Raw genomic sequence first — 569,226 nt, forward strand, 5'->3', positions numbered from 1 at the left:
CAATTTACATTCCCACCAACAGCGTAGGAGGGTGCAGGTGACTATTTTTGAAAGCTTCTTCTGGCCACTCAGTGGGGAATGGATCCAGCACTGGCACCAGAGCAGACAGGGAGACCATTTAGGAGGCTGTCCTGGTGACCAGGTGGGATGACGGCTTGGAACAGGGTGGAGGTGGGGAGAACACCCAAAATTATGCCATGTGCGGAATCAGCATCCATTCTATGTGAAGTCCAAGGCTGACCGTATTTAGCTCTGGCCTCCATGACTGTCCTGGTTGATTTCTCAGGGACCCAGCAGCCTGGTCTCTCCTCCACAGGCCTCTGACACAGCCCTGCCGCCCCCTTTCCTGTCTCCTTATCCCTCAGATCAGTCTGGGGACATTCCCAGCACTCAAGTCTGGGGGCATTTTCCCAGCTCCAGCCAGCTGTCTCATAACCCCTGGCCTTGAAACAGAAGTGGAGGAGGGACGGCAGTGCTGCCTGTCTGTACCACGTGGAAAACAGCTCAGATGTCTCGGACATGCCCCTTAGTGGCCGGCCAGGGTGCAGGCTGCACACTCTAGTCTTAAACCTAAGACAAGTCACTCGATCTCTGAAGTCTTGGCTTCTTCATCTGTGAAAGAGGGATGTTCTCCGCCTCCTAGGAAATCATGTCAAGAGCACAGCATGGACCAGTGGTGGACCAGCAGTGGGACTGGCACAGAGGTTCTGGGGGTCCAGGAGGGCAGCTCCTGTTCAGGGTGTGGGCTCGTCCCCCGACCCCACCCCAAAGTCTTCTCTGACCATAGGTGACCAGGCACTCAAGGGTGCTTCCAGGGAGGCTCTTGCAGGCCCAGCTCCACCGGCCTGGAGGGGCCAGGCTGCTTGGTCCAGCCACATGCTCTCCAGGTCCTGGGCAGGCTGGGGGCGCCCTGCAGAAGGGGACTCCCATCAGAGTTGGACCAGGCACAGGTGGGAGAGTAACGCAGCAGGGCAGAGACCTAGTCACTGGGAAGCCCACCTTCTGATGGGCAAACTTAGGCCCCGCTGCGTGGGCAGCCGTCATCCCACATGGGGAGCATCGTATCCGACCCCATCTGGAGGTGCCCAGCCCTGCTGCCCCTTTAAGTGAAGGGATGCCTCAGAGAGCTGGGTGGGGGAGCTCAGAGCCTGCTTCGAAGAACTGAGCTGCATTTTGCTGCAGCATCTGGCTTGCAGGCCCCGGTGCTCCCTGGTGAGGCCTCTCCATCTCCCCTCTCTCTCTGTCTCGCACGCATACACACTCCCATCTCCCTCCTCTCCATCCTTTTATCTCGGCCTCACACTCATAGTATTTGGGTCTGTGAAGTCACGGCTTCCTTCCCGTGACTGCCATTTATAGCTGGCAGTAATGAAAGGCGCCCATTTTTTTAAAAAATAAATTTATTTATTTTATTTTATTTATTTTATTTTTGGTTGCGTTGGGTCTTTGTTGCTGCACGCGGGCTTTCCTCTGGTTGCGGCAAGCGGGGGCTACTCTTCGTCGTGGTGTGCAGGCTTCTCATTGTGGTGGCTTCTCTTGTTGTGGAGCATGGGCTCTAGGCACGTGGGCTTCAGTAGTTGTGGCACACGGGCTCAGTAGTTGTGGCTCGCGGGCTCTAGAGCTCAGGCTCAGTAGTTGTGGTGCACGGGCTTAGTTGTTCCGTGACATGTGGGATCTTCCCCGACCAGGGCTCGAACCCGTGTCTCCTGCACTGGCAGGCGGATTCTTAACCACTGCGCCACCAGGGAAGCCCAAGGCGCCCGTTTTACATTCGCTGGGCCCCAGCAGCACTACAGAGACACGGGTCCCTTTGTTGCAAATAATTAATTTGGTTCCATATTGCGTAACATCCTAAAAAGCTTTCCAGGGCAAGCTCCCACCGGCTGGACACTGTGATCTCATCAGTATTGCATGACATCGGGCACTACTGTTATGCGGTTTCATTAAAAATTTAATTTGTGGTTTAAATCTGCAGTGTTCCCTTTAAAAGGATATAATGGGAGGGAGAGGCTTCGTGTTGGGGGTGAGCAGATCTTGGGGGGAGGGGGGATCCCAAGCCCCAGGAGAGGGAGAGGGCCTTCCAAGGGCTGGAGCAGCGGACGCCTCTCTGATTGGCCGCCGGCCACAGCTGCTGCTGCTGTTGCTGGAGGGGGGGTGACTGGACCATTCATAGAAATTATTTCTCCAAAGCCTGTACTGTTTCCCTTTCTATATCAGCCATGGGGAAAGGGCAGCTCCCCGGAATCCAGACGCTGGCGGAGGGCTGGGGTGGCGGTGGGGGAGGCTTTCACCAGAGACCCTAGGCCCCTCCAGACCAGAGTTGCCACCCCACCCCGAACTCCTGGCTGTGTGGCCTCTTGCAGGTTACCTGCCCTCTCTGAACTCTGGTCACCCCCACTGCCCCATAAAGTCAGTGCCATGACTCCCTGAGAATGAGTGAAGGGCCTCCCAGATCTGAGGCAGCACAGCCTGTGTCACTGTTACCCCCATGTGGCTATGGCGGAGGTGGCCCCTAGTGACAGGGTGGCAGTCCACAGGACCCCTGCTGGGGATCACAAGTGTCTGAAAGGCCACCATAAGTCTTATTTCTTTACCTGGACCTCACTCCCTCCCGGAGCGGACTTGGGTGATGCCACCAGCCCTGCAGCTTGTAGACTGGGATTTCGTTTCCAATGAGGGACCTTCACTGGGGGGTGGGGGGTTGGTTTTGCTCTTTCCAGGGAGGGAGGAGGAGGCCCGTGAGAGCTCTGATTCTGGTGGGGGAGGAGAGAGAAGTGAAGTGAGGAGTGGGAGCAAGCACAGATGGGCCAGAAGAGACACTTGGGCAACCTCCTAACGCTGCCTGGGCGCCTCTGCCTGAGGGCGCTTCAGACCCGCAGGCCCTGGCGAGGCCACCGACTGTCTCAGAAGGCAGGGATTTGTGCATCCGGGGCTATCTTCTGACATTGTTCCAGAGTGATTAAGTTAAGCCTCCTGGGGCCAGCTGGAGAGAGAGGACAAATTGCTTTGTAAATTTGATTTGCTGCCGTAGCATTTACAGCGTGCCTGGGGCATATCCACAGTGGCAGGTGCATTGGTGCCCTTCCCTCCCTCACACGGGGGTCTCACCGGCCATGTATACACCGGTCACACGCCATGCGTCCAGAACATGACTTGGGCACCACTCACTTCAGTGCACATGTTTGTGTCCACTCGTGGTGGGCTCATGGTGAATCCTCAGTGTCTCAAATGCCCACACAAGGCAATGGCCACCCACAACTGCAGCCTGCTGGGAGACTTGTCCCAAAGACCCCTGGAGAGGTCCATTTCTGTGGGCAATAGCCACGGGTACCACAGGGGCTAGAGCTGGGATCTAAACATCTGAGACTTGAAGGTTCCCTAAGAAGAGGGGCAGAGCCAGTGCTGGACCAGGGTCTCTGGACCCCGGTGGGGCCTTTGCAACACTTGGGCTGCCTTTCTGCATTCCTGGGGAAATAGGACAAGGCAAACATTGTGGTCTTCAAAGAATCTGTGAGCTTGGATGATGGTATGATGAGACCCATGGACCACACAGTTGGGCTGCTGAGGGCCATCCAGGGAAGGAGGACATGCTGGGGCCAGGGGTCCATCCAGACAGAAAAGCATGGCTGGCATCACCACCCAGATAGAGAAGGACTGATGGTTCCTTTCTGGCAGGTCTGCCGTGCATTAGAAAGCACACACTTGGTAATGGAGCATCTTGGCCTGGCTGTAGCCCAGGAAACAGGACTCAGGCCCTTGGGCGCCGCTGGTTTCTTTGCCTGCTTCCCAGGCACTCTGGGAGCACTCGCCAGTAGTGTCTAGAGCATCCTCTAGACACTCCTGGGCAGTGGGAAAATGGTCAGGGATCCTGGCAGTGAGAGGCAGCTTCAGCATCATGCCTGGGCCAGAGCCGGCTCCTCCGCTCAGCTGCTGTGTGACCTCGAACAGGTGACTTCACCTCTCTGAGCTGTGTCAAGTGTTAAACTAGACAAGACCCATAAAACTCTGAGAACGGTGTTGGTCTACAGAAATAAATTAGTAAAGCTTAGTAAATGCTGATTATGATTTTTTTCTTCTTTCCCTCCCTCAAGATGCTCAGGTACTAGTAACACAGGGGAGTGAAGGAGGGGCTGAGCCAGGGGTCCCGGGGTTAGGGAGCTCCTGCCAAGCCACAGACAAGGAAGGAACGTGGGCCTCTGAGAAACATCTCAGGCTGGGCCCTTGCACAACAGCACCCTCCCCACGTTTTAAATTTTTTAATTTAAATTTAAAAATGTTTTAAATTGTGCTAATATATACATAATATAAAATTTACCATTTTAACCATTTTTAAGTATACAGTTCAGTGGTATTAAGTACCTTCACATTGTTATGCAATCATCTCCAGAACTTTCATCCTCCCAAACTGAAACTCTGTCCCCATGAGACTCTAACTCCCCATCCCTCCTCCCATCATGCCCAGGCACCCATCATTCCACTTTCTGTCTTCATGAATTTGACTCCTTTAGGGACCTCATATAAGTGAAATCATGCATATTTGTCCGGTTGTGACTGGCTTATTTCACTTAGCATAATGTCCTCAAAGTCCATCCATGTTGTAGCAGGTGTCAGAACTTCCTTCCTTTTCAAGGCTGAATACTATTCCATTGTACGGATGGACCACATTTGGTTTATCCACTCACCTGATGATGGACACTTGGGTTGTTTCCACCTTTTGGTGATTGTGGGCGATGCTACTATAAAGATGGGCATACAAATATCTCTCCTAGACCCTGCCTCCACTGATTTTAAATATATACCCAGAAGTGGGAATTTCTGGATCATATGGTCCCCACCCCTCATTACAAATGCAGGAACTGAGGCTACACAGAGGAGCTCAGAGGCTTGACCAGGGACCCAGTGTCCCCACCTCCCAACCCCTGGCCTCCAGCTCCTCTGTGGCCTATTCCCAGGCCTTCGGGAAGGTTCTCTGGAAGAGGTGAGCTGTGATGGACGCACTGAAGCTGTGATGCTGTCATCATGGGGAGGGGGGCACTGGGCCAGGATGGCAAGTGGACACTCACCAGCCAGGCTTGACTCAGCGCTGGGAAGGCAGCTGTGAAGAGCCAGACGAGGTCTCCCAAGGGGAGAGACAGACCAGGAGCAAGTTCAAAGGCAGCAGTAGGGGCACGGGACCGCAGGCTCCGGTCCCCTCTGCATCTGGGCCTGTCACCCGAGGCACGAGTGGGTGCTATCTGCCCCTGGCGGCCACCTCAGCGTCTGCTGGACCTTTGGGGTTCCCCCATCCCCCACATGGGAGGCCCAGATGGCTCTCCGTGGCTTGGATGAGGGGGCTCGGCAGGAAGGGGCTTCTGCTGCCATGCCCTCTGTCCCCAGGGCCTGCTCAGCTCTCTGCAGGGTCAGCAGAGCCACCTGGTCTTGGTGGAGATGCCGGGCTCTGCCCTCCCCAGGGCCAGTCCAGCCCCAGAGTGCAGTCGGCCTGGAGAGGCCAGGGACCTGCCCCCAAGGTCTCTTCAATTTCCTGATAAGAACTGAAGGGCTCCTCGCTTCCCAGGGAACCCCCATGCTGACAGATGGCTCTGGTGACCGTCCTCGGTGTGTTGTCCGAGTGCTTCCATCTCCCGGTACAGGTGGAACCACACTGTCCCCTGTGGCTAGAGGCCTCCTGCAGTCAGTGAATCAAGCCTGAGCGTCACTTCAGCCCAGGGCCTTTCAGAACCCCACACTGCAACACTTTCTTGTCCCTGTGGCACAGCAACTGGGTCCCCGAGTGACCGAGGTGAAAGGAGGCCTCGACTGACCTGTGGGGGACATACCTTGGGAGGGGAAGAAAGGACACCCGTCATTTGTAGTAACTGATGTCTCGGGATGCTTGTGACTGTGGTATGACCTAGCGGCTGCCTAGTCCGGCTGTCCTGACTGATGAGGTGGCCGAGGGGTCAGCCCAGCTTCCCAGGTCCTGCCCATGCTTCGTTCTCCTGGCTTCTGTTTTCCTTTGAGGAAACCGATACCGTCCAACAAGTTTCTTTTCTGCTTAACTTGACCCCAGTTAGGCTTTGCTCTTTGCAACTGGGGAGCCTGGCCTGGTGGAGGAAGCTGTTTCAGCTGTTACCAAGCAGCTCATCACTGCATGTGGGCGAGGCAGCTGGGAGGAATGCAGGGGGCCTGGGTTTCAGACACAAATGAGGGTCATTGGAGGAAGAGGTGGCGTGGTTGTGTGTGTGTTGGGAAGAGCGCTAAAGGAACTTTCCCACCTCTGAAGGCCATGCGGCTGAACAGTTAGAAGCACAGCTTTGCCTACACGCCCCCCACCCCCCACCTCCCCCCACAAGCCTGGGTTTGGATCCTAGTGCACCGATGACCGGCTGTGGGTCCTTGCTCAAATTCACCTCTCTGAATGCCAATAAGCACATCTGCAATATGGTGATAACAAGACATGGGATTGTTGGGAAGACGGCAGGAGAGGAAGTATATGAAGCACCTGACACAGTGTCTGGACATAACATATTCCCAATTCACCATCATAGTACCGTACATCAAGGCCAAGGGTGGTGTGCAGTAGCCGCGACCTGCAGAGTCAGGCTGCGCCACCTCCTTGCCATCTGCGAGCCCTCGGCCCCAGCTGCCCACTTGCACCCCTCCCTCCACGAGGGAGCCCAGCCGTCCTCTCCAGCCCACCCTCCGGGACAGAGCTGAGTGCCAGCTGTGGGCTCTCAGTGTCTGCAGCCTCCAGGATTCCTGTGTTTGGGATGCCAGCTTCTTTTACTGTTGTTAAAGTGTTTTGCTGCTGGGAAGCCTCGAGCATCTCCACGGAGGGACATAAATAGAGGCAATAACCTGGCCATTAGGAAGTTTCGCCTGGTGTGTCCACCCTGGAGCGCCCTGGCATGCTGCAAGGCAGCCCTCGCCAGCGAGCGCAGGGACGGGTGAGAAGCCTCTCGTGCTCTCCGTTTCTGGGTCAGGTACCTCTTATTCTCTGGGGTGCAAACAGAGTGGGGGTGGGCATAGGCAATGTGCTCCCCGTCAGGGTGGCGTGGGAGGGATGTGGGGCGGGCCACCCCCAGGATGGAGCATAGTAAGCGCGGTGAGGCAGGACAGAGGGTGACATCTCTGAGTGCTGCTCTCCACGGCCCTCCTTCCTCCCCCAGCTGGACGTGGAGCCTGCAGGTGGGGCGTATCGCTCAGAACCCAGAGCTGAGGCTTGGGGCTGGCAGTGCAACCTGGCGGCTGTGGGTGTGGGCTTTGGCACCAGGCCAACGTTGGTGCAAGTCCTCGTCCCTGTGCAACGTCTGTGCCACTGGGCAGGTCCCACCAACTCGATAAACCTTGGTCTCCCGTGTATAGAATAGAGACGGTGATGGTCTCCACTCCCGGGAGCTGAGCCCAGAGCCACCAGCACCCGTAGAGGGGGTTGGCACACGTGCAGCCTTCAGCTCTGTCCTGCCCTGGATTGTCCCATGCAGGATGTTTGGGCTGAGGCCCGGCTGCTCGTGGGGTCTTCTCCATCTCCCACCCTAACACAGAGGAGGCGCCGGGCCTGCCTGCTGGCAGGGAGGGGGTCTGACCTCATCTCAGGTCAAAGATGGGACAGTATTGGCTGGTGGCAAAGCTCCCCATGAGGGAGCCCCGCTGCTCCATAGTGGCGGGGGTGGGTGGGTGGGTGGGATGCTTGGGGGCCTGGAATCAAGCTGGATTAATTGAACCTGACAGGCTTAGGCCTGAGAGGGCTCAGAGGGTCCCCAGGCTGCTCCTCTGTTTTGATCTGACCACCGAGGGCTTCTACCCCCACCCAACCCCAGGCCTCTGTCTTCTTTTCTTTAAGAATTGTGACGGCACATTTTCATTTATTAATTTTATGCTTAATAACACTTTTTTAAAAACCCCAAAACTAGATGCCCGTGAGAAACAATTCACACTGTGTGGATAGCTGTCAAGGCCCCTCAGATGTGACCATGTGGCCCCAAACCCTATGACAGTTCCCTGGGTGTTTCCTGGGGCTGCTGAGCCTGGGAGCGGGGGCGGGGAGATTGGGGGCTGCAAAGCTGAAAGGGAGCAGGAGGTGGGACACAGGGGGAAGAGTGGCAGAGGAGAGGACATCGCTTAGGGTGCCCCGGGGCCATCCCAGGATGCAGGCTGGAGAGCAAGGCCAGCCTGAGGTGGGTGACATTCTGGCATCTGTGGGTTCACTCCAGCTGTGAGCTCCCCAGGAGTGAGAGCAGAAGAGGGCAGAGGGCAGGGGGCAGAGGGGGGAGGAACAGCACACAGGGACAGCTGAGGAGGTCCGCAGAAGGGGGCGAGTGTCTCCCCTAAGCCCCCAGGGCAGCAGTAGGACAAAGCTCTGTGTCCTCCTCCCCTCCCCTCCCCACGTGCTCTCCACTGAGGAGTCAGGGCCCTGGGTGGCCGCAGCGGCCTGTCTAGGGATCTGTGCGCTGGGCCAAGGTAGGCCAAGTCAGCCGAGGGCCGGAGCCGCTTTGACCTGGCAACCTTCGAGGCGCCCCCTCCCTCCCCCAACATTCCGTTCACAGCAGGCGTGGTAATTGGGTTTTACACGGGGCCCTCTGGCACTGACCTAGTTGTCCCGGTTCCCGCCTTCCTCTGTCCCTGTGTGTTCGCCCCTGATGTTCTTTAAACCCCAGGCATTGTGCCTTCATATGTCCTGATTTCATCCTCCACTCTGATTCTGCTGGGCAAGGTCAGGCTGGTGCCGGAGCCTGGAGCAGGCGTTCGGGGTGCCTGGCAGAGCATGTGCTTCTCAAGGGCGCCCTGCTCTGGGCCCACCTCTGGGAATGAGACAAGTGAGGCCCCGGGTCTGCACCCTGGACAGCTGAGCAGCAGGTGATGGCCTGAGTGTGAGCCCGTTAGGGGCCTCCTCCCTGATGCTGGGTCCCCATGTGTGTGCGGAGGGATGGAAGTGTTTCTGGGGACCAACTCCTCATCTGGAAGTGGCAGCAATAATGCAAAGTGCACGGGCTCAACTGAAATAACATGTGGGGGGCACAAGGCCTGGCACCGGATGAGAATGTCCATCTGTCTGTCCGTCTCCCTCCCTCTCTCATCACTTCACCTGCAGAATGGAGGCCTGGACATCCCGGTGAGAGCCCTGTGCCCGCAGGGACCGTGTGTCCACTACCGGACACTGACCATCTGCGCTGGTGCTGGAGCAGCGCAGATGGGAACATCTTCTGCCGATTAGAACATCTCTGGGGGGGTGTGTGTTCTTGGGTTCCCCATTCACAGGTGAGAGCACCTGAGGCTATGAATGACAAAGGGACTGTGCCCAGGGCTCAGAGCTGCTCCCACTGGACTCAGGATTCAAGCTCCGTGACCAACCCCTGTGCCTCTGCTCTTCACCCCTGCTCCGGCCTGAGCAGATGTTTGGCAGCTCTGGGGCTATCTGGCGGGGTAGAGGGTGAGGAAAACTTGTCCTGAAGTGGGTCACCACCCTGGCGCCTTCACCAGCCCCGTGGGTGGCCGAGCATGTCCTGGTCTGGATTCTGACAGGTTGCAGCTTGTTTTTTTGAGACTTGTCAGCATGGGGCTGCCAGGGAAACAGGTGCCCGTCTCTAACAGGGATGTCTAGCCGGCTGTGCTCTGAAGGGGCATGTTCCTTGATTCCGACAGGGCTTGGGGCCAGTCCCTGTAAGAGGGAGCCTCGAAAGTGTCGGCTGGGGGGCACAGATGGCTTTGGGTTTAAACAGGGCCAGAGCTTTCACCAGCTCCTGCAAACAGTTCCCTGAATGTGGAGGTTTGGCTGAAATCAGGCGGGCGACATCAGCTGCTCCCCACACCCCCGCCCGGAATCCCCCCACTGCCCCCTCCCCAAGACATCCCCCCAATTTCAGAATCACCTCTGCTTGGTCTCCCAGCTCCTGTAAGCCGCCAAGCATGAAGCCTGCCCTCCGAGGCTGTATGAATAATAGAACTGAAATCATCCCTAGTTAAAAATAGATACTCTTCTTAATAAATATTTTACGTACTGTCTTTAGAATATACAGATCCCCTGTCTGAAGAGTTAAAGAAAACCCTGTTATCGAACCCAAAGACTGTAGGAAAGGCTCAGCCTAACGTCCCCGCAGCCACAGCTCCTGACTGGGATCCACCCCCTTTTTCAGTGACGTTCACTGAACACAACCCACACCAGTACTGACAGAGCTCCCAGCCAGGAGCAGCCTGGGAATTCTTGGGCGTGTTAGTCACCTATGAATTTGATGGAGGCAAATCAGTTATCCAATGCCCCTTGGCTAAGTGAGGCTTGGAGTTCAGAAAAGCCAAAAGCAAGTTCTCATGTTCCCGCTGTACAGAAGGACTTCCCTCTGGGAGCGGAAGCTGGGGGCGTCTGGGGGCAGTCTCGGGGAGGGAGAGAAAATTCTGGGTGGGGAGGCGGAAGTGGTTGGAGTTTAAAGTGCTGGCCCATTTCGGAAAACTTTGCAAATGCAGTATAACCTTGAAGGTCTGCGTTAATTAGGACACGGCATGATCTAGATACAGCAAATGAATCTGAATAATTTGCAGAAACAGCTCCCAATCTTGACCGCCTCCTCCCCGCTATGATCTTCCCATGGAAGACAGGGCAGGCAGGAAATGCTGGGGTCTGCCCAGCATGCAGACCACTTCAAAGTAACCCCCAATCTGCAGGTCCCAAGAGAATGGCTGAGAGTCCTTACTCAACAGGGCAGGAAACTGGATATTGAAGGGGCAGAGTATGCTGAAGCTAGGACAGATGAAACAAATGGGGTTTGGGGCCGATGTCTCAGCATTGGTCTCTCTGCCTGGACTGGCAACTCCATACCCCATCCGGTTTCCTTGGACTGAGCGCAGAGACCCTTCCCTGTGAGGCCCACCTGCCCTGAGGACGGGCCACTCTCTCCCTTGTGCCCAGCTTACTTTGAGGAGATTTTGGTTTCGCACCCAGCACCCTGATGAATGGGTGGATGGATGGATGAATAGATGGATGGATGGATGGATGGTGGATGGATGGGTGGTGGATGGTTGGATGGCTGGATGTATTGATGGGTATGTGGATAGATGGATGGGTGGATGGATGGATGGATAGATGGGTGGGTGGATGGATGGAAGATGAGTGGATGGATGCATGGGTAGGTGGATGGGTATATGGATGGATGGATAAATGGGTGAGGGGATGGATGAATGTGTGGATGGGTGGATGGATGGAAGGGTGGATGTATAGATGGATGGGTGGATGCATGGATGAGTGGATAGATGGGTGGGTGGATGGATGGAGGATGAGTGGATGGATGCATGGAGGGGTGGATGGATGGATAAATGGGTGAGGGGATGGATGAATGTGTGGATGGGTGGATGGATGGGGAGTATGTGTGCATGGATGGATGCGTGGATAGAAAAAGCCACCTTGTATCAGACTCCAAAGGGGAATTGATCACAGAATAAAAATGGGAGCCCAGTCACTCCATTACTCCAGGGTTGATCATATACGTGGTAATGTGCTTTAATCCTTCTCTCCTGCTGCCCTCTATCCTTTGCTTTCCAGTTCCTGCATTACTGGCTGGAAAGGCAGGGCTTGGGGAGCAGGGAGAAGGGGTAGGGGAGACCAGAATTGCAGAGGACAGATAGTGAGAGTTCAAGGACCCGATGCGGGACTCTCCCACGTGGCCCACCTGGAGACCTTGAGAAGCCAGGCTGCCCCTGCACTGTCAGTAAGCCAGGGCACTTTAGGACGTTATTATGTTTCCCAACGTTCCTCGAACAAAGCCGGTGCTGGAACGTTGGGCAATCAGAACTCAGCACCTACTCGGGCTCTCGCTGGGCGAGGCTTTGTGGGGGATACAGAAGAAGCTAAAAAAAAAAAGACATCCAATTATTTCAATAGAAAGCATTTTTAAAAAATCCATGCCACCGTACCTACACTTGTTTTACGTTTTTTATTTTGGAAGGTACAGGGGAAGAAAATCATGAAATATTTTCATTTCTCTGTGATTAAGCAAACACTTAAAATATTAAACTATTGCTTAATAATTGATTAAAACTAACCTCATTGGGAGCCAATCACCCATTTGGCAGGATCTCTTTAAACTTTTAAGGGCTTTTAGCTCCCCCTGGCCGCCTAGCCTTTCTCTTGTCTGATTCATTGAGGTTTCAGCAGACAGTTTGCCTCTTGTTGATTGATGATGTCACGATGCCTCTGTTGAGCTGTGGGATGGCTGACCCAGGCTGGATTCAGAAAAAGTAAAGTCCTAGCAACACTGTGTCTGAAGAGGTAGTGAGGGGAGGAGGGAAGGAAGTCAGAATGTCTGCAAATAACGGTACTGCGGTTTCTAAGATGCAGAAGGGGAATCAGAGGTAAAGCTGTGTGGCCTTCAGAGCCACTTAAGTTGTCTGTGACTTGAGTTTTCCCGCTGAATGACAATTATGCCGGCCTCTCTGTTTTTCAAGGAGGATACTAAAAGCATTGAACCGAATGGTTCAGAACGTGGGCTCAGGCGTCACACTGCCCTGGTCCAACCCTTCCCCAGAGGTTACTTCATGTGTGACCTTGGACGAGTTTCTTAACCTCTCTGTGCCTCAGTTTCCTCATCTATAGAATGGGGGTAAGCGTAGAAATGCCCTCCTGAGCACATTAGGTAAGATATTCTCAGCATTAGCCAGGCTGGGAAAGGGCTCCGCTGTGGTCGCTGGGCTGATTTTAAATCAAGTACTTTGAATTCTGTAAGAGAAAGGGCCATTATATGAACAGCCAAAGTCCCCCAAACTAAGCACAGTCTTCAAGAGATATGTGCACACCCATGTTCATGGCAGTATTATTCACAACAGCCAAAAGGTGGAAGCAATCCAATTGTCCATCAGTGGATGAATGGATAAGCAAAATGTGGTCCATCCACACAACAGAAAATTATTCAGTCTTAAAAATGAAGGAAATTCTAACATATGCTACAATGCAGATGAACCTTGAAGGCATTGTGCTAAGTGAAATAAGCTAGACAAAAGAATACAATACTCTGTGATTCTACTTATATGAGGTTCCTGGGGTATCCAAGTTCATAGAGATGCAGTAGAATGGTGGGTGCCAGGGGATGGGGGAGGGGAAGTGGGCATTTAGTGTTAAATGGGGACAGAGTTTCAGTTTGGGAAGATGAAGAGGTTCTGGAGATGGATGGTGGTGACGGTTGCACAACAACGTGAATGTGCTTAATGCTACTGAACTGTACACTTAAAATGGTTAATACGGTCAATTTTATGTTATCTGTATTTTACCACAACGAAAAGTAATAACTAAAAACATCACTAAGCACACCTGCCTCCTGTCCTGAGTGTGTCACCCCTGATTGGGGCCAGACTCATTTGCTGTCTGTGGATGGTGCTCAGACGTGCATGGACGGGGCAGGGCTCTTTCGTGACAGCTCAGCAGGGGCTGAAGAGCCCCCTCCCAACCTGCCGGGTTATCCGCAGACCAGCTGAAAGAAGCTTCTCAAGGGTCCACAGCTGGATGAGCCAACCTCACCCTTCTATGCCATTGGTGGGAGTGGAAACTGATCTGGCCTCTTCAGGAGGGGATCCTTGGGAAGGTGTATGGGAAACCTTAAAGACATGCCCAGGCCAGAGCCTCTGAGGAGTGGAGTTGTGGTTTGAACCCTGCCTGGTCCTAACTTAGCCTGTGCTCATTCTCCTTGATCCAGCCAGGCTCGGTAGCGTCATCTCTCAGTGGTGGAATGCGGTACAGGAGGATAGAGATGGGGACTGGACCCAACCCTTGCGAATCCCCCATCACCAGAGAACACAGGCAACAGTGATGACAAGGCTTTCCAAGATGCTGTTAACGGTAATATGATTCCTGCTGCCTTCCTAGAGCTGAGGGCTTAGATTTTTTTTTTTTTTTTTTTTGATGCAGACCATTTGTAAAGTCTTCGTTGAATTTGTTACAGTACTGCTTCTCTTTTATGTTTTGTTTCTTATTTTTTGGCCACGAGGCATATGGGATCTTAGCTCCCCAACCAGGGATCGAACCCACACCCCCTGCACTGGAAGGCGAAGTCTTAACTACTGGACCACCAGGGAAGTCCCTAGAGCTGAGGGCTTAGAAAGTACTTTCACATGGTTGATTTTCTTCATTTCCTACAGCCTGCCTGCCCCATCCCTCGCTACAGACTTGTCTATTATTTATTTATTTATTCATTTTGGCCACGCAGCACGGCTTGAAGGATCTTAGTTCCCTGACCAGGGATTGAACCCGGGCCCAGGGCAGTGAAAGCGCTGAGTCCTAACCACTGGACCACCAGGGAACTCCCAAGACTTCTCCATTTAAAATGGCCAACGTAAGGTCCGCCTTCTCAGGGGGCTGTGGGGCAGGCCTGTGGGAGACCAGGGGTGGGGGAATCTGTGGGTGGGGGGCGGGGGAGGACACCCAGCGCTGAGAGTCACACACAGACTCAGCAGCAGCTGAAAGGGCCACAACCGTACAAAGCTGGGATCCAAGTTCAGGCTTCCTCATTTTCTTTCCTCCTTTTATCACGCGTGCGCTCTCTTGAAAAATCAAATTAAAAAAGAAAAAAAAGTCAAACAGTTCAGAGAGGTTTATAAAGAACCCTCTTCCTATTCCTCCTTTCTCAGCCCTGAAGGCAAGCACTTTTAACTGTTTCATTTTTAATTATATGGTGGTCGCCTCCGAGAGCCTAAATAATATGCTCATAATGCCATTTCTTGATTTATCTGCTTTAGAGATTATCTGCTGTGCTGGGTGAGGCTTCCTCATTGACAGCGCCTGGCCCCGTCCCCGCCTCCGTGCGGTTCCCCCTCTGCGGCTTCCTGACTTTGGATTCTGTGTTCGGTTCTGTCTCAGGTATGGGCTTCTGCAGTCTCTCTGTCCTCCTGGGGAGAAGGGGGATGTGGGCCTGCCTTCCTGGGACACCCCTGCTTCCGCTCAAGTTTTGCGCTGCCCTGGTTGGTGGTCTTTCATTCCAGTCCGAGGCACTCTCATGTCTCAGGCTTTGGCCCCAGAGTGACGCTCTACATTCGAAAGCACATGCACGTGAACACTACATGGCGAGCAGGGCAGGGCCTGGCTCCTGGCCCTTAAGGTTCTGAGGCTCCAGGCCCCTTGCAGGACTGCTCACCTGGGCTCTGTCACCCCACCAGGGGTTCAGAATCACTCCTTGTTTTCATTTGCATACGTTGGACCAGGCCTTTCTTATAGGCACTCCATTTTCTCCTGCATCTTGATTGCTTATTCCTTCCTTTTCGCAGAGAAGAAGCCCCTGCCCTGACCCTATCTCATCCCTGTTACCCTCTATGTATGGCTTGGACTGCATCCATCCTCCTCAAAGCTCAGACCAGGGGCTCCACACTTGGACCAGAACTTCCTGGCGCAGACTTTTGTTATTCCTGGATTTGTCATCACTTTTCTTTTTTGCCGCTGCATCTTGGATTTACTCCAGTCATTGTGTCACTTTGGTACCTTGGGCTTTCTTGTTCATGCTGAGGCTTTTGTTTCAGGGAAGTGGGCTGTCTGTTCACGTGTGAGACTAGCGAGGCTGGCGTGGAGCAGGCATGGGTGGGATTTGAGGACTGGCAGGCTGTGCTGCAGGGCAGCTGCCGAGAGCCCCCGGAGGCCAGCATTATGTTGGTTACTAGGGGAAACCAACACCCAGAGACCTCAGTGCCTATGTTCCAGATGAGGAAGCTGAGACCCAGGGGGCAAGTGGCTTGTCCAAGGTCACATGGCAAATTGGTGGCCAGAACCCAGGTTCTCTGAGTCAAGAATCCAGGTCCCTCCACTGGACTGCTTTGGTTGGAGCCACCCTGGAGAACTGGGCTTCCTAAACACATGGACCAGTCCGTAAAACTCTCACAAGGGGGCTCGTGACCTAGGTCACAGACACCTCTGCTCCTCAGTGCTCACCTTCCTTCCTTGGCTTTCCCCTGCTCCATCCACAGCTGCCCTTCCCAGCAAGGTCATGCTCTGAGGTTTCAGAACAAAAACAACCTCCAGGACTATTTGACTAGAAAATACAGGCCAGAAATCCACTGTGGGACCTTCACACTGAAGAGATTTTGTTGATTTTCCTGCCTTGAACAATCCAGTCTTACAATTAACTAGAGATCCGAGCCTCCACGTGTGTGGGAGAAGGGCTATGGGCTGGAGCCATTTGCAAAGGGGCTGCTGGTCTTTGGGGGCCTGTGGGCAGGCTCACAGGCCAGCTTTGAGGGGACTCGGCCTCATTTCATGACCTGGAACTTTTGTCTCCTCTACACGTCAGGCACTTTCCCACAGGCAGCCCCATGGGTTCCCCTTTTAATGTCGAATCACAGAACTTTAGTGCAGAGTGGACTTCTGTCCTGTCCCTTCACTGTAGAGGCAGGGAATAGGGGGTCCACGTGGGACTGGGCCAGGCCACTCAGTGGCTTTCTGGGGGGGCACTGTTGGTGTTTGGGGCAGGCTGTATTAGTCAGGGTCCTGCAGAGAAACAGAATCAATAGGATATATATACAGAGAGGGGGAGTGGGGAGTGGGGGGGGGGAGGAGGAGAGAGAAAGAGGGATTATTTTAAGGAATTGGCTCCTGAGATTGTGGGGCTGGACCGTCTGAAGTCTGCAGGGCAGGCTGGCAGGCTGGACATTCCAGCAGGAGTTGATGTAGCAGCTGTGAGCCCAAAGGCAGTCTGGAGACAAAATTCCTTCCTCTTCTGGGAAACTTATCTTAAGATAAGGCCTTCAACTGATTTGATGAGGCCCACCCACATTAGGGAGGGTCATCTATTGAGTTAAATGTTAATCTCATCTGAAAAGTACCTTCACAGCAACATCTAGATGGTGTTTGACCACACAACTGGGCACCATGGCCCAGCCAAGCTGATACAGAAAATTTAACGATTGCAACGATTCTGTGTGTGCAGTTGTGGGACATTTGGCATCCCTGGTCCCTGCCCACTCAGCACCATAGTGTCCCCAGACTTGTGACAACCAAAGACAAGTCCCCTCTCTACTTCTGAATGAGCCCCGGGTCAGGGGTGAGGGGGGTCTCCTATGAGAACCTCTTAGGGAAGGTGGTGAGAGAGCCGAAATTTCCCTGGGACCCTTAGCCAGTGCCTCAGGCACCAGGCTCCATGAGCATCTAGCTTTTCTGCTCAGCTGGGGGTTAATGTCTTGAGCCTAGGGGATGCCTCCTCGCCTGTGTCCTCCAGAGCACAGGGTGGGTCCTGAGCTCACAGTGGGCCTCCTGCAACGTCCCACTCCCCCCCGTGTCCGATTCTCCGACCATCAGTCCAGGGCCCCCAACTGTGGCTGCCTCTGATGAATGGCCACAATAGCGGCCTTCGAAACCAGCCCAGAAATCAGATACTTCTGTAATAATTAGAGATCATTTGGGGTCCAGCTCCCGGGGACATTATGTGGTTAAAACAGAGCTGTTTCATTTCATCCCCAAGTGTGAGACTGTGATATTAGGAATTCTAATGTGACCGAGTCCCTGCTGACCCCCGGCTCCTGTCCTTTAGGAAGCCTGATGTCTGCAACTCAGACGCAGTGTGGATAATGGGGGGGCCTGCTGCTTAACCCTTGATATTTACCAACTTTGGTCAGTTCATCAATCCGCAGTCCCAAATTTGCTAAAGTAAATGCTATGCCCTTTTCATAGAGCTGTCATGCATAAAAACTGCCACTGTGTTCCCTCGTTCCTACCCCCCCAGTGAGCCCTGCAGCAGGTGGCTGCCAGCACACTGGGGGTGCTCTGAGGACAAGCCCGTGACAGTCTCATCCCCTTTCTTTCCCAGTCCAGCTTGCCTTGGTCCGGAGCCCTAAATAAGTCCAGGGATGGTTCTGTACCCTTGTGTACACCCAGGAGAAGCGAACGCTTGACCCTCCAGCCCTGGCAGTTGGGGTCCAGCTGGATGACACCTGGAGTGGGGAGGAGGAGGAGACGGGGTCATTGGCGCAGGGATTTCAGCCCCTCCTGCGTGGCTGGATGCTCCTGTCCCCCCTCTGACCTGGACCGCCCTCACCACCTCCTGCCCCATCCAAAGGAGAGGGGAGGCCAGCGAGACAGGGAAAGAAGACAGAGGGTTTGGGACCACAGTGGCAAGTGACCCCCAAGTCACAGAGACCATAATAAGCTGCTATGAATGGAGCATTTTTATATGTCAGCCCCTGCATCGGGCTCTTTGTGTAGACTGTCTCACGTACCTCCCCTGCATATGCCCGTTCCCCCCTCACGATCACACAAGCCCCACGTCCATATAAGGCTTAAATGGGTAAAAAGCCACTTCAAATGTCTATCTCTAAATTCAGAGTCATACAAGGATACAGTTCACACAGGTATTTCACCCTAGTATTTATGCATTGTTTTCTTTTTGTAAAATCATGTCTTTTTTCATGATATGATTTGGTTATCACTGTAGTAGGTATTTGAGTGCCTATTAGTTACTCATTTTTACTGATGGGGGGATTATAGGTCTAAGACGTAGTACCGACAAGCTCACAGTCTTGTAGGAGGTACAGGTGTAATAATATAATGTAATGTGCAGCTCTAAGGTGAGATGGCTTGTAGCCCAAGTCTCTACTGTTCTGAATCCTGCCTCTGAACAAAGAAAGTGCTGTTTACCCTAAGAGGATTCCCTAAGTCACTGATTGAATCAGTGAGTTCTCCTAGAAGCATTTATTAGGCTGAAGAAAACATTTTCTTTTGAACAATACATCCTCTCGTTGGTATAATTCTATAGGGGTGGCCAAAGGACTTTATCATCTAATTTTTATCATCTAATTTTTTCCTCACAATCACCTTACGGGATGGGTAGTAAAAGAACTACCCTCACCCCATTTTACAAATGAGGGAAGTTGCAAGGCTACTGAGGTAGATTCTGGGCAAGAACTTCTGCTCCTTGGCCAGAGATTCATTTATTCATCTACTCATCCATCCATCCATCCACCCACCCATCCACCATCCATCCATCCATCCACCCATCCATCCATCCATCTATCCACCCACCACCCAGCCACCCACCTATCCATTGCCAGGCCCAGGGCTAAGTGCTGGAGGACAGAGGTGGCTCCGGCTCTCAAAGAACTCCCAGTCTGGAAGGTTGTTTGGATCCTGTAGGTTACGATGGTGGCTTATGTTCGCCTCGACATTTCAAGATTAGTTTCTTCCCTCACAAACAATCTGGGGACGAGCAAAGGCATCTGGTAGCAAACTCCTTCAGCTTGGGTTGGGTGGTTGGTACACCTGCAAGTGATAGACACAGGGAAGAGCACTGACATCCCGCAAACTCCTGAAGGTCCCTATTCGAAGTGCTGAGTAGTAGTATTTTGGTGCCTAAGCCTCCGGGCAATCATGGGAGAGGATTTCTGGTTTCCCTCTGGATGCTAAGAGGTAGCAAATCTCCCTTTGATGGATTAATGGATCTAAATGTCATGAGGGCTCCTGATTTACAGCCTACATTCTCATCTGCCCTCCGTAGGCTGGCAGAACCTTAGAGAAAAGTTCTTGGGCAGCAGGGTCAAGTGAAGGATGTTCTTTTAAAGCAAGAGGAGAACGTTGTGACAACACAGGAATGATGTCATGAAGGAAGACCCCTGACATGTTCAGCAACCAGGAGGAGGATCAGCAACTGGGACCCCACCTGCTCAAGTTCCAACTTTCAGCCAGACACCAGCCACAAGGAGCCCTCCCTTCCGCTGAGGGTGTGAAATAAGCATGCCCCATGCAGATTTGCCACCGCGGGGGGGCTGCTGCTTCTGTGGGATCAGAGGAGCATCAGAAGGACACTCTCTCTGCCCCAGTATCTTCCTACTGGCCCGCCCCTATGCCTGGATGGTCCCTGTTAGCAGTCAGTTCATTTGAGTTAAAGCAACGAGGGTGCTAGAGATTCCTGCAGAAACCAAGGAAACCAAGGAGGAGGGGGTGGCAGCGGCAGCAGTGCCCTCCCCATGCCCACCCCATGATGGTTCCACTTCCCAGACGGCCTTGTTCTCTGACAGCCAGGTAGGAGCCGGGCCTCAAGGAGCTGGTACATAGGACAGGTCATTTTTTAAAATTGTGGTAAGATATTTATAACATAAAATTTTCCATTTTAACCATTTTTAAGTGTACAGTCAGTGGCATTGAGCACATTCATGTTGTGCAACCAACACCACCATCCGTCGCCAGAACTTTGTCATCATCCCAAATTAGAACTCTGTGCCCATTACACAATAGATCCCCATTCCCGCTCCCCAGCCCCTGGAAGCCACCATCCTCCTTTCTGTCTCTGTGAATTTGACTCCTCTAGGGACCTCATATAAGTGGAATCATACAGTATTTGTCCTGTTGTGAGTGGCTGATTTCACTGAGCATAATGTCCTCAAGGTTCATCCACGTTGCAGCCTGTGTCAGAATTTCCTTCCTTTTATGGCTAAATAATATTCCATTGAATGGATGGATCACACATTGTTTATCCATTCATCTATTGATGGACACTTGGGTTGCTTCTACTTTTGGGTGGTTGTGAGTGATGCCGACATGAACCTGGGGGTACAAGCATCTGTTCAGGACAGAGTACTTGTGATGGGAGCCAGAGGGCAAGGGGTGGAGGGAAGGGTCACCAGAGCTGCCGGGCTGCAGTGGGGGCTCTGCCTTCTCCAAAGTGACCTGCCTCTGGCTTGATCATCGCTCACCCTGTGAAGTTCCTCAGTTGTGTGGACACCCTGAGTGCCAAGACCAATCTTCTCCATAAGTGGTGTCTCCCCCAGCATCCCAAGGAGGGAGGGAGATGCAGGGGAGACTCAAGAGCTATCACAACCTAGCTGACAGGCAGCCGAATCCAGGACTGACTACCCTTGTTCTGGATTGTTTCAGTGGCCAAGCCCACACACTGCCTGGTGGAGAGGGGCAAAGCTGGCACAGCAGAAATGTCACTGTCCAATGACAATGATATCGACAAGGCAATGCCATCCTTGTCAAGGTGAGCTTTCTTCATCAGAACCAGTCAGTGAGTTCCTCATAAAAGTGATGGCGAGACCTCAGAGGCCTGCCCCCGGCAGCGTGGTATTGCAGTGTCTGTATTGGTCAGCTATTGGCCCAATAACGATGCATAACAAGCCAGCCCAACTCATGGCTTCACACGGCAGCACTGACTCTCCTGGGTTTGGGGGTGGCTGGGGGCTGCCTCACCCGGCATCTTGGCTCTCTCGCTCTCCTCGGGTGGGTGGCCTCACTAGGGTGGCTTCTTGTTCTGGAGAAAGAGGCGAACAAGGGGGAGAGTCTACCCCCCAGCACATTCACAGCCCCTGCTTTTGCTGCTCCGCTAGCGTCTCACTGGCCAAATCAAGTCTCAAGGCCAAGCCTGAAGTCTGGGGTCAGGGAAGCACGTTCTGCCTCTGTGGGAAGAGCTGCAGGTCACTTGACAGAGGATGGGGACACAGAGAGGGGTGAAGAATGGGGGAAAATCTGCCACCTCTCCAGAACGTTCCAACAAAAGCTGGATGGCCACCGCTCTTGGGTTCCCCTCTGGCCCTGGAAGGTAGGTTTATTTGTTTCCACTGTAAGGTGCTCTGATTGATTCCAATCCCCGAATCCTGTGACTCTTAATCAATGCCTGATGAATCATACACATGCAAACAAAATTCATTCTCTGCCAAGATAATCCTGAGGGCCTCCAGTGTCTCTCCTTTATTCCCAAAGCCCGTGCAAATGCATCTTTTTTGTTCCAGGCTTACTGGGAAGTAAAAGATTTTGTCTGCGGGCTGATGGGTATTAGCAGAGCTATATGGGGCTTGAGTGGAAATGCGGAATTTGTGTGGATCTGCCCGAGCTGTGTTGGCAGGGTCTGGGAGGAAGAAGTGGCATGCTGAAATTCTGCCCAAGTTGTGGCTGTCATCTGCCTTGACTGCCAGACTCGCTCTTTTTGGGGTGTGTGTGTGTATGTGTGTGTGGCTATGGATCATGCTGTAAAGTTTCCTTGCTCTTGGCTGTTTCCAAGAAGGGCCTGGATTACTGAAGAAAATCCAGCTTATGTGTCCAAGGGCAAAGCAGGCTGTTTATCTTTGACTCGTACATGCTTCTCACATCTCCTGAGGTTTGTCTCTAAGTAGGATTTATGTCTCCCCATATGGAAGGTAAAAAACAAGAGGCCAGCATTGAGTTTGCAAGAGGCGATGCAGCCAGCACATGGCTTGCCATATGCTTAATGTGGATTTAAGAAAAGAGAGGGGTTTTAAAAAAATTATTAAAAATGGCAATTTTGAAAATCTGCCCTAACGTTATTAAGCGATCTTGACATGGAATGTGTGTGGCTGGAACCTTCTGATGGGATTTGGAAGCTGGGCTGCAGCGGGGGGCTGGGGACACATTCCTGAGGTGCCCTTGCCCCTTTGTGGAGCTCAAGTACATGAAGGGGAGACTCAAGTCTTCAGAGATGACTGTGCACAGAGCTGTGGTTCTCAACCAGGGGTACATTTGGCAAATTCAAGAGCCATTTTGGGTTGTCACAATTGAGAGGAGGGAAGTGCTTCTAGCATCTAGTTGTTAGAAGCTGGGATGCTGCTAAACGTCCTACGGTGCACAGAACACCCCACAACAGAGCATCATGTGACACCTGCTACATCATGGATGGACCTTGAGGACATTATGCTCAGTGAAATAAGCCAGACACAGAAGAACAAATACTGTCTGATTCCACTTATATGATGTCCCTAGAGCAGTCAAATCCATAGAGACAGAAAGTAGGAGGGTGGGTGCCAGGAGCTGAGAGGAGGCGGGAATGGGGAGTCAGTGTTTAACGGGGACAGAGTTTCAGTTTGGGAAGTTAAAAAAGTTCTGGAGATGATGGTGGTGAGGTTGTATAACAATGTGAATGTACTTAATGCCCCTAAACTACACACTTACAAATGGTTAAAAGTGTTATATGTATTTACCACAATGTTTAAAAAATGCTAAACCATAAACAAAAACAAAACAGAATCATTTGCCCAAAATGTCAGTAGTGCTGAGGCTGAGGAAGGCTGGCCTGAGTGGTGTGGGGACAGGCTGGTGCTGACTTGCCTGAGTAGCTGTGACAGTGCGGGGGTAAATGCAGCCATTTCACACGTGTCACCCAATGTCACAACTTACAGAACAGCAGTTGCCCAAAGTCCCTCCCTCTGTCTCCCCTATACCCACAGTACCTGCCCCAAATTACAGCAAGGCGGCCCCACATCCCCCAGGAGCCTCAAATGAGCTCACAAACCAGGTGGTCACCCAGAGGATTGTCATCCCTTCTGGTCATCCTGCTGTGGTTTGATATCACCTGCCTCTGCTCTCAGCCTCGAGGGAGAGCCTATGACTGTGCCCGTGTGTTCCTGGACACACCCAAGCTGCTTTTTGGGGAATGACCCCCTCAACACTATGCCACAATGTGTCACCAGGGCCCCCAAGCAGCCCTGCTTATGCCCAGAGTCCCCAAGTTCCCCCCAGTCCCAGCTCCTGCAGCTGGTACCCTGCCCCATGTAACTGTTTGGGCCCAGCTCCACTCCAGACAGCTAGGAGCACGTACGTGCCAGCGCTCTATCACCTCCTCTGATCCCTGAGTCAAACTCTTCCCACCTTCCTTAGTTTCCATCAGCATCTGGGGAGCAGGGACCCAGGGTGGGAGCACCTCACAGCCCGGTCGACTCTCGGTCTGTGTGCCCGGCTCTACCACTCTCTTCCACAGGCCCGCGCACAGGGTGGTGTCAGGGTCAAGGTGAAGGGTTCCAAAGTCCGACTTGTCTTTTTGGAAAGTAAATTGGCTCACAAGAAATTTGGCCTTCTCACTGGATCTCATTACCTTTGTGATCTAACCAAGTGCTTGGGGGGAAATTGCATGATGACTGTGGCTACGGTGAAAGGCTAAAGGGAAATGGGAATTACAGACCCGTAGACCCGAGATGGGGGGTTCTGACTTTGATTATGTTGTCAACCTTGGACCATATTAAGTCAGTGATGCAGCCTGTGGTTCTAGGAATGAGTTTCTGAGTTGGCCTAGGGCCCTCCTCGCATCTCTCATCATAAAAATCTTTTTCATCCAGTGGAAATCAGCTTGACAGTTACACATTTGTTTTTCCCCCATTTCAAGCTCACTCTCTCAACCCTATGCTCTGATGAGAGCTGGGCTCTCAGAAGCCCCTGGAAAGCCCTCCTCAGGCTTACTTGGGAGTGGGTGGTGCCCACGGGAGCAGAGAAGGGAGACCATCCCTCTGGGGATGCTGTGAAGGGGGCGGTCGTGCTGCAGTGAGAACCGTGGCCCCCCTGTCCCAGCTGCCCCACCTACCTCTTTGGGGAACAGGGATTGAAAGATGCATAAAAATTCAAACCGTACTCGAAATAAATGAAAGGAAAATATATATTTCAGGAGGAGATAACCATAGCAATCACTTTCACTCAAAGGTAATAAAAATATGTATCGTAAACATGAACTCGGAGGTTGGAGGCTGCACGCTCCGCCACCGGAGAGAGCACATTCCGAGGAAAGGCAGAGACTTTCAGAGTCACTCTTGACAGATCCCCCTGATTAAAAACCAGAGAGGGGAAAATACGGGAGGAAGATGGAGAGTTATGAGGGGAAAATAACGACCAAAACTATGACAAAAATTGAGAATACAAATTATATTTACAAATTTCCCCCTGGCTGACATTCTGCCTGGAATGTGATCACATGTCATAAGGTGGCTGGTATGAATAATTCACAGGGGCCGGGGTTATTCTGGACCGAGCACAGAGTGTTCTGACGTGTGGTGGCACCGACGGCCTCGTGGATGTCTTACTCCGAGCGTCTGCTGCCACGTTCATCCCCTGCAACCATCAGCCCGAACCGCCCCTGTGACAAGCAAACCAGACAAGCCTCTTCCAGCCTCAGCAGCTGGGCTGTCTGCAGAAAGCCATCCAGGCTCCTTGCTGGAAACATTAATTTCAGATGGAGAAATGGAAATTTCTGTCCTCTCTGCCTTTTTTGCTTTCTGTAAGAAGAGAGCTATGATCTCGGCTAGTTAAATGTTCCTCCATCCCTGCCTGGGTGGTGTCCTGTGATGGCCACTCCCAGCTCAGCAAACGCCCTCCAGTTCCCAGGTCTGCCCTGAGGGCTCTACACACACTGGCCCAGTTCCTGTCTGTCCTCAGCCCTTGGTCCTGACTGCCCACCATCCTTCAGTCGTAATGGATGACCAACCTGAGTCCTGAGTACCTTGTGCACTTTCTGTGTCTTTCCTTACCAAAACGCAAACGAGATGCCATTGTTCACTTATCGAATTTGCAGAAATCAAGATAATAAAACTCAGGAAGAAAACCAAAATACTCTTACTTGGTTTGGGGAGGATGATACCGGTACTCTGCTGGTCCATAGGCAAATTGGAATGAGCTTTTTGGAAGCAATGTGAGAATGTCTCGAGAACCTTTAAAAAGTTCATTCTCTTTGTTTTTCTTATGGGTTGAATTGTGTCCCCCAGAGACATACATCCAGGTCCTGAGCCTGTGAGTGTGACCTTATTTAGAAATAGGGTCTTTGCAGATGTCAGTTAAGATGATTTACAGGAGGCCCTTAATCCGATATGACTGGAGTTCTTGTAAGAAGAGGAGAGACACAGAGACACAAGGGGAAGGCACTATGTAGTGATAGAAGCAGAGGCTGGAGTTATGCGGGGCAAGCAGAGAGACACCAAGGATTGCGGGTTACACCAGAGGCTAACCGGCATGGGACGGATTTTCTCCTGGAGCCTTCAGAGGGAGCTCCACCTATTCACACCTTGATTTCAGACTTCTGGCCTCTAGAACTGTGAGATGATAAATTTCTGCTGCTTTAAGCCCTCCAGTTTGTAGTACTTTGTTATATCAGCCCTGGGAAACAAATATAGCCTTTTTGGACTAATTTTTAGGAAGAAATCTTATAGCTCCTTTTTTTTTTTTTTTTTTGCCACACTGCTCGGCATGCGGAATCTTAGTTCCCTAACCAGGGATCAAACCCATGCCCCCTGCAGTGGAAGCGCAGATTCCCAACCACTGGACCTGCAGGGAAGTCCCTATAGCTCCTTATTTACCAAATGTATTGCATTTCCTCCCAGGCACATACACCACATTTCCCAGTCTCCCTTGCAGTTAGTTGTGGCACATGACCAAGTTTGGCCAGTGGAATGCGGCCAGAAGTGACGTAAGCCACAGGCCTGGCCAATAGAAACCTGGATTCCCTTCTGAGCTGCTCCCTCTGGCTGGGAGCAGACACCTAGCTAAGGACCCCAAGTCCTGGGGGGCGGTGGGACCCACAAGATGGAATGAGATCATCCCAAACACCTGTATTGAGCTCACCTGTTGTGTGGGTGAACAATGGCCTCCTGCTGAGACTTTGGAGGGGGTGTCCAGAACTTAGCCTAGCTTGACTAATACAAGGAATTAATCAGAGATAGATAAAAGCCAAGATTCAGGGGCCAAGATGTTCCTATGCCCCATTTTACTCACTTGGGGGTTCAAAATAAAGTCACTTATAAAGTCACTTTTCTTTTCATAATCAGGTCAGCATGGCCCCAAGTCTTTGTCCTTTGACTCCTTGGGCGGCCATTCTTCTTGGAGTGGCATTGGGCGTTTCTCACATACTCCCCAGGTCTGCCCCTCCCCACTGCTTCCTGCCTCCAAGGGGTCAGCTGTAGTGTAGGCAGATAAGGTAGGGGGTTCCGGGAGGAAGAGAACCAGGCATTCATCGCTTTCTTGACACAAGAGAAGCCATTTCAGGTCTAAACCATTTTGTGATCTGAGCCTGGCCACAGTGCTTGCCCTTGCACAAGAATAGGCCTCAGTAGTTAATGATTTTAAGGGAACAAAAGAAGGTAAGAACAAACAGCTATTACCAGACCAGGGAAATAACCATATTGGAAACAATAAATCAATTGTAAGGGTAAAGATTAGCCTGGAGTACATTCCTGAGCTGTTTTGCAGGATCCAAGCCCCCTCCAGTGCTCGACCACCAGATTAACTAGAGCCTACGGAATGATGATGTTGACTTTGCTGACCCTCGTGACTTCCATCAACTAAAGCTCGGACTCTGTTGACCTTTGCCCCAATTCTATGCTGAGTTCTCCTCTGCTTCAGCCCCTTCATGAATATGCATGTACCCTTAGCTTAAAACTTCCCCAGTTTTGCTGCTCGGGGAGACACTGCTTTGGGAAAGATCCCCAGTGTTCTCCTTACTTGTTGCAAGAAATAAATCCTTCCTTCTCCTGCTCTTGTGCGTTGTGTGTTTTGGCTCGATACCCACCAAGAGGCAAACCCAGTTTTCGGGTAACTGTAGCTGCTATGGCCCTAAAGTGTGGTCAGTGTGCCTGTGCCTTGTGTTCATCGGAGCAGGGCAGCCCGGCTCATCTGAGTCATTCAACCAATACTTCTGGTGTGTCTGCCACCCTACCAGGCTCTGTGATCCCTGCGGGGCAGAATCAGAAGATGTGGTCCCTGTCTTCACGGAGTTTCTACCTAGGTGGGGAAAGGGACATCAAAATAAACACTGGTTTGGACTTCCCTGGTGGCGCAGTGGTTAAGAATCTGCCTGCCAATGCAGGGGACACGGCTTCCAGCCCTTGTCCGGGAAGCTCCCACATGCCGCGGAGCAACTAAGCCCGTGTGCCACAACTACTGAGCCCACGTGCCACAACTACTGAAGCCCGCGCGCCTAGAGCCTGTGCTCCACAGCAAGAGAAGCCACTGCAATGAGAAGCCCGCACACCACAATGAAGAGTAGCCCTTGCTCGCCGCAACTAGAGAAAGCCCGTGCACAGCAACGAAGACCCAATGCAGCCATAAATTAATAATTAATTAATTAATTTAAAAATAAATAAATAAAAAATAAACACTGGTTTGATTAGAACTACTCTGTATGCTGTGAGTAGAAAGTATAGGGTCCCATGAGAGAGGGTAAAGGTAGGGTGATTGTAGTTTATCATCCAAACCAGGACATTTTGGGAATGTAAGAGGGTACTGTTAATAATATGTCCAGGCAGAAGGTACAGCTGGGGCTGCCCCAGGAAACCAGGACATCCAGTTACCCAGAGAGGCTTAATCCAGCCCACCACGAGTCTTCTCTGGCCAGCTTGCTCCCAGCTTTGAACCAGCCCTCACCCGGACCTATGCGTAGATGGCACAGCCTGGACATGTCACCACAACAGCATGTTTCCCCAAGACTGGACCTAATCACGTTTTTCAGGAAACCATGTCACTGCCTCCATGCTGGCACTGGCAGGCTGGAAACAAGCCCCTGGGTGCGCTTAACACAGTGGTTAAGAACTCAGACCTCGAGGCCATGGGTCCCCCACTTCCCAGCACTGGGAGCACCTGGGGGTTCCAAGCTGCTGCCGGCTACCACCCCTGACATTCTAATGGTGAAGGTGCAGCCTGGGCATCAGGTCTTTAAAGCCCCGCGGGTGATTCTGATGTAGCAAAATTTGGGAAACTGCTGGTTTGAATCCTGGTTCCACCACTCGTTAGCTGTGTAGCTTTGGCAAGTTCCTTAATCTGTCTGTGCCTTAGCTTCCTTATCTGTAAAATGGGGACAATAGGAGTGTTGTAGGCATTGAGTTAATACATGTGAAGTGCTTATAACAGGGTCTGGTCCATAGGAAGTATGCTATGTTAGCCATCATTATTACAATAATTATTTTAATTAGTACTAAATCGAACACTTAAGAACCTTCCAGAGGCTCCACAAGCAGGCTTAAGGTCCCTCAGGATGTTTTTGGAAATGAACTGCAGGGTGTTTGCCTTATGTCTTTGTAACCAAAGGTCTAGCCTGTTGAATTTCATTAAACCAAGTGAAAGTTCTGACTTAAGGCAGCAGCCCCAAGGGTTAGCCCACAATAAAAAAAAAAAAAAATTTTTTTAAATTAAAATCCTTCTCTATGGGTCTCCCCTCCACATTTTTCAGTTACTGTCTGTGCCAGGGATACATGGCAGTGGTTAATGATGTTGATTTGCAGAATGCTAGGAAGTGTAGACTCGGGAAAATGCTTCTGCTATGTGAAAAAGGCACAAAATGAAAGGTTTTGTTAAACAGTGTTTATACAAAATTGAATGATTCTCTTTTGCAAAACCTTACAAATAAGTATGTCCATTTATAATAAATATTTATAACATATACTGGAAGGCTATACAAAGAAATATTAAGAGCAGTTATGTGTGTGCAATAGAATTAAAAGTGTTTCTTCTTTACTTTCAAAATAATGTTTCAGAATAATGTTATTTTTTAATGTAAAAAGCAAATATAATTTTAAATATATATAAGCCAGAAAGAAAAGGCAAGAAGGAAATACATAAAATGGAAACAGTAGTTACTCTAGGCTGTGGACTGATGGGTAATTTTTTTTTGACATTGACATTGACATTTTCCAATTTCCTCCAGCAAATATCTATTACTTTTATTTTTTAAATTTAAGAAAAATTGTCAAAGTACTATGTGATACTGTTTAAAGTGTCAAATATTATCTCTGGGATTATAATGCAGGGAAGGTGGTGGTCCCTGCCCCCTGCCCCACATCACCCCACGCCTGGAGCAGATGGTCTACACATTGGGCTGTTTCTTCTAACATTCAGTTCAGCATTTCTACATAGTGTGTTTCTTTCTTTACTTTTTAAAAATCAGTTTACAGTCTGATCCACTGACATCTCCCATGAAAAACGAGACATCCCACTCTGACCTCTCCCTCCCACCCCAAGTGTAAGGTTTTCATTTGGAAAAAAACAATTTAAATTATTTGAAAAAAAGAAATCCACTTTTGAGGCTCAGGCACACGTGCTGTGTTTTCCAAGAAGCCTCTTTAATCTTCCTACATGGAATTGGTTCTTATAGCAGTTTGTTAATAAAAACAGCCTTTATTGAATGCTTATTGTGTGCCTGGCACTAGCTGATTTGACACTTATAACATCGCTACGAAACAGAAACTATTAGTTTCCCAATTTTGCACATGAAATTGGGGCTGGGGTGTGTTCAGCACCTTTCCCTTGGGTCCCAGGACACAGAAACGCCAGAGTGGGGATTTGAACTTTGGTAGGTGTGACTCCCAAGGGCCCAAGGAGGTTCTCATGGCTCCCAGGTCCTGGCCTTAGACGTGCTGGTTGGACTCTCGCCCAGCCCTGGCCAGCAGGGAGATCTTGAGAAAGCTGTTCAATTGCTCTCTGTCTCAAGTTCCTTACTGGTAAAGTGGATCTAATACAGGAGGCTTACAGGGGGTTATTAGGAGGATTAAAGGAGTTAATTCTCATGAAAAGGGCTTGGCTCACCACAAACACTATCAGGATTACAATATTTTAGTTACTGGCACATTCTCTAATGCCCCCTATTAAAGGCAGAGGCAACGGTTGGGTTAGCCTTGGCTCCCCCAGGACCTCGTGCTCACTGAGAACCTGAGAATCATTGATGAGATGTGAATATTACATAAAATAACAAATGGGGAATTTAAAAAGAGACAGTGGTGATATTATTTGTATTTTCATAAAGGCAGAATCTTATTGTAGGCAATACTATTAAAATAAAAGGTTATAAAATTCCATTTGCATATTTTTTTATTGGATAACAATTTTTCTCAGTATAGTCTCTGTCATAAAAGCTTTCCTTTTTTCCTCTTTTTTCTTTTTAGGCACTCTTTCTGCCCTGGGCATAGACCACACCCCAGTGATTCTACCTCCAGGTTCTAGGGGAGGAAGACGGGGCTCACATGAATGAACTTGTGACTGGGAAAGGTACTGGCTTTCGTCCCTTCTCTACAAGGGCTGTGGACAGTGGTGTCTGGTTCAGTGAAGGCTTGGAGCGGGGAGCACCAGGCCTCCAGACTGACGGGTCAGGGCTCCTGTGCTGCAAGCTGGGCCCAATGGTGACTGGGCCTGAGACACATTTCCTTCCAACTCCATCACTCCTCACCTTGCTCCAAATTCTAGGGTCCCCAGATAGCTCTTCACCACCCTATGCAAAATAGCCCCCAGAGTGGGAAGGAAAGGGCCGGGGGTGAAGGATCCACTTCTGTCCCCTTCCTTGTGTGTTTCCTTCTCGGCTGGCTCTTTAAGGCTGAGGCTATGCAAAAATTCTCAATTCTGAAAGAAGAAATGTGGATAGTGGGTGAAGTTTATTCAATAAGAGGAATCTTTTACCATAGTCCCCATGCTACTCAGGGGTCACTTCCTTTTTAAAATGGAATAACATTGTTGTTTGTTTGTGCTTCCCAAAACCTTACTTGCTCAGTGTAAAAATTTGTACATAAAATAGAAAGATATGCAATAGGAGGTGAAAAGCACATACACAAACACTGCCATATTTTTAGACGGTGGAATGGGCAGAGAGGGAGGTGGGCTTGTTTGGGTTCTCAAAGCCAGCGTCTCCAACTGCGGGTGCTGTTACTTCCCTTTCTCTCTTCTCACTTCGCTGTCAACAAAACATCTGACCTGGAGAGGGGGGAGTGGCTTGGATTCTGCTGAAAACAGGGTAATGATGCTCAGACAATGGCAAAGTACTTTATTTTTGTTTCTTTTAAGCTAAGCATAGATTTCTCTGGAAAGGGTGGGAGCTGGCTGGTCTCCCTGCATGGAAAATAATAGCTCAGTGAAGCACCGGTTTTCTTGAGTTGCTTGACCTCCAGGCTTGCTCCTGATTCTTGATGACAAAACACATTCAGTGCCCTTGATTGATTTAGCGGAGAAACTGCAATATTGGAGGATGGAACGCAGCCTGTCCTGCCTGCAAATGGAACGCCTCGGCTGTGATGGTCTTGTGTTTTGAGAGAAGATTAGCCAACAGCTGAGCTTGAAGGCTGTGAAAACCCAGCCTCCTTGGTTCTTCCTGGGCAACATGTTATGTTCCCAAGGCATCTATTCAGACCCTTTCCCTGCCCCAGTTGTTATCCCAAATTTACCCCTGAGATTTTGGGCTGGAAGGGGTCTTCTGCTGGACCTTCATATTGTAAGACAAGGTCCCCCCTCTCTGTACAGGAAGATCAAATGTTATTCTGTTGTTTCACATCAGAGCTGGGCCTAAAAGCCCCTTCTCTCTCCCAGTTCCACATTGGCAGCCTGATGTTTACCCCCAGCAGGATTTCATTAACATTCTCTCCCCTTCCATAGCTTGAACCAGATCAGGTTTTACGCATTTTTTGAGATTTGTAGAACTTGTTTTCATGATTAAAGTATCTTATTTAGAGGCTTTGTGGCAAGGCAGGAGATGTCCTTGCTTGTGAAGAATTGGAGATATTGGGAATCAGAACGGCAGGCCCAAGTGGCTGGCCGATCACACGCCGTGGTAATGAGATCACCCAGGTGAGAAAAGTTAGCCCTTGAATTTCCAGCCTGTTATTAGTCATCGACGCTCACTGCCTTCTGGAAACCTAGAGCCATGCTTCCAAATGCTTATCTGGGACTTGAATAGAGCCGCTCATGGCACACTGGGAAGAGGTTTCTTTTAAAAGTCATGATGCTGTGAAATGATTCAAGCCCCTTCTTGAAACTTCAGGTTGGCAGCTGGGCTTTCATCTGCCCATTTCTGGTTTTTACATGAATCACAGAATTTTGACCCCGAAGTGTCTTTAGAGGTTCACCTTCTTTAAGTTTCTGTTGTCTCAGATGTGGAGACTGAGGACAGAGGGGGGCAGAGGCTCTGGCAATTCTGCAGGAATTGGTGGTGGGCTGGGGACAGAATGTTTGCATCCAACCCTCAGTCCAGGACATGGACCCTAAAGGCCTCTTGGTTCTGGGGTCACATTTGTAAAACAGTAGAGGGCGTGTTTTGTTATGTAGTTTGGGGGAGAGGGTGTCTTGTTCTGATGTATTAGATGGAAGATTGGATAATTGCTTCATAGTATTCATTTGTTCAGTACAAATAGTTATTGAGGGCCCACCATGGGGCTGGAACAGAATGATTGGGGGAGAATATTGCCTAATATCCTCAATATCCTCAACGAGAATATTGTCCAGTATCCCCACATCTGACTGATTTTAAGTTATCATCAGGGTTACCTGATTAAAAAATAGAGATCCTGAATCCCTGTCCTCCCTCTCCCCGTGATTCAGTAGGTATGGGTGAATCTTTATTTTAAAATAGTTTCCCAGGTGATTCTGACAACCTGCCAGTTTTGGGTTCCACGGGCTCCGTTACTACCTTCGCTTAGAATGTCAGACAGGGTGAGTAGATTTCCCCAGGTGACATACTTCATAGGTGAGGAAACTGAATCTCACACAGATTAAGTGGGTTTTCCCATGTCACAGGGCTAGTTAGGAATGAATGGGTTTAATGCTGCTGCTTTTCTGTAACTGCTGCTTCCTGCAAGAGTGCCTGGGGACCCTGGCCTTCACTGTTGTGTGCTGCAGGGTGACAGGGCAGAGCCGGAGTTATGCTGCTGCCCTCAGGTGAGAGTGGGGTCTTCTCAGGACCCTGCAGTCCTGAAGCCTCTGCTGGTCACTGTGGGGGATATTTTGTCAACACAGAGAGCAAGGAAAAGGCAGATTTTAGCCTCTATTTCTGTTCTGGTGAATTTGCCCTGAGTTTAATGGGAGGATTGGGCTCATCAGGATGTAATAACTGAATAAATGTTTAGAACGGTAATGATTTAATCCAAGAATTTTAATTAAATGCCTGTGACATGCTAGGTGAGAATGATCTGGGATTGCACTATTCACTCGGCTGTTGAAAGGAACACAAATGCCATCAGGATTTTTATATGGGCTGCCACATTGTGTCAAAGCCCTAGGAAACCACACTGAGAAAAAGGGTCTCTTCCAGAGCCCACCCTGAGGTTTTAGATTAGTAAAGCACACAGGGCTGCTAGATCTCGCTCCAGCTTTAGACGCATCATTGCTGGAATTGTATTGGGCACTCACTATATACCAGATACCTACACGGGTTAATTTTATCCTTCAAGGTGGGTATTATATTAACCCAGTTTTATAGTTGAGGAAAGTGAGGCTGAACTAGTTAAGGGATTGACCAAGGTCACAGACATGGAAAGTGATACAGCTGAGATGCAGATACAGGTGGGCCTGACCTCAAAACCTAAATGCAGAGGGGAAGACGAGCCTCTTTGCCTTCTGCCCGGCTCTATCTAACGGTTACATCTGTGTCTCACTAGACACTATGTTTATTGAAGGCAGGCGCCGCATGCTGCTTGGGGTTTATAATCCCTCCGCATGGGACACAGTTATCCACAAACTGTAAATACACAATGTTTATGGAATACAGCAATAAAGTAACGCAGGAGGCGTGACACGCATAGAAATCTGTAGCGTTTAGTTGTTTGCACATGAAGCTCTATCAAAATAAGAATAAACTGCACAGAAAATAAGATGGATTAAGCAAAAAATTATAATTGTCGAAATTAATTTTTTCATTTAGTGTTCCTTGAAAATAAAAAAGAAAATCTGATTGATACTGTGGAGGATACTACACCCCTACCCCCTCAATACTATCTTCTTTTGTAATGTTATCAATTGTTCTTTCTGAAGCTTTTGCTGCTTTTTCAAAATCTGGACAAGGGGTCGAATCCTTTAATTTCAGAAGCATGTAGGTCCATTTGTAATAATAAAAAGCTTTTTTCCAAATAACACAGTTTCATTTATAGGACTGACTTTGATATGACGCATCTATTATACTAACTGCCATAAACTCTAGAAAGCTTAATTGTGGTAACGATGGTAACGAGGAGGCAGGGACGCCTCTCGCTGCCTCCTGCGAAGCATGGCCAGAACGCTCTGAGGAAGTTTGGCTTGTTCGCCACGCCGTAGATCGCGCTGCATGCTGGGTCTTGGCAATATGGCGTCCTCCTTGATGTGCTGATGAGAGGAGTTTCACTGTAGCTTCAAGCCAGAGGGCAAAACTCCCCAAACCCAATAAGCCCACGTTACGCGTTTTCTCCGCGGCTCCGTGTCGCCCGTTTCTCAGGACTCGTTCTCAGGCAGGAGAGAGCCACGGGGCCGGAGTCCAGGACCGGCCAGGCCGCGCGGACCCGGGGCTGAGGAGCCGGCTGCGGGCAAGCACGATGGGCCCGTCCTGGCTCTGGTTGCAGCAGCTCCGGCGAGTGCGAGATCCGCAGGGCTGAAAGTGGCTGTAGGAGACCCGAGGCGCTCTGAACCTCTTCCCCTCGGCCGAAGACCTCAGCCCAGTCGGCAAACCGGCACCAAGAGCGGGCGGCCTGCCTGTCCTCGGATCGGCTGAGGCGTTGGAGGCCGAGAGCAGGGTCATCGTGAGGCCTGGAGTCTCGCACGCCTTTGACAGCTCCGCTCGCAGCCCCTCCGGGAACGGACAGCCTCAGAAGCAGCCGGTGGCTTGGGATCTGGGGGCGTGTGTGTCTGTGAGGAGCTCCTTGGGTTCCCTCATTTCCCACCGCTCTTCCCACCCCTTCTGACTTCTCGCGCAGAGTTAGAGAGAAGGATCTCAGACTTCTTGCCTCAGCGAGGGTCTCCGCACACTCTCCATCCATTTCCTTTTCTACTTCCCCCTTCTCTGTTTCTTATTTCACCAATTCTAGTACACACTAGTTTTTAAGGCTGGAGGTTCTCGAGCGCTTGCTGCCCAGGACTCCCCCACCCCCTCCCCCGGTGATGGAATCCGAGATGCTGCAGTCGCCCCTCCTGGGTCTCGGGGAGGAAGATGAGGCCGATCTTACTGACTGGAACCTGCCTTTGGCTTTCATGAAAAAGAGGCACTGTGAGAAAATTGAAGGCTCCAAATCTTTAGCTCAGAGCTGGAGGATGAAGGATCGGGTAAGTGGATTGAGCCTGCGTCCCTTAGACCTTGATAACTTTTTCAAGAAAGTTCAGGGCCAGAAATATGTCCTTGGGAGAGCAGCGATATTTTTTCTCAGCCACATGTTGCAAGTCAACCAAAAAGCACAAACCATTTCAGACTCCATTTTTTAATTGTAAATGGAAAAAGCTGTTTTGGTTAGTAGTTATTCACTGGATAGTGTTAATTAGATTCAAAGTAAGTTCTAATTCAGACAATGGAAGTTAAGCAAGTTAGAAAATACAGCATTGCAACTATTTACATGCTCTCTGATATACTTTGTACTGTTAAACTTTGTATTGTTAACACTTAGAGGAAAGACAACTTGGGATATAATATTTGTCCCAACGCGGTTAGTCTACTTAGTGGCTAGTTTACTTTTTTTGTCCAAGCTAGGTGGAGTGCAGAAGTCTAATATAGTATGCTAGGAAACAAGATTACTGGCAAATGTTCAGCTAGTAACAAATTAATGCAAAGTTATTTTAAAGTTACAGTGAACTTCATCATAGACTTCTAAACAGTTTGTCTTGAATCAAGACTTTCGTACTTTTATGTGGTGTCGCGATACTGTTAGGTGGAGACAATTTCTCTAATAATAGAGTATGATGGGTTGGAACTTGGGTCTGGTAGGGGGTCCTCATGGTGTTGGAGTGTGGATAGTGACTTAAGAAGCTAGTAGGAAAGAAAACAGTCAATTTTGTTAAACCTGTCCTTAATCAACCACCATCTATTTCCTGGCCTCCAGAGCAAAAGGGTGGGATCGTCTCACCCATACACGCTTATAATTTGTTTTTGGGTTTTTTTTGTGCTTTGTTTTCTCCTTCAAAACTGTCTTTATTGATTTGAACATTTTAGCCTAAGAGGGGTAGTTGGTGTTGTAATGCAGTGTGCTTGCTCTGGGTTTATGGATATGTTTATATAAGATTGTTGTTTTTAGTGTATGATGTTGAACATATATAGGATTACCCTTGTGGTAGTTCTAGCTAGTCAGTCACTAGTAACTGGTGCTTCAGTTGTTATTAGGAAAATTTGTTTCATCCAAAAGTAGTTTAGAGACTAAAAAGAGATGGTCATTGGAAGAGATTGTATAAAGTTTGTCTTACGGACATCTTTAGTACTAATTATATGGTTTAAAGCTTTCGTGGTTCCTATGCATATATGAAAAGACTTATTTTAAAACTAACTGTAATCTTTTTTTTTTTTTCCCTTCTATTTGGAGGGCTTTCTTTTCTTTTTTCTTTTGAAGTGCGGTTCCCTTTGCTACTCTAAACCCATGCTTAAACTGTTCAAAACTGATTGATGGATTTATTTTTGACCTTTTAATTAAAACAATTTGTGAATGATTAACATTCCCTGGTAAGCTCTTCATAGGTTATTAAGAGGAAGAAAAGTTCTGGGAGTCGGAGTAATTACTGAGATTTTGACTTAGAAAGATCCAGGGGAGAAAGTTTGCTGTGTCCGACCTTTGCAAGTTGTTTAATGAAGAAGAAGATCAGCAGCTAACATTTTTAGTTAAGTTTGTGAGAGCTTGGCCTCTGTACATCCTTGTAGTCTCTTTCCCCTGGTTAGACCCTGAGGGGACCTTTTCAGCACACTATGCTAGGGTAAAGGGTACAGATCCAAATGATGCTGAGAGTTGGAAGGTAGCATAAATGAATGAAACAGGCCAGATAGAAGGAGAATAATGGCACACGTTCATAGATAAATGGCAGCTGAGGTTTGACTCGTGCCTGACTTTCTGGAGGCTGAGATCAGTGAGGCGCTGAAGAGCACAGGCTGCAGCTCAAGGGGCAGCTGGTCCTGGCCAGGTGTCCCTCTCTCTCTCTTTTCTTTGAGAAGCCAGAAAACTTTTTTTTTTTTTTTAATGTGAAGTTTTCCAATTTTAAAATATTGGAACTAATTCGAATATTACAAAACACGAAGCAGTCCATTTGTGGGGTTGGCTCTGGCCTGTGGGTTACCCATATGTGACTTCAAGATTCTAGGAATCTTGAGCACATGGGCATGATGCCAGACTGTGTCCCTGTGCTGGAGGTGATCTCCAGCAGTCTGATGATGCAGCATCATTGTAAAGCAACAGGTGTGGACCCGGTTGTCCTGTACCAGGACCTGTGTAGACTACTTCTTCCAGGGGGCAATTGACTGCCCTAAATGCAGACTCAGTCATTGCTTTTTCCTGTGATCCGTATGCAAGTCCACATACTTTTTTTTTAAAATAAATTTTATTTGTTTTTGGCTGTGTTGGGTCTTTGTTGCTGCATGCGGCTTTCTCTAGTTGCGGTGAGGGGGGGCTACTCTTCGTTGCGGTGCGCAGGCTTCTCATTGTGGTGGCTTCTCTTGTTGTGGAGCACGGACTGTAGGCTCGCAGGCTTCAGTGGTTGTGGCACATGGGCTCAGTAGTTGTGGCTCATGGGCTCTAGAGCGCAGGTTCAGTAGTTGTGGCGCATGGGCTTAGTTGCTTCGCGGCATGTGGGATCTTTCCCGACCAGGGCTCGAACCTGTGTCGCCTGCATTGGCAGGCAGATTCTTAACCACTGTGCCACCAGGGAAGTCCCAAGTCCACACACTTTTATTGTATATGTATCAGTAGTTACTTACTGTTGTCCTATTTAGTGGAGTTGTTAAGGGTTCCTAAAATTGACAACTTTACCAAAGTTGAGTGATGACTCCAAGTTTTCTGCCTCTCGGCATTTGGCATCCTCACAGAACTACAGCACGTGCCCACTCTCGGTTGGGAGTCCCACAGTCTTGGTATTGAACCATTCCTGGTTTTCAGATGCCACTATTGTTGCATTTTAATTACTAAGTTACTGTAAGTTTAATACTCTTATTATCAAATTATCAAGTTTGTTGTTTGGTTGTGTGTAGTAAATATGTATATGCCTCACTGGCATTTTTGACTTGTGATTTTCAGATAACTAGACATGTGAATTACAGTTCGAAGTGAATCATTCATAGACCTATGGCTAAAACAGATTTGTATATAACTCCGCCATTTATGTTTTACTGTGATACTTTATAGTTATCACAGAGTTCATTTTCCGCAAAGTGGGCATGTGGAGATAATTGGTCTCAGATGGATCTTTACCTTACGTATGTGGGATGGAATCAGGGAAGCCTGAGAGCTATTGCTCTGAAAGAAAACCATTGACAGAGACACTATACCTGCATGTGTGTAGGAGATGTAGCTATAAAATGATGAAGCCATTTCCCAAACCAGTCTTTAGACTTAGTCACCTTGCTTTGTAGCCATATTTGAATGAACCACGGAGGAAGCCAAGTAGATACATTAAACTGATATATGGACAGTCAAATGTTTAGGTTGTCTTTGGAGCAAGGGGAAATAGTAATACTTTATAACCCTTCTTTACTCCTGTTTCCTCACTTTGCATCCTCTCAATCTACTCCTTTTAGGCTGTCTTCCATGCCACTCAGACTGCCCTCCACAAGGTCATCATTTGTTGCTAAATCTAAATGTCACTTCTCTGTCCTTATCTTTTTGACTTCTCAGCAGCATTCCAGGGTGGACCACTCGCTCATTCACACAGCTTTTTCCTCACTTGCTTCTGTGTCTTCCTGAAACTCCAGGTCTTCCTCTGAGGTCACTAACTGCTCCTCCTCAGACTCCTTTGCTGGTTGACAGCTGAGCGTAGAGTGTTCCAGAACTTGATCTTGGAGCCCTTTCTCTTTTCTCTGTACACCCCTTGCTAGCTGATCTCATCTAGTCTCATGGTTTTATGTGCCGTCTACATGCTGTGACTCTTGTCTCAGGTACCTAATTGCCTGCTTTGCCTTGGTTTTCTCCATCACAACACACTGTCGTCACCACCCACTCAGTTGTTCAAACTGTAAATCTAGAATTTATCTGTAATTATTTCTTCTTCCTCTGCTCATTGTACTGTCTGTCATCAGCAGAACCTGTCAACTTTGCCTCCAAATTGTATCTTATATTGGACCACCTCATTTTGTCTCCACCGATGTGAGCCCAGTGCAGGCAACTACCATCTTTCATCTGGATAGCTAGAATCATGTCCTGACTGGCCTCCCTATGTCTGCTCTTGTCCTACAATCGATTCTTCACGTAGTGGTCAGAGGGAGCTTGTTAAAGTGTAAATCAGATTCCATTACTTACCAGGCCACTTGGAGTAGAATACAAACTCCACCCTGGTTCACAAAGCTTCTTGATCTGACCCCACCTGCCTTTTCTGCTTCTTGGATGGAAAGGCCTGGAATGCTCTTCCATCTGACCTTTGCACACTTGGCTCCTTCTTGTAGTTTGCACCCAGTGTCTAGGTCACTTCCTTTCCTGATCACCCCATCTTAAGCAGCTCCCCAGTCGCTCATGATCACTCTTTATGTCTCTGATATTTTTCTTTATACCCTGACCCCCAGAAGTGAGCTTTTTAATCATAAAACAAGAACCTTGTTTCTGCTGGCATAGAGGACAGTGCTTGGCACACAATAGGGATTCAATAAAAATGTACTGATGAAAAAATGAATCGTTCACCAAGGGCTTCCACATAGATTATGTCTTTCAAGGCTCAATAGCAGAGATCGTTATCTATGTGTGATTGATGAGGAAACTGGGGCTTGATTAAAAGGCTTGCCTGAAGGGACATAGTTACAGGGCTCCAACAGAGGAAGCAGAATCTGAGAAACACAGCCCAGGTAAAAACAAACAGGCAAAACTGTATCACAGTGTCTCCACTGGAAAAATCCTGCTGAGAGGCCATGGAGGCTGAAACAAAATGTATGGGGAAGATGAGGCGGGTGGTGGTCAACCACCAACAGAACAATGCTGATGGTGCAGCCTAGCTGTTCTCACCGTGTGCTCGGTGCTCGCTCGGGTCCCCGAGGCGACACTGTTTTCATAATAATAGAAGATGTTAGTTATTGGCCTTTTCCCCATGTTGACAGTTGCGCTGATTGTGGGTGGGTGAAACTGCTGGTGCCTGAGCTTGAATCAAGATGGTGGCGTCTGACTGTGCTGGTGGTTATTGTTTTCTTCATTGCCATATGCTCTCAGTAAAAAAAAAAATCCCAGTTTCACTTCAGAATGCCCTTGATAAAGCATTAAAATTATTAGTTTTCTTAAATCTTGGCTCTTTGGTACACGCCTTTTTTATCCTTTGCACGAGGCATGGTTGTCTGAGGAAGAGCACCTGCGGTTGCCGGCTGCGCCAGTTGCTACCCTTCCTGAAACACAAGCTGCACCTGGAGGAGGCTGGCAGGCCGGCCCTGAACGGTCAGGCTTGGGTTCTGGTGGACATTTTCTGGAAAACGAACCAAGTGAGCTTCACTTCAAGGAAAACAACTGACAGTATTTGTTGCCAGTGATAAAATTTGAGCTTTCAAGTGAAAATTAGAGTTTTGGAAAACCTGTATCTGCCACTGTGAGCTTCCCAGCTTCCCAGTACTTAAAGATGTTTCTGATGAGATGATGGTGATATTAATGAATATGATCTTTCTTGTATTGTAGAATGAAATGTGTCCACGTTTGGAACATCTGCATAATTCAGTGAACCAATATTTCCAAATGACCGATTCATGATATTATAAAATCATCCATGGGTAAAAGATCCAAAGTTAGGCCAATGGATTTTAACATAATAGGGTGTGAAGAGTCATTGCTTTGGTTTTGGATAGATTAAATTTTCTATTTTCTATTCTATTCAGATAGATTACAGCAAACCTTTAAGAAACTACCACTTACTGAGTTTTGATGTAATATCATAGAAGAATATTTCCAATTATTTTGCTATTCTGTTACTCCTGCCCTTTGCAAACTATGTGTCTTTTTCAGTCCATATTTTTCACACATACTTCAGCCAAAACGACATATCACAACAGATTGAAAGCAGAATGTGAGAGTTCAGCTGTCTTCTATTAAGGCAGACATTGGGAGATTTGCAAAAAACAGTGTCACTTGTCTAACACTTTTTTGAAAATAGTTATTTTTCATAGAAATCTTTATTGAAAATGTAATAAGTTTATAATTTTTAAGTGAATTAATAAGGAAATATATATATATATATATAATATATATATATATATATATAATATATATATATATATTTGGTTTTAACATCTAATATGGAAAATATTGATAAATGTAACATATAAAAAGCTCTTTGGGAGTCTTCAGTAATCTTTTAAGAGTGGTTAGGTGTCCTGTTATCAAATGTTTGAGACTTGTTAGTGTAGTTAAAAGAAAGTGGACATGACAGAAATCTCTGGCATTCCTATACACCAACAACGAAAAATCAGAAAGAGAAATTAAGGAAGCAATCCCATTTACCATTGTAACAAAAAGAATAAAATACCTTGGAATAAACCTGCCTAAGGAGTCGAAAGACTTGTACTCAGAAAACTATAAAACACTGATGAAAGAAATCAAAGACGACATAAACAGATGGAGAAGTATACCATGTTCTTGGATTGGAAGAATCAGTATTGTGAAAATGACTATACTACCCAAAGCGGTCTACAGATTAAATGCAATCCCTATCAAACTACCAATGGCATTCTTCACAGAATTAGAACAAAAAATTTTACAATTCGTATGGAAACACAAAAGACCCCGAATAGCCAAAGCAATCTTGAGAAAGAAAAACGGAGTTGGAGGAATCAGGCTCCTCGACTTCAAACTATACTACAAAGATACAGTAATCAAGACAGTATGGTACTGGCACAGAAACAAATATAGATCAGTGGTACAGGATAGAATGCCCAGAGATAAACCCATGCACATACGATCACCTAATTTACGACAAAGGAGGCAAGAACATACAATGGAGAAAAGACAGCCTCTTCGATAAGTGGTGCTGGGAAAACTGGACAGCTGCATGTAAAAGAATGAAATTAGAACACTCTCTAACACCATACACAAAAATAAACTCCAAATGGATTAAAGACCTAAATGTAAGACCAGACACTATAAAACCCTTAGAGGAAAACATAGGAAAAACACTCTTTGACATAAACCACAGCAAGATCTTTTTTGACCCACCTCCAAAAATAGACAAATGGGACTTCATTAAACTTAAAAGCTTTTGCACAGCAAAGGAAACCATAAACAAGACAGAAAGACAACCCTTAGAATGGGAGAAAATATTTGCAAATGAAACGACAAAGGATTAATCTCCAAAATATACAAACAGCTCATGGAGCTCAATATCAAAAAAACAAACAATCCAATTAAAAAATGGGTGGAAGACCTAAATAGACATTTCACCAAGGAAGACATATGGATGGCCAAGAGGCACATGAAAAGGTGCTCAATATCACTAATTATTAGAGAAATGCAAATCAAAACTACAATGAGGTATCACCTCATGCTGGTCAGAATGGCTATTATCAGAAAAATCTAGAAACAATAAATGCTGGAAAGGGTGTGGTGAAAAGGGAATCCTCCTGCACTGTTGGTGGGAATGTAAATTGATACAACCTCTATGGAGAACAGTATGGAGGTTCCTTAAAAAACTAAAAATAGAACTACCATATGACCCAGCAATCCCACTACTGGGCATATACCCTGAGAAAACCATAATTCAAAAAGAGACATGCACCCACAATGTTCATTACAGCACTATTTAAAATAGCCAGGACATGGAACCAACCTAAATGTCCATCGACAGATGAATGGATAAAGAAGTTGTGGCACATATATACAATGGAATATTCCTCAGCCATAAAAAGAAATGAAATTGAGGTATTTGTAGTGAGGTGGATGGGCCTAGAGTCTGTCATACAGAGTGAAGTAAGTCAGAAAGAGAAAAACAAATACCGTATTCTAACGCATATATATGGAATCTAAAAAAAAAAAAAAATGGTACTGATGAACCTAGTTGCAGGGCAGGAATAAAGATGTAGACATAGAGAATGGACTTGAGAGCACGGGGTGGGAAGGGGAAACTGGGGCGAAGTGAGAGTAGCATCGACATATATACACTACCGAATGTAAAATAGTTAGCCAGTGGGAAGCAGCAGCATAGCACAGGGAGATCAGCTCTGTGCTTTGCGATGACCTAGAGGGGTGGGATAGGGAGGATGGGAGGGAGGCTCAAGAGGGAGGGGATATGGGGACATATGTATGTATGTGGCTGATTCTGTTGTACACTTTGGTGTACAACAGAAACTAACACAGTATTGTGAAGCAGTTACACTCCAATAAAGATCTATTAAAAAAATAGAGAGAGAAACAAGTGTAAAAAAAAAAAAGTGGGCATCAGACTTAAACTAGGAAGAAGGCTTGAGGTATCAGATGGTTGGCCAAAAATACCAAGCTTGACCAGAAATCAAGTGACAGACCTAAAAGGGATCTGTTACACTCTTTCCATCCTCTGAGCTTGTGCTTGTGGAGAGCCTTTGTGATTGTGAAGGCATTTGCCTTATATGTAGCCCTTTAGGCACCGTTAGGGCCTCCTGTTGCCCCTGTTGCGTGTCCTGTAGGAAGACACACTGCCACTCACCCAGGACGGCCTTGTTCTGTGAGGGGAGGAGAATGGATCCAGTGGGGCGAGGGGAGGTAGCCAGAGGTCTTCACTTCAGCTCAGTGGAGGTGTATTGCTTACTGACAGTGTGCCGTGTCATCAAATTATAGTACACTGTGTGTTTATAGGGGAGGAGACCATGGTTATCAGCGAAAGCCTTTAGTTTATAGTAAATAAGTGAATCCTTTGCATTGAACAACATTTATGAAACATAAATCAGTCAAGTCGACCCAGCTTTAAACTCACAGCAACTAATGACTGTTGATGTAGTTGGTGATGGCAGCTGCTTCAGGATTTAAGCAGGGGAGTGTCAGACATAGATTTGTGTTTTGAAAGGTCTTTTTGACTGTGGGTGGAGTGGAGGGTTTGAAGAGGGGTGACACTGGAGGTGGTATCACCAGCTGGGGAAGGGAGTGTGATAATCCAGGTGAGAACCACCAGGGCTGGAGGAGACAGTGGTGGGAGGGGTGGAGGACAGGGCAGGGCCTCTGCTGATGTCCAGAAGGTGGAATCGAGAAGGTAGAATCAAGGGAGTCTGGTTTGGCTGTGGGGGTAAAAGGGGGTGGGGTTTATAACACCCTCTCACTTTGCATTTGAAGTATATGAACTTTCCTTTGGCATTTGTCATGTGAGCCTCAGGAGCCACAAAGGGACATCTACATAGATTTTTTTTTAACCTGCTTTAAAAAATGTGCCGTGTTCCATTTTTTTTTTAATTAATTAATTAATTTATTTATGGCTGTGTTGGGTCTTTGTTTCTGTGCGAGGGCTTTCTCTAGTTGTGGCAAGTGGGGGCCACTCTTCATCGCGGTGCGCGGGCCTCTCACTATCGCGGCTTCTCTTGTTGCGGAGCACAGGCTCCAGACGCGCAGGCTCAGTAATTGTGGCTCACGGGCCTAGTTGCTCCGTGGCATGTGGGATCTTCCCAGACCAGGGCTCGAACCCGTGTCCCCTGCATTGGCAGGCAGATTCTCAACCACTGCACCGACTGGAAGCCCCCGTGTTCCATTTTGAACAACCTGCTGTGGAAGAGTCCTGAAATGGATGAGAACATTTCTACCTCATTATCACCTTGTGGAATTGTAAAGCTAGAGTTCTAACAAGATCCATGTGGCTTACATATAGAGGGTGTCCTCTAGGTTTCTGACTCTGTCCTCTTTTTGTTCAGAATCCATTAAAGTGCTTGGGGCATCCACCATGCTTGTCTCCGTGGAGCTCAAGGTGGATACTGTTTCCTTTTTGTAAGTGTAGTTAAATACATAGAAAAGGCCATTCCAGTAAATATATGGCATGATAAGTTAATGCTTTAATCATGCTCTTGAACCTTATACTTGCCCTGTACATCCAACTCTGCAGAGAGGGTTGTGCCTTTACAGCAGAAGGGGAGACAGCTGAGGAGAGACAGCCAGAGACATGTGTTAATTTTACCCACCGTCGGTGTGCTTTCTAGGTGGGTCTTCTGTTCTTGACTACTACTATTTTGTATTTTTTAGTTTTGATGTAATTTCAGACTTACAGAAAAATTGCAAGAATAGTGTAATGAATTCCCATATACCCTTACCCAGATTCACCTGTTTTTACATCTTGCCTCATTTACTTTTCTCTATTTATAAATGTGAATATGTAATTCTTTCCCCTGAACTATTGAAGAGTAAGTTGGAGACTGTGCTCCTTTATGCCTTACTGTGTGTATCTCCTAAGAACAAGGACATCCTCTTACATAAACACAGGACAGTTGTAAACGTCAGGACATTTGCCATTGATATAATACTATTTTTTTTTTTTTTTTTTTTTTTTGCCACACAGCTTGCGGGATCTTAGTTCCCCGACCAGGGATTGAACCTGAGGCTACAGCAGTGAAAGTGCCAAGTCCTAATCATTGGATCGCCAGGGAACTCCCGATATAATACTATTATTAATCCACAGTTCACATTAAAATGTTGTGGTTTGGCCCCTTTATGAGCCATTTTTGCCCCTCCCCCCATCCAGGTTCACTTACTGCCGTAGAAGTCTCATCTCTGTAGCCTCCTTTAATCTAAAGGAGTTTCTCAGGCTTTCTTAGAATTTCTTGAACTTGACAATTTTTTTATTGTCATAAAATATACATAATATGAAGTTTATCATTTAAACCATTTTTAAGGCTACAGTTATTAAGTACATTCATAGTGTTGTGCAGCCATCACCACCGTCCATTTCCAGAACTTTTTTGTCTGCCCAAACTGAAACTCTGTCCTCATTAAACACTAACTCTCCCTCCCCCTCCCCCAACCCCTGGTAACCACCATCCTACTTTCTGTTCTGAATTCATTGACCTTGACATTTCAAAAGAATACAGGCAGTTATTTCGTGGAACGTCCTCAAGTTGGTTTTGCCTGATACTTCCTTGTACTCAGATGCAGGTTATGCATTTTGGGTGAGGATGCTACTGAAGTGACTTGCTTTTTCCAGAGCATCGCATCATGTTGCTTGGTCCCAACTTTGTTGCTGTTCATTTGGCCCGTCCCTGTCATTATTTATTTTCTAGCTTAGCAAGGCCTCATCACATTGTTGTCAGTGCCCTTTGACATACCAGGCTTTGAACATTTCTTAGCTTTTTGGCACTGTAAGATGTTCCAGGCTTATCTTGTATTTTCCCTGCCTCAGCCCTGGAATCAGCCTTTTCTCCAATGATCCCCAGTACCTTTTGGTGGAGAATGGAATTTAGAAGCAAGACCTGGCACTAAGTGTGCCCATTGCTGCTGGTGTGCCACTGTTTGCAGGCCCCCTCAGCAGAGAGGTAGGGTGGAGACATCCGTGTTTGTCTGTATTTATTGCTTATTTACTGCTGTGCATTGTACCGTGATGCACAGAGGTGATTACCACAAGGCCCGTCTCCTCTGTTCCCCTTTTCAGGTTTGTCACTTCCTTCCCAGCAGTGAAAACCTGGCTCCTTTGTCCTCACGGATTCATTTGCTGGCTGGAGTACACAGAGGGGAGTTTCTGAACTGCTAACCCATAGCACTTGAGGAAGCACACTTATTAACTAAGAGGTTAATATTCACTTACATTATTGTTTGAGGCAAACTTTACATACAGTGAAATGCACAAATCCTAACTATTAGTGTACGCTATCTAAAAGCAAGTTGCAGGGCTTCTTAGTGTTTTGTGGGGAAATAATTGTTCTTATGAGCGCTTTGTACTATTTACCTACATGGCACTGAGCCTGGGATTGTGTGGGATCTCAGGAGGTATAAGACGTGGGTGTGGCCCTTGAGGAATTTTATCTTATTAGAGAAAATGGCATCCTTATACAAAGTTAAGTAAAAGCCCAATGCAGTAATTATGTATCTGCACTTGAGTAATAAGGTAGTGATTTAAGGAATTCTGCTTTCTGGACATTTCGGCGGCGTCTGTTTGCCCAAGCTGTGTGCAATAGGGGGTCCCTAATGGGGGAGATGAAAATGTGTGCAGGTCAAAGGTGGGGGTGTAGCAAGGGGAAAGAGTGGTGAAGTCGCAAAAACTGATTTAAAGAATTCAGTAATTCAGCTAATATTTATTGAGGGCCTCTATGTGCCAGGCACCATGCTAAGTGTTGGCGATTCATTGGTGCATAACTCCTGCTTTTAAGGAGTTTACCAGTTTACTGGGGGAGATGGGTTGGGGTGGTGGTGGCTGTGTGCAGAGTGGTGAGAAGGCCTCCTGGAAGGCAGGCACACTGAGCCAGTACCTGAAAGAGACTAGAAATGATCTGGGCAAAGAAGGAAGAGTGTGGGAGGGAGGGCAGAGGAGCCAGGTGTGCAGAGGTGGGGAGGGGAGAGAGCCGGTCTTTGAACAGTGCTTCCCTCTTTCCTCCCCAGGGCCATGCTCCAGCCACGGCCGTAGCCCCACCTGCTTTATCCTCTGTTGGCATGTCCACCCCGTGACACCGGGTTATGCATTTGTTTTGCCTCCCTGACTAGGACAGGGACTTTGTCTTGTTCGTGCCACATCTCCAGCTCCTCACATAATGACTGGCTGGTGGTAGGTGCTCAGTGAGTATTTGTTGCGCAAATAAATGGAGCAGAGACTGTTCGGAGAGAAGTGCCGGGAGACCCATGATGGTGGAGAGGCAAGCAGGGCAGGTCCTGACAAGCTTTGTGAGGCCCTAGGAATTTGGGTTTTGTCTTAAGGACAATTAAATAAGGTTTTAAAGCAGGGTAGTGGAGTGATCAGGATTGCATTTTAAAAAGATTCTTCTGGCTATAGAGTCAGGCGGGGAGGGCGGGTTAGTTTGTGTGTGTGTGTTTATGTGTATGTGTTGTGTAGGTGTGTGAGTGCGTATGTATATGTTTGTGTGTGTGTGTGTGTGTGTGAATGTGTGTTAGGGATGGGGAGTGGGTCGGGAGCGTCCTGAGGAGGGGGAGGTGGGAGCGAGGAAGAGCTGGCCATAGCTCCAGCTAGGAAGGTGCCAGTGAGACGTGGGTGGCCCCAAGCGCTCCCTGGAACAAGGATTGATTGCACTTGGCCATTCATTGGCTGCAGGAGGCGACAGAATGCCTTGCTGGTTCCGGTTGGATGTAAGAGGGAGAGGAATGAGCCATTACCAGCATTTGGGAGGGAAAGAACATGTATCTGGCTGTGGAAATGGGAAAAAGTTTTCCTTAAAGAATGTTTTGGTGGAAAATGTTGAAAGTGTTGCTTCAGTGGTTCCCAGCCTCCTGTCCCCTTGGCATCTGGTCTTCATCCCTCCCCGCTGCACCCCTTGTCCCCATGCCTGAAGGTATTGGTGATGAGCTGGGCACAGTGAATACCGTTCAGTTTGGTGTTTCCTTGCGTGACTTCTTTTACCCTTAAAAGTTGATCTGACAAGCAGTTTAAAGGTGTATCAAAATAAAACCACGGTCAAAATGTTAAATCAAGCTTTTCCTCTTTCTGCGTTCCCTCCAAGCCCTGGCCTAGGTCCGGACTTAGTTTCTACAGAGGTGAAACCACTGCAGGGACACAAGGTGCCTCCTGTCTGCTGTAGTGGACGTCCTGAGTGTGCTGGCTCGGCACTGTCGTCTCCCTGAGTCTCTGGCCACAGGACCTCAAGGGCAGACTGTGTTTCTTCCCGTCTGTTGCCAGCCTGGCCTGGTAGGTGGCACAGCCCAGATCAGACCCCTGGTCTGGCTTCAGGGCCTGGCTCCAGAGAATTGCTTCTCAGTCTTTTCCTTTATACATACAGCTCTTCTCCTGAAAGTGAGTTTTTACTTGACCAGCAGGCATGAATATTTTCCCTGAAGAGTTTTTTTAAAAAAAATATTTATTTATTTATTTATTTATTTATTTGGCTGCACCAGGTCTTAGTTGTGGCACGTGGGATCTTCATTGCGGCATGTGGGCTCTTAGTTGCGGCATGCGGGCTCTTAGTTGCGGCATGCATGTGGGATCTAGTTCCCTGACCAGGGATCGAACCTGGGCCCCCTGTATTAGGAGTGTGGAATCTTAACCACTGGACCACCAAGGAAGTCCCAGTTTTTGTTGTTTAGATAAAACTTTATGCTGAAAATGGTCTTAATACTTGAAAAATATTTTAACATTTTTTTATTGGAGTAACTGAGTTCCTTGAAAACTTGCTGTTTTCCTTCAGATTATAAAAATAACACGTCATTGTAGAATATTTAGAAAATATGGAAAAACACAACAGTGAAAATAAAAATTATATAAAATCCTGTATGCCACTGTTAATATTTTGGTGTATTTTCCACTTCTCTGTCTTCCCTTTCCCCCTTCCCCACAACCAGGAGTATACTGTATGTGTCGTTAAAGGATTATTTTGAATTATCTATTTTTGACAGTCTTACCCTTGTAAGATCTGAAGCATAACAATAAAATAAGCACTCGGAAGACACCCATCACACTCAGGAACTAGATCATCATCAAGACTGTCACAGGCACTAGCTCTTAACGTCTTTATGCCTCTGGGAAAATAGTAGCACTACTAGCTTAGTTTTAAGTCGTGCTTACCGTGTGTCTGGCTTGTCCAGGCTTCCTACATTGACAATCCCTTTAATTTCCAAACAGCCCTGGGAGCAGGTACTGTTACACCCACTTTGTGATTGAGGAAACTGAGGCAAGAAAGGTTAGATGATTTTTCAAAGGTCACGTGGCTAGTGAGCCGCAGAGCCTGGACTTGGACCCTGGCCATCTGGCCCTGGCATCTGTGCCCTCATTGTGCTGAGTTATCCCCCTCTCTGAGAACATGAGCGTTAATGGTTGAACCTGGGAGACCATGATTTGCTGGCTTCTCAGGAAGACCTGCTCACTCGCTGTTTACTGACCCCTGAGCCAGTGCCTCTGCTGTACCAGCTCCTCTGTGGGAATGAGGAAGGAGTGGACCTGGTCCAGAACCCTGGGAAGCACTGTGAAATCAGACCAGCTTAGTGGATCAGATAGCGTCTTGAAACATCTAACTAGTGGCTCAAGGCTGTGTTAATACCAGTGAGAAGTAGTGATGTGGCCAATGGCTGGTGAGGGATTCCAGGAGAGGGGTCTGGCTGAGGAAGGCTTCTGGAGGAGGGAGGGAGGACCTGAGCTGGGCACAGAGAAAGGAAGGATTGCACTGGCTGGAATGGAGAGGAAAAGACCGTCTAGGGTGGGGTATACATGGCCTCCAGTTTAGGTGAAAAGACACAGTGGGACACAGTGCTGGCGGGCGGGGAGTGGAACCACAGTGTGACCCTTTGGGTGCCCAGCAGAAAGGCTTGGCCCTTCTCCTTCAGTTATGGATGTGCGGGGAGATGATGATGGCAGCATCCTACCAAGGTTAACTGGGCGTTCTCTAGATGGACACAGGTGGGCAGAACACCTAATCGTCTGAAGGTTGTCAGTGAGCAAGAGTTGGTCCAGTTAGGACCAGCTTCTGCTCTGAGGGCACGGATCCCCGGGAGGTTTGGTGGTGAGGACTAGTGCTCAGGTGAGATACTGCAGAAGCGTGGGCCTCAGGGGGCTCACACACCTGGTGTTAAAGGTAGGTGGGTGTCAGGGAAACTCTGGAAGCACGAAAACATTTGAAGGACAGAGTAGAATTTTGGCAAGTGGAGTTGAGAGAATAGCATGCAGTTGGGAGGGAAGGGTTTGCCCAGAGTGAGAGGAAGCCTCAGGTTCCAGAGGCAGGAGGTGGTCTGCTCCACATCTTTAAAGGCCTGAATGGTAGCGTGAGGAAATGACATTTATTTGGAAAGCAACAAAATCTTTGAAGGTGTTTGAGTAGGGGTTGGGGTGTAAAGTGGCGTAGTAACATTCTGAGAGACATGAGGAGAGAATCATGGGATTTGGTGAATAATTGGGAGAAAGAAAAACTGTGTGGTGGTTTTTTGTGAGGGAGGGGAAAAGGACTTTCTCTCTCTTTTTTTGTCCATAGTTTTAGAATTTTATTAAAATTGAGAAGATAGAGCTCCTGTATACTTTGTACCCAGTTTCCCCTGTTGTTAACATCTTGCATTAGGATTGTACACTTGTCATAACCAATGAGTCAATATTGATACATTATTATCAACCAAAGTCTATCCATACTTTATTTGGATTTCCTCAGTTTTTACCTATTATCTTTTTCCTGCTCCAGGATCCCATCCAGGATGCCACATTACATTTAGTTGTTACGTATCCTCAGGCTCCTCTTGGCTTGTGACAGTCTCTCAGACTTTCTTAGTTTTGGATGACCTTGATAATTTTGAGCAGTGCTGGTCAGGGATTTTATAGAGTGTCCCTCTGTTGAAATCTGTTTAATGTTTTTCTTACGATAAAACTGGGATTATAGGTTTTGGGGAGGAATATCACAGAGGGGAAGTGCCCTTCGTATCACATCACATCAAAGGTCCATGCTCTCAACACGACTCATCACTGTTGATGTGACTTTGATTACCTGGCTGAGGTCCTGTTTATCAGATGTCTCCACTTGATATCCCCTCCCCCCATCTTGTTCTCTTTGGAAGGAATTTACTGTGCCCAGCCCACACTTAAGGAGAGGGGGGTTGTGCTCCATCTCCCTAAGGTCAGAGTATCTGCATATATTAATTGGAATTTTTCTGTATGGGAGATTTATCTGTTCTTCCGCATTTATTTGTTCAATCATTTACTTATATCACTGTGGACTCATGGATATTTATTTTGTCCTTTGTGTTATAATTCACTACTACTTTATTTTGTTGCTCCATCTTTGGCCAGTGGGAACGCTTTCAGTTGGCTCCTGTGCTACTTTGACAAAGCCCCACCATTGTGGACTTTTTTTTTAAAGCACCTGTTTACTTTCTGGCTGTTTACTTTCTGGAGCACAGGATGCTCCGGGATCATCGTGTACATTTCCTGCCTCGGTTCTCAAATCAGGTGTTTCTCCAAGGACCTCTGGTTCCTGTTATTGGAGAATGGTGTTAGAGACCAAGATCAGGGTGCCGGGTGTGCTCACTGCTACCGGGGTGTCACTACTTTTAGGTCCTTTCAGGTGACAGAGCAAGGAGATATATGTGCATATACTGACCCCTGTGTATATATACACATCTGTAAACATTTCTATATGTAACCATCTCTGTATTAAGCTAAACATGCATTTGTAGTGATGTCTTCAGGTCTAATCTGTTTTGTTTTTTCTGTTTTTTGTTGTTGTTGTAAATCTGGAACCAAGAGGTTAGTAACCTAAGGTGAAGTCAGAGATAGGTGTGCTTCTGGAGGAAAGCTAATGAGTATGTGTGTACCAGGGAGTGTCTGTGACGTAGCGCAGACTTCTTAAATATTTGTTGCATGACGGAGCCAGGGCCCTTGGTGACTTTTGTGAGTGATGTCTTGGTTGAATAGAAAATTTTGTGGAAGCTGAATTTCTGGGAACAGAAATTTCATCAAGGTGGTGAGGGGAGAGTGAGGCAGTGGTCACAGAGCAGGGGTTTGGGAGGAGAGAAGTGGCTGGCATTGGGGGCAACAGCAAACAAATGTTTGCAAGGCAGAGGAGCCATCAGAGGGAGAGATGGAAGGTGGTGGAAAGAGGCCCAGGGAGGGGAGGCAGTGTGGGCAGAAGCTATACTGTTCCTACTTTATTGCTTTACAGTTTGTGAACATTTTTTCACATGGATTTAGTCTACTTAATCCTGACAACACCCCTAGCAGGCACCCGTTGTTACCTGAGTGAACTGAGGCCACTTAGAGGGGGCATCCAACCCCATGGAATTCATGGGCTGCTGAGGAGCCGAGCCAGGAGTCCAGGCCTCAGTCTGATGACTGAGGAGCCGGGCTGCCACCTTGTTTCTCATCCCATTTGCAGAGCAGCTTTGGGCGAGATTTCTCATTGGCTTAAAGTCCCTCCTTATGGAGACTCAAAAATCTTTTTTTTTTTATTTTAATTTTTATTCATTCATTTGTTTATTTATTGGCTGCGTTGGGTCTTCGTTGCTGCGCCTGGGCTTTCTCTAGTTGCAGCGAGTGGGGGCTGCTCTTCGTTGCGGTGCGTGGGCTTCAGTAGTTGTGGCACGTGGGCTCAGTAGTTGTGGCTCGCGGGCTGTAGAGCTCAGGCTCAGTAGTTGTGGCGCCCGGGCTTAGTTGCTCCGCGGCATGTGGGATCTTCCTGGACCAGGGCTTGAACCCGTGTCGCCTGCGTTGGCAGGCGGATTCTTAACCACTGCACCACCAGGGAAGTCCCAAGACTCAGAAACTCTTGATGGACTTTTTCTAAAAATTGAACAGGCAGCTGAGGTTTTATCTGAGAGAATGGACTTTGTTGTCAGACTGACCTTGGTCCAAGCTGGTTTCTTTTCTAGCTGTCTGTTCTTGGTCTAGATCTTAGTGTTTTGCTTTGTAAAGTGGGTCTAAGGCTACCTACCTCGTGGTGGTGTGTTGCAAAGATTAAATGTGATCATATTTATGAAGCAGGAAGACTGTGTGACACATAGCTGAGCCCAGTGTTTCGAGGGGCAGCCTGTGTGGCTGTGTGTTTCTGCCCATGTGCTCCTTACTGCACAGCTGCTAAGGAGCTCCACCCCTCCTCTGTGGTGGCTCAGATGTTGCACGTAATTGACTATTTGGAAGAAAAAGAACAGATTTGTCCCTGTCGAGACAGCGAGCTGTGCCTGCAGTTTTCATCAGTTGATAAGGGGCACAAGTTGTTCAGGTGACCACCATCCTAAGAGGAGCTCCAAACTGGGCAGGCTTAGCTTTCTTTTTTTAAAAACCCTTTGCACCGACCCTTACCCCTCTCCGGAGTAAGATGGGAGCTCTCCTAAGATCCATGCTCTACCTGAATGTGTTTATGTGAGGTTCTGGTAAATGTTATAGTTTATCAAAAACTAGACTTTATGGCACACTTCCCATAAATCAGTGTTTGTGAACACTACAGAAAATGAATTGATTCTTGCAGGCCACCATGGCAAGTATTAGGGCTTCAATAATAGCTCACACATTGTTTCCTGACATCAAATTCATTTCATTCAGCATGAGTATTCTCGTAAAAACAGTTCTGAATCTACCAAATCAGACTGGGAAGGTGAGGTCATTACTGTTCCCTTCTTTCTAGTAAAGGTGCTCTGAAGATGAAATGCTTTATTTCCGTATTATGTGGTCTGTGAGGCAAACTGCTGGGTTTAACAGGCACTACTGTGGGAAATTCTCTGAACAGGTGCTTGCTGCAAAGCCCTTCTTTGTTGCTGGTACTGTCCCTGACTACTACTCTGTTGCCTTCCCGTGGGTGGGCTCACTGGCCTAGCGCTCTCCTGGGTTCCAGGAGAAATGAGCCAAATAGGAGGTACTTCAGCTTTCCCGGGGCCTCTCTGGGAGTAGCAGTGTGGGGGCTGACCCAGAAGTTGGGGGCCTGGCTCTGACCGCTGGGCTTTGGAGCTGTGGCTGGGCCGCATTTCCTGTGACCTGTATTTGGTTCTTTGTCTCCAGATGCTGATTCACTCCTCCTAAGTTCAGTGACTCCCTGCTCTCACATAGCCTCAGAACTTGTTACTAAGTTCCAGAGCTTGAGTTCCCTATATGGGTTCTGGTTTGCTTCATATTTTTCTGAGTTTTGGTTTTGGGCACCTGATGGGCTCTCCCTTCCTGGATTTGCCTGGGTCCTGCAACCCAGTATATGGAGTGGTGCCCCTGAGCTGTGTTGGGCTCCACATGCTGTGTCTCCCTCAGATGCCCTCCAGGACCCCAGGTGCCAGAAGTATGCCTGAAGTGGGCTTGGAGATTGACTCATTCCCTTGGCTACTACCCCTGCCCCAATCCCTAACATTCACCTGGTCCTACTGGGGTGGGGGGTGTTGACCACGAGCCCTTCGCTCTGCACTTGCTTATCGCAAGCTGTACCAGGACATGCTTGTTTATGGATCATTTACTAGTGCCATATCAATGTCTTATGTTACTGTGTTTAACTTTGAGACGGTGGATCCTAATATATGATCTGTTTTGTTGCCTTATTAAAATTAATGATAGTTTTCACTTAAATAAATATATTTTCACTTAAATGCATATATTTGAGAAATAGTTGCCAGATTGTCCCTGACAGTATTCTTTTCTCTGAGAAGAATTTCATGCTAAGTAGATGATGGTTGATTCTATAGATTATTTTTTTCTTCATTTTAAATGGCATAACTTTATGGAATTGTCTTTATAGAATTGTGAGCCTGTTTTAAATTTAGGAATAATAAATCCAAACAAATGTAGAAAACTGGCATTTTAAGATTATCCCAGTTTTCTACAAGAATATTCATTACAGCATTCATTCATTCATTCATTTAGTCTGTATCTATTGAGTGCCTGCAAATAACCTAATATCCATCAATAGAGAACTGATTAACTTTTGGTGCATCATATAATAGACTTCCATGCAGCTACTAAACACAGAAGTAATTCTGTGTGTGCTGTTATGGGAAAGTTTCTAAGATATATTATTAAATTAAAAAACAAACCACGGGCTTCCCTGGTGGCGCAGTGGTTAGGAGTCTGCCTGCCGGTGCAGGGGACACGGGTTCGAGCCCTGGTCTGGGAGGATCCCACATGCCACGGAGCAACTGGGCCCGTGAGCCACAACTGCTGAGCCTGCGCGTCTGGAGCTTGTGCTCCGCGACGGGAGAGGCCGCGACGGTGGGAGGCCCGCGCACCGCGATGAGGAGTGGTCCCCGCTCTCCGCAACTGGAGAAAGCCCTCGCACAGAAACGAAGACCCAACACAGCCAAAAAAATAAATAAATAAATTAATTAATTAATTAAACATACATGTAAAAAAAAAAAAACCACACACATTAAAAAAAACTACAACTAAGGCACAGAGCAGACTGTCTGGTATGATCCTATTTTTGTGTTTTTAAAAAGCTATATATACATATAAAAATAAGTGCTTATCTATGTAAAAAATATATGGAAAGTTACACATTTAAGGACAGGGATAGGAGGTAGGCATCAGTAGAATTATACTTATAAAAATTTATATTTTCCTGTATTTAATTATTATATCCTTTTGCATGGTTATTTTAATGTTAGTGAAAAACATGATTACCCTTATGATATGTCCTCTGTGGGCCTATTAACGATACCTTTGTTTTATTTTCTGAGGTGGTGGTTCTAAGGTTTGCAGTATTACATCCTTAACTTATCACATTGTACCTCAAATAACAGTACACCTCTTCACATGTGAGGTAAGAACCTGACAGCCTGGTGCTTCTGTCCCCCGTCCTTTTGCTGTTCGAGTCATACATTTTACTTCTGCATGTTATAAACCCCAGACTACGTTGTTATTATTTTTTTAAAAAGTCAATTATCTTTTAAAGAAATTTGAAAAACGAGAACATCCTTTATATTTACCCACATAGTTCAGTTCCCAGCCTTCATTGCTCTGTGTAGCTCTGAGTTTGAATCTGGAATCATTTTTCTCCGTCTGAAGAATGTTATTACTTGGGTCCCCTGGCGATACATTTTCTCAACTTTCGTTTGTGTGGGAGTGTCTTTATTTCATCATCATTTTTTTATTCCAAAATTTTATTTATTTTATTTTTTGCTGTGTTGGGTCTTTGTTGCTGCACGCGGGCTTTCTCTAGTTGCGGCGAGCGGGGGCTGCTCTTCGTTGCAGTGTGCGGGCTTCTCATTGCGGTGGCTTCTCTCGTTGCAGAGCACAGGCTCTAGGTGCGTGGGCTTCAGTAGTTGTGGCACACGGGCTCAGTAGTTGTGGTTCACAGGCTCTAGAGCGCAGGCTCAGTAGTTGTGGCGCACGGGCTTAGTTGCTCCATGGCATGTGGGATCTTCCCAGACCAGGGCTTGAACCCGTGTCCCCTGCATTGGCAGGCAGATTCTTAACCACTGTGCCACCAAGGAAGCCCTCATCATCATTTCTGAAGGATGTTTTCACTGGATGTAAAATTCTAGGTTGACTTTTCTTCTTCAGCACTTTGAAGATGCCCTGTTGTGGTCAGGCCTGCATTGCTCCTGATGAAAAGTGTGCTCTAGTCTTGTTTTTGTTCCCCAGGATGTAATGTGTCTTTTTTTCCTCCTGCTACTTTTAAGATTTTTCTCTTTATCATTGGAATTTAGCAGTTTGATTGTGATGTGCATTGGTGTCCTTTTCTTTGTGAGTAGCCTGCTTGTGGTCTACTGAGATTCTTGGATCTGTAGGATTATGGTTTTCAGCAAATTTTTGGAAAATATACTGCCATATATTTTCAATTTTTCTCACTCTGCTCCCTTTCAATCTTCCAGAGCTCCAATTACATTAATCTTAGATGTTTCATATTGTTCCATGAGGCTCTCTCCCCACTCCTACCTTTTTCCCCCCTCTGTGTTTTAATTTGGATCATTTCTATTGCAATGTCTTCAAGTTCTCTCATTTCTATTGCACTGTCTTCAAGTTCTCTCAGTCTATTCTTTTGCAGTGTCAAATATGTTGTTAAGCCCACCCAGTGTAGTTTTTCTTTTTTTTTTTTTTTTTTGGCCACACCACACGGCCTGCGGGATCTTAGTTCCCTGACCGGGGATCGAACTTGCATTGGAAGCATGGAGCCCTAACTACTGGACCACCAGAGAATTCCCACCACCCAATGTAGTTTTCATTTTGATATTATGTTTTTATTTTCTAGAAATTCTACTTGGGTCTTTTTTATAGTTTATTTTTCTCTCTTCTTTGTGTTCATGTTTTCCTTTAAATCCTTGAACAAATCTGTAATGCCATTTTAAAGCTCTTGTCTGTTATTTCCATCATCACTGTCATTTCTGGGTCTTTTTCTCTGGATTGATTTTCTTTTGCTTATGGATCACATTTTCCTGCTTTTACTTATATCTAGTAATTTTTGATTGGATACCAGACACACTGAGTGTTATGTTGTTGAGAATCTGGATGTTATTGTTTTCATTAAAACAGTGTTCAGTTTTGTTCTGGAAGGAAGTTAGTGTACTAGTGTATCAGCTTCTTTCTTTCAAGGTTGTTTTCTAGCTTTGTTAAAGCAGGTTTGGATCAGGGGTTGGCAGACTATGACCCACTGCTTGTTTTTGTAAGTAAAGTCTTTTGGAACACAGCAATGTCTTTTATGTATTGTCTGGGTTGCTTTTGTGCTACACTGGCAAAGTTGAGTAGTTCAACAGGGACTGTGTGACCCAGATATTTACCATCTGGCTCTTTATGGAAAAAAGTGGGTGACCCCTTCTAGAAAAGCCTTTGCTCTGAGTCTAGTCTTGCCCTATGCCTAAGGTGGGGCCGCCTTTCTGGGTGAATATTCTGAGTGGTCAGTGGGGTCTCTTCATTCTGAGTTGTTGGAACTTGGATGTTTCCCACCCTCTCTCAGTAGTTCTTTGCTTGGCCTCCTGGAGTCTCGCCAACTACATGCTCAGCCAGGGACACGAGGGACCCCATGTAGATTTCTGGCACACCCTTTCTGTGTAGTGCTTTTTCCTCTTTGGTCCTTGGGCCCACCAGTTCCACCTGCTGTAGCCTCCATGAACTCTGGTCTCTGTTTTCTCAGCTCAGTGATCCTACCTTTCTCTGCTCAGGGCCCTGTCTCTCCGTGCAGAAAGCTCAGTGATCATGGGGCTCACTTCATTTGCTTTCTTTCTTTCAGCAATCGTGTTCCGATACTGCATGTAGTTTAATGTCTGAAAAAGTGTTTTATATGTTTTGTTTAGCTTTCTAGTTGTGCACGGCGAGAGGACTAGTCTGATACTGGTTACTCCATCTTTACTGGAAGGGGAGGTCTCCCTAAGTAGGATTCGGAAGAGCCAGGGAGGACAGGAGGTTTTGGAGAGATTAATGATGCATGACTAGATCACCTTTTATTCAGTGGAGTAGTTGATAGCTGATTCTTTACAATTAATAGTTATGTGTTGTAGTTCTTTTACTGAACCTTATTTTTTGCCAGTGGAATTTTACTTTCCAACTTCAACGTGGCATTAAAATTTAAGATTACATTGTATCAAGTTGATAGTACAGATTAACTGTTGGGAAGAGTTGCACTTGCAGTGATCCCTAGACAGGTAATTTACAAGTCTGGATTTAGAGTCCTCCTTTCTCTGATAACATCCTTTGCATTTCATTTGGGCTTTATAAAGCCAGGTGGGTCAGAGTTTGAAACTGAAATAACTGTTAAACATGTAAGAGGATTTAAAAATAAAATCCTTTCCTGTTTTGGTGTTACAGATCTAAATTGGGCGCTTTGTCATGCAGTCTTAGAGTACCGGATTTGACCTGCTACCTTAAGGGTTTAGTTAATTGTACAGAAATCCTCTTTGGTGTTAATAATCATTACAGCCCTAGAAGCAATTGTCAAATTGCTCTTTTCATTTAACTATGGGGTTAAGTGGGTCTAGTCTTATTTGATTTGGTTTACTTTCTTTTTAAAAAAATTATGAGGCAAAAAATGCATAAAACATCTATTTATAGTTTAACTCATATTTAGAAAAAGAACACCTATGTACACCCTACCCAGGTCAGGAAATAGACCCTTTCAGCACCCTGGAAGCACCCTTGATGTGTCCTACCCTCATCACAATTACTTCCTCCCTCCAAGAGGCAAATATTTTTCTTACTTTTTTGGGTGATACTTATTTCTTCACTTTTCTTAATGGTTTTCCTACCTATGCATGCATATCTAAAAAACTGTGCTTATTTTGCCACTTTGAAGGTTATATGATTGATATACTGCATGTATGTTTCTTTGCATTGCTTCTTTTCTCAGTATTACATTTGTAAGATTCACCCAGGTTGTTGAATATGTGTGTAATTAATTCATTTTTACTTCTGTATAGTATCTCATTACAGGTATATGTCACAATTTACTTATCTATCCTACTCCTGAAAGATGTTGAAATGAGCATTCTTTTGTATTCTGGTACACATAGCAGGCATAGGGCACAGGTACAGCATAATTATATATTCTTTTTTTTTTTTAAAGCCTGTTCTGGTCTTTTGCCCATGTTTTAGTTGAGTTGCCTTTTTCTTACTGATTTTAGGAGCTTTTACATATTTTGGATATTTACTGTAAGTGCCTTTCCACTTTGAAGCTTGTCTTTCTGCTTTCTTTGTGAGGGGTCTTTTGACATCTCAGTTTTAATGTCATCAGATTTGTTATTTTTTCTTTTTCATCTTCGTGCTCTTTTCCATCTTGGTTAAGAACTTCTTTCCTACTCTTGCCTGGTAGCATGAAGGTGATCCCCAGTCCTGTCTGGAAAGCTCCCTCCCGGTTTGGGTCTTTTATGCACTTTGTGTGTGTGGTCTATGGAAGGGGTCCAATTTTCTTTTTTTCTTTCCCCCATGTAGATATCTAGTTGTCTTAGTGGATTTTGCTGGAAAGCTCATCCTTCCCTCAGCTGCAGGGCTCTGTCTTTTGTCCAGAGGCCATGTCAGTGTGGGTCTGTCGGGGGCTTCCTGCTCTTTCCCCATGGTCACTGTTGCACCACTCCTCTCTCTTAATTACGAGCTTTATGGAAATCGACTGAGAGGAGTCCTCACAGTTGTCTTCTTTGAGAAACATCTGGCTCTTCTTGTTCTTCTGCTCTTCATGTGAGGTTAAGAATTAGCTTGCAAGTTCAAAGAAAGAAAATTTGTTGGGTATGTGATTGGGATTGCATTGAGCCTGTATTTCAATTTGGGGAGATTTAACATCTTTACAAAATTGAGTGTTCCAGTCCATAAACACAGCATGTCTTCATTTAAAGGTAGGTCTGAGAATTTCCCTAAATAAAGCTATATACCTCCCCTGTAGAGGTGTTGCCATTCTTTTTTTTTTTTTTTCTCTTTCTTTTTTTGGCCGCACCTTGTGGCTTGTGGGATCTTAGTTCCCCAATCAGAGATCAAACCTGCGCCCTCAGCAATGAAAGCGCAGAGTCTTAACCACTGGACCGCCGGGGAATACCCTGTTGCCTGTCTTTTATTCAGTTTCTTTTAGGTACTTCATATTATCTTGATGCTTTCCTAAATAGCATCTTTTAAAAATCTAATTTTTTTTTTTGTTCGTGTACTAGAAAGTAATTTATTTTTATATGTAGCGCTCACAGCATCTTCGATTTCATCAGGAGCCCTGGCAGCCCATGTGCACAGCTTCCTGCCTCCGCCGCTGCGCTGCATGTGTAAAGCTGCTGGGGATGAGATGGGTGTGGGGGGGGGGGGTGTGTGGACACAGAGAAACCATGCCTTGGCTTCTTACCGGTTTAATACTGTTCTAATCACAGGGCCACTTGACAGCTTTTGTTTCAGGTGCTGTCATCCCACAGATCAGACAGCGGCTCGGGGCACCAGCCTTCCCCATTTTCCTTACCTGGTGCATCTCCAGGGAGTTGGTGCTGTGAGACGTCAGCCCCACTCAGGCACCTTCCTGCATGGCTCTGGGGACAGGTTCAGGCTTCGTGGTGACTCGAGCCAAGGAGAGTGATCCCTCAACACTTGAATGATCTGTTCCATGAATGCTTGATAGGACCTGCCAGTGAAGCCGTGCAATCCTAAACGTTCCTTTGTAAAAAGAGTTTTTAAAATATGATTTAGGCTTTTGAAATGGTATTTTTTCCCCCCAATTTTGTTTATTTATTTTCCTTCCAGTTTTATTGAGATATAACTGGCATACAGCATTGTATAAGTTTAAGTTGCACAGCAGGATGATTTGACTTACATGTATCATGAAATGATTATCACAGTAAGTTTAGTAAACATCCATCATCTCATATAGATAAAAAAATTAAAGAAATAGAAAAGAATTTTTCCCTTGTGATGAGAACTCTTAAGGTTTGCTCTCTTAACAACGTTCCTGTATAACATACAGCTGTGTTAATTATATTCATCATGTTGTACATTACATCCCTAGCACTTATTTATCTTATAACTGGAAGTTTGTACCTTTCAGTATTTTTTTTAAAAGTCAGTTTTAGTAATTTGTATTTTTAGAGAATTTTGTCCATTTTTTCTGGGTTTCAAATTTAGGAGCATAAAGTCGTTCATCATATTCTCTTGTGATCTTTTTAAAGTCTATAGAACTGTAGTAATGTTCCCTTTCTATTCCTGACATTGAGTATTTGTGTGTCCACTCTTTTTTCTCAGTTCTGGCCAGAGGATTGTCTATTTTTTAGTCTTTCAAATAACCAGCTCTTGGCTTTGTTGATACTCTATACCATTAATATTTTATTAATTTATTTAAAAATCTTATTTCCTTTTTCTACTTTCCTTGGATTCATTTTATTTCCTTTCCCCCTATTCTTGAGGGGGAAATTCCTGAGATGGGTACTTAGCTTATTAATTTCCAGTCATTTGTCTTTTCGAATATAGGCATTTTATAAATATTTAAATTATAAACTATAATATGTAAATTAAATACTTGGCTGCATTCAACAAGTTTTGATGTGTAGTATTTTTGTTATTCAGTTCAAAGTTTCTAAATTTCATTTTGACTTCATTATGAGTTATTTAAAAGTGTGCTTTGTAATTTTTAAAAATAGAGGAATTTTCCTAGGATTGTTTTTTGATTTCTTGCTTAATTACAGTTTGATCAGAGAACATGTATGTGATTTCAGCAAGTAGTAACAGATGCACTGGGCATCCTTAGGGGAGCCACTTACATGATTGTCTTATGTGAGTGGCACCCCCTAGTGTTGTGGATCATGTGACTTGCACAACTCTGCGGATACGTGTGTGTGTGTGTGTGTGTGTGTGTGCACGCGCGCGCGCGTGCGTACACTCCAAATTTCAGTCTTTTGAAATTTGTTGAGCTTTGCCTTTTGGACCTGTATAGGGTCAAGTTTGGTAAATGTTCCCCGTGTGCTTGACCACAGTGTGTATCTGTAATAGCTGGGTGCCATATGTGAGCATTAAATCAGATATTTTATTTGTCATGTACAGATCATTTATGTCTTTACTGATTTTTTGATTTCTATCAGTAACTGAGAGAAGTGTATTAAAACCTCTCACCATGATTGTAAATATGTCAGATCCTCCTTATAGTTCTGTTTGTGCTTTGTTTATATTCTGAGGCTATATTATTATGTCATACAAATTTAAAACTGTATCTTCCTGGTGAATGGGAGTCTGAATTGCTATGAAGTCATTCTCTTTATCCCTAATAATGCTTTTTTGCTTTAAAGTATGTTTCCTTAATATAGTTACACCAGTTTTTTCTTGCTTAGTATTTGCACTGTTTATTTTTCTATCCTTTTATATACGTCAACCTTTCTTTTCAACCTTATGTTTTTCATATGTCTCTTGTAAACAGCTTGTAGTTAGAGTTAAAGAAAAAACGTCTAGTCTGATGATTTTTGTCTTTTAATTGGAGCATTTAGTCTATTTACATTTATTTGGGCTTAAATCTGCAATCTTATTTTGTGTTTTCTATTTGTCCTGCCTGTATTCTTCTTTTTTTTCCCCCATGCCTTCTTATGGATTGAAAATATTTATTATTCAATTTCTTCCCCTTTGCTGTTTTTGAAGTAACATAACTGTTTTTCTCTTGTTGTAATAGTTCCCTAGCAATCACAGTAGGAATACTCAAAAAAAGCATAAAGTTAATCAGGACCTTTATTTTTTTTCCTGGACAACATAAGACTGGAAAAATCCACCTAACCTTTTATTTCTTATATGTTAGTATTGTGTATTTTATTTCTGTTTCTTTTTTCTTTTTTTAGCACAAGTAATTATTCTTGCTTTATACTGCCAACATTCTTTTAGATTAATGCACATTTATGACTTTTTGCTCTCATTCCTTTTGGATCTCAGACCTTCCATATGGGATCGCTTTATTTATTTATTTATTTATTTATTTATTTATTTATTTATTTATTTGGTTGTGCCAGGTCTTAGTTGCGGCAGGCGGGCTCCTTAGTTGCGGCTCGCCGGTTCCTTAGTTGTGGCATGTGAACTCTTAGTTGTGGCACGCATGTGGGATCTAGTTCCCTGACCGGGGATTGAACTCGGGCCCCCTGCATTGGAAATGCGGAGTCTTAGCCACTGCACCAACAGGGAAGTCCCATGGAATCACTTTTATTTTGACTGAAAGATTTTAGAATTTCCCCTCATGAGGGTCTGCTGATGTCACATTCTCTTTGTTAATCTGAAAATGTCTTTATTAAGTCCTGATTCTTAAAGGACACTTTTACCAGGTGTGGAATCCTGGACTGGCACTTTCTCTCAGCACCTGAAGAAGTCATTCCACCACCTCCTGCTTCTATTGTGGCTTAGAAGCTGCCAGGCAGTTGCTGGAGTTCTTCCCACACGCTATTTGTGAAACTCTAATTAGATTTATGTTCACTCTCTTTTCCATATTTCTCTTCCATATCTTCCTTTCTGTCCTTTTGAGCTGCACTGTGGACAGTTTCTTCTTTTTTATCACGTTCACGCAGTCTCTCTTTAGCTATGTCTAAGCTGCCATTTGTCATTCACTGAATTTTTCACATTCTGCATTCTGCTTAATTCTTTCAATCCACTGAGTTCTTAATATTGTTTTTTGCGTTTTTAATTTTTTAGAACTTTATTTGGTTTATTAGCAGGTCACTTAAAATTTTTTCTCGTTCCCTGCAACTATTTTCAATTTGCCTTTTAGTTCATTTGACTCTAAGCATAGCATTTTGTCACTGTCTAGTATTCCAATCTGAGGATCTTTGGGTCTTCTATTTGCTGCTTACGTTGATCATTGCCCCGTTACTGTGTTTATTTGTGTGCTTTGTTGTTTTTTATTGTGTACTGCTTTCCTTCGGGAAGTTATCTGTGGGCATTGGGCAGGCCCAGGGTGAAGGCACTTTCCTCCAGGGTGGGTTCTTGTTTGTTTTGCCAGGCAGTTGGTCCTAGTCTGGGACTGCTTTTTGTGGTCTTGGCCTGAGGTTCCCTGGGCCATCTAGAACTGAGAACCCAGCTTGCAAAGTGCACGAAGGACACAGAAGACCACATGTTGTATGATTCAATGAAAAATGTCCAGACTAGGCTGGGGTCAGGGGTGGGGGGTGAAGAATGACTTCAGATGGGCACGACAGTTTCTTTTTGGAGTGATGGAAATGTTCTAAAATGAGATGGTGGCGGAACTCTAAATATTCTAAACCCCTCATTTGTACAAAAAACAGGCGAATTTTATGATATATAACATATTACTCATAAAGCTGTTTTGAAAATGCATGATGGTCCCATGTGGCTGTTAAGTCCTCAGGGCCATGTTTTGTTCCTCTTTCTCCTTTTCTGCTCTTTGTCACTGCCATGCTCCCCAGGGTAGTGGTTGTGGGCAGAGGCGAGGTGGTGCCCCGTTGGCACAGCCCACTGGGGTCCCTGCTTACGTGGGGGCCTTGCCTCCTAGGTTCCTGCTCTGGGCTGCCTGGGCACTGTGACTTCCCCTGCTCACCTGCAAATCCCTTCTGATCTGCTGCTGCCTCCGGGTCCCTGCTCTCCCTCAGATTTTCACCTTGTAGTTTCTTGCTAGCTTCACAGCTCCTCAGTGCTTTTAAGGAGACTGCAAATCAAAAGAAAGCAAAACATTTGGCCCAGGTTGCCCCCTCCTTGCCTATACTGCCCCTGCCTCTCACCTTGCAGGGCTGGAAGACCTTGCCCTTGTCACTGGATGTGGAAGTCCTCCCCTGTTCACTTGTTTCCCACACTCCTATTAAACATTTCCCGTGCTTTTAGGCCCCTTTTCTACCATTTATTAATGAAACAAGTGATATAAAATAGCTCTTCAATCTCATAAAATAGTTCCTCGATTTCAGTGGGTTTTGAAAGTGGGGTGATGGCTGGCCCTGAGGATCAGAGGTAATCTCTCTGATTGTAAACATCTGCATTTTATTTTTACCAGAATAATTTAAAAAATTGAGTTGATTGGGGGTGGGATGGAGTGGGGGAGGGTTTGAAATAAGGTGATCACATTAGTATGCTAGAATTTTTTAATAAGGAAAATAACTGTTGTAGTAATTATTATTATGGATTACATAATTCCCATTCTTTTTGTTTCTTAGAGTTTTTGTTTAGATGTGTTAAGCTTTGGTTTTTGTGAATTGCCCATAGCTTTTCACCGTTCTTGGTAAGGACAGGAAAAGAATTGATATAGCTGAGCAAAGACACCAGATGTATGAAGAGCGAGAGGGAGAGAGCTCTACAGAGGCATTGACAATAAAACATATCAAATAGTGCTTCCGTTAAATTAAAAACACAAAAGGCTGTATTTACAGAGTTAGTGAATTAAAATGAGGTTAATAAAATGTTTGAGCTCAAAATTTACAGTTTGTTAACTTGCATATAAATAATCATAATTTAAAAAATGGTATTCCTTTTTTGTGTTGCAGTCTTTTCTTATTCCAGGCTTTCTACTTATTCCCACAAATTTATATCCCTGTGTGACAAAGGGATGTGGGGTTCAGAGTTACCTGGCTGTTGATATACACACACACATACACACCCTTTGAAACTGCAAAGCATATAAAAATTTGATCACACAAGATAGTGTGCTTGCTTCCCAATCCTGGTAGACCTGTAGCATCTTCCAAGTGTATTTCAAATGCTAACGTCTTCCTGAATCCTTGTCTCCACCTCTTCCTTTTGTTTGTTTATTTATTTATTTATTCATTTATTTATTTATTTTGGCTGCGTTGGGTCTTTGTTGTTGTATGCAGGCTTTCTCTAGTGCCGAGCCGGGGCTCCTCTTCGTTATGGTGCACAGGCTTCTCATTGCTGTGGCTTCTCTTGTTGTGGAGCACGGGCTCTAGGCGCACGGGCTTCAGTAGTTGTGGTGCGCAGGCTCTAGAGTGCAGGCTCAGTAGTTGTGGCGCATGGGCTTAGTTGCTCCGCGGCATGTGGGATCTTCCCGGACCAGGGCTCGAACCCATGTCCCCTGCACTGGCAGGCAGATTCTTTTTGCTTTTATTTTTATTTATTTATTTTTGGCTGTGTTGGGTCTTCATTGCTGCATGTGGGCTTTCTCTAGTTGTGGCGAGTGGGGGCTAGTCTTCATTGTGGTGTGCAGGCTTCTCATTGCAGTGGCTTCTCTTGTTGCAGAGCACGGGCTCTAGGTGTGCAGGCTTCAGTAGTTGTGGCACACGGGCTCAGTAGTTGTGGCTCGTGGGCTCTAGAGTGCAGGCTCAGTAGTTGTGGCTCATGGGCTCTAGAGCGCAGGCCCAGTAGTTGTGGCGCACAGGCTTAGTTGCTCCGCGGCATGTGGGATCTTCCCGGACCAGGGCTTGAACCCGTGTCCGCTGCATTGACAGGCGGATTCTTAACCACTGCACCACCAGGGAAGTCCGGCAGGCAGTTTCTTAACCTTGTGCCATCAGGGAAGTCCTCACCTCTTCCTTTTTAAATCCCATAGCATTTTGTACATTTTTGTGCCTTGGAACATAAATTACTTTCATTTTATAGTTTACTGTTATATTCTTTTTACCTTTTAATAAAATTTATATAAGAAAGCAATATGATAGAAGATTTGAAGAGTCGAAGAAAGTAGTAATAATAATGAAATAATACTAAGAGCTACTTGAATATTGGTTTCCTTTCCTGTCATTTTTCAGGTGCCTATGTGATCACACTGATTTCATCATGATACAGTTTTATGTTTTATTTTTTGTACTTATCTCATCATATGCAGTTTTCCCAGATTGCTAAATGTTCTTTTCACTAATTTTTGATGGCTCCTTGTTAGTCCACACTTTAGTCTCCTGTTGTTGGCTATTGAGGTTTCATCTTGTATGGTTCCCTTCCCCCATGTTAAGAATTATTTCATTAGTGTGGATTCTGGAAGTCAGAGAGCTGGGAAAGAACACTTGGCGGGAGGATGTGAAAGAGACCGCAGCCCCTGAATTCACGCCTCCACCTTCCTGTGCTGCTCCCTTTGCTTAGAGGTTCTGCTGTGCTTACCCCTTCTACCTGAAATGTCATCTCTCTGTTCCCGACTGTTCTCATTAATACATTTTTCTTTCACTTTTTTTTTTCCCAGAGATGGGGACACCTTATTTAGCTAGAACCCCTAGATTCATGACAAGGTGTCCCTGTCAGAGCATACAGTGAAAAAGTATTCATACTTACATTTTTGGATGAAAAAAATGTTTTATTCATGGAATAATAGCGAACCCATGCTGCTATGCAATACCACTTGTTAAAATAGTCACCTTGCAGTGTGCAGCTAGGAGTGTGGATGAATGGTCTTTAATGCTTGGCCTGTGGGCGGAATGAAATAAAAAGTGAGGTTGATGTTGGCCCAGAAGTTTTTGGCCTTGTTACTGTGTATTCTTTTACATGGGTTTTACCATAGGAATTCTTGCCAGCTCTTAGTGGGAATATTTGGCAAATATTCTGAAGTGTGGGTATTTTTGTGCCCTTTCTTCCTACTCCTTGCTCTGTCCCTAAGTAAGGGAGGTGGCATTGTATGAAGTCATGGTGGTCCGGGGTGAGGGCCAGCTTCACATCTTGCATTTACTACGTAACTGGCTGCCTGGCCTGAGCCTCAGGTTTTTGTCTATGAAACGGGCATAATGTCAGCCTTGTAAGATTGCCGTGAAGTTCGTTTATTTTAGAATGGGGGATAGGGCACGTAAGCTGATGGGCATGTTGTAAAGTGAAGAAAGCAAACTAGCAAAATGTGTACAGTGTCATGTAAGTTGTGCTTCAGCTGCATGCATGCGTGTCTGTGTGTGAGTGTGTGCATGGCAGTGGGAGCCTGGAAGCACACCCGAGGTTCTTGGAGGAGGAGGAGGGGGCTTCTTCGGCCTTCTCTTCCCTTCTGCACATCTCTGTATCATTTCAGTTTATTACTGATGAGATTTGAGATATTTTTTCCAATTGAAGCACATTTTATGTCAATATAATCACTACCAAAAGCTCTTCATTTGATCACTAAACGAAATGTATTTTTCTGTAATATGCAGTATATTTACACCGTTGATTTTACTGTAACCCGTGCTTGGAAAGATGAGTTGAAAGGTGAAAATAACTTTTCCTAGTTGGAAAAAAAAAGATTTTGATCTACCTTTAATGACATAGGAAAACATTCACAACATGACAAAGTGAGAAAAACATTGGATCTAAAACACTGCCTGTGTTGTGTGGTACAGAGGGAAAAAGAGTAAAACACAACTGTATGAATGGTGGTTATTTCTGGGTTTTCTGTGGTAATCATAATTATTATAAAATGATTGTAAAGTTGTAAGTACAGTGATCAGAACTGGTTGCCACACTCATGGTGTTGGCTGATGGGTGAGAGGAGAGGGAGGTGGCCATCCTCACCTTCATCTGGGGAGTTGACATTTGCTGTCCACTGCCTGCCTCGGAGGTCTCATCCTGCTGTTAACCCATGGTGTGCTTTCTATCAAAACATTCCTTAGGCATCATTTCACACCTGTCCCGCCCCTACCCATACACTTGGTTTCTTCTGGGTGCAGAACCTAGGATTTAATGTTAAGTTTTATCTCATTAGAGTTGGTTGCTTGGCCAGATCTTTTGTGGATTCTGATCCTTTTACCCAGCTTACTTAAAATCCTCTCCAGCTATACCATTCAAGAATGGATAAGGGGAGACTTCCCTGGTGGTCCAGTGGTTAAGAATCTGCCTTCCAATGCAGGGGATGCAGGTTCAATCCCTGGTCAGGGAACTAATATCCCACATGCTGCGGGGCAACTAAGCCCACGTGCCACAACTAGAGAGCCCACGCGCTCTGGAGCCTGCGCACCACAACTACTGAGCCTGCACACTCTGGAACCCGCGTGCCACAACTAGAGAGAAGCCTGCATGCTGCAACAAAGAGCCCGCGCACCACAAAGAAAGATCCTGCGTGCCACAACTAAGACCTGACTCAGCCAAAAATAAATAAATAAATAAATAAAATTTTTTTTTTTAAAAAAAGAATGGATAAGGGTACATTCTAAACCTCTTATCAAGTAATAGATAAAAATGCAGCCTTATGATCATCTCAGTAGATGCAGAAAAAGCTTTTGACAAAATTCAACACCCATTTATGATAAAAACTCTCCAGAAAGTGGGCATAGAGGGAACCTACCTCAACATAATAAAGGCCATATACAACAAACCCACAGCAAACATCATTCTCAATGGTGAAAAACTGAAAGCATTTCCTCTAAGATCAGGAACGAGACAAGGATGTCCACTCTCACCACTATTATTCAACATAGTTTTGGAAGTCCTAGCCACGGCAATCAGAGGAGAAAAAGAAATAAAAGGAATACAGATTGGAAAAGAAGAAGTAAAACTGTCACTGTGTGCAGATGACATGATACTATACATAGAGAATCCTAAAAAATGCCACCAGAAAACTACTAGAGCTAATCAATGAATTTGGTAAAGTTGCAGGATACAAAATTAGTGCACAGAAATCTCTTGCATTCCTATACACTAATGATGAAAAATCTGAAAGAGAAATTATGGAAACACTCCCATTTACCATTGCAACAAAAGACCTGTATGCAGAAAACTATAAGACACTGATGAAAGAAATTAAAGATGATACCAACAGATGGAGAGATGTACCATGTTCTTGGATTGGAAGAATCAATATTGTGAAAATGACTATACTACCCAAAGCAATCTACAGATTCAATGCAATCCCTATCAAATTACCAATGGCATTTTTTACGGAGCTAGAACAACTCATCTTAAAATTTGTATGGAGACACAAAAGACCCCGAATAGCGAAAGCAGCCTTGAGGGAAAAAAACGGAGCTGGAGGAATCAGACTCCCAGACTTCAGACGATACTACAAAGCTACAGTAATCAAGACGATATGGTACTGGCACAAAAACAGAAACATAGATCAATGGAACAAGATAGAAAGCCCAGAGATAAACCCACACACCTATGGTCAACTAATCTATGACGAAGGAGGCAAGGATATACAGTGGAGAAAATACAGTCTCTTCAATAAGTGGTGCTGGGAAAACTGGACAGCTACATGTAAAAGAATGAAATTAGAACACTCCCTAACACCATACAGAAAAATAAACTCAAAATGGATTCGAGACCTAAATGTAAGACCGGACACTATAAAACTCTTAGAGGAAAACATAGGAAGAACACTCTTTGACATAAATCACAGCAAGATCTTTTTTGATCCACCTCCTAGAGTAATGGAAATAAAAACAGAAATAAACAAATGGGACCTAATGAAACTTCAAAGCTTTTGCACAGCAAAGGAAACCATAAACAAGACGAAAAGACAACCCTCCGAATGGGAGAAAATATTTGCAAACGAATCAACGGACAAAGGATTAATCTCCAAAATATATAAACAGCTCATGCAGCTCAATATTAAAGAAACAAACAACCCAATCCAAAAATGGGCAGAAGACCTAAATAGACATTTCTCCAAAGAAGACATACAGATGGCCAAGAAGCACATGAAAAGCTGCTCAACATCACTAATTATTAGAGAAATGCAAATCAAAACTACAATGAGGTATATCACCTCACACCAGTTAGAATGGGCATCATCAGAAAATCTACAAACAACAAATGCTGGAGAGGGTATGGAGAAAAGGGAACCCTCTTGAACCATTGGTGGGAATGTAAATTGATACAGCCACTATGGAGAACAGTATGGAGGTTCCTTAAAAACTAAAAATAGAATTACCATACGATCCAGCAATCCCATTACTGGGCATATACCCAGAGAAAACCATAATTCAAAAAGACACATACACCCCAGTGTTCATTGCAGCACTATTTACAGTAGCCAGGTCATGGAAGCAACCTAAATACCCATCAACAGACGAATGGATAAGGAAGTTGTGGTACATATATACAATGGAATATTACTCAGCCATAAAAAGGAACGAAATTGAGTCATTTGTTGAGATGTGGATGGATCTAGAGACTGTCATACGGAGTGAAGTAAGTCAGAAAGAGAAAAACAAATATTGTATATTAACGCATGTATGTGGGACCTAGAAAAATGGTACAGATGAACCAGTTTTCAGGGCAGAAGTTGAGACACAGATGTAGAGAACAAACATATGGACACCAAGGGGGGAAACTGCGATGGTGTGCTGAATTGGGCGATTGGAATTGACATGTATACACTGATGTGTATAAAATTGATGACTGATAAGAACCTGCAGTATAAAAAAACAAACAAACAAAAAAAGCAACTAATACTAAACTTTCTTTGGGTTATTTGTATGGAAATATGTTAATATAAATTTTCAGACATTACATGAATTTTCTAAAAAAAAAAAAAGAAAAAAAGAATGGATAAGGATACATTCTAAACCTCTTATCAAGTAATAGATAAAAATGCAGCCTCAGGCGTGGCCAAGGTATCATGCTGTCTGAAAACTCCCTTCTACTTCTCCGCCTGCTGGGTTCCCATTTAATCGCAGCAGCTCCCAGTCTCAATTTTTAAATTTTGTCCATAAGGTTAGTTTGAGAAAGCTTGTCCAAATGTTGATATAAACGGCATTATTATTGGTAGCTCGCTTTCTGGTTAAGAAGAACCAATATTTCTGTAAACTTACTATATGCCGGGCACGGTTTAAGTGCTTTACATATATTAACTCATTTAATTCTCACGGTAACCCAGTGAGGTGGATATACCCATGTTACAGATGAGGAAATGAGGCCTGGAGCAGCTAGGTGGCTAGTCCTGGATCACACAGCTGGTGAGGAGGAGAGCCAGCATTCAGACCTGGCCATGCATCTGCGGGGGCTGTGCTTTGGTACTGCGCTGTAGTTCAGTCTGTCTCTAGTGCCATCCTCAGAAGAACCTTGAAAGCAGAGCCCTCCTGGGAGGGAGAAGTAAATGGCTAAAATGCAGAATGGTTTTCATTCCTATTCTGGAAATCATGTACTAAATGAAACGATGGTCAGTTTGAGCACCTTTCACGCCTTTGAAAACGTATTTAGGTGTCTTAGTTGATTGAAGGCACAATATGACTTAACTGTGATGTGCTGCTGGAAACAAATGAATCAAACCATAGGTGTCATCTTTTGCTGTATGGATAGAATGCAGTGTCCAGAACGAGCAGGAGGGTCTTCATGTTTATGAACTGCTTTTTCCTAAGCACTCTCTTTAAAAAGAACCTACCTTGGGACTTCCCTGGCAGTCCAGTGGTTTAGACTCCGCACTTCCACCGCAGGGGGCCTGGGTTTGATCCCTGGGCGGGGTACTAAGATCCCGCATGCTGCCTGGCATGGCCAAAAAAATAAATAAATAAAATAAAATTTCTTAAAAAAAAAAAAAACCCACCTTCAGCAGGAGATATTCAAGGTGTGCCATTGAGATTGTGGAGGGATTCAAACCGTGTCAGCTGAGGAGGTTCAGTCAAGGAACTGGGGCGTGTTGCCTGGAGCAGTGTTCCTTTGTGGGAGAGTGGGGAGGGGAGATGCCTCCTGGATGTCAGCGGTCCTGTGTGGTGTAGGTGCTGCTTCTATCCGAGTTTACAAAGGAGGGAATTGAAGGTGTGAAAGGTGAAGTGATTTGCATGGGGTCCCCTGAACTCAGGCCTGACTGCCTTCCAGGTGGCAGATGGGCTGGGGAAGGTCACGGTTTCTGACCCACAAACTGACCAGCTTCTCAGTGTGTGGCCAGGCAGTGGGACACACCTCACTACTTTACATGGTTTCTGTAGTTTTAACATGATTATGTGCTTCTTTTCTCTTTGAGGTGAAGGCCTATCAGTCAGGATCCAGTAAAGAAAACAGAACACATCCTGGATGTTTCAACAGAGGACATTTAGGTGGGGAATTTGTTTCAGAGGAGCTGAAAGGGCAAACAGGGAACCTCGAGGCATTACAGCCAGGTGGTCACTGCAAGAGGCAGCCAACACCCCCAGGTCTGGGGAACAAGGCCACTGAGGTAGGGATACAGGGTGCTGGCGCCTCTGCTGGTACGTGGTGAGGCGGGTCCTGGGAGTGCGCACGGAAAGAGAGGACGGTCTTCCTCCTGTCACCTGTCATCTCCCTCTAGTGTCCCTAGTGGCACAACCCCAAGAAACCTCCCTGGGACAGGAGAACTGGGGCTGACAACCCTGGTGCCTGCATCCCATGGCAGAGGCCAGCTGCTTGGACCCCAGTGAAGGCCACTCCTGGGATGTTCAGGCCTCTGCACATGCACACTGACAGTATCTTAGGGTATGCTCTGTAGATGCGCAACTGTTCTTCATCCACGGTCATTCTGTGGTTGATTCTTAGTCATATGCAGAATCTTGCTTAATCATAGGTGCTTAATAGCCTCACCCAAATGAGGGGCTTCAAAAACCTTGTGGACCCCTTAAGTTGCCACCCCAACACGTCACCCATCCCACCAGAGCCTTCGAAGCCTGGGGTGCTCACGGTCACTATGTATGGAAGAGGATGGGGGAGATCAAACCGTTCCTCTCTCCCAAAGCAGTGGGAGTCTTCGTTGCTGCACGTGGGCTTCCTCTAGTTGCAGCGAGTGGGGGCTACTCTTCGTTGCGGTGTGCGGGCTTCCCACCGCGGTGGCTTCTCTTGTTGCGGAGCACAGGCTCTAGGGGGCAGGCTCAGTAGTTGTGGCGCACGGGCTTAGTTGCTCCGCGGCATGTGGGATCTTCCTGGACCAGGGCTCGAACCCGTGTCCCCTGCATTGGCAGGCGGATTCTTAACCACTGCGCCACCAGGGAAGCCCTGTACCTATAATTTTAAAACCACTTTTCTATTAGACATTTAAGCTACTTCTGATTTTTCAATATTATAATGTTATGATGAGAATCTTTATCTAAATCTTTGTCCAGGTCACTGGCTATTTTCTTAGTGTAAGTTTCTAGATGTCATAAATATCTGGATATGAACATATTAAGGGGTATTGACATATTTTGCAGAATTGCTGTTCATACTAAGGCCAGCAGATCAGGAGACAATTGACATTGAAAAGACAGTTTATTACTCACAGTTCCCAAGAGAAGAGGGCTTGCCATGCCACGTCAGGGAGCACTGGGGGGTGTCAGGATGTAGGGGTGGGGAGGGCCTGTGGGCAAGCACCTTTACTGGGGTTTCTGCTGGAAGGAAGGGGCAAGGCAGGGCAAGCAGGCTTGGGATGGGCTATTTTGAGTAATTTCAGCAGGCTCTGGGGCATAGGGGCTGTCCTGAGTTGTCAGATACCTGGCCCTGCAGTGGTTAGGGCAGGTGGACAGTGGCCGGAGTGTGAGAGCGCCTGTGGGAGGTAGTTGGGGGTGTGGGCTCCGGGGATGTGGTGGTTGGTTTGCGTTTGAGAGCTGCGTTGTTTACTGTCTCCAGGAATTGGCTAACCCTGGGAGGGCAGTCACTCCAGGGTCAGCAAGTCAAAGCATCAAAGCATCAGAAGTACAGGAAACAAAGGACTTGGTTAAAACAGGTTTTACTATTTTACATGCCTGCTAGCAGGGTCTGAGAGTGCTTCTTTCCAACCCTCAGCATTGCCATTAAAATATATTTGCACTGAATTAGATACCTGATCATTTCATTGTTTTAATTACACTTTACAAGTGCTTGTACAACTGAACATTTTTACACATGTTATGGGTCAGTTGTATTACTTCTTTTACTAATTGTTTGTGCTCTTTGCCCATTTATGAGTAAGACAGTGAATGAGGTGAGCTGCAGGGCATCAGCCCTGGGTTCTCTGCACGCCCCATACTCTGAGAATTGTCCTGTAACTCTCTGACAGCCTAGAGCGAGGGCCCCTTAGGAGCGTGGCTCCATGCTCACGTATTGACCCTGTCCTGTTCAACAGTCTTGTCAGTACCTTGGATAAAGATTTGGAAGGTGTGTTTACCATGTTTGCTGATGATACAGAATTGGGAAGGACAGGTAATAATGTAGATGACAGAATCAGGATTGAACGTGATCTTGAAAGGGCGAGATGCTGGTGGAATGTGGTAAAACAGAACAAGGATGCACTGCAAGCAAGGCCTGAGTCTGTCTCCTTCCTGCCTTCCTTTCTTCTTTCCTCCCTCCTGCCCTTCCTCCCCACCCCCACCCCCACTTTTTTCAATTCCTGTTTTCCCGCTAATTGCATAAATACAGATAAATGTTCAGCAATTCATGTGCAAAGACCTAGGGATGCTGAAAAGCTAAGTCTTTGCCTTACTGATTTCCACTCGTGGGCCTCTTTGAGACCACATGTGGAGTATCTTATTTAATGCTGGATGTTCTTTTTTGAGAGGCAGTCACAGAACAGACCAGAGGATGGCCAAGGACAGTGACTAAGATCCCGAGAGGCTTGGAAGCAGAGGCCCCTTAGGGTGATTTGCAAAGAGTGGGGTTGCAGAGTGAGAGAGGGACTGGCTGGCTCCTTTCCAACCCCAGAAGGGCTGCCACTGGGCATTTGAGAGGGAGTAGCGCAGCCTGTGGCTCCTGAGGGCTGACTGGGAACAGACCCCAGTGGCCCAGTGCAGCAGATTTGTCCCTCACTGGGACAACCAGCCTTGTCATCTCATTCCTATTGAAAATACTCAGGAGTAATTGGATGGCCATCTCCCAGGATATTAGCATTTCTGTGTTGCTAGGAGGATGCTTCATGTAATGGAAGAGGGATACCAGGTGGACCTGAATTCAGAGAGCAGCTCACAGATTCCTGGCTTTGTGGCCTTAGGATGATTGATTCTTTAGTCACTCTGAACATGGTTTTCCCGTAAAATGGGGTATTGATACCTGTTTGCCGTGATTGATGTGAGTATCTAAAGAGGCAATGCTGGTAAGTCCCACTAGTGCAGTTTCTGTTTCCTTCCTTGAAAAGTTACGCTGTGTAGATCCAAGATCCCCATTGCTCTAAACTGCACGGCCCTGGGGTTCTCTTAATGCACACATAGTATGAATATCCAGCACACATGCTTATTATGAAGATGACAGCAGGGCAGACGGGTTGTTTTAAATCTGTGACCTTTTTAAAAAATTTTTGGCCGTACTGTGTGGCATGTGGGATCTTACCAGGGATTCCCTGGCCAGGGATCGAACCCGCACCCCCCACAGTGGAAGCGCAGAGTCTTAACCACTGGACCACCAGGGAAGTCCCTGTGGCCTTTTTATTAGAACATATATCAGAATTTTTAGCTTCACTTATATCTATACTTTCATTGCACGTAAGAGCATCTATCAATAAAAACATGCTCTTGGGTTGTCCTTGTCCACTGCTTCTTTCTGAGGCCTGTCAACACTTGGGACCTAGTGAGGGGTCTTTAGGGCCAAGTGGTGGGGCCTGTGCTTCTTCTGGGCCTGTTGCTGTGCTTACAGGAACCTCTGAACTTCTCTTTTCTTCAGAATCTTTGTCTATAAAACCATAATAATAATATTGCCCTCCTAATTCTGGAAGGGAAGGGAGGAATAATTAGGCCCTCTCTGGAAAGTGCTTGAGTTCCTCAGAGGAGAGGTAGATACTGCATAATAAAAACCGAGATATCACCACCGTAATAATGGTGATAATTGCGATGATATTCATGAGCCCATGTTTTTCAGCTTGTTATGGTCATGGGTGAGACAAGGACATTTAATTTTTCTTTTTTGGACCGTGTCGTGTAGAGAATTATACCTTTGCCTAGTTTCCATTTTACTGAAGGGAGAGGCCAGAGAAGATGTGTTCTCAGTTGCAAGGACGTTGTTCACTACCACCTGTCTCCCTGTACCTCTAGGACCCTTGTGGCTGGGCACAGTGGCCCTGACTCTGAGAAGAGTGGAAAGGGCTATTCTTCTTTACTCGTAACACCACCAGGACGTGGCCCTGACTTGCTTGGGGTAGGTAAGGCAGGGTCTCCAGAGAAATAGAACCAACAGGCTACGTGTGCATAGGCTCGCATGTGACTATGGAGGCTGATAACTGCAAAATCTGCAGGATGGGCCAGCATGCTGGGGACCCAGGGGTGAGTTGAAGTTGCACTTCAGGCTTGGAGGCTGTTGCAGAATTCACTGGGGGAGAACAGGCTTTGGTTTTATTCAGGCCTTCAACTGATTGGATGAGGCCCACCACCTTATGGAGAGAAATCTGCTTTGCTCAGAGTCCACTGATTTAAACGTTAGTCTTATCCAGAAGCACCCTCACAGAATAATGGTTGCCCATGTATCTGGGCGCTGTGGCACAGCCAAGTAGACACATAAAATTAACCATCACAGGGTTGTTCTACAGAGAGTTGGGTTTTTGTAGGCATTGGACCTGGTGAACAGGCTGCCTGGAGGCTGTGTGGGTTGTGCCAGGTGAGATGGAGCCAGGCACACCTGCGTTTTTATATCTCCAACTTTTTTCATTCTGAATGCAGTGTTCTTTCTAAGTTGTAAAGGGGAATATATTAGCATCCTGAATTACACTTTAATGAACTTTATTTTTTGTTAGTTAGGATTTTGCTGAGCGCTACAGAAAAACTACTCGTGGGGGTTCAGAGGAGGGCTGTGGAGTGCTGGATTTTTCTTTGAGCTTTTTTTTTTTTTTTTTTTTTTTAAAAGATGTGCTTAATTTTTTTTTTTTTTTTTAAGAAATTCACGTTCTTTTATTTATTTATTTATTTATTTATTTATGACTGTGTTGAGTCTTCGTTTCTGTGCGAGGGCTCTCTCCAGTTGCGGCAAGTGGGGACCACTCTTCATCGCGGTGCGCGGGCCTCTCACCATCGCGGCCTCTCTTGTTGCGGAGCACAGGCTCCAGACGCGCAGGCTCAGTAATTGTGGCTCACGGGCCCAGTTGCTCCGTGGCATGTGGGATCTTCCCAGACCAGGGCTCGAACCCGTGTCCCCTGCATTGGCAGGCAGATTCTCAACCACTGCGCCACCAGGGAAGCCCTTTCTTTGAGCTTTTAAGGTTGGAACTTAAAAAGAATATGTAAAAATATAAGCATTTAAACTTTATAGGGTGACTCATAAATAACTGCCTTTCAGGATGAGTGGAATTCTTATGGGAAAAAGAACAGTGGAGTTTTCCTACCCACGTAGAGCGCTACAAGACCCCATATAATATACCTCTGCATGAAGTGGAGAGTCTAGTAAGAGTGTGGTTCTTTCTCTGTGTGTTACTGTCTTTATCAAGTCCCAGTGAGGTGACAGAGAATGTCCTTTTCCACAGTTTCATTTTTTCTTAATGTTTCCCCCTCCATTTCCTTGTAATTTCCTCTTTTCCAAGGACTGCCTGACTGCAGGATCCATCGCCTCACTTTTCTGCCTTATGGAATGTGGATGCCATCATTGTGATGCTACTTTGATCTGTTATTTATTTAGAAAGTTTTTTTTGTCATGAGAAAATGGGAATTATGTTTTGGACTTTGAATTAAATCAAATCTTTGGTAGCTGGTGAGTCATGAAACTTTATTAAAATAAATGATCTCAGATGTGTGGGATACTTACTGACAAGATGCTACCAGAGTTCAAACATTTAAAAGGAGCCACATATTATTTATATCAATTCATAAAATATAAAGGAGCATGAGCTGGCTATCTGGATTTTTTATCCTTTCCCCCAACTTCTTTATGCTTTTCTAAAAGAAAGTGAGAATTTGCTTCTATGTGAATAGTTCTAGAAAGCTGGGGAAGGAGGTCAACTGGAAATTGAATTAAAACCAAATTGTGTAAGAATGTCCTTGGTTTTATAATATCCTGTTATTGTTCCAGTGCTTTAGTTTGCCATTTTTTCCTTAGCCTTATGAAGCACCTAGGGCTGCTGCGTCCATAGGGTGAGCTCTGCCACACAACTCCAGGGAGTGCCATTCACATCACTGTGCATAGTGCTGTCAAAACCCAAGTTTATGTGCCTTAAGGAACTATATAGTTGAAGGACAGTGGCGTTCTCAACGTGAATTCTACTTAGGACTTTTTGCATATAGTTTAGAAATAAGGCACTTTATAATGTGTAATTGTGAGGAGTAACCTGGAGATTCACTTCATCTAGAAATTATGTTATTTTGGGCTTGGGTTTTAAAATATTTGAAAGCCTGCTAAATGAATTCTCTAGTAACTAGAGGTTCAAAAATTGTGATATTTATGAAAAACAGTCATTCTAAATCTGCTTCCTTTTACAATCTAGTCATATACGCAGTCTGCTCAGAGTCCTTCAGCATAGTGCAGTAAATATTGCTTTGAAGTCTTCTGAGTCCCGTGTTCTCAGTCGTGACTGTGAAGTAACATTTCCAGCACACATCATAATGCTGTTTGCAGTTTGTCAGAAGGTTCTGGGCAGCCGGGCAGATGAAGGGGCCAAGAGGCAGGATGCCGAAGATCTGTGAGGGCATCAATCCTCTGTTTCTGGCAGAGATTTAATTGTTTGGTTCAAGTGGGAAGCCATACGTTAACTTCTACTTCAGCCCATCCTGAGCTCTCCTACAGATGCTAGTTTTATACAGGCCTATTTTTCTCTGAAATTGAGCCTGAGAGACAAAAATTCGTGCTTGAGTTGTCATAGATGTTGCTGGATTGAGATTTGTGGAACTGGTTGGATGCCCTCTGACCACCCAGGCCACACTCCCTTGTATAAGCTGGCGTGCCACAACCCCAGGTGACATCTTGGGGAGAGTTACCTGCCCAGATGGGGATGTCTGTTTTCATTCCACTTTCTATGTGGTCCAACTGTACATTGTACACTGTAAACCATACAGTGACATTCCCTTTTTGAGAAAGTAAGAATTAAGGAATTAAAGAGAGAACATGGTCGAACGGTTTGGGCATGCAAAGTGCCATGGGGTCCTCTTTTATAGCCCTGAAGAGTTCCTCTGATCACCTGCTGTGTCTGTGCTTTGCCAGATCTCTCCTCACCTCTGGCCTCCAAGGGCCTAGGTTCAAGCTCCCGGGTGGACACAGAGAGCAGCCCCAAGTGACTTCTGTCCCCTTTCATGTAAGCCACGCTCAGGAACAGCTGAAAGTCGCTCCCAGGGCTGAGTGTCCGGTTGCTTCCAGCTCTTTAAGGTTTAGCTCAAATGCCTAATGTTTCCTCTGCTAAATTTTTTTTGTTTCTCGTGGTCTTTATCACTTTTTTGCTATGTATTATAGTTAGACTGGCTTTTAGCATTCTTGATGGTGAGAAAGTCCTCCCTCCCCCATTAGTGAACAGACGGTTTTGTAACTGGTCTTCAGAAATGTCTGTTGAGTGAAAACATGAACCAGCCATGTACCACTTCATCTATGTTTTCTTAACCTTTATCGTTTTAGAAATGTGCTATATACACAGAAAAGAGACATAAAACAAATACATAGTGAAATGGATACCCAGAAAGCAACACTTGAGGTAATTACTATCACATCTGGAAAGACGCCCTGTCAGCCCTCCTGTCAGGAGCCCCTTGCACATAGGGTACTTGAGATGAATCCCTGTTGTCCCATAGCAGTAGTTACTCATTAACTACTATCCATTAACGGTAGTACAGGTACCGTTCAATGGATAGATCACAATTTAGTCATTCATTCCACAGGTGTGGAATATTGGGAGTGTTCCAGTTTCTTAATATTATGAACAGTGCTATTAAAAACATTTTTATATATGTCTTTTGGTTAGCACATACACAGATTTTTTTGGGGGGGGGTAGATGCCTAGGAGTATAATTTCAGGCTAATAGGGTATACAAAAATTCAGTTTTGAAGGTACTGCCAAATGACTTTTCAGAAGGGCTGTTACTCTTCTGCCAACTGTGTGTGAGTTCTGGTTGCTCTGCATTCTGACCAGTGCTCTTATTTTCATTGTAGTCATTCTTGTAGGTGTGATTGTATTGTGGTTTTAGTTTTCATTTCTTAGGAAGATATCCCATGCTCTTGGATTAGAAGAATTAATATTGTTACAATGGCTGTACTACCCAAAGCAATCTACAGATTTAATGCAATACCTATCAATACCTATGACATTTTCCACAGAACTAGAACAAATAGTCCTAAAATTTATACGGAACCATACAAGACCCAGAATTGCCAAAGCAATCATGAGGAAAAAGAACAAAGCAGGAGGCATAACACTCCCAGACTTCAGACAATACTACAAAGCTACAGAAATCAAAACAGCATGGTATTGGCACAAAAACAAACATGGATCAATGGGGAACAGAATAGAGAGCTCAAATAAATGCACACACCTGTGGACGATTAATCTTTGACAAAGGAGGCAGGAATATACAATGGGGAAAAGACAGTCTCTTCAGCAAGTGGTGGTGAAGTTGGACAGCTGCATATAAATCAGTGAAGTTAGAACACACCCTCACACCATACACAGACATAAACTCAGAGTGGCTTAAAGACTTAAATATAAGACAAGACACCATAAAACTCCTAGAAAAGAACATAGGCAAAATATTCTCTGACATAAATCGTACCAGTGTTTTCTTAGCTCAGTCTCCCAATAGGCAATAGAAATAAAAGCAAAAATAAACAGATGGGACCTAATCAAGCTTGGAAGCTTTTGCACAGTGAAGGAAACAATAAACGAAACGAAAAGACAACCTATGGACTGGGAGAAAATATTCGCTAATTATGTGACCGACAAGGGCTTAATTTCCAAAATATATTATACAAACAGCTCCTATAATTCAACAACAAAAAACAAACAACCTACTCGAAAAATGGGCAGAAGCCCTAAGTAGACATTTCTCCAAAGAAGACATACAGATGGCCAATAAGCACTTGAAAAGATGCTCATTGTCACTAATTATTAGAGAAATTTGAATCAAAACAGCAATGAAGTGCCACCTCATACCAGTCAGAATGGCCATCATTAAAAAGTCTGCAAATGACAAATGCTGGAGAGGGTGTGGAGGAAAGAGAACTCTCCTACACTGTTGGTGGGAATGTAAATTGGTGTAGCCACTATGAAAAACAGTTTGGAGGTTCCTCAAAAAACTAAAAATAGAGTTGCTATATGATCCAGCAATCCCACTCCTGGGCATATATCTGGACAAAAATCTAATTTGAAAAGATACATGCACCCCTATGTTCATAGCAGCACTATTTACAATAGCCAAGATGTGGAAACAACCTAAATGTGCATCGACAGATGAATGGATAAAGAAAATGTGGTTTATATACAATGGAATATTACTCAGCCATTAAAAAGAATGAAATAATGCAATTTGCAGCAACGTGGATGGACCTAGAGATTATCATACTAAGCAAAATAAGTCAGAAAGAGAAAGACAAATACCATGTGATATCACTTAGATGTGGAATCTAAAATACAACACAAATGAATATATCTACGAAACAGAAGCAGACTCATAAATATAGAGAACAGACTTGTGGCTGCCAAGGGGGAGGGGGTGGTGGTAGAAGGAAGGATTGGGAGTTTGGGATCAGCAGATGCAAACAATTATATATAGGATGGATGAACAACAAGGTCCTACTGTATACCACAGGGAACTATATTCAGTAACCTGCGATAAACCATAAGGAAAAGAATATGAAAAAGTACGTATATATATGTATAACTGAGTCACTTTGCTGTACAGTGGGAATTAAACACAACATTGTAAATCAACTATACTTCAATAAAATTAAATAAAGATAATTTCCATTTCTTTTGTAACTAATGAAATGGACTTTTCATCTACTCACAGGTCGTTGGGCTAGCCTCTCTGTGAAGTGCCTGTTCAGGGTTTTACCCATTTTTCTGTTGGTTGTTTTGTATTGATTTGTGGGAGTTCTTTGCATGTTCTAGATTAAGTCCTTTTTAAATGTGTTCGATGTGTGGCACATTTCTTTTCCTATTCGATGATATGATTTTTCAGTCTTTTTATGGACTCCTTTGATAAACAGAAATACTGTAGTTGAATTTATACCATAGTATAATTAAGTATTTCTGTTTATCAAAGGAGTCCATAAAAAGACTGGAAAATCATATAAATATTTTCTGTATAGTTCGTGCTTATGTTAAAGTCCTTTCCTACCATAAGGTCAAGACTTTGTCCTATAATGTATCCTAAAAGCTTTATAGTTTTGCTGTTTATATTTAGGTCTATAACTAGGATGACCATAAGTCCCAGCATGCTGAGGGCAGTCCTAGCTTATACCTGCTGTCCTGGCATAATTATTCATAGCATCCTTTTTCACTCTATAAAGTGTCCAGCTTGAGGGTAAATTGTATAATCAAACTATCTATTGCCTAGCCAGCATTGCTTTTTGCATATGGTGTGAGGTAGGGGTCCAGTTTTGTTTTGTTTCATATGAATATGTGAAAATGCCCCAGCACTTTTTATTTCCAAGGACCACCATTACTCCCCTGTGGTGCTGTCTTTGTTATAAATCAAATGCTGAATATGCTTGGGTCTGTTTCTGGTCTTTCGGTGCTGTTCTGGGGACCTGCTTGTCTCTGTGCCAGTGTCACTCTCTCCTTATCTATATGGCTTCGTGTAATCTGGAAATGCAAATGGTCCCATCTTGATCCTCCTCAGGAGTATCTTAGCTCTTCTTGTCCCTTTCCATTTCTATATACATTTTAGGATCAGTGGGTCAAATTCCACGGAGAGGGCAAAAGATGTCGAGATTTTGGTTGTGATTTAATCTAATCTGTAGGTCCGTACATCATTTGGGCAGAGAATTGACATCTTTCAATATTAAGTTTTCTAATTTTCCATGTCGGAGTCTTTCATGTCTTTCATTTAATTTATTACCAGATATTTGAATTTTTAAATGCTATTTTGATGGTGTCTTAGAAGCATTATAATGTTTGTTCTGGTGCATGGGAATGCAGTTTATTTTATTTTATTTTTTAAAATAAATTTTATTTATTTATTTTTGGTTACGTTGGGTCTTCGTTGCTGCGCGCAGGCTTTTCTCTGGCTGCCGCAAGCGGGGGCCCCTCTTCGTTGCGGTGCGTGGGCTTCTCATTGTGGTGGCTTCTCTTGTTGTGGAGCACGGGCTCTAGGTGCGCAGGCTTCAGTAGTTGTGCGGCACGCGGACTTAGTTGCTCTGTGGCATGTGGGATCTTCCTGGACCAGGGCTCGAACCCGTATTCCGTGCATTGGCAGGCAGATACCTAACCACTGCGCCACCAGGGAAGCCCTGCAGTTGATTTTATATACTGATTTAGTATCCAGCAGCCTTGCTGAACGCTCTTATTAATTTGAGTATTTATCCACATATTCTTTTGGATTTCTGTAAACATAATCATAGTCCTCTGCAACTAATGACAGATGTGTTTTTCTGTTCCAATCTTTATATGTACATTTATTTCTGTTTTTTTTTTTTTAGAGGATTATTTTTTAAAGATGTAGATATGTAATGACCTGATTATTTCCTTTTTTTAAAAATTATTATTTATTTATTTATTTATTTATTTATTTATTTATTTATTTTTGGCTGTGTTGGGTCTTCGTTTCTGTGCGAGGGCTTTCTCTAGTTGCGGCAAGTGGGGGCCACTCTTCATCACGGTGCGCGGGCCTTTCACTGTCGCCACCTCTCTTGTTGCAGAGCACAGGCTCCAGACACACAGGCTCAGTAGTTGTGGCTCACGGGCCCAGTTGCTCCGCGGCATGTGGGATCTTCCCAGACCAGGGCTCGAACCCGTGTCCCCTGCACTGGCAGGCAGACTCTCAACCACTGCGCCACCAGGGAAGCCCCCCTTTTCTGTTTTTAACTGTGCTACACTGACTAGGACTGATGTTGAATAGCAGTGGGCGTATCCTTAGCTTGCTCCTTATCTCAGAGGGGAAACTTTCAATCTTTCACTATTAAAGATGATTTTTGCTACAATTTTTTGTAGACTGTCTTGATCAGATTAAGGAATTTTCCTTTTCTTGTTACACAAGTTGTTTTTATATTGAGTGGCTATTAAATTTCATTTAAATACTTGTTCTGCATCTATTGAGATGATCATACGCTTTTTCTCTTTTTATTTGTCAATGTGGTGAAATTGAAGTGTGCATGTACACACAAGTGCATGTGCACACACACACACACAGTGTTTTTAATAGTGAAACCTGTCTCACATTTCAGATATAACCCTACTTGGGCATCATGTCTCATGCTTTTTATGCATTGCTCTGTTTGGTTTGCTTAGGATATTTTTTACCTGTGTTCTTAATAAGAGGGACCTTTCTTTCCCCTTGTACTTTTTGTCTGTTGGGTTTTAATACCAAGGTAATGCTAATGTAAAAATGAGAGTTTTGGGAATGTTTTCTATTTGTTTATTCTCTGGCTTTCAGTAAGATATGTAGAACTTTGCAGTTACCCATCCAGGTCTAGTGTTATCTCTGTGGAACGTTTTTTATTATGATTTGTTTTTTAAATGGTTATAGGAATTTTCATGTTTTCTATGCCTTCATGAGTCAGTTTTGTAGAGTTGTATTTTTCTAGGAATTTGACTTTTTATCTAATAAAGTTAAAAAATTTAGTGGTATAACATTGTTCAAAGTGTTCTCTCCTTATCTTTTCAATGTTTGTAGAGCTTACTCTTTTATTCTTCATAGTGGTTATTTGTGCCATTTCTCTTTTTTCTTGATTAGTCTCATGGGAGCATCCATTCTCCACAGGGGCAGGACTGCCCCAAGGGGGAAAGTTGGTTCTTGGAGGAGGGGACAGAAAAATTCTTTTTTTTTTTTTTTTTAAAGATTCTTTTTTTAAAAAATTTGTGTTTATTTATTTATTTTTGGCTGTGTTGGGTCTTCGTTGCTGCGTGGGCTTTCTCTAGTTGTGGCGAGCGGGGGCTACTCTTCGTTGCGGTGCGCGGGCTTCTCACTGCAGTGGCTTCTCTTGTTGCAGAGCATGGGCTCTAGGTGCGCGGGCTCCAGTAGTTGTGGCTTGCGGGCTCTAGAGCGCAGGCTCAGTAGTTGTGGCGCACGGGCTTAGTTGCTCCACGGCATGTGGGATCTTCCTGGACCAGGGCTTTAACCCGTGTCCCCTGCATTGGCAGGCGGATTCTTAACCACTGTGCCACTAGGGAAGTCCCAACAGAAAAATTCTTACTCTTCATGCATGAAGCACAGACGTACATCCAGTACACAGATATGCAGCATTTCTGCAGTATTAGAATTTCATGGGGAGGGCCATCAGGAAAAAAAAAGTTTAAAAAGGCTCCTTGGAGGGGCAGTGGTGAAAAGAAGGTTGGGAAACACCTCATTGGAGGTTAGTCTTTTATAGAAAGCCAATTTGTGTCTTTATCAGTCTTCTCTTCTGTATATTTTTTTCTATTTTATCAATTTCTGACCTTTATTTCCTTCCTTTTACTATCTTTGAGTTTATCTACTTTCCCCTTAACTTCTTGTGATCAGTGCTTATTCATTTATTCTCAGCTTTTCTTCTTTTCTTCTATTTGTGTTCATGGCTATGCCTTCCCCTCACCAGTGTGGCTTTAGTCTGTCCCACCCCTCCCCCCAAGCTGTGATCTGTCCATCTACTTCCCATTCAAAGGCCCTGAGGCTGGAGCGAGTGTGGCCCAGGCGAGGAATAGAAAGAAGGCTGGATTCAGAATAGAAAGAAGGCTGGATTCACTGTAGCTGGTGAGGAGAAGGAGCGATTGGCTTGAACTGTCATGCTGGGGCATGTGGGCCCTGGTAAGGAGTTTGACTTTATTTTACGTGTGTTAGGGATCCATTGCTGGGTTTTATCAGCGGAGTGGTGTCATTTGACTTCTACTTAAGAGACTGGAGAATGGATTGTAGGGGCAGGGATGGTAGAGACTCAGGCTGCTCTGGTCTACAGGTAGGAGGTGCTGCTGGCTCACCCTGGGGTGGAGGCGGCGAGATGGCAAGAGGAGGGCAGATTTGGGACGTGCATTGTGGGAGAGGTGACAGGACAGTATCACACAGTTGAGCAAGTTGCTTATAAAAATAACCTTTATTGGACAGATCATTAATTACCCTCTCTGACCCAGTAGCTCTTAGTAAGCTGTAGCTTTGTAACTTTTCATTTTCCTCCATGATTATTTAGTGTCCTAACAGAACAGGAGATTTATTGGGGCAAACAGCTCTCTAGGAACGTTTACTTTAAGTATTCCTGCAATTCTCCTGATAAATAAAGAAAATTCAGTGCAGTATGTTTTCACATTCCTACATACTCAGTAGTACAATTCTCAAAGTGTGTTTGCAGACTCCTGGGGTGGGGGGGTCTCCATGACCCTTCCAGGGTTCTGTGAGGTCAGTTACTGAGACTTTGTTGGCTTTCCCCCCTGTTGACATGTGCCCTGATGATGCAGGAGTGGCCGGTGAAGCTGCTGTCTGAGTGTGGCTCAGGCAGCCACCCCACCCTGGGCTGGACATTGTGTTCTTCCTAGTCTCGCACTTGCAGTAAAAAATAATGCCACTTTCAGTTAAGATGAAGCAGGAAGAGACTGTTAAATCTTGACCCTTTAGGCCACTTATTTATAATATGCCTAAAGCACTTCTGCATATTGAGATCTGATGGTTGTCTCAAGGAAGAGCACTTGTGCAGTCGAGTTGCGAGCTGAACTGTTTTTTTTTTTTTTCAACACAACACTGTTTTTCCTTGAAAGAACAACTGTAAGAATTTTCTCAAAAATGAAAAGTGAGCTGTCACTTCAAGGGAAACAACTGATGGTATCTGTTGCATTGGCAGTGATAAAATTTGAACTTTTGATTGAAAATTAAATGTTGGAAAACTTGTATCTGCCACTGTGAATTTGACGGTTTCCCAATGCCTAAAGCCTTTTCTGATGAGACCAGTTGTGACGGTACTCAGTGTGGTGGTTTGATGTTGGAGAATGAAATGCGTCAATGTTTGGAAGGTCCACATCCCTTGGTGACGCAGTCTTTCTAGCTGACCAGTGCATGGTGTCACAAAATCACATATGGGTCAAAGAGCCACTTAAAGCACAAGATGGAACGCTGGAATTTAACAGAGTAGGAAAAGGGTCTTGAAGTGGCTTCAGGGTCTACGTGGCAAATAACCTTTTGAGAAACTACCACTTGTTGAGTTTTGGTGTAGTATCAAAAAATATTGACAGTTATTTGAAAAGACTACATATAGATATGCAGCTTCATACCCGGGTGAGGCTAGATTTTCTTTATATATTGATACTTCAAAAGAACATATTGCAACAGACTGAATACAAAAGGAGATAGAGAATCCTGCTGCCATCTATTAAGTCAGACATCAAAGAGATTTGCAAAAATAAAAACATTGCCACACTTCTCACTAAAGTTTTTTTGTTTGGGAAGATAGAGGTTTTTTGTTTTTGTTTTGTTTTTTTTAAATAAAATATGTCATTTATATTAATATATAATAGGCTTGTAATTAATTTTAAATGAATTAATAAAAATAAAAAAACCCTCAGTTTTAACTTATCACATGATAAATATTGGTAGTTACAATTGGCAAAAAAGGTCTTTGATACCTGCCATAATTTTTAAGAGTATAAAGGGGTCCTGAGACCAAAAAGGTTGAGAGCTGCTGGTTTATAGAAACAAAAATGGTAATGACCTTTCAGTTCTTTCAATGTAGGAGGTAAACCTGGGCTTCTCAATCTGACACCAACATTTCCGACCTTCAAAGGCAGACTCCTTTCTGTGCTGCTGTTCTTGTCATATAATGCTTTACGTGAAGTGCTTGCATTTGGGCAAAACCATGCCCTTCAGCATGTGACGCCAGCATGGGAGCAACACTTGCAGTATTTCCTTTCTGCCACCTGAATCAGGAACTGTGTGCCCTGCCTGTGTGTGGAAGAGCTTGTCTGAGGGCTCGAGCACAGCTCAAGAATAAAGCCATTAAAAATCAGCAGAGAGGACTTCCTTGGTGGCGCAGTGGTTAAGAATCCACCTGCCAATGCAGGGGACATGGGTTCAATCCCTGGTCTGGGAAGATCCCACATGCCGCGGAGCAACTAAGCCCCTGTGCCGCAACTGCTGAGCCAGTGCTCTAGAGCCCGCGAGCCACAACTACTGAGCCTTCGTGCCACAACTACTGAAGCCCGTGCGCCTAGAGCCCATGCTCCCCAACAGGAGAAGCCACTGCAATGAGAAGCCCGTGCACTGCAATGAAAAGTAGCCCCCGCTCGCCGCAACTAGAGAAAGCCCGCGTGCAGCAATGAAGACCCAACGCAGCCACAAAAAAAAAAAAAAAAAAGCAGAGAGAACTAGCCATTACTGAAAACTGAACATTTTAATTAAAAATATCCACCACAGAATGGCTTTTCTCTTTCTTTATTTCTCAAGTGTGGTGGACGTTAATCAACAGTGGCTGCACTTGGTTCCGTGGTAACTGCCATTTGGTGAGTGGGATTTCTTCCCATGAAGTGCTTAGAGATAAAACCCTGCAACATCTGTTCTGGTGACAACTATCCCTTTTTTATTTTAGTTTATGTATATTTCAGAAATTAGAGCTAGGGGGTTATGAGACCTTCAGCAGGAGCTCAATAAATGCCCGCTCTGTTGTGTGCACCTGAGGGTCAGAGAAAGAGAAAATACGTAACTAACACATGAATTCAGTGGTAATCCTTTCTGTTCACTTTGTTTTTCACCTGGATTAATTGATGGATTGACTAGTTATTTGGGTGTGAGAGGCACCCAGGTGTTATAGAGAGGCAGTCAACACTACCTAAATCTTCTACTTTTTAAAAAATATTTATTTATTTATTTGGCTGCGCCAGGTCTTAGTTGTGGCACACAGGATCTTTGTTGTGGCGTGCAGTATCTTTAGTTGCAGCATGCGGAATCTTTAGTTGCAACATGTGGGATCTTTAGTTGCGGCATGCAGGATCTAGTTCCCTGACCAGGGATTGAACCCGGGCCCCCTGTGTTGGGAGTGCAGAGTCTTAACTGCTGGACCACCAGGGAAGTCCCTAAATCTTCTACCTTTGAGAGCACATCGACTTTTTTTTTTTTCCAAAATTACTTGATTGGAATTGGCAAAAGGGTCAATATCATGATTCTTTGTTCTCCTGTTTATATATGTATTTTAATAAGTTACGGTAGAATTTGGGCTTGGCTTTTCTGCCTTTGAAGTTGTTGTGCCTAAAAGTTGCTCAGATTAGGGGAAGGATGATAGAATTTTAAAACTTTTTAAGACTCATTAAGTGGGTTGTTTTGGGGTTTCTACTGCAGCATAACAGCAGGATTCAGATGGATTTTCTGATTGTATAAAAAGAAATCGAGCCTTATACCAGCCCCCAACTTACTTCTTAAACGTCTAGTTTTATTAGATAGAAAAAAAGCAAAAGCACAACAAATGGAAGCCTGGAAACTTGCAGTAAAACCTGTGATTCTCCATGGAGAGGACTTGCAGTGTGTTAGATGGTCATGATCATGCGCAGGGTATTCAGTTACCGGCTGAGGTAGGCAGCACCATCTTGGTAGAAGTGGGTTTTTTTGTTTGTTTGTTTGTTTTTTAATTAATTAATTAATGTATTTATTTCTGCCTGTGTTGGGTCTTCGTTGTTGCGCGTGGGCTTTCTCTAGTTGCGGCAAGCAGGGGCCGCTCTTCACTGCGGTGTGCAGGCTTCTCACTGCAGTGGCTTCTCTTGTTACGGAGCACAGGCTCTAGGTGCACGGGCTTCAGTATTTGTGGCACATGGGCTCAGTAGTTATGGCTCTTGGGCTCTAGAGAGCAGGCTCAGCAGTTGTGGCACAGGGGCTTAGTTGCTCCATGGCACGTGGGATCTTCCTTGACCAGGGCTCGAACCCGTGTCCCCTGCATTGGCAGGCAGATTCTTAACCACTGTGCCACCAGGGAAGTCCTAGAAACATTTTTGTGAGTCTGTGCATCCCCTCTGTTTATAAGGTGTGTGGGATATGGTTTTGGTTTTGATATTTTCAGTAACATTGCCAAGCTATTTGGATTTTTCTTATAAGGTTTCTGGCCATCAACCAGCTGCCCTGCTGTTTTGGGTTGCAGTGTTTTGGGGAGTTTCCAGGAAGTTTACTAAAATATAATATTTACTTATTTTTTGGACTGATATAAGTTTGTCTTGATAACATTTTTGGTTGTTATCATTTTCATTGTATTGCCATTTAAAACTAAGGCAGATTAGTTTCAATGTTAGTTCATGCTGTCTTAGGTTGAAAGGGTTTATTAATGAGGACTCGGGTTGTGACTAAACGCACATTGGAAGCCAGGGTCCTCCAGAAGCAATTTTTGTGGGGCAGCAGTTTTGTTTACATCCGTATCATTCATATTTACATTTTATTTTAAGGAAATCTGCTTATCCCTGCCATGTCCTCATTCTCACATCTTTCAAGTTGGGATTGGAATCGGTAATAGAGGATTGACCTATCATTACTTTGCAAATGGTAAAAAAATGTCAAAAAGAAGTATGTTTATCTTTTTGGCTACATCTGCTATAAAATTTTTTTCTTGAATTTCCCTTTTTCCTCTCTTCAAGGGCTGGCAGGCACTTTTAGGCTCCAACTTTTTGTTTTAAATGTTTGCCTTAACAGCTATGGGTCCTCTTATGGGCTAGTACATTTGTGGTCATCCAGAGGGCATGTGATACCTCGGGTCTACAGCTAGTTATGGGACCATTTGTGATGCTTCTCTGTGATGAGCAGAAGGATACCCAGGTTTGTATTTTATTTGGCTTATTTCTTAGATTGTGTACCTTTTAAATTTTATTCTTTCATCATTGATGATGGTGCTGGTATTTAAGAACTCCAACGTAGAAAGCATTTTGGAGAAAAGCCCCATGCATTTTAATTTTGATGATGTTTTCCTCTTGTTTAAATGGACTCTTGCTGAGGTGGAATTGGGAGAGGTAGAGTTCAGTAAGGGACCTGGCTGTCATGTCACAGGTTCATCAGATGTTCTCAAAATGCAGCATAATTTGCTCTTACAAGAGAGTGAAGATTCTTGTTTTTGGCCTGGGGGTTTCCGTGCGCCTGGCTGCGCTTGAGAGCCACTCAGGTAGCATGATAACAGTTCAGATGTCTGCGGTGTGTAACAGTCGGTTCGTCCAGTGGGTATCTATCCCGTGCGAACGTTTGTTTGGCATGGTGTTTGGTTTGACACTGGAGGGGGTTTGCAAGAAGGTGAAGACATAGCTTATACTGTTGGATCCAAATGTGGGACTAAGGCACCCAAAACAGCGAAGCAGAAACTTGTGAGGCAGTTTGTGGTTGAGCGGAGACATTGAAGCTGAGGCGCCCAGCAACAGGGGCAGAGCCCAAGGCTCGTGTCACGAACCAACCTTAAACTCTGTTTAGAAGCTGTCTTCACTGAGGAATTAATGAAAAATGGAATCCTGTGTACACAGGTGTGCTTGTAATGAGATTTCTTACTACAGTGTAGGACTTGGAGGTGAACAAAGAGACAACAGAAAATGAAGGCAGATTGTATTTTCCCCTATACAGTCACTGTGACTTTGCTGTTTCTTCCATGGAGGAGGCGTCTCTGTTCCCTCCCCTTGAATCGGGGCCACTTGTGACCATGGGGCATGTGACCTAGAGGCCGGGTCATGCGAGGCTTTCCTCTGATCTGCTGGGGTCCTTGTTTCTGGAGCCGCCCCCTTGCTGTGAGGACACCCGTGGCCACGTGAGAGGCATGCAGAGGCCCCCTCCTCCCCGGCTGTCACTCACCCCAGGACCAAGTCTTCCCAGCTGAGTCTCAGACCTGTGGGTGGAGACCAGCGCCCCTGCAGGGCTCTTCCCAGCTCTCGACCTGTGGAGGCTGTGAGCACAGTGGTGGTTTCACACACGGAGTAAGGGGGTTTGTTAAACAGCAGTAGATGATGTGAGCACATTTTGGAAGCTGGAAACAGGTGTTGCCATGATAAAATCCTAAAGCCTTTGGCATTGGCTTAGGGTCCAGGTGGCGGGCAAAAGTCTAAGGGCCTCACAGAAGCTTTAGGGCTGGAGATGGGGTGGGCATGTGGTGTCTGTTCCCCTCCTCTGCCTGGATGGACAGTAAATAAGCCTGTGGGCCTGGCTGGATTTGGGCCACATCCCTGAAAGGAAAGGAGGGATATTTTATTGTGAACTGGAGGAAAGGGGCTCCTCGTTATGTGGTGGTGGCACATTTGGGGTTGCTGTTGCTGTGATAAAGAGCAGAACACACAAAATGTATTTAATGAACCCAGTAATCTAGTTCAGGAGATTTCCAGGCAGAATATTCAAAGAGCCACCTGGCTTCCACTTGGTGCCTGTGATAGAACTGGAGAGGAGGCAGTTGAGCTAAAGAACAGCGTTCAGTATAAAGAGACAGGACTTGCTGGGTTCGAAAATAAAACTTTCTCATTTCCAGCCTCTCCTCCAGGCAGAGGGTCCTCGAATGAAGGAATGGCTTCAGGCAGTTCGCAGACCTAGGCTGGTCTGTGGGAGCCTTTGCTGAGGCCTTGGATCTGGGCTGTGGTTCTTCCCTCAGCGCTGGCCTCTGAGAATCAGAAGGATGCTGACCCTCAGCCTGGAAAGGGAGGCGGGGACAAAGGACTCCTCTCTTCGTGGGTGTGGCTTTGTCTGATGGAGTGGATTATAAATTGTTACACAAAAAGCCCACAAAGATTGTAAGAGATTATGTATCTGCTTGAACTGAAACAGAACAAAATGAAAAAAGGCCTTTGGACCTCCAAACTTGTACTGGCAGGAAGCAGGCTGAGAAAATTCCCCAGCTGCAAACATGGGCTACGTTTTATGGGAAATGAAGTACATCTGAGAGGCTGGAACCACGAGCCCCAGAGCACAAGCACCAGGCAGCAGACCAGAGCCCTAATCATGGCGCTGGGTGTGTGTGCCCCTGCTGTCCTGTGCCGGCCCCTCCATGCGTGCGGGCCGTGTGTATGTCTCTAGTTCATAGGCCTTTAGATCCGAGGGAACGCGTGACAAGCCTCGTCCTCCCCTGACGTGGTTTCGATGATGAGATCCTGGTCTTCAATCTGAGGTGGTAACCTCGTGGGCCTTGGAGCCTTGGGGAGGTGCCAAGTGCATTTTGCATGTGGACGGATGTGAACTGTGGCCAGAGGGTAGACTGGGCTGGTGGATTGTATTTTCCAAAGAGGACCACACAGCATCTCCCATCCCACACGGTGGCACTGCAGTGTGGTGGTGACACTCCTTTCACTGAGAGGCCACATCCTTTTTCCTTCCTCTGGGGCCTGGGCCATCTGTAGCCATGATAGAAACGATGCTCTGTGCCTTGCGGGCTAAAGACAACACAGCTTCTGCCTGGTTCTCGTGGGGATGCCCATGCTCGGAACCCACCACCATGGAAGCCCAGACCAGCCCCACTTGGGAGACCACATTGGGAAGCTACTCACTGGTATTCCTGTCATCCCAGCCCACACCACCATCAACTGCCAGATGTGTAAGAGAAGCTTCCAGGTGGTTCCAGTGTGAGTCATCACCAGCCTTTGTGTCTTGCCAGCTGAGGCCCCAGACGTCGAGGAGCAGAGATGAGCTGTCCCCTTGGTCCCCTTGTGAATCTCTGACCTGTAGAATCGCCACTAAGTGGGTGGTTTGTTGTGCACCCACAGGACGTGGAACCCACTCTCTCCGCATCACAGCAAGCACTCATGTATTAGAGGTGGTGCTGAGGCCCCACAGAGATTCAAGAAGTTTTAATCTCACGCATTCCAGTTTTCTTTAAACTTTCTATGGCATATGATTCCATAGTTTTGCTGCCAAAGAACACTGAGTTTTCTGGGTCCTTCCATTTGATGGTCATCACAGATGGGATGCTTTGTGCCTTGTACCTTTCCATGTTAATATGTTTTGGGGTATTTTTCTTGACACACGGTGAGAAGTAGGAACTGTTATGGTGGTTGGATTTGCAATCTGCCTAACTCACTATGCCATTTATTTTTGTTGTGAAAAATATCTCAGTCAACTGGAATAATTTCACTTTTATCCAGGCAATTTATCCTGTGGACTTTGTTAAGCAAATTGAAAATGATTTAAGTCTAATTTATCCTGTTTCATGCCAAGAGAAACCTATCAAGAAACTGTTAAAGCAATGAAATGTCAGGATGAGGAGGACTTGGCATAAATGGTTACTTTTCTGAGAGCTTAAGACTGGTTAAAGGTCTAATTTGTAATCAGGTACTAATGAGCATTAAATCTGGGAGCCTGGGGTGGAAGATACATTTCTGACCCATTCAGTGCTATTTGTAGGAGTTGGCATATCCTTTGAAGGGTTGAGGGAAGGATGGGGAGAAAAGTTGATTATTGTTTGATTGTACACATATGGTCTGCGTCAAAGGTCCCCAAGACACCCCCTTGCTCCCCGCCCGCCCCCACCCCGATGATTCACTAGGACTCCCAGGACTCAGCATGTAGTAGTCGTGGCTATGACCATTACAGTGGAAGGAGACAGAGCAAAACCAGTAAAGGGAAAAGGTGCATGGGGTGAAGTCTGGGGAAAACCAGGCAGAAGCTTCCAAGGGTCCTCTCCCAGAGGTGTCACACAGAACATGCCTCACTCCCCCAGGAATGAGTTAGGACAAGACGTGTGGAATGTTGATGGCCAGGGAAATTTGGTAAAGACTCAGCACCAAAGGTTCCTATCTGGGGCTGGTCATGTAGGCAGCCTCTGAGTGGCAGGTACTGAAATTCCAGACTCCCATAAGGAAAACAGGTATTCAGCAGGAAGCCAGTTTCAGCCAAATACTGAAATATGATATAGTTGTAGTCACAAAAGGGAAGTGGTGGATAATGTTGGAAGAAGAAAAGACTTAGTTTTTTAGAATTTCGTGTTAAGTATTGGATAGAAACTGAACTTTCCTGAGCTTCTGTTCTATGCAGGTACTAAATGATGGCAGAGTCCCTTTTTGTTTGTTTGTTTCACTTTTACTTTTTTTTTTTTTAACATCTTTATTGGAGTATAATTGCTTTACAATGGTGTGTTAGTTTCTGCTGTATAACAAAGTGAATCAGCTATATGCATTCATATATCCCCATATCCCCTCCCTCTTGCATCTCCCTCCCACCCTCCTTATCCCACCCCTCTAGGTGGTCACAAAGCACTGAGCTGATCTCCCTGTGCTATGCAGCTGCTTCCCATTAGCTATCTATTTTACATTTGGTAGTGTATATATGTCAGTGTTACTCTCTCACTTCTTCCCAGCTTACCCTTCCCCCTCCCCGTGTCCTCAAGTCCATTCTCTACAGGCAGAGTCGCTTTTGTGAGAACAGCGTTGAATTGTAACTAAATATTGAGTACCTATACAGTGTATTTGCATTACAAAAGTGTGTAAAATAAATTCCTCCATCTTTGTAAATTTAGAGAATATCATTGAACGAAGGAATGAGCTAGTCTTTTGAGGGAAGGGAAGCAGAGTCACTGCAAGAGCGGGGCTGCTGATGGTGCTGGCCCTCTTGGCCCAGAGGTGAAATCTGCACACTGGCTGTGCACTCTGTGCACAGGACACACCTGCATGCAGCCATGGAGAGTTCCCACAGGCTCCTCTGTCCCTCTCCGGCTGCCCTTCACAGTCTCTTCCTGGAGTGGAGGTCCACTCTTGCTGGGGGTCTAAGAGAAACATGGCTTTGTTCTTGTGGATTTGAGTAAAATATGGTGAAAGGAGGGTTAATACAATCCAGGTCTTGAGGTGTGGTCCTCAGTTCACCATCACTCTCAGTTGACCCTGGGGCTGGGGGTTTGAAGGCAAGTTTTGCTAAATCTCAAGGTGAAGTTTTCAGCCAGGCAGAGAGGAAAGAGAGACTGAATACTTTTAACTCTGTATTTTGGAGTGAAGTCACTGACAGCTTGGGATTTTGTCTTACTCCTACTACGAAGTAATTGTTTTGAGATGAAAGTTATGTAACCTCTCAGGTTTCATTTTTTGGAGTTTAAAAAAAATGTGAGGATGTGATGATGACAGAGCAGATGATATGTAAACCCTTCCCAAGCTTTAGGAGTCAGTGAAAATACATTGCTTGGGGCTGGAGAACATGGGCAGGGAAATGCTGGCTGCAGAGTAGATAGATAGAAGGAGGTTTGAATCCAGTTGGGGTCACACGGGCATTTCTCTTCCCGAACTATGGGTTCTGTAGTGTAAAATAGAAGTGATAATATTTACTTACGTTTGAAAATGAAGTTATGTACATAAAGTATCCAGCAGAGCAGTTGTCACACAGTAGGCCCGCACAAACCCATCTGTTCAGTTGTTCATGATCAGGGTCTGTCTCAGTGAACTGAGCTAGCTCCAGAACAAACTGTGGCTAAATCAGAAAAACAGTGGATTTGCTCTTTGGGAACTGGTGTAACTCTGGATCTGACTGTCCTCTACTGTCTAAGTTTGTGAAATGCTAGTAGTTGTGTGAAGCTCAAGGTATGTCAGGCATGGTGCCGTTATTTTCTATGGTGTCTCTTACCAGCAGAGTTTTTAAGGAGGTGGTTTCCTTAGCCACTAAAAAATGTTCACGATTTTTAAAAATACATGCAATCATGTAGCAGTTTTCATAGTGAGTGACAGTTTTCTCCCCCTATCTTTCTTTAGTCGAAGTAGTTGATTAATTTTGGATTTTGGGACTAGTCCTGTTCTGCTTATATTTGCATGATTTTGTTTTAGTGATGACACTGTGGGAAATTATATGCCTAAGGCAAATTTCAGGCTTCTGTTTGGATCTGTGTATCCATCCATCCATCCATCCATCCATCCTACCTACCCACCCATTTATTCATTTATTATCTATTTGTTTACCTACCTATTTATCTACCTACATATCTACCCACCCATTCATTCATTTTAATGGTCTAAAGGTCTTTTGTGGTGGGAGGAGGGTCAAATTGCAGATCTACCTCTGAATAATATCTCTTAGCAATCAGTAGGGCCATTCTCTGATTGAAATGCAACTCTAGATGTCTAGAGGGAGCTGCTCAGGTTAAAGATTCATTTTCTAACAAGGAAAATGACCCATTACAGATCTTCCTTGACTTACAATGGAGTTAAGTCCCATAAACCCATCATAAGTTGAAAATATTGTAAGTCAAAACGCATTTGCTACACCTAATCTACCTAACATAGGTGGGCCAAGCTCACAGCCACCCTGACCACTTTGAGTGCAGCATGGTCTGGAGCTGCTCCTCCCCTTTGGTGAAGTGCCAGGGTCCAGCCACAACCGCTGACACCATTTCTTTTCTAAGTTAGTGTGTATTGAGTGCCCTCGTTTTACAGGTGCTGCTTCGTGTGGTTTTGATGGGACCACTACACTTGGCGCATGACTTGTAGTCATGGTCAAGTGCCTGTAATTGCTGGAATTTGCTGCTATGGTCGTAGAGGTTAATTGCATGCACTACAGTTTCTGTTTCTAGTTATTGTCATCTCAGCAACGATGGATGGGGTTCTTCCCGGAAAAGTAGAAAGCTTTCCTAATGTGCTTGATGCAGATTTTCCCATGTGCCGTCTGTCCCTGCTGGCCATATTGCCATGGTGATTTCATGGGCGGGATACTCGGTCTCTAAGAGTCAGAGGAGTCTTTGTGCTGCCCTTCACTTTCATAGCTTTTATAAACTCTTCTCCAATCTTTGCATTCATTTGAAAAAACAGAGAAATATTTATGGCCTCATTGACATCTCAGTAGAAGACTTTCATTCATCCCCTGCGGAGAAGAGCTCTATACACGAACATACATGTAATGCATCCAGTCCCCATTGTTGGACATTTAGGTTGTTTCTAATTTTCTCACTTCTCAAGACAACACCCAGTGAATGTCCTTATCGTGCCTACATTTGTGCGTGTGAGCGTTTCTCTAGGGTATTTACCTAGAATGGAACAGAGCTGTAGGACACGCACACTCTTCCACTCCATCGTGTTGCCAGAATCCTCTCCAGGGAATAGTGTGTTCACGCTCCCGCGTCCAGGAGTGTCCGGAGCTCCTGTTCACCCACAGCCTTGCTAGTATAGGTACTGTCAGACTTGAAAGTTTTTTCCAGTACTATGATGTGAAATGGTATCTCGTCTCTATTTCTCTGAGAAATAGTGAGCTTCCACAGTTTTTGGTATGTGTGTTGGCCTTTTGAGTTTTTTCTTTTGGAAAGTGCTTGTTTGTATTTTTTGTTCTTTTTCCTAGTTTTTGATATTTGTCTTTTTTCTCAGTTTTTCTTTTATTTCTTTCTTTTTTTTTAAAAATAGATGTTAATAGTTTACTTAGGTGTAGAGATGGACATTTCCCCTAAATCTGCATGCAGCATGTGTGTGTGTGCGCGCACGCGCATGTGCGTGCGTGCGTGCAGTGAAGCACAGGGTGACCAGAAAAAAGGCAAAGAATGTGAGAGAGCGTTGTATGTTTGGGGAGTTGTTGGCCATGTACATGAATGTAAAGGAGTGATCCTGTGGGGCCTTGCACTGCTGTGCTCTCCGGGTGATGGGATGGCACGGTTAGGCTGTCAGTGTAGAAGGCACCCATGGTGTTAAAATGGAGATTTATTAAAGGAGGTTGGATGGGAGGGGAGCAGTTGAAGTCATGGAGGAGAGACAGGTTGAGGCTTGAACTCAGGGGATGGAGACGGGCAGCGTGGACGTCAATTTGGGAACATTAGATTGGGGTGAAGTGTCCAGATTTAGAGCTGGGTAATTGTCCGTGCCTTTCACTCACATAGGAGGCGACACGGGTGGAGCAGGTTTGGGGCGGCGGGAGGCAGGGGATGATGACAAGGAGAGGTCAGCGGACGGGAGGGCGCTAAGCCACAGGAGGAGAGGCTTTCGAGGAGGAATTAGCCTCCCGCCTCCTCCTCCCCCCCGCCACCTCCTTTTCCATGTGTTTGTTCAGTTTTACTACTTTCATTATACAGTCAGCTAAGCAAAATGTGAAACATTTCCTAGTCTTGGTACGTGCAGCAGAAGCTCGATTGTACAACACGATGATGATGTAGACGGAAAGCATTTCTGAATTTTGTTCATGTAATGTGGAATGTTCCCATTGTTGTCAGTTACCTTAGCTTATTAAAGTGAGCAAGTGTTTGGTTGTTGTTGTTAGTCAGTGGACTTAATTTACTTCACAGCAGTTACAGAATGATGAAGTGTCCTGCTGGTGGCGATGGTGCGGGGAGGGAGCTGGTTTGGTGTGGAGGTGCCACATGTGGGACCTTTGCCTGGGGAAGGGCAGGAGGTGGTGGTCTCATGCTGTGCCCCTGTGTGGTTCTTGTGCATCTCCGTCTCTGGGAGGGCAGGGATGTGAGGTAGAGCTTCCTGAGTGGTCTTTTGACCCACGTGACAGAAGCTGAGGGAGCGTCCAGTCTTACTGATAAAGCTTCTGCTGCACGTACTGATGAAGAGAAGGCCACAGGAAGTGCTGCCATCCCTGACGTGTTAGAATTCACTCCTGGGGACTTCCCAGGTGGTCCAGTGGGTAAGACTCCAAGCTCCCAATGCAGGGGGCCTGAGTTCGATCCCTGGTCGGGGAACTAGATCCCGCATACTGCAGCTGAGAGTCCACATGCGCAACTAAGAGTCCGCATGCCGCAACAAAGATCCCGCATACCACAACAAAGATCCTGCGTGCCGCAACAAAGATCCCGCGTGCCACAACAAAGATCCCGCGTGCCGCAACAAAGACCTGGCGTGGCCTGAGTGAATGAATGAAAACCCAGAGAGTTCTCTGACTTCCAGGCTTAGTGTGTGTACTCAGGGTACCGTCATGTTAATCAGTTAAGCTGAACGGCAGAAAGTGTGTCTGATGTTTGGATGTTGTGGCACCCCTGCCTTTTCTGTTGAGTTTTAGAGTGGGACAGCTCTGTGTTCAGTCTGCTGAGGAGAATGGTTTCCAGAACTGTCCTTTCATGGAAACAAAAATACTTTCTATTACCTGGAAACTAGTTTCAAGCAATAGAGTATATTTTTGCTTGGATTCTTGTTGTGATCAGTTTTAGTTTTTTCAATGTAGATTGCCTCCAAGCCTTTATTCTGAAAAACTTTCATACACGTAGAAGAGTTGAAAGAAGGGTACAGCGAAAACCTCTGTGTTCTCCACTTACAGCCAATAGTTGTTTCCAATATATAGTAGTATGTGTGTGTATTTATAAAAAGACCAAAAAGCAATTCAAATTTCACAGTACATAAACATCACCACAGTTCCCCAGAGCCAGGGACCCTCTGTGGGCCCCATTCCTGTAGATGAAGCTCACCTCCTGGCAGGTATGCAGCCTTTGCTGTGCACTCCCCCAGCCATGGTCCTGAAACCATAGAACATGTTTGGGGGCTCAGTAGAGCATAGGTTCTTCTGTCTTGGTACAGAAAGAATTCAGCGAGAGGCAGGGTGACAGGTAAGGGAAGAGTTTATTAGTATAGGATGCTTGTGAGAGATGCAAGGGGGCAGGCAAGGGAGTGCTGTGCCGAGAACTTAGTGGGCTACATTTTTATAATCAAAGGAAAAGGAGTTGCCAGAACCAGTTTTAGATCTAAATCACTGTGAGGTCAAGATGCTACTTTTGCTGCCTTCAGACTGAGTATGTTCAGGGCTTGCGAAGATTCTTGATGGTGATGGTTCAGTGATGATTCAGCTATGACCTTTCGTTTCCTTCTTCCCTCCTTTAGATATGGTCAGCTAGTCTGTGTGAGAATGGAGGCAAAATTGCCGCTTGTTGGGATAACAGCACCTTGGCAAAATCTTTGTGTGTCTTCAGTTCCCTGGTTTGACGACGGTTGAGTTGGCGATTAGTACAAGATGCCCACGTAGTTAAATCCAGTGATGATTTTGGCCTCTGAATGTTTTCTCCCCTAAAGGGCCTTAAGGATTCTTAGTTACAGGCGTTGGAATCCACGCTGGGAGGTTAAGCAGAAAAGGAATGTGTTGAAGATCTCTGGGAGGACCCAGAGCCAGACCCTGAGGTTATGAAGATCCCAAGGGGGCCTCGGTAGCTGCTGAACCACTGGGACATTGGGATGAGTTTAGCAGCTGTGCGGCTGCCACCGTCCAGAGTCAGGTGCCTCAGCCACGCAGCTCCCTGTGGAGCAGGGAGCTGGCATTGCTGGATTCGGAACCTGATTCTCGGGCAGGTGTATCTGACTGGAGGAGCCCAGGCCACATGCTGGCCCCTTAGCTGCAAGAGAGTCTGAGACACAATTGTTCTTATTTTCTACTTTGGGAAGGTGGGACCCACAGCATAGGAAGTTATCAAGGTGATGGAAGGTGTAAAAAAGGTTATGAGGAGTTAGATGGCAGATGTCTACCACAGTTCCCTATGGGGGCTTTTAATGGATGGCTTATTACAGAGTTTCAGCCACGCAGGACCTTTGATTTCCTCATGCTTTTCATCTCCGACACCCACTTAGCAGCACATGCTATCCCCTGTTCTCTTTGAAATAGAGGTTTCTTTCTTTCCCACTCTCCCCGCACCCAGTGCAGGTCTTCTTGTTTCACTATAACAGCTTCCGGGCTAATTTCCCTTCCTCCAGCCTCTTCGTTCCCAAGTAAATGTTAGCCGTTGTCATGAGTTAGTCTTCCTGAAAAACATCTGTTTAGCCACGCTTCTGCCTCGACAACTTAGTGGGGCCCACACTCCAGCTCCTGGCTGTGATGCTCTTCAAGGCCTCTGTTAGCAGAATCCACACTACCCTCCACTTGGAGCTGTGAGACCTTTGAGAGCAGCTTCATAACATATGTTGTCCCAACCAAGAGGGTGGATGGTAGCAGAAGATAACAGCCACACGTAGCATCCTCAGACTTAATGGTGAAATGCCTGTTATCAAGGTGTTCCAACCACCTCGGGTGTATTTTTTCAGCCAGCCTGGGAGCTCTGTGTACTTTGGTTTGCCTTGAGATTGTTTTTATGAAGTCTGTACCATGGGTAACATATGCTGGATAATGAAGAGTGGAAGAAAAATTAGTCCTGAATGAATGACTCGCTCCCATGCTGCAGCTGCTAATTTTAATTTACATTAGGAGTGGTAAAGCAGCTGTTCAGTGTTTTATCAAATAACAGAAATCTCTAAACAGCCTTGAAATCAATCCATTTATTGAATTGGACAATCTTGTTGAAAGCAGTTTTAGCAGTGGGCCTTATCTTGTGTCCTGCCCTGGAAAGGAGTGGAGAAGAAATAGACTAGAGCCCTTTGATTTACTTGCTTTGCCAAGACCAGGTATATTGTTGATAATGAGGCCACATTCAGTTTGGTTAGCAGAGTTCTGTCTCCGCAGGCACGCTGGGAATCACCCGCATTGCATTTCCTCACACAGTCACGGCCCACTCGTTGCCTTGGATACTAGTCTAAACTTCAGCTAACCGAACAAGCTACTCTCGTTATTTTCAGGATACAATAAAAATTATATATACATACATGCACACATGTAAAAAAAATCCTTGACTATTGTGATAAAATAATTTTTATAACCTTTTCCTCCACTTGTAGAAATAACTTATGTTCACAGTAGAAAATTTGAAAATACACACACAGAAGGGCCAGGTAGAAAGAGGAAAAGAGGAATCATCCACATTTTCCACTCCCCAGAGGTCAAAACTACTTGTGACATCTTGTTTTTTAACTCTGTGTCCTCTGCGTATGTATACTTGCACATTTGGGATAATAATTATGGATCTGGTTGTGTACCTCCTCTCTTCACTCAGGTTATGTTTGGGTATGTCCCATGCCATTTAACATTCTTTGAAAAGATGTCTTTTCTAACAGCTTTATTGAGATATAGTGCACGTGCTACAAAGTTCACCCTCTACCAACAGAGTTGTGCAACCTGCAAGTATGCTTTAAAGGTGCTGTAATGTTCCAGCACATGACACAGAGCGTTCTTTAACCTGTGCCCTCAAGTCAGACCCTTCGGCTTCAACAGAATGGTTTACCATATTTAGACCTTATATAGTCGAATTATTATTATTATTATTTTTTTAAAGTTCTATTTACAGTGCCTAGGATCTAGGGAGTTCTATTTTTTTTAATTTTCTTATTTATTTATTTATTTATTTATTTGGCTGTGTTGGGTCCTCGTTTCTGTGCGAGGGCTTTCTCCAGTTGCGGCAAGCGGGGGCCACTCTTCATCGCCGTGCGCGGGCCTCTCACCATCGTGGCCTCTCCTGTTGCGGAGCACAGGCTCCAGGCGCGCAGGGCTCAGTAGTTGTGGCTCACGGGCTTAGTTGCTCCGCGGCATGTGGGATCTTCCCAGACCAGGGCTCGAACCCGTGTCCCCTGCATTGGCAGGCAGACTCTCAACCACTGCGCCACCAGGGAAGCCCCTATAGTCGAATTATTTAGAGTTAATTTGTCAGTATGCACATCTTCATGTTATCCCTCTGTGACAATTAAGTATTTTTATTTTCACTTTTTAAGTAAGGAGACTGAATAGTTAATTTTATCTCTGTGTGAATACACACTTAAATTTCATTTCATAAGGTGTTACAAGAAAAGGCAAGGAAGTCATTTTTGGTCCCTCACTCAGCTCATTAGTGCAAGTAGACTGGCTCCTCAGACCAGGCGGGGCATGTAGAACCGCATATCACAGATGCCCAGGTTTGTAAAGGTGGCACCAAAAGGAAAACCATCTGTTTCATGAAGGAATCACAAAAAGATTTAGTATAGGATTCCTTTGAGAAGGGATTTCTTTAGTTTGTTTAAAGCAGTTATGATCTCTCTAGTCAACCTATTTTTTTCCCCCACGGGATCTTTGTTACGGCATGTGGGATCTTTAGTTGTGGCATGCTGGATCTTCATTGCAGCATGAGGGATCTTTAGTTGCGGCATGTGGGATCTAGGTCCCTGACTAGGGATCGAACCCAGGTCCCCTGCATTGGGAGCATGGAGTCTTAACTACTGGACCACCGGGAAGTCCCTATAATCAACCTATTTTTTATGCAGTTCTTTAATTTGGCTTTTAGAAACATAAATTTCCTAAGGGTCCTGATGTTGTAGGTACATGTGCTCCACATGTCCTGAGCGTTTGGATGAGGTGGGAAGGGTGAGGGAGGGAGGGCTCTGCACACATCTGAGACAGTAGCTCTGGACGAGACTTTCTAATTTTCGATGTTGAAAAGTTACCTCTTGTGTCTTCACTTTTTATTAGGCTATTTTATAGGAGTGAACGTAGATTTAAAAACAGGAGAATATAGACAGAATTTGACCTCAAAAAAGAGTGCTTAAACCCAGATTAGGCCTGTGGCTCAAGGTAACAAACTGAACTCAAACATTCAAGAACCACTCCCTCATTGCCAATTCCCGTTGAAATGAGCAAAGGAATAGACAACCGGGATTGCCCAGGTTCACACAGTTGCTGCTGGTGATGAGGATCTTGTTTTGTATTACTGGTCTTGGTTGCAAAAATTCCATTTGATGTGCTTCTTGCTAGGTTTATTGTTCACTTCTTTCTAGCAGTCTTTGGGATGGGAGTTAGGAGGCAAACTGGTTTTTCCTTTTCTTCAACAACTCGATTCCCCCCACCCCTCCTGTGGTGTATCTACTCTGTTTGCTATATGTTCTAGTTTCTGACTTTCTTTATAAATTATGCATTTGTATAGCTTCGGCTCTGCTCAAAGTTTTTGCTTGATGCTCTGAATCTTAATGAGCACTGCTGGGAATTGGGTGGCTTTGCCCTCAGACAAACGGGAATAGTGAATGTTGTGGCGTATATGGCAAATCCTAGTCTTGCTTTCTGTTTATTTTCCATTACGCCCAGTTGTTTATGTTGGAAGGAATAGGAGTGAGTCAGACTCTCGGTTTGGGGAGCAGAAAGCAGTGATTGGCCAGTTTAACCTACATAATTTCTTCATTCTGCATAACAGCTTGGGTGGCATTGCACGCCAGCCTGTGAATGTATACTCACGTTTGATCCACTGTATCTTTTAAAAAATATATAGTTATCAAATCATTAAGTAGGAAGAAACCAATAAAGGAATTCCTTGTGATTTTGTTTTGAATTCTTCGGTGACAGGCATTGATGTATTTTTAATCAGCAAGGTGACAAGCAGTATACGGAGGCTTTCAAGTAGAGGCAGTGATCCAGGTCCACAGGCGCTTATCTGCAATTCTGAAATCCAAAAGCTCTGAATACTGGAAATGTTTTCTCAACTCATTTGGGGGCACAACTGGGTTGTGAGCTGGTATGAGGTTATGGATAGTCTGTATTCCATGCATAGTTGATATTTGTACATCTCAGTGGAAATTTTAATGGTTTTGCATAGGATGTTACTCCAGACCCTTCTTGGTATTTTATATGCGATATGGGATATATCCCATGTTATCCTTTTGTAGATTGGAAAACTCGTGAATTTCAAAACACATCTGGCACCAGAGGATTGTATGGGAAACTGCCCAGGCTGTTACAACAGCGTCAGGCCCCCACTGCCCGACTGTCCCCAGCCTCTCCCGCCTTGTAGCCAAGGTGATGTTGAGCCCTCTGGGTTGGGTTCAGAATCGTAAGGCAGGGTGCTCCATGCCTTTAGGGATACTTCTGGTATGGCTGGAGAGACCAGTCCTGGAGTCAGAACTTTAGGATCAGAGAAATCTTGGGGCCTGAGAGATCATCTGCATCATTTTAGGGTGAGAGAATTGTTCAGGAGAGATTGGAATTAACCGACATGTCCAAGGTCATATGTTTTCAGTGATCACTTAATGTTTTAGAGCTTCTCAAAATAATACTCTTTTCAAATTCGAAATTAACCTCTAGGGATATAACTCTGTCACCTTCAATTATATGACATTGGAGAAGAAATGTTTTAAAATTCAAAATGGTTATTTTATGTACTATTATGCAATTTTTGGCACAGTAAATTTGATAGCCCTTATATTTTCTTAATGCTGTAACTGTATTATTAAAAACATGAATCTAGAATTTTTGGAATGAGGTTGCCATAGAAATGAAAATAAAATACCAAAAAGACACTTTAGGGTATAGCTAAGAATTTAAAATCCACCACATTTGAAATCAAGCCAATGCCATGACAATTTGCAGGGGAGCAAAGACATATTTGATTGGCTTAAGGATATTTACTGGTATTGTCTTTTGCCCAATTGTGGAATTAAATTGGTAGCTAGGTGTTAGGTCAAATTCATGTTTCTAGTTCATGTGTCAATATATTCTTGAGACGTTTTCCCTTGTTTTCTTAAAAGGTATAAAAAGGCAGGATGTAGGGTTAGGTGTGTATTATGTACGCCAGGATGAATCAAATTAATTCCTTTAATATCTTAATTTATGGAGTGTAGCTAATTTTACACTTTCTCTCTGAGGGCCATGCTTTCCTGTTGCTCACTTTCAAAGCAATCACGGAGAAACTGTTGCTGTCAGTAATGTTTGATTAGTAATGAGCACTACACTTGGTGGAGGCCTGGTGAGGTGAGGCCCATTAGCTGCCTTGCAGGACTAAAGAGCAATGATAGTGCTTGCATTGGTATTTCTGTCTAAGGACTTGGAGAACCTCAGAGATCATACTTTTTATAATGAAATTAGAAATTATTTATTTTACTGATAATTGTTATTTTAAGTTCATTAACTGCAGTTGTAGAGGTGGAGGGAATGCAATTTGTCTATAGTGTCAGGCAAGGTAGAAGAAATAGGATTATGATCAGAGAGCGTAGGAATGCTGCATAAATGCCCTATCTCATCCTGCACCACCTGCCTGACAGCAGAGAGATTAAGAAGAAGCAGCAGATGCTCCAGCAATGGAGCTTTGAAATCCCAGTGAGCAGGGTATAGTCCTGGCGCCTCCGCCCAAATTCTTTACTCTCTCCATGCCTCCCTAAGGGGGGCGCACAGCCACCTTTTCTAGTTCATGGCCTTTTGGTGACTGCATAGCACAGTGCCAGTTAAGGAGTAAGCACTGGCATGTGGAGGCCATTCTTGCTCAGAAATGATCAGAAACGACTGGGCTTGAGACCTGGCCGTAAACGCCTGGAGGTAAGAAGAAGGGGTAATGTGGGGGTGTTCCTGAGCTCACCCTCTTTCTCCTGGGTCCACAGCAGGCAGGGGCTTGACTGAGGAGCAGTGGGTGGGCTGGGCCTTAGAGCAGACCCCTGAGTGTAGTGTCCTTCACCTGGGCTTTGTGAGAGGAACATACAGTCTGAGAGTAGGCTGTCTTTGCAGATTGAGGACAAAACACAAAACTGTGGTGGCACAGACAGTCTAAGCAGAGACCCTGATCCATATGGAATGTTTTCTCCACGGAAGGCTTCCCTTGCACCCAGAGGGGCCCTCTGATGACTGTAAGAAAAGCAACATTTTCCTTAGGAAGCAACTTGGAACTTGCTCCCGGGTTTAATCAACGCCTCATGGAAACCTCAAAGTTCCACATTATAGAGCACAGAAAAAATGCCCTTGATTTAAAAATGGTAAAGGGCAGGTATTAGTAGTTATTCACCATGGCCATTGGAAGACCACAGAAATGTTTTCAGAAACTTCTACTTTTAAGCAGCTTATACTCAGAGTGAGTTTGCTGTAAAATAATCATCTGTATGGGATTATTGATACTGATCAATTAAATATTGCAAAATGACTAGTAAATAAAACTTTTGTTATTCTTTGATTACTTTTCAACCCTTTCTCCTGACATTAGGTCAAGGGACCATTTGTTTCTTATCGTTCATAATGAGAAGATTCTGGCATGTCTCTGGGAAGATATTGTTCCTCTCTTCAGTATGTCTTTGGAGACAGGGTTGCAGTTCCTTTAAAGAGTGAAATTATTATTAATAAATGCTTTTTGTTTTTTTTTTTTTTTTAAGAATATTTATTTATTTTTGGCTGTCGGGTCTTAGTTGCGGTACGTGGGCTCTTCGTTGCACCACGCGGGCTTCTCTCTAGTTGCGGTGCGCGGGCTCCAGGGCGCATGGGCTCTGTAGTTTGTGGCACGCGGGCTCTCTAGTTGAGGTGCATGAGCTCAGTAGTTGTGGCGGGCGGGCTTACTTGCCCCGCGGCATGTGGGATCTTAGTTCCCCAACCAGGGATCGAACCCACGTCCCTGCATTGGAAGGTGGATTCTTTACCACTGGACCACCAGGGAAGTCTCAATAAATCCTTTTTTTTAAGTGTTGGGAGAAAAGAGACAAAAATACTTCCTTTTTTTCCCCATATAACTTTAAATTCTGTTTGAACAGAGGAATATTTTCTTGCTGTAATAAAGATTATATCAAATCAGTAACGATCATCATTCTCAATGATGAAACATTTATGACAATTTTATTAAAACCAAGTGCAAAGATCACCACTATCATCATTTTGTAATTATTAGTAATATGATTTTGGAAGATCTGTGTAATGCCATAAGACCTAAAAAAGAAAAAGAGGAATGATCTATTGGAAAGAATGAGATAGACTCATCATTATTCACAGACAGTATGTTTGTATACTAACAAAACCTGGAGAGAGTCGCCTAAAAGCAGTTACGTTTAATTAAGAATTTAGTAAAGTGACTTAAACATTATTCTGATGGGGGGTTGGTGGTGGTGGGATGAAATGGGAGATTGGGATTGACATATATACACTAATATGTATAAAGTAGATAACTAATAAGAACCTGCTGTGTAAAAATATAAATAAAATTCAAAAAAAAAAAAAAATAATAGGATGCCTGGGTGGGTGGGGGTGGGGGGGAAGAATAAAGGTCACTTCCCAAGGTCCACGTGGGAGTTCTCCCTTCCCTTCTGCTCTCTGTCTTTTAGTTTTCAAAGATCTCCACTGGTAAGAGAATATGATATTCAAAATTGTTAACTGATTAGGGAGTCAGAAAATCCTCAAAGGGACCTCGCTTTGGCTGGAGAAACAAGTTTCCAAAGCAAAATAAACAATTTCGATTCCATCGGTGAATCTCTATAAAGAAAAGTCACTGTTACCCAAATTATATACTTTTTTTTTCTTTTTTCTTTTTTTTCACACACACACACACACTGTATTTTATTTTTACAAGAGATAAATAGACTGACACCAAGCATTGTACATGGATGACCACAACAAAAGCAACAATGATTGCAATTACCAAACATGAAACACACTCATACTATGTCATAATATTGACATTCAGTCCAGTAATCCTCCACTGTAACAGCTCCTTTACTTTGCAGTGAAAATTGATTTGTATATTCTTTGCCTCTGAGTCCTTGTGGGATTTTTTTTTTTTAATCCAAATTATATTCTTGCAGAAGAGCTAATGAGTGTAGATTCTGCCACAGGTTTTATCTCCTGTTTCTGGATTAAAGAAAAGGACATTCTCTGGTGGATAAAGCCTGGGAAGGTGGGGATGAAAAAAAAAAACCACAAAACATTATTCTGGTATATCAGCAATTATCAGTAAGAAACTACTATGGGCAAAATACGTGTATAGTAGCATATTGCCCCCAAATAGTCCTGAACAATCCAGGAATAATCTTAAAAGAAATGACCAGGACTTGGCAAAGATGTTTAACTAAACATCTAAGAAGTAATGTTTGGGCTTCCCTGGTGGCACAGTGGTTGAGAATCTGCCTGCCAATGCAGGGGACACGGGTTCGAGCCCTGGTCTGGGAAGATCCCACATGCCGCAGAGCAACTAGGCCCGTGAGCCACAGCTACTGAGCCTGTGCGTCTGGAGCCTGTGCTCCGCAACAAGAGAGGCCGTGATAGTGAGAGGCCCGCACACCGCGATGAAGAGTGGCCCCCGCTTGCTGCAACTAGAGAAAGCCCTCGCACAGAAACGAAGACCCAGTACAGCCAAAAATAAATAAATAAATAAATAAATAAATAAATAAATAAGTAAACTCCAATCTCTTTAAAAAAAAAAAAAAAGAAGTAATGTTTAACTAAACATAAAGAAGTAAACTAAGAAGTAATGTTTAACTAAACATTACTGAGAAAAATTAAAAGAAAATTTGAAGGACTTCCCTGGTGGTCCAGTGATTAAGACTCCGCACTCCCAATGCAGGGGGCCTGGGTTCGATCCCTGGTCAGGGAACTAGATCCCGCATGCTGCAGCTAAGAGCCCACCTGCTGCAACTGAAAATCCCACGTGCCACAACTAAAGATCCCGCATGCTGCAACTAAAGATCCAACCCAGTGCAGCCAAATAAATAAATAAATATTAAAGAAAAAAGAAAATTTGAATAAACAGAGAAACACACTGTGTTCCTGTATGGAAAAATAGAATATCATAAGGATGTCATGTCTTGCCAAGTTTAGTTTATATGTTTAATGTAATTTTTTTTGTATTTTGAATCCATTTCTATTCATTTAACACTTTAAGAATTTAAGTGTCATTCTGTTAAGAGTATATAATGGTGTGCTTAAACATTCCCTTATTTGCTGAAAATTTAGGTCACTCCCACTTATTTTCCATGGTAAGAAATGCTGTGAAGAAAATCTTTACACATAGAAAGTTCTCTCTTGTTATATTTTGTACTTCCTATGACAGATTCTCGTATGTGGAATTATTGGATCAAAGAAGACAATTTAAAATACTCAGTGTTATCAATATGCAGTTTGATTAAACAACTTTAATCAAAATCTCCATAGGATTAAGAAATTGAATAACGATTAATTTGGAAAAAAATAGGTGAATATAAATGTAGCCAAGTAAAAGTTTAAAAAAAATTGTGAAGAAGAAAACCAGGCTCTCCCAAGCATTGTGAAATGTTGTGAAGATAAATTAGTTAAATCAGTGAGGTATGTGACCCAGAAATAGAATTTGGTCTATGTGGGAATATATGCTAGAGGAGTCACTACAAACCTGTGAGTTTGGGGAGATTATTTAACAGGGGGAATTGGCACCATTGGGTAGTTTTTTGAGAAAAAATTAATCCTCACCTGGTACCATATACCAAAATAATATCCAGCTGGATTAAAAGGGTAAAGTGTGAAACAAATGAAAACATTAGAGGAAAATCCCTGTATTCACCCACTCAGCAGATGGTCACTGAGCTGGGCCTGGGCCAGGTGTCTGCTCCTGCATGTCACCTCTGACCTTGGAGGAGCTGCAGGTGCACAGAGGAGCGCGGATGGGCCTGGCTCCACCAAGAGGAAGACATGGATGCTGGGGTGGTGTCGAGCAGGTGGCTCTGCCCTGACAGGATCTGGGAAGGCCTCCCCGAGGAGTGGAGGTCTGAACCCGAGAGACCCTGAGCTGGTGAGGCCGTGCAAGGAGCCCTGAGGGGCTGTGTTTGAAGACCCAGAGCTCATGCCGGCAGACCAAGGGCGAGACTTGATGTGAGTGAAGAGCTTGGCAGGATCTGGAGCTTATGAGGCTTGAATAGCGTGTGGAGCAGTTCACAGTGAATCTTGAAGGTTTTGGGAACTGATTGAAAACAGGGCAGTGTGCTGATGTGTTTGAAAGCCTGGACTGGGGGAGGCAGGGGAAGGGGTCCTGGGAAAATGGTGGAGCACAGGTTGGACGTAGTGTGGCTGAGAGCTGGCGGATAGTGAAGTGGACAGACTCAGAGACATTCAGGAGCAGGACGAAAGAGATGGATGGGGAGTCACAGTGGGCACTGGCGCTCAGGAGCCTGGTGGAGGGAGTAGAGACTCAGGTGGTCTTCCTAGCGGCCACCCTATTTGAAATGATATCCTCCCCCTCCTTGCAGGGATTTTTCTTTTATTTATTTATTTATTTGGCTGTGCTGTGCGGCGTACGAGATCTTAGTTCCCTGACCAGGGGTTGAACTCGTGCCCCCTGCATTGGGAACGCTGAGTCTTAACCCCTGGACCACGAGGGAAGTCCCAGGAATTTTATTTCTTTGATTTACTAATGTATCTTCAGTTTGTAAAAATAGCAGTTGGCACCTGGTAGGTGCTTAGTAAATATCTGTTGAACAAGTGAACTAATGAAGGATGAGTTCTAGATTTCTGGCTTGAGCGGCTGGATAGGCGGGGCGGACGTTTCCCAACACTGGGACATCGGAGTCGGAGCAGGAGCAGGTGTGGAGGAAGGTGTATCAGCTGATGGGTCCAGGGCTTCGGTATGTCAAGAAACAGGAAGGAATCCAATGGCAAACACTAGACTAGGGAAATATTTACAATAAATAATGTGGATGCCATCTTTAATATGTAAAGAGTACATGAAAACCAATTAGAAAATATCACTGATGTTAGTAAATAAATGGTAGTATAAACATGACTAGAAAATCCACAAAGGATAAAGGATACAAATATTTGAAAAAAATATTCAGCCTTATTAATACTAAAGAATGCAAACTAAATCAGTATGACAATTTCTCTCTCATCAAATTATTAACAATTTTAAATAACAAGAATAACGATGAACTGGTCAGAATGTAAATTTGTGCAGAGTTTTTGCAAAGTAATTTGGCAGAATGTATCAAGTGTCTTAAAATGTTTGTATCTTTGGATCAAATAATTCTGTTTCTGGAAGTATATCATAAGGAAGCCTGAGAAAAACCTCTTGCCATGTACTCTTCCCCATCTGCTTACTTGACTCTGAAACTCTGTCTTACTTGTGAAATACCCCTGGGGTGGCACAGGTAACAGGCGACTGAAGACCGGCTGCAAAAGCAGAGGTCTCTGTATGTCTGGGAACATTTTAACAACTGGAAAACTCATCAGTGAGTTTCATATTGAATTATTTGTTTTTTTCTGTTGTGTTTCTAGATGAAGACCGTCAGCGTTGCCTTAGTTTTGTGCCTGAATGTTGGTGTGGACCCTCCAGATGTGGTGAAGACTACTCCTTGTGCACGTTTGGAATGCTGGATTGGTAAGCATGGGTCCCTCTCTTACAGCCTGTTGCAGGGGTCACTGCGTGGGGTTCTGGGCTTGGCAGGGCTTGCCTTCACTGTCCTGGTCCAGTGCAGGCCTGTGATTGGTTTGTGTAAATCTGAAGATTTTATTTCATTTTGCAGTTATATAACCTTTAGGCTATTATAGATACATTCACTTATGATTTGCAGTGGAGAAAGTGTCTCAAGAAAAATTGATAAGATAATGACTATTGGATTATGTAATTTTCTCTTTTAAATTTGTCCTGCATCTGGCATGTAGTACAAGTTATATACGCTTAAACCTGAATGACTGATGCCTGCATGCAGGTGCCTCAGTTGCACAGTGAGGAGTCCCACCTAGCTCTTTCCAGGAGGAGGCGAGGCTGCTCTTTGTCGTCATCCTCCTCGGAGCATCTTAGCACAGTGCTGACTAGAAATGGTGAGTGTGCACAACCTTCACTTGTTTCTGGTCTTAGGGAGAATGCATTAGGCCCCCACCACTAAATAGGGCATTAGCCAAAGCTTTTTTCTGATGCCTTTTCTAAGGTAAGAAGTTCACTTCTATTCTTAGTTTGCTCTTAGAGAGTTTCTGTCAAGAATCAATGTTGCATCTTATAAAATGCTTTCTCAACATCTGTTGAGATAATCACCTGGCTTTTCTCTTTTAGTCTGTTGATGTGGTGAATTATATGGATTGATTTTTTGGTTGTGGAGCCAACCTTGAATTTCTGGCATAAACCTCACTTGTATTATCTTTTTCATATGTTCCTGGATTTGACTGCTAATATTCTGTTAAGGAATTTTGCATCTCTGTTTATGAAGGATATTGGTCTATAGTTTTCTCATCTTGTAACATATTTGTTTGGTTTTGGTACCAAAATAATGCTTGGTCTCATTAAATGAGTTGAGAAATATTCCCATCTTTTCTTTTTTATGGAAGAGTTTGTATTGATTTGGGTATTATTTCTTCTCTAAATTTTAGTGTAATTTACCAATGAAGCCACCATAGTATGAATTTTCCTTTGTTTCCGTCATTGATTATTCAGCTTTCTCTTGTTGGTAGGATCGGGGCAACCCACCCCCGCCCCCCCCCCCAGCTTTTCCTATTCTAAGCAAAAGCAGAAATTCCCTTTATCTACTTTAAATAGTAAAAATTACAAATTTATTATAATCTGAATTGGAAACAAAAGTTATTTTTCCCACTTACCTGTCTCGCTACTCTTTGGCGGTGTCTTAGGATGACAGCCTTTGTTTCACAGCCTCCTGCCTGAAGCATAGGCCCGTTGTTCCCCAAGCCCGGTGACAGTAGCTGTTTTCTGTGGCCAGTTTCCTTAGATGCTTTCTTGGCTCTCTGCCATCCCCTGGTGACTGTGCCGATTGAAATTGACTTCTTATTAGCCACCACTGACTGTTTCCACTTCATTTATCCCTTGTCAAAGCTGAATTTAATCAATTGTTTTCTATTTCCTCCCTCTTTAACTACTCTTCTGTTAGGTTTTTTAACACAGGGCTTCTCAACCTGGATCCTGGTGTGTACGCCTAGGGATGCGTGAGCCCGCTGGGATTGTGTGGGTGGTGGTGTCTGAGTACAGCATTGCACCTTCTGGGCTGAGGGGCCTTGGTTTTTATTAGATTCTCTAGGGGTCCTTTGCCTCCTACCCTCCTGTCCCCAAATAGAAATCAAAGAACCCTCCCTCACATCTCACCCAGTCTCTTTGATCAGTATTTATGGGACAATGTTAATGAAAATGCAAAGAATTCCTTACTTCCTTCTTGGTGTGAAATCCAGCAAACGAATAGATTTTTTAATATTGTGTTCCTAAAAAATTTTTGCAATTCAGGTATGCAATCTACTTTGTAATAATTTCGATGGATTTTGAATTCAAAAGGGCACATTGCCGGGTTTTTTTAGATTTAATTTTATTTATTTATTTGTTTATTTATGGCTGCATTGGGTCTTTGTTGCTGCGCGTGGGCTTTCTCTAGTTGTGGTGAGTGGGGGCCGCTCTTCGTTGTGGTGCGCGGGCTTCTCCTTGCAGTGGCTTCTCTTGTTGCGGAGCATGGGCTCCAGGTGCATAGGCTTCAGTAGTTGCGGCCCGTGGGCTCAGTGGTTGTGGCACACAGGCTTAGTTGCTCCGCGGCATGTGGGATCTTCCCGGACCAGGGATCAAACCCGTGTCGCCTGCATTGGCAGGCGGATTCTTACCCACTGCGCCACCAGGGAAGTCCCCACATTGCCTTTTTTAAGTTGAAAAAATTTCGCTTGGCTTTTATTAAAAAGTGGGTCCTGGGGGCCTCCCTGGTGGCGCAGTGGTTGAGAATCTCCCTGCCGATGCAGGGGACACGGGTTCGTGCCCTGGTCTGGGAAGATCCCACGTGCCGCAGAGCAAGTGGGCCCGTGAGCCACAACTACTGAGCCTGTGCGTCTGGAGCCTGTGCTCCGCAACAAGAGAGGCCACGATAGTGAGAGGCCCGTGCACCGCGATGAAGAGCGGCCCCCGCTTGCCGCAACTGGAGAAAGCCCTCACACGCAAACGAAGACCCAACACAGCCAAAAATAAATAAATAAATAAATAATAATTAAAAAAAAAAAAAAGTGGGTCCTTATGTTGGTGATTTTAACAATATGGGATAAGAAAAAAAAGCTCTTGGAGATTTGATTCAGCAAATTTGTAATGGTGTCTAGCAGCCTATATTTTAATTTTTATTTTGAAAAAACATTTTCAAAAGTTGCAAGTAGAGCACTAAGCAGTTTTTCTTCCTGATTCATTTGAAAGTAAGCTGCTGAAATGATGCTCCATCCCCTTGGAATCCTTTAGTGTGTGATTCCTACAAACAAGAGTTTCTCTTTCATAATGACAACTCGGTCTTCACAGACAGGGGATTAACATGGATGCCATGCTACTGGGTAAGCCTCAGGCTGCATTCAAGTTTGCCAGGTGTCCCCATAAGGTCCTTTATGGCACAAGGACCCTTCGCTGTATCACCCATTGCCCTTAATTTAGTCTCATTCAGGCTGGAGCAGGCCTCAGTCTTTCCTTAACCTTCATGACCTTGACATCAGAAGATCACCGGCTCTCTGTTTAGCAGAACAACCCTGATGTTTCCTCGGGATTAAATTTTGTTTATGCCTCTTTGGCAAGAGTGTCATGGACGAGATCCACCTTCCTCGGTGGTGTCCTGTCAGGTGGCACGTGACTTTGATTTATCCCATTGCTGGTTATGTAACTCTTTTATCACTTGATTAAGTTGGTGGGGTACCTGAACTTCAGCTGTGAAATCCTCCCCCTTCCCTTTTGTAGTCAATAAGTATTTTGGGGGAAGAGGTGCTTTGGCTGCGTTAATATTTCTTTCCTCATCAGACTTTCAGTTTATTCAATTTGAGCTCATGGTTTCCTTTTTTATATTTTATATATTTTTATTCCTATTTTATATTATAATCAGTGGATTATAGTCCAATATTAGCGTCATTTATCTTGATACTCCACTTGTTTCCCATTTAGCTAGTGGGAACCCATTCCCACTGGCTTATATGGCCTTTTGTCTTGCTTCCATTGTCCTTAGAGTTACATCTGTACTTTCTGTCTCATCTCGTCTTTCCCTGCTCCATTCCTGGGATCAGCCATTTCTCCAAGGAGCCCAGTTCCTTTTAGTGGCAAATAGAATTTGAAAACCGAGATCTGGGTTCTAGGTGTTCTTATTGGAGCTGTGTACTGTGTTGTTTCTCCCATGGCCTCTCTCATTGGAGCAAGGGAATGCACACATTCACACATGTGCATAATATGTGTATGTGTTTCTGTGTGGACACACATGGACACACATTCATATCTATCATATCTATATCTATATTTCATTCAGATCTATATTCATATCTATAGATAGTATTATCTATACAAATAAAAAACATGCATTACATTAGTGCCTCCCATTCCAAACCAATAGGAATTTTCCATATTTATAACTCTTCCTCTGACAGTGAGAACCTTGGTATCCTTCATCCTTAATATATTTACTAATTTGATGAATCCTCCTGTGTGAACCAACTTCTTTTTATTTATTTATTTATTTATTTATTTATTTTTGGCTTTGTCGGGTCTTCATTGCTGTGCGCGGGCTTTCTCTAGTTGCGGCGAGCTGGGGCTACTCTTTGTTGCAGTGCATGGGCTTCTCATTGTGGTGGCTTCTCTTGTTGCAGAGCACGGGCTCTAGGCACACGGGCTTCAGTAGTTGTGGCACGCAGGCTCAGTAGTTGTGGTTCGTGGGCTCTAGAGCACAGGCTGAGTAGTTGTGGCGCACGGGCTTAGCCGCTCCGTGGCATGTGGGATCTTCCTGGACCAGGGCTCGAACCTGTGTTCCCTGCACTGGCAGGCAGATTCTTAACCACTTCGCCACCAGGGAAGTCCCTGAACCAACTTCTTATGCCTGTCATCACACTCCTTTATTTTGTACCCAGCTGTTTCCCCCACAGGTGTCCGTCCTCCTCATTGCCTGGGCTCCGATACCCCGTATGGGTCACCGCTCCACGGACATACCTTCTTTCCTTCCCCCGTACAGGCTCTGAGCCTCTGATTGGACTTGACAGCTCATTCTGGGCCACCGCAGTTACCCTCATCCTAGAGCAGGTGCCAACCTTGCCCAGACCTGCCTCTCCCCCCAATAGCTTTAGGATTGTTCAAGAAGGGATTTCAGCATTTTCAACAAGTGCTTTAGGTTTCAGGCTTGGCTAGCTCAAGGGATGATGATATATCAGTAACCAAGATGGAGAGTTGGGGGCCAGCTGGGCTGGGGAGATAATGGGATTACGTTTTGTGTAAGGTAAGGTGCTTCTGGAATGCTCAGAGTAGAGCCACCTTCCAGCAGACAGCTGGAAAGACCTCTCTGGTTGGAGAAAGGGATTTTGGGGAGGTCACCTGCTGAGAATGTGCAGTGACCAGAGGGAGAGGAGCAGAGCCAGGCCGTGAGTGAGTGGGGAGGGGTGCCGCCTGTGACGGAGACCCCTCTGGGTGGGCAGAGGTAGGAGGAGGGCCGGGTGCCACTGGATGAGAGTTTCAGGTTGGCATTGTCACAAGCTGTGGCTGCAGTTGAGTGAGAGATGCTGGGAGCCTGGAGAGCAAAGGGGAGAGGGACAGTGAAGGCTTGGCTGGCGAGGCAAGGAGACCCAGGCTTGATGACAGGTTGGTTCTGCCTTTTTCAGGACGGGAATACCCGGAGTATGTCATGGGTGGGGAAGGAGTCCCGAGGAACACCCCCTGCAGGGGTTGGTGCCTTCACATAACTTAAAAAGATGTTTACGTTTAGAAGGCAACCAATTGATGTTTTATACGTGGTCTTAGCATTTTGTGCTCTATCACCAGAATTCAGAAGGTTTTGCACTCATCAAGACCCCAGCTTACTCATTCCAGCTGTTTCACTCAGTGAGTCCCTTAACCATTTGGGGCCTTCGTTTCCTCATCTACAAAATGGAGCTGATGATGGCGCCCACCTTTTGGCTGGAGGGCGATTAACTGGAGCGTGAACTGGGCTTAGCATGGGGACTGCCCTCAGCCAGGAGCAGCCCCCACGGGCCTGCACCCGCCTCCCCACCCCACCCAGCAGGCCAAGGTGCTGGGTGGGAGCTTGAGCTCTTCCTGCGTCTGTGCCACTTCTGCTCCGTTCTGTGTGCTCGCCCCAAAAGAGAGGGGAAAGAACCCTGTGCTTCTGTGCACAGGGCTGTGTAGGGATTACGAGTTGATTGCTTTATGGCTGCAGACACACATCAAACTGTTGAGACTGTGCTGGTTGAAACTGCCCTGATCTCAGGGACAAGGGGTCTGGGAGCTTGAGAAATAGACAGATTCTTACTTTCCAGTCCCTTTTTGTGTACCTGTGTGCGCACAGTCTCCATACACGTTGGGGAGACTCCTACTTCCAGAGGCTCAGAGGATGTAAGAGTCCCTGAAGCGGCTCTTTAGGTTTTCCTGTGGTGCCAGAACGAGCAAGTAGAGGTTGCACCGCAGTACCCTGCAGTGACGGCCTGCCCTCCCTGCTGGACTGTTGTACAGCCAAGGCCCGGCTTCCGAGCTCCAGCTGAGGGAGGAAAGGCACACAGGCCCTGAGTAGCCCGGCCGGAGTGTGTGTGCAGACATGAGGCCGTAGGCGTGGTCCGGGAGCTGAACACCTCTCCCCGCCCCACCCCTCCATTCCTGTAGATAATAAGATGCTGTTTTATTTCATGGAGGCGACACTCAGGGAAGCGGGGGGAAGCTGTTTTGTTTTATGGCCCCACATTAAAGTAAAAACAATCCCACTAAAGAACGGTGCGCCCATACCTGCTGGAGGAATCTGTGTTTTAAAACAGAGTGTAGATGAGCTGAGTGCTGAACAGGAGGGAGTGTAATTTAGCCTTGATGTCTTTTATGTCTAGCTATGGTAGCCGTGTATCATAGGTAAGAAGGCTATGGGTTTGTCGGATGCTTGGGAATTTGGTTATCCTAAGGAAATATTTGGGAGGCACTTTGCTTTGTTTCCCTTATTCCTTAGAGAAAAGCATTTTCTTCTTCCCTCCACACAAGTGGGCATTAAGAGACCTGTGTTGATGAGCTAAAAATAGTGGTGGTAGGCCTTTGCGTGTCGCTCTTGGTTTTACAGACACTTTCACAGACTGTCGTCTGATCCTTACATCAGACTTGGGCTTGAGAGATAGTCGAGTTGGTCAACAGATGTCTGTTAAGTAGAGATCTATGTGTTAAGTGTAGAGGTATACACAGAAGAAATGTAGTCGTGATCCTTGGGATTTCGCTGGAGACAAGACCAGAACAAGGGAGACAGGCCCCTCGAGCTCAGCAGATGTGGGGGAGTCGGAATGGGCCACACGGGTGGGCAGGGGCTGCACAGGAGGTGAGACTGAAGGACCCCGGGAAGAGAAGGGGCCTGGCGGTGGGGACCGAGCCCTGCGAGCACTTGCTGGGCTCGCCCAGGCCCTGCTGCTGGATGCTGGGGCACGCCCCATGCCTGCACTCTTGCTCTAAGGGGCTCCTGGTTTAAACCCTGTTTTCTCTGTCCGGTGACGCCAGCCTCTTGTAGTAGTGTCTGGGCTTCCCCCGAAGGAGGACTGTGTAACTGCTCGGAGCCTCCCTTCCTCTACTGTGCAAAGTGACTTTTGTGTAGACAGCGAGGCCCATACTTAAAACAGGGCGTCCCAACCACCCCCTCCTCAGCTCTTTTGAGAACACATCCAGCTCTTGGTGTTTGTATACAACACAGCAAAAGACAACAGGGACCTGGTCTACTTGTGGATATGTGGGGAGGGAGGTTGAGTGGTTAGGATGGGGCTTAATTGTAGAGAAGGCTCCTGCAGGATTCTGGCTCCCTTCCTAGGACCCTCAGGTACTGGGAGAGTCGGGGTTGGGCCGTTAGCCAGAGCATTACTGCCATGGGCCGTACAGCTGAGGGGCTCCCAGCTCTATCCTTGAGCTCAGTGAGATGAAATGCCTCTCACTCTGTGCGCTACTACTTATAAAATGTATGTAGATGATATTATGGCTAATAGAATACAGAGCCACTAAAAACCGTTTCTGATTTCAGTGGCCTTTTTGCCGTTAAGTACTTTCTCAAGCAGAAATTAGTTACACAACTGATTAGTGGCAGAGTCCTTGAAAGACATATAAAGAAATTTGCACTTGATCTGGGAGGCAGTGCTCAGTTAATAAGTCGGTGAACAAATACTTAGGAGATGTCCACTAAATGCAAGCTACAAAGAAGTACAAATGTTCCTTGAGCAGTGAGCTCTACATGTTCTAAAATTTCAATTTGTACTGAAGGATAGCATACGTTCAGGAAGGTGCACTGATTCAAGTATGTAGTTGATAAGTTTTCCCAAACTGATCAGACCCCGATCAAGAAACAATATTATCAGTGGCCTGGAAGCCTATCTTGTCTCTTGTCACCTTCCAGTCACCCAGGCCCTGGGCTCCACTGTATTGACAGCACCTGTTATCTCTGCTGATTTTGTATGTTCTCTAAATGGGAGTATTCAGGAGGCACCTTAGGCCTTTTGGGGGAGTGACATCATAGAAGCAGTATTTTAGAAGGACTCACTGCGCTGGTCTGTTGAGAGGAGACAGGTCAGTGGGTTGAGAGGAGACAGGTCAGTGAGCCCTACTGCACTCCCTGGCCTCTGCCCTCTGCTCCCTGCAGCGTCTTCAGGAACTGGCTGGGAGCAGGGAGTCTCAGTAGTGTCAGCACGAGGTGCTGCTGGTTGGAGCAATACAGTCGTAGTTGATGGTTGTAGTGACCATCACGTAGTGACCAACGTAGTTGCAGTGATGGAGCGCAGGGTCTTTTGAAGGAAAATTGGATAGGACATGGTAGTCGGGTTGTGTAAATGTGAAGAAGACGGGGAGGTAAAAAAGGCTCCACTTTTTGGGCTGGCTGAATGCCAGCACCACCAGGAACCTTTGTGACCTTGGACTAAGTCATTTGACCACTTTAAGCTTCAGCTTTCTCTACTTTGTCATGAGGTGGGTTGGACTAAGTCCATGTCATTGTGAAGTTCTAAGCATCATGAAATACAGAGGGTTATGCTGAAAAGCTTGCAGGCAGGAAGATTTATCAAGAGCTAAAATTTTATGCAAATGCCAGTTACCATCTACTTTTTTTTCCATCCATCTATCCACCCACCCACCCACTCACTCACTCACTAACTCACTTCGTTCATTAAGTAGAAACCCGTGAAGGCATTAGAAGAGAAGTGTTTTATTAAGACAGAACTACAATTTTAAATTTATGTTCTGTCCACTTCACCCCACATCAGATTGATAACATTGTCAGCAGTATCCACCCAGGAATTTAATTTTAGTTTACTTAAGTTATTTAGTTGTTTATTTTAGTAAATGTAGTATTAAATGCACCATTTTAGTTGTCCTCATTCTTTCCCTCTCTTCACCTCCCCCTCTCCCACTCGCTGTCATATTCTTGGAAGGAAACCAAAAAACTAATTGACCGCAGGGATTCCCAGTGGGTTGGATGTGACAGCCTCACTTAGTTGATCACAGCCTGATGGATGGCCGGTAGCTGCCCCTGCTCCTCCCTTGGGTGGTGGTATTTTGATCCGAGACCAGGGGAAGAAGAGTGGGTGCTGCTGTCGGCCGCCACTACTGGTGAGGCTCCAGTGTCTGCTGGGCCGTCGGTGAGGAGCACAGAGAAGTGTGGCATGGCTCTCTCCAGCTCCCACATGCTTTCCACATGCCCTCGCTGGGAACAATGGGGAGAGGAAGGGGCAGGTGGGGGCCTGGGCTTTCCAGAGGGTGAAGTCCAAGGAGGAGGTGTAGCTTTCGTCTCCCCACACTCTGGGCCTTGGAACTCCCTCCCTCCCTTTGCCTTTGTCGTGGTTCTTTAGAGGATGTGCCTAAGAGCTGCCACTGATCAATGTGATTCATGGGCAGGCCTTTATCTTTTTACAGAGGAAACCACTTCTGTTCTCTTAGCCATAGGTCACCTATGGCCAGAGCGCTGACCACAAGGGCACTGCATGGAAGTGTGGATGCATGAATTAGACGCGTTCAAACCAGCTCTGACATTTACTCTGTTGGTCATCATGCACAGGACATAACCAGCTATTTGATGGCTTCAATTTGTTGAAGCTGTTTTCTGCTTCCCTTTGCTTTGGTTCCCTTTGCTCTGTTTCCCTTCCTTATGCACTTAGGTGGCCCATAATTTTAACTTTTCAGATCCCAATTCATTCCTGTCTCTTGCCGGTCTTGTGATTCAGATTACAGCAGCGTTGATTGCTGTCATTATAATTCTTTTGAGACCCTAACACTCTGTTCCTACCATATCAGAGAGAGCTAAAGATTAACATCTAATTTCTTTAGTTATGGATTAAAACAAGTTTACCATAATTCTTCCAGATAAGTTAGTTATAACCCAATTTTCACCAGGTTTCCCTCAGCCAGAGCTGCTCATCAGGTCACTGGCCTCTTCTGAAGCTATTGAATTAGACTTTCCAGGGTGGGGCCTGGCGACTCTGTGAAGAGTCCTTGATGACTTTGACATATCCATGGTAAAGGCCCCTTCCAGCTCTAAAGTCCTGTTACTTAATTTTATAATTCATTTTTGTGTTATTTTATTTTTATGAAGGTAACATATGCATATCTTAAAAATCGAAGAGTACTAAAAGGTAGATTAAGAAAGAGCTCTGTCCTGCTCCCACCCTTCCCAGAGGGGCTACTCTGATTGAGTCCTTTCTTGTCTATACATGTATATATAACCTTTTCCCCTGTAGTTGCAAATTTGCTAAATTTTCTGTGAACTTATGAGTTTATTTTATTTTTTACATATATTCCAGTACATCTGTCAAATGCTATCAATATTTTTTCCAGTGCTCAGATAATCTGTTACTTTTTAAAAAAACACTCCTCTAGCTCCTGTTGGGCTCCTTGGTCCCTGGATCTGGTACATGGGTGTCTTGTGGTTTCTCTTTTTCTGGTTCTCTCTGTCTGTTTCTCACTGTCTCTCTGTCTCATTTCCTGGATTCTTTGTTGCCTTCTTCTGTGGCCTGTTTCCCAAGAAGAGGAACATGAGATACAGGTTTTGTGTTTACATGTCTGAAAAGACCTGTATTTTACCCTCAGACTTGAATATCAGGTTGAAATTATTTTCACAGAGGATTTGAAGGCATTGCTCTATTTTGTCCAGCTTATAATGCTGTTGGGAAATCCAGAGCTTTTCCCATTTCTGATTCTGTGTTTGTGATCTGATTTTTCTCTATGGATTTTTGTTTGTCTTTCTTTTTTTTTTTTTTTTTTTTTTTTTTGGTGGTGCCATGCGGCTTGTGGGATCTTAGTTCCCTGACCAGGGATCGAACCCAGACCCCGGCAGTGAGAGTCCTAACTACTGGACTGCCAGGGAATTCCCTGTCTTTTGTTTTTTAACAATTGGATTATGATGTGTCAGGATGTGGTTTCCTTGGGTTAATCCTGTTTGTGGTTCACTGAGCTTCTGGAATCTATTAGTTTACATCTCTTACCAAATTGGGGAAGTTAACAGACATTATATCTTCAACTACGTTTTGAGCTCTGCACTTACTTTTTCTCTTTCTGAGACTCTGATGACTCTAACATTAGACCTTTTGTTATTGTCCCCCAGTCCCTTTAGGCTCTTTTCTTGGGAGTCATTCCATTTCTACAAAGAGGAATCTCGAATTCTCTACCAGGGCGGGATTGTTCAGCGGTGGCCAGGAGGAGAGGAGAGATTAGCTGATATACTTTGTGGAAGACAACAGTGGCCAGGAGGAGGGGAGAGATTAGCTGATATACTTCGTGGAAGGTAGTATTTGAGAGGGATACTTCCGGAGAGTTGGGGCAGAATTAGTATTAAAACATGGAAAACAAGGAGACTGAAAAACAATTCAAGAAAGGTGTCATTTTCATACACTACTTGGCTCAGCATTGGATAATATTTCCATAGGCATTACTAATGTAAAACACTGAATATTAATTTAATAAAAATGTGATGTGGTTATGTTGGGAGAATAGGGAATGGGGGAGTGGGATGGTGGCCGAAGAGAGGACAGTTCTGTCGTCTGAGAAGTGAGGCTCGGGATGTGGATGGAGGGGCAGGACTGCTGCTGTTTTGTTGAAAGCGTTGTGATGCTATCTGCCTTAAGTCAAGTATATATGCATAACTTTGAGTTTAAAGAAGCCCATGGGAATGCTCTGGTTAAAGGGGAGAGGCTGAATATCCTAGAGCATGGAGTTTAGTGTCTGAGAAAGTGGAACGATCTGGAATCCAGAAAACAGAGTGGAAGAGTTAGTCACAGTTAGGAGGAGAATTAGATAAAAGACTTAAGTATTCTACCTATCCAGTAGTCTAACCTCTTCCTTTGAAAAAAATGCTTTCTGATTGAAATTAGAGTCTCTGTTGAAAACAATTTCCTACAGCTGTTAAAGTGTGGTGTGTGGACCACTGGGGGTTCCTGAGACCCCTTCAAGGATCCACGGGGTTGGGACTATTTTGTAATAATGTTAAGATGTTATTGGCCTCTCACTCCCTCTTGCGAGAGCACCGGAATCACAACTAACTGCTGAACAGTCATCGACAGGAAGACACTGGAACTCACCAAAAAAGTTATCCCACATCCAAAGACAAAGGAGAAGCCACAGTGAGACGGTAGGAGGGGTGCAATCACAATAAAATCAAATCCCGTAACTGCTGGGTGGTTGACTCAGAAACTGGAGAACACTTATACCACAGAAATCCACCCACTGGAGTGAAGGTTCTGAGCCCCACGTCAGGCTTCCCAACCTGGGGATCCGGCAATGGGAGGAGGAATTCCTAGAGAATTAGACTTTGAAGGCTAGTGGGATTTGATTGCAGGACTTTGACAGGACTGGGGGAAACAGAGACTCCACTCTTGGAGGGCACACACAAAGTAGTGTGCGCATCGGGACCCAGGGGAAGGAGCAGTGACCCCATAGGAGACTGAACCAGACCTACCTGCTAGTGTTGGAGGGTCTCCTGCAGAGGCGGGGGGTGACTGTGGCTCACCGTGGGACACTGGCAGCAGAAGTTCTGGGAATTACTCCTTGGCATGAGCCCTCCCAGAGTCCGCCATTAGCCCCATCAAAGAGCCAGGTAGGCTCCACTGCTGGGTCGCCTCAGGCCAAACAACCAACAGGGAGGGAACTCAGTCCCACCCATCAGCAGACGGGTGGATTAAAGTTTTACTGAGCTCTTCCCACCAGAGCAACACCCAGCTCTACCCACCACCAGTCCCTCTCATCAGGAAGCTTTCACAAGCCTCTTAGATAGCCTCATCCACCAGAGGGCAGACAGCAGAAGCAAGAAGAGCTACAATTCTGCAGCCTGTGGAAGGAAAACCACATTCACAGAAAGATAGACAAAATGAAAAGGCAGAGGACTTTGTACCAGATGAAGGAACAAATAAAACCCCAGAAAAACAACTAAATGAAGTGGAGATAGGCAACCTTCCAGAAAAAGAATTCAGAATAATGATAGTGAAGATGATCTAGGACCTCGGAAAATGAATGGCGGCAAAGATGGAGAAGATGCAAGAAATGTTTAACCAAGACCTAGAAGAATTAAAGAACAAACACCTAGAAGAATTAAAGAACAAACAAACAGAGGTGAACAATACAATAGCTGAAATGAAAAATACACTAGAAGGAATCAATAGCAGAATAACTGAGGCAGAAGAATGGATGTGACCTGGAAGACAGAATGGTGGAATTCACTGCCGTGGAACAGGATAAAGAAAGAAGAATGAAAAGAAATGAAGACAGCCTAAGAGACCTCTGGGACAACATTAAATGCACCAACATTCACAGTATAGGGGGCCCAGAAGGAGAAGAGAGAGAGAAAGGACCCGAGAAAATATTTGAAGGATTATAGTCGAAAAGTTCCCTAACATGGGAAATGAAATAGCCACCCAAGTCCAGGAAGTGCAGAGAGTCCCAGGCAGGATAAACCCAAGGAGAAACACGCCGAGACACATAGTAGTCAAATTGACAAAAATTAAAGACAAAGAAAAATTATTGAAAGCAACAAGGGTAAAACGACAACATACAAGGGAACTCCCATAAGGTTAACAGCTGGTTTCTCAGCAGAAACTCTACAAGCCAGAAGGGAGTGGCACGATATATTTAAAGTGGTGAAAGGGAAGAACCTACAACCAAGATTACTCTACCCAGCAAGGATCTTATTCATATTCGACAGGGAAATCAAAAGTTTTACAGGCAAGCAAAAGCTAAGAGAATTAAGCACCACCAAACCAGCTCTACAACAAATGCTAAAGGAGCTTCTCTAAGTGGGAAACACAAGAGAAGAAAAGGACCTACAAAAACAAACCAGTAACAATTAAGAAAATGGTAATAGGAACATACATATTGATAATTACCTTAAACGTGAATGAATTAAATGTTCCAACCAAAAGACACAGGCTCGCTGAATGGATACCAAAACAAGACCCATGTATATACTGTCTACAAGAGACCCACTTCAGACCTAGGGACACATACAGACTGAAAGTGAAGGGATGGAAAAAGATATTCCATGCAAATGGAAATCAAAAGAAAGCTGGAGTCGCAATACTCATATCAGATAAAATAGACTTTAAAGTAAACAATGTTCCAAGAGACAAGGAAGGACACTACATAATGATCAAGGGATCAATCCAAGAAGATATAACAATTGTAAATATATATGCACCCAACATAGGAGCACCTCAATACATAAGGCAACTGCTAACAGCTAAAAAAGAGGAAATCGACAGTAACATAATAATAGTGGGGGACTTTAACACCTCACTTACACCAATGGACAGATCATCCAAACAGAAAATTAATAAGGAAACACAAGCTTTAAAGGACACAATAGACCAGATAGATTTAATTGATATTTATAGGACATTCCATCCTATAATGTCCTATATTACACTTTTTTCTCAAGTGCGCATGGAACATTCTCCAGGAAAGATCACATCTTGGGTCACAAATCAAGCCTCAGTAAATTTAAGAAAATTGAAATCATATCAAGCGTCTTCTCTGACCGCAGTGCTATGAGATTAGAAATCAATTACAGGGAAAAAAACATAAAAAAGCACAAACACATGGAGGTTAAACAATATGTTACTAAATAACCAAGAGATCACTGAAGAAATCAAAGAGGAAATCAAAAAATGCCTAGAGACAAATTACAACGAAAACACAAGGATCCAAAACCCATGGGATGTGGCAAAAGTAGTTCTAAGAGGGAAGTTTATAGCAATATGACCCTACCTCAAGAAACAAGAAAAATCTCAAATAAACAATCTAACCTTACACCTAAAGGCACTAGAGAAAGAAGAACAAACAAAACCCAAAGTTAGTAGAAGGAAAGAAATCATAAAGATCAGAGCAGAAATAAATGAAATAGAAACAAAGAAAACAATGGCAAAGATCAATAAAACTAAAAGCTGGTTCTTTGAGAAGATAAACAAAATTGATAAACCTTTAGCCAGACTCATCAAGAAAAAGAGGGAGAGGACTCAAATCAATAAAATTAGAAGTGAAAAAGGAGAAGTTACAATGCACACCACAGAAATACAAAGCATCCTAAGAGACTACTACAAGCAACTCTATGCCAATAAAATGGACAACCTGGAAGAAATGGACAAATTCTTAGAAAGGTATAACCTTCCAAGACTGAACCAGGAAGAAATAGAAAATATAAACAGATCAATCACAAGTAATGAAATTGAAACTGTGATAAAAAAAACTTACAACAAACAAAAATCCAGGACCAGGTGGCTTCACAGATGAATTCTATCAAACATTTAGAGAAGAGCTAACACCCATCCTTCTCAAACTCTTCCAAAAAATTGCAGAGGAAGGAACTCTCCGCAATTCATTCTACGAGGCCACCATCACCCTGATACCAAAACCAGACAAAGATACTACAAAAAAAGAAAATTACAGACCAATATCACTGATGAATATAGATGCAAAAATCCTCAACAGAATACTAGGAAACAGAATCCAACAACACATTAAAAGGATCATTCACCATGATCAAGTGGGATTTATCCCAGGGATGCAGGATTCTTCAATATACGCAAATCAATCGACGTGATATACCATATTAACAAATTGAAGAATAAAAACCATATGGTCATCTCAATAGATGCAGAAAAAGCTTTTGACAAAATTCAACACCCATTTATGATAAAAACTCTCCAGAAATTGGGCATAGAGGGAACCTACCTCAACATAATAAAAGCCATATGCAACAAACCCACAGCAAACATCATTCTCAATGGTGAAAAACTGAAAGCATTTCCTCTAAGATCAGGAACGAGACAAGGATGTCCACTCTCACCACTATTATTCAACATAGTTCTGGAAGTCCTAGCCACGGCAATCAGAGGAGAAAAAGAAATAAAAGGAATACAGATTGGAAAAGAAGAAGTAAAACTGTCACTGTTTGCAGATGAAATGATACTATACATAGAGAATCCTAAAGATGCCACCAGAAAACTACTAGAGCTAATCAATGAATTTGGTAAAGTTGCAGGATACAAAATTAATGCACAGAAATCTCTTGCATTCCTATACACTAATGATGAAAAATCTGAAAGAGAAATTATGGAAACAATCCCATTCACCATTGCAACAAAAAGAATAAAATACCTAGGAATAAACCTACCTAAGGAGGTAAAAGACCTGTACTAAGAAAACTGTAAGACACTGATGAAAGAAATCAAAGATGACACAAACAGATGGAAAGATATACCATGTTCTTGGATTGGAAGAATCAATATTGTGAAAATGACTATACTTCCCAAAGCAATCTACAGATTCAATGCAATCCCTATCAAATTACCAGTGGCATTTTTTACAGAACTAGAACAAAAAATCTTAAAATTTGTATGGAGACACAAAAGACCCCGAATAGCCAAAGCAGTCTTGAGGGAAAAAAGTGGAGCTGGAGGAATCAGACTCCCTGACTTCAGACTATACTACAGAGCTACAGTAATCAAGACAATATGGTACTGGCACAAAAACAGAAATATAAGATCAATGGAACAGGATAGAAAGCCCAGAGATAAACCCATGCACCTGTGGTCAACTAATCTATGACAAAGGAGGCAAGGATATACAATGGAGAAAGACAGTCTCTTCAGTAAGTGGTGCTGGGAAAACTGGACAGCTACATGTAAAGGAATGAAATTAGAATACTCCCTAACACCATACACAAAAATTAACTCAAAATGGATTCAAGACCTAAATGTAAGACCGGACACTATAAAACTCTTAGAGGAAAACATAGGAAGAACACTCTTTGACATAAATCACAGCAAGATCTTTCTTGATCCACATCCTAGAGTAATGGAAATAAAAACAGAAATAAACAAATGGGACCTAATGACACTTAAAAGCTTTTGCACAGCAAAGGAAACCATAAACAAGACAAAAAGACAACCCTCCAAATGGGAGAAAATATTTGCAAATGAATCATCAGACAAAGGATTAATCTCCAAAATATATAAACATCTCATGCAGCTGAATATTAAAAAAACAAACAACCCAATCAAAAAATAGGCAGAAGACCTAAACAGACATTTCTCCAAAGAAGACATGCAATGGCCAAGAAGCACATGAAAAGCTGCTCAACATCACTAATTATTAGAGAAATGCAAATCAAAACTACAATGAGGTATCACCTCACACCAGTTAGAATGGGCATCATCAGAAAATCTACAAACAACAAATGCTGGAGAGGGTGTGGAGAAAAGGGAACCCTCTTGAACCATTGGTGGGAATGTAAATTGATATAGCCACTATGGAGAACAGTATGGAGGTTCCTTAAAAAACTAAAAATAGAATTACCATATGACCCAGCAATCCCGCTACTGGGCATATACCCTGAGAAAACCATAATTCAAAAAGACACATGCACCCCAATGTTCATTGCAGCACTATTTACAACAGCCAGGTCATGGAAGCAACCTAAATGCCCATCGACAGATGAATGGATAAAGAAGATGTGGCACATATGTACAATGGAATATTACTCAGCCATGAAAAGGAACGAAATTGGGTCATTTGTAGAGACGTGGATGGATCTAGAGACTGTCATACAGAGTGTTATTACTTTTAAATGAATAAAGATATATTTTAAAAATTTCTCATCTAAATTTTGAATATAGTAAATGCCGATAGATACAACCACATAAACAAAAGTTCTTTGGAATACTCCACGATTTTAGAGTGTGAAGAGGACTCAAGACCAAATACATTTCAGGACTTGCTGGTCTAGAGCTATTTGCTCTAGAAGCTCCTCCTGAAGTGAATAGGTAAACCCGGAATGAATAGGTGTAGAGGACCCCTCGTCCGCAGGGTCTCTGTTTCCACAGAAGCACAGCCTGGGCCTGAATAGGAGCACAAGAATAAAGCAGTAAGAGGGCAAGAGAACTGTAGGTGCTGAAACAACAAACGTGGATGAAAGGAAAAAATCACGGGGCCAGTGATGTTAATAAAAACAATTTTCTCTAGAAGGGTGAAGAGTTGTGGCTTTTCAGCCTATTCGGGTGCCTTAGCGGTTCCATAAGTCTGGCTAAACACAGGTAAACCTCAAGCCCTGTTGTGTTGTCTTTAGTCAGAGGTGACTTTGAAGTGACTTGTGTGAGAGGCAACTCTGAAAGAGAGGTTTAGCAAGGAGGAAATGCACAAATAAAGAACTTTCTCCTTCTCATTGCTTTCCCAGATCCTCTGTCAATGGGTCCTCAGAAAGCCCTGGAAACCATTGGTGCGAATTTACAGAAGCAGTACGAGAACTGGCAGCCAAGGGTAAGCTCTTTATTTGCTTTCCTTTTTCTTTCTTACAGGGAAATTTATTTTCTTGGTTTTAAACAATCTTTGAATCCAGATCCTCACCTCGTATAAGCCAGTGATTGGACACTCCCCGTGGCAGGCTTGCATCCCCTTTCTGTCTGTTGATGTGCTCCACGGATTCATAATGAAGCACATGCCCTAGTGTGAGCCATTAATTGGATGGTCTGTTAATTTATTTTGCCTGTGCTTTCCCCTGAAATATTTAGAAAAGAAAAAGTATTTTTCATGTTACTCTTAAATCACGGTTTTTATTTTACACAGGAAATGTATTTTCAGTCATTTTCTGCAACCTCAACTAGTTAGAGCTATTTCTCCCATCTTCAATTTTCAAATAGTTGAGGAAAAAAGCAGTCAACATTCAAAAGATGACACCTGTTATATGCTTTGCCTTTGATTCAAAAGGTAAGGTTCTTTTTAGGGAGTCTGTTACCAGTTACTGTGTCTTTTGTTGCCTATATCTTACCATTTTTAAAAAAGAAAAGTGGTATAGAATATAACAACTCTGTCAGATTGCCTTTAAGATCTCAAGTTATTTGTAAACCACCCAAAGACCTATTTTCTTTAGTCTTTCTCATTAACTAGTTTGAGGATTTAATAATTCTAATAGAAAGTTAGAAATCTGGGGTGTTTATGTAGGTGCCTTTCCATAAAGCTTTGTGTGATACTGGTTCTGGAATCATCTACAGGACGTGACAAGGAGGGGGTGGTGAGCAGGTGGCCTTGCCGGCGTGCCTCCCATGGGTCTTTGCTTTTCCTTTTCGTGCGTAAGCCTAATGGGAATGTCTTGGAGAACCAGCAAACACTTGCTTGCCTGGGATTTTCGTTCGTGGATTATTTATCCACGTGATCTGGATTTAGGAATTCTTCATGGATTATTTACATTCCAAGAGAAGAGAATGGCCAGGAATAAATTTGTTCCTGCCTGTGATGGTGCCCTTGGTAATTTTTACTGTTGCTCATGGTGCCAGGTGACTAATGTCACAAAACATCTCTGTGCCACTGGTGTGTCCTTGTGCTTTGCATTTCTAACTTTTCAAGTCAGTAGTAATGGAATCTTGTCCTTCCTTCCCCCCTCCCCTCCCCTCCCCTCCCCTCCCCTTCCTTCCTCCCTCCCTCCCTCCCTCCCTTCCTTCTGCGTGGCTTGTGGGATCTTAGTTCTCTGACCCGAGATCGAACCTGCGCCCCCTACAGTGGAAGCGTGGAATCTTAACCACTGGACCGCCAGGGAAGTCCTTGGACTTTTCTTCTCTAGAAGGCAGTTTCTCAGTGGAGATTTTCACCTATGTCTAAAGGCTTTGCTTTTTCCTCCCTCAAATTTGTTACCTCTTGGTGGTTTATATAAAAATTCAGTAGCATTTTTCTTGAGAGTACAGTGTGTTTGGATGAGGACCAGAAAGATATTTAGATGGTGTGTTCCTTTGAAAATAGTCGAGATGCCCGGTGTTATCAGTAGAAAATAGTTTCTTTGAGGACTTTGAAGGTACTCCAGGCTAGACAGGCACTTAGGGGTGAGTGAGAGGCATAGACAGACCTTATAGTCCACGTGGGACAATGTGCACAGGTAATATCGGAAGACGTGATGTCACTGGCAGATGGAAGGTTGAGAACCAGCACTACTGAAATTTAAAAGAATGCCTTTCTGACTTAGCTACTTCTGACCATCCTCTGGGTTTGACTTCATGCTTTTGCTCTTTGCTAGACACATTTGTTTAAAAAGGAACCTGACCAGATCTACTGATTGTATTCTTCATAAGAAGGGTCTCTGCTGTTTTAATTACTTTCTTCCTTTTAAAGAATTATTATACAGAAGATACAGTCTTTTAGAATGCATGTTTAGTATATGAAGACATTATATGTTTATTCCATTTGGTGTGATGTGTAATTTTTGTGTGTGTGTGTGCTAAGAGTTGATTTACTGCTAGCTTTATTATTAGTTTAGCTTGGTAGGTATCAGTAAGTTCATGCTAGCTGACAATAAATGGAATCTTCTACAGTAGGATTATTATTATTTTTAATCTAAATTTCTGTCTATGAGCAGATCTCTTCCATGCTATCTGGAAGAGGCATTAGCATGTAAGGCAGGTAACATTATATATAGAGAAATGATTGCAGATCCAAAAATGACAGTGTAGAATCACTTATAGGACTGAGAAATTACCTTGCCAGGATAGTGGGAGGGCTAACCTTGGGTGGCCAGTAGCAGTACAAAGGGGTATAGTCCTCTGGGTAGATGGTTGTTAGTCTGAGAAAATTTGATAAAGTTAGTGGGATTTCAAGAACAGATCTATAATGTAATTTTTTGAAGGAGAGATAGTTCAAAGGGCTAATGAGGGAGAATGTTTACAGATTATTGGATGCCTAGGAAAAGGTGCCAGCGTACCAGTGTGGGGTGGGATTCCATCTGGGTTGGTTTATAAAGTAGAATTGGAATAAAGTATCAGCTATAGCCTAGAAAGAAGCAGTTCCTGCAGACAGGGTGGGATCTTTTGCCTGCATTCAGGAAGCAGACACAACAATGAATACTTAATATTTTCTTTTTTGAATGCCAAGACCATCACATTCATTTTTAAGTACTATAAGAATGTTTAAAATGTTGCTGCTACAGACTCTTAGTGGGACTTGTGTATTTCAGAGACAAGCCTAAGGTAACAGTGCAGCGGGATACCTGACTGGCTCGCTGGTATCAGTCGTGGGGCTGTGCAATATTCACTGGGCAATAATGGCACGTTTCCTGGTGCAAGTGCACACTTCTCTGTTCTGCACACCTTCACGTGGGTTACGGGAGAGGGAGGGAGGCCTGGCATCCGATGGTGTGGTTTTCAGAGTGTGGCAGCCTCATGCTGCCTCATAGAGTTTGCCCAAAACGTGAGGCAGTCACCAAGCTCAGATGTTTGTGCGTGGGCGCCTGGTTCCTAACTATAAATCAGGGTCCTTTGAAACATTGCAGAGCAAAACACACACCACTTTATTGCACTCTACAGGGCTCTCGAGTTTTCTGCAGTAATAGAGAGAGGTTGGCTGCATCTGCAATAAAACAATGGGAACGTTATTAAATTTCTAGACCTTTGATGTAGATACCCATAGATCTGGTTTTCTCTCTCTGTGTCCTGTACGGCAAGACTCAAAAAGGTTGGGCCACTGGAAATAAGGTCATTTTCATTAGTGTTTGCAGAAATCTTTGCATGCCTCCATGTTGCCGTGGATGGGAGCAGGCTGGGGAATCCTGTGACTTCCATCTCGTCCAGGGAGCGCAGAAAATCAACCACTGAAAACCATTATAAGCATTATAAGAGTGGTACCTTGATGAGCTGATTTCCTTCCTGGTGTTAAAATCCTTCTGGTTTTTCCTCTTTACTTTTCTAGCTTTAACTATTCAAGATTAAACATTTTGATAAAGGTGATTTGGGGTCAAGAAGGAATTTAGAGAAACCATGACGATGATGTTTTTTTCTGAAGCTGCCGGACTATCTGGCCCAGGTTTCCTTGACAGGCCGATTGAGCCCTTTTCTAAATAATTTATCAGTTTGCCATGGGTGAAATATTTCTCCTGATTAAATTTAAGACTTTGCCTTATTACCTTGTAGGTACATAAATTTGTGTTTCTGCGGGAGATTGAAGGAAAAATGCCAACTGTTGTTTCAGCTGAAAATCCTGCAGTTAAATAAACCTCACTCGGTTCAACATAAGTCTCAACTGAAAGTTTTATTGGGAGATGGGAGCAGGAGATTATAAAGCTGAGCGTCTACAGTGAAGAATTTATCTTTTTAAGACTTACTAACAAATTGGGGGGTTCTGGCAGTTTAGTACAAGGTGTGATTTAGGGGCTGGGGCTGGTGGAAGATGGCAAACAAATGGTCTTGTCTCTCCGTTGTTCTTTCCCCAAAGAGTTTCCAAGCCACCAGCGAAGCCACAGCACCTTTCCTTGGGCTGAAATGCAGTTCTCCTGGGTGGCTTGAAAACAAATGTAATGGGAATATCGATAACTTCCTAAGGTAGGTGAAGACATTTGGCAAGACTTCCACTGCCGGCAGGTGTCTGAAGTGACCCTGACTGAGCCCATTTTGTCCGGTGTGCATGTCCACGAAAGGGGACGGAAAGTGCCCTTTGGCACCTTGCTGTGATGCGCCCTCCTCCAGCCAGGCCTCGGGCAGCCCATGCAGTGGCTGTGGGGGAAGCCGAGGTGCTGGACAGCCTCAGTTAATCCTCACGGGACCAATCTTAGTTACCACATGCAGGACATTTGGTGCATTGCACGTAGCAGGTTCTCAATTTCAGCCTTCCCTTCAGTTCGTCGTGCTTCTCAATTCTGTCAAGCGGTCAAGGGATGAAAGTTGGTTTTACTGTTAGACGGATGCATTTTCACAGAGTTTCCTGCCAGGTGGAATATGTGTAGGGACATGTGTCTTCCTGGAACAAAGCAAGCCTCCACCACCCAGTCCATCATCAGAGCAGAAATAATTGTTGCGTTTTAATTTAAGTGACAATCACCCTTTCCTTCGTATTGATCACAGAGTCGTCTGCATCCTCTCAGAGCATGCGCGAGTGAACTGCAGTGACGATTCTACCTCGTGGCGGGAGGAGAGAGTTTGAGGAGGAAGCCGGTTGCCAGGGCCAGTGGACAGCTTCGTTCGTGTTTTGGGCATTTGCCAGCTCGTCCTTTGGGTTTAGGCACAGCTGCTGTTTGCAGACCCTAACACTTCTTCTGTGCAGTAGTGTCTCCTGGTGGGGTTGTGGTTAGGATGCTGGAGTCAGGCTCCTTGCCTCCTCCCAAAAATGGGCCTGACAGCTCAACCCGCCCACCCCGAGGAGAAGGAATCCCATGGCCGCTAGACAAGCTGCCAGGCATTTGGGATTGACTGTAGAACTGGTGGGTGTTAGGGAACGGGCTCTCAGTCCAGTTTGCTTGGTCGGGCTTTGGAGCCCACTGCACTGCTGGGTGACTTGCCACCGCTGGCCTCCTTCCTGCGGTGGTCACGGTGCTTGTGACCCACAGGCTGTGGCGCCTGCCCCTTTGGGGGGTGAGAGTAGGGACAGAGCAGCAGGTATTGTTAATACAGACAACTCTCCTTACCCGCCCCCTTCAGTGCTTTGGAATGCGTTCTCTACGGGGTTGCAGCAAAGAACCTTACGCAAGTGGGTTCTCCCTTTTCTTGGGATTTTCAGAGTCAAATGTAGAAACTCGAGGAAGAAACCAAGTTTGCCCTAGGACTGTGTTTCCCACCTGGGAGGTGCTCCAAAGAGATCTGTAGACTAGACCAAGGTGGATTGTTTCTTGTAGTGACTCTGCTTGGGGCAGTCATGTTATGACCCAAGTCCCAAATTGACATTGCAGTTCAGCCAGTGAAAATGGCCCTGTAAGGGAGATCGAGAGCCCTCCTAATGCCATTGTCACACTGTCATTCGCATTCTGCTGTCCCCTAGGCCAGCCAACTCTCCCTCTTCTTGCCTTCACCAGCCCTTTCCTTTCCTTGGGTCCTAAGGTTGGGCTTGTTTGTGTTTTTGTGACAAACTGCAAATAAGGACTCATAGCCAAAGGCAGAATTGTGAATGGATGGCTCACAGTTTACGTAATTCAGTATCTGCTGTGAAGCACTTTGCATCCTGTACTCATTAAATTTGCATGACAGTGTAGACAAAGTCTTCTGGTCTTCTTGTGGTTAACTGTTATGTTTTCACAGTTTCACTTAATTGCTTTCTGCCCGGAATGTTAAGATTTGTACCTGTGACAAACATTTTTTTTATATTTTGCTCTGGCCTTGACAGTGTTCCCAGACTTCATCTTTACCCCTCTTTTCAATCACTGCTCACCTGACAGCTTTTCCATGTACCGGGTTCAGTGAGAATTCTGATTTATGCTCATCAGCTGAAAGTCTCCTCTTTAGCCCTGCCCACATACCTCCCATCTTGCCCTGTCCCCAGAGGCCAAGGTATTGGAAACAGCCTCTGGATGTGGAGTTTAGATTCTGAAGCATCTTAGCCAAACTCCCCTACTAAATCCATCTCTCACTGCTTTTCCTAAGAGAGCATAAAGGCCTGGCCATCCCTCCGCCAACACTCAGAGCAGCTCTGAGGTCTGACCTGGGCATTCTTTTAAAAACACAATAAACACATGAAAATAGAAGAAGGAAATCATTTTGCAGCCCATCTGGAGGATGAATAGCCTATTGGGGCTGGAAGAACTCTGGCTCTTTCTGGGGAGGGGTGAGTTCACGGCCTGGTAACCAGGCAGAGAACCTGGGCTGGTTGGATTTTGGCTTTGCTACTTCCTAGAAATGTAACTTTTAAGATTTGTTAAGTGTGGGCTTCCCTGGTGGCACAGTGGTTAAAGAATCCGCCTGCCAATGCAGGGGACACGGGTTCGAGCCCTGGTCCGGGAAGATCCCACATGCCGCGGAGCAACTAAGCCCGTGCGCCACAACTACTGAGCCTGTGCTCTAGAGCCCGCGAGCCACAACTACTGAAGCCCACGTGCCTAGAGCCCGTGCTCGGCACCAAGAGAAGCCACCGCAATGAGAAGCCTGCGCACCACGATGAAGAGTAGCCCCCGCTTGCCACAACTAGAGAAAGCCCGCGTGTAGCAACGAAGACCCAACACAGCCAAAAATAAATAAAACAAATTAAAAAAAAAAAAAGATTTGTAAGTGTGGAAGAAGGGTTAATGGGGAAAGTGTCTGCACCAGGAGGGGCCACAGCGCTATGGGCAGATCGCTACTTTCCATGAGAGTTGGAGACCCTCTCTGTGAAGTGCATCCCCCAGGGGCGCACCCTCTCTCCAGCTCCCCGCTCCTGGCTAACCACCTCTGTTCCCTGCTGTCCTCTATGAACTGACCTACTTGAGGGGTCGTAGTTTTAGAGACAAATACAGGCTTAACTCTGTCCTTAACTAGCCTCTCCAGGACATCGTCTCTCATCTTCATGTTCCTTTTAACAAGACAGTTATCTCTGTGTGTGTGACAAATTGCAAATGAGGACCAAATGCTGTCAGTTTGAAACTAAGACTGCAGCTCAGATGTCTGGCATTCACAGATTTCATGTGCAGGGCTGGTTTCCTGAGTTAACCTGGAGGCCCAAGATGCAGGGCTCTGTGTAAACAGCTCTGGAGGACGTGTGAGGATGGAAATAAAGATGTCTGAGGAAGTGCTGGTTCTAAGTCAGAAAGTAGAAGGTGTGGTGCTTTAAAGAATGGAATGTGAAATTTGGAGATGGCAAGGAGCCCACCGTATGCTCACCATGTGTAACTGTGAAGAGTTGTCAAATTATATTCCAGCCAAATGAGAGAGTGCTGATCAAGGGGGAAATGAGAATGGATTGGAGGGGAATGGCCACTTCTGTTATACTTGATTTCATTTTACACGGGAAACTGTATGTCTCAGTGATATTCGTGAGTTGGGGCTTCACAAAGGTTTCTGGACACCCTGTCTTAAATGTCAAGGAGTTACTTGTTGGTGTGATATATAATGGAGATTTTTAAAAAATTAAGATAAAGTTCACATAGCATAAAATTATAAATGGGATCATACACTCTGTGGCCTTATGTGTCTGACTTCTTCCATTTAGCATGATGTTTTCAAGATTCATCCATGTGCTTCATGTTGTTGTATGTATCAGTAATTCAGTCCTTTTTATAGGTGAATTACATTCCATTGGCTGAATAGACCACACTTTGTTTATCCATCTGTTGATGGACATTTGGGTTGTATCCACCTTCTGGCTATTATGAATAATGCTGCTGTTAACAGGATGTAAAGCACATGGCCCAACCAGGAGGGTTATATAGGACTTGTGTCAGTGTCATCAAGGAAGTTTCTCTTTTAAAGGGCTGCATGTAGGGCAGGTTCCTTGATAGATTTTTAGTTATAAGCTTTGTTTTGATTAAAAACATTTTTTAGCCAAATTTCAATAAAATTCAAGGAGAGATCATAAATGATTGAAGAGAAATAGCTCAAGATTTGAAGAAATTTAAAGCATCATCAAGGAGTGCTTTGGAAAACATTGCAAATAAATTGGAAAACCTGTATGAAAGGCATAATTTTCTAGGAAAATCAAATGGCCATAATTGACCTCAGAAAAGATAGAAACTCAAAATGAATCAATAAATGTAGAAGAAATTGAGAATGTTGTCACAGGGGTCTTCTCCCACTCCTCCTCCCTCCAAAAGATTTCAAACTTTGGAGGAACACAGAATTCTACGGCTATTTGACTTCTATTATGAGAAGACTGAAATGTGGTAAGTTTAAAAAGCAAAGCACAAAAGAAAATGTATTCAGCAGTCTTAGAATATGCATATGTAACTTACAGAAATTCAGCTGTTTCTTCTTGTCAAATTAATAGTGTAGGTGTGTGTGACATCTGTGTACATGGATGTGTTCGTGTATGTATGAGTAGGTAGGTTGGTCGTTCGCTTGATCTGCCCATCCTTCCGCTCGTTCAAGTGCCCTGGAGTGAACATAATGGGAGATGAGCCTGTGGCTCCCCTAGTTGTTCACTGTTTCCACTTGCCTTGTGACATCTTGCTGTGTTGCTTAATTCTAGTCCCACCAACATGTAGTTACACAGATAATCCCTGAAATGATGCACAAAACATTTGTCATGGTGAGTTTGAGGTAGATGCAGAAGAAGACTTTTACCCTAAATCCCGTACACCTTGCATTTAAAAATCATGACTATGTATGACTTTAATAATAGACATCTGATTTAAAATACCTGTTCTCCAAGTATCACTTCGTGTAGGAATGGGACTGTGAGGCAGAAGGACCCACATGTTACCGGCCTGGGTTGTGAAATCCACATGCAGTTCATCCTGCCACTTCTGTCCTCTCTTGTTTCCATGCATTGTGTGTGTGTGATGTAAGCAGCTAGAGAGGCTATTGCCCGGGGCCTTCCTTCAGCCATTTATGCCTTGGGGGCAGCTTTTGTTACTCTCCCATCCACAGAGGTTGACTTGAGTCTGTCAGAGATGGCTGGTCCCTCTGTCTGTAGGACCAACTGCAGTGAGAGCTGTTTAGTGGGGAGCACCGCCCAGAGGGCAGCATCCTGAGGGCAGTGCAATCCTTGCAGTCACCACCCTGAGGCAGTGGGGGGCAGGTGGAAGGGTCTCTGCTCAGCAAACCTGTTCCCTTTGACTTTGTTTACCAGCTCCATGCATTAAAGTAGCTAAGCTTATTAGGGGCATTTAACCCAAGAAAAACAACCAATGGTGAGAAATCAGTTTGTCTTAGTGGAAGGAAAAGTGTTATATTGAATACTCTAAGAAAAAAAAAAATAAACATCTTGAAAAAAATAAACATCGGTTATGTATAGCACCTTAAATGTTAATGTGAGGGATCCTGTAGTCAGAAGATAACAGCCTGTCTTAAAGGGGTTTACAACCCAAAGAATAGAGATGGCTAATCATCTTAAAATTGATACTTGTACCTGTCCAAGTGGTCCCGGTGCTTTGGGGGTGTGTACATGCAGTGTAGACTCCAGCTGGCTGTGGGTCACAGGTGTGTGAGGGGCCACTTTGGGGCTGAATGCAAGTGTGAGGGCGACACTTCTTTAATAATTATAGGTTCTTGGTATAGCCTCAAATGAGAGGAAATAGTGGTTTTACTTATAATTTTAATATTTTCATCATTGTTAAAAGTCACTGTTTTTAATACATAAAAAGTAGGTAAGTGAACACCCAATTCATTGACAAAGAGAGTTGCAGGTAATGGAAGTGACCATTAGTTTACTGTCCTCTTTTCAGGAAGATGACTATCTAACTAGTGGTGTCTATACTTTTCCATACTCATCCTAGAGTTGCAGATGTGGAACTCAGAGGGAGAGCGATCTGGGGTAGCTTAGTGTGGGGAAAGGGTGTTCCTGCCTTCATTGCCCTAAAGAAATTTCTTGTTTTACAAAGCTGCTCTTTAATTAATGTACTTAGTGATAACTCCCTAACAATTAACACAGCATTTGCTTGGGAGTCAGGAGACCTGTTTTAATAGCGCTGAATACTTGCGACCTTGGATAAATCTCTAAAATTCATTTCAGCTTTAAAATGCTCTCGCTCTAACAAGAGTTTATTCTTATCTATTTAATGAGACAGAATAGTCTGTATTAACGATTAAAGTCAGATGATCTTTTTAGAGGCAAGCGTTTTGGACAGCATTGGGTCTGATTTCTGCAGGACACACAGGAGTAGGAGATGGGGATTATACAGTTCCTCTCAGTGTTTTAGTCGTCTTGAAAATTAGAAGCTCCTTTATTTTTAAAACTCTACTGTTCCTTGTTTTAATTTGAGTATGTTTCTACTCAGCCGATACGAAAATTTTCACCTTTTAAACTGAGGGAGAAAAAACAGAGCGATTGACCAGGGACCTTGTGGAATTCCATTGGGCTTGTAAGGGAGGGCTTTGGGCTGGTGGGCCTGTGGGGGACCTGGAGACTGTTGATGGCAGGAGCGGGCTCCAGGAAAGAGCAGGCCCCAGCTTTGCAAAGGAACATTTGAGAGTGCGCCTAGGGCCACAGCAGGGATGTCTGCCTCTGAGGGAAGAAGGAATCCAGGTTTTTAATATCTTGGGACCTGATCTTTTATTCCTTTGGCTGTTGTCTTGGTCTGTCAGGACTTTTGTTTTGAAGCCAGAGGAAGCAGCTGACTTGCCCTCATATCCCCAAAGCACTCAGAAGGGCTTCAAATGAATGCATAAAGGATGAGCTAGTCTTAGTTTACTAGGGTGACCTGAGGCTGGTTCTGTCACGCTGCCCTCTCCTCCACTTGGCCCGTCTGAGGTGCAGCCAGGAGTGTAGCTGCCCTAGGAAGCCCTGAGCGCACAGGCTCTCTGGAGGCTGCATTCACCTACTGGGTTACAGGCCTTTCTTGCCTTTTAATGGGAATGTTTAGTCTGTTTTCATTTAATGTAATTAGCAACACATCTGGGTTTAAGTCTACCATTTCATTGTTTATTTCATTTTTGTCTCACCTGGTTTTATTGCTTTTTTCTCCTTTTTTGACTTCTTTTGTAGCAATCAGGTTTTATAATATCATCCCATCTTCGCCTTCTGTTAGTGACACACTGAAGACTGTATGAGCTATGTATTGATGTATCATCTATGTGTTGGTTTAGTGTAGCTCTAGAGGTCTCTGCACACGAGTATTTTAAGTTAGTGCTTCTACCATTTTTCATACAGTGCAGGAACCTCAAAACATCTCACCTCCCGCCTTTACTCACTTTCCCCCTGACTGTGATGTCAGTGTCATGTGTTTTAGTTCTATGTTTATTTTAACCCTACAAGACAGTAGTGTTGTTTTATACACTCAATATTTATTTAGATATATCCATTTATTTACCCTTTCCAACACTCTTTATTCCTTCCTGTATTTCTGTCCTTCTGCCAGGGATCATTTTCCTTCAACCTGAAAAACTTTATTTAATATTTCTTTTAGTATGAGTCTGCTGGAAACAAATTTATTTAGTTTCTTTTTGTCTGGAAATGCTTTACTTTTACCTGTGTTTGATTTTTGAAGGATATCTTTGCTGGGCACAGAATTCTATAGCAATTTCCTTCTTTTGGTGTAAAGGGGTGTTTTTTTGTTTGTTTGTTTTGGTTTTTAGCTTTTGTTTTCAGTTTAAACAAGTTTAAAAGTGTTTCTCCCTCATCTTCAGGCTTCTGTCCTTTCTGTTAAAAAGTTGGCTGTGAGTCTTAATATTTGTCCTTTGAAGGTAAACCCCCGCCCCCCCGCCCCGACTTAAAAGCTTCTTTCTTAGTTTTCATCATTTCGCTGCAGTGTTCTTGGGGTGGTTTACTGCGTCTTTATCCTTTATGGTGCTTCTTGACCCTGTGGCTTAATGTTTTTCGTTAGTATCACTTCAAATGCCACCTCTGTCCCTTCTCTCCTGGAACTCGAATAAGAGTATGTTAGGCCTTTTCGCTGGGTCCCATATGTTTCCTACATTATGTTCAGTTCTGGATATTGCCTGCTGACCTATTTTATAGCTCTCAAATCCTCTTTTTTATGGTGTCTAATCTGCTACTTAGCAAACCTACCAAATTCTTGATTATATTTTTTTATTCCATAATTTCCATTTGATTCTTTAATGATTCCTGGTCTCTGGTGAAAATATCCTTCCACCTTGTAACCTATTTTCACGAAGATATCAGCTGTCAATTCTAAGGTGCCCATTCTCTTCATGTTAACATCTCTGGAATCGGGATGTGTGTCATAATCAGTGCTGACACGGGTGTGGACTCCGGGGTGTGACTGGACAGGGGTCAGTCGGTCAACTAGCTGTAAGGCCCACATGTGCAGAGAATAGGAGTCCCGGATGATGAACGCAAAGGACAGAATCAGATCCCCTGAATGGGGGTCTGTGACCTGGAAGACCCCCAGAGACTGCCATGGAGATGTCACACCCCCCTGCCCATGGTCTACGGGGTGACACTGAGTGAAATCGTGTGGGTCGATGGCTCTGAGGGGCAAGTTGGCACAGAGAGTGGGATTCTGACCGTGAAGGAAAGTGTGGGAATACCCGAGTCAGTGGCTGTGGCTTATTTTTTCTTTACATATCCATACAAGGGCGATAAATGATAAACCTGTCCGATTCAGTTTACAGTAGCTCTTTCACTAAGTATCAGGTGTAAGTTCCAGGTAATGAGGAAGTGTCATGCCAAGTTGAGTCGGCAGCATCTTCCCTTAGTGATGCATGAAGCAGTGGCACGTCTTTCAGTCTGTAGCTTCTTAGATTCTATGAAGAAAGAACATCTATTTGATATAAATTACAACCACACCCCTTGAGGAGCTGAGCTGGGAGAGGGGCTCCGTGATGTTTAATGATGCAGGGAGCCCCTCTCCACCATGGCCACCGGCAGCTTCCCCTTGTGCATGCCAGGCTGTCGCGTCCCTTCCTGAGGTGCGAATGCCTCCATCTCTGCCACACTCGCAGTCAGTGAGGGAGACGCACTCGAACGTCCTGTCGCTCTGGAGTCCCTTGCTCTCGCTCCCCAAACCGCCTCATCCCAGCCTTCCCACTGCCGTGACACCAGCACCCCCATCTTCTCCCGCACCCCCCTCCCCCAGGTACCTCAAGGTCAGTCTTGTTCCGGTGCCAGTGCCGCTTACTCACCTCCTGCTTACAACTAACACGTCAAAACAGGATCACGTTCCGCCCCCACCCCAGCCACCCTCTGGCCTGGCGTTCCTCCCTGCCAGCCCGCCGCCTGCGGGAGGGTGTTCGTCCCTCTCACCCCCGTCTGCCTCTCCCCAGTTCCTCTGCTACCTGCTCATCTTTTGCACGTTCTAAGGCGGCTGCTTACCCACCTGGCTTAAGCCTCTCTTCTTCATGCGTCTTCTGTGTCAGCCCTGGGCTCTGGAGCTCCAGAGCAGGAATGGAGATGGTGATGGTCAGGCTTGAGCCTGAGTTAGGGATCGGGGGTGGCCGACTTGGAGATTTGGGGGAGATTGGAAGGGACTTGCGCTGAGTCAGGGTTGCTCCTGGAGTCTTCAGCTAGACGGATCGGGAGGGCAGAGTGGTTCCGAGTCATGGCACAAGGGGGCCGGCAAGAGACTCCAGGTGTGTCTCAGGGGAGGTGGGAGCTCTCCTCAGGGAGAGCTGAGTGGGGGCCCCAGAACTCTCCTTGCTCTTGGCAAAGCCCCTAACGCCCGTCCTTCACCACTGTTATGTTGAGATTTTGATTGGGATGGTACTGAATTTATAGATCAGCTTGAGAAGAACTGGGCGATTTTACAACCATAACTAGGGTGTACTTTTCCATTTATTCTGCGCTTGTTTTTATGTCTTTCCACGGGGTCTGAGGATTTCTCCACAAAGATCCTTCTCAGAGTTTCTGTTGCTCCTGCTAAAGGGATCTTTTTTCCCTTCCCTTTTCTAATGGGTTTCTAGAATGCAGTATGAGAATGCTGTTTGTTATTCCATGTTGGTTGTTACATTGTCGCTTATTTTTAGGGTTCTCCCAGTACAGGTCTCCTGTTGTGTCATTAAGGGGCACCAGCTGTGATAAAGAGTGTTGTCCAGAGTCTCCTGGCATCAGGACGGTGTTCTGCACTGTTAGGGACTCACAGCCCTGCACATCAGGGCTCAGTAATTCACAGTCAAAACACCAGATTTGGAGGTGCACAGAAAGTCTGTCCTGTTTTCAGTTTTATATATTTCATGTCTCTTTAAATCTCTAAAAATTTAGAACATCCCTTTTTTATAAGCCATTCTACAAACTTTTTTACAACCTATTTGTAGACGTCATTTACGTACAATAACATGTACAGCACTTAAGTATTTAGTTTGATGAATTTTGACAATTGTACACTCCCCTTTAATCACCACTCAAAACAAGATGAAGAACATTTGATCACCTGGAAAGTTCCCTGGTGCCCCTTCCCAGCCAGTTTCTCCTGGCCAGGGGAAACCACTTTCTAGAAGCCATCTATCACCATAGATTAGTTTTGCCCCTCCTTGACCTTTGTACAAATGATCACACACTGGGTATTCTTTGGTGTCTGCCTTCTTTTACTCAACATAATGATTTTGAAGTTCACCCACATTGTTGCACTTACCAGTGATCCGTTCCCCCTGTATTACTGAGTATCAGCATCCCACAACCTTTCTCTCCATCCTCCTGCTGATGCACCTGTGGGTTATTTCCAGTTTTTGGCTGTGATGAACAAAGCTGCTGTGAGTGTTCATGTAAAAGCCTTTGTGTGGGCATATGTTTTCATTTCTCTTGAGTAAGTACCTAGGAATGGGATTGCAGGTCGTGGGATAGTTTCATGTTTTCCGTTATATTTTGTAAGCAGCTCTAAATTGACACAATGACAAAAATCATCTGTTTTTCTTCGCCAGGCAATCTGCAGAGAAATCTTATTTACAGTTTTCTCCACATACTCAGAAGCCATGAAAACATGAACATAAATGAGCTTGGAGACATTTGGTTGTCTTTGAATGAATTCTTAGGTTAGATATTGGGCATTATTTTCCTCTCAAATAATATACTTTCCTTTGATGTGGGGAGTGAATTAGGCCATTTATGCTTATTATGGAATCATGCACATAAATACATGCACAGTTTAGAAATTAATCAAATTAATTGCTTTTACCCATTATTGGGCTTAGGAAAGAGAAAGTGACTTGTGGCTTTAAAGCCCCTTTGAGTCCCTCCCTGATGACAGCCCCCTCATCTTTCAGAGGCAGCCCTGTCCTGTGCCTTCACTTGTTTTTTTTAAGAGTGGTGTGTGTGTGGGTGTGAACAAGACCCTAACTGGATCATGGTCAGCTTGCCCTGTTTGTGGCACTCATGTCTCCTTTGCTCAGCACTGTTTCTGAGGCTCATTTGGCTGGTTTGGGTTCTTAGGTTCCCCCTGCTCTGTATATTCCCTAAGGGCGATAGAATGGAAGTTGGGCTCTTTACGGTTTTTTGCTGTCACAGACATCTATTGAGAAGGACTGTGCATCTTTTGGTGCCAAATGCAGGGCTGCTTCTAGGCTCTACCTGGGAAAGGCCTTGCTGGTTGTGTCTATGCATCTTCACCTTTGCAGGTGAGGGCCAGCTGCTGACCTGGTCCTGGTGGCTCTGCTGCTGGGTCAGGGCCGCTGTTGGAAGGCCGCCCTTCTCTGTAGTCCTCCTGCAGGACAGCTGCTGGCTCGCTCAATCTGAATGGTCTAGGCTTCCCAGCTTCCTGAAAGGGGTGTTGGAGGTGTCTCATCCTGCTTTCTTAATGATAAACAGCAAGAAATACCAATCCATTTCAATTCTGAGGACAAATACATTTAGCGGTGTTCATTTTTGTTCCCTTTTTAAGGAACAGAAGCAAAACCAGAGAAAATCATTTTTATGCCCAGTATTGGTTTTCTGCTTCAGGTGCTGGGGTAAGGCTCCACCCCCACCCCACCCCCAAAGCTGCTGCTCCTTCCCTCCCGCCTCCTCTTCCTCTCTTTCTCCCGAACTCCGCCTCCCCACTTCCATCTTTCCCTGCCCTCCTCCTCTCCCCTCCTTCTCCCCTCCTTACCTTTCTCTCTTCCTCCTCCCCTCCCTGCCCATCTCCCCCTTCTTCCAGCTAGTCTCCTAAGAAGCACTTAGCAGTATTCGGAATCCTTGACCTTGGCACGTTTTGGGAAGTGTTGGTTATTGAAGAGATGAGGAAGAGAAAAGAGCCCAGGCCTCTAAAGGAATCATGCTGTTCAAAGCTGGCTTGATTAGGAGATGGAACATTTATAATAATGTGGGTTGTTAACTGTAAAGTGCCTGAGATAAATTTATAGTGTTCACTTCCTTCAGAAGGACCTGGACTTTTTCTCACAAGGAGAAATATGCTTTCATAAATTTTATGTCCAGAATATTGATAGAGCTTTCATCTGCGTTACTCCTCACAAGGAACAAAAAAAGTTTTGTTTTGTTTTTCTGCACTATGGAGACTTCCTTCTATCCAGTATTTTCCCACATTTCTCCCTTTTTTCTTCCCTCTTTTTCTCTGTCAATTAAGATATTTAAAAGGAAATCTCTGAAACACTTCTGCTGTTGTTTGACCGTGGGCCTGGGATTCCAACCTGCCATCCTAATTAGTGGTTTGCTGGCTGTTCCACATCAAAGACTTGCAGGTTTCCCAGGGAGAACCAAGTAAGGCAGGGAAGCTAATTGAAGACACTGTCTAATTATTGGGGTGCCTCCTAACTACTGTTCTTATTTCTTCTTTTTTTTTTTTTAACATCTTTATCGGAGTATAATTGCTTTACAATGGTGTGTTAGTTTCTGCTTTATAACAAAGTGAATCAGCTATACATATACATACATCCCCACATCTCTTCCCTCTTGTGTCTCCCTCCCACCCTCCCTCCCTATCCCACCCCTCTAGGAGGTCACAAAGCACCGAGCTGATCTCCCTGTGCTATGTGGCTGCTTCCCACTAGCTATCTATTTTACATTTGGTAGTGTATATATGTCCATGCCACTCTCTCACTTCGTCCCAGCTTACCCTTCCCCCTCCCCGTGTCCTCAAGTCCATTCTCTATGTCTGCATCTTTATTCCTGTCCTGCCCCTAGGTTTTGCAGAACTTTTTTTTTTTTTTTTTAGATTCCATATATATGTGTTAGCATATGGTATTTGTTTTTCTCTTTCTGACTTCACTCTGTATGACAGACTCTAGGTCCATCCACCTCACTACAAATAACTCAATTTCGTTTCTTTTATGGCTGAGTAATATTCCATTGTATATATGTGCCGCATCTTCTTTATCCATTCATCTGTCGATGAACACTCAGGTTGCTTCCATGTCCTGGCTGTTGTAAATAGAGCTGCAGTGAACATTGTGGTACATGTCTCTTTTTGAATTACGGTTTTCTCAGGATATATGCCCAGTAGTGGGATTGCTGGGTCGTATGGTAGTTCTATTTTTAATTTTTTAAGGAACCCTCATATTGTTTTCCATAGTGGCTGTATCAATTTACATTCCCACCCTTATTTCTTCTTGAGAAAATTTTCCTTTAAAAGTGATATAAACTATTAAAAACTCCAGGAAAATCTTCATAGGAAGCATGGAAGAAGTCTTGCTTGTCTATTAACCCTCAAAACCATTCAATATCTTTCTTTCCAGTCTGTTTGTTTCTATGAATTCTGCACGTGTTGTAATGTTGTCACCATCCCATTCATGGGACCTGGGGTTTGTGGAGCGAGGAGGGCATGCTGGTTATTTGTAGTGATTCTCTCCAGAGAAGAACTGCATTTTCTATCTCCTTTGGTATGGAATACTAGGAATTTCTATCTCCTTCGGTATGGAATACTAGGAATTCTTTATTACCTAAAGAATTACCTTTCTCCAAATTTGGCTTGTGAAAATAGACCATTTTTATTATTCTTTCCTTCTCCCTGGTATGAATTGAAGAAGATTCTTTTTCCCTCTCTGTCTAGCCTGGTGGAGATATCAGAGATGACATGGAGATTGGAAGAGGTCCCAGGACGAAGTGCTGGGGTCTTCAGGAGAAGTTAGAAGCATTAGGATCATTGTTGTGAGTTTGAGTGAGGCCACCCCAAATCCAGTCGCTGTGCTGGTCAGAGTACTGGGAAAGCAGAAGCATGAAAACCATTCCTACTTGGTTCAACACAACAAAATATCACTGAGTGTGTGCCATATGCAAGGCATGTTGCTGGTTGCTGTGGATGTGAAAAAAGATGGTTCCTACTGGTGATGAACTCCAAGTCTTATAGGGAGAGTAGACATTGATTCATTGATTGGTTCATGCATTCAACAACAATGTTTATCAGGATTATACTAAGCTCAGAGTCTGAGCAAAACCAAATATGGTCCCTGCCGTTGTAGAACACGGAGTCTAGTGGGTGAGACAGATGACAGTCACAGAATATACTAGGGGTGGTTCACAGAAAACCAGGAGAAGTACCTGGAAGCAAGGAATATGTTCCCTGAACATGGATCATGGCGATCCTGACCAGAGGTCACGTGGGATTCCTCTTGTGTTCCTGATCGAATGCTTGACAGGCCAGAGTGCTCCCCCCATACCCCAAAGAAGGCTTTAGAGCCTGCCAGCAACTCCCCTTCTTTGTATGCTCAGGAGAGTGTGAAGAAGATGTCCTTTGTGGTGCCTTCTGTGTGGTTAGGGCATAATTTATAGGGCATGGATTTTCACAGTAACCTGGCAAGGTAAGAAGCATCATCTCCACTTACCTTTCCCAGGATACCAGCCCCAAGAGGAGATTCTGCTCACCTCCTCGCCAGGCACCTGTCATCTTTCCATTACATCTTGTTGCCTCCGCTGTACGTGTAGGGGGCAAGGCTGCCCCGAGTTAGAAGAGTTGTTAGCCTTTGAGAGGCAGGAAGAGAAGTAGCTCAAGGAAACTCCACAGAATTGTCAATGTCTGAGCCAGGAGAAAAGGGGACCTGACCTGGCCAGGTGGTTGAGGTGAGGGCAGGGCCGCCCACTGGAAGAGGGCCTCCCAGGCTGTGGCTCAGTTACGTGCTTGAAGAAGCTTCAATGCTTGCAGAGGTATCCATCCAGTAAGGACCAGGTCATCTTTCCCACTGAAAACCCTCTGCCATGTCATTTTTTCTACTCATGCCATTTTCAAAGTTTATTTCTCTTAGCTATTTCACCAGTGTATACAGAGTTAATAGCTGAAATTGAATGGTAATTTGTTTTCCCATTTTAGAGATGTTCCATGGAGTTCTGTGTCTGACTCGTTGGCCCTAACGGTGAGCCCGTCTTCCCTGTAGTCATGTCCTTCCCACTCACTCTCACCTTTGTTTAGCCGCATCTCTGGGGGCCAGCATAACCAGTTGATGACAAATTAGAGAAAACGTTAATATTCTTTCAGTTTTCATGGGGCAAATACGGGGCTCCTCGATTTGCTTTCCAGTAATTGGAGTTTGGCTACAAGATCATAGAGCTGATTTGAAAGATTTTAGTGAAATGAGTAGTATAGTTGTGACTGTGATAAAGCATGTTAAACCAGTTCATTGTAGCTTTTTATTCATTTGATTCCCATCAGAGGCCCAATATTCTGACACACGTTAACCTTTTTGTGAGATCATTTTAATGGGAAAATCCTCAAGGATCTCCCATTTTGCTGAAAACCTTCAGATGGGAAGGATGACCTTCAGTTGTTGGAATCTGAGAATCAAGGGAGTTCCATGCCAACGAGTGACATGGAAACAGCACAGCAGAAACACCCGGTTTTTAAGTGGGGCATTTAGCCTGGGGCTGTTGGTCTAGAAGACTGCAAATGTTGTGGTGAAAGGGCAGTTTATCTTGTCTTCCGACGGGTAGGGACCTGGGAGGGGGGCAGTTCATAATTCACCTCGTCCAGCAGGCTAAGGTTGCACTGATAATTTCCAAGGTTCTTCCCAACTCCATCTGTTTCTACCAATGACTAGCCTTTGTAAAGTACAGAGTTACGTTTTGATCATCCTTAGGACCTGTGAGGACCGGTCTCTAAGTCTCCCCGTGTTCTAGGAGGAGGATCTCTTGAGAAGAGGTGGCAGCGCTCAGTGGGCTCAGTGCCCTCAGTGCCCTGACACTGATCAGGCGGGCGTGTGCTGTTCTCCTTCTCACCGTGGCGGCGCTCCTTCCAGATGGAGCCTGCAGGGAGTGTCCTTCCAGGCTGCCGCGGGGAGGGCTGGCTCGAGCGGGCAGCACAGAGCTCCAGTGACACAGTGGCAAAAGGGTGACCCTCCCTGAGTTCGCCTGCCTCAGCAGGCCTCTGCCATGTGCCCCACCGTTACAAATGAACAGCGCTGTGCCTGCTGTTTGCATGCTAATGATGCCCTGTTTGTGTTTTAAAGGTTTGTGATGAATTTCGTAGTCCTTCCCCTCATTAATTTTGAAAGAGAGACAATGAAGAATTTGGTGCTCCCTCTCATGTTTTATATTTCTTTTCTGTCTGGTTTCCTGGCAACCTTTACGTCTCACTGTTTATTTCCCAGAACCTTCTGTTTCAGTGTTCTGTGCAGCAGAGCGGCCACCTGGGGGTTGTGAGCAGAGGAGGTCCTGTTGTGGAGCCGTGTGAGGACAGCCGCTCTGCTACCTGCTGGCCGGAGTGTTGAACATGTTGAATTTGTTCAAAACAACCATTTTAAATGTGAGATTTCGTTCGCTGCCAGTGTTCTGTAAGGACAAGTTGAACATCACTGAGGGAAAGAGGCTTAGTAGTTCTGAGGGTGCTGAGGGCCGCTCACTCTGCCCCGTGCCCTCCAGGCCAGAGCTGCTGCACACTCCCTGCCAGCTGGGCCTGCCCATCAGCCGTGCTCACACGGGCAGGATCTGTGTCCAGCTCCGGGTCCCTGGAAGCTCAGTGTGACATTCTGCACTCTGTCCTTCCAAGGGTTCTGCAGGCCACGGGACCCCTGGTAGTGCAGCCCTGCTGCGTGAGTGCTTGCTTGAGTGGTTTCTGCTGGACCGCCCACCCCACCAATGAACACCATCCCTGGTCCATAGTCTTTCATCCTTAAAGTGCCCCTGTGATGTTTTTCCCCCCTAAGCCCAGGTCGGCCCAAACTGCTCGATGGCAACTGGGCAACTTGAGTGCTCTGCCTCTGTCTTTGCACTGGCGCCTCCCTCCTCTGGGGCCCATCACTCCTCTTCTCTCCCGTCCCCTCCCCTCCCCTCACTGATCTGACACTAATTTAGAGAATTGATCCGTTTTCCTCGCCAGTCACAACAGCTGTGGTTTCTGGGCCCCTCTCCAGGCCTGACCTCTTGTCTCTCCCAGGTTGTTTGTCTGTGACAGTCTATAACATCATTTCACTGTCTCCAGATTCATCGTTTCTGATTGGAATTCATCCTAGAATTGGATGCGTTAGATCCAGAAGGGCTCTCATAACCCTTTAAAGCCGTCACCCTCACCTGATAGCGAGGGCATGCAGCCTGGATGGACAAGTGCCTGCCAGTTGAGTCAACTCAGGACTGGAGCCCAGATTTCTTGATTCGTTGCTCATTGTGAGCAAGGTTCCCCTTTAACCAGTTTCTTGTCACAACTGCTTCATGTCTGACCACAGGGCATCATTCTTGTTATCTTTCAGCCTAGAAAACATGGAACGTCTCCTTTAAAGCATCGCTGTTCTTTTGACCATTGTCCACTTAGCCACCAGGTCCTGCGGTTCCTTTCCAGCGTCTCTGGAATCTGCCCCTTCCTCTCCATTCCCACCTGACCTCCTAGTGTAACTCTAGGTCTTTAATGTAGGACTCAGTTTCTTGCCAACTTTGCCCATTAGATTTTCCTGTTTCCAACCTCTGACACCTTCAGTCCATCCAGAACTTTGCTGCCAGCACTGGATTTCAGAGTCCCACTGGAAGAACGCCTAACGGTGACTGGTTCTCTATCCTGTTCTGCTTGTTCTCTTTTTCTCTGTAGCACCTGTCACCTCTAACATGCTGGGCAATTTTCCACCCTGTATTTTTTATTATGGTAAAATATATATATAACATAAACTTTATCATCTTAACCATTTTTAAGTGTACCATTCATTGATATTAAGTACATCTTATTGTGGTGCCACCATCACTGCCATCCATCTCCAGAACTCTTTTCGTCTTGTAAAACTCTGTGCCCATTAAACACTAAATCCCCAGCCCCTGACACCTACCGTTCTACTGTCTGTCTCTGTGGTTTTGACTCACTGTACAGTTTTGGTATTTATTATGTTTGGTGTCTGGTTCTCCGCATCAGGCTGTGAGCTCCAGGAGGGCAAGAACATTCTGCTTTGATAACAGACATGTCCCAGCTCCTGGCACAGGGCCCAGAACATAGGAGGTGTTCATTAATCGTTGTTGAATGTGCTTAATCCTCATCTTGACCTTTAACCTGGATTAGCTGGCTTTCCCCCCCTCCCCCTTTTCCTTACACGTTTCTGGTCACTCTTAAGGCATAACCCTTCTGTGTAGCCACGAGGGTCTTCTCCATCAGAGGCGCAGATCCTGCCGGGCCGCGAGGAGCCCGAGCTCGTGCCCCTGTGCAGACCAGAGCCCCTGCCACCCCGGCAAGCCTTGTGCTCCTGCCGCCTGGCCCTGGAGTGGGGCCCGGGGTTTCACTCTGCCTGGCCATCTCCTGAGTTTTTTTCCCCTGTTCTTTCTTCATTTTTCAGAGTCCAAAGTACATGGTCCTTTCTCTAGTCTCACCCTCTGCCAGTTCGATTCCTTCCTTTGAGCGCTGCTGTGACCTGCATCCTCCCCTGTCTGCCTGGTGTTGCTCCAACTCTCCACCGGAGCCCCAGGCTGTGGCGAGGGCCTTTGTCCCTCCGCCTGATTCCTGATAATCACACTTACGGGGTGAGTGTGTGTGTTCCTGCTGAGGCTTCCTGGGTAAATCAGAGCGCTCACTAATTATTGGGTTTTTTTTTCTCTTCTCCTGACGACGTATCTACTTGGCCTGTGTGTCAACAGTGCTGAGTGAAATACTGCAATGACCAGCTGATGTTTGTAGTGATTTCCAATAGGTTAGGATTCCTTTAGAAAAGATGCTTAAGAAACGGGTGGAGAAGGGGGCTTGATGAAATTATAAAGGGATATTTTCAAAAGTCCTTAAAAGAATGGGAAGAGAAGCAGCTTTGTGCGAGGTAGTGGGCGGTACCCTGTAAACAGTATGGGGAAGAATTGTAATGTGCGTGCCGTACTTTGTGCACGAGGTGAGCACGGAGCTTGTGAAGGAGGCAGTTGTTGTCACTAACACTTAACTGTAGGCTCAATTTCACAGTAGCTGCCGTAACCTTACATCCCCCTGGCTACGTTCCAGTAATTACTTCCATTGTACATTGAATCCATTGCTCCTTTTTAAAATACGATGTTTAATAGATGGACTTATCTTTGAAAAAAAAAAGGACTGACGTCACAAAATAGGTTTTTAAGCAGATACTTACTTGACTAAGAAATCTGCTCAGACTCAGCGACTGAAGGGAAGGAGTCGTGACCTGCGTACTCCCTTCATGATTGTCACCTTAACATCTCTCTGTATTAGGATTCAATTTGGTTAAGAATTACAGGGGGAAAAAAATAACAGTAGTGTAAATAAAATTAAAGTTCCCTCACATGAAGATTATCCAGAAGTAGCCATTCAGGGCTCTTAGGGGCTCTACAATATCAGGGCCCTTGGCACCTAACAAGGACTCTACCCTTTCAGTCACCTCATTGTCCAAGATGACTGCTGGAGTTCCAGTCATTACATACGCATTTCACCGTACAGAAAGGAATATGTAGGGAAGAAGGCCCCCTCTCTTTACCTTTCGGATGTTTTCTTAAAAGTTACACTTACCACTCTCACTGGGAGACTGGGAAAACTGTCTGGGTAGCCTTGTGCCCACATTAAAAAAATGGGGGTTCTGTTATTCAGGAAAAGTGTGGAACAGATATTGGAGAAAACCTGCAGCATCTGGCATAAGCATCGTCCTGGCTGATGCTTATTAGCTAAAGTCTTGCCCCCATGCCAAGAAGAGAATGGTTTTGCATTGGATTGTTTGTTAATCCTTCTGAATTGGTTCTAAGTCTGACGTATCTCAGGCTGTGATCAAAGGTGCATTGAGAATATGAGGATGACTTGTCCTGGTGATGGTGCCCGGAGAGCCTGGAGGTAGAATACCTAGGTGACCAGTTGTGCTTCGAACTAGGACCCGAGCCCCAAGGCTGTAGAAGGGGAAGAGCCAAGCTATGAGAAATGGGGGAGATTTGGGACGATTCACAGCAGTCTCTGGCACAATGTGGAAACTGGTGCCACATTTGAGAAAACTGTCTTTGCTGCTGAGGGGACCTTTTCTTTTCACATTTCTCTGATTTAGGCCAATCAAGATTATTTATCGCCTGTAGTCATTTTTAATATATTGCAAATTTGGGAAAATTGCCTTGAGTTTTGGCTTCATCTATTTATTAGCATTTCTGAGAAAAATTCTTATGGAAAGAGATTGCTAAGGGGCTAATAGAATATTCCTAGATGAGATGAGTAAATACTAGACTTTCTTAGATGAATGGTCAGGAGCGGCGCTTGGAGCAGTCCCCTGAAATAATAGGGTTTCCTGGGAGTCAGTAGGGTGGGTGGGATGACAGCTCAGGGCCAACTCTGCCTCTCACCAGCAGCCAGGCCCTGTGCAAGTGCTCTTCCTCCTTCTACCTCATTTTGCACATCTGTAAAATGAGGACGGTGTTCACCTCGGGGCTGCTGCCGACACTGAATGACATAATGTATATAAAATGCACTCACTAAACATTAGCTATTAGTATTTTTATTCCTACCTTTTATATGTAAAAGGTATTAATCTTTCTCATTAATATTTTGTTTGGTTTTCCCAAAGATTTAAGAAGGAGCTGTCAAAAAGTAACTTCAGAAATTCAGAAGTTCTGAAACTTTTTCCATATTTGGTGCTGAAGTTTTTACATATTTGGTGCCAAAATCAGACCTGAATGACATGAGGCTATTTACAGAATTAAAGGGAAAAAAAGCCAATTAATATGACTGTTTGTAGGTTTGTCCACAGAAATATTTATGTTTGTTTATTCACCATTATTATCTTTCTAAAATGCAACAATTCTGAGTTCTAGACCGCATCTAGACGACATGTAGTTGTAGGTTAGGGGCCGTGGCCCTGTGGGCCCTCTGGCCCTCTCTTCAGAGAGCCCCGCTCGTCCCTGCGTCCTGTAGGCTGGGGCTTCAGGGACAAGCCAGCAACTCGAGGAGGAGGAGGTCCAGGAAGAGAAGCTGCCTGGCAATTAGGAACATATCTTATACTAGCCTGTCTTTCTCCATTTGGGGAAAGGAGGATAGATTGTTGCTTTTGCCCTGTTGGTCTTTTTTCTTTAATTTTCAAAGGTTTATCTCTGGGTCTGCTTGTCGGCTTCTGGCTTTGTCTGTTCCTTTCCTGGCTGCTGGGTAGCTGTCTATGTACTCATGGTTCTGGGACTCATTCTGTTATTTGAAACTTGAAAATGACATAATTTACCGAGGGAGCGAATTTAGAATTACTATTTATTTTTCCATTTCCTCTTAAAATACATGTGGTTTGTAATTTATATGATTTACTGCTGAACTGGCCAAATACTGGGGTTGCCAGCCTATGGCATCGTTGCTAAAGGTGAGACGTAGGTAAGGCAACTATTATAGAAGACTACCACCTATGGGCAATCAGTTCCAGATAATAAACAATAAATATAGGACACTCCTAGCCTTTTTTTCAAGAGCTAGGAGACTGCCAGTGTTGTCAGGAGTAGAATGTTGTGCTTTAGAGGTTTCTGTTAATTTGTTAATTCTGCTACTTTGGCTCCACATAAATGCTAAGAACAACCCAACTTTTTTCTTTGGATAGTGAATTACAAAGGTGTTTGTTTCCGTTTTCCGTGGCTGCTGCGACCAAGAGCCCTAGAACCTAGTGGCTTAAAACCACAAGCGTTTATTTGCTCACAGTTGTGCAGTTTGGGCTGGGCCACTGGCAGTTCTTCTGCTGGTTTCTCCAGAGGTCATTCATGTTCCTGTCACCATCTGGAGGCTTGACTGGGGCTGGAAGTCCAAGAGGACATCACTTATACGTCTGGTGCATCAGCTGAGGTGGTAGAACGGCGTGGGCTGGCGGTTCATCTCTCTCCGCCCGCCCCCCCCCCCCGCCCCGCCCACCCCAGTGTTCCTTCCAGTGGTAGCTAACCTTTTTATTTGTACGCGGAGGCTCGGGCATTGAGGAGGGAGCATTCTAAAGGACAAGCTCCCCTGTGCCGGCTGTGCCTCTGTTTGCATCAGACTTGCTAATGCCCCATTGGTTAAGGAAGTCACACAGCTGAGGGTTAGTGTGTGAGGGGAGCTCAGAGGACATGAATACAGGAAGGCATGGTTTATTAGGAGCCACCGATATTTTTTTAGTGTCATTATAAACTTACAGGTTTAAACATATTTGATGCTTTTTAATTCATTGCAATTTTGATTTTTATTGAAGCTCAAGTTCTCCCATCCTTATCTGGTAGGGGCCTCTTCTAGTTGGCTTGGCTGCCAAGTCATTTTGACATGTCCTTGTCTGTCATGCTCCTGTAGAGCTTCCTTGCTCTTGGGTGTGACAAGGTGGTATGTTCATCTTGTACATTTCCTGTCCCATTTTTCCAATAAATTTTGGTTTCCTTAGGTTAGAAATTTGTATTTCAATACCATAATCTCAGAGCTGGAGATATTCACTGATACTGCATTGGCCATTTTTTCTAGGCCTTTTCAGAGGATATAGCCCGAATTGTATTATTATTTTTATATACATTTAGTGTCTATTTATATATTTATTCCAGAAATTTGCCAATTCCTTTGCATCTCAGACTTCCCATGATTATCATTTTTCTCTTGTCTGAAGCTCATCCTTTAGAATTTCCTTGTCTATATTATCTCTTTTGGGATGAACTTTCTTAGTTTCTGTCATCCTAATGTATTTTTATGTACTCTTGTTCTAGAAAGTACTGGGTATAGAGTTGTCTGACACTTATTTCCTCTCAGTACATTGAAGCTGTGATTCCACATTTTTTGTTTTCTAGTATTGCTTCTGGGAAGTCAGTCTAACTGCTTCTCCTGTAGGGTGGTCTGTCTCCTCTCCCTGTCTGCTTTGAGAGCTTTTCTTTGCTTTTAGGGCTCTGCAGATTCTTTATTACATGTTCAGTGTAAATTTCTTTCTAGTCATTCTACTTGAGATTCAGTGGGCATCTAAAATTTAGGTATTGGCATCTTTCATAATTTCTGATGATTTCATAGCCATTACCTATTCAAATATTGCTTGTGTCCTATTCCCTCTTCTATATGACTCTTATTAAGACTGTGTTGGACCTTCTCACTCTGTTCTACAGACTTTTCCTACTTTGTGTGTGTGTGTGTGTGGGGGGGGGGTCCCCCTTTTTAAAAAAACTTTTATTGAAGTATAGTTGATTTACACTGTTGTGTTAGTTTCAAGTGTACAGCAAAGTGATTCAGTTATACATATATATACATGTTCTTTTTCGTATTCTTTTCCTTTATGGGTTATTACAGGATATTGAATGTAGTTCCCTGTCCTAACAGTAGGACCTTGTTATTTATCTTTTTGTTTGTTTGTTTGTTTAGAATTTTGAATTTTTAAAAAATTTGTATTGGGGTATAGTTGATTTACAATGTTATATTAGTTTCAGGTGTATAGAAAGTGAATCTGTTATACATATACATATATCCACTCTTTTTTAGATTCTATTTCTCTATTTTATATATAGTGGTTTGTATCTGCTAATCCCAAACTCCTAATTTATCCCTCCCTCACCCCCTTTCCCCTGTGGTAACCATAAGTTTGTTTTCTATGTCTGTGAGTCTGTTTCTGTTTTGTGAATAAGTTCGTTTGTGAAGTATTTTAGATTCTACATATAAGTGATATCATATGATATTTGTGTTTATCTGATTTAGTTCACTTAGTATGATAATCTCTAGTTGCATTCATGTTGCTGCAAATGGCATTATTTCATTGTTTCTTATGGCTGAGTAGTAGTCCATTGTGTATATGTGCCACATCTTCTTTATCCATTCATCTGTCGATGGACATTTAGGTTGCTTCCATGTCTTGGCTATTGTACATAGTGCTGCTATAAACATAGGGGTGCGTGTATCTTTTTGAATTAGAGTTTTCTCCAAATATATGCCCAGGAATGGGGTTGCTAGATCATATGGCAGATGTTGACAACTTCGAAAAGTTCAGGCTGGCTGTTCTGTGGACTGCCTGTCAATCTGATCTGTCTCATAACTCTCCCAGGATTAGATTCAGATTACATTTGGGGAACAAGAACATTAGGAAGTTGAGCTGCGTTGTAAATGTGCTTTTTCTCCCTCTCTACTTGTTCCCAGGGTTAGAGACAGATCATTTTCTGTGCAGCTGCTTCGTGGGGTGGTTTTACTTTGGGTAAACTTTACTCCGAGTCTGTAGTCCTCTGCAGGCACACCTTTCTGGAGGGACATCTCTTGGACTCCCCAGCTGGCCTGGGCCTTGGGCATTGTCTCCTGTCCTCAGGCCACTTGTGGCTGCAAACACCCACACTCCAGCATCAGGCTTGGCAGTTGCCATTGAGGTGAGATCCTGCTTCTTCCTCTGTTTACATAGCTGGGTTCCCAACTGCAGTGTACGGTCAGAGTATTCTTCACTTTCATACCAGCTCATCCCTGTTTTTAAGAAGGTGTCCCCCCCACCTGCCCATCTGCTTCCCCACTCCCAGCCTTTCCCATCGTTTGTGGCGAGAGAGGAGCTTAGGAGCGCAGGTCCACCACATTGCAGGACATTTTCTCATCTGGGGTCTTTGTGTTGTTGCAGATGTCATTTCCTTGCTTGTTTCTTCCAGGGACGTAACAGTTCCAGGTCCTAACCTTAAAATTGAGCCATATGATAAAATGTTTTCGAGAATGTGAATTGCACTAAATCACGAGTCTGAATGGCACAACCTGACAGTTCTGAAAGAAATAGAAAAGGTAACTGAGCATCTGATATCAAGGATAGCCATTTTCAGTGATAAATCATTATACACAGTAGGTGGATAGGATTAAGTTCACCTAAGAATTGAAGGTAATGCTGGAAATTTATAGGTTAGCAAGTTTTGTGTTAAGAGAGGGAAAGAAGTAGGGTCTATGCGAATGCATAATGGCCTGCTTCTACTTTGTTGACACAGAAAGTTCCAGTAGATAAGAAGTGGTTAAGCACAGATGAGTGGTGAATGCAGTTTGATTAAACTCAAACATTTCTGAGGGAAGTGAGTCACTGCGGAGGTGGAATCACCTCCAGCTTTGATTTAAACCATGGGAAACAGTATCAAGAGAAAGAGAAAATGGCCAGCATGTCAAAAACCCCACAGCTCTTCTTGTTGTGTGAGGACAAGCGCCAGACATCAGGGCGCCCTAGGATCACCGGAGACCAATGCCCCTAGTCATCTTTGACTTGCAGCCTGAAGAGGGCAGTTGGAGTAGCAAAGGTTGTCCCCATGCCATGACCATGTCAGGTGCTGCCTGCTGGGATGCCCATTCACTGACCCTGTGCCAGCGAGTATGTGGGGGTTTGGCAGGTAGCAGTGGGAAGTTTGAGTAAAGTCGAATTTGGGGGCAGAGAGTAGCTAGGTGGGTGCAACTAAATGCAGGGTAGCATGTGCAGGGGGCCGTTGTCAGTCCTTGGGCACCTGCGTGACTGCTGGAACCAGGGCCTCGGAAGGCCTCTGGCTTAGTCTCCTCACGTGTCCTATGAAGATTGGAGACCCGGGAAGGTGGGGGGCTCACCTTGGGAAGCACAGAACCAGGACCGGATGTCTGGGTTTACAGGCTGGTGGTCTCTACATAACACCACCTCGTGTTACTTAATTACAGCCAACACTGTAGGAAGATTTTTATTTTAATAATCAGCTTAAGGTAGACCTTGAAACCCAAAAGCAGTAAAAAGACAACAGGCTTAGGTTCCAACAACCAGAGACGGGGTCTGATGTCTGCGGGCCTGGCGTGGTCAGAGGCTGCCCCTGGGTGTCAGGGAAGAAGATGTTGTTTCGTATGTGTTCTTCTTTTGCTTGTTTATTGTGGCGGGAGTTCGTTGTGAGAAGCTCTAATTGTGATAAGAAAATAAGCATTTTCTTACCGTTAGCAATAAATATACCTCTTTCTCTCTTAGCTGTCATCTTTTTATTTATTTATTTATTTTTGGCTGCGTTGGGTCTCCGTTGCTGCGCAAGGGCTTTCTCCAGTTGCGGCGAGCGGGGGCTACTCTTCGTTGCAGTGCACGGGCTTCTCATTGCGGTGGCTTTTCTTGTTGCAGAGCATGGTCTCTAGACGCGCGGGCTTCAGTAGTGGTACGTGGGCTTAGCTGCTCCACGGCATGTGGGATCTTTCCAGACCAGGGCTCGAACCCGTGTCCCCTGCATTGGCAGGCAGATTCTTAACCACTGCACCACCAGGGAAGCCCTCTTAGCTGTCATCTTAATACTTGCCTTTAACATCGTGCTCTTAGAGATAACTTAGAAATTCTATGCTTTTCAAACTATCATAACTTTTCTTTGTGTTTTTGAAGTGCAATAAAGAAAGTGTAACCCTAAAACTGTGCAGTAATTCCTGAACTTGGCACTTATTCTCCACTCTGGGAACATTATGGGTTTCATTTCAGAGGGATCTTGGCCTGCTTAAAGCATTTTACTGGCTTTTCACTGACCCCAGTACAAAGTCTAAAACTCTTAAACTGGGCTAAAAAGTCACTTTGATCTGGTCCCTGCTCTCACTGCAGCTGCAGCCCTTGAGTCCCACACCGACTCCAGCCAACTTTCAGCATCTAGTGCACTTGACCTTCCCCCTGCCTGGTGCTGCCAAGTTTTCTCTTCCTCTGCCCACTGAACTCTATTCATGCTTCAGGTATCATCTTTGATGTCATTTTGCTCGGGAGCCTTCCCTGAATCCTTAATCGTTAGCATCTTAAGAAGTAATAACAAAACAAACCCTAGGAAAGAAGCCCGCTCCTTTGTTCTCCCAGGGGATGTTATTTTACCCCATAAGATGTCTACACTGTAAGATATACGTTACTATTATTGTTGCTGTTGTCATCATCATCACCTTAATTTTAGTATTGATATCAGTATTGCTCACTGGTCTCTCGGCTTCAAGAAAACAAGGAATGGAGACTTCCCATAGCTGATGACAGTGGTTGTGTCTTACGTCCCTGTCTCCAAATATTTCCTCCAAAACAATGTAGCAAAATAAGAAGGGGGAAATTAAACTATATAAAAACTGTGCCCTCAGCATAAAGACATGATATGCCCTAACTTGAAAATAAAGAGAAACTCAAATCTCAACATATAATCTCTAGTATCCCCTCCCCACTCCTGCCCCTCGACAGGCTCTGCAAAGGCAGGCCAGGAACACCTGCCGGAAAATGAGAAGAAGGGAGCTCAGAGCAGGGCCTGAGGGTGATCGGAAACCACTACCCCGAAGGCCAAGAACCCTCTGAGTCTGAGAGCACTGTAACAAGCAGTCAGGTAAAGCAGAGCATGGATTATAGGTTGTGGGCTTAAAAGGATGGGTAAGAGTCTGCAGGAGAAGAAGGCAAAAAGGGAGGGAGAAGCAAAAGGGGAAAATTTAGGGCCCTGTAAATAAAAGAGAACCAAAAAATTGGCACTCACATAACTTTTCCTCTCACCAACAAAACATTCACGAAAGCAGGGGTCACCAAACTAAGGCCCCCAGGCCTATTGCCTTTCTTGCAGATAAAGTTTTATTGGAATTTAGCCATACCCATTTGTTTGTATATTGTCTGTGGCTGCTTTGGGGCCATAGCAGAGTTGTAGAAATAAAGAAGATATGTATGAAACTCTCTGAGGTAAACTTAACACTCCCTTGAAAACCACGGAAGATGACTTGAGCACATCGGGAGGCGTCCCCTTCTGGATGGGCATGACTTGGATTTGGTTTCCATTCTCCGTAGTTCATTGATGAATTTCATGAAATCCCAGTAAAGATACCAACACTTAAAAAAAATGAAGTTATACAAGTTGATATTAAAGTTTATATGGGAAAACAATCATGAAGAATAGCCAGGAAAACACTGAAAAGTAAAATCCACCAGGGGTGACTGGCCCTGCCAGGCATGAGAACATCCTAAAAAGCTTCTGTAATTAAAACAGCATGCTGCTGGCTCACCAAGAAACAAATAGACCAGGGGCATAGAATTAAAATCATTGACAGTACAATTAAAATCATCCAAGTACAAATGGAAACATAGTATATCATAAATATGACATCTCAACTGCGGCAAAGATGGACATTTAAATAAATGGTGCTGGGGCAACTGGGTACCTGTTTGGAAAAAGATAAAACTAGATCCATACCTCACACCATATAGAAGAATAAGCTACAAATGCGCCAGGGATGTAAATGTAAAAAGTGAAACCGTGCAAACACTGGAAGGAAACCTGGGTGAGTTCCTCTTATCTCAGTGTAGGGAAAGGCTTTCGAATTACAAACTGGGGGGAAACAGCACATAAACCACAGGCACAGGGCTAGTGTCCATAATGTACAAGCAACTGCTAAATATCAAGGAATCAAAAATGTGATAGAGAGCAGGAAGACGAGATAAACGGATAATCCACACACATATAAAAGATATGAAAATTGGCCTTAAAATATGAAAAAGCACTGAAGTGCATACTTGGAGAAATGCAAAGTGAAATTACACTGAGATGTCATTCTTCACTTATCAAACTGGTGAAAATTAAAAAGGATGACAACACATTCTGTTGGCAAGGCAGTGGGGAGACAGGCCCCCTCCTCGTTGCCAGTGGGAGTGCAAACTGGCACCTCACTCTGGAGGGGAGTTTGGCGACTCTGAATACAATTACACATGTATTCACCTTGTGGCCTAGATTCCACTTCTAGGGATTGACCCTGAAGATACGCCTCCAAAATACAAAAACACGCCTGCACAAGGTCATTCAGGGCAGCCTTGTTTGTTACAGGCAGGAATCACTGACAGATGCCAGAATTAGTCTTGGAAGGAATGTTGATATATAGTTGAAAGGTCTTGAAGTCTCTCCCCAGAAGATACTTATTAATTACAAAGGGGAAAATAGCAACTTTTCAGTATAGAAATTTGGCTTTACTTAATCAAATGTTCAGAGTTCTCATCACTGATAACAAGACATTTTGGCCCACCTGATTATGCACCAAGGGGACACACATCAGAGAACCTCAAACTGAGGAAGAGGCTACAAAATAACTGCCTGGCGTTTTTCAAAACTGTGAAGTTCATGATGGCCAGAGACTGGGGACCTGTCACAGATTAGAGGAGACAAAGGAGATCTGAGGACTGTGTGTTATGTGGGTCCTGTGTTGACTCCCAAACAGGAAGCAACCACGGTGACTTCACCCTTCACCGGCTGGTGAAGTTCAAGTGAGGTCTATAGATATGCTAATAGTATTGTGCCAGGGCAAATTTTCCGCTTTCTACTGCAATTGCACTGTCGTTATGTAAGATGCTAGCCTTAGGGGATGCTGGGAGAAGGCTAGATGGGAATTCTGTGCTAGTTTTTCAGTGTTTCTGAGTGTCTAAACTTATTTCAAAGGAAAAAGAAAAAACAAGAGCGAGCAGGAATTACGTCTGCTTATAGTTGTGCTTTGTACGATGCCTGACACGTAGTAGACGGTCACTCATTCATGTTTTCTAACTCAAAATACGTACACATAAAAAAAAAAAAATGCACAAAGAGGGTGGAGCGAACCGTGGGCTGGGATTCCAGAACTGTGGATTGAGTCACCGCAGATCGAGCGTGTCATCTGTTCAGTGACTCCTCATCTGTATGGACTGGAGCCTTCTGCAGATATTTTCTACTTGCCTGTGTCACTGCAGCCCTCTGCTTCCTCGCTTCCCAGGCAGTGGTTTTTACTGCTCCATCTGGTGGGGCAATTTCTTTTTATTGCTTTTCCAGCAGTAACTGTCATCTCCCAGGCATTTTTCTCTCTCACTTCAGGAGAAATGGCCTCTTCTTTTCCTGATTATTCATAGCGTCCCCCAGTGATTATTCCTCTTCTCCTTTCTTTCCTCTGGATGAAAGTTTGATGTCTTGAGAATTAATGATGGGAAAGAAACTGTAGGGACATATTTCCCTTGTGAAGAGTCACAGCTGACCCTGAGGTCCACCACCACGAGCCACACGTCAGTAAGGAAAGGCCCACTCAGCATATGACTTTCTTTTCTTTACTCTTACCTGAGTTAAGATTTCTGGGGGGTGGTAATTAATGATGTTGCTGTAAGTTCTTGTTTACTTTTTCCTCAGATTATGGCTCAGGAATAGTAGAATACCTTTACAGACCTACTTGAATGCATTTAAACTTAAGGATTTCTTTCATTTGTGTCTCTTAGCCTGAATTTTGAGCTGCAAATGATTAATTTTTGCTATGGTGAAAATATCTTACTTACTTAAATCCTGTTTTGAAAAAGGCAGAGTTTGAAAAAGGGAATCATAAATGGTTTATAAGGAGTTGAAGTGTCTTCAGAATTTGTATTTCTATTTTGAAGCTCATCACATTTGGGATCACTCAGTTCTGCATCAGGTTTACCCAGATCTCATCAGTTACCTGACCTTACTTTTTCTCCCTTCTTTACTAATCCCCTTTTCCAGCATATTGAGGGGTTAACAGCTGGTAAGGAAGAAAACTGGTGCCAGTCTGTCTACATTGTTTTCCCAGAGCTCCGGAGAGAGGGAAGGAGGTAAGATGGTCCCTGTCATAGAGTTAAACACCTCCAGGTGTTCTCCGTTAGACTCAGGACCCTGGGAGCGTCGTGGTCGTTCTGTGTCTCCTGTTCTTCACCTTGTAGTGCGGCTTCGTCCGCTGAAGGACTTACAGATGTGCGTGCCCAGCTCTCCACTTCCAGGCGAGTCTTTGCCCAAACGCCAACTCTGTGTTTCAGACTTCCCATGAAATGTTTCTGCTGCAGTGCTTGTCTCAAAACTAGGCCTTCTTTCTTCCCTGGAGCTCTCGTACTGGAGAAATCAAGATGTTCTCTGGGGTAGGAGCTTCTGTGTTGAGTTCCTGGCTTTGTCTTTCAGCCTCTATTTCTCAGTCTTCTTCCTTCCTCTCCTCTAAACGCCCATTCTTTCCCAAGGCTCAGTCGTGATTTCCTGTCCCCCATGGCAGTCGGGGTCCCCTTTTCTCAGTGAGAAACAAGTTTGATTCCCGTGAAATCCCACGGTCATTCCAGGTGGAGCTCCGTTTTGTGAATGATAGGGAAGATCAAGCATGGCAGTACTGTGACCCAGCGGGGTTCATGTGACACCCCCTCTCCTGTAGGTCGGTATCCTAACAGTAACCCCGCTATCCATCCTCCCGAGTTGGCTTCTGTGCAGATTATAAGGTTGTGGCCTCCTCAGTATTTGATGGGTGAATCCTCTGCCTTGCCCAGCACAGCTATTACTATGTATAGTGAGATAGAACCCCTCTAAACTCAACAAATGGGGTTAGAAGTATATGTTTCTCGTGTCTAGCTGGCATTTGTTTTTCACCATAACTTCCCGCTCAGATATTGCAAAACAGGACGAGGTAGCGGAGAGAACAGCTTGTTTCCAATGCCAATAGCCATGCCTTGATGCGAGTGTGGGCGTGTTGGGGTAGGTGGCCTGGCCCACTGATTGCGGCTCTCAGAGAGCAGGGTCTTTATAGCCGTGTCACGAGCTCTGTGGAAGGTCGGTTAAGTGTCAGTAAAACATGGTCTCTAAACGCTAGCAGTGGAGTAACTCCTTTTATTTTTTGATTCAGATCGATATCTTCTTAGGAAAAGAACACCTTTAAGAGTGTCTCAAACTAAATAAAAAGCAGAATAACTGTGCTTGTGGAAATGTCCATTTTTTTGTTTTTTAAATAAATTTATTTATTTATTTACTTATGGCTGTGTTGGGTCTTCGTTGCTGCATGCAGGCTTTCTCTAGTTGTGGCGAGTGGTGGCTACTCTTCGTTGCGGTGTGCGTGCTTCTCATCGTGGTGCCTTGTTTTTGTTGTGGAGCAGGGGCTCTAGGCGCACGGGCTTCAGTAGTTGTGGCTCGCGGACTCTAGAGCGCAAGCTCAGTAGTTGTGGCACACGGGCTTAGTTGCTCTGCGGCATGTGGGATCTTACCGGCCCAGGGATCAAACCTGTGTCTCCTGCATTGGCAGGCGGATTCTTAACCACTGCGCCACCAGGGGAGTCCCAGTGTCAGTGTTTTTACCTAGGCCTGAAGGTTTCAAGTTGCTCAGTGTAGATTTTGCTCAGTTTTTCATGCTGCTGGCTGGAGTGTATGTGTTTTATGTGGTTGTTTTACACTGCAGTGTTATCCCCAGACAGGTGACAGTTAATCCAACACCGTAGTTAAGTCTATTTCAACAACATCCAATTAAAAACAGGCTGTCAGAGTGTGGCTGGCATATATAGAAGGGAAGGCTGATAATATCCAGTGTTGAAAACCAATTTTATGTGTATGTATTAACATTTTTAGTTATAAATACCAATACCATGGAAGTTTGTTATACCTTTATGAGGTTAAATTTTATTTTACTCATTTTCATGAAATATTTGGTTGAGTAGTTAGATAATAACGAAAAATTTTACTGTAGTTATGCTCTTCTTTCCTGTTATATGAACAATGAGGAAGAATGAATTTGTCTATTACCATGTCAGTTTATTAAAATATTGGTCAGTGATATGGGATCTTCCTGTATCAAATGTGACATAATCCCATTACTCGTTTAAAATATGTGGTAGGCTGAATTGTGGTCCCCCAAAAGACTTATCCACATCGTAATCCTCAGAACCTGTGAATATTACCTTATACGGCAAAATAGTCAATATTACTTTATGTGACTAAAGATGTGATTAAGTCAAGGATCTTGAGAGGAAGAGCTTATCCTGGATCGCCGGGTGTCCCTAAATGCAGTCACATGTATCCTGATAAGAGTCGGGCTGGGGAGCTTTGAGGCAGACACAGAGGATGAGGTCATGTGAAGATGGAGGCAGAGATGAGTGTCATGTGGCCACACGTTCAGGATTCCCCGGGCGCACCAGCTACCACCGGGAACTGAAAGAGGCAAGGGGAGGACTCGTCCCCAGAGCCTTTGAGGGAGCGCGATTCTGTCAACATGATGATTTGGGGTTTCTGGCCTCCGCAGCTGTGAGAGAATAAATTTCTGTTGTTTTAAGCCACCAACTTTGTGGTGATTTGTTAGAGCAGCCACAGGACACCGACACGAGTGGGATATGAAGAAATCTTGTTTTTCACGTACAGACACAATTAATATGACTACAGTTGATGAAAGCTCGGTTTTATTGCCACTCTGTGACTTACGGAAGAAAACAAAATTGGATACCTCTGTGTTCTTAGCGTGGACTAGAATGCCTCTCATTCAGCATTGTCAGCTGGTCCCGTGGGGGTGTCACCTTCCTGCCTGTAATTATGGAGGACGGTAAGGCCACGGAGGGTCCTTCTGGACAAGTAAACCTCTGGCAGGCCAGTGAACTTTGCCACACGTGTCGTTAGCACAGGCAAGGAGCAGTGATCTAGAGGCATGTGACTTTAACATGTACTTCTGAATTAGGCCTCATGTGAGATGTTGGTAAATGTCCAGAATAAGTGTGCCTTGTTTAATCTGCATCTGCCCCTCCTCTTATACTTCCTCTCTGCACAGTTACTGTCCTCTCAGCTGCCCAGGCCTGGAAACTTGGGGTCACGCTTGGCTTCTGTCATTTAGTCCACATTTAGTCCCTTATCAAGTCCTGTGGATTCCATCTCCTAAATCTCTCTCCTCTCCGTTTAGTCCCCACATCCTCTCACTGCCTTTAGGCCGTCATCACTTTTTGTCCGGGGCGCTGATGGAGAGCTCTTCTCCCCTCAGTCAGTCTGTGCACATCCCAGCCCCAGTGCACACGCAGCCCCCACCCTCACCTGCTGCGGCGGGGGCCTGGACACCCTGGTAGGAAACGTATGTTTTCTCTGGAAGGAAATGGGTATTTGCTTTGTTTGTTCATTTATTTTTCATATATATTCATTATTCATGTATAAAACAATTTATTGCACACTTGCTGTGTCCCTGGCACTTCTAGGGGCTGGGATAGGGCACTGACAGAATAGTCATGTCCCCATGGAGTGCCCCTCTTTTGGAGCACTGTTAAGAAATAAACAGCACTTTGAATTATCACATTGATCTGTCTTCTTTATCATTCATGCCCCAAATCTATTAAAAAAATATATATATATTTCCTGAACCATTCGAGAGTCATTTGCAAGCATCATATCCCCTTACCCATAAATACGTTAGTGTGCAGTTTCTAACAACAAGGACTTTCTCCTTCGTAACCACAGTACATTTATCAAAATTAGGAAATGCAACATTGATTCAATACTGCGATCTAATTTGTTTCATAATCAAATTTTGCCAGTTGTTCCAGGAATGTCCTAAATCCCCACCCCCATCTGGGCTCCACCCTCGCCTCACGCTCACCCTTCCTTTGCCTCACTCCCCCCCACCCCCACCTCCGGGGTGTTCTTGACAAGTGCAGGCCAGGGCTCCTCTAATCCTCGATTTGCATTTTCCTCTCATTTTCTTATGATTAGAGTCAGGGTGAGCATTTGTGGCAGGAGTACAGCAGACATGATGCTGTCACTGTCTCAGCCTCTACAGGGGCACTTGCTGTCCTTTTGTCCCATTATTGGTGATGCTAAGTTTGATCATTGATTAAGATGGTGTTGGCCACTTACTTGCTTTCTGACACAACAGGATGTACCAGGCTCATATTGTCCCTCCCCTGTTGAGCCGTGGAGTTAGCCATGTCTCCAAGGAGCCCGGTTCTTTTTACTGGAGAGTGGTGTTTGGAAACCAGAATGCAGGCTCTGGTGTGCTCACTGTTCTTGGCTCCCATTATTCTCCATGTATTTACTCAGTGGGTTAGTCCTACAACACACTCAAGAAATATTAACATAATCCCACAAGTCAAAACGATATAAGAAGTTATATACTCAGAGTAGTGTCATCTCCCCACAGCCATTCCCATCTCCCTGCTGTAGGTGACGAATTTCATTAGCTTCAGGTTTATATTTCTTAGGTTTCTTTTTTAAAATAAGGAGATACATGTTTATCTTCTTCTTTCCTGTTCTTTTTTATACAAAAGGTGTTATACTACATATACTCCTTTCCTGGCTTTTTTCTACTTCCCAGTGTATCCTGGAAATCACCCCATATCAGTTTCTAGGAAGCTTTCTCACTGTGTTTTAGAACTCTGTCCCACTCTACTATGTGAATGTACCATTGTTTTTTTCAGTCTCCTGCAGATGCCATTATGATTGTAATATTTTGCAATTACAAACAATACTGCATTGAATAACCTCATTCAGATGTGTTTTGTATAGTTAAAGGTGTATCTTTAAGGTAAATTCATAGTAATAGTATCACTGGGTCAAAAATAATCCATGTATAAGGTTTTTGGGGTTATTTTCAGATCCCTTTGCCTAAGGATCATGTACCATTTTACATTCCCACCAGCAATGTGTAAAAGCACCTGATCTGCAGAGTACTCTGTGGTGCTTTTTAATGTATGCCAGTGTGTGCAGTCTGCTAGGTGAGCAATGTTCTCTCATTTTTATTATAAGTGAAGTTGAACATTTTTGAATATTTATGGGCCATTTCCTTGTCTTTAGCTGTGAATTGTCTGTTCAAATCTTTTGTCCATTTTTCTCATAGAATATTTTTTATTTCCATAATTTTTAACTTCATCGGTGATAGCCGCTACACCCCATAAATTCCCAGCTGCCTCTGACTGCTGAATCCCTTCTAGCAGTGAGGATAAGATAAATCACAGTCATCCTGGAGAGCAGAGCAGAGATCCCCCATGAGGAGCACATTGTCCTCATGTGGAAGGATGTTCCAGTTGGCAGTGTGATGGTGGCCTTTGAGGAGGGTGGGGTCGTCCTGTGCCCAGAGAGGGTGGATGTCGGCAGGACACTTTCATAGAAGGAGTCAAACCTCCCAGCTCTGTCCAGCCACCCGAGCCATCCAGCGCTGCTTATTTCTGAGATTCTGTGTCTCTGAGATGAAGAACTGGGTGTGTGGGTGGGCGGGGGAGGGGGGGTCCATGGCTTAGTAGTGTCACTGAGAGCTTGTGTCCCGACCCCAGGTGCAGCTCTCACAGCACAAACTCACATCCTCTCCACAGCAGCCCTGGGAGCAGACACAGTTGTCTGGGAGCGGTTCCCAGTTTGCAGTTTAGGTAACAGACTCATTCCTCCTCATCCCATGTGGCTCTCCCCTCTTGTAATTGTGGCCATGTTTATGCTTCACAAAACGAAGAGAAAAGGGACACTACTCCTAGGTCTTCCTTCCTGAACCATTTGCATAATTCAGATTTCTCTGCAGTGAGTCAGTCTCCTGGAAAGTCTTCCTCCTGGGAAGGTTGGAAAGAATGATTCTCTGTTAATGAGGCCTCATGTCTCAGGCACTTGGCTGAATAGAAGGAATTAGATGTATACGAGGATAGGTGGTGAGCTCCCCAGCCTAGCCGGGGGATTCTGAGCCATGCTGCTTTGGACCCTTAAATGTAACTTATTTTAAATCTTGCGTGTGATTTATTTTAATGGGAGCCTTTAAAGTGGAGGCTGTGAGGGTGAAAATCATGTAGCTTATTGAATCTATCAGTTCTAGTTAGAGCTGAAGGCCAGCTCTTGTTTTTTCAAGTCAGTAACAAGGAGTGCAGCCTGTTTATCCAGGTCTTCCATAACTAAATGCATCCCTGTGGGCAGCTCGTGACGTGTTTCCATGGGGGCAGCTCTGTTTCCGCAGCTGAGGGGCCACCACAGGCGAGGGGCAACCACAGGCCGGACACCCCCGGCCCCGGCCCCCTGTGCCAGCACTTACTCCACTTGGTGGATGCTCATCTGTGTGTCTCAAATTGGATGTTGTTCTTTTTTGCACCTGTGAAGAATTGTGTAAAACGAGTGCCACAGCAAGCCACAGAATTGTCATTGGTTTAGAAAAAGGGAAATGAAAAGAGTCTGCATGGTTTATGTTGATTATTTCTGACTGCTTCCTGTTCTGGAGTATTCCTTCACTGGAATGAAGTGATAGCTTCACAGTGTAATGTTTAAGTTTAAAAATGTGAAACGAAGGGAGGTTAGCAATAAATTCTGAACCTCAGAAATGGTGTGTTTGCACCGTCTTCGGTGCCCCCAGCATCTGTTGCAGCTGTTACCCTGTGAATGCCTGGTGGCCTCCATCTCACAGGCTGTGGCTGACTTCACATTACTTCCTGAGGCTTCCCATTCTATGGCGTTTGTTTCACTACCCTGCAGCCCAGTGCCCAGAGCTTCAAGCTTCGGGCTCGGTAAATACCGGTTAAATTGAACAGACAGGGAGTCTAGGTCAGATTTACTATGTTTTCATTCTTCATTAGTCTATTGGTTGTAACCATTACATATTTGAAAGTTTTAATTTTATGGAAAATTGTAGGATTTTATTGACATATATTCGTTCACTTACGTATGTTTCATATTAAGTGGCTGTGCAGTAGGTGTGAGTCAGTATGTTCAGTGTTGGGAGAAATGCAAAGGAATAGGGAGTCAGGAGGAGGCACCAATTTGGAGAAGACAGCTCACGTGGAGTGTGCCGGAGCAGGCAGGGATGGGGGCGCTGGGAATGACAGGAAGGGAATCAGGACTGGTTGCCTGTGTTTCAGAGACATCTGCAGAAAAATAGTCAGAATACTTTAGGAATGGGGGGTTTAGGGGGCAGAGCATAAAAGGAGGACTCAGGGGTGAGGACCCTGTGTCGGGCTGGGAGGAGGAAATTGATTAGTTCGGATGCTCCTGTTTACAAGTAATATTAGTAACCATTCACATAGTAGGTGGTGTGTGCCAGGCACTATTCTAAGAACTTTTATGTATTAACTCATTTAATCTTCACAAAAACTGTGAGCTCCCTCTTTCCCCCACCCCCCGCCCTTCCATTTTACAGATGAAGAAGTGGAGGCATGGAGAAGTTAAATAATCTGCCAAGATCACAAAGCTAGTATGAGCTGGGCTTCTCTCTGTCCCCAGAGTTCATCCTCTCAGCCTTTATACGTACTTTTTCTCTGGTTCAACAAATAAAAGTTTATTGTGAAGTCTGAAGGTAAATGGTTCCAGAACTCGTTATGTATATGGTTTAGTATCGTCAGGATTCTGGAAGATTCTCTGTTTTCTCGACTCTGCTCTCATGATCACAAGATGGCTGTTGCAGCTCCAAACATCACATCCATGTAATTGTGTTCAAAGGGAGAAAGAAGGAGGAACAACCATTCTCTTTGTGAGAACACTGTTCCAGATGCCTTCCAGCTGGCTTGCCCTCAGGTCTCCCTGGTCGGGCTTGATGCCCAGAAACATTCAGCCTTGTGTGGGAACAAAATTTGCTACCCCCAAATGTCTCTTTGGCAGGCGGATTATTTTAAACTGAAAACAACCGATGCCCAAAAGACTCAGGAAGAAACTTAGACCTTCCCCTGAACTTAAAGAATGGAGATAGAGGACCTGTTAGAGGAAGGGAGCCACCCCCATAGATAGCTATAGTGTGAACCAGGAACCCATCAAAGTCTGTCTGTTAAAATTTCTCTCTGTGTCCATTGTCTCCCCAGGGCCCAGCAAACATTTGTTTACGAACATTTACTTTTCCATCTCCATGTGAATTGCCTTCCTCCCCTTTGAAGTTCTGACCACTAAACCAACATCCTCTCTTATCTTTAGCTGAAGATGGTAAAGTGAGGTGAGGGCTTTAAGCTGAGAGCTTCAGCTATTTTGGTGAGTTACCCAGTTTTCCTGGGTCTCTCCCGTGTATATATGTGCTATTAAACTTTTGTTTGAGTTTCTCCTGTTAATGTCTCATGTCAATTTAATTCTGAGACCAGCCAGAAGGACCTAGAAGGGTAGAGAAATATTTCTTCCTCCCCAGCAGCCTCTCTGGTGGTACAAGGTGTGCTCTGCTGGAGAGAGTAAGGGGTAACTCCCTGCCCATCCTTTTTTATTAGTTTTTTATTAGTTTCTTTGTTCCTGTTCCTGAGACTAGATGTGTCTCTAGGGCAGTGGCAAGAATGTGGTCTTTTGCCAGCTCAGGGCTGCAGCCTGACTGGGCAAGTGATGCTGAAGCCCAGTCTCTGCTCCCCAGCCCTGAGCCCTGGCGGGTGAGTTGGCTGCCTGATGCATACAGAGCCCCCTCTTGGCGTGGAGCTGCCCCCGTCGTGGCCTGTTAAGCAAAACAGCAGCTAGCCACTGCAGTTCTGAGGGATTGCAAGAGAAGTACTAGCAAGTGGCATTTCTGATTCTGGACAAGACTTTGCCTAAAAATGTTACTTTGAGTCTTTATAAACATTTATCTGATTATCTCACATTTTGTGGTTTTTATTTCACCCTTTAAAGTGAGTAGGATTACCTTCCCAGGCCAGTCAATACTCCTCTCGCTCCCAAACAGCAGAGGCCAGCGAGCAGATGAACCCCACGGCAGTGCTGCTCCTAGAGACACCACAGCAAGGCCTCAGCTTGCACGATGGTCACTCACTTATTTACTCACAGAAACCACAGACTGCCTGGCGGGGGCAGCGGTCCCTGTGCCCCCATTGTCCTGTGTTCCCCAGGCCGTGCCGGCCTCTAATGAGCAGGATGGGGCACAGGCCTCCTCCCTGAGTCTAGCCTTCTGTGCAGGACTCTGAGTGCTTTTCTAATGCAGGCAGAGGAGATGACGTGTCCGGAGTGCTTTGTCAACCCCGTTAGAGGCATTGGCTACACAAAACTGCGTTCGTGGGTCAGCTGGGGAATGTGACCCTCAGTGAAAAATCAACACTTAATCGGAGATGGATTTCCTAGTTCAGAGTAAGCTGACTATATCTTACACCATTATTATACTTTCTTATTATGTAGAAAACATGAGAGGAGTTTCTGAGACATACAATATCTGTGTTACGTTTATGAAACTTTTTTTTTTTCCAGATGTGTTAATCTTTCAGATTATTGGTATGTATATCTTACCTGTGCTAAAAACACATTTAAGTTTTTCACCTATCTGGATACCTTCTTTAAATGTCTGGCCAAAATGCTTCATGTAAGCAAATTTTAATCAAAAATAGCCAATTCTGACATTAAGTTATGTGTCAAAACAATTCTAGGGGAGTTCCATTTTAATCATGAAAACATTTACAATGGTGTGTTAGTTTCTGCTGTATAACAAAGTGAATCAGTTATACATATACATATGTTCCCATATCTCTTCCCTCTTGCATCTCCCTCCCTCCCACCCTCCCTATCCCACCCCTCTAGGTGGTCACAAAGCACAGAGCTGATCTCCCTGTGCTATGCAGTTGCTTCCCACTAGCTATCCACTTTACGTTTGGTAGTGTATATTTGTCCATGCCACTCTCTCACTTTGTCACAGCTTACCCTTCCCCCTCCCCATATCCTCAAGTCCATTCTCTAGTAGGTCTGTGTCTTTATTCCCATCTTGCCACTAGGTTCTTCATGACCTTTTTTTTTTTTTTTCCTTAGATTCCATATATATGTGTTAGCATACTGTATTTGTTTTTCTCTTTCTGACTTACTTCACTCTGTATGACAGACGCTAACTCCATCCACCTCACTACAAATACGAAACGAATCAATTTCGTTTCTTTTTGTGGCTGAGTAATATTCCATTGTATATATTTGCCACATCTTCTTTATCCATTCATCCGATGATGGACACTTAGGTTGCTTCTATGTCCTGGCTATTGTAAATAGAGCTGCAATGAACATTTTGGTACATGACTCTTTTTGAATTACGGTTTTCTCAGGGTATATGCCCAGTAGTGGGATTGCTGGGTCATATGGTAGAAACATTTTAAAATGCTGTTTGTCTCTTTGTTTCTGTGGCTTATTCATTTGTTAATTTTAAAACTTTTTGTTGTGGAAAATTTCCACATCTCCCAATCATCTGTCTTCAGTAATCAACTTTTTCCCAGTCCTCTTTGATCTATGCCACCACCCACTCCCCTCTCCCACCCACTCCCTTGCCTTATTTTGAAGCAAATCCCAGACATCATATAATTTCATCTGTAAATATTTCAGTGTATCTCAAAGGTAATTATGACTTTAAAAAACTACACATACACACACACACACAGTTTGTTTATTTGAATCAGGACATAAATAAGGTAAATACATTGTGATTGATTGATCTACCCTATTAATCCATAGGATTAATCTAAAAGTCAGTCCCCACCCCCATCCTGTTCCAATCATCCATCTCTCTGTTTCTTCTGTTTCTTACTGCAATTTTTTGGTTGGAGAAACCAGGTCATGTGCCTTATAGAATTCCTTGAGGTCTGGATTTTGCTAATCCTTCCCTCACCCCCCAGGCTTGACCAGATTCCTCCAATTGGAGGGAGTGTTTGGGGGCACAACATTCCATAGGTGGTAATGTGTGCTTCCTTTAGGATGTGTATAATGATTGGTTGTCTTCTCTCTGTGAAGTTAGCAGCCATTGATGATCAGTACCTGGATCCATCCATTAGAGGTTGTAAAAAGGTTGTGCTATAATTCTGTTATTCCTCTTTGTCTGTTAACTGGTATATCTCTATAAAGAGAAACTTCCTCTCATCTGTTATTTGGGTATCTTGAGATATAGTTCATATAGGAAAGCCAATATGAATACTTATTTTCTTTTATTTACCTGATTGCAAAATAATGAGTGGGCTTCTTCCAGAAGAAGGTAACCATTTAAACATTCGAACAGTATATGCATATATAAATATACATATATTTATACACACATACATTTGTTGCTCTCTTTCTTGGATAAATGGTAGTATATTATACACATTTTTCTCCACCTTGCTTTTTTTCACTTTATTAGGTTAGAATCAATGTGTCTTCATTAGAATCAAAGCTTCATTATTTTCCTGCAAAGCAGGCTTTCTTAAATGCAGCACTATTGACATTTTGGGCCAGATAATTTACCTTTGTGGCGATAATGTCCCTACACGCTGTGAGAATAGTTGTAGGATGTTTAGCAGCTTCCCTGGCATTTACCTATCAGATGCCAGTAGAACTACCCCTCCCGCCCCCCATTGTGCCAACCAAGCCTATCTCCAGACCAAATGTGCCCTGGGGGACAGAATTGCTCCCTGATGAGAACAGCATTTCTCACGTCCACTGAGGGGAGATTCTTAGCATGTCTGCAGAGACCATATGAGCCCTTTATTTCAGAAGTGGATTCAGACCCCATCTAGAAGCTATAGCTTCTATTTTTGGACTTTGAATACTAAACCAGCTGTTCTAGTTCTCTCCTGCCTCTTTTGCAAATTAGGGGAGGAAGGAAAGAAGAATTGTTATTGAATAATACATAAAGGAAAGAGAGGCAGTGATGTTACAAATTTCATGTAAAACTGTTCTTATTGGGAAGATATGTGTTGAAAACACCAGGAGTTACTTTGACCTTGTATGGTAGCCCTTCAGTGCTAGCGTTCACCATTTCTTACACGCTTTGCTGGCCCTGAGAGCTCCTGTTGTGCCGTGACCTGGGCACTACAGGCACAGCCGCTCTCTTTCCACACAGGGTGGAAGTCAGGTTGTACTGTTGGGTAAGCGGAAAGGAACCAAGGCATTTTGCCACGGGGCAATGAAATTATCCAAGCTAGTAGTCTAGAAAACATCCCGTGGAGCAGATGAGCCCGAACCTGGAAGGTGGACTCCTTCAACGTTGAGTGTGGAGGCTGGGGCCCTGCTCAGAGGTCACCAGGGTCCTCCGGAGCTGCCTCGGAGCCAGCAGCACATCCCGTCCTATCACCCCCAGATTTCTGAGGCTGCATGCCGAAATCAGACTAACCCCTACAGAGAGGATCGTCTTGAACATTAAAAGAAATCTAATAAGAAATAAGAAATTTCTTTGAAAAGTAAGTACATTGGATTAGCAAGAATGCCTCTATGGCAATTGAAGATTTGAGTTTGTAGCCATAGACCAGTTGGAGATAGACTCTGACAGTTCGACCCTCCTGTTGGCTCCTGGGCCCTGGCACAGCCCTATTTGGGGCTTGACTCAGAGTGAACTCTGGTGGTAGGAGGTATAAGGCAGGGACATCTTCCCATGAGTCAATTTGGTGGCTGTTTCTTTGAATGAATTCCAGCTTGGTTTGCGGTGGTGGGCACACCCCAGCAGACTGCTTGTGCTTGCCTGGTTTGGCAACCATTTAACAATACCTATTTCCTCCTCACACTGCCAGGTATTTATTTATTCCCTTGTTCATTTTGTTACTGTTGAAGATAACATATGAGCTGTTTCCAGAAGTTCTCTGCAGCTGTGGCAGTGGCTCAGAGCACGATTGCAGGTCTGGAATGCCCATATTCCTGCGTCCACTTAATGCTCTGGTCCTAGTGACTGGGGTCCAGTCTCCCCTCTCCCACTCCCTCTGTCTCCTGCATACAGCTTATTACATTTTGAGTGTTCTCCTTCTCTGCTCACCAGGCAGGTTAATAAATATTGAGTGTTCCAGGTCACTAGAAATTATTGATCTTGCTTGGAGGTAGTCCAACATTAATGTAAGGAGGGAGTGGGTTTTTTCCGTGTTGATGTGAAATTGTTTGGAAAAATCAGTAGCAGTGAGTGACTTAGGCTATTCTAAGTCTCCTAAGCAGTTCTCAGCTTTGCTGCTCAGTCAAGGCAGGTGCTCAGGGTATCAGCCCCTCTTGAGAGGAAGGGCTTTCTGTTAGTGTGGTGTCAGAGCCCAGAGGTCATATTGAAGCAAGAAGGGATGCCAGCACGTGAGGATGGTCAGAGATGGTCCTTCTGTCTTTCTACTCCCTGCTTGTCCCCAGTTTGCAACAACACAAGAAAGCTCACCATTAGTCTCCGGGTCTCCATGGATGTCCTCAGGCTGCCTGGCTTCGAAATGGGCCCTGCCACACACCAGCTGTGTGACCTTGTGGTAGTTACTGCACCTCTCTGTGCCTCCACTCCCTATCTGTAAGACAGGGACAATGACAACGCCTACTTTGCATGGTGGTTGTGAAGGTCAGGTGGCTGGCACATCAGAAGTGCAGTGTTGGGTGCCAGTCTCCATCCTCGTCCTCCCTTCAGTTTAATGACACATACTTTCTCACGTGGTCCCCAGAGCCTGCGGAGTAGTCAGGGGCAGTAGTATTTTAGTTGTTTTACAAAGGAGGAAATGGAGGTTGGGTTTGGTTCGTGAGCTTTCCCAGGTTGAATGGCTGGTAAATCACTGTTCTGGGGCTGAACCCAAGCCCTCCATCTTGGGGACCCCAGTTCTTGTAGAGGGGAGGGACTCACCAGTGGGCACATCTGACTCCTGTGCGGCTCACCTCCAGCGTCGACGGGGGAGAGACAGAGGCACAACGGAGACTGCACCCAAGGGGAATGAAGCCACCACAGAGCTGTCATGGATACGGAGGGAGTAGAGGGGAGGTGGCCAGGAGGACTCCTGAACTTCCTGGGGGGGCTTTACTGAAACTTGGTTTGCTTGCAGCCTGTCTCTCCCTGGAGGTGTGATACAGCCTTGATGGCCAGCGGCATTACTGTCAGCCCCGGAAATGGACTGCAACTTGCTTTCAGCGTGGGCCGCAGTGAGGCGGCTCAGTCACTTCTTCACCCAGTCACAGCCTCCTTTGAGACACCACTGCACTTGGCACATCTTGGCGGGGGCGTGGGCGGTGGGATACCTGAAAATGTTTGTGTCTGCTGCCCAGCTAGCACTGTGAAGTGGGTGGAGCAGATCGCTAGAATAGTCTGTGCTGGAGCCTTGAAGACTGTGAGTCAAGAGGAGGGATTCTTAGAAGACAGAAAATAAATGACTACTTAATGGTCAAAGGGGGGCCCTGGATTGTTGAAGCAAACATGAATCTAAGTCAGATCAGATCTCTCTGCAGACCGCATGTTGTGAGCCTCTTAACTGTAGTGATGACCCAGGCAGGTGGAATGGCCCTTATCCGTCGGCCACTCTCAGAGCCAAGGTCCTCCTAAGAGGTCAGTATGATGGCTTACGCATTCTATCTCTGTATGTGCCCTAAAATTCCAGAATAATATGAAAAGGTTGGAACCAATTGGAAAGTGATCAGAGAATTCTGTGTTTCTAGACTTCTTCTAAGGGTCACCCCCTTTATTTCTGAAAAACAAGTAAACTCGGTTCTACCTGTGCTGAGTGACCAGACTCAGGCTGCACAGGTGCAAATGCAGACCATGAAAGCCAAGGCGAGGCCTGCAGGCCGGGCAACTGGGGTGGGGTGTGGGCCCTGCTTCCGCTCTGCAGAAGGGCTCTGGGCTCCCTTCTTTTTTGGTGAGATGGTTTTGATTTGTTCAAGATCCAAATTTCGGTGATGAGTTTGGGAAGGATCTGGTTATATTTTAGATGAAAACTGCAACTGTTTCTATAGGTGTGACGCTGAGAGCCAGCACAGTGTCTGTGAGTTTCTTTTGGGCCGAGTAGATTCTTGGGCAGGTTTATAGACTGGACACCTGTTTATAGGAGGCTCCTACCTCCTGTTTATACTTCAAGGACTCAAGTGTTCCATTTCAACTTATAAGCAGTAGTTGTTTTTTGTTTGTTTTTTAATTAAGAGATTTGTGGAAGGGGAACAGCCTTACAATGATAACACTGGGAAAAAATTATACAAGATAGCATCTTACTATGAAATAGTGAAAACATTTTTTTTTAATTAATTAATTTATCTATTGGCTGCGTTGGGTCTTTGTTGCTGCGCTCGGGCTTTCTCTAGTTGTGGCGAGTGGGGGCTACTCTTCGTTGCGGTGAGCGGGCTTCTCATTGTGGTGGCTTCTCTTGTTGCGGAGCACAGGCTCTAGGCGTGCGGGCTTCAGTAGTTGTGGCACGCGGGCTCAGTAGTTGTGGCTCGCGGGCTCTAGAGTATAGGCTCAGTAGTTGTGGTGCACGGGCTTAGTTGCTCTGTGGCATGTGAGATCTTCCCGGACCAGGGCTCGAACCCATGTCCCCTGCATTGACAGGCGGATTCTTAACCACTGTGCCACCAGGGAAGTCCCTAGTGAAAACATTTAAACAGAAAATAAAACTTGCAAATGGACTGGACAGCGTGTTTGTGCTGCACAACACTTCATCCTGTGTCCTTCCTAACAACAGAGTAGCTCTGAGGTCTGTGTGAAAGGGCACAGCTTGCTCAGGACCCCTGGAAATGACACGGTGGCTGAGTGGAGGGCTGTGAGGGTGGAGCAGCCGAGGTGGCCGTGCTGTGCTCAGGCATGGTGATGCTGTCTTGGAAGCAGCAGACACCCCCACTGAGGACTCGTTTTTAGAGGGCAGGTGGCCTGATTGCTGTGTGTTTGAGAGGGAAGTCTGTGACCGAATGGAGAGACTTGGAGATGATGGTCTGGAGGCCTGGGGATAGTTGGGGCATGTTTGACCCCTGATGAAGGCAGAGGTGGTACAGCCACATGTTAGGTCCACTGAACAAGTTCTCGATGAAGGGGAGGCGAGAAGGAGAGCAGCACAAAGGACATGCCTGGGGAGTGTGGTCTGGGTGACTCAGTATAGGCTGATGCCAGTGATTATGGTAGGGAGCCCAGAGGGTGGGCATGTGTGGAGCATGATGAGGAATTCGGCCATGGATTTGTTCAGAGGTGCCATCCAGGAGGCGCATGTAGTGTGAGAAAAGAAGGGAAACTGAGTCATGGCCACATCTGAGGATTGATGGAGGAGGATGGACCAGGGAAGAGGTGAGAGACAGCAGTCAGAGCAGTCTGAGGGAGGAGGAGAGGGGCGGACAAAGGGGAGGGGAGAGGAGGAGAGAGGGGTGGAGAAGGAGGAGGAGAAAGAGGGGGAGAGGGGAGGACAGAGGGAAGATGAGAGGAAGGGAGGGGGCGAGGTGATGATGGTGATGGTAGTGATGGTATTGGTCTTGGTGGTGATGAAAATGATGACGGTAGTGGTGATGGTGATGATGACGACGATGGTGTTGGTGGTGGTGATGGCAGCAGCTTGGCCTAGGTAGTGACAGTGGGGATGCGAAGGGCTATAGCAACAATACGTGTTTTGTGAGGGATGGTGGCGTAAAGCTCCTGAACTGCCAGGGGCCTGGAGCTTTCTTACATGGGACCACCACCTAAGACAGGTGTCCTTTGAGCAGACCTGACCTTCCTCCTCCTACCCAGAAGTTCCCTGGAAGCCCTTGCTTCCTACTTGGGAAGGAGAAGGATGGGGTGAAATGTTTGCAAGACCCCAGACCAAAGGCAGAATTGGCCCAAAGTCTAACATTATGTTTATTCCTCCTGGACAGTTCTGAGAAAATCTCTCAGGCATTTCTGTTTCTTGGATCTGAACTTGAGGTGTTGCTCATTGCCGTAGAAGGATGGAAGGATGGAAATAGCATTATTCATACTCACATTCCTAGTCGAGTAATGTGCAGTAATCTTTACTAGAAACCCCAAAGAAGCACAGGCAGTGCCGCTGCTGCAGCACGGGTTTCCTCGTTATGGGATTCTGTCATGAGAAGACCCACCAAGCAGAGACCCCAGCTCCTCCCCCAGGCGCTGCCATTACTCTCCTGCAGCACAACAGTAGCGTTCTGTGTGGCTTCACCAGACCGAGAAGGGCCACCGCTGCCAACTGGGCCACATGGAGCAGAGCCCCTCCTGCCCCCACACCTTCTAGCCTCTGGAATGTGCACGAGGAGGGGCCACATCCACAAGGAAGGCAGAGTCTGCAACAGCACTGCTTAGGCCTTATTAGCATATAGAGTCAGCTGGAGACCATCCTGGAAAGAAATGAAACCTGGAGCCCCATTCCCCTTCATTAAGCCCAGGGCCAGTCTTCCTTTGCCCCTTCCTCCCGTTGTTCATTCTTCTATTTTCTTCCTCTCGCTCATCCCCCGAAACTTCCATGCTTGTATCTTATTACATCTTGAGATTTGGACTTACAGTAGCAATGCCCAGCACAAGAGGCAGTATTTTAGAGACTTGCGTTGTCATTCAGTACACCCTGCTACACTTGTCACAGGTCTCCCAAATGGTGAGATGCTTCCTGTGCCACGGCAGTCCCTCCAGCCACAAAGCCATTATCCCGGGCATTCTAGTTTTGAAACAAAACCTTAACATGGTGTGGTGACATTTAATTTAGTGCTTCTCATTTCAAAGCCCTTAAAAATATTAATTAATTCCCATAAAACCCCAGGAGGCTTATTATTAATATCTGTAGTGCCTTTCATGCTGGTCCATTAATGTGTCCTTTCTGTGCGGTAGGTAAGAAAATGAGGCTAAATCATTTTTTGCACCCCACAGGAGAAGACCTTGATAGAGCCAAGGTCAGAAATAACGAGTCCCTAACTTTATTGACGTCTCCGAGTAACGTCAGCCCCTTGACCTTGTGTGTGGTTTGGGAGAACAACACTCCTGTTTAGGACTAACCTGGGGGGACAGCGAATGGTCTTTCAGCGGAGCCGAGACTTCACAAATCCTAGCTGGATAGCAGTGCAGAGGGGCGGGCCTGAGGGAAGCTGGGCGGCAGCAGTGCAATGTGGGGCCCAGACAGAGCAGGAAGTACTGTCGCCTCGCTGGAGAAGCGCCTCGCAGCGCGTTGGCACCCAGTGAGCCCTGCCGGCCTGGGAGATGCTGTGCGGTGCGGCTTGTTCATATTTTGGGGTGCTTTGTCTTTGAGCGACTTCTTCACAACTGTATGCCAGGTTTCTTAGCCCCAGGAGCAAGAACTCCACTCCGTGGGGCAGGTCACGAAATGAGGGCCTCTCCAATCCCTAGGGTTCCGCTTGCGGCCTTTGGTCGTCTCCCTCCTCGCTGCCCTGCTCTCTGGCAGTTCTGCATGGTCTTTTCTCCCATGTCCCTGTAACTTGTGACTTGAGAGGTCCTCTGACTCTGAAAATGGGTCCTTTGGGTGACGTGGCTTTCGTGTGAAAGGAGGGGGCCTCCGCCAGCTCCAGGCGGCATGGTGGGCACAGGCCTCCCAGAGGAGGGATGGGAGGGTGCCTGTGTGTGACTCTGGTGCCCCTTGGCCTCGGCCGAGCCGGGCCATGGAACCGAGGCAGTCCACTCTCCACCCTGCACGGGAGGCTGCAGGAGGCTCCTGCAGGACCAGCTCGTGAAGGCAGCTGCAGGGGCATCGGGCTCCCACACCGCGGCCACTCTTATTCGGTGGAGTTGTGAGTGGTGACAAAGGGGGCATGCAAAGCGGGCTGTGCTGCTTACCAACAGTGATCACTGTTACGCTTACTGCTGGCGGGAAATTTCTGGAAGTAAGTATGGGCAGGGGAATAAACACATATGCACTGAAGATTTATTTGCTGTTTTCTTCATGTTGTCTGATAAAACCAGCCGTGATTTGAAAGTTATTGAAGATCTGTCAGTGCTTTCGTAACCGCATGGCAGGAGAGGTGGGTGCGAGAGGGGTGGTTCCCCTCACCATTGCCTCCTGCCCTTACCTCACCAGGCACAGACCCTGCACTTTCTAGAGGTTCCCCACCACCCTCACTGCTCCTGGTCGTCACTGTGGTGGGGAAGAAAGGGCACATCCCCGCACGGCTCTCCCGGGGTGCCCTCTGAATGCACGGGAAGGAGGCCCCTTCCCTCATTTCTTCTAATGGAACGGTTTGATTTAAGTTGGTTTTTTCACACCTTTGTGGAAATGCTTTGGTTTGGATGCTGGGGCCAGCGTCTCTCCTGGGGCCAGCCCTGCTCTGGTAGCGTGGGTAATGCCCAGCCCCTCTGTCAGTGTCAGATTAATGCACATTGCCTCGATGAGAATGAACTTGAAAACATCGCATTATGTGTTGACTTTCTCTAGTCTCCTTTGTGACACGGTTTTATTTTACAAATAGCATTCTGGACCTTATGGAAGAAACACAGGGAGAGACCACTTTGCTGGACCCTAACCTGCCACCTCAGGGCAGGGTCCTAAAATTGTCCTGCAGTGGAATAGGGTTGCTATCCTTGTATTAGTTTGCTTACAGTTGGAAAAAATTGGGGGAATCTGGAAGAACTTTGTTCTGAGTTTCATCATCCTGAAGCTTCTGTGTTTGTGCCCCCAACGCTCTCAGAACACACGATGCAGTATTTCACTAGGATTTTCTACTGTCAGAAATTGCATTATTAGCACGTATTTAATTAGATGAAACCAAATGTCATATCTCAAACATGGAGGAACTAATGCTCTGCGAGGTGAGCCACACTTTCCTGTGGTTTCCTCCCGTGTAGCTCTTCATTTTCCTCTGAAAGGTCAGGACGCCTCTCTTAAACGTAGGCCACAGGTCATCCTCAGGCCTCTGTGTCTGCTTTCCTTCTCTGCTCCCTCCACCTCCCTGCTCTTCTTTTGAAACAACGACAGCGACAGTGGATGCTTCCTGAGCAGCACCCGTCACTGTGTGCTAAGCTCTGCGCCAGGTGGCAGGCCCACAGCGGGAGCCATGATGCTTCAAACACAGTTTCCTCGCTGTTCATGTTCCTTGTTCTCACCACTGTTTTCTTCAAGTGATATCATGGCACTGGGTTGTTTTTTTTGTTTTTTGTTTTAAATTTAACATTTTAAATAAAGTTTTAGAACTTTATCAGAGTAACAAACATACACATTATTTTTTGAAAGTCAGAACATAATCCCTACCTAGAGGTAAACCCTTTTAGCTGTGTTTTTTGGGTAGATATGCCCATATTTTAGAACAATATGTGTATGCTGCTTTTTATTGATTTATCAACTTGGGGTGTTTTTATTGACTTCCTGGTGTGGCTTTAGTGCTTTTATACACATCACTTCCACGTGACCATCTAGTATGGTTATAGATTTACACTTTCAGTTCTTTTTTATTGGGAATTTACCAGTGGAGCTTCTTTGAAACCAAACAAAAGGAAATGAATATAAAGTGGAGAGACTCTTCTGATGACCACGTGTACCCCTCACCCAGCTTCAGGGTCCTCACCACACTCAGGTTATCTTGAAGTCTGCACAGTTTCTAATGAAATAAAATCAGTGTTCATAGCATTATGACTGTGTGAACACTGTTCTCCAAAAAGCCAGGAAACGTGTGTGGACCTAATTCTGGACTCTGTAGTAGCTCCCTGGCCTGCTGGTCTCTCTGGGCCCCGACCCTCACCTTTTACTTAGAGAGGCCCAGAGGAGGTTGGAGTGTTGGGGGGCAGGACCCCTCATAGCTCTCCTTTCAGTGTTTTCCTGGCTGTTCTGGCATATTTATTTTCCATGCGAACTTCAGTAGCAGCTTGTCAAGCTCCGCGAAATAGCTTGTTGTTATATTTATTGGGAAAGTATGGACTCTTAACCTGGGGAGAACTGATGTCTTAAGAATGTGGGTGCATCCTACCCAGGCAGGGAGCATCTCCCATTTGTTCAAGGCTTCTTCTGTTTTCCAGGAGAGTTTTACAAAATTTCCTTGTCAGGGTTTTGTGTATTTCTTGTTAAGTTCAGTCTTCTTTGTTGCTTTAGAAGTGGGGGTTCCTTAGGATTTTAACCATCTATGGTTTGTATATATACATAAAGGCTGTTGATTTCTGTGTGTTTACTTTAGGTCCTGCTAATTCAGTGAATCCTTTATGTTCATCAGCAAGGGTCCAGGCAGGAGTAGTGGGAGGGGGTAAGCAGAGCGAATATGACTAAGCAAGAGAAGGGCAGTTTGCTTCCTTAACTTTGTTGTCTTTTTGAAACTGTTCTCCCTTGCTACCGTATATATTATAGCTTCCTGTGTTTAAGCAAATTCTCTTCCATGTTCCAGTCAGTTTTTCCAAACAGATTCAATGCTTCCAAGAAATACTTTTGATATCACAGGGATGCTACCTTTTACTAGTGTTACCATGTGGCAGGCATTACTTATTAATCTCATTGGATCTTCACAGTAGTTCTCAGTAAATATTTGTTGAGTAAATGAATGTTTACAACCACCCTGTGAAGTAGTCATCATCCCAGTTTATAGATGGAGAAATTTGAGGTCACTTGTGCAGGGTCCATTAAATGCAGACGTGGGGTAAAGGATGGAGTTGTTGTTTTTTTTTTTTTAATAAATTTATTTATTTATTTATTTTTGGCTGCGTTGGGTCTTCGTTGCTGTGCACAGGCTTTCTCTAGTTGCGGCGAGCAGGGGCTACTCTTCGTTGCGGTGCGCGGGCTTCTCATTGCGGTGGCTCCTCTTGGTGTGGAGCACGGGCTCTAGGCACGTGGGCTTCAGTAGGTGTGGCACGTGGGCTCAGTAGTTGTGGCTCGTGGGCTCTAGAGCGCAGGCTCAGCAGTTGTGGCACACGGGCTTAGTTGCTCCACAGCATGTGGGATCTTCCCGGACCAGGGCTCGAACCTGTGTCCCCTGCATTGGCAGGCGGATTCCTAACCACTGTGCCACCAGGGAAGCCCCAGGATGGAGTTTTAATTCTAGGTATTCCCATGAATCCATGTTAAGTTTCTTAATTTTTTCTCCTGCAACAGGCGCGGTACAAGCAGAGCCTCGATCCAACTGTGGATGAAGTGAAGAAGCTTTGCACATCTTTACGTCGAAATGCCAAGGAGGAGCGGGTCCTCTTCCACTACAATGGGCATGGGGTGCCCAGGCCCACTGTGAACGGCGAGATTTGGGTCTTCAACAAGGTGGGCGTGCCATAAAAGGTCCCTGTGAACTGAATTCGTTTCTCTTTTTACAAGAAAATCTGTAAGTTTTGGTGGTTGGCCACAGGTCCTATTCCCCTGTAGCTTCTATGGAACCATTGATGGCTAATCCGTTTCCACAAACCCAAATGCAGGAAGATCGAATAGGGACTTGGGCCAGTTATCTGGTGGAAGTTTGGGGATTCTTTATTTATTTATTTATTTGGCCGTGCATGTGGGATCTTAGTTCCCTGACCAGGGATCGAACCCATGCCCCCTGCAGTAGAAGTGCGGAGTCTTAACCACTGGACTGCCAGGGAAGTCCTGGGGATCATTTATATTTCAGTGATAAAAGTTGAAAAATAATCAGGCACAGGGAGTTGTTTCTTTTGCGAAACATGTTAATGAAATGGCTATCTAGGGAAGTCATGAGGTCTGGGGATCTTCCTTTGAAAATCAGTCACGTTCCTAGAAGATAAAATGGTATAAGCATTCCAAAGAGCTAATACGAAGCAAGTCTGCAGACAGGGCTTCAGCTCTGCTCTCTCCAAGGTCAGTGTAGCCGGCCTCCTACAGTCCCTTAATCAAAAGACTGTAGATGAGGGACTTCCCTGGTGGTCCAGTGGCTAAGACTCCATGCTCCCAATGCAGGGGGCCTGGGTTCAATCCCTGGTCAGGGAACTATCCCACGTGCCGCAACTAAGAGTTCGCATGCCGCAACTAAAGATCCCTCATGCAGCAATGAAGATCCCTTGTGCTGCAGCTAAGACCTGGCACAGCCAAATAAATAAATTAAAAAAAAATTTTTTTTTTTTAAAAAGGGACTTCCCTGGTAGTCCAGTGGTTGGGACTCCATGCTGCCAGTTCAGGGGGCCCAGGTTCGATCCCTGATCAGGGAACTAGATCCCGCATGCCGCGACTAAGAGCCCGCATGCCACAACTGAAAGATCCCACACGTAGCAGCGAAGATCCCACATGCCACAACTGAGACCCTGCTCAGCCAAATAAATAAATAAATAAATATTAAAAAAAAAAAAAAAAACGACTGTAGATGAAAGTGAGGGGTAAACGACACCCCTTCCCACCATCCTGGGTCCTGTGCTGCATGCTCTTATCACATCCTCCAAGAGGCGGTGCCTGTAGGTGTGAGCGTTCATCCCACCTGGCAGCTCCTTACACGCTGGAGCACATGAACCAGGACAGGAGCTCACCACACCTGAGTTCTGACTTCAGCCTCACCACTTGTTAGCCCCAGGACATGGACAAATGAGAAGACTTCCTATACCTCTGTTCCTTATTGTGGAAGCTCCTTCATAGTGAAGGATTAAAGTACCCAACACACCACTCACATAGTGAACTCTCAGGGGACATCCACTCTTCCACAGGTGGCCAACAGGTAGGCAGACGGGACAGTCGGGGACCTGGAGGAGACGGAGTGGAGAAGAGGCCTGGACCCAGCTCCTCCCTCAGGATAGTGCCCTCTCTGCCTTGTATGTACCTAGATACCAACTTGATTTTAATCATTTTTATTATTATATAGATTCAAAACTGTAGTTATAAAAGAAGTAGAGTTAAAAGAAATATGATGTAATGAACCACCAGCCATCTCAGTAGTAGACCAGGGCTCAAACCCGTGTCCCCTGCGTTGGCAGGCGGATTCTTAACCACTGCACTACCAGGGAAGCCCCCGTAAACTATTTTAATGAGTATAGGTTTTCAATGATGCTTGACGTTTGGGAAGGCAAGTTTCCCTCCTTTGTTCCTTTTGGTCCTTTGAGCTTCCATGAAAATATTAAATCAACTTGCCAATCAGTGGATTAATGGGGGGAGACTCAACATCTTTTATATTGTTGAGTTTCCAAACTATGCTCTTTTTAAGCGTTTATCAATAGTATTTTATAATTTCATAAAGGTTTATATATAAATTTTTTGGGGGGGGGGCTGTGTTGGGTCTTTGTTGCCATGCGCAGGCTTTCTCTAGTTGCAGCGAGCGGGGGCTACTCTTCCTGGCAGTGAGCAGGCTTCTCACTGCAGTGGCTTCTCTTGTTGCGGAGCACAGGCTCTAGGCTCGTGGGCTTCAGTAGTTGTGGCACGTGGGCTCTAGAGCGCAGGCTCAGTAGTTGTGGCGCATGGGCTTAGTTGCTCCGCGGCATGTGGGATCTTCCCAGACCAGGGCTCGAACCCGTGTCCCCTGCATTGGCAGGTGGATTCTTAACCACTGCACCACCAGGGAAGCCCGATACTTTATATTTTTTGATGTTGTTAAAAATGTTTGCTATAAAAAACATATTTTGTGAGTTTTTATCAGGGTATATGGCAAGGCAGTTGATTTTTGTACATTTATTTTATGTCTACTAATTTTGCTATTCTCTCATTGATTCTAATGATTTGTACATATTTTAAAACTTTCTTAACAGACTACCACGTGGTGTGCAAATCATGGCAGTTTTATTTCTTTCCTTCCCGTCTTGTTGTGTTTACTATTCATATCTTGCTGTGCCTCCAACGCCTCCCAGAGCGTGGAGTGGTGACTGCATGTCCTTATCTCACCCATTTCGAAGGGAGTGCCTCCTGTGCGTCAGTGTATGATGTTTGCTATAGATATTTGTAAAAAGAATAAAAAATAAGAAAACCCCTTATCGGATTAAAAAAGTGCCCTTCTATTCCTAGTTTATTTTTCAAATCATGAATAGATGTTGCTTTTCCCCAAGCCATTATGTGTGTGTGTCTTAGATGACGGTATGATTTTTCTCCTTTAAACTGGAAATGCATTGAAAGGTATATGATTTTCTAATATTAAATATACCTTTCCTTTGTGGGATAACCTAGTGTGCCTTTATCAATTATGTGTTTCATACAGGGGTTAATTCTGTTATTGGTATTGTGTTTAGTATTTTTACATCTGTGTTCATGAGTGAGATTGGCTTGGAATTTTTCGTTCTCTTGTTGTCTTTGGATAATCAGTGTAACTGTGGCCTCAGAAAATAAGTTGAGGGAATGCTCCACTTAGATACACAGGGATTGTTTTTGTGAGATTTGAAGTACATGTTGTCTGAATATTGGGTGAAGCTTACAAATCAAGCTGTCGGGCTGGTATTTTGTATGTGGAGAGATCTTTGACTACCTATTTAGTTTCCTTCATTGCTAAAGGGCTATCCAGATGTTCTGTTTCTTCTTGAGCCAGCTTTGCTAACTTACTTTTGTAGGAATTTGTCCATTTCAGCTGAATTTTCAAATTTGTTGACAAAACGTGACTCATATTTCCTTATTAACTTATCAGAGTCTGGGTTAGTGATGTTTCTTCATTCACTTTTGATATTGATACTGGATACCTTCTTTCTCTTTTCTTGTTGATCACTCTTACCAGAGGTTTCTGTATATTTCATTAGTCTTTTTTTCAAAGAATCAACATTTAACTTTCCCTCCTCCAGAAGGATTGAAAGAACAATAGAATGAATACTTTTATACTTTTCGCCTACATTCACCAGTTAACACTTTGCCACATTTGCTTTATATCTCTGTATAGATAAAATTTTTTAAAAAATAAATTTATTTATTTATTTATTTATTTTTGGCTGTGTTGGGTCGTAGCTGTGTGTGGGCTTTTCTCCCGTTGGAGCTAGCGGGGACTAACTCTTTGTTGTGGTGTGAGGGCTTCTCATTGCGGTGGCTTCTCTTGTTGCGGAGCACGGGCTCTAGGTGCGTGGGCTTCAGTAATTGTGACACATGGGCTCAGTAGTTGTGGCTCGTGGGCTCTAGAGCGCAGGCTCAGTAGTTGTGGCTCGCGGGCTTAGTTGCTCCGCAGCATGTGGAATCTTCCCGGACCAGGGCTCGAACCCACGTACCCTGCATTGGCAGGCGGATTCTTAACCACTGCGCCACCAGGGAAGTCCGATAAATATTTTTTACCTTAGCCATTTGAAAGTTACAGATATCATGACACTAAAAACAAGGACATTTTAGTACATAACTATAATACCCTTAAATTGCTCAAGAAATTTAGCATCGACTCTATAATATCGTTTAATACAAAGTCCATAATCAAAATTTCCCAACTGCCTCAAAAATGTGTGTTAGTAAGCATTTTATGTTTGTTGATTTGGTTTTGCATTCAGGATCCAGCCCAGGTTCGTGCATTGCATTGAACTGTTAGTCATCTTTCTCAGTCTCCTCGAATATATAGAAAAAGAGATTGCTCTTTGCTTTTTTTCTTTATTGACATTGACATTTTTTTAGTGAGGTTATTTTATTGTCTTCTTGTAGTAAGTTATTATAGTTACATGTCAGTCTTTTTTTAAAAAAAAATAGGCATTATTTTTTTTACAGCAGTTTTAGTTTTTAGAAAAATTAAAAAGTACAGAATTTCCCCATACAGTCGTCCCTTGGTCTCCACAAGGGAATGGTTCCGGGACCCACCGCAGATACCAAAATCTGTGGATGCTCAAGCCACTTAGTTGGCCCATCATATTCACAGTTCCAAATCCCCAGATCAAACCCACTGAGGATCGTGTAGTCCTGTATGTATTTAGTGGAAAACAATCTGCTTATAAGTAGAGCTGCGTAGTTCAAACGCGTGTTGTTCAAGGGTCAGTTGTATTCTCACTCCCTACCTGGCCTACATCTTGCTTCGGTGTGGTATATTTGTTACAATTGAAGATCCAGTATTGATACATTATTACTAACTAGAGTCCTTAGTTTATATTAGGGTTTATTCTTCATGTTGTACAGTTCTGTGGGTTTTGCCAAATACATAATGTCATGTATCCACCATTATAGTATACTGGATAGTTTCACTGCCCTAAAAATCCTGTGCTCCACCTATATCTCCCTCTCTGCCTGTCCTCCCCAACCCTTGGCAACCACTGATATTTTTACTGTCTCTATAGTTTTACCTTTTCCAGAGTGTCATATAGTTAGAATCATATAGTATACAGTGTTTTAAAACTGGCTTTTTTTCAATTAGGCTTACGCATTCAAGGTTTCTTCATGTCTTTTCATGGCTAGATAACTCATTTTCTTTTTACTGCTGAAAAACATTCCACTAGTGAAGGACATCTTGGTTGCTTCCAGTTTTTGGCAATTGTGAATAATGCTGTTCTACAGATTTTTGTATAGACATGATTTCTTCTCATTTGGGTAAATACCTAAGAGAGCCATCACTAGACCAGCTGGTATGTTTAGCTTTCTAAGAAATTGCCAAACTCTGTTCCAAAGTGGCTGTGTCGGTTGCATTCCCACCAGCAATGAATGGGAGTTCCTGTTGCTCCACATCGTCCTCAGCATTTGTTGTTGCTGGTGTTTTGGATTTTAGCCATTCTAATTAGGTGCATAGTGGTATCGCATTTTAATTTGCAATTCCTTAATGACATACGATGTTGAGCATCTTTTCATATGCTTATTTGCCATCTATATATTTTCTTTGGTGGGGTTTCCATATCTTTTGCCCACTTTTAAATAGGGTTATTTGTTTTCTTACTCAGTTTTAAGAGTTCTTTTAATATTCGGGTACAAGTCCTTTATCAGAAATCCGTTTTTAAAATATTTCCTCCCATTCTGTTACTTGTGTTTCCATTCTCTGAAGAGTGGGCACTGACTTTTTGGAGAGTCCAGACCAGTTATCCTCTAAAATGTCCCCCATTCTTTTTTTTTTTTCATGAGTTTATATCAGACTGGATAAAAAGCAAGATCAAACTTTGTGCTGTCAGCAAGAGATGCACTTTAAATACAAAGACACATAAAAGTTGAGTGTAAAAAGGTATATCATGAAATACTAGTTGAAAGAGAGCTGGAGTGGACATATTACTAATTAGAAAATAGACTTCAAGACAAGGAGTTTTGTCACAGATGAAGAGAGACATTTCACAATGACAGACAAGTCAGGTCATCAGGAAGACATAACTACCCTGAATGTGTAGACGGCTAATAGGGGAGTTAAAGATACATAAAGCAAGATTACGAGGGCCAATGAGAGAAAGAAACACATCCATGATCCTAGTTGGATATTTGAGTAACCATCTGGCAGTTATTGATAGGTTAGAACTGGTGTTAAAATTGAAGATAAAATTGGTAATTAAAAACTTTCTCACAAGGAAAAGTCCAGTCATGGTATATTATATTTTTCTAATAAAAAAAAAATCAGTTACTATTATAAAAGACTATCAATCACTCTGACTCAGTTAACAGAACACTGCACCCAACACCCACAGAACGCACATTGTCCCGGGCAGGTGGACCGCTCACCAAGAAAGGCCTGTGCTGGGTCACAAAAATGTCATAATAAAGTTTGAAGGATTGAAATCATTCAGAGTCTATTCTCTGGCCACAGAATCTGAAATTGTAGGCTAGCTGGAAAATCCTCAAATATTTGGAAATTAAATGACACATGTATGAAAGAAGGTATCACAAGGGATAATAAAAATAATTCAAACTAAACAATAATGAAAAGACGACTTGTTAAAGTTTGTAGGATACAGCTAAAGCAGTGCTTATATAAAAATGTATAGCTTTATTAAGTCCTTATACAGAAGGGAAGAAAAGCTTAAAATAAAAATCTAAATATCTACCTTAAGAAACTAGGAAATGTTGAGCAACCTCAACTCAAAGGAAGTAGAAGGAAGAAGTAATAAAGAGCACAAATCAGTAAAATAGAGAACAGGTGGTAGAGAAAGTTAACAGAGCTAAAATTTGGTTTTTGGAAAACATCTGTAAAATTAACAAGTCTTTGGCTAGGTAGCAAGAAAAAAGAAGATACAATCAACATTTAGGAATGAAAGAGGGGATATCGCCACATATCCTATAGACATTGAAAAGATAGGGAATGTTAATAATGTTATACCAATACATTTAATAACTTAAATTAGATGGAAAATGCCTTTTAAAATACAACTTTCTGAAAGCGACCCAAAATGAAATAGAAAATCTGAATAGCCCTAGATCAATCAAAGAAATTGAATTCACAGTTAAAAACCTTCTTACATGTTGACTCATGGATGAATGGATATTTTTATTTAAGTATCATCTTATCATCAAAATGTTTCCTGATCACTATATGTAAAGTGTTAAATCATAGATGGAAAAAGGGAAGTGTTCTTCATGATGCATAGGAAGTACAGTTGACACCAAAACTGGAAAGTGAATGTTCTCTGTTTCCATCAACATTTGCACTGTCTGCACCAGGGGTTCTCAAAGTACAGGTCCCAGACCAGCAGCAGCAGTATTCTTGGAATTTATAACACATGCACATTATCAGACCCCACCCAAGGCTTATGGAAGCCTATTCTGGGGAGGGGCCCAGATATCTGCGTTTTAATGAGCCCTCTAGGCCATTCTGATGCACACTCATTTGAGAATTCTTCCTCCATAAATCTGGTTTTCAAATATAGGACATCTGAGAAGTCAGTTAAGATATGGTCTAAGGTTTTATGTCTCAGCATCAAGAAAACAATATTTTTTAAAAACTTTAAAGCTCTTATAAAGAGATAGCCCAAAGTTTTCCATCACTTCTCCTGAAGAAAGAGAATTTTTACTGATGGTCTTCAGCTATTGCAAGCAAACACAAAAATGCTAGAAAGGTCAAGTTTACAATAAAATTAACAGCTTTTTTTGGAGAGGGGGACAACTGCTGTATTCTCGATATGGATAAAGTAACAATTACAACAAATGTTAAATGTGGTCTGGCACAAATATTGCTTTTAAAAAATCACAAATACATCTTTTTGATATTAGCACATTTAAAAACCTTTATGATCCATCTTTCAACAGACTCACTAATGAACTATATACTAAATCAGAATAAGAGGCATCTATTTGATAGTGATGTGCAGTTTTTCCAAACCAATAAATTCTATTATTTAAATAACATTTATTTAGCATTACTCATAAGGTAAACAATTATTGAACTGTAGTAAAGGAAAGGCAGAGAAAGTATCAACAAAGCCAATAAACCTTCAGCCTTAAGGATTTTAAGGGACTAGGAGTTTGCTTGTGACTTGAACCCTGCAGTGTTTGGTTCACAAGTACCATTGCCCCATACCTAACATCTCTGGGCCATCACCTCCCAATACCGGTTCCTTCAGAAGGAAGATGAATCTTCTGCTTACCCATGCTCTCTGGTCTCCTCGGAGAACAGCTGTATGCAGACTCCCTTACTGTCCAGGGAAAGCCAGGATGACACATCCAGATATGCCTGTGGTTCCTGTCTATGAGGTCAGAGGAAGCATGCATCCTTGGGGGCTTTACCGGAAAGCCCTTAGGAGGATGCCATTTTACTATGGCTAAGACTTCTGACTCACATTCTGAGTTCTTTGGCAGAAGATGTACAGACCTTCCTCAACTTAACAGTGGGGCTATGCCCCATAAACCCATCATAGTTGAAAATACCAAAAGCTGAAAACACCTGTGCTACACCTAACCTACCAAACATCATAGCTGAGCCTTGCCTACCTCAAACATGCTCAGAACACTTACATTAGCCTGCAGTTGGGTGGAATCATCTAACACAGAGACTATTTTATAATAAAGTGTTGACTCTCTCATGTAATTTTTACTGAATACTGTACTGACAGTGAAAAACAGAACGGTTGTCTGGGTCCAGGATGGTTGTAAGTGTATCAGTTGTTCACCCTCGTGATTTCGGGCTGACTGGGGGCTGTGCTCGCTGCCACTGCCCAGCATCATGGGAGAGGATCGGACCGCATATCGCTAGTCTGGGAAAGAACAACATTCAAAGTATGGTTTCTACTGAATGCATGTCGCTTTGCACCGTGTAAAGTCAAAAACTCATAAGTTGAACCATCGGGGAGTCAGGGACTGTCTGAACTTAGAATCTGCTCGGAGATGGAGAGTTGCTTCTTAGGAGGTGGCTGGCTTTACCTGGAGAACAAAGTGCCCTTCCTCCGAGCTCCTGTCCCAGGGCTCAGTGCTTGGCTGCCTCTGTGGTTGACTCAGCTGTGATGACAGTCTGATGAAGCATGTGGCTTTTTTTTTGATGTTTAATATAACCTGACAGATAAAGTGGAGTGTAATGAATAAATTATCTAAAACCTATTTCTATTTCTTTGTTTGAAATGAAAACATGGCCTTGAATATGTTTTTTCAAGAGAATGGAAAGATGCTTTGATTAGGAATTCTCTGTGCTCGTAGTTTTTGGTGGGGGAAGAAACCAAACCATTGCCTGAAAGGCTGTGGAGTGTTTCTGGCAGCCTTCAGTGCGTGGGGGACTTTGACTTCTCCAGCTTTTGTAGGTTGGTTCAGCCTAGAAGACACAGGGATAATTGCACGGGGTGGAAGCAGTTGCACTTCGGGTGTTGTTTCTGTTCTCTTGTTCACTCGCTGCAGCACCAGGGCTGTCATCCTGCAGGCCTCCCTTTGCAGGTTTGCAGGACCGTGATTCTGGCCCGAAGGTTGACAAACTCCCCAGGATCCTTCTGAGATGGGAAATGAGATCCGCCTGCTCGTGTTCTAATAAGGATTCGTTCTCAAAGGCCATTTTCCTCAATATGGTTTAATAGAGTTGATTTTGTATCCCTAAGGAAAACAGACTTCCAAGTTTCACGGGCTTACTAAACTACAGATATACAGCTACTGCTTTAAATGAAATCATCTCTCCTCAAAGGCATTGGTTCTCACCAGGGGAGGTTCCCCCTCAGGGTGCATTTGGCAGTGTCCAGAGACCTTTTTGGTTGTCACAACTGGGCAGAGAGGGGGAAGTGCTGTTGGCAGGGCTGCTGCCAAGCCTGACGCAGTGCCCGGGATGAGCCCCACACTGACTGACCAGCCTCACACGTCCACAGTGCTGGGGTGTCTCCACTTCAGCCGCAGAGGCCCTTGCTGCTCAGAGGCTGCCACCCACCATGCAGCCCATCTGTGTGGAGGTGTGGGTCCAAGCCATTTTCTCTGGCTGAGCATCCCTGTGGACGGTATAAGGTGCCAGACCCTCTCACGACTAAAAATCGTGAGGCTAAAGACCAATTCCGAAAGCTCCTTGCATGCTGCCCCTTGGACAAGCATTAGAAAATGGAGGTGCTTCTGCCCTCCAGTGGGACTGGGTGGCTGACAACTCCACCTGAACCATTTCCGTGGCAGCCGGTGGCACAGGGAATGGAAGGGAAAACCCTTAATGAGTTTCCTGATGGATTAGTGCTTTATTATTTTAATGAGTCACCATTAATTACCTTTGTATCTCAGAAATTTAGAAAGTAACTTTTGATTTGGGGGAAATACAAAAATTACATTTCAGTTCAAAAGGCCAGACCTCAAAACACAGTTAAAATGTATTTTATTGCGTGCTGCTTTGCTGCCTTTGGGGCCTTCTAGGGCTGTACCTAGAAGGCAGCAAAGATGACAGCATCGCCCTTTCCCAGCAGTCACTTGGATGACGTGGTGGCAGGAATGGGGTCAGAACTGCCCCAGCCATGTTCGGCCGCTCCTCACTGAGCTAGAACCTTGTGGGAAGCAGATAAACAGCAGAGTGTGGCTGGCATATAAAAATGTGATGATTTCCCAGGCTGGTGCTAAAATCCTTTCTCCTCTCAGTGTAAGGGTGTCCCTGCCCAATTAAAGGGTTCCTTTTGGCCCTTTTCTCCCCCGTAGCAGTGGGGGCTGCAGGTGAACAAGGGGAGGGAGGCTGCTGGGCAGAGGGCCGGAGAGGAGCGCTCTTCCCTTCTGTGCCCAGAGAGGCTCTGACTTGTGTCCTGCTCTGTCCAGTGCAGCATGTGCTGAAGCCTTTTTACTTGTACAGATAACATGTAATACCTGCTCATTATGAAACACTGACCGAACGGAAAGTATGTTATAGTGAACCCTGGAGCTTACCCTTTTCCTCCCTCCTTTTAATAGTTGTGTGCATTTTGTCTTTTTAAAAAAATACAAGTAATTTCTATTCTAAAAGGTTCCAAGAGAACAGAAGTTTTAAAAGAAATAAATATGACACTTTCTTACCACCCCACACCCCTGTCACCTCCCCAGTCAGAGAAAGCAGCCCTTAGCAGTCCTGTGTTCTTCTTTCAGCACCATTTATAGGACCTTTCACTCAGCACATTTCTGCTGAGTCCTCATTTCATTCGGCTTAAGTGCTGGGCATGTGGTGCTTTACACACAAAACAGGATATTATATGTGAGATTCTAAGACTTGCATTTTTAAACTCATGACAAGCCTCTGACATCTCTCCATGTCAGTGCATATAAATAACCTTGCATGGTGTTCCATAATGTGGGTGTATGGGCGCCCCCTTTGCTTAATGATCCCTTCATATTGGATATATTAGGATCCAAGATTGGCTGTGATAGTCCCTGTGGGCCGTCTGGGACTGCTGTGGCATCGTCATGACATGGGGCCCAAGCCCCTTCCATCACACAGCTCTGTTGTCCCCCTGCTTATGTCCTCTGCCATGTTCACATTTCCTCCCGGGAAGGGAAAGAGGGCGGCACTTATAATTTAGACACATTTCTGATCATGTCCCATTGGCCAGAATTGGGCTGCAATATCAGACTTAGCTGCAAAGGAAACTGGGAACTGTGCTCAGCTAAACTTGCATTGAGGATGAAGAGGGGAAAAATAGGTGTTAGACTGGCAGTCTTTTCCACAGTAGCATGTAGACAGCTTACAGGTTTTTACCAGTGAAAGTATTATACATCCTTGTATGTACATTTCTGTATACAAATGCAAGTATTTCTGTAGGATGGACACCTAGAAGTCAAAGGTATGTACAGTAAAAATTTTAAGAACCACCCAAATTGCCTTCCAAAAATAGCTTTCTCAGTTTATACTTGCACCAACAATAAGCCAGCCCCCTGTTGAACATTGTGGTCAGCATGGGGTATTATTCATGCTTAAAATTTCTTTCCAGTTTGCTGGATGAAGATAGGTAGATGGCTGATTCTCATTGTAATTTGCATTTCCATGATTAATCGAGAGCTTGAAACTTTCATAGTTGTTGATCATTCATGTTTCTTCTGTGAATTGCCTGTGTGAAGCTTTTGCCTATTATATATTGTTTTTGTTGTTTTGTCTTTGTTGATCTGCAGCAGAAGCTTATATACACACACACATTCTAAATATAAAGCCTATGTCACATATGTTGTACCTACTTTACTCTTAAATTGCTTGTCACGGGTATGTGTTTTTATCAGAATTATATAATTTTTACGTTGTTCTATTTTTCTTTAACATTTCTGGGTTTTATATGTTTAAGAAGGTCTTTCTTACACCAAAATAAATTTTTATATCTTTTATTCTGCTTTCGTATTTATTTTTAAAATCTGTCCTGATTGTGTGTGGAATCTCAGATGGCAGTATTGAATGGTTAGTTGGATTTTACAAGTATCACTTGTTGAATTGTTCCTTCTTTCTTCACTGAGTTAAAATGCCACCTTCATTACAGTTATATATGTGGCTCTGTTTCTGGGCTTTCCCTCCTGTTGATTTGTTTGTCTTGCCTTCCCCAGTACCATCCTGTAATTACCATAGATTTATAGTGTATTTAATATCTGCTAGCGTGAGTCCCCACTCATTATTCCTTCTTTACAATTTTTTTGTGTGTGTGTGCTATTCTTATACCTTTCTCTTCAGCATTAACTTTAGAATCAGCTTGTCAGATTCCATTAAGGAAACCCCTGATGGTATTTTGATTGGGCACTGCCTTTATAGATTCATTAGGGAAGAACTGCCGTCTTTAGAATCCTTCTGTGAGAGTTTACTTAGAGAGAGCATATCCAAGTGTTCTCTTACTCGTGCAGTGACGAAGAACAAGACACCAGGTGATGGCAGTTTAGCAAGGTGAAATGGCACAGCGTAAGCAGAGGGTGGTCCCCTCGTGATAGAGATGTCTGCAGCCCCACCACACCTGTGCTGTTGGCACATCCTCCCCCGCCTGGGATGGGACTTGCATCTGGTGACGTGTGTGCATATCAAGAAGGCCTCTGCCGCCACCACCTTGATGACAGTCTTCTCCAGGCCTGGTTTGGTCTTTCTGTCTTCTGTTCCTTTTCCCCCTTGCATTAGAAACAATCCTCTTGGCAATACCAGAGGCAGTGTTTGTGGCTTAGCTTTGAGGAAACAGTCACCTTTACTGTAAGTGCACAGAATTGATTTCTGCTAGAGTGTCACTACTTAAACTATTGGTGCCTGAGGAAGGATAAATAAGTGATGGCGTTCTATGCAGAAGAATTGCTTAAAAATGTTACCTTTGAGTGAGGATTTTAGTCATTTCTCTGGTGAGATGAGGACCATTCCTCTCTATGTTTACCAGTAATCGCTGGAGTGTTTTCAAGTACTGAAGAGTACAGTGTGTCCAGAAAAATATTTCACTTAGCAGATTCATGTTAATATGTTATTGTTCTGTGATTTGAAAAAAAAATTACGGAGCCAAATCTATTTGAACTCCTTCAATGTGATCTAAATCATCTAGAGGATAAAATGCTTATGGGTAGCTCTGAAATTAAAGGGGCAACAGGGAAAACATGCACATTTGAGGACCCGATCAACTTTTCTGAGCTCATCTTCTTTATAATCGAGGAACGTGTTCTGCTGTATAAGCCCAGAGAAGTTACGGAGTAAATGGTGAGCAGGAATGGTGTGAGTAGCATGCGTAGCCTTGGGATTTATAAGAAAGCTGTGGTTTGGCTGCAAGCGGGTGGGAGAGGAAGGGTGGGTGTGAAGGCCCCGTGGTGGGACATGTGGAGGGAAATCCCTCAGTGGAGTGAGTGCGCTCCCAGCGGGCAGCGAGAGCTGAACAGGGGAGGAGAGGAGCTCGGGGTTGAACTGTGCCACCGCCCGGTTCTACCTGATGAAACAGCGTGTGGGCAGATGGTGGGGAGGTTAGTTTGCTGCTGTTCGCAGTGGGTAGAGACGGCAGCTCAGGAACGCTCTGTGCAGCGGGCCCCGTGCATGGGACCCTCTTGGAGGCGCAGGTGCTGGTGAGCAGGCAGAGTTCGCCAGGTGTGAGTCACAAACACGCACTGTTTTCTTTTCCAGAACTACACTCAGTACATCCCTCTGTCTATATACGACCTGCAGACATGGATGGGCAGCCCCTCCATATTCGTCTACGACTGCTCCAACGCTGGTCTCATTGTCAAGTCCTTCAAGCAGTTCGCCCTGCAGAGGGAGCAGGAGCTGGAGGTGAGGCCCTGAACGCACTGGGGGGTGGGCGTGGGGGTGGGGGACTGTTGGCCTGGAGCTGTGGTTTTGTTTCTTTGGGTGGGGCAGGCTCAGAGTGCTCAGGGCAAGGTGGTGGGGTCCAAGACAAAGAACTTGGAAAGGACTCAGGACAAGCTCTTGGGCTTAATTTTACATCTCGTTTTACCCAGTGTCATTTTTAATCTGATTTTTAACTAAGTGATAAAATTAATAGAGCTGAATTGTGCTTCATTGGGCTCTGCCTTTGAGATAAATGTGAAAATAAAGCAGACACATTTATTTTCGGAGAAATGGACCCGTGTCTGGGCAGTCTTCAGTTCCACCCGCATCTTAGTTATTGCCCTCATTTTTTTGTCTTTTGTGTTGGAAAAAAACCCTACTACGCTAAATACAGAAAACAAAACAGCTACAGCTGCCGTTGGTGCCTTCCATTTAAAGAACTGGAGAGCCTGTGTAGTGCTCTGATCGTGAAGAAACATTTTACTTGGTTGTTTTAATTAATATTTGATGTTTGAATTAAACAGTAAATTCTAAAGAGAAATTGAAGAGGCACTTTCAGTTAAGAGGCCTCCATTCTGTGGCCTGCACAAGAGTGAGAATAAAATATTCTGCAGCCTCCAGGGGGTCATGAATTCCAACTGATTGCAGTGCAGGAAATTCTCAATTCAGGAACAGAAATGGCACTGAGTACATGTTTCCTCAAGCCTTTTTGGGTCTATTCAACTTTAATATATTGTTATGTTTTTCACATTTCATCAGAGGATATTGCTGAAATAATCAGCAATAAAATTTGAAATTCTACTTGGGGGAATTTAACATGTCATACAGTTAATTTATAAATATTTTATAAGTTAAAATATTTATAAATAGGCCCTTATGCAGAACTTTGCACCAGAGTGACTGATAAATTACCCTTTATCCCAGTGCCACAAGTTGTTATTGTTATTATTATTATTTGCATTCTAGAATAAGAGAAGGGAAAGGTCAAGTTTTATATCATTAAATTTTTACCTTGCTTTTAGGCATTTCATCTAAGTTTATCCAAGGGATAGGTTATCTTATGAGTGCTAAAAACTCAAAGCACCAAGAGGTAATTGCTTTTCCTTGCATCAAGTAATAAATATTGAAAAAACATTTTTTTTGTTTTCCATTTAAAATGTGTAAATAAAAATGCCAAAGAATCCAGCCTGATATTTATCCCCAACTTATGAGCTTCAGTGTGGTTAAGGAAAGACCAATACATCAGCCTTTGTTAATTAAAACATGTTAAATATAGCCCCTCTCCCACCCTTCTCAGCAGAAGACAAGCATTTCCCTCTTACGCTCTAGCACTTGGGAGTATCTGCTCTGTCGGTTCTGTAAATGTTCTCTGTATGTTGCCAAGGATTAATCAGCCTAAGAAACTGTTCATTTCATTGAATGCGACAAAAAAGTTTTCCATGCATCTTTTTGGGGCGAGGAGGGAAATGTTTAATTGACTAATTCCTCATGGAGGAGAATAAATGAAAAATATGTTATCTGAAGTGGCAAATAGATGGCAATGCAAAGTTATACCATATGTTTTATAATTAGCTCTGACTTTTATCTTCATTCTTTTCTTAATTACAGTGCAGATAAGTCTTACGGTTTTCCATTACACTTACTATTATAGGCTGTTGTTCAGCTGGTCTCTTGCATCGACAGCGGAAATTAAAATGATAAAATTGGCTCCCAGCTAATATCTTAATGTTCATGTTAGTCATTTTTTTTATCTGCTGTAGAAACAGCAATCCTGTGTGGCCTCTTAGGTTTATTCTTTCAAAAAATTCTTTCCCTGTCTACAGTTGGCCAGATTCTTTGTAAATTTATGATACATTTTAACACTTTTATTGGGTAGATGATAACATGAAACTGAAAGAAACTGACGGGTAAAATGGTTTGTGCCAGAGTTTAAAAAATAAACAGGGTAAAAGTGATTAAATATAATGCAAAAAAATAGTAACCTGGACCAGAAAGCCTCCAAGTAATAAACATTAACACAAATATGAGTGACATAAATTTTAAGAGAGGATTATCAGCTTTCATATTCTCCGTTGCACAGTGCTCCTGCTGGGAGCAGGAGGTTTGCTTATTGTGGACTTCCATCTCAAAGGAATACTGCAGGTCAAGTAGAAGATGCCTCCATGAAAGCATGGCATAAATTACTGCACACAATTGAAACTTCATCATAGCCAGGAAAAATGCATTATCTGTCCCTCAGTAATGGTCTCTACATGTTTCCTTGTGTCATATTGCTTTGTAATTTGAAAATTAAGGAAAGTCTTCAATTCTCTCTGCTTTCCATGTTTTTTTTTTAAGATAAATATTTTTATTTTTACTAAATTAGTATATGCCATGATTTTAAAAATTAAATGGTACCAAGGGTTTATAATGAATGAAATATGCCCTGGCCCACACCTCCTTGGCCAAGACTCTGCTACTATAGGGAACCTATTTTAACTGTTTATATTTCTAGTTCCTCTGTGAGTATCTCTATAAATGTAAATAATATGCTTATACTACTACTGCTTGATTCATAAATTTTTGGTTATCAGGCTTTCTGCTACTGTATAAACCAAAAACAGAGTTGCCATTAGTAAATTCTATTTAAAGAATTGGAGAAATTATATAGGACTTTGATAGTAAAGAGACATGTTACATAGTTTTAAGTCATATTTGTTGTTTGTATTAAATTGTGAATTCTAAAGAGAACTTGAAGAGGGTGAGTCACTAACTGCCCCCTCCTGTTTCCCCACTGCCATTTAGTTGTGTCACTATATTTGGATTCCCTATACTTTGTAACCTTTGCAATTTGAAATAATACCCTGACGTTTTTATTTCTAGTTTCGTCAGTAATCAGTACTATCTTCTGGCTTTAGGTTCTCAGCTTCCTTGGACTTTCTTTTACCTCTGGACCTTTCCAACTTCTGTCATCTGCACTTTTATGATTATTCTCTAGTCTCTGACCATAATTAAGTCCCCATGCTTTGTGTATGAGTTGATTCTAAAAAATGACAAATATTAAACTTCAACTCCCTGATTATGACCATGTAAATATTGTTCATTGAATGGCTGAATAGGGTGCTATGCTTTCCATTTTTATAACAGTTTTTGTTTCTTTGATTTTCCTGAAGATTTTCTCTTTTCTTATTGAATTAGATCTTTAACATTTCCTCAGTTCCTAAATTTGCACGGGTAGTATTGAATCTCAGAATATGCCTCTTCCCAAAGTTTCTTCTTTCCCAGCTCTCCACTGCCTGCTTCAATCGGCTGTTCTTAACGGGCCTGCTCCAAAGCTGTCATCCTGGGATTTCTCCTTATTACTCTCCTGGAAGCATCCACTGTTTTCTAGATCCCACCTCTGTCTCTTTCTCAGTTTTCTCCTTTGTTCTGCTAGGGCAAATCCTCAAATAACAACCTAAGAACTGATGTATGGGAGTAATTTTTCTCAGGCTTTAAGTGTTTGCATTTGGACTGCTTTCAGCTGAAAGTAATGAAAAATCTCACTATTGCTTTCTTTTTTTTTTTTTTTTTAAGAAATTCACGTTCTTTTATTTATTTATTTATGACTGTGTTGAGTCTTCGTTTCTGTGCGAGGGCTTTCTCTAGTTGCGGCAAGTGGGGACCACTCTTCATCGCGGTGCGCGGGCCTCTCACCATCGCGGCCTCTCTTGTTGCGGAGCACAGGCGCCAGACGCGCAGGCTCAGTAATTGTGGCTCACGGGCCCAGTTGCTCCGTGGCATGTGGGATCTTCCCAGACCAGGGCTCGAACCCGTGTCCCCTGCATTGGCAGGCAGATTCTCAACCACTGCGCCACCAGGGAAGCCCTCACTATTGCTTTCTAAACAAGTAACAGTTTGTCATTTTCGCTAAGATCTCTGAGGCAAATGATTTAATTATTCAGCAGTACCATTAGGGACACAGGCTGTGTTTAATCTTTCCACTCTGATGTTTTATCTTGATGGTTACAGTGCATTCTTCCATGTTGAGCCTGGATGAGGTGGGGACAGGGCAGAGTTATCGCATTTGTCTCTCTTGTTAGGAAAGCAAGTGCAGACTTCCCCTTATATCTCATTAGCTAAAGCTGGGTCATATGCGATGTGCCCCACCCCTCATAGTTGGCGGGGTGGCAAAAGGGAGTGGAGTTGGGATGAGTATTGGACTGTCTGACAGTGAGTGTCAGCTATATTGCATGTGTTATTGTCTTCATTTTGTCCACACGCATTATGGACAGTTTGGGTATGGAATTTTAGGCTGTTTTCACTAAACTGTATCAGCCTTACTTCTTGCGATAGATGAGAAGATGGCCTTGTTGTAGCCATAACCAAGAATTCATGATAAAAGCCAGAGAAGGAGTATTTATATCCACAGTACACAGTATATATGTTAAGAGAGAAAGAGAAAAAGAGAATTCAGATTTCTATTTTTCTTTGCAACAACTTTTATCTTGGATATAAAATCTTTGTAACTAGAAGAGGAGACTAAATCTTCAGTGGATTCTCTTTGAAATAGTCTTTACTAAGTTTTATCCATTAGTTCTACTTCCATTGGATATTTCCCACGGGCAGTTATGATTCTTCTCTTCACTGAAGACAGCAATGAAGCAGGGGTCAAATCTCAGCCTTTTCCTCTCTTTCTGTGGAGGCTGAGAGGTGAGTTGATGTCTGGTGGTGGGAACAGGAACGCCTTTCTTTTACAGATACTGATGGGGCTGAGCTGCATCCCAGTAAGACTTGATCCTCAGCATGATCATCCTCGTTGGTGTGGGATGGGAGCCCAGATAGTTTCTCGGTGGCAGCCACAGTGGTGGTGGGACGATGTCTTCCCCCAAGGATGGTCGACATGCTTTGGGGGAGTCTGTTACTGAGGTTCAGGCCATCACTCTGGTGGCATCATTCTCTCCTCTTACCGCCTGTTTGCACTTGGCAAGGCTTTTCTCATGATGCCTCCAAGTGAATCATGTTTTGTTTTTTGTTTTTGTTTTTTTGGCTGTGCCGCGCAGCGTGCAGGTTCTTAGTCCCCTGACCAGGGATTGAACCCATGCCCCCTGCAGTGGAAGCACGGAGTCTTAACCACTGGACCACCAGGGCAGTTCCACGAATCATGTTTTCATCTGACATTCTGTAAACTTCCTTGTGTGACCCACTCCCGCTGGCTCCAGCAGTAGCGTCCAGCAGCTCAGGACCTTGTCCAGCGGATACTCATTTTCACAGAAACAGGCTTGGTCCTGCAGCATCACTGAATTCGCAGTGACTTAACCATCCTATTTTCCATTTGAAATCCTGTATTCGACTTGATATTTATGACACATTATTCTCATGTATTCATCACTGTGGCTAAATTTTATGGCAAGTGTTTAAACTAATTGTGACAAAAATGACTAACATCAGAATCTTCAGGTTTCTTCAAAAAATGTCAAATGTGCATCCCATAGAACTAGAGAATTCATATTTTGAAACCTGTGGTTCCTTTGCTACTGTTGTAGATAGCACGTTGTGTGGATGTCCGTGGAATTCGAAATACTGGGCTGACCAAAAAGTTCGTTTTGGTTTTTCCGTAACATCTTATGGAAAAACCCAAACGAATCTTTTGGCCAACCCAACAGAAGTTGACGCTCTGTGTTAAGGTTAATATTTGTAGTGTTACAATGTCTCTCTGTGATTTTTGAATATCACAAGTTAATTCTAAGTTTATCTATAGAAAGGTATGTGTCTTGGATGACTGCTTACTAAATGGAGTTTGTGTGTGTGAATTTGTGAACATTCTCCGTGGACTTGCTGTCGGGATGTCCACGCTACAAAACAGGGGTCCGCAGTGCTGACTCTACACAGAGCTCAGGCTTGTCCATCTCTAGCTTTCATGTTATAATTTTTTTCATGTCTCCATTCTTTCTCTTCTATAGCTTCATAGTTACCATTTGTAGGTAGTAGGGAAACAGGAAGTCTGTTATGTGATAACCTTATTTATTTTCTCTTTACTTTTTAAATGATATTAATTTGAAGGGAAGCTACCCATTGTTGCCATGTGCCCATGGCGGGGAAGGCAGGTGGCTTCCCGGGGCACCCTTGCTTACAGTGCAGAGAGCATTCTACCTCTGGGAGCCGGTGACTACACTAGCCACCCTAGTTTTCCCCAGACACATCAGTAACTCACTTTAAAGAAGAATACCTCCACGTGCTTCCTGGGGAGGGCTGGTTGTGGTGGTTGCAGGACACCTGGCTTCGGGCACATGGGTGAGCAGGGGGCTGTCCTGATGGCAGGTCTTCAGGGGAGCCCCGCCTTCCCACTGCACCACCCCCAGCTTCAGCGGTGAACCATCTTCCCCGCTTGCTTCTCTGCACACACTCTGCGCAGGTCCATGCCCTTTTCTTTAATAAAGGCGGGCTAAGTTCACCCCTCTGTACCTTATACTCTATGTATAGCAAGCTGTATAGCAAGCTGTAAGAATTCATAAGAGTGAATATTTTCAAAACAAATATCGATAAGAAACCTATTATGTAGTTGAAACACTCCCCCCACAGCACACACACATTTGTAATTTAAGGAGAAATGCTACCATTTCCACTGTTTATAGGAGAGTAAGTGGGGGTTAACCTGTAAACAGATACAGCAGAAATCCCTTTCATTGGGCTGCACACAGCCACCCAGAGTGCCCGGCTGGGGAAAATAAAGCCATGATGGAAATGAAGAGTGGAATGGGAGGCTGGTCCTCCGAGTGCTCTGGGAGCTGACGTGCTAACCAGAAGGTGGAAAGGGTCACAGAAACGTGCTGATGAGAAAAGCAGCCTCTGGAAGATCAGGACCCTTACCGCCACTGAGAGCTGGTGAGAGAGCAGGGGGCCGTGCAAGGTGGAGAGGCAGCGTCAGGGGAGGCCAGAGCACCTGACGGCCTTAGCTGATGGACACTACCTACTACCGCCTTTTATTTGTGCGACCCTTTCTGGTTTGCAGAGCACTTTTACATTTAGTCCAGTCATCAGCCTGTGCAACAGAGGATGGTACTTAAGCGTCTCCAAACTCTTTGCTGCTATGCACCTGTGAACAATCCCTTCTGCGGTTTGTACCGGGAGATCCAGTTTTTTTCTGTTGGCACCTTTTACTATTCCTAGTCCTGGAATTTGAAAGCTTTGGGTGAAAGAAAAGTGATTTCGCTGCATAAAAAATTCAGGAACTCTCACCTCTTGTCTGTAGATTAAATGAAATCCACAGACAAGCAAATTGTATCATTAATACAGTCAACTTTCAGGGTATAACTAAAATTCTACTTCCCTGAGCCCGAAATCTTTCTCAGCTGACCTCATATAGCAAATTTTTATGCAATTAATTTGACAATTAATTATGTATTGTCTTGCAGTATCTCTTCTATTGGCGTTGTCAGCTGTATTTAAGTCTATTATGTAAACCTATCAAGGATGCTTCATATGAAGTAGTTGCTTAGTAATTATTTATGGATTTGGTCTCATAAATAACTACATTTGAATAAACTACCTTTAGTTGTCTTCCTTAGATGTGTCTATGATTCACTGAATGTGTTTAATCTTTGGTTGATTTGTATGAAATGTAAAAAGAAACAAAGTAAAAATTATTCATCCAAATCCATGAATATAGTGTACTATTTGCAGCCATCATAAACCTGGGAGCTTCTTCGAGTTAAGTCTTAGAATTTAATTTTTTTTTCTAATTTCATCTATCTTAAAATATGCCAAAAATTGCTTAATGTTCTGGACCACAGATCATGACCAACACCATGGGATATCGTGAGGGTACTGTGGTTCCCAGCAGGACCCATCTGCATGGTCCTGCTCGCTATCACAGGAGGACCTCTCCTCCAACAGCTAGAGGCTGTGGAGGTAATGGCCCGATGTTCTCTCGCAAAGGATCTGTGGTAGCACAGACCATGGTGTTTCTGGTGGCAACCAGAAAAATGGCAGCACTAAACTGGGTGATCACAGAGCCATGCACAGGGAGAAGGGCAGGTGGGAAGTTACCAGCCCACTTGAGGGGAGGGACAAGAAGGTAAGTGGTTTTTCTTAACACTGGGGTCAGAAGCAAGGAAAAGATATTAGTTCTCACTAGTCCTCCTCAACATTATACAGTAAGACTTTTGCAATATGGCAAGGGGAAAAAACAGAAGGTATACAGACTGGGAAAAAGGAAATTAAGCTATCTTTTTTTGAAGATGAAACAGTTATATCTGTTGAATGTCAGTCATAAAGATCTAATTGACAGTAACTGAACACTCCAACCAACAGCAGCAGCAAAATACACAAGTGTCCATAGAGCATCCATCAAGATATATCATATCCTGGGTCATAAAGCAAACCTCAGCATATTTTAAATAATTGAAACCACACAAGTGTGCTCTTTGACCATGGTAGAATCAACTAGAAGTCAGTGATAAAAAGATAACAGAAAAATCTCAGAAAAAAAAAAAGAACACATAATTGATGGGTTAGAAGTCTCAAGGGAAATTAAAGAAAATACATTAACTGAATGAAAATGAATGTACATCAGAAAACTAAAAATAGAATTACCATATGATCCAACAGTTCCACTCCTGGGCATGCATATATGCAGAAAAACTATAATTCAAAAAGATACAGGTACCCCTATGTTCATAGCAGCACTATTCACAATAGCCAAGACGTGGAAGCAACCTAAATGTCCATCAACAGATGAATGGATAAAGAAGATGTGGTATATACATACAATGGAATACTACTCAGCCATAAAAATGAAGGAAATAATGCCATTTGCAGCAACATAGATGCAACTAGAGATTACCATACTAAGTGAAGTAAGTCAGAAAGAGAAAGATAAATACTGTATGATGTCACTTATATGTGGAATCTAAAATGTGACACAAATGAACCTATCTACGAAACAGAAACAGACTCATGGACATATAGAACAGACTTGTGGTTGCTGAGGGGGGAGGGGGAGGGATGGAGTAAGAGGTTGGGGTTAGCAGATGTAAGCTATTATATATAGAATGGATAAACAACAAGGTCCTACTGTATAGCACAGGGAACTATATTCAATATCCTATGATAACCCATAGTCAAAAAGAATATAAGAGAAAAATGTATATATATGTATAACTGAATCACTTTGCTGTATAGCAGAAATGAATACGACGTTGTATATCAACTATACTTCAATTAAAAAATAAATAGAAAAAAAAAACCAAAAGTGAATGTACCACATGTCAGTACTGATAAGATGCAACTAGGACTTCCCTGGTGGTACAGTGGTTAAGAATTCGCTTGCCATTGCAGGGGACATGGGTTCGATCCCTGGTCCAGGAAGATCCCACATGCCATGGAGCAACTAAGCCCGTGTGCCACAACTACTGAGCCTGTGCTCTAGAGCCCATGCTCTGCAACAAGAGAAGCCACCGCAGTGAGAAGCCCACGCACCGCAACAAAGAGTAGCCCCTGCTCACCGCAACTAGAGAAAGCCCGCACGCACTAACGAAGACCCAACACAGCCAAAAATTAAAAAAAAAAAAAAAAAAGATGCAGCTAAAGCAATTGAAAGGGAAATTTATAGCACTAGATCCTTATGCTAGAAAATAGGAAAAGTATCAAATTATAAGTTCCTCCCTGTATTAATCAATTTGGGCTACTGTAACAAAATACTACAGACTGGGTAGCTTCTAAACAACAGAAAGTTATTTCTCTCAGTTCTGGAGGCTGGACAGTCCAAGATCACGGTGCAGCTTGATCAGGTGAGGGCCCTTTTCCTAGTTCATGGCCAGGCCTTCTCACTATGTCCTCACATGGTAGAAGGGGTCAGAGAGCTCTCAGGCTGCTTTTGTAAGGACACTAATCCCATTCAGGAGGGCTTCACCCTCATGCATTAATCACCACCCAAAGGCGCCACCTTCTAGGACTATCACCTTTGAGGGTTAGGATTTCAACATGTGAATTTTGGGGGAACACAAACATTCAGACCATAGCACCACCTCAAGAAACTAGAAAAGGAGAGCAAAATAACCCCAAAGCAATCAGAAGAAAGAAAATGACGATAAGAACAGAAATCATTGAAATGTAAAACAGAAAAAGAGAAAAATCCATGAAACAAAAAGCTGATTCTCAGGAATAATCAATAAAATGGATAAGTCTCTAGCAAGACTAACAAATATAGCAAGAGAAGATTCAGGATCCTACAGCCATTGAAAGAATAATAAGGGAATAACATGAACAACTTTACATTCATAAATTTGACAACTTCAAAGAAATGGACCAATTCCTCTAAAACCACAAACTACCAAATCCACCCAAGATGAAATAGATAATGTGAGTAGTCAAGAAATTGAATTTGTGATTTAAAAGTTCCTGAAAGGAAATCTCCAGACTCAGCTAGTTTCACTAGAGAATTCTACCAAATATTTAAAGAATTAACACCAGTTTTACAGTCTCTTCCAGAAAATAGAACAGGGAGGAAACACTTCCCAATTCATTTTATGAGGTCATTATTACCCTGATGCCAAAATGGATACACATTACAGAAGAAGAGAAAAAAAGCTGCAGACCTCTATCTCTCACAAACTTAGATGCAAAAGTCCTCAACAAAATAATAGCAAATCAGTTCTAGCAATCCGTAAAAAGAATTATGTTCTACGACTGAGTGAGATTTATTCCAGGTATGCAAGTCTGGCTTAATATTCAAAAAACTCAATTAATGTAATCCATCATACCAACAGACTAAAGAAGAACAATCGTGATCATATCAGTTGACACAAAAAAAGCTTTTGACAAAATCCAACACCCTTTCATGATTAAAAAAAAACCTAACAAACCAACTCTTAGCAAATGAGGGCTAGAGGGAGCTTCTTCAGCTTGATAAAGAACATCTGTAAACCTACAGCTGTCATCACCCTTAATGGTAAGAGACCACGTTTTCCCCGTAAGGTCGGGAACAAGGCAAGGCTGTCCATTCTCACCATTCTTACTCAACGTAGTACCAGAAGTTCTAGCCAGCACAATAAGGTAAGAAAAGGACATCATCAGTCACTAGGGAAACAAATCAAAACTACACTAAGGTGCACTTCACATCCACTAGGATGGGTAGAATAAAAAAGATAGATAATTACACGTCCTGGCCAGGATGTGGAGGAATTTGAACCCTCAGACAGTGCTAGTGGGAAGGTAAAATGGTGCAGCCGCCTTGGAAGACAGTCTGGCAGTTCCTCAAATGTTAAACTTGGAGCTGCAGACGACCCAGCAGTTCCACTCCTATGTTTATACCCAGGAGACTTGAAAACATGTGTCTACACAAAAACCTGTACACAGATGTTCACAGCAGCATTACTCACAGTAGCCCCCAATGGAAATTCTCTTCTTGATGTAAAGGATTGTAGAATTTTTTAGTATCTCCTTTTTTTTAGTTATCTAAGAGTAATAGTGGAGAAATTTGGTTATAATTTCTAATTAAGCATCTTTACTGAGTTATAGAATGATTCTAGAGCATTTTAGAAAATGATTGCTAACAACTAAATGGCTTTAAAATAAATAGTGGACGGTCCATTTAGGCAAACTCAGGCTAATCATGCTCTTTAGCCACCCTCTAGGGGGAATATTGGGGGGGGGGTTTCTGGGTATGATTACAAGTATTCCTCCAACAAAGACGACTCCTTCTGCCCTCCTGGCCTAGATTTCATAGTTCCCAGCAATAGGTACCACTTCTTTTTAAATTACTATTTAATATTTGATATATATAGAATTATATAAATTATATATTAAAAAATTACTACTTCCACTTTGTATCTGCTGTTTTTAGTACAGTATCTGTCGCGTGATAGATGCTCCATTAACAACTTTGAAATGAGCTGGGTAAGCAATACCTGATTCCTTTACAGATCTCAGTCTCTCTCTGAACTTTGCAGAAATGTCCACTGTAAGTAGGTGTTATTAAATTGAGAATAAAAATTGCTTTAAGCTAGAACTGGAATTATTACCAAGTAGATGGTATTTTCAGAAAGTCGCTTGGTAAAGACTCCTCTGAAATTATCAGTGCCTTCATCTCTTTATCAAGAAGTCTTGTATATGTATATGGAGAACAGAAGCAGCACAATGGCAGAGTTTCATTTAGAAAATGAGAGGTGTAGGTGTTCCCCCTGCAACCCCCGCTCACCTCCAGCCGTGCTTCTGGAGCGAGTGGTTCCGGGCCTGTGTGAGCTGCTTGGCCAGCCTTCCCGTGAGCTCTGAGTGCATGAGTGCCACATTATCCACACGTGTGGAAGAGGTAGCAGATGTCTTTCTTGGATCTGGTTGCTGTGTATCGCATCTGAAGATTTTTCTGGATCCTTCCCAAATCCTCCAGAAGGCTCTAGTGAGCTTTTAATGATTAAAGTTTTCCTGGTGTTTGAGCCTCTAGGTTCTCCAGGAGAAGCCCCTTAGGGTAAAAGTGCATCTGGGGTGTGCCCGTCAGGGTGAGTGGTGGCTCCCAGCTGGACCTGTTCTCTTCTCAGCCTGGGTGCCTTTGAAAAGTCCTCTGAATCACTAGTAGTTATGTTTACATGCAAGCTGTTTCCAAAGACTAATTTCAATTAAAAGGTCAGTATCTTAGATAAATACAAAACCAAAACAGTATATTGGAAGTAGCTCATCTGTTGGTTTTGTTTTGTTTTGTTTTGTTTGTATTCCTGGGTTAGCAGCTTGAGAAACGAATCGTTGGTGGAATTGTTTGTCTTGAATGTCATTTTTAAAAAATGTTACTGATTCTAATTAACCCCAGTGCAGAGCTCTCGTGTGCCCAGTGGTGACGACAGGTCCCATATGAGTCTGAGGGGACTATTATTGTGTGTTACCACACTTCAGATTATCTGCAGCCACATTTAATGCTTTCTGCCAGTTTATACATCAGCATACTGCAAGGGGCTTGTTTAAGAAATAGAGGTTTCTATCAATGATCACTGTGAATTGGGAAATTTAGTTTCTAGTGGACTTACTTGGGATGAAGATGTTCCTGCATCGTCTCCCTGTCTCCTTGTGCCTCCTCTGCCTCAGGTACTTTGCAAGGCTCTGGGCCAAGTGCTCGTGGACCACGAGGTGCAGCCCGAGGCAGACCTAACACAGAGGCACTGAGCGGATCGCTACCTGACAGCACCGCCCGGCTGTGTCGGGGCTGCGGGAGCGCTGCCTCCGCAGAGGACAGGGCACAGACGTCCTGACATCAGCAGAAGTGCCCTTAACCCACCAAGCACCCGACGTGGCTGCCAGGGCGTGGGAACCCGCCCCACCCCCGCCTCCTCGTGGGGGCCTGTGTCTAAGGCCGACTTGGGAGAAAGGTGGCCTTGGTGTGACACACTGCTTCACTTCTGAGAGCCTGAGGCTGTAGAAGCTCAGTGACAGGCAACAGCAAAGATGGAAGGGCTGCAGCATTGGGGGGCTGTAGCCAGAGGACCTGCTCTTCGGTTCTCAGAAAGTAAATTTACTGTGGAAGCAGATTATAGACAGAGAGGTTAAAACTAGTAACCCACACCAACATTTAAGAATATTGAATCTAGGTTTTACATAAATGACTGTTTCTTCCTAAATTGTTTCCTGTAATCATCACGTCTGTGCGCAGTTGTGGTAAGGCTTGCAAGAAGCATGTGCATTGGCTTCAGTCCCAGGCCACCTCTCCAGTGCCCCTTTCACCGTTGAAGACTGTGCACTCTGTTCCCCTCCCGGAGCCTGACCCATTGCCCATGTCATCCTCCCTCCTGGGCTGGGGAGGACGCACTTCCACAGAGCACGCGAGTCGAGACCACTTCCGGCAGCCTCCCCTGGCTCTGACACATCTGCAGCCTCTGCGTCTTTCCGCATGACTCAGGTCTGATAAGCCGCAGACCCACACGGCACCCAGACCCGTCATCTTTCCTAGCGTGTTGTCACAGCAGACCTGGAAACTAATTTCCTGTGTGGAGCAGGTTGCTTCACTGGTGCTATTTTAGATTGTAGAGCTGGAGCCAAGGAAAGGATTAAAAGTGATTCTGCCTTCCCTTTTCTCTGTGCTTTAAAAAACCTACTCTGCTGATGGTTGTACAATGTGAGTGTACCTAACGCCACTGACCATACAAATAAAATGGGTAAGATGGTAACTTTTATATTACGTATATTTTGCCACAATAAAAAACCCCTTCCTCTAGAAATTGCAGTTTTTATTTTTATTTAGTATTAAGTATACTAGAATTTGATTTGTATTCTGGGTTTACTATTCCTTCTATTAATAATCTGAAGAGGTTATTAATAGAATTACAGCTTTTATTGCCTTCCATTTGGGAAGGTTTTATCAGCATTAATAATGACAACACTTTACATGTCGTAATCAATGTTAGGTATATATGAGTGAACACAGCTTTGTGTGTATTTAACTTACAAAGTTCACCCGAGACTGCTGTTTGGAAAAGACCCTGCAGAGCACTCATGTTAGTGTCACAGGTGTGTGGTATAGATTCAGGAGGGTCCGGATGGGATGAGGGAGTGGAAAACGGCCCTCAGGTCAGGACCAGCTTCCTGTACTCATGACTAGGACTCGCCCGGTGACCGGCAGTTCACGTCATTTCTTGGGGGTCTCTGTTTCCTCATTGTAGAAGACTTTTAAAATTGGAAAGAAGACTTACCTCATGGGGATGTTGTAAAAAGCAAATGAAATAGCCAGTGTGGAAGAGACACAATCATGCAGACATAGGGGATTATTAGTAAGGAGCAAAACCCGAGACACATAAACATTCTTTTCAAGTTGGGAAACAAACGAGCAGCCATCAGTGATTAAAATTATCCCTTCCTGCCCCATCTGCCCTCCTCAATGCCATCATCACCTGAAACCCCAGCACCTGGTCTTCATGGAGCCCCGCCCCCTGGTATTTATAACCCAGGAGTCCTTAAGTAACAAGTGATTTGGGGCTGGAGCTTGTGGTCATCTCCAGGAGAGGATCTGGCAGCTGGGCCTCTCCGGAGGACTTGGCCAGGACCCCCCAAGCTTTAAGCCTCGGTTGATGGGTCCTTTCCTTCGTGTCACATTTCCGGCTCAGTCTCCAGTTGTGCATGACAGTTAAGCTGCTCTCTTCCTTCCTGTCCCCCTGCAGGTCGCTGCTATTAACCCAAACCACCCGCTGGCCCAGATGCCTTTGCCCCCATCCATGAAGAACTGCATTCAGCTGGCAGCCTGTGAGGCCAACGAGCTCCTGCCCATGATCCCCGACCTTCCGGCCGACCTATTCACGTCGTGCCTCACCACCCCCATCAAAATCGCCCTGCGCTGGTAAGTGGCGCCCACCTTGACTCCCAGCGACCCCCCTGGGGTTTGCTGTGGGGACCCAAGGACTCTACCTGGGTCTTTTGGACCAAGTTACAGGCGTGAGCTCAGGACCCCAGGTGGATGCTGGGGTTTTCCTCTCGGGGTTCAGGATGCGCTCTCCCCCGGGTCAGGTGCGTGTGTGGTTTCCAGGAGCACCCTCTCCATTTCGTCGCTAACTGTGGCTGTGCCCTCAGATAGTACCAACGTGGGCCATGCTGGAAAGTGGACTTTCTTTTGAAAAAAGAAAAGCCTTCATTAGTTATAGAATTCTTTGCTTGAGTTGAAGTAGAATCTTTCAATTTATTCTCAGCAGTAAAAAAAATAATAATGATTTTTTTTCCTACCGCCACTCTTTTGAGAAGTTGAGGGCTCTTGCGAATATGACTGAGGAAATGTGTGGAATATTCCAAGACAGTAGGGCCTGCATTTAAGACCCTCCATCATTGGCAGGACTCACAATGGAATGTGTGTGCTTCTTGCCTCCAAATCCAGTTTTCTCCCCTAGACCGTCTTGCTCTCTTTTAATATCTACTTTTCCATTTTATATTTTGCTGGAACCCGTATACATGGAGGTAAGTAGCTCTCGGTGAGGCACAGGCGGGACGGTGCAGCCGTGTGGGTTCACTGGACTCTGTGGAGGCGCCTTCCTCCATTTCCTGCCGGGATGTCCTAACAGCGCAGAGGCACAGGGTCCTGCTTCCTTCCCCTCAGCTCTGGAGAAAGTGGGGAGACAGGCAAGGACTCTGGGGGCAACGACACAGTGCTCAATCCCTCGGGAGGCCCCTCGGGTGACTATAGCCTGGGCGGGGGGTCCTGTGGTTGCCTTGAGCTGCTGGTTGGATGAGAACTTGGACTTGCAGCTTTACCTCTGTAGCAGCATCAGGTTGACCCACAGCACCTGGGTGAGGGCATCCACCTCCCACCCCAGCCCTCCCAAATCCCGGCTGTGGATCCCCCCAGGGAGAGGCCTCTTCTAACGTGCCTGATCCCTAAGGAGCTAGCGGAGGAGGTGTCCCCCAACTGCCGAGCTCACCCCCCGACTCAGCCAACTCAGACAGGGCCTGACCGGGGCCATTCCGCACTGCACCCCACAAAGCAGAGCACACGTGGCAAAAGCAGACTCCAAGGGAGAGAGCTGAGCTAGTCATCGTGCGAGGCAGGACTGTTGTCATCAAGCACAGTGCACGTGACGGGAGGTGAAGGGAGGAAGATGCTGGTAACAGAGTGAGACTATGACCTGGGGATGTTGAAAAGAACCACATAGAGATACAGGTGAGAGGACTAGGGTGTTTGAAACAAAGGACACAGTGGATGGGATTCCTAGCGGGAGGGGTGGCTGCAGTCTGACTTAGCACGTTGGGAGATTACAGCGAGGAGCTAGGCGCTGGGGAAGGCAGCAGGAGGAGAGAGACAGAGAACAGAAGAAAAGCAGGAGACACGGGGGAGATGGAAGCTCCCCCGTGGAGAGAGAAGGGGAACGTGGCAGAGCTGGAAATGCCTGAAGGTGGTGCGGACACATTCTTCAGAACTGGAGAAAGCTGAAGGATCTGAGAGGCTAGGGCTGATGGGAAGGGAGGAGAGTAGGGACGCGACCTCGGGGCGAGGCTGAGGCTGCGCGGCAGCCACACCCACACCACCTCTGAGCGTCACTCCTTTCTTTGTGGCTGCGCTGCCCTTGACTGGAGGTCTTTTCGTTCTTTGATTTGTAAGTGAGTTTTTCTATTTAGCTCTCCGTACTCTGATTGCTGTTAGAAAAGGTTTATGGTGCCATTTAATGTGACTTCAGGAAGATCTCTGATTCAGATGACTCAGGAAGTCGTTCATTTTATTCATCATCCAAGAAATAATTTACTAAATACCAACTGTGTACTTAAAACCCATGGGTAAGCACTACAGGCGATACAAAGAAGCATATTGTCCTGAAAAATTTACGGTCTCGTTGAGGAGACGAGATGTGGCCTGAAAATTCATTATCTAAATGGGTGCTTCATGCCAGGCAAGGAAATCTGAACATTTCAGGCAATGCATGAGCAAGGACTAAATGGATCTGTGGCACCAAGGGCTATTTGTGTTTCCAGAGGACAGAGAAATCCCGAAGGGCCAAGGGGATCAGGGAGGGCTTCTCGGAGGAGAGGAAAGGTGAGTCGGGGTCTGGGCAGACGGTGGGATTTGAAGGGGAGCAGAGAGCACCACAGGCAGGTGGCCCCCAGCGCAAGAAACTGTCCCTGAGGAGCGAGAGTGGGTCAGTAGAGAAATGACATCGTCCAGAGGGGTGAGGTGAGGTCGGAGTATGGGCCGACATCAAAGGGTGGGCTGCCTTGATGTTGGGCCAAGGACCTTGGCTCCTCCTAGGACTGGTGGGGGGAGGTGTTTATATGGGGAAATGACTTAAGAATAGTGTTTAAGGAAGATAATCCATGTAAGGATGGGGAGACCTTGGTCAAATGAGGCCTTTATCACAGCAGTGAGATCAGGATCCAAACTAAAGCAGGAAGGTGGAAACGGCCGTAGACCCCTCGGCGGGAGGGCCCACAGACACGCCCCAGAATCTGCGGTGCAACAGGCCTCATTCCCACTCATTTTCCTGCCCCTCCCTGTGGATTTCCTGCCCTTACTGCACCTGTGCACCCCGACTCCGGAACTGACGGTGCACACCAGCTCTGCTCCGGGACCCCGGGCTGGTGCTGCATCTGAGGGGGCTGTGAGTGGAGGGGTGGACTGACGAGGGAAGAAGCAGGAAGAGCACAGACGGGGCCTCCTGCCCTCGCCACTCCACACTCTGCTGCCAGCGCAGTGAGTTTATCTGTTTCTCCCCTGTGTCTCCGGCCCTGTCGTCCTCCACCAGGGGTCAGAAGGACGTGGCGTCCCTTCACTGGCAGCTGTGGGTCCCTGCCCTCGGGTCAGGGGTCAGGCAGTAGGCTTTCACTCCACCATGATGTGATGCATTGTCTTGGTACCTACCCGAAATCCTTTTTGGAGTTAATATATAATTAATTTTTTTAAAGTAAGCATTTAGTAGGAAGCACAATGAAGAATCAAACTAATACAGTTATCAGAGAATGGACTTTGAGGTCAGTACATAACGATTGTGGATGATGGTCGTCAGATAAGCACTGCCTGGAATGATTAAGCAGAGTCCCAGGTGGGTGGATCTTTTACAATTAACCACTTTCTGCATACTGAGGGATTGAAATTAGATCGAACATAACATTTCACTGAGTGTCCTTAGCCTGTGAATGGCAGTAAACCATATTCATGGGAAGACTTGTCAAGGGAATTCTGTACTTCTTTGTAACAGCTGAGTTAAAAAAAAAAAAGACACCAGCCTTTTTTTACATGAAGAAAGGAGACAGTTTGCCAGACAGTATTAATACGTGTATTTTTAGGGTTAAGTTTTTTTTTTTTTAATTTAAAAGTCAGTTTAATATTTTCCGATGAAAAATGGGATATACATTCTTTGTAGAAAATTTACTAAAAAGTAAAAAGAAGGAAAAAGTTGTCCAAGATTTTACCATCATTACCACAATTAGTGTTAACTGTTTGGTTAAAAAGTCAGTCTTTTTTTCTGTGTCTGTACATGTTTGCATTGATGTAATTAGACTAAATTTACAATTTCATATACTTAAACCTTAGCATAACAAACTTATTTATCCTTGACCATTAGAAACTCAATAAATGTTATTTGTAGTGATTGCATAATATTTCACTGTACTGATGTTCTATGTTATTTAACCAAGTATAGGGCTTTAGGTTTTATGATTCAGGTGAGCTCAGAGTAGCTCTAGAATAGGGGTCCATGGGCTTTTTCTGTGAAGGGCCAGATAGTAAATAGCTTAGGCTTTGTGAGCCCAAGGGTCCCAGCTCTGTTGTCATAGCATGAAAGAGCCATAGAAAGTATGTAAATAAATGAGCATGACCGTGTTCCAATAAAACTTTATTTACAAAAGCAGGCAATGGGCCACATTTGGCCTGGGAACCATAGTTTGCCATCCCCTACTTTCGAGAATGGAGCCAGGCTTTTACCTGCAAATGACTGCTGCACTTACCTGTTGGTCAGTGAACCCGAACAATAAATAACCTAGGAAAAACCTTTGCTCGGGAAGGTTCCTGTATAACTAAGAGGATGGTTTTAACAAAACTGCACTCATGTAAGGCACAGTTGCTAAAGAAAGTTATATACCTTGTAAACAGAATACAGCCTTACTTTATATGTACAAAATATGTGTACGTATATTTGATGGCGAGTATGCTTATAAATCTTATTTGATCATGAAGTAGTTGTTGGAAGACATCATTCTCTGATTTTTGTTTCATTTTTGCCTCAATCTTATTTTCAGAAACTGATAATTTTAGTAATTCTAAAGTGAGCAATTACATTACTCTCCCTGTAAGTGATTTCCTTACTCACCATATACATCAATATAGGGTAAGAATCCAAAGTATTTTTTCCTTAGGCTGTTTTCTACTTACTAGATTGAGTGGCAGGATACCATCTTAAATTTATTATGGATATATTTGTGTGCTACTGACATTATAACTCAGTGGTACTTAATTTGCTGTGGGACTTGCTGTAAAATAGATTGATGCCCATCGCATTGTGTGTCATGCAGTTGTATTGTCTGTTAATGAAAATGGCAGACATCATTTTGGATTGAATAGAGGTCAAGAAGCATGTTTCCTTCCTTTCAATTAAACTGAGTAATCTCAAGGAGTTTAAATGTTAATGGCATAGTATTACTGAAAATTTGCCAGCACGGAAAGCCTTGTCTTCATCTTTGCCCAGAGAGAGAGGCAGCTGCACAGACACCCTGCCCTGCAGCTGCACTGAGACCCTGCATCGTCCATCCAGCTGGGCCCCACGCTGTGTCCTGCTTGTCTCACTGCAGACACTTGCTTTGCATTTTGTGACACTTGTGGCATTTGCTTTGTGTTTTGTCTTGAAGACTTAACCAAGAATCAGTCAGAATTACTTTTGGAAACATAAATTCTTGCTGGTGTTTGATCCTGGGGTTAACCATTTATTCTCTGTACAGTTTTCTAAAATACAACTTCTCTGCTAGAGAGCAAACTGTCTGCCGACCCATTTAATCAGTGCTTTCTGTTTTGTGATCTTTTTCAGTTCCTTGTAAAAACTGAATTAAAATGAAGTATCTTATGTTTGAAGGCAGGTGATCTAGACACATTAGTGAATGAAATTGTCTTACCAGTTTACTTTGTAGTAATGTCACACTTTGCGTCGTAAACCTTGGTGGTAGTAAACTTAATTTGGGATTTATTTAAACAGTTTTCTTATCTGGAGGCCCTCACAATGTGGCCATAACTGTAATCTGGTCCTGCTCCATAAACCCCAGGACAGTTTCAGGGTAATTTCCAGTCTTTCAGGTTATGTAATTTGTCATGTGCCCACTCTGAGGAAACTATTTTTTCTCCCCAAACTAGACGATGTACTCTCAGTGTTCCTATCTCTGACATACACTCAATTAAGATGAATATCATAATGTATTGTAATAGAGCTCCTTTAAAAAAAAGTTGACATGCGGAAACCTGATTTATGCTGCTAAGAAATGAACTGAACCAGACAGAATGGCACGGGCTGCTGACTCCCTCCCCTGAGCCCAGTCCTCGGGCTGCCACAGGGGAGTAAGATTGATGGGTCCTACAGTGAGTCCACTCAACGAGTCAGAAATGGTGTGGAACCCTTGGGGATGGCTGAGACTGTTGTGGTGGGGAGTGGAACAGGTGAGGACCAGAAGGTGCAGCTGAGGGTGGGCCCTCTGGTGTGCACATTACTCTTTCCATCATTGCCCTGGACAGTGCAGCTTGCCTTGCTGTATCTGGGGCTTAGAAGGAAGGAAGGAAGGAGGGAAAGAAGGAAAGAAACAAGGTGTACCACCTCTCCTTTGTAGAAAAAGCTACACCTGTAAAAATCAGAAGCACTACACCACAGAAAAACAATTCAGAGTGAGGATAAACATACCCAAAGTGATAAGAGAGAATATTGGAAATAGGAAGAAGAAATAAGAAAGATTATTTGGAGGTATGGATCATGAAAAATACAATTGACAAAGTAAAGAATTTAGGAGGTGGATTGAAAGGCAACATTATGGGTATAACCAAAGGGCAAATTAGAGAGCTGGAAGGCTGGGTTGATTAATTCCCACCAAAGAGGTAGAGATGGAAAGAATGAGAGACCAGAAAGATAGAATTAAAGTTTGAATATCTGAGCTATTGATCATGAAAAATAAGTCTAGGTTTAGGCCTCACTATGTTAGAGGTAACCACCAAAAGAATGAAAATAGAATATATTATGTTCACAGGAGCAGAGCGGATTTCTTCTCTCCAAAAGAAGGTAGAAAAAGAAAAAAGAAAAGCATGGTAAATAGAAAATGTGAAATAGATGGCTGAAATAAGTTTTGAAATGTAAGCGATTATCTAATTGTTAGTGAGTTGAATTCACCTCTCAAAGGGCAGTGATTCTCATGTTGGATAAAACTCATCATGATATAGCAGGTATCACAGGATACATGTTTAAAACAAAGTATTTGAAAGGTTGAAAATCAAAGGATGAAAGAGGAGAAATATGGAAACCAAAAGAAAGCTGGAGTGACAATTTTAATATGCATCAAAGAAAAATCTGAGATAAAAAATGTTGAAAGGACAAAGAAAACTTTTATTGTGGTAAAAAGAGCAGACGATCAAGAAGATACACTGACCATGGCTCTCTGGGCATCAAACAATATGGCCTTGAAATATGTACGATGGGAACCAAAAGGACTCTGGGTAGAAACGGATACACCAGGAACATAGGTACTGAGACCAAGTACATAAAAAGTAAGAAAAATAGTTTAGATTTTAATAGCAGGACTAATTAGCTAGGTCTAATGTAGGCATACAGGACCATGTACCCAACAAGCACAGAATACACATTACTTTTGAGCATAGGTGGACCATTCACAGCAAACAAACAAACAAACAAACAAAACTGTGTACCAGGTTCCAAAGGAAGCTTTAATAATCCCAAAGAATTGATACCATATAAACTCTATTCTCAGACCACCATACAATAGAGTTAGAGCTCAATAATGAAAGGATAGCTTTTAAAATGTCTGAAAACTAAAGATCTTACTCTTAAAAAATAAAGTCCTTAAAGAGGAAATACTTTTTAAAAATTATGAAATACTCAGAGCTGAATAACAGTGAGAGCACAGCTTTTCATGTCTGTGGGCTGTAGCTAAAGCAGAGAACGAAGATTAAAAAATAAAAGAAAAATCAAATGTTCACCTTAAGGAGCCCAGGGGAAAATGCAGTAAACAAAAAGGAATATGAAGAAAGGCAGTCCTGAAGATGAAGGCAGCCCTGAGCTGTTCATAGTGTCTCCACATCCAGAGCACCTCTGGGTAGTTTCTCCAGAATTCTCCCAGCAAGGAGGAGCAGCCCTAGGGCTCTACTGCTCTTTATATAAACTCTGGACCAGCACTCTCATCCTTAGCTCCTCCTTCAAGTGAGTCCGGTACCTCAGTTTTCATTCTTTCTGAGATTCTGCATTATGAGGGTACTTACTTCTTTTTGGCTTTTCCCCTTTGAGGTTTAAGGCTTCCATTCTCTCTCTGCTTAGTCACTACAACTTGCCCAACTCTTAATTCATTGGAATTTTAAATTATGGTAATAAAAGTAGCTCGATCTTGTTGAGCATTATGCTGTGCCATTACATGAATTAACCCATTCAGCCCCTGCAGGAAGCCTGTGTGGCATGGCCTGCCTTCAGCCCTGCTTTCAGGAGGAGGGGATTGAGGCTGCATGGTCGTGACTGGTAGAGCCAGGATTCAAACCCTGTCCTGACACCAGCGCTGACACTTGAGACTGTCTGTGTGATGATTGGCTTCTCCCATTTGCTGTATTTTCTCCCTGGTACTCTTTGTCCATGTCTTACTCTTTTTCTTCCCCTTTGGAGAGAGTTGAGATCCATGTGCATGTTTAATCCAGCATATTTAAGTGGAGTCATGGGCATTTACTTAACTTGGTAAAGGCTGTACAGGGCTTTTCAGCAAATATGCTTAGTGGAGAAACTTGAGATGCCCTGCCTTTGACATTGGGAATAAAGCAAGGGTTCTCTCTGGCGCTACTTCAGTATTAGAAGTTCTGGCTATCAGTAAGACAAGATGCAATATTTGTAATTATCTGTGTGCATTATGGGTCATCTTTCATATTTCATTGATTCTAGGATGTACATTTTCACATCTGAACATACCTGAGATCCAGTACCATCTTTTGATAAATAATGTGCCTGTTTAGTTGGCAGCACTTTTTCTTTCTTAGTGTACATAGAAGTGCTTAGAAAAGCCCACGTCAAGGTGTATGCTATAACCTTTCTCATTGCACTGTTTGTGAAATAACTGACTCAGGGTTTATCACTAGGGGATCATGAGTAAAATATCATGTTTGCAAGAGGTAAAATTACCGAACTCGGCTTACACGTACCAAAAATAATCTCAAAATTGTAATGGTGTTTATAGGTTTTAATTAGAAAAGTCTAAAATTTATGGTCTACGCTTTCTCTGTTAAGACCAGAAAAAGAGAAGCACATCAAACCCTAAGTATGTAGAAGAAAGGAATAAGAAAACAGCAAAAATAAACGAAATAGAAAATGCACCAGAGAAATATACAAAACCCATGAAAATAGATAATAGTTTTTGAAAAGTTCAATAAAATTTTTAAACCCTAGCTAGAATGGTCAAGAAAAACAGAAAGAAGATATAAATCCCCTATTTCAGAAATGAGGGAGCATCACCACAGATCCAACAGACATTAAAAGGATAGTAAGGGAATCCTTTTAGGTATGAAGGACTTGGTGCCAATAAATTCTATGTCTTAGGTGAACTGGATGAATTTCGTGAAAGACACAGAATACTAAACCTGACACAAAAAGAAAAAGAAAATATGGATAGTTTACATCTCATAAAGAAACTGAATTCCCTAGTTAAAAGCCTCACAAAGAAAACTCCAAGCCCAGATATCTTTGCTAATGCATTCTAGCAAACATTTAAGAAAGAAATAATACCAATCCTTATACAAGCTCTTTCAGAAAATAGAGGAAGGGGGAACATTTCCCATCCCATTCTAAGAGGCTGACTTTATCTTAAAAATCAAAGTCAGACAAAGACTCTGCAAGGGGCGGGGGGGAGGGGGGGAAAGCTACAGGTCAAAATCTCTCATGAACACAGGTATAAAAATTCTTTGTTTTTCTTTATTTTATTTGTTTAAAACAATTTTTAAAAATTTTTTGGCCGTGCCGCATGACATGCAGGATGTTAGCTCCCCGACCAGGGGTCAAACCTGCTCTGCCTGCAGTGGAAGCACAAAGTCTTAACCACTGGACCACCAGGGAAGTCCCAACAGGTATAAAAATTCTTAACAAAATATTAGCAAATGAAGCCCAACAATATAGAGAGAAGATAAAGTATTATGATCAAGTAAGGCTTATCTCAGGAATGCAAGGCTTAACGTGAAAATCAATCAATGTAATTCATTACCTTAGCAGAATAAAGGGGAAAAGCTATATGATTATTTTAGTAGATAAATAAAAAGAATTTGACAAAATTCAGCACGGTTTTATGACAAACTGATTCAGCAAACTGCAAATAGAAGAGAACATTCTCAAGCTCATAAAAGGCATCTAAGAAAAACTTACAGCTAACATTGTAGTTGAAATGGTGAAAGACTAAACACTTTCCCCAGAAGACTGGAAACAAGGCAAAGATGTTCACTCTCACCATTCCTTTCAACATTGTACTGGAAGTCATAGTCAGTGCAATAAGCTAGAAAAGAATAAAATGGCATGCAGACTGGCAAAGAAGTAAAAATCTCTTCACAGAAAACATGATTATCTACGTAGAAAATCATGAGAAGTCTACAAAAAGGTCACTGGAACTAATAATGCATTTTAGCAAGGTTCCAAGATATAAGATCAATACCCCCAAATCAGCTGCATTTCTATAAAGTAAAAACTAATAGTTGGAAATTGAAAATTTTTAAAAAACATACTGTTAGCTATGGCATCAAAATTCTGGAATACTTGGGAGTGAATGTAACAAAATATATGCAAGATCTGTGCACAAAAACTATAAAACAGGGCTTCCCTGGTGGCGCAGTGGTTGAGAATCTGCCTGCCAATGCAGGGGACACGGGTTCGAGCCCTGGTCTGGGAAGATCCCACATGCCACGGAGCAACTAGGCCAGTGAGCCACAATTACTGAGCCTGCGCGCCTGGAGCCTGTGCTCTGCAACAAGAGAGGCCGCGATAGTGAAAGGCCCGCGCACCGCGATGAAGAGTGGCCCCCACTTGCCGCAACTAGAGAAAGCCCTCACACAGAAACGAAGACCCAACACAGCCGTAAATAAATAAATAAATAAATAAATAAATAAGTCATTAAAAAAACAAAACAAAACTATAAAACATTGCAGAGAGAAAGACCTAAATAAGTGGAGAATTATACTGTGCTTATGGAGTAGAAGACTCAATATTTTAAAACTTTTATTCTACCCAGGTTGATCTATAGATGCAGCGCAATATTCCCAGTCAAAATTACACCTTTTTTTTTTTTTGGAAATTGATGTTGATTTTAAAGTTTATATAGAAATGCAAAGAGTCTAGCCAAAACAATTTTGAAAAACAGGCGTGTGGTTCAAGATTTAACGTATACATATAGCTGATTCATTTTGTTATACAGCAGCAGCTAACACAACAATGTAAAGCAATTATCCTCCAATAAAGATGTTAAAAAAAAAAAAAGAAAGAAATGTGTGTGAACAAACAACTCATGGAACGGGAACTTGAAGTGGCTATTAAAATTTTGGGAAAAAAAAAAGGTTTAATGTAAAGCTACAGTAATCAAGACTGTGGTATTGATATAAGGATAGCCATGTAGATTAATGGAACAGATGATGGAGTGCAGAATTAGACCCCCACATATATGACTAATTGATTTTGGACAGAGGTACCAGATAATTCAGTGGAGAAGGGACTGTCTTTTCAACAAATGGTGCTGGAACAACTGGCTATCCATTCGGGAAAAAAAATAAAATCAAAACCCCAGCCCTTATTTTACACTAAGCAGAAAAATTAATTTCTGATCTATATATAAAAGACAAAACTATAAAACTTATAGATGAAAACATAGAAGAAAGCGTTCATGATTTCTTACATGTAACACAAATAGCACAAATCATTAAAAATTGATATATTGAGGTTCATCAAAATAAAAACATCTGTTCTTTGATAGACACCGTTAAGAAAATAAAAAGACAAGCCGGGCTTCCCTGGTGGCACAGTGGTTGGGAGTCTGCCTGCCAATGCGGGGGACACGGGTTCGGGCCCTGGTCTGGGAAGATCCCACATACCGCAGAGCAACTAAGACCGTGCGCCACAACTACTGAGCCCGCGTGCTGCAACAACTGAAGCCCATGTGTCTAGAGCCTGTGCTCTGCAACAAGAGAAGCCACCGCAATGAGAACCCGCACATCGCAACAAAGAGTAGCCCCCACTTGCCGCAACTAGAGAAAGCCAGCACGCAGCAATGAAGACCCAACACAGCCAAAAATAAAATAAATTTAAAAAAATAAAAAATAAAAAGACAAGCCACAAACTAGTTGAAAAGATTTACAATACATGTATCTGAGAATATATAAAGAACTGTATCTAGAATATATAAAGAACTGTAAAAACTCAATCATAAGAAGACAACCCAAATTTTAAATAAATGGCCAAATGATTGGAATAGATGCTTGACAAAAAGAGAGAGGAAGAACCGACAGACCCACGAAAGGCGCTCGTGTGTTGGCCAGAATGTGGAGTAACTGGAACGCTCATACATTGCTGTGGGGATGAAAATAGTACAGCCACTTTAGAAAACAGTTTAGCCATTTTTAATAACTTTAAATATACACATAGCATACAACTCACCTATTCTGCTCCTATGTATTTACCCAGGAGGAATGAAAACATGTGTCCACACTGAAATGTGCAATGAATGGTCATAGCTGTGTTCATGGTGTCCAAAACCTGGAAGCAATCCAGAGAGATGTTCATCCATGGGTGAATGGACCAAATTTGGGGACATACACTTAGTCTGTTACTGCTTACCAATAAAAAGGAACAAGCTATCGATATAACATGAATGTGTCACTGCTTGAAAGAAGATAAGCACAAAAGAGTACATAGTTTATCATTTTGTGAAGTTCTCAGAGTGAACTACAACGAGAGAAAGCAGATCTGGGCTTGCTGGAGCCAGATACAGGGATGAGATGGACAGCGCTTCTGGGGGGTGGAAATGTCCTGTGTGGGAATTGTGGTGGTTGGTTGCACAGACAAAACACATTTGTCAAATACTTCAAATTATAATCTGAAATGGATGCATTTTATTGTATGCAAATTGTACCTCATTAAAGTTGATTTAAATGTTTTAAAATGCATAATATTGGGTGAAAAACAATACTTTTTTGTAAATTAAACGCAAAAAATATAGTATAAATAAGTTTGCACATACACTTGAAATACGGAAGGGCATACATTAAATAGATGTGAGTGCCTATGGGGTATTGAGACAGGTTGGGGATGTAGGGAAGAAAACGGCAAAACAAAAGAGAAGGCTCACACACGATGATGATGTGTTCCACTAACTCGGGACTGTGAACAGCCTTCTGGACACCTAACATCTTAGAAAGTCACATACATGAAACGGACTAGACAGACCACCCTTTGCAAGATACCAGGATTTTAAAATCATGTCTCCTTTTATTTCTTTTAAATATCAGATGTCAGTGTTAAAGTGTTGTCCCAAGGCTCAATGTAATCAATAATGGTAAAAAGCTAAGAAATATAATGTTTACAGAGTTACTGTCTAAATATTGACCAATTTGACCAAATTTTAGACACATAGCGCCTTTTGAAAATCATCTTATTTCCCTGAGAAAAAGTATTAAGTGAATTTTTTTTTTAAAGGGCAGGTTGCCTTTTAATTACTGTTCACGTTTGGGCTTATTTATCTTCTAGTAATTTGCTGTTGGCTCACATTCTCCCTTCTCCTCCAGTGTTTACCTAACAAGAGTACGTGGAATGTATTATCTCAAACGGATCTCACTAGGCAGTTCAGTGAGTGCAAGAGTCTTTTGTGAGAGTTTGAACGAATCAGTATGTAATGTGTGTGGAAGACTCGAGGGGAGCAAGTGTGAACAGAATGTTCTTTTAACATAACAGGAGTGTTCAGAAGAGAATAAAGATTTTATGCAGTTCAGCTCACAATGGGACTCTTACAGCCACCAAGTTATTAATATAGTTACGGGAAATCAACTTTGGGTGAAATGATGCTTATAAAATAGTGTTCTGCCCCCTCCGGCCGGCCTCCCTCCCTCCCAGTCCTCCTCATGATCGTCGGCCAATGGAAGCAAAGTCGTTTGTCCTCTGCTGCTTTGATACCATCATCACTGTGTTCCAAATTAGTTTTAATCCCTGTTTGAAATCATACATGCAGAGCAACTGATTATATCACTTTTTATAAAACAATTACCTGTTAACTATTCATTTGCTTATTTGTATCTTCTCCTTAAACTTCTGGGCATTTTAACGGTACTTTGACTTCTTATCTGATTTGTGTGCCTAAGGATGCAAAATCAGTAACAGTAAATCACATTGCTTCAGAGACTGTTATTGTATACAGCTGCACACTTGACAGCACACTTTCATGACCCTTATGGACATAAAAAAACAATCCTTTGATTGGTGCTGAACTAGGCGGCATATTGCATGAACCAATTTCGTTCTCTTTTTACTTTTGCTGAGATGGAATTGATGGTCCCTCTTAAATAACATCACGTTTTGAATACCAGAACAGTGTGACCACGTAAAACCCATGCAGATGGTAGCATAGTGACCCCATCAGCGTCTAAAATAGTGTAAATTAAGCCACGAGATGTCAGCCTCTTCTTTGTTTTTTTTACTTCTTTATTTTACACACTTTATTCTGAGCGTTTAAACTGGATGCAGAGGCCATGTTAAGGCACTGAGACTGGGCGTTAAACCTCGTCCTAGTGTTAACTGTTGTCACCATGGTCATCAGAACAGCTTGTTTGCTTATCCTGAGATTGAATGGACTTGTGAAATAACTTCTTTTGAATATGTGTTCTGTTCAGTCAGCCTTATTATAAGTACTAAAATTATAAAGATCTGTGAGACGAAGTCTGCTAAAGAGACACTTTTTATCAATGCTGCTCTTGGGGATGGAGAAGAGGATGAGGAGATTCCTCTGCTCGCCGTGGAGGCAACCAGCATCTTGCTGGGGGGGGGGTCATTGGTCCTGACCTCCTGTGACGAGTAAACTCTGGCTCAAGTGAGAAGGAGGAAGAGGCGCCTGAGCAGACAGTCACCGCCGGGCCATGTCTGGGCGATGGCAGAGCGTCCGGTGTGGCAGGGGCCCTGAGGACTGAGGGGGGGCAGGTGACCATGAAGTGGGAAGAGGGTGGAGCCGTGGATGTGCAGCTTGAAGGTGGGCTGTTCCGTAGGACCTTGTTCCAGGGGTATGGTGCTGGGTCTGGGGTCCCGTCTCCAGAGCCAGTGAGACGGGTCGATCTCCCCTGCAGGCGTGTGACAGCTGATTCGGGAGACGTGTACGTGGATTAGTAATAGAGTGACTCGGGTGCTGCTGGAAATGGGCACACGGAGACGCAGACCCACACCCGACAGGGCAGCTTCCCCGGGTGTGCGAGACCTGGAGGCGGCCATAGCAGTGGCCCTCTGGTGGGCGTGGGCGAGCTCAGGACACCTGGGCGCTCCCAGCTGGCCTCTCCCCAGCCCCACCCACCGCCCCAGTGGAGGGCAGCAGGATTTGTGGATGTGACTCATAAAGGCATTTCAGGGCCTTCTGATAACCCCCTCCTACTAAAAAAAAACAAAACCAAAACCAAAAAGAAAGGCCGAGGTAAACAGATGGGACTGGAATGGAGAGGTGGCTTTCCAGGTGGAGGAGATCTGAGGGCCTGGAGGGAAGGAAGAGGCGGGAGCTGGACTCTGTCGGGTGGGGCGGACGGGTTCTTTGCTGTCTGGTGGAGGGTCTGTGGTTGTTGTCACTTTGTTTTGAGCACGGCACGTGAGGCTTGAACAGGTGCGTGAGATGAGAGGAAAGCTCGTCCCAGGGGAGTTGTTTCACCGGGGTCCAACACCATGGTTTGGGTGCAGTTGAGGTTACTCATAGAGCATGTAAGCCGAGAGGAGGGCCAAGAACACAGCACCAGGTTCTGCGAGTCCTAATGTAGGAAGGAAGTTGGCCGGAGGGAGTGATCGGAGGGGCAGAGCGGAGAGGGCAGCCAGACCCCCACATCCCTCTGAGGACCCTTCAGGGTTGAGGATTGGGAGAGGCCTTGAAGTTGACAGTTAGGAAGTCCTCGGTCACCTCGGGCAGTTCTAGAGCCACTGGAGTGGCAGCCAGAAGGCACGGGGCTACCCTGAGAAAGGGGAGGCAACACAGGCATAAACTATGTTAAGGAAGTGAGGAGTAAAGCGGCAGAGGATCAGTTGCTCTTCTGAGGGGAAAATGTACAACTTAAGGAAAGAGGTTGTTGGCTTTAAGTTAGTTGCTTTTTTAGTGTTCTTGTTTTTAATAGGCAAACATTTGTAGACTGGAAGGTAGGTATCTTTTAGAGAGGAAGCAATTGAGGCGGGCTGAGGCTGTCCCCTTCCTAGCAGTGGGGTTCATCTGCTTCTTGAAGCCGTGAGGGCAGGTTTGGAAGAATCTCAATGGAGGGTAACGTCCCAAGGTCACTGACCTGACACCTAAACCAGAGCCCAGGAGTACAAGCAGGTAAAGTCAGCAAGCATGACTCAGTGAACACCCTCATGGTGTGATTTCCAAGCTTCCTGCCTGGCTTGGGAGTCCAAGGACAGATTGTGTATCAGACATTGTAAGGAACACAATTTACATTTAAAAGATAATTGGAAAATCAACCTGAATTCGCTCATTTGCTGCCAGAATACCAGGAATTGGCTCAGTTTCTCAGCAGTGCTCCTCCTCACCCCCACCCCCTGGGAACTGTTTTTCTGGTGGATTCAATACCGTGAGAGCACGGAGAAGCCAATGGAATGTCTGGGCTTCCTTCCCTGCACCTGACCTGGCGTTGCCAGGCTCTGGTCTGCCGTAGGAAACTTGCTTTGGCCTGGTGCCTCTGCTTGTTCCCCACACGGTCCTCAGACCAGCCATGTTATCATCGTGTCCACATGCCTCTAAGTTAATGGGCACAGACTCACGGTTCATAAGGCAGCTGGAATATCTGGTACTTATCAGGGTACTTAATCGACAAATGTCTTACAAGAATTAAAATCATGTCGGTGCTATTAATGTTCAGAAACGTATTTGGGTGTTTTCTTTTCCTTGAGTATAAGTGGAGACATGAGTGCAGAAAAGCATGTAGGGAGAGCTTAGGTGTTAGAAGGGACAGGAGAGGATGGGGGTGGGGGGGACAAAGTCAGTCCAACCTTAAATATGAGACCTAAAAAGCAGGGAGATTTAAATCCTGAGGAAGACAACTGCATAGACTGCAGCCCGAGACTGGACTTGGGCGGCTGGCATGCCAGCCATGGTCCAGGCAGGAAGGAGAGACTTGGCTACAGTATTCCTGCAAGGCTGTTGGCCTTTGTTAATGAGCACAGGTTGGACCAAACCTGGACCTGAGATGCGCACACTTCTCATTTGTTTGCTGTTTAAGCTACTTCTCTGTTGCCTCTATTTTACCTGTTAGACAGGGATGTGCAGGCACTTCTGTCAGTTCTCTCCTAAGCCAATGGCTGGACCACTCACCGTGCCTGGTGGCTCCCACTCCACCTGTGGCCTCCCCCGCACAGCTGGGGGAGTCTCTCTTTATAGGCTTTCATCTTACTACTTGTTCCCTCTTTTCTTCCTGCTTTCACTTCTTGAGTTTGAGACGATGCATTGAATTGTCTAGAGGAGCACAGTGGTACGTCATTTTTGAGTTTGGGTCCGGTGGCCTTAGCCCCCGTGGGAATGTCGTGGCACGTGGCTGCAGAGGTACGCTGTCACGCTTGGCCACGTAACTGGCTGGGTAGTTTCAGAACCTTCTGAACCTCGGCTCTCTCCCCTGAAGTAGGAATAATAATAGCAAACGAAGAAGCTGTCTGGACACAGAAGGTACTTCATAAATGACATTGTCCCTATCTTAATCTTCCTGGAATCCCTGGAGATGCTGCCGGGCAGACCAGCAGATGGAGGAGTCATGGTTTGGCTCACAGCTTCTGCCCTAAAACACCAAACCTATTGCCTCTTTTCCATGTCGTGTTCTTCTCCTCAGGAGTCATTTAGGAGTTCAACCTGGAAACTGAGTCAGAGAATGCGAATTTTTTAACAAGAAGAACTTCCCACGTTTAAAACACCTGGGGCTTATTACAGAGACTCCTTGTGGCTGTTTTTAAGCATGGGTTTTGCCGTGCTATTGGCAGGCGGGAGGTGAGCTGCAGCTGAGAAGCGCCCGTTCTCTCCAGGGTTGGAGTGCAGCCTCACCCGCGATGGGAGCCTGGTGACTGAGTTTGAACTGACCAGGCGTGCAAAACACTGAATTCACTGTTGACTGAGTTTCTAAGCCAGCCTCCGGCTCTCGGGAGTCTCCTTGCAGGGAGAAGTCTACTGGTTACATAGGAAAGAAGAGAAATGAACGTCTGCGTTATTCCAGTAAAGTGTCTGTAACTCGCTGGAGGGGTTTGTTTGTATCTTTTGATCACGGAAGGAGCGTGACACTGCACAGCTCATCTTGGTCTCCCATCCTGCTTAAAATTCCTTCCAGCCGATTTCTTCTCTCACTTGTATCTGGAGAAGAATCAGGGCTTGGCTTGGGGCCACCAGACGTGCCGGGACTTCAGAGTTCTGCAGTGACATCAGCTTCAGTCCCCTGTAATAGGGACTGACTGATTCTAAAATGATCCACGCAGGTCGCTGTGTAGCTCACGAGCACTGCTGCTCTCAGCGTATCATGGGCTTATGTTTTTAAATAGGGTCAGCTCTTTTGAAGTTGTCACTTGAATGGTAAGTGGTATGGAATTTGGTGCTGCAGCGCCTGCCCTCCTCATTCACTGGGGCAGGGGTGGCCTCGGTTCGCCTGTATTTCCCCCATCCTTGTGCACACGGGCATGAATTGACCCCCAGAGTGAACTTTTGGATGTAGAGGAAAGATTGGGGGTCAAGGACATAGCTTCTTAATACAGAAAGGGCACATCAGGCAGCAAGAAAAATATAATAAGAATAAATACGGTGGAAGATTGAATTTAAGTGGTGTTTGGCTCTTTAGTTTAAAAGAATCGCTTAATTTTTACATAAATTTAACTTTCTGGGTCTGCCACGAGGCCATCCTATACACTAGACAAGGACAGATGAGGGCCCAGCTGCTGTGTGTGAGAGTAAACAGGTGTGTTTACTGGGAAACACTCCCTTCAGCCATTTGGCCCTGTTTTCCCTTTATACTAGAGAACCTCGGTTCCCAGGGGACAGCAGCCTCCGCCACCACCTCTCAACCATTCCTCAGCACTGCCAGCACATGAGGACGCCTACTAAATCAGAACTGTGCCGCAGGGCTCACAGGGGGGTTCCCTGGGTGAGAGGATTGGGGTTCTGTGTGTCCCGTGTGAAATTCTTGTTTTCTGTGGCCGCCCCTTCCTGACTGCCGGCTCCCTCCAGGCAGGTTTGTATGTGTTCACTCCTCAGCTTTGTCAGTAGGCAGCGTAAACACAGTCCTTGTTTTCAGTTTATCAGGTAAAATTACACCTTAAGATTTGAATCAGACTGAGGAGGCTGGAGCATGTGAGGTTGTCCTGGACAAGGTGGATTCTAACTTCTTTATCAGGTGAATTCCATGGAAACAGGGTCCGGAAAGTTTGGAAGAACTCCATGGAAGCTTGTTGTGTGTTCTGCGTCTCTCCTGTGGTTGGGAGTCGTGAGTGTCACCTCTGTGGAAGAGAGCTGCACTTTTAGGAGAGAGTGTTGGTTTTCTGCTTTTGCAGATCAGTGCAGGGGCTTTGCTGTCAGGACCGACTCTTAATGACCACGGAGATGAGTTGGGCTGGGCAGGGCTGGGAGCCCCTCTTTACATCTTGACATTCTTCAAAAACAGAAACAAACTGCTCAAGTTTTGAGAAATCAGATCTTTCCCTGGAATGTTTTCCTGACGTTGACTCATCAGCGTAGGAACATCTGCTTTGACCTCTCTTTCTCTTTCTCTCTGTTTACTTTCCATTGCAGGACAGTTTTCAGCTATTCTAACAAAACAGTCAAGAGGATAATAAAACAAACCCCCTTGTACTCATAACCCAAATCTTACATTTGTTACTTGCTCTATCATTTTCTTCTTATGGCTATTTTTAGTAAATTACAGAAATTATGATATTTACCCTCCAATACTTAAATATGCATTTTCTAAAAGACATTTCCTTATGACAATTGTTTTGACCTTTTAACCTCTTCTGAACCAAAATGACAGCACCCTTGCAGAGTTAGCACTGTTCCCTTGGAAGTTCTTTCTGCTTTCACTGGGCAGGTACTTAAGGGACCCCTGGGATGTCTTCCAGGCTCTGGCCCTGGGAACAAGACAGACAGGATCGGCTCATTCCGACCATCATTCAGATGCTTGCCTCTGAAGCATCGAGGGCAGCTGAGACAGCTGGCTCCTGAACCTCATTTGTGTCTTGTTCTGGTTACTGGTCTAGAAGCTCCTGAGGAGAGTGAGCCATTCTGTACATTTAAAAGTGGTAGCTATTTAAAGATTGTAAATTACAAAAGTCTCTTTTTCTACTTTTTTTCTTTCCTAATAATACACATGGCATACTTTTTAATTTAGTTACAAATACCAGATGATTGGCACACTGTTTCATGTGGGTTTTTTTGTTTGTTTCTTTGTTTGTTTTTTCTTTTTTTTTTTTTTAATAAAACCTTTATTTTTTTATTTATTTTTTATACCGCAGGTTCTTATTAGTCATCCATTTTATACACATCAGTGTATACATGTCACTCCCAATCTCCCAATTCATCACACCACCACCACCACCACCACCCCTGGCTTTCCCCCCTTGGTGTCCATACTTTTGTTCTCTACATCTCTGTCTCAATTTCTGTGATATCAGTGATGTTGGTCTGTAATTTTCTTTTTTTGTAGTATCTTTGTCTGGTTTTGGTATCAGGGTGATGGTGGCCTCATACAATGAGTTTGCGAGTGTTCCTTCCTCTGCAATTTTTTAGAAGAGTTTGAGAAGGATGGGTGTCAGCTCTTCTCTAAATGTTTGATAGAATTCAGCTGTGAAACCATCTGGTCCTGGACTTTCGTTTGTTGGAAGATTTTTAATCACAGTTTCAATTTCGTTACTTGTGATTGGTCTGTTCATATTTTCTATTTCTTCCTGGTTCAGTCTTGGAAGGTTATACCTTTCTAAGAATTTATCCATTTCTTCCAGGTTGTCCATTTTATTGGCATAGAGTTGCTTGTTGTAGTCTCTTAGGATGCTTTGTATTTCTGTGGTGTCTGTTGTAACTTCTCCTTTTCCATTTCTAATTTTATTGATTTGAGTCCTCTCCCTCTTTTTCTTGGAGTCTCGCTAATGGCTTATCAACTTTGTTTATCTTCTCAAAGAACCAGCTTTTAGTTTTATTGATCTTTGCTATTGTTTTCTTTGTTTCTATTTCATTTATTTCTGCTCTGATCTTTATGATTTCTTTCCTTCTGCTAACTTCGGGTTTTGTTTGTTCTTCTTTCTCTAGTTCCTTTAGGTGTAAGGTTAGATTGTTTATTTGAGGTTTTTCTTGTCTCTTGAGGTAGGCTTGTATAGCTATAAACTTCCCTCTTAGAACTGCTTTTGCTGCATCCCATAGGTTTTGGACCATCATTTCTAAGTATTTTTTGATTTCCTCTTTGATTTCTTCAGGGATCTCTTGATTATTTAGTAACGTATTGTTTAAGCTCCACATGTTTGTGTTTTTTACATTTTTTTCCCTGTAACTGATTTCTAATCTCATAGCGCTGTTGTCGGAAAAGATGCTTCATATGATTTCAATTTTCTTAAATTTACTGAGGCTTGATTTGTGACCCAAGATGTGATCTATCCTGGAGAATGTTCCATGCGCACTTGAGAAGAAAGTGTAATCTTGCTGTTTTTGGATGGAATGTCCTATCAATATCAATTAAATCTATCTGGTCTATTGTGTCCTTTAAAGCTTGTGTTTCCTTATTAATTTTCTGTTTGGATTATCTGTCCATTGGTGTAAGTGAGGTGTTAAAGTCCCCCATTATTATTGTCTTACTGTCGATTTCCTCTTTTAGAGCTGTTAGCAGTTGCCTTATGTATTGAGGTGCTCCTATGTTGGGTGCATATATATTTATAATTGTTATACCTTCTTCTTGGATTGATCCCTTGATCATTATGTAGTGTCCTTCCTTGTCTCTTGTAACATTCTTTATTTTAAAGTCTATTTTATCTGATATGAGTATTGCTACTCCAGCTTTCTTTTGATTTCCCTTTGCATGGAATACCTTTTTCCATCCCCTCACTCTCAGTCTGTATGTGTCCCTACGTCTGAAGTGGGTCTCTTGTAGACAGCATATAGATGGGTCTTGTTTTTGTATCCATTCAGCAAGCCTGTGTCTTTTCGTTGGAGCATTTAATCCATTCACGTTTAAGGTAATTATCAATATGTATGTTCCTATGACCATTTTCTTAATTGTTTTGGGTTTGTTTTTGTAGGTCCTTTTCTTCTCTTGTGTTTCCCACTTAGAGAAGTTCCTTTAGCATTTGTTGTAGAGCTGGTTTGGTGGTGCTGAATTCTCTTAGCTTTTGCTTGTGTGTAAAGCTTTTGATTTCTCCATCGAATCTGAATGAGATCCTTGCCGGGTAATCCTGGTTGTAGGTTCTTCCCTTTCATCACTTTAAGTATATCATGCCACTCCCTTCTGGCTTGTAGAGTTTCTGCTGAGAAATCAGCTGTTAACCTTATGGGAGTTCCCTCGTATGTTATTTGTCGTTTTTCCCTTGCTGCTTTCAATAATTTTTCGTTGTCTTTAATTTTTGGCAATTTGATTACTGTGTGTCTCGGCGTGTTTCTCCTTGGGTTTATCCTGTATGGGACTCTCTGTGCTTCCTGGACTTGGGTGGCTATTTCCTTTCCTATGTTAGGGAAGTTTTTGACTATAATCTCTTCAAATATTTTCTCTGGTCCTTTCTCTCTCTCTTCTCCTTCTGGGACCCCTATAATGCGAATGTTGTTGAGTTTAATGTTGTCCCAGAGGTCTCTTAGGCTGTCTTCATTTCTTTTCATTCTTTTTTCTTTAGTCTGTTCTGCAACAGTGAATTCCACCATTCTGTCTTCCAGTTCACTTATCTGTTCTTCTGCCTCAGTTATTCTGCTGTTGATTCCTTCTAGTGTACTTTCCATTTCAGTTATTGTACTGTTCATCTCTGTTTGTTCTTTAATTCTTCTAGATCTTTGTTAAACATTTCTTGCTTCTTCTCAATCTTTGCCTCCATTCTTTTTCTGAGGTCCTGGATCATCTTCACTATCATTATTCTGAATTCTTTTTCTGGAAGGTTGCCTATCTCCACTTCATTTAGTTGTTTTTCTGGGGTTTTATCTTGTTCCTTCATCTGGTACATAGCCCTCTGCCTTTTCATCTTGTCTATCTTTCTGTGAATGTCTGTTCCCTACTGAATCTTGAGAGATCTGAAAGTTTGGAATGACAGAGGAAACACCATATTCATCTTGGTACTTCTTACAAGATTTGTAATGATGTCTCATGCGATAGAATTTAATCTGTTTTGCACAGCATCTGCAGCTACCAGAAAACCTCCTCATGATATTTTCAAGGTCTAAGGCCCGTTCAGGACATGCTCTCTCTCTTCTAGTCACATTTCCACAACACAGGGGACAATGTATTCCACTTTCTCTCATTGCAGTCAGGAAACATTTTCTACACAAAACGTGCTGACAAGCCGCAGTCCATATGGGCGTTTTGAGCACCTCCTGACAGACGGGGCAGTAGAAATCATCTTCGGTGTAGGACGTGGCCGCGGAGAGCTCCTCGGCCATGGCGGGAGATGGGGGAATCGCGGGCAGCGGCCCAGGTGGCGGCCTCTTTGTTTGTTTTTTAACCTGCTACATTAAATGAAATGTCAAGGAATTTGCTTGTCTTATTTTTTATTTTTGTTTTTTTAAATTATTTATTTATTTATTTATTTATTTATGGCTGTGTTGGGTCTTCGTTTCTGTGCGAGGGCTTTCTCTAGTTGCAGCAAGTGGGGGCCACTCTTCATCGCGGTGCGTGGGCCTCCCATTATCGCGGCCTCTCTTGTTGCGGAGCACAGGCTCCAGACGCGCAGGCTCAGTAATTGTGGCTCACTGGCCTAGTTGCTCTGTGGCATGTGGGATCTTCCCAGACCAGGGCTCGAACCCGTGTCCCCTGCATTGGCAGGCAGATTCTCAACCACTGCGCCACCAAGGAAGCCCTGCTTGTCTTATTTTAATAGTGTATTGCCACTTTGAGCTGTTTCCCAAAATTCCTTTAAAAGCCTGACATCTCTGGCAATGCGCTTCATGTTCAGAAGGACTTGGTTAAAATAGTCTGATCTGTGAAGCTTCCGCAGCATCTCCATCCGTGGAGACCCCAGTGTCGGCCCATAAGAAGGACTCGGCCACACTCAGTACAGCCTCTGCTCAGAACGCAGCTACCCGAGGACTCCAGAAAGTGAGCGGCACCTTGGGGACTGAAATCAAACCGTGACTAACACTCACAGTGGGGATCAGCTCTGCGGGTCTTTTCCTGCCCTGTGTCTCCCAGCTGTTACCCAGGTGCAGGCTAGACCTGCACAGGGAATGCTGAGAGCAAGACTGCTGGGGAAGCCCCTCTTTCTCACTGGAGGGGAGGGTCACCTGCATGTGGGAGAGAGTGGAGGGCACACCCCCTCCACAAAGTACCAACCTGGGAGCTCTCCGAATTTCTTTGTTCAAGATTCTTTTTAGAGCTCAGTCTCCAGCCCCCTTCCCTCCTGAGGTCAGAGGCTGGAGGTCAGCATGGGGCTGAAAGTTCCCTGCTGTTATCCAGTGTTGGTCCTTCTGGTGACCAGCCCCCACCCTGAGTCACCTCATCAGCATAAACTCAGGTGTGGTTACAAGGAGCTCCAGAAAGAAGACAGCATATGCTTTGTATCCTCAATGAAATTACAGAAAAATGGTCTCTGAAGAAAAATGAATAAATATTGAGATTGACAAAACAGTACATCAAGATGAAAAGAGAACTAGCAAAGAGAAAGTTTAAGAAATCAAATTTAATTCTGAAGTTTGTGACCTTAAAATTGGTCAGGAGTACAGGAAACAGAAAGCAGTAAAAAATAATGAGAAGCAAGAAAAATAAAACAATGAAGATTCAACATATAGATGATTATCCTTGAAATATGGAAAAAAACAAATGGTAATAAGATAGTATGTAAGCATAGGCCATATTTCAACAAGTATTGATATAAGCTTTCTCATTCTCTTCATAAAGTTACCATGACTGAGGTACCAAGCCTGACAAATGCAGTGTGTATACACACACACAGACACATACATACACATACACACAAACACACAGAGGCACACACATATGCATACACAGACACACACTGCAGATGAGTTCAAAATGAAATATTAGCACTTAGAATCCTGCCGTATAGTAAGAGAAGAATAAACTTTGGCCAAGTGAGATTCATTCCAGGACTGTTTTGATGACTTTCTGTTAGGCTGCCTATTAATATAATTCATCATCTTAATAGGTGAGAGAAGAATAGTTATTTGATAAAATTAAAAATGAATTTTAATAAAACCTTATAATAAAAATAGAAGAATACTTCCTTTACATAAGAGAAACCTTCTAAACTAGCAGCCATCATCATGCACTAATGCTTCAACATCGTGTTTCCATTAATGTAATTAGAACTAAGAGGGGGATGTATACTAACTGTAATTCATTTAACAAACTTCTGGAAATGCTAGTCAATATAATTAGATACAAAAACAAAATGAAAGGTATACATATTCTAAAGAGAACGCAAATTTGCATTATTTATGTATGATCTGAATTTTAACTTTACAACAATAACAAAAAAAACAATAAAATCCACTGGGAAACTATTAACAATAGCACGAGCATTCAACAAAGTGACTGATTACTGAGTGACTACAAATCAATACCATACAAATACAAATCAATATCATAAAAGTACAGGCTACCTCTGGGGGGGGTGGGCAGGAACAGACACCATGGCGGGGACACATGGGGCCTTTTAGATTTTGTAATGTGCTATTTCTTAATCTGTGTGGTGCTTATATTTACTTTATTGTTCCTTAAACTCACATCTGTATCTTATATACTCTTCATATATGGTATACTTCACAATAATTTCCTTTAAATTGTTACCCTTTTTATATATTAAAAATAGCCAGGGGGCTTCCCTGGTGGTGCAGTGGTTGAGAATCCGCCTGCCAATGCAGGGGACACGGGTTCGAGCCCTGGTCTGGGAAGATCCCACATGCCGCGGAGCAACTGGGCCCGTGAGCCACAACTACTGAGCCTGCGAGTCTGGAGCCTGTGGTCCGCAACAAGAGAGGCCGCGTTAGTGAGAGGCCCGCGCACCGCGATGAAGAGTGGCCCCCGCTTGCCGCAACTAGAGAGAGCTCTCACACAGAAACGAAGACCCAACACAGCCAAAAATAAATTAATTAATTAATTAATTTAAAAAAAAAAAAGCCAGTAAGGAAATGTTGGGAAAGAAAGTAAATCTGATTCACAGTAGTAGCAGTAACAATGACAAAACATAAACAAGGGGCTTCCCTGGTGGTGCAGTGGTTAAGAATCTGCCTGCCAATGTAGGAGACATGGGTTCGAGCCCTGATCCGGGAAGATCCCACATGCCGCGGAGCAACCTAGCCCGTGCGCCACAACTACTGAGCCTGCGCTCTAGAGCCCACGAGCCACAACTACTGAGCCCCTGTGCCACAACTACTGAAGCCCACGCACCTAGAGCCCGTGCTCCACACCAAGAGAAGCCACCACAATGAGAAGCCCGCGCACCACAACCAAGAGTAGCCCCCGCTCGCTGCAACCAGAAAAAAGCCCACGTGCAGCAACAAAGACCCAACGCGGCCAAAAATAAAAAAATTTAAAAAAAAACATAAACAAGCTAAGAGTGTATTGGACGTATGTATAGAAAATTCCATAAAACTTTACTGATTGATACGAAAGGATATTTGAATAAATGGAGGGATTGACCACATTATTATTACATGGTGAGAGCCAGAAGATTAAGGATATAAATTCTCCTTAAATTAAACCATAAATTTGACACATATTGATAAAGTGATTTTAAAGGTCAAGTAGAAGGATAAATGTTTGAGAATACCCATGAGAATTTTTTGAAAAAATAGAATGTGTGAAAGAAAATTTGTCCTACTAATTATTAAAATGCATTTTGAAGGTTCAGGTGGAGTAAGAGCAGACATTTGAGGCAATGGAACAGAGTAGAGCGTTCCAGAAACAGAATCTACTGTATAAGAATTTATCATTTGGAAAAAAAATAATTACTCAATACTGTATGGGGCACATGGCTAACCATTTGAATTTTTTTTAATCCTTACCTCTCACCTGAAAAAATAAACTCCAAATATACCGAGGATTTAAATGTAAAAAAGAAAACTCACAAAAGTACTGGAAAAATTGTCAGGAGAATTAAAGAGCTATAAGGGAAGTGATAGATTTTATTAAACACCAATTTTAAGTTTTGTATGGCAAAGATAACAAAAACCAAAACTTAAAATTATAAATTGAGAAAATTGTGTAATATATAACAAAGCCACCGTTGGTTCCGTTAATGTATAAAGCACTTTTAAAATCAATAAGACAAGAAGGGCATAAACAGGAAACAAGCAAAAGAAAAATACAAAGAACTGGAAAAATTATTAGCTGGCATTTAACCTCAATAATAATCAAAGAAATTCCAATGATGTGTCATTTCTCACCTATCAGTAGAACAGAGGGTTTGTTTTTCTTTTATGTTGATAAACCCAGTTTTTTCCGGAAGTTAAAAAGTGGGTATATTCAGCCTTGATGAGACAGTAAATGGCACTTCCCTCTGGAGAGCCATCAGATGACTGGTCATTCAATATGTGTACCCATTCGTCAGGCAGTTCCATTGCTACGAATGCATCCCGAGGACAGCACACTTATGTTCATGAAAAAGGTAATGTTCTATGCATCAGCTTTTATATTGTCCATGATACACAAGGGCAAGTTACAGAACAGCATGTATAAACTACAGTCTTTTCATATAATGGAATACCAGTCAGCAACGAAACAGAATAAATTCATGATACAAACAAAAACATGGATAAACATCCAAAACATTATGCTGACTGGAAAAGGCCTTATACAAAAGTACATACTTGATGAGTCCATGTATGTGAAACTCTAGAACAGAGGAATAAAAATCAGTAGAAAAATCAGAGCAGTGTTTGCCTCTGGGGGCAATGGGAGGAAGTAGGAATTGGCTGAGAAAGGGTGAGAGAAAACTCCCTGGGATGTTGGTAGCGGTCCCTGTAGGAGCTTGGGTACACAGGCATGTGCATTTGTCAGAACCCGGTGAACGAACAATTAAGATGTGTGTACTTCATTGTATGTAATCTTACATCAAAAGACAAAAACAATAAACAGATACTGAGATCTCAGTATGTGTGCTAAAGAATTTAAAGGCAAGTGTACCATATTCTCTGTCGCACCAAAAATGAGATGGATTAATGGACGGAGAGGCAGAGATGTGATAAAGCAAATGCAATCAAATGCTGATGGTGGAACCTAGGTGGTGGGATGCAGGAACTTACTCTAAAATTCCTTCAACTTTGTTGAATGTTGGAAAATGCTGGAAAACAAATGTTTAAAAAAACAACAACAGAAAAACACAGCTGTGGTGTGTATGGCAAATTCTCTTGTGGTAAGAAAAAAAACTGAACAAAACCCAAGGGTAGATATTGGTTGTGCACGTGTGCTGGGCACAGTCTGGATGCAGAGGAGCAGTCAGCAGTGGTCAGCAGTGGAATGGGGCGGCAGGACAGACTCCACTTTTCCGTTACACACATCTGTATTGTTTGGGATGTTTCAGTGACTGATTTCCTTTTCTCCTAGAACAAAATAAACCAGCATGATTCAATTTTCTCTAAGAGGTAAATGTGAAAATGTTAATGGTTATCTTAGGTTTGGGGTTAATTTTTACTTGTAATTTTCTGTACTTTTAATTTTTTATGGTAAATATGTGGGGGGGTTTCTAATTAGAAAAAAAAATTAATGTATTTCCATTCTCAGAAACAATAGCATCCAACAGTTATATGATAGTGTACAAGGTTACACAGCTGAGTTTTTTTAACGTTAATTAATTTGTTCTGCATACAAATCTTGAAGCCACTCACTTTCAAGAGCAACAGGGAGAAAAAGATATATGTGAACTATTAGAAATTAATCTTATACCATATTCACTTGTTGACACATTTATGGATTATCAAAACTATATTAAGGCACCCTTCTAAGTACTGGGGGCACACTGATGAACAAAATAAGAGAAGTCCTTGTACTCATTGAGCTTATCTTCTATGATAAAGACAAGCAATAACAAATATATAATAAGGTAGCAAGAAACGTTATTTTTAAAAAGCAGGGTATGCGGGTAGAGAATGAAGGTGCTATTTTCCTTAGGCTGGTCAGGGAAGGTAGAAGAAGTACAAATAAAACAAAGGAGTAAACCTTCCAGTTACCTGGGGCAAGAGTGTTGCAGGCTGAGGGAACAGCAAGTGCAAAGGCCCTGAGGTGGGGCTGTACCTGGCGTGTTGAAGGAGCAGGAAGTGTGTCAGGGTGAATGGAGCTGGGTAAGCAGAGTGAGAGTGAGGAAGTGAGGTTAGACCAGTGACTGGAAGCCCAGGGCAGGGCCTTGGGAGGCTAGGCAAGCACCCTGCATTTCATCCTTCATGGCAGGAAGCCTCTGGAGGGTCAAGATGAAATGACTTATTACAGCATTTTCTCTTAAAAGGCTTGCTTTGCCTGCTGGGTAGAGAATTCCTGGGAGAGGAATAGGGAGCACAGGCAAGAGTGGAAGCAGAGACTGTTCTGGAAAATGTGAGAGACACTGGGGCCTGGCCTGGGGCTGTGGCCTCAAGGGGGTGACTCTGCCCCCCAGGGACATTAGGCAGTGTCAGGAGACATGTTTGGTTGTCACAACTGGGGTGTGGTGCTGCTGGCGTCCTGTGGGTCGAGGCTAGGATGCTGCCCTTACAGCAAAGAATGATCTGGCCCTGAGAGTCCTTAGTGCACAGCTGAGAAACCCTGGCCTGGAGCGTCAGCAGGCAGGCAGTAAGCAGTGGTCAGGTGCTGTGTAACTGTTCACTCGAAGTTCGGAAAGGGCGAGTCGGACAAAGAGGATTCAAAAGTGGCCAGAGCCTGTTGATGAGAGCTCTAGCACCAAGAGTAAGCACTAACCAACTGCCAGCTGTTGTGTTTATTGTCATAATTACTAATATCCAATTTTGTGGAATTGTCAAGCCATTTTTATTGCCTCTGATTTTGCCTGGTGCGAAGGAATAAATATTGGCTGATGTACAATTTGTGGATTGTCAGTCACTGGTTTATCCATGCTGCTCTTAATGCATATAACCATATCATAGATATTTTAAAGTTGCATCATGGCCCTATTTTTAATTTCCTACATAATGGAACTTTATATTTTCAGCAGATTTATCATAATACTTATTTCCCAGTTAATCATTATTTTTATAATTTTAAAGTCTAATTCCAAAATGTGGTCAGCAATGAATCTGGTTTTATTAACAATTTTTCTCTTGATTTTAGGTAGAATACTCTCCATTGTGGATGAGACACTGAGAAAGTCTGGATTCTGTTATCTTCCTCTGAGGAGTATTTAGCTCTGTTCTTGTAGATGGTTTAATTGATTGAGGTCTCTTAGCTGTAGGACTGGTCTCCTTTGATTTTGCTCCTAGTTCTGGGGTGAGGCTCTGAATCCTGGACCGTGGTTGTAACTGAGGCACCACCCCACAGGGTGTCAGTGGAAAGCCCCAGGTGTTGATAGCCCCCTAACGTGGCACTGGCTGTCCCCATCTGCATGCATGTCTGCTAGTGAGCAAGTGTGGAAACCTCTGCTCAGCGTGTTCAGCACTTCAGCTCTGGTGTCCCCGGGGCTCCTCGGGGTCTGGTCCCACGCCTGTGCAGTGCCGGGGTCAGCCCAGGATCCTAGGAGAGCTTGCTCGCAGAGTTTGGCTCCTCCTTCCTAAGACTGCCCCTGAAGCTCCTGGCAGCCTGGGGTTCTGATCTCCTTTGCATTGAGCAGTGTCCCCGGCGCTGTGTGAATTGGGGAGCACGCCTGGGAAAAGCTGGTTAAGGCGGACCTTGCCCAGTTATTCTTCTTTTAAGGGTCATGGCTTCCCTTTCTGCCTGTATTTGTTTGCTCTTTCAAGTGGTTGTTTTTTATATTTTGTCCAGAGCTTATTGTTGTTACTGACAAAAGGATTAGTCTGGCACAGACTATCATTATGGGAAGGCAGAGGTCCAATCAGTAAGTGCGTTACAGAGAGAAAGATGACAGAGCAGCCCTGTTTGCATAGGCCTCAGAATTGGACTGGAAAATGCGTTTCCTGTAGCCCATTTCTATCCACGGAGAGATCCTGATTCACATGGAGCCGCTGTCAGAGCTGCATGTGGGCTGGTTCGGCGGTTGCGGTGATGCGCGGGAGCGGACGGGCAGAGTTCTCCGACAGCGGAGTAAACAGAAGGATTTGTCTGGAGGGACTGACTGGCCCGGTGGAGCAGCTGGTCAGCCCGGCCGTTTGTGCCGGTGGGAGAGGGCCTCTGTCCGTGTCGGGCAAACACAGCCCGCATTTATGTTTCTTCTGCTCCGTGAATAGAGAGCACCGGCCAACGCAGCCACAGCCAGGAAGATAACTTCCTCTGCTGGCTGAGCGAGGCGTTGCTCCCCGAGGCCATGAGCCTGGCGGGGCTGGGTGCACAGGGTCCCCTCTTCCCCTCCCCCCACCCTCCCCCCGTTGGAGGGCTGCGTGTTGGGAGCCAGTGGCCCTCCAGACGCCGTCTTCACGGCCTTGTCTGTTGTCTTCCAGCCTCTGGGTCTCTCTCTGTCTCCTTGTCTTTCTCCCCCATCTCCACCCACCCACCGTACACGTCTCACTCCACGTGTCCTGAGTGTGGCCTGGTCCTTGTACTCATCCCCTCCCTTGAGCCCACTGGTCTTCTCCGACCTTCCTCCACTTCTCACATCCACTAGTGATACTAAAATGCATTTTGTGGGTGTATTTGCTGAGTGCCTGCTGCTGTTTTTATAGAGGGCATTATTTGTTCTTAATTTTTAAAGCCGATGAATTAAATGTTTTACATTTCTCCTGCAACTGATACTAAGTTGCCTCTTCACTCCGTGCTACCATTGATTCTGTCCTGCTGCGTGGCGATAGCCCTGACAGGAAGAAAGAGATGGTCCGAGACCTCCTGTTGGTGCACACAAATTAGATGAAGCCTGGACAGTCCCACCCTAGCCCTCCAGGATGGCTCTGCAGTGAAGATTAAGTCTCGCAGCTCTGACTCCTATGATTTTATGATAATTAAAATGATATAATTGAATTCACTTTTCTTTGTCTGCTCTCACGAATTTCTTTTGTGTGCCTGGGGGTGGTTCGCTGATTCTTCCATCACTCTCCCCAGCTTACTTGCTTAAGAAGGAAAAATAGAAAAGTGGAGCCTGTTCATCATCTGGGTGGAACCTTCCTGTCCTGCGGAATCTTGTGCGCACGTGCCCCCAGCCCCTGCCACAGTGGGGGCTCTGCCCCGCCATGCCGCAGACTCGTTTCTCTCCTTCCACTGAAGACCTATGGCTGTAGCTCGGTGTTCCTGCCCCTTTGAGAGGCTGCAGGGAGATTTTCTTCATAAACCTAAAAGCTGACAGAATTAAGAAAAACAGGGTTTACCTTTTCACCGTGGCAATCCCCATCCTCACTTTCCTCTCTTTGCTTTTTCTGTGGGACTGTTGCACTCTCTTGTTAAATATCCAATTGCTGTGATTCACTTTCTTTTCTTTCTCTGCAGGTTTTGCATGCAGAAATGCGTTAGTCTGGTGCCTGGAGTCACACTGGATTTGATAGAAAAGTAAGTCAGATTTTTAAACTATTGTGGCTTCTGGTGTGAGGGGAGTCTCCTTTTTTCACTCTTGGTTCTCAGAAGTCCTTCCTGTCGGCACAGGTTGTTTCCCTTTCATGTGGGTGTGTTCTTTTGTTTTCTGATTAAGGCCATGTTTGTGATTGTTACATAGAACACAGCTAAATTTGGGGCCATATTAAAATGAAAAGAATAAAAACTGAATCCTTTTGAATGTTTAAAAATACTTCCAACACTGAGCCAAAGTAAAAACATATCGTTACACATACAGACCAATCACTTCACATACAGGTCACTGCCATACAGATCCATCACTCTGCACATAGAGATCATCACTCTGCTCCCCAGCTGCAAACGTCAGATCACAGCATCTTCCCGATGTTCTTCAATGTTCCCTTTCACGTTCTGCAACCTTCCATCCCCCCACCCCCAATTTTACATTCTATCTCAGGGCAGATGCAGCGGTCCCTGCAGGAGGGGTCCTTCATGATGTGCTGCGGTTGCTTGGCCTCTCCTTGTCCTCCCAGGTCACAGGGCTGGCTTGTCTGCTCCTGTCGTGAGGCTCTTTGGGTCAGTACACCATCTCACAGCTCTAAACTTGACCTGCATTTTTTGTTTATTTGTTTGAGTGTTCATTTCATTCATCCTGATTCACCTAGGTAGTTCCTAACGCTTCTGGTCCGAACCCCGTTTCTTCTAGAATTAACAGGCAAATTGTTTCCAAAGTCTTGATATACAAAATCTTGTGCTAAAGCAGCTAAAGCCTGATTTTAATTACATTAGGTAGGAAAAGCAAATATTCTAGTTTTCTCTCCTGGAAAACAACTTGCCTGTGTGTCAGGGGAAATACACAAAAATATTATGCCTGAACACCCACTGTAAGGGCACAGTGGACTCAATCACGTGCATTCTCACGGGCAAATACAGAAAATGTGGTGGCTACCCTTGAACTGACAGGGAGTGGCCGGTGCACCACCGGGGAGCGGCCTGTCGGACATGTTGTTAAAGACCGACACCCATGGTGGGCTGCCGAGCACATGTTTGAAACCGTGCATAACTCTGTGTGTGTGTGTGTGTGTGTGTGTGTGTGTGTGTGTATACATATCAACAAGGCATGAAATGAAATAGTTACACTTCACTCTGAGTAGGAAAGTGGAATTTGGAGCAAGAAGCAGGGAGGAGCAATGTTAGGGACTGATTTTTTTCCATCTTGTTTAATTTTTTTTATAAGAATATAGACATGTAAAACATAGGTACAAATAAATTTAAAAGAAAGAATCAAAGAAATATAATTAGGATACCTGCAAACAGTTCATTGAGTATAATTTCTTCCATTAAATTTTGGATAAATGTTTAAGGAAATCATGTGACTGGTCACTGCATCTGTTTACTTCAAGATGCTTTTGTCCACAAGCAAAATGGGATATTGTGACAAGAAAGAATTAGTGTAACGTTGATCAGTGCCAGCAGGACAGATGGGAAGACCTGGTGGTCCCCTCTGCTCAGAGTGGGTCTTGGTTACCACTGCCCAGCCCACAGCTGATTCTTGGTTTAAACCACTGCCTGGCCCACGGCTGATTCTTGATTTAAACCACTGCCCGGCCCACAGCTGATTCTTGGTTACCATTGACCAGCCCACATCTGGGTCTTGGTTACCACTGACCCCCAGTTGAGGAGACTTTGAAGCCATTGCTGGAAAGGCAGTGCTGGCTGAGGCAGGGCCGGAGGATGCGCTGATAGATTGGCACTGCAGGCTGGGTGGGAAGCAGCGGGAGCTTGAGGTCGGGATTGGGACCAGCAGCGGAGCTGTGTTCGGGGAGCTGGCTGTGCTAGCTTGGTCAGAGCAGGGACCATAGACTTCAGTGTGTCACATTCGCAAGGGTCAGGGAGGGTGCAGGTCTGGCTCTCCGTGTGCCCCCATCCAACCCCCGTATGTAGTGTAAGACATACCGGTGACTCTTGCTCCTTTTCGAAACCGTGCTGCTCTGGGCATGTGCAGCTGCTGATTTTCTCCAAATCGGAGTGCTGGTGCAATCTGGTGTCAGGTGGTGGGGAGAACGTGTTGCTGGCCACCTCGTGTCCCCAGTCCTGTCTGTGCTGGGCAGCCTGGTGCACCAGGGGTCACTGCAGTCGGGAAGCAGAGGGCTAGGTGGCCAGGCGCTGAGTGCTTTTTTTAACTGAGCTCCACGATTGCCTTGTCCTGGTCACACTCGCACAGCTCTCTTCTAGAGACAGAAGGCTCAGCGCCCTGCCACTCAGGGGAGCTGCTCCTCCCTGTTCTAAGCCAGCTTCACCTCCAAGATGGGCTGAAACCAAGAAAACCATTTACAAGTGCTGGACAAACAAGGCAACCATCGAGAGACATCACATGGAGAGAAGTTAGAAAATAAGAAAATGTTAGATCTGCCTGGTTATCCGGCCTGTTTGGTTCGATTCCCTGATGAGATTTCAGAGTTTGGAAGCCATCCCGGCAGAGTTCATTCACCAGCACTGCTGTGCTGTGTCTGTGGGTCTTTACTTCCCTCCATTTCTGAGTGACACAGCCTCTGTTACCTGTACCACAGATCTCCGTAGACATGTAATTCTCAGATAAACCGTATCCATTAAAACTTCAATAAAGTTACATTCTTTCCTAGCGAGGTGACTTCTGGCGACCAGTTCAGACAGTTCTTGCTCTGTGTAAATATTTTGTGAGCAGGGCTGGGTTGTTTCCTTCTCCCACCGGGTGGGGCGGCTTGAGGCATGAACCCAGCCCAGACCCTGTCTCACATGCTGGGTGGTGTCCCCTCCTGGTCACTTAGCATGGTTGTGACCGTCCCTGACTGTGCTGTGCTCGTATGGTGCAGGTAGGCCCAGACAAACAGTGTCACATGTTCCGAGTTCTCCAGACTAAAAAGAGCTATTAAAAATCACATAACTTAAAAATATATTTTTTTAGGTTGTTGAGTTAAACCCCCTGATATTACTGAAGAGGAACCTGGCTTTGGTTTGGTTCAGCTTCCTCGGTGACATTTCCCACCTGGCGGTGCCAGGCCCGCCTGGCGGCCAGGTCTCTGGACGTCTCGCTGTGGTCTTTCCCATACACAGACCCTCCCTTTTCCAGACTTTGGTGTCTAGACAGCCAGCTCCTGCCCTGTCACTTTCTCAGACTTAGAGTGTGCACAGCGACTTGACACCCTAAGCCTGATCCACAGAAGAAAAGAACTGGCAAATTGGACTTCATCAAAATTTAAACTGTTTACTCTCTGGGAGACACTGCTAAGAGAGAGAAAAGATAAGCTACAAACTTGGGGAAAATATTTGCAAATCACACAGCTGACAAAGGACTGGTATCCAGAATATATGAAGATATCTCAAAACTCAAAAATAAGGAAAAAAAAAAAAAACAACCAAATTTTAAAATGGACAAGAGACACTTTACCAAAGAGGATTTAAGGTTGGCCAATAAGCACATGAGAAGATGTTCAGAATCATTAACTGTTAGGGAAATGCAAATTAAAACCACAGCAAGACACCACTGCACACCTATTAGAATGACTGAAACAAAAAAAGGCTGGCGGTACCGAGTGCAGTGAGAACTGGGATGGCAGGACTCCCACACGTTGCTGTGCAAAGGCAGAGCGGTGCAGCCACTCTGGAGAAGTGCATGGCTTCTTGTCACTTTAAACATACCTTACCATATGTCCCCGTAGTCCCAGTCCCGGGAGTTTACCCTAGAGGAATGAAGACTTAGGTTCATACAAAGTCCTGTACAAGCATGTTTATAGTAGCTTTGTTCATCACCGTCCAAAACTAGAAACAACCAGAATGTCCTGGGGGTGAATGGATAAACAGACTGTGGTGCGTCCGTACAGAGGAGCACCACCTCCAGGAAGAAGGGAGGCCCTCGGGTCCACAGCCACGAGGGGTCCCAGAGGTCCTTCGTGGAGTGAAAGGTGACACAGGTCTGGTTCCATTCATGTGGCATTCGGGAAGAGACAGAACTGCAGGGTCAGAGAACAGGACTATAGAGAGAGGCTATGAAGGTGATGGAATGTTCACTATCCTGAGTGTGGTGCTGGTTCCACAAAGCTACACGTGCTAAAATCATAGCGCCGCATACCCCTAACCAATGTACTATACGACAACTTCAAAAATAGGATTAATATAGAATGTGGGGGAAATAAGATACCCTGTAAGAGATACAGGTCAGAATGACTAAAGGAAGTCATAGCAGAAACACCTGAACCAGGGAAGCGGGGACCAGAGGAAATGGAGAACAGAATTTGAGAGGGGTGTGGTCTTTCTACCATGAAATGTGCTCCATTGTTTCTTGGGGAGAAACCTTTACTCTTGCTACTTAAACTGGCTAATGAGGATGGAAATATAGAAGCAAACACCCTTATATAATAAGATTTTAGTATTTTTCATCAAGCACAGTTTTCCTAAATCAGGACTTCAGAGTTTGCAGCCACCAGTGTTCTTGGAAACACCCAGTGTTGATCCCTCCCCTTCCCCAGGGCGAAGTGACTTTCTCAGCTGGTGAGTCTACACTTTGGCCTATGAAGGTTGGTTCACAGGGTCCTCTTTTCTCCATCTCCCCATCTCCCGTGCCAGGTGATACTACAACGTTGGTGAAATGCTAAAAGACTGGGTGTCTGTGTGTTTTAATTTAAAAAGAAAAACATCATTAATAGCATCCTGAGTGGGAATGGGGGCGAGGAAGGGGATGTGGTGGAAAGACTGCAGATGGACAGACGTGGCTGGAGTCCTGGCCTCACCCTCAGGAGTCACACTCGCTGGTCACACCCCTGTCACCCCCACATCTGTCCCCATCATACAGGTCGGACTGAGGAGCATGTGGTACTGTTGGCTCTGTGGGCATCAACCCACAAATACTTCTGTTCTTTTACCACTTTCCCGCCGAGCTGCAGTGGTGATAATGGTTAATACTACTTTGCATTTCTGAAGCCATTTGGATTTCTGATAAAGACTGAAGGGGGAAAATGTCTTTCATACACCGGCCCTGTCCACCATCGGGTGAATGCTGCCATACAACTTTTGGAAAATTGTGTACCCAAAGTCCAGCTAGCTGTGCAATTTTTTTTTTTTTTTTAAATAATGTGTTTTGTTTTGTTTTTTCATTTTTATTTATTTATTTATTTATTTTTTGGGCTGTGTTGGGTCTTCGTTTCTGTGCGAGGGCTCCCTCCAGTTGCGGCAAGCGGGGGCCACTCTTCATCGCGGTGCGCGGGCCTCTCACTGTCGCGGCCTCTCTTGTTGCAGAGCACAGGCTCCAGACGCGCAGGCTCAGCAGTTGTGGCTCACGGGCCTAGTTGCTCCGCGGCATGTGGGATCTTCCCAGACCAGGGCTCGAACCCGTGTCCCCTGCATCGGCAGGCAGATTCTCAACCACTGCGCCACCAAGGAAGCCCTAGCTGTGCAATTTAAAAAGAGATCATTCCCATTCCAGAGGGGTTTGCATTTTAGAAAAGCACTTTGTCCAGATTAATTGGGACAGGCTACAAGCATCCAGAATGAACCACACTTTTCCCCCCAGATGGAGCTTCATTTGGGTGGGTTTGTGATGGTGGTGACAAAAAGAGAGTAAGAAGAAGATATTTTAGAAACCTCGAGTTTTTATTGTGAATAACTTTTCAAGGTACATTAATTTGGGTCTGAGTCATCGTTCTCTGAATACAACTTAGCAAAAGTATAGTTCATTTGAGACTCACACACATCATCGTTTTCAGTTGCAGGTGCCACGTGGCTTGCTCCCCTCGTAGCCTGGCCAAGGTTAGAGTGAATGTGTGGGGTTGAATTATGTTTATTTTTTATGCCAGGACAAACTCTAAACTTTAGTTATATGGCCCTAGTAGAAATCCAGATGTGCAGCTCCTTAAGATACCCAGCCACTAAAACTGTGAGATCTATTTCTGAGTAGATACAAGTTCTTAATTTCTGTAGCTTACTTGAGAGATTTTTCCATTTAAAATGCTATTCTGTTTTTTTAATTTTTAGATTTTTTTCCCCAACTGTGCTTACAGTCTGTAAGAAGAAAAAATTTCAAGAAGCAGATGTGATTTTGCAGTTACAAGGCTAGAGAGAAATGCAGCACATCTGTGTTCAATAGAGTCTTCCAGGCTGCTGAGGTTTCTGTATTCAGAGAACATTCCTGGGGACAATGTCTCATTATTCTTCACCTATTTTATCATCATTTTCTGGAGATTTCTGGTCAACATATGCAGCTCTTGGATGCAGCAGGCTCTTGGCATCCACCTCTCTGGGGCTGTGTTTGGTCTCCACTTGCTGCGCTGGGGCTGCTTGGGGTTCCGTCAGGGTCATAACTCATCGTGATGTTTACCTGCACGTTGGTGAAGCAGGTCCACTCGGGAGCTGTCATGTGAGGTGATTCCTTACTTGTGAATCCTTGCCATGCTGAGTGCCTGAACTGCTGCTCTGGGCCAGGCTGTCCAGGCTGATTTACCCTTTTCCTCCGTCTTGTTGGCAGTGCTCTCCTTGGATGGCCATTCTCGCCATATCAAGTGCCCTTTGTCCACTGGATGCCCCTCCTCTGCACAAGCCCGCCCGCCTTTGGGATGTGGCTATGACTCACCAGAAGAGGTGCAGGGAGTGTCTAGTGGAGCGTCATGGATGCTTCTCCCAGGGAGGTTCACCCCACCCTCTTGGCGGCGTGACTGAGCAAGCTGAGCCTTTAGGGGGCAAAGTGAGAACCTCACGTGGGCTTCCAGTGCAGCTCGTTTGTGGGTCCAGGTTAATTGGCAGGATAACTTGTGCTTAGTTACAATTATAGGACCAAACAGAAATTGGCTTTTTTGCTCAATCCCTTGGTCCCGTTTCATTTATTCTTTAGCAGTTCTTTATTCCTAACAAAATCCTAAGCACTGTCGATTGGTGGGGGAGAGGAAGAAACCCTATCAGCAAGGAAGCACCTAAGAAAGTATTCTTGCATGGAAAGTGTCCGTGTGTGGATGGCATGGGCTGTGTGGGCTGTGTGGACGGTGTGGATAAACCCATGTCAGGGAGCTCCTGGAGACATATCAACAGAGCGATGGTGGGGCTGCCACTGACATGTTGCTGGTTTCACGAGTGTTTTAAGGCATTTTGCATCCAGTATGACTCTGGTTTCAGCTCACCACACGGAAAATCTTAAACTTGAGAACCTCTCCGTCACCCCTAAATGTGAAGGTGACCCTGGTCACCATACCACCTGACTGGAGTGACAAGTCACAATACAGAGATGAAACAAAACAGGAAGGGCACTGGCCTGTGTTGTTGGGTTTTGTTTCCTTCAAGTTTAATGACCTGCAGAAAATAAGAATAATGTCCATCTGGTCCTCTGCCCACCCCTTCCCTTCCCGGGCGCCTGCTCTGCGTGTGTAAAGGATGGTCCTGGCACAGCCTGGCAAGTGGCCATGCCGAGGCCTGGCGTGTGTGGACCGGGATGGCAGGCACATGGCCCGAGCTGCCACTCCTTCCCCTGCGTGTGGCTCTGTGCACGCCCAGGTTTCCAGGGCCACAGCTTGTTAGGACCGGCGCCGGCTCTTAATGTCAGCGTGAGCTGGTGAGGGAATCCTGCCCTGCACGCTGCATGGCAGGCGACCCCATCCAAGGAGCCCCCGAGAGCCTCGGGGTCTGGAGCGTCAGGTGTGGGGACTTGAGGGTGGCGCCAGGCTTCACCTGCGTGACCTGCCTTTCCAGCCATCTTCCAGCACCTTCCCTTACTGCCAGTAGACAGTCAGAAATGCAGCCCGATCCTGTCGTCGCCCTCCTCTTTGCCATCACTGGAGAAATTGATTGAAAAGTTTCACACTTCAGAATCGCTGCATGGTAATTCTTTGATAAATGTGGTTTGTTTCAAACAGCTGCCTCTGTGCAGCAGCTCAGCATAAGGTTCCCCAGGATATCAAGGATTAACCCCTTCCCAGTCTCAGCCACCTTTGTCAGATGTGCAAAATGTGTTGTTTAGAGTCTCAGCACAAGACCAAAGAGAATACATGGGCGGTGTGTGTGTTGTAATTATTTAGCAATCTTTAAAGCTAGGCAAGGAATTTGTTTTCTAATTAAGCTGCTGTGTCTAGAAGTAAATTATAGTGAACCTTCTCTGAGAAATGTCCCGATTTCTAATTATCTAAGTGAACCCAGCAGCCTGATAAATAGGCATGTTGCCACTGCAGTACATGTTTATATTCCGACAATATTCCGAATCCTTTGAGAGACTGGCAATAAGATCCATACTTGGAAATTAAGGGACATTTTTCAGCCCTGAAACAAAGTAATGAAACGCTTAAACCGTGCTAGAAATATTAGGGTACTCAAAGCTCCCGGGAATCAGAAAGATGTGGGAGCTATTCCATGAGGCTGTTAGTATTCTGATCACTGGAGGCGCAGAGCGCACCAAAAAATTATTCATAATTAACATCTATTGTGTAAACAGCATATTTTAAATAGCTAACAATCCATTGTCTTGAATAAAATGAGTTGCTGTGTCCTGCTTCCTCAGAACCTTGAATAGCAGTTTAGCCCCTGTTTAGTCCAGGAGCAGTGGCTGAAGCTGAGCCTGGATTTGGAGCTTGATTTTCGGTTGAAACCTTGAACGTTTTTTGTTTTTGTTTTTGTTTTTGTTTTCTTTTTTTTAAACATCTTTATTGAAGTATAATTGCCTTACAATGGAGTGTTAGCTTCTGCTTTATAACAAATTGAATCAGTTATACATATACAATATGTTCCCATTTCTCTTCCCTCTTGCATCTCCCTCCCTCCCACCCTCCCCATCCCACCCCTCTAGGTGGTCACAAAGCACCAAGCTGATCTCCCTGTGCTATGCGGCTGCTTCCCACTAGCTATCTATTTTACATTTGGTAGTGTATATATGTCCATGACACTCTCTTACCCTGTCACATCTCACCCCACCCCCTCCCCATATCCTCAAGTCCATTCTCTGGTTGGTCTGTGTCTTTATTCCCGTCTTGCCACTAGGTTCTTCATGGCCTTTTTTTTTTTTTTTTCCCTTAGATTCCGTATATATGTGTTAGCATACTGTATTTGTTTTTCTCTTTCTGACTTACTTCACTCTGTATGACAGACTCTAACTCCATCCACCTCATTACAAATACCTCCATTTCATTTCTTTTTATGGCTGAGTAATATTCCATTGTATATATGTGCCACATCTTCTTTATCCATTCATCTGTCGATGGACATTTAGGTTGCTTCCATGTCCTGGCTATTGTAAATAGAGCTGCAATGAACATTTTGGTACATGACTCTTTTTGACCTATGGTTTTCTCAGGGTATATGCCCAGTAGTGGGATTGCTGGGTCGTATGGTAGTTCTATTTGTAGTTTTTTAAGGAACCTCCATACTGTTCTCCATAGTGGCTGTATCAATTTACATTCCCACCAACAGTGCAAGAGTGTTCCCTTTCCTCCACACCCTCTCCAGCATTTATTGTTTCTAGATTTTTTGATGATGGCCATTCTGACCGGTGTGAGATGATATCTCATTGTAGTTTTGATTTGCATTTCTCTAATGATTAATGATGTTGAGCATTCTTTCATGTGTCTGTAGGCCATCTGTATACCTTCTTTGGAGAAATGTCTATTTAGGTCTTCTGCCCATTTTTGGATTGGGTTGTTCGTTTTTTTGTTATTGAGCTGCATGAGCTGCTTGTAAATCTTGGAGATTAATCCTTTGTCAGTTGCTTCATTTGCAAATATTTTCTCCCATTCTGATGGTTGTCTTTTGGTCTTGTTTATGGTTTCCTTTGCTGTGCAAAAGCTTTTAAGTTTCATTAGGTCCCATTTGTTTATTTGTGTTCTTATTTCCATTTCTCTGGGAGCTGGGTCAAAAAGAATCTTGCTGTGATGTATGTCATAGAGTGTTCTGCCTATGTTTTCCTCTAAGAGTTTGATAGTGTCTGCCCTTACACTTAGGTCTTTAATCCATTTTGAGTTTATTTTTGTGCATGGTGTCAGGGAGTGTTCTAATTTCATACTTTTACATGTAGCTGTCCAATTTTCCCAGCACCACTTATTGAAGAGGCTGTCTTTTCTCCACTGTATATGCTTGCCTCCTTTATCAAAGATAAGGTGACCATATGTGCGTGGGTTTATCTCTGGGCTTTCTATCCTGTTCCATTGATCTATATTTCTGTTTTTGTGCCAGTACCAAACTGTCTTGATTACTGAAGCTTTGTAATATAGTCTGAAGTCAGGGAGCCTGATTCCCCCAGCTCCATTTTTCGTTCTCAAGATTGCTTTGGCTATTCGGGGTCTTTTGTGTTTCCATACAAATTGTGAAATTTTTTGTTCTAGTTCTGTGAAAAATGCCAGTGGTAGTTTGATAGGGATTGCATTGAATCTGTAGATTGCTTTGGGTAGTAGAGTCATTTTCACAATGTTGATTCTTCCAATCCAGGAACATGGTATATCTCTCCATCTATTTGTATCATCTTTAATTTCTTTCATCAGTGTCTTATAATTTTCTGTGTACAGGTCTTTTGTCTCCTTAGGTAGGTTTATTCCTAGATATTTTATTCTTTTTGTTGCAATGGTAAACGGGAGTGTTTTCTTAATTTCACTTTCAGATTTTTCATCATTAGTGTATAGAAATGCAAGAGATTTCTGTGCATTAATTTTGTATCCTGCTACTTTACCAAATTCATTGATTAGCTCTAGGAGTTTTCTGGTAGCATCTTTAGGATTCTCTATGTATAGTATCATGTCATCTGCAAATAGTGACAGCTTTACTTCTTCTTTTCCGATTTGGATTCCTTTTATTTCTTTGTCTTCTCTGATTGCTGTGGCTAACACTTCCAAAACTATGTTGAATAATAGTGGTGAGAGTGGGCAACCTTGTCTTGTTCCTGATCTTAGTGGAAATGGTTTCAGTTTTTCACCATTGAGGACAATGTTGGCTGTGGGTTTGTCATATATGGCCTTTATTATGTTGAGGAAAGTTCCCTCTATGCCTACTTTCTGCAGGGCTTTTATCATAAATGGGTGTTGAATTTTGTCGAAAGCTTTCTCTGCATCTATTGAGATGATCATATGGTTTTTCTCCTTCAATTTGTTAATATGGTGTATCACATTGATTGATTTGCGTATGTTGAAGAATCCTTGCATTCCTGGGATAAACCCCACTTGATCATGGTGTATGATCCTTTTAATGTGCTGTTGGATTCTGTTTGCTAGTATTTTGTTGAGGATTTTTGCATCTATGTTCATCAGTGATATTGGCCTGTAGTTTTCTTTCTTTGTGACATCTTTGTCTGGTTTTGGTATCAGGGTGATGGTGGCCTCCTAGAATGAGTTTGGGAGTGTTCCTCCCTCTGCAATATTTTGGAAGAGTTTGAGAAGGATAGGTGTTAGCTCTTCTCTAAATGTTTGATAGAATTCGCCTGTGAGGCCATCTGGTCCTGGGCTTTTGTTTGTTGGAAGGTTTTTAATCACAGTTTCAATTTCAGTGCTTGTGATTGGTCTGTTCATATTTTCTATTTCTTCCTGGTTCAGTCTCGGCAGTTTGTGCATTTCTAAGAATCTGTCCATTTCTTCCAGGTTGTCCATTTTATTGGCATAGAGTTGCTTGTAGTAATCTCTCATGATCGTTTGTATTTCTGCAGTGTCAGTGGTTACTTCTCCTTTTTCATTTCTAATTCTATTGATTTGAGTCTTCTCCCTTTTTCTCTTGATGAGTCTGGCTAATGGTTTATCAATTTTGTTTATCTTCTCAAAGAACCAGCTTTTAGTTTCATTGATTTTTGCTATTGTTTCCTTCATTTCTTTTTCATTTATTTCTGACCTGATCTTTATGATTTCTTTCCTTCTGCTGGCTTTGGGGGTTTTTTGTTCTTCTTTCTCTAATTGCTTTAGGTGCAAGGTTAGGTTGTTTATTCGAGATGTTTCCTGTTTCTTGAGGTAGGCTTGTATTGCTATAAACTTCCCTCTTAGCACTGCTTTTGCTGCGTCCCATAGGTTTTGGGTCATCGTATCTCCATTGTCATTTGTTTCTAGGTATTTTTTGATTTCCCCTTTGATTTCTTCAGTGATCACTTCGTTATTAAGTAGTGTATTGTGTAGCCTCCATGTGTTTGTATTTTTTACAGATCTTTTCCTGTAATTGATATCTAGTCTCATAGCGTTGTGGTCGGAAAAGATACTTGATACGATTTCAATTTTCTTAAATTTACCAAGGCTTGATTTGTGACCCAAGATATGATCTATCCTGGAGAATGTTCCATGAGCACTTGAGAAAAATGTGTATTCTGTTGTTTTTGGGTGGAATGTCCTATAAATATCAGTTAAGTCCATCTTGTTTAATGTATCATTTAAAGCTTGTGTTTCCTTATTTATTTTCATTTTGGATGATCTGTCCATTGGTGAAAGTGGGGTGTTAAAGTCCCCTACTATGATTGTGTTGCTGTCGATTTCCCCTTTTATGGCTGTTAGTATTTGCCTTATGTATTGAGGTGCTCCTATGTTGGGTGCATAAATATTTACAATTGTAATACCTTCCTCTTGGATCGATCCCTTGATCATTATATAGTGTCCTTCTTTGTCTCTTGTAATAGTCTTTATTTTAAAGTCTATTTTGTCTGATATGAGAATTGCTACTCCAGCTTTCTTTTGATTTCCATTTGCATGGAATATCTTTTTCCATCCCCTCACTTTCAGTCTGTATGTGTCTCTAGGTCTGAAGTGGGTCTCTTGTAGACAGCATATATATGGGTCTTGTTTTTGTATCCATTCAGCCAGCCTGTGTCTTTTGGTGGGAGCATTTAATCCATTTACATTCAAGGTAATTATCGATATGTATGTTCCTATTCCCATTTTCTTAAATGTTTTGGGTTTGTTATTGTAGGTGTTTTCCTTCTCTTGTGTTTCTTGCCTAGAGAAGTTCCTTTAGCATTTGTTGTAAAGCTGGTTTGGTGGTGCTGAACTCTCTCAGCTTTTGCTTGTCTGTAAAGGTTTTAATTTCTCCATCAAATCTGAATGAGATCCTTGCTGGGTAGAGTAATCTTGGTTGTAGGTTTTTCTCCTTCATCACTTTAAGTATATCCTGCCACTCCCTTCTGGCTTGCAGAGTTTCTGCTGAAAGATCAGATGTTAACCTTATGGGGATTCCCTTGTGTGTTATTTGTTGTTTTTCCCTTGCTGCCTTTAATATGTTTTCCTTATATTTAATTTTTGACAGTTTGATTAATATGTGTCTTGGCGTGTTTCTCCTTGGGTTTATCCTGTATGGGACTCTCTGTGCTTCCAGGACTTGGTTAACTATTTCCTTTCCCATATTAGGGAAGTTTTCAACTATAATCTCTTCAAATATTTTCTCAGTCCCTTTCTTTTTCTCTTCTTCTTCTGGGACTCCTATAATTCGAATGTTGGTGCATTTAATGTTGTCCCAGAGGTCTCTGAGGCTGTCCTCAGTTCTTTTCATTCTTTTTTCTTTATCCTGCTCTGCAGTAGTTATTTCCACCATTTTATCTTCCAGGTCACTTATCCTTTCTTCTGCCTCAGTTATTCCGCTATTGATCCCATCTAGAGTATTTTTAATTTCATTTATTGTGTTTTTCATCGTTGCTTGGTTCCTCTTTAGTTCTTCTACGTCCTTGTTAAATGTTTCTTGCATTTTGTCTATTCTATTTCCCAGATTTTGGATCATCCTTACTATCATTATTCTGAATTCTTTTTCAGGTAGACTACCTATTTCCTCTTCATTTGTTAAGTCTGGTGTGTTTTGACCCTGCTCCTTCATCTGCTGTGTGTTTTTCTGTCGTCTCATTTTGCTTATCTTACTGTATTTGGGGTCTCCTTTTCCCAGGCTGCAGGTTCGTAGTTCCCGTTGTTTTTGGTATCTGTCCCCAGTGGCTAAGGTTGGTTCAGTGGGTTGTGAAGGCTTCCTGGTGGAGGGAACTAGTGCCTGAGTTCTGGTGGATGAGGCTGGATCTTGTCTTTCTGGTGGGCACGTCCACGTCTGGTGGTGTATTTTGGGGTGTCTGTGGCCTTATTATGATTTTAGGCAGCCTCTCTGCTAATGGACGGGGCTGTGTTCCTGTCTTGCTAGTTGTTTGGCATAGGGTGTTCAGCACTGTAGCTTGCTGGTCATTGAGTGATGCTGGGTCTTGATGTTGAGATGGAGATCTCTGAGAGATTTTTGCCGTTTGGTATTACGTGGAGCTGGGAGGTCTCTTGTGGACCAGTGTCCTGAAGTTGGCTCTCCCACCTCAGAGGTACGGCCCTGATGCCTGGCTGGAGCACCAAGAGCCTTTCGTCCACACGGCTCAGAGTAAAAGGGAGAAAAAATAGAAAGAAAGAAAGAAAGAAAGAGGCTATAATATAGTGAAGTAAAATAAAGCTATTATAAAGCAAAGCTATACAGACAAAATCTCACCCAGAAGCATATACATATACACTCACAAAAAAAGGAAAAGGGGAAAACTTAATATATCCTGCTCCGAAAGTCCACCTCCTGAATTTGGGATGATTCGTTGTCTATTCAGGTATTCAACAGATGCAGGCACATCAAGTTGTTTGTGGAGTTTTAATCCACTGCTTCTGATGCTACTGGGAGAGATTTCCCCTTCTCTTCTCTGTTCGCACAGCTCCCGGTGTTCAGCTTTGGATTTGGACCCGCCTCTGCATGTAGGTCGCCTGAGGGTGTCTGTTCCCCGCCCAGACAGGACGGGGTTAAAGGAGCAGCTGCTTCGGGGGCTCTGGCTCACTCAGGCCCCGGGGAGGGAGGGCTACAGAGGAGGCGGGGCAAGCCTGTGGCATCAGAGGCCGGCGTGACGTTGCAGCAGCCTGAGGCGCGCAGTGCGTTCTCCCGGGGAAGTTGTCCCTGGATCACGGGACCCTGGCAGTGGCGGGCTGCACAGGCTCCCGGGAGGGGCGGTGTGGAGAGTGACCTGTGCTCCCACACAGGATTTTTGGAGGCGGCAGCAGCAGCCCCAGCGTCTCACGCCCGTCTCTGGGGTCCGCGCTGATAACCGCGGCTCGCGCCTGTCTCTGGATTCTGCGCTGTTAGCCGCGGCTCGCGCCTGCCTCTGGGGTCCGCGCTGATAGCCGCGGCTCGCGCCAGTCTCTGGAGTTCGTTTAGGCGGCGCTCTGAATCCCCTCTCCTTGCGCGCCGCGAAACAAAGAAGCAAGAAAAAGTCTCTTGCCTCTTCGGCAGCTGCAGACTTTTTCCCGGTCTCCCTCCCAGCCAGCTGTGGTGCGCTAACCCCTTCAGGCTGTGTTCACGCCGCCAACCCCAGCCCTCTCCCTGGGATCTGACCTAAGCCCGAGCCTCAGCTCCCAGCCCCGCCCGCCCCGGCGGGTGAGCAGACGAGCCTCTCGGGCTGGTGAGTGCTGCTCGGCGCCGAGCCTCCGTGCGGGAATCTCTCCGCTTAGCCCTCCGCACCCCTGCTGCTGCACTCTCCTCCGTGGCTCCGAAGCTTCCCCCCTCTGCCACCCGCAGTCTCTGCCCGCGAAGGTCCTTCCTAGTGCGTGGAAATCTTTCCTCCTTCACAGCTCCCTCCCACTGGTGCAGGTGCCGTCCCTATTCTTTTGTCTCTGTTATTTCTTTTTTCTTTTGCCCTACCCAAGTACGGGGGGAGTTTCTTGCCTTTTGGGAGGTCTGACGTTTTCTGCCAGCGTTCAGTGGGTGTTCTGTAGGAGCAGTTCCACGTGTAGATGTATTTCTACTGTATCTGTGGGAAGGAAGGTGATCTCCGCGTCTTACTCTTCCGCCATCTTCTCTGAACGTTTTAACTTAGCTGCAGTCTCCATCTTAAGAATCCTGGTCTCGGGGCTTCCCTGGTGACGCAGTGGTTGAGAATCTGCCTGCCAATGCAGGGGACACGGGTTCGAGCCCTGGTCTGGGAAGATCCCACATGCCGTGGAGCAACTAGGCCCGTGAGCCACAATTACTGAGCCGGCGCGTCTGGAGCCTGTGCTCCGCAACAAGAGAGGCAGCGATAATGAGAGGCCCGCGCACCACGATGAAGAGTGGCCCCCGCTTGCCGCAACTAGAGAAAGCCCTCGCACAGAAATGAAGACCCAACACAGCCATAAATAAATAAATAAATAAATAAATTGATTAATTAAAAAAAAAAAAAAGAATCCTGGTCTCGGGCTTCCCTGATGGCGCAGTGGTTAAGAATCTGCCTGCCAGAAGACCTAAATAGACAGTTCTCCAAAGAAGATATACAGATTGCCAACAAACACATGAAAGAATGCTCAACATCATTAATCATTAGAGAAATGCAAATCAAAACTACAGTGAGATACCATCTCACACCGGTCAGAATGGCCATCATCAAAAAATCTACAAACAGTAAATGCTGGAGAGGGTGTGGAGAAAAGGGAACCCTCTTGCACTATTGGTGGGAATGTAAATTGATACAGCCACTATGGAGAACAGTATGGAGGGTCCTTAAAAAACTAAAAATAGAACTACCATATGACCCAGCAATCCCACTACTGGGCATATACCCTGAGAAAACCATAATTCAAAAAGAGTCATGTACCAAAATGTTCATTGCAGCTCTATTTACAATAACAAGGACATGGAAGCAACCTAAGTGTCCATGATCGGATGAATGGATAAAGAAGATGTGGCACATATATACAATGGAATATTACTCAGCCATAAAAAGAAACGAAATGGAGTTATTTGTAGTGAGGTGGATGGAGTTAGAGTCTGTCATACAGAGTGAAGTAAGTCAGAAAGAGAAAAACAAATACAGTATGCTAACACATATATATGGAATCTAAGGAAAAAAAAAAAAAAGGTCATGAAGAACCTAGTGGCAAGACAGGAATAAAGACACAGACCTACTAGAGAATGGACTTGAGGATATGGGGAGGGGGAAGGTTAAGATGTGACAAAGAGAGAGAGTGGCATGGACATATATACACTACCAAACGTAAAATAGATAGCGGGTGGGAAGCAGCCGCATGGCACAGGGAGATCAGCTCCGTGCTTTGTGACCACCTAGAGGTGTGGGATAAGGAGGGTGGGAGGGAGGGACATGCAAGAGGGAAGAGATATGGGAACATATGTGTATGTGTAGCTGATTTACTTTGTTATAAAGCAGAAACTGGCACACCATTGTAAAGCAATTATACTCCAATAAAGATGTTAAAAAAAAAAAAAAAAGAATCTGCCTGCCAATGCAGGGGACACAGTTTCAAGCCCTGGTCCGGGAAGATCCCACATGCCACGGAGCAACTAAGCCCGTGTGCCACAGCTACTGAGCCTGCTCTCTAGAGCCCGCGAGCCACAACTACTGAGCCCACGTGCCATAACTACTGAAGCCCACGCGCCTAGAGCCCATGCTCCACAACAAGAGAAGCCACCGCAACGAGAAGCCCACGCACCGCAACAAAGAGTAGCCCCCACTCGCTGCAACTAGAGAAAGCCTATGCGCAGCAACAAAGACCCAACACAGCCAAAAATAAAAATAAATAAATTAAAAAAGAAAAAAGAATCCTGGTCTCATCTGAGTCCTGTGGATACAGTGAGGAAGAGGTAAAAACATACATGAATTGTGGCTTGAGAATACAGGGTAACCCATGATTCTTTAGTTGAGAATTAGGAAGAATAATAGGTGACATTTATTGGGCACTTGCTATGTGCCAGGTACTGTGTTAAGTGCATTACATATATTAACTCTCTAGTCCTCCCTAGAGCCTTTCGAAGGGAGATGCTATTATTGTCCACATTCCAAAGACGGGGAAACCGAGGCTCCGGCAGGCAAGTAGCCAGCCCAGTGTCTGACTGCCCAGGCCTTGCCGAGTGGCCTGTCCCAGCATCGTGGCAGGAGGGGAAACGGCGTCCCATGGGGCTGGCGTGGGCAGAGAGGTCCAGGGCTGGCGGCAGCCTGTGCCTGCTGCTCAGTAGCTGTGATTAGAATTTACTCTGCTGTCAAGCTGTAATTGCACACATGTATTATGTTTCAAAGGAAAACTGTCAAAAGATACCAGTCTTGATTCAAAAAGTACCTTTGTTTGCAACATAAATATATTGTATCGGCTGCTTGAAGGTGAAAATCAGTAATTCATTAACGCCTGCCAGTCACTGAGAAGATGAGTAATGATTCACTGGAAGCTAATTTGGAAATGAAGTGGGGAAAACAAAACCCCAAGAGATGGTGCAATGGAGAGAATGTGAGTAATTGGCGGAAATGTGGGAACACTGAGGGGGAACAGAGTCACAGATCGTCCCCAGCCCCACAGCAGGCATCAATCAGCCTGGTCTTGGAGCGCCACCACCGGGGAGAGTGGCTGGGTGGGACCGGGCTTTTCTGCGCTCTGATCCTGCTCAGGTCGGAAGGGGAAGGAGGGCGGGTCCCCACACCCCTTACGGTCTCTCTGGCCTGTGCTGATCAGCCAGCGTGAAGGAGGCTTGTCTGGGAGGAAGCCATGGATGAACTGCCCGGGGAGCATGAGAGGTTCCCGAGGCCTCCGTGGGGCACCTGCTCACAGTGCAGAGAGAGTCCATTTCCTTCTCAGTGGGACCAAATTCTGGCCTTTCGTCATCCAGGCAAAGGCTGCACAGGGCCGCTCGGGGCGTTTAAACATCTGCGGCACTCATTTCATCTCCTGGCGCCTGGTGCCCTCGGCGCCCTCCCGGTGTCCTGAAGAAAATGTGTCTGTGGGTCTCTAATGGATGCTGAATCCGTGAGATCTGGGGATGCAGATGGCAGTGCAGGCGGCTTTTCTTAATCGAGGGCAGGCGTCAGGCGGTGAGAGGGGAAGGCCACTGGGGCCTCAGCGCGTGCCTACCAGTTACTCTCAGATTGGCCTTCCTTGTGGTGACATTGTCTCCTGAGTCTTGCTGGTGCCTCCGGGGACGCTTATTGCAGCAGGCCTGTGACGGAGAAGATAAGGCTGAGTCAGTGCCTCATCCCATTTCTGTCCCTATTGATGCTGGCACTGCTTCCCTCCTTCTTAGTCTACTTCTTGTTAACCTGTCTCTGAGAGCTTGTTCAAGTCCAGCTCTGCAACACGATCCTCTCCCTTACAGCCCGGCAGTGGCCGCTGCTTCATTGGGTTGGGGTGGGGGGCAGTTACACGAAGCAGTGGTCCCTAGACCTGTCCCTCAATACAGGACTCAGAGCCCCACTGTCACCCATGTTGGCACAGGCCTTGGTGCGCCCGAGCTGTCAGAGGTGCATTGGCTCTTTGGTCCACACACCAGTCCAGGGAGTGACTATTGGCACCATCTCCATCTCAGACCCTGGAAACCAAGACGAGAGGAGGTTGAGTGTCTTGCTCAGTCACTTGTAAGTGACAAAGCCAGCTCCTGCCTGCTCCATCCGCCAAACCGCCTGGTCATTGTGCCGGGTTTTCTTTCCAGAGACAACACTTGCCCACGCTGATCTGAGCATGTCTTCTGAACTAGAAGCCAGTGAGTCACACGTGAGATGCCTACTTTTGAGAGGGGCATCTGAGACTCTAAGCTTAGACGCGCCTAGGAACCAGGCATCTCTTTCTTGGACTGTTCATTCATTCATTCAGCAAAGAGTTGGTGTGTGCCCTTGCATTCTTATCAGGAGAAGGAAACATGAAAACATAAATTAAAAAATATGAAATTACAAAATGTGCTAGATGGAGCCATAACATGGTTACTGGTGCTTCTCTGATTGAGCAGCCTGGAAGGCCTGTCTCCTGGAGGGCGCTCCACCTGGCCGGAAGGAGCCGGCCCCGCGAGGTGGGGGACAGCATCCCAACCGGGAGCCTCGCAGACTGAGTTGGGCACAAGTTTGGTGTGCTCCAAGTGCCGCCCTGGAAGGGCATTCGTAGGTCCGGTATTTAGAATTAACGCACTTAGAGGGTTCACAGTGGCCTCTCAAGTCTGACTCAAATCACTACGTCACACAGGGCAGCTGAGCACTTAGTAGCTTGGTTAGCACCTAAATAGGAGATGGAGCCAGATTGTTTCCAACTATAGTTGCTGGGTTGCTGTACGGGTATGCGGTGACGTTTACGCTTCCATGCCAGCCACCGGCAAGTGTTGGCGTGCTGGCGGTGTGTACCACACCAGGTGCTAGGGGGTGATGATGGGAGAAGACTAACAGTGTACGAGATGGTGTGTCCTCAAGAGCTTAAAAACTGATCAGGGGGCTCAGGTTCATATCTGTAGAACCATTAACAAGGAAGGCCTGAGCTCACTAGGCTGCAAGCCTCTTGGAGCTGAGATTGGACTGGACGCTCAGTAAGAGGTTGGTAAGAGGTTGGCCTCCTCTCCTGTGTGGACAGCGTGTAGTGGGCAGTCAGTGAATGCCTGTGAGTGGATAGTGGTCCAGAGAGGAGAGAGCCCTTGGCAAGCTGGAGATTCTGGGGCCAACTCCATGGAGGAGGACCCACGGGCTGGGCTTCACAGAGGAGGCAGTATTTGGATCAGTGGCAAGGAACACCGGCCACGCTTTGCTCTGTAAGTCTGTTAGCTGCAGCTTTCCACCAAAGGGAGCGGTAGTACAAAGCCTGATGGATGCGCTCTGTTTGCAAGATGGAGCATGGGTACAACTGGAAAGCCACAGGGAGGGTTGTCCCTCATCTTACCTGAAGAAGGTGGTCAGCTGGTCCTTTTGCAAGATCTGTAAGATTACTTCCATGAATGATGGCCCAGGTCAATTTGGTGTGCCATGTATCATGTCTTAGAGCTGTAAAGCTTTGCTTTTTACTACTGGGATCGCAGCCAGAATGCTCCTCCTTCTATTCCAGGTATAGCAGGAGTCAGTTTAGATGTGACAGCACCAACAACTCGCCTCACCATTGCACGATCTCATGATGGCACCATTCTTCTGCTACAACAAGGATGCGTTTAATAATTAACCATAGAAAGTAGAGCAAAATGATGCAAAAAGTTTTCAGAAATTCAGATCAACAGTAACGGTACTGTTATTAGAAGTAATGAGAGCTAAACTAAGAATTTGCTCATATTAAGAAAACTTTGAGGTGAACGCAATACTAGAATATAAAAAGGTCTTGACAGGCTGAGTAGCTAAATGCAGATGATCAGAATTATGTATATAGATCTCACAGTGGTCCCCAGAAATCACATGTATAAGTATGGGATTTGGAAAATTTGATAGAACACTAGCCCCTGTGGAAAAAGTCAGTATTTTAGTAAACTGAACTTAATTTGGGTCAACTCTTCGAAATGACTGCTCCAGAAATAGAAAAATCTAGAGAAGGGAGGTGATAGACCCTGAGGGGATGGGGTGGGACATGGAGTGGGCAGCCATGTGAGAAGCACTTTAAGGAACTGGGATTTTGAGCCTGGAGCAGAGAAGGCTCTGGAATGACAGGTAACTGTTTTAGATAATGGAAGACTCATGAGATTCAGGTGAATTACATGTATCTGTCTGGTACCAAGAAGTGCTAGCATCAGAGCTGCCGGGCGGGAGCTTCAGCGAAAGCGGTCTTGGTATCCCGAAGAACCGCCCGGTGGTCAAAACCCCCGAGACGAGCTGGGTAGCAGGGAGCGCACCCCAGGCAGAGTGAGGGCTGTGAGGGGCGAGGTGAACCAGGAGGTTGGTTGCACTGGAGACGATGTGTAAGGTCCCTCCGACCCAGGCAGCATGAGCTTTGGGGATGCCAGGAAAAGCAAGAAATAGATGACTTCCAAGTGGAAAAAAACTACTGGTTTATTAAGGGAAAGAAAGGAAAAATGGGAAGAGAGAAAATTTTACATCTACTAAAAAGTAGAATTTGGGGAATTCCCTGGCGGTCCAGTGGTTAGGACTCCGTGCTTTTACTTCTGAGGGCCCAGGTTCAATCCCTGGTCCGGGAACTAATATCCCGCAAGCCATGCGGCACAGCCAGAAAAAAGAAAAAAAAAAAAAAGTAGAATTTTAGTGTAACAAAATTAAGTAGCTCGACAACAAACGATTCTCTCCAGCCTGCCTCATTGTTGGGTCAATGCAGAAAACATGACATTTTGAAAATAAAGTGGGTTTTGTAGTATCACTTATATATCCAATTAGGGCATTTGAGGGGGTTGTCTTTGTTGTACTTTTTCCAACAGCTTTATTGGGGTGTAATTTACACACCACTTTAAGTGTACAACTCAATGGTTTTTAGTAAATCCCCTGATTTATGCAACTATCACCATAATCCAGTTTTAACACATTTCCATCACTCTAATAAGATCCCTTGTGCCCATTTATAGTTAATCCCATTGCTACCCCAGCTCCAGACAACCACTAATCTACTTTCTTTTCTGTATATTTGTCTTTTCTGGACATTCCATGTAAGTGGAATCAAACAATGGGGTCTTCTTTGTCTGGATTTTTTTTTTTTACTTAGCATAATATTTTCAGGGTTTATTGATATTATAGCATGTACCAGTATTTTATTCCTTTTTATTGTTGAATGGTATTCCATTTCTTTATTTATCCATATCATTGATCATCAGTCAATGGCTCTTAGGAGGAATGTTGCTATGAATACTCATGTACGAGCCTTTATATGGACATTTATTTTCATTTCTCCTGGGTGGATTCCTAGGAGTGGAATTGCTGGGTCATATGGTCAAATTTATGTTTAACTTCTAAGAAATTGCCAAATTATTTTCCAAAGTGGCTGTAGCATTTCACATTCCCATCAGCAGTGCCTGAGAGGTGGGTTTTTCCACATCCTCTCCACGTTTGTCATCGCCTGCTCCTTTGATTATAGCCATTCTTGTGAGTGTGGGGTTTTAATTTGAACTCACCAAGGCGCGCCATGTGGAGCACCTTTCCTGTGCTCATTTGCTGTCTATCTATCTTTTATGGCAAAGTGCCCGTTAACATCTTTACCCACACTTTCTCTGGGTTGTCTTCTGATTATTGAATTGTAAGAGGTCTTTATATATTTTGGATGTGAGTTCTTCTCAGATATATAATTTGGAATTATTTTCCCAAAGGCTACTTTACAAGTTACAAAAGTGAAAATGTGCTACATGTAACTTAGGTTGCTCATAAAATTATCATGTTTGTTATATTAAACTTAGGGGTTGAGTTTATTTGGGCACTTCCAAAATTTCTGATTTAATTTGTTTTAGAACTTGTGGGGGGTTTGTAGCAAATAAATAGGAGCAGCTATAATTTCTGAGCCCTTACGATGTACCAGGTTTTGTGCGAACTTGTTAGGTGTTAACTTATTCCACTTTTCTAGTTCCTGTGGGGCTGGGTGGTACAGATGATGTGGCTGAGTCACAGAGAGGTTAGGTAACCTGCCCAGAGTCACACAGTGAGAAGTGGCAGAGCCTGGAGGGTTCACACGCAGGCCTCTCTGATTCCACCCCCTTATCTCCGTGCTGCGTGTAAACTGAAGGATCCCTTAACATTCTGCAAGTTCATGTGTGGATGTTGAGAGGGAGGAAGGGTTCATTTTGGTTGGGGACATATCAGGAAAGGTCTTACAAGGGAGGTGGCATGAGTTTCATGAGTCTAAGTGTCTGGTCTCCGGGGCACCAGGTACCTGGGAGGAAGAGGAGCTCTCATGTCTATTTAATGCAGCCCTGCCAGGAAAACCTCAGAGGAAAATTATCCTGGAAGATCAAGAACGGCAAACGCAACCTGATTGTATTTGGAAACTATCGTTTCTGTGGTGTTTTAACAAATTGACAGGAAGAGACAGAATTTCCAGCAAGACTGCCGGCAGTCCTACTCAGCACGAGGTGTGGAGTAACCCTGGCATCCCATGGACTAGAAAGGTTAGGATCAATCTGTATGAAACTTGGAGGCATTACGTCCAAGTCTGCTGCTGAGCAGGCCAGCTCCGCCCTCCAACAGCCCCACCCTCCCCCTCCCCTCCTCCCACCTTCTTTACCGAGAAGCTCCCTGTGAGGGTGCTTCAGTACATTCAAGGGGGGACACCTGGAGAGCACAGCCTGAAGGTAGGGGAGCATCTCAGGAGGGAAGTGCTCCTTGCCCGTCTGGACCAAGAGGGGTGCTCCCTGGAGCTCGTCTGGATTTCGCCTCTTTCCCTCATTTTAGAAACTGCCTTTTCCGAATGTTACAGGCTTTTTAGCAGCTTTTCAGAGTACTCTGCTTGGAGGAGACTTCTGCTTGGCTCCTGGGCCTATAGCTCTCAGTAAAGGGTCTGTCTGAAGATCAGCACCAGGAAGGCCAAAGAAAATCAGGTTTTTTCAGGGAATGCTTAAAAAATAATCTTAGGTTCAGATTTATTTCTGTACTATTTAATAGAAAAGAACCTGTTTTCATTGTGTCGTAAACATATTGAATAAGCACGTGGGAAACTGCTCCTTCCCTCTCTTTGACCCCGTGTCTCTCTGGTTTTTGTTTGCAATCTCCAGAGGGACTCGTGCCAGTACTGGTGCTGTTGTTGGCTGGCTCCGCGAACGGGCAATAGTTTATCACTCTGTAATAAATTCAGTAAAAGGGAGATTATCTCCAGTGTTGTTTTAACTCCTGCTCACCACTGAGCCTTGGAAATCATCACTCCTTTCCCCCCAGGATTTTAAGATACATTTTTCTACATTTGCTTCACAAGTAAAGATTGGCAGGCTTCTGTTCTGTGGGAGCTGTTAAAGGCAGAAGGAAAGGGATGTGAGGAACAGCAGAGCTGCACACATAAACCGTTCGATTTTAAGGCTCAGTACAGATTTTTTAAAAATCGTTAGGAAACAAGCTGCCTGTGTGGCTTTTGAAAAATATCAGTCAGCTTATTCAGAGGTAGAATTATGTAATTTTCTAATCTCTCACATCTCTCGGGTGCTTTGTTCACCATCAAACTATTTTGATAGCCAGTATCTTCCAGGAGAAATTAGCAAGAGCTTCATTTAAGTCAAGATTTTTTTAAACTGCAGGTCATAGTTTATTAGTGCCTGTAAAATCAGTTTGGTGGGTCACAGCCTTGCATTAAAAAAAAGAGAAAAGGTTAGAAAATATCCTTGTTTTTCTAGCAACATGAATGCTTTCTGGCCCTATTGTTTGAATGTGTACATTTACATATGATTGTGTATATGTGTATATCAGGTCACCATGCAAAATGCATTTCTTACTAGGAGTTGTGATCAAAAAAGTCTGAGAGCCTCTTATGTTCCCTGAGGACCTGGACATACTGGCTCCCTAATGGTCCAACCTCGAGTTGTCAGTGCTCTTAATATGTAGCTCGTCTTTTCCTATTGATTGTCCCTGTTGACGCAAATAATCAATAAACAATCTATAATAAAGGAGAGAAGAGAGTTTTATTTGAGCCAAACTGAGGGCTATAGTCCAGGACAGCCTCTCAGTAGCTCTGAGGAGCTGCTCTGGAGAAGCATGGTTTTCAGCACAGTTTTATATCCTGTCAGAACAAAGAATATACACCAAACATGACAGAGGTACATCCCTTCAAGCTTTCAAAAGAGACAGATTAGCAGCTACACTGCAAGGCAGCATGACCTTGGCATCTGAGAAGGGAACTTATCTTTGAAGGGGAACTAGCATGGGTGTCATAGGAAGGGAGGCATTTACCCCTGTTTTCAAGTGGAAATTCTTCTGGATACTCTGCATTTTTTTTTTTTTTTTTTTTTTTTTTTGGCCATGCCACATAGCTTACAGAATCTTAGTTGCCCGAGCAGGGCTTGAACCCGGGCCCCAGCAATGAAAGTGCCAAGTCCTAACCACTGGACCCCTAGGGAATTCCCTGGATATTGCATTCTTTTCTTTAGTGGTTAAAGCAGTTGTACAATGTATGATAAACAGGCCATAAGACAGGCTGTTCTAGTTAACATAAACTTCAGGCCAAATCATGTATAAGCCAGAATGACTTACCCATACCTCAGTATGTGAAAATTTCTTCCATCATCCTGAATGCCTGTTGTGCCCTCAGCCTAATGCCATGTTATGGTTTCCTATAACCTGACACATTTTTAATTAAACGTTTGCTGATACATATACCTCAACTTCCTCTTCTCTTCTTGTTCAAGAAGTAATTTTGACAATTTATTGTCATTTTACTTTAAATTAAAAGCCCATTCCCATTTTGACCACAGAACTGCAGAAGGACACATTAGCCGTGACTGATTTCCCCTTCCTGGTAGAATGAATTGAACCTTTTGTCACCAAGAAATGTCACTCTTCATCTCTGGTAATGCCTTTGCCAGAGTCCACTTTGTAGGATAGTAGCGTACCCATACAGCTATCATTTGGTTAGTGTTTGTAGAGTGTGTCTTTTCATATGTATATACATAATGTGTGTGTACATAATTTTATGTATGATGTGTAAATAATTTTATATATATTTAAGCAGGTATCTTTATATATATTTCTATAGCTTTATATATTTAAGGTGTATCTGTTTTTAGCAGGATATAGTTGACTTTTCTGTTTTTAAATCTAGACTAAAATTTTTTGATTTTATTTTTTATAAATGTATTTATTTATTTATTTATTTATTTATTTATTTATTTATTTATTTTTGGCTGTGTTGAGTCTTTGTTGATGCACGCGGGCTTCCTCTAGTTGCAGCGAGCGGGGGCTACTCTTCGTTGCAGTGCACAGGCTTCTCATTGCGGTGGCTCCTCTTGTTGCAGAGCACGGGCTCTATGCGCGCAGGCTTCAGTAGCTGTGGCACACGGGCTCTAGAGCACAGGCTCAGTAGTGGTGGCGCACGGGCTTAGTTGCTCCACGGCATGTGGGATCTTCCCGGACCAGGGCTCGAACCCGTGTCCCCTGCATTGGCAGGTGGATTCTTAACCACTGAGCCACCAGAGACATCCCCAAAATTGGTGACTTTAATTGAAGTATCAAGTCTTTTTATAGTTGGTATAATAATTGACATATTTGAGTTTAAATCTACCACCCTGTTTCTTTTTTGTTTTTTCCCCCATTTCTTTTTTACACCTTCCTTTTTTTCTCCTGCATTGCCACCTTTTAGATTGATTAACAGTTTTACTACCCTTCCTCCCCTTCTTTTGGCTTGTTAACTATGTGTTCTTTTCCTACACTGGAGTGGCTACCCAGAGCCATGGTCTCCTTGTGTTTTCTGTTAAAGGCCAGGCAGTGAACACTTAAGCCTCTGTGAGCCACATAAAGCCTCTGTTGTTTATTCTTCTTTATCTTCTGTTACAGCCCTTTAAAATTATAAGGCTTGTTATTAGCTTTCAAGCCATACAAAAAATAGGCTGCTGGCTGGATTTGGCCCGAGGGCCATAGTTTTGGCAACCCCTGGCTTATTAAAGTCTAATATAAATTAGTACTTTTACCACTTTCCAGGTGATGGCAAGGACCTTAGAACAATTAACTTCGTTTACTCACTTCCTTAATTGTATACAATTACTGTCATATATTTTAACTCTCCATATATTATCATCTCCATAAACATTATTAATATTCTATAGAGTTAATACTTATTTTTACCCACATATTTACATCTTCTATTGTCTTTCATTCCTTCCTGCACCTCAGAGCTTCCATCTGAGATCATTTTTCTTTATTCCCTTTAGTGCAGGTTTGCCAGTGAAAAGTTATATTTTTATTGTTTGAAAACGCTGTAATTTCCCCTTCATTTGTTTTTACATTTTTTAAAAATTATTTATTTATTTTTGGCTGCGTTGGGTCTTTGCTGCTGCACGCAGGCTTTCTCTAGTTGTGGCGAGTGGGGGCTACTCTTTGTCGCAGTGCGCGGGCTTCTTATTGCAGTGGCTTCTCTTGTGCAGCACAAGCTCTAGGTGCGTGGGCTCCAGTAGTTGTGGTGCGCGGGCTCAGTAGTTGTGGCTTGCAGGCTCAGTAGTTGTGGCTCGCAGTCTCAGTGGTTGTGGCTCATGGGCTTAGTTGCTCCACAGCATGTGGGATCTTCCCAGACCCGGGCTCAAACCCATGTCCCCAGCATTGGCAGGTGGATTCTTAACCACTGCGCCACCAGGGAAGCCCTTGTTTTTACATTTTTAAATTGACATTGTTGAAATATAGCTTACATTCAATAAAATGAACTCACTTTAAGTATATAGTTTGATGAGTCTTGACAGCTTTATACACCCATGGGACCACCATCACACTCAAAATATGTCCTGAAAGTTCCCTTGTACCTCATCCCAGTTAATCCCCCACCCTAGCCCCCAGACCCAAACAACCATTGATCTGCTTTTTCTCATACATTAGATTTATCTTTTCTAGAGCTTCAGATAAATAGAAGATGATACTGTATTCTTTTGTGTCTGAAGAATGGAATGGCTGGGTGGTGTGACAGGTGTGTGTTTAACTTTATCAGAAACTTCCCAGCTCAGCATTCGCCCCAGTCATGTGTGAGTGGCCAGATGTTCTGCATCCCCGTTGATACTTGGTGTTCTTAGTCCCTTTAATCTTAGCTGTCTAATGGGTGTGTGATGCTGTGTCCTGAGGCTTTAACTAGCATTTGCCTAGTGACTAATGGTGCTAAGTGGCTCTTCATGTGCTATTGGCCATTAATTTATATTCTTTAATAAAATGTATATTCATGTCTCTTGCCAACTTTTTAATTGTGTTGTTTGTCTTCAAGAGACCTTTACATATTTTGGATATAAGTCATTGTCAGATCTACATCTTGTGAATATTTTTGGTCAGTCTGACTTTTGTTTTCATTTTCACAGCACTCTCCTAAAGACCAGGAGTTTTTCATTTGGATAAAATCCGACCTAATAGTTTTTTCTTTTATGATTTATACTTTTGTGCCCCACCTAAGAAATCTTTGCGTACCCCAGGGTAGTGAAGATTTTCTCCTAAAACTGTTATAGTTTTAACTTTTATGTTTAAGTTTATTGTCCGCTTCAAGTTAACTTTTATACATGACGTGCAGTGAGTCAAGGGTCAGTTTTTTCTGTATGGATGTACATTTGTTCCCACACCATCATGGAAATAAAGTCTTTTTCCCATTAAATTACTTTGGTACCTTTGACAAAAATCATTTGAATGTAATTGTGTAGTCCTTTTGCTTTGTCCTATGACATAGATCTCTATGTCTATCCTTATGCCAGAACCACACTGTCTTGATCATTGTAGCTTTACTGGAAATCTGTTCCCTTTCAAAATGGTTTTGGCTATTCTAGCTCCTTGCATTTCCATGTCAATTTTAGAATCAGCTCATCAGTTTCTAACAAGCCTGCTGGGATTTGTACTGTGATTGTGTTGCATGTGTAGACCAATTTGAGGAGAATTCTTGTCTTAACAATACTGAGTCTTCTGCCATTAGCGTGGTGTGTCTCCCCAGTTAAGTCTTTTAAAAATTTATTGCAGCAATACTTTGTAGTTTGTTGTTGTTGTTTACTTTTCATTTTAATCCCATGAATTCAGCAAATGGCATCAAACATCTCTGACTGTGACAAATGCAGTATAAAGTGAAGTTCTCTGTTGAGGGGAGTGGTCAGAGCTGTTCAAGGGGATTACGAGGGGATACATCTTACAACGAGGAAGTCAGGGACAGATGCTTCGAGGTCACTGTGTGAGAGCAGGGGAGATCCTCAGGCCTCTGCCTGGTTCTGGTCAGAGGTCTGGTCAGTGAGATCAGGATTGGGTGTCCAGAGAGAAGCTTTCGGTCAACAGTGCATGTCAGATGCCCAGGAGGACATTAACCCCCATCATGTAGTGATGCTGGACCAGATCTTCCTCTTTTGTTGCTGACTGTTGTATTTAGTTTCTGGAATTTTAAGTACTGCAGAGAAGTGACGGAGGCTGCAGGCATCTGCTGGACATTGAGGCATTTCACCTGTATCACCATCATTACTGGACATTCTTGTTGTAGTTCACTGGGTATCCTCCCAACAGTTCTTTCTTTTCTTTTTTCTTTGGCCTCGCTGCACAGCTTGTGGGATCTTAGTTCCCTGACAAGGGACCTTTCTTGAGAGTCAGTTTATTGTTAGAGCTGTATGTGCATCTACCTGAGTACCTACTATATATCAGCCATTGTGCTTCACGTACATCATCTCATTTAACTTAATCCAAAAAAGTGGGTCCTTATTGGCGTTTTCAAGGGATGGAGCATAAAAGAAGTAGAGTCATACAATAGTAAGTAAAAGTTCAAGAACCAAACCCAAACTTTATAGCTCCTAACTTGTGTTTTTAACTGTGGTATATTCCATTCTACCCTTTTCTAGTTCTTGGAGTCCTCAGTCTAATTTAGATATTTATTCATGGTTTTTCTGTAGCACTAAGTGGGTTCATCTACCATGATCATTATCACATACTGACTTAGTTGTCTTGATGCTTTGTAGTTTTAACTGTATATATTTTGCAAATAGTTTGTTAAATTAATTTCAGTTTTTATATTGTTCAATGATAGCATGTAGAAATGCATTTGATTTTTGTATAATAGCCTCATTTTTCTAACTATGCTAAACTCACTAATTAGTTCTGATACCTGTTTTATAGATTCCTTAAGATCTTCTATGTATATAATTGTGTCATCTGCAAATAAATACAATTTTACTTCTTCCTTTCATATCTTTATGTCTTTAATTCCTTTTTCTTGCTTTACTGCACTGGCTAATGCCTCCACTACAAAGTTAAATAGAAGTGATGAAACTGGGCCTCCAAGCTGTGATCCTAATTAAGGATCAGTTAGGGGAAAACATTTTATCTTATATCACTAAGGGTAATGTGAGTTGTGAATTTTTCATAGATATCCTTTATCAGGTTGAGGAAGTTGTCTTTTGTATATAGTAGTTTCCTGAGAGTTTTTATCATGAACAGGTGTTGAAATTTATCAAATGCTTTTTCTACATCTGTTAAGATAATAATTTATTCTCCTTTGTTCTGTTAATAGTTTCATTACATTATTGATGTTCAAATGTTAAACAAACCTTGCATTCCTGTGATTAACCCCATTTGATCATGGTGTATTACCCTTTGATATACTGCTGGATTTGACTTACTAATGTTTTATTAAAGATTTATGCACCTGTATTCTGAGGGGTAATGATTTTCTCTATAATCCAGTGGGGTGCAGCCACACCCTCTCCAGCAAGATCTAAGTCTTAGCCTTGGGTGGGGCCTCTTCCAAATTTGCTCCTTCTTTGGGTGTACTCCCTGAGCTGAAGAGGTAGTAGCTACTCCCTACAGATACCAATCCTGTCTTTTTTAGAGTTCTTTTTGTCCTTCTTAGTAGTTAGTTAATCTCCATATTTTAGTTAAAGCATTTAATATTAAATTTTCTCTGCTTAATTTACTGGCATGGTTTTTGTCTCCTGACGAGACCCTTGCTAATACATGTTCCCTGGAAAGTTATATGCATTTTTTCCTCTGACTATTTTTAGGAAGTTCTCTTTGTCTTGGATTTTGGCGGTTTTATTTTGATGTGCCTATGTGGGCATTACTTGTATTTGTCCTGCTTTATGACTATAGCATTTCTTCAACCTGAGTGCTATAGACTGAATTATGGCCCCCAGGAAGAGCGTCCTCACCAGAACCTGACCATGCTGGCACCCTGATCTTGGACTTGTAGTCTCCAGAACTGTGAAGAAATAAATTTCAGTTGGTTAAGCCACCCAGTCTATGGTATTTTGTTACGACAGCCTGAGCTCACTAGACACTGTGCCTTGATGTCTTTCATCAGTTGTAGAAAATTCTGAGCCATCGTATTTTTTTTTTAAAGAGTGACTCCTTTTTTGCATTATTTAAATGCTTTTTTTAAATTTATTTATTTAAATATTTATTTATTTATTTAGGCTGTGCCAGGGCTTAGTTGAGGCATGCGGGATCTTCGTTGCGGCATGCAGGATCTTTAGTTGCGGCATGTGGACTCCTAGTTGCGGCATGGGGACTTTTAGTTGCGGCGTGCATGCAGGATCTCATTCCCCAACCAGGGATCGAACCCGGGCCCCCTGCATTGGGAGTGTGGAGCCCACCCACTGGACCACCAGGGAAGTCCCTGAGCCATTGTGTTTTTGAATATTGCTTCTATTCCATTTTCTCTTTTGGGGACGCCAGTATGTACATCTTAGGTCTTTTCACAATATCCACTGTTTCTTATGTATTTTTTTCTTATGTCCCAATCTCTTGTCTCTTTTGCTTAATTTTGAGTATTTTTTTTTCTGAACTGTCTTCCATATCTCTCTTCAGTGTTGTCTGATCTGCTGTTCAGCCCATCTATTGAGTTTTTAAATTTAATATACTGTATTGTTAAGTTCTTGAGGTTCCCGGATTTCCAGAGTTTATTTCATAGTTTCCAGTTCTCTGCCAGAGTTTTCCATCCTGTGCATTAATTCTGTGAACATATTAAGTAAAATTATTTTGAAGTTGGTGTCTGATATTGCCAATATCTGAATCCTGTGTCCATCTCTTTCTCTTGTCAGTTGTTTTTCTTGGTTTTAAACCTAGAAATGCCTGGCGGTGTTTTGTTTGTTTTTTTGTTTGGAGTTTTTTTGACGTATAGTTGATTTACAATATTATATTATTTTCAGGTGTACAACATAGTGATTCAAAATTATTATCGATTATATTCCATTTATATTTATTATAAATGCTTGGTTATTTTTTACTGAATGTTGCAAATTGAAAATGGAAATTGTACAGAAATCTGGGATGATTTGAGGCTGTGAGGTCTGTGTTATTTGTGGTTCATCCTTTGCACCCAGCTCCAAGACTGGGGGTTTTACCTGAGCTCCATCTCCTTGGTGGGCCCTCAGTTTTTGTTCTCCAGCCTGTGAGTCTGCCAAGCTCAGCTTAGGCTCTCTGCCTCTCAGAGTTGCCAGGTAACTCTGGGACAAATGGAGCCCCAGGTGCCGGCTCAAGCCTGGGGCTTTTCTCTCTCAGGTTTCTGGTTGTTCTCAGTGGGAGAATGATCTGAGTCACCTCACCTGCCATTGCCAGGAGGTCTTCTAAACCCTAAGAGAGTAATTGAACCGTGCGCCCCAGGCTTTGCAGATGTAATTTAGGGCCCGGCTGACTCAGCACTAAGATAGCATCCCAGTGGCTGCACAGTTGAGTGTCTCTGGGTGAGTGTTGAGAGCTGAGTGCATCGTCCACAGGCTTTCTACATTTAAACAAGTGTGGCTACATTTCCAGCCAGGCTTTCTTACTGCGTGTTTCTCATTTCCTTCTTCCTGACTACTCAGACGTAGTCCTGCAGTCCAGTTAAAGGGGGACTCTTCTGTAAAACTGCAAACCATTCAGGCTGCAAACAAACCATATCACACTTTATAAACTGCAGGTTCCATACACACTGAAATGGACTTGGATGATCATCACTTGAAATCTGTGAATGGCTAGAAAAAAGCCATTGTGTAATAGGAAATACAGATAATATTAGTGTTGAATTGTACACAATTTTAAATAAAGAGACATTAGAAAGAAGTCTTATAGAGATGTGGCTTGGTCCAGTTGAGCAGAATGTCAGCATATGAAGAAATATGTCCCAAAATGTACTATCTAGGGCAGAAGTTCCCAACCTTCATTTATGTCAAGTAGTTTTCTTTTCCCACTCAGCTGAATTTTTAGAATGATTGAGATTGTGTGTGTCCACGCGCGCACACATCTGGTTTCAGTATAGCATTAACTGATTGAGAAAATGTACCTGCACACATATTCAGGGACTCCTTTTGGTGACATCATGAGCACTGTCCCTTACCCCACAGGTTGAGAACCCTGGTCTAGTTTATCTGGCTTTGTCTAATCAAATATCTAACCAGTATATACGGACCTGGATATTCGAAAGAATTATTTTTTTAAAAAATTGCTGGGGATTTCCCTGGTGGTCCAGTGGGTAAGACTCCACGCTCCCAATGCAGGGGGCCCAGGGTTCGATCCCTGTTTGGGGAACAAATCCCACATGCATGCCGCAACTAAGAGTTTGCATGCCGCCACTAAGAATCCGCATGCAGCAACTAAAAAAAGATCCCACATGCCACAACAAAGAACCCGCGTGCTACAACTAAGACCTGGCACAGCTAAAATATAAATAAATGAGTGAATGAATGAATTTTTTTTAAATTGCTGGGTTTGCCTCCCCATTTTCTTAGTCACAGAGCATTTCTAAGTAATGAATTATTTGCATTAAGTAAATGAATTAGCCCAAAGTTCTCTGCACCATCATTTTCATAAAGCCATTTAAAGCAGACAGAGTAAAAGTGCATCCTCCTTTATTTGAACTGAATATGAGATGATGTAAATTCATAAAACATGAAGTTTTCAAATGTTTTCCCTTTTCGGGTAAACTTGCTTGGCTTCCCTCTTATTAAAAAAAAGTTTCATTTTTCTTTATTATGCAAGTAGCGTGTTTTCAGCATATATATTATTAAATACAGATAAGCAAAAAGAATTAAAATCATCCATAATCTCCACCATGCCAAGATAATTGTTGTTACTACTTTGGTGCAGACCCTCCCAGACTTTTTTCCTAAGTGTATTGGTGGATGTTTTTAACAAAAATGTAGCATGTCTTTTCATATTGTTATTTCAGTGCATTTAAAATTATTTGATTTTGTGCATAAAGAGATATCTGAAGGAATGGTCACCAAAATGTTTCTACTGGTTCTTAGATGGTGAAATTTGGGATGATTTGTGTTATCTTCTTATCACTTGAGTATTTTTAGTGAGTTTGTGTCATTTTCTTGGAAACCATAGTTTTTCATTTAGCATTTTATTTACACAGAGCTGTGATCATGCAGCAAGAATCCATCCACTCACTCATCAAATATGTATCTGTTTTGCATTAGATGCTATGGGTGAACACTAGGTTAGCACGAGGAAGCACGTGGGCCTGCCGTCCAAGAGCCCCGAGCCTAGTGGGAGACGTAGCCCGGGCACCAGCTGTCGTTTACGGAATTCTGTGGGGGCCTCAGAGCAGAACCTGAAAGCCTGGGGGGACCCCTGGGCCAGGGAGGCAGGAGGGCGTCTGCGCAGGTCTGGAGGCACGTGAGCTGTTTGAGGAGGACAAGTTCCGTGTAGCTAGACATCGGCGTGTTGGCGAGAGAGGAAGCTGGGGAGACACAGAAAGTAACGAACGGAGGTGAGGACAGGCAGGGTGAGACATCTACCCCAGACCATGGTGCTGGCTGGTTGATGGGGGCAGACACAGAGACAAGGGACACAAGCTTATTGGGGAGAAGCACGGGAGGGAGGCGAAGAAGTCGCGGCCATGATGCTGAGCTGCGGAGCACAGGCCGCCTGTGGAGGCCCCGCACTTCTGGCCCGGGGATCACCAGCTGGGGCCAGCCTGACGGCTGAGACGGGCTCGTCTCCCAGCTGCACGGTGTACCCGACCATACTCCTCCCGCTGAGCAGCCAGCCCCTCTTGGGGGGTCTGGGCGGTGCCCCTCCATGTCAGTCCCTCCACCACACGGGGTTCAGGGAGCTGCTGGCCAAGTGGGAGCAAATGTTCTTAAGTAGGGAAGTAACATGAGTCAGATGTGTGGGCTGTGAGCTCGTGCATGTGCTCAGCACTCCACCAGACTCTGTGAAGAGACTGATTTACATCGAGGAAAGTAAGTCATTGCCTACAAGGAATTTATTACCTAGTTACACAGATAATTAACATGCATGGAGCAACACTGAATAAATAAAAAGAAAAGTAAGCAGTCGGTGGGCTGCCAAAGAAATCCCGAGGGAGATGCAGTTGAAAAGGACCTGAGCAAAGGCTGTTGTGGTCAAGACATCTTCATGGACAGGGAAGTTGGGCTTCGCTTGTGAAGACTGAGCCAGAACCAGCCCAAGGCAGGTGGGAGGCTGTTCCAAGTGGGCAAATGAGAGGAGACTGAGTTTGATATTTTTGTCCAACTGCGAGGTAATGGACCCAACCAGAGGGAACTAGTTTCAAAGTTTATTGTGTCAAGTTGATGGCTTTGAAGCCAAGTGGAAACTTTCTACCCAACTCCACTGGCAGTGTTTTCGCCCTTGCTCCTCAGAGGCCTCGCGGTGGCCCATCGGGGGAGGCGTGGGCCACTGGGAAGCTGGTGGCTCCCAGCCCCCACCCCTCCAGCCAGAGGAACTCTGCTTTCCTTTATTCCAAGTGAGATTTTGTTGAAATAGAACTATTTGAAACCACTGCAGCAGTAGGCAGAGAACCCTGTAGATTTTTGAACAAAGGTATACCGGGGGCCGTCACCCTGCCTAGTATGAATTGGATCAAGAAGGCCATTGAGGATACCTTTGCAGTGGGAGTGGTTACCAAAAAACAGTGGAAGAGGTGCCTTGCAAGAAGCAGGAAACACGAGCTACACTTGGGGAAGAGATGAGTGGGCCCTGTCTCTGAGGGTTCGAGCTCTGATGGAAGAGAATCCACGGGGACTCTTGGAGCGAGGACACATGCTACAGGGGAGAAGAAGATGGCAGTAATGAGGATGAGCTTGATTTTAGACATGTTAAATTTGAGCTGTGAAGACAGCAAGCAAGGGGTGAAGGCAGACACCTCAGGTTGGGTCATCTTGTAAGATCCAGAAGCAGAGTCGCCATTGCTGGAGTCAGGCTCCACACAGTGGGCAGTGCTGGAAGCTGTAGGTGAACCCAGATGTCGGGGGAGGTGAGAATAAATCCAACGGCAGACAGCGGTGATGAGGAGTTTGAGGAGGTGGCATGCATTTTCCAAGGAAGTGTCTGCTGGCTCTCTGCTGCATCTTCTTTGGAAGTGCTATCCACTTTATTTTGGTCCCCATTTTGCATATGAGGTTAACCTGGGTGACTCAGAGCAGAGAAACAAGACGCCAGAAGTTACCCAGACATGCACAGCTGGGACTAGAGTTCGTTTTTCTCATCTCCCAGTTCCATGATCTGTTCCTAAACTATAGCTTTTTGTGCTTTTCACATAGAAGTTAGTCCTTGATTAACACTGTGGGTTTAAATTTTAAAAGAACCACCTTGATTATTAATGAAATTGGGGGGAGGGTTAGGTGAAAGAAACTTGTGTAACGAAATGTGTCCTGAGCTTGACACTGTGCTGTGCCTTTCTTCGTGGCCCTGCATCGCTGACGCAGACGGCTTCCAGAGCGAGTTGGGTTTTGACGTCCTTAGGATCAACTACAGAAAGGAAAACGGAAACAAGTAGTTTCTGAAGTGACTTAATTCTTTTTTTTTTTTTTTTTGAAGTGACTTAATTCTAAATGACGTGAAAAGGGAGGGAAGTGGGACTCACTTCCACCTTTGTCATCCCAGGCTGCCAAATGCAGATGGGTCTTGCAATGATTGGTTGATTAATCACTTTGAATGGTTCCCAGGTCTGTCTGAAATCCGTCGGGCAGATGGCTTGGTCTGTGGTTTCATGATGAGCTTTAGTGAAAGACATCAGTAGAATTTTCAGGAGATCATAGTGGGAGTCTTAGTTTTGCATTTATCTGCCAGCGATCGTCACAAGATGAGGATTTTAAAAACACACCTAAATGCACACTGACCTCCGCCTGACAAGGAGTGGCCTCTGTTCCCTCCGATGGCTTGGCCGCAGTGCCGGCAGCAGGGCGGGGAGTCTCAGGAGCATCTCCTCACCGCTGGGGACGCAGCGGCCTTTCCCAAGGGTCAAACCCCAAGGAGCCAGCCGGGGCTGTGTTGCTTCACCTGACTCAAGGGGCACTGCACACACCCATGATGCGCTTGGTCCAGGTTTGGAAATAGACCTCAGCAGACCCTCCTTCTTCCAAGAACGCCGTCCTGTCACCACCAGCTGCCAGGGCGAGAGGCGGGTGAGTGGGCAGAGGCGTGGCAGCCAATGCTGACTGCGTGCAGATGTGAAGACAAGGAGAGTGTCGCTACTGCCTCACTGGGGGGCTTTCCTCCTGATCGGCTCTCCTTGCACGTGTTGTGTATAATTATGACGGCACGATATTTGTCCCGCTTCTTTACTTAAGGTTACAAAGCAGTCTTTTCCCCATATCATTAAAATATTCATAAACAACAGTTTAATAGCTTGTAGTTATTTCATTGTGGTTGTTCCATAATTAATCATTTCTCTATTATTGGTCACATAGGTAGTTTCTGACTTTTCACTGTTATAAATAAAACACTGCAAAACATACCTTGTTTCCACATTCTTCGTTTCTGGTTCAAGATTGATTCTTGGGAGCAGACTTACTGAGGAAAGGATACAGATGTTTTCTGTCCTTCGTGTGTCTGTCCTTTCCAGAAGGATTGTGCCAGCTCATACACCCAAGGCGTCGTATGTGAGTGGCCGCAAATTGAGCATCACTCAAAAGAGTGTCACCCGGTTGTCTGTTGCGTTTTTTCTTCCTGTGCTCGAATTTCCCCACGGGGGCCGGGGAAGCAAGCCCAGCTCCCCTCACACGCCCCACTGGGAGGCCTGTGATGCTGCTGGCCCACCTCTCACATCCTCACCGCTGGCATTTTCAGTCCAGCGATGCTGCGCCCAGGACTACGTGTGAATTTAAGAGGTGGAATCTAGGCCTGACTAGGTCTGTTTTGATGTTGAACAGGTGAAGGATTGTGTGGTGAAGAGCTGGGCCCACAGAGGTCTTCCCGTTGCCCTCGGCTTCTGGGAGGTGACCCGTGTCCTGCCCGACAGGAGTGTCTTGATTAGGGTGTGGGGCCCGTCCACTTGGAGGCTGAGAGCAAGGCTGTGGGGGGCTCCAGGGCCCCGGGGGCCTGCCTGGTCAGCAGAGCTCTGTGCCTGCTGTCACACGGGGGTGCCGGAGGGGCCCACCCGCTGCTCCTGTGCAGATGGGGAAGGGAAGAAAGTGAAGTGGAGGCTGAGTTTTAAGATGTGAGGTTAGACGTACAGGAGTCTCAAAGATCACGGCGAGGCAAGGAGGTCCTCCTGGCGTGGCCGAGCCTCCCCCCAACCCCCGTTTGACGCGTCGTCGTCCCCTCACCCCTTCTCTCCCCACCGCCTCCTGCCTGTGTCACCTGTTTCCATCTCCGTGACCGTTTCGTGTTCCCTAGGATCCCCGGGCGGCTGAACGACAGGAGGACCCCCCTGGGCGAGCTGAACTGGATCTTCACGGCCATCACGGACACCATCGCGTGGAACGTGCTTCCTCGGGGTGAGGCTGCCCGGCCGTGGGCTCGCGGGAAGGCTGCTGCCCCGGAGTCAGGAGACTCTGGCGCTGGCGTGTGAGAGAAGTCGAATGGGAGGACTGAGTTCCCCTCAGTGAAGAAACCTGAGGGGGTGGGCGGGAGAATGCAGGGGCCCCGAAGGTTCTGCGAGGATGAAGTGAATCGCGCATCAGGTCGAGAGCAGTGCTGCAGGGCGAGTTCAGAGAAGCGTCTGCTCGGGTCCTTAGTGTTTTCAGGGCAGATTCAGGGCTCATCTGCCTTCCTAGTCACACACCATCCATATTTCTTAAAACCCAATTACTACTATAGTATAAGACACGTTCATGTTTTTCTGTGACCGGTTGGTTGGGTTCTGCTGTTTGTTCACATTACGTGTGTCATGTAGGTGCTGCCAGTGGAGAATGTGCATGTTAGTTCCAACCTGCTTGTTGCAACTTCTGGTAGAAGGACAGTAAATTTGTATATTTGGCTTTAAATACTAGACGTGAGTCACTGAAGTCACCTTTTTATCTTTTCTCTGCCCTCAGATCTCTTCCAAAAGCTCTTCAGACAGGACCTGTTGGTGGCTAGTCTGTTTCGAAATTTTTTATTGGCGGAAAGGATCATGAGGTCGTATAACTGCACCCCCGTCAGCAGCCCACGCCTGCCCCCCACGTACATGCACGCCATGTGGTAAGTGTCTCTCCCCAGACCAGCATCAGGTTCTCTAAGGAGCATGGTTTTCCCGTTTCTGCGATAGTCCAAGTGTAAGGGAATTATCTGAACAAAATAGGAAGACGTGGCTCCGAACGTGGAGGCCTGAGTGGTGTACACAAGTTAATAAGGTCGACCCTCAGCTCTGCCTGAGTCCCCTGCAGAAGTGCAGGTGCCTCTAAGGGTCATCCAGGGCTGAGCGGGACCAGTGCCTACAGAGGCCCTGCAGTTCATAGCTCGGGACGGAGAGGGCCTGCGGGTGAGTTTCTGACTCTGTAGGGATTGGTATTGAGGAAAGAAACTGCCAGCTGAATTCATGAAGTGTATCCAAGATTGCTCCAGAGAATTAAAACTGTTGGGTTCATGACCAGTTAATTTGCATGCTTATTTCACACATATACACACGCTGTCACACACACACACCCACGAGTGTGATCTTTATGACGCTTGTATGTTGATTATAAATTTCCTTCAAAACTGGATTACTGGGACTTCCCTGGTGGTCCAGTGGTTAAGACTCTGCGCTTCCAATGCAGGGGGCCTGGGTTCAATCCCTGGTCAGGGAACTAGATCCCGCATGCTGCAACTAAGAGCCCACATGCCGTAACTAAAGATCCCACGTGCTGCAACGAAGATCCCACATACCAAACCAAGACCCGGCGCGGCCAAATAGATAAATAGATATTTAAAACAAAAACAAAAAAAAAAAAAACTGGATTACTGCTCCTTACACTACTGCTAGTAGTAAGTACAGTATGATAACAGCAGTAATAATGGAAATTGTTTTGAATCTAGACATTATATCTGAAGGCGTTTGGTTTCTTCCTGTTTCCTTGCTTTTGTGACACAAGCAGAATTTGAGGAAGTACTAAAATGGGGCAGTAGCAAAGGAAAATGTGTCTTAGTTATATCCAGAGAGAAATCCTAATACAAAATATTTAAAAAGAGTAATTCACTTAAGTTTAGCCCTAAAAACCATTCTATGGTGTATTTTCATGGTCAGGTTTATTTTGGGTAGTGATTTTTTTTTTTTTTTTTAGTATGTGCATGACCACTTTCCCCCGACTCTGTAAACCCAGAGAACTAAGAAGAAGGTGGTAAACTCACCTCCTCTCATCCACTCAAGGAAAATCAGGAATTAACATTCTTATCTGTGAGATAAATCAAGATGCACTATGCTGGCCAAGCACCAGACTATGAACAGAAATCAAGTTAAAACATGCCTCATCCATATCCTTTGGAAGAGCTTATAGAATAAACTAGAGAACAAGTTATGGAGAAACAGAGAAATAGGAGTAGACCGCACGAAGAGTCTCTGTGCAGCAGTTTAGATCCTGTGTGAACAGAGTGGCAGGACAGCAGACTCAGTTTCCTTCACTCCATGAAGATTAGAACTGGGGAGGTGGGGTTGAAAAGCCTCTCTCATGCTTAGGATAAATAATTAGAAAGAAAACCCACATTTCTGAAGGAGGAGATCCTCAAAACAGCCTTATCCTTTAAGTAAAGTGATGCCTTAAATCCTATTTTTTCTGAACCAGGTTTTTATAAAACATCTATTATTGAAAAGGAAAGAAAAAGAAAAAAGAGCTGAACAGGGTCAGTGCTGCGACTAGTCATGGATGGAAAACTAGTTAAGCCACAGGAAAAGGGCATCACACCAGCTGCCCAGTGTGAACGGCCTCCTGGGTGACTGGGGCCACTGGCCAAGCAATTCCCCCCAGGAGGAGGAAATACAGGGTGGACGCGAGGCGCCAGCTTTTAGCGAGAAGCGGCCTATGTCCTTCCCTCCATCTGCCCACCCCACCAAGTCCATGGGACAGTCTTCCTTCTTGTGCATGTTTCTCTAGATATAAAACTGCCTCCTCTAAGATGTGCTCAGCTGCAAAGAGTAAAAAACAACGTGTTGTCCCGGAGAAGAGAGTAAGGAGCACAGCCTGAGCAGAGAGCAGACAGAACAGACAGGGAACATGACAGCAGGAGAAGGGGACCCAGGGAGGAAGCATGCAGAGATGGCCGGTGCGGAACAGTCACACCTGTCTCTCTTCATCATCCCACAGATCTTTCTCTAGTATTGGCCTCTTAGAACATTTCTGAATTCTGGGATTTGTATAAGTGCTGTTTAATATAAGGTCCAAAGTCTAACAGCAGCGTCTCATAATCCCTCCCGTCTCTGTTACTGATACCTTTCCATGCCCTCCTCTAAAACTAGGAATATGGCCCTCTTGCCTGCGAGTTTAGCTCTCCATGAATCTCATAAAACAAATCCTCATTTGTATTTATTTGTTGTACAGAGAAACGTGAGCTAACACAGCAACCCACAGAGACCCAGATAAACATGTGGAAAGCCTCCCGGGTATCCCGGGGCGCATGGAATTGCTAGCAGTCATACATGCACCCTTGGGGTCTTTCTACTTCCCTGGTTCCAACCTCCCTGCGCATTCCAGGGCCCCTCTGCAGCTGATATGCACCCTGAAGACTTGAGTACAATCTAGTCCCTCCATCCTGCAAAGCGCACTGTCTGTGGCCTGATACCCTCCCCGCTCCCTTTTAGGCGAATCCTGGTTGTTGCACGTTGGGTTCTTTGGGAAGCGGACTCAGAGGTGGGGGTCAGCATTAGGATGCTGTGAGGGAGGGCTCTGGGGATCACAGCCCTGGACAGGGGGGCGGCCTGACCCCTGACCCAGCCTGGACCAGCACATTCCCAGCCGGCATTGTTGGAACCTGACATCTCCCGCTTCACTCCAGCCCCTGCTGCCCTGTCACTTTGCATCCACCCATTCCAGCTCAGGAGAGGGACTAAGCAGGTTGCTGAGGAAGAACCAAGGAACGGGACTGGTGAGACAGTCAGAGAGGCTTTGAAAAAGAATGCCGTTTGTCAGAATATTAGCTATAAAAGGGGAAACCGGGGAGAATCTCAGTACCTAACAGAATGCGGATGTAATTGAGATACATATATTTGAAAAAATGTAAGCCATCTTAAAACTTTGTTTGTGAAGATTATTTATTATTATACAAAATATATGTTAAATGACAAAAACAGAACACCAGACTGTATCAGCAGTATAATTACCTCTCTGTTATGCATGGGAAAAGGGCTGGATAGAATTATAACAAGATGCTAATGGTGCTAATATCAGGACAGGAGGATTGGAATGAGAATGCTCCCTTTTAAAAGTTGGTAGATATTACTTTTGTAATTAAAAATCTACATGTAGATGTTTTAAGCCTTTGAAACACTAAAAGCTATTTTTTAAAATTAAGTTATTAAGATTGAAGTCTCCCTTGTCAAAAATGCAAAACTGGAGACAGAAGAATCATTGTGTGCTTCTTTGCATGAAAAAAAATGTAACTAGTAGAATTCCCTGAGGTTTAGTACCTGCACTTGATCTCATTTGGTATTTTTTAAATGTTGTAGAAAGAACTCATTAAAATCCTGAGTTGGAAATCATTCACATGCATTAGACTCGTCCCATATTTGTTACTGTACAGCAAATGTACAGCAAACGGGATTGTTACTGAAACAACAGTTGCAGGGATAATTTAACAAGTAGTTGCATACTCACTATGCACAGGACACTGGGAGGCCTTGTAAAGAACATAAAAAGCCTTTCTAAAAAGGTATGAAATCATGCCTGAGTATTTATTGAGTATCAAGCACTGGCGACCCAGCCTGGACACACTGTGCGTTTCCAGGTGGGCGTCACGCCCTTGCACGTGGCCCTCGTGTCACTGCAGACACAGACTCAGGGTCAGACTATGTGGGGTCCTGGTATTGTGTCCAGCCGCCACATTTAACACGGCCCTCTGATTGGACCGTGCTACCATGTTGTAGATCTAGGGAGGAGAAAACTACTCAGGGTGGGTGATAACCTTTATTTCTTTACGACATCATGCAGAATTGTCTCATGCCAAGTCAGAGACCAGAAATACTTGGTATAAACACTGGGTCAGGCAGCTGTATAGGGCATGCAGCCACGTTGAGGGCCACTGACTTGGTTAAGATGGAAAGACTGCCACATGTTTTCCCTCCTCCCCTGGGGGTAGTTAAAGGTAGTGGTTGGAATATCAGTTGGTAACACCAGATCCAGTGGCTTTACAAATGGGGATTTGTTCCTCTTTCCTGTGTAGCTGAGTGGCTCACGGGAGGGACACGGATCTCCGCTCTTCCCCGCGGCCGTGTGTGGTGCCTGGTCTAGGGAGGCTGGGGATGTGGTCTCTGTCCTGGGTGGCAGGTGTCCAGCTCAAAGTCCTGTCCTTAGGGGAGGTGGGAGAGCGGAGGGAACAGGCAGTGGGCTCAGATGCAAAGGCAGGAGAATGTGAGGCCCGGAAACCTGGAAGGTCATGCTCGCCTGCACTCAGGTTTGCCAGCCGCCCCTGAGGTCCGAGGCGCCGCATGGGCTCCTTGCCCGTGAAGCGTTGCCGTGGGCTTTCAGCAGAGCTCATTCGGGTGATGAAACACTCAACAGCAATGCCCATAGCTCTTTCTCCCGTCTCGTAAATAGACGAAAGTTTGTACGTCCCCAGGGAGTGCACAGCCAAGGTAGTCGGAAAGAGCATTTGGAATAAATAATTTACCATCTAGTTACTATATTCCTTGGGTGGTGATGGAAAGGTTGAATTTTCAGCAGGGGGAGGACGGGAACAAAGCCTAACAAAAATTGAGGTTAAAACACAAAGTCATACACATTCACACTTTGTTTCAGGCGGGGGTGCCAATGATGAAATGCTCAGCACCCGGCTTCTGTTTAATTTTTGATGCAAAGCCATCAGGGAGCCGTTTGCCTTCACTTTCAATTTCAGCAGGTCCTGAAACCTTGCATTTCTCCGTGGTAATAACCTGTGCGTTCCTTCCCATCGAGCGAGCCTGGCTGGCTGACTGATCAGTGCAGATGGAGCCGGGCGCTCTTGGAAGGCTGTCCTCCCGGCCCACTCCTTGGGTGCCTGCCATCTTAGGCCCGTTTCCTGAAAACCCGAGCTCTTGCCTGGATGGCACGTTCTCCAGGCCGTGATTCATCAGCAGCCCACGGCTCAGAGCCCGGCTGGTCTGCGCCTCGGGGTGGGGAGGCCCGGGATCCTCCCTCCCTGGGGGCGCAGCCTGTGCGGCTGGTCACAGGGGCTGTGGGAAGTGCGAACGTGGACATCTCCCAAGTTCCATGCTCGCCTGGGCGCCACGGCTCAAGGTTTTACAGGACTTGCTTTCCCACTTTTCCTTAGTGAGAATCCCAAATTAAGACTCCAAGTTCGTTTTGATTTTACCCTAGAAAATGTAGCCACTTTTAACCAACTGAGTAAATGCTCAGCAGAGGGTACCGTCGTGCTGCTGAAAAGGCTGCCATGTGATCTAGGGCTTGATGGGAACTGAGGTCCCCAACCTGACCCTTTCCTTTTGTACAGAATCAACGACCACAGGCCCCAGAGGGAAGCCGGCTAGCCCAGTGCCAGCCTGCTGCTCTCTCCCGGCCTCGGCCTGGGGCTCGCTGCAGCCTCACTGCTGGCTGGCAGTCTGTTTGGCCCCTCGGTGTCCAGTAGGTCTTAGGTGTTCTCCCACGCCCTCTCCTTTCCTCCTGTCCTCCTCGGTGCCTTGAACAAAGTCCCTTGTCCCCTCTCACTTAGACAGCTGTGCCCCTCCAGTCATGGCCCTGCCTTGCTCCCGGTGACACAGGCGAGTCCCTCCTCCGGGGCTTCCTTTCAAGCCAGCAGTCTCCTCTGAGCTGCTTTTCTGGCTGGTGGGACTCGACCTCACTGAGTGATTGGACCCAGGTGGGGGCCAACCCTGGGGAGCCGGCAGGCCCAACGGGCCACACTTCTCAGAAGATTTGCGCCCAGGCCCCGCTGCAGCTGCGTCAGGTTTTGTTTCGCTCCTTGGAAAGGACTGAGGCGGCAGTAGTAGGTCTCGCCAGGGCAGCCTAGTTCCTCTGATACTCTGTCTAGGACACCCCAGCAGGGACGTCTTTAATGGGTTATAATTCTTCTTGCCTCGTGATTTTGAGGAGATGGTTCTGAAAGAGGGCACAGAAGCCAGCTTTACAGAAGGTGCAGTTTCAGGGTGCCCACTGTGTAGCTGCTGTAGCAAGACCACCAGCTGCCCTGGACCCCCTCTGCCCACGTCACCTCCCCCCAACTGGTGGACACTTTCTTCTAACTCTTGAGGTTAAAACTTTTTATTTGATTAAATTCAAGGAATCTTTATAGAGCTTAATTGCAATAACTGACTTGACTTCTGTCTTAACAGAGAGTAAGTGTCTCCCTCAATGCTGCAGAATAACCATTTCGCCTGCAGTCTGGGCACTTATTGAGCATATGGGAGCTATTTATTGCCCGCACTTTGAGGAACTTTTGATTATCTCCTGATTGCCTCTTAATTAGATTGGTGGGGGAAGGGCGTGCTTGTGTAGAAGGGGCCAGTCTGGGAAAAAAGAAATATATTCCACATATTTGAAAAATGAAAAAGAGTTCTCTAGTCTTTTGTTCATCTTACATTTTTACTGTTTTTCTGCATGTTTTCATTTTTCATTCTTGTTTTGATCCTTTATGAAGACCCATGAAAAGGTGCCTCTTGCACACAAACAGGCAGTTATTAGTCTAAATAAACCTAACATGGAATCCTTGAGCGTGTCAGGAAATTGCGCTGGGAAGAGATTGCAATACCGGAAACTAAACCCCTTGTTCTGACCATCACTTTCTTTCTACGAGGAGCATGTTTCTAAAAGAAAGGGGGGGTCAGAGTGAGAAAATCTTTATATCCTTGGGAATCCGCACTTGGATCTGGGACCACAGAGAAAGTAAGAGGATCATTTGTGTCCAGTTTAGAATCGGTGTTAAACGTTGCCAGGAAATAGCAGGCCTCTGTGTGTGTCCCTCCATGTCAGCCACCCTCTGAGGCCTTCATGGGACCCTGTGTGGGAGACACGATCTTTAGCCTGCCTCACAGGTGGTGAAACTGACCCTGGGGAGGTGACACCATGACCCAGTCGGCACCACCTCGTCTTGCACATCTTGTAAGCGTGCGGAGCTGGGTCCGGCGCCACAGGAAGTTGGAGAAGGTGGCCAGGGCTACTCATCAAAGAGGCTGCTGCATCCCCAGCGTACAGAGCACCACCTGTCTTGTCCCAAGTGGTTTGTGTTGGGCACAGGTGCCGACCACCCACAGAGGGGTGCAGGGGCCTGGCAGTGGGTGGGCCGAGGCGGACCCTTTCTCCCAGCCCCACCTGGCCCATCTCTGGTGAAGCGCCTTGGCCTGACCACGGCCTTTCATGGCAGGTTTGTGTGTGATGCTGCCATGGTCCGGTCACCCAGTGCCCCAGCTGCCATCAGCGTGGGCAGGCTGCCGCACTAGGTGGGCTCAAGTTGGGGGCAGAAACTGCGTTAGAAAGTGGACAAGTCTCTTTATTTTTCCTGAGCTTTTTCTCCTTTCAATTTGAAGAGAAAAGCTGTCATAAAGAAAACGGCTTTAGCTAGCTGAGAGTTCCTCACCTCCTGTGCCCTTCACCAGCGGCTCTGCCCCGACTCAGCCACCCACGGGCTGCTCTGCTGTCGGGTCCCTCTGGGTGAGCCCGTCAGTGATGCTTTGTGGGTTCCTCTCTGCTCTCTCCCCAGGCAAGCCTGGGACCTGGCTGTCGACATTTGTCTCTCCCAGCTGCCGACCATCATCGAAGAAGGCACGGCATTTCGGGTGAGTCCTCCCAGGGCATCCTACATGGTCCACTGTGGCAGCTGCTTCTCTGGCCACCTGGTCTGCAGAGCCCCTGCTCGGGTGTCAGAGACAGCCCTCACCCACCTGGGAGAAGATGCATTATCCAGAAGCTTAAAAGATTGCACCAACCAGGGGTTAAAGTTAGATTATGAAATGGTCAGCTCTTAAAAACATCTTCTCTACAGTGTTGCTGTCATAGGTCTGCTTTTCTTGATGCGCACTGCCTGATCCCAGGTTCTCAGCCTTTTTACCATGAACAGACGCTCTCGACTTGCGGCCCTGCTGCCCAGTGGCCAGGTAAAGCCTCTAAGGCTGAGGCTTGGCCCTGAGGGGATGTCTGGTCCCCATGTACTTTCCTAGGTGGTGGTCTGGTCATCCTTGAGTTAATGTTGTTTCACTTGTGGCTCCTGAGGCAGGCAAATCGACTCTCCCCCCACCCCCCTGGGGGTCGTTACAGCAGCTCACCAAGAACCCCCTGTTGCGTCCCCTGCACATACAGCCCCTCCTGTTTTCATTCAAGATTTGTTCATTTGATGAGCGTTTGCTGTGCATCAGGCACCACATCTGGGTGCACGTGGGTGAGACCCGGTCCCTTCCCTCAAGTAACCCTTGAGAAAAGAGAAAAGCCACCCATCAAGTTAGAGCACAGTTAGATCCCCCATCTGACCCTCCAAGGGACCGGGCAGGTGTTCGGGACTGGGGGGAGTGGTGGGGGGAGCCGGGAGGAAGCAGGTGGCTCCAAGCTGTCCACTGAGGGGACGGGTTGGAGGGTGGGGCTTGGAGATCGGAGTCACTGGCCTTTTCTCCCCACACCGTTGTCTCCGGGCCCCATTGGAGAGACCACAGTGGGCAGCTTAGCCCCCTGGTGCTTCAGTTTCCTTGTTTTAAAACGGGAACTATAGTTGTATCCAATTCAAGGAGCACATGAGGACTGGAGGACGGAGCCTGGCACGTGGTACGTGCTGGACGCAAGGGTTCTTGACCCTTGGTGTATTCACAAAGCCCTGACTGTGGCCAGAGGCACCCACGTGTCACTGCGGAGGTTTTTAACTTTCAGTGCACATCACGACCGTCAGGGAAGCTTTCAACCTTACTGAGTCAGGGGCCTGGGTGCGTGCGTGTGTGTGTGTGTGTGTGTGTGTGTGTGTGTGTGTGTGTGTACATATGTATTTCTGTGGGGGGTGTACGTGCATGTATATTTGTGTGCCTGCGTATATCTATGGGGTATGAGTGTGTGTGTTCTCTGTGGGTTGTGTGTCCGTGTACATGTGTGTACGTGTGTGCATGTCTGTGGCGGGGGGGAGCGTTGTATGCATGTGTGTTAGCTCAGGTGATTTCGATGCCCCCCGAGACTGGGGTAACTGGGCTATGAGGCCCTCCGTCTCTATTTTATCTTATCTTTCCTCCTTCATTGCTTGAATTTTTTTCCCATTTTATTATGAACATTTTCAAACCTACGGCAAAGTTGGAAGAATTCTGCATCGAGCGGCCGTGTGCCCACTGCTGGGTTCTCCTCCAGCACTTGCGGTGCCTGCTCCAGCAGCTCGCCGCTCTCCACCCACCTTTCCTTTAACGTACTTACAAGGGAGTCGAAGCCGGCCTTGCATCTTGAACCCTGAAGTGGGCGCCGGCAGGGCCTTCACTTGGCTCTCACCTATGTGTTTGGCATTGCCTGGGAGACCCTAAACCCTGAGGCAGGGACAAGTCTCCGTGGGGAACAGTCCTGGCCTCCTGCTCCTCACACGCTCCACCTCCACAGGGACAGGGCCTGTCGCCACAAACGTGTTCGGGGACCTCGTTCAACTCAGGCTTTTTTGTGCTCTGTGCCTGGTGTTCCTTTGTACCGTCAAAGGGTCGGAGCTGCACACCTCTCAGATAAAGTCCCACGGTTCTGTGTCCTCACCCCTCCCTCCAGTGCCAGGCCTCCTTTCAAGCGTCTTCAGCTTCGTTTCTCATCTACTAGATTCAGGATTCTGCCTCTGGGAATAATCTCACCAAATTGTCACTGGGAGGGGTACTTGATGGAGGCCACACACTAGCTGTTTTATTTAGTTTTCATTCTTTTGGAAGCATAACATACACACAGAAGATTGCAGGCATCGTAACGTGCAGCTTGGTGAATTTACAAGTTGAGCGCACTCGCGTAACCAGCACCCACTCAGACCATCAGCGGTCCCCCGAGGCCCCTCCCGCTCTGGCCACCACCTCCGCCAGGGTGTGTGCTGCCCTGAGGGGTTTGTACTTGGGTAAATAGAATCCTTGTGTCTGGCTGCCTCCACTCAATGCCAAGTTTGCTCCATTCAGTTGCAGCTCACTCCTATCACAGTGCGGAAACCCCAAAGGTCATGGTCCATCCCATGCACCTCACGATCTGTGCTGGCCACTGCCCAGCCGAGACGCTGGAGCCTGAGACAGAAGGAGAAATCAGTCATGCTGGGCCTGTCTTTCTATGAAATTTTGATATTTTGTTCATTATAGATTTTTACATTAATTTTTATTTGCTTAAATATTGCGTTAAGGTGTTTTTTAATCTCAATTACTGTGTTTTTTGGTGCCCCCCTAAATTTTGTGCTTGAGGCGAGTGGGTGGGTGTGGCCAGGTACTGCTAATTCCTCGTGCTCTGGTGCGTTAGTGTTAGGTGTGCACACGAGGAGTAGGATTTCTGGTCGCCAGGTGTGCATATTTTCAGTTTCAGTACAAACTGCCGGACAGTTTTCCAAAGTGGGTGTGAGTCAATTTTCAGTCCTTCCCACGATGTATGAGAGTTTTAGTTGTTCCATGTCCTCATCAATACTTGATGTTTTCCACCTTTTTTTTTTTTCCTTTTGGCTATTCTGGTTCATTATGTAAAGGTATTTCATTGAGATTTTATCTTGTATTTCCCTGATGGTTAATAGAGTTGAGTGAGCCCTGTTTCGTGTTTTTATTGGCTTTTTGACTATCCTCTTTTATAAATTGCCTGTTAGAGTCATTTGATCATTTTTCTTTTGTGTTATCTGTTTCTTATCGATTTATAGTGGTTCTATTTATATTCTGAATACAAATCCTTTGTCACACATTGTGAATATCTTTCTTCATTCTGCAGACTTCATTTTCACTTTTTTAATGTTTTTACTTGATGAACAAAAGTTTCTTGTTTTATCATATCCAATTTACCAATGTTTTTTCTTTTATGGTTAGGGCTTTTGGTATCCCTTTAAGAAGTCTTTACTTACTGTGAAACAGCCGAAATAAGTGTGTTTGGACTGGGGATGGCAGGTGAGAAGAGCAGGACTGTGTTGAGATGAACTGGCTCTCCTCCTCCCCACAGTGACCTCACAAGTCACGGTGGATTGGCCCCCAGGGTCAGGCGTGGCTCTTTGTGCCCAGAGCTGGCCTTTCTGCTCTTAGTCCTTTGCGCTTGGCGCCTGTTTTCAGACCCCCCAGCCCATCTGACACGTGGGCTGACCACAGGGTCGACCACCTGGCGTCAGAATCGTCCCAGGAGGCCCAGGCCACATGGCCACATGACTCAGAGCCTCTGCCCACGGCCTGTGAGCTCTCCTCCAGAACACTCATCCTGGGTTCTGCTTCTTCCCCCCCAAGAATCTACACAGTATTTCCGGGAGGTAATCATGAAGATTTGGCCCAAAACATCAACTCTGTGAATAATCTCAGGCGCTCACGGGGCAACTCTTGAGCTGTTCTGTGAAGTGTTGCTTAAAATGCTGAACCACGCTTATGGTGGGGGGCTGATCTGATTTGTCATCTTCCCCGTGGCTTTAAGAAGCATGACAAACCTCACAGCATACTTGGATGGCAAAGGCTTTTCCCTCTTTGTCAGCTTTAGGTGAAAAGATCAGGAATGTTTGTCATTCGGGACGGAGCAGCTTCTTCAGCAATGAGCAGCGTGTTTGCATCCATAAGGCAAAACTAAGTGAAGGAAATGGGGGGAGGTGGAATTATCTGAGTTTCCCGACTTCCCCTCCCAGACTGAAGGTCCCCCTCACTCAGTACAGCTGGGGAGGGAGCATTTAACAAGATTATTGTTTTTAAACCAATTTGTGAATAACTCACACTTAAAAACAGGAAAATCACTTTGGGGGCTCCATCCCAATCCCCAAGTTGCCTTCCAAATTTGATTAACTTCACGTACACTGACTTTGCAAGAACGTGCATTCCTAAGTGTGAAAGTCCTCGGCCGAATTCTCACGCAACACTGACTTCTGTACAAGGGGCACCATGGCTCTGACCACCAGGCCCCTCTGTGGAAGGTGCGGCGGGAACACGCCTGGTCTGGCTTGCAGCTGTGCCGGAGCCCTGCCCATGGCTTGGAGGGCTCTATGCGCACACTTCCACATGTGCAGGAACCTGGGGTCACAGCCCGCATCCCTGCCTTCCCACCCACCCTTCCTTACACAGACACCTGCTTTCCCCCTGGGGAGACAGAGTGGGACAGAGAGGAGTGGGCCAGAGACAGAGATTTGGAATTCTTTGTTTGGAGCTCAGGGACAGCAGAGCTGCATATTAAGTGGAAATGCCTATGTAAGACAGAAAACCCAGCAGTCCTACTGCTTGGTCTCTCAGTTCCCGGACCTCCTTCTGACAGCCTGGGCCCCCTCCTACCTGAGCCGCTACTTCTGCAGTTTCCCTCGTCCTCGTCAGCTCCACTAAAGGCATCCCCTCCGCAGTGCCTGCGTGAGGACAAGCCACCCTCCGCACCCCCACTGCCAGGCTGGGGAAGCCCGCTGTGACCTGCTGCGGTCACTACCCTCCAGGGGCCTTAAACGCTGCCCGGCGGGCTGCCCGGACACATCTCCTTCATTCCTTCCCGTTTCCTCTCCGCTCGCTCTCCCCTCCATCCACAGCACCTCCTTTTCCCACCTTGCTGAGAGACAGGAGCGATAGAGGGATCCTCCGTAAGTCCTGCCACGTTGGCCCTTGTCCTGCATCCCGGCCCGTCTGTGTTGCATCTCCCGCTCCCAGCAGTGTGCCCCCAACCTGTGCGCCAGACGTCCACTCACCAAGGCCCTCGCCCAGCACCTCCCTCCTTCATCAGCAGTTTCCCCCTCTTACAAATACGCCCTTATTCTCCCACCTTTAAAAAGAAATTTCTATTCACGTGATCCCATCCAATTTCCTGCCCCCGCCCCCACCATGTCTCTCCTTCCCCTTTGCAGCCAGATTCCTGCAAAGAACTGTCTATTCTTGAGTCTCTGAATCATCTTTTCTTCTGTTTGAACCCAGTCCGGTTGTGCTTCTGCCCACTACCAGGGCCCTCCTGTTACATCCTTAATGGTCTCCAGGGCCCTTCTTGTCACCATCAGCTCTGGACCTTGGTCCTGCCTGACCCTCTACAGTCATGGAAGGTGCCGACCATGTCCTCTCCCTAAAACACTCCTCCCTGGCATCCTGGCCACCACCCACTCCTGATCCCCCTCTGCTGGCCTTGCCCTTGTGTCTCCATCTCCTTGGCCTCTCACTCTTGCGGGACTCCAGGGCTCAGCCCAGGGTCCCCTCTGTTTCTCACTTAACTTTTAACTAGATCTGTCTCTCCAGCCCAGACCCGTCTCCTGGACTGCGGGCTCATGTAGGCCATCGTCCCCCTGATGTCTCGGTCGGGTGTCCAGTAGGCACCTTAAACTCAGCGTGTCCAGGCTGAGTTCCCCACGTGCTCCTCCCAAACGTGCTCCTCTTTCAGTCTTCCCGCCTCAGGTCTTGGGACCCCACTTCCGGGTGTTTAGGCCCAAGCCCCGGCATTAACCTTACTGCAACCCTCTCTTACCCAAACCCAGTCTGTCCATGCAGCCTCTGGCTCTGCCGTGTGAAACATCCTGGTCTGACCATGTCTCACCACCTCCTCTGCTATGGCCCGGCCCTGTGTCCCCTTACCTGGATGGTGGTGGCCGAGTGGAGTCGGGGCCTCACAAAGACACACGGCTGAATCGATGGTGGGGGCGGTGTGTAAAGGCAGAGCCAGGTGAAGAAGGAGGGCCCCTGACTAATCCTCTGCTCATCCCACAGCACAGCCCCTTCTTTGCTGAGCAGCTGACCGCCTTCCAGGTGTGGCTCACGATGGGCGTGGAGAACAGGAACCCACCTGAGCAGCTTCCCATTGTCTTACAGGTGAGTGTCTCCAGGTAGGCCAGATTGATGAGGGAGCTAGAAAACTCCGCAGCCGCCCGGGAAGGGACTAGTTTATTGGGGCTGAGTGTGCTGGTGTGTGACAGCCCTCCTGCTTTGGAGCTAATGCCTCCTTGTCTCCCGGGCTCGCCTGGCGAAGTCACTGAAGCCTCTCCCCCGCAGTTAAACACTGATCTGGGCTGTTGTCAGCTGCCCTCCCCTCTACCCCCCGTGCTGCTGCCAGCGAGCTCCGTTCCAGCACGGCTCTGGCATCAGTGCCCGTTCTCTTTGGAAGGACATGAGATGCAAATCAACTGCGGAGAAAATGGGAGAGCCTGAGCAAATTACACACGCAGGTCGTGGGCACCACTCCCGGCACCTGTGGGTTGCTCACTTCCAGGGGGCTGTGCCCCGCGGTAGCTGTGGGCTGTTGCACTCTCTGGCTGTGCCGTCAAGCGCAGTCACCCGTGTGGCCTGTGTCAGTGTTCACGCGGCACCTGGTGCCCCACGAGTGGTTTGGGAGATCAGTTCTGTGGGTCTCACCCAGCTAAGTTTTGGGTAATGAGATGGCAAAATACCAAAATTCATCACAAGCAGGAAGTTTAGGAAGTTTTCACAGAACTTTTGTTTCAGTTAATGTATATTTATGGGGCAGGTGTAAGGACCAGGTCATGACATAAGCAAAGCTGTTTTGCTCTGAGACAGTGTCAAATGAGATTTAAAACCACTGTCCGTGTAGACACCAAGGCCTAATAATTCACTTTAGGCCCTGGAAGAGATTGTGTGCAGTGGGGATGCAGCGGTTGAACTTGGATGAGAACTGTGGACGGTTGTGGGAGGGGCCGTGCCCGCAGCAGGAGGGGGTGGGAATTTACATCCGTGTCCAGTTAGGAAGTAGGGTCTTAAATTCTGAGAGCTGGCTGGGAAAACCATCACCTTCCCCCCAGAAAGCTGATTAGGTTGCTTTGCCTCACCTGCCCGAGGACGAGGCCTTGCCTCCCCCCAGGAGGGCCCCACTTTCTCACCAGGCTGCTGACCACGTCTCGCAGAAGTACCATTCATCTTCACTGGGCCAGACGCGCTCTCTGAGCGTCTCCCGCTGCCGAGGACAGTTTGAAAAATAGGTGAACGGCTGATCCCTGTCCCACCTGGAGCGTGGCGGGCCCCCTCCCTGCATGGTCTGCTCTCCCGCTCTGTGCTGACCGCATGGTGGGCTGGGAAGGTGCCTGCGACAGAACTGAGGTCTCATCTGGCTCAGAACTGTGTGTCGGGACCCAGGCAGCAGAGCAGTGAGAGCAGTGTGTGCGGTTGTGGAAATGCCACCACACAGCCTTGTCCTCACGGCTTGATAATTACGTGGGCACAGGGTGTTGGCCAGGATCCTTCCCTGGAGATATTTTGGTGCTTTTTCTGTCTTATGACTGCTTATTTTCTGACATTGTGAAAAGAATGCAGAAATTATTAGTATTCCTCATGTGTGTTTCTAGATTAGTTTGACTATCTTGAGTTTGCAAGGTGAGCAATAAACAAATTTTCAAAACAAAACAAAAAGCAACAATAACAACGCAACAAAGAAAACTCGCCATTTGGCAGGAGCCCGCGAGTTCTCAGGCAGCGAGTGGAAGGCTGACAGGCAGGGCTGTGGGACAGCGGTGGCCGGTTGGTTGCCATGCTCCCCAGCTCCTAGGGTCATCCGAATTTTCATGAGAGGAGACTGTGGCCAGCCTCCACCGACCTTCCTATTATTTCAATAATGTGATAGATAAAATCCGGTCCTTTCCAAGCAGGGGCAAGATGCCCAGCACTGAATCCTGCCTGGCAAACAATCCTGTTGTAAATGGCCTCCTATTGACTTTTTCTTTAATGTCCCATTTACAACCCACATGCCCTCAGGGAAAGAGAAGACCCAACTTCCTGATGCCAAAATGAGGGAATGACTCTGAAAGAAAAGAAAGGGGCATCTTCTGTGCGATCTTTCAGACGAACGTAAACCATAGGTTCCTCATCATTCTGATGGGGGGGTCTGTCTGGGCTGTGTCCCACCTGGATCAGTGCAGGAACCTGCACTTAACAAGAAAACCCAACACAATGCAAAGGAGAGCTTACTTCATTTGGGGTAGCCCGCGGTGTTGGCTTCTTTCTCATTAATTCAGTTATTTTGCCAGAACCTGGGCCCCATTATCCATAAATTATCCCCAGTGCCTTGGCGAGTCAGGAAGTGTTGCTGAAGGGAAAGAGAATTTTAATACAGAGACGTCACAGCTTTTCTAATCCCTGCTACTTTTTCCACTGCCTGCTACTTTTTCCACTGCCAGAGAGCGTTTTCTCCCTCCGAAAACTCAGAGGCATTAACTGAGGACCATCGGGGTAAAATGAACTGTCTCCTTGGGCTGATTTGCAGCCTCTCATGTAGATGTAAGCATGAACGTACGCTTTTCCTGCCCAGTCCTAATGTCCTTTTTCACCTTTTAAAAATACAAATCAACAGAAAGGATGGGAAGGAAGATTCTTGAGCCCTGCCACACTGCAAGGCCTGGCCCCGTGGTCTCCTGGTCTGGTGGCCCTGCCTGGACCTCAGCATTACTGTCTGCACTCCCTTAGTGGCCCATGTGCAAAGAAGCCCCAGGCAGAGAAGGAGGAATCAATGTTGTGGAAAAGAGAGGGAAGAGAGAAATTTTACAGGATTCCGTGTTATTACCTTTACACAGATACTACAAGTCAGTGTGGGCATTTCATTAGGAAACCCTGTTTGCTTTCATGGCATCATTTTATTTACAAATAGAATTTTTGGTCTGAAAGTACAGGATTATTATTAGGTGGCATCAGGATAATAACTGGGATGTTATTATTACACATATTATATTCATCAGTGGCTCCAGAATCTCTGATCATCAGATTCCTGGGTCCACCAGGCCAGGACTGGAGCTTGAGAATCTGGTTTTTAAGAAGCAGCTCTATCCAGCAGTCTCAGCGCAGAAGCCTGAGTGCGTTTTTTGTGCACAAGGCAAATGAAAGGTTGTTGCCCTAGCAGCTCTGTTTTAGTTTGGGTATTTGTATCACCATGATTAATCTTCAGTTTGGGTTGCCACAGACAGAAAGAAATCCCATTAACTCATTTAGTTTACCAACATTTATCTCTGTAATTTCCCCGGGGTCTGAGGCACACTGAAACAGGAATTTTTTTTTTTTTTTAAGTACAAATACAAACAAAAGCCAGTCCTTTTTTTAAAAAGTAATTTTAATTTATGTTGGGCCTCAATTTTTTAAAAATGTAAATCAACAGAAGGAATCAGAGGAAGCGATAACGTTTAGAAAAACCAATACTTGACATTTTCCCTAGGACTTGTTATTGATGCTGTTTATTTTCCAGTGAAACATCAATACCCACAGCACAAAACCCTGCATTGCTGAGGGTCTTGAGTCTCTGAGACAAGTGGGCTGTGTATTGATGCTTTAATGTGTGTTTCGTCAACACGGACAACAGAGTCAGGAAAGATCGCATTGCAGTAGTGATGGTGATGGTTTCCCTTTTACTTTTGCCATCTGTAAATAAGACTTTGTAATGGAGACCTCTTACTGCTGGTCAGTGCACATGAGAAACAAGCAATGCGAACTACGCGTGGTTAGGTTTCTTGGCCCAAGTTGCCATTTCTTCCACTGCAAAGTGCTCTGCTATTTACTTGAAAACACAGAGCTTTATTCACGTTGACAGTGTTTTAAATAACAAAGGGAATCAGTAAACGGAATCTTTACAAGTGTTAGATGTGTTTGATGTCTTTGATTTTTGAGGAATTACACCTGCTTTCACAAACCTAGTAAATGGAAGGTTCTGCTAGCCCTGGGTCTCTAGAGACTTGAACCTCCGGCAGTTCCGTTTTCTTTAAAAACAAATAGGGAATTCCTTGGTGGTCCAGTGGTTAGGACTCGGCGCTTTCACTGCCAGGGCCCAGGTTCAATCCCTGGTGGTGGAACTAAGATCTCACAAGCCGCACAGCACGGCAATAAATAAATAAATAGTCAATCAAATCACTTCTGAGAGATGGAGACATCCTGTAGCTGGATGCTGACACCGAGACTAACATTCATCACACTCCTCATACCAGACCGCGTTGTACCAGACAGGCTGCATCTCATTTGATTCTGAAAATAAGCCCAAGTCACATGTTATCTCTACTCTTCTTGATGAGGAAACTGAAGTGTCCAGAGGTTGTGATTTAAGCCACACTGTGAGGAAGTGAGATAGTCAGGTCAGCTTGACTCCAAAGCCCATGCCTTTCAGCCGTCTAACCTTGCCCTCCAGATCTGTCTTTCCACTGCAGTGGCACGTGATAACCCATGAGTTAAACATGGGAAAGGGATCAGGCCCCGTTCAGATAGGCCCCTGTGAGCAGCCCCACATAACCTCTCCCAGCTTCTTGATTAGAGAACCTCAACTTCTCCAAACATAAAATGAACCACTCGATCATCCGTCTCGAAATAGCGATGTGGAAACAGGCTCCAAACCAGTGGGAAATGACATTCCAGCAGCTGAACCCAGCCAGCTCCGCTTCCCTGACCCCTGGGCTGCCCGCGGGCTGGGAACACCTACTCTCGCCTCCTCTGCGGCCACGGGCCGCGCATCCACCTGGGGAAGCTCCCCAGCCTCCCCCCTCCACCCGGGAACCCCTCCTCAGGAGCCTCGTGCTGCCGGGACCCCCTCCCCTCTTTCCACTCCCTCAGCATCTCCTGCCACCTCCTCTGTCCCCCACCTGGTGACCCTCCCTGCTCCCCACCCTCCTCCCGCCAACCCGTATTCACCCCTCAGAGGGTAGCCCCTTGAACCACTGCTCTGGCTGCGCCATTTCCTCACCCCCGTTCAGTCCCTACACCGCGGTCCACATCCCTGCAGCCAGAGGGTCCTCTTCACACGTCCCACTACTGATCCTCACCTCCCGGGAGCAGGCGCACAGTTAAAACCTCCCCGCCTTCTCTCCCACCTCCCTCGGCGGTCTCTCTACCCAGCTTCCCCCTTGCAGACCACCCCGGGCTGGCTGGCCTGTCCGTCTGTTCTTTCCTCTTGCCTCATTCCAAATCTTCTCTTCCAGCGGCTCCTTTCCCTGACCCCTCTTCCCCCTCCTCCAGCAGCCTTTGTCGGTCACGCCCGCCAGCTGTCTTGGAGTCTGTTTCTCCCCATCGGTCATGGCCACGGTCAAGTCCACCCATCCCACCCCTCCTTCCATCTTCCTGCCAGCCGATTGCCCGCAGCAAGCACATTGGACGGGTCCCTCTGCTGCTCTTCTTAGGAAAAGCTGAAGCCCTTAGCTTGGTCTGCAGGTCCGGCTGGTTCTGGAGCCTCCTCCATCAGACTGGCCACCTGCCCTTCCTTGGGGAAGGCCCACACTTTCCCAGCCCCTCTGCCTGGAACCTAGGAACCCCACACGTCACCCACTGGGAGTGAGAGCTTTCAGACCCCCAGCGTAGGGAGTGGCCCCCAGTTGTCTGTTCGATGGTTATTGCAGTGTGGCTGCAGAATGTCTGTGTCTGGGCCAGGTGGTGATGGGAGGGGGCCCTGCTGTTCCCAGTTGCGCCCAGCACCGCGCCCACACACAGTAAGCGCCCTGTACATGCTTTGGGTGGCTGGGAACAGGGGTGGGCAGAAGGGCTCTGCATCACAGGACTCTGTTCATGTGACCTCTGGGTAAACACCGTGAGGGAAAAGTCAATATAAATGACTTCATTAAAGTTTAAAACTTTGATATAACGCAGGAAAAAAGAGAAAAGTACGTGGCAGAGGTTGCTGTTTTTAATTTACGAAGAATCCTTTCATATCAAAAAGAAAAAGCCAAACATTTAAGTAGGAAAAGAAGGACATGCATGGACAGTTTACCAGAGAAATAGCCTATTAACCTATGAAAAAATATTCAACCTCACTTGTAATCAAAGAAATTCAGATTAAAAGAGCATTTTATTATTACCTATCATGTTGGCAAATAATAGTGTAACATGGGCTAATATTTTCCTGGTAGCTTTTAATTTGATATTTAATAGAACTCTTGTGGGTGGGTCTTGTGTTATGAATTAGGAAATTAAGGTTCAGAGAAGTTATTTGCCCAAGGCCAAGTAACCCGTGAGCACCGGAGCAAACATGTCCTGGTGCCCGGTAATCAGCCAAGGCTTGGTGGGCAAGTTGGTTCAGCTGGAGGGCAATCTGGTGATATAAGTGTGTATGCTCTGACCCTGTAATTTTACTTCTCAAGTTTATCCTAGGGGAAGGGGAAAAAAAGGTAAATGTGCAGAGATCTACCTGGTAGGATTTTTATCACAGCATTGTTTACAATAGCAAAAATTTGATAATAATTTAAGTATCTAGCAATGCGGAGATTGTTTAAATGAATTATGCACATTTACGGAAAAGAAGTTCAGTGCTGCTGTTGGCAGTGTTAATGGTCAGATGTATCTAGCTATGTGGAGTGAGAGTGAGGGGGTATCATTTAGTCAGAAAGGACATGAGAAACACAATAGTATCTTATCAAATTTAGAACAAACGGGACGTTGTACATAGAGAACAGTCTGGCAGTGGATAGACCAGTGTCATCAGTGGATATTTTCTTAAATGCGGTTAGAAAGTGTCTGTTCTAGTAGTTCCTACAGCGTGCACATAGTTCACCTGTTCATGAAGAAATGGAGCATTCCCAGCCTGTGTAAAGCATGAGCCATAGAGAAAGGGGCACCTGCTGACCTGGGAGAACAGCCCCCGGGGATGCTCATCCTGGCTCCGTGTTCCGGGGCAGGGGGTGTTGCGGTGACACCGCCTCTTCTCCCTTCCAGGTGCTGCTGAGCCAAGTGCACCGGCTGAGAGCCCTGGACCTGCTGGGAAGATTTCTGGACCTGGGTCCCTGGGCGGTGAGCCTGGTGCGTGCTTCCCGTGTCCGCAGTGGGAGGCACGAGACTCCACGTCACCGTCTGACGAATCAAGGGACCTTGGCCATGCGGCCGAGGATGACTGTGGGGGTGGCCGTTAAGCCCGCAAGGCCCCCATGGACCTCACTCTTTGCACCTTCGTTGTCACATTGTTGGGGGGCCCTTTCCCATCTGCTGTTAGGCTTCACCTTTGCAGAACAGAAAGTGTCCTTTAGGGACACTCTAGGGAGGAGCTCACCCCTGCCAGGCCAGGAAGCTGGCAGCCTCTGGGCTGAGTCCCCGGCCACACGCGGCGTGTGTTCTCCTGGGAGAAGCCGGCGAAGCCTCACTCGCCGTCCTTTCACTGTGGTTTTAGGCACAACTCTGAAACACTTTTCTATCATTCTATTCACAGGAGGGTAGAAACGGCCGTTCAAAACACTGACAAAAATAGAGTCAAAAGTGATCCATTTTTTCAACACATAAATCACCAGGGAAAGAGATCAAGAGGGACCTAGAGATAAAAGGGGATTCAGGAGACCCACCACCAGGTGCAGGGTCTGGACCTTATAGGGCTCTATTTGCAAATGAAAGTTTGAAAGTTAAAATTTGAAAAATTAATATTCATGAAACAATTAGAAATTTTACATGAACTGAATATTTTATGTTATTAAAGAATAATTGTTGAGACTTCCCTGGCAGTCGAGTGGTTAAGACTCCTTGCTTCCAGTGCAGGGGGCGCAGGTTCGATCCCCGGTCAGGGGACTAAGATCCCACACGCGGTGCAGCGCGGCCAAAAAAAAAAAGAATAATTGTAATTGTTCATCTTTTTAGGTGTGGTAATGGTATGTGGTCATGTTTTCATAAAAGGGACCTTATTTTTTAGAGATAAACACTAAGTGTTTACAAATGACACAATGCGATACCTAAGACGTGCTTCAGAACACTCAGGAAAGGACGGTGGGTAGGGCCAGCCAGGACGCCACGCCCTTTTCGGTTGATGGCGTTGAAGCCAAGTGATGGGCACATGGGAGTTCAGCATATTATTTTATCTCCATTGATGTATATTTAAGTTTTTTCATTGTGTATTGTCAACCAAGAGCGATAATTGATAGTTCAACGTGAAGGAGAAGAGGGAGAACCTAAAAATTAGGAAGAATGCACGAGCAGGCCTTGCTAGCCCTCTTACACTCCCAGGTGCCAGCAGGGAGGCCGTAGGTAGCTCACCAAAGGTAGACTCAGGTGGAGGCCTGGCGTGTCTCTTACCTTGTGGGCTGCGTGAGCTCGCGCAGCCCAAGCAGGCAGGCCTGGGTCGCTTCTAGGAGAAGGACGGGAGGTGAGGGAGGCACGACCCTTCCCCGTGCGGCTCCGTTAGTGCCGAGGACGCTATGCGCTCTGCTCCCTCCGGCGCGGGGCTGACGTGCTCTCTCTCGCAGGCCTTGTCTGTGGGTATTTTCCCCTACGTGCTGAAGCTGCTCCAGAGCTCAGCCAGGGAGCTGCGGCCTCTCCTTGTCTTCATCTGGGCCAAGATCCTCGCCGTGGACAGTGTGAGTAATGTCTGTCCCCCCCCCCACAACAGGAGAGCTGCTGAGAGTAGGGCAGGGGGCCCGGCCCCACTGTCCATTCTCCTCCTCCCGGCCTCACGCCTTCCATGGCCTCCCTCCCTCCCAGGAAAGGCTGTGCTCCTCCCGGGCCCAGTCCTGGTCTGTCGCGCTGGCCCTCGGCTCACCTGTTGTCTCTTGTGCGCTGCCCCCTCCTCACTCACAACCACCCCTCCAGCCAGCGAATGACCCTGCCCGCTTCCTTCTTGACGCTCGGCCCTGCCTCCCCCCATGAGTCGCCTGTCTCCAGCCAGTGCTTTCCCTCCCCAACCCCGACCCTGGGAACAGTCCCGTGGAGGCCCAGGCTGTCACCTGTAAGGCTCAGGCCGCGGCACTAGCAGTCACTTCTCAGCCATGACAGCCCAGCCCACGTCTCCAGCTCTGCTCCCAGTAGGCACCTCCCCACCCCTGTCCTCATGCCTGTGGGTCTGCAGTCACACGTCCGCTGCTTGAAGTCCTAGGCAAGGCCCTGTACTCAGAGGCCCTGTGCTGAAGGCCATAGATGTCGCAGAGCTCAGCCGTCCCTGCCCTCGACACTGTCCACTGGGGACAGAACCCTCTGCTGTGAGGCCGGAATCCGCACACAGGCCTGGCACGAGGGTGACTCTTCAAAAAGTGGAGAGATCTTGTGGGTAGGGCTGCATCTGTGTGCCTCAGTGTAAAGGAGATTATAATGTTAACCCAGGTGGCAGGGGGCCACCGAGGCCGCTGCTGCAGGAATTCACGCCCAGAGGGAGGGGTGAGGGTGGCCGGAAGGTGGGGGCTGCTGGACAGGAAGGGCCAGGGTAGGGGACGCACAGGTATCAGGAGGGCCAGGCGGGTGTGGAGAACAAACGGTTCTCAAGTTTGAACCTGTGTGGGGCGTGGGCCGGCTGTGTCAGTGACAGAGGGGCACCGAGCGGGTAGGCGTGGTGAGGGGAGCGCTCAGGGGACCACTGGTAATGGGGCCTCATGGCCTGGGAGATGGAGACTAGGGCCCTCGTCTACCCGATGACGATGGCAAGCAAGTCCTCGAGCGGAAATGTGACACGAAGGCCCAGCGGGCTGAGGGCTGAGCTTCGGGGTCCGCTCTTCGGGGGACAGGGAAAGGAGGGTGGAAGGAGGTTGTCAGAGAGGGGAGGGCTGGGAAGTCTGATTACAGAACATGAAGAAGGAGGCTCCGGAACAAGGGAGAGCGCTGGGAGCGGGACAGAGACCCTCAAAGAGGCTGCCGCACTTGGCAGTCGGGCTTCAGAAGCGCGTGGGGGGTGGGGCAGAAATGGGGGCTCTGGGGAGGAAGGACGGGGTGCGGCCCTCAGCTTGCTTGAGGGGTTTGTAAGTGGGGAGACGAGTCGGCATCAGTGGTTGGGTTTGCTTGCTTGTTTTGAAGGAAGGGTGACTTAAGTTGTCTCTAGTTGGGAGAGAAGAATCAGCAAACTATCATACATCTAATCGGACTTTGACCCGCCCGCTCTGTACATGTGCATGTGCACACGTGTGTGTATCTGGGTGACGCCCCGTGGCAGGGGCTCTCGTGTGAAGATTCTTAGTTCTTGCATCAACTCCATGCTATAAGTGTGGTTTTGTAGATTATTTGCAGATAAGAAAATGCTCATTTAAGGAGCTGCCCAGGAGCCCATAGCAAACCTGTAACAATTTGTTGTGAGCTGAGTGGAGCCCTTTCCACCCACAGGAAAGGGGGATCAGCAGAGCCACAGAGAAGGAGGGCAGGAAGCAAGGGCGTCACCATGCAAAGGGGGAGACCATTCTCTGCTCTGCAAGGGGTGAAAGGAGAGAGTGGGGGACCTCAGCTCAGAGTGTCAGCCCCTCCTTCCTGTCCAGGACCCCTGCGCCATTGAGATAGCCCTGCAGGCCGCCCGCTACCTGGGGCTCTTTTCAGCTTGCACACCCCCAGGGCTCCCACTCCCTAGCACCGGTGGGCCTGGAGTTGACAAATGCGTCAGGCAGATCTGGCCACCTGGTCCTGTCCCTACCGCCTTCGTGCATCAGTCCTGCACGCTGCCGCCCGAAACCACTCACGTGACCCTTTTTGCTCCAGGCCCGTAAGAGCCATGCCTGCCCACTCAATGAGTCTCTGACCTGGCTCCCCATGGATCCGGGTCCTCCTCTCTTATCTGGGCTCTGCACGGCTGCTGAGACCACTTCCCCACGCCATGGCGGCTGGAGCTTTGCTGTGAGGGGGCTAAAAACGGGTAACGGTTGCATGAGACTGTGAGTGTCACGGGGGCATCCCCAAAGAAGGTGTCATAGCCTGTGTGCCTCTAGGGGGAAGGCTGTCTTTCATTACGTTGTGTTGGGTTGGGGTTGGTGTCTGGAGTCATCTCGTGGAGCAGCCTTGTTGGTCTCCTGGTTCTGAGAGGTGGCCTGTCGGCTCCCGGGGCATTTCTATACAGACAGTCATGTGGACTCTCTCCCAGCCCTGCGGTTTCGCTCATTTTCTTGGTCTAGCAGTACTGACTGGGAGGCTGTGATCAATACACCCTTGCATGTTCCTGATTTTAATGCTTGTCTTGATGCTGGGAACAGCCTCCATCCTCCTCAGTGCATCCAAGTCTGACCTTGACCTCAGTTCAACCTTGGCCCTTTTTGGACCCAGTGCCCTGCGGTGTCCAGTGAATGTCCATTGCTTGTCTGCTCTGGAATGATGGCCAGAATATTCTATATTTCAACAAAAGATTTATCTTTCTACCCATTGAACTAACTTTGGATAAACAGTGACTTTAAAAGACTGGCCAAAACGCTAGATTTGAGAGTTTAAAAAACTGAATTTAGGTCCTGTTGCCCTCAATTTCTTAAGCCAGCTATTTTTACTTCCCACAGCCATCATCTGCCTCTCTGTAAAGTTGTGGTAATAACGCTTCCTGCAGCATGGTTACAGAGATCAGAACTACGGTGTATAAAGCGGTTTTGGAAATTTTAGAGTGAAGGGAGTAGCAGTAAAACCTCATTTCTACCCAGCCCGTCTCTGCTACACTAAAGCCTTCTGTTGCTGATCTGAAAGCCTGGTCTTGTGGCTCAGGAAACTGTACCTTTTGGTCATTTCTACTTTGCCCTTTGTCAAATTTAATTGAAAAGCCAAGCTACATAAACAAGAGGGCTTTTCTGGGGAAGTTATTTCAGAACCTTCCTTGCTTCTCTCCTACTTCAATACCTTTGTCATCTGTATCACACATTTAGAAATTCACTGGCACTGCTCTTGGTACCTGGCCATTAAGGACCATGTGCAAAGGTTCTGGACGCATAAAATGGAGAGACTACCATGACGTGAAACCCAGTGAAGGGGGGGGACAGAAAAAATTTCCCCTAAGAGATGAGGGGTGGCTATCAGCCACCCAAGCCTGCTCCCCGGCGCCACCAGTGCTACAGAACACCTTCAGCCAACTGTGATTCTTATACTCATCAGGATTTTTAGTAGCTTTTAGTACCTGAAAATAGAGAATGTCTTCATATTTCATCTTCGGAGTGGCTATTTCTGCTTTAATTGTTTTTCTTTACATGAAAGTAGATGACCCTTCAGAACTGCGCTTTGCTGCTGAATTCTCATGGAATTTGCAGTTGATCGTTGTAATCTGGTTGGAAACTGCCTCTCGGTCACATTTGTCTCCAGGGGTCTGTTTATCTCTGGAGCCCAATATGGGAGAGCTCGTCGACAGCACAGATGCTGCAGTGCTCCTCCATTATACCTGCTCTAAGGCCATCTCAGGGCCTGTGTTCACTGTGTGCTCGATGCTGGAGGAATTACACATTTAATAACACTTGAGGAGCTGTGCCTGGGCCCAGCTGGAAATGTCCTAGCCTGCAATGTTCTTGTAAATTCAGGCGCTGGGACCATCCTCTGAATTAGCTCCTTAACCAGCTTGTAGCACCTGTTTATTTAAGGGCAATCATCCCACTGAGAGACATTTTTTAGTATTTCCGATTGAGACTGAGCATCGTTTACTTCATCCTTCCTTTTCATGATCACCCTGGCCTGAGTTTCCAAGAGATTAAAGTTCTGTGTGTTTCTGAGGAGTTGTTCCTCCCCTCCCCTCCTGGCATCTGGCCTCCGCTACTCACATGGTGTGTGCCTCCCGCAAAGCTCAGAGCTCCCGGAGTGAGTCCTCGATGTGGCCACCATGAGGGTCAGAAGGCATGTTGTTTGTGACGGGGACGCCCACCTTGGGATGAAGGAACCTGCACAGAGGCACAGACGAGGCGAGGCATCCCAGCACTCCAGTGCACTCAGCTGTCCCCGGGCTGGGGAGCTTCCCACCCTCAGGGCACTTCCCCAAGAGTTGAGAAGGTGTGGGCCCCACTCAGGCTGTACTCCCAGCTAAGGGATGAGTCTTGGGCCCCCTCTCATCCCACAAGCATATGTTGAGCACACACTATGTGTCATTATGTGAGGGGCTCCTAAAGGATTCAGAGAATTACCTGAACTTTTTTTTTTTTTTTTTGAGCTCAAATGTCCATTTATTTCAAAGCAGTAATAATTTAAAATTATAAAAACCTTTCCGCCGTCGAACATGTAGAGGGTGAGGTCGGATACAAACAGGAAGGGAGTCAGACGCCCGGCCCTGGAGAGGCCGGGCTCCCTCCGCAGCCGGGAGGGGTGGGTCCTCCAAGCCTCCGCCGCGGCAGGCCCAGTGGCACCACAGTCCTTGGGCGTGAGGGGTGCAGGGGGCCGCGGAGCCCGCAGTCCCAGCCCGCGGCCCAGTGCTCGCCCCGGGGGCCGGCCGGGATGCTCAGGAGCTGCTGGCCGGGTTCTCATTACCGGGCGAGCTGAAGGAGGAGGACGAGGAGGAGGAGAAGCTCGCCCCCGCCAGGCCCGGGGGTGGGGGACTGGTCGGTGGACGTGTTCTGTCCTGTGAGGCTTTTTTGGCAGACGGGGCAGCTGTCGTGCTGCTCCAGCCAGGGCACGATGCAGCCGTCGTGGAAGAGGTGCTTTCAGGGCAGCTGCCGCAGGCGCTCACCCAACCTGTAGTCGTCCTTGCGTACGGGGCACTCCAGCCCGGAGCCTACGTGCTCCTCGGTCACGGGGGCGGTGGGGAGGGCCTGGATTTTCTTTTTGTCTGCGGGCGGGGAGCCCGTGTTTTCAAACTGATTGAGGTGCAGGAATTACCTCAGCCTTAGAGAAGGTAGGCTCAGTCTGGGAAGAAGCAAGGAGGGGAACTCCAGAAAGAGCTACAGGCTCAGAAGGATCATGTGCCGTTTGACTGAAGGGGCAGTTTGCACTGTGGGGGCACTGATGTGCAGAGAAGGCGTGCCTCGGGACAAGGAAATCTAATAACAGCACATTAGGAAAGCCCTTTCCTGTTGTCTCAGTGCCCTGATAATTTCCAAGAGATCTGGTCCCAGAGGATCTCTTCTCAAATCACCCATACACACACCATGTTACTCTACACTTACTGCTACCAAGCAAAAATTACCAGACATGTGAAGAAGGAGGAAAATATGATCCATAATGAGGAGAAAAAGAAAATGAGTCCACCGAAACTTACTCTGAACTCTCACAGATGTTAGAATTAGCAGACAAGGACATTAAAACGGTCATTAGAAGTCTGTTCCACATAAAAAAGGTCCACTGAGACATGGAAGATATTAAAAGGACCCAACTCAAACTTCTAGAAATGAAAACTATGGTACATGACATGAAAAGTATACTAGATGGGATTCACAACCGATTAAACGTTGCCCAAGAAAAATTAGTGAACTTAAAGACATAGTAATAAAAACTCTCCAAAATGAAGCACAGTGAGAAAAGAAACTTTTATAAAACTAAAGGAACATCTTTGAGTTGTGGGACAACTGCAAGTGACTGAATATATGTGTACTGGGGGCCCCTAACGGGGGATGGCAGAAAAAATATTTGAAGAAATAATGGCTAAGACATTTTCAGATTTGATGAAAACTATAAACCCACAGATCCAGGAAGTTCAACAAACCCCAAACACAAGAAACATGAAGAAAACTACACCAGGGCACCTGATAATCAAATTGCTTAAAAAACAACAAGTTAAAAAACTCAGAAGCAGACAATAAGAAAAGGAACAAAGAAGCAAAGATAAGGATGACAGCAGATCACTTGTCAGAAACAGTGACCGGAGGAACACAGTGGGGCTGCATCTTTAAAGTCCTGGAAGAAAAACCATCAACGTAGAATTCTGTACCCAGTGAAAATACCTCTAAAAAACGGAGACAAAGTAAGGACTTTTTAAGACATATAAAACTGAAAGAATTCATCACTCGTAGATCCACAGTATAAGCAATGTTAGAGAAAACCCTTTGGGCGAAGGAAAATAATACCCGGAGGAAACATGCATGTACACAATATGGTGAAAAGCACCAGGAAAGAATGCTCCACGGATAAATGTGTGGGGTTTATTTTCCTTGTTATTTAAATCTCTTTAAAAGATAATTGACTGTTTAAACAAAAAGTAATAGCAGTGTACTATGGAGTCTATAGCATATGTAAAAGCAAAATGTATGCTAACAGTAACAAAAAGGTTGGGAAGAGAGAAATTGAGGAAATACTATTGTTAGGTTCTCTTCACTTCATTGAAGTGATATAATATCACCTGAAGGTGAACTGTGATAAAATGTAGTCCATAAACTTTAAAGTTATCACTAAAAAAATTTTTTAACTATAGCCAATTAGCTAACAAAGGAGATAACATGAGATCATAAATATATACAAGCAACACAAAAGAAAGAAGAAAAGGAGGGAAAGGGAACAAAGAATAGATTAGATAAATACCACAAACATAATAAGACAATAGATTTAAGCGTAACCATATCAATAATCACAATGTAGATAGTCTAAATACCCAATTAAAAAGCAGAGAGTGTCAGATTGGATTTAAAAGAAAAAAAAAAAGAACAAATTATATGAGCCTGAAAGAAATGCACTTTCAGTGTAAAGACACAAATAGATTAAAAGTAAAAACATACCATGCTACCACTAAGCAAAAGAAGGCAGCAATGCCCCTGTCAATATATCAAAGTAGGTTTCAGGGCAGAGAATATCACCAGAGACACAGAGGTGTTTCCTAACACTGAAGGAGCCCACCCATCATGAGAATAGAACAGTCTAAATGTTTATTCACCTAATAACAGTATTTCAAAACACATAAAATGAAAACTGTTGGAACTGCAGGGGGAAATAGGTAATCCATAATTACACCTGGAGAATCCAGCACTCTCTCCTCAGTAAATGACAGAACGAGTAGACAGGGAACCAGGGAGGTTCTCTCAGACACTTGAACAGCACCATCCACCTGCTGGACGAAGCTCCACACAGCTGTAAACCACATGTTCTTTCCAAGTGCCAGGGACGTACACCAAGATGGACCTCATCCTGCATCGTAGGACAAACCACAACACATTTAAAAGAACTGGAATCTTACACGGCGTATTCTACAACCACAGTGGAATCAGATGCAAAATCAAAAGAGGTAATAGGAAAATCAACAAACACTTGGAAACTAAACTGCATACTTTTAAATAAGTGATTAAAATATTTTAGTTATAAAAGTTTAATAAATAATATATTGTATAAAATAAAACATAATATTAAAGTATAAATGTTATATAAATAAATGTATAAGCAGCCTAAATATGTAAAATCATATTTATTTATAATTAGAAGTATGTATAAAATAAGTGGGACTACATCAAACTGAAATCTTCTGCATAACAAAGAAAACAGTCAACAAAGTGAAAAAACAACCTTCAGAATGGAAGAAAATATTTACAAACGTCTATCTGATATGGGGTTAATATCCAAAATATACTACGATAAGGAACTCTTGCAACTCAAAAAGAAAAAACCTGATTAAAAAATGGTCAAAGGACCTGAATAGACATTTTTCCAAAGAAGACATACAGCTGGCCAAAGCGCACATGAAAAAGCGCTCAACATCACTAGTCATCAGGGAAATGCAAATCAAAACCACAATGAGGTATCACCTCATGCCTGTCAGATGACTGTTGTCAAAAAGACAAGAGATAACAAGTTCTGGCAAGGGTGTGGAGAAAATAAGGGTGTGGAACCCTTGTGCACTTTTGGTGTGAAGGTAAATTGGTGCCGCCACTATGGAAAACAGCATGGAAGTTCTCAAAAATTTAAAAATGGAACTACCATACAATCCAGCAATCTCACTAATGGGTGTATATCCAAAGGAAATGAAGTCGGTAGTATCTCAAAGAGATATCTGCACACCCAAGTTCGTTGTAGCATTATTCACAATAGCCAAGATGTGGAAACAGCCTAAGTGTCCATCATCAGATGAATGAGTAAAGAAAATGTCACACACAAACACACACACAGTGGAATATTATTTAACCATAAAAAGGAGGGGGAGATCCTGCCATTCATCAACATGGTTGAACCTGGAGGACATTGTGCTAAGTGAAATAAGCCAGACAAGAGAAAGACAAATGTTGTATGATCTCATTCATTTGTGGAATCTTAAAAAAGTCAACTCATAGAAACAGAGAGTAGAATGGTGTTTGTCAGGGGCTGGGGAGTGGGGGAAATGAGAAGATATTGGTCAAAGAGGACAAACTTCCAGCTATAAGATAAATAAGTTCTGGGGATCTAATGTACAGCATGGTGACTAGTTAACAATACTGTATTGTATACTTGAAAGTTGATAAGAGAGTAGATTTTAAGTGCTCTTCTCACTCCAAGAAAAAAAAAGGTAACTATGTGAGGTGATGGATGTATTAACTTGATTGTGCTAATCATTTCACAATACATACTTTAACCATGACATTTTACACCTTAAATATATACATTTTTGTTAATTATACCTCAGTAAATCTGGGAGAATATGTATATTTTATAATGTAATTGATATTTATATACTTTAGTATAATTTGTATATAATTATGAATATTTATAATCATATAAACATTTATATTAATAAGTAAAATAATGAAATAAAACTTTTTAAAATAATGTTTTTCAAAAAGGAGGTCTCAAGGGAAGTAAAAAGTACCTTAAACTGAATAAAAAGGAATATACAACATTTCAAAACCTGTGGGACACAGCTGAGCAGTGTTGAGAGGGAAACTTCTAGAACTAAATGCATACAATAGAAAAGAAGAAAGACAACATTTAGGCAAAAACACAAGGTACAAAGTGATACATAGCCAGGAAAAATATGGGTTATCTTCAGTAATCATATTAATTACATAAAGATCAAATATCTGCCTTTCTTGGTCCTGTGCAGATATGACTTTAGACGGGTCTAATCTTTCTCCTGATATTTTTCACATACTGTTTTAGGCAGACACAGGGAATAACACACAATTCTGTGTCATAAAAATTATTCCAGAATCTTTCAAGGGAAAAACTTCTCGTGAACATAACTTTTTAGAATGATAAATATGGAAGATTATAATTATTTATAGTCCTGTAAAGGTAATAAAGAAAGGTTTCAGGGACTTCCCTGGTGGCATAGTGGTTAAGACTCCGCACTCCCAATGCAGGGAGCCTGGGTTCGATCCCTGGTCAGGGAACTAGTTCCCGCAAGCATGCTGCAACTAAGGAGCCCATGTGCCACAACTAAGGAGCCCGCCTGCCGCAACTAAGACCCGGCGCAACCAAATAAATAAATAAATAAATAAATGAATGAATGAATGAATGAATGTTAATTCCCCTTATTAAAAAAGAAGAAGAAGAAGAAAGGTTTCAAATCACTGACCTCAGCTTCAACCTGAAGATGTTAGTAAAAGAAAAGCAGATTAAACCCAAAGTAGGTAGGAGAAAGGAAATAATAAAGATCACAGTGGAGATCAATGCAAAAGAGAACAGAAAAGCAGTAGAGAAAATCCACTCAACCGAAGGCTGGTTCTTTGAGCAGATCAATAACTGCTCAGACTGATAAGGAAACAGAAGACACAAAACCCCAAATCAGGAATGAGAGAAGTGGCATCACTGAAGGTTCTGGAGACACTGAAGGGATAGTGAGGGAATTTATGGACAACTTGATGCCCAAGCTTTTGATAACTTTGATGAAATTAATTCTTTGAATGACACAAGCTGCTCACTTAAGAAGATAGATAATCTGAATAGCACTGTATCTATTTTAAAAATTGTGTTTGTGGTTAAAAACTTTCCTGCAAAGAAAGCTCCAGGTCCAGATGGCTTCACTGGTGAATTCTGCCCAAATGTCAATGAAGAAGTATACGGATGGCAAACAAGCATCTTCCCATATCATCCTCTGATACTTGCTTTGCCCTGATACCAAAAACCAGACAAGAAAACTACAGACCAGTGTCCTTGGTGAAGATAGATGCAAAAATTGTAAACCAAAATTTAGCAAATCAAATTCAACAATATATAAAAAGGAAAGTACATCATGACCTTGAAGGACTTATTTCAGGAATGTAAAGTTTTTAAAGATTGAAAAACCAATGTAATTTATCATATTAGCAGAAGAAAACCCGTATTATTATCTCAATAGACAGAAAGAAAGCATTTGACAAAAACTAAAATCTATTCCTGATTTTAAATAACACCTCTCAGAAAACCAATAAGGGAACTTCATCAGCATGAAGAATAGCATCTACAAAAAATGCTGCAGCCAACAACATCACACTTAGTGGTGAAAGTCTGAACACTAAGATGAGGAACAAAACCAGGGCATCTGCCCCCATCTCTTCTCTTCAAAGTTTTGCTGGAAGTTCTAGGTAGTTCAATGAGGCAAGAAAAAAAAACATCCAGTTTGGATAGAAAGATGTATAACTGTCTTTTATTTTCAAACAGCACAATTCTCTATGTAGAAAATCTGACTGTATCTACAAACAAACAAACAAACAAATACTAGAACTAATAAGTGACCTTAGTAACATTGCAAATTATAAGATCAATACCCAAAAATGAGTCTTATTTATATACACTGTTAACCAATTTATACAAACTGTTAAGAACATTTACAATGGTATCAAAAATATGAAATACTTAGGGATAAATTCTGGCAAAGATATGCAAGACATACGCTGAAAACTACAAACTATTGCTAAGAGAAATTAGAGAAAATCTAATAAATGGAGAGATAGTCCATTATCCTGGGTCCTGATCTTAAAATCCATATGGAAAAGCAAAGGACCTAGAATAGCCAAAACAACTTGAAAAAAAAAAAATTTAAAGGACAACTACTACCTGATTTCAAGACTTGTCATAAATCTACAGCCATTAAGACTGTAGAAGTGGCATCAAAATGGGCAAAATATCAATGGAACAGAATAGAAAGTCAAGAAATAGACTCACACATATACAGATGACTAATTTTTGAAGTTACAAAGACAGTTCAACTCAGTGGAGATAGAGATAGTCTTTCCAACATGTGGTGCTGGGGCCATTGGACATCCATCTGCAAAAAGTGAACTGCAATCTACACCATGTACCATGACAAAAATTAACTCAAAATGGGAAAATATTTGTGAATCATTAATTTGATTAAAAACTTGTAGTGAGAATATGTAAAGCACTCTCAAAACTCTATATGAAAAGAAACACACAAACCAAAAAAATGGGCAAAAGCTTTGAACATACACTTCATTAAAGAAGTATGATGGCAGATAAGCACATGAAAAGGTGCTGAACATCATTCATCACCAGAGAAATGCAAAGTTAAAACCACAGTCAGATACCACCACATACCTATCAGAATGTCTGAAATGAAAAAGACTGATAGTATCAAGTGTGGGCTGGGATTTGGAGGAACTGAAACTCTCATAAATTGTGTTCGGAATGCAAATGGCACAACCACCCTGGGAGGTTTCTTCACAGTTTCTTATAAAGATTAACATACATACTCAACCATCGAATCCAGTCATCTTACTCATAGATAGTCACCCAAGAGAAATGAAAGCATATGTCCAGACAGAAACTTCTACATGAATGTTTATAGCAGCTTTATTTGTAACAGCCAAAAACTGGACATAGCCTGAATGTCCATCAACAGGTGGATGAATAAGCAAATGGTGATATATCCATACAATGGAATAACTACTCAGCAGTAAAAAAGGGTAAACTAATCCCCAAATAATTATGCTGTGTAAAAGAAGGATACATGTTGTATTATTCCATTTAAACAAAATTCTAGAAAATGCAAACTATAGCCACAGAAAGCAGATTAGTGGAATAGGAGGAAGGATTCCAAAGGGCATAAGGAAACTTTTCAGGAGATAACTTAATTTCCTTGATTGTGGGCATGGCTTCACAGGTGTAAACATACATCCAATATTGTCAAATTATATAGTTTAAATATGTGCAGGTTTTTTTATATCACTTATACCTGAATAGAGCTGTTAAAAAATTCAAATTGTAGAATAGTCCACAAAAAAACTGTAATTGTCCTATCTAGATTTTGAATTCAAGAAAGACCAAAAAATGTGGGGAAAATTGTTCCAGATTAAGACTAATGTTGCATGACAACTAAGGGCAGGTTCTGACTGGATCCTGAATCAAAAACCAAAGGCTAGGGCTTCCCTGTTGGCGCAGCGGTTAAGAATCTGCCTGCCAATGCAGGGGACACGGGTTCGAGCCCTGGTCTGGGAAGATCCCACACGCCGCGGAGCAACTAAGCCCGTGTGCCACAACTACTGAGCCTGCGCGTCTGGAGCGTGTGCTCCGCAACAAGAGAGGCCGTGATAGTGAGAGGCCTGCGCACCGCGATGAAGAGTGGCCCCCGCTTGCCACAACTAGAGAAAGCCCTCCCACAGAAACGAAGACCCAACACAGCCAAAAGTAAATAAATAAATAAATAGATTAAAAAGTGAAAGAAAAAAAAAAAAAAAAACCCAAAGGCTATGAAGGACATTATTTGAACAATTGGGAGAAATTTGAATAAGGACTGAATATCAGATAATAATATTGTATCAATGTTAAATTTCTTGAGTGTGATCATGGTTTTGTGGTTATGTAAGGTAATGTCCTTTTTCTTAAGAAAATTTCCAGGCAAAATGTCACGCTATCTGCAACTTTCAAAAAGTACAGAAAAATACAGGGGAAAGGAAAGGGAGAAGCAAATGTAGCAGAATATTTTTTATTAACTGTCCTTCAGGTCGTGTGATGGAATCAGCTATCAAAAGCGACATTACACGTAGATGAGAGAGTCCAGAGAATGTGGCAAAATCTACCCTACTCTTGGAGGATGGCGGTGGTTGTCTTTTAATAAATTCCTTAAGTTGTTTGTTATCATTTGTTTTTCTGCTAACTAACAAGATTAAGAGAGGGGAGGGACTTCCCTGGGGGCTCAGTGGTTAAGAATCCACCTGCCAATGCAGGGGACACGGGTTCGAGCCCTGGTCCGGGAAGATCCCACATGCCGCAGAGCAACTAAGCCCGTGTGCCACAACTACTGAGCCTGCGCTCTAGAGCCCACGAGCCACAACTACTGAGCCTGCGTGCTGCAACTACTGAAGCCCACGCCCTAGAGCCCGTGCTCCACAACGAGAGAAGCCACCGCAGTGAGAAGCCCGCGCACCGCAATGAAGAGTAGCCCCCGCTCGCCGCAACCAGAGAAAGCCCGCGAGCAGCAACGAAGACCCAACGCAGACAAAAATAAAATAAATAAATACATTTATAAAGAAAAGAGAGGGGAGACAGTTAAAGATTTCTATAAGCTAGGTTCCAGTTAATAGAGGTTTTTTCATAGACACAGCTAATATGTAATTCAGGCAGACCTTCCCTAGTTACAGCTAATAAAGTTTTATTTATAGTGCCACCAGGGGATTCCAAGGGCACAGTATCACTGAATTTGGAAAAACACTGTGTGTCGGTATAGAGGAAGTACATCCAGATATGGGGACACAAAGAGCTTCACTGTGTGTGCCAGCTATCCCAGTCCCAAGAAGGAACACGTTGTGTGAGTGAAAAGCAGATCAGAGATTAGTGGAGTTTTATTTCTGTAGCTCCCCCCCTCCTCCCCACATCTGTGCTAGTTCTCCTTCTCAGTCTCAAAACTTCTGCTGTTTTCTCTGCATAGTGATTTTATCCCGGCTCACTGACTCTGACGTTCACAGCCTCTCTTCCTGCACCTGTATCCCCCCTTTTTCCCACCCCCCCGCTCCCAGCTCGCAGTTGAAAAAGTGAGCAGGGTTAACTTCCTCTCCCATCCAAATATGATTCACGTCACCCAAATTGGAGTGTGATCAGGTGGGCCAGAGGATCTGCCATCCAGAACCTGCTTTCTTTTTTTTTTTTTAATTAATTAGTTTATTTATTTATTTTGGGCTGTGTTGGGTCTTTGTTGCTGCACGCGGGCTTTCTCTAGTTGCGGCGAGCAGGGGCTACTCTTCGTTGCGGTGCGCAGGCTTCTCATCGCGGTAGCTTCTCTCGTTGCGGAGCACGGGCTCTAGGCACGTGAGCTTCAGTAGTTGTGGCACGTGGGCTCAGTAGTTGTGGCTCGCTGGCTCTAGAGCACAGGCTCAGTAGTTGTGGCGCACGGGCTTAGCTGCTCCGCGGCACGTGGGATCTTCCCGGACCAGGGCTGGAACCTGTGTCTGTCCCCTGCATTGGCAGGCGGATTCTTAACCACTGCGCCACCAGGGAAGCCCCTGGAACCTGCTTTCTTAATGGTCCAATCACGGAAGGCAGGGCAGCCCACGGGGCTGGTCCTATGACAACCCGGGGCAAACATACCTCCTGTGCTGGGAGTTTGTGTCCTGAATGCCTTGTTCTTACAGTTTTTATTTTAATAAGATATATTTTTTTAATCATAATTTTATATTTACAGAAAACGTTAAGACGATAGTAAATAGAGTTTCCATATGTCCCACACCCAGTTTCCCCTGTTGTCAGTACCTTACATTAACATGGTACAGCTTGGTAAGAAAGTGGCGGCCTCCTATAGGGCCCACGCCAGTGAGCAGTCGCCAGAGCCGCCACTGCCAGTATCCCTGTCTCCATAGTGAGCCATAGGTGCCCCCTGCCTCCCAGGGGACCCTCCAACACTAGCAGGAAGGAAGGAAGGGATCATCTACAATCCCCTACCGTGGATTCTCTGGGACAACGAAAATGTCCCTTATTTGTAAAGAAGCCTTGGAATTTCCAGGAAAAGATGGAAAACATGGATCAGAGAAGGATGAGCAACTCTCCCAAGTTCACTCTGCTGACTGGTGATCAAATCTGGGTAAGAATTCCCATCTTCATTCAAAACTCAGAGCCCTTCTATATGCCATACCACAGCGGGGCGTATGCAGTCCATTCATCAATGAAATTCCCATTTTTTGATTATTCACCTTTGATTATTCCACTGCAACTTCCTTTCTAATGACTAACAGTTTAAAAGGAGGACCAAAGCTCTACTTTTCACTGAAATTCTGTATTTTTAGATAAGCCCAAGGACTTGGGATTCAGTATGAAAAAGAAATAAAAGAAGCTGCTGCATTAAAAAAACAACAACAGCAGCAGCAAAACATGGTACATTTTTTACAACTAAGGAGTCGACGTTGATACATTGTCATTAACTAAAGTCTACACTATTCAGGTTTCCTCAGTTTTAACCTCATGCCCTCCTGCTGCTCCAGGACCTCTCTCGTACCCCACATGACATGCAGTCATCCCATCTCCTCCGCCTGCTCGTGACCGGACGGTCTCTCAGACTTTCCTGGTTTGAATGACCCCGACGGTTTAGAGGAGGCCTGGGCAGGGATGTGCAGACTGTCCCTCTGCTGGTTTGTCTGATGTTTTTCTCGTTGTTAGTCTGGGCTTGTGGGTTTGGGGGAGGGAGAACACAGAGGAAAAGTGCCCTTCTCATCACATCCCATCAGGGTCCGTGCTCTCAATATGACTCCTCACTGTGGCTGGGCTCTTGGTCACCTGGTTGAGGTGTCCCTTGGTCACCTGGCTGAGGTGTGTCTGTCAGGCGACACTGCTGGGAAGTTCCTCTTTCTCCCCTTTCCATCCTGTTCTCTTTGGGTTGCCATCACTGTGATGCGCTGAGATTTTTTTTTTTTTTTTTTTTGCATGACCTGCTTTATGTCTGTTGTTGGCCACTGTTCCTTTATTCACCTTCATGATCTATTTAAAAACTGAATCGCATTTTTTTAAAATAAATTTATTTATTTATTTGTTTTTATTTATTTTTGGCTGCATTGAGTCTTCGTTGCTGCACGCGGGCTTTCTCTAGTTTCAGCAAGTGGGGACTACTCTTCCTTGTGGTGGCTTCTCTCGTTGCAGAGCACGGGCTCTAGGTGCACGGGCTTCAGTAGTTGTGGCACACGAGCTCAGTAGTTGTGGCTCGCAGGCTCTAGGGTGCAGGCTCACTAGTTGTGGCACACGGGCTTAGTTGCTCCACGGCATGTGGGATCTTCCCGGACCAGGGCTGGAACCCGCGTCCCCAGCATTGGCACGCAGATTCTTAACCACTGTGCCACCAGAGAAGTCCCATGAATCTCATTCTTCTAATTTCTTTTTTTTATTATTGACTGAGTCTGATTTTATAAGGCTTAGTATTGGAATTGTTTTGTTTTGCATTTCTGGGACTTTCTAACATTCCTTCTTTCAGTTTGCCCCCTATTGAGCCAACTGTCCTGCTGTCCCATCTTGCAACTACCTACAAATGGACAAAGGGACTGATTCGCTGTCACCACGAACTGTCTTGTCAGTCACACGGTGTTGAGTGGCAGCCAGGCCTGGCTTCCTGTGAAACTCCCGCCCAAATTCTGGCTTGCTGTAGGCATTTCCCACCTCCTCATTTTTTTTTTTTTTTAAGTTATTTATTTATTTATTTATGGCTGTGTTGGGTCTTCGTTTCTGTGCGAGGGCTTTCTCTAGTTGTGGCAAGCGGGGGCCTCTCTTCATCGCGGTGCGTGGGCCTCTCACTATCGGGGCCTCTCTTGTTGTGGAGCACAGGCTCCAGATGCGCAGGCTCAGCAATTGTGGCTCACGGGCCCAGTTGCTCCGCGGCATGTGGGATCCTCCCAGACCAGGGCTCGAACCCGTGTCCCCTGCATTGGCAGGCAGATTCTCAACCACTGCGCCACCAGGGAAGCCCACCTCCTCATTTTAATGTAAATAATTTAATTGCATTGATGGTCCATTTAATTTCTAAACTATAGGTTATAGAACACAAAACAAAATCACAGCGTTAGAGAACACAGTTTGCAAAGACCCACGTTCACCCAGAAGCTGTAGTCAGCAAGGCTGTGCTGTGTGAGTGATTCCGGGTGTCGTTTTTATTTTTTGGTAAAATAGAACTGTTGTGCAGAATGGCCTCTTCTTAGCCGTCATTCTGGTTAAATGAGGTGGCTGCTTTTCAGAAGCGCTGGGAGTGGGTTTTACTCTGGCGAGAGGTTCAGATCCACCCTCCTGGGGTCCCTGGAGAACTGTGGGCCAGCAAAGCAGAGACCCCGCCCTGCCACGTCCAGACAGGTCTGCCTGTCCCAACACTGCTTTAGCCTCCAGGACCACCCACCTGGGAGGAGGCCAGGCCCTGCTAGACGTGCACATTGATGATGATGACAGGCCAGGTTGCAGCTGGGTATGTATGTGTCTGTCTGTCTGTCTGGCAGGAGGGAGGGAGGGAGGCAGTTGTTCAAATGCCTGTTGCTGCCAAGAGTGAAGTGAAAAGCTGAAGGAGGACGCAGGAGGCTTTCACCTGCCCTCCCCACGCAGGCCACTCGGCCCCGCACAGGCAGATTGCACTGGGTGCTGCCAGGGAGGTGACAGATCACCCTTTTGCAGGATGAATGGGTGCAGTGACTCAGGCTGCAGGGGACTTCCTGGTGCATCAGTCCATCGCTAAGGGCAATCCAGAGGCTGAAGGGCCGCGTGATTAATTGTCAGGCTGTGCTGACTCACTAGCTCTGCAGTGCTGATTCCAGCTGGGGTTGGGAGAGGTGGGCAGGGGCTAGTCAGCCAGAGACCATAGCCCACATGACCAGGTCTCGGAAGTTTTATAAAAGGGCAACCACAGTTTGGATGTGTGGGGAATGAATAAGAAACTAGTAAAGAGATTGCATATAGCAGTGGAGGAGATTTTTTTTTAAACCTCCATCTAATTTAATACTTATTTTCATTTTGTACCCAGATGTCACATTTTCTACATTAAGATATGATCATACTGACTCTGCCACCCCTTACAGGGACAGGGGATGGACAAAAGCTTCTCAGTCTATACCTTTCTGTAGCATTTTGATTTTTGAGCCTTTAAATACATTTACAAATTTTGTTCTGTTTTGGCTGCACCAAGCAGCTTGTGGTATCTTAGTTTCCTGACCAAGGATTGAACCTGGGCCCACGGCAGTGAAAGTGCCAAGACCTAATCTCTGGGTCACCAGGGAAGTCCCTGCATTTACAAATTTCAGAACACATACAGAAAAGTAGATGGCAGGCATAAAAGCATTCATGTATACCAGTGATTTTCCCACTGATATCAGTTATTTCAACATTCACGGTGTCTCTTCATTCTGAAGTTTACCTTCAACACAAGAGCATCTGACGAGAATATTTAAAGTAATAAACCATTTGTTGGAAAATGAAAACCTGTATGTATTTAACTATCTTGCTACACTTGGCAAGTGGGACGGCCGTTGTGCCGAGGCTTTGAGGCGTGCAGAGGGACGTGCGTCTTTAACTGCCTGTGACTGTGCTTTTGGGTTTGTGAAGGACGGTGAGCTCTTGTGAGCAGTGAGCAGAATCCCTGCTCTGGGATTTTTCTCAGGCACTACTAGTTTTATGGCCTCATGCCGTTGTTAAAACTCTGGATGTATAAACAGTTCAGCGTAGTCCTACATCTGTCTCTAGACGATTCTAATGTTCTGGTAGCAGTGGGTCAAGGTGCACTCCGGTGCCGCTGTCTCTTGTGTGAACCCGGCTTACCTCTGCGGCATCCTTTCCTCATCCCGAGGACTGAACTCTGCGACCGGAGGACAGGAAACAGGACCCTCCCTCTGTGTGATTTTCTCCATATTCACATCAGAACATGAGGGGCTGCGTCCACTGGCGACACTGCTCAGGACTGTCCTGCCGATTGTGCCTCATTTGATGCGTCATGCCTGGTGGTCTGTTGGTCTGTGCTCAGTTTGTGTCTTCCTGCTCCCCAGGAAACAGACTTCATAGTCTGCATTAAGGAGAATGAAGGTGGGATCTCCCCCACAGCGTCCTTTGCCAGAATATTCCGAGGGGGAGCACCTGCCCTCCCCCGGTGAACTTACCCTTGCAGAAGCCAGGGTCTCTGGTCGGGCTCGTCCTGGTCTCTGCTCCCTCCTGAGATCTGCTTACAAACTGCATCTTCAGCTGCTGCCACAAGGAACTATGTGCTTGCTTCCCCTTCTGCTTTTCTTCTCTTCCTTGCCTGCCTCCCTTTTCCCCATGTTAAAAATATAATTCCATGAAATCCCTGAGACAGAAGCATCAGAGCTGTTGGGTGTGCAGTGGGGGAGGGGCTTGCTTAGGAAAAACCATTTCATAGTCGTGCTCTTCCTCGCCTCCACCCTCTTTCTACCCTGGCCTTAATATGTCAAATCTGTAGCTTGATCTGGGGGAAAACAGACACAAGAGGGGACCCTTGGAAAGCGGCTTTGTGGAGGAGTCTGGGCTGCCAGAGCCCTGCGTCTCTCTGGGAGCTTTCCACTGGCCTGTGCGTGCACCGCATCTGTGGCCTGCATTTCTGGGCCTTTGTAGTTTCAAGGACTGTTTTCTCTTCCTTATAAGGAGGCACTTGGCCAAGTCAAGAGGGCAAGCAGGTGGCTGGTGGCCTGTGTCCCAGCATCCTCAGAAGTCAGAGCCCTGCAGGTCCCTGGCTCCCCGGCCGCGGACAGGGCTGTGATGGCTGATGGGGTGATTCTAAACCAGTTCATAAAGGACACCTGCTGAGACCTGAGAGTGAGGATGGACAGGACCAGAGAGCATTATTGTGGTTCCCACCTGCATGGCAGCCTCATCCAGACAGAGGTCTTTCAACATGGACAAGATAATTGCCCTTTCCGATACTGAAGACGTATTAAAGTTATAGCTTCACATACTCCCACAGGTGCCTCAGCTTCCGAATTAGCAGGATATGACTTAGTGACTCTTCGTTACTCTATGATGAAACGTGTGCCATGAGCTTCGCTGTAAATGTGTGGGCCTGGATTTGACTTGTGGAATCTCTGGTTTCAAAACAAAGGACATCGGCTTTATTCTCAGATGGCAGCGCCTAAGCCCTGTCCCTGGACGCGGGCACTGCACTGCAGGCACCAACTGAGTGCTCCCTCCCAGCCCCTTCTGGACGAGTCTCTGCAGAGGGCATCAAGCTGATGCCTTTTAGTCCATTTGTCAAAACCTTCATTCAAAGTGAGGAGGCATCCCTTATGGGAGCGACTTGAAAGCCGCATGCTTTATTGGCTTCCCTGGCTCTTGGGGATTATTATCCTGCTAACCTGAGCCCCTGGTTCCCCTGCTTCCTGACCACCCCCCTCCATCTCGCTCAATTCCCACTTAAACAGCTGAGTCCAGTCGTCACCTTATTAGTTTATTGATGTGAGAAAGAAACACCTCATTATCAGAGCACCCTGAGAAGTGGGCCAGCGTGGGAGAGAGGGGGTCAGGGCTCCGGGCTGCAGTAAACAGCAGGTTCCGTCTGCAAAACCGCCCTGCCCCTGAGAGGGCTTCACACAGGGCGTTCCCCTGAGCCAGCGGTGCCCTGCAGAGGTAGAGATGTATTGCAGTGTGTAACTTTCTCCTTTTATTCTCAGAAACTCAGATCTTAAAATTCCAGTTCTCTCTTCTTGAATGGCCTTTTTCCCCTAGAGTGGAGCATGCTGGGAGCTGATGGAATTCAATGTCTCCCTGTGGACACGTTACCCTAAATCACTAAGCAGTTTTTCTGGGTATTGATCCAGGGCACGTCCCAGCTTGAAAGGCGCAAGGAGAGGCGCGTGGGCCCCGGGCTGACGCGGGAGGGAGGATGTGTGCGGAAGCTGCAGGACGCAGACAGTCTCCAAAGGAGCCATCCAGCAGCCAGGGCACCCCCATTCGGCAGGTACCCAGAAGGTGCTTTCGAGAACGCCTTGGAGCTGCTACACTTCTGAGAGTGTGTGAGATGCCAGCCCTTTTCCCACAGCCAAGGAAAAATGTGTCTCGACACAGCAGTCGGAATTATTTTTTCAGATGAAAATTGGACTTGAGAGGAGAAAATGATTAAGGCATAAAATATTCATTGCACATTCGTTTGTTCACACATCCCAAGAAGAAAACGAAGCCCCTTCCCGGAATTGCATTCACTGTTTCTCCTGTGTCTCTCTCCCCAGTCGTGCCAAGCTGACCTGGTGAAGGACAACGGCCACAAGTACTTCCTCTCGGTCTTGGCAGATCCGTATATGCCAGTAAGGACCAGCTCTGGTGACACGTCTCCCGGGGGCTCTGGGGAAGGTTGCTCCACGCAGAGGGGCCCACGGGGTAGCGGGAGGGGGCTCCGCTTTCACCCCGGCTCTGCCTCACTCAGACAGTGCCCTTTGCTTCCCGGCATATTATTTCAGTAGCTGCTTCCCTGAGTAAAGAGTTACAGTGAAACTTGATACACAGGCTGGTTTTTTGTTTACGTGAGTCCATTTTCCGAGCACATCTTTGCGGTGAAGTAGAATCCACTCTGCCTCACACCCTGTCAGCCAAGTTAGATCAATGAGTACTTGTACATCCATAGTATGGCAGTTCCTTTGCCCAGTGCAGGTTCTGGACATGACAGGAGGCTGTTGCACCTTCTCAATCAGGAGGGAAAGCCGGCGGGGGAAAGAAGAGATTGAAAATTTAAATTTTAAATATATTTTATTGTATTAAGTTGTTTAAAAATTAGTAATCCATAAATAGCATATAGAATAACTTCCTGTAAGTGTTTTTTAAATTAATTTCTATGTTCCCTACCTCTAGCTCCTAGCATAGTAAAAAGAACAAAATAGATACCCTAAATAATTACTTAATATAACTTATTTTTATCAGAATGTTTAATTAAGTCTAACAGCTTGTTCACACAGTCTTAGGTGGCTTTGGTTGTGTAAAGGAACTTTTGTGTGTAAATTCACCCTCTAGTTGGTTTTCTGAACTAAATGACAATAATAAAAAAACAAACACATTTTTCAAAATACAGAAAACGTCAAAAACAGGATTGTTATGAAAGGTAAGTAGAACTTGTGTGTTTTAACTGAAGTGTGGTTTTTAAACATTATCATAGGCAGTTAAAGTTTAGACTTTATACAAATGTTGGAAATAATCACTTCCCTGTGCTTCAGGGTAAGATACAAATCAAACAAATAAGACATCTAAGCTGATAAAATGCAGTAAAATGGTGAGCGAAGCCGGCACAAGTGGGCCCCACTTCAGCTACAAACACATTGAAGTTTTGAGGACATAGATCTGAAAGAAAGGAAAGGAAATCCCCAAATGCCAAAAACTGATGTCAGAGGAGGGGCACGGTGGGACTCACAGGCAGACCTCACAGTGACCCTGGCGCTCCACACACGTGCAGCCCCGAGTCTGCATGGAGGACACGGGCCTGTGGGGCGAGCCGCCCACTCACCAGACAAGGACGAGAAGAACTGGTCCTGTCTGTCCACGTCTGGGCGGAAAGTCAGGAAAGGCCTCCGTGAGAAACAGAAACCCCCCGTTGCGGGGGGAGCCGCCAGCTAAGAGAGGAACGTGAAATCGCCAGAGCCTGCCTGGAAGCGGCAAAGGCTGAACCTTTCAGCAGGGACACCTACGAAGCCAGGGTACTGAGACTCGTGCCAGGAGCGCTGGCCTGCTCCTAACCCACGTTCAAGGGACATAAGCAGAGCTGGCACGTAAGAGGGTTGGCTCCCCAAGAATTGAAACTAATAGGATTCTCTGAAAAAGACTGACAATCAATACAAATGAGTATGTTTAAAATTACTGAATAAACAATTTGTTTTAATTACATCCAAAAAATAAACTCTTATGTTGTTTCCTCAGAAGTACTTTTGTGACTATTATAAAAGAACAATGTATTCTGTCCTTTTTACTCCTCCTCAAAAAATGACCAACTAGAGTCTTTTAATAAATAGGCAGATTTGGGGGGGGGAAAAAGAACCTGTAATGGAAGACAGTCACTGTCATTAAAAGCTCAGTAGACGAATTAAACAGCAGAATCGACACAACGGGTAAAGGAATCCGTGGAGAAATCACGTGAGATGAAGTAAAGCGGAGATGTGACGGAGGGGCTGAGAGGGCTCGCTGCATGCAACACGGGCCAGAGGGAGATGGTGGGGGCAGGTGAGGGGGCTGGGGGGGACACACGGTCCAACTGGTCTAGCGGAGCATTTTCCAGGTTTGAAGAAGAAATGAGTTTTCAGGTTTATAAAGCACAATTAGTCTCGAGAAGGTTAAATAAAAACAAATCCACACAAAGACTTATCATAATGAAAGTAGGGAATGTCAAAGGCAAGAGGAAAAATCTTGAAAGTAACCAGGACAAAAAGGAAGATTGTTGCAAAAACGTGGACAGCAGTCACCAGAGTAACGGGTGGAAGACTGAGGAGAGGCCCTCACAGCACAGGGGGAACCGTCACCCCGGGACCCTGTGCCTGCCCCGGTGTCAGTCAGGGAGAGGGCGAAGCCAGCACATCTCAGGACCGACGGCTTCCCGTGCGCTGACCCCACCCAGGCAGCCAGGAGGACCGCACTTCAGGAGGAGATGGAGCCCAGGGGACAGTAGGATGCAGGAAGCATCGGAAAGCAGACATCTGCAAACTTGTCATGTATCTGAATCAGCATCGGCTGTAAGAATAAGTAAAAACAGTCACTCACGTGAGGGGCTGACACGTGAGGAGGAGTATCGGGAATGCAAGGGAGACACAGGGAATGACTAACTGTAGTCATTCTCTAAAGAATGACTAGGTACCACTAATAGTTAACGTAACACTGATCTCTGAGTCAGTAGAGGCACAGAGGAGAGGAGAAAATGAGAATCGATCCGTCCACTGGAAGACCACGAGGAAGGGATGATGAAGCCAAGTTAGGGACTGTGGTCGGTCGTTTTACGACCAGGGTGATTTGCTTCCATAGCCTTGGGCAGGACGGGGCGGCCTCTGATGGAGCAGAATCAGAGAGGCCCATGCCCCTCCTGCAGCATCAGACGTCAGGGACCCATCTGTCCTCTGAGAGGCCAACCCAAAGCTGTCAGACCCTCTTAAAAGTGCTCTTCCTTTTTGTGGACTCAAAAGACAGTAAAGGTGGCTCTCATTACTTTAATTACACACCAAACGTAATCATAAAGATGCTGGAAGGATAACTCTAGTGCTTGGGAGTGGTGAGTTTCCACCATGAAAAAAGTGCAAACTAGCAGGTGACTTCTGTTTTCCAGGCTGAGCACAGGACCATGACAGCCTTCATTCTGGCTGTGATCGTTAACAGCTATAACACGGGGCAGGTGAGTGTCACGTGGCGTCCCCACTCCTGCAGGGCCTCCCTGTGGGTTGCAGAGGCGCAGCCCCGAGCTCCAGCATTTGGGGGCCAGAGGAACTGTTCTGAATGTCTGATGAAACAGTGACCTCAGAAGAGGGGGCATTGCAGGATCACACCAGCCCAGGGGGCTCCGTGGGAGGAGTGGGGTCCGGACCCTTTGTTTAGCCAGGGTGAATCGATATTGGTGGATTTAAAATGAGGAAAATTGAGGGACTTCCCCAGCGGTCCAGTGGTTAAAAATCTGTGCTTCCACTGCAGGGAGCACGGGTTCGATCCCTGGTCCGGGAACTAAGATCCCACATGCCGCACAGCACGGCCAGAAAAAAAAAAAAAAAAAAAAAGAAGAAAATTGAGGACATCTTGCGATGTGATTAAGCAAGGTTTCCCTGAGAAACGCTGGGAGCTGGGGTCCAGCCCGGCACCCCTCCCGCCTCAGTGGTCAGGGTGATGCCGTGTGTTGCCTGCCTTCTCGCAGGAAGCCTGCCTCCAGGGAAACCTGATCGCCATCTGCCTGGAGCAGCTCAACGACCCCCACCCCCTGCTGCGCCAGTGGGTGGCCATCTGCCTGGGCCGGATCTGGCAGAACTTTGACTCGGCCCGGTGGTGCGGGGTGAGGGACAGCGCTCACGAGAAGCTCTGCAGCCTCCTCTCCGACCCTATCCCTGAGGTGAGTCCACACCCACGGCCACTTCAGGCTAAGTGAGGTCAAGGTATGCCTGGAGACCACACAGCCAGAGAGGCCCAGCCCCGGCCCCAGACCCCAGCGTCCCCCTCTGTGGGTTCCCTGGTGCCTGGTTTGGTCTCTGATGCCTGCACAGCCTGTCACCTGGCCCCCAGGCGGGGCCGCCACTTACCTCTCGTTTCCCTGCTCCTGCTCGTCTACACGAGTGGAGCTGGGCCGAGAGGACCGTGGACGAGACCGGGCTGCGTCAGGTCGGCTCCAGGGGCCCCGGCTAGAGCCAAACAGCCGGCCGCGGGGTGACTGCCCCCTGTCCCACCTGCAGGTGCGCTGCGCAGCAGTCTTTGCCCTCGGCACATTTGTGGGCAACTCCGCAGAGAGGACGGACCACTCCACCACCATCGACCACAATGTGGCCATGATGCTGGCCCAGCTCATCAACGACGGCAGCCCCGTGGTCCGGAAGGTGCGTGGCCCCCGCCCCCAGGCAGCGCCGAGCGCCTCCAGGCCGGGCTCCCCCGGCGCCCAGGTTGAGCCATGACCCTGACCCGACCACAGCAGCGGGCACTCAGTCTCCCCCACACCGGTGTGCATCCTGCTGAGAGCAGGCTTTAAATGTTTGTTTAATTCTCTCCAAAATACGTTTCTTCACCAGATACTTGTGTGTCTGCTTCATTTAAAGGCATTTAACAGGCTGCGTCTCCTGGCAGCTTGTATAATAAGCTCCTTCCTGCCTGGGAGCAACACATACACACATCACGGAGATTCAAAAGAGCAGTAGCCACCCACAGACAGACGGAAAGGTTTGTGTAGTGTATTCCCCTCCCTGCCCCCACGTTTGTCAGCGCATGAACGGAGCAGTTCTTTGCAGTTGAAACTTTTACTTGTCTGTTTCAATGTAGAAGTACCACAATTTCCATCCAAGATCTCACACCCCTGTCAAAAGTTGGCCCAGAACGGATCAACCTTCCCCCTCCCCCAGCCAAAAAAGGCCGTGGGGGGGAACCCCAATGTCTGCTGGCCGCATTTTGGGGTGGCCTTGGAGCCCTGCCCTGGGAGCAGAGACTGTTCTCGGACCAGGAGGGCAGTGTCGTTCTGTGTGTGACCTTGAGTCACCTCTCATCACCTAGAGGTGCCGGGCTGCTTCTCGGCATGTCTGAGATCCCTGTGCCAGGGAAGGGAGGTTGGGTTTGTCAGAGGTGGGTGTGGTTTTGAAGGGTATTTGTTTGGAGAACAGACCCCACTGACTTGGTGGCAGGGACTTTGTCAGAGCAAGTTCACATCAGCCAGGAAGGACTCATTCCATCTTGAGTTCCCTCAGAGAGCCGTGAACCCAGTTACTAACGTGCCAGGTTATCTAGAGACACGTTAACAATGTGGAATGATCCTGGAGGTGCCTTTTCACAGCCGTTACTTTTTTATTTTGGGTTCTCATCATTAGCATCTGTCTGAATCTGGCTTCCTTGAGTCAGTCTTCTGTTTCCCCGAGTCAAATTGCCTGTATGTGGACGTCAGTGATCAAAGCAGCACATCAGCAGTATCCTGAATTGTCTGTTAAGATTCCTTTTAAAGAAAGGAAAGCTGTTTTTCAGTTCATTCCCCAAAAAACTTAAAAAGAATGTTAATAAAAATAGAAAGAATGTCCATCTGAGTCTCCAGTATCAGAATGGTCGCTAGGTCATCAGGAACACAGGGACCACCGCCCTCTCAAGCATGTCCCAGGTGCCCTGACGTTCCCAGCCCCAGTCCACTGGCTGTCCCTTCCCCAGACACTGGGATGCTCGGGTGTAGCCAGGTCATTCCTGTGGGCACTTGATGTTGGCCTTGCCTGGGGTCAGCCCGTCCGCAGACAGGGGTGCTGAGAATGGGCCTGCCTTCGCTCACCCAGCGCTCGGGCTCAGCTTGCAGCTGCCTCTGCACACCAGGCTCAGCGCGTGGAGCAGCAGGCATCCTGTCTTCGAGGGGTACAGGGTCCAGGTGGAGAGGCAGGCACAGAACTAGGAATTGTGCTGAAGCCCTCGTAAATGAGCAGCACCCCAAAGGCCAGCCCAGGTCAGGGGCTCTGGCCCCATAGGGGGAGGAGGGGAGCTTGTGCCTGGGTTGTGAGGGATGAGTAAGGGACGGGGAGAGCAAGTGAGGCAGGAGCATGTGCAAAGGTCCAGGAGCACAAAAGACGATGGTGCGCCCGGGGCTGCCCATCCTGTGTGCGCTAGAGCATGGAGCTGGCGGGAGGGCAGTGGGGGAGAGGCTGGGAGCGGGCAGGAGCGCACCTTCTGTAACCGTGTTCATCTCTCAACACATCTGAGCGCCTGCCACGTCCCAGGTCCTGTGTCAGGCCTCGGGACCATCACTGCCTCCAGGGCTTTTACTCTCTAATGGGGAGGTGGACAGCAGTGCAGTTCTGTTAAAGAAGTCAAGGGGGCTATGTTTGCCGTGGAAATTTGGGCAACACGGAGGTTCAGGGAGAGTGGGGCCCCTGGGTTGGAGAGAGGACCAGGCTTTAATAGGGTGAGTGACACCAGCTCAGAGGCTGAGCCTTCATTCTCTTCACGGAATCCTAATGCTGTTGGCAGCTTGCTTTTCCCGTCTTTGTCCAGAGCACGTGGTGACAGTTGTGGCACGTGGTGCTCTGAGGAACACAGGCCCAGCCTGCTGGCCCAGGAGACCCAGCGTTAGGGCACCTGAGGGTATGAAACAGGACTCGGCCCTGGGCACTGCACTCCACGAGCTGACCTTAGCTAAGGCTTAAGAAGTCCCGGCAGTAACCAACTGCTGGTGTCTCCAGCTCGTGGCAAAACGAGAAGAGTCAGGGTATTATGGCGGGGTTTCGTAAAGTCACATGTCTTCAATATAAAAAAGATTGCCTCTGTTGACTCCTGAACGATGAAAGCATCCTTTCCTGGGGGAGGCGATAATGACAGAGAGGAAAGGTTTTTGCTTGTTGACCTGTTTAATGAGTTTACTTGATAAAATCAAGAGTCAGCAAATTCATGTCAGCCTCCCAAATTATTTTGAACTTGAACTTGTCCAGGAAGTACACGATCCAGACTGTCCATCCAGTCAGCAAGCTGCCCACACCTCATCAAGAAGGGCCAGGCCAGGGGAGCAGGTTTGTGACCCCCCCCCCGCCCTGTTGTCACCCCACCTTTCTCAAGGGCTGACCAGTCCAGCCCTGCGACCCTTGTCTGCAGCTTACTTGGTGCCGTCCACCTTAGCAAGGAAAGCAGGACACATTTGAATCCTTTATCTCTAGTTTACATTTATTTATTTAGTAACCGCCGACACAGAAGAGCAGTACCCGGCATCCTCCTCCCTTAACACACACCTGACTCCAGCCGAAACTGATGAACGGCGTCAGAGGGTGTTTCCCCATTGATGCCCAGGACGTCTCAGGTGGAGGCGACGGGGCAGGATGAGCTGCCAGGGCTGGAGCGCCTTCTCCCGCAGGCGAGCCCAGAGGGCGTCCAGGCGGAGCAGATGTGCTCCCTTCCCCGGAACGCTGCTCTGTCATCCTGGGAGCTGAGTCTGATGCTCCATGGCCATGGGCCAAAAACAAATGTTAGCCAGTAACTCATCGTTGGAAACGTGGAGTGGGGATGGCCCTGGGGAAAGACCTGGAAAGGCATGTGGTCCAGCCTTCCAGGCGACCACAGAGGAGCATTAGCCGACTCACCTCGGGCCACATGTATGCTGCCCAGGCGTGATGTCCCTGAATCCTGACGGCAACGCACCTAAAAAATCAAACCGTTTGTTAAAGATTATAGTGTATCTGAAGGGAAGAGGCTTCATTCATTCAGCAGATACTTATTAAGTGCTGCCAGTGTGCCAGGCCCTAGGTCACCAGGCCTCCAGAACTTGTACTTGGAGATGGGGCGGGATGGAGATGGGACAGACCAGGGTGTGATGTGGCAGGTGGTGACCTGCTCCGAAGGAAGGTCGGGAGTGAAGGTAGAGAGTCGGGAGCCCTGTGCGAGGCATCGGCCTTTCCAGGCCGAGGGGGCAGCAGGTGCCAAAGCCCGGAGCGGGAGGCCTGCTTGGTCCGAGTGTGAGCAGGCAGCTGGAGTGTGGAGGTGGCGGGACCACTCTGCCGGGAAAGGGAGTGAGGCTGCTGGCTGGAGGGGCTCGAGTCGCCGTGCTGATCTGCTTCCAAGGTCTGAGAATAACTCGAGCCTCGCGCCCGGCCTGCGCCCCAGCCAGACATGCCTGCGGACCTCCGAGGGCTGGAGCCCACGGCTGCCGCCCAGCAGGAGGAGCTTGACCCACGGCCGCTTGACGTGGGCCTTGCACTCAGCCTCCTGTCCTCATAGGTTTCCCTGGATCAAACGGTCTGAGACCTGGGAATCTGCTTCAGGTCCAGCTGAGCCCTTTCACCAGTTCAGAGTGGAGGGAAAACCTGTGCTTTTTGAAGACGGTTCAGGCTTCATCTTCGCTGGGAGGGGCCGGCGGACAGTCCCTCGACAGCCTGTTACTCAGCACCTGTTAGACTAGGGGACCCGCTGGGTGGGCATCCGGATCGCCAGAGAGAGAGATGGATCAGGATGATTCAAGGGTCTAACTGAAGCCACCAGAGATTTCTGCTCCTGGCACAAGCCGAGGGTCCCCAGCAAGGGCTGAACAGAAAGGGGTGGGCAGCAGGTCCTGGGCAGGTCGAGTTGGGGTTTGGAGAGCGCTTGGTGGACACACATGGTCAGTGGTTGGAAGGGCCAGCCTGGAACTCAGAGATGGGACCTGAAAAGGTAGGTTTGGGAGTAAAACCCACACACGTGCCGGGGAGGCCAAGGAGTGCGTACGGCTGAGGTGGGAGAGACCCTCTCAGGAGAGAAGGGGGCGGCCGAAGAGAGGACCCGGGGGCCCCATCGGAGCCCAGCTTATCAGCACCTCGGCACAGCTCTCCTGGCCCTGGGGGTCTGGGGGATTCACGGAACAAGAAGGGGCTCTCAGACCTTGGTCTTCTGCTAAGTATTTTTCTAAAAAGTAAAATAAAGTTGTGGAAACCGTTTGAATAGTGATGGGAAAAGTAGTGCAAACCGACATCCAGTTTTATTTCCTGTGATTTTTAGGATCTCCAGGTACTCAGGTCATAGCACCAACTGCCCCAAAAGAGGTAAATTGTATTGTTCTCCTTGGACTGAGGCAACTGGCCTGAAGTCATGTAGAACTTTCCTGTTACCCTTTTGGGGGCTGGAAAGTAATTTATCTTTGAAAATTTCACATTTAGTAGAAGAGCATGCTACAGTGTCCGGGGTATCCTGCCTTAATGCCCAGGGTTCAGGTAGCTCTCCACGGTGTTGACCATGGGAAGCTGCGAGGGCTCTTCCCCATCCCGCTCTGGGGCGTCCTCACCCTGCATCCCTACAAGGCCCCAAGTCCCGCCTCTCACACCTAGTGGTCAGCAGTCTCTCTGCAGGGTGTCCGGGGCATCCCTCGGAGGCCCTGATCTTGACCACATGGCTTGTTCAGAGGTTTCTGCTCACGCCGGGGGCTCAAGAGTGCTGCGTTGAGGGGGCAGCCCCTGTCTTGGCACCAAGTGCTGTCTGTCCCACCGCCCCCCCAGTGGCTCAAGCACTCAGCGCCAGCATGTGCATCTCACTGCTATTCTGAGTTGTCTCCCAGCCCCAAGTCAGTGTCGCTGTCCTTTCTCCTCCCGGCAGGAACTGGTGGTGGCTCTGAGTCACCTCGTCGTTCAGTACGAAAGCAATTTCTGCACTGTGGCCCTGCAGTTCATGGAAGAGGAGAAGAACTACCCACTGCCCTCTCCAGCCACCACAGGTACAGCCACCAGGGGTGCGGCACTGAGGTGGAGCCCGTGGGGCTCGCTGGCCCAGGGGACCCTGGTCAGGGCTGTCAGCAGGCCCCTCGTTCTGCTAGGTCCTGAGCCCACGTGTCAAGTCGGGGCCACTCAGATATCTGCAGTTCCCATCTTCCCAGAAGAATAGCAAGGGCAGGAAAGGGGGCCACGCTGACCCTCTGACTGTTTTCTTTCCTTTTTACCCTTTTTGGAAATCAAAGTCATGGAAATCTTGGAGGGTAGAAGGTGCTGCCGTAGGGGCTACAGGAAGGCACATTCTCTCTCTTCCCCTGATGAGTCCTCACGTCGGTGTCACATCAGGCAGCCACTCATCTCACATTTGTCCTTTTTACCGAATTTATATTTCATCATCTTGAGCTGCCCTCTCCCCCAGACAGCTGTGTCTTCAGGAAAGAGGGCTTGTGATCAGCCGTGAGACCGTTGCTGCGTTTAGTACATCGGAGAAGGGAAACGGCTGGCGGGCCTGGACGGGGTGGGATTGGGGAGTGGGAAGGCGGGGTGGCTGAGCCAGCAGACGGCCATCCTGGTGCCATCCTGGGCAGCGGCCGCAGGCAAGTCCCAGAGCACCTGGTATGGTTCTTGGAGAGCCATGTGGGCCTCTGTAGTTCAACTCTCACAGAACGCCAAGCATGGGTCATGGTCATCTGCTCCCATGCTCCCCTCACCCCAGTCAGGACCTTGTCCAGCTTTGTACCCCAACATACATGTGTCAGAGACCCTGCTGAGCAGGAGGGCCCTGTTGTAGCATCACATCATCCAGGTAAAAGCCACTGTCACCTGCTGTCTGGCCGCCTCCCACCTGAGCCCACCATTAACTCGTCTCTCTCCTTCTCTCCTACCAGAGGGTGGGAGTCTGACCCCGGTGCGGGACAGCCCCTGCACCCCCAGACTGCGCTCCGTGAGCTCCTACGGAAACATCCGTGCCGTCACCACAGCTAGAAGCTTGAACAAATCTTTGCAAAACCTGAGTCTGACGGAAGAATGTAAGACCCCAGAGGCTGGGTGCTCGAGTGGGGTGGTGTGGGTCATCTTCTGGGACCTTTTATTAGACGTGCCCCTGCCCCCTCCTGCCATCTGCTAAACCTGGGCGTGAGCAGAAGTCGTGGGTCAGCACCCGGGGTGGCCAGTGAGGATCCTGCAGCACCGCTGGGCACAGCCGCTCCTGAGCCCCACAGCAGCCCCCTGCCCCGTGCCCAGCAGCCCGGCCCCAGGGGAGACGGCGGGGGCGTGTGCTAACTGACGCTCTGCCCATGGCGGTGCCCCGCCAGCCGGCGGCTCGGTGGCCTTCTCCCCCGGGAACCTGAGCACCAGCAGCAGCGCCAGCAGCACCCTGGGCAGCCCCGAGAACGAGGAGTACATCCTGTCCTTCGAGACCATCGACAAGATGCGCCGAGTCAGCTCCTACTCCTCCCTCAACTCCCTCATCGGTGAGTCCCCCCACTCCACTTCTCCACCTGTTCCCTCAGCACCCATGGGTTCCCGCCCAAGTGGACAGTGCTGGGACACGCTCAGTGGGAGAGTAAAGTGAACGGGGTAGGAGGAGGTGAGGAGCGTCTTGCTGTGGCAGCAGGAACCCCCTGCCCTTGGTTGCTGGTCTGATCCAGGCCATCTGGGCGAGCCGGCCTTGTCGCTTGGGAAGGCTGCACAACTCCCAGTGCTGCAGAGCAGGGGGGTTCTGCCGCCAGGAGACATTTGGGGTGTCACGGCCAGGGCACGGGGGGCTCCCAGCATCCAGTAGGCAGAGTGGCCTCCAACGGTGCCCAGGGTCCCCCAGAGAACGCGTGTGCGAGGCCCAAGGTCAGAGCCCTGCTCCAGGGGTGCAGACGGCCCTTCCCTTCTCAAGTTCCCTGGCCGGAACCCCCCCGTCACCCCCACCCAGGGCCCCCCTCTGTGCTTTCACCTTCAGCCAGTCCAGCAGTTTCACACTTGGCTGCCTGGAAATTGAAATTTGAGTGAAGGGTCAGCGTCGTCTCGTGTTCTGCCTTGAGTGGTGAGCCCCTGGTTCTGCTGCTGGGCTCACTGAGCGGTGGGAATTCACCGCATGTCCTCGCTGCATAACCAACCATATTGACCCTTGTGTCACCGGTAATACACATAGGACTCAACCAGACAGTCCCTCTGCGCTTGTTCTCGGCACCCCGGTGCTTTACCAGGCCTCATCTGAAGCTTTACTTAATACTAAGAAATGCTGTAGACACACAAAAACTTAGACTAATGTGACACACCTCCACCTGTGTGTTTTGTTCCCAACTTAAGGAATTACAGATAGAGTTAAAGCGCCCAGAGCCCCTCCTGGTTCCCTGCTCAGGATCCCCACACACTTACTCTCTGGCTGTGGATCCCCATGGACTCGCGCCCTTTCCCAGGGTTTAAATGTCATGTAAATGGCGCCACACATCCTGTGTCCTCACTCCGCGCTGAGGGCTATGTGTCCACACTGGTCACCTGAGTCTTGTTCGCACCCTTTCATGATCTGCTGCAATTCACTTGTCCATTCTCCTGTTAATGGACAGTAGCCTTGCTCTGATTTTTCCTTCTTTTCTCATTTTTTAAAAAGCAAACTCAGGATTTGGCCCCAGCTCCACCTCCTGCCCTCCCCCTTGCACCTGGCGGTGCTGGGCTCCTGGGTTCCTTGGCTCCTCCCCTTGGCTTCAGGGCTCCGCCTCCAGATACCTCACAGGCTGCTCCTCAGTCCAATCACAGTCCTGCTCCAGAGTCACCTTAAAAGAAGTCTTCCAGGCTCCTCCCACCCCAATCCAGAATAGCCTTCTGCAGTCGCTCTGAGTCTCTCTCCCTCTCTGTTTGCTTTCGTCCTGAGAACTTTTCCCCAGCAGACTTATGATGTAGGACCTCATTTATTCGGCTCGGTTCTATCTCTGCTCAAGTGGTCGGAGCCACGAGTGCAGGAACTCTGTCCTACCTCCTGCCACAGCCCCCCACACCCTGTGCCTGGTACACAGCAGGCACCCCCATAATGTGCACAGGCGTGGGCCGCAACAGACACCCTGCAGCCTGACACACGTGGGGTCTGACAGCTCCACGTGGAGGGAGACTGACCACAAAGGGCTCTGTTCCGAGGAGGACAAGCTCCCATGGCCCTGCTGTCTCCTGGTCTGGTCAGGCTACCCCGTCTGATGTGAGCAAACCGACCCCTCGTGGTGTTAATTTGTATGTCCCTCAATTATGATGAGGTTGAGCTCACGTGTTCACTGGACTCCTGTGTTCCCACTTCTGCAATCATTTGCAGTATTAGTTACCCTCCTATTTGGTTGGTACTATTTTTCATTAACATTCAGTTCTTGGTTGTTTGCTTGTTTCCATGATAATCCCTCTACCTTAGAGCTCACACTCTCTTGGCATCACGTGACAGTGTTAGATATTTCTGACTTGCCGTTGTTGTGATCTGAAGGGGGAGGGCAGTCCAAACGTGCTTGCCAGCGGTACCTGTGAGCCTCAAGACTGGTCCTCTGCTGGCCCTAGAAAGGACTCAGGACTCATTCCACAAGACGAGTCTGTCTGGGGCCCATAAAGGTCTGAATGGACTGTAGGGTCCAGAGCTGGTCGCCACGCCCCACCCCCAGCAGTACGACCCAGAAAGGGGGATCTTTTTGTCCTTAGCCCTGGGTTGGGGATGTAAGGGGTGAAGAATCGCTGTTTCTTTTGACGCCACATGAGATTGGAGGGCACAGCCCGCGCCTCCCACCCCTGCCGCCTTCCATGTCCTCCAGGGACTTGAGAGCCACGTCACTGATTCCTTCCTTCACACAAAACCTGACTCCTGAACATTTTTTTACTGGAGAAAACTGAATTTTATCTGTATATGGTTCATATCTGTGAAAACTTCAGTGGGAATGTTTCACAATGAGCTGGAGCTGGAAGGAGCATTAAGGAGACAAAGTAGCTGTGCGCCCGAGTGTGCGCGTCCACCTGGAACCGCGGTGCTTACATAAGTGTTTAAAATTCATAACCTACACCGAATCCCATTACTTGCGGCATTCGCCTGTTTAAAGTCAATTTTTTCTTTCATTTCAACCAAGGAACAGCAATCTCTTTAGCGTCTTTGACTGAATATTGGGAAAGCGGTTTTCAAAACCATGGCAACCTAGGACATCCATTCATTCCCATCTTCTCCCAGAAAACTAGCCCCTCCCAGGCTCCCCCTCCCTCCCCACTGTCTCCAACGCACTCGAGGTCTTGCCTGCTGAGCGAGGTGCTGTCCCCCCACGGGAGCAAAGCCCTGATCACGCGTTTTTCCACGTGCCTAAGCATATCTGCCCAATGTCTGTGAATCTGCGCTGGGACCCAGCTCTGTCACCACCTTCTGGAATCTTCTTTGATGTCTCCCTCCGCATGTTTCTCACCCACTCAGCCATTTGGCCTGACCTCCATGTGTGTCCCCAGTCAGTCCTTCCCATTTCCGGGCCCCCCACCCCAGGACTTGGCCTCGGCTCTCACACCCCACCACCCGTCCAGAGCAGATCCCCCCCAACATCAGCTCTGCACGGACCACTGTCTGGCTGACGCCTTCGCAGAAACTCGTTTCCTGTAAAGTCCAAGCTGTGGCCGACACTCAAGACCTTCCTTCTGAGAGCAGCCTGGCCTTCACCATAGCTCCGCCCACTGTGCCTACCACCCCAGGCTGGCCACTGGCCCTCGAATGAGGCCTGGACACCTCTGCCTTTATCCCACATTCCCGCACCCGCCTCTCCACACAGCAGTGCTCGCCCATTCCTCTCCACGCTGGCGTTCTGCGGCGTCTCAGGAGGCCCTCCCTGACCCATCAGACGCCTTCGCGTTGCACATTAAACCTGCGGCATCACATCGGGCTGTGAAGTTGCCATCTTGATCAACAGGTTTGATAAAGCTGCTATTTCTTGCTCTTGTGTGTGGCAGGCAGCCTCTCCTCCCTCCATCACCTGCCCTTCTCTCCCTCACCTGTCCACCCGTCACCATCCTGCCCCTCTCTCCCTCCCTCCCTCCCTCTCTGAGCCTCACCCCATTCCTGATGTCCAGAGGTGGGAGTGCAAAGAGTGGGGAAGGGGGAGCCCTGGTGCTTTTGTCTTACCTTGTCCCCCAGGTGAGACACAGGGGAGCCCCTTGAAAGGGTTGTGCCGACACACCGCCCAGTCCAGCCAGGGCTCTGTCCAGTAGGCGAGGGAGGAGGTGAGCAGGACCCTCCCAGAGGGGCTCAGAGTCTGGGTCACCAAGAGGGGAAATGCAGAAGCCCCAGGCCCTGGGAGCTGATTCCCAGGGAGGTGCCCGGGCCCACATCATGCGATAGAGCGTCAGGGTTGGTAACCCCTGAAACCCAGGCAACAGGTCACAAGTGACAGCTCCTGCCTCCAGGGGGCTCCACCTTCCTTCTCCAAGCTGCCTTGCTAGCCCCCGGGGACTCTGGGGCCCAGAGTTGGCCACAAAGCTCTGAGCAAATTTTCCTGAGTCCAATGCTATTTAGAAAGTTGTGGCCATTGCTCTGAAAAATAAATCCTAAAACCATTAGTTATGATCTTTTATTACTTGTAGTCTAGACATGAAAATAGGCTCTCAGCGCTTACGGGGAGTTTGGCAAGTGCCAGACACGGCGCCCTTTCTGAGCCGGCTCAGCCCAGCGGTACGCCCCATCCCCACAGGGGCTGCACCCACGTTCTCTTCGTTCCAGAGGCCCGAGCTCTGTGCTGCACAGATTCAGAACGTTCCAATTTGGAGACAGCAGATGTAAAACCAGGACAGTTCACAGAACAGAGAGGCTGGGAGGTGGTGGCCAGCCCCAGGAGAGCAGTGACGTGGGGACAGCAATTCCAGGTCCCTGTTCTGTGTTTTTACAAGTAAATTGTATACCATTCAGTGTGGTCAAGGACACGACAAAAATTAGATTTTTTAAATTTCCCTATTGAATCACAAGCAGAGTGATATCAAAGTCGAAATCTTCTGCAAGAGAGTCAACAATAGTAATAAAAACTGAAATTTTGTAAAGTGAACAGTACCCCTTCCTCATTGCACAGTGCCACGCTGCACCCCTTCCTCACGTTTATACCAAAGGCACCTTGATTAAGGCTCTTGTGGGCTCAGGTGTCTGCCCTGGACCATCACCCTGGTAAGGAGGTCCCTTGGCCCCCACTGTTTCCCCCACTTCCCCACTCCCCCTGTTACCATGGGTCCGTCGTCTGTAGTCAAGCAGATTTATTGTGCCCTTCACCGCCCTCTGTCACACGGGTCGGCTGCTGCCCTGATCACTCTGAGCTCAGAAACAACGGAAGGGAGAGAATTTTGCCCAGTGGCTGTGGTGAGTGTGTGGGCTCTTTGTAGGACCGTCCCATCCGTGGGGCCGGTTCTCCTGTCTGAGTGAGCCACGTCCATGAACGTGCTTCGCCTCGTTCCCCCGTGCGTCATGAATCGGGACCATCTGCAGAGTGAGTGTGGAGCGGCTTCTCCCACCTCCTCCTCTAGGGAGACGAGAAATAGCAGTGACCTGGTGGCCCTTCACCGCAGCAGGTTCCTATGGCAGCCGATCTGCTAGGACAGGAAAGCAGCTTCTAGGAAATTTCCCCGAAGAGATTCCAACTGCCTTGACGAACGGCCCTGAGAATTTGTAAATCTGGGCAGCTGTCATGAGCCATGGCATTTGAGAGTCAAGAGGTTTTTGTTGTGTTTCTACACTGAGTAGGGCAGAGGACAGCAGGGAGGACAGGTGTGTGTTTCCATGTGGACTGTTCCCCAGCTCATGGTCCCCTCTGAGCGAGAGTGCGTCTGCCTGACGTTATTCACCAAACGAAGGTCCAAATTTATACTAAACCCAAGTCCCTGGATGTGCCCTCCTGATTCCTGTGGGCCACGAGCCTTCGAGAGTGACTTTCCTCGCACCCAGTAGGTGCTCAAACTGGTGCTGATGCACGCATGCCGAGTGAGTACCTGATGGGGCGTTGCTCTGACCGTAGAACACTCTTCGCCCTCGGTGGCGGGAGATGCTTTCCAGGCCCCGCCTCTCGGAGGTTGGCCTGTGCAGGCAGCTGTGTTCCTGCAGAATTATTTAGAGGCCGCGGCAGCTTTCGGCACCTCTTCCCAGAACCAGGGTGGAAGGATAAGGCGACGGGAGTTTTTGTGAACGCTCACTGGGAGGTGTTTTGTGTGTGGTGGTCCCCTGGGGAGTGCAGCCACGCCACATGCGAGTGAGGGGTCGGCCTCCTCCAGCTCCATCACCCTGTGAACAGGCGGGCGTGCAGCGGGTAGGCCCTGCAAACGTAGGCACCACAGTCCCTGTGGAAAGGGGGCTGGGACCCTGTCGCCTCCCGTTACGAATGAGAGGGTGTCGGGTGCGGTGAGCTAGGACTTGTCCGTAAGCATCGACGTAGGACACACACGAGAAGCTGACCCTTACTCTAAACCTTCGTCCAGTCCCTCTTCTGTGATTTGAATGTTGTATAAAACCCTTTGAACAATGGTGTCCATCAGGAAACACTGTCCTCCAGTGGCCCTTCTTGTGTTTAAATTCTTCATAACTAGAGGGACTTTGTTAACTAGGGGCTGGCCGGTCAGATGACATGCGATCACAGCTTGTTCGAAATCCTTTTACTCCCTGTCTGTCGTTGAACAAGCACTTGCTTTTCAACAAACCAATTGTCCGGCTTCCTCCAAATAAAAAGGATGCAGTGGTATATGGCGGCCTCCTCATTCGGCCACGTGCATTCAAACTCTTCATCCTTTGGACGCTGGGCCTTGCTGTCCTTCTCTGTAAAGCCTGGGGTGATGCCTGCAGCCAGGACAGTGAGGTTTAATAGGACTGAGCCGCCTTCCCTGGGGGTGGCCTCCCATCCCTCATAAATGTTCCTTCCCTTTCCTTCGGATCCACGATTTACCCCGTCTGTGTTTATGTCCTGTCTCATCTGCCTTGGCACCCAGGCACTCGGCAGGCCCTAGCGTGGAGAGCACACTCGGGAGGTGCTGGATGCCTGGGGAGGTCCCGGGGAGCGTGGGCAGAAGACTCAGTGAGTCACCGAGACCAGAGCAGGCCGTGAATGCAGAGGGAGGTGTGGACGGGGACTCAGCCAGCATTCTCCACTCGCGTGGGCCATGACAGCTCCTAGAAATCTAGGCGTTAAATCCAGTGCTGGATAGTACTCTCCAGTCAGCCAAGACCTGAAAGGAAGTCCTGCCCTTTTCTAACTTTTCCTTCTAGAAAGATCCAGCCACAGGAGGTGAAATTGTGTGATCAAGCCTGTTCACCACCTGGGATTTCTGAATCTCTGGGCCCCTTATCAGATAACAAAACTGGAGCTTCCGTTAACCCCAGCTCTTTTAAATGTCCACCCCTGATGCATGGTTAGGTCTTCAGAAGAGGGAGCTACCCCAGAAGCCACCCCAGCATTCAGTGGCAGCTCCTTGTTATTAAAACAGCTCCCATTTCTCTTTCCCAGGAGTTTCATTCAATAGTGTTTACACTCAAATTTGGAGAGTCTTGCTACATCTGGCTGCGGATCCCTATCCAGATGTTTCCGATTTGGCTATGAAAGTGCTCAACAGCATCGCCTACAAGGTACGTGCGAAGGGCGCTCTCTGTGAAGCTCTCAGGACCCTGGTTTTCAGTTATGAATATTCAAGCAGAGAACTCCAGGCATGTTCAGGTCTACCCATGGTTTAGGTTTAGAAACTTTGAACGAGCGTTTTGAATCCAGAGATTCACAATACAGGCTAAATTCCATGTGCGTGTAGCTTCCGTTGGGGCATGTGTCACTGCTTCTGCGCACCCACATCCGGGCAGCAGGAAATTAGGTCAGGACATCTGTGTGACCTGTAGTGATGTCCTCTCTTTCATTCCCGGCACCAGTTAACGTACGACTTCTCTTATTCATGACTATTTCTGGCTAAAGGTACCTCCTCAAAGAACCAGCTTTTGGTTTCAGTAGTACAGTTGACTTCTGAACAGCACAGGGGTTAGAGACACCAACCCTGACCCCCCGCAGTCAAAAATCAGCCTTTCCCATCCATGTCTCCACATCCCTGAATCCTGTAGTACTGCAGTGTGTGTTTATTGAAAAACATGTGTATGAGTGGACCCGTGCAGTTCAAACCCACGTTGTCTAAGAGTCAGCTGTGTTTCTCTGTTGTTTTTCATTCTGTGTTTTATTGATACCTGCTTTTATATTTATTGCTTCATTTCTTCTGCTTACTCTCAGTTTAATTTGCTCTTCTGATTCCAGTTTCTTAAGATGGAAGCTTAGGTCATTGATTTTAGTCCTTTCTTCTTTAGGGACTGTAAACTCTCCCAGTTCTTTTTGTGAGCTCTGGGAATTATTTGGCCTTTCAGTGGTTCTTTCCCCACCCTCATGGGTTTTCACACCACCCCCAAGCAGAAAGTACTCACAGATTTGAGGGGCCTCCCCTGCAGACCCTGGAAGCCCTCTCCTCTCTGCCCTGCAGATTCTAGCCACCTCGGCTTCCATGTCACTCCGACTGGTCCCCTCTGCTAGCTGCACTGCTGGGCTCTGTCTGGGTACCCTTCCCCCACCACAGCCGGGTCTGCAGGAAACAGACTGCAGGCCAGGAGCTGGGCGATGATTTCCCTTCTCTCAGCAGTACCCGGTGCCCAACGTCCGAAAACAGCTGTTTCTTTTTTTTTTTTTTTCTGTCTTCCAGCTGTTTATGGAAGTTGGACAGTTTACATGCAGTTAATCTTTCATGAATGGAACAATAATGAATGCCACAAAGAAGTCATTCGTTACAGCATTTTTAAAGATTTTTCGTAACTTTTTGATTAAGTTTTAGGCTTGCAGACAAGTTACAGGAAGAGTACAGGGAAATACTGTCACGTGTCACAGTTTACCTGGCGTGTCTCTATCCTCATCTGACCCTAATCACTAACGAGGGGTCGTCCTCAGGCTGCCACTTGCCTGAAGGCACGTGGCTTACTCGTAGCTTCACTCCTGGTCTGTTATTTTTTCCAAACTGGTTATCAAGCCCTCCTATTTGCTGCTGCCTCACTGGGGTTGACCTCCCACGTAGCCCAACCTCCTGCAGCACCTGGCCTCCTGTTGGCACCATATTTGTGTGGTGTTCGATTCCCTCACCGACATTATTCTTCACTGGTGAAGTTCTGTCTTTTCCTGGCTGATTGAATCATTGTCTGTGGCTGCTACTTCAGCTCCTGGTAGCATCACAAGTAGTGATAACACAGCCTCATCGTGTACCCAGTCTTAAACTGCTGTAGCAGTCAACTTCCTCCTCCTCCTTAAAGAAGCAATGAGGATAATTCAGGAGCACATTCTGGGTTTAACCCCAGCCTGTGGTCACACGTGTGACTCTCTCTGAAAGCAGAGACTCCTAGGTCCACAGTGTTCACTGCACTTCCTGCCTGTGAGCACTGCCAGCCTCATGCTAAAGTGCTAGGCACTACTGTTGGCCGACTCGGGACTATCGGGTAGTTTATTCCACTCTGACCTCCCCTTGCCCCTAGTGAGCCCCTCGCCCACTTTCTTCATCATCCTACTGCGTGACCCGCCACAAAGGCACCTGAATGCTGTTCCATCCTCAGGGAGTGGGGAGTCTTCTCAATGTCTATAGAAAAGAGGCCAGTGAATTAGGTTAATTTTTTCATTCTGTAATACAAAACTAAGAAATAGTCTAATCATCTGCTTTTTCAACTAAGAATAGGATTGATTCAAAAATTAAACTTTTCTAAAATATATGTTTGTTACAACATATTAGGGCCTGTGACCAAGGGAGGGAGGAAGTACAGTCCTGGGGAAAGAAACAGAGGAAAAGGAAGGTGGTCCTGGAGAAAGGCACAGTGGACTCGAGTGGGTGTCATCCTCCTCGTCTGTGAAAATGGAGCCTCCCTGCTGTGCCCGGTCCTGGCCTCACTGATGCCGGTTCCCCTCCTGCAAGGCCGAGGATTCAGGGCCCCCAGGCCCCCAGGAGTGCAGCTCTCCCAAGTGCCAGCTAATTCATCACAGTCACCACCGTTGCTTTAAGTGAATTCTACCTGGGGCTTAGAGTCCAAAAGGAAAGTTTATATTATTTATCTAGGAAGTGTGGTTTACAGAAAAATTACGTTTTAGATAAATAGAGTCACGTGCTTTCATAGGTGTCCATTCTCAGTGCTCCAGCAACCAGGGACTCTGCCTCATGCTTAGCCCAGAATTAACTGTAGACGATCCTTTGGGGGAATCACCGCCTCCCACATGAATCCAGATCTTTGGTATGCAGTTAACAGGGACCTTTCTGAAATACTCCATCCCCCAAGAGGGAGCAGCCAAAAGCCTCCGTTGGTGTCCTAAACCCTGACTGACTGTGTCGAGATCCAGCTGGGAAACTCGCTGTCCTCATCACCTCTGTAGGGTGTTTTCTCTGCACTGGATCAGACTTTCCCGCATCCCTGTGAGGCGACGTGTTGTAGTGGAAGATCTGCAGAGTAAGAAAGCGCTGGGAGCGGGAGACAGGGGTGGCGTCTTATTGTGGCCCCAGGCTCCAGTTACAGAGACCACCCCCATTAACAGCACGGGGGCGGGGAGCACAGGTGGGGCTGTGTGTGAGTGTCCCTGCAAATCGTTTCTGTGTTTGCGTTGGGCTAAGAGGATACATCTGGCCTAGAATCCGACTAACAAGGTGTTTGCCACTCTCTAAAAAGTTGGCTTGTAGCCCTAATCATGACCTCCCACTGCTGCCCTTCCTCTTCTGGACTCAACACTTGTTGGGAAGGGAACTTACCGCGGGCCTTCATCAAAGCGCGTCTGCTGGTCCAGGGACTCCAGCGCAGCGTCATGGAGGGAGAATGACAGGGTGTTGACACCGTGAGAACAATGGGCAAGTGTGCTCGCAGTGGATGGGGCTCACGGTGGGGTCCTGGGGTCTCTCAGACCCACGCTCCATCCTCCTCCATATACAGCCCAAGCCTGACATCCAGCAAGCACGCCGGTGTTTCTCTGTTACCCTTTCCTGGCGGTGTGCTCTCTGCGTGAAACGGCGACTGGAACCAGCACAGAAAGGGGCCTTCCCGGAGGGCGTCTCCCGCAACCTGCTCGCCACCTGCTCCCGGAGCAGCCTCCATCCACACCAACCCCACGGACAGGCGGGTCTGCGTGGCCACCCCCCACTCATGCTCACCACTGCAGCACCGCTGCAGTGAATGTTTGTTGCACAAATAGGAAACGTTAGGCAAAGAAGCGTCATCTAAGCCTGAAACCCTAGGATCGATCACCAGTCATGGGGCCTCCCCAACCAGTGGCATGCCCACCTCTCAGGATTTCCAGAACAGATGCAAAACTAGAGCTGTGTGCAGCAGCCGTCAGTGTGAACGGCATTAAAAAATCACGGCTGTCTTCTTTGCCCTCGAGGCTGAGACAGAACAAGCCAGGGCTGTGCCACCTCCACACCCCGGGAAGAGCAGGGAAGCAGAGTTAGTCACCCCAGGCCCACGCGCTTCTTCTTGGAGCCGCCTTGGAGGGGAGCAGTCGGGGTGGGGGTCTCGGGGGAGATCAGCACCGTGGGCTCCAGCTCAGGCAGCGGCAGAGCCTCTGTGCTCAGGGAAGCTTTGAAAGGTCGTGGATTCAGCCGAAGTCTGCATTTCAACCCCGAAGTTTTCTGTTTCTCCTCATCACCTCCCACTGATTTTCTAGAAATTTTGAGGAGACACATACTCGGTTTATAGTTTCTTAGCTTAAATTTCTTTTCTCCTTTTAGACCTCTTAAGGGATCATTTGGCTCTCAGGCTCTGTTGGGGTTGTGTGTGTGTGGAGGCCAAATAATTTAAATACCAAAGCAAAACAAACACAATACAACTTTTATAATTCAAAAAATAAAAAAACAGTTTTTATAGGCCGGTTATGATCTAGTTCTTGCTGTTTGCATTTCAAAGTGAAGGATTATCTGGGAAATATCGGTATTATGTTGGTGGTCTTGTATTCTGTAATTTTCTACCTGTCAGCTGAATATAGGTATGGCCTTCCTAACTGCTGAGAGAATAAGCCAGAATTTGAGGGTCTTCTGTAAGTAGCCAGTCCAGGGTTCCCCTAGAGCATCACCCCATGGAGGTCGAGGCTCCGCCCATCTCGCTGGGTGACACCCAGTCTTCGAGAACTGAGCCTGGCACCAGCCACACTCGGGCACGTGGTGGCCGACAGCTGCCATTCCTGTTCTCTTCCTGCCAGAGTGGCGCCCCCTCCACAGCATCAGCCCCTTTCTGGTCCTTTCACCCTGGATGTCCAGATCCGGCAGGCCCATCCAGCTGTCCAGCACTCAGAACAGAAGTCCAGGAAAGAACTTGGCGTCAGTGGGTCCACCAGCAGCTAAGCAGTGACACCCACCCCTGTTTGCTTATTGTCTCCTCCACCGTTTTAAAAAAGCACAACAAAGCTGCTTCCCTCCTGACTGCCAGCCCAGGCTGGCACAGACCCTCTGCCGGGTAAAACGTCAAACGTGCACGTGATCATGGGAGGAAGTGCACAGACCTGGGTCTTGTCTCCATTCACAAAATGCTGCACCCAAGGTGCTGTTTTGAGCCTGTGCCAAAATATGACAACGAACAACCGAGGCTGAGCCTAGGCAGGCTTCTTGCCAAGTGCCAGCTCCGCCCAGGAAGCTGCTCCCTCCAGGGGAGCTCCTGCCATGAGAGGGAGCCTGGAGAGCTTTCTCCCCAACTTCCAGACCCCCCCACTCCTCATTAGTGCCGGTGCAGTCTTGTGACAGCGTTTCGGGCCGGGGGGCGTCCGTGGAGCCTCACTGGACCAGGTGAATACCTTCCAGAAAAGCAACAGAATATCATTTTATCTAGAGGGTGACATCTGCGGGGAAAATTTTAACTGGGACCTTCCATTCGTATGAGATTTCCTCAGCCAAAATCCCTTTTCTGTGATTTTGAAGCCACTCAAAACAGCCACCAACCTGTGCTTGTCTTGTAGCCTCAGGTTGTCACAGTGACCACCCACCTCACTTGTCCCTTTGTTCCTTCAGGCCACAGTGAACGCCCGGCCTCAGCGCATCCTCACCACCTCTTCCCTCACTCAGTCGGCACCCGCCAGCCCCACCAACAAGGGCATCCACATCCACCAGGCGGGGTGAGTGGTGGGCAGCTGCCCTCCGGGGTCTGGGGAGGTTCCCAGCACGGCCTCCCCCCGCCTCCCCCTCCCTCTCCAGCCTGCAGGCTCTCTCTCACACGCCGACATCTTCTCATCTGAGCCCCTCCTGGAATCCTTTCCTACCTTTATCTGCACAATTGTGACAGCAAAAGTTGACCTGAACCTGACTCCATTCAGAACTTTATCAGAGAGGGTCCGTGTCTCCCAGTGAGTGACCAGCAGGGTGGAACCCTCCTCTTAATCAGTGTTCACAGAGCTGTGCGCTGCATCTCAGGGGAGTAGACGTGCCCTGCACCCTCCTGGAGCCTACTCAAAGTCCTGACCGAGCTTGCCTCCGGCTGCGTTGGTTTTCAGGGGAAGATGGTTCTTAGAACCTGCGGGCAGAAGCTAGATGGGGTCATTAATTCAGCATCAGCTGCTCAGGTTTGGAAGTCACATTGACAAGCCATGCGATTGAGAATGGTCCGAGCTGGTGACCCTGGGCCCATTCGCAGGATCTGGGAGTGGGCAGTACCAGGGGAGGTTGCTTAGGGTTTGGTCTCAGAGGAGTGGGTTCTGGGTAAAACACAGTGTTTCTTTTTCCCCGACGGCAGAGGCTCCCCGCCAACATCCAGTGCAAGCAGCTCCAGCCTGACCAACGACGTGGCCAAGCAGCCCGTCAGCCGAGACCTGCCTGCAGGCCGGCCGGGCACCACAGGCCCCGTGGCGGTGCAGTACACACCCCACTCCCACCAGTTCCCCCGGACACGGAAGATGTTCGACAAGGGCCCAGACCAGGTACAGATGTGGTTTTAAACACTAACTCTAATGGGCTTGGGTGCTGGGACGTTCGCTCCTGAGAGGAGAGGCACCACCTCGGGCGACGGGGTGCACGTGGCCTCGGCCTGGGTGCGGAATGCGGGATGCCGTGAGCCACCAATGGCTCTGGGCTCCTCGCCCCCACGTCTGGGCAGATATCACAGGGTGTCCCTCTTCCTCCTGCAGCCCCTTGTTCTGGGTTCACTCTTGGCAGCTTCCATGTAACAAGCAGCACATGGGCTGACTGGCTTTTTCCCTTCTCAGTCAATAGCATTTGTCTCCACTGAACGTGGCAGCTGCTCCACAGAAGCGCTTGTTCTGACAGGTTGTTTGCTTTTTCCATCAGCATTCAATTATGGCCCATAGGTGGGTGTGGTCTCAGCCGCTAAGTTAAACGAGGCCGTTCAGGAGAGGGAGGAATTGGCGTCCTTGTTTGTCAGGGTTGTGAGAACACATAACAGGGTGGACACAAAAGCTGGGGCCTCGCGTCTTGTCCAGACTGCTTGCCGCTGTCCCGGCCAAGCACAAACGGTATAGCGAGGGTGTTCTGGATGCGCCAAGGACGCGTCTCAGCTCACCAGTGACCGGCAATTTTAACAGGAAGGTCACGGCAGCCTGCACCCTGACTTTGGAGCTAGATGCAGGTGTTGGGGATGGACAGGTGTCCACACCTGCCACCGGCCCTGCCCACCTGGCTTTGGAGCTGCCTGCTCCCCTCGCCTTGATGGCTGAGGAACAAAAACGGCCACAACGCCAGGTGCCGGGTTTAGCCTCCCGGCTGGACCCTACATGGGGCAGCCAGGCAGGAGCGGCTGGGCCATGATCCGTGGGTCCCGGCCAGCAGAGCCGCGAGGTGGCGGCAGGTGGCTGCGGTTCCCCTGTCAGGCGGGAGGGAAGACCCTATCGCTGACCCCATCTGTGGGATTTTCCACCCAGCGCGTCTCCCTGGGTAGCGGGGGCTCCTCTCTGAGGCACTTCTCATGCCCGGCCACGTGCAGTGAGGCAAACCCCTGCTCTGCCATCCTGGCCCCCACTGGTTCTGCAGCGGGGAACAAACTGAACCATTGTCCCAGTGAGCAGAGCCACGTGTTTTAAGTTTTAATGCTTAGAAGTCCCAGTTGGCCCAAGCTCTACGGTGCTCTTATCCAGGAGCCACAGGGTAAGCCAAGGTCCTATGTGTATGACTGGCCTGGTGGGAGCGGCGGCCCTGGGACCAGGCAGCAAAGGCCTCGTGGGGCACTGACTCAGCACCGATGGCAAGTGTCAGGGACTCTGCAGCCCAGGCCACCTCAGCCGGCCCTGGGGGTTGCTCGGCCTCTGAGCGCAGACTCGGAGCCCTGTCCTGGCAGTCGGGGTTCCTTGGGCACCAGGACGCAGAAGTGAGGGGACCACGGAGATATTGCCCTCAGAAGCCTGACCCCCCGTGCCTTGGTCTCCAGGGATGGACTGTCTCGAGCTCACAAAGAAGTTGGGGGGTGACGTGACTAACTCTGTTTCTGTCTTCTCCTCCCCTCCTCCTTTCCAAATGCCCCGAAGACCACTGACGACCCGGATGATGCTGCCGGGCACAAAAGTTTCATCTCGGCCACAACGCAGACAGGGTTCTGCGACTGGAGCGCGCGGTACTTCGCCCAGCCTGTCATGAAGGTAGTGGTGTGTCGGCAGCTCTCAGGGTTTAAAGCCAGAATCCCCTGGCATGCACTGCCCCCATCTCCTCAGCAAACGCACACAGGACTCCAGAGCCCCGGCCTCAGGCCTGGGTGTCTGAACCCCTCTGCTCTGAGCTCAAAGTCTGATCCCCACTGGTTTGCTCGCTGTGACCCTCGGGGGCCACATTGCTGTGACTCCTAGCAGCCCAGGTGCAGTCGCGCAGGCCCTGCCCTGAGCCGTGGCCCGGGGCAGGTGCCGGCTGCACGGGGCCCTGCTATGCCCACTGGCCTCCTGTCCCACCGAGGGTGGCTGTTGAGGGGAACGCCAGACTGCTGTCATGGTAGCTGGTATTAACAGGTAAAAAACAGTAAAAGAAACAGACCTCACTTACCTGCCTTTTCCGAGCTTGCCAGTATAAAATGTGTCATTTTGTCTTGATTAGCAAGGTCATCCAGGCGGTCCCCAGGCCTCGCTTGGGCCGCTTCTGGCTTTGGGGAGTGTTGAACTAAGCTAGCTGACTGGGGTAATCTGGCTTATTCCGGGACACTGCCTTCCAGGTGTGATGACGTGACGTGTGTCCTTTTGCTACAGACTCAGGCCACACGTTCAGGGTGCCAGGGTGAGACAGGGCAGTGCTGTCAGAGCTGAATCTTCGTGCCCATCTTTCTGCAGGGAGTGCTGCAGGGGTTCATTTTAGACTTCGCTGGTCTAAAGCACGTTCTTACAAAACCACCTTCCTCTTCCCTCATAGATAATGGAAAATTGAAAACTGCGGCTTATTCTTACTTGTATATCAAGCTACATATCCAAGTAATTTCCAGGAAGAGTATTTGGACTCTTATTACAACTTTTCTCCGGCCTTCCTGTTTCCCTGTAGTGATACTGATTTTTGTCAGTTACAACACAGAATAACATTTGTCAGTGCCTGAGGCATGTGACAAGAGTTCTAATTTATCAAGCCCCGTTGCTGAAAAGGAGAAGCACTCTCTCAGCGAAAACTAGGATCCACGTAAATGTCCAACAGGAGGAGAATGGTTAAAAAAGGATGAAGTATTTGATACGATATTATTGGAGCTATTAAAAAATAAAGCTTTAAAATTAGTAACATAAGAAAATGCTCATGATAAAATTTCTTTAAAAGGGGAAAAAAACAGGACGTAAACTGGCCACAGGATGGCCATACTTTCTACACTTAGCACGAAGTACCTTTATAATCAGGAAAAAAATATATTAAAGAAATGACCCCAAGAGATCACTGAGGCCTGTTACAGTCAACCAAGTGTGTTGTCCACGCCAGGGTCGGCCTGCTCCTGCTGACCTGTCCGCCCACAGAGAGGACATCTCGGGCTCCTCTGGCTAAGGAAGGAGGGAGTAGGCAAACACCGGAATTTGTCCCAGGAGACAGTTCATCGCTGGTGCTGTAGGTAGCGAGTTGTCCTTTAGATCTGTGGTACATACCATCTGCTTGAAAGTTAAGGGGGTTTAGTCTAATAGTAATGGAAGTTTGGTTTCGTTGATACAGTCTCCTGCTTAAGGCAAGTGCGGTCAAGTGCCTTGGACCCTAGGTGGTTGGTCTGCCGTCTCACTGAAACGGCAGTGACTGTAAGTCTCAGAAGCTACTTGGTGGGGTGCTGAGCGGCTGTCCTTGAAGTCTCCAGGGATGCCTGTTCTCAGTCATCTACCCGTGGGGAGAAGTGGCATAGGTAATCCAAAACACGTTTCTCTTAAACTTAGAAATGAACTTGACTTTTCCCTAAGGATTTGCTTTCCTTTCCTCAGCACCAAGTACTCAGAGTGCAGGTGCCCTCCAGGAGCGCACGTCAGCTGACCGCGGGGGGGAGGCTCCGCAGGCAGGGGCTGCGGTTTGTGGGGACCTCTACTTACGTGTTTACGTGTTTCACTCAGATGCAGACCCACAGCCACCACTGGAAAAGGCGAAACAAAGCTGCAGGGACAGAGAACAGAGGGCAGGGTGTTGGGCTGGGGCTGGGGGGAGGGCTTGACTACAGAGGGCACGTGGCAGTTTGAGGTGTGGGGGACTGTTCAACATGCTCACTGTGGTGGTGGTTACGTACTGTGCCCAAAAGGGTGAAATTTAATGCATGTGAACTGTATCTCGGTCACCCTGATGCTTTACGAGAAGTGTGGCCAGATGATGGAAATGCCCATATTTGGGTATCAGTGCCTGCAGTGAACTCTGATCTGCACTTCAGAGCTTTTTCCTTGGCAGTCAGTGGTCTTCACCCCTTAGATGTCGTGCCCAGAGGTGGCGGGTTGAACCGGGTCAGCCCGCAGCCAGTGCACACCCTCCCGGCACTGCTGACCCCCTGTCATTGTTTGGGGAGGGTGTTTGTTATTAAACGAGGAGAGAGGCAAGCACAGAGGTACTCTGTCCTGCCACAGAACTCGCTTTGTTTCTGGTGGGAACCCAGGGAGCTCGGTGTCTGAGAATTTAGCATTGACATCATGAGCCTTCCCCAGGGGTCGTGCTGCAATCCTGATAGTCGCGTGCCTGTCGTGAATTTTATCCTGTGCACTTGGACCTCTTTAAATTCAGACGCATTGAGGGTAAGACCCAGCCCTGTGATTCACAAATTCATCATATGAGAACCTGCTCTACGTGGAAATGCCCGCCCTCAGGCTTCTGCAGGCCCTCTGGTCTTCCTTTGTTCCCAAGCCCAGCCTGCCCCAGTGACAGGCGAGGAGCGAGGGGGACACCCTCACCAGCCATCAGCCGCCGGCTCCTCGGGAGGCTTCAGGAGGCTTCAGCACCGTAATTGGTTTCTGTTTGAGGAGAAGCCAGGAGGTGTTAGGAATCCGAGGAGTGTCGTGATCCTAATCATGTAACACTATTTCCCACACCCACGTCCCTCCAGCTCTGCTTAGAGGAAAGCGCAGCACAGTCTGGGTCTGGGCTTTTGTTTAGTCAGAAGCTTTTGTTCAGCCTGCAGAGCCGTGGGGGGAGGGGAGGAGCACATGAGCGGATGATTAAGAAAGGCTGAGTGGGAAATCGTCTGGCTGGTCCCTCCGTCCATCCTTGTGCATCCCAGCCGGCCAACGCCGGCTGCTTCTCATGGCCTCTTCTGCTCTCTTGTCCTCTCCTCGTCTCTCTCCACCCTCGCCTCCCACACTGTCCCACTGCTCTCCGCCCCTGCTTGTCCTAGTGCTTCACGGCGATTATCCCCAAGACGATGCATGCACTGGTTCCTGGGCTGCGGTTTAGTTCAGTTCAGTTCTGCAAGTCCTTCTCTGAGCTCAGCAGAGCCTGTAGGCCCGTGGGACCACTCCCGGGAGCACCACGCTCTGCTGCTTAGGACTCAGCCCAGGGCAGTGATGCCCGGCTATGCCGTGGAGGTCAGTCTCTCTGTGGCCCCAAGGCACGTGTGGCCGCACTCCCATGTGCAGCTGCCTCCCGTCCCCCTTCCTTCCTCCCGCCTGCCCCCACCATGGGGAGTACAGTCCGGAACTTCATGCCTGCCTGTCCCACTCCCTTCCTGCTTGTCTAGACCCTTCCTCTAATTTATTCCCGCAGAAACGAGAGATTCATTCAGGTGCAGTCTCAGTCTTTTCATGTGGGGTTTTCTTATTATTGTTCTACGTTATTGGTTATTTGTTATTTGTTTTCAAATAATCTCTGGATTGTCATGAAACAAAACCAACTGGTAAAACCCACCGTCTATCCCAAGTACCTTTGTGGGGTTATGTCTACAGCACTAACTGTGCTCTGGAGGCTCTGGGTGACTTTTCTTCGGTTGTCTCCATGTCAGGATATCTTTGCTGTTTTTCTGGGTGTAGTTTTGTGATTTTTAAGAGAAAAAAAGACAGGAGTGTAGCAGTGAAATGCTGGAACACAGAGGCCTCGGCACCTGTGCACAGGGACGAGGTGAGGTTTGGGGTTGTTCATTTGTGATCAGAGGTAACACAGAGCATTCTAGGAGAAGACACAAAAGTGCTCCATGACCGTTTCGTGGAATAACTGCCTAAAACGTGAGCTGAGCTCCTCTCCGTGTAGACGTTACCTCATTTCTCAGCCACACGTACGCACAGGCACGTGCACGTGACCACGTTCACCATCCTTCATCCTGATGCTTTCTCCAGGATGAATATGGGCTCCTTCTGCCTGTGCGGTGTTACCTGGCTGAGTACAAGGCTGGTCAACTCAGCCAAGAGGAAGTAGGGTTTTTCCTAGTTTATTTGATTCCTTTTGTATTTTGGGATTTTACAACTCTGAGTTTTCAAGCAGGGAACCAGAGTTAGCCAGATTGACTATGTGATTAAGGAGATACATCTTTTTTACATGACAAGTGATTGTTATGAATAAAGTAGACTTAAATCCTAACTTATTATTTGCTAAGTGTGGCCCTCTCCTAGGCACACCCATCCGTAGCCCACATGCACCCACGGCATGCACACACGCCAGCCATGAAGCAAGAAGGGCCCTTATCCAGGAAAGGGGACTCTTCCAGCATCCATATACTTCACGTGCAGATAAACTCCGTCTCTTGAAAGCTGATTAGGGAGGGCAGAAGTTCTCTGGCATAGGGTCGAAGCTCCTTCCTCAATCTCCACCTATGCGGAATCCGATGCCAGCTTCACCCTCTGCTGCATTAGGTGGAGTGGGGCGGGCAGCAGCTCCCAGAGAAGATCCCACCCTCAGGCCCGGCCTGCCTCTCACAGCTGTCACAGGGTAGCCATGCCCTGGCTGCTGTCCTCTGTCACTTCTCATGAGCTCGTTCATCTTCTAACCAGATGCCTCAGTTCCCTTTGGCATCAAAGAATAAAAGCAAAAGTCTCTGAGCACAGCCCATCTTTTTCTGATTTTGCATTTAAGGGTAAGAAGGAGCAAATTTAGTGTCTGGCACAGCAGGGCCCTTGGTGTCCCCTCCTGCAGAAAACACCCTGCCCTTATCCCTGAACCTCCCCTCAAAATCTGTCTGCCTTGAAAGCAGGCCCCCTGCTGCCCTGTCAGAGTGCGACGGCTTCTGGCTTCCACGGTTGGGCCGTCGGGGGGGCAGGGGTTTCCTAAGTCTCCACTCCGCACCCCCACGCCGGCCAGCCCTCCCCCCACCCGGTCCCAGGTCTCAGAGCCTCTAAGCCCAGCGGCCAGCAGTGAGCGGCACTCACAGCATAGAGAGGGAAACTGCTTCGGGGATTCAGTGACCAACCTCTGACTGTAATGCTCTGCTCTGGACTGCGGTAGGGGACTGGACACTGGGCTGACCAGAGAACCCAGATTCTTTAGCACCAGTGGAGGAGGAATCATCTTATCTGGAAATAACTGTTTTTTTTATTGTTGAAGATCCCGGAAGAGCATGACCTGGAGAGTCAGATCCGCAAGGAGCGGGAGTGGCGGTTTCTGCGAAACACCCGCGTCAGGAAGCAGGCGCAGCAGCTCATCCAGAAGGGTAAGCACTGTCCCCAGGGGCCACCGCGGTCGTTGAGCAGGCGCCCACCCGCCCTTGTGCAGGGGAGGAGTGAGGCTGGCGGAGGTGCTCGAGGGAGGGAGGAGTGCCAAGGTGGGGCACCACCCGCCTGCCTGACAAGGCCTGGTCCCGGGAGACTCTGTGCCTTTGCCCTCAGGCAGACTTGGAAGCTCTCTGGGATCATCGTCCAGGGAAGCTCCGGTCTTAACTGGCAGCTTCTGGGCAATTGTGTCTTCTGCCTTTTGTCGTTTCCAGAGAGGAAGGAGCAAGCCCTCCTCAGGCCCTGGGGTCCACGGCAGGGTGGGCCTGTGTCCTCCCCGTGGGGACAGAAGGCAAACACCAGGCCCTGGTTGTGTTTACCTGGACCCCACCAGGCCCCCAAATAATTGCTCTCTATCACCCAAAACTGTGTCATCAGTCACATTTCGACCAAACCTTTTACTAAATTTGCCAACAGATGCCCAAACCGCCCACTTTGCATGCCCCCCAGCCCCACCCCACCCCACCCCCACCCCCGGTGAAGTGGCAGTGAGCAGCGTGGACACGCAGGCTGCCACAGGGAGGGCTGCTGGGCCGCGGGTCCTCCTCATCTTGGCTGCAGCAGCCCCCCAGGCACTGAAGCAGGGTGGGAGGGGGCAGCTGAGGGCCTCCACCCTGTGATCAGGACAGGGACAGAGTACCGGGCCCCTCACCACCCCCCAAGGACGAGCCTCTCTCCTCTCCCTCTCCCAGCAGTACAGCCCCCGCTGGCCCGGGAACCGACCCAGTCCCACAGCTGTGAGTGTACAGGGCGTGGGCTGGTCTTTTGGCTCTGCCTGAGCCCTCATCGCTGGGCCAGCTTTGGGCGGTGGACGAACGCTGCCAGGTACCACACAGAGTGGATAAGCAGGCTCTTAACGCTTCTGTTGAATTATTGTCGTGACCTTGCCTCCCTGTCCTGTCAAATTCTCTTGATTATTACGGGTTACTTTTTAAAGTTGAGGGTGAGAACCCACGAGACCGTCCCTGCCTGCAGGCAGCCTGGAGTCAGGGTCTCGTCCCTGGCCCGCCTGCCCAGGCCCGGCGCACTCCTTGGCCCACTGAGCACTTCCAGGAGCAGTGCTGTTTCGGAAGCACTTCCGCGTGCATTCACAGTGCTCTCCGTGAGATGCTCGGGTCACGTTTCATTAATGTGCGGTCACTTCTGCTAAAACCAATCTTGGTTGTTTGTAACTCGCCTCTATGAAAGCACTGTCGCAGCTGGATGTAAAGCCTCCGGGGATGTGGAATTCAGAGTCTGCAGCTTTCTCCAGGAGAGAGCGAGCCGCCCAGCTTGATAGAAGCTCTCCGAATTATGGGGTCAAGGGCCTATTTTCTTGGAAGTTGGTGGTTCTTTAGAACCCCGGGCCTATGGACGGGGACAGCAGAACAAATTGGTTTCCCTGTACCCACGGACGCAAGCTGGGAGCCAGTCTTCTGCACACAGTCGGACATCTGAGGGTGGTGAAGGCCACACTCTGGGCTGGTGTTGCTGGTCAGCATTGAGCAGGGAGTGAAATTAGAGCCAGCCACTCGAGAAACAACCAGGTTTTCCAGACAAAAAGGAAAAACAGTATCTCTGTAAATTAGGGTCAGGGGTTCTCTTTTCCAGTCTTTGTGGAAAAAAAGAGGTCTGCTTGTCAGACACACACCGAGGGGAACTGCTGAGCCGCTGGAAACCTTAGCAAGTGAGCTTGCCGACGGGAGCATCACTGCCGGTGGACGTGGGCAGGGAGGACAGGGCCGCTAGAGAGGCCACAGCCTCCTCCGCTACCTGCCGCGCTCGGAGCCTGGACTCCTCATGAAACTGTGGTTTTATCTGAGGCCAGCCGTGTGCTGGGAAGGCTGTGAACAGTAGAAGGATGGGAATCATGCCTGCGGGCCAAGCAAAGTCACCAGACAAGTCAGCGAGGCCCCGGGAGACGAGCTGGGAAAGTTAATGCTGCCTTTTCTATCCGTGACCCCTCCGGCCACCCCCAGTGACACCGTGACTTCACCATCATACATGGATCTCTGCATGTGTGCAGAACGCCTGCAGTGACTCAGGACCTGGGTGTCCCCTCATCTTTCCTGGGTCAAATCACACCCCTGTCCTGGGGAACCCACGGCTGAGGGGGAAGGCACCTCTGGGCAACAGTTAAACCCTCCGGGACCTGTTTGCCTGTTAGTTTAACCCCGTCTTGATTGTTGAGCGGTTTTCTGTGTTAGCTGTTTTAGCAAAGGGAGGCGGAAAAGGACTGAAATCGTGGGTGACGGCAGCTCTCCCGGCCGGCGCCAGGTTCACGAAGCGTGAGCAGCGCCTCTGTGTCACCCAAGACTTGCGTCCAGCCACTGAGGAGGGGGTGACTCCGGGGCCTGAGTGTCATGAGGGCTGCTCACCCTCCACGACATGCAGGGAAGAGGGGCCACCACGCCTGGCTCCTCTGCATCAGCCTGTGTCGTTCTCCAGAAATGTGTGTGAACCTGTCTGATGCTCTTAGCATTTTTATCCTCTTTTCGTTGTTCTTCTAACGCTCCTTCAGGGCCACGAGGGTTTTTTCCCAAGTGGCTGTATTGGGGCCTCGTGAACAAATCCCCGTTCACATCCTCTGTGTGACTCGATCATCTGCCTTTCAGTCATTTCAAGGTTTCCACTTTTCCAGACTGGAGCCCCCTCCCCAGGGCTTTGGCTGGATTGCAGACATTGATGGCCAGACCGAGGCTTCAGCCTTGGGTCTCAGTTATGAATCGCAGCTTACTGAGCTTTATTCCAAAATCTTTGGCGCTCTTTTCCTAAAACCTTAACCAGTGTGCACTGATCTGAGTATTGCTGACGGGTTGTCGCAATTATATATCGAATGCTAGCCGTGTCCAAGCAGAGGCAGGGCCCTGCTGTCAGGAGCCCACCCCTGCGCTGTAACCCCTGCTTTCCTCTGGGCCCCTCCAGGTCCCCAAACATTAGGGACTCGTGTCGGCCTTGGTAAAATACATCATTGACATTTACTGCAAATTGAGACCCATAGTCGTGTGTTTCCCTTGTCAGGTATCACAAGGCTGGATGACCAGATATTTCTGAACAGGAACCCTGGTGTCCCCTCCGTGGTCAAGTTTCACCCCTTTACGCCGTGTGTGGCCGTCGCTGACAAAGACAGCATCTGGTACGTGGGGCACTTGCGGGGCTGGCCTTTCAGCTGGAGAACAGGTAGCCCCGGGGGGTGTGGCCAGGATTCCCCCCTGCACCCTCCTGGTGTGGAAGCTCCTCAGCCCGGGCCTTTGGGCTGTTTCGGTGGGGGCAGAGGGGGGGTGGCTGAAAAACTTGCCGAGAGACGTCCCTCCTCCTGGTGTTGCCCGCGCCCTCCCAGGGTTGCAATTGGCCACGTTACCACGGGCGTTCCAGAGGCCTGAGCACGGTTATGTGTGGGCCGGCACGGGAGCTTCTGGTACTAAGATGGGGCCATTCCTGTGCAGTGAACAGAGACCGGTGCACAGGGGCTCATCAGGATCCCACAGTGACAGGACATGTGAGGGACCCGCTCGTGTGCAAGGGCAGCAAGTGCGTGAAGGGAAAGTGTCAGTAACAAGACACCATGTTAATTCATAGTGACCATTGCCCTTATGTCACTGAGAAAGTGCCCACTTGATGGGAGAGAACCATGGAGGCGATTCTTTTTATAGCTGATAGAATGGATAGAATTCTTACCTGTTTCTTATTCCTCTCCTTTTTTATACATAACGTAAAATTTACTGTCTTCTCCGTTTTTAAGTGTGCAGTCCAGTGGCATTAAGCACATTCACCTTGTTGTGCAGCCATCACCACTGTCCATCTCCAGGATTTTTTCATCACCCTAAACTGAAACTCTGTCCCCATGAAACACTGACTCCTCCTCCCCGCTTCCCAGGCCCAGCACCCCACACTCTACTTTCTGTCTCTATGAATTTGTCTATTCCAGGAACCTCATATAAGTGGAATCATCTAGTATTTGTCCTTTTTTGACTGGATTATTTCACTTAACAAATCAGGTGTCAGAACTTCCTTCCCTTTTAAGACAGAATCATAGTCCATGTGTAGGGACCACATTTTGTTTCATCCTTCATCCATTGATGAGCACTTGGATTGCTTTCACCCTTTGGCTGTTGTGAGTGACACTGATATAACCTGGGTGCACAGTGTATACCCAGAGGTGGAATCCTGGCCAAACGGTAGTTCTGTGTTTAGTTATATTGAAGAACCACTCCTGTTTCGCATGGCAGCTACACCATTTTACGTTCCCACCAGCAGGGCACAGGGTTCCAGTTTCTCCACATCCCTGACAACATTTGTCCCTTTCTGTGTTTTTGCTGGTGGCCGACCTGGTGGGTGTAAGGTGGTATTTCCTTGTGGCTTTTGTTTGTATTTCCCTGATCACTAGCCTTATTCCTCTCTTATTCCCTGAAGTTTTTGGGACTGGGAGAAAGGGGAGAAGCTGGATTATTTCCACAACGGAAACCCTCGGTACACGAGGGTCACGGCCATGGAGTATCTGAATGGCCAGGACTGCTCACTCCTGCTCACAGCCACAGGTGAGTGGGGTTTGCGTGGTGGGGACCTAAACCCCAGTGCAGAGGTGGCGGGGGACAGATGCAAGACCCCAGCACGAATTGGCACAAAGCTTCCTGTGACCTCGATTGTTTCTTCTGGCAAAGGGGACTAACCACTCCCAAGTGGAGGCCTCCGTCATTAAAGGCACACCCATGGGGAGAGGTCCTGCTGGCAGCCCTCCCCAGGAAAATAAAGTCCAGCCCCAGCCCAAAGCCAGCCCCCTGGCAAACATCAGGCTGGGGGTGGGGGGAGGACGAAAACCCAGAGTGGTGCGGGCAGCCAGTAGGGTCAGTGGGGGGTTTGAGGACAGATCACACTGAGCCTCTCTGAGCGCCAAAGAGGAGGCAGAGAGGGTGATTCCCCGGGCGCAGACACAGCAGAGGAACCAAGGTCCCTTCAGGAGTCGGGTCCCAGTGGAGATGCAGCACGAGGCTTGAGTTCTCCAGCAGGGAGGCTTCGCTTCTCAGCAGAGATCAGGCAAGTGTTTCCCAGTGTGTCCCCAGGTGACCTCATCCTCCCTCTGCAGCTTGAGGCAAGGTCATCCTCGTGTGAAGGGCTAGTGAGGCCGGAGAGCAGGGTCCTGGGGGCAAGCAACACCAGGAGGAAGGACGGAAGGACAGACGGACAGGCAGCCAGGTGGTGGACCCACACACTCAGGCCCACCTGGCTGCCTATCTGCCGGAGAACACTGGGGCCTCTGCCCCGTTCTGAGCCTGGAGAGGCAGGAGGAGCAACCCGCCCATTTCCTGAGTCGTGTGAAGGGAGATGGGGAGAGAGAGGCCCTGAGCACCGTCCCCTTGAGACTGGCTCTTCTTGGCAGGTGATCCCCTCGGGGGGGATCGGGAATGCTGAGGTGGAGGCACAGCCCTGAAGCCCAAGGTCAGGCCAGAACAGGCCTCACTCTGCCTCTGATCGGCTCCTCACCAGACAAGAGAACCGTCTGTCCCTCGGGCTGGGCGGCCTTTGTCCTCCTGTGCCTCCGGGGAGGGCCCTCCTCCCCTTCCCAGAGCAGCCAGGCCTGCATTTGAATATCCTCTCTTGTCTCCCCAAGATGACGGTGCCATCAGAGTCTGGAAGAACTTTGCTGATTTGGAAAAGAATCCAGAAATGGTGACGGCCTGGCAGGGGCTCTCCGACATGCTGCCCACCACCCGAGGTGGGTGCTCCCCGGGGTCCTGCAGGCACTCAGTCCACTCAGACTCCCCAGGTGACGACCCAGCCAGCCTCCTCCTTGGGAGACTCTGCTCGCGGGTGGAAGTCCTGCCGAGCTCTGACCAGCCCACAGCCCCCGTCCTTGGCTGGAAGCTCGTGTTGCTTGTGAGAGCATGGCCACGGCAGGGCCTGGGGCTGCATTCTGTGCCCCTTGTGCCCGAGTGAATCCCCTCTCGGTGATGAGCACACAGCAGGCGCCCCAGTTGTGTCTGGTCCGACGGGGGAGGCCAGTGCGCTGCCTGCCTGCCTGCCCTGGGCTGACAGAGGCGCGGCTGCAGCACCCGCCGGCCGCCGCTGTGTGTGCTGCCTGTCGGTGTGCACGGCTGCCCCACGCCCAGGGTGAGAGACAGCAGCGCCGCCTGCCGGTCTCTGGGTCCGGGCCCACGGAGGTCTGCACCCCTCAGCCCCGCGCTCGCTGTGCACACAGCATTAATGCGGCCGTAGGTCTGGATTTCCAGAGACACCCTCAGCCGGAGCCACCCTCCAATGTGGTCGCAAAGCCGCTGCCAGATGGAGGCCGGAGCGGCTTGCTGTCGGCCCCTCTGCTGGCCTGGGGTCTCTGCGTGTCCTCGCGTGGCCAATCAGGTGCCTACGTGGCTGCTTCTCTCCCCTCCGTCAGAGCACCTGTCCTAGGGAGACGCCGACCCTCGGGGGCACGGCCGGCTCCACGGCAAGACGCTTCCTTATGTGTTAATTTTTTAAATAGCCATGTTTTTAAATTTTCTTCAGGAACAAAATGGTCATGCATACCCACCTCCACAAGACCCAACACAGCCGTTTTCTTGTTGCTCAGGCCCCTTTGGGCCCGGTCCTGGGCTAACATGGATGACAGCTGCCGTCACAGGTCCCTCTGTCTCTCTCTTGCTTTTTCCAACATTGGAGCAAAAGCCTGATCCCTGCCCTGCAGCGCCCCCGCCTCCCACCCTCTCAGCCCCCAGCCCCGCCTCAGGCCCCCCTCAGTGCTGCAGCTGCGGCGGAGCAGGTGGCTGACGGCCTCCCCGTGGCTCTCAGGGGCTCACGCTCACAGGTTTGTTTCGCTGCGGGACACGCTGGACGAGTTGAATCGTGGTTTTCAGTCCTTAGCTTTCTGCTGCCGTCCCAGCAGCTGACACGCCCCAGGCTCCAGCCGTTCCGCAGACGCCTGTGCGGGGAAGCAGGGTCAGCCTCCCGGCCGGGCCAGAGGATGAGAAAGTGGGGAGCCCACTGGCAGCCCAGTGGATACACTGTTGTCTAGTTTATTCCTCTTGCAGCAGCCTGCCTACCTGCCGCCCCCAAATACCTGCCACCCCCAAGTGATGTGTCTGTGGTTTTTTACCCGCAATGCCACTTGCCTTTGCTCTAGTGAAGGTGAGAGCAAGGGTGGACAGCATGCAGTTTGGGGGCGGGGAGGGGGGAGAGCCTAGCTGGGAGGAAAGGAGGCTGAGGTGACAGCAGTACAGTCTCAGGGCTCCCCTGCACTTGTCTTCCCCAGACGTCACCTGTGTGTGGAGAACTCCTCCTGGCCCAGGTGTGCACTGCAGCCCTAACTTGAGAGTGGTTCCACCTCTGTAGACATGTTTCCTACAGACTCCTTCCTGCTGGACCCTCTCCCTTTCCTGGGTTTCAGAAATCCCCCCAGGAGAGGCATTGTTGCTGAGGGGCCAGGAAGCTGGTGGGGGTCTTACCGCCAAGTCTTTATCAGCAGGTGGCGTGAGGGGGGCTTTGGGCAGGCACGCAGCACTCCTCGGCTGCTAAGCCAGAGTTCGTTTGGTCTGTCCCCTGCCTTTTGACCAGGCAGCAGTGGGCTTAGCAAAAAGGAAGACATTATTTCCTTGTTCTTTCAGGGGGATGGAAGGTGGAAGGGGTGGTGTGCCTGGGAGGCTGGCTGCTCTAAAGGATCAAGACAGGAAGGGCTCGTGTGCTGCAGGGCCCAGAAGGGGCGCGCTGAGAACCGGGGAGCCTCTCCGGGCCCCGCATCCTTCAGTCTCCACAGCTTCCCTCTGCAGCACGGGGATCGCAGCCCCAGCAGGGCTGGAGAGACCCCCGATTGTAATTTCTATTTCAGGAGCTCAAGCTCAGTAACCGAGGGGCAGGTCTGGTGGAATTGTGGCCCCTGTGCCAACTTCTCGTTGCCTTCTGCCCATCAGCAACTTGTTTCTTTTTCTTCACCCACCTTGGCCTCTGACTTGACAATTACAGAGCTGTGGGCTGGGACCCTGCGGGGAGAGCTAGCAGCTTCTACAGCAGTTGCTTGTCAGCGTCTTGGGGGGACCCCCCACAGCTTCAGAGTTCTGGCTGTGGTCCCCCGGGACCTTGTCGGGCTGTGGTCCCCCGGGACCTTGTTGGGCAGTAGCAGCAGCCCCCGCTCCCTGCTCCAGATTACCGCCCCCCGCCTCCCAGGCACGTGAAGCTCCCTGTGCTCCGCAGTGAGGTCCTCCGCCTGGTCTCGGGTCCCAGGCAGCCACGAGCTGTGGCGGGGGGAAGAGGCACCCCTGGGGGGGCTGCGGTCATCAGCTCCTCCCCACGCCTGTGACGGGGGATCCTGCACAGCTGTGCACCCCATGAGGCCTGGCCCACCGTGTCCTTCAGCTACAGAGGGCGTAGGGGGTCTCATCTGTGAATGCTGGTGTGTAGGGCATGTGGGAGGGAGGACTTGGCACTCCCTGAACAGTTAGAAAAGTCTGCCTGTGAAGTTCTCCTGCACGCTCTCCAGCTCAGAATCTGCTCGCCAAGTCGCTGTCGTGGCAGCTTGTTAGCAAAGATTTGATTCCGTGGTTTGTGACTAAAGAGACTGTTTCTTGCAGGAGTCATACCCCTGCTTTTCGGAAGTCATGTGAAATGTGCAGGGTCTCAGCATCATCTTAGCATGCCCCTGGCTCCCGTGTGTACATGTACACACAGGCATGGACATGCATGCATGCATGTGCACACATGAACACGCTCCTGTGCATGCGTGTGCAGTTAGCCTGGGGACACTTCCCTCATGGGGTACCCCGCGGTCAGGAGAACTTAAGTCAGTCTGGGTTCACGGCCACCCCCAGAACTGAGCGAGCCATGTTCTGAAATAGAACCGGTGGTGGGACCGCCCATCCTTGGGCCACGGCGCCCACAGACACCCGGATGGAAGCACACTTCCCACCCCCCGAGGCCTCCTCACTGACTGCTGGGCCCCATGAATGAAGAGCTGTCCTCACTCTAAGGACCTAAACGGAAGTGTCTGCCCTCCTCCGGGCGTGGCCAGTGGGTCAGCTCCTGCTGGTTGGGCTGCACTAACCGTGTGCGCGTCCGGCCACTAACCTCCACTCACTGGAAGTGCCCACGCCATGTCGGGTCATGTTTCCCCCAAGCCATAGCGCTTCCAATTTCCTGTCTAGAAAGAGAGTCTTCTTAGCCAAAAACCCTGATCATTGGGTTTTCACGTTCATAGGTACGTTTGGCCCTTTTTTTCCACTGCAGCCGTGCCCTGGGCCACCGTCTGCCCCTCCCTCCTGTTTCCTTCTTGGGTGCTGCCCTGACTGTTTGTGGCTTGTTTGATTTTGGCTGATTTGGCTCTGGCTGGCCTGCTTTCCCTTGCATCAAGCCCATAATCCCTGTTTCCTCGCAGGTCTGGCCCGAAAGGTCTCAATCTTTCTTGACCGCAGTAAGCAGGGAGGTGAGTGCCTTCTCCCTTATCTGTGAGTGCCAGGGGTGGGAGCCGGCTCCTCTGCTTTGCCTGAGGACGTTCGCTAGCCCGCTGTGCTCTTCAGGCAGCAGAGGATCAGGGCTGTGGTTTTTCTTATTCGTTCCATCCGCACAGTCTCCTCCAATACAAAAAATCATCGCCAGCTGAGCACTCAGATCTCATGGGATGAATGAGGTTGGCTGTGTGAGTCTCTGGGAAGAAATCTTAACGAAAGCCGTAGACAGGACTCTCCCTGGGAGCCGAGGCCTCATGGTCGCACCTCCCGGCCTCCTTGGTGGCCTCACTCACTCTTGGGCTGGCTCAAGGACAATTCAGTTCTCTGCTCCAGGCCACCTTCACAACAGCCTGGGAGTGGAAAACAATCCAGATCCAAGCCTGCTGGAGTGAGGATGGCACAGCTCTGCAGGCTCACAGGGAGGATATCTCACGATTCCATTAGGACAGAAAAGTCGTTCCAGATTGAGATTTGTGTTCCCACCAAATTTTTCAAAAAAGAATCTTTTTCAGAATTTAATGCAAAGTCTCTTAAAGCATCTGTTTCCATCTGAAAATCCATATGTAAGTTTGATAGTTACTAAAACACCTATATGCAACTGACTGTGGATACACATGGTAACACTGGGTTAGCAAACCCACATGCCTGCTCAAAACGAGTCCTTTTCTCGCCTAAGCTCACTAGTCAGGTAAATTGTAAAGAGATGGAGCCTTATGAATCCAGGCAGCAGATAGAATTCTTGACCTTTAATTTGCAGCATCTGAGTTTAAAGTGTGACCAGCCTTCTGGTGAACTTTCTGTCCTGGTCTGTCTTTAGTCACTCCCTAAACAAGGGTTCCCTGCAGGAAGGCATATGTGGCTACGGGTCTGACAGGGTCCCTCGTGCCATCAGAACTGGAGGGGGTGGAGAAGCAGGTCCCGGGAGGCTGAGAACAAGATGTCCTTACAGATGTACAAACTCAGTTTCGTATTTTACAAAGGACTCTTTTAGTAAAAAGTTCAAAAGGAAGGAAAAATAGAAAAGAGAAAACCCGAGACTGACTCAATCTTCACTCCTTTGCTTCCCGCCAGCAGTGGTGGCGGTGGTGGTAACGGGAAGGATTTCTCTCAGAAAGAGCCTCCTTGGGTTATCAGAGGAATGACAGGGTCACTTGCCCTGAAATCCTGAAGAGGAGCCAGGGGACACCTTTCACGGTCAGGACCTGGGGCGGCCGGAGGAGGGCAGCCCCATCCCCTGGTTGTCAGCTGCCCAGGGGGCAGCAGCTGCCCCGGAGGGCAGGGAACAGATCGTCCAGCACCGGTGTGTGTGTGAACTGGACGTAAACCTTGGGCCTTGGGTCAGCTGTTGGTATTCGTTGCCTGGAGCAGCTGGGCAGCAAGCAGGGCGCCGACCGCAGAGCACAGGGGTGGCTGGCGGGGGGAGTCACGGCTGCCCTCCCCTCCCAGCCTCACTCCTCCTCCGGGGTCACAGGCACATCTGGAGTCTAAAGTTAGCGGGACCTGGTGAGCAGGAAGCCCTCTCAGTGCAGGAGGCAGGACGCGGGGCTGGGTGGCAGCCCCCGTGGGCCCACGCAGGATGGGGCACTGGCCGCGGGGAACGACGGCTCCCTCCTCTCCCAGGAGGTGTGTGCCTGACCCTGTCTCCTCTGACCCTAAGCAGCTGCCAAGTGTTCTGGTCCATCTCCCAGGTGAGAAATGGAAGTTTAGGTGAAATCATTTGCTCCCGAGGAGCCCAGTTTTCTGTTGCCAGCCCTGTCCTACACAGGTGTCTCTGAACCTGCCGGGTGTCCAGGAGGTGTTCTTGGGCCCTGAGGGAGGCCTGATCCCGTGGGGAGGCACTGCGTCTGCATCCCTGGGGAGGGAATGGAGGTCGCCATCCCACAGGTCTGAGGTTCTCACACATGCCTGGTTGGGCAGGGGCTGGCCCCTCCTCCTCGGAGTTCCAGAACCACAGCTCCTAAGGGCGTTTCAGGTTGGGGCTGATGGGTCCTTAGGGATCAGGTCCACATGACATGTCCTCAGAGGTCAGATCCCCATGTTGGGTTCTCAGAGGTCCGTTCCAGACGACAGGGTCCTTAGAGGTCAGTCTGGACTGGCCTCTGAGCCTGGAGGGCTGATCATGGACATCACAGGGACCCAAGCCTCTGAAACAACGTGTTTCTTTTTTTCACTGTCTGCTGGGCCTAGGGTTCTGTCTGGTCCCTGACTTACACGTTCCAGCTTCCTAGTCTACAGCCATCCCTGTGCCGTACGTCTATATTTTAATGAAGAAATTCCCTCTTTGGCCAGCTTTTGGATGGGAACATGTGAGCAGGGCTCATATCCAGGATAAAGTCAGACGGGAATCTCTGCATCCTGGCGGGGGCCGCCCACCACCCCTGGCCCCGGGCAGTGAGATGGATGTCACACTAGATGGACCGTGATCTCAGGCACTCAGGGTGCTGGAGTTCGCCCAGTGGGGGAGAGGCTGCAGCACGCGCCAAGCCTCCATCAGTCGAGCACTCTCTGTGTCGAGGCGGCAGCGTGGACAGGGAGGAGGGGCCCTCCTGGGGGGAGCCCAGAGCAGCCTGCCTGCTCCCGAAGAAAAAAAAGCCCAAGGAGGCCCAGGGGAGGGAGGAGGGGCACAGGCTCTGCCCACAGCTGTCACTTTTCTGGGGATGGGGAAGGAGGAGACACTGCTGAGGCCGTGCTCCCCAGGAACGAAGTGACTGGAATCTTCACTCTGGTTCAAAGTCACAATGTTCCTGTCTTATGAGTTTTCCTTAAATCATAGCCATCAATTTTGTTCCTTGTGCTCAATACGTCAAGGAAGAGTGTCACCTTTTTTATCATCTTTTACCAACTCGTGATGAATCAGATCATCTCTCCTCCGCTGTGTCTGGAGGTCGAGACACAGGCTTGGTTGGGAAAGGTCTCGAGTGAGAAGGCCAGTGGTTGCGTTCCGTTCTAGGCAGGAGGACGGGCCAGGACCCCAGACCTACAGGAGAATGAGGTGGGGGTCGGCAGGCGCAGGAGGTGGGTCAGGGTGCAAGCAGACTGTTGTTTTTATCCCAGCAGTTTTCACGTTGATCTGAGACTCTTCCACGGATAGGAGCTCACTGTCTTAGGTGACACAGCTTCCGCAAACAGTCTGGTACAGCTAAGGAAGCAGCCTCGCCCAGATTTGTCTGCTCACACAGGGCGCCTGCCTCCCGGACATGTACAGGACTTGGGAAGACCTTAGGAAACACGTTTCTTGTCTTTGCTGGCTTCACCGTGCTTTACAACTGGTTTAAACCAGAATTTGGTCTGCATCAGAGAATCTAGATTTAAAACAGGACTCAGAGCTCACGTGGTCCACGTCCCCAGATCCTCTGATGGCCAAATGGGCACACCTTCCAGAGCCTCCAGTGCAGATGGAGACGCTGGGGCCCTGTGTGGGAGCTGTGTCTCCCCAAATTCACGTGGTGGAGTCCTCGGCCCCAGCGCTCAGAGGGCGACTGTATTTGAGAGAAGGATTCAGTTGAAATGAGGTCACTGGGGTGGGCCCTAATGCAGGGCGGGCCCCCACTGGCTCTGAATCCACCATGAAGGAGACTCAGCTAGAAGGAAGCCACCACCACTTCATTTGGAGGCCAGGTCGGGCTTCTTACCCCATTGGGAACGGCCGCGGCCTCCTCTCTGCTTCCTGCGTGGGCGTGGGGCTGAGACCCCCCCCCCCAGTCCTTCTGTGGTCCCCCCAGACCCTCCCCAGCTTGTTCCCGTGACCCCAGAGCATCCCAGATGCCACCTGGCCACATGCTCTCATCGGAGGACCACTCCTTAATTACACGGCTCCTGAAAGCCCCACGGGGCTGACACAGAGCTCCAAGTGCACTGTTAAGGACGCCCAAGAACCAGGCCACCCCATCAGTGGTCCATGGATACAGGGGTCTGTGAGCCTCTGCAGTGACCTGGCGCCCCAAGTCAGGTCGTAGGTGGGCGCGTCCTCTGTGATTCATTCACGTCATGCACACCGGGCACATGGTGAGGGGAAGCAGGTGGCGTGGTTTCAGGCTCTGCTTGTGGGCTGACTGGTCACAGTGTGACTGGGCTGTCCCGGACAGAAGTGGGGGCCCCATGCCCTGCGTTCTCCCCTGCCAGTCCTGATCGTGGTGACGGGTGAGAGGCCTCGTCTGCAGCCTTGTCACCAGTAGATGCCTTTCTGGCACGTTAGGGTGTTTTCCTTCTGCCTGGGGTCAGGGGCGTTGCAGTGGGGAGACTGCATTCTAAAAGGTGAAACAAAGGCTCGTCCATTTGTTGTGTGGAGCTGACATTCTCCAGGGTAGACACGGCAGCCGCCAGCAAAACAGGGAGGACGGGAGGGGGTGTGCCAGGTGACACATCTGGAACAGGTAGAAGACGGAACAGGGTGAGTCATAGGCTCACATGGTTGAGAAGGTGACTGAGCACAATTTGGAGGGGCTGTGTGGATGTCAGGAGAGGGGCGTTCCAGGCACAGGGCCCACTGTCAGTTAAGAGGACCAGCCTGGTCACTTTTGGAGCTCGAACCTTGCAGGGGCCAGGGCAGAATGGGAGGCCATTGTGGGTCTCTGGAGTGAGGGTTGAGGGGCTCAGATCCAAGCAGGAACCTGAAGTGACACATACAGATGAGAGTCTGGAGTTTGGGAGAGAGATCGGGCACTTGGAGGGAACTCCGCAGCCTGAAAGGGGCATGTCAGAAAAGAACAAGTGAAGGTCACATCGTCCAACTCAGGAAGTCAGGAGAAAAGTGGGCACCCACAGAGAGAAGGGGAAACCACAGAGGCAAACACAGGAGCTGCTGCCACAAAAAGCAGAGACAGATGTATAAAAAAGCATGATGACTTCACTTCCGATTTCAGTATGACCAAAAGAAGACATAAATAAAGTTACAATGTCAGTGACAGAATAGGAGAGGATATTTGCAATATATGAGTTAAACCATCAGTGTCAGAATGTATATTAAAACATACAGGCTGCACACACCAACATCGACCAGGATTTGGGGAGATCACACCTTGTGTCCATTTCTGCTGAGACTGCAGACCAGCATCCACTCTGGGAGTGAAAACGGCCTCGCCTGGGGAGGTGGGACGCACAGACGGACGTGTCCCCTTCCCGGTGCTGCCACTTCCTTGTGCAAGGGCGTGTGGAAACGTCAGTGTGGCGTGGTTTACAGGCAGGGAATCGTGGAAGTGACGGGCTCGTTCTCCAAAGGCGTGTTACCCAGAAGTTCAGTACGGATTAACCAGATCTGCATCCGTCAGGTTGGATAAACCCTCAAAACGTAACCTTACTGGAAAAACGCAAATTGCTGGAAAATATACCCCCATTTGAAATTGGCGACGTTTTTGAAATGTGGGAGATGTGGTTCATGGTTTTGGACACGTGCTCCTGCAGGGGAGTGCAAGGAGGCCAGCCTGGGAGGGCGCCCAAGGCCTGTGGGTGATTTGTCTGAGGACAGGACAGGCAAGTGAGGCTTTCACTGTCTTAAATTTCACTTCAAGAACAAAAAAAAGAGCAAAAATGATAAGATATTAGCAGCTGTTAGATCTGGGTGGTGGGTACAGGGGTTTCTGTTGTGTTTTTTCTGTATGTTTGAAATATTATAATTAAACATCTTAAATCTTATTTTATAGTCCCTCCTGTGAGGTCAGTGCTGCCCTTAGGAATGCTGAAGGCATTTGCCCCCCGCCCAGTCCAGTGTGGGGAAGGGCAGTCCTCGATTCATTCACCACGGACCGCCTGTGGTCAGCCCCCTGCCTACGTGAGGGGCAGCTGCATAGCTGTTCACCCCCAGGGGACTGCGGGACCCAGGGGACTCACATCTCTGTGCCTCTGACACCCATTCTAAAGTCTCCAGACCTGCCGATCATGCCCAGGTGTCCTGGAAGGTGGGCCTCTTGGACAAACGGTCCTAAGATCCTGCTGTCTCTCTGGCAGATGCCTGGGTACAGCAGAGATATAGAGAAGGCTCTGAATTGTCACCCCGGCCTCAAGCTTGCGTGGGGTTGGGGACCCACCCTATGGGTTGGCACCGACTGCTTGAGCGATTGCCCAGAACAGGCTCCCTGGGTGACACCGGTGCCCATCTGTGTCTCTCCAGGAGCTGGGATGGTGGTGGACTGGGAGCAGGAGACCGGCCTCCTCATGAGCTCGGGAGACGTGCGGATCGTCCGGATCTGGGACACGGATCGTGAGATGAAGGTGCAGGTAAGCACACCGTCCCTCACGGGGCCTCCCTGGGGGCGAGGCGGGCCAGTGGGCGCAGACCCCGCCGTCCTCCCCAGCTCCGATTGCCCTCGAGGTCGAGGGCTGAGAGTGAGGGTCCTCGAGCCACCACCCCCCGGCAAGTACTCTGAGCAGGCGGTGTCTGCAGGGGGCGGGGCAGAGGAAGCGGGGCCAAGTCAGGCTGCCTCCCACCTTTTAAAGGGGTACGATGATTCGGTTTCCATCCGTGTTGGATTTCTTCCTTGTGTGTGCCTGAGAGCAGCAAAACCTCTTCTGATTGGAAAAGCACCTTTCCCCGTCTTGGGGCCCATTTTCTGTCTCCTGCTCTTTCCTGTCGCGCGTTCATCACGCCTCCTTCCCTTCTCCAGCATTTACAGCTGCCACGGGGAGAGGCGAGAAGATGGTTTACGGGCGGCAGGATTCCTCCTAGACCCTTCCCTGAACTAATTAGGAGTTTTAAGAGGGAGCCGACGAGGATTCCTCCTGCCGATATATGCTTCGTCTTCCTTCTTAGGAGAGAGGGAGACATTGGGAAGTTTAATGGGCGCAGAGGTGTTTGCGGCCCTGCCCTCCTGGCTGTGAGCCTCGGGTACCCGGGCTGTCACTCAAGCAGATGGAGCCTGACTCCCTCTGGGGCCCAGCTCCTCAGGCCTTGACAGCTTCCCCGGTGGAGAGAAAGGCAGCAGCTCCACGCCAGGGTGACGAACGCACCCACGGTGGCTGTAAAAGGGATCCAGCAGCTAGTGGGGGCGGGGGGGTTCCTGACGCCAGGGTGCCTCACGGGGTCTGTGTCGGCCCTAGGACATCCCCACCGGTGCCGACAGCTGCGTGACGAGCCTGTCCTGCGACTCCCACCGCTCCCTCATCGTGGCCGGGCTCGGCGATGGCTCCATCCGCGTCTACGACAGGAGGATGGCGCTCAGCGAATGGTAATTGGGCCACGCCTTCCCCTCCCTCTGCCAGACGGAGCCAGCCCCCGGAGCCAGCTGGGCACTCCCCCCAGAGCCACATCCCCCAGCGTGTGGAGGAGCACGGCTTGCCACCAGCCGTGGATGGGAACACAGGTTTGGGGGTAGGGGGGGTCCCAGCGAGGCGCTGCCCTCCTGGGCTCCATTCCCACCTGAACATAGAGAAGGCTACCGCCTCCCGGGTTGAACTCAAGAATAGCCAAGAAGATGGCGTCAGGGACACACGTGGGTGCTGTGCAGCGCTGGGCCACATGCGTTGTCATGGCTCTTCTGGGCACCGCCCCTCAGCCCTGGGCTGAGGCCCAGGTGGGGCCCAGCACCGTGCCCTGTGTGGGCCGGTGAGCATGGAGGTCCAGACGCCAGTCACACACGGGTGGTAAATGACAGAGCACCGCTGGAACCCAGGCCCAGCCGTCGCGGGCTCCCGGGTGATGTTTACTGAACGCCCACCTTGTCCCTGAAAACAGGCCTGGCCTTTGAATGGGAAGCAGCAGGTGGGCCCATGTGCAGCCACAGGAGCTAAAGGAGCCCTCGTGGGAGGGGAGTGGGAGGGGATGAGGGGACAGGACTGAGCTGGGCCTGAGAGCAGGCGAGCACCATCAGTGACACCAGCCGGAAAAGAGTGCAGCTGTGAGGGTGCAGGGCCGGGAGCAGTCGGGGGAGTCAGTGCAGGACCCAGGCAGGCAGCAGAGGCGCCAGCCAGACTGTAGCGGGAATTTGGGCCTGAGGCTTGGATGGCAAGTGGGCCCAGGCAGCCCCTGGCTTGCATGTTCCCTGCGGGTCTCTATGGGAGGGTGCCCACTGAAAACCCACACTACCCACCAAAAGCAGCCATCGTGGAGGTGGGGGAGCAGGGTTTCTTTTTGGGGTGATGAAAATGTTCTAAAATTAGATGTGTGATGGTCGCGTAGCTGTAAGAATGTGCGAAAGTCACTGAATATGTGCTTTTAAAGGGAGAGTCTTACGGTATGTGAATCAAATCTCAGTCAAACTGTTATTTTAAGAAGCCTCTCTAGGCAGGCAGTTAACTGGCAAACCGACCCAAGAAGACCTGAGGGTCACAGAACAGCCGTGAGGGAGGGGCTGGGGTCTCCACAGCCCCCTCTTTGGCCCAAGGTCTGAGGACAGAGACGTGGGGTCTCCTGTGCATCCCCAGGGACCGAGACTTATGTGTGCTGGGTGTGACCTGTGTCCTGGATGCCTTCCCAGATGTCACACTCTGCCCCCACCTCTCCAGCACGTGCATCCCCAGTCCCGTACTCCCTGTCAAGGACCCTCACCAGGTCTCCAGGAAAGCCCCTGTGTCCCTCCATTTCGACAGCCTTAGAGTCTGGGGTTCTCGGTCTTGACCCTCAAACCCACAGGGAGATGCCAGTGTGAAGTCCTGGTAGGGGGGCTGGCAGTGCCCAGGCCCCGGGAGGGCATGACAGCCACCCTGCCTCCGGAGGTCCCAGCGTGGCCCAAGGTGTTCGGGAGGCCCCCAGGGAGGGGCGTGCCTGGGGGGTTCAGTTACTCACAGTGAACACAAGAGGGTAAGGGCAGACGTCGCAGCACCGGCGGACCCCGGATGCTTTAAATAAATGCTCTGTTCTCTCTGCTCAAAACAAAGTCCACCCTGCCTCCCGTCCTGATGCCTTGGAGCATCAGGGACACCCACAGTTGTCACCAGGCCCTGACCCCACCTTCCTCCCCTCCAGCCGCGTCATGACGTACCGGGAGCACACGGCCTGGGTGGTGAAGGCCTACCTCCAGAAGCACCCTGAGGGCCACATCATGAGCGTCAGGTAATGAGCATGGAATATTCATGAGACATTTTGCTGTAAAAACATTATTTTCCCTCTATCTAAAATATGTCCTTGGTATTTAAACAGCTGGGAAATGATGGCATTTCAGGGTAGTAATTAACTTCTGCTCTGGGACTGGCCAGAAAGGTCAGAGCCGGCACAAGGGTGGGGACAGCAGGTCCTCCCACTGGAGAGCTTTGCCTGTGGGTGACTTGCAGCGGCAGGGGACGGGGTGGCAAGGCGGCGGGGCAAAGTGTCCCCGCAACAGCGGCATCTGCCTGGCGTGTGCCGGTATCACTGTGCGGATCCGTTGTCTGCCCACAAATCCATTCCTGCTGCCCGGTAGATCCTGTGCTGAGAGCAGCGGATATTTATTTGCCCGTTAAAGGGACAGCAAATGTAATTTACTGTCACAAAGCCACCATTTCTTCAAAGAGATGGCGCTTCCCTTGTTCGTAACATGAAAACAGAACATAGCTCTCAAAACGCTGTCCGCCAGGCGCAGGGCGGGAAAGAGGCAGCCTACCGTCCTCACCTCCCGCCCGTCGCCGCATCCCCAGCTGCACAAAATCTAATCTCCAGCCGGAAATGAACAAATAACTCACAGCCTCCCCCGTGTCTTTGCTTCGTGCCTCGGCGGCTGGGCCCTTTCTGGCTCTGGGGAGGGGTCCAGGGGGCTCGGCGGCAGGCCTGGCTGCCAGAGTCGGTGGGGTGGGCCCATGTGCCATCCAGGGGCCTCCCTGGACACTCTGAGGGTCCAAGGGGCCATGGCCTTAAGCTGCATGTGTGGACGGCCCCCGACTGCACATGGCCCGTCCTGGGGTCAGTAGGCCCGCCCAGCGTCACCACAACACCCTCTCGGCAGCGTCAACGGGGACGTGCGCTTCTTCGATCCTCGGATGCCGGAGTCCGTGAACGTCCTGCAGATCATTAAGGGGCTGACGGCCCTTGACATCCACCCCCAGGCAAACCTGATCGCATGGTAGGTGCCGGCCCTCTTCTCTCTCCCTGCCCTGCCTGACCAACTCCCGGGGCCCTGTGTAAACAGCAGGCACTACTGCCCGCCCCCACACCTATGGAGGAGAGCTGGGTGGAGGGACTGAGTGTGCGGCCCCTTTGCTGCTCCTCACCTGCCTGGCCTCCCGGCCCTTGAGGCCCAAGTCCTCTCATGGGGGTGACCAGAGAGGAGCCCCATCTCCTTGTGGACACGCCCGCCTCCCCACACTGACTGCCAGGCCTTCCTTCTCGTGTGCAGTGGCTCCATGAACCAGTTCACCGCCATCTACAATGGCAGCGGAGAGCTGATCAACCACATCAAGTACTACGACGGCTTCATGGGCCAGCGGGTCGGCGCCATCAGCTGCCTGGCTTTCCACCCACACTGGGTCTGTGTCCCCGCGGGGGCTGGGGGCGGGTGGGAGGCGAGGGGGGCGGGCGGGAGGCGAGCAGCAGCAGGCGGGGTGCTGCAGCCAGGCCCCTCCCTACACCACAGTCTGCCGCCCCAGGGTCTCCAGGGGCCGTAGCCCCCAGACTGCACTCACTGTAGAAGCAGCACCAAATTCCCTGTCAATCAGGGCAGATGTGAAGTAGCCCCGCCCTTTCTGACCCCTTCGGCCCCTACACAGACCCCAGTCCTGAAGAAACCTCCCCGTGAAAAGCCCACTGGGGTAGGAGCAGCCCAGACCCCTGTGACCCGGCTGACAGCGCCGTCCTTCGCTACAGTCGGCCGTGTGGTTGGGGGCTGCTGTGTTTTAAATTAGGATTCTGCCAACCTGCCTTCGTGCAGCGTGAGGCTCCCCGGGAGCCTGGCGTGTGGCTCTCTGCCTAAACGCACGACATCAGGTTCCCAGAGCTGTCCCTGGGAGGCCATCCTGAAAAGAAAAATGTGGGAGGCATGGGGAGTGTGCGGATTCCCTGTGACAGGGCGGAGATGGTGCATCTCTGCAGAAGCCGCAGCCGATGGGCCCTCGTTCCCGCGCCTGCCTCGTGGGCGGAGTTGGGGTGATGAGGCCCGGCCTGCACCCCCCTGGACGCTCACTGCCTGCTCTCTCCTCCCTCCTGCAGCCTCACCTGGCCGTGGGCAGCAACGACTACTACATCTCCGTGTACTCGGTGGAGAAGCGCGTCAGATAGCGGCCCCTCCCCACAGGCCGCCATGTACATAGTGGACCCACCGCACTGCCCTGAGCACCTGCCTGACCTGGCTGCTGAGGGCTCGAGAGAGCCCGCACTGTCTGTCTGTCTGTCTTCGCTGTCACGCCCAGGAGCCCGGAGAAGGGGGCTCTGCTGGAGTCCTCGGTGTGATGGTTGCTGCTCTGATGAAACACAGCTCCGGGCCTGAGGACACAGTAGCTGTACATCCCAGTCCCCTCCCGTCCTGTTTTCTTCTGAGGTTTTTAAGGGGGAAACACACTTGTTTCGTTTTCCGAGTGATGCAAGCATTAGTCCACAAAGGCTCCAGACGGAAGCCAGCCTCCCGGGGCTGCTCGCCGCGCCCCCCACCCCCCCAACCCAGGGTGTGCTCCTGGGGATGGTCTGAGCGCACTGGATGAGGCGGAGGCTTGAGACGGAGTGAAGGACAGATGGAGGCGGCCTGCCACCCACTGGTCCTCACCCCAGGCCCATCCGGCCAAACGGCAGAGGCCAAGCGTGCCCCTCCCCACACGGCCGCCCTCCCCGCAGGCAGGACTTCCGTCTGAGTGTCAGCCGTTCTTGCTGCAGGTCTGTCAGCGGGAGGGGCCCTGGTTTGGAAGGAGAGACAGGTCCCTTGGGCCACAGAGCTTGTTTCTCTCAAGTGCTGCTCTTCCCCAGCAGGTGTGGGAACCGTGGCCTCCCTACCTGCACCCCACACGCGTCACACGAGCACACATGGAGGGGCCACCGAGCCCCAAGAGTATCGGGGTGAACGGTGCCGCCCCAGCCCTCTGTCCCCACACAAAGGGGTGCAGCTCACGCTTGCGAGGGACACGGCAGAGCTGCCGGGAGGGCAGCAGCTTCACATGTGTCCATGCACACGCGTCTGCGACGGGGCGCTGAGCAGCCACACCTGGAGCACAAGACACAGCCACAATGATGATATTTTGAAAAGCATTTTTTCCATTTTCCTTGGGAATCAGGATTATTCAGAAATAGAGTGAGCTGGCTTAGCTACTTCTGCCAATAAGAGGCCAATAATAGTGAGAATGTGAGGAAGAGCCATGCTGTGGACGTGGGTGGGCTGGACGGGGCGCAGGGCTGGGCAAGGGGAGCAGCCCTTCTGCGGCCCATAGGCCATGCCTGCTCCCCCGAGAAAGTTCCGGGACGGCGTCCACCATGTTCTGGGCAAGCGAGCAGCGTGGGGTGGGGAAGACCGCAGAAAGCTCAGCTCCCCCGCACACAGCCGGTCACCTCCAGCCGGCGCTCCAGACGGCGACTTGGGAACCTTCCAGAAGCTGAGCTCCACCCACAGATGCAGAGTTGACTACCCACAGCCAATTCACGGAGCGGTTCCACTCCAGATTTTGAGCTCATATGCGGTTCTGTTTGTTTTGAGATAAAACCATCCCCTGGCCAAGCGCAGAGGCCCCGTGGAGGGGCTGTCTTCACAGGTCTGATGCGAAAATTCAATCATGAAGTTACAGAGGCTCGAGAGAGCGTGACCTAAGGGTTCATTTATCTCTATTTATTTTACCAAAATGAGAATTGAAAGACTTTGATGAAACATGGAATTGTAATGCGAAAGTAAGAGCGATAAACTGTTAATAAAAGAGCGATAAACTGTTAATAAAAGATAAATACGCAGAGGGTTGGCTGGAGGCTCTGTCTTTTAAGGCAAGTCCTCTGTGCCCTCGGGGACTCCAGGCACCAAGCAGGTGGTTCTCGACCCTCGTTCCCCTTAGGCACAGCCCCAGCCCTGTGGCTTGGACAGTTGGTCCAAGAAAAGGCACTAAATGTGGGGTCACCCCACTCTACCTGCGAGCCCAGGCTCCCAGAGGGCTGCTGCCACTTCTTGTGTCTCTTTTATTTACCACCTGCAGTTAGAGGCCAGGAGGCTGCGTCCGCTCTATTCTGGGCATCTGCCTTCCCACGCCCATCCCATGGCTCGGGGACCGCAACTCCACCCTCAGCCAGCAACCCCTCTGACCCCAGCCTAAAAGGTCCTCTGCTGTCAGCGCATGACTCCTCAGGCCCACCTGGTGGTCCAGGGTCGTCTCCCCTTTGGGGGCTGGAACCTCATCTCCTGCAGGGCCCCCCTGCTCCAAATGGCTCCTGATTCTAGATGGGACCCTGTGGCTCTGCAGGCCCTGCCATCCCTGGACACTTCTGAGGTTGGGTGAGGATGTTCCCACAGATGCGGTCAACAGGCCTGTGGGGTCCCGGCCCCTCAAGCGCACCTCACATCTCAGGGGTCCCACTGAGATGTGGGTCCCACTGGAGGCGGTTTGGGCACCGGCTCTTGCTGCCCCCGTGACAGGAAGTGGGGCCCAGGCGTTAAGTAACTCGCCCAAAGCCACACCCATTGGGTGGTGGCAGAAACCGGCGTCCCAGCCAGGCATCCTGACCTCAAGGCCCGGAGAAAGAACTTCGCTCGGCAGAGGGGGTGTGGTGGGCGGGGAGGCAGGTGGCACCGGGTACCAGCCATGCACAGTGGCGCCAAAGGGGCCACCGGAAGTGAACGGGGTTCACTGGGCTAGACGGGGCCGACCTGACCAAGGACGAGGGGCGGGCCCCAGGGGAGGCCAGGCAGGCTGTGACAAGGGACTCAGTTGCAGGGGGCACAGGGGGGAGAATGAGGCCAGGACTTGGGAAGGAGGCGGGCCACCCGGCCCCTGGTCCCAGACCAATGAAGCCCCCATGTCAGCCCCCATGACTGCTGCAGCAAATCACTCCAAATGTGTTAGCCAGGACAGACTTACCCTCCCAATCCTGGAGAGCCCCACGCTGGACCTAAAACCAGGAGTCAGCAAGGTTCCTTCCGGAGCTTCCAGGGGAGAATCCCTCTTCCCCATTTTCCAGCTTCTAGAATCCGCCCTCATCCCTTGGCTTGTGGCCCCTTCCTCCTCCTTCAAAGCTGGCAGTGCTGGTGAAGTCCTTCTCATAGGGCATCACTCTGACTCGGACTCTGCCCCCCTCCCTCTTTCAAGGACCCTGTGATGACATGGCCCCACAGGATAATCCAGGACAATCTCCCCACACTAGAGTCACCGATTGGCAACCTCAATCCCCTTTGCCACGTGACCTCTAACAAGGTCCCAGCTCCCAGGATTAGGATGTGGGCCCCTTTGGGAGACTTTATTCTGCTGACCACTCGCTCTGTCTACAAGTCCCCCACGAAGCAGAGCCCCCAAAGGCCGGGGGGCAGGGGCTGGCCAAGAGGTGGGTGGACGCTGAGATGGGAAGGAAGACGTCCGTCCCTGTTCTCAGTGCCAGGAGAGGACTGGGGAAGGGCATCAGGCCATGGCCCTGCTCTCCAGAGCCATCCGTGCAGGGCCAGCTGCCCCCATGTCCCCGGGGAGGCCCCCAGGCCTGGCGCATGTGGGAGGCTGCCGGGAAGTGGGTGGATTCCCCAGCACAGCGCCTGCTCCAAGGTGGGGAGGGGAGCTGTTGCCATGGAAACCCGGGGTCTGAGCAGCTGGAACTCCTGAATTAAATTATGGTTTGTTTTAAACAAGAAGGATACCCAGCATTTACTCAGCTGCACCTGGCACGCTTCAGTGGAGAGAGTAATATTTTTCGCATTAGCATCAGTTATTCTGTCACCAGCACTTGAGTACAAATCAAGTGCTCATAAAAATGAAAGATGGGCACGTGGAAGGAGCTACCACAGGAGGGCGCCAGGCCAGGCCCGGGCCCACACCCTCCACTCGGCTCCGCGCGGCCGCGGTGAAGGGGCCGGAAAAGAGAGCCCAGCTGCACCAAGTGACCAGTGTCAGCCTGCAGGCCAGGAGCCAGGGACGACTGTACTGGGCAGCTGTGCAGAGAAAGCCATCCAGCCGAGGAGAGAGTGGGCAGGGAAGTGGCGTCTCGTGAGGTCATCCAGCTCGGCAAGGCTCTGCTGTGGGTCACCTGGAACCAGGAAGGTCCCTCCTGGCTCAGAAGCTTTCGGCGCAGGACCACCTGAGACGCGGCCGTAGGCTTGTCCTCATGCCGGTGCTGACGCTGTGCTTCCGCACACAGGAGGGGCCAAGAATTCCCGGCAAAGATGTGTTCCCTGCAGCCAACATGCAGACACACGTGCGCATGCAGGCAGGCGGTGGTGATTCCAGTCTCAGAACGTGGGGCCGGCAGAGGGAGTTTGGGAGAAGGTGATTACAGACAAGGGCTGGGGGTGCCATGAGGCTGGCCAGCCACTGTCTCGTTCCTGGAATTTCTGCAGGTGCTCCTCTGGGAAGGGGTCAGAGGGGTTGACCTCTCAAGTTTGTTCTGCTTCTCAGGTTCAGTTGCACAAGCTCGTTGGAGGCCCACGTGCCCCAAAAAGTGGCCAGTGCCTCACAGCCTGGGGCAGGTGAAGATGGGGTACGACCAGAGCAGGTGAAGGAAGAGGGGGACCAGAGGGAGGATGGCAGCTGAGATGTGCCCAGTTGTGTCCTCTAAACTCAGGCTGAAGTCTGAACCCCCCTAACTCCCTGCAGCCCTGCCCCAGCGCCCCGTCTGGAGGGGCCAATTCGGCACAGCCTCTGCCATGTGCTGGACAGGGGGGACAGTGGCGCTGGGTGGGTGGGGACAGGGACTCTGGAGAAAGCATGGGGTGCGGGCACAGACAAGGTGGCTCTGAGCCCCTGAGTCTCACAGGACCAGAAGCAAGTGGGGAGGATGTAGGAGACCCAGGCTGGGTGGGGAGGGCAGAGGCCCCTCCCGAGCCCTGTGGTCCCGGCAGGTGGCCCGGCCTCGAGGGTCAGGATGGGGCTTCGGGGAGAGATCGAATTGGGCTGTTGTCAGCCCCTGAGCTAGTTGGTTTCCACCAATTTCTCCTCAGCAGCCTCAGCTGGAAGAGACACCCTGGCAGGTTGATTGTAGCCCCTGGATCTGCATCTTAAAGCAAAGGTCTCCTTTGCCTCCACCTGGTGGGGCCGGGACTTTTTCCAATGGTGGGAGGTGGGCTTCATGTCCCCACCCCTCTCCCCGGCCAGCAGGCACATCCTGAGACCCCCACCCACCTGCCAGCCCCCCGGGTCCCCAGGGCTGATGTGCAGGGAGGGAGCCAGGGGCCAGCACAGGAAGCCGCAGCCCCAGGTCCACACAGCCTGAAAGTGTGCAGCTGGGACAAGTGGCTGAGGATCAGAAATCTGGTGAGGCGTCCGATTCACCGACCCAGACGTTGCTGCTGTGTGAAGGAGGAGAGGCCGTGAAAGAGGAGCTGAGGGGACAAGCCACTGCCTGAGTGTGGGGCAGACACCCGGGGGGGAACAGGTTCTGGTCCAGCAGAGCCTGCCCAGTGCCTCTCCACGCAGGAGACAAGACGCGGAGCTCCCAGAGAGGCCCCCCAACTGCGGGGGAGGGGCTGGGGTGAGGAGGGAGGGGCCCGGTCCAGAGCTTGTCACCAGCACCCACCGTGCCCTGCCCTGCAGGAGGCGTGGCCTGGGGGCTGTGCTGTGAGAGAGCCCAGCCATGATGGACACCAGCCCTAGTTCCACAGGGAAGGTGGCAGCCGCCAGCAACAAGCACAACCAAAGCCCAGGCAGAACCACATGGAGTTTCCTTTCTTTTTTGCTATTTACCAGAACATTTTGGACCAGGGAAATAAACAAATGACACACCAGCAATGAACAATCGGAAAAGGCAAATTAACAGGCCAATTCCATTTACAACAGCATCAAAAAGAATAAAATACCTAGGCAGAAATGCAACAAAGGAGATGAAAGATTTGTACACCAAAAACAACAAAACACTGCTGAAAGTAATTACAGAAGACCTGAATACCTAGAAAGACATTCTGTGTTCATGGACTGAAAGACTTAATACTGTTAAGTGGCAGTACTCCCCAAAGCAATCTACAGATTCAATGCAAGCCCTATGGGCAACTGATTCTCAAAAAGGGTGACAAAACCATTCATTGGGGAAAGAATGGTCTTTTAACAAATGGTGCTGGGACAACTGAATATTCACACACAAAAGGTGGGCCCTTACCTCACACCATATTCGAAAACTAACTCATAATGGATCAATGACATAAATACAGGAGCTAAAACTATAAAACTCCTAAGAAAAAAACATGGGTAAATTTTCATGACCTTGAGTTTGGCAATGGATTCTTAGATTTGACACCAGAAGCACAACACAAAAACTAGATAAACTGGACTTCATATAAGTGAAACAATTTCATGCATCAAGAATGTGAAAAAAAAATAACCTACAGAGAAAATATTTGCAAATCATATATCTGATAAGGGTTTAATATCCAGAACGCATAAAGAGCTCTCACAACTCACCAACCGAAAAACAAACAACTCAATTCAAAACTGGGCAAAGGACTTGAACAGACATTTCTCCAAAGAAGATGAGTTATGGAACTAAACTTGGGTCCGTTGCCCACACACAGTAAAGCCAATCTATTGACACCAGATTGTGGTGAAGGAAAAAGTGCAGCACTGATTGTAGGCACTAAGCAAAGAGTCCAGGCAGCTAGTGCTTAAAAGGCCCAAACTCCTTGAAGGCTTTCAGGGAAAAGTTTTTAAAGACGGGGCTGGGCGGTGGGGGGCAGGAATGATCAGCTCGTGAACATTCTTCTGATTGGTTGGAGGTGAGGTAATTGGGAGTAAACATCATCAACCTCCTGGTTCCAGTGGTTCGTTCTGGGGTCTCCATGCTTGTGGGCAGCATACAGTTAACTTCTTCCACCTGGTGGGCGTTTCAGTATCTGCAGAACAGCTCAAAGGACGTGGCTTCTCCCAGCTAGGGCAGACCCATGGCAGATCCTCCCCCCACCCCAGCTGTTCTTCTTGGACCCACCTTCCTGAAAGCCCCGCAGGGGTCGCTGCCTGTTGGTGCTGGGTGCTGGAGTGCAGGGATGCCAGGGCGCTACGATGCTGGGTGTGGGATGCCAGATGCTGGGGTACCAGGTGGCTGGTGTGTTGGGACCGGTGCCGGGTGCTGGGATGTGGGGTGCTGCCCCCACGGGGTGCAGTGTCCGAGATGCTGAGGTGTGCGGTGCCAGGTGCTGGGGTACCAGATGGCCTGTGTCCGAGGGTGGGTGCCCGGTGTGGGGTGCGAGGTGCGGGGTTCTAGGTGTGGGAGTGCTGAGGTGCCCAGTGCTGGGATGCGGAGTGCTGGGGGACGGGTATCCGTACCGCCTTGCGGGGAGCCGGCCCACATCCCAGGCCCTGGTGTTGTCCCGCGGCCGCCCGGCTATCCTGCAGCGCCACCGCGTGGCCACTGCGGGGCTAGCCTTTGCCCGCCCGCAGCCCGGCTGAGCGTCCAGCGCTAGGCTTCCAGGAAGGTGGACGCCCCTGCGGCCCTGCACCCCTCTCCCTGACCCCGCGTTTCTTCTGCTCTCAAGCCCCCAAAGATGTGTCTCAACCCTTGACCCGCTGCGGCCCAGCGTCCCCACTCACGGGTCCCTCGAGGGTCACCAGCAGGCAGGGCCTTCCCTTGCAGCCCCTCTCCCCGCGGCCTCTCTGAGCTCCGCCCTTCCCCAGGACGTACCCCTCCCAGGACGCCCGCCTGGGAGCTCCCACCGGCCCGCACCCGGGGCTGCCCCATCTGCTGTGCCCACGTAGCGTCCATGCAGCTGGTCCCGCCAACACCTCATCTGTGTCTTCAGCACTATTTCCTGGGCTCATACCCAATGTCTGGGACTTGGCCTGGATTCTTCCGACTTCTTCCAAAAGATTCCTTGGCTCACCCCGCGTTCTCTGCTGCTGTCACCCACCGCCTCCTTAGTCTGACCCCCCAGGACCCCTGACCCTGGGGACCCCTGACCAGGACCCTGACAGTTCTTAACATGCTGCACGTGCATCCCCAGCCAGCCCCCCAGCTCGTCCTCCCTGGGGTGTCCTGGCCCGACCAGGCATCGGCATGACCCACATTCTCATGTTGGGCTTGTCCCAGAATCGCTGGTGTTTAGTGGCCTCGAAGAGCGCCTATTTTGGAGGAAATTCCCTCCTCTCTGCCCGCGAGCACCCACCCATCCCTCTGCGGATTGGCTCAGGCGAGGGCATGACACCCGCAAGGCCACAGCTGATTGGCCTGGAGAGAACCAGTCAGAGCCCTTGTCTGGGAGTGAAGCCTGGAGGCCTGGGAAGGTGGGCACCCAGCGGAGGCTGAGAGGTGGGCAGAGAAGGTGGACGGAGGGTGAGGGCCGAGGAGCGATGAGGGGCAGGAGGTCCCGGATGGCCTCCTGCGCTGGTCACCCAAGGCGGCCTCAGTTGGTGGAGGTTCAGTTCCTGCCATGTGTTCCTTGGCCCGCCACCCCGGCCCGCAAGGCCCTGTCAGTTACACCTGTGCGCAAACCGGCCCGCGCGGCCGCACTTTCACGCCGCCTGCTTGCCCCAGTCTGCGAGTCAGGTAAGGGCCACCCCGTTGTACCTTCCCTGGAAGGCCTCCGATCAGGATTCCAGGTTAATTTCCTCCGGTAGTAAGTGTTCCGTCCGAGCTGTGGATGGTGGAAGAGGTGTAGGGGCGGCCAACTGGGGCCTTGGCAGGTGTGGTTGTGAGGCAGGGGGTCACTGTGCCGAGCCTTTCCTTTCGAGTCTACGAAAGCTCCCACGCCCCCAAGATCCAGTGATGGGACCCCTGACCTTCATTCCTGAAACCCTGGTTTTGAAGGGTTGAATCTCTGTAATAAACATCTTCCTGCTTGAAATTCCCAGAGAGGTGCCTGTTTACAGAGAATTCCATGATGCATAGTTAGTGCCAGAAGTCAGTCCAGGAGAGAAACCTTCGAAGACAGAAACCCAGAACTGGTGGTACACAGCGATGATCTCATCATTGTGTTATGGACTGAACTGTGTCCCCCCAAAATTCAGATGTTGAAGTCCTAAGCCCCAATATCTCAGAATATGCCCTTATTTAGGGAGACATCTCTACAGAGGTGATCAAGTTAAAATGAAGTCATTCAGGTCGGCCCTGATCCAACATGACTGGAGTCCTTATGAAAAGGGGAAATCTGGACACAGATGGGAGGCTACGTGAAGATGGAGGCAGAGGCCAGGTGATGCTTCCACATTGCCAGGCCTTGCTGGCAAACCACCAGAAGCTGGGAGAGAAGCTGGGACAGAGTCCCCCTCACAGCCTCAGAGGGAGCCGGCCCTGCCGACACCTTGATCTCAGACTTCCAACCTGCAGACTGTGAGACAATAAGTTTCTGTTGTCTAAGTGGCCCAGCCTGTGGTAATTTGTCATGGCAGCCAGGGGGACTAACACAGTCTGTGGCAAATTGGACATGGGTAGTGGAGACATGCTGCAGCCACACGCTTTTCTGTGATGACCTGGAAGGAAGTGTTTCCTGAAAGCCAGGTTCTGGGAGCCCAAGCAGTTGCAAAGCAACATCCTGGGGGAAATCAGGACTGTGGGGTAGGCTGGTGATTTCTGACCACACTGGGAAGATTTCATTTTTTAAAATGACAAGCAAGGGGCTTTAAATTCTCTGTTCAAGGTAGAGTCAGAAAAGCAGAAAATGTGTAGGACTACTATAAAAGAAAATCTTGTTTCTTGTAGCAAGACTGTTGTGTCCGGAAATCATTCCCCAAGTTTTATCCTATGGGTTGTAGGATTACAATGTAAATTGAATTCTCAGCCTCACCAGGTCAGAGCTTTAAGTGTGAAAGAGTCAGATGGAGAGAGCTGAGTGGACTGATCTTGAGCCCCCATAATCCCGTTGAGCCTTGCCTCCCAGCAGAAGCAACCCTGCTCGCTGTCTGAGGCAGCCCTCCCGCCCCCACTCGTGAAGACCCCACCGAAGCAGCTACCTGCTTCACGCCCCAAGAATACCAAGATATTGCTGACTCACACTGGAGAGTCTTGCGGGGGCATCCCTCACAGGTGCCCGAGGCAGTCGACCCCCAGGGAGCTGGCCAGGGTATGGGCACCTGAGACCCGGGGCCCCACTGTTTGCTTTCATCTGTGAGAAACTCCTTTGTTCATGGAAACTTGGACTTAACATGGCCCAGCTAAGGTGCCAGGAATTTCTTGGTATAATACAGAGGAAAGACTACAAGGGCTGGGGCAGACAAGGACTTGACATGAATTTATCAGGTGCAACCCGCTCATTGAGCCCCTCGTGGCCCCGAAGCACACACACTGGACAGAGGCCCCAAGAAAGCCCTTGGTGAGGACCTCGGGTTCTTGAAAAGCCCTCCAAAGTCTGCAGGCCAGGAATGACGGTAGAGGTGCTGCCATCAAAACAGGATCCCTGATTTCTCCTGGGAACCCAGTGGGGCAAGGCCCAGAGCTAAGGTGGGCAGGTCACTGAAAAAGCAGCAAACCCAAGGGACTTCCCTGGTGGTCCAGTGGTTAGGACTCCGTGCTCCCAGTGCAGGGGGCCCGAGTTTGATCTCTGGTGGGGGACATAGATCCTGCATGCCACAACTAAGACCCGGTGCAGCCTAAATAAATAAATATATATATATTTTTTTAAAAAGACCCAATTGGCAAAAAATTTCAAAAAAAAATAAAATGAAAAAATGAAAAATGTTAACCATCGTTTGAGCCTTCAGCGAGTCATAGTAGTAACATCAAAGACCACTGATCACCATAACAAATATAATAATGAAGAAGTTTGAAATATTGTGAGAATTAGCAAAACATGACACAGAGACAGGAGGTGAGCAAATGCTGTTGGAAAAATGGTGCCAGGCTTCCCTGGTGGCGCAGTGGCTGAGAATCTGCCTGCCAGTGCAGGGTACACGGGTTCGAGCCCTGGTCTGGGAAGATCCCACATGCCACGGAGCAGCTGGGCCCGTGAGCCACAATTACTGAGCCTGCGCGTCTGGAGCCTGTGCTCCGCAACAAGAGAGGCCGCGATAGTGAGAGGCCCGCGCATCGCGATGAAGAGTGGCCCCCACTTGCCGCAAGTAGAGAAAGCCCTCGCACAGAAACGAAGACCCAACACAGCCAAAAAATAAAATAAAATCAATTAACTAATTTTTTAAAAAAATGGTGCCAATAGACTTGCTCAATACAAGGTTGTCATGAACCTTCAATTGTTAAAAAATGCAATATCTGTGAAGTGAAATAAAATGAGGTACACCTGTATTGTAATTGTTTTGGCCCTTTTTTTTTTTGGCTGCACCGTGCAGCTTATGGGATCTTAGTTCCCCAACCAGGATTGAACCCGGGCCCTCAGCAGTGAAAGCATGGAGTCCTAACCACTGAACCACCAGGGAATTCCCTGTTTTGGCATTTTTTTAAAGATTTTTTTGATGTGAACCATTTTTAAAGTCTTTATTGAATTTGTTACAATATTGCTTCTGTTTTATGTTTTGGTTTTTTGGCCGCAAGGCATGAGGGATCCAGCTCCCCAACCAGGAATCGAACTTACACCCCCTGCATTGGAAGGTAAAGTCCTAACCACTGGACTGCCAGGGAAGTCCCAGCAATGAAGCAATTTTTATACCTTAAATTCCTTTTCTACTCGAGGTCTAGACCACCAGAAAATCTGAATGTTTTCTCTAACAGGGTGAAATCGCAGTTCCTCCAGAACGTACTGCACTTAATCAAGGCACAGCATCTCTAGACTTCAGAATACACCTAACTAAAACAAGGAGAGTTGTTCTGTGATGATCTCATGGTCTTGTCCAGTACAAAAATTTTATAACTGTGTGATATATATAAACTCCATAAAGTGAGTGTTAATATTTTCATATGTAGCAAAATGGGGAGCAGGCAGATTCAGTTCATCACACAGCACTTCTCAAGGCACAATCATTTGCATACCACCGCCACAATTTTTACCATTTCTGGGTACCACCTGTACTATGATTACTTAACAGCTTTCTTTGAATCAACTTACTTATTCCACTTTAATAATTTATTTTAAAAGGAAACTTTATATCAGCATAAATGCAAAACCATTGTCTTTTGTCATAAAAATATATTTAAACATAGATATTTTACCAGTTATGTTTATTCTTAAATACATAGTATTTTAAAGAACATTATTTAAAAGGTCTGCGCACCATCTAAAATCACCTGAAGGATCCCACATAGTAGTCTGGATAAAGCTCTTTGGGGCTTTATCCAGTCCGTCTTTGGGGTAGACTGCACTAAACGGAAGTTGTATTTCCCTTATATTCCCTGGAGTGTCAGGAACTTGGTCTTCTTAGAAACTATCCCTCGGTCAACAGCAGCTTATAACTCAAGAGCAAATTAGTGAAAGTCAATCCCATGATCACCTAATAATAATAAAAGCCAACATTTGTTGAGCACTTACTATATATGCCCATGTGGTTTTCATACTTTTGAGTCTTATTTTCTAATTCCAAAAACTAAAATAGATTTTTACTGAATAGTGGTATGACTGATGGTATATGTTTCTTAAAGGTCCAAATGTAATTTTAAAAAATGGAAAAAAGAGTACAGTTGATTTATAATATCGTGTTAGTTTCAGGTGGACAACTCAGCGATTCAGTTATACAAAAAGACCTCTGAGTATTTCAGGACAGGTGCCCCTTGAGATCCTGCCATAGAACACAGTTTCTCTCGTCCAATGTCTCTCTTGATGGACTGGGGGTAATAAAGCATTTTAAATTAAGGTATAAAAAAAATTAAGGTATGTACATTAAGGTATGTACATCTTTTTTTTAGACATAATGCTATTGCACATTTAATAGACTACAGTATAGCATAAAACATAACTTTTATATGCACTGGGAGAGCAAGAAATTCCTGTGAAATATTGCAGTATTTGCTTTATTGCAGTGGTCTGGATCAGAACCCTCAGTACCTCGGAGTCGTGCCTGTATGTGTGCAGTGAGGGATGGCAAGAAGTTACATCTGTATTGAATCACAGGCAGCTGCTAAGGTTTGACTGAACGGGCAGGGACTTGGAAGAAACAGGATTGGAAGATTGGTCATAGGAAATCTGGGGGAGATTTGGATGATCTCCAAATCTCCCCCAGATTTGGATGGACTTCTCAGAGTGGACACACGACATTCGTGTCCCAGGGAAGGCTCACGAAAGAGCACCCTCTGCCCAGGAGGCTCTCCGTGGCCAGGTGGATGCAGTGCACACTCTCTGGACACGAGCCAACGGCTTTTCCCAGGCCCCCAGCGCTCGGTCAATGGGCCTGTGGACAAAGTGACCATGTGGGCAGGGATGGAGGCTCTGCGGGGCTCAGTTACATGGACTTCCCCTCACTGAGGCTCACCTGGCCGCCGTTGCTGAGGGCCCAGTGGGTCAAGAGCACTGAGCCCCCCAGATGGCACTATTAGCTGGGGGACCAGCCAGCTGCCCAACAGCAGGTTAGCTAATCAGGACTCTTCCCTCAGGGGGCAGTGACATGTCCTCACGGGAATAGACACTCTGGATACAGATTTGCCTCCCCCCTTGCCCAGGGGGCTTCTGCCAGCGGCACTGTTGTGGACTGAGAGGTCCATCGTGATGTCCACGCAGCACTGCTTCTGATCAAGGAGTTCATTTCACAGAAAGGGGTGAGCGCTGGACTCGTGCCATGGGACGCCTCATCTTAGCATGACCCCACCGCCCAGGAGCTGCTGGGCTGCTAGAAAGGTGGCGGGGCCCATGCAGACTGGGCTGCGGGATCAGTTGGGGAGACCAAACAGGGCTGGGTGCCATCCTATGACCCCCACCCCAGCCAGGATACACGGGTGGGAGCCAAGGCTGCATGTGTACGTGGCGCCCCGCCCTATATCCCCGATTACCCCGTGGGGCCTTCCGCCCGTGTCCACGGAACCAGAAGGTGGGCTCCTCCGGGGACTAGTCACAGGCCCGGAGGACAGAGCGGGTGGAGCATGCTGCCCAGGGGGCGGTTCAGCGGACACTGACGCCCAGGGTTGTAACATCACTAAACGCAGCATTTTGTGGTCCGAGCCGGCGGGGCAGTGACTTGTGAACAAGATTTCTGACCGCCCGGGAGACGGTCCACGCTGTCACCCTGCGAGGGTCCCACCGTAGTGGGAGATGGAACTTTTAGTCTTGAAGACCGCGCAGGTGAGGCATTCTGGAAATGCACGTGAACCACGCGATCCAGAGCCCCAGAACCCCGGCCGCTTCTCGGGGCGGGGCCTCCGTCTGCGGACAGCCGCGTTCCGCATTCTGCGGCGCTTGGCCCCGCGCGGCCGCCGTAGTGGGGTGGGTCCGAACTACGGCGGCCGCGCCGTGCGGAGCCGACCGGGCTAGGCGGCGGGGCGCGGGCCGGGCCGCGCCGGCCGCCATGGGCAACCTGTTCGGCCGTAAGAAGCATCAGAGCCGGGTCACGGAGCAGGACAAGGCCATCCTGGTGAGACGCCGGGCCCCGCAGGCGGGTGGACGCGGGCCGGGGACACCTGGGCCGGGTGGGGAAACCAAGGCACGGCGGCTACCGGCTGCGTTTCCCCCCTCGCCACGGGCTTCGGCCCCTCCGGCCGCCCAGCCCCACGCCGGGGCCGCAGCCTCGGAGCCCGTCTGGGGCGGTGGGTGGAGGGCTTCCGGTGGGAAGCGTGTCCGGGTCCGGTTCCCAGCGAGTCTGAGCGAATCCGGTCGCTGCGGGTGTAGGCGGTCCCGGTGCGGAGATTGAGCTGTGCCTCAGGTCTCGGGAGGCGGTGCCCGCGTCTCACTGTTTCCTGGTCGTACCTTGTCAGCGGGTAGGCTGGCCACGGGGTGGGATGGCGGGCGCCTCTCACGGCAGCAGGGACAGGACGTGAGGCTGTCGACGAGCCCGACCCACCGGCCATAGGGAGCGCTGGGGCAGACAGCCTCTAAAGAGAATGGAGTTGTGGAGGGAACTGGGGAGCGGCCGCTTGAGACAGACTGACCACGTCTACACTGGGGGCTAATTTCTCACCATGTTGAGTCTTAAAGATTTACACACCCTTGACCCAGTTAACTCACTCCCCATAACCGACCCTGAAGACATAATCTTCCATCTGAGAAGTGCCTTGTGCTTGCAGGTGCTCATCATAGCGTCACCTGAAATGATGAAATTTGGAAGAAATGTAAATGGCTTAAAATAGGGGAGGAGAGACTAAGGCGTGTAAATGTCCCTGCATCCTTTTTGGGACACTGGGGTCCTAGGTGATTGGCACGGTCACATGAACATCACCTCAGTGCACCATCTGTTGTCCACTTACATATGGTGATAAGTGGCAAGAGCAGGGGAGCTGATGGCAAATGGCTGAAGTCCACAGAGGAGTGAAGCTGGGAGGGAAGGCCCCAGTCTCCAGCCATGGGTGGGCTGGGATGGTGGCACTCGGGTGACTGTCACCAGCGACTTCTGTGTCGTCTCTTCACCTTGGAGGTGCTGGCCGCACTCCCTGACCGGCGCTCACACTCCTCGCTGATGGCGATGCCCTGCCATGACGGCGGTGAGAGCATGCCCTCCACCCCGGTGCTGAGGACATTAGGCTGGCTCTCTGTCTGAGGTGGGGGAGATCTTGGGGATTTGTAGGATATTGAGGTGCATCCCTGACCTCCACCTCCTAGATGCCAGTGGCATCCCCAGTGTGACAACCAGGAATGTCTCCAGATAGTGCCCCACGTGCCCTGGGGGGCAAACTTGTCCCCATGGAGAACTCAGTTTCAGAGGATGTGCTTCCATTGGTGGCAGTTGGGGCATCCTGGCCTGTGGGGGGCCCTTCAGTGACCCCAGCAGCCTCTGTGCTGGCTCTCCTGGGTGCTGGGTAGCCCGGTGAGTGTCCAGTGTGCCCTGCCTGGGCTTGGTGTCGACACAAGGCCTGCTTTCCCGGCAGCAACTGAAGCAGCAGCGGGATAAGCTGAAGCAGTACCAGAAGAGGATCACCCAGCAGCTGGAGCGGGAGCGGGAGATTGCCCGGCAGCTCCTGCGCGACGGCAGGAAGGAGTGAGTGGGGCTGGGGGCCGGTCTTCGGGAGAGGGGTTCTGTCCCCCATCGGCCTAGAGCAGAGGTGGGGTAGGCCTGGAGGCTGGTCAGTGCCAGGCCAGGGCAGCTGATGGCTATGGCTGCTGGGTCACTGCTCGGGTTCCCTCTGCAGACGGGCCAAGCTGCTGCTCAAGAAGAAGCGATACCGGGAGCAGCTCCTGGACAAGACAGAAAACCAGATCACCAGCCTAGAGACCATGGTAGGCCTAGTAGGGGTCGGGGGGTATGGGCCATGGACCGTGTAGGCGCCAGAGTCCCCTCAGAGGACTGAAACCTATCGTTTTCCTCTCCTGGACCTCTCAGCCCGAGGCTATGGAATGGGTCAGGCCTGGAGGTGGAGGAGAATCTTTGATGGGAGCTTGACGGTCTTAAGGGGCTGGGGCAGGTTGGCTCTTGCAGGATCGTGGCTGGGGGGCTAGGCCACTTCTGGGTGGTGGGGTGGGCGGGGAGTCTGCCCCAGTGACTGAAGAGGTGTTGGGATCTGCAGGAGGCTCCCGAAGTGATCCAGTTTCAGGACCCAGAGCTCTAGTTCTGCTCTTTTGCTAACAGAGCTGCTGGTTATAAGCAGTCTACTTTGCGATTCCTCCCAGGCCCTCTCAGTCCTGCCCAAGTGTTGGTCAGGGCAGCGGGAAAGGACAGAGGGAGGAGGAAGGCAGAGACAGTCTGCTCTGAGGCCCAGCAGTCTGTCAGTGATAGTGTGATCCTAACTCCCTTCCATGGGTCTGCATGAGGCGGCAGAGAAGGTGGGCCCCTGACCACACGGGTTCCTTCCTCAGGTCCAGAGTATTGAGTTCACCCAGATTGAAATGAAGGTGATCGAGGGGCTGCAGTTTGGAAATGAGTGTCTGAATAAGATGCACCAGGTAAGTCTTGCAGGACTGGGGACAGAGAGGAGGGGCAGCCAGTGGAATAAGGAGAGGGGTAGTCCCTGAGGCCACACCTGCACGCAGGCCTTCGGGCATAAGGGAAAGCCAGTCACTACCAGGAGAAGGTGACGGGAGAGGGTGACAGTCTAGTAGTACAAACTCAGGGATATTGACCTGAGAATAGGGACCCAAACTATAAATTGTGTCCAGAGATGCTAAAGTGACTAGAGGGACCGTCTGGTTTGAATGGGGGAGGAGTGTGGTGAACTAATCTGGAGGACTTCCCAGAGGAGGTGAACACAGCTTCATTTCAGGAAACAGCACAGAGGTGGATGGTGAAAGGAGAGGTGAGGCGCAGAGATGGCGTGCCCCGGCCCCCACCCCATCTCATTCCTGATGAGTGGATGGCAGTGGGGCTGGGCAGAGAGCTGAGGTTACACTGCCTTTCTGACTGTCCAATGTCGTGGTGACCAGTCAAGCAAAGGTGCTGCTTTGAACCCAAAAGAAATCAAGTCACCTGGCCAGAGAAAAATTTTTATATTTTTGACTACCGCTAGGGTTGATTTGAGTGCCAGAAGGGCCAGGAGGAGTCCAAGGAGGTCAGTTGAGGCTTCTGAAAAGACTGTCTGACAGCTCCATGCCTCTGTGGATGGGCCCTGCCTGGGACAGGAATAACCAAAGATGTGTTATATCCTGCTTGGCGTGGCTTCATTCAAACAGGAACAGAGGGTCTAGGCCGTGTGCCCTGCCAACGCAGGTGGCCTTCGTGTAGGGGGTTCTGTTACGTGCTTCACTGACAAGATTCAAAAACTTGCAACCGATCAGGTGATGTCCATAGAAGAGGTGGAGCGGATACTGGACGAGACGCAGGAGGCCGTGGAGTACCAGCGGGTAAGTGTTGCCGCACCACGGGGCCCGCCATCTGGCAGCCGGCGAGGACAGTGGCCAACTCGCTGAATGTCCTGTGCCGCTCTCGAGGGCCAGGCCTTCCCACACCACGTGGGGGCTGCCTTCCTTCTTTTGAGTGAGAGGAGCCTTGAGCTGGGGCTGTCTCCTTCCTCCACGAGGGCCCACCCTTCCCCCACCCCAACCCAGCCATGCTCCTCACCTCTGCTCCTCCTTTTGCAGCAAATAGATGAGCTGTTGGCAGGAAGCTTCACTCAGGAGGATGAAGATGCCATCCTGGAGGAGCTGGACGCAATCACTCAGGTAACAGGACCCCCGGCACTGACACAGGCCCAGGTGTAGGGACCCCCCAGGAGGACTGCTCACTGGCCTCAGCGAGCAACTGTGTCAGGTTTCACTTGAGCACACAGCCTTGGTTCTGCAGCTAGTTTTCTTCCCTAAAACAACTGGCATTTGTGCTAAACTGAGGTCCCTTCTCCCCAGCCACCTGGCTGACCGCAGGGCAGGACTGGCCTGGAGAGAACGTTTTGCAGGTTGTCCACCCAGGTGTTGCAGGCATCAGAGTGAGCCAGGTGCCAGGACAGAGCGGAATGCCGACCCTCCTAGCTCCCTCAGCCCTTTCCTCCCCAGTGGGCAGTGTGTGGGTTTTATATCAAATGGGGTCTTTTTCCCTCTTGTGGCCGGTCACTCGCTGTCACACACAGGGCCTCCATGTGTTGGCCCAGAGGCCTCTAACCAGCCAACCGTCACTTCAGGCCCTGAGTCTGTGTTTGCTCCCTGATGGAGGGCATCTCCATCTCTGTGGGCCCCTGCCTAAGCAAGCCGAATTCACACCGTGCCCACCAGCCTGCCACCCCCTAGGCATAGGCCAGGCCAGGCAAGCAGGTCCTTAGCACTGCTGCTCGCGGCCTGGGGGCCCTATGTGCACCTGCCTGCTAATTTACTTCCTCCCAAGGCCCGAGAGGTAGACCAGCACTCGCTGGAACAACAGGTGCACCCAGGTGCCACCACCTGAGGCAGAGGCGCCACTGGGGCCCCTGACCTGCATGGGTGCCTGTTTCAAAGCCCTTGTCTCAGACTCAGAATGGAACTTTGGGTTGGGAGCCCCTCAGGCTCTGGGTCGTTGGGAGCAGCCACCTTTTGTGGTCACTGTGCCCCTGGTGATGTGAGTTGCAGAGATGCCAGAAGCCAGGGAGGATGCACCCTGGGCTTGAGTGCTGGAGGATTTGTGTCCTATTTAAATCCCGCTGATAGCGGCTAAGTGAACGGGATGCTGTTCTCTCCAAGGGAAGGACAAGGTGATTGTATCTCACAGCCTTTGTTCTCTGTTTCTTGCAGGAACAGATAGAGCTGCCAGAGGTTCCTTCAGAGCCCCTTCCTGAAAAGATCCCAGGTACCCTCCTCGTTATGTCCTTTGGAGAACCGTGCATTCTAGAGCAAAGCAAAATATCCTGGCCTCTGGGCCCTGCCCTTCCTGCTTGGTGCGGGTTGGGCCCCAATTCCCCTGCTTGGTGGGCGTGCTTGCTGGCACCAGCTCAGACGGAGTGCGGGCCTCGCCCTGGGGTTGAGCCCAGGCTTCTGAGCAGTTTGGGTAACCTCGTAAGAGCCAAACCCCGTTCAGAGGGGCGAATCCCAAAGTTCGAGTCGGGAAAGGGCCAGTTTAGCTGTGCAGGCTCTTCTGGGTCCAACCCAGGACCAGCCGTCTTCTAAACATCACGGGGACGACCTTCCCCGCGGCATCGCTTAACACGCCTTCAGAAATTCTCTATCCGCCCGGACTCGTCTTTCGTGATTCGTCCTCAGTTCTTTCTGCTCCCTTGCTGCTGCTTGGCCTCCCTTCTGGGGTCCGTGGGGAGGCGTGCACGCCCGCCTGCTGTGCTGTCCTGAGTGCTTGTGCCAGTGCGTGCTCTTTGTCCTCCCTCCCGGCTTCTGTGTGTAACTCGCCTTTCTCAGAGCTGTGCCCGTTCTTCCCAGAGCGCGAAGCCCTGACCTGGCTCCTTGCTGCCTCTTGTCCTTTTCGGGAAGTTCCCGCCTCTGGGGTCTTCTGTACGCGACAGACATCTCTATGTTTCCTCCACAGAGAAAGTCCCCGTCAAGGCCAGGCCCCGACAGGCGGAAGTGGTGGCAGCCTCGTAACTTGTGTGGGAGTCACGGGGATTCCAGAGGCCTGGGGCCCACAGAGTTTGGGTGCGTGTCCGGCCCTGACCGGGCTCCCAGGAGGCTGGCGCCGGGCCAGGTGGGCCGGGAGCTGCCGGAGCAGCACAGCACACACAGGGCTCCTGACCAGGGTGACTCTACGGAGCGTTTCCCTGGCGCTGCTGTCTTGCTGTCGTTTCTGGATTAAATGGCAACATTCAAACTCTCCAGCCAAACACAGCTTCTGCAGCTGTGGTTCGCATGGGCCACGGCCAGGCCCAACACTCCTGGTGCCAGTCACACCTCCCGTCCCGGGTCGCGCGGCTCCACGGGCCAGTGTCTCCGCCACCCTGTCTTCTGTGGAAGGCACATCAGACCTGGCCTCCCCACCCTTCCCTTTCCCTTCTTCCTGCTGCTCCCATTAGCTGGCAGGGCTTTGGTTAAGGGGTCCCTGCCTTGGCCTGGCTCCTGGACGTGCCCAGTTTCCATGTAGACCTGGGGGTGGTAACCTCTCTGCTTCCACGTTGGCGTTTGTGGGTGGTGGACCAGGAGGGGTGCATCCCTGATGGATTTTGATGTCTCTAGGAGGTCTGCCCACCCCATCACTCCTGGGGCCGTACAGAGGCCCAGTCCTGCTGACAGACATTCCAGCATAGCCGGCAGGTGTGGCTGCGGGTCCCCGAGCTGCCAGCTTCGAGCTGTTTGCAGCCAAGTGGAGACAGTGAAGGATGGAAGTGACTGCCCTAGTTCACGGTTCGTTTTGGAATTAGACAATCTCCCTGAGACTTCACTCCCAACAAGAAGACAAAGGGGACCCTCTTAGCCCCCAGACAGGCCAGCCCCATATTAAAGTTGACACCCACACAGCCTGCTGCCTTGTGGACTGGGGTCCGTGGAAGGGTGGGTTGGTGTGGCTCCTCCCTCAGTTCCCTGGAACACAGTCCCTTGACCCTCCCGGGGCACTTGGCACCTGGCTGGTCAGTGCCACACAGGGGCTGGGGCCTCAGGAGCCAGTGAGGTTCTAGCCCTGCCCGGCTGTGGGTGGAAGGCAGTCACCTGTGGGCACCTGCCCGCAGCAGGTGCAGGGCGGTACTCTGGCCCCACCTCCCTTAGAAGGGGTGCTGGTGGTTTCTCCCTTTTCAAGGGGTTTTGTGTGACTCCCGCGGCTGGTGGCTGGGAGGACGTGCAGTTTGGTGCCTCTGGGGTGTGGGGGTCTGGTTTGGAGTCCTGATGTCTAGGTAGGAAGCCAGATGCCCCAGGGAGCGAGCAGGCAACAGCAAGGACAGAGAAGTGGGTGTCCCACCTAAGGGGAGGCCTCCACACCTTCCACCCAGAGGGTATGGTGGGATGTGGCCAAGTTGCCAGGTCTGGAGTTCTTTAAGAGGAGCTAGAAACCCGGGCTTTCAGGGGACAGTCTTGCTTCGTGTGAAAGCACCCTTACCAGGTGCAGTGCACGCCTCAGCCAGGAGGGGGCTCTCTGCCAGCTGACTTGGGGGATTTTGCCAGAAGCCGACCTTTCCAGCGCCACTCTGGCTGCTGGGCCCCACCCCGGTCCTAGGGGCAGTTCTGATTGAGGAGGGGAAGGAGGTCCTGCCTCTCCTTGCTGTGAGTGACCCATCCCTCTGCAGCAGTGGGTCCCAGGCCGGGGGAGGGTGTGGAGGGGCAGCCTCTCCAGACCTCACCAGCAGGGTGGACACCTCCCCTTTCCCTCTGCCTCCCCAGGACCCAGAGCTTGGGGCGGCCTGTGAGGCTGCCCATGGCAGTGCCCTGCCTCGTCTCTTTAACGGTTTCACCACTGGGAGCTGTGTGGTGGGCTGTCGGGTGCCAACCCCCCATGGTGAGCGCTTGGAGAACCTGCCCACGGGTGTGTGCGGCCCAGCTCCCTGGGATACACCCGTTCCCAGGACGGGAAGGTCATGACCAGCCTCCTTCTGACCCAGGCAAGGGGTACCCTCGTCTGGAACAACCCAGGAGTCGGGGAGGGAAACCTCATCTTCTCGCCGTCAACAAGTGCGATTTCACGTACCAACCAACATGCCTTTTCCTTTGTAAAAGTTCAACCCATGGACCTAGGGAGGCCGTGCTCTGAAACCCAGCTGACCTAGAGCTGACTCCTGGGCTCCGGCCTTGGAGGTCACCTGGCTCATAGGCCCCCTGTGTGTGTGTTGGGGCAGGGGGAGCCCATCCTGCCAGGATGAGACTCACATCTTCCTGCCCAGCGCTGAGCCCTGGTCTTAAAATACAAGCTGTGTGAGCCTGACCTGACCTAATCTGGGGGGCATAGAACTCATGACGATCACAAACCAGTCACAGTTAAGTACAAAATTTGGGAGCAGAGCTGGCATCCTGCCCAAGATTAGTGGGGGCCTGGTGGGGGGCCTTGGAGGAAGAGGAGAGGCCGCAGTGAGCCGCCTGCAGAGGACCTGGTTGCAGCCGTGCCTGGTGGGTGGGATGGGCATAAGGGGGAGCCATGGGGGCCATCTGACCACAGAGAGGACTTCCTGGGAAGCTGGCAAGCCTGGCATTCAGAAGGGATAGACCAGGGCAGTAGAGAAAAAGACCCAGGGACCAGGACCGTTTGGCTGGAGGCACGTTTGTGGTACAAGCAGCGTGGAAAGTAGAAAAGCAGGGGATGGGGAGTTGGGGGAAGAGGGCACCCAGGATTGGGTGGGGGTGCCTGGGACAGGGTAGGGGAGACAGAATGGGCGGTGCCCGGACAGGGTGGGGGCCGTGTCCTGGTTGCACTGTGTGCCCTTCCCTGGGGAGGTGTTTGCCCTCCCCCCTACCCACTGCTGCCCCATGGGGTCTCCCAGTGACCCCCGCCTGCCCATGGGAAGAACTTGGTGATGTCAGGTGGGGCGTTGTCATGACAACACGGGAACTTTGCCTTCGGAGGAGAGGCCCAGAGCCAGGTCACTGGCCACATCCCCAAACTCAGCAGGAGACCCCACCACCCCTTCCATCTCTGCTGGTGCTCGGCCACTGGGGTGGGGGCAGCAGGTCAGCAGGTGGAGCTGGGCCCCAGGGGGAGCTGGCCTCATGGCCCCAGGCAGAGCCTTGACTGCGTGAGCCAAGACACCCAGCCTGGGGCCTCCCCAGTGGACACCTGCACCCCTTGGCCAGGACAGCTGCCACCTTGGCATGTGCCTCACCCTTTCAACGATCCCTAGCATCCTTGCAGCCCTGTGTCTGGGGATCTCAGTGAGAAAATGGGAACACTCCAGATCTTTCTTCCTTAGTCATTTGCCCCCTCTCCACCCAGCTTTCCTGAGTGACCCTGCATACAACCCCACCACGTCCCTGGTGCCCCGCCCTCACCAAGGACCAGGTCTCAGGCTGGGGGCTGTGGTGTCCTCCAGGGCTGCTCTCGCTACTTGTGATCTTGTTCCTGAGGAGTCTGAGGACTGGTCTTGGAAGGAAGGAAGGTGTGTTCTTTTCTGAGGCAGGCGCAGGCTAGTGTAGGGAAGGCATTTAAGGGTCATGAGCAACACTGTCCTCTGATCTGGCTTATGGAGTAAGTGAACCTTCCTTAAGAAGCAGAAGTTCTGAAACAAACTCAAAAGAGTAGGAGCACAGGGAATGAGGACCGTGGAAGCTGAACTGTGGATGCAAGGTGCTTGGCGGCGCTGTGATGCCCGAAGAGTGATCTTCACTTTGTGGTTTTTTTGGTAAAAGCTTCATTGATTGTGCAGTTCAGTCATTTTTATTATGTTCCCAGAGTTGTGCAACCATCACCACAATCAATTTTAAAACAGTCCCATCATCCCTAAGGAAACCCTGTACCCTCTAGCTAGTGCCCTCATCTCCCCTCCCCACAGTCCCTGGCAGCCACTAGTCTGCTTTCTGTCTCTATGGATTTGCCCGTTCTGGACATTCATACACACGGAGCCACACAATGAATGACCTTTAGTGTCTGGCCTCTTAGTGTGATGTTTTTGAGGTTCACCCATGTTGTAGTGTGTATCAGTACTTCATTCCTTTTTATGGTTGAATAATGTTCATTGTATAGATGGACCACATTTTATCTGTTCATCACCTGATGGACATTTGCGTTTTTTCCACTTACTCACTTTTATGAATACTCCTTTCTGTACACGTTTTTGTGTAGACAAGTTTTCATTTCTCTTGGGTGTAAACCCAGAGTGAATTCCACTCTGGGTCATACAGTGACTCTTACATTTGGCCGTTGGAGGAAGTGCTGCATGTTTTCCTCAATAGCTGCACCATCTTTCATCCCCAGAAGCAGGTGTGAGGGCTCCACTTTGTCCACAGCCTGCCCAGCACTAGCTATTTCGTATCTTTTTCATTATAGCCATCCTAGTAGGAGTTAAGTGCTATCTCATTGTGGTTTTGATTTGCATTTTCCTAATGACTAATGATGTTGAGCATCTTTTCTTATGCTTAGTGGCCATTTGTACATCTTCTTGGGAGAAATATCTATTTAGATCTTTTACTCATTTTAATTGAGTTGTCTTTTTATTATTGAGTTGCAAGAGTTCTTTATATATTCTTGATATTAGACTCTGATCAGATATAAGATTTGCAAAAATTTTCTCCCATTCTGTGGCTTGGTCCTTTCACATTTTTAATAATTTCCTTTGAAACACAAGTGTTCTTTAATTTTGATGAAGTCCAGTTTATTTTTTCTTTTGTTGCTTGTGCTTTTGGTGTCGTATCTAAGATACCATTACCTAATCCAAGGTCATGAAGATTATTTCTATGGGTTTTTTTTTTAAGAGTTTTATAGTTTAGCGCTTACATTTAGGTCTTTCATCCATTTCGAGTTAATTTTTCTATATAATGTTAGGTTGGTGGTCCAACTTCATTCTTTTGCACGTGGATTTTTTTTTTGAAGAGTTGGTTGTTTTTTTTTTTTAGAGTTGGTTTCTTTTTTTTTTAATAAATTTATATTGTATTTATTTATTTTTGGCTGCGTTGGGTCTTCGATGCTGTGCGTGGGCTTTCTCTAGTTGCTGCAAGCGGGGGCTAGTCTTCATTGCAGCACCCATGCTTCTCATTGCGGTGGCTTCTCTCGTTGCGGAGCACGGGCTCTAGGTGCACAGGCTTCAGCAGTTGTGGCTCACAGGCTCTAGAGCGCAGGCTCAGTAGTTGTGGCTCATGGGCTTAGTTGCTCCGCAGCTAGAGTTGGTTTCTTTTTATTCGGGAATAACTGTGGTCAACTTTCATTAATGTGGAAGCTTACTGATTAATTCTTTTCCAATCATTCTAGTACCATTTGAAAAGACAGTTATTTCCCCCATTGAATCCTTGGCACCTTTGTCAAATATCAGTTGACCAAGTGTGAGAGTTTATTTGCAGACTCTCAATCCTATCCCATTTATCTATATGTCTATCCTTATATCCTTATTGTAGCTTTGTAGTAAGTTTTGAAATCAGGAAGTGTGAATCCTCTAACTTTGTTCTTTTTCAAGGTTGTGTTTGCTATTCTGGGAACCTTGAATTTCCATATGAATTTTAGGATCAGCTTGTTAATTTCTGGAAAGAAGCCAGGTGAGATTTTGATGGGGATTTTGTTGGATCCATAGATCAATTTGGGGAGTGCTGCCATCATAGCAATATTAAGTCTTATGATCCATGAACACAAGTGTCTTTTCATTTATTCATTAATTCCTTTCAACAATGTTTTGTAGTTTTCAGAGTATAAGTTTTATACTTCTTTTGTTAACTTTATTGTTAAGTATTTTCTTCTTTTTGATGCTATTGTAAATGGAGTTTTTTTCTTAATTTCAATTTCAGATTATTCACTGCAAGTGTATAACTTGTATTCTGCAACCATGCTGAACTTGTGTATTAGTTCTAGTAGGTTTTTAGTGCAACCCTTAGGATTTTCTATATGCAAGATCATATCACGTGCAAATAGAAATAGTTTTACTTCTTCCCAAACTGGATGCCTTTTAGTTCATTTCCTTGCCTAATTTCCCTGGCTGAGACCTCCAGGGCAGGGTTGAATAGAAATGGATATCTTCATTTTATATGTTTCTATTCCACTCCCACCCCTAAAATACTAAAAACAGGAAGAACAAGTCCTTACAAGTTTTTGAACAAAATCCAGCTCATTTCTTTTTCCTTTCCCATTCATCCCTTCCTACCTTTCTCCTTTCTTTTACTTTTCTTTTTGAGCAGGGTGGGGTGGGGCGGTGGGGCTGACAGGCCAGGTCACACCTGGCCCACCCGGTCTTCAAGCTGCACTTATCAGTCTTCGTGATGTTCCCGTGGATTCCGTCGTGAAATGTGAGCTTGATTATGGCATCATCGTGGGTGGGTTTGCTGCCAGGCGGGAACTGGCCAGTGGCTCCGCAGCAGCAGAGGGAGAAGATCTCCCATGCTGTGATTCCAAGCTGAGAGGGGCAGCAAGAGAGTGAGTAACACTCAAGATGATGGCCCCAGTGGTAACCAAAGCCCCCAGACAATGTGTTAACAAAGGACGTATGAAGTCCTCTAAAGGCCGCCAGTGCATGGGTTTATAGGTTAAAGCCTTGTTTGGTAGTGATGTATTTGAAGAAGGTCTGGGAATTTTGCCTGCAAACTCTGCAGGTGAACTGTGGGTGCAGCTGCTAAATCCTCGATGGAACCTTAGGCTTCACCAATAGAATATACTCTTAGTGGGATGCTGCAGTCCCCTCACCAGCTTACGTTTACAGTGCTGCCCCAGCGTCAGCAATAAAAGGCTAGGTTCTGAATGTTCTGCTTCAGCAAACAAAGTGCCACGGAGAAGGGCAGAGACGGGTCTGACGTGTTTGCTGTGCTGTCCCAGCCTCCTGAGTGCTGATGTGCTCATATAATAGGTACCCCCACAGCTGTGTTCGAGTCACGATGATCGACACTTCCAAAGTGCTCACTGGCCAAACAGGGAGATTGCAGCCATCTAATTCCTCAGGCAGAACGTGTCATTCCCCGGTGATGTCTGCAGAGTGAGGGAGAGTCTCTGTGCGTCTTTATATATTGTTCTCCTCGTGTGTTTAAAAAACAATACGTTCTTAAGTACAGTATTGCCTTAGTACTGTAGTTTCCCCCTTGTAGTCTTGCTTACTCCACTTATTACTTAGGAAATATTTTTTTAAATAAATAATATAAAAATATACCCGTCTCAGTTTCTCTACATTTGTTCTAAATCAGTAGCATTTAACCTAAGTTTAGCTGTAGATTTAAAGAAGCCATAAGAACACATTCGTCTATACAAGGGGAAGTGGGCACTTCCTTATTTCAAGGGTGATATCCCTGAGGAAACCCCTGTTCTCCCACAGACCGTTCGTCTGACCCACTGAGGCACATCTCTCGTGCCTGTACTACCGACTGAACAGCCTCATGTGGAGGAGGTGACCTGTGGCTTATCCTGTGCATCTGTTGCTTTGCCTACTCTCAGTGTACTGGCATGAAGGGAAGTGAGGGGAAGCAAACACACTTTTTTTTTTAATTGATGTATAGTTGATTTACAAGGTTGTGTTCATTTCAGGTGTTCAGCAAAGTGATTCAGATATATATAGATAGAGATAGAGATATATATAGAAATATAGATAGATATAGATTTTCTTTTTCAGAGTCTTTTCCATTATAGGTTATTACAAAATACTGAGTATAGTTCCCTGTGCTATACAGTAGGACCTTGTGTTTATCTATTTTATATATAGTAGTATGTATATGTTAATCCCAAGCTCCTAATTTTTTCCCCACCACCACCACTTTCCTCTTTGGTAACCATAAATTTGTTTTCTATGTCTGTGAATCTGTTTCTCTTTGGTAAATAAGTTCATTTGTATTATTTTTTAGATTGCACATATAAGTGATATCATATGATATTTGTCTTTGACTTACGTAATATGATAATCCCTAGGTCCATCCATGTTGCTGCAAATGGCAATATTTCATTATTTTTTATGGCTGAGTAATATTCCAGTGTGTGTGTGTGTGTGTGTGTGTGTGTATAACACATCTTCTTTATCCATTTATCTGTCAATGGGCACTTAGGTTGCTTCCATATCTTGGCTTTTGTAAATAGTGCTGCTGTGTACATTAAGGTGCATGTATCTTTTTGAATTAGAGTTTTTGTCTTTTCCGGATATATGCCCAGGAGTGGGATTGCTGGACCATATGGTAACTCTATTTTCAATTTCTTAAGGAACCTCCATAAAGTTCTTCATAGTGGCTGCACCAATTTACATTCCCACCAACAGTATAGGAGGGTTTCCTTTTTTCCATCCCTCTCCAGCGTTTATTTGTAGACTTTTTGATGATGGCCATTCTGGTGTGTGGTGAAACCTCATTGTAGTTTTGATTTGCATTTCTCTAATAATTAGTGATGTTGAGCATCTTTTCATGTGCCTGTTGGCCATCTGTGTGTCTTCTTTGGAGAAATGTCTATTTAAGTATTCTGCCCATTTTTTGATTGGGGTATTAGTTTTCTTGATATTGAGCTATTGAGCTGTTTGTATATTTTGGAAATTAATCCCTTATCAGTCACATCGTTTGCAAATATTTTCTCCCATTCCACAGGTTGTCTTTTCATTTTGTTTATGGTTTCCTTTGCTGTGCAAAAGCTTTTAAGTTTAATTAGGTCCCATTTGTTTATTTTTGCTTTTATTTCCATTACTCTAGGAGATGGTTCCAAAAAAATATTGCTTTGATTTATGTCAAAGAGTGTCCTGCCTATGTTTTCCTCCAGGAGTTTTATAGTATTCAGTCTTATATTTAGGTCTTTAATCCATTTTGAGTTTATTTTTGTATATGGTGTTAGAGAATGTTCTAATTTCATTCTTTTATAAGTAGCTTTCCAGTTTTCCCAGCACAGCTTATTGAAGAGACTGTCTTTTCTCCATTGTATATTTTTGCCTCCTTTGTCATAGATTAATTGACTGTAGGTGTGTGGGTTTATCACTGGACTTTCTGTCCTGTTCCATTGATCTATATGTCTGTTTTTGTGCCAGTATCATACTGTTTTGATTACTGTAGCTTTTATAGTCTGAAGTCAGGGAGTGTGATTCCTCCAGCTCTGTTCTTGTTTCTCCAGATTGTTTTGGCTATTTGGGGTCTTTCATGTTTCCATACAAATTTTAAAATTATTCTAGTTCTGTGAAAAATGCCATTGGTAATTTGATAGGTTTTGCATTGAATCTATAGTTTGCCTTGGGTAGTATGGTCATTTTAACAATATTGATTCTTCCAATCCAAGAACATGGTATATCTTTCCATCTGTTGGTGTTGTCTTCAGTTTCTTTCATCAGTGTCTTATAGTTTTCACAGTACAGGTCTCTTGCCTCCTTAGGTAGGTTTATTCCTAGGTATTTTATTCTTTTTGATGTGATGGTAAATGGGATTATTTCCTTAATTTCTCTTTCTGATATTTTGTTGGTAGTGTATAGAAATGCAACAGATTTCTGTATATTAATTTTGTATCCTGCAACTACCGAATTCATTGATGAACTCTAGTAGTTTTCTGTTGGCATCTTTAGAATTTTCTGTGTATAGTATCATGTCGTCTGTAAACAGTGACAGTTTTACTTCTTCCTTTCCAATTTGGATTCCTTTTATTTCTTTTTCTTCTCTGATTGTTGTGACTAGGACTTCCAATACTATGTTGAATAAAAGTAGCAAGAGTGGGTATCTTTGTCTTGTTTCTGATCTTAGAGGAAATGCTTTCATCTTTTCACTATTGATATAATGTTAGCTGTGGGTTTGTTATACATGGCCTTTATTATGTTGAGGTATGTTCCCTCTATGCCAAAAAACACACTTTAATTCTGGCTTATGTGGCACACAGCCAGCAAGGGAACTTGGACGTATTGAAGTTCTGAATAATAGGTAAAGCTGAAACCTCAAACAAAGTAGAAATTCTACAAATCAATTGTTTTGGATTAACTGCATCATCTCCAGATTATTTTTCTTCCATTTTAAAGTAATATATGGAGTGTCTGGCTCTGTTATGGTAGCATAGGCCCACTTCAGCCCATCTCTTGCACTGTTACAACTGAAAACTCAAGGAAGAAAAAAAAAAAGGAGCTCCCTGAGGACTCTGCAAAGTAAACCAAAGCAGGTGGATTGTGGAGGCAAGTTCAGACTTGCTGCTGTGACCCGTGTGGGGAGGAGTTCCCATTTTATTTTCTCTTTTCTTTTTGCCTTGGGCGGCCTCAGTTGCAGGACCACACAGCAACACCAAACAAAAATTCTGATAGAACTCTGTCTTTCTGGCAAGAGGAACTCTACCAGAGGAGCTGAGTTCTGGAAAGTGCAAGGGTCCTGGAGAGGAGAGAGTTGGAGAAAGAGTTGGACCTGTGCTCTAGATAAACCAGCAGAAGTCTTGGGCTCACCTCCAAGTTACACGTGCGCAGGACAGACCCAAAGCAGCACAAAAAGCTTTTGATAACTGAACTTAGACTGGAACCACTGGCCACTGAAGGCAAGTGGGGCTTGTCGTGTGAGCTAACTAGGTTGATGGACTGCTGAGACAGAACAACATTCTCCAGAGGATTATAACAGACCCAGAGTCTACACAACAGTCAAAATGTCCAATTTACAACCCCAAATTATGCAAGGAGAGAGACGATCAACAGATGCCAGCTCTGAGATGATCCAGGTGGTACAATCATCAGACAGAAACCTTGAAGTGGTTATTGTGATTGCATCATATAAGGTAAGATCAAACATACCTGTAACAGGTGCAAAGATTGACATTCTCAGCTGAAAAGCAGAAACTGTGTCACTGAACAAAATGGAAACTTTAGAACTGAAAAATAAAGTGCCAGAAATCTAAAAAAGTACTGAACATGCTCAACAGCAGAAAGGAGATGACCGAGGAAAGACTCAGTGAACTTGAAGATAGAGCAACAGAAATTACTAAATCTGGAGAACCGAGAAAGAGAAAAGATTGGGGTGGGGCAGGGATGGGGGGGAGCCTGAGCCTCAGGAACTTGTGGGACAATATCAAAAGGACTAACCTGTGTTTTTAAAATCCCAGGAGAAGAGAAAGAGATTACAACAGAAAAAACATTTGAAGAAATAATGGATGAAAATTTCCCACATTGGTGAAGGATATCAATTTAGAGATTCAAAAAGCTTGGGTCCCCAAACAGGATAAATTCAAAGAAAAACATGCCTAGACATATCATAATTAAACTGCTAAAAGTCAAAGGCAAAGAAAAAATCTTGAAAGCTGATAGATAAAAATGAAACATTACATGCAGAGGAACAACAATGCAAATGACTACAGATTTCTAATCAGAAACCACAGAGGCTAGAAGATAGTGAAACAGTGTCTTTAAAGTGCTGAAGGACTTCCCTGGTGGCGCAGTGGTTAAGAATCTGTCTGCCAATGCAGGGGACATGGGTTCAGGCCCTGGTCTGGGAAGATTCCACATGCCGCAGAGCAACTAAGCCCGTGCGCCACAACTACTGAGCCTGCGCTCTAGAGCCTGCAAGCCACAACTACTGAGCCTGCATGCCACAACTACTGAAGCCTGCACGCCTAGAGCCCGTGCTCCGCAACAAGAGAAGCCACCGCAATGAGAAGCCCGTGCACCACAACAAAGAGTAGCCCCCGCTCGATGCAACTAGAGAAAAGCCCACACGCAGCAACAAAGACCCAATGCAGCCAAAAATAAATAAATAAATTTAAAGTACCGGAGAATAGAACTGTCAACCCAGAGTCAATATCTGGCAAAAATATGCTTCAGGAATGAAGGGGAATTAAAGACATTCTTAGATGAAGGAAAACTAAGAGAATTCACTGTGTAGTCCTGCTCTAAAAGAAATACTGAAAGAAATTATTCAGGCTGCAGGGAAATGACACCAGATGGAAAATGAAGGAAGAACAACAGAAATGGTAAATATATGGGTACATAAAAAAGATAAATTTTCCTTTTAAGGTTTAAAAAGTATGTTTAAAAAGACTGTTGAAAGCAAAAATTATAATGTTGCCTGGTGGGATTTTCAACATATGTAAATGTAATAGGTGTGGCAACTATAACACAAATGGGGAAGGTAGAGGAACTTACATGGGGGTAAGGCCTCCACATTTTAGTTGAAATGGTATAACACTAAATAAACTGAAAGGATAGGAATGTATATAGCAAAATCCCTAGTATGACCATTAAAAGAATAGAGATACAGCCTAAAAGTCAGTAGGTAAATTAAAGTGGAATACTCAAAAGATTCTCAAATAATCCAGAAGGTGGCAGAAAAGGGGACCAGAGGAGACAAATAGAAAACAATAAAATGGGAGACCGAAATTCAACTACTTTAATAATTACATTAAATGTAAATGGTGTAAACACACCAACTAAAGGCAGAGACAGTCAAATTGGAATTTTTTTAAAAAACACTACATGCTGTCTACAAGAAACCTACTTTATTTTTTTAATTATTTATTTATTTATTTGGCTGCGTTGGGTCTTCGTTGCTGTGTGTGGGCTTTCTCTAGTTGCGGTGAGCGAGGGCTACTCCTCATTGCTGTGCGTGGGCTTCTCATTGTGGTGGCTTGTCTTGTTGCGGAGCACAGGCTCTAGGCATGCAGGTTCAGTAGTTGTGGTGCATGAGCTTAGTTGCTCCACAGCATGTGGCATCTTCCCAGACCAGGACTCGAACCTGTGTCCCCTGCAGTGGCAGGCAGATTCTTAACCACTGTGCGACCAGGGAAGCCCCAAGAAACCCACTTTAAATAGGAAGACAGAGATAGGTTAAATGTAGAGAAATGGGGAAAATATACCATGGAAACACTAATCAAAGGAAATCTGGAGTGGTATATTAATATCATACAGAGATAATTACATAATAATAAAAGAAGGCATAATAATCCTAAATGTGTATTTGCCTAACAGTAGAACTTCAACATACAGAAAGCAAAAACTGACAACTAAAGGACAAATAGTCTCTTAGAAATTAGACACCCCTCCTTCAGTAAGTGAGAGACAGCAGGAAGTCATTAAGGATATGGTCAACCTGAGCATTACCCTGATACCAAAATCACATGAGGTCATCACAAGAAACCTGAAGACTACTATCCCTCATGAACATAGATGCAAAATCCTCAACAAAATGTTAGCAGATTGAATCCAGCAATATATAAACAGGGGTCTTTGTCCTGGAATAACCTGTTTTTTACAGGATAAATCACATGGGGTTTATCCTGGAAATGCAAGATAGGCTCAACCTTCAAATATTAATATATTTCACCATATCAACAGACTAAAGAAGAAAAACCTTATGGTATCTCAACAGATACCAGAAAAGCATTTTTAAAACTCTTAGCAAACTAGGAATAAAAGAGAACTTCTTTAACATTATAGAAGTCATTTACAGGGACCTCCCTGGTGGTCCAGTGGCTAAGACTCTGCGCTCCCAATGCAGGGGGCCCAGGTTCAATCCCTGGTCAGGGAACTAGATCCCACATGCCGCAAATAAAAGATCCCGCATGCTGCAACTAAAGATCCCGCATGCCGCAAAGAAGATCCCACACGTGGCAACGAAGATCCCGCGTGCCGCAACTAAGACCCGGCACAGCCAAATAAATAAATAAAATAAATATTTTTTTAAAAGTCATTTACAAAAACCCTATAGCTAACACCACACTTCATGGTGAAAGGCTGCGTGCTTTCCCCATAAGATTGGGAAGAAGGCAAAGATGACTACTCTTACCACTTCTATTCAACATCACATTGGAAGCCCTAGTCAGCGTAGTAAGCAAGAAAAAGAAAACGCACACATGTTGGGAAGGAAGAAACAAAACTGTTTCTATTTGTGGATGACAAGACTACATATGTACAAAATCCCAAAGGAATCTATAAGAAATCTACTAGAACTAATCAGTACATTTAGCAAGATGACAGAATGCAAATATGCAAAATTCAATACGTATTTCTGTTTCCTAGCAATGAACAACTGGAAACTGAAATTAAAATTTAAACATGGGAAACAGGCTTCCCAAGCAGGATAGGACAGTGTGTGGCAGATCAGTGCTCCTGCTAAGAACTAGAGAAGCTAGACAAAATATATAAATCATCTCTTTAAATGTATCAGAGAACTGCAGAAGCAATGGAAATGAACAGGGGGCAGAACAACGAAAAGATGAGCTGACCGTCTGTAGGCAGAGCTTGCCAAGCGTTGGTTTATGCTGGGTTTAGTGACAGAACTGGAGATTTGAGGGGCATATAATCATGAGAAGAATGAAGACTTGGGGGCTGATCTTTCCTTCAAGATTTTGACAGATTTAGGAACATATGAGGATGCTAGTTAAAGAGCTAATGTGGGAACCTCTGGAAAGTTGTCTACCATCCTGCAGTGCTGAGGACACAAAGACCCACCAAGGGAGGCGCCAGTGTTCACCCTGGGCTTTCTGGTTAATGTCCTGGAGGACCAGCCCCTGGAAGGAGAAGCAGATGGACTTACCAAAACCATAAACCACCCCAAGTTCAGCTCCGTCCTGGTTGGGTTAAGGTGGTCAGCCTTCTTATGGAGGAAAAGGTTGATTCTTTTTTTTTTTTTTTTTTAAAGAAATTCACGTTCTTTTATTTATTTATTTATTCATTTATGGCTGTGTTGGGTCTTCGTTTCTGTGCGAGGGCTTTCTCTAGTTGCGGCAAGTGGGGGCCACTCCTCATCGCGGTGCGCGGGCCTCTCACTATCGCTGCCTCTCTTGTTGCGGAGCACAGGCTCCAGACGCGCAGGCTCAGTAATTGTGGCTCACGGGCCCAGCTGCTCCGTGGCATGTGGGATCTTCCCAGACCAGGGCTCGAACCTGTGTACCCTGCACTGGCAGGCAGACTCCCAACCACTGTGCCACCAGGGAAGCCCCGAAAAGGTTGATTCTTACCTGCTGGAACACAACATCTTCTAGAGGAGGAGTTGCCAAACTTTTCCTTAAAGAGCCAGATAGTAAATGTCTCAGGAGGTATGGTCTTTGACTACTGAACTCTACTGTCTCCATGTCAGCTGTCTCCATGGAGATGCTGTGTAAACAAATGGGCATGGCTGTGTTACAATAAAACTTTATTTACAAAAACAGGTATCTGACCCTTGGGATGTAGTTAGCTGACCCCTGACCCATTGCTCCCACCATCTTTAATACTTGACACCAGCATTCATTCCGAGGGCCAGATGACTGAAAACCAAGAGGAAAAACCCGTCAGTGGCAGCAGGTCCACCGGTTCTCTGGGAAGTGGTGTAGCAGGTGAGAACTCTGAAAGATCTGGAACCAGAACGTTTTTCTAAATAGAGGAAACAATGGAGAAAGTACATTAAAAGATGGAGAATCAGAATCTATATAAACAAACGTTTAAGAGTCTGCAAATCCCAAGCTTCCCTGTCCAAGCAGGTCTGACTGAGCACAAGTCACTTCGTCCTGGGCAAGTAGGTCTGCGTCTCAATATTTCACCTAATAAGTGAAGCTGCTCTTGTGACCATAAGTGACCAGAGAACATTAACTGCCTGCCAGGGGTGGGGGTGAGGGTCCCCACTGGAGCTGAGCCTGTCCTACGTAGGTCACAGGCCCCCTTCCCTGCCCCCTCTCCTGTGTGCCTGCTTTCTGGGGGAGCTTGTGAGCAGCCTGGTGTGAGGAGGCCAAGGACAGAGGACCACACAGGCGTCCAAGGTCACTCTCACGGCCCTGGGGGGAGGAGGCAGTGAGGTGGGAGTTCAGGGGCTGCTCGAGGATCTCATCCTCATCTCTGTGGTGCTGTGGGATGGCACTGCAGCACCACAGGGGACAGGGTCAGGGCTACATCTGAGAGCCTTGCGGGGCTGCAGTGTAGGGACTGGTTTGTACGGGGCAGAAGAATGCGGGGATCAGGGGAGGGACCAGTGCCTGGGTCTAGGGTGGAGGGGTGGATTGGAGAATTAGGAGCACAAAGCTGAGGGGCTTGGGGGCGGGGCGGGGGGCAGGTAGAGCAAGAGAAACTCACGCAAGGTGGAGAAGCTGTGGTGGGACGGGACCTGGACTTGGTCCCCAAAGGGGGACTGACAGAGGGGATTCTGGGTTGGTGGTCAGAGCTGGAGCCCAGGGAAGAGGTCTGGACAGGAAATACATACTGTGGAGCCATCTGAGTTTAAAGGGGGGAACTGAGCTCCACCGGGAGCCGGGGTGAGTGAGGGGCGGGCCTGCGGGCAGGGGCCCTGCACCAGGCTCGCTCTGTGGTCCCAGGGGAGCAGGTGAGGCAGCCTCTTACTCCCCGCCTGGGGTCTTGGTCAGCCCCACTCCCCAGGGCAATTCCTTCCCGGGGCCAGTTTCCTCATCAGCAAATGAGGGCCTCAGTCGAATCGACACTGTGAGCTGTGGAGAGGCACCTGGTGCGGCCCATAGAGGAAATAGTCATGGTCAGTTCCTGCTGCTCTGGGGCCCTCGGGTGCCTCAGTCTGCAACCGTTTCTTGTGCTTGTTTTGAGAAATTAACTTGATTCTTAGGCCTGTTGATACTGGCAGCCCTTCACAGGAAACCTTCAGGCTCGGGCTCCCTTTGATTAGCACCCTGAGGAAGACTAGGGCTTACTGAGGGAGGACAGGGCCTCTGGGGGTTTCCAGAGTTAAAACCATCTGCGTGAATACGATGTGCATGTCCCCAGGTGTGATCTTGGGAGCTGTGTATGGTGCAGGGTCAGAGGGCAGGGGAGTGAGGGCGCCATGAGTCAGTAGTTGGCACAGCGGGTGTCAGATCCCCCCTCTCAGGTCGGGGACCCCTCAGTGTGGGGAGTCTGGGGAGACGGCCGCCAGAGGATGGGAGGGGGCTGGGAGGCAGGGGGAGCCGTGGTGCCAGCTGTGGGAGTGCAGTGGGCAGAGGTGGCGGCGACAGCAGCAGCCCCCGGGGCAGGTTCGCAGGGCCAGCTGGGCCCGTTTGATGGACCAGGTGGTCCTTGGGCCAGGCCTGGCTCAGGTGGCTCTCCAGGTTTTCTGGAAACCCAGTAATCTACCTGATCTTTCAACAAAGCCCATTTCTGCTGAAGTCTCTGAGGCTCTCGCCCACCAGGGCCAGCAGATGCAGCTGCCCATGCCCTAGGTGGGGTGGCTCTGACTCCCCGTGCCCAGCCGCCTGGCCTTGGGAAAGCCCCTCCCAGCCAGTGCCTCAGCGTGATGAGGCTAATGGATGCCCGTCCCGCCCCGCCTGTCCTGTGGGCTGGTGGTCAGAGGCCTTGGGGGGTTGCTGAGCCCGGCTCCCTGGCTCCGGGCCACCACCTGGCAGCACAGTCCTGCCAGGATCTCAGACAGTCTGGGCTCCCACCCAAGGCAGCAGGTCAGGACTTCCACTCACTCCACGTGGCCAAGGGTGGGGGCCGTAGGGCCTTCTTAACAGACATCTCAGATGCCCGGTCTGCTCGGGAACCCTCAGTCCACACACCACTCTCATCAGACCACGGGCTTCAACTTAAAGGCACACAGGAATTGCTCAACTCATAGAAGGAGTTTTGGTGGTCCTTGCTGCTTCTGGAACTCTGCTCGGCTGGAAGATGCAGCTGAACTGGGTCCAGAGAGCCCCTCGTTCAGCTGGGGGAGCCGAGTTTTGGTCAGAAGCCTGTGAGAGGAGGCCCAGGTGCAGGCTGGTTGGCCTCCATGGAGTATCCCAGGCTCACTCCCCTGATGGAGTTCTGAAGGAAAGGTACTGAAATTCTACAGAATTCTGGTTCCTTTTAAAAAGGGTGCCGGACTTCACTCGTGGTGCAGCGGTTAGGAATCCGCCTGCCAATGCAGGAGACACGGGTTTGATCCCTTGTCCGGGAAGATCCCACATGCTGCGGAGCAACTAAGCCCGTGCTCCACAACTACTGAGCCTGCGCTCTAGAGCCCACGAACCACAATTAATGAAGCCCACGCGCCTAGAGCCCATGCTCCAGAACAAGAGAAGCCACCGCAATGAGAAGCCTGTGCACCACAGTGAAGAGTAGTCCCCGCTCGCCACAACTAGAGAAAGCCCAAGTACGTATGATTCCACTGATGTGAAATGACCACAGAGACAGGCCAGGGGCTGGGGGAGGGAGCAATGAGACCTGACTGTTAACGGGCACGGCTCGGGGTTTCCCTTCGGGTGATGAAAGTGTTTCAGGACTAAATAGAGTTAGTGGCTGCACAACATTGTGAATGCACAAAATGCCACTAAAGTGGACAGAATTGTATACTTTAAAATGGTTAATTTTCTGTTATATAAATTTTATCTCAATTTTGAAAAAAAAGATGTCATAGGACCCTTTGAAAATACACATCACAGGGAGCAATTTTCTCATAGAGTGTAAGTGGCCAGGGGGTCCGCACAATCCCCACGTTCCCTCTGGAGGTTCCAGGCGGCCTCTCCCACGCACTATCTTTTCTTCCCTGCTGGGTCCTGGCGGGGTGGTACTCCTCCCCTCCTGAAGATGCGTCTTAGGAGAGTTCTGGTCCCACAGAGCCAGTGCCCTGACAGCCACCTGCTGACTGCCCAGTTTCAGGGGCAAGCATGGACACCGCCACCCTAGGCCAGGTGGCCCCTTCCCTGTCACCACCCCTCCGCTCCCTGCAGCCCGTCCGCTGGGGTGTCCTCCTCCGGCCTGGGGCCACCGCTCTCTGCGCCTGCCACGCGTCCCATCACCTTTCCAAGCTGTCCACTAGGTGGCAGCGGAGGCTCCCCATGTGGAGTCCCTGCCCACCAGCAACACCAGCACCCCACGTCCTCTGAAGACCAGGAACTGAGATGCCGGGGTCACATCTCCCTCAGGGCAGAGCTCGTCATCAGCACGAGCACAGCCGCAACCTCAGTCCTCTCTGCCCAACTCGGGAGGCCGAGCTCCAGACGCTGGACTGGGAGCCTGAAGGCTGGAGTCTGTGCTGCAAAACACCACAGGGCCGTGCTCCTGCAGCTGACACCCCATGAGACCCCACCTGCCCGAAACCGCTTGCAAGCCACCACCTCAGCTTTCCGGGAGGGCTGCACGGCAAGCCCACCGCTTTCCAGCACGGAGCCTGTGCCTGGGGGGGGCCTTGGCTTTGATTTTTCCTGAGGTGGAATCAAGGTCTCTGGGGTCTTCCTGGTGGGAAATCTATGAGCCAAGGAATGAAGGAAAATTACAACCAAATCCAACACCACCAGCCCCAGGGGTTCTGAAAACCAAGGCCTGAGGCTGCACAAAGGACTCTATTGGCTCCTGCGGCCGCAGAGAAAATCTCAAAATCTGGGTGAGAATTAACAGCAGATTCCAGGGGCTGAGCTGCCAGATCTCCACAGGGGCCTCGTTTCTGCCAGCAACAGAGCGACACTGCAAAGGTCACGTGGAGCCGGTGTCTGGTTGGACTGGGGGTTAAAGGTCACCTGGATCTGTTTAAATTGTTTTTCCCCCATGGATGGAATCTTCTTTTTGTTTGGACAGCTAGTCAACAGCTAAGGTTTTCCATGAACCTCTACAAAGATGTCTGTTTCTTCCAGTTTTTGAGGGGAAAAAAAAAAGAGCCTAACGGGGCAAATGATATTCTCAAGCTTGACACTAAAATAATTTTTTTCAAAATCCTATTACTTTCTGACCGGACCTGTCAGTGAAGAAATTCTGCACCACTCCATGCTTCCTGAGGCTGTGACAGCCCGGGCAGCAGTTTGGAGTGCTGTTCAGACAGCTGCCTTTTACTGGACAGAAAGGGGTGCCCCAGCGTGTCCCTGCAGCCGGCATCCGTTCAGCCCAGTCTTCGCTGGACCACCGTGGGGCCTCCTGGGGGGACCTGCCCAGGCATCTGGCGGTTCTGGGGCTTGGGGTCTGCCTTCACTACAGACTGGACTCACAGAATCTGGCGTCGCAGATTCTCCAAAGACCCCAGCCCCTCTGCTCTCAGGCTTCCTGCCTCTTGCTGCAGGAGCTCGTGGTCAGACAAATAAACTCGGTCCCGCACAGGGGTCCAGCCAGCACCCCCCAGGCCCGTGGAGCCCAGGCTGGCCCCTCAGCCAGTTTTGCCTTCTTACTGTCCAGTTTCATCACAGTCCTTCTAGCACATCCTGGGGTGAGCCACAGAAGCAGGTGAGGGAGGTTACGTGCTACTCAAAGGGACGGGACCTCACGTTTCCTGAGCGCCCACAACCACTTGGGCTGGGTCCATGGGTCACCTCGCCTGTGGGACAGAGCCCCTTGCTGTCCAGCATCGGCGTCTGATGGCCACAGTGGCCATCCAGCATCAGCTGTCCTACACTGTGCTAACCCACAGGTGGACAGTGGGCTGATGTCTTCCTATCAGAGCAGTCTCGTTTGGTGTCCACATAGTCAGAACACGGAGAGCCCCCTCAATATCCTTGGTTCCCAAATACAAGAGAAACGGGGAGACCTGAGTGCCAGGAAGAACAGAGGTGGGAGAGAAGCCCACACACTGCAGGCCGGCAGCTGCTGCCCAGTGCGCAGGAACTGCCCATCTGGTCCCTTCCCACCTCCAGGGGACACACCTGGACCAGGCAGGCCCAGCTGCCTTAGGGCCTAGACAGGGAGACGACAGGCGGGTGGCTCCAGACCCCCATCTCCTGGGAACACCTGGCACCAAGGCGGATGTGCTCGCCTCTCCCGAGACCCGTACACCACTTCTCGTGCATTTGGGAACCGAGGACGTCTGGGGGGGTGGGGTGGGGGCGGAGCTCTCCGTGTTCCGGCTGTGTCGACACCACACGAGACTGCCCTGATAGGAAAACATCCGCCAGTTGTCCAAATGCCACAGTGCTGGACAACCGGGGGTGGGGGTGGGGAGCGTCTGTCCCACCGTCAAGTTGACCCACAGACCCATGCGAGTCGGCCTCAAAGCTCCCCGTTTGGGAGCTGTGGGACCCTAGGTGGGGTTTTAGGATCTGCAGCAGGAGGAGAAAGTCAGATTTCAGGGCTGAAGACATTTTCTAGTCTGGCTTTAAATAAACATGGAATTTAAAAAAGAGAGAGAGAGAGTGTGGAGCCCCCAGCAGCTGAAATTAGAAGCAGCAGCCTGGGCAGGGAAGCCATCTGCGCACGCGAGGCAGTGCCTGGGCCTCGCTAGCAGCACCAGGAGCCGGCGCTGCAGGTACAGGTCTGCCCTCTCTGCTGGGACATCCAGGCTTGTTTCCTGGCGTGTCCTCTAAGTTCACGTTCCAAAGAACAGATTTCCTCCTCTCCACTCCAAACATACCTTTGAGATCACTTTCAAGGCAATTTAAGTCATTTAAGAGGCAGAGTGATAAGAAAAAATGGCATTTCAGGGGTAAAGGAAGTAATTATTTTGAGGGTGAAGCCAGCATCTTTTCCTCATCTTCCCCCTGAAGCCGAGTGACCACCGAGCCGGTGTGCCTGCGGTGGCCGGCCTGGGCACACAGCACTCGGCCCCTGGGCCCTTCGAGTAGCTCACCTCTGGCCTCCTGACCACCGAGCCGGTGTGCCTGCGGTGGCCGGCCTGGGCACACAGCACTCGGCCCCTGGGCCCTTCGAGTAGCTCACCTCTGGCCTCCTGACCCAAAACGCTGTGTTCTTTTGACCCAGGGGCTTTCATGAGGGCCGACGCTGGCTTCCTTAGCTTGCGGTCTCCCCCCTCACAGAATCCTGTTGCAAGCTGGGTTTGCACATAAGATGGTGAGTGTGCCCGAGATGGGGGGGTGGGGGTGGGTGGGTGGTTGGGTGGGCTCCTCGGCTGCCTGCCTTTGGCTCCTCCCTCCCCACCCAACCCAACCCAAACCCGGCCCCTGAGCTTGGGCTGCCCTTCCCAGCACGCCCCGTCCAGCTCTGGACACGAGGCCCAAGCAGGCAGCTTGCCTTGGCGTCCTTCCTCTGACCCAGCCCTCCTGCCTCACCTGGGCCAGTACAGGAGGCCCAGGTACAGGGGGCTCTGCCCAAGGCCTCATCACCTGCCCAAGTTATTTAAATCTGCATTGTCAGTTAATATATTCGAACAAGCGAGTGGGTGACCGAGCTGGCAGACGCAGGATGACGCTGAAATGTAATAAGAGGGGGAGAAACACCGAGTGAAGCTGAGACTCGTCCTCGCCCCTGCGCTCACCCCCACGCTGCCTCCCACAGGCACCTGGAGTCACGCCGATGCGCTGGATTATGTAAGAGGGCCCGCTGCTGGCGAACCTCTCCCCACCCAGCCCGGTGACAGGGTGGCACCTCCTCTGGCCCCTCCACCCTCAGTGGAAGCCCCTGCTGGCCCCTCCTGGGCCTGGCCAGTAGGAAAGCTCTGGGAACTTTCTAAGCTGCCTTGCTAAGAGGGTTGAAGCTAAACCAGGAAGGGCATGGGAGCCACACTCCTTCATCTCAGAGAGGGCAGAGGGCCCTGCTGGTCCAGGCGGCGCCCATGGCCAGGCAGATAGGCGTCCCCTCCTCTCAGGCGGGGCCTGGCTCAGAGGTCCCTGCGAGGGCAAAGAGGGCAACGTCACTGATCCCTGGAGGCGCAGGGTGAAGCCCGTGCTGTCTGCAGCCAACATTTTGGTCAGAGAGATGAAAGCCTCTGAACCACGTTCAGCTCAAGGGGGAGCAGGTGTTGAGGGAAGAGCAAATCTAAGTAAAAGTCTGGGGAGGAGGGAGTTAACAGCCGCATCTGGGTGGCAGGAGATCGGCCATCAGCCGGGCCCACGCCCCCCCATGCTAGCCTCCTGCACGGAAGCCACGTGGCAGGTGGCAGAGCGGGCCCGGGGCACCCTGTGGGGACAGGGCCACTGCTCTGCCTACTGAACCTACAGACACCAGACTCTGGGGTGAGGTGCAGGTGCCCTCCTTCAGACCCCCAGGCCAAATAGAGGTCATGGGTGCCCGCCCCCTTTAGTAAACTTTACATTTTAGGACTGTTTACATTTACAAAGTTACTGCAAAGATAGCCCACACCCAACAGTCTCCCCTGTTGTCAACATCTCACATCTCTGTGATATGTTTGCTACAATTAAAGGACCAACATGGAATCACTGTTGTTAACTGGACTTTATTCAGGTTTTCTTAGTTTTTACCTCGTGTCTTTCTATTGCTTCAGGACCCGTCCCGGACCCCAGGTGACATTTGGTCATCATGTCTTCTCAGGCTCCTCTTGGCCAGGATGGTCTCAGGCTTCCCTGGTTCAGATGACGTGCTGGGCAGGGATCTGCAGACTGTCCCTCTGCTGGGATTGGTGATGTTCCTCTCATGATAAGCCTGGGGTGATAGGTTTTGGGAGGAAGAGTACAGCGAAGTGCCTTTCTCAGCACGTCAAGGCCACGTACGGTCCCCGTGGCTCACCCTGCAGATGTGGCCTGGCTGAGGTGTGCTTGTCAACGTCTTCCTGGCACCTGTGCTCTCTGGAAGTCGCCGTGCAGTCCACACCGAAGCTGGGGGTCTCCTGGAGCACCCGCTGTAAAGGGCAGCTTCTCACGTGCTTTCCCACGGGCACTCGGGTGCTCTCTGGAAGGTCCTGTCTAACCGCTGACGATGACAGTCTCTAAGACACACCGAGGGCTCGCCACGTGCCGGGCACAGTTCTCGGTGCTTTTTCTGCCACCTACACCTCGGCTCTCCCAACACCCTGCTCAGGTACCTTGCCCGCCTGGAATCTACCCAGGCCCCCATGGCAGTCACACCACTGCTGTCCCAGCAACAGGCCCCGGGTACTGGCTCCCCGAGTCGGTGGTCATGCCGTCAGCAGCAGCCCCGGGTAGGCGCCAGGCTTCGCCCTGTGGCAGGCAACATGGCCCTGCCTCATGCTGGACAACGCCACAGTGTGCTAGAAGCCGCTGAGGTTACCTTCCTGATGGCAGGACACAGGCCTCCCCCCACCCCGGAGCTTCTGGCTCCAGGCACCCCCATGCCTTCTTGCTGACAACGCCGACAGTGTGAAGAATGTGGGCCGAGGACCAAAAAGACAGTACTCTGGACACAAGTTGGACAGTTCTGCCCAGTGACCCTGCCCAGGCCGATCGCCCAGAGCACCTGGTGTGGAAGGAAGAGGCAGTGATGGCCAGAGATGATGGGGAAGATGAGACAGTGTCCATGCCTCCACTCTCTCCTGCTCTGGAACTTTCTGGTTACTGATTACAAGTGCTCTAATCCAGGAAGGAGAAAAGGAAGAGGAGTTCTGATTGGGTGGATTCTTCTCTTAGAGAGACGGGGAGGCTGCCAGGAGGAGGGGGGCGGTGGAGAAACAGCTCCCTTGACAGGCATGAAATTTCCCTGTGATCTGAGACACATCACCACCCCCTTAGGCCAAGCTCAGCAGAAACCAGGTTGGGCTGGTCAGAGAGAGAGATGGTGGTGAAAACCCTTCAAAGTTTTGCGGTCACCTCAGAAAGGGCTCCTTCTGTTTAGCAAAAATTCACAAATCCTTGTGCCTGCCTTGCCAGGAGAACAGCTTGCTTGAAAAGCAGAGGCTGTCATCCTGTAATTAAATCTGAGACCCCCCCTCCCTACGTGACGTTGAAATGAAACCACTTACATAACGCAACTAAAAATAAGTTGATGAAGAGATGCACTTTGATTCTCCCTGCTTCCAGCCTTTTTCTCCAGTGCCACCCATGCTGGGGTCAGCTGACCCGGGGTCAGTGTCCGCAGCACCACGTGGTCAGATTCTTGCCTCCGACCCCTGCTTGGCACCCTGTGTTTGCGAGGCCCCATCACCGGTGCAGGGGGAAGGGGGACCTCGGGTTCAGAAGTGGAGTGCTGTGGGTCGCCATGGCTACACACCTCCCTGGTCGCTTGGCCCGTGGAGGTGAGGACCGGCAGTAAGAAGTGACGGGAAACCGGCAGCAGGCAGATTCCAGCCCATCTGCTTTCTCAGTGATTCCTGATGAGCTGCTCATTTATAGAAAGCCGCTCCCCGACCCCAAGTAGTGCACGAAGAACAACACCCTGGTCCGGGTGAGGGCAGTGGGCTTGGGGTGCTGGGGGCTGAGTGTTCTGGCTGGTCCTGGCCCTCTTGCTAGTCCCTGCAGAGCAGGCAGGAAGAGCAAAGCCTCTCCATCATGACAATGGCTTCTTACTGGTCTTGGAGAGGGGTGGGCCTGACCCCAAGTCTAAGCAATCCCCGCGGCACTGACCATCAACGTCCAGGGAAGTCACTAGATCCCACGGCCCCCCGACGAACTCTCAGAGTCCAGGGGAAGGGAAGGAGGTGGGGTTGGTAAAGGTACCGAGACAAGCAGGCCCTCCTGATTCCCGGGAGTGGCACTGGGGCTGCCTTGGCACCCAGCCCACCCCCTGGCCCTGGGCACTGCTCAGGCTCTAGGTCCTCACTTGTGGTACTCAGCCCTGCCCAGACACTGCTGCCATCTGAAAGGCCTCCCACCTAAGAAAGGCCTGAGAGGACACTGGTGGTCTCCTGGCCCGAGGCTCTGACCTCCTCCTTGCAGCTGAAGGGGTGAGCACCCAGCGCTGGGCACCTCGGCAGGCTGGTGGCTGGGGGAAGCCGCCCGGTAGGGGGTGGACTTTCTCGCTATGGTTCTCCAGGCCCAGGTGCGACCCCCTCGCCAGTCCTGCTCTGCACCTGCCATCAGCCCCACATTTCTCAGTGCTATTGGGCACGATGTGCTTATTTTCACTTGCCCCAGGTGCTCTGTGAGCACACTTCTGACTGATGGCTTCCCTCCCAGCTGTTCACCTCCTGCCCAGCTGTCAGCTGGAGGGTGCAGGCCAGAGGTGAGGCTGCAAAGCAATTAGCCCAAATCAGGCAGGCCAGGCTCTGAGTGGGTCTCCTGCCTCAGCTGCTACCAAATGTGAGCGTCCCATTGGGCAGGAGGAAGGCAGTCAGGAGCAGGACCTTCCAGAGGGTGGGGTGGGGCTCAGGGCGATGGAAGATTTTCTGGTGAGGCCCCTCTCCTTTCTCTACTGTCTTGTGGCTGATGGGAGCAGACAGCCCAGCAGAATTCTCCCCAGGCTAATTCCCCTCCCAGAGTGATGAGACCCTGTTTTCTCCGGCCAGCCTCCACCCACCATTCCCCTGGTCCTGGTCACTCCACTCCCTTCGGACGAGCAACAGCTCTTGCCCTGCACCCACCCAGCTCCATGTTGGCCCGTGACTCCATGCAGGTCAATGGATGTCAGTCCTAGGGCTGGAAGGATGGAAGCGTGCGTTTCATCTAGCTGGCCTGGAGGAAATGGAGCTGGGGGAGGAAGACGGGCCTGACTTCTGTCACCTGAGCCAACAACGCCCTCATTGTTAGAGCCAGTTTGAGCTGGCTTTCTGTTACTTGCAACCAAAAGAATCCCAGAAATTACATACACCGGAATCTACCTTAAAACACTGCAAGCAATAAAAAGGAGGAAACGGGGGCTGGTAGCAGAAAGGAAATTAAACCAAGAAGAATCTCTGTGAACGAAGGCTGGAGGTTAGGACGGAAGGCAAATGCTTCCTGAATATCCCTTCCATTTTCTTCAAATCCACGTGAAGCAGAGTGTAGTCCATTCAAGTCAATGACCCTGTGGAAGAAACCTGTCTTATGTCCCTGCTGTCTTCTGGACTCCCCCACCTGTCTGGGGTGGGGCGCGGTGGGGGGGGGGGTCTGTCTCCTGGGGCACCTGCACTTGAAGGGATGACTGTCCAGGGATAGGATGCTGGCAGAGAGTGTCAGCTTTAATTAAAGGGAAGCACTTAGATCTGGTGTTTTACGATGTAAAGCAATTAATTCCTCTACGTTAGTCTAATTTATGTAAATATTTCTCCTAGGGAATTGTACGGAACCCTCTGTGCCAACTTGGTCAGCTTCTTCAGCAGAACCTCCCAGGAATCGCCTTCAAAAACCACGCATCTCTGACCCCTTGATCCACCTAGGAAGGTTCCCCCTCCCCCAGGGTTTCCCACCCCCACCCAGAGTCCTCCTGCCCCCCTCCCCTTGAGTCCTCCCTCCCCAAGGAAACTCCCCCCAAAGAGGATCTTCTGCCACTACAAGGGTCCTCTCTTTCCCTAAGCGTTCACCCTCAATCCTTCCCACAGGATCCTCTCCCCACACCCCCTCCAGAATCCGCCCCCCAAATCCCCCCTCCCCAGAGTCCTCTTCCGCAACCCAGGGCCCTCCCCTCTCCAGAATCCCAGCCCCAAGCCCCCCTCAAGATGCACCCCTCCCAGGGTCCACCCTGCTCCAGCGTTCTCCCCAGGGTCCTCCCTCCTCCGAGACCTCCCTCAGGGTCCTCCCTCCCCAGAAGGGCTGGCCCGGGGATCGCAGCCACCCAGTGAACTTACCTCCTAAAATGCCGGGTCGCGGCCGGACCCCCGGGACACAGCGGCGGCCTCTCACCATCCTTCACCAAGTCCGTGCGGCAGGCGTCCCAGCGCCCAGGGACCCTCCCCTACCCAGCGAGGGCGCCCGACCCCCACCGCGTTCGGGGGAGCGGCGCCCAGGACCCGGCCACCCCGACTCACCACTTTGCTGAGTACCTCCCCCACGCGCGTTCGCGGCCGGCGTCCCCCCCCCCTTCTGCTCCCTTCTTCCTGCGCCACCCCGCCCCCGCCTCCCCGCCCCCGCCTCCCCGCCCCCAGCCCGGCTGTCGCCCGGGCCCCCGAGGCTGTTCCCAGGGCCCCAGCCTGCGCCGCGCCTCCGCCTCCTCCCCCGCGATCGACGGCGCCAAGGGCCAATCGCTGCCTGGTGCCGGCCCATAAACCCCGCCCCTTCCCCGCCCCCTTCCCCGGGCTCCGGAACCCGCCAATGGGAAAGGCGGCGCGGGGGCGGGGCCTGTCGGTTGCCTAGCAGCAGCGACTGGGCGGGGGCGCCAGGCCGGGGGCGGTGATCCGGGTGCGGCGGGGGCGGGCACGCGGTGGGCGGGGCCTCCGGGGGCGGGGCCTGATCGGCTATAAAGGCGGACGCCGGTGGGGCGTCCCGCTCTTGGTTCGGTTCTGCGCGCTTCGCGTTCGCAGTCGTCGCCGCTACCGCAGTCGCAGCTGCTTGCGCCCCCGCTCCGGTCAGTGGTGCAGCCGGACCAGCACCATGTCGCTCTCTCGGTCGGAGGAGATGCATCGGTTCACGGAAAATGTCTACAAGGTGAGCTCTGCGCCACCCGCGCGCTCGCGCCCGCCCGGGCGGTCCCTGGGCTCTCGGGGGTCGTCCCGGCGCGACCGCGGGGACCCAGCACCGGCCCGGCATAAGTTGGCGCGGGCGCCCTCGTCCAGACAGCCCCCTGCTGTCCCCGCGCTCCCGGGGACCGGAGCCCTCGGACCCGAGTGAGGTGGGGGCACGGGCGCGGGCTGCGTTGTCCGGGGTCTGCTGGGGTCCGGGGCCGTGGCTGCCCGTCGCTCTGCGCTCCGTGGTGGTCCCGCCGGGCGCGGTTACGCAAGCGTCGGGCACTTTTTTCTCAACAGGCTTTTCGTTTCCACAACTCCTTCCCGGGTGTCTGTGGACGTGGCCGGGTGGGAGGTCGCGCGCGGGCAGCTTCGATGGGTGGACAGATAATCCGTCATCTTATGTAACCGCGGAGGGAGAAGACTAATTGTGTAGGAGGCTGGCGCGCCCGCCTCTGCTTCTGATGTGTGAGGAGTCGGCTCACAGCCCCCGGTGCGGAACGCGGGTGTGCCCGCCGGACCCTCGTCGCCCCCGCCCCGGCCGGTTTTGCGCCTGTGTGCACGTGGGCAGACACCCGAGTTTCAGCTTCTTACCATCCATTTTTTCGGTTTGGACCCCCGCCCCCACCAGCACAGACCCAGGCTCCGGCGGCTCAGGGCTGTTCCCGGCAGCATTTCCTCACGGGAGATTCGTTCCTTGGGCGGTCCACGCAGTCCTCTTACAAAACCGTGCTCTGTTTCAAAACTGTGTCTCGGGGTTAAGCGGTGGTCGGGGGCGTGGGGCGGGCGGGTTCGGAGTTGGTATTTACGCGGCGGCGGCTGGTTCATGGCGGCAGAGTGGGTTTGCAGCGCGCTGGCAGAGCAACAGTTTCTGATTGTGTTAAACAACTACGCTGTGCCTCTTTAGCCAGCGGCCTGCCGAGCCCTCTTTGTGCGTGGGGGGGTGGGGGGGGAGAGGCCTCTGGGGGGCCGTTAGCTTTCAGCTGGAGTCCAGCGCGGCTGGCGTCGATCATGGCTGCTAATAAAGGTTTTTAAAGTTGTAGTTAGGTCACCTGGAAGAATCCTTAAGCTGGGTCAGGGTAGACTAAGTCAGTTCTGAAGCCATGTTAGAGGTGCTGGTAAACAGGAGACTGACGAAGAAGCAGCACGTAAAAGGAGCAGCTCTTGGGGGTTTTATATTTGTCTCACGTAGAGTCGGTGGCATACGTTTTTGGTCGTGTTGCTCTGTAAATGCTCTCAGGGGAGGGAGGTTTATTAAATTATTAATCATTAGTTCTACTTCGACTTGCTCATTATTGCAGGGGGTAGAAGAGAAATGCCTGTCTTGGTGTATTTTTCCCTGTTTTCCCTGCTTCTGCACTGAAACCACTAAACAGGAACTTTAATGGCGAGAACTAGGAGGGAGTGTGTGGCGTGGCTTTGCTCTGGGGAATCCCATGATCAGCCTTAATAAAACACTTATAACCGAGCAGTCAGGCGTGTTGTTCCAGCTGAGCAGCTTCTGGATGGAGCTATGATTTGTCTGTAGGTCTGAAGTGAAATCTGTCGGCAGGATGGTGGCAGAAAAAGGTTAGGATCCGAGCTTTTGGGGATTGGGACACACGTTCAACAGGCTAGTCTGCGGTCTGTGCTCGGCGGGTCAGCTGATGACTGAGCTCCCACGGGAAGGTGTGGCTGAGACCAAGGACTTTCAGGTTGGACACATCGGAAAGTGGGTGTCCACAGGGCTGGGCACCTCACACACTCCTGGCCGGTGACGGCTGCAGAGCCCGTGGGCAGGTAGGTTTGTGGGTGGTGCTCCCCTGCCACTCTGCAGCCTGACTGGTGGGTTTTTGGTGCGGCGCTCTTACTGTTTGTGGTTTGTCACTGGGAGCTCGGGTTCTGCAGCAGAGCCAGGACAGGTTGGGCAGCTTCAGCACACTGGCTGGGCAGAGACCAGGCCACCTGAGGCGCAGTCAGGATACAGCCAAAGCCACCATGTGTGGACCCAGGCCTGTCCGGCTGGTCCTCTGCTCTGTCCAGGGACGCTGCTGCCTCTGTGCCTGGGTTGGCAACTTGTGGGAGAGTGGCTGAGATGTGACCCTGCTTGGTGTCACCCCGAGCTTCAGCTCAGCTGCTTGTTTTGGCCCCTGTGTCTTATCAACTGCAGTTCTGAGTGGTGTTTGCTTTGTCAGAGAAGGGAACGGTGGGGACACTTGTCCTTGGCCTTGCTGATTAAAAATGCGAGACTAAAATGTACAGTTTTGATTCTCTTCCCTGGAAGAAGCGCTAGGGCAGGATTTAATCTCTCTCTGTGTGGCCCGGTTCCCGTGGGAGCTGTGTCCTCGGGGAATTTCATGGCAGATGAAGGGGCGAGAAATGGAATGGTTTCCAGACATCTGCTGAGAGCTCACCCTCAGACCGCGGGTGTGGGGACAAGGACTGAAGCCCTCTGGGGGCTTCCTGGGGTGGGCCCTGTGCTGGGCCCCTCAGGGGATGGGGGTGCAGGCAGCAGAGCCTGGAGCCCAGGACTTGGCTCTTAGGCAGCCCGGGGTAATTGCCTGGGGTGAGGGGCAGAGTTGCGGGGTGGGGATGGGGAGTCTGCTGCTCAGGATTAAGCCCAAATTGCAGCTCTCTTGGGAGAGGCCGCCGAGCATCCCCTCGTGCTGGAGAGAGAGGGCCTTCTTGAACAGCTGACCGTAGACCGCGGCTTCAGGAGAGTGAGTGTCAGGTTCGTGTTTTTCTCTCGGTCCTGTATCTCAGGAGAAGCCCTGGCTCCAGGCAGCCCGATGACCTTGGAGGGGGGTGGCTCTGGCACCTTCTGTAGGAACAGCACCACGGGTCTCCATCCTGTCCTGAGGATGCGGGAAGGTGGGGGACAGCCTGAGGAGAAGGAAGTCTCTGGGAAGGCTTCAGGCATGGCTCCTCAGGGTGTCGTGGGCCTTGGGCCTTGGTCACCAGAGGCCGTCCAGTGGTCCTCACTTTGCAGCTGTGTGGGGAAGCTGGCCTGGCCTTGTGGCCTTGCGTACTCGCCCTGCGAAGGCGGCTGTGGCCAGCAGGTTCCTGCAGCTGGAGTTGGTCAGGTTTGCCACCACTGGTGCAAGGTGGTGGGCGTCAACGCTGGCAGGAGGGAGCCCACCTGGTAGGTGAGAGCCCACTGCTGGCCAGGCCTTGCCCGCCACTCTCCTCCAGGTGGGAGCAGAGGGAAGCACGAGGGCCCAGGTCCTCTACTGCTGACCCTAGACCCCCTTCCACTGCTCAGCAGTCACACCAAACTGTTGGCTGCCATCAGAAGCCTGGCACCCGGAGTGGACAGAGCTCCGCCGGCTCCCCGTTGGGGATGGTGAAGTGGATGCTCTGACAGGCGCTTCTTTGGCAACAGAAACGCTTGCTGGGGAGCAGACCTGAGGGCTGTGTGTGCGCGTGTGTGTGCGCGTGTGACCAGGAACATGTGTGCACATGTATGTATGTGCAGATGTGTGTGAGCTCGAGCACATGCATGCAAGTGCCTGCTGGTATATTCACAAGTCTGTGTCCAAGTGAGCACGTGTGTGCATGAGTGCACGCATGTGCGTGCATGTGGTGCTTTGTTCTGCTTTAGAGGTGCCTCAGGGGTGCCGCATTGGGGTAGAATCTTCCGATAAAAAGAGGGGCCTGATGTCCCTGAGCGGACTCAGAGCTGCACTTCAATGGAGCGAGCTATGTGGTACCCACTCTTTCCACCACCAGCGCAGCAGCAGTACTGCGTCTTCCGTCCCTCCTGGAGTAGCCAGGGCAGTTTCTTTGTTGCACTGATCTCTGGGCAACTGGCTTCAGCAGCAGCTTGTGCCCAGGTCACGTCCCTGAGGTTGCTGCTGGGCCTTGCCGAAGTTTGCTGATGGTCGTAAGGTGGCTTGGCGCCTGGGATGTGGTGGCTCTGCAGAGTTCCTCACTGGGCCAGGAGTGTTTTGCCTGCGCTGCCATCCCTATTGGTGTCTCCTGGAAAACGTGTCTTTTGTTGGGGAGGCTGGTCGGTTCATGGGACAGACCACGTGCCCTTGAGGCTCCGAATACTGGTCCAGGGCTCTCGGGGCATCAGTGGGGAGGGCCATAGGAGGTGCTGCGGAAGCTGCGTGCTTGTTGCCACCTTGTTTTAGGCCAAAGCTCCTTGAGAGCCAGCAGGTCCGTCCACCTCCCTCCCTCCCTCCCTCCCTCCCTCTCCGGCACAGGTGGTGCTGGCTGGGCTGCCCAGGTTTTGGGGCCTTTCAGGGGAGAACAGGCCATTGAACAGAGGGCCCCGTCCCCTCCGGGCAGGAAGGCAGGCTGGCAGGGAGCCCGAGGCCCTCCTGCCACTCCCCCCCAGTTTGCAGGTCTGGGTCCTGCTCAGGGGAGCCCCGCACAGGATTGAGTGGGTGGTGGGCAGGGCTGGCCTTGTCACTCGGCGGTCCCGCCTCAGCCTTTCATGGCCCCCGGGACGGGCGCTGCCTGGGCTGCCCTCCAATGGCAGGCACACCTGAGCAGTGATCTGGTGGGGGGTGCCCTGGGCCGCTGGCTGGCTGGCTCCCGTCCTCTTTCCTCGGCCCTCAAGTGCACCGGGCCAGGGCCCACCCCATGTGGCCTTCCTGGCCACTGTGCCCGGGCAGTTTCCCTTGAGGCCTCAGAGTGGGGAGGCTGTCCTCATTATGGTGCAGGCCTGTGCCCGCTGAACACACTGCACTGGCGAGCTGGTGGGGCTGTCAGCACTCTGCTACTGTCTACTGCCTGCGGCCGTGGTAATTATAGGCGGGCGTGGACCATGCCTGCCCTGTACTCCCCCCACCCCCCAGCTCTGATTCATTCGGGCCCTGATTGTGCTGCACAGCTGTGAGATGACTCGAGGGGCCCCAACCAGAGGGTGCAGGGCGCACGAGGGTGTGCTCCCGTTTCCCCCACCAGGTGGGTTCCCAAGGGCTCCAGCCAGCGGGCCTGGGAGGAGGTTGGCACCCAGGCTTCTCTTATTGGAGAAGATCCTTCTGTCCCTACCTGACGTGCTCCCGAGCAACAAGGTGTGGTGACTCAGGACCCACATGGCCCCTGACTGTGGGGACCCCGGCCTGGAAGGGTGGCCAGCACATGTGTGTCAGTGCTTGGGAATGGATGAACCTCGTTTCTGGTTCTGGGGCTCTCGCTTTGCTCACTGTGACCGTCTCTGTCGTGGGTCTGCTGTCTTAGCTGTTGGCTCCACAAGCAGTGGCCCAGGACCCCCGCACGTTCTGAAGGCGGTGGCAGGCTCCTGTCCCCACGCAGAGTTCCTTTTTCTCAGGGCCTGAAGGCAGGCCAGGGTGTTAGCCAGAAGCACCTGGTCCTGCCATGTCCTGGGGGCCCAAGGGGTCAGTTGGTGGTGTGAAGGCAGGGCCTGATGGGAGTCCTGTCTCTAAGAGGTGACCTTGGAAACCTCAGGGGCAGGCAGGGGCTCTGCACCTGCGAGTGGGCATCCAGTGGGTGTCAGCACGACCCCTTTCTGTCTGTCAAGGGGCAGTGGGGTGGCAGGTTGGCCCCTCCAGCTGCCTTTGGCCCCTCCTCCCAACTTTTGCCGCAGGAGCCATTCTCTGCCTTGGAGGTCTTGTCTGGTCCTCTGCTCCTGTGGGAAGTTCAGGGGCATCTTGCCTTTCCTCTGTCTGGCTCTGCTCCTGCAGCAAGCACAATGACCAGGATGGTCCCAGGTCCCTGCAGGCTCCCCTTGCAGCTCCAGTGCCTGTCTGGGGCCTGGTGGAGCCAGTCCTGATGCCCTGGGCTGTGAGTTGAGCATCCCCAGGGCCTCCTGCAGACCCTCGGGGCATGTGTGTGAGAGAGGGACCCGTGCCCTTGGGTCGCAAGTACCCTCTGCCATAAGGGGCTGGGAGAGGTTGTACACCACAAGGAGGAACCAGGGCCAACAATGGGAACAGAGTGCTTTTTTTTCTTGCTTGGGATATTTATTTTCTAGTTATGAAAACAGTTCTTTCAGAATTACTTGGACAGGTTTTTTAAAAGTCGTATGTCAAAGGCACATGACATAGGGTTTCCCTGGTGGCGCAGTGGTTAAGAATCCACCTGCCAGTGCAGGGGACACGGGTTCAAGCCCTGGTCCGGGAAGATCCCACATGCCGCGGAGCAACTAAGCCCGTGCGCCACAACTACTAAGCCCGCGCTCTAGAGCCTGTGAGCCACAACTGCTGAAGCCCGCGCACCTAGAGCCCATGCTCTGCCACAGGAGAAGGCACTGCAGTGAAGAGAAGAAGAAAAAGAGAAAGCCCGCGCCTAGCAACGAAGACCCAATGCAGCCAAAAATAAAATAAATAAAATAAATTAATAAATTAAAAAACAGTAATAAAGACATGAAATTAATTGGTAGGGTTTTCCTAAAACCTCTTCGGATTCAGAGTCTGACTCTGCAGAGCTTTGTTTCAGCTCACAGTCGTCAGGGTCAGGGTGTCGCCTGGGCCTCACCTCTGGCCGTCCAGGTGTTGGTGAAATGGGGGGTTTCCTGAGCATGGCTGTGGGATTTTCTTCCAAGCCCTCAAACCCTTGTTCTGCCACTTTTGTTGCTGGCATTTTGCTTCTTGACCAAAGAAGGTTTCCCCACAACAGCCAGGATCTCTGTTCCTTCTTACTCGCTAAGCGGTCTGTGGATGTAATGTCCCCGCTTGCCCCTGCCCAGCGGTGCCAGGACCAGTCATCAAGCAGCCCTGTGCCGGGTGACGACACACATGTAACAGGTTGTGAAACGTGCTGGGATTTCACAGGTGTCTATGCTGAGAAAGAAATCGACATCTTGATATTGGAATGGGGGTGGGAGCTTTGTGGAGGAGAGGCTGTGCCCCCCACCTCTGGGAGCTAGAATTCCATCCAGCAGAGCGTTTGCATCTCTGGGAGCCAAGCATGGGCAGAGCTGACCTGCTGAGCCAGAGTGGCCTTGCTGCTTCCAGCGGGGCTATTAAAAGAAGGGGGTGTGGTAGAGCCTGCATTGGTGCTGATGTGCCCCAGGTGGAGGGGACCGGGGGTCCCTCCACACCCACTGCCCCTCTGAGCCCACTGTGGGACAAGTCAAGCCCCTCTGCCCTAGCCAACACCTTGGCAGAAGCGGTTGTTGTCCACACCTCTATTTATTCCCTCCTGCCCTTCCCACGGAAGGCGCGTCCTTTGCAGTCCAGGGACTGATGGTTCTCAGGCTGTGGCCAGTCCTACCCTTGGGGATCCAGGGCCTTGCTGGCCACAGGCAGGGAGGCAGCCAGGGGCTACAGTCAAGCCCCAGCAGGAGGCCTGATTTCAGGCTTCTTGCACAGGCCCCACTGGGCAGGGGACCATGAAGTTGGGTGAAGGAGCTGGACCGTCTCACGCTCTCATTTTGGCTCTGCGCTGGGGGAGGTGCCGTGGCCGCCTGGGCTTTGCAGTTGGCTGGTAATCCTGAATCATCGTGAAGAATCTTCAGTGGGTTGCTCGGTCCAGGCACCATGCTGGGAGTGGTGTGTGTGACCTCATTTATCTCTAAACCTGCTTCACGAGGGGCCCTGGGTGTCCCAGCGGGTGGGAGAGGCTCAGAGCCATGAAGCAGCACATCGCAGCCCGTCCCGGGTGCCCGGCTGAGCCGGGGCTGGAGCCAGGCCTAGAGCCAGGCCTGCCTGAGCTGGGCCCTATGGCTTCAATCCTGCTTCTTTGTCTTTCCATTTGGGAGCCCTGCGGGCTTCGGGCGAGGGTTTTTAGCTTCTGTGTCACCATTTTCTCATTCGTGATTAGCTGGAACCAGAGAACCCTTCCTGGCCACAGGGAGCATCAGGTAGGTGGTGGCTATGGTTGGTAGCTTTCAGGATGGAAAGTTCTTGGAGGAGCTGGAAGTCCGTGGAGAGGGCAGGGAGGCCCAGCCAAGGCCTCTGTTGCTGCCGTCTGATTTCCCGGGTGCTGAGTGGCCTGTGTACCCACCGGCATGACAGCCTCCCCAGCTGGCTCGTCCCACCCGGCGGAGGGCGGCAGGAGGAGAAGCAGCTCCAGAGCGTTCCGGGGTTGTGTCCCTTCTTGCTCATCGAGGTTCCTCATCCAGCGGGGAGCCCAGCCCTGTGAAACTCGGGTCAGAGCCTTGTCGGGGACAAGGACAGGTCAGTGGCCCTAGAATGTTCTAACCAGTTGCGCAGTAACCAGATGATAAGAGAACTGATGGTTGGGCCTTCATAGGGCAAGTGGGGATTGGCCCAGCGACTGGGTCTGCTCAGGCAGCCAAACAAAGCGCCGCGGGTGCTTGAACAACAGAGAGGTGTGTCTCATCTGAGGCCTGGAGGCCAGGATCCAGGTGTGGGCAGGGTGGTTCCTCCTGTGGTCTCTCTCCTGGGCATGTGGAGGCCACCTTCTGCCTGTGTCCTCACGCGGTCTTCCCTCTAAGTGTTGTGTCCTGATCTTTTCTTAGAAGGACACCAGTCCCCACTTGTGGGAGTGGGGCCCACCCAGATGACCTCGTTTTACCTTGATTGTTTCTGTAAAGACTCCCTGCAAAAACAGTCACCAATGAGGTGCTGGGGTTAGGCCTAACACATGAATTCTTAGGGGACGAATTCAGTCCCTGACACCCAGCAGCCATGAGGCCCCCACCTCAAGGTGCAGTGGGCTGGTCTGTCGGGGGTCGTCCTGGGTGCTGCTGTCTGAATCACAGGGACGTGTGTGTTTCTGGGCCCATGAAGGTTTTCCCTGTTCCTCAGTCAGATGGCAGCCCTCAGTTCGTGACGCTGTGAGGACTTCCCCAGGAGCACACGGGTTTCACCGTGAAAGCGACTCGGGGAGCTTGGGCTCCAGCTTAAAGCTGACTCCCAGACAGAAAGCAGTGGGGAGGCACGTGCCCTGGGCAGGGCTGAGAAGTCGGGCAGGTGTGGCAGGGCCTGGATGCTGGAAGGCGTCTGGGGCCTTGCAGGGTCCTGCCCCTCTGAAGTCGGGACTGGCCGGATGTGCCTCTGGATAGGAAGGAAGTGGCCGGGCTGGTGGGGCCCGCGTTTGGACCCTGCTGCGCGGGTCCTGGTCTGAGGCGGAGGCTCTCCCAGTGGGACAGACCCCGCCTGGCGCTCACCGGCCCCCTCCCCAACCTGAGCCCACTTGTGGCTTCCTGCCCCCAGGACCTATTCCAGCAGGGGTCAGTCGGGTTGGGGGCACCTGAGGATCCAGGTCCTGAGGGAGAGCTGGGGTGGGAGGCGGGTGTCCACAGCCCCAGGAATCGGTGATGGTGCTCGGTCCCTGAAGATGGGCCTTGGGGGCTGTGGGAGCTCGGCTGCTCCTTCCTCACCTTGCATGGCCTATGCCCGTTCCCTGCAGGGGCCCAGAAAGGCCCCGCCCTCAGATCAGGACCGGGAAAGTTGGCCAGAATTTTGTCTTTCTCCTGGTGTCGCCCAGCCCGTGGCTCAGGGCCTCCTGGGCCCCCTGCCGCAGGGCCGTAGGGGTGACGGGAAGGGGTACCCGCCCCTTGGTCCCTCCTCATGGGAGGCCGCCGTGCTCCCTGGTGTCACTCTGGGCTCCGTGCCAAAGACATAAGTTGTCACTTTATTCTAATGTTGGCAGCTTCCCCAGAAGCTGGCGGAGGCCAAGAACCGCCATTTCGCTGCAGGGCTGCTTGTCAGCCTCTCACGCCCCCGGGCGACCCTTTGGCCGGGCTGCCAGGCCAGCTGGAGCGCCCCCTGCAGCATGAGGGCCACCTCGGCTGCCCTCCAGGCCTCTCCTCTGGCTCCCAAAAGGGCCGGCTGTGCTCCCACTGCCTACCCCTTGCTCAGCGGCAGGGGACTGTCCTGGGCAACATGGGTGCCTTGGTTCTTGATGCTGGGTCGTGCTGCAAATGCTCTTTTGTGCACCCTTCTTGGAAGGCTGTGGTGAGCTTGGCCTCTCTGTGCACTGGTGGGGCCCTGGCCCTTGTCCCCGCTGGAGGTGGTTGGGCTGAGAATATGTATGCCTGGGGGCGGGAGAGGGGTGCTCTTGTGGTCTGTGGGGGGCTCATGGCCCATGGGGGCGTCTCGTGGAGGACGTGGGGAGGGGGGCCTAGTGCTGTTAAAGTGATATCGGCTGGAGTTGATCCCTGCTTGGTTTGTTCTTGTTCGTTCGGGGGACTTTTCTGCAGCCACCACCAGCTTTGACTGTCCTATCCTCACCTCACAGGCCATTTCATTCTGGAAGCTGCTGTGTCCACTCACTTTGTCAAGTGCAGACCCATTGTTATCTTCTCTCTGGCTGTAACCAAGAGAGATCCAGCGCAAGTTCTGCCTCCTCCAGGAAGCCCTCCCAGCACTCACTGAACTTCTCCAGTTGGTTTTCTTCCTTTAAGAGTGGTCCCCAGGACAGATGTCCCAGTTATTATAGGGGAGCAGAGGCGGGAGTCATGTAGAGCTGCAGTGTGAGCTGGGCCCTCTGTCCAGAGCCTCAGGTAGTCAGTGCTCCTGTGTAGGGCAGTTACAGCAGGCAAGGACAGCCTCCCTTGGAGGACGGCTGCCACCTTCCCCTGGCAGTGCCTGGACAGTGGCACCACGTTGGATGTAGGTTGTTGGCTGCAAAGCTGGCGCCTGCTGTTCCTGCCGCAGAGGTGGGATGAGAGGACAGGTGGGATGAGAGGACAGGTGGTCAGGGGTGGTCAGGCACCAGGCCCCTGGGAGGCTGGAGGCCGTGTGTCAGGGGAGAGTGGCTGAGGCAGGCACCAGGCCCCCCCCTCAGATGACCAGGTATCCTGGCATCAGCCCTTGCCCTTGCTCTGATGTTTCTGGAACGTGGCTCGTGAGGGAGCCCAGGGCAGGCGGAGTTGCTGTGTGGCACCTGGTCCTGTCCTGCCTGCCTCGGCGACCCGTCCAGAGAGCACTGAGGCCCGTGTGGAGAAAGGGACAAGCTGGGCTGTGCGGCCAGCCTGCAGTCGAAGCCGGGACTGGCTCCACCAGGACCTAGAAGGCTGGCTCTTAGCCTCCCCGGGCCTCTCTCTGTCCGTCTGTAAAATGGACAGCGGCGCCCACCACCAGTCCAGTGAAGATTCAGGGTGATGGGGTGTAAGGCCGCCCCTCCCCAGATGGCAGATAGAGTCCAGCGAGGTCTCATCATCCCCTGAGTTTGTTATAACAGGCGTCGACTGTGTAGGGAGGACGCAGCCTGGCTTGGCCACGACACGCTTGCACACCCACACATGCACACGTACGCACGTGTGCACTGGACGCAGGCAGACACCCCACCCTGCCTTCCTTGACTGCCCGAGGGCAGGAGGGGAAGCAGGAGGCACGTCACTTCCCTGTGTCAGCAGAGAAACTTTGCTCTTTGTTTGTGGCAGCCCTGCCAGGAAAGTGCTGGAGGGGGGCCGTCGCCAGGAACCAGAGCTGTGAGGGATAAACAGGATTCCCGCGCTGGCGAACGGCAGACCCTGGGCGCGGGCGTGGGAGCAGCTGGAGCACAGTCTCCTCGTGACCCCAAGTGGGAGATAGGGGCGTCCTGCTGCCCCTTGTCCTCAATGGCCAGGCAGACCCGTGATCCAGGTCAATCAAAATGGGCGTCACTGCGCAGACGCTGGGATGCCCGGGAGCCAGCCAGGCAGGAAGGCCTCTGGGCTCACGGCTGCTGGGGTGCTGACGCCACCGCCCCTGCAGCCAGGCTTGGCCCGTCCCATCGGCTCCTGTGGACATGCAGGGCTGGGGACCCGGGGTGGGGGTGGGCGGGCCAGCCCTACCGTGGAGATTTGGTCTAAGGCCTGGATTCCTAGGACTGCAGGGGTGGCAGGGACATCCAGTTTTGGGACATCTCGGCAAGAGGGCCACCATGATCCGCGCCTGAGCTTGCGAGGGTCTCTGGCAGAGACCCCTCCTCTCCCTGACCTTTCTGGGGCGCTTGTGTGGTGGGGTGGCAGGGAGCCCTTGTGGCAGCCCAGCTTCCTGCGGGCACCTCGTAGATACTGAGCCAACCAAGGAGTGATAGAAGGTGCTTGGCCCACGCCCCCTGCAAGGGGGGCACACACACAGTCGCCACGTGCCACGGCATGGCGTTTGAAGGGATTTGGTTTCATCTGCGTAGCACAGGTGTCGCGTTTGGAGAAGGCGCTGGTCGCTGCCCACGTTGTCAGGTCTCTGTCCCGGCTGCGGGAAAGTGGTCTCAGGATGCAGAGCCTCTCCCAGGCCCTTGAGTTTCACGACAGGCATGAGGATGGCCTTGCGGCACAGAGAGGTGTGTGCGGGGAGGTCGCCCTCCTGGCCTGGCCTTCCCTTCGTTTGCACACGCCCTTTGGCGTAGGTAAGGAAACGCATTCCCTTCCCTCTGGGAAGTAAACAGGTCTCCCTCTTCCCGCCCTGGCACGTGCCGTGGGAGGACGTCTTGGGGTTTGCATCTCATCTCCCTCCATCCCTCCAGCAAAGAGTCCCATGGAAAGACACCGTCGTTCCATCACTTCTGAAAAAGTATCGTGGGGCGGGTAATGTGTAGCAGAGCCCCACGACCTCCTTGCCATGGCAACCGTGCCTCTGTTGGCTTCCGGCTTCCCCTGCCAGGGCCCCCCAGTGCGTGGAGGGGCTGCACAGGCCCCTGGTTAGGGGAGCGCTCAGTCACTTGCAGTGGGCGTGGCAGGGCCCCACTCCGGGCCTCTGATGGTGGGTTTGGGCCCATCATGGGCCTAGCACGGCCCCCTGGGTCCAAATGCCTCTGCCTGAGCCCTAGGATGGCAATGGACTCAGGCTCTGAGAGGCCTCCAGTGTCAGGGACCCCCTCCCACAGAGAAGTCCCCTGCAGAGAGGATCCCCCACCAGAGGGGCTAGGCCCTTTTTGGGCCACCAGGGTCCCTCCTGACAAGGTCGTCTTGGACCTGGCCGGTCTCTGGTGGTCGCGGTTCTAGGAGATCGGTGACCTGGAGGTGGGTGGGAGCCCGCTCTCCAGCCAAGGCAGCATCTGTGAGGAGCCGGGAGGAAGAATGGCTTTTGGCCAAGGAGGGAGGGCCTCCTGGGACACCAGCCCCACAGCATTTATGCCTCTGCCACTGCCTCCAGGCAGGCGAGTCAGCGGCACCTGTGTGACCAGGCGGTGCCCTGGCCAGGTGTCCTGGCCGACACCCCAGCACCCCTCCTGGCCTGCCCCTTGCTCCCACATTCCTCGTGCATGAGCTCAGCAGCTGTGCTAAGGAAGCGAAACCTGGCGGCTGTCGCCGTGTGTCACTGGGCGGGCGTGGGCGGGCTGCCGAGGTGACCCCCTTTGTTGGCCTGGGCGGCTGCTGGCCTATTTCCTGCTGTCGTTGAGGATGTTTGGGGCTCTAGGGAGGGAGCTGTGGAGCTTCCTCTCCTGCCCCCGGGGTGGGTGGGGGCTGCAGTCCTAGAGCTCTGCAGCCCAGGTCTGCCCTCACATGCCCCAACCCCAGGGCCCTTTTCAGCCTGTGCCCATCGCTGTAGCGAGAAATACATCTTACACTGAAACTCTGTACACACGCGCGAGCACACCCACGTACGTGTGTGTGCATGTCTGGAACACCAGAATCGGGGACAGAAGCCACCCTTACTGGGTCTATACCCTGCTTTTGGTCCATTTCCTTTGAGCAGACACATGCGCCCTCCAGCATTTTTCTGCCCTGACGCAGGTCTGGGTGGCGTTGAGCAGCGAGGCTGAGGGCTCAGCCAGCCTGTGCGTGCACCCTTGGCAGACAGCCCCACGCTGAATTCCCCTCCGCACCCTGCCCGGACGCCAGCCCCTCGTCTGCTGCCTGTTACGTGACATCCCTGCCCGAACTGCCGGGCACTCCTCGGACTGGATGCATCCAGACGTGGGTTCCCCACTGTAGAGTCGTCCCCAGACCACTGAGCTTCGTGCTGCCCCCTGACCCCATCCCGCATTGCAGTGGAGCCAGCCCTCTGAGCCACCTTCACATCTTAGGTTTCTGAGCAGCTCTGAGGGGTCTCCCGCGTCTGTGCGGTCTCAGCTACAACCTGGGCTCCCTGGAGCAGCCAGGGGTACATTTCCTTTTGAAATGTAGTTGGCTCGACCCTCAGCTTCCCGTCCTACTCAGGGAAAGCAGGTGTCCCTGCCGCGGGCTGCAAGGCATTAGGTTTGGGCCATTACTGCACACTTCCTGCCTCTTCTTACCTCCCGCCACCCTTTACCCTGCTCCCGGTGTCCTGTCCCTGACACCAGCAGGCCCTGGCCTCGGGGCCTTTGCACGCTCCTGCCTGCAGCCCTCCTCTCTCTATGACATGCTTCTCTCCCCTGCTGTCCCCTGAGCCGTGTCCTGCTGTCTCGTTCTCCAGGTACGGGGTCCTGCCCGGTGTGTGACGTGGGCCTGCCTTCCCTCTCGGGACTTTGTCCCATGGGGTCACTGCTGCGTCCCCCTGTGTGCCTCAGCCCCGGTGCAGCACATGGCAGGTGCCCTCCCCTTTGTCGTGTCCAGAAAGGAAGGTGCACCTGCCCTGTGGACTCAGGCATGTGTCAGGTGTATCTCCCTCCCAGGTTCCCTGCACGGCGTAGAGCAGGTGGGCGCCCAGCCCCGATGTCAGGAGGTGGTGGCTCAGGCTCGGGGTCTTGTCGCCCTTGGGCACGGGTCTCTGTTCCTCTTCGTGCTGGCACTCCAGGCCGCTTCTCCGGGTGGGTGACAGAAGCACGTGCCAAGTAGTGGGTTTTTCTGGAGCCCGGATCCCGCAGCCCTTCTCGGAATCCATGTCCGTCCTGCTGGCTGAGGGCCAGGAGCAGGGATGGAAGGGTGTTACCTGGGGCCAGGGCTGCCTTTGGCCTGTTGGCCGGGGTGGGGCGGGCACTGCCTCTGTTCACGCAGAAGCACCTGGGGCTCTGCGGTCTGCCCACAGGGCCAGGCGACTTCCCCCTCCCTGGCGACGTTTCTCTCTTACCCTGTGGAAAGATCAGACGCATATCACAATAATTGACCCGAAGATGTAGGATGTGGCCGAGATGGGGTTTTCCTTAGAAGTTCCTTGCAGTGTTCTCACTGGCTGGGGTTGGCACCCAACCGTCAGGGTACGTTACCCAGTAGAGCTCACATTCGGCTGTTGTTTGTGTGTGCCTGTTTTTATGCCTCATAATTAAAACATTTATTTGGCCTTCGCAGTGAAAACCTAATGTCTTCAATCTAAGAACTAGTGGTATTGGCACCAAGACTTGAGTCCATCAGGCGAGTGGATCCAGAGCCTGCTGGATTATTCATCGTGTGGTGTTTGCAGTCAGGCTGTGCGTTGCTCTAATCAGAGCTGACGTTTGGTAATTGATGTGTTGAGTGAAGATCGTGGTGGGAGGGGGCTCCAGGCAGCGATGAACCTTTTGTGTGTGGCCTGCGGAGGGACCTTCCTCGCTGACTCAGCCCTGCCGGACGGGGTAATGGCACCTCAGTGCAGCGTATCTGAGCGCCGGATGTTATGTCGGGTACTGCCCCACGTGTCGTACGCGTGCTCACTTGTTTAATCTGCAAGGCCCCGATGGAGCAGGTTCTGTTCTTTCCCCCATTGTACAGGTGTCAAAACTGAGGCTTGGGAAGGTCATTTGCCCAAGGACATTCAACAGGGGCAGAGCTGGGATTTGGACCCGGGGCCCGGCCATGGCTTCGTGGTCTCGACCCCGCATGTGATGCTTGCGGGATTTTCCCCTCGCCGTTCAGGCCCCCAAGCCGCCGGGGGCCTTGCCCCTGATGTTGTTCCCTGCTCTCTTCCAGACCATCATGGAGCAGTTCAACCCCAGCCTGCGGAACTTCATCGCCATGGGCAAGAACTACGAGAAGGCGCTGGCAGGTGAGGCTGACGTCGCTGGCCCGCGGGCGCGAGTGAGGACATCTCAGTAGGTGGACAGCTCCTGGGGCCTGATTAGGGAGGGACGGCGGTGTTTCCAGAAGCACACCGTGGCAGAGTGAAGGTGTAGGTGCTGCACCACAGAGGGCCATGATGTTTAGTGCACACTGTGGACATGGGGCCAAAAGTGGCAGGACGGTTCCAACCCTGGAGTTGGGGGGGGGGTCGGCCTGCACATTTCAGGCCAGTGGTGGTTCCTTTCCTGAAAGCGTCATCCAAGGACATGTCTTATCCCCGGGGGGCTTTCTCTCAGAGTGGCGTACGTAACTTCATTCTCAGCTGCACAGTGTTGATGGCCTACGGTGAATCCGTCAAGGCCCCGGCCTGGGGTCTCCTGCTCGCGTGCCCCAGCCCTTGGACACAAGGCACAGGCCTCCTTCCAGGCTCCTCCACCCCCACCTGGGCCCCCAACAAAATTCTGTGGGGGTGGGGCCTGGAGGTGTCCTCCCTTCCCCATTTTCCTGGACTGCCCCATAGGACAGAGCCCTTCAGCTGCCCTCGGCCTCCCCAAGGCCAGGCCTGGGCCCGCTATGCTTTCCTTTCATCTCTTTCAAGGAGCCCGCCCTGCCCGGCAGCAGACGCGCTCCAGCTGCTGGGGTGCGGAGCCCGCACACACTCCCAGACTGCAGAGCAAATTGCGTGCGCTTAATTGAAAACTACCTAAATAAAATTTGATCAAGTGTCCAGTAATAAGTCCCTAACTGGGTTCTGGAGAAAACGGATTAGAAATAGTAATTATGCTGCTGGCGGGTGCTCCCTATGGTCCTGCTCCAGAGGCGCCCTCGTCCTCCTTCCAGCGTGAAGGGCAGCTGGGGGGGCTCTTCTGATGAAGGAGTTTGTGGGCGCACCCGGGGTCTTGAAGGGTCTCCGAGTTCCTGGAGGAAGCTCCATCCCAGGCAGAGGGCAGCGGGCAGCGGGCCCCAGGTGTGGTCCCAGGAAGTCAGCAGGCCTGGCGCTTTCCGTGCCAGTCCCTTGCGAAGTCAGGTTAGAGCAGAAGTTGCCCTGGGAAGTGGTGTGAGTCCCCCCACCTCCGTCCCCGTGGTGCTGCCTTTAGCCCACTTTGAGCGTGTGACTCTCTCCCACTTAACAAGGCTCGCTCTGAGACCGCAGACGGGGACAGAGTCCTCAACCCAGGTTGGCTGGGGTGGTCTTCCTGCCGACCCACTTTGCACGTCTCCTGCCTGGGGTTGGTGTTTGTCTCGTCAAGACGCCAGGCCTCGTGGTCGGGGTGGCACCCTGCGATTTGACTTGAATAGCTCTGGACCCAGGCCGTACACTGTGCTCTTACACAGAGAAGGAGCTCTCGGGATTGGAACGAGAGAACATCAGCAAGAAACGAACGGGCTTAGGTCCTGCCCAGGCTGGAGCCTGCTGTGCACAGGGGAGGCGGCTGACTGGCAGGCAGGCAGGATCGCTGAGTAGGTGCTGCAGGTGTTGTTACTTCCTAGCGAGGGAAGTAACTGCCCCTTCCTCTTCTCTCAGGTGTGACGTATGCTGCCAAAGGTTATTTCGACGCCCTGGTGAAGATGGGTGAGCTGGCTAGCGAGAGCCAGGGCTCCAAAGAACTCGGTAAGACCCCTAAATGTGGCAGAGACCCCGGAAGTCCCTGAAGTCGTTGGATGTCCCCATGCCGATCTGGGACCCCGCCCTGTCCTGTGTCTGGTCCTTTGATTTGGGATCAAGTTTTCCCTGTCCAACAAGGGAAGTCTTCCTAAAATGGCAGTTGCCCTCGGAGCTGGCGAGGGCTGTGGGGCACACACCCTGCTGAGAATGGGGTGCACCAGGTGGCTCAGGTCCCCTGAGAAGCACGGTGTGGGGATGAGGAGACAGGCAGATCCACGTTTACAGGTGTTTGAGGCAAAACTTGAATGGCCGGCATAGGGGAGCCATGTGAAAAGTTGGACTCAGATGATGGTCTTTAATGGTGTGGGGAAAGGTTCCTGGTATAAAAATGAGGGAAAAAGGATGCAAACCCTAGCATGGTGTAACCAGATTTTGTAAAAATACACTGGGGGCACGTTTATCTCATGATACAGGAAGAGACCCCAGAAGCTTAACAGGTAGAATTTCTGGGATGGATTATTTTCTTTATGCTTTTACTGTGTTTTGCACATTTCCAACATGAGCTCACGTTACTCTTATAGTCAAGGCACACAGTGTGAAATGGGAAGAGCTGTGGGCTCCCTTGGAGAGGCTCTCGGTTGTTGGCAGGTTTGAGGGCGTTTGTTTTCTCTGTGTGTCCATTAATTCCGGCTCCCAGAGGTGCCTCTGTCTTATCTACGGTGCGGCCTTTAGCAGAGGCTGCCTGCTCTCGCTCGCAGCACCGCCCTGCAAACTTTTCACACCGTCCTGCCCTGGAAGTCAGGCCTGCCCGCTGCCGGGCTTTGTGGTGCCCTCTGCTACTCCCTTGTTTGAGGACATGGTGGCCCAGCTGGCCCTGCTGTCCCGGCCCTGGGTCCACACCGTCCCCAGCAGGCCTGCCAGGTGTGTGTGCTGTGTGGTGACTGCCACCCTGGCAGAGCAACAGTGACGTCCGGGTTTTCCTGAGAACAGAGAACAGTGTAAAAGCCAGACACAACTATGGGACCTCCCTGGGCTGGGAGCAGGGGCAGGCGACCATGTGCAGGCGAGGCTGGGCGGAATGAGTGACCAGGGCCGGACCCCTCATGTGGGCTGGGCTCTGCCCACCTGGATGTGGGCCTTTCTTCAGTGTGTACAGAGCTGGCTGGTCTCCAGCTCTGTGGCTCTAGAGGGAAACCTGCTGGCCTCTTGGGGACACTCAGCTGACCTGCCTCCGTGAGGACATGGAGGCCGGGGTGCTGTGGTGGTCAGGCCTGCAGGCTCAGCCTGGCTGGTGACGTGTTGGATGTTTGGGCGGATGGAGGCCTGGACCCCTTTGTGATCGGCGTTGGCTGTGAACCAACCGGCTCTGAGCTCAGAGGCCACGCGTGGGCCCCGCCCAGCACTCCTGGGCATCCCGGCTGTGGCTCCTGCAGCCACCGTCTGGGCCCCTTGGAAGAAAGTCGGGTGTTGTGTGTGATCCTGTGTGTTTATACACGGCTCCTGTCTGTGAAAGGGGCACTTTCTTATCGTGGTTAATCGTGGTGGCCAGGGGGAGACATGTGCCTTCTCCCCGCAGTCACACACACGTGTGGAAGGGGGAGGGTCTGTCCACGGGGAGATCGGGTCCCATGTGGCCCCATAGTGAGGGTGGGCGTGTGCGAAACCGCGGTGAGATTCCAGAACTTCCGGTGGGCAGAGTCCTTGGGAGTTGTCGCTACAACAGGCCCCGTGAGCAGGACAGCAGCCTCCTGCTGGGAGTCCGCACATGGAAGGGGCGGGCGGGGGGGGGGTTGGAACATCCCTCCACCCACCACTCTAGGAGCTGTCTGGGCTCCGGCCTGAATCAGGGAGCTTCTGGTTTACTTGTGGGTTTTTGAAATCTCTCCAGGGGCTTTTGGGGCTTTGTGTGTCTGCGGGGGTGGCTGGTGAGGTGCCAGCCAAGGGAGGACTCTATTTCCTCTCCTCCCAACGGTTCTGACACCAGATGTGGGTTTTCCTGCACCAGCCAGCCCTCCAGTTTCTGAGCACCCCAGCTGGGCGTCCCATAGTTCAGCTCACTTCTGACACGATCTACCCGGGGTCAGTGCAGACCCGCAGGGTGAGGGCCCCATCCCAAGAGACTGCCCCCCACCCCAGAGGCTGGCGCAAGTCATGGGTACCCAGTTCACCACACTTCTGTCCAATTTGGCTACAAATCGGATTCCCACCACTCCCTCCTCAGATCTGGTAGTTTGCTGGAACGGCTCACAGGACTCAGGGGAAGGCTTACTTCAGAGTCCCAGTTTGTTGCAAAGGGTATAACAAAGGACCCAGGTGAACGGCCGGAGGAAGAGATGCACAGGGCAAGGTCTGGGAGGGTACCGAGTGCAGGAGCTTCTGTCCCCATGGAGTCGGGGTGCCCCACCCTGGAAGCTCTCTGAACACCGTGGTTTAAGGGTTTCCAGGCATGAACAATTGTTGGCTCAGTCTCCAGCCCCTCTCCCAGAGGATGGGGGTGGGGCCCAAAGTGCCACTTCTAACCCTGGCTCGGTCTTTCTGGTGACCAGCCCCCATCCAGAGCCCACCCAGAGTTGCCTCATTAGAACAAAGGATGCTGCTATCGCCAGGAGATAACAAGGGATTAGGAGCTCTGTACCAGGAACCGGGTCAGAGACCAGTGTGCCTTTCTACTCAGGTCATTGTCAGCCCTGCTCTGGGAACTGAATTTTTTCTTTTGGCAACAGCTTTACTGAGATGTAATTCACATGCCATACAACTCACCACTGAAAGTGTACAATTCACTGGTTTCTAATGTGTTCGCAGAGTTGTGCAACCATCACCATATCTAGTTCTCAAACTTTTCCTCACCCCTAAAATGTAAGCCATCCCCATTAGCAGTCACTCCCCCTCCCCTAGCCCCTGGAAGCCACTGATCTGCTCTCTGTGTCTGTGGCTTTACCTGCTCTGGACGTTTCATATAGATGGAAGCGTGCACTAACCCATCGTGACCGTTTGTGTCCAGCTTCTTTCAGTTAACATCGTGTCTTCGAGGTGCATCCATGTTGTAGCGTGTCAGCTCCATTCTTTTTATAGCTGAATAATATTCCATTGTGTGGATTCCATTCCCCAGTTGATGAACATCTGGCCTGTTTCCATGTTTTGAGCAGTTTCCATAGCATTGGTGTCAGCAGTCGGCACAAGTGTCTGTGTGGACACTTTTCATGTATGCCTGGGAGGGGAACTACTGAGTCACACGGTCAGAGTTGAATTTTTATTAAAGCAGCACACACCCTGGTTTAAAAATAAGTCTCCCTGCCCCCCACGTGCCCGAGGCCCACTTCTCAGCCCTGCATGTTGTCTGCTTGTGTTTGCTTCCATACATGTAAACAGGCAGGTTTGTGCTGCTGGTTTTCATGTGTTTTTTTTTTTTTTTTTTAAATCTTTCAGCCATGCCGTGCGGCATGCGGGATCTTAGTTCCCTGACCAGGGAGCAAACCCGCACCCCCTGCGGTGGAAGCACAGAGTCTTAACCACTGGATCGCCAGGGAAGTCCCTGTGCTGTTTCTTCTTTTTAATTTTGGACATTATTTGGATTTAGCATTTTTATACCACTTCTCGCCCCACCCAATAGAACAATGACAACTTTTGCTTAAATCGGTGACCAGTATCACCTTTGTGCGGTGCTGGCAGGAATCCTCAGCTCAGACAGAGCAGTCTGACTGCAGTGCAGCGGACTGCACGTCTGAAGTGGAAGCATGATGAGATGGACATGAGTGCACACCTGCCTAGGTAGTGCACACCTGCCCAGGTAGCAAACGGCCCTGTCACCCCCAGCATTTCCTGGGGCCCGCAAGAAAACCTCCTGCCTCTCTCCCTCCGTGCTCCCCCACCCCTTGCCAGGCAACCACTGCTGTGTATTCTGCCCTGAGACTCGGTGTGCATTTGCTCAAGTTTTGTGTAAATGGACTCGAGTAGTGTGTGCTGTGCTCTCTCTTGGTCTGGCCTCTTTTATCTCATGATTGTTTTGAAAGTCATCCCGATGTTCCACGTACCTCCAGACCATCCTGCCTTCGTGCCAAGTAGTTTCCGCTGTGTGGAGGTGACCTGTTGTTTATACATTCTTCCGCTGATGGACATTTGGGTTGTTTCCAGTTTTGGGCATTTCCACGTCCACATTTCTCTAACGAACTAACGACGTCGAGCATCTTTTCACATAGTGTTTGCCGTTTGTTTATCTTCTTTGGTGAAATGTCTCTTCAGATCTTTGTCCCCCTTTTTCAGTTGGGTTTTTGTCTTATAATTGAGTTGTAAAAGTTCTCTGTGTATTCTAGGTTGAAGTGCTCTCTCAGATACATACTTTGCAGATATTTTCTCCCAGACTAGCCTTTCATTCTTGTCACAGTAGTTTTATTTATTTATTTATTTGATCGTACCACATGGCATGTGGGGTCTTAGTTCCCCAACCAGGGATCGTACCCCCTGCAGTGGAAGCGCAGAGTCTTAACCACTGGACCGCCAGGGAAACCCCTGTCACAGTGGCTTTAGAACAGAAATGTTTAATTTTAATGAAGTCCAGTTGAGTGATATTTTTTCTTGAACTGTGGTCCATAGGTTTTTGTTACTATTTTGACAACTTTGTTTTTGCTGGAGTTAATAATTGCTTCCCTTCGTTTGCGTAGTCGTCAGTTTGCGGTCATTAACTCGCTCCCAAACCCGAGACCGCGCTCTGGGACTCCTCCCTGCCGGCCGCAGTCCCGTTCATCTGGCTGCTTCTCCCCCTCTTGGAACTTGCCTCCCGGAGCCCCGACCTGCTCTGATACCCCGGGCCGGTGGCTGGGCCATGCATGGGACGCCCCTTCTCCAGTCTGGGACCATGTTTTCTGGGTCGTGGGTCCTGTTTTACTCCCTCAGTTACGGAGATCATCCTTCCTTTTAATGGTTCCTTAGCAGGAAAAGGGGAAATAACGTTTCTGAGCCCATGTCTGTCTGCGGATGGTTCTCTGCCTCGCACTGATGGCTTAGAATTCCAGGTGGGAGACCGCCTTCCCTCAGAGTCCTCACCCCCTGTCCTCTGCCTTCTGGTGTTGCAGTCTTCAGTGTCGTTTTGGCTAATTTTTTTTTTTTTTTTTTTAACCTGAGTTTTTTGTTTTTCCCCTCCTGGACGCTTTTGAGATCTTTGTCCCTGGGTGGGTGTTGTGAAATTTCCAGACATAGCTCCAGTGTGTATGTTGGGGGAGGGCCCAAGGGGGCCTGGAGAACAAAGCATCCCAAGGGTGGGTGTGGTGTGTGGCCTCCCGGGCCCCGGGAGGGATAACCGGGGGCAGGGGTTAAGCTGCAACTCTGACCTTGGGTGAGGACAGCAAGGGCACCAGGAGGGGTGGAGGACAAGAGCAAGGGTATATGTCCACAAGTGCAAGGTGGACAAAAACGCATTCTGGCAGAAATGGGAAAGTCTGGAGAGGAGGAGGGGGGCGAGGCTGGGGGAAGGGGGCCGGGCCTGGCAGGAACTGGGGCTTCTGGCCGTGGGAAGCCGGGTTTGTGCAGCCTGCTTATTGTACCCGCGTTACGATCCGCCTGTTGCCTGCAGTAGCGGGTGCTGCGTTTTCACTGCTGTAGAATATTCTGTGAACACGTGATGAACACAGTGTATTTCTCTGTCTTCTCGATCAGCGCTTGGGTTACTCCTGGAGTGGGGGGCGGGGTGGGTTTGCTTCTCTGAACGAGCTAGTCCTCGGGACCATGATGCCAAGTCCACCGTGGGGTGACCTCCATGCAGTTCCACAGCAGCCGCTGCCCCGGGGCTCGCCAGTGTGATGCCACGGGGCTCTCCCTTCTGGCCCTGCTGTCCTCCCACGTGACCAGCGTGTGAGGGTTTGCAGTGCTCCTGTCTGAGTGAGGCTGGGCACCGCTGCCTTCTATTCCCGTGCCCTTGTGCCCCCCTCTGTGTGGGCGAGTCCCACCTGGCAGGCCACCCAAACCCCAGGCGCCGAGGCAGCAGCTCTGGTCCACCTGGCGCTGGAGGGGAGGGGAAAACCAAACTGGGACCAGCATCTCGGATACCAGCAGGACAGTTGTTTCCGCTTTGTTATAACTTGGGGCGTGCTGGGTGCCCGTGTACCAGGGGCCGATGACCCAGCCCAGGGGGGATGCCCATCCTGGGGCTGCCCTGCAGTGACCTGCTGAGAAAGCTGAGGGCTTCCAGGTCCTTCTGAGCTTTGAGGCCCTGGTAGAAGTGGCAGAAATTTCAGATTTGGGACCGTTTGCTCTTGGCTGGAGTGTGGTGGGGATTGGGGTTTGGTGGTGCACTTTGGCCACTGTCCTCATGGAACAATGTCACTGGGTCACTTGCCTAGGAAACGTTTTCTTTTCAGTTCCTTGGTCTCGTTAGCTCTGCCTGTGGCCCTGGGCATCTGTATGAGCTCCCCCGTCTCCAAAAGCTGGTCGGGACCCCAGGTAGGGGGGCCTGCGCTGATTCCCGAATTATCTGAATCTTGGACATTCATTGACAGGCTGTTTGGTCTGGCGTGTGGCCCATGTTTATAGGTGTCTGTTATGTTTGAGGAGAACATATGTTGCCTATTTATTCCGATTCTGGGTGCAGGGTTCCTAATTGTGTTCAAATCTTCAGTAATTCCACCTCCTTATTAGTAAGTGAAAGAGGCATTTTTCTTACTCCCCAGGAAGACGGGCTCATCAGTTTCTCTGTGAGGTTTTTGCTTTATGTGTTTTCCAGCTGAGTTATTGAGTGCATAAACTACAAGTTACGTGCGGTCGTGTTTTCCTGACAAGCTGAACTTTATGAGGGGAACTTCTCTGTTCTCAGTAACCCTGTTTTCAGTCTGTTTTGTTTCATGCTGAATTTGTTTTCCTCCACCCTTCCTGTCTGCAGCCCTGGGGAATTACTCGTTTCTGACCACTTTCTTCTCGGTAGACCTTACTTCCCAGGATGGGAGGGAAGAGATGTGAGATCTCTGCTGTCCTGGGGATCAACCAGAGCCCTCAAGGGGTGAGTGCCTCTGGGGAGGTGGTGCTCCGGCCGAGGTGTGGCAGCAGCCTGGAGGGAGCTCTGTTCACACTGACGGCGTCCTGAGCCAGGCGCCGGGCTTCTGACCAGAGACTTAATCTCGAGGCCCTGCAAGGTGGGGCTTCATCTGCCCTCTTGCTGCCCACTTCCTGCTGGGGTCCCTCTGGGTGTGGCCCCTGGCGGCTTTGGGGTCAGGGATTGCCAGGCAAGCAGTGAGACACCCTGGCCACTCCCCGGTCGCCCTCTGTCCTCTGCTGATCCCTGCCCCGTTCTTCCAGTTCTTCTTGCCTTTTCTTTCCCACGAAGGGCAGGAGCTGTGTGGCTCCTGCTCTGCTCCCTGGGCCAACAGCCCACTAGGACGGTGTGGGATTCAGCCACGCCGACCCCCGTCTAATGCTTCAGAGGGTACTGCACCCCCTCCCCATCTCCCTACGAGCCCTGCGCTGCATCCTTCCTGCATAGAGTGAGGGTCTTGAGCAGCACATCGCCCCCCCGCCCCCCCGCCACGTCAGCCGACCACGTACTGCCCAGAGCTGGACCCCTTATCACCAGAGCAGAGGCTTCTGACATGAGGTCTCCTGCTGAGAGCGAGGCTGAGGCCCGTGGAGGTCAGAAGTCACAGCCCAGTCGCTGAGCTGCTGCCCCTTTGTTCCCTGTCCCTGTGGAGAGCGAGTGGCCGCTCTGCCTTTGGTCCTGTGGCCAGGAGGCAGCTTGGGGCTGCAGCTCCAGACCTCACAGAGGAGACGGCCTCTCATCTTCACTCCACTCGGCTCTGGGTTCGCTTTGATAGGCAGGCTGCTTAGTCGGGGTGCAGGGATGCCCGCCTTCCCCATCGCCTCGCCGCCCTCTCATCCCCCGCCAGCAGCCACCCACACTTGCCGTGGACTTGTCTCCCTGACCGCCCCCCTCACAGCTCCGTTGAGGCACACCTGGTGCCGCCCCCAGGCAGGTGATTATGGAGGCCATCCCCGTCTCTTTGATCTGTGTACTCGGGGCAGCTTTTCCGAGGCCCTGTCTGCTTGCTTTCCTCACGGATTTCTGTGCTCGTGGGGCTGACCGGCAGCTCAGGGCAGCGCGGGTGTCCCATCTGGGTCCGAGGCTCCAGGCCAGTCCCCGGTGTGTGCAGACCCAGGCCTTCCCCAGACCAAGGAGCCAGGATGGTGGCCCAAGGGAGGGTGACCCCGATCACAGCACCCTGAGGGGGCTCACTCTCCAAGCTCGTAGACCACAAACTTGGGGGTCTGCTAAGATCTGGAAGTCAGCATGTTTTCATGTTTGTTTCTCCTGCTTCTTTCTCTACCTTGAGCCTGGAGGCCACAGGGCATAGGGGGCAGGTGGCCCCTTTGCTGCTGGCCACAGCAGGGTGCACCCAGCCTCTCCCCGTCCCCCTGACACGGGCAGCCTGAGATGCCAGCATGGTGGGGAGCATGACGTAGAGTGGGTATTTCCAGACTGCTCCGGCGTGGGCTCCAGGGCTGGTCGGGGAGGTCGGATCTCCAGTGAGGCTCCTTTTGCCCTGAAGGAGGGAACAGTGCAGACGCTGTCCTCTTGTCCTGGGCGCTGTCAGCAATGCCATGTCCCCTCTGGGCTCTCCCATTGCCTTAAGCTTTAGGTCACAGGACACTTCAGGTCATATCAAAGCAGAGAGAGCAGGTGGAGACCCCCCAGTGCCTGTCCCCTGCTGGCACAGACCAAGTACGGTGGCATCTCACCTGCGCCCTGTCACTGCTCCCCTGGGGTGATCCCGATGGCACCTCCTCGCTTCTCCATCCAGCCCCCGTGTGCACTGTCAGCAAGCCCGGCCTTGGCCGTGGGGCTGAAAGCACACTTGTCCCCCAGTCCAGGCAGTGGACAGGCTGGCTTCCGGGCCCTCTGTTCCGCCATCACGGCCACTCCACAACTGGCCTGGTGCATCATCAGACTGGTGCAGTCTCTGTGTTGTCCTGCTTGCTGGTTTCTTCCCCGGTGTTGGCCCCTGGGGTGCCCTGCTCCCCTGCTCCTGGGGGTGCCACCATCGACCTTGACCTCATCCTTTGTGCAGGGCAGGCCACTGTCCTGTCCCCCTCGCCGACAGCCGTGCCACCATCTGCAGTAGTCCCCAGGGAGCTGGCACTCCTGAGCACATCCTGCCCGCTGGGTGGCCCCCTGCAGCCAGGCCCCCAGCGCTACTCCCCAAAGCCACTGTGCAAAGAGCAGGGCTGAGCCCAGCACAGGCAGGAGTAAGAGGTGGAGGCCAGAGTCCAATGCACCTGGGCTCCGGGCACAGTGCTCAGATGGGCAGGTGACTCAGGGGGCTCTGTGCCAGAATCATTCATGCAAGAAGAGGGTCAGTCGGCTGCCCTGTGTCTGTGCAGGAGGCTAAGGTGACATATCCTGTGGAGCGTTCTAGGCTTTCCTGGCTGGCAGCACTAACACGAGGCCATCATTGCAACGAAGGGCCCAGCCTGCCCTGAGCCCTCTGTTTCCTCCGTGTGTGGCCGACCTTCACGCTGGGCCCGTCCCTCCAGAGCCTGTGTCCGGGGCCTCTGCCAGAGCCTCACCTGGACATTTTGTCCATCTGCGCAGGCGAGGGCCAGCGGCTGAGCGGCCGTTTTGTTTGGCCCTCACCGTCTCCCGAGCCTCTGTTGTGTTCTCTGCCTTTGAAGAGCTCGCTTGTTTGTGATCCCGGGCGTGTGTGTGCTTGCAGGTGCCCTGGGCCTGTGCTCGGCCGCCACCTGCCTGCACCCATACTGGTATCTGCACCCGCACCCATGATTGTGTCTCACATGATTTAGAGCAAGTTGATGCCTGAGAAACCGTCCCCGGGAGAGCTGATGTCCACTTGGACAGTTAATCGGGGGCAGGAGTGGGCAGGTTAATGGGGAGCCACCACCGCTTCTGGGGGGTCTTCATGGCACTTGGTGAGGATCGGAGCAACGGTGCCTGCCCGGCCTGGGGCGCAGCCTCACGGGGCTGTGACCCCCTGGAGGGTGGCCGCCCTGGAGGAGCGCCATCCACGCACCTTCCAGCTCTGGGCCTGGCCTGCCCGCCCTGCCGAGGTCCAGGTGGCCTCCTGTGGTCGGGGGTTGTGGCCTTGTCCACTCACGTCCCTGCTCTGGGTGGGAATGTGGGAGGAAAACCCCTCCCTCTGTCCACACCCACATTTCCCTGTCCCCTTGTGAGTCGCGTCGGGCAGGAGAAAAGACGGCATTTTGAAGCACGGTGACGCTGGCGGGTGGAGGGTCTGTCGATGTGAGTTCCTGCCCTGCTGTCTCCCGGCAGCACAGCCAGCATCTCGCAGTGCCCTTTCCTGCTGCTGCTGCTGCTGCTGCGGGGACCCGGCTCAGCCAGCGCCTGCCCGGCCCATGGGGAGAGGACGCCAGGTTGACCCTAAGTCCCCGCCTCCCTGTCGCCCAGGCTCAGCCCACACGCTCCACGGCCTCCTGTCGGCCGGTTCCTTGAAGCAGCCCTCCATCGGCCTGGGCGGCCAGCCTGGGAACCCCGAAGCCCCGAGTGTAACCGTGGATGCCTGAGAGTGTGTGGATTGGCCGAGGACACATCCAAATGCATATTTGGCTTCAGGAGGCCCGGGGCAGGCCTGAGCTTCTGAGATCTTATCAGACTCCCTATGTGGCTGATGCCGGTCCAGGACCTGACCCGGAGCAGGTAGGGCAGAGGCTCAGGACAGGAAGGAGGCCAGCCCGGACGGTTGGGCCACGTGTGGTCGGTGCCTCCTCCGCCTCGTGCCACGACACCCCGGTGCCTGGGCGTCCACTTTGGACACAACACTGATACCGACACCGAGGGGCCGTTTGGTCTTGCTCTGCTTCAGAGCAGCAGTCAGGGAGGGTCACTGTCCGCTATCATCACCATGGCAACAGCCATCGATTTTTGTCCTGGTTATCCTTTTGGCCACCTGCCATTTTTTGCCATTTTGTAGGCAGGATAAGAACCCTGCTTCTACCAGGGAGGAACTGGTGGCTTTGAGGCCAGCAGGGAGGATGGAGGGGGTTGGTGGCTGATCCCAGAGGGGTCCCTCAGTGCCGTCTGAGCTCCTCATCCCGTACCGGTGGCTCTCACGGCCGACGCGACACCCCCGCAGCCCTCGGCTGTCTGTCTTCCGGAACGAGAGCTCTATATTCGTGCCTTGTTCAGGCGTATGCTGATGAGCTCTCAGAGGCGCCTTTCCGCTCTGGAAGCCACCAGAATAATTGAGCATTATGGATATTTGCTTCAGAAGGCTTCAGGAGGCAACAGGCGCTCCCAGCCAAGTTTGAGCAGCTGACCCCTTGGCTCAAGAGCCCCTTGGCCACCAGCAGGGAATGGGAGCTCTGGCTCCTCCTGAAATGACAGATCCTCAAGAAACGAGTGTTTTGGCGCCCTCGGTGGCTGCCAGTGACCAAAAGGAACGCCATGACCACTTGGCAGTAATAGTGCGTCCTGCTCGCCAGGTTCAAGTCCAGCTCTGCGAAGACAGAGCTGGAGGTTTAGTCTCCAAAGGAAGGTCAGACACCTTCTCTGCGCCCCCAGCACCATCTGGGGCTGCTGAGGACTGTTCCAGCACGTGGCTCTACCTGGGAGGAGGCAGAGAACTTCTGCCCACCCCACCGCAGCACACGCCTGCACACGTTAGTCTCATGGTGGCAGAGTCCCGGCTGTGCTGGTCTCACCTCTGCTTCTCCTGGAGAGGTAGTCAGGGGTCTGGTGTCAGTGCCCAGGTGGGGTGAGGGCTCCTGGCAGGCCTGTGGCTGCTGTGGTCCTCACCATGGTCCCCCAAGCTCCACCCCTCACACTCTGTCGGGCTCCTCTAGTGGGGGGGAGGGTTGCTAAGGTGGCCCTGGCTGGACTTGATCAGGGAGCACAGGGGCCGTCCTGGCACCCCTGCAGTCGTGCCTCGTGACCCCACCCAGATCATCCTTCATGTGACGCCTGCACTGGTCAGTCGACTTGTTACTGGTCAGTAACCGTGTGGACGTTCTGCTCTCAATTCCACCTGGGCCACAGCCTCCCGGCCACCCCTGCCTGACGTGGCGGTGCCGGCAGAGAAGGGCCACTCTCCCTTGGAGAGACCTGGCACTGTAACCCCAGGTCCGGGAGGACTTTGACCTGTGTGGTGCAGCCGACAGCCCTGGGCTACCCTGCCTTTTCAGACGGCTTCACTTCTAGCTGCATCGGGGCTTGGCTGCCCCCTGACCGGTCACCCAGTTTTATCCCCAGGAGGAGCAGTATCAGCCACTTTGGAGTTGGGGCGGGGCCTCGGCAGGTGGCTCCTGGCGGTGGAGGGACGGTAGGACCCTCCCCAACGCACGATAAGGCTGCTCCTGGGGACCCATCTGGGCTGGGAATCTGGCTGCGGTGCTCATGTCCTGGGGTGATCTGGCTTGACGTCTACTAGGTGGGGGGCCAGCAGGTTACAGGACTGGCCTTCAGGGCTGTGGCAGCCCAGGGAGCCCTTAAGGATGAGCCACATGGGCAGGGACTTAGCGCTGGATGTGCCCATTCTTCCCACATGTTCTCAGATCCTGTCCTGGAAGGCTTGTGCTCTGGGAGTGCCCAGCATGGTCTGAGAGGTCCAGGTCCAGGCAGCTGGGGAGCCGGGCTCTCATCAGCGTCCACCACATTTGTAATGCTGCTGCTGAAGACACCCACTTTCTCGTAGCATCAGCTCCCCCTGCACGCTGACACTGTGCCTTCATGGGAGCCCCGCGGGCTCTTGTCCACAGAGCCCTGTGCAGTGTCCCGTCTTCACGGCCAGGGTCAGAGACAGACGCAGCCCTCTCACAGTGGGAAGGACACAGGTGTGAGGATGGGGGTGGTGAGCAAGAAACCAAGCACTGGGGACCCCTGCCCAGGCCTGACCTTGGCATCAGGGACGAAGGACATAGGCAGGGGAAGAAAGGGCACCCGTGGTGCCCTTGACCACACATGGGTGGTACCCTCCTGCCGGCCGGGGCCCAGCTCCTCAGAAGGATGGAACATGCATGTGGGCAGGGGGCTTTCCCTGTCTTATTGCCCAGTTCCTGAACCTCTTCACCCACCATCCTCCTGCTTAAAGATAGAGAGTGTGTGTGGCAGGACCGCTGATGTCAAGGTGGAGCTGCACCCAGGTTCCTGGCTGTCACTGTCACTGTTACTGGCAGGGGCGCAAACACTTGCCCAGCTCTTTCTCTGGGGCAGGGGCTGTGCCGTGTGCCTTGTCAGCCCAACCCCCTAATCAGGAGACACGTGGTCTTACTGATTTAATCCTGGGATGAGGTACAAACATGTACACGTAACCCATGAGACAGTGAGGTCAGCCCAGGCCTGGAGCCCTTTCCCCGCAGGTGCCTGGACTATCAGGACTTGCCACCCCCAGGTGGCCCCCCCGACGGACATCCCCTGGCTGGTGGACAGGCACCAGGATGGAGGCTGGTCTCTGCCCTGGGGGTTGGTCCTGCTGTGTGGCAGTGGGTTTTGGAGGAGGCCCCTCCCCACCTCCACACTTCCCACCTCTCCCCCAGCCAGGGCTCAGCCGCCTGTGCCTTCCAGAGATTGAAACTGCCTTCTGTGACCTCCCCCGCCTCAGGTCCCCAGCTTCCTCCCGCTTCTTGGGTTAATCAGGTTTTAGAAGTTTCACTGGGTTGCCCTCTGGACACTGATCTTGGGGGTGATGCTCTGCTGTGGGGGTCACAGTGCTCTGGGGGACCTGGCCCTCCATGCAGCTGTGCCCAGCCCTGGGGTCCGGCAGCCGGGTCCTTACCCTCTTCATCCCGTGCTGCTGTTCACTTTTGCTGGGGGTCAGCTCAGGCCGCTGGCTGTCTTCATGGGAACCATCTCAAAGCAGGCTTTCTCGGGTCTGTGTTGCTTTGGCAAAAATGTGTTCTTTTTTAAGCCTAAATGGCTGATAACTCATCTCTTCCTGAAATCCTGTCCTCGCTCCTTTGGGATTAGGAGTCTAGCGTTATGGCCCAGGAGGGGCCCTCAGGTGGAGTCTGGTCCACCCTTGGCTCATAGAACAAGGTGGGGAGCTGCACAGATCTGCCGGGAGCCAGCCTGAGCGGCCAGACTCCGGGGCCTGAGCCCCGCTCCCACCCCGGCTTGTTCCCAGTCTCCCAGATCCACGCTCCCTCTCAGCTTCTTGTCATTTGCAGATTATAAGAACATGTGTTTTTTCTGCAAAAAAAAAAAAAAAGAAAAAAAGAAAAAACCAGAAAAGCAGCCTGAGTCTTTAAAAATGTCAGCATTGTGAGAGATGCAACTTGAGAGGACTCTTCTGGAATAAAGAGGCTGAAGACTCCCGACTCCACAGAGGAAAGATAAGAATTCTGTTGCCGCTGAAGGTTAAGTCCTCATAACCCACGATTAAGCCTGTTTATGACTTACTTGTTCCAGATGCTCACAGAGCAGCATTTAGATAAACAGTATGCTGACTTATTGAGAGACAGACAGACAGACAGACAGACAGACCTGAAGAGCCGCGCATGAGGTCCAGGGTTGGGGAGCAGCTCACAGGTGGCGATGAGTTGGGGCACCCAGCCACCGAGGTGCGGGCGCTGATGGAAGAGGGTCTGTGTCGGTGGCCACTGTCCTTGGGTTGCGCTGGCCGTGGGCCTGTGCACGCAAGTCCGTGCTCTCCAGGTGCAGAAGCTGACATGCTGGCCACGCCGTGATGTTCACTACCGTCTCAGGTGGTTCGGCCAAAAAGTGTGTGCACGGGTACCTAGGCGCATGTGTCGGAAAGAGAGCCGGGGAACCTGGTGAGGGGTGAGCGGGTACCCGCTCTGTTATTTTAGCTGCTTTCGGCAGGTTTGGAGGTTGGGCTGGGAGGAGAGTGTCTTGTCCTCTGAGCGCTGATAAGAGCAGATTCACGGCCCCTTTGATCTCCGGGCCTTGGATGGAACCCTCTGGGTGTGGCTGTAGACCCGGCCTCCAGCCACACTCAGGTCCCCTGTGTCAGTATTCAGTGCCCTGGGGGACTGCCTGGTGCCTTGTGGAGCTCAGGTAGGAGGTGGGGCTACACCTGTGCTGGTCTGGGGCTCGAGAATCAGCGAGATGAGGCTCCCTGCCAGACCGCTCCCCGCCGTCTCTGTGCCATCGGCAGCCACAGGCATCCTTCGTCCTCCCGGCCTTCGGGTGGCCCTCCTTCCTGACCTGCCTGGCCCACTTGCCCCTCACTCATCCTCGTTCCTCACTGGCCCATGTTTTGTCTGCCTCCCAGGAAAGAGTGCAGGCACCACAGAGGCAGGGCCTCTGGTGAACTGTCTCACCTGGAGCGGCACCTGCACGGAGCAGGTGCTCTCGGAGCAGTCGTCAGTGTGGTGACGATGAAGGTGGGTGAGTGCCCCAGGCTGCGAGCGGGTCACCTTTATCTCAGTAACAACTCTCACATGAAGACACCAACCTGCAATTTCTAGAGCCCCTTTTTAAAATCTGGTACCTGTAATTTTCTCTAGTCTTCTAGAATCTTTTATCTTTTCCCAAAGAGCCCAGTTTGGGGAAACACTTGAATGTTTCTGAGATCTGAGATGTCAGTGGTGGGTCCTACGTCCCCGAACACGTGTAAATGACTGCTCCTCCGAACCGTCGACAAGTTCTGAGAGCACCCGGGGTGGGTGGCTGATCCTTCTGTGTCGTCTGCTAATAGGTCGGGGCCATATCACAGCAGGGTGCCGCCCTGCTCGAGTCCTGACCTTGCCTGGAGCTCCAAGCGAGAGCAGCTCCGCCCCTTCCCCTCCTGTGAGCTGTGGTCCTGCCAAGCTGCTCTGTTGAGTGTCTGCCCCACTGCCATCCTCCCGGGTGTGGGGCCTTCCTGCACCTGGGCCTCCCCCTCCTCAGCTGTGCCCTGCACCTTCCAGCTTATCGCCCCGGTCCCTCTGTGCTGACGGGGTCTCTAGTTTCTGCCTTTTTCTCCCCTCAGTGGGTGCCTTCGGTCCCCAGGTGCTGGCCAGCGCCAGGCCCCTCCACCTTGTCCTTGTACTGAGGTTCTTGCCAGGGGCTGTGAACATTTTTGAGAGTCTGTTGGGAATTTTTTCGTATCGGCGGTGAAATAAAACACTTAAGGAAAAGAAGCAGGGCGACTGAGCCGTGATGCTCCCTCTGGCTCACGATCCCAAGGTTTGGCAGAAGCCAGCTCCTGCTGGGGGTGGCCCAGCGGGGGCAGAGGGTCCCCCGCGGACAGCCCCCAACCTCCCCACTCAGCTCTGAAGCGAGAGGGTTGCTGAGTCACCCAGACTTGCAAGAGAGGCAGGCTCCTCGCTGTGGAATCAGTTCCTATTCCTATCTGCAGCCTCATCTTCCCAGGGGGGTTTGGACTAGCCTGGAGCAGGGAGCGGTCCCCTCAGAGATGGCAGTGGGCGCCTGGAGGGGCGCTGCCCCTGGCTCCCTCCTGGCAGTGGAGGGCTCGGTCTGGCTCTGGAGAAACCTGGGAGGGCTTGGCAGCTCTGAGGCTCCAGCCCCCCACGTGGTCACAGTACTGGCTGGAGGCTCCCCTTTTACTCACCTCCCCCCAGGGTCTGCTGGCTAGTGGACTCTTGCTCTACGCCGATGGGAAAAAACCTCAGAAATCATATTGCGAAGATTGTGTACAAAAAGAATTGAGTTATTATGAAATAAAACTGCTTCCTAGGGAGAGCTGATTATCACAGGAGCGAGCGCTATTTGTAATAGCCTGAAAGTGGAAACGCCCAAATGTCCACCGACGGACATCATGGGCGACTGGATAAACAAAATGCGGCTCATTCCCTGGAATGTCATCCAGCTGGGAGAGGAATGAAGCACTGCCACACTGCCACGTGGTGAGCCTCAAAAACGAAAAACATGCTCGGTGAGGAAGCCAGACACAAAGGGCCTGTGTCCCGGGATCCCACTGATACTAAACGCTCAGAACAGGGAGATCCGTACAAACAGTAGATTAGTGGTTGTCCAAGGCTGGAGGGAAAGGGGAGTGATTGCTGATGGGGACAGGTTTCTGGAGTGACGAGAACGTTCTGGAATTACGAGTGGTGGATGCTCCTTGAGGACAGAGTGGCCTGTGAGGGGCTACACAGGCCTGGGCCTCAGCCCTCCCTGTCCAGCCACCCCAGCTCCAGTGTTGTGTCCCTGTTGGGGGCCCTGTCCCTGCTGGAAGGCTGGACCAGTTCTTTCTGCCCCTGTCACCAAGGGCAAGGCCACCACCCTGAGGGACAAGGGCACAGCCTGGCTCCCGAGGCCACACAGCCTCTCTTCAGGGGCACACGCACCGTCTGCAGGATACCCAGGCTCCCAGGCCGCAGTCGTGCAGAGCAAAGGTGGTGGCGACTGTCCCGACATTGTGCTGTCTTAGCCACGCCAGACAGAACCAGCCTGTGTCCAGCCTGACTGTGCTGGAGGGGAGGGAGGTGAACAGCACGTTGCTTACATCGTGTGCCTACGTGTGCATATGTGTGTTTGCGCGTTCGTGCATGCGCTGCCCCAGCCCCTGCCTTCCCCTGGGGGAGGGGAGTTGCCATGTGTACCGAGTTCCACTCTTAACTCAAAGACACAAGGCTGGTGTTTAAGGTTACCAAGAGTACCAGGAATTTTTAAACTCAGAGCTGAAGGGTGTGCAGCCGGAGGTGACTCACTGCTGACCTGGCTGCCTCCTCACAGGGTAAACACTGGGTGGGAGGGCGTCGCCTCGTTCTCAGATGCCTGTGTTTCTGACGTGGTTTTGTCCTGGATGAAGCCTCATGGCACCCAGGTGTGCTCTCTCCTGTCCCTGCTCCCGATGGCCTGCTCCCAGACCCTCCTCAGTGCCAGGGGGGCCTGCCCGCTCCCCTCCTGTGGTGCCCTGGGGCCTGGCCACCTGCCTGCCTCCCCCTCTGTTCACACTCCTCGAGACCCTGGCGGTCCCATGAGTGGTGACAACTGATTACCCTGCTCCCCTGCTCTTTGCTCTGGCGAGGCTGGGTCTGGGCTCTATTTTAAACCTGGTTTTTCGAGTTTAGGGCCCACCTGTGCTGTGGACCGAGACCTGGGTTCCAAGATGAGGCCTGGTAGAAAGCCCAGTGGCCTCCTCCTCCACGTGTGGGGTGGGCCTGGGAAGGTGTCTCCACCTCATGCTGGCCTTTGAGCCCAGAGAAGGGGGGAGGCTCTGGCCGGCCCCATGGCTCCAAGGACCTTCACTCGCCCGCCTCCCAGGACCCGGAAGGGACCTGGGTGAGAGGACGAGAGAGTGTCCGTGCCAATGCCTGAGGCCCCCGGCATTCCTGGGAAGCCTAGTTCGGGGCACAGCCTCATCCCCGGGCAGGGGTGACCGCCCCCTGCAGCTGGCCCAGTGCCCCCGCAGTGCTCCAGGGTCCACTGCCTGGTGGCTGGTACACGCTCACACCACCTTGCAGACATCATGTACGCGTGGCTTCCTGCAGCTGCTTGTAAAATGCACCTTAAAAATTCCCCGTGTGGACCGGCTTGTGGCAGCCACTGGCTTGCAGCTCAGAGCATGTGCCCACTCCCCGCATGCGTGCCCAGGGACACAGGCGGGGGCTCCGGTGGGCGGAGGCGATGGGGTGCGTCCCAGTGCATCGACAGAGCTTGGGGTGCAGTGTCCAGAATCTTCAAGAAGCTTCACATACTCTTCTTGGCAACAGGAATTCTTTATCTCAAGGACTTGGTATTTGTTGTTGTTGTTATTTTTCAAATGTTTTCCTTGAACTAGTTTTGTGTGGCCTTTCAAGGAAATACGTGTTTTCAGTTTGATCCGGACACTGATTTACAATTCTGGGGCCTCAAGCGTGGCCAACAGTGCCACTTGCTCTGTGTCTTATTTATGGACTTCATGTCCCTTGAGAGAGCCCATAGGGCCAGAGGGTGACCTGTGGGTCTGGATTTCCTGTGCGTGCCACCCTCGACACTCAGGACGGCATCCCCACCAAGCATGTCAGATCTGGGGCTGCTGCAAGGCCATGGCGGTGCCGGGGGCCTCATCCCACTCGGGAGCTGCGGGTCTGAGCAGGTCAGGTCAGGGTGGTGGCAGCCTGGCCTTGTCCCCTGGGCTGCCCGCTTGTATTTGTCTTGGTGGTTCCTTTTCAGCCAAGGACGGGGACCAGGCACCTTCTGTCCCCTGTTGTCCTTGGCCAATTCCCTGACTCATAGACCGCCCCCTGGGGTCGGGATGGGGTAGAAGTGGGGTCAGGGCCAGGAGAGGATGAGTGAGACTCACATCCTATCCTGCTGGGGCTGCTCAGCCTCAGCTCAGCCCTCGGCGTACGGTTGGTTGACCATGGACCATGCTGCCCCCAGGCAGCCATGGTGGGGGTGGGGCCTTCTTGTCCCCAGGTGCCGCCCCTCCCTGCCCGCCATACCCAACAGCACTGTCAGGCCCAAGGTCAGGCTGCCATTCGGAGCCTGAGTGAGTGGAAAGTAACTTCCAGGGACTCTGGGCGCCCCCCCGCCAGGCCTTCCCCTGTGCCCTGGTGCTGGTGTCCATGGCCCTGCCTGCATGCGTGGTGCTCAGTAAATGTTTATCACTTTGGATTAGGGGATTTGTGCATCAGGAGCTCTGGCGTCTGCCCCTGCTCCTGCATCTCCCCGCTCCGTCCTCTCCCTCCCGGCTCGTGGACAAGCATGGTCCTGGAGGCAGACCTGTGTGGACCGGCTCTGATCCCTGTGGCCCACCCGGTCACAGCCCGGTCACTTAGCTTCCTGGAGCCGCGTGTCCACGGGGGTGTAGCAGCACCCCAGGGCTGCGGGGAGAGAGAATGGAGACTGAGGCTCACACATACGGCCACACGTGTACCCACTCAACACCCTCGCGCAACACAGCCACACACGCTCACACCCACACCCAACCCCCTGTGTCCATGCACGTACTCACCCCCACGCACACCCTGTGCACCCACACGCACACACGTGTACACTCTGGCACACACATGCCCTCCGCCACTCACACCCACACAGACACCACCCACTCGCTCACGCTCACACGGCGTGGCACTGGCCCTGACCTCGAGCATCCTTCGAAGCCTCAGGCTGGGCCTGGGCGTCTTCCTCTCTCTGCAGTAGCCGTGAGCAGCTTGGTGCCTTAGGTGCCAGCCTGGGCCCCCCAGGGGTCTGTGCTTCCTCATGTGGTGCCTGGGAAGGGGTCTTCGCGCTGGCGGCACAGGCGGCAGGCTGGACACTCATCCCAGGGCCCAGCGAACCACAGCTATGTGTGGTCTGACCCCATCCTGAGGAGACCCACCAGCATGCCTGTGTCTCCCTTTTTCTTTTTTGTTTTTGGCCACACCCCATGACTTGCAGGATCTTAGTTCCCCAATCAGGGATCGAACCTGCACCCTCAGCAGTGAAAGCACGGTGTCCTAACCATTGGGCTGCCAGGGAACTCCCCCCACCTTGTCTCCTGACAGGAACATGCGGTTGGCTTTGCAGGGCCTACCCCCTGGCACGCCGTGGCTCCTCCCAGCTGCCAGGTGACCCCTGGGGCTCCTTCGGAAGCACTCCTGTCCCCTCCTCCTCCCTCGACAGAAATCTGTGCATCCGACGCGAAGCCAGGCCTTTGGGCACTCAGCCCAGCAGCGCACTGACAGTGAGAACTCAGAACTCAGATGGGGGTGGGGCACCCGCTGGCTGGAGAGGCCGCCCTCGCGTGAACTCCTACAACAGAGAGTGACCCTGGGAGGCAGGGCCCGGGACCTGCCAGCGGAGGCCAGCACTGCGGCCATTTAACAGCCCACTGACCTTGGGCAGCCTGCCCCAAGGATTGGAGATCTGTCCCTAAGGCTCCTGCCTGTGGTGATCACCGTGCTCTGTGGTCATCAGGGCTACGACAGCACCAGCAGGTGATGGAACGGCCCGATGACCAGGAGGAGCTGGCCGTCCCCAGAACCCAGCTGTGCTTCTGGGAGGGAAAGCGACCCCAGGGGATCATGTGTGTGCTGTCATTGTGATCTTGGAGGGTGGGCAGCGTCATCCCATTAGGGCAGGGGCCACAGGAACTGTTCTGCTTTCTGGCTGGCCTCATGGGGACCAGAGGTGCTCATTGTGGCTGCCTCCAAAAGGATCCTCTGGGTCACGTGACCCCTGCGTGGCCTGGATGTGAGCAGGGGAGGGACGTCCTGGTGTAGGCAGCACCTCGGGACAGGGTTAGTCAGCAGGTGACTGCCCCCGAGGGCAGGGACGGGCCCTCCTCCATGTGGCCACAGCGCGTGGTTAGTGCCTGCCGCCAGAAATGGCTGCTTAACAAATACTTGCCGATGAAATGAATGGAGCTCGCACTGCCCGTTCCAGACCCACCCTCTGCAGAGGAGGAAATGAGCCATTTGTGCAAGGAGGTCCTTCACGCTGACCCTGTGGGTGTGGGCAGTGGCCCTGAGGGTCTTTGGAGGCAGGTGCCATGCGTGCCCCAGCTCGGAGCTTCTGTTCCACAGCGTTGATTTGGGGTGGGTGTTGGGACTGTGCTGACCATGCCGTGTCTTGGGCCGCGGGGTCCCTCCCTCCACGGCCACCCTCCTTCCACGCCATGTCCCGGGACGCACAGGGGCTGCATGTTGCGGCTACCTCTGCCTGGGCCCGAGGTAGGTGGGCCGGTGGTGGTTGGCGCCTGTGAGAGGAGACGCATGTGCTCACAGGGTCGCACGCAGGGTTGAAACCTGCAAACGCAGGGTCTCCGGTCTTCTCACCTCTGCCGTGAATCTCAGATCCAGTGCAGATGCCTGAGGCCCCCAAACCCCCAGAGACACCAAGCGACTGTGTATCCTTGTCATTCTAGAATTTCCCATCTCCTCTTGGTGGCATCACCTGGAGAGGCACCCCTCCCCCTGCCCCCAGCACACCCCTGCCTGCGGGTCTCCAGACCACAGCAACCCCAGTGCCTGGCCCACCGGTGCCCGCTCCCCAGCTGTGGAGGGAGTGACAAGACAGTGATTCTGAGTAGCTCACTTTCCTCCTGCTTTTCTCTCTTGCCATCTGCCTCCCAGGGGACGTTCTCTTCCAGATGGCCGAAGTCCACAGGCAGATTCAAAATCAATTGGAAGAAATGGTGAGTCCCAGCCTCCCGGTGCAGCCCCCGGGGAGGGAGGGGCAGATGCAGGTGAGCAGGTGCTGTCAGAGGCGAGGGGAAGAGCCGGGCATGTGCTCTGGCCATGCATCCACTAGGGAAGTATGTGCCTTCCTATGGTCATACCCAGAGAGGTGGGGGCGTCCCCAGGGCCCGAGAGAGAAGTCACACACCAGGGATGTGACCACCATGGGGGCTGAGGATATACAGATGGACCTGGAAGAAAAGGACACGGGCAAGATGGGGTGTTATGCTCAGCTGGCCGCGGGGCCAGGTGGGGACACCTCGAGTGGTGGCCTGGGGAAGCACAGGTGCACCGAGCCTATAGGTCCTGCCAGGACCCAGCAGGTCCACGGCTCGTGTCAGCTTGTGCCTGTACTACCCGCCAGCACGGGAGAGCAGGGACAGTGGGGCGGCGGTCTCTGTCTCCCCGAGGGAAGCGGAGCCTCCGTGCCTGTCGAAGGCCGCGCTTCAGTTCAGTGCTCGCTCCCGGGGCCGCCTGGCTCCGCGGGGCCCACCTGTCCCTGCGGGGTCATCGGCTCATGGATCAGACAAGCTCCTCTCTCCCATTGAGGTGCCCAGCGTCCCGGGTGCCACGGTCGTGGTGACCGCCCCCCCCTCTCCCGGGGCGGCCACACGTCGGAGCTGACGGCTGTTTTCTCTCCGTGTCCAGCTGAAGTCTTTTCACAATGAGCTGCTAACGCAGCTGGAACAGAAGGTGGAGCTGGACTCCAGGTACCTGAGCGTAAGTAGCGCCCGCCCTGTACCTGCTGGTCACCCTGAGCTGCTTGGCCTCTGCTGTGTGTGAATCCTTCCCTCCGTCTGAACGGTTTTCATCTTCCTGTGAGCTCTCCATCCTGTGGGTTTCCTGCAGCTCCTCTGACATTCATGCCCATTTGAAACTAAATGTGACCCCGTGAGTGGACTCTCGGCGTCTGATGCCCCACGTGCCAGGTTCCGCTACCCCCGCCTCTCGGCCGCTTTTTGTAAAAACGATGTGAGGCAGCCGCCCTGTGGAACCTGTGTGAACTCCTCTGACCTGCTGTCGTTTCCTCGAGTTCTTCATGCCCCGACCCTGCCCTGTCGCCTCTCCCAGGTTGACAAGAAGGGCAAGGGGCTGGGCTCTGTCGGTGTTCATTACATGATTTGATCTGAGGCGCTTCCGGCCCTGGGGTGGGAGAGAGGGAGGCTCGGCTGGTTTTCCCAGCCCTGATCTTTACCTCCAGGGTGGGCAGAGCTGAGGCCTCAGGTTTGCAGCTGCTCAGTTCCTGCCGTCCACGGGGTCGGGGCCGCTGTGGCCCAGTTGAGAGCGGGAGGGGCGCACCAGCTCATTGCCCGTGGTTTTGTTGTTTGAATCTCAGGCTGCGCTGAAGAAATACCAGACGGAGCAAAGGAGCAAAGGTGATGCGCTGGACAAGTGCCAGGCCGAGCTGAAGAAACTCCGCAAGAAGAGCCAAGGCAGCAAAAACCCCCAGAAGTACTCGGACAAGGAGCTGCAGGTGGGACTTGGCCGCCGCGTGCTGGGGGCTCTGCCTGGGGACACACAGGAGCACTGGGGCCCCGGTTATGGTTTTGGGACTTCTCGGGCCTTTTAGTGAGCGGTGAAGGGCAGGCGCTCTTGTCTGTCCCCAGCACTCACCCTTCTTGGTCTCGGGGGGCGAGGCTGATCCCTCCTGATGAAACTGGGCAGAGCCAGGCTCCGCTCTCCTGGGGGATTTTGGGTGGTGGGTGCCCGGCGTCCCGGAGCCAGCAGGACAGCAGTCCCATCCTGTAGCCTCGGTGGGTGCCAGAGGGCTCTCCACCAAAGGAGCAGAACCCAGAGGGAAACTTCCTGCCTGTTCCTCTGGATTCCTGCCTCGGTGAGAGATCCCAGACTGTTACTCTGATTGACTTGTGAATGCCTGCTCCCAGCACAGACCCAGAGACCCCGGGGCAGGTAGATGCTGGCTGGTCCAGCATCTCAGTGACCCTGCAGTGTGAGGCAGATGGCATTGCAGGGCACGGGAGGGGCAGCCCTGGTTGTAGACGTTACGTGCTGGGGTGAGGGACAAGGATTTAGGACAGCATGGCCTGTGACGGGCATGGCCCTGATACACCTGAGTCACCAGAACCCTGCAGCCAGTTGACACAGATCAGGCCCAGACGCTGCTCTCCAAGGTCGCACGTCTCAGATAAGGAGGAGGAACAGGATAGCCCCCAGTGGTCAGCAGTGGAAGCTTCCCCTGGGCACAGGCATGGGGGTGACCCCTGGGGTGAACCCCTCACCTCCTGAAGCCCCACCCTTCCTGCCAGTAATCTGGGCAGTGAGCCTGGGGGCACTGCCTGGGGCCCTCTGTGCATGGTGCACGCACATGCCCCATGGTGCCCACACCGCTGCGCGCAAGCACCTCTGGGGCACGCCAGGGCCAAGAGGCCGGTCCTGCCCACTTGAGTGCGGCATAGACTAGCAGGCCCCCTGCTCCCCCGGGGCGGCCCGGCCTCCGCGCCCCTCTGTGCCTGGGGCACCCAGTGGAGAGGATGGGTGGCGCAGCGGCAGCTGAGAACCGCAACCCGCCGTGTGGGAGGCAGCCGCCAGTCTCCTGCAGCCCCTTACTCAGGTGTGTTCCTCACGTAGTCGCAGTAACTCAGCTCCCGCCTCTCTGTAGCCTCCCTTCCCCAAGTCAGACGCGTTTCCCCACATCCACGGTCTCGTGACCATCGTCTCAAAGACCGTCTGTAACCCGTCACCACCTCGAGGCCTCCCCGCCCCGCGGCGAGAGCGCTGCTGCAGGGAACCCTCCCGAGTCACCCCCGCCCGGGATGTGCTCCTGGGAGCGGGTCATGAGGTCGGGGCTGGAAAGACACCTGCACTGGTGTGTGTCCGTTTTCCTGTTCTGTCCCATCCTTGATGTGTTTTGCCATTTTGTTTCCTGAAAACCTTGACCTGCTGCCTGGGAGGGCAGTGGCCTCCTCAGCGCCCTATCTGAGGGAACCCTGGGGACTGGTTTGGAGGCCTGGTGACAGGGACAGGAGGCTGGCTTTCCAGGGGTTCAGCCTGTGCACCCCCCCGCCCCTTAAGGTGCTTTTTTTTTTTGGTGACAGTTTCATCGAGAGGTAATTCACATACCATGTAACTCACCCGTTTGATTTTGAGTACATTCATAGCGTTGTGTAACTGTCACCACAGTCCATTTTAGGATGTTTTCACGGCCCCAAAAAGAAAGCCCGTCTTCACTAGTCCCTCCCCGCCCCCCAGCGGCATGACCGGGATCATACGACATGTGACCTTTTGCATCTGGCTTCTTGCCCTCAGCGTGATGTTTCTGAGGTTCGTCCACGTTGTGTGTGTCAGTGCTTCGTTCCTTTTTATCATCATGTACCCGTGCTTCATTCCCCTTTACGGCCATGGACTCGGAGGCTCCGTCCTGTGCCCGAGGCCCTCTCCCTGGACGAGCTGGTGCTGCTATGCCCAGCTTGCTGAGAGCCGTCAGAAGGGACTGTGTCCCGGCCGGTGCGTCCTGCGGCTGGGAGAGGACAGGCCGGGCAGAGGTCAGTGCGTGCGGGCTGGCGTCATCCATGGTGTTCACTCCTACATGACTCGGAGCCACATGGGCCTGGGTCATCGTGACTCTGCTGCCTCTGGTTCCCAGTGGCCCACTCCCCTTGCCCCAAAGCCCCCACCACCCACTGCAAGACCTCTCTCTTCGGGAGAGCCCTGACTGCTCCACTCTGGAGTCTGGGCCTGCAGGGCCGAGAGGGTGGGATCTGCTCCCCCAGCCACGCAGGGCCAGGGGGACACAGCACGGGCTCTGCAAACTTTAGTCTTTCCATACGGGCAGTTGGGTGGTGGTTCTCTCCTTGCAGGGGGCCTCCCAGCAGTTCCGCAGCTTGGTGAGGCCGGCCATGTCCACCCTGGCCTCCTGGGACCTGGGAGACATCCAGTGCTGACCTTTCTTCCCGTGTCCAAGGGTCACCCCACAACTGAGGCTCCCCTCTGCCCTGCCTCCTCAGCACAGCCCTGCTGCCCCCGGTGAGGCCCGGTCCCCTCCCGGTATCTGCCCTGAGGCTCTCGCTCAGGGGCCTCCTCTTCGGCCCCCCTGTGGCCTGTCCCCGCCTGGGCACAGCCATGAGGCCCTGGCCGTTGGGTTTGGGTTTGGATCCCAGCTGTGCCCCGTGTGCACTGGCCGTGTGGTCACAGCGAGCTCCATGTCCTCTCTTGGTTTCCCCGCTTGTGAGGGGTGTACCTCGGCCTTCCTCCCATCTCAGAGCAGGAAGGGCCCTGGGGCCTGAACAAAGCGAGGTCACCCCTCCCCGTTCTGTGCACTTCCTCGGTTTCCCTTCTCTGTCCCACCCCCTCCCTCGTCTTTCCCAACCCCACCCCACCCCCCTTCTCTACCTGTCCCTTAGCCTCCTGAGGGTGCTACTGCAGTGATCCTCCTGCAGTAATCGAGTTCCTCCCGGGGAGGGCTGGGGGCTGTGTTCCACGCTGTCCCGCTCGCCGTCCAGCCCAGGCTGCTGACGCAGAGTGACAGGTGGCATGTGATGTTACTCCGGTTGTGGTTGTCTTTCCAAGGGTGGGAAGCAGAGCGACAGTCCAACCGGTGTGTTCTTTGTTCCCTGGTGGCGCTGAACCTGAGAGGCCAGGCTGGGGCGTCCTCAGTCCCTCACCCCGCGTCTGTGCTGGAGGGGGTGGGCGCTCAGTGTGCTCTGAGACGGTGGAAGGCACGCTGGCCGCCTGGCCCATGGATGGTTCTGGCCTACCTGGTGGCCTCGTGGAGGTGCCCAGCCCACCTGGGCACGTGAGGGTCCTTTGGCACCTGGGTCTGTTCCTTCTGGTTCTTGGAACCTTTGCAGACCTGGCCAGGAGCCAGGGCCTGATGTCTGCTTTGAGGTGTGGCTGCTGGGGGCTGGGAGGGCCCTAGGCACCTTTTGGTTTGACAGCCCCTCCCCTCCCCACCAGTTTCCCCTGGAGGAAATGCCTGGGCAGGGCAGGTGTGCTGAGCCGGCCCTGCCCCTCGCCTTGGCTGAGGTCCTGCTAGTCACGAGAAGTTCTTTAAGACACTTTTTTTTTTCTTAAATACTTTTTTTTTTTTTTTTTTTTTTAATTTATTTTTGGCTGTGTTGGGTCTTCGTTGCTGCACCCAGGCTTTCTCTAGTTGCGGCGAGCGGGGGCTACTCTTCGCTGTGGTGCGTGGGCTTCTCATTGCGGTGGCTTCTCTTGTTGCGGAGCATGGGCTCTAGGTGCGCAGGCTTCAGTAGTTGTGGCACGTGGGCTCAGTAGTTGTGGCTTGCGGGCTCTAGAGCTCAGGCTCAGTAGTTGTGGCGCACGGGCTTAGTTGCTACATGGCATGTGGGATCTTCCCAGGCCAGGGATCGAACCCACGTCCCCTGCATTGGCAGGCGGATTCTTAACCACTGCACCACTAGGGAAGCCCAAGACACTCTTTTCCTGAGGAAGAGCAAGACTCTGTTCTCCCTGTCTCCATTTCTTAGAATGGCCGACACCCCAGCTCTCACGCAGTCCACTCCGGTAGCGGGTCAGCCGTGGGGGCAGCTCTGTCCGTCCAGACTGTAGTTCACGGCCCTGCCCTGGAGAGCTTGGCCTCGCCTGGACCCACAGGACATCCTGGCCACTAGACCTGCTTACTCCAAGCAGATGTGTTTGCACGCTGTCACCAAGTGGGGGCAGGATTCCAGACTGTTTGGGCCCCTGGGGAGGTGGGGAAGGACCCCAGGCACCCGTGGTCCCCCCCCCTGCTCTCTTGAAGCCCCCTCTGTATCCCCAGGGTCTCCACTCCGGGGACCTTCACTGGGGCCTGGGTCACATGTAGCCCAGTGGGCAGTATGTGTAGGTGGGCGTGGGCCTGGGCCCCACAGCTGGCACAGGGGCCCCACCTGGGCGTCCCCGAGCCACAGAAGCCCCTGGGCTGACGTGAAGTGCAGCGCCTCTTGGCGGAGGCGGTGGGACCCCCCCAGACCGACGGAGCCCATGCAGCTCTGTTTTCTAGGTATGGATACGCTGCCCAGGGCTCCCACGGGTGGATGCAGGTGTGGGCTGACTCAGTGGTCCCGAGATGGGTGGACTTCCTTGGGTCAATCCCTGGGGTCACCTGTGAGCCTTCTGGAGCCCCTGGTCCATGTGTTTTCCCTCCACGACTGGAGCTCAGCGTGGGCAGGATGCTCGCCAGGGAGGGCAGAGAGGCCCCCGAGCACCCGCCAGGCAGCGATTGACCCTTGGAGCACCTACACACCTCCCGCAAGGCACCTCGGCTCCTGAGCGGGGCGGAGGCTTGTCCTCTGTGAGCGTGTCTGTCTGTCTGTCAGTCCATCCGTGATGGGCTCCCCGTTAGTGGGACTGGGCCAGTTTCGTGAACTGCTGATAATTGAGACTGTGTTTTGGGATTTCCAGCGAGAGAATTGATTTTAATTATAGGTCAGGGAACAGGCACTTAGAGGCATTTGGGGCGCAAACTAGGACAGAGGTTTTTTTCTAGAAGTAGGGAGCACACCAAGTACTGCCCACACGGCTGAGGTCACACCCTGCACCTCTGGTCATGGCCGTGCTCGCCGGACCAGGCGCTGACAGAAGCGCCCATCTGTGTGGAGGCGGCTACAGGGGACAGTCAGTGGAGGACGTACCGTGTGTCTGACGGGGCGTGGTCACAGGCCTCGTCTGGCGCCCTGTCTCTGGCCCAGGGTCCCCCTCCCCAGGCATGCGGGTGCATGGTTGTACTTTAGCCTGACTGTCAGGTTCTCAAAGCTTCGGGGTGATTCTGATGGACAGCCGGCCCCTGGCTGGTTGGCGGTCTCCAGGGCTTCAGACGGAAGGGTCCGGGCTGGGGTGGGACTGGTGCCGAGAGCCATCCCGGGTGAAGCACTTTGGGAAGCAGTGCTGGGTGGAGTTGGTCAGGCTCTGGGTGCACGATCCCCTTATAGATCGGGAGGGACTTGGCCAAGGATTTCTCCCGTTTCTGTTTCCTTTGGCCCCACCCCCAGCCCAGCTCTGATTAGGCAGGAATCCTCGTCCTCCAAGGGACACCATGACTGTTAGAAAACCCAGCAGTCGTCCGTGCCTTTGGGATTCGCGTTGGTGTGTGGCCGGCCAGTGGGGGCCACGGGGAGGCAGTGTGTCCTTCCCACCCCTTGTGTAGGTTCTGAGCTCTGAGGGAGGGGCCGGCAAGACCGCAGCAGAGGCGAGAGCCCAGGAAGAGAAGGCTGGAGGCAGATGGATGGGCGTGGGTGTGGGGCGGGGTCACCCCCAGTGTGGGCCAAACCTTCTGCCCGAGCGCAGAGGGCCAGGGCCCTGGACGGTCCCTGCGGCACAGTGCCAGGCTCTCAGCAGCCCAGCACTTGGAGCTGCTGACACAGGCAGGCTCCTGCCGTTGGGAGGGCAGAGGGCCCACCCACCCAGCTGGGGTTGAGGTTGCCAGGGGCCCCCTCCTCTGCTCTGATCCATCTTCCCCATTCCCTCTCTGAGCCGCAGAGAGCGGGGCCTCGAGCGTTCTGGGTGTGGGGTGTGGGCTGTTGCCGGGGCCTGTGCTGACTGAAGCAGGCGGTTCCTGCAGTTTGCTCCCCCTCACTGGGCTCCCTTGTTCCGGGAGGCGCCTCCAGATTGCCGTCTGAGAAAGGGGAGAGATTTGTTCTATTTCAAGGGATGTGTAATTAACAAAGCAAAAACAAAATAACCATAATTTAGATCTTCAAAAAAGATAATGGCAGAGGCTGCTCCTGTTGACACGTGGAGTTTGATGGCAGTGGTTTAAGCCCCTTATGCGTCTGCTGTTCTCATTTTAAAAAGCTCTTCAGTGTGAAAGGCGGTCTGTGGACAAGGCACCGCATCCCAGCAGTGGGACATCTTCTTTCCTTGGAGTATAAGCAGTTAGGGGTCCTCCTGGAAAAAAACAACTGAGAAGCCAGCAGCTACTGCGCCCTCTTAGGGCTTCTGTGTCCACAGATGGTATCAGGATTCTCAGTCCTCTGGGGGACTCTGTCCCTTCCCCTGGTCCCCCCCCAAACCTACCCCCAATTCCCCAGATCAAGCCGCACAATTCCTCCTCCAGACGGGGCTGCCTACTTGGATCGCACCGTGGGAAATCTGGAGCATCTTACGCTGTCAGAGCTGGGAGGGCTTTCGGGGGCAGCACCAGGCACACCGCACCTGTCTTTTCGCACTGAGAGGTGGGCATGTAAAAAAGTAAGAAGAAATAGGCGAGGTGTTTTATTTAGCGGCACATGTCTGGAGTGTTATTTAGACACGCAATCATTATAACAAATACTAGTGAGGTATTTTGCGTTCCTGTTTTTCTGCTGAGTCTTTGAGGTTGGATATGAATTTTGTAGCTGCAGAACCTCCAAGCTCACGTGAGGCAGGGGCTGCCATGTCAGGTAGTGACAATCTGGCTCAGCCCCTGAGGAAACTGAGACCCAAAGGGTCCAGAGACTTGGCAGGGACCACCCAGTAAGGTGGGCACAGGAGCCCGGGCTCCACCCTCCTCCAGGTCCCAGGGCAGCAGAGCAGACCTCAGACCTGGATGGCGTGGATCCTGGAAGTTTGGCGCACTCCCTGGTGGCCACCCAAGGCCTTGGCTCAGCGTGCTCACAGATTGCTGAGACCCGTCCCCTTGGGCCTCAAGCCTTTGTCAGCATGTCCAGCCCACGGGTATGGACAGAAGTGGCCCCACGTTCTCTCCTGGGGTCTGGGCATGGGGATGCCCATGGGCGCACCCCTCCCAGCACATCCTTTCTGGACACGCCAGCGTGTGAGTGTACTGGGCAGGGCGTGGGCAGTGGGATCTGTTTGGTCACGGACCACCCCCACCCCCCCCCACCCCCCGCCAATCTAGTGATGGCTGTGGGCCCTTTCTCAGGAAATTGGGAAGCCCGGGGCCCATGGGTCCCTGATGCCTGCAAGAGGCACTGCACTTTCTGCCTAAGGATGTGCCCACAGCACATTCCCCGCAGAGCTGCCTGCTAGCTGTTGCGTCTGCTGGACCGTGGGCAGGAGGGCGCAGTTGCCCTCTTGTTCAGCCCCGGCCCCAAGCCTTGCTCTGAGCTCTTGTGCTTAAATGAGATTTTTAAGGGTCCTCCAACAGTCCACTGAACCGCTGCCACAGCCCTCACCAAGCTTCACCCACTGACCCAGGCTGGCCTCCCTATTCTTGGCCTGGGTGCCAAGTGCGTCAGACCAGGGAGTGGGCACAGGCCCGGTCAGCAGGCTCCAGGGAAGCCACTGGCTGCCCCCAGAAGCTGCCCAGTGACTGAATGCAGCTTGGGGGCGTCCGATTCTGGCTGTACCTTCCTGTACATCACCGCTAAGCGAGTTCCCTCCTTGTCTCCTTGGAGTAATGGTTACCAGTGGTGACAGCTGAGGCCCAAGGATTCCGCTGTCATTCACCAGCTGCAGCGGTTAGGGGCAGCGTTGGTGTTTTGAGAAACGTGGGAAAGCCACGATGGCCTATCCGGTGAGGGAAACCAAAGCCTCGGGTGTTTTCTAGAACGCCCCTCCCCCGCTCTGAGTCACCGGCTTGCTCCACAGAGGAGAGGAGACATGTGTTCTGATCACTTTTGTCTTCTCGGATTACAGGGCTGTTCAGCCCAGGGTGACTAAGTGGGAGCGTTCTGTGGGTCTTAAATGCTTTCAGCTGGGTGTTTCTATAGTGCGGTCTCCATAGCACCCGCTAAGCAAGGAGCAGGGGAAGGTGGTGGGGGCAGGGAGGATGCAGGACGCCAGGAGCCTGGCTGCGGTGCCTGCCTGTGGCAGGGACCGGCTTGGGCCGTTTTCTGGGACCTGTTGCTAAGTCATCAGAGCTGTAGGGTCAGGCACGTTCTGTCCTCTGCACGTCCAGAGAGCGCGGACACTCCTGCACATTTGGGGGGTGTCCCTGCCGACAGTGGCCAGGGTGGCCTGGAGGCTGCAGCGGGGGGCGGGGCGGGGCGGGGCGGGGGGGTGTGTCCTCCTCCTCCGCCCGTTCGAGGGCAAAGCTCCTCACTTGGCCTGGATTTCTAGAATCTGCCCGTGAAGTGGTGGCCTCTCTCCCCAAGAGGCGGCGTCCTGGGAAAGGAGGTCAGGAGGGCCTGCCGTCGTTCCTTGACAGAAGTGGCAGCCAGTGTCCTGGCCGGCTAGCGCTCTGCCCAAGCCAGATGCTTGGTGTGGGGACCGTGGAGGAAGGGTCGGCTCTCCGGGTCCTCGTGGCCCCCGCCTGGGCTGGCCATCCCGGCTGGTATAGCTCAACATCTCTCCTGCCCTATCCCAGGCAACTGTGGTCCCTGGGAAGACACTGGGTGGCTCTCGTAGCCCCAGGTTCCCTGCCTGAGACCTGAGCTGCTCCTGGCCATTCTTGGGATTCGTTTGAATAAATGGAAATCTTAAAAATAAACCACCACTCCCTCCCCCGGCCCGGGAGGCTGCCAGGCAGCTAATGAGGCCAGCGCCCCGCGCCATCTCGTCCCGAGCTGGTTTCTCTCCCCTCCAGGGAGTGGGAGCGTTGAGGTGAAAGATGTTACCGCAGCCTGAAAACCCAGAAACCGTCAGCAGGACGGACGGGGGCGCCGGGCCGGCACGAGGAGGAGCCGTTCTCAGCAGCAGGCTCAGGGCGGGCGGACCCTGGGGGCCCACGTCCCGGTTTACGCTGCTGTCCTGGGGTAACCGCTGGAAGAGGTGCCTTTCCCTCCCCAAAGTCCCCAATTAGGGGACAGTGGGCGGTCTCCCTTGGGCCTTCCTGCATGAGGTTCCGCGCTGACCTCTCAGCGCCTCAGCCCCTCTTGCCTGGGCGTGGGGTCTCCACGTGCCTGGCTCACCCTGCGCCCACCCCTGGCCAGCACTGGAGCAGCCCCCAGGGAGGGTGGGAGGTGGTGACCCGGGGAAGGGCTGGCCGGCTGGGGCTTATCCTGGGGTTAAAACACTCAAACTCCTTCCGGAGCCTCGCAGCGACTTTTTCTGAGGCTGCCCCTTAGGGGGCTCCCAGGGCCCCAGCCAAGCCCCTGTGTGTGCCCCTGTATGCAAGGATGAGCAGGCCAGGCCGAGGGAGGCGTCTTTGTTCCGGGCTGGTTGAAGCCTGCAAGGCCACGCCGATGTCCCGGACGGGGTAGGACAGCCACGGAGCAGAGCGGGCATGGGACCCTCTGGGGGATTTCAGTCTAGCATTGGGTGTTGTTTAGGTGATGGGGCAGGGGCAGCGGGGGTGTGCATCAGGGTCCCCCTCTCTGAGGGAGCCCAGCCCCTCCAGGCCCTTCTGTCCAGAGGGTGTTCCCGCCCCCAGGCTTCCTGTCCGCATAGGGGCTTCGGGTGTGAGCCACTCCCCCTTGGTGGGCGGCATCTGACGGGACCTCCCCACACAGCACAGCCTTGCCCACGGTGGCCTCCACAGGCCCCCAGTAGCACACCAAATCTGCAGACTTGCTCCCCCACTTCCTGAAGGAGCCACGGTGCAGGGGAGGTTCTGCAGGAGCAGGGGCTGGAGGCTCTGGGATGTGCACATGTTTCATAACCCGGAGAAGAGCACTTGGAGCTGCTCGGGCTGCTGGGGGGCGGGGGTGGGGGGTGGGGACCAGCGGCAGTGGAGGCAGGGAGCAGGGCTGCCCTGGAGGCCTCTCTCCTCCTGCACAGACTTTCTCAGGCACCCCCACCCCGCGGTGTGGCCGGCCCTGCGGCTGCTCAGGAGGACCAGGGCCGGCTCCTTTAGGGGTGGGGTAGTGGACTGGCCCATTTTGGCTGCCCTCCCAGGGCGAGGAGAGGGGGTTCAGTGTTGAAGGCGGGGTGATCTGCAGGCGTTGGAGGGGGGAGCAGGGTCCCAGTCCTGGTGGGGGCGCTGGGCAGGCCCTGCCTGGGGTAGTGTGCTCACTCACGCTGACAGAGCTGTGTGCTGGTGAGAGCACTGGGGACGGCCCACGCCCGGCAGGCGGGCCCTTGCCCTCCCGCTGAGCGCTGCTGGAGGGGAGGGGAGGGGAGGGGAGGTGGCAGGAACAGCCTGCACTGCGCCCACCGGCTCCGCACCACCCACCCACGCTGAGTCAGAGCTGGTGGAGGAGGCGGGGGAGGCCGCCCCCTCGTGGCCTGGACCTGCCCGTGCCGCCGGAGGATGCGGCTTGATTCGGCAAAGGCTGCTCCCTGGCCGGCCAAAGGAGAGCGATACCAGCTCGGGGCGGGGGAGTCTGTGCCCTGCGTGGAGCGTGGAGGGGAGAGAGGGGAGACAAGAAGAGGGCTGGCAGGGCCTCCCACACCCGGGAAGCCGGGCCCCGCAGACTCACACCCAGACGCGGAGGGGCCTGCAGGCCTCCCTGGGACAGCTGTCCCCAGTCTTGCTGGTACTTTGTTACTGAAACTTTGCAACCTGCAGAGAATGTTCTGGTGTGCTCCAGTATCAAGCGCGGTCTCCTGTGTCTGCGTTCTCTGCCCACACCCATGGGATCTGGGTGTGAATTAGTTATTCTCCAACACACAGTGCCAGCTGAGCTTTCCTGGTCTACCGAGCATTAGGGTGGCTCTTATTATGTCTGGAGTCCGGGTCCGAGGGAGGTGACCACCGCCACCAGCCTCACCAAGCAACCTGCCAGCATGGTCCCCACACGTACGGCTGCCGGGCCACCAGGGGGCAGTGGCACAGCAGGGCAGCCCCATGGCCGGGGTGAGTCACACGGCCAAGCCCCACACCGGTGCGCTGGCCAGGAGGTGTGCTCCCCCTGCGTGGGGCCGCCCAGAACTGGAGGTGATCGCGTGCTGTCCCGTCGCTGGCTCACCTGCCTCTTCTACCCCCTCTCCCACCCCCAGTACATCGACGCCATCGGCAACAAGCAGGGTGAGCTGGAGAGCTACGTGTCTGACGGCTACAAGACTGCTCTCACTGAGGAGAGGCGGAGGTTCTGCTTCCTGGTGGAGAAGCAGTGTGCCGTGGCCAAGAGCTCCGCCGCCTACCACTCCAAGGTGGGTGCTCACTCTGCGTGGGGCCGAGCCCTTGTCGGCAGAAACGACAGCTTCCCCCAGGGGCACCGGGACGCGTCCAGCCTGGAGCTGTCGTGAAGGAACACTGTGCTGAACGTCCCGTGTGTTTCGGATTTCCCCAGGGCGAGAGTTCTGGAAGGAGAGTTACCGGGTTAAAGCTGCAGATGCTTTAAGACTCCCGTTAGAGGTTGCCGGCTATGTTTTTGAGAGCACTTACACTAACAGCCCACTAAGAGGGTCTCCTCCAGGGATCAAGCTCCTTGGGAGGGGCTGCAGTGCCAGGGAACCCCTACAGAGGCCAGCTTAGGCCCCCGGGGCCAGCGAGACCCAGAGGACACACCTCCCCTGCAGGGACGGGTAGCTTCACTGGGGCTGCTGTTCCTGTAGTCCACAGTTAGGAGCTGGGGTGGGGTCAGAGCTGTCTGCGGGAACATTCCAGAACGTTCTGAGAGTTTAGGTGTGGTTAGGCAGCTCAGCCAACCCGGGGAGGCCCTCGTTTGTGTCCTTTTTCCATAAAGGGCTTCTGCGGGTCAGCACCTCATACACATGCTTGATCTGACTCAGCTTCTGGTCCCCAGGCTGGAGCTGCCAAGGAGACAGATGCCCTCCCTCCACGGAGAGGCTCCTGCTTGCCTGGGCCTGCCCAAGGGCCTGCTGCCACCACAGGTGCAAAGCAAGGACAGTGACAGGACTTATGTCCTTTGCAGGGTCAGGGGTCGGGCCACCCCGCTGAGTGGGGCTTTGCCGTCAGGTCCTGTGCCCCGAGGGCTCACTGGCAGCAGGGCGGTGCTTGCTGCAGCCGCAGTTCTCTAGCAGGGCCACCGCAGCGCCCACGCGGCCCTAGGCAGCACTGTGGCAGGCGTATGCGCCCTCTGGCGGCTGGGCCCTGTGACTGGTCAGGGAGAGCACAGGCCCATCCGTGCCAGAAGGGCAGGAAAGCCGTCCTTTTCCAGGACGCCACCATCTCCGTCTCCTGGGGGGCCTGATCGTGTGTATGCGAGACACGACAGCTGACTTTCCAGGGAGCTGGACGCCAGCCCCCTGGTAGATTTAAAAGAGGCACAAGCCCCCCGGGCTGGGGCACCGGGGCATGAAGGCAGGACCACCCCAGCCTATTCCCAGCAGCAGGCGCCCGGCATTTCCCTGTGCCTGGGCTCAGGCCCGACAGCAACAGGGCCATCATCAGGGTGGGAGCCCTGGGCTGCGGCGCCCTGATCCTGGGTTGTCCCTGTTAGTACAGGGTCCCTGCTGACCCGCTTTCTCACCACCGGCCCAGACCCATCAACTATGTCTCTCAACCAGGAGCCAGTTAGTAAATATCTCCAGTTTTGGCTACTGCACAGAGAAGTGGCCACAGATGGGTAAACCAACGGACGTGGCTGTGTTCCAGTCAAACCTCGTTCACAGACAAGCAGCCAGCCCTCGGGCGGTTGTTTGTTGGCCCCTGGTTTAAACCAGCAGGTGGTAGAGGGGGCCACGGCCTGCTCCAAAGGGCTGTTTGTGCAGCAGCCTCCAGTTTCCCCATGTGGACGCCACCTCCCTGCCCCAGACACAGGTCAAAAGAAGTGGGAAGAGAGACTTCCCTGGCAGTCCAGTGGTTAAGACACGGCGCTTCCATTGCAGGGGGCGCAGGTTAGATCCCCGGTCGGGGAACTAAGATCCCGCATGCCACGCGGCACTGCCAAAAAATAGGGGGGAAAAAAAAAAAGTGGGAAGATAAAGTGAGGAGAGACAGTGAGGGCTGGACAGACCCTTCCGAGGTCCTGGAGACCATGACCGCCCCAAGCTGGGGGGCAGCTCCACACAGGGGGGGTCTGGGGTCTGCAGTGGAACATGGGTTGTGTCACCTGTTGCAGGTAGGGTAGCCCACTTTGGTCAGAGGGCCAGGAGAGGGGGAGGGCACAGCTGCACCCCAGGCCCTGAATGTGTCCATGTCGTGGACACAGGGCCCCTGAATGGGCTGCAGGGACCCTCAGGCTGCTGTCTCACTTCTGGTTACACCCCCATCCTGGGGCCCTGGTCAGGCCTGTGGCTTCCTCATCCTTTGTCAGGCCCTGTGCTCTTCTGGCTAGCTGTGTCCTGGGCAGGCCCTGGTGCACACTGGAGGGACAGCTGGGCTTGCGGGCCCCTGGGTGGTGCCCTGATCGTAGCTGGGCTTTGGGCAGCTCTGTCCCTTCCCCACGGTCCCCTCTGTCCCTGCGAGGTTTCCTGGCCCTCAAGTCTGCCCGAGTGGCACTCTTCCTAGTATCTCAGGGTTTGCCCACAAAGGGCCTTTCTGTTCGGTGGCTGACCACTTGAGCACCTGTCCATTTCAGCTCCCTCAGGCCCCTGGGGAGGCCCCGCCCTGATCAGGCCTTGGTTTGATCTCATTCCTGGGGGTCCCTCGACTGCACAGCTCACTGCATCATATCGGCCCCTTTCCCAGGTCGGGGGTCAGGGACTTAACAGGTGGCTCATCTGGCTGTAAGGCACCACCCCACCTGGCGAAGAGCAGCCCTAGCCAAGTGTGCCCCTCCCGGGGTGGGTGTGTCTCTTTAGAAGCCTCCCAGTGCCAGGCGGGAGCCAGGGGGCTGCATCAGTGAGGTCGGCAGCAGGCCCTGGCCTCCCACAGCCCCGCAGGCAGGCTGCAGGAGCCTGCGGCCGGCCCTCATTCCCACCCTGTTTGGCTTTCTCCGCTTCAGGGCAAGGACCTGCTGGCGCAGAAGCTGCCACTGTGGCAGCAGGCCTGTGCCGACCCCAACAAGATCCCAGACCGCGCCGTGCAGCTGATGCAGCAGATGGCCAGCAGCAATGGGTCTATACTCCCCAGCGGCCTGTCGGCCTCCAAGTCCAACCTGGTCATCTCAGACCCCATTCCGGGGGCCAAGCCCCTGCCAGTGCCCCCTGAGCTGGCCCCGTTTGTGGGGGTAAGTCCTTGCTCTGTAAAGCTTTATGGGTGTGGGGGGGGATGGCCCCCCTTGGCACCAACGGTTGGCATCCCGTGGCAGCTGGGGCGCCCCTGCTGGGGGCAAGGGGTTCTCCACACTGGCCTTACTCGGGCCGGGCCCTCCTGCCACACCGCCCCCATGCCGCCTCTTCCCGACAGCGGCTGTCTGCCCAGGAGAACACGCCTGTCATGAATGGCGTCTCGGGCCCAGACAACGAGGACTACCACCCCTGGGCTGACCGCAAGGCCGCCCAGCCCAAGTCCACGTCTCCTCCGCAGTCTCAGAGCAAGCTGAGTGACTCCTACTCCAACACGCTTCCTGTGCGCAAGAGCGTGGCCCCCAAGAACAGCTACGCCACCAGTAAGAGCTCCGCTGGGGCCCCGGCCCTGCCCCCGCCCGCAGTAGTAACATCACACCTGAGGGGAGGCTGGGGAGGTCCGGAGGCTCGCGAGTGTGCGTGCCTGTGTGCAGCACCCTGGGGCCCCTTTGAGATTGCCTTCCTGGACCCTTGGGCTTGGCCAGGCTCCCCCATTAAGTGAACACGATAGGGCGGGGTGGTGTGGGGATGCCAGCAGCTCAGCTGGTGACAGGAGCAGGTGAATGACGCTGGGGAGGGCTTCGCTGACCGTGACACAGTTTCCCGCCCTGCCGTGTCTGCCGTGGTCGGCACTCTCCCTCCCGCAGCCCCACCGGTGGCCTCGGCCCGTGAGGGTCTCCTGATTAGCAGATGGGAAAGCTGAGGCTCAGGCCCAGAGAATTGCCCCTGCTGATGAGGGGCAGGTCGGAGACTGAATCCACACGCACCCCAGCTCCCAGGTCCTTCCAGAGTCAGAGCCAAACAGCCCTGGAGGCCTGGCAGTTGTCCATCAGGATGGACAGTCCACCTCCAGGCCCACCTGGGGCGTCCTAGCATCTCACCATCGGGCAGCTGAGCTGACGGGAGGGTGACCGTGCCCTTACCCGCTCGGGGCAGAGATCCCCCTCACACCTGCCCTGTCGTCCCGGCAGCCGAGAACAAGACCCTGCCCCGCTCGAGCTCCATGGCAGCTGGTCTAGAGCGCAATGGCCGCATGCGGGTGAAGGCCATTTTCTCCCACGCGGCTGGGGACAACAGCACCCTGCTGAGCTTCAAGGAGGGCGACTTCATCACCCTGCTGGTGCCCGAGGCCCGTGACGGTTGGCACTACGGCGAGAGCGAGAAGACCAAGATGTGAGTCCTGTGTGGGCGGTGGGAACGTCGGCCTCATGACCTGGTCCTCAGACGTCCTGACTCTGGGCTCTGGGTCCTCCTTTGAACTGATGATCCAGGTCCCACGCTTCCGTTGGGAGGGACAGATGTAGCCGAGGGCCCCCCACCGTCCCTCACTTGCACATCCCCTGACCTAGCCCCTCACCCCACGTGTGCGTGTGCCCTTCCGGTCAGAGAGGCCAGCCTTCCACCCCAAAGCCCTTCCGTGCACGTGAGCAGCCCTCGTGCTGGGGTTCTAGAAGTGGCCTTGAGCCGGGTGGGCCGCGCCTTCACGGCTTAATTGAACGCCTGTTGCCAAGAGGCTGTGCCAATGCCTGGCTCTTGCTCAGCCAGGGGCCGCCCAGGTCAGGGACTGTCCCCTCCCACTGCCACCGCCACCACCGTTGTCTGCATGCGTCTTGTCCGCGGGGTGAGAGACCCCTGCCCCAGGGCAGAAGCAGCCTGCCTTAGCCGGGGAGGGAGAGGCTGCGCTGAGCCTGGCTCTGGCCTCCTGGCAGCCGCCACCCTTGAGGGGGAGCTCTGAGGAGCAGGGGCACCGGCAGGGCACCCGCATCCCCAACACCACGCCAGGCGGCCTCCCCCCAGGCGGCCTCTCACGTTGGTGCCGTGGTTCTGTGTGGCCACTTGGGGCTGAGGCCCTGCCCAGCTGGGCCACGTGGCAGGAAACCAGTCCTGTTTGTTGAAGAAGTAAGAGCCTTGCCTGGGTCCTGGCACCTTCCCTCACCCCCAGCCTCGCTCCCGTCCGGAGCAGGGCAGTTCCAAGCTGGACGCACACCCCGCGTGGGTGCAGGGGTCTCCTGGTCTCCCTGGAGCGCACACACGTGTCCCCTCCTCAGGTGCAGCCAGGCCAGGGAATGGGTGGGACTTGGGCCGGATGGCAGTCGGCCCCCGTGCCGGAATGCAGAGGCCCTGGCACGCTCTGACAGGGTCTGCTCTTCCAGGCGGGGCTGGTTTCCCTTCTCCTATACCCGGGTCCTGGACGGCGACGGCGGTGACAGGTTGCACATGAGGTGAGCATGCTGACAGGGGCAGGTGGCCCGTAGCTCTGGGGAGGGGCTGCACGTTTGAGGCCCTAGGGTGCAGGGGTGCGGAGGTGCTCTGAGGGCGGCGTCTGAGAGCCCCAGGGGTCGCTGCCAGCTGTGGGGGGCGGGGTGGGGGCCCCGTGAGCCCCCCAGGTCCCTCTGGCCCTCGGGAGAGCAGGAGACTCGCTGCCGGAGCCAGCGAGGGGCTGAGCGGCTGCCGTAGGGCTCGGCTCCCCTCCCGCCTGCACGCTTCACACCCCACTCCTAGGCGGGGGCTGGCCCACTGGGGCGGCGTGGCTGCACCCCAGGCCATGGAGAGCAGCGTCTCGTTCCGCCGTCTTTGCGGGGCCCGTGGGGGCCGGCCGGGCCCGAGCTGACGGCCCTGCGCGCCGTCCCCACAGCCTGCAGCAGGGCAAGAGCAGCAGCACGGGCAACCTCCTGGACAAGGAAGACCTGGCCCTCCCGCCCCCCGACTATGGCACATCCTCCCGGGCCTTCCCCGCCCAGACGGCCGGCACTTTCAAGCAGAGGCCCTACAGCGTGGCCGTGCCCGCCTTCTCCCAGGTGAGCCGGGGGCCTTGGCAGGGGCCGTTGGTGGGTGGGCTCGGCCGCAGCCCTGTGTTGGCACCTCCACTGGAAGGCCGTGGGCTCGGGGGTTTGGGCCTGGCATCTGTACCCCTGCTGTGGCCACCTCAGGGAACACGGCCAGACGTCCTCTATAGTCTCAGGGCTCTAGAGAAGGCACGGCGGCCCCTCTGCCTGCCCTTCCCTCGGGCTGGGGTGCTGCCGGCCTTGAGACTGCTCTGGACGCATCATCTCGGGTGGAGCCCCTTCCCTGAGAGCCGTGGGGCTCCTGCAACCATGGGTCTGAGTGCAGACGAGTGTCTGCCGCTCAGGGCCTGAGACGTGGCCAGAACCTTCTAGTTAGCGTGTTTCTGGGGCCCTCAGGAGGCAGGGCCGGGCACGCGTGGTCAGGCCACCTGGTACCAGGTGACCAGAGGCAGAAGACTGAGGCTCGGGTCCCCGGTGGATCCCCTGATGGATCCCCCAGTGTGCCTGGTGGTCTTGAGGTCAAGGCGGGGCTGGGGTGTGAGTGTGGACGGTGCTGCACAGCTCTGCCGGGGAAGCTCGTGGGGTGGAGGGGGCCCAGGCCTCCAGGACGTTCATCTGCTGTGGCTGCGTGGTAGGCAGGGGCCAGCAGCTCTGTTCCGGTGCCGCTCTCTAGGGCAGGGCCTCCCTCGGTTTGGGGGTTGGGGGGCCCAGGCAGAGGGGAGAGGAAGAGAAGAGAACCCAGATTTCTCTAGGGTTTGGGCAGCCAGAGAGTTGACCCAGCAGCTGGGGCTCCTGTATTGACAGTGTGATGTCAGAAGTGGGTGAGGCAGGGAAGGGCTCTGGGTACGTGGTGGCCGACTCTCCCTGTCCAACTGTCCCTGTCCGGCAGCTGTCCTGTCCTCACCCACCCCTCCTTCCTGTGAGGAGGGCTCAGCTGGCACATGCTGTGTGAGGTGTCGAGGGTGGAGGGAGCTGTCTTCAGGGAATTGACGGTTTAGGCAGAGTGAACACGTGATTCGAGACAATTTAAGTGGTGAGAGGGGCAAGGCCGAGGTGGTGTGGCCAGACCCTTGGATGGAACCTTTCGGAGAAGGTGAGGTTGGGACCAATGGCCAGGGCAAGCAGCAGGGAGGGAGAGGCTGATCCCGCCTTGGGAGAGGCGTGGTGCCTCGGTGGGGTGGGGTGGGGGGTGGGGGGGTCACAGGGCCAGGCTGCTGAGCAGTGAGACGCTTCAGTCCCTCTCCAGCCTTACCCAGGCCTCAGCTGGCCTGGCCTGGAGGAGTCTGACCACTGCTTGCTCCTCCTCTTGCTTCCTGGTTGCTGGTTTTGGTTTTGATGCTTAGAGGGCTGAGGAGGGTGTCCCCAGTAGCCCTCAGTGGCTTTGGGGCGACAGCTGCTTCAGGCCGAGGAAGCTGCGACTGGGTGTGGGGCGCTCAGGGGCCGGCACAGGCATGCATGAGGCAGGCGTGCGGGTGACCTTCGGTGCAGCCGCCCTCCCCACACCAGCCTCCGCCAGCCTGGCTTCCCCGACCCGGCTCCCCAACGCCCCACAGTCAGTGGTTTCAGCCTCTGAGTTCCCCAGGAAGCCCTCACCTGCCAGGTGTTCCTACCATATGACTTGCAGGGCCTAAGAGCCATAGGGAACATGGGTGGAAGGGCGTCATCAGGTGATCTGTCTTGTGTGTGCCCGGGAGCGTGAGCTCACTGTCGGCCGCTGGCCAGATAAGGAGGCATCCCTGTGAATTTGGGAGGTCACTGCTGAGGGGGGGAGGCGCCTTTCATGTCCTCAGCTGCAGGCAGCACCGCACACCCTGGGGTTAGGAGGGGACCCTGCCCTGTAGATCTGGCCTCACCCCCTGAACCCCAGCCTGACCTGTTTTTTTCTTTCCTCCCCAGGGTTTGGATGATTACGGGGCGCGGGCTGTGAGCAGGTAAGGGGTTTTGAGACTCGTCTTGGGGAGCTGTGGGTTTTGGGGAGCTGTCCCACCGGAGGCTGGAGTTGGGTGGCTCCCCTCCCAGGCCTGCTCTGTTGGGGCCTGGCTGGAGACCATGGTGTCTCCACTCTGAGTCAGTGAGCGGGGCCCAGGGTGCCTGTTCTCCGTCCCTCACCGCGCTGTGCCTTCCCCCAGTCCGCTCTGTAGGGCAGGGCCCTCAGTGCAGGATGCCCTGTCCCCTGGCAGCAGCCCAGGGTCCCCAGATAACGCCGAGTGGGGGAAGCAGCCCCTCCTGGAGCTGCCTTCGTGCTCCCCTTGCGGGCGGGCGGGCGGGCGGGCGGGTGGGTGGGTGGGAGCAAGCCGGGCCTGGCCCTGTGCCCAGGCCGGAGTCAGGGACCCACTGCAGCCACTACTGGGGCTCCCATTCTTTCCTGGTGGGGCCCTCGGGCTGCCCACAGCCGCAGCATGACCCCCTCGCCTGGTGGTTTTGTGGCCCTGCTCTTTCCTGGCGTCCAGACCTGCTTGTCCAGACCTTGGCCAGGAGGGGGGCCCACCCCTGGGCTCGTCTCTCCAGAACCAGCCCAGGCTGGTGCAGATGGCTCAGGGCTGCAGCCTCCTGAACCCCTGACCTGGGCTCAGCCCTTGTCGGGCTCTGGGGGTCTCCTGTCACCACTCCCCCAGGGCCGGGTGGCCAGCCGCGTGGCTGGGAGGGCAGCTGCGGGGGAGGTGTGCGGCCCGGCAGCTGTCCTGTGCTTTGTTTCACAGCGGCAGTGGCACGCTGGTGTCCACAGTGTGAGGACGCTGACCCCGGGCAGCTGCTGCTCAGAAGAGCTCCCGCCGTCCCCTGCCCCCACCCCCCACCCCCCCCCCCGGTCTGTCTGGTCTCCGTCGGTTTCCTCCTCGGCTCTCGTTGGTTTCTTCCTGGGTTGTTTCTCTTTCCCATTTGCCCCCTCACCCCCGCCTTTTGGTTGGTGACCCCAGACTCTGTGATCCCCCAGGGTCCATGGTGCTGCCCCATCTCCGCTCCCTGTGTTTACACGCCCCCACCCGTGTGTCGGGACCTGCCGCCGGGCAGCGCGGGCGGGGTGTCCTCGCCGCTGCTCGCCATCCGCCGTATTCATGACACGCTGTCCCTCTTTGAAGGCTCACCGTGAGCCAGGTCTAAAAAGTTTGAAGAAAAAGAAAAATCTTAAAAAAAACAAAAAAACAAAAAGATGAAAAACAGGAAAAGGACTTTTTTTTCCTGAAAAACAAAAACAGATATGCATGGACTCCGGTGTACGTACTGTTATCTCTGCATCTGACCCCCCAGCACACGCTGGCACCTGTGTCGGGAGAGGGAGGGTGCTGGGGGCTCCACGAGGCTTGTGGCCCCGGGGGCATCCTTCCAGGCCGCACCCAGAGAAGGGCTCGGGCCGAGCCGGGGGGCCTCCTGAGGAAGCTGGCCGCTCCTGTGAGGGAGGCCACAGCCCCCAGCCCTGCCTGCCCGCCAGGCCGGGCTCCTGACCGCTTCCTTGTCCCGGACGCCGTTGGACGATGTACAGACCAGAGCACGGCGCCAGCCTCGGGGCGCCGTGACCGTGACTGCACAGTGCACTGGCGGGGAGGGGGACCGGCCGCACTCGGACATTCCAAAGACCTCCAGAGACCACCCCCAACCCCACGTGTTCTGGAAATCATTTCTCTAACCAGCCTGTGAAGGAGTGAGGGCGGCTCTGGGCGCTACACCCCCGCACCTGCCATCGGGGAGCAGGCAGTCCCTGCCCAGTCCTCCCTAAAACGCTCTCGTCTCTTTGTGTGTCTTGGTGACTTCAGAAACAGACATGCTGGACTTAGTGGCTGCTGGTATGGCCTCTTCACGCCTCGAATCTGGGAAGTGAGCGAGGGCGCAGCCGCTCCGCCCTTCCCGCCACGGGAGCCACCGTGAAGCTGTGGACGCTCCTTTTTCTGATGTGATTTAGCAAAACCCTCCCGCCCCCTCCCGTGGACTAGGACGTGGCTGGTAGCATTTGTGAGAGGAGCAGCTCAAGACGCAGACAGACCCTGTTTTATAATTAAGGAAAAAACAAAGCCAGAACATGGACCTTTGTAAAAAGAGCCTTCTATGTTGGTGTTCTAATTTTGCTAAAAGATCTCAAATCCAGGGGATTCCATGCTCAATGGATGAATGTAGACACAAAACCGCAAAACTTGTATGAAGATGTAAAGTGCTGAAAATATTTTTCCTGTTTCCTTTCGTCTTTTTTTTTTTTTTTTAATCTGAAATTGTGCCCTGTACTGCAGTTGTTTGAATAAAAGTTTTATTTATTGCATCGAGTTGGGTGTGGCGCCTCCTTCCAGCCCCTCTGCATGTGTCCGGGCCACACGTGTGTGTGTGTGCAAAGCCTGCGTGTGTGCAAAGCCTGGCCTCCTCGCCGACAGAATAACCAAGGTGCAGAGAGTGCCAGGCCACAGTGCTCTCCCTGGGGGCACCTGGGGAGGCCCGCACCCTGGGTGAGAGCCACGTGGGCCTGATCCAGGGACGCCCTGCTTGAGCCGACGTGCTCCCTGCAGCTTCCTCCCTGCAGACCCCTCCCGGGGGCTGGAGAGCCAGCTCTGCCCTGTGGCTGGTGGCACATGCTCCTGGCAGCATACGCCAGCTGCCAGGCGTCCCCCCATCCTCCATCCGGCTTATGTCCCCTCGGAGTCCTCAGACCTCACTCCCACCCGCTCCACCTGCACCAACCGAGCCCTGTGTTTCCTTGCAGTGCCGATGTGGAAGTGGCCAGATTTTGAGCGGCCCCTGACTAGAGTTAGTAAGTTGCCCTGGTTTTCTTATGCTGGGGTCCGAGGGTCTGCTGAACCTGCATCTGCGCTCGGCTCCGGGTCTTTGCTTCCCTGGACTCTCCTTGGGCTCTCGGATTTCCTCCCTCTGGAAGCTTGCAGGTCTGGCCTGGCCCTCTGTTTGGGTTCCCTGTTGCTTCTGCTGGGTGCTTTGGCCATAATCGGGGTGAAGCCTGGTGATCAGCTGCGAGGCTGGCTTTGGGCTCCTTTGGCTGAGTGCCCCTCAGACCGGTCCCTGGGCGTGGGTCTGAGCCCGTCCTGGCTGGCTCCTGGGTTGGTGAGTATCGCAGCCCCTCGAGGGCTGGGGAGACCAGGATGGGTCTGGGGGTAGCACCATGGCCTGTGCCCAGGTGAGAGCCACAGGCACACGGGAGCGGGAGCATGCGTCTGCCCCGCAGGGGATGAGCAGATGCAGTGGCTCCGTTCTGCCCAGGCTCACCTGCTGTCTGCCCCGACATGGCTCCAAGGGGCTACTCCAGGCTTTCCGGAGCAGGCCCCGGTGGCCTCCTCCAACTCCCAACTGGTCACGGTCCCTTCCCCTGTGCCCTTGGAAAGCAAGCGCCAACAGCTGGGGTGGGGGGCGGGGGTTGCAGGGGGAGCCCACTGCCCTGGGCTCCTGTGCCTGGGTCTGGGCGGCACTGCTGCCCCTCTGCCCCACCCCAGCCCTGTCACTGAGAAGTCTGCTGCGTGAAGCTGGCACATGGGCCCTTTACAAAGATGGTCATCCCTTCACCTCCTTGGGCGTCACGGCGATGCCATCCTCCCTGTGGGCAGCCGGACCACTCCAGCAGGTCCTGGACTCTCCCTCTCCCTCCTTCGCTGCCTTTCTTGTTTTTGTGTGTATTTGTTTGTTTGTTTGGGCCGCACTGCGCGGCTTGTGGGATCTTAGTTCCCTGACCAGGGATCAAACCCGGGCCCCCAGCAGTGGAAGCACAGAGCCCTAACCACTGGACTGCCAGGGTTTTTTATCTATATATATATGTTTGGGGTTTTTTCCCTGCCTTTCTCTTGAAGAGCTGCAGTGTGAGTTCTGGAAAACTCTAGAGACAAGTGCTCCTGAAACTGGGGGATGGGAGAAATGATTTTGACCCTGGCTCAGCAGTGGGTGACCTGGGCCACTCTCCTCCCCTGCATCTGTCCCTCTTCTTCCGAGATGCTTTGAGACACCTGCATCTCCCGCCCCCACCTCTGCTGCCCTCGTGGTCCCTCTGAGCTGGTGGAGCCCAGCTGATCTCACCCACTGGAGGTACTGGAAGGGGGTGAAGGCTCAGGGAGGCTCGTATGGCCTCTGCCTAGAACCCCACCCCTGGATGGTGGGGCAGAGCCCCAGGGGCACGGCGGGCAGGGGTGCACTCATCCCTGGGAGCACACAGCACGGCGGCCGCAGGGTCTGCCTGTCCTGATGGTTCTACCAGGGGCGGGGGTGTCACAAGCCACCTCTGGTTGGTTGAGGGACATTGCTCAGCTTTGCCAGAGCTCACAGCCCTGGGAGGAGGGCCGGGGAGGAGAACAACGACTCAAGTCCAGAAGGGCCGATGTTCTTGAAGTTGTGGCACGTTTTAAGAGGAAAACGTGGAGAAAGTTGAAATCTGTGCTGTGACTGCTCTTCGCTCCTCCTCTGCTCCGGAGTCACCACAGGACACAAGCCACGCTTCGTGCTGACCGGGCTGTTCTCAGAACCACCCCCTTTCTTACTCAAGAAGTGGATTCAGAAGATAACCGAAGGCGATTCCACCAAATCCGCAGGGACGAATGTTTCGTGAGCCTGGACCTGAATGCTGCTCGGCTGCAGGGGTCCCACCTCGTCAGGCTGTGGGGGTCTGCAGAGGACTGGGTGGTGGGCACAGCCATTCCTGGCGGGGGGCCTGGCTCGTGCCTGCCTTCACCATGCCCGGGACTTCAGGCCTGCCCCCTGGAGGGTGCAAATCCATTCCGTATAAAAGCTACCGGCTGTCCGTGTGTCCCTGCTCAGGAGGGGGACAGAGCCCAGCCCCCAGTCCTCCGCCTGAGTGCCTGGTGGCCCTGCCTGGGGAGGGGCCCTGGCGTCCTGACAGCACTGACCCTCGCATACTCCAGCGTCTCCCATTTGGGTCAAGAAGAGATTGTTCTGTGTCTGGGTGGTCCGCTGTTGATTGGCCCCGGCGTCCACCCCTGGGCAGTGACGGACGTCTGCAGGACAGCAGGATCGGCAGTGCCTCAGGTCCAAATCTTGTCATGTTTTGTCATCCCACTGTTGACCCCCAGTCCCTCACCTGGGGTCACTCAGGTGCCCTCCCTGGGGGTAGCTCTTAAGCCTATTCTTTCACAGAACATTCCAGAAAGTGGTGGGCACCCAAGGGGGCCTCATGCTTCCTCTGATGCTGAAGGGTGGGAGTATCCCACCCAGGGGTCTCTGGCCGGGGCTGCAGGAGGGAGTCGCTCCAGAGGTCTGGAGTGATTACAGCTGCCACCTGCTTCCTCAGAACCTGCAGTGTGGACGGCACATGCTTCTTCCATGGTCACACTGCTTTGGGGGAGGAGAAGAGGACAGTGTGGGTCAGAGGCCAGACACCCTCTTCAGGGAGGTCTTCCTGGTTCAGGTGGCAGTGTGGGTTTGCCACTGACCCTTTCTTTTTTTTTTTAATTGAAGTATAGTTGATTTATAATGTTGTGTTAATTTCTGCCATATAGCAAAGTGACTCAGTTATACCCATATATACATTCTTTTTTATATTCTTTTCCGTTACGGTTTATCACAGGATACTGAATATAATTCCCTGTGCTATACGGTAGGACCTTGTTGTTTATCCATCCTATATATAATAGTTTTCATCTGCGAATCCCAAACTCCCAATCCACCCCTCCCCCACCCCTCTTCCTCCTTGGCAACCACAAGTCTGTTCTCTATGTCTGTGAGTCTGTTTGTTTTGTAGATAAGTTCATTTGTATAATTTTTTTAGATTTTACATGTAAGTGATATCATATGCTATTTGTCGTTCTTCACTTAGTATGAGAATCTCTAGGTCTATTCATGTTGCTGCAAATGGCATTATTTCATTCTTTTTTGTGGCTGAGTAATATTCCACTGTGTATTATATACCACATCTTCTTTTTTTTTTTTTTTTTTTTTTTTTAAATATTTTATTTATTTATTTATTTATTTATTTATGGCTGTGTTGGGTCTTCGTTTCTGTGTGAGGGCTTTCTCCAGTTGCGGCAAGTGGGGGCCATTCTTCATCGCGGTGCGCGGGCCTCTCACCATCGCGGCCTCTCTTGTTGCGGAGCACAGGCTCCAGACGCGCAGGCTCAGTAATTGTGGCTCACGGGCCCAGTCGCTCCGCGGCATGTGGGATCCCCCCAGACCAGGGCTCGAACCCGTGTCCCCTGCATTGGCAGGCAGACTCTCAACCACTGCGCCACCAGGGAAGCCCCCACATCTTCTTTATTCATTTATCTGTCGATGGACATTTAGGCTGTTTCCATGTCTTGGCTATTGTGAATAGTGCTGTTGTGAACATAGGGGTGCATGTATCTTTTTGAATTATAGTTTCATCTGGATCATATGGCAACTCTAGTTTTGGGGGGAACCTCCATACTGTTTTCCATAGTGCCTGCACCAATCTCCCACCAACAGTGTAGGGAGGTTCCCTTTTCTCCACACCCTCTCCAGCATTTGTAATTTGTAGACTTCTTTAATGATGGCCATTCTGACCAGTGTGAGGTGGTACCTCATTGTAGTTTTGATCTGCATTTCTCTAATAAGTAGCAACGTTGGAACATCTTTTCATGTGCCTGTTGGCCATCTGTTATGTCTTCTTTGGACAAATGTCTAGTTAGGTCTTCTGCCCATTTTTCGATTGGGTTGTTTGGTTTTTTGTTGTTGAGATGTATGAGCTGTTTGTATATTTTGGAAATTAAGCTCTTGTCAGTCGCATCATTTGCAAATATCTTCTCCCAATCTGTAGGTTGTCTTGTTTGTTTGTTTACGGTTTCCTTTGCTGTGCAAAAGCTTGTAAGTTTGATTAGGTCCCATTTGTTTATTTCTGCTTTTGTTTTTATTGCCTTGGGAGACCTAAGAAAACATTGGTACGATTTGTGTCAGAGAATGTTTTTCCTATGTTTTCTTCTAGGAGTTTTATGGTGTCATGTCTTATATTTAAGTCTATAAGCCATTTTGAGTTTATTTTTGTATATGGTTTGAGGGTGTGTTGTAACTTCGTTGATATTTACACGTGGCTGGTCACTGACCCTTTCTGATGAGAACGTAGGTGCGTCGGGACACACCCGGCTGGAACTCCCTTTTGCCCCTGGCTCTGGTCAGCACAGGCGCCATCCTCCCTTCTCTGGGTCCCTTCCCCTGCTGGGTCCCCGACTCTGGATGGACAAACCTGCCCCGTTTCTAGCCCCACGAGACCCCCCGCCATGACCCTGGCTGCGGACCGCCAAGGGCATGGAGCCCTCCTCTAGGACCAGAGTCCAGTCAAGGCGGCCGCCCCCATGGCTGCCCTGCATCCTCCGTCCCGGGGCAGATGACGCTGGTCACAGCAGAACCTCGGTTTCAGAACCTCCAGGCCGCCCCTGCCCGGGGCCAGTGGGGCTGAAGCACATCTGGCTCAGACCCAAGCCTGGGAGGCCAGAGAGGACCTGAATGAGAGAGACTGAGGCCCCGCCGGCTGGAAGGGCCTTTCATCAGGTGCAGATGTTCCGAGGCAGGGGTGGAACGGCTGCGGGTGCTGCCAACTGTCAGGCAGCATCTTGGAGACGCAGAAGCCACACGTTGCTCCATCATCAGTCTCCTCTCACTAGTTCATCCTTTGAACAACTGAGTCCAAAGTGCCTCAGTGTTTTAGAAAATGCCAGGTCCTCAGGCCAACACAGGGTTGCCCACCCCACGTTCTATCTTCCTGGGCACCTGGACAGAGCGCCCGGCCAGCTCCTGTGGACGCCCAGCCACGTCAGAGGCCACTCCCGCCCCAGGTAACAGCTCCTGTTCATGCCGAGCCCTCCGTGTCCCACGTGCCATCCGTGCTGTCACCCGTGGGACTGCCTGATGTCCCCCGGCCTGCTCTCCTGTGCCGTCCCCGCCTGGGCAGTTCCTCGGAGCCCACCGAACCCGAGGAGGAGAGGCCTCCGTGAGCACGAGGCCAGGTGCCGGCCCCACCCTGCACTCATCTCGTTCCATCTCAGCCCCTTGTCTGGTGCGTCCGTCTGTCCATCAGTCGCGGCCCCGGCACGCAGGGGCGGGCACGACTCCTCTCTGAGGAGGCAGTCAGCCCCTCCGCAGGGGCTGCGGGCGTCCACCCCTGCCAGCCCCGTTGCCGCTGGGGTGCCTGCGCCTCGTGTCTTGTCGTGTCGACATGGGGCGGGCCACTCTCTGGGCCCCCCAGGGTGCATGGGCTGGGGCTTGTGTGCTCTGCTGAGCTGTGGCTGTGTGTGTCAACAGCTGTGTCCTTGCAGACGGGCTCAGCTGCTGCTCTCGGGCAGATGGCAGAGGGGTGCTTGGCCTTGGGGGGCGGCACACCGAGCTCGGGTGCGGCTCATGTGGGGCTGCCTCAGGTTGCGGAGAAAGGACCGGGGCTGATGTGGAGGGCCTCCCCCCCGCCATGCCCACCCACCCTGCCTTTGGGAGGGTTGACAGTTCGAGGTGGGGCACCTGGGGGGGGGGGGGGTGAGCAGAGGGAGGCGCGTTGGGGCTCAGCTGGCCTTGCGGACAGCACCGCTTCCTGGCTCTCCCCAGCGGCCTCTGCCACCCACCGGCCCTGAGCTCAGAGGCTGCGCCGTCGGGGTCCAGGTGGGTGCCGTCCGTAGCCGCAGGGCGGCACTCAGCACCCCTCCCGAAAACCACTAAAACCACTCTTCTCTTCTCAGGAATCCCTTCGCCAGCGTCCAGCTGAAGCCGACGGTGACCAATGACAGGTCTGCCCCGCTCCTCAGCTGACGGCCACGTCTGCACCCACTGCCCGTGGGGCCCCTCCTCCCACACCCTGACCTGTAACCTGTTTTGTTACAATCTGCTTGCTCCCCGTTTAGAGAATTCTCTCCTTCCAAGCCCTTCTGCCCCCACCTCAATCTGGCCTGGGCTGGACCCCGGCTGTTCCTACGGGGTCAGGAGGTGGCATGGCCGTGGTCAAGGAGAGTGAGGGGGGCTGGCCCCTGGAGTGGGGACCTGCTGCCTGGGCTGTGCGGCCAACCTTTTGGATCAGGCCCATCTGTTGTGTGGGCCGGGGAGCCCCCAGGGTGCAGGGAGGACCATCGCATCAGCTTGTAGCTGTAAGGGGAGCCCCTGTCTGGTCAGTAATAAGGCCGCCCACCTGTACGTGCCTGCAGCAGCATGCAAGAGCAAGGGGGGGGGGGGAGAGGGGAGGGGAAGGGGTGAGGGGAGGGGGAGGGCGAGGGCCTGCCCCCCTTCCTTGGATTTATTATGAGCACTTAACTTCCTGGCAGACCCTTGATTGATTGGGACTTTGCTGGGTCTCCCCCCTCCCACTGGCAGTTTTGTGGGCCTCTCTGTCCCAGTTTCTCGCTGCCCACACCCTAACTAACTAACTAACTCCTATCCAGAACTGGCTGCAGGGCCCCCAGCTCTCCTCCCTGTCCCCAGGGTGGTCGGTGCTGTGGCCTGGCTCCCCAAGCTGTGTGCCATTGAGGGGGTCCTGCCCCAGGATTCCTGGGTGGGCCCCGTCAATGCTCTGGCTGTTTCCATATTTCAGCTGAAATATAAGATTTCAGAAACTTTATCGGATCCATGCTGTTTGTTTGACATTTGAGGCTGAAATACAGCCGTGCTAACTAACCACGTTGGTGACAGCAGTCCTTACCTCAGGAGACATTCCGGGCAGCGTTCGCTTGCTCCTCCCAGACCCTCCCAGGAGGGGCTCTGCGCACAGCCCAGAACACGAAGCACAGCGGGGCGGGACCCCAGAGGCTCTCACCTTGCAGAAGCTGGAGGCAGGCCGGGTGGGGCGAGGCAGGGTCACAGGGCAGATGTTTGCGGTGGAGGGGCACAGAAGCCCCACCTTCTCACAACCCACCTTGCTCCCAGCTCACCGCCCCCTCACCCGGCCTCCCCGTGCTGAGGGACAGGGGCGACCCCTGGAGAGGCAGGAGGAAGAGCTTCCCGGAGAGGTCCCCTTCTCACCCTTACCTAGGCAGGGCCAGCTTCCAGGCAGGAAGAAGTGAGGGCTGCAGGTGTCAGTCCGCCGGCCCTGTTCTGGGAAGACACCCCAACCTGGGCACCCTAGGGGCCCAAGGTCACTGTCTCCCTCCACCAAGGTGTGCCAAGGACAGTTGGAGGGAGGGGTGGTCTCCCTCCTGCATCCCCCAGTGGTCAGAAGGGACTATAGGGACCCCACCCCAGCGAGGCCCATGCCCCCTCCTGCCCAAGGCTTTATCTGCAGACTCCAAAAGAAAACACGCTTAGCATGAAGGCTTTTTTCCTTAGCTTTGATTTCTCTTAAAAAACAGACAAGAAAGGAACAAGACGATCATTGTACCAGCATCATAAGCCTCAAATAAACAAACAAAAAACAAACTCAAAACAAGTCCCCACCCACACCCCAAAAGCAACAATAAATTTTACGTCTCTTTGGCAACAATAACTTAAAAGCATCCCACTTCGATCTGTTCTGACAACAGCGTTACAAAAATACCCCCTGTGCTGCCCTGCCCCACCCTCCCTCCCAGCTCCACCCCTTCCCACTGTCTCCATCCCTGCGGTAGGAACCCCCTGACAGACACTGACCGTTGGGGGAAGCCCCCACTTTCCTTTGGCAGCTGGGCTGGGCTGGGCACTACCTTGCAGAGGGGAGCCACAGGCACCTCTAGACAGGAGCTGAAGCAGCAGGACTGCGACCTGAAAGCCCCCCCATCTTTCGGCCTGCCCACCTCAGTCCCCTCGCAGGGCTCCAGTGGGACCCAGGCAGGAGCCGGCCCAGACCCTGTGGGGAGGGAGAGCTTACGGTCTAACTGATTCAGTGAAGGGGAAACAGCCACAGACTTGGAGCGGGGACACACGAGCCCGGTGTCCTCTTCTTGCACTGAGCAAACCCTGAACCGGCAGAAGGGGCAAAGGGGGCAGGGAGAGGCCGTCCTAGCAGGCCTGTACCTGCCCTCTCACCTGGGGTGAGGACACAGCAGCCTGCAACACACCACAGGAACCTGTGGGCAGGGCATGCGAGGGCCCCTGGCCTCAGAGGCCAAGCAGTCTTGACAGTGGGGGCCGGGGGGAGGGGGGCAGCTTCAGGGTGAGGGGCGGCTGTAGGGCATCCCTAGGGCCTAGCAGCAAACCCAAGTGTCCAGGACAAATCCTGCCCCCAGGGCAGCACGGGGCTGGTGTGCACAGATGCTCTAATGTCCAGCGCCAGAGAGGGGCCTCTCGTCCTGCCCTGCTCCTCCAGGGTGCTGCATGGGGCACCGAAGCACTTGGAAGCTGCTGCTGACCACTGCCAGGATGAAAGTCCCCACCACTCTCGGTCACCATCCTCGCTGCTGCCGGGAAGAGAACCGGCAGGGGCTCCAAGCATGGGCTGCCTGGGGCTCAGGCATCTTTACAGCTGCCCCCAGCACCTGCTGTAGGACCTGGCAAACATGTTTAGGGAGACACTGGGGACACAGGGACTCCTGAGAGCACCCTCCCCTCCAAGGACAGCCAGAGTCGCCTCCCCCAGGACTTTCACCTGGCCTCAATCCCTGGCTTAGGGGCCACTGAGCAGCTGGGGCTGCAGCAGGCCTGCCCGCCTATCTAGGTAGGAGCCAGACGACTATCCTTCCCACCCCATCACCAGGGACTGGGCCCAACAAAGCTCAGCATCAGCCCTCTGAGTCCTCTTTTTACAGGTGGGGAAACTGAGACCCGAACAGGACTGGGCTGGCCAGGGTCACATACTCGCCTCCTGGTGACCTCCTTGCTTGTTCAGCCATCCATTAAGGGCACACTGTGTGACACAAACAGGCCAGCAGGTCCTTCCCTAGAGGCTGCAGCCTCAGGCCAAGGGCAGCAAGGGAGGGGCTGTGTCTGCCTGGGGGACAAGATAACTAGGGGCATCTTAGTGGAAGTGAGCTTTCAGGGAAGCCTACCAGAATTGGGTGGTGGCAACTGGACAGGTATGAGCCCACCTGGTCTGAGGCTGACAGGAGTGGAGCTTGGAGGGAGGGGTGAGCTCAGGCCCCTGAGTAGGGCCCCCCCCTAGGCACCTGAACCACCACCACCATCTCTGGACAAGCCATTAGATCTGAGATGGGGGGTGGTGGATGAGGCAGACCAGCAGGGGCTAGGAAGGTTCTGGCAGGAGAGGCTGCTGCAGGTCAGAGAGCAGGGTGGGGGGCACTCGGTGTCCAGCCTGGTGCCTTCGAAAGAGGGAGAAAAGAGTGGGGGGAGGGGCGCGGGGAGTGGGCACCCAGCTTACATCCTGAGGGTGCTGAGCCAGCTTTGTCTGGGGCACTGCATCTCCTCAGGGCGGCGAGGAAACGTGCCAAGGTGGCCACAACAAACAGGCCTGGTGTGACCTGACCTCTCCGAGCCTCAGTTTCCCCGTCTGAAAACTGAGCTTGTCCAGAAAACGAGAAGTAACGAGCGCAGGGCCTCGCGCCCAGCAGGTACCCTTCCCGGCCGCCCTCACCACTGTCCTGACTCGGTATCCCCTCCCGCCAGCCCCACCGCAGCCTCACCTCCCACGGACCCGGAGTCCGAGTCGGAGACGTGCGTGATGGAGAAGCGGGACGCAGGCGCTGGTGACACAGTGAAGCGAGAGAAGGGGCTGGGCTTGGCGGGCTTGGGGGGCGCAGCAGGGACGCGCAGGGCTGGCTCCTGGGCCGGCGTCAGCGGGAGGTCATCGTCCCACTCGAACCCTCCGCCTGCGAGGGGCCCGCCGTCAGTTGTGGACCGGATGGGGGAGACCCCGCCCACCAGCGAAGTCACAGGCCCCCGCCATGTTGCCCCGCCTCCATGAGGGCCCCCCCCCCGCCCCGACCCCCGTTGCCCCACCCTCGCCACCGCGTCACCCCTCCTCCAGCTCACCCTCTTCGGCCGCGGGGCCGTCGGGGGAGCAGTCAGCCCGCCGATGCCGGCCTGGGGTGCTGTGGGAGCCCGGGCTGCCCGCCGGGAACGTGGGGGACGACTCCTTGGCGCCGGGGAAGGGCTCCCCGAGCTCCCGGGTGGGGCTTTCCTGGAGGATCAGAACAGCACGAGTCTCCCATGGCTTCCCGTCCCGCCGCAGACCCCCACTACCCACGCAGAGCCCACCCAGGGCAGCCGCCCACCTGGTCGAAGAGGTAGACGGTGACGTCGTCGAAGAAGGACACGGCTTTCTTCTTGCGCTCCAGGTCCTCGCAGAAGGCCTCAGACAGCAGGTTGGGCATCTTAAGCAGGCTGCGCAGGTTGCGCGCACTCTGGCTCTCCGCCACCACCACTGGCACAGGCGGCGCCTCCTCCTCGCTCTCCTCGCTCGGCTCCTGGACGCTGTAGCAGCGGAGCTCCTCGTCCGACTCGTCGCTGTCTTCGCTGTCCTCCTCGTCCTCCTCCGGCCGCGCCTCTGGAGCCGCGGGGACTGCCGGCAGGGCCAGGCAGAGGGGGGTTCTGGGGGCACCTGGGCCCCCTGTCCGTTCCTGCAGGCCCGACCCTGACAGCAGTGCCAGGGTCTCCTGGAGCTCGGGGCGGTGGCTTCCTGAGCTGGGCCGGACTGGAGTCAGCAGGAAAATCTTAGAGCGCCCGGGGCTGGGCATGGGTGGCACCTGGGCTGGGTCTTGGGGCCAGGGAGGCTCCAGCCTGGGGCCCCTGGGGCAGGCGCTTGGCTCTGGGGAAGAGTCCTCAGGCAGTGGCAGTGGCGGCACCTCCCTGGGGCCAGAGCCCTGTGCCTCCCCAGGCATCCCCAACTCAGGGGAGGGCTGTGCAGACGGCAGCCCGGGGCTCTTCGGGCTCTCCAGATCGGGCTCTGGCCCGGGGACTGGGGCACCTCCTTGCGTCTCCTTAGGGCCCAAGGGGGGCTCTGGCTCCGTGTCCAGGTCTGAGAAGTAGGCAGAGTCGCGGTAGGGATTCTTCTCGCTGAGACCACCCAGGGAGGTGGAGAGACGAGTCTCTGGCCCGGGGCTCTCACCCTCTGAGGCCAGCTCCTCAAAGGCCTCAGGCTCACAGGGCTCATGCGCCTCCTTGAGTACAAACTCAGGGGACTCGTAGTTCTCCGTGTCATAGCCACTGTCCAGGGCTCGGGGCTGCCCGCCAGGGGTGCCAACAGCTAATGGGCTGAAGACCTCAGAGCCGCCATCACTGGCTGAGGATGGGATGTCCAGGGAGTCCAGGGAGTCGGGGGTCCCCACCTGCTTCTGTAGGGAGCGGAAGGCTGGTGTCACATCTGGTTTCTCAGCCTGTGGGCCATCGCTGGACAAGTCAGTGAAGACGCCAGAAGTGGCCTCAGTCGTGTCCTCGTCTTCACTGCCTGGTGCCTCCAGCTCAGGGAAGCTGCTGCCACTGTCGCTGTCCAGGGCCTGGACTGGCTCAGTGGCAGGCTGTGGGCTGCCAGTGGGCATGGGTGAGGCAGGCAGGGTGGGCGGGGTGCTGGCCTCCTCGGCAGGAAGCAGGGCTCCCTCTTGGGATGGGGATGGGATGGAGGGAAGGGGCAGCTGGAGTCCAGCAGAGCCCTCGGCCTCCTCTGCAAGCCTGGGCTCTGCCTGCGGGCTGTCACCCCCACTTCTGGCTGCCTCTATCCAGGGGAATGTGACCAGGCATGGGGCAGGTGTCAGGCCCTCAGCAGGATACAGATGGGGGAGGCCAAGGCAGCGGCCCAGCTTCTTACCAGAGGAGGCCCCCTTTGGCCCAAGGAGAGGCTCTCTACGGTCCTCTGGGATCAGAGGATGGCCCAGCTCAGGGACGGTCTGTAGGGCCTGCTTCACACCAGGGCAGCAGTCCGTGTAGCCTGAGAGGCCCGGGACCCAGAATTCTGGCGCTCGGCTGCCGCTGTTGTTGTTGGCAGATACATTGGAGCTCCAGTGTCTGTGCTGGGCAGCCCTGGGCATCTCAGCCTCCCCCAGCTCTTCCCCGCCTGGGGACGGTCGGGTCCCAGAGCTCCCGGAGGGGGATGTGCCCAGCGGGTCCTCAAAGAAGGGCGGGCAGAATGCCCCCACGCCCCAGTCAATATCCTCTGCTCTGGGCTCCGCCAGCATTGGGGTCTCCGGTGAGGGTGAGGGTGAGCGTGAGGTGCAAGGCAGGTCACGGGCATGGCTCCTGCATGGGTAGTAGTCGAAGTGGCCCCAGGGGCCATCAGCGGGCGGCGCGTGGCCCAGCAGCGGCTCCATGACCAGCGAGGTGGCCTCGCTGCCGTCAGAGTCATCGTCGTGGTCACTGCCGTCGGGGCGCAGGGTGGCGGCGAGGGTGCTGGGGGCACAGCCGGCACAGTCGGGGTCGTGGCCTGCGGCAGGCGCGGGGTCTTCCAGGCGGATGAAGTACTCGCTGCCCACCGAGGGGCTGTGAGCGCTGAGCACCGGCACCACTCCTGGGGGAGCGCCGTCAGGGATGCAGAGCTCCTGCAGACGCGCGTCTCGGCCCGGACTCAGTGCGCCCTCAGGCGGCGGGAAGGCCTCGGAGCCGCGGCCGGCTTCCCACTTGTACTCGAAGTTGAGGCCACGGCTCGTCTCAGTCACCGTCAGCACGTCGTCACCATCCGTGTGGAAGCTGTCGCCAGCAAACTGCTCCAGCAGTGGGAAGGATGAGGTGGCCGCAAGCTCGCCCGTGCCCCCCAGTGCCAGGCCTGCCGCCCCCAGCCCGGGGCCCGCGCCGCCCCCGCCAGGCCGCAGTGAGCGCCAGCGCCGCTCAAACTCCTCCTCCGCCTCGGTGGCACCCTTGGCACACAGGTAGGACAGCAGCAGGTGCACCTCCTCGGCCGTCGGCCGCTGCTCAGGCTGCAGCCAGCAGAACTGCATCACCTCATACCTGCAGGAAGGGATGCCCTGGGGCTCAGTCCCTGCCCCGCCACGGGTGGTAGTGCCTGGCCAGGACCCCAGCCCCAGGGAGTGGGCCAGTCCGCCCTCAGCACGAGGGTTCTCACACTCAGAACCCCGAGAGCAGTTAGGGGCATCTCCTGAAGTGGGCGCGGTGGTGTGGGAGACAGCAGTGGACCGGGGCACTGTTCCCTTAGCTCATCCCTGCCAGGGCTGCAGGCAAATTTGTGTTTTGGATAAAGAGGCCATTCCACTGTAGGCACAGGGTGGGGCCCAGAGGTCACTGCTGGCCGGTGGGGAGCCAGGGGGAGCTGGAGACCTAGGCGGTCAGGAGGAGCCACTTATGCTCTGGGGACTCAGAGCACCCCCCTTTGTGTTGTCCTTCCTGCTGGGGACACCCCCAGCCCTGCCTGGCATCACAGGGTCCTCACCAGCGGTCAGAGAGGGTCAGCTGCAGCTGGGGCTTGGGCAGCTTGAGCTGCTGCTCCCGGACAGCATAGGCCAGCACCTGCCGGTCGGAGTGGTGGGGATAGGGCTGCGCTCCCAGCTCAAAGAGCTCCCAGATGGTCACGCCCAGGGACCTGTGGGGGTGACAGCCGTCAGAGGGCGGGCATGGCTGGCCAACGCACGGCTACAAAGGGTCTCGAAGACTTGGGTGCCAAGGGCAGCTCCCGTCATCACACCAGCAGCCAGAAGACGGCGCCTTCCTTCAGTAAATGGGCAGTTATGTGCCACCTGGCCGGGTCCGAGCCCACGCCCAGGGTGCTTGGACAAATAAACGCCAGACTGGCCTCCCACAACCCAGTCAATTTGTTCATTCGTTCATTCCCTTGCCGGGCTGAAGCCCAGACACTGCCAGGTGCAGGAGCTGCCCTGGAGAAGCTCCCGGTCCTGCCAGGCACCTGCGGAGGCCAGAGGGAGGGAGGGAGGGGTGAGTCTAGGGACACCCCAGCCAGCATAGGTGGGCCAGGCAGCCAGTGCACGCGGGGCTGGGAGAAGGCAGCTGGGATCTTTCCAGTGGGCAGTAGCTTCACCCAGCTCCCGGGGACCCCAGGCTGTCCCACGAAACTGGGGGCATGAGGGACAGCAGATTTGGCGACAGAGACGTCACAGTGGCCCTGGCCAAAGCCGTCTAGGGGACCCCAGTCAGTGTGGGCAGGTGGGCAGGCAGGGGAGGGTCAGCCAGAGGGAGAGGCGAGCGGGGGAATGGAGTGTCCGTGACGGGGGTACAGTTAATGGCTCAGGGGAGACCCCTGGAGAGCTCAGGAAGGGGGACTGGGCCCTGGATCCAGCCCCTGAGGGTTTATCAGGAGCAGAGGGAGGCCAGACAGGCCTGGGAAGCTGGGAGGAAGCACGAGGGGGAAGCAGAGGCTGGTCAAGGCCAGGGACAGGGGACCACCACAGCCAAGCCTCTAGAGGCTGTAGTCCTGGGTCCAAGCACCCACTCTGTGCCCAGCCCCAAGCCTCCAGGCTGCAGTCACAGGAGACCCCCAGCCCCACTGTCCCCTCTCAATGGGAACAGGTGCTACCATGAGGCCCCACGTCTCATCAACTTGCCCGAGTGCTCTGACCCTGATGTCTTAGGGCGTCGGCCCAGTGGGCCCTGGGAGGGGCAGGGCTTCCTCCACAAGCCCTACGGGCCCTGCCGCTCTGCCAGCCCAACTGCTGTGGGCCGTGGCACCGGGCAGCGACAGGTGGCTCCAGAACCCCCACGACCTCACCTGGGGGCGTATTTGGCCTCCTCCTACAGAGCGACAGGGCTACACAAACAAACACGTCCCCACACACGTGGCCTTGCTTGCCACGGCCAGCCTGCATCCCCTCCAACACCAGGGAGCCGGCAGGCGGGTGGGACTCAGCCCCCCAGCGCCCCGCGTCCTCACTGGACACTCACTCACCACACGTTGCTGGCCTTGGTCTGGTCCACCACCAGCAGATTGCAGTGCACCTCGTCCACCAGCTCAGGCGCGATCCAGCGCAGTGGCACCCACAGCTGGTCAGCCGTCACAAAGTAGTCCTCCTGTCAGCACGTGGGACAGTGTCACCCTGCGGGCAAGTGCGGCCGGCCCTGCCCTGGCCCGAGCCGGCCCACTCACCCTGTATTTGCCGTGAGACAGGCCATAGTCGCCGATCTTCACCGTCAGGTCGGCTGTGAGCAGGCAGTTCCTCAGGGCCAGGTCACTGAGGGTGGGAGGGTGGGGTCAGCCGGCAGTGCCGGGCTGGGGCATCCAGGGCACTGAGGGGACTGGGCCGCTTGTCGCCGAGGGCATCCTGGGCTCGGTTCGGTCGGTGGGTGGGTGGAAAGGGGCATCTCAGAGGCTGCCTGCCCTGCCCCTCGCCCAGCACTGGACACTTTGAGGGTCTGAGTGGATGGGGCCACACACGTTAGAAGGCAGACAAGGAAAACGAGGCCCAGGGCCAGCTAGAAGGTGCCCAAGGGCCCTCCTTGGACGAGGCCTGCCTCACCGGAACCCCATCCCCTGACCCCAGTCCACTCCCCTGCTTCTCCTGGGACACCAGTCTGCTGACCTGTCCCTCGGGGGCGAGCCACCCCAGAGACACCGCAGTCTCCTCCCGCCCACCACACTGCCACCCTCAGCTCCCTGAAGGCAGGCATCGGTGGGGAAACTGAGTGCCCCAGGGTCCTGCCCCTGCCCTGTGCACACAGGGCCCCTGGCAGGGTGGGGGTGTGGAGTGCCCACCCAGCAGTGCCGCTCACCCCCACCTTTGCCTCCCACCCACGGCCGGCCCTGGCTGCCGGCTCCTCCCCTGCCTGCCTTGTGGCCCCATGGGTGTCTGGGGCCCAGGGCACTGGGGCAAACGCGGGGTCAGCACACATCGGCCAAAATGCTGCTGTGCTGGGGGCCACAGATGGGCGCTTGGGGCTGGGTGGGCTCGGCGGGCAGGTCGGGAGGCTGGCAGCTGCCCTCTTCAACAAAATCACTGATGCTGGAGTTGCACGTGTCATCACTCAGCACCAGGATATTGTTGGGGAGGACGGCCTGTGTGCTGTCCGGGGCTGGTGGGGCCACGTCCATCGCCACTTCTTCTGGCATGTCCCCCTACGCTGGGCCCTGGCCCGTCTTTCCGACTTCAGGGGCCAGGGCGGGAAGCAGGACAGAGCCACCCCTCCCTATGGGCCTGAGAGAGACAGAGGAGAGTAGGGGCCGCCATAGGGCCACCAGGCAGCGCTGACCACTCTGGGGACAGAGGATGGGCCTCAGGCCCTACCGCATGCCCAGCCAGGCCAGCTGGACAGTGGACGTCGCCTCGCTTAACCCTCCTGCAGAAGCAGGTGTTCCAACTCCCATCTGCCTGGTGTTTCTTATTTGACAAAATCCCTTTGTACAGTGGTCCCTAGAGGCTGAACAAAGACTAACCCGGTTAATTGAGGATCCACCTCACGCGGCCCCCGGAGCAAGCGTGGAGGCCCTGCAGGGAGCTCGTGGGCCGCCCGCGCCCTCACCTGTGCACATAGTTGTTGCGATGCAGGTGCAGAACGCCACAGGCCACCTCACAGGCCATGCGCTGCAGGGTCAGAGGGTCGGGCGCCATGGACTCTGCCACCCGACAGCTCCGCAGGTAGCCCTTGAGGTCCCCCTGCGGAGAAGAGCAGCACCGTCACCTGCTGGTGGGGAGTGGGTGCCCGTGCAAGCCCACCGCCAGGCCCCTCCCTCCTCAGCAGGGCCCGTTGGGGGACCAGGCATCCTGCTGACGGCGCAGGGCTGCCGCTGCCCAGAGGAGCCCGTGTCCGCCCCCCCAGGGGCCAGCTCTCAGTAGGATGACCCCGCAGGCAGCGGACACTTTCCCCACACTGACAGCCCCAGCCCCAGGCAGCCTTGCGGGCCAGCAGGGTCACATCCCGCATACAGACCGCTGGGGCCCAGATGCCCGCCACCTCTCAGCTGGTGGGCGGCAGACAGGCCACAGGAGCCGTGACGCTGAGCCTGGGCGGAACCCAGAGCCGGTGGCCGGAGCGTCCTCTGGCAACTCCTTGCCCTGCTGCTGACCTGCTGACGCCGCTCAGCTCCGGGCAGGGCCCAGGCATCCTGGGGAAGCCCTGGGAGGCTACGCCAGGAGTCCAGAAACTAGATGGTCCAGGGGGGCCCACGTCTGTGGAGGCCGCCTCCCTGTCGGCAAGCGGCTCAGATGTGTGTGTTGTGTGTGTGGCGGGGGACCCGAGACCAAAGTACGAGCGAGGCCGTGGACCAGACGCAAGGGCCGTGAGCCTCCGAGCGGGCCGGGGTGCCTCTCAGGAAAACCGCCGTGACTCGGAGCAGCACAGGCAGATGGGGAAGCCCCCCCCCCCCAGGGTACAGTGGAATCCCAACCCGGACAGCCGCCGTCTCTGAGGGGGGACCACCTCCTTCCTCCCCCGGGCCGCCTCTGGGAGGTAGTGGTGCAGAGCCACCTGGACCCCACTTTGGGGGGGATGTGAGGCCCAGAGGGTGGGGGTGAGGGGTCCCCGGCTCAGCAGGAAGGCCAGGCCCACCTTTCAGAAGCGCAGGGCAGGGGCTGGAGGACCAGGGAGCGGGCGACTCACCATCGGGCAGAACTCCATCACCAACAGGTAGGGCGTCACCTCGGCGCACTGGGCCAGGCACTGGAGCAGGTTGCTGTGCTGCAGGGCCCTGCGGGAGCCAAGAGGCTGCCCCCCTGACTCGCACTCAGGGCAGGGCAGGAGCGGGGCAGCACAGAGCTTGCCTTTGTCTACAGGGCCCGCATCCCCACCTCCCGGCCAGTGGCCCACCCCCTCCGGCTGAGCCTGTCCCCAGGTGCCACCCACCTGTAGGGCTGCGCCTCCTCCAGGAACTGCATCTGCTCCTGCACGCTGGCGCTCGCCTTCAGCTCCTTCACCACCACCTGGGTGCTGCTGATGCCCGAGTTCACCTCCCCGAGGAATACCTGCGGTGCAGGCGTCAGCAGGTGGGCGGACTCCACCGTCCCCAAGCTCCGCCCCCAACCTTGCTCTTCCAGCCAAAGCAGTCTGTTTCTGTGCCTCAGTGTACTCATCTGCAAAATGGGTTCTGGACCGCTCCTGGGAGAGCGCGTCCTCCTGGCTGTAATACTCCGTCTTTTGTGTCTGCCTCCCCTAAGGTCCCCAGCTGTTCTCAGAGCTCTGGGGGTCTGCAGTGAGGAAGATGGACTCAACTCATTGTCCCACCCAGGCTGGTGGTCAGGGAGAAGCCAGGACCAAGATGCTGCTCTCCATCCCTGCCCAATCAGAGGCACCTGCCAGCATGGTACCAGGATCTGCAGAGAGGAGGCTGCCGGACCCTGAGGTCCCCAGGGAGGGGCCCAGCAGAGTGCGCCTTGAGAGGGGACCCCAGGGCTGGGGAGGTTTCTAGGAGAAGCAGGTCTCCAACCCACCCTCTCCACCTGCCAGGCAAAAGAGCGGACCACGCTGCCAGTCCCTCCCCCATCCCCACCGACCCCCGGGACGGCAACTCACCTTCCCAAACCAGCCGTGGCCAATCTCCTCCAGGTACAGGAGGCTGTGCCGGCCCAGATCTGTGGACTTGAGCAGCTGCACTGTAACAGGGCAGGGGGCTCAGAGATGCCAGCTCAGCCTCCATCATCGCCCCCATCTTCTCTCGCCTGGCCCCCAGAGGGGCTGCCTGCATGGCCTGTTCCGGGGAGCCACCCAGAGCCCCCTGCTCCCTCCTGATGGGGGCTGCCATCAGGAGCAGGGCACCTGCTGCCCAGGGGAGCTGTGGACCTGCAAGACGCATCCATGCATCTTTCTGAGTGGGTCTGGGAAGGCTGTGCCCCAAGCTACAGGGACAAGCCAGGCTGGAAACAGCAGGGCCTGGAGCCGAGACCAGCGCACAGGCAATGCTGGGCAGGCAATGTGGCTGGGGCGGAGGCCATGGGGAGGAGGGCAGTGGAGTGGCCCGTCCCCTCACCCCTGCCGCAGGATGGCATTCCAGCGCCAGGCACGCCAAAGGCTCCTTTGTTGGGGGCTGCTTGGCACAGCCCTGTACGGAACACACTGGGCCCATTCTCCTGCAGGCTGGGCTGGGTGAGGTCAGCAGGCAGGAAGGGTCAGTGAGGGCCCCAGAGGAAGGGCCAGAGCTGCTGAGCCCACCCACACCCCGCCTGTGCCCCAAGGGATTCCCCGAATTCTGCTCCCACGCCAACTGCCCAGAGGGCCCAGGGGACAGGCTGAGCCTGGCAGCCAGTAGACTCCAAGGTGAGGGGCTGTTCCCAGGGACTGGAGACCCTAGGGAATGTTGACCTTGACGCTGAGCAGAACTGGGGGTAAGGGGTCCCACTGGGGCCCTGAGTCCCGGGGCTCCTCCCCCTGAGGTCCAGCCTGCTGCCCCCCACCTCCAGCCTGGGGTCTCCCCAAGCAGGCTCAGCAGTCTGGACAGTGGGGCAGTGATGGAGGTGAGCCAGCCAACAGGAAAGTTCTCCTGGCAGCTGCAGGAGGCATGGCAGGCCGGGTCCAGGGGTTCTGGGGTCCGCACCCAAGGGGCAGCACCTACAGAGCCAGGCTGGGGAGCCTGAAGGCTGGGCCATCTTCCCCCACAGTTTAGAGGGGTAGTGCTTGCTGCCCAGGTTTTTAATCCTTGACCTCCAGGTGGTCTGCCCTCCCAGCATCACCCAAATCTCTCCCCCTCCCCAGAAGCAGGGTACCCTATAAAGAACAGAACAGAGCTAAAAAATGGAAAAAAGCATGCAATCACTGCCCCCTCCTGGGTCCCTGTCCCCCTCATCCCCAGGGACAGTCCCTTAAGCGGTGGAAGACACTGGGTCTCAAAGATTCCTTGGGGTCCCAAGCACACACACTGCCAGGGGCAGGTGACAGGCCCAGGCCAGGGGTACAGTGTCCCCTGGGGGGGGCCCCTTGCTCCGCAACGGCTCCTAGCGTCCAGCACCGTCAGCACAGGCTCAGAGGCTCCCATGGTCACCCAGGAAGGTTGGGGGGCCTCCTATAGCAGAGACCCCACCTTCAAGATTTTATGGGGTGTTCCTTCGGGCCACTCGACAGAGGAGCCCCGGCACCTGAAATTCCTGCCTAACTGGTGAGGTCTCCTCCAGGAGACACCTGCAGGGGGGTGGGGAGTGACAGTCATGGGGCCGGAGGGCTGGGCCCAGCCCAGTGCCTTGGAGGCCCCCAGCCCATGACGAGGGCTGGGCTTCAGGATGGGCATTATCGTGGTCAGGACCAGCAGGGTCCGGAACACAAGCAGGTGGGCCAGGCCTACTCATCACAGGCCCTGGTGCCAACAGAGCGCCCCCTGGGCCTGACACCCTACTCAGTGCGCCTGGAGGAGGTGGGGGTGGGCACAGGCCTGACCTAGGAGCTGCCAGGGAGGGGGCCTGGGGCCAGGGACCCCCCCACCAGCCTCCAGACACAACTGGGGGGTTCTTGCAGTACTGAATCAGGCAGATGTGGGTTCAAAGCCCAGCTTGGCCACTGACCTTTAACCTCTGGAGTGTGGGCCCTGCATCTGCCATGTGGGTTGCCAGCCTGGTGGGGGGACCACGGGATGGGGCAAGTGGGAGACATGGCAAGGAAGCCACAGGAAGAGGCCCCGCCTGCACCTGTACCTGCAACCTGCATGCACTGGGGGGACCCAGGCCCCTCCTTCCCCCACCCCAGGGTCCTGAGCAAAAGGCTCCACCCACAGAAGGAGCCCCAAAGAGCCCCTCCCCCCCAGCGGGTGGGCTCTGCTCCTGGGCACCACAGAGCCCATGTACGGGGTCCAGCATCCCAGGGGCCGCAGAGAAGCCCCTCCTCCCAGCACATGGGTGCCCACCCCAGGACCAGAGGGAGCAACCCCCGCCCCCTTTGCACAGTAGCCCCAGCTGGCCCAAGCCTGCTCATAGCGCCCCAGGTCCCAGCAAAAGGGGGCACACACCAGCCCCTTGCCTCCCCTCCCCGGGAGCACTGACCCCCGAGCCACACCCTACGCCCACCACCTGGGCCCACCTGGGGGCTCACTCACCTGAACGCCCGGGCTGCTTGGCCATAGGCAGGGAGACCTCGGTGAGTGGCAGGACGTACACGTCGGGCCCGTTCTGAGCTGCTGCTGCCGCCGGGGAGCCCTGTGCTGAGAAGTCGGCCGCGTACTCTTCCCCCTCAGCATTCTCAAACTCCTGGGCCAAACGGGTGACACACGCGGTGAGCTCCAGGGCTCCCCAGAAGGGGGAGGGACAGGGGACAGGGGGCAGGGCAGGGAGAGAACAAGGGGTACAGGCCAGCTCTGAAAGGCCCCTTTCTTCCCGGGGCCCCGCTCCCACCAGCAGCCCTGCCAGCTGCCCCCTCCACCCACCTCCTCGCTCCTCAGGGCAGAGAACAGACCCCACTCCTAGACTGCCCCCTCCGCAGGGGCACCAGCTGCCCCAGGAGGGCGGGGTTTGGTTTATGTTGGTTGGGGAGTGGGGATTCACCTCCCACGGGCAGAGCCTCAAGGGTGGGGGCCATGAGCCCCCAGGGCAGCCACGCCTCACCCAGCCTCAGCCCACCCACATCCACGTCTACCAGGCCCAGGCCAGGGTGGGGTGGGCAGCACCGGGCCCACACTGGCGGGGGGCAGGGTGGGGCTGGAGGCCAGCTGCCCCTGCCCATCCAGAGTCAGCCCTCCACTCCTCCACTCCTCTCAGCCACCCCACCTCCCAGTAGCCTTCGCCCTGGGCGGGGGTACCCCATGGTCAGTCGCTTCAGGGTCGTGGCTGGGGAATCCAGGACAGGGGCTCCATCATCCCACCCACCCTGACCCAGTGGACAGGCAACTAAGTGCCCCTGCTCCTCCCGGACAAGGAGCATTCCTGAGAGCCCACCCCCCAGCTTCACCCCCAGGCAGGTGGTAGCTGGCAGCACCACCTACCGCGGCCATCTGCCTGCAGGGCCCCTGGACCTCGACCCAGGAGGGTGGGCGTCCGTCCGCTCCCCGGGCTGCTTAAGAGCCTGGCCCTGGGCAACGGGCTGGGCCCCACCTGGCCCGGCTATTTTGAACTTCAGCTGCCCCTTCGTCTGTCTGAGGAAGCCACCTCACATTCCTGAGCCACGACCAAGTCTCCCAGGAGCCCTGGGCCACAAGCAGAACCACAGGACTAGCGCCGTGGGCCTGCCTGACCAGGACAGACCGCTGCCAGGTGGGGAAACAGAGGCCGAGGGTCGAGGGACTTGCAAGCAGCTGCAGTGGGGCCGCCCCTGTGGCCAGGCAGCTGGACTGGAAGCCTAGGTTCCCTGCCCGGCGCTGTGACCCGAGGCCCCTCCTTTCTCCGGGCCTCGATGTCCTCGGCTGCAACAGGGAGGCTGAGAGCCCTCTGGGGTGTCCCTGCGGGCCGGTCCCAGCCTGTACCCAGAGATGACAGAGCCACTGGGGACAAGGCCTGCAGGGACTCACCCTCTCCAGGGCCCGGGAGACTACCCTTGGGCCCCGGGGCTGTCAGAACCAACCCCCTCACCCTGTAATCCCAGCTGCGGCTCTGCAGAGGCACAGACGCCCACCCACCCACCCACCTACCCACCTCGGGGTCTGGCCCTGGCCCCAGCCTGTTACCTGACGGTGCCACCTGGAGGCCCACCGGATGGAGCCAGCAGAGCGGGTGATCAGATAGGACAGTGTGAGCATCGCTGCCCAGCCCCTTCTCCCAGCACAGCTCCAGGTGGGAGAGCCCAGCACTGGCCCCCCAGAGCCCAGGCGGGAGCCCGCTATGCAGGCAGGCCCTCCCACTGAGGCGCACTGGTGGTGGAATGTTCCGGGCACCATGTTCCCAGGAGGTGAGGAGGGCACGGGTAGGAGGGGGCCGAACTGGCCCTTGTTTGGGGCCTTGTTCTCACAGCATCCTGAGAAGGGGCTGACATACAATAGCCTCAAGGCCCAGCCCAGGCTCCCCCTTCCCCCTCCCCCTCCCTTCCCCTCCCCTTCCCCCTTCCCATCCCCTCCCCTTCCCCCTTCCCATCCCCCTTCCCTTCCCTTCCCCCTTTCCCATCCCCCTTCCCTTCCCCCCTTCCCATCCCCCTTCCCTTCCCCCCTTCCCATCCCCCTTCCCTTCCCCCTTCCCTTCCCATCCCCTTTCCCTTCCCTTCCCCCTCCCGCTTGCTTCTCTGGCCCCAGGATCCTCCAGGAAAATGCCAGCATCGCCTGGCCCAGCCCACTGTGTGCCTGCAGGCCAGGGAGACAGGGCTAGGCATGAGGATACCCAGGCAGGGGCTTGGATGCGGACCCGAGGCTCCCAGGGCCATGGCCCTGCTGCCCAGGCCTTGAGCTCCACCAGCTCCCCCCTCAGAGGGCTCTGGATGGCCCTGCCGTGAAATGTGGCAAAGACACCTTTGTAAAAGGCAAGTGCCGGGCAGATGCCAGCTCCCCCAGCCCCCTCTGTGATGAGACATACCAGGGGGAGGGGGAGGGCACTGTTTCTCTAAAATGGGGGTGACCCCGGCTGCAATGTGGGTCACTTAGTACGGAGACGACTGGGGTGGCGGGGTGCTGTGCTGGGCCACAGGACAGCCCCTCCCCTCTTGACCTCGCCAGGCCTGGGAATCTGACCTCCAGCCAAGGGCGGGGCAGCCAAGTGGGCGGGAGAATGACCACAGGCCGTGCTATGTGCTAAGTCGGCAGAACTCAGCCCACAGGGCGGGGGGGCGGGGGGGGGCTCTGGTTGGGCCCCTCAGTTCCCAGCTTTTTCTCCTGGTCCTCCATGCTCAGAGCTGCAGCTAAAGGTAGGGAGCAGCCATGGGCGCTTCTAGGATTGGGGAACAGCGCCCCAGGGGATGCCCCTCGGCCACCATCCTTAGGAGGGGCACCTCAGCCCTGGAATCCAGCCCAGGATGACCCCGGGAGATTAGCCCTGCCAGGGCGGCCAGAGAGAAGGCGGGCCCAGTGTCTAGCTAACGCTCCATAAACAGTAATGATTACTCCTGCTGTCCTACCGCCCTGATTCCTATGTGGCACACAATCCTTTCCTCGTGGGGCAGAAGACACCCAAAGTAAGGTGACCCCAGCCAGAGAGGTGCTTCTGATGCCGGGAAGCGTGTCTGGGCAGCTTTGGTTTCCCTTTGCTGATTCGAACAAGCAAGGATTCAAGGACCCCCTGGGCATAGAGACCCCTCCCACAGCGGCTCAGGAGCCCCCGTGGCCCCCTTGAGGCCCATCCTCACCGTCCCGGGGTGCACCGCACACAGAGGCCTGACCCTGAGCTGGGACATGACAGCGTGAGGCCATGCCCCCCACAGGGGGACCCAAAATGGGGGAGGCAGTGGGAGGGGTCCCTCACAGCCCCTAGGCCTCTCCCATCAGCCGCCCCCAGAGGAGGGGCTGTGGGGTCCCGGCCTCTATGGTCCCCAGAGGGCCCTAGGAGGGAAGGAAGCCCAGTGCCGAGTGGACACCAGAGGGCCAGCCCTCAGGATCTCGTCCACAGCCTCCCCCGACCCCCAGCCCTCACCTTGAACCCGATGCCACCCTTCTTACAGCACAGGCAGGCCAGCATGAGGGCGATGACGGTGAAGAGCCCGGAGAAGGACACGGCCACCACAGACAGGGAGGACGACCAGGAGAGCTCGCTGAGCGGGGCGCCGTCTGCCGAGGGAGAGAGCAGTTACACGGCAGCTCTGCGACCCGGCCCCCATCTGCACCCAGTCCCCCAGGCACACTCCGGGGCCAGCCGGATCCCCACGCCGGGCTCCGAGGCCCCCCGATTCATTGCGGTCTGAGACTCGGCACCCTTACCCTTGCTCCAAGACCCCACACTTGGAGGCACAGCCGCCGGGCCCAGAGCAGGTGGACACACGGGGTGGTCACGGTGGCCCAAGCCTGCAGTCCATGGCCGGTGCCTGGGTGCCACACTGGCCTTGCCAAGGGACAAGGGGCTGGCAGAGCTGGCGAGGCCTGCTCAGCTCCCACTTCTGGGGGTTCGTGGACATCCCTCATGAGCTCAGGGTCTTGGGGCTATGGGGACCCTCTCCCACGTCTCTCTCAGACTGGCCAGCCCACTCACCCCTCTGGAGCGGGCCCCGGGGGCTGTCATCGTTGCCATAGCTATGGGATGGCACTGGTAAAGGCTGTGAGACCCGGGATGGGGGGTGCTGGGAGGCAGACCAGGGCCCCACTAAGTGGGAGAGATTGAGGACCTGGCTGCTGGCCACTGGCCACATGCCAGGCTCCAGGCAGCTGGGGGTCAGGGCCGGGACCCGTCCAACCTCTGAGGACAGGGATGTCACCGTCCCCAAGAAGGTCAGGCAGCAGAGTTCCTCCATGCAGCCTGGTGTTTCCAAGTCACCCTCTTACTGAAAGCCCACCAAGGGACCCCCGGTGCTGTTTCTGTCCTGAGGACAGCGGGGTGCCCCCTCCTGCAGCACCTGGTCCATGTGAGCCCCTCATGGCTCACCCTCACCAGACAGGGAAACTGTGGTGCCCAGGACAGCACAACGTGGCCCTCCAACACACAAGCACGGCCCCCAAATCAGGGCTCCAAGCTGCCCCCACTCCCCCGCTGAGCCAGGGCTTTGGGGAAGCTCGGCCCATCTGGTGCCCGCAGGACAGTGTGGTGGAGCCAGCCGGGGTCCCCTAAACGCTGGGCTGGCAGTTCCACCCCTGGCCTGCCCTCCTGTCCCACAATACCGGCTCCAGTGCACGCCCCTTTCCCAAGGACTTTCTGCCCGTCCTCCCTTCGGCCCCTGGAGGTTTCCTGCCTGTCCCCAGCTCCTCTGCCCACTGAGCATCCCAGCACCCCAGCTCCCAACGGCTGATTCCTCAGGACCCCATCATCCCACCCAGCACACCTGCCATCACTGGTCCCTCAGGTCAGAGCAGGTCTCAGCAGTGCCTCACCGGGTCCTAACTGGCACTGAGGTGGCGGCCATGCCTGTCTCCACTGGACAGGAGGAAATGCAGGCTCAGCGAGGGTGAGGAGCCTGCCCAATGTGGCACAGCTGACCTCTGACTGATGTGCTTCTGCTCCCGGGCATTCTGCGCCCACATGGGAAGCCAGAGCTGCCGGCTAATGGGGTATCTAGAAAGACTTCCTGGAGGCAGTGTGAGCCCAAGAGGCTGGAACAATGGCAAGTGCGGCCTGGACTCCTACTCAAGTCTCCGAGCTCATTCCAGATACCTACACACAGGAAAGAGAGGCAAGGCTGAGGGCCCAGGAGGGCAGGGTCACCATGGCAGGGGAAACCAGCTCAGCCTGCCCTTGGAAGAGACCTTGGAACTTTGGCTGTATCCCCCCGTCCCGTGGGGCTGCGAGCAGATACTTTCACAGGGGCCTCCAGCAGGCCAGGTTTCGGGTGTGTGTGTGGCGGATGGGGGGGCACCCACTGGGTAAGCATCACCCCCCCAACTGGGCTCTCCCACCCAAATAGCATGTACTTGCAGGGTGCTGAGCGGCCCTGGCTGCCGCACCCCCAGGAAGCCATGAAAGCCCCCAAGGATGTGCTGTTGCCATGGCAACTCATGGGCATTCAGCAGGCTCCCCTCCCACCACCTCTGCCTGCACGCGCATTCCTGCATCTCCCTCTCCTGGATGGTCCCAGAGCCTGGAAGAAGGCAGCAGGCACCAGGCCCATCACCCACCTGCCCCTCTGGGCTGCACAGGCTGCTGTCGGGCAGGACAACCTCAGGTGGCCCAGCCTCAGCCTCCGCCCTCAGCCTCCTTGATGCTAGTCCTGGGGTGCGGCCCTCCTGTGGGTCCCCTCCCAACCCCCTGGCAGGCCCTGGTCACAGAACTGGGCTGAGGGTGGGTGGTCATTCAGCATGATGTGCTTGACTCAGCAGCAGAGGAAGGTGGCGGGCGGGGCCCTGAGTGGGCCTCCCCCACCATCCAATGCCCACGTCCCTGAAGGTGGATCTGCGGGGATGGGGAGAAGACCAAACAGATGGGCAGAGCCAGAAGTGGCTCTGAGAGGCTGTGGACTTGAATTTTCTAATCTACAAAACATGTCAGTTTCTGGAGCCCCACCAATGCTGGAACAGTTGAAACCCTGCCCCGCTCCCCGAGACTACAGCAGGTGACAGAAGTGTCACCCTCAGAACCACTCTGCAGATGAGGACACTGAGGTCTGTGTCAGAAGCTAGGAGACTGCTCTCAGTCCCCAGGGAGCCCATGCCCTGCCCTCCGCGGTCAGAGGAGGATCCTGGTGGGAGAAGGAGGGTTCCAACAGTCCCTCGGTGTCAGATGGACCTGTCCCCTCCAGTGTCACCCCCAGATCCCAAGGCCGCACAGGGGCCGCTCACCCCCTGCCCACACATAGGCATCACTCACTCAAGTCCTGCACTCTGGCCACCCCCAGGAGGGAGCCACCAACGCCCTCAGCACCTCCAGCTCTGGCTCCCAGAGCCCTTCTCTGTGCCCGCAGGCCAGCGCCTACAGCCTGGGCCCTGCTGGCCGTGAACTCCTGAAACAGACCAGTGTCTGGCAGAGACACCTGTTGTATCAACACAGAATGAATGAGCACACACACTATGCGTGCCCAAACACATACCCTCTCTTCCAGTCCCCCCGACAAGCCTGCTCATGAGGTATCATCGTGCCCACTTTAGAGGTAAGAAAATTGAGGCTCGAGGAAGTTACGGATGCACCCAAACACTGACAGGCTGGTGCCTGAGGGCCTGAGTAGACCCACTCCTGACTCCTGGCTCCCGGCTCCCTGCTCCTCCACCACCCACCAAAGATGCCTACGGGGAAGGTCCCGCTTGTGCCCTTGGGATTGGCGCCCACTAACAGTCTGGGAGGCCCATATGGGGTCCCATTCACGCCCCACCTCTTCCCAGAGGGCAAGAGGGGTCAGCACCTCGTTTCATTCTTGTGACAACCTCAGTGAGAGGTGTGACAGCCCAAGGATGCTCTCTGTGTCAAGGGCTAGAGGAACACCCAGGGCCTGGAAACACCAATAAGCCTGTGTTGACTGACGGAGGAAAGAGAACAGCGCCAGGACCACAAAGGGCGCAGAGGGCCCATCTGGTTTGACGCTGGGGCAGTGGGGCCATGAGGAGGGGGCAGAGCAGCCTCAGGTGGGGATTTGGTTCCGCAAAGCAAATAAGCAACATACTGGAGCCAGTGCAGGACGGGGAGCAAGAAGAGCCGGAGGTGCCCGCAGCGGGTGGCGGTGTCCGCACGACCCCATGGCATGAACACCTGGCACACCTATAGCGCACAGACAGGCACCTGCACACATGTCCTTCCATGCTCTGTCCACTGAGGGGGCCTGGCAGCGGTGACCCCGAAACCATCCCCCCAGTGCCAGGCCACTCACACACCAGAACGACACCACGAGTGCCCAGGAAGACAAAAGTTGCAAATGGCTTTGTTGTTTGTTTCAGAAATGAAAAACCCATTCAAACAAACCTCAGGCCATTCAACTCTGCAGCAGAGAGCACCCAGCCACAGCTTTGCTCCCAAACTCCAAGCCCTTAACCTCGCTGGGGCCACTCACCCTAGCGTGACTGTCAGCCCCATGCGAGCCCAGCACGGGGAGCATGGGAAGACCCACTTCCAACCGGACCCCAAGCCCAGACGCCTGCCACTCTACCCTTGGCCTGGGGGACAACTACACGGCCCGCGGGAGGGCAGGCCAGCTGGGTCCTGGCTCTCGCAGAGCCCACTTGAGTTGTGACCACAGCGACACAGGGGCAGCTTGGCAGAGACACATAGGTCGGTGGGAGGGGGGGGTCCTCACCGCCCACCAGGTGGCACTCTCTGGCCGTTTTATGTCCAAGGGTTCAGCGGGGAGAGCCTTCCTGAAGACACTGGGCAGGTGAGAAAGGATCAGAACACCAGCCCCTGGACATGGCCATGAAGCCCAGCACACACATCACCATGCCGGCCCCCTTCTGTAATCATGAGGGGCTCCAGGACTGAAGCCAAGGTCTGGGGGCTGCAGGGCTGGGTACCAGGCACCAGGCCCCTGGATGTGGGGAACAAACGCCCTGCTTGTGGGGCTGGTAGCTGGCTCAGAGGGGTGCATGCCACCCAGGGGTCCAAGCTTGGGGCTACTGCACTTGGGACCCACCAGCATCCTGGCACATGGCCTCAGCTAACACCCTGTGACAGGAGGGTCCCCTGAGGCACTGCCCTGCTGGCTGGCCGTGCCTGGCCTGGGCCCCACTCGGGGGACCCTAGGCCTCCACGGGTGTTTCTGTCCACCCAATGCCTCCGGGACCCATTTCTGCAGCACTGTCACCAGAGGTTCCATCCCTGCCCCCAGACCCTGCCCCCAAAGCAGAAGGGAAGGCCAGACCCTCATGGCACCCACAGCTACTGCCCAGCCCCACAGAGCACAGTGGCCGCGCATGGACGGGCACCGCCTCGGAGGGCCCTGGCGGGGGCAGCAGCTCCCAGGTCAGTTCATAGTCAAGGGCCACAGGCTGGGCTGCCCAGTGCAGCTCCAGGAAGGGAGGGTGCCGGGGCCAGAGGTGAGGGGAGCTGCTAAGCAGAGGAAGACCACCCCCCTGCCAAGAAGCCTCCCTTGTACCTGGCCCTGTGGTCCTCCCCACAGGAGATGGGCACCTGGCATGCCTGTATACACTCAGTGGGCAAGTGCTGGCACCGGTCTCTGTGACCATGTGCCCCCCATCAGGGGGCTCCTGGTCGTGGTGGGAAGAAGCTACCTGCTCACCCTCCCCAGGCTGGGCTGGGGCAGCTCCAGGCCAGGCTGGGAGGGGGCTCAGGGCCTTGCTCCACCACTCACCAGCTGTGGGACCCTGAGCCTCAGCTTCCCCATCTGGAAATGGGGCCACCCCACACCGAGTGTGCAATAGAGGAACACCAGCCCAAGATGTCAGCTAGGCCTGGCACACACCACAGACCCCCTACCACAAGACCCCACCCCCCACCCTTTCCCACTTCAGTTCAGCCCCGGGGAAGGGGTGAAGGGTGGGCTAAAAGGTGCTCCAGGCCTCCTGCTGGCTGAGCGGAGGGCGAGGAGAGGAGGAACAGGGGCAGAGGCTGGTCTCGCAGCGAGGCCACAGGCTGGCCGCTCACCACCTGCTCCTTCCTGCCCAGAGGGCCCGCCAAGACTATAAAAATAACCCGCAGACCCAGGTGAAGTTCAGACCACCGGGAGTCACCTAGGAGTGGCCAAGCGTGGCCCTGCAGCCCGAGCCCTTGGATGTACCCCATTCAGTGAGCCCCCCGCCCCCGCACTTGCTCACCTCCAGGCAGGAAACGTAGCCCCCGCAGGCACCCGGATCCCAGAGCCCCTTCAGGCCCCACTTCGCCAATCTCGGTCCAGCTGGGATGGGGGAGGGCTGGCTCACCACACACGGCAGGGCAGGCAGGACTGCTGAGTGCTGGAAGTTCTCTCTTAGGGTCCATTTCATCGTCCAGGTCTGCCCTGGGGCCATGCAGGCCTCCTCCCGGTGTGTCCAAGCTTCGGGGGCATCAAGGCGGGGGCAGGGCACTCATGGGTGTGGCCTCCACGGGGTGGGGTGAGGCTCCCACTGCTTCAGCTTACACCTGCCTCCTTCTGAACTCTGGGCCCCGCCTTCCAGGGTCTCCGGGGTCTGTTCACTCCCCACGTGTCCCGTGTGCCCCACAGCGGGTGAGCTCCTCAGTCCCTGGAGCCACCCCCAGCAGCCTGCGTCCCCGGAACCTCTCTGCAAGCTTCCTCCATCCGAGCCACCCTGGGCAGGGGCGGGTGGCCTCAATATGAGCTGCCTTAAGCAGGGGCAGGTGGCCCCCATCAGAGCCTCCTTAAGCAGGGGCAGGTGGCCCCCATCAGAGCCTCCTTAAGCAGGGGCAGGTGGCCCCCATCAGAGCCTCCTTAAGCAGGGGCAGGTGGCCCCCATCAGAGCCTCCTTAAGCAGGGGCAGGTGGCCAGAGTGGTCCTTCACCGGGAGGGGGATGGGTAGCGTCTCAGCCACGGGCTAGGTTCCTGCCAAGTGACCGTGGGCGTCGGCACACAGCTCTCCACCGTTGTAGGGCTCACTCCCCAAGGCCCTTTTCGCCTTGGGGGGCACCCACAGCCAGGGTTACCTGGCAGGCACATGGCCTGCCTGTCTTCACCCAAACAAAGGGCTGGGGTGAGGAAGCTACAGACAGGAGCCTGGGGCCCCCGGCCAGGACCCCTCCCTGCCCTCCCCATTGCCCCATGCCCACTCTGTGGGCAGAACTGGGGCCAGGGAGCCAGGACACTGGGAACAGGGTGGTGACATCACAAGGAGAAGCAGTGCCTGTGGGTGGCTGAGAGCACACAGGGCAAACCCTGGGCCCAAACCTCTCAGGGGGCCACCGCAGCCTACGGGGCTGGAAGAGGCAGGGGCTGGGCCAGGGATTCTGGAAGGAAACCTCACGGGGTGGGGGGAGGGGTCCCTCGGGGGGGCTCCCTGAGAGCAGCGGCCAGCCCGCCCCTCCACCCCCCACCAGCAGGGGTCACGTTTCTGGCGTAAGAGGAGCTCTTTCTTGTTGTGATTAAGGCTCTACTTTAATCAGATGAATTCACACGGGAAGGGACTGAGAGTCCAGCTCCCTTATGTGAAAACGCAGGTTGTAAAAGCCGACATGTTCATACAATACAAACGCCTGTTAACCATCACAACAAAGGTGGTATGTGCGGCGCCGAGAGGCACCTGTCCCATCTTCCCGCCCGAAGTTCAGTGACACCCAGGGGTATACACACCCCAGGGCAGCAAATGCTCAGCAGCTCACCTCTGACACCCACCAGCCCCTACAACACCCCAAAACCCACGCAGCATCCGACCCAGAGCAGCAGGTAGACCAGAACCACCCCGTGTTCCTGGCCGCTCCTCTGTCTGAGGTCCCGCCTCTGCGGCGCCCTCCTGTGGGGATGATTGATGGTGGACCCTGTTTCGTTAGATACTTCTTAAAATAATAATTCTATCTACTGCAGAAGCAACAGAGAAAACAAGACAGAGACGACCAGCTCCCCCCGCCAGACCCAGCAGGCCTATGGCCTCCATCGGCCCAATTCTGCTGCTTGAACGGAACCCTGCCATCCTCGCCAGCCCGGTGGCCTGAGCACTGCTCACCAGCTGTGAGCAGCCATTCCAAGGAGGCACAGAGTTCTGTAAAACTGCATGGCCACGTTTAGGAATAGTAACTCACGCTTACTGGGCACCTGCTGTGTCCCGAGGGTCTCCCGTGGATGCTTTCCCTGCCAGGAGGGGCCACTTTCCAGTTCATGATGAGCAAACAGAGCCCGCCCCCAGCCTCACGGGACAGATCTCACCCCTACCACCCAGCTTCCCGCCTGGAACCACCCTTCTCTGGCCCCACCCCACCTCCACTCAGCCAGGCACGCGTGGGGGTCTGACTGCAGGCCATTTCAGGGTGACAGCCCCCAACACAGCTGCAGCCAGGCACCATCTCCCGAGGCAGGGACACCGGGTCCACCAATGGGTCCCCACCCCCTCCTTTCCCTCCCCCTCCCCCCTTCCTCCCCCTCCCCCCTTCCTCCCCCTTCTTCCTTCCTGCTTTTCCTACTTCCTTCTCAAGTTCAACACATTCTTTGAGGATTCCCCACTCCCACACCTTCTCTGCTGTCCCCCAGATCACCTCAGGGACCTGCAACTGGGGTAGGGAACCCAAGGGAGACAGGTGGGCCAGAAGACCCTCCTTCCAGACCCCACAGAGCTAGAGTCCCATGTCCCCAAGCCCTCCTTGCCTCCTGGACATCCCACAGTCCCCCATAAACCCTGCCAGGTGCTGGCTCTGGGACACTGCCCCCACCCTATCCCCCGAGTACACGACTGTAACACCCGCCACGTGACAGGTCCTATCCAGTTCTCCAGGACCAGCCCGATCCTGCTGGGAGGGCGGGTAAGCAGGGGGCAGGAGTGGGGTCCAGCGTCAGGGTTTGGGCACGAGCCACACCACCCATGGCCCTCAGTGGATGGACATGGAAGGGGAGGGGGGAGGAATGCTGGTTTAAGCTGGGGTGGAGGCTGCAGGGCCAGGACCTGGGTGTCCCTTGGGGACAGATCCCCCATAGCCCACCCTGGAGGTCTCAGGGCCCTTCACAAGGGGCTCCTGTTTTGGGGGGCCTGGCCCTGCAGGTGACACGGGAGGGGTGACATGGATCCTGTGCTCTCCCCAAAGGGGGTGGACATCGGTACCCAGCAGATCCCTCTGGTGAACCACCCTCGGTGCTGGTGCTCTCTGGTCCTGGCCTCGGTCAGTCTCCAGGGAGGGCTCCGAGGGGCTGGCGGGAGGAGGGGATGGACCATTTGTTGGGGGAGCTGTGAGGAGGGGAGGGAGCGGTTCTGGACAGAACCAGGTGCCAGGCTGGGCTTCTTGTAAAAGGAATGACTTGTTCCGCCAATGAGTGGGGGTGAGGTCAGGTGAGTGGTGTCCATGAGGGGGCTGTCACACGACTTGGGTCACCCAACTCCCTCACCCCCTCCCAGGCACCCATCAACAAGACCCATGGCCTTGTAGCGGATGAAGCTCTAAACAAGAGAAACTAGAAAAAGTGCAGAGAGAGGGATCTTGCCTAACTCTTAACATATCCAAAAGCTACAATCATTAAAACCATATGGTTCTGGGGCTTCCCTGGTGGCGCAGTGGTTGAGAATCTGCCTGCCAGTGCAGGGGACACGGGTTCGAGCCCCGGTCTGGGAAGATCCCACATGCCGCGGAGCAACTAGGCCCGTGAGCCACAATTACTGAGCCTGCGCGTCTGGAGCCTGTGCTCCGCAACAAGAGAGGCCGTGATAGTGAGAGGCCCGCGCACAGTGATGAAGAGTGGCCCCCGCTTGCCGCAACTAGAGAAAGCCCTCGCACAGAAACGAAGACCCAACACAGCCAAAAATAAATAAATAAATAAATAAATAAATAAATAAATAAATAAATAAATAAATAAATAAATAAAATTAAAAAAAAAAAAAACAAAACCATATGGTTCTGCAGCAGAGATGGGCCAACAGGTGAGGAGCGGAATCACAGCCCAGAGCCAGGTCCGGCCTCAGAGGAAGACCCCGCACAGAATGCCCGGCCCCGTGCGGTCTTGCCTCAGACCACACACCAGAATACCTTCAGATTGACATCAGTGAGTCAAATTATAGCATCTGAGAAGAAAACAGATAAATATCAGGCTTCTCAATGGAGAGGGATTTTTAAGCTAAAAGCAACGGAAGGAATCATGAAAGATCAATGGGTTTGGCCACATAAAAACGTATGTTCTATAAAAGCCCCAAATTAAAAGGAAACAACAAACCAGGACGAATGATGACAGAAAATTTATCAAGGACTGATGTGACTACTTTTGGGGGCACACAATCAGCAAAAACTAAAAAAATACATTAAGACCCCAAAACAGAAACAAGCAAACAACGCACAGCCCACAATCAAGGAAATACAACTTGACTAACCCACAGGAAACTGTGCAGCCTCGTCCATAATAAAAGAAATGAAATGTCACACCCGATGTCAGCTTCTCGGCCACGTGAATTCTTAGAAGCTGGTGTCTGGCCGAAGCCCACACACCAGGACCAGCTGCCCAGGCGCTCTGGTGGGTGTAAGTCGGAGCAGCCTCTGGAAAGCGATTTGGAGATGTGCTTGCAGGGCCTGGGAGACCTGCCAACCTCCGGGCCTAGTGATTCCTGGTCTGGGAATTCAAGCGAGAGAGCAGCCTGAATGGCACACAAATCCAGACTAAAAACAAAGGAAGGAGCAAGTTAATGCCACAGGCAGGAATCGCTTCACACAGAGATGTTCCCTGCAGTGGTGTTTATATGGGTAAAAACCAGCCTAAATAATCACAATAAAAGGATTCCGTAAAAACAATAGTATATTTGCAAAGGAAGCCATAGAGAGTGAATTTAAGAAGATGTGTTAAATAAATGAGGGAATATCAACTTTATGCTAATTTTAAAAAGTGGATACACAAGGAAACGGTTGGGCTCAAAGCAAATGCTTGTTATTTGACTACGGAGTCAAGGGTTCATGGGGTCTCCCAAATATATATACTTCATGAGTTTTGACATATCTGTACACCAAACCCATCAAGCCCAACACTTTAAACATGCACAGTTTAGTCTATTTCTATTATGCCTCAGTAAATTTGAGAACAAGAGGCAGGACATGAAATTGTTTATAAATCCTGATCACAACCATGTTAAAAAAAAAAAAAAAACTGGAAGAAAACATCTCAAAATGTGAACAGTGATTGTCTTGGGTGGTAGAATTCTGGGTAGTTAATACCTTCTCGTTGTCTGCAGTTTTCATATTTTCTACAATCAGCATGTACTACGTCTAGAATCAGATGTGTATACTTTTATTTAATATTTTATTTAACTATCACCCACGCCTAACCCCATCACTCTCATCTTTAAAGACCCCCACAGCCTCACCATAAACAGAATGGAGCCCAGAATCTGTCCTGGCGTCACAGGGTCCTGGGTCTCCACAGGTCTCTGTCTGCCCCCACCCCACACTCAAACCCCACCTGGGGGAGCCACATGGCTGGAGGTCAGTAAGGTTTCCCCAGGGAAACAATGGGGACACAGAGATGGAAGGTGGAGGTGGCCTGGATCGGCCAAGAGAAGGATCAGTGATTCCAGCCATCCTCAGGTCAGTGGACCCACTCTGAGGGGCTCTGTCTTTGGCCACATCTCGCGGCCAGAGTGCAGGAAGGACAGCAGGTTGTGCCTCATTCTGGGTCCTGGGGTGGCCCCTGCACCCTCCACCTCCTCAGCCGCTGCCTTCACTGTCCTGGGCTAGATGCCATCCTCCTCCCCAAGTGGACCCAGGCTTGGCCTACATCCCCTCCTGACCCCATCAGGGCCCCAGCTCCTACCCTGGTCCCCAGCTTCTTCTGGGGCCCCAGACCCCGATATCCACCTGGTCCTGGCCCTTCCCTTGGGTGTCCTGGAGAATCTCAAACCAAACCCAGCATGGAGTCCACATCCCCCTCAAGGCAAACCCGCTCCCTGGATCCCTCCCACCCCTCCCCAAGTGGGAGACCCCAACTGCCTCTGGATTCCTCTTGCCCCCTCCCCACGTCCAGCCCCGCTGAGGCTACTGAGCTCCACCCCATGGCCCGGACGCTGCCCAACCTCCTCAGGGGTCTGTGGCTTCCAGGCGGTTCCTCACCCGGGACTGAAGCCATCTTCCAAAAGCGCCACCCACAAGCCCCCTCCGAGCCCTCTACCTGCCTGCCTACCCACTGCTGGCCATTCCCCCGCTGCGCCTTCATCCTCGTTGGCCCCTCGGCCTGGCCCCGTCCCGACATCCCCAGGAGCCTGAGACACAGGGCACTCAGGAAGCATTTCCAGTCAGCCCCCTCCAGCCTCAAGGCCCAGTGCCTCGGTCTCCCAGTCTGCTGGGAGGGGCCGCATGCTGCCGCCTGGCTCAGCAGCCACTCTGAAGAGTAAGTGAGCCATCTGAGCCACTAGGACGGCCATGATCTTTAAAGCAGAAAATAACCAGTGTTGGTGAGGATGTAGAAAAAAGAGGAGCCCCCGCGCAGCTGGTGGAGAAGCCGTGGGCGAGTCCGACGGCCCCTCCACGGCACTGCGTGGTCCATCCCTATGGGGTGTCCAGAACAGGCGGGTCCAGGGGACAGGGGCCGGGAGGGGGACTGTAGTGGCACAGGGCTTCTTTTTGGGGTGATGAAAAGGCTCTGCAACTAGAGAGGTGGTAGCCGCACAACACTGTGAATGTACTAAATGCCACTGACCCGTACACTTTAAAGGGGTTAAATTCACGTTATATGAATTTCACCTCAATTTAAAAAGACGTTAAGTAAGCGGTCTGACACCCGTGGAGACCGAGTCAGGGGTGTGCCAACCCTGCTGGCCCCCATGGGCGGGCACCCCCAATGTGCCCCTGGCTGGCTCACTGCTCCCCCCAAGAGCCCCTTTCCGATCTGCACCAGACGCCCACAGCCTCATCTTTCACCCACTCCCTTGGGGCGCTGCCCAAACCCTCCTGGAACAAAGGCCACTTCCACAACAGTGAGGGTCCTGGGCGACCCCGCATTGCGGCCAGACACCACGGGGAGCCCACTCCTCGACCAGCATCTCTGCCAAGGGCCGTGGCTCCGAGGCCAGAGCACCAACTGACTCCCTGCTACAGCCCCGTCTGGCCCTTGAAGTTCACTGGATGTTCCATCCTACTGTCGGAAGTCAGGTGGAGCACGGCCCCACTCCTGCTACTCAGGACAACACACAGGCCAGGACCCCGTCCACTCGTCCACCGTGCCCACCTACCACCAGGGCCCAGCACCCTTCCTGGCCCCCAACTTGTTCCCCTGTGGAAGGAGGGGAGGTCTCAGATCCCCCTGTGGCCGAGCAGCCTCGAATCCCCCCATGGGGTCATCCGCCCCAGGTATAGCCAAAGCTGCAGTTCTGGGCGCCTGGCACCCCCGCCTGCGTGCCCCCACCTCGTAACGCACCTAGTCCAGGGCCGGCCACAGGCTCTGAGGCCCTGAGGAGCTGCTCCCGTGGCTCACACCGAAGCCCACGGCGCCACGGCACCACATGAGGACACAGAGCAGCGGCTCAGCCCCCACTGGCCTGCGGTTCCAGTGGGGGCAACCAGGCCCTCCGAGGGGCCCCGCCCAGCCCAGGCAGTGAGCCTGGCTCCGAGCGAGACAGCCACGCTCCCTGGTATTCCCAGTGCCCCAGCCGGCCTGCCTGGTGCGGATGCAGCCGACGGGGGCTCACACCTGGGGTCACCAGCCGGCCTGGGGCGGGGCCCTGGCAGGGCATCGGAGGGCATCCTGGCACCAATGCCCCTGCCCCACAAGCCCGCCCGCTGATGCAAACAGGATCTTGTGCAGGAAGAAGCTGTGCAACCTGGGCGGGCGTCTCTGAGTTACGAGGCCGAGGTGAGCGGACAGCACAAGGGGCAGAGCTCTCCGTGCCCAGGCCTCCAGGGGCCCATCATCTGTCCCTGATACTCCCACCTCCCAGCCTCCAGATGAGGCAAGTGGCAAGAGTCTGGGGCTTCCCAGGACAGAGGGCAAGTAGGAGGGGCATCCATACCCCCATGAACCATCCGGAAGGCGGACCCAGCGCTGGGGGTCCGTGGGGCAGAGTTTCTTGCCAAATGTTTGCCCAAAGGCCCAGACATGGAAGTTCCCCCCGAGAGAAACAGAAACCTCTCGGCGGAGGAAGGGAAGCAGGTCACTGGACTTGTGTGGTGCCTCCCAGGCAGGACCCAGGCCCACCCCATCCATGTCCTCACTCCTCCCCCAAATCTCTGAGGTCAAGTAGAGAAATGAAAGGACGCTGGCGACTGAAATCAGAGCCCTGATTGCTCGGACGCAAGGGGCGCTTGGGCCCCGGCACACCCACCTCCCCATGGGCCTCCCAGGATGAAGGCCGCAGCTGCAGGATGCCCCCATCCCAAGAGGTGGCACTGAGTCGGGGGCAGTCACGGACGGCTCTCAGTCCCATCCCACCACCCCCACCAGGCTCACCCTGACCACCTCGGAACGCAGCTCCGGGCGGGGGTGCAGCCACCCCACCTCCGCAGCCGCCCAGGCTCCACCCCGGCAGGTGAGAGGGGCCCGAGACGCGCCTGGGTGGGGAGGCTGCGCCCCACCGCCCCCACCCCAGAACCTTCCAAACCTCTTCACCCGCAGTCTGGATGTCCTAACGTACAGAGACAGGTGTGGATGCCACCTGCGGGGTGGAGTACAGACGGCGTTGGGGCCGCATGGGGCCGAGGACAGCACCGGGGGAAAGGGGCGGGCAAGCAGGCATCCTGGACAGTCTCGCACCCCAAGGACCGAGGGGAGGGCTGGAAGGTGGAGGGCGCTGCCTCCGGGGGAGGGAAGCTCAAGTGTCCGGCGGCTAAGTGGCCGCAGCCATTCTGCCGGCTTAAGTATCAACCTGAAGTGATGGACCTAGACCCGGCAAAGTCCACAGACACAAACAAGCAGCTGGGAGGCCCCCCCACCAAGGCCCCCATGGACACATGGGTCACAGCAGCCGCCTACACAGGAGGGTTCTTTCCCTGACCCCGGACCGCAGACCCTTGGTGGGTGGCTGGACGGTCGGCGTGGTCGGAGGGGGGTGTCAGCCCCCCTCCTGCCGTCCACAGGGGGTCAGGAACTACACCATCACGCAGAGCCTAAGAGGGGAACCCGAGGGCTCTCACCGCCCGGGGCAGGGGAGAGCCAGGGGCCTGGGCCTCCCCACTGAGAACCAGAGAGGGGACACACTCACATACACGTCCCCACATCCTCACACAGGTGCACTCATATGTTTACACGTGTGCTCACCCACTCCCTCCCACACACTCCCCCCACATCCTCACCCGCACTCAGACCACTGCACACATGCTCACACTCACACGCTCCCAGCACACACGCTCACACTCACACGCTCCCAGCACACACATCACACCCACCCATGTGCACGCACTCTCACACCAGGAGACATGCTCTCATATGCGCTTCCAGAAGCACATGCTGGCAGTATGGGTTTGGACACCCAGCCCGGTCCCCCTCGGGCCAGGACCAGCACTGGACATAAGCACAGTCGCCGTGCGGAGCAGCAACAGAAGCAAGTGCCACGAGCTCAGCACCAATGAGTGACATCCCTTCTGCTGGCATGTGACAAGGCCGGCCTGGTCACCACCAACAGAGGCCCCTTGACTCTTTCCCAGGAGCCCCAGGACCCACCCCCAAGGCTAGTCCTGGGGCAGGGTGGGCACCCAGGATGTCCTCAGCCCTGGCCCCCCAATCCCTGGTGACTGAGCAGCCCAAGGGACACAGCAGGGGTGGCTGGGTGGGGGGTGTCTGGGTGAGAACAGGGAAACACGGGTACTACAGTCCCCGCTCTCCATTCCTGGGGCCGCTCCCACTGACACCGTCTCCCCTGCACTAATGGCCTCCCACTTGGCCCCCGGCCTCCGTCCGCCAGTCCCTCCACGACTTGCACATCCCTCGGCCCCGACTCCCTGCAGGGACTTGAGGGTGACCCCCTCTGGAGGACGGGACCTGCCCATCCTGTTCATCTGAGGACCCTGCCCTGACACCCGCTGGGCACGGGGTCGCCCCGAGGGTACTGAGCTGGATGAATGAGTCCCTCTCACAAGCATGGGCGGGAGAGCATCGGGGGAGCAGCTGTGCAGAGGCCGGAGGCAGCCAGGCTCAGACCCACCCAGGAGGAAACCTACAGATGCACGGCTAGACCCAGGAAGCGCTGCAGCCAGTCAGTTTCAGACAGGACTTGCAGGGCCGCCCATCACAAGAAGGAAAAATAAAGCAAAATCCGATGCACTGGCTCCCACTCCAGCACCAGCTGCTGAGGGGCGGGAGGGCAGCCCAAACCCAAAACTTCCTGCCATCCTGGCCTCCAAGTTTCTGTCTGGAACCCAGTGCGGGCAGAGAGTGGGGTGAGGCGAGCTGGGGAAGCACGGCAGCGGGGGCAGGGCTCAGGTCAGGTGCGGCCTCAGCCAGGGTCAGGACTGTGCAAGCCCTGGCCCTGCCCTCCCTGAGCAGGTCCCACCCAGGGGCTCCCTCCGGGGCTGAGTGGCCCCAAGAGGGAGCACGACCATCCCTCTGGGTCATTCATCCCCAGGGGCCAGAAACTGCCTCTTGAGGATGCCTGCCTCATGCCAAAAGGATTCCAGGCGGCTTCCTGGGATTAACAAGCTGGCCTACACCCCTGGTTTGCTGGTAATGCTTAACAACCAGCTCTCTGGAAAAAAGAGACGAAGGAGGTTTCTGATGTGGAGGCTTTGCAGGCTCCTGGGGCGCAAATTCTCCCACCACAGCCCATCTCAAGCCACCAACCTGACGCCACTGAGCACGGGGTCGGGAAAGACTCGCCCCAGCGGTGCCTGCATACCCGGCCCCAGACCAGTGAGACGGCTAAGATGCGAAAGCACCAGCCCTGACGCACACCTCTGACCAAGGGCTCAGTTCCAGAACATATAAATACCACCCACAGCCGGGCAGGCCTGGCTCACACGGGGAATCCCAGAAGACGACTTCAAATGGCCAACAAGCCCCCAGAAAGGCACCCAAGGCGTCAGGCAGCGGAAAAGGTGAGTCAGGCTGTGGCACTGCAGGAGCAGGGCCTCAGTGCTGAGTGCTGGGCAGGGGCCTGTGTGTGGTGGCCCAGCCCTCAGCATCCACGAAAGCGGCCCCCAGACCCAGGCCCATTCCCTACGTTCCCGTGATAGAAAACGGAGGGCCCACGGAGAGAGACACAGACGACCCTGAGCGGCACGCCTGCAGGTAGGAAATGTCCAGACAGGCGATCTCCAGAGACAGGAAGCACACGAGGGGCTGCCGGTGGGTGTGCGGCTTTCACGAGGGGGACAAAAGTGTTCTGAAATTGTGGTGATGGCTGTACACTCCTGTACATACAGTAAAAAGCGCTGAAGTATACACTTGAAGTGGATGAATCATACGGTACGCGAATCATATCTCGATAAAGCTGTCAGAAAGAGAGGGAAGAGACGGCGTTAGGATGCCTGGAGCCGGGCAGAAGGCAGTGTCTGTGGACGGCTGGGCAGAGAACCTGCTGTTTTGCTGTCAACAAGGAGTGACCTCGGGCGTGAGGCCGAGCGCGACCCGCCAGACTTGTCCCTATGAGCATCCTGTGCGGGCGGCGTCCCCCGAAAGTGGGATCCCTTCTTCCCAGGGGGGTGCCCGGACAGCCAGGTGGGCCTCACAGCAAGTGGAGCCGAACCACCTGCCCGGGATTACAGGCAGCTCCACGCAGACAGGAACCAGCCCATCACACAGTCACCACACATCCCTCTACAAGCGACCACCTGCCCCATCCCACCGTGAGAGGCGACCAGGGACCCGCCCCAGCCTCCGGATGCCGGCCCGCATCCTGCTGCCTCACCTCACACACCCTCTGCGGCAAGTGACCCCCAGGCTGCCCCGAACCACCCACTGCCCTGGCCCTGCCCATTCCTGTCCTGCCACTTCCTCTGGCAGAGCCAGAGCAGGGCCTGGGGACCTCGTGAGTACGAGCCCCTGTCCGCTCATGCCTGGCCCCAGGGCTGGCAGTGGGAGAGCCCACACCCTCCCAGAAACCCCCACATACCTAGCTCTGGCGGCCGCTCCCGCGCGGCTCCAACTGCTGGTCTAACTCCAGAGTCACCCTCAGCAGACCTTCCCTGACCCCAGGGCACCCTGGCCCCTGCCCCCCAGGCTGACCCTGGCAGAGGAAGGCAGGGACCCGGCGTGGACGCTGCCTGCTGCAACAGGCCAGACAGGCTGCCTGGGAGCTGGCTCTGGCCCGGCGTCCGCTGCCCTCATTTCCTCTGCCGGCTTCCTCTGCCGGGGGAGGGGAGGCCACGGGCCGCCTGTCCTGCTGGTGCTGGCTCCTCTGCAAGAGGCAGCTGGAGGCCGAGAGCGAGGCCCCAAGGTGCCCAGATGAGGGCTACTGGCCTGGGCCACAGCTGCCTTCCTATCACTGCGGTCCAGTGAACTCGCGCGTTCTGAGGCGCCTGCACACGTGTTACCTTGCTTTCCTCCAAAGACATGTCCAGGTGGGTAGGGCTGTCCCAGTTTACACAGAGGAGATGGAGGCTGGCATGAAGGCAGAGGCAGGCTCGGCCCCAGATGAGGCCCCGTGGGGCTCAGAGCCGCCCTGCAGGAGTGTCCTGGGGCTGCTATCGCAACGTGCCACAAACTGGGGCCTTAATGCACATGGAGTGTCTGATGTTCTAGAGGCCAGACGTCCTGCACGAGGGCCACACTCCCTCCAGAGGTCCCGGGGCACAACGCTTCCCGCCTCTCCCAGCTTTTGGAGGCCCCAGGCCTTCCTTGGCTCGTGGCTGCATCAGCCCAGCTTTGCCTCCACTGTCATGTGGCATGGGACGTCCTCCTCTCTCCTGAATCTCCCCCTGCTCTCTTGTAAGGACCCCAGCCATAGAATTAGGCCACCTTAATCCAGGATGGCTTCATCTTAACTTATTACAGCTCCAAATGCCCTGTTTACAAACAAGGTCCCATCCTGAGGCTCCAGGTGGACATGAATTTGGGGGGATGCTATTCCACCCATGAGCCCTTGACCTGGGGAAGGTGGAGAACAGGGAGGATGGAGAATGGGTGGACATGCTCAAGGGCAGTGACTGCAGGTGGCCGGTTGACAGTCGGGCAGTCCTTCAGGGCCAACCACCGAGAGGGCCGACTCCAGGCTCCTCAAGCCTCAGGCCACCGGGACCCGGTGACTCAGCCCATCAACTGAAATGAGAGCAGGGGTGAGGCTGAGGGCCAAAGGTTGGGCGGGGGATCTGGCTCCGCTCAGCCATGACCTTGACCGCCCCCCGCAGGAGACCACAGCACCCACGGCCCAGCCCAAGCTCACACACAGGTGAAGGCATCTGTGAGCAACTGTGCATTCGTGTGTGTTCACGTGTGTGAGTGTGTGCGTGAGCCCGGGTACCGGCGCATGTAAAGCTACCCAGCGTGAGGGAGAAGCAGCCCCTTTGTGAGAGGAGCATAGGCTGGCTTCCTGGAGAATGTGCTAGAATGCAAAGAAATTGCCCAGGGGAGGACTGTGACCTCCCTCCTGCCCTGAGCTGGCCCATACCCCAAGAGCCCAAGAGCCACAGCTCCCACCCTGGGGCCAGCCTTTCTCGGGCGCGGGGAGGGAGTAACACGCCGGCCCTTGACGCCCCTCCCCCCCCAGCCTGAGTCGATCTGGGGAGGGCCCAGTGGAGGGGACGGGGGGCGGGTTGTGTCAGGCAGCATCTGCCTTCAGCTAGGCCCCGTGGGCAGCAGGCAGCGAGCGGTGGGCCACCAAGTTCAAGAACCACTGCCAGCACGGGTGCGTCAGCCAGAGAGAGGGACCCCCAGGGCGGCAAAAGCCCATTCCTGGGGGCCTCTCAGCCCTCAAGTCCCCAAGCGCACCTGTCCCCATGCAGGACAGACCACGCCCAGCTGGAATGCCCTCCCTGTGCCCTGTCCCCCAGCGACACCTTCACCCTAAGGCCCGGGCATGCCCAGCCCTGAGCTGGCACCTCGCACACATTAACGCCGGTGAGCCGGCTCCCAGTGGGGCCAGGCGCAGGACGAGGACGTGGGCAGGCAGCAGCACATGACCGAGAAGCTGGGGGCTGCCTTGTCTTCCATGAGCTTCCCCAAACTCCAGGTCCCGCCAAATGGTCCACGGTGACCCCTGCCCCAGGGTCAGCCTTGAGTGGTGCTCCCTGGGGACTGACCCTCACCCAGCGCTCCAGTCACCCACATGTGGCCCTCAGGAGGGGACACCACAGTAATGCCCGCCTACAGATTAAGAAACAGAGGCACAGAGAGGGCCATGGGATCAGGGAGGGGTTTGGGGTCCTCAGAAGCTCCAGGCCCCCAGGCTCAGGACTGCAGAGCTCTGACTGAGGCCTGCACCTGGCAGGCACCTGCTGAGGGCCTGGGCTGCACCCACTCCCCCCGGGGCCGGAGAGGGTAAGAAACAAGGGCAGCTCCCTGCCTCAGAGCTTTCCAGCGGGAGAGGCAACACCCTGCCCCGCCCCTTTGAAGCCACACCGACCCCCCACCAGCCAGACCCAGGTGCTCCCGACTCCCACGTGGCACCCTCATCACCCCTCAGCTCTTGGCTTCCATACCCCACCACCTGGTCTCCCCAGAGTGAGGTTTCACCTATGTGGGGCTGAGTCTCAGAGAGGTTGAGTGACTGGCCCAAGGCCACACAGTGCTGAGGTCACAGGGCTGTGACTGCCCAGAAATCCCCCAGGGTCACCCACATCCTAAGGAAGAGCTGGACCCCAGAGGAGGCAGCCCTTCCGGATGCCCGCCTGCACCGGCCCATCGCCCCAGGAGAACATCCTGGGCCTGGCCCCCTCCAGCAGCCTGCCCTGCCCTTATCTGATAGGTGGTGGTGGCCCAAGCAGGAGCTGAGTTTAAATGAGGTCCCCCAGCCCCCAGGCCTCACTCAAGCATGTGCCTACAGCCTGAGCCTCAAACTCAGCCCCTGTCACTCTCTACATAACCGCACCATTGTCACCACCTCTTGGAGAACTGCCACAGGATCCATGACGGACGCAGAGCTGGCAGTAGGCAGCAGACCTGGCCTGGTGACATTGTGAGGACCCTCTGCCCGGGCCAGGCCCCTCTGTCCATCCCTGAGTGTTGAGTGACCACAGAAACAAACTCCGAGACAGCCACAAACACGACCGTCCCCTGCCCTCCGAGTTTGGTGGACCCCAAGCAGGGTTCCCCCTTAGACAGGAGCCAACTTCAAAAAGAACCAGCTCTCCCCACTTTGGGGACAGGGAAGCCACATGCCACTGTGGCCTTGTCTCCATACACCACGCCCCCTCCATAAGAGCAGTCTCTGTTCATTGAGAATCAAGTTTTCACCAGGCGCTTAACCCCTAACTGAGCTTGGGGTAGGCACAGCCATCCCATTTTACAGGTGAGAAAACTGAGACTCTGGAAGGCAAGGGTGGGCAGGGGGACTCCAGGGGGTGTGAGCTGGGCTCTGAACACTGGGCATTTAGCAGGAGGGCATCGGACCCCACCCCCCCTCCCTAATGCCCACGTGGGGGCCGGCACAGAGCCCTGCACCCCAGCCAGCAACCCATCTCCACCATCCAGGGCGGCCCCTCCCACAGTGGGGCACAGTTTTCCCCTTCACTCCACCTGCAAACAGAAGATCTCCCCTTGCCTCCTGACAACTTTTTTCCCTCCTAAGTCCTTAAACTGACACATTATAATTACATGGATCACAGCTGTTTACAGGAACACTTGCAAGAGGAGCCAAGCTCAGTTGTCTTTCTAAGATGGGGGAAGGGTCTCGTGCTGGGACACACGGGGTGTGTGTGTGGTGGGGGGAGGGTACTGAACCCACACAGGGCAAGTCTGGGCCCCACAAAGAGTGCAAGAGGCAGGGCGTGGGGGAGGGCATCGCCATCCCTGGGTCAGTCCTGGCACACACCCCGCCACACTGCCAACGGTTCCAAGGCTGGACCCTCACTCCCCAGCAGCCACACTGCATGGAGCACCAGCTCGGAGCCAGCGGGACACCTGTCCCTGAAGGTTGTCTGGGCCTGGGACTGCTCAGCAGGGCCACCTGCAGCCCCCGCCCTCAGAGCCCAGCCAGGGCTGTCGCTGCCAGATTCTGGGCCATCCACTGGTGACTCCACATTCTCCAAGCTCCAGGAGTCGCCTTGGGAAGTCAATTCTGAGCCAGTGACACCCACACCCTAAGCCCAGCAGAGGAACCTGCTATCAGGTCCCCTCCCCCAAGAGCAAATGCCTTCAGATGGGGCCGTACCCAGGGGACCCTGTGCATCACTGCACGAACTGGGCCCTACTCCAGGGAGGGAGACCCAGGAGAGCCCATCACGTGCTCACCCGGCTTTGTTTTGGCTGGATTAGCCTGTGCCAGAGCCCCAGTGACATGTGGGTGGGACTCTGGGCCCTGCGGCCAAGGCTCCAGGGCAGGGGTTTATCTCCCACTCGGGCCAAGGAGGGGGGTGGTGAGGCCAGTGAAGACAGAGGGAAGAAAGCCTACCACCTCCTGGTGACAGATGCAGGCCTCCAGCTGCCCCTGGCCCCTCTGCCCACCCCGGCCGCCCACAGCTGCCAGGAGGTCAGGCAGCCATGGGTAAACAGGCTGCCAGGGCCGCCAGCCTGGCCCCACGCCCCCTGCAGCCAGCTTGACAGCGCCACCTGGGCCTCTCCCTGCCCGGAGGGCCTGGGCATCCACTGAGGCCCATTTCTTCTGAGCCTCTGCTCAGTGGGCTCTGTCCTGTGGGTTGACCACTGCTCCCACCTCCCCATGCAGGCGACTGGGTGGCCTGGCACGGCTCCCCAGAACCAGATCCCAGCCTGGGGAGAAGCCTCCTATTGCTAACACCGTAGATCCACAAGGGGCCATGGTCACCTGGGCCTGGGGGGGGCGACATTCCCACACCTCCCGGGGGCCCTTAGTCCTGGCCACCTCCTCCCCCGGACACCTGGGGCCAACACGGGCCCTCCTGCCCCAGTTACCTGAGACAGAAGCTTCCACAGAGACAGGGGCAGTGCCCCCACTGCCCACACCCGCTGCTGGAGGCCTCAGCCGTGCAGGTGCCAGCCCCAAGGCCTGCCCACCTCCGGGCTTCCAGGGGGTCCAGCGCGGAAAGCCGTTCCTTCTGCGGCTCCACTCAGAGTGGGGAAAGGGTTAACTTCCATGCAAAATAGGAAACCAGGGGCTCTGGAAGCATCATGTCCACAGTCGGGCAGGTTAGGGGCAGCCGCAGCGGGCAGAGGGCTGGCAAGGGGCGCGGCCAGGGGACTCACCAGGGTCGAAGTGCGAGCTGAAGGCGAAGCTGGGGTTGAAGAAGGACGACGACATGGCCAGGGCCAGCAGCGCGTCTTGCCATCCCCCGGCGGGCGCTGCGCTCAGGACGCCCGCGGCCCGCGCCGCGCCATCACCAGAGCGGCCGCCGCAGGTGCGAGCGCGCCTTGGCCGCCGCGCCCGCCCAGCGCCCACAGCCGCAGCCGCGGGGCCGGCGGGGTGCGGGTGCGGGTGCCGGTGCGGCGGCGACAGACGAGGCGCCTCCCCCGGCCGGCCGCGGCGCCGCGGGGCTCCCGGGCTGGTGCAGTCCGAAAACACCGGCGGGAGCGCGCGCGGAGGGGGGGCTCTCTACACGGCTGGGGGGGGCACGGAGACGCGCGGTGGGGGTACCCGAAGGCTGGGGGGGTACGGAGACGTGGGGGGCACGAAGGCACGAGGGGACACAGAGACGCAGGATGGGAGATCCGGAGACGCGGGGGTGGCACGGAGAATGGGGGGGCGCTGGGAGGCGGAAGGTGCGGGGGGAAGGGGGGCGGGGAGGGGGATACTGAGGCCGGGTGGGAGCTCAGAGACGTAGGATGGGAGACCCGAAGGCTCGGGGGCACGGAGGGTGGGGGAGGGGTGCTCGGAGGCGAAAAGTGCCGGGGGGGGGGGGAGGGGGGGACGGAGACTCGGGGAGGGGGCACCTGGAGGCGCGGGGGTGGGCAGAGGCGTGGGGGGAGGAGCGGGAAGGCGGGGGCGCGGCGGCGCGCGCGGGGGTGGGCACGGTGGCACGCAGGAGCAATACGAAAGCGCGCGCTGGGTGGCCCGGAGGCGCGGGCCCCGGCACGCGGGGGTCGGGGCCCCGCACGCGGCCTGCACACGCCGGTTTCGGAGGCAGCTTTGGTCCGGCCCCGCGCCTTCTGGGCGGCGCCCGCGCCGGCGGGGTGGGGGGGCTATTTTTGCCCACACCGCCCGCGCCTGTGCCACGCTGCGACAACCGTGGAGAAGGAGCGGCCGCCCCCGCCCTGGAGAGAACAGCGCCGGGCGTTTAGGGCGGGCGCGGCGGCGCTGGGCACCGAGGGACCGTCCCCTCCCCGCCGGCTGCGCGCCCTGCCGCGCCATCTTGCATGGATGAGGAGGCTTCAGGAGGGCAGGCGGGCTGAGCTCGCAGGGGGCTGGGAACCGTCCCCTCCCCACCCCCTGGGAGCGGAGAGAGAGTTACTATGTAGCCGGGATTTGAGTTTTATGTAACTTGGGTCACTCACTCTACGTCCATCCAGATGGGCAAAGCTCCTTGGCTGACCCAGCTGGAAGGCAGGGGGTTTGTGGGGGCAGGAGGGGCTCCTAAGGCTTTGGGGGAGAGCAAGGATCAATGGAACAGGGGTGGGCGGAGACAGAGAAAGGATGGTGAGGGCCAGCCCTCAGGAGAGGATGCCAGGACACATCCTTCTTAACCTAAGATGGCCCATTGTGTAGACAGTTCCCCCATGGGCAAAGGAAGGGGCCTCCTTTCCTCTCAGACCTTCGGGGTCCCCTGCCATGGGTGGCCCCAACCACCTCAGGTCTGTGGAGGAGCATGGGGCATCCAGAACCTTCTTACTGGCCCTGATGTTGTGGCCACTACTCTAAACAGCTTTGCCCCAAAGGCCTTGTTGATGAGGAAGGAGCCGCAGGGGAATGGCCAGCAGAGGGCCTGGCCTGCGGGAGGGGCTCAGATCCCAGGGGCCTGGAGGGGCAGCAGCCACAGGCGCAAGGATGGCTGAGGGCTGTGATCCAGGAGTGCACAGTGTGAGGGGGCTGGATCCACAGTGGGGGGTCTCCCCTCCCCACCTAGGAGGAAAGCCCAACACTGCCCACCCCCATACCAAGGGCCCTGCCTCTGCCCGCCAGGAAGATGCCCCAGACACCTGGACCTCGACGCAACCGGGGGGACAAGCAGGGAAATGACCAGTGGCCCTACGTTGTCCCTGTCCAGATTCTCTGTGCCACCATGGCCAGCCTCAGTGACCAGGATCAGAAGACCCTCTGTGAAGACCTCTGTGACATGGGTTGACCAGTGAACACACACGCATGTGCACACACTGGCATACAGAAGGCCAGATCTCGGGGGCGTTAGGGTTGCAGATATCCTCCAGGGTCTAAGTGGGGCAGGGGAAGTCCACCCAGGGCTGCAGGTCCAGCGCTGTCACTCCATTTGACCCGAGTGACACCTTCCCCCCATGCACTGGGGTCCTCTGAGATTCACTGGAACCAGAAGCCCTGCTGCTCCCCTGGCATGGTGACTGTTGAACCAGAGGTGCCCTGAGTCCCTCCACCATTGATCTGTTCCTCTGGCCAGCGATTCCCGTGTGTGGCCAGCCACCAGCACTCACTGGCCACCACAGTGGGGGGCAGGAAGACTGGCACTGGAATTTAGGGGAAGGGCTTATCTGTACTCTTCCTGGGGTTGGGACAGAACTGCTGTCTTGGACTCAGGGTCCCCTGAGTCCAAGACCTCCAGGCCAGCCATGAGCCCAACCCTCAGCTGGCATGACAAGGCCAAACAGACAGAACAGAGTGCTGGGCCCTGCGAAGGGTGGAGCTGAGAGGCTCGGTGCATGGGGCTCTCTCCTCGACCTCAGGACCCAAGGACCCATCCCCAACACACACACACACACACACACACACACACACACACACACACACTTCTGAGAAGAGACAGAGAAGGTAGAAATCTGAGCCCCAGGGGCAAAGCTCCCACACCATGAACCTGGCTTGTCCAGTGCTGGGGTCAGGGTGTGCAGGGGTGAGGGCTCACAGGGGTAGACCTGCCAATCAGGGGTGACCAGTGGCCAGCCTGCCCTAGGAATCCCACAGAACTGGCTTCTGCCAATCCCGGAATGGCACGAGATCCCTGCAGATGTGCCCCCCCACCCCCGCCACCTGGAGGTGGCAAGATGCCCCAGAGCCCTACATAGCCGGGTCAGGGGCCAGGCCTGACATCGGTGGGGGCTGGGGTGCCCCACATGGAGCGACCACTGCCTCAGGCGCGCCTCCACCTTCAGAGGCCGGACTGGTGGGGATGCCTCGTATCTGCTTCTCTTCCACGGACATGAGAGCACCCTGGGCCCGTGGCGACCGAAGCCTCGGGCAGGAGCCTCAGGAAAGACAATATGGGGTCAAGGACAAGCCAGGGGTAGTAGGGGGAGAGCACCTTCCCTAGAAGGAGCCGACCCCCCAGGGAGTCTGGGCCTAGAGGATTTCCAAGAGGGCCCGAGGCCCTGGGACAGAGGGGAGAGGCCTCCCGGGTCAGGAGCAGCATGGGGGCAAGACCAGGGCTCAGGTGAGGTGAGGGAGGCACCACAGGGCACCAAAAACTCAGTAATGACATCCATCAACAGATGAATGGATACATAAAATGTGGTGGATCCATATAGGGGAATATTACCATCAGTAAAAAGGAACGAGGCACTGACATGCACTACAGCATGGGTGAACCTTGGAAATGTGCTCGGTGAAAAAAGCAAAAGGACAAACACCATAGGATTCCACTTATGGGAAAGACCTAGGTTATTCGAATCCATAGAGGCAGAAAGTAGATTGATGGTTGTCAGAGGTCCAGAGAAGAGGAAAATGGGGGTACGGGGCCTCTTTTGGGGGTGAGGAAAATGTTCTGGAATTTTATAGAGGTGATGGTTGCACAACCCTGTGAATATACTTAAAAACACTGACGTGTACACTCTAAAATGGTCAACTTCACAGCATATGAATTATTATCTCAATAAAGCTGTCAAAAACAAACTTGGTCATCAAGGTAACTAATATTTTAATGCAATACCTTAAAGAATCAAAATTAATGAGAAAAATCCATCATGAGCAACATATCGCAATTTTGAATCAAGGCAGGAGCAGAAAGTGTTGAGCCATCTGGAGCCTGAGGCCAGAGAAGCTCTGGACTGCTCATCTGTCGGCCTGGTGCCCCTTAAATTCACAGCCCTGGTAGGCACCTGGTCAGCCTGGTGGACGCAGCTGCCTTTGTGTCCCTCCAGGAACCTCCAGGGCCCAGCCCTACATCCCACCTGGGTCCTCACCCGAGGCTCAGGAAGGGGGTCAGAGGCGGGGGTGGGCCGGGGGTCGGGCAGACAGCGGTAGGAGAGAGGGCCGGAAGCAGGGGGACATGAGAGGGTCCCTGGGAAGGGGCTGTTGAGTGTCCTGGGGAGGCCATAACAAATGACCACAAACTGGGGGCTTCAAACGACAGAAATAGATTCTCTCACAGTCTGGAGGCTGGAAATCTAAAACTGAGGTGTCGGCAGGACCGGGCTCCCTCCAAAGGTCTAAGGGAGGACCCTCCCTGCCTCTTCCAGCTCCTGGTGGCCCCAGGTGTTCCTTGGCCCATGGCCATATCATTGCAACCTCTGCCTCTGTCCCTCCGTCGCCACATGGCCTTTCCCTCTTCTCTGTGTCTCTCTTCTTATAAGGAACCAGTCACTGGATTAGGGCCCATCCTAATCTAGTGTGACCTCGTCTTAAGGGTCACATCGGCAAAGACCCTATTTCCAAACAAGCTCCCATTCAAGGTACTGGGATTAGGACATGGACATATCTTTTGTGGTAAAGGACACAGGGGCAGGGCCATGGGGATGGCCAGCACCTCTTGAGTCCTTCCTGTAATAACCTGCATCAGCATTTCTGCATGAAAGGCTGCCCCGGATTCAGCCCACAAACCCACATGCTGGGCACCAAAGTGCAGGGCCGCAGGGACACCCCTGCCGGCCAGGACCTCACCCCCCAGTGGGCTCCCCCGGCCCACCCCTTTCTGCTGCACGGGGATGTGGTCCCAGCCTGGGATGGGGGCAGGGAAACAGATGTCCCTTGTTGTAATCACGCTTCCCCACCCCCACTTCTGTGTGCACGGGAGGGGTGCCAAGGGGAAAGGCTGTCCCCCACCCGAACTTGCCCGCAGATAGGCCCCAACCTCAGGCGAACCTCTCCCCCACAAGCCCACCCACCGCAGCTGTGCTCTGCGAAGTGGGGGTGAGAGGGGTTCCAGCATTTGCCAAAGAGACCTCAGAGCAGGTGCATCCGCCAAGGGTACCCGGCCTCCCCAGGAACGGGAAGGTGCTGCCTGGCGTTCCGAGCCAGCCAGGGGGAGACGCCATGCTCTGAGGAGGCTGTGGCTTGAAAGAGCTTTATCCTTATATAAAAACGGCTCCCTGGAAAAGAAGAGCTAATTCCTCTTAGGTGTCTAGTACTCACGTCATGGGGCAGGGCTGGGCTGCGGATCTCTGCAGGGGTTTCCAGTCTGCAGCAGGAGGGCGGAGAGCCCACCAGACCCCTCCCACGAAGTTGTTCCAGGCAGGCCGGGGTGGGGGGCAGTGCCAGCCCCACGAGGGCCCGAGAGACCAGGGCATCCCAAGGGGACAGTGCCTGCCGTGCCTGGGCACAGGGGACAACGGTATCCCCAGAGCTGTGAGCTGGTCCCCGTGGCCCCTCCAGGCCAGCTCAGCCCAGAGGGGGGCTGGTAAGCTAGGGCCAGGGCTTCAGGAGAGGAGGGGCGGCCCAACTCTGAACCGAAATGAAACGGGAGGGGCTGCCCAGGGGACTGGCCATCTGTCAGCTCCGGGCAGGTGCTGGTCCAGGAGCCCGCCCACCCGCTCCCCAGACCTCGCTTCATGGCCTGGGCAGGGGTGGGCACAGATAGGGCCTTCTGGAAGGTGCCGGCGGAGAGGGTGCTCAGATAACATAAGCCATTTTAATACGAACAACTCCGTAGTGTTTAGTGCATTCACGATATTGTGCAGCCACCACCTCTATCTAGTTCCAGAACATTCTCATGACCCCGTACCCGTTAAACAGTAACTCCCCATTCCCCCAGCCCCCCGGCAAACACCAGTCTGCTTTCTGTCTCTATGGATTTGCCTCTCCTGGACATTTTATAACCAGTGGCATCACAGACTATGTGGCCTTTTGTGACTGGCTCTTTTCACTCATTGCGGGGCTGTCAGGGCTCATCCGTGTTGTAGAGTGTCGGTGCCTTGCTCCTTTCACGCGGATAACATTCAACTCTATGTACAGACATGTTAAGAGATGTCCCTGCTGCCTGCTGGGGACCAGACTGCAGTGTAGGTGTGGGTGTGCAGGAGGTGCGGGGCACCCAGCCTTGGCTGGAAATCTTTAGGGTAACCCTTTTGGAGAGGAACGTGGCAGGACCATGGAAACTTCCATCATTCGTCCTGGTCCTCCCACTCTGGTCTCCCACAGTGTCTCTGATGACAAAAGCACTGGGACCTGGGACTTCCCTGGCGGTCCAGTGGTTAAAACCCTGCACTCCCACTGCAGGGGGCGCGGGTTCGATCCCTGGTCGGGGAACTAAGATTTCACATACCGCGTGGCATGGCCAGAAAGAAAGAAAGAAAGAAAAGCACTGGGACCTGCTCCGGGTCCAGCAGCAGGTGGTCAGTCAAGGAACTTACTAGAACATCCTCAGCCTGCTGGCCTAACACAGAGCTGTCTTAGGTCATGGCAGAGTGCGGCGACACATGATAAACTTTTGTGCGGAGAAAGCAGATCTCAGAGCTATAGGAGCGCCATGTAAAATGGCGGGGGCAGAAACCCCCGCAGAGGACAGCTGGCGATGGAGGGTTGGAAAGGGGCTGCACAGACGTCTGCACCGTCAGGGGCACCACTCTGTAAAACACTGAGGCCGAGGAAGCGAATGGACCGTGAGCCGTTCCCCTCCAGGTGGGCCACGGCCAGGAGGGACTCACGGCGATGTGTCCCTCTCTGGTCCCCCGTCCTCACCCTGGTGACTGCCCTGTGAGGGCCCTTCCCAGGGAGAGAGGCCAGCCCCACCCGGGGTCACACAGCCCTGCTCCCTGTGCCTGCAGGAGCCATCCTGCCTGACGGAGACCTCCCTCTCCTCCCCTCGCCTTGACAGCCAGCCCTGGCATGGCTCCCAGCCCCCCACAGTGACCCAGGGACAAAGGACAGCTGCCCAGCCTGGCTTCTCATCAGAGGAGGCCCAGTCGTCCAGTCTTCTGCTGCCGTCTCGGACACGCTGGCGGCCTGCACCCCCTGGGCCATCTCTTGGACCGCCACCCCCTCTCACCCCCACGAGGCCAGCAGGCAGGGTGGGACCTCTTGCGACAGATAGCAAGCCTACTCACTCAGCAATGTCGTCACTCTCCCTACCCCCACCCCAGGCTCGGGGAGGCCAGGTGCTGCTAATGGTCAGTCTGCCCAGCCCGGTGTGGACATGCCAAGTGCCAGCGAGCCCCTGGGGGCGGCCAGTACCAGGCTGGAGTACCCGGGAGAGGCGGGGGGACAGCTGCAGCCCCAAGATGTAAACAGGCCGAGCGGCTTCAGGTATAAAAGCTGGAGCCCCCGCAGCTTCTCAGCACCCCCAGCCTGACCCGCCTTCCCAGAGCCCTCGAAGGAAGCCGGGCGAAGGTGAGCCCTGCCCAGGGAGGGGTGGTGTGGGCACCCAGCCGGGCCGGAGCTGCCCGAGCTGCATGGTAGGAGCTTGGGCCTCGTCTTCCGCTGGACAAGGGGAGGCCCTGGGTGCTGGGGGAACCCCAGGGAGGTCCAGGAGGGGAAGAAAAAGAGGAGGAAGGAGAGGGGCAGCCCCAAGGTAACTGGGTCTGCAGGGGTGGGCACGTGTGCACACATGTGCCTAGGCGGGCCTCTGAGAGCATGGCTGCAAGCTGGGGTCAGTAGGGGTTGGCTGAGACCCCCTCACAGGGCTCCCGGTGCTGAGTGGGGGAAGGGCCTGGCAGAACAGAGGCTCCAAGGTCCCCAGACCCACCAACTCTGGCAGGCATGCTGAGCCAGCTCTGGGCCCACGTGCCCAGCCCCTGTCCCAGTGGGGCCCCACGGCCTCCATCACCCCTTCCCACCTCCCTCCAGCCCATGAGGCCTTTTTCTCACTGAGCATCTGAACTTGGTGATTCACTCTCAGGTGCTAGATGCAGACCACAGCCCCCAGGAGGGCCACATGGGCGGTCCTGAGTGGTCTGGGGACAGGGGAGGGCCCTGCCAGCCTTGGAGGGGGCATAGAGAACGCAGCAATACTGGGCATACGTGGGTGTCTGTGGGGGGGCGGAGCCAGGCCTTAAAGCTATGACCAGCTTTGGCTGTGGAAGGCAGTGAGGCGGGAGGAGAGGGAGGAAGGCCTTCCAGGCGCTGGAAGCACCCCAGGAGGCTGCGCAGGGGGCTGCAGAGCCGGCTCCGTGCGGTGCCACGTACCCCCCCCCCCCACGCCCCTCCCCGCTTCCTGCCCTGACTAGGCGTGCCAGGTGAGACTCCATCCCAGGCCCTGGATCAGGTGCTATAAATACACCAACCACAGCCTGAGGCCCAGGCCCTGCCTCCCCTGCTGTCTCCAGCGCTGATCTCAGGCTCCCCTGCCTTCATGGGGGGTGGGGGTGGGGGGATGCCCCGGAGAGCAACGGGGTGGGAGCAGGGTGGTAAACAGCCCAGCGCAGGGCGCCCACAGCGCTCTGCAGTCAGGATGTCAACCCAAGGCTTGGCCAGACCTGGCCTGGAATTTGGCCCTGTCCCTCCTCCATAAAGGGGGTGACACTGGCCCTGGGCAAGGCCCCGAGTGGCAGCCAGGGAATCCCTTCCCTCCAGAATGGACCCCATGATTCCAGGGTAGAGAGGGGAATCACGGTCTCACCGTGGGATGCAGGGTAGTGGGGTCTGTCCTGGGCCTCCAAGGCCTGGGCCTGCCCTTGATCCCAGCTGACCACCCCCGCCCCACCTCCCAGACTGGCTGCAGGGACTGGCCATTATGGGTGACACCCACCACAGGATCCGACACCCTTTCCCCACCATCTCCTTCCCTCATGGCTCCTTGCATGACCCTGCGAAGGGGCAGGGCAGGGGTCTCTCCATTTCACAGATGAGGAGCCTGAGGCCCAGAGCAGCTGGGGGGCACGCCCAGGGTCAGGAAGCAGGACGCAGCCCTGGGCTGGATCCAGCCCTCCCTGCCCCCCGCTGCAGCTTGAGTTGCAACCTTTGACCCGTGGCTTCTCTACTGGGAGAAAGGAGACGCCTCCGGCCACTGCCTGGCTGGCTTATGCCCAGCAGGTCACTGAGCTGCCTCTCCTGGCGGCGGGAGTAGGTTCCAGAAGGCTCCACCACCCCGTGAACGTCAGAGAGGGCCAACGAGCCTCTGAAATAGCTGCTCTGCCACGAGCCCCAGAACCCAACCCGCCCTGGGGAGAGCAACCCGAGAGCTCCGCAGGTCACAAGGTACTGTGTGGGGGCACAGGACAGCCCGGTCCCTGTGCCCAGACCCCACCTGCCCAGCTGGAATCCCGGCCTGCCTCAGTGGCTCCTGCCTGAACCTCCAAGAAGTGGGGACACTGTCGTGGGCACCTCCTCAGGGCAGATGCACAGCGGGCCGCCCTCCTGAGCACCTGGGAAGGGGGTGGGGCCATCCTGCTGGAGTGGGTCTCGGCCTTGCTCAGTCCAGGGCCAGCTCGAGACTGGCCTGCACGCAGCACGCCTCCCAGCCGGCGGCTAGTGTCCAGCCAGGATGACCAAGGCCCGCCGGTCTAGGGTCCGGGAGAGAGAGACCAAGGCCCTGGGCCCTGAGTCCTGACAGGAGGAGGTGGTGCTTCAGGTAACCAGGAAGGCTTCCCAGAGGGGGCGGCTTTGAGGTGAGCCTGGAAGGACAGAGGAAATTACCCAGCAGCGTTGAGGGGTCAGACAGCGCCACCTCCACCTCTTCCGAGCAGAGTGAAGGACCTCGTGTGTATCACTTATCGTCTCAAAGCCTCAGTCTCTTCTTCTGTGAAGTGGGGTAACACCTCAGGGTGGCCAGCTACCAAGAGGCAGGGCTCAGACGCATCTTCCTCAGGGCCTGGGCACGAGGTTCCTCTGCAAGGCCGGGGCCCCAGGATGCTGGGAAAGCTGACCCTTCCAGCCACCCTCTGCAGCCCGAGGCCTGTCTGGGGTCTGGGTGCCTGGGGTCCTCACTCTAGGGCCAGGAGCTGGCACCAGGCAGGGTCCAGGCAGAGCACCCTTTCCTGCCCAGCACACCTGCCGAGCCGGCTCCCTGTTCCCTGCAGGGCCAGGATGGACGAGGACTTCTCCTCCCAGATGAAGAAGATGGCCTTGGCCATGGGCACATCCCTGTCGGACAAGGACATAGACCTGCTGCCCACTGACATGACGCACCATGGTACAGCCCGCCCCCGCCCGCCCTGGGCCAGCCCCGCTGTGGACGCAGGAGCCCCCCCCCCCCCGGGCTGGGGGAGGGCACAGGACCCGGAAGCCCCCACCCCAGGGCAGGAATCCCCCTCTGGGCCCAGGCCCTGCTGGCCAGGGCAGTCCAGCCCCGAGGGGGATGGCCCTGGTGACACGCCCGGTCATCCCCAGGCTCCTTCAACTACATCAAGTTCTTCGAGTACATGCAGAAGTTCCAGGCCTCGGGGCAGCAGGAGAGTGTCATCCGCAAGGCCTTCCAGACCCTGGACAAGGACAAGAGCGGCTTCATCAAGTGGAATGAGATCAAGTAACAGCCAATGGCCGGGGACGGGATGTCCTGGGCCCTGGTCCCCCTCCCTGGTGGTGGCTGGGGATGAGGGGGTACTGAGCTCTGGGCCCCCTTCCCCGACCTACAACTACCACGCTCACCCCAGAAGACCTGGTACCCACCCTGGGCTCCAGCAGGCCTTGTGGGAGATGGGGCCAGGCTAGAAACAGGGTCCAGGGGCACAGCACTGGGCCCAGGACCAGAGACCCCTCTCCAGCTGGGCCTCAGTTTCCCCAGCTGTAAAGTGGGGAGCAGGCACCTTGTATACCATTGGGCACCGGCCAGACGCCCCCTCAGCTCTGACCCAAGCCCACCCCTGGCCCCAGGTACATCCTGCGCATCTTCCCCAGCAGCGGGCCCACCACCCCACTGACGGACGAGGAGGCTGAGGCCGTGATCCAAGCAGCCGACACGGATGGGGACGGGAGGATTGACTTCGAAGGTGGGGCAGCAGAGACGAGAGGGGCAGGGATACCTCTCAGGACTTTCCTGCCCCCCACTCCCCGTCACTCGCACTGTTTGCTCCACGTCCAGAGCCTGTCTCTGTGCAGGGCTGACCAGGCTCCCCACTGCCGGGCGTGGACCCCATCCCCCAAAGCTTACAGCCACCTGTGGTGGTCACCATCGTCCCTGTTCACAGAGGGGGAAGCTGAGTCTCCGGGATGCTGAGGGGGCTTGGGCATCTCACCGGGCCCAGGGGAGCTGCTGCAGGTTTCTGAGCAGGGGAGAGGTGGCCCAAGCCGGCTTTGGGGAAGATCGAGGGGGCAGATTAGATGGGGGGTTTCCGAGATGGGGAGGAAGGTTTGAGGCAGAGACTAGGGCCTGAGGAGCTGCAGAGGTGGACGCAGGAGGAAGGAGGTCAGGTGGGCCAACGGCTGTGTGTGAGTTGAGCAGGCGGGAGGGCGTTGCCCAGGAGGAAAGGCATTTGTGGGGCTGCAGGCCTTCCCTGAGGCTCCCATGGCTGCCCTGGGGTCTGCATCATCCTGCCACCCACCCACCCAGATGCTGACCCCAAGCCTGGAGGATGGCCCTGGGAACAGGCAAGCACAGGCTCAGAGCCCCAGACGGGGGACCTGTCCTCACTCTCCAGGCCTCCACTTGCTGCCCGCAAATACCAGCAAACCTTGACTTGTGCGGTGGTCGCAAGACTTAAAAGAGGGGCAGCCGGGCCAAGGGGTCTGTTTAGGATGCAGCCCCCCAGCCTCTCTGTGCCTGTTTCCCCACTGAAGGCAGGATGATCACAGGAGCACTTGCTCAGAGACTCTGAGGGGAACTGCTGAGGGTTCATCGTAAGACCCAGGGTGGGTGAGCTCACCACCACCAAGCTGGCTGGGCACAGGGCACACGACAACGGTGTGGGGCACTCGGGCAGCCAAGTTCCGGTCCTTCCTGCTCCCCACCCAGGACTCAGGAGGGCAGGATACAGGGCCTCCGTGGACCACGAGGTCCCCCATCATAAAGGAGGCTTCCCGCTGGGCCTGCAGGGCTTGGTGGGGCACAAGCCAGGGGGTTATTTACTAGAAATCTGTCTCCTATTCTAGAATTTTCTGAATTGATCAAAAAGGAGAAAATGGCAAAGAAGTAGCACCACGCCCAGCCCCGGCTGGCTGAGCATCCCCCAAGGCGCACCGTGGGATTCGCGAGTGCCCTGTGGAGGCCATGGGAGTGGACGCAGCTTGAGCCAGGAAAATTGAAGAAAAACAGCATTAAATGAACCGCAGCCCATGTGTTTGTTGGGGGTGTGCAGCGTCAGCTGGGGTGGGGGCAGGGTCGTGGGTCTCTGGGTGACGGGGAAGGCAGGGTGGCATGGGGGGTGCAGGAGGGAAAATGGAAGGCCAGGTGGTGTGTGTGTCCAGCCTCCTCTGCCCCTTCTTGTTCCTGCCTCACTGGGGGCACCCTCGGAGGGCAGTCCCCCCTCCAGCCCCGGCCCCTCCTGGATCTGCCCTCCCAGCGTGGTGCTCTCTGGGCCCAGACCCCACACACACACACACACACACCTGGCCCCGGCCCCCACTGGGCTCTGCGCAGGCTGCTCACCGGGCTGGGTCCTAGGGCGCCTGGAGTCCACAGCGCAGGGACAGCTTCAGCCCCAGGGTGCCTCTGGGGGGTCCTGGCACCAGCCCTGCACCCTGCTGCACTCCGGGCTGGACGTGTCCAGGGCTCAGATCTCTGCTGATCTCTCTTCGCCTCCTCCTTCCGGTCTTTGAGACCCTCTCCCTCTCTTTGAGGCCTCCTCCCCTTCTCCCCAAGCTCATCCTCCTGCAGGAGTCCTCCCCCACCCCACCCGCCTGCCCCAGCCTCTGCACCAGCCATACTCGCCCACCCGGTGGGCTCCCTTCTTGTGCTTTAAGCACCTCTCTCCTGTACTCCAGACTCCTGTGCCCATTCTGGCTGCCTGACACCCCGTTTCGTGTGATGGAGGCGTCTCAAGCTTAACGTGCCCAAGGCTGAGCTCCCGTCTTCCTCCTGCAGCCCCGCCCTCGGTCTTCCCATCTGTTAGCTGCGTCGTTCCTCTGCTGCTCAGGCCGGGAGCTCTGTGGTCACCATGCAGAGGGTGTGGATGTGCTCCCCGCTCCATCCTGGGGACTGGTAGCCGGGAGAGCACTAGGCCCCCATCCGAGCCCCCTGCATCCACGTGGGTGTGATGGGTTCCCTCCTCCAGCTGCCACGGGACTCCAGACTCTCTAGGATGGAGGGGCCAAAGGTGGCTGGATCACCCCAGGGTGAAGGCACCGCTCTCAGGAGCCCCCAGCTTGGGCTATTGCAGGAGCCAAGCTCACACATCATCCTCAGCTCCCCTCCCTTTCACACCCACCTGCAAGGTAATCCCACTAGCTCTGCCCTCAAAGTGCATCCAGAGCCCCATTCCCCCACCATCTGGGCCACCACCAGCTCTTGCCCAGATGACCACCTTGGCCCCCAAACTGGCCTCCCTGCCTCTACCTTCCTTGGCCCCCAAACTGGCCTCCCTGCCTCTACCTTCCAACAGTGGGTTCTCAATATAACGGCCAGAGAGTTCCTTTTAAAATACAAGTCAGACCCATGGCTTCACTCAGAACTTTCCAGAGGCTCCCCTCTCACGCAGAAGAGCCAAGTCCTTGGGATGCCCACATGCTCCCTGACTTTAGACCCTCCCACCCTCACTGCAGCCACACTGGCCACCCCACTGCTCCCCAGCCAGGAACCACCCTGTCCCAGGGCCTTTGCATGTTCCTGGGCCTGCTATGCTCTTCCCTAGACCACTGTCTGTGTGACTAACTCCCTCACCTCCTTCTACGTTTTCCTAAAATGTTACGTCCCAAAGAGGTCAACCCTTCTGCCCTGTTTCACATTCCACTCTACCTTGCCCAGCATTCTGCATTCTCCTTGATCTATTCTCTCCATAGCACTCGCATCCCCTAATATACCATATGAGTTGCTTATTTATTGTCTATTATGAGCAAGCAAAGCATCAAGGACATGGGTTCTGAGATCCCGGAGAGGAAAGCCCAAGAAGTGAGCCTGACGTTGGCACAGGGTCCCTGCCAGGGTTTGCAACTGGTTAACGGCGGTGGAGAGGCCGAGCGGCTGAGGAGGGCGTCCGGCAGTCTCCCGGGTGTTCAGTACCTGCCAGGGAGTAGGGTCTTTGCTCGTGGTTCCTATGGGGCTAGGAGCGAGAAGTGAGGACAGGAGTATCAGGCCAGAGGACTGGCGCCCAGCCTCAGCCAGCCCAGTCCCTGTCCTAACTGCCACCAGGGCAAAAGTAATCCCTCTGGACCAGGGTCCAAATTCTGCTCAATGCAGACCACATCTGACCATGCCCATTCGTCTGCATATTGTCTGTGGCTGGTAGAGAAAAAGAGAAAGCTGGTGTGGCTGCTACTATCAGATGGAGGACACTTTAAGGCAAGAAGCTCTGCTAGACAGAGAGGGACAGTTTGTAAAGATAAAGGGTCAACTCACCAGGAAGACACACAGCTCTAAATCTGTATGCACCTACTAACATAGCCTCAGACATAAAGCAAACATGGGCAACTAAAATGAGAAAGAGATGATGCACAACCACAGGTGGAGATTTTAGCATTTTTCTCCTGGGAACTGACAGAGCAAGCAGGAAAGAAATCAGCAAGGATACAGAAGACTTAAAAAAACACAATGAATTAACCAGAGGAGCTAGAAGGCCAAGGAGACCTTTCTTGGGAGGCTGGGGCCTAACAGATACCCTCACCCCTGCCACCAGCCCACTATCCCTACCCCAGGGTAGGGGTAGGCACTATGGTGCCACCCAGCCCACTGTCCCTACCCCAGGGAACAGGAATGGCATCTCAGTCCCCCTTCTTTGCGGCACACCTGTGCAGGTGGAACAGTCCAGCGGGGCAGGCCTCCCACGCCACCCCTGGCACTGTAGCCTCTCAGGGACACGTTTTCGCCAGCTGGGACGTGTGAGACGCCATCACAAGGCCCATGGGCAGGACAGAGACCCAGGATGACACAAAGCTCCAAACCAGTTAATGTCAGGAGCAAATTATCTGTGACAACAAAAACTTGAATAAAATTAAAGCAAAGAGCTCAGATAACAGCAGAAGTGAAGGAGTATAAGGGATGCAGAGACTGGTACAGAAGGGCACCCAACCTGTCCTTGTGAACAGATGAATGAATGGATGGATCGATGGATGGATGGATGGATGGATGGGTGGGTGGACGAACAAACAAATGAACAGATGAATGGAAAGCTGTAAATCAGGAGCTGGGGAGTCAGGCACCATCTCCCTGATTGGAAAGTCACCACCATCCATTTCTCTGCTTCTCTGGCTGTGCCACCATCTCTCCCTGAAAGTCACCCCAAGTACCTGTCTTCCCATCTGCTGAAAACCTTACTTGCAAAAATACCATAGTTTAGAAACTCCCAACAACAGCTTCAGATAAAACTACATTTTGGGGGTGGATCAGGGCATCCAAAGGCATGCCCAGAGCAGGCTGCTTCTCCGCCATTTGGTCCCTGCCCTGCCCCCAGAGCCTCTGGCCTGGAGACAGTGAGCAGCTAGCTCCCTCTGCCTCTGCGCAGCTCAGGGAGGGTCGAGGAGGCCCAGCATCTGAAGCCCGCAGCCTGCTGAGCTGGTGACCCGCTGCCCCTCCCCTGGCAAAGCTCACTCCAAGACCTTGCCCCTGGGGCCCAGCCCCTCCCCACCTCTTTTCTGGGACTCAGGAGGAATGCCTCAAATGGCCAGCCTGACTCTTAGAACAGCAGGCAGAGACAGCTGGTAGGCTGAAGTGGGTGGGGAGCTGGGAGGGGCTCCAGGCCCAGTGGGAAGGGCTCCAGGAGCAAAGCTGTCCCAAGGGGAGACAGGCGGGGGCCAGGAGCGCTGTGGGTGACTAAGCAAACCCCCTGCTCACCTCAAGCCCCAGGACTGGGAGCCCCAGTTGGAGCTGGAGGGACTGCAAGGCCTGCTCTCTGCCCGGTCATCTCATGGTGATGAGACAGCCCCATAAGGGAGGGAACATGGATGGCACACATGTGCTCTGCCCACGGACCAGGCCAGGCACTCCACCTAGGAGGGGTCAGGCCCAGAGCGGCCCTGCTCATCTCACTGCTGTATCCAGCTCTGGCCTGGGGTTCTGCGAGCGATCAGCTCTGGCATGAAGGAAGGAAGAAGCCGTCCTGTGCAGATGAGGACAACTGAGCCCCTGGTACCCCAAAGCAGGGGATGGGGGTGCCGGGAGGGCCTGCAGGTCAGCGCTCCTGTGAGCTGCCTCAGTCCCATGGGTGTCCACCTCTGCCCTCCTGGTGGTTGAGACTGAGAGTGACCGCTGCCGGGACTCACGCTAGTGAAAGGCCAAGCCCCAGGGCCTTTCAAGGGCGCAGGAGGGGCTCCACCTCCACTAGGGCCAGCCCTGCGCGTTCCCACAAGTAGGGTGGCGCCTGGGCCATTAGGAGGGCTGTCCTGGCCAGCGTCGGCTCTCCCCAGTGGCCTGGCCCCAGCACCCTCGGCCAGGGCAGCAGCAGCGACAGAGTGCCTGGTGGGAGGGCGGGGGAGGAGAGTTCCCAGAGGGGGAGTGTCCCCTCCGCTGCCCTCTCGCTCCCCTGACCAGAACTTCGAGGATGGGCCTCCACCCTCCTCGTGGGCAGGGCCTATCCAGTGCCCATTTCTCACAGGTTTCAGGTTGTCACCTCCAGGGGGTGTCCTGAGTGGGGGAAGGAAGGAGAGGCCCTCAGGGAGGCTGGCCAGTTCTCTAACCATGGAGGGGACACACAGCAGCCTGTGCAGGGGTCGGGGAGGAGGCTCAGACCTCCTTCCCCAGGGGTGAGGGGTGCGGCGAGGGGGCACAAGCGTCCTGGGGCTCGTCCAGGCCCAGGCTGGAACAGAGGGCCATTCTCTCTGCTCAGGGACCGGGGCCTGAGTCGGGGAACCGCAGGGCCAGGCAGGGAACATGGGGGGCAGGCCAAGAGCAAAGCTAGGTCGGGTCACCTCACACCTGGCCCTGAGCAGCCTCCAGCCCCGCCACCCCAGGCCCCAGCCCAGGAGAGACAAGTCAGGGTCACACAAAGTATTAAAAGACACCTCTTTACTGTTACGACGTAGCCTCGGTGCTCCACCTGAGGGGCGGCCAGAGCACATCCTGCCAGGCGCCCTCAGCCTGCTGCTGTCGGCGGTCACTTGGCACTCGGGAATGGCCGCCTGCGCTGCTCCAGCAGCTCCTCCAGGTGGTCGGCCCTCTTCATCGCGGCCTGCAACAGGCCGTCCATCCTGGTCAGGCCCGAGCCACCCCTGCTCCCCCAGGAAGGCCGGCCGTGGGGACCCACCTCGTGCTGCTTCCGGAGGCTGCTCACGGCCTCCTCCTTCTTTGCCAGGGCCAGCTTCACCCTGCGGGGGAGCGTGCGGTGGGCCTCTGTGCGATGCCCCTGCCAGACCCCCACGCCGGCCTGCAGCTCTGAGTGCAGCAGGGTGGCCGGTGGGGGGCCTCCATCCCCCGAAGAGCACGAGGGGCCACTCCTGCCCACGTTGTCCCAGCCCTGCTGACTGCGGCACTGGGCCGCCTGGAGAAGCCAATGACAGGATCTGTGACCCCACGGCTGACCCCATGTGAATCCATGCCCCTTGGGAAGGGCTCCCTGCTGAGAGGACGAGAAGCCCCCACCACACGCCCGCGTCGCAGAGCACCCACGGAGGGCAGGCAGGTAGGGACCAGGGAAGGACTAAGGGACCCCTGGCGGCGGGGGGAGTAGGGGGTGGAGGGTGTCCACCCTTTTTGCATAGCACCCACTCCACCCAGGCCCAGGGGGCTAAGGGCCAGGGAGCTCCTCTCCGGACACCCACACATAGGGCACCCACCCTGGCTGGGGTTGGCTGGGCTTCTTCCCAGGCTCTGGGGCGAAGCACCACATAGAGGACGACAGAGCCTCAAACACAGAGCCTGGAGCAGCCACAGCTGATGCGGCCCAGTTCTGCATCGGCAGGAAGCAGGAAGCAGGAAGGAGGGCGCACGGCCTGCTCGCCTCCCTGGGCCCAGCGTCCCCTTTGGAGCCACAGGGTCCCGCCTGCCTCCCCCAGCCCTGTGCTCCCCAGGACCCCACTCAGCCCTGCAGCCCACCTCCCGTGAACCTCCTCCAGCTCCGCCTGCTTCTCCCGCGTGAGCTGCTCCAGCTCCAGCCGCTGGCGGGCCCGCAGCTCGGCCAGCTCGGCCCTGACCTGCCGGTTCTCCTCCTCGGAAGCTGCCAGCCGGTCAGCGAACTCCTGGCGAAGGACCTGGGCCAGGCTGCTGCGCTCGCCAGCCAGCTGCTCATTTACCTGGGGTGGCGGGCGGGGATGACAGGGACGGCGTGAGCGGACGGCGGGGGCTGGGGGCTGGCGGTCAGCCACCCATCCCGCCTGCTCACCGCCTTCACATCCGCCAGCTCCTTCTCCTTCTGCCGCACCAGGCCCTGCAGACGCACATTCTCCCCCTCGGCCTCCCCAAGGCGCCCCTTCAGCTCTGCGCACCGTTCCTGGAGCTTCCGCTCCGACTGTTCCAGCTCTGAGAGCTCCGCCTCGTACTTATCCCGGAGGTGTTTGACCCTGGTGGCGGGAGAAGCAGGGTCAGAGGCAGCCCCACTGCCAGTCTCTGGGCCTCGCTCCGGGGTTCTCGGGGCCTCACCGGCTCTCAGCGGCCCGCTCGTTCTCCTCCCTGGCCAGCGTCATGTCGGCCTCCAGCCGGTGGATGACCAGCTCGATCTCCTTGTCCCGGCCTCTCCGGATCTCTTCCTTCAGCTCCCGTTCCCGGTTCAGCAGCCACGCTTCCTGCAGGGGAGGCCCAGAGGGTTTGGGGGGCCGGCTGAGGTTGGCGGAGGAGGCCGAGGGATGGCCACATGGACTCTTGGGAATGCCCTGATGGCAGGGAAGGAGAGGCCTCGCACTACCCCAGGCCCCACCTGTCCTCAGGGGTGGAGGCTACATCCTGTCATCAGGAGCCAGCGTGGGACACAGCAGGGGCTTGAGTGGGAACCATTAGCACAGCCTGGTGCTTCTCCCCACTCAGAGACCCGGGACTAAGACCACAGAGACCACGTCTGCTGCCAAACTGACCCTCCTGATAAAAGAAGGGACCTTGTCTGGTTGCTGAGGGCAGGGCCGGGTGCCCCCACCTGGGTGCGAGAGCATCAGTGGGGCAGCCTCTTGGAAGGCAACCTGGAAACTGCCATCAGGTTTAACATGCCACGCCCTTTAACTCGGCAAACAGTCTGGGAACATATCCCACAGATATGGGGACCCCTCCGTGTGTGGCTGGGGGTGGGGGATAGCATGGCTGCTGGGCCACTGCTCAGGCTTTGTCCCCAGGCTGATGCCTTGTGTGGCCCCGGGTGCCTCTCCACCACAGCCTCCTTCCAGGACAGGAGAGGTGACACAGCCCACCTGGTAAAAGGCATGAGAGGACAAGGAAAAGCCTGCTCCTGCGTGGGCCCCTTACACTGGCTGCAGGTCAGCCTATCAACTTTGAGAGCAGCTACCTGGGCGAGGGGAGGGTGAGGAACGCCCGCCACCATCAAGTGGGGTCTGCTCCAGCCCCCTGGTCTCTCCCGAGCCCACCTGGAAGCTCACTCAAGTACGGTCAGAATCACCGCCAGCCCTGGGCAGCCAGAACCCACATGTGCCCGAGGGGAGGCCACAGAGGTGGAGCCTACAAGCCAGCTTTGAAGCCTGGGGTGCCGGGCAGGAGGGGAGAGAGGGAAGGAAGACCCCACCCCCTGCCCCAACTTCACCGGCCTCCCACCTCCTTCTTGGCGGAGTTGGCCTCCCACATCTGTTTCTCCACCTCCAGCTGGTCCTTCAGGGCCTTCAGTTCCATCTGGGGGCAAGTGACAGTGTGAGAGCAGCCCCCGCTGGCTGCTCCCCACCCAGGGCAGTGTCTGCAAGAGCCTGGACGGGGCCTGCGGTCAAGCTGAGGGTCTGTGGTGAGCTAGCTGGGGAGTCCCGTCGTGTGAACCCAGGCTCAGCGTAGCACTCCAAGCGTCTGCCACCCTGGCAGGTGGGCGCTGCTCCTGGTGGTGGCCCCTCTCCGCAGGTGGTGTGGGTGCTTTGCTGCTGGGCTGGCCTGGAGGGGCGGGGCCCGGGCGGGATGGGGCGGGGCTGACCTGGTGCCGCCGCTCCTGCTCCTCTCTCCCCTTCTCAAACTCGGCCCTCAAGGCCCGGCCCCCTGCCGAGCTGCTCTCCTCCAGCTGCCGCCTCAGCTCGTCCAGCTCTGCCCGCTGCCTGCAGGTGAGCAGAGGCCAGTTCTGTAAGGCTGGGCTGGGCTGGGCTGGGCTGGGCTGGGCTGGGCTGGGGCTGGGCGGGGCTGGGGTGGGGCTGGGTGGGGCTGGGTGGGGCCGGGCCCCTCCCCGCGGTACCTGGCGGCCTGCTGGCCCAGCCGCTCCTTCTCCTCGGCCACCTCGTTGTAGAGCCGCCGCCGCTGCTGCTGCAGGGCCCGCTGCTCCTGCTCCAGGTGCTGCTCGAAGCTGCGGACACAGGACCCGCTGGGGGTGGGGGCCGCCGGAGCGCTGGAGTCCCCGCCCCATCCACCCCAGCCGCCACCCGGGCACGTCCCTCAGAACTGAACTGCCCAGTACAGCTGCATCCCTCGGTGTCCTACACCCCCCCATTTTCTCTGTCCTCCGAGGGAGGCCACTGCGGAGGAAGTGCTGTTCGCTCTGGGGGGTCTGCGCACGCCCCAGGCCTCACCCCCACCCTCCACGCCCCCAGAGGGCTGGGACCCTCACCGCTGCTGGGCACGCTCCCACTCCTGACGGCCCAGCGCCTCCTTCTCCCGCTCCAGGTGCTCGCGGAGCTCCTCCGCCTGGCGTCCGTAGCGCTGGGCCGCGCGCTCGTCCGCCTGCAGCAGCTCCACCGCGTGCAGGCTCTTTAGCTTCTTCACCTCCTGCTTGTGCTTGGCGATCAGCTTCTGGATCTCAGGCTCCAGGCCTGGGGGGCGTGGAGGGAGACCGTGCTGCAGGGACCCTCCTCCACCACTGCAGGGGCGCTGCCCCTCGCCCCTCTGTACTGTGGAGGACCCCCGACCTCTGCCCACCATGACACCAGGGCTGCAGTCCAGGCAGAGGACCCCCACCATGGGCTCCAGCCCAAAGCACAGCTGAGTCCACCAGTGCCCACGGCATCTCTCCCTGCCCACTGCACCGAGGCTCCCTCCTTGGTGCCCTGGCCTGTTGGGTCTCCCCCTGGAGGAGGGGGGTCACTGGAGAGGGTGTCCTGGGGCAGGAGGGGCGGGCATGGGCAGGCACAGCTGGGGCTGCCCCATCAGCCCTCAGAGGGCTCTCTAAGTGGGGGAGGAGCGACTGTGCTGCCAGCAGGCGGCCCCCACCCTGAACCCCCATCTGGCTCGCTCCCCTGGAAGCTGGAGGAGACCAGGAGACCCGGCAAGGGGAGCCCGGCCAAGGGAAGGTGAGGCCCCCCCACTGGACCAGGCCCTCTGTCTGGACGCTGGTCTGTGGCCAAGCTCGTGTGCCGCCAGCCTCCCTTGCGCCTCCCGGCCTCGAGCCAGCTGGGCCGCATCCCTGAGTCTCACTGCTTCCCAGGAAGCCTCTCCGCCACGTGTGCAATTGGAACTACTGTTCTCACTCGAGACCCCCACGATTACTCCGCCCGAGTGGCAGCTCTGGGCACAGCGGCACCCACCTTTAACCGTGATCTCCTTGATCTTCCGGGTCTTCTCATTGATCCACTTTTCCCTGCGGACTTTTTCGGTGGCACTCATGAGTTCTTTGAGTTTCTTAATCTCCTACCAGCAAGGAAACAGGAGTCGATAGAGGAACTGTGCGAAGCGGGAAGATGCAAATGACAGCCCCCTTCTGGCCATCCCCTGGGTTTCAGGAGGCGGCCTTTCAACAGTGACCTCGGGCAAAGCAGGAAGCGCCAGGGGCTGCAGTTGTTGTCTGACGGAAGCCAGGAGTAGTAAGTGGCGTCCCTCTGACCAGGGACCAGAGCTGCGGCATGTCCTCGGTCACCTCCTCTGAACCCCACCTCCTCATCTGTGACACGGGAGGGGTCATGCGAGTCCCTCAGCCCCTGCCCCGGGGTCTGCCACTTGCGGGGCTTGCGGGAAGCAGCTCGGAGGTCGGGGAATGAGGCTCTGGGGGCCACCTGTCCTGGGGTCCCTCGCACAGGGCCTGCAGGCACACCAGGCCTGGGGTCAGGGGTCAGGAGGGCGAGGGGCTCACCAGCTCGTGCTGCTCCTGCATCTGGGCCTCCTTGTCCTTGAGCCTCTGGTCCCCCTGCTTCAGCTCGGCCACCAGGGCCTCGCACTTCTCACCCAGAGCCTTCTTGTCTCCGATCAACTGCGACCAGGGGCGGAGGTGAAGCTGCTGCCCCGTGAGGCCAGGAGACCCCGCCTCCCCTCACCCGGGGGGGCCAGCGCACCAAATCCCAAGACACCCCGCTGCTCCTGGGTCTGTGCGGGACCCTGGGTCTGGGAGGGTGTGCACACATGGACAAGGGGCTGCAGCTGCCCCCGGCCCTCAAGCCCCCTGAGACCTGGCTGGTGTCAGCGGAGCTCAGGCAGGGACGGTGCCTTGGCTACAAGCCCCCCACTGTGGCCACATCAGGAGCTTCCTGGAATGGGGGTCATTCTTTCGACCCCGTCACCTGGCCTGTGGAGAAGGGCCTGCCCGTTGCCTGCCAAGGGGTCTCTGTGAAGCCCCAGGATGGCACCCAGCCTCACTGAGGGCTCCAGGCAGACCCCCAATTTGGAGACACCTATGACCACCAAGCAGAGTGTCGCTAATGATCACGGGAGGCCACTCGGTTCCTCTGGGCTCCTTCCTCTCTTCACAGACCCCGCACCAGAGTTTTCCTCAGAAAAGGACCCGACGGGGGGGCTTGACTGAACACAGCGTGGGCGTGAAGCTTCCGCCACCCTGTCAAGGGAGCTCTGGCTGCCCCACCAGCCCCAGCAGACCAGGAGTGGCCTCCCCGGGACACGGACAGTCTGGAACACACAGGAAAGTTCAGGGTGTGTCCTGCTGGACGCCTCCCACCAGGCCCCCAGAGGACCAACCGGTCCTCTGAGTGATCCCACATGGCTGGACCCCACCCTGGATGTGCTCTGCCCACCTGCTGCTGCTGCCCGCCCACCACGCTGGGCTGGGGAGCACGGCCATGGGTGGGGGGAGGATTACGGCTGTGGGGAGCATCGCTGGGGGCTGGTGAGCAGCACCCAGTGAGGCTGGTGTGCACTGGACCAGCCCTGGTCCCCACAGGGGAAGATGCTGCCCGTTTCTACAGAAGGAGAAGGAGACCCACAGGGGAGGCCAATGGCTCCAGAGATCTCCATGAGGCCCGAGCTGGTCTGGAACCCAGTCCCGTTCTCCTCCCTGACTGCTCAGGTCCTGACAGCCCTGCCCTCAAGCCCCGCCTCCCAGGCAGCACCACCTGGTCGATGAAGGACAGGTGCCGCTGTATGGTGGCCTCGTAGTGCTCCTTCTGCTGCCGCAGCTGCCGACCCAGCTCCTTCTCCGTCTCTTTGACCCGCCGGATGGTGAGGTCGCGCTGCTGCGCCTGCGGGGGGTGCGGGAGATGAGACAGAGATGAGGCCCGCAGGGGGCAGGCCGGGGACTCGCTCCAGCTGGGGACATGGGGACGGAGGCAGCGCTGGCGGCGACGTTACCAGCGCCCTCTGCAACAGCACCATCGCCTGCTTCTTCTCTTCCACCTCCAGCTGCAGCCGCATCACCGACGTGCTGACCTCGGACGCGGGCTCCAGGCGCCCCAGCCCCTCCTCCGGCATGGGCCCCTGGGGACGCGGCTGTGTCAGGCAGGCCCTGCTCACCTAGTGATGACCTGCCGTCCCTCCCTGGAGACCCCTCCACACCTGGGGGGCCGAGGCCGGCGGGCCCTGCCCAGACTTCTCCATCTCATCCAGGAAGCTCATGATACTCTGCAGCTTGGCCTCCGAAAGCAGGGTCCCATCCTCGCGGGGGCAAGCAGCCACACTCAGCTTCCCAAATTTCTCCAGGTTGTCGGCTGTCAGGGAGCTGGAATCGTCCTCCTGCGGGGGGAGGGGGCGCAGCATTAGGGGCAGTCGCGGCAGCGGAAGACTCTGGGCTGGCCTTCCAGGAGCTGCTCAGGGCCCCCTGGGGCAGGAGAGGGCCTGGTCTGAGGGAGGGCCTCTCAGGCTGCCCAGACCCCGGCAGGGCATCCATCACCTGGGGGCACCACTGGCAGAGAGGTGGTGCCCACCCCACCTCCACCCCTGGGTTATTCTGGGGGTCCTAAACCTTAGTGAGCCCGGGGATGACAAGGGGGTTCAACAAGGTCCCATCTGGCCCTCGTTAGCGTCCTGACTAGAGCAGGGAGGAGCCCGGTGGACTTCCCTGGCCCCCAAAGCGCCCCTGTGACCCGCGTGGACAGTGGCAAGGCCCACGGTCACCTCGTCGGTCCAGGCGTATTTGTCCTTGTGGTAGGCCTCGGGGCGGGGCAGCGGCTCAGGCTCCTGCTCCAGCAGCTTCAGCGTGTCCAGCAGCTCGTCCAGGGTTGCCCTGGACTTGGCCCTGCTCCCAGCAGGGCCCAAAGCTTCCAGGCCCTCGCCAGCCACGTCCTGGGAGCTGGCATCCTGCAGCAGATGGGCCATTAGAGGCAGAGACCACCAGAGAACGGTGCAGGGGAGGCCGGGGTGAGCCTTCCTCCACACGGGTGCCTGCCTGCTCAGCCACAGGGACTGGGTTTGCCCCCCAACCCACCTCCAGGGAAACAAAAAGGGCGGCCGGGTGAGATGGGTCCGGGCCTGGCCTCCTCGTCCCTCAGGCTGGAGGCGTTGGCCAACACCTAACCTCTGAGCTTCCAGCTCTCTTCTGTGTGCCTGCACAGGCCCCACCCCAGTGTCCATGAAGACCCAGCGGGATTCCAGAGCAACCATTGAGACCCCAGCCCTCCGCTGGAGCGACAAGACCCATCCTGGGTGGCCTTTCCTGGTGTGAGTGACCCCACAGCCAGGGAGGGGCAGGGAAAGGGCAAATGCAAGCCACCCCGGCACAGATGCACCCCAGAGGTGAAGCCGGGCAGGGAGGGCAGGAAGGGCTGTGCCGAGACCTGAGGCTTGTCCTCTGGAAGCTGCCGGGGCTCTGGCGACGAGTCGTGGGCAGGCTGGCAGGGGTCCTCCAGGCCCGCGGTGCGGAGGCCAGCCCCTGCACAACGGAATGCAGCGTCAGCCCACCTGGGGGCAGCGAAC

At 50.6% G+C, this 569,226-nt stretch overlaps 6 protein-coding genes across 23 annotated transcripts in view; 4 read left to right on the forward strand and 2 right to left on the reverse strand.

Annotated features, from left to right (window-relative positions):
• The first annotated feature begins 34,702 nt into the window (after positions 1 to 34,702).
• Positions 34,703 to 388,336, forward strand: RPTOR (regulatory associated protein of MTOR complex 1). 2 transcript variants are annotated; one of them, XM_068529624.1, is made up of 34 exons: positions 34,703 to 35,662; positions 114,760 to 114,862; positions 133,107 to 133,189; positions 189,592 to 189,750; positions 203,720 to 203,866; positions 218,980 to 219,155; positions 251,394 to 251,453; positions 290,230 to 290,330; positions 290,871 to 291,015; positions 298,633 to 298,708; positions 304,733 to 304,834; positions 311,639 to 311,722; positions 313,147 to 313,257; positions 334,540 to 334,614; positions 337,602 to 337,667; positions 338,178 to 338,369; positions 338,707 to 338,847; positions 344,033 to 344,150; positions 345,033 to 345,173; positions 345,459 to 345,617; positions 352,602 to 352,720; positions 358,132 to 358,235; positions 358,850 to 359,033; positions 360,591 to 360,704; positions 366,004 to 366,109; positions 369,168 to 369,282; positions 370,560 to 370,684; positions 371,755 to 371,859; positions 381,678 to 381,784; positions 382,604 to 382,731; positions 384,468 to 384,554; positions 385,420 to 385,536; positions 385,810 to 385,939; positions 386,619 to 388,336. In XM_068529624.1, exons 1-34 carry the CDS (start codon positions 35,501 to 35,503, stop codon positions 386,685 to 386,687), a joined length of 4,011 nt encoding a protein of 1,336 aa, XP_068385725.1. In that variant the 5' UTR covers positions 34,703 to 35,500; the 3' UTR covers positions 386,688 to 388,336. The 2 variants fall into 2 exon arrangements, with proteins under 2 accessions (XP_068385725.1, XP_068385726.1); XM_068529625.1 differs by having other exon boundaries at positions 360,591 to 360,701.
• A 12,470-nt stretch (positions 388,337 to 400,806) lies between these two features.
• Positions 400,807 to 407,300, forward strand: CHMP6 (charged multivesicular body protein 6). Its single transcript, XM_068531381.1, has 8 exons — positions 400,807 to 400,930; positions 402,378 to 402,487; positions 402,639 to 402,726; positions 403,303 to 403,389; positions 404,218 to 404,283; positions 404,521 to 404,601; positions 405,637 to 405,691; positions 406,379 to 407,300. The coding sequence occupies exons 1-8, from the start codon at positions 400,865 to 400,867 to the stop codon at positions 406,432 to 406,434; spliced, it is 609 nt and encodes a 202-aa protein (XP_068387482.1). The 5' UTR covers positions 400,807 to 400,864; the 3' UTR covers positions 406,435 to 407,300.
• Positions 407,301 to 434,168: 26,868 nt separating this feature from the next.
• Positions 434,169 to 503,335, forward strand: BAIAP2 (BAR/IMD domain containing adaptor protein 2). 6 transcript variants are annotated; one of them, XM_068530005.1, is made up of 15 exons: positions 434,169 to 434,311; positions 449,924 to 449,999; positions 451,539 to 451,625; positions 473,514 to 473,575; positions 474,267 to 474,338; positions 474,955 to 475,092; positions 486,339 to 486,491; positions 489,191 to 489,415; positions 489,595 to 489,796; positions 490,445 to 490,646; positions 491,627 to 491,695; positions 492,109 to 492,271; positions 494,156 to 494,190; positions 496,941 to 496,988; positions 502,864 to 503,335. In XM_068530005.1, the coding sequence occupies exons 1-14, from the start codon at positions 434,258 to 434,260 to the stop codon at positions 496,966 to 496,968; spliced, it is 1,566 nt and encodes a 521-aa protein (XP_068386106.1). In that variant the 5' UTR covers positions 434,169 to 434,257; the 3' UTR covers positions 496,969 to 496,988; positions 502,864 to 503,335. The 6 variants fall into 6 exon arrangements, with proteins under 6 accessions (XP_068386106.1, XP_068386107.1, XP_068386104.1 ...); XM_068530006.1 differs by having other exon boundaries at positions 496,941 to 496,984; positions 502,864 to 502,908; XM_068530003.1 differs by lacking the exon at positions 496,941 to 496,988.
• A 2,038-nt stretch (positions 503,336 to 505,373) lies between these two features.
• On the reverse strand, positions 505,374 to 519,444 carry AATK (apoptosis associated tyrosine kinase). Of its 2 annotated transcripts, XM_068530748.1 has the most exons (13): positions 519,438 to 519,444; positions 517,878 to 518,028; positions 515,375 to 515,454; positions 514,709 to 514,827; positions 514,466 to 514,553; positions 513,389 to 513,522; positions 512,019 to 512,103; positions 511,821 to 511,942; positions 510,354 to 510,503; positions 507,253 to 509,914; positions 507,011 to 507,158; positions 506,662 to 506,847; positions 505,374 to 505,572 (listed from the first exon to the last, which is right to left on the reverse strand). In XM_068530748.1, the coding sequence occupies exons 2-13, from the start codon at positions 517,900 to 517,902 to the stop codon at positions 505,532 to 505,534; spliced, it is 3,840 nt and encodes a 1,279-aa protein (XP_068386849.1). In that variant the 5' UTR covers positions 517,903 to 518,028; positions 519,438 to 519,444; the 3' UTR covers positions 505,374 to 505,531. The 2 variants fall into 2 exon arrangements, with proteins under 2 accessions (XP_068386849.1, XP_068386848.1); XM_068530747.1 differs by lacking the exons at positions 505,374 to 505,572; positions 519,438 to 519,444 and having other exon boundaries at positions 506,609 to 506,847.
• Positions 519,445 to 553,082: 33,638 nt separating this feature from the next.
• PVALEF (parvalbumin like EF-hand containing) lies at positions 553,083 to 556,284 on the forward strand. 3 transcript variants are annotated; one of them, XM_068531181.1, is made up of 5 exons: positions 553,083 to 553,271; positions 554,093 to 554,205; positions 554,403 to 554,538; positions 554,886 to 555,001; positions 556,101 to 556,284. In XM_068531181.1, the coding sequence occupies exons 2-5, from the start codon at positions 554,100 to 554,102 to the stop codon at positions 556,142 to 556,144; spliced, it is 402 nt and encodes a 133-aa protein (XP_068387282.1). In that variant the 5' UTR covers positions 553,083 to 553,271; positions 554,093 to 554,099; the 3' UTR covers positions 556,145 to 556,284. The 3 variants fall into 3 exon arrangements, with proteins under 3 accessions (XP_068387282.1, XP_068387283.1, XP_068387284.1); XM_068531182.1 differs by having other exon boundaries at positions 554,910 to 555,001; XM_068531183.1 differs by having other exon boundaries at positions 554,913 to 555,001.
• A 4,817-nt stretch (positions 556,285 to 561,101) lies between these two features.
• CEP131 (centrosomal protein 131) overlaps positions 561,102 to 569,226 on the reverse strand; it is an 18,691-nt gene continuing 10,566 nt past the window's right edge. For 2 of the 9 annotated variants that reach the window (XM_068529634.1, XM_068529630.1), the window contains 16 exons: positions 569,088 to 569,182; positions 568,429 to 568,611; positions 567,871 to 568,047; positions 567,667 to 567,792; positions 567,432 to 567,557; positions 566,222 to 566,338; positions 565,680 to 565,782; positions 564,767 to 564,968; positions 564,398 to 564,505; positions 564,146 to 564,263; positions 563,785 to 563,859; positions 562,672 to 562,814; positions 562,415 to 562,592; positions 562,129 to 562,325; positions 561,341 to 561,401; positions 561,102 to 561,265 (listed from right to left, as the gene is read on the reverse strand). In XM_068529634.1, coding sequence (XP_068385735.1) covers positions 561,191 to 561,265; positions 561,341 to 561,401; positions 562,129 to 562,325; positions 562,415 to 562,592; positions 562,672 to 562,814; positions 563,785 to 563,859; positions 564,146 to 564,263; positions 564,398 to 564,505; positions 564,767 to 564,968; positions 565,680 to 565,782; positions 566,222 to 566,338; positions 567,432 to 567,557; positions 567,667 to 567,792; positions 567,871 to 568,047; positions 568,429 to 568,611; positions 569,088 to 569,182 — 2,084 coding nt within the window. In that variant the 3' untranslated portion in view covers positions 561,102 to 561,190. Of the gene's footprint in view, positions 561,402 to 562,128; positions 562,326 to 562,414; positions 562,593 to 562,671; positions 562,815 to 563,784; positions 563,860 to 564,145; positions 564,264 to 564,397; positions 564,524 to 564,766; positions 564,969 to 565,679; positions 565,783 to 566,221; positions 566,339 to 567,428; positions 567,558 to 567,666; positions 567,793 to 567,870; positions 568,048 to 568,428; positions 568,612 to 569,087; positions 569,183 to 569,226 lie in introns of all 9 variants that reach the window. The other 7 variants (XM_068529633.1, XM_068529627.1, XM_068529632.1 and 4 more) reach the window with 5 other exon arrangements.

Source organism: Eschrichtius robustus, chromosome 20 (assembly GCF_028021215.1).
Source record: "Eschrichtius robustus isolate mEscRob2 chromosome 20, mEscRob2.pri, whole genome shotgun sequence".
NCBI lineage: Eukaryota > Metazoa > Chordata > Mammalia > Artiodactyla > Eschrichtiidae > Eschrichtius > Eschrichtius robustus.

Excerpts from the sequence above, each read along its gene's own strand:
- RPTOR (XM_068529624.1), top strand. The coding sequence starts at position 35,501 with ATGGAATCCGAGATGCTGCAGTCGCCCCTCCTGGGTCTCGGGGAGGAA. Across the intron at positions 381,785-382,603 it reads ATCGTGAGATGAAGGTGCAG|GACATCCCCACCGGTGCCGA; the intron begins GTAAGCACACCG and ends TGTCGGCCCTAG. Across the intron at positions 382,732-384,467 it reads AGGATGGCGCTCAGCGAATG|CCGCGTCATGACGTACCGGG; the intron begins GTAATTGGGCCA and ends CCTCCCCTCCAG.
- CHMP6 (XM_068531381.1), top strand. The coding sequence starts at position 400,865 with ATGGGCAACCTGTTCGGCCGTAAGAAGCATCAGAGCCGGGTCACGGAG. Across the intron at positions 402,727-403,302 it reads TCACCAGCCTAGAGACCATG|GTCCAGAGTATTGAGTTCAC; the intron begins GTAGGCCTAGTA and ends TTCCTTCCTCAG. Across the intron at positions 404,284-404,520 it reads AGGCCGTGGAGTACCAGCGG|CAAATAGATGAGCTGTTGGC; the intron begins GTAAGTGTTGCC and ends CTCCTTTTGCAG.
- BAIAP2 (XM_068530003.1), top strand. The coding sequence starts at position 434,258 with ATGTCGCTCTCTCGGTCGGAGGAGATGCATCGGTTCACGGAAAATGTC. Across the intron at positions 473,576-474,266 it reads AAAATCAATTGGAAGAAATG|CTGAAGTCTTTTCACAATGA; the intron begins GTGAGTCCCAGC and ends CTCCGTGTCCAG. Across the intron at positions 474,339-474,954 it reads TGGACTCCAGGTACCTGAGC|GCTGCGCTGAAGAAATACCA; the intron begins GTAAGTAGCGCC and ends TTTGAATCTCAG.
- AATK (XM_068530747.1), bottom strand. The coding sequence starts at position 517,902 with ATGGCCAAGCAGCCCGGGCGTTCAG. Across the intron at positions 512,104-513,388 it reads CGCAACAACTATGTGCACAG|TGACCTGGCCCTGAGGAACT; the intron begins GTGAGGGCGCGG and ends TCCCACCCTCAG. Across the intron at positions 506,848-507,010 it reads CGGCCCCGCGGCCGAAGAGG|GCGGAGGGTTCGAGTGGGAC; the intron begins GTGAGCTGGAGG and ends GGCCCCTCGCAG.
- PVALEF (XM_068531181.1), top strand. The coding sequence starts at position 554,100 with ATGGACGAGGACTTCTCCTCCCAGATGAAGAAGATGGCCTTGGCCATG. Across the intron at positions 554,206-554,402 it reads CACTGACATGACGCACCATG|GCTCCTTCAACTACATCAAG; the intron begins GTACAGCCCGCC and ends GGTCATCCCCAG. Across the intron at positions 554,539-554,885 it reads ATCAAGTGGAATGAGATCAA|GTACATCCTGCGCATCTTCC; the intron begins GTAACAGCCAAT and ends CCCTGGCCCCAG.